The sequence below is a fragment of the Phascolarctos cinereus genome, unplaced genomic scaffold, assembly GCF_003287225.1.
Source record: "Phascolarctos cinereus isolate Bilbo 61053 unplaced genomic scaffold, phaCin_HiC Scaffold_726;HRSCAF=1367, whole genome shotgun sequence".
Classification (NCBI taxonomy): domain Eukaryota; kingdom Metazoa; phylum Chordata; class Mammalia; order Diprotodontia; family Phascolarctidae; genus Phascolarctos; species Phascolarctos cinereus.
In genome coordinates, this window is record NW_027556098.1 from 240,526,430 (window position 1) to 241,103,145 (window position 576,716).

Sequence of the window (576,716 nt, forward strand, 5' to 3'; positions counted from 1 at the left end):
AGCCTAAACTGTGGCTAGAGTTTTCAGGGTCCGGACAAAGGGACCAAATTTTAAAAAGAGCTAAATGACAAAGTCAGCAACTAAGTTGGTGTCAGACACAGAATGAAAAATCACGAAGAGGCTAGAGGGAGACATTCCTACAGCTAAACAGCTGGTCAGGTAAATCTGAGCATTTGGAGTTTTGAGCCCAATGACTTGCTTTATGATCATAGGTTCATAATCATAGATCTATAAGGAACCTTAGAGATCATCTAGTTCAACCTTCTCATTTTACAGATGGGGAAACAGAATCTCAGAGAAGTTAAGTGTTTGGCTCAGGGTCACATAGCTAATCATTATCTGAATCAGGATGATGCCAGGTTTTACTGACTCTAAATCCAGTTCTATCCACCATACTAGAGGTGTCAAGCATATGGCCCACAACACTCACAAATGAAGCTGAAGTAGATTAAAATGTAATTGGAAAATCTTTAACAAAATTTTAAAAATGCAATAGAACATAGATAATGTTAACACATGGTTTTCTAAGTCAACCTGTGGCCTGCAGGAATCCTTATGTGTGTTTTAGTGCCTCCCATTTTTATTTGAGTTTGACACCATTGCACTATGCCATACTAATCCTAAACAACAATTTTGGCTACTTTTTTTTTTTTGCAAGGCAACTGGGGTTAAGTGACTTTCCCAGAGTCACAGAGCTGGTAAGTGTCTAAGGCCAGATTTGAACTCAGGTCCTCCTGACTCCAAGGCCAGAGATCTATCCACTGCGCCACCTAGCTGCCCCAGTTGGCTACTTTCTTTGGAAACCATTTCACTTTAGCCTCCGAAAACAAAAGATGCTCTTGCCTTAACCAAATGGACCAGAAAATGTTTTCTCAGTCACCCAGCATTTATTAAGTAACTACTATGTGTCAGACATTGTATTAAACAATGGGGATTAAAAAAAAAAGGCAAAAGACAGTTCCTACCTTAAAGAAGCTCAGAGTCTAATGGGGGAGACAACATGCAGACACTATGTATAAACAAGAGATATGTCCAGGATAAAACTGAAATAATCACCAGTGGTAAAGCACTTAGAGTAAGAAGGATCAGGAAACTCTTTTTGAAGAAGGGAAGACTTTGGCTGAGATTTGAAGGAAACTAGGTAAAAATGAGGAAGAAGAGAGTTGTAGGCATAAGGGACAATGAGTGAAAATGTTCAGATTTGGGAAATGCAGTGTCTTGTGTGAGGAACAGCAAAGAGGGCAATGGCACTGGACTGCAGAGTACCTGGAGGGGAGTAAGGTTTAAGAAGACTGGTAAGATAGGATGTGACTAGGCAACGGAGGTCTTTAAAAGCGAAAAGAGAGGATTGTATATTTGATCCTGGAGGTAATGGGGAGCCAGTGGAGTTTATGGAATGGGGTGGGAGAGTAGAGGTCAGTGATAAGGTCAGACCTGTGGTTTAAGAAGATCAAATTGACAGCTGAGTGCAGGATGGATGGACTAGAGTAGGGAGAGAATAGAGGCCAGGAGACCAACCAGCTGCTGTTGTTTCAGTTGTGTCTGATTCTTCTTGACCCCATTTGGGAAAGATACTGGAGTGGTTTGCCATTTCCTTCTCCAGCTCATTTTATAGACGAGGAAACTGAGGCAAACAGGGTTAAGTTGCCCAAGGTCATACGGCTAGTAACTGTCTGAGGCCGGATTTGAACTCTTGTCTTTCTGCCTCCAGGCCTGGCACTCTGTTCACTGCCTCACCTAACTGCCTTAAACCAACCAGTAGGTTATTGCAAAAGACCAGATATAAGGTGATAAGGGCCTATATTAGAGGGGTTGTGATGAGGATGGGAGCTAGACCCCAAAAAGGAAAAACCCTGGACTTTCCCACATGGCCAAAACTCTGGCATTGGCCTGAGACCATAATCCCATCAACTAGCCTTTCTTCCTGGCTACACCCAATCTCCCAATTCTCTGTTCCCTTAACCTAGCCTGGACCTCCCTATGTCCCGGGCTACTTCCCACCCTGAATCCTATCTAGGCTCCATTCTCCCTCGCCACCCCTGGAGTTCTACTACCTCATAGACTACTTGGCCACTCCTAGATCCCTCCTATAGTTTTTCTGTATATAAGGTCCATCTTGTCTCTATTAAGATGCTCTGATTCTTATAATCTAGCCACTGCTGAGATTTTTACAATCTGGCCGCTAGCTCACAGGTGCTCAGATTCCTTAAGAGTTTGGCCAATATGGCGGATCTTTAATAAACATTGTCTTTGGCTTGGGTCGAATTCCTTCCGGCAGGACCCTTGTATCATGATCTTGGGGTTCCAGCACCCCTAAGCCTCTAGACCTCATCAGTTGTAGTGTCAGAGAGAAGAGGACTTTATAGGAGAGATGTTATAAAGATAGAAATGACAAGAATTGACAACTGATTGTATGTCAGAGGTGAGAAAGAGTGAGGAGTCAAGGATGACACCCAGGTTATTAGCTTGGGTGACCAGGAACATGGTGGTGCCCGAAACAGTAATAGGGAAGTTAAGAAGAGGGGAAGGTTTGGGAGGAATAAATAATGAGTTCAGTTTTAGATATGTTGATTTCTGTTTCTTTCCTGAATGTCAGCTGCTAAAAATCAGAAAGCCTTGCATTGAAATGAAAAGTCTTGAACCAATTCAGGTGATTTCAATCAGTTGTTGTTGTTTGTCCTTCACTCTCTGAAGAGGACTACAATATCAGGGAGGTGATGCCAGGACCTGCAAGTGACTTGGATTTAAGTGAGTGGGGTTGCGCAAAGTCGCTAGCCCCACTTTCTCCTCTGGAGCCATCTGAGTCCAGTGGCAAGATATAGATCAGGACAAATGGAGATAGCCCTGGATGCAGTGGGAGACCTTGGCCCTTTTAAGCTAAAGTCTTTAACAGGTCTCAGTTTGACTGAGCTCATAATCAATAATAATCATAATCAACAAAAAAATCAATCTTGGGAGGGGAAGACCCTCAGAGTTTCTGGCCAAAATAGAAACAATTACTAGTTACATTCACTCTGAGCCAGTCAGGGCCCAAACAATGACCAAGTGGGACTTGGCCTGGGATCTATTGTTGGCCAATCAATGAGAACCAGTGATTTGAGTTTAAGTCATGGTCCTTAACAAGGAAATCTAGCCCTTAAACTCCAAGATATGTTGGGGTTTCAGTGATCAAAATTTACATTCCTTTGGGCAGAGCACCTGCTGGTAAGAGCATGATATCCTATATGGTGAAGGAAGAAGGAAGGGAAGGGAAGGAAGGAAGGAAGGAAGGAAGGAAGGAAGGGAAGGAAGGAAGGAAGGGAAGAAGGAAGAAGGAAGGAAGGGAAGAAGGGGAAAAAGAAGGGAAAGAAAGAAAGAGAAAGAAGGAGTTGTGTTGCCCAACTGGCCAGTTCCAGATGGGTCCCCAGTGGGGCAATTCCTACTACTACTAATTCTCTGTAAAAATGGGATGAGAACAGCACCACCTCTCAGGGTTGTTTGGAAGATCAATTGATCGATAAACACTTAATTAAGCACCTACAGTATACCAGGTACCTTCCTGAACACTGAGGAGTCAAACACTTTTCAATCAGTATTCTATGACCTGATATTAGGCTCTCTGGGCTTATTTAGGTAACTATTCAGGTTGCCAAGTCCTCTGAGCTTTGAGTCCAGCCCTGCCCTTGACTCGCTATATGCTCATAGCATCCTAGTCAGTGGTTATTAGATTTTTGCTGTAGACATCAGCCATGACTACAGCAGGGCCACTAAGGCCTTTATTCAGGGCAGGAAACTCAGAAGATGCTAACAGAACTGTCAAGGAGAGTGCTGCCCCTGCCCATATCTTCTTTTCCTTGGCACACCTTGGCAGTAATCTAATCCCTGGCACTTCCATGTCATAGTCCAGCAGCAGCTAGAAGAGTAGAAATCTTGTCCCATCCTGGACCTGCTTCCTCTCCCTGGCAGCTACACTCAAGGTAAATTTTTCCCTCTCCCTTCAAACTTATTCTAGGTGCAAAAATGGCTAGGTATGGCTCTGGTAGGTATTATCAATGGACAACAAAGTAGCACAGTGGATAGAGTGCCAGGTCTGGAGTTAGGAAGGCTCATCTTCCTGAGTTCAAATCTGGCTTCAGACACTTACTAGCTGTGTGACTCTAGGCAAGTCACTTAACCCTATTTACCTCAGTTCCCTCTTCTATAATATGAGTTGCAGAAGGAAATGGCAAACCACTCCTGTATCTCTACCAAGAAAACCTAACTGGGGTCAAGAAGAGTCAGGCATGGCTGAACAACAACAAGGTATTATATTTCCATTGCAGAGAAAGATAAGGAAAATACCATCTTCATTTGCCTATCAGAATTTGAGCACATAAGGAATTTTCAACCACTTTCCCTAACTTATAGGAAAAGCAGATTTCATTTAAAGTAGTTAGTGGTGCTGCACTGGTAACACAGCACCTAAAGATTAGAGCACCTTAGACATTTTCTCTGGCTTAGCCTGAGAAACTGGTGGATCTGGTAATCATGTTTCAAAGGAAGAAAATGGAGGGAGAAGAAGAGAATTCTCACCCCCAGTTTTGAACGAAGATGGGACTTGTGGTGGTAGTGGGCCAGAGAAATCCTCGTATTTGAGACTATAAGTGGTTTTGCAAATTTACATATATCTTTGGGATTAATGATAGTTTACTTGAGACTTTCTGCTTCATTTTCATCTTTTTAATAAAGCTTTGTTCTGTAATGCTGTGAATTATATGCTTGCAAGTAGGGAGGGGGTTTCAGGATAGTGGGGGCTAGGAGACAGTGCCATCTGTACACTTCCCAAGGTTTCTCTGAGGGCTTACTATGAGTCAAGAGTCAGAGAAAATCCTTCAGAGTGTACCAGGACTTTTCCTTGTGTAATGGAATTCTCTGTCACAAGGGCCCATTGGGAATAGCAATAAAATGTCAGGTACTTGTCTCCTGAGGAACCTGTAGGCGGGTCAAGAAGCAGTAATTAGAACTGAATGTGGAACCGATTGGCTCAAGATCGGGAAAGGAGTCATTGTCACTTTATTTATTTAACTCACTTATACAGAGAGCACATCATGAGAAATGCCAGGCTGGACAAATCAAAAGCCAGAATTAAGGCTGCCAGGAGAAACATCAACAATCTCAGATACGCAGACAATATCACTCTGATGGCAGAAAGTGAAGAATTAAGAAGCCTCTGATGAGGGTAAAAGAAGAGAGTGTAAAAGCCGGACTGAAGCTTAACATAAAAAACAAAACCAAAACTAAGATCTTGGCAACTAGTCCTGTCGCTTCCTGACAAATAGAGGGAGAAGAAATGGAAGCAGTGTCAGATTTTATATTTTCAAAGACCGCTGTAGATGGTTACTGCAGCCATGAAATTAAAAAACACTTGCTCCTTGGAAGGAAAGCTACGGCAAATCTGGACAGCATACTAAAAAGCAGAAATGTCACTTGCCAGCAAAGGTCTGTACTGTCAACGCTATGGTTTTTCCAGTAGTATGGCTATGAGACTGGACTATAAGAAAAGCTGAGCATTGAAGAATTGATACTTTCGAATTGTGGTGCTGGAAAAGACTTTTGAGAGTTACTTAACAGCAAGATCAACTCAGTCAATACTTAAAAACTCTGACTCGCTATTGGAAGGACAAATGCTGAAACTGAAGTTTAAATACTTTGGTCACATAATGAGAAGACAGGACTCATTGGAAAAGCTGTGACGTTGGGAAAGATTGAAGGGAAAAGGAGAAGGGGATGGCAGGGGATGAGATGGCTAGTATCGTGGAAGCAAGGAACTTGACCTTGGACAGACTTCAGGAGATAGTGGAGGACAGAAGGTCCCGGCATCCTATAGTCCATGGGGTCATGAAGAGTTGGACACAACTGAACAACTGAATAACAACCTTGCTCAAAAAATATTCAATGAGCAATCTGCCTAAATAATAATCAGAAGTAATTAGCATATCTTTGAAGTACTGTGATTAGCATATGACTTTGGGAAACTCACAGGATTTTTCGCTGACCCTCCTTGTGCCCCAACATGTAGTTAAGAACTGCTATATATAAACCCATTTGAAAGATGGGAAAATGAAGAAATCACAAAAATCATAGATCTGGAGCTGAAGGAACCTCAGAGGCCATTTAACCAAAACCATCATTTCAGAGATGTGAAAACGGAGGTCTAGGGAGGTTAAGTATGGCTTCCTCTAGATCCTACAGGTAGCAAGCATAGGAGGCAAAATTTGAACCCAGGTCCTCTGATTCTAGAGTCAATTGGTTCTCTTTCTACTGTACTGCAGAAGTAACTCAACCTAGATGTTCCGGCTGGCAGCATAGCTGGAAACAGACTAATAACTAATTTAGGCAGCTAGGTGGTGCAGTGCCTGGAGTCAGGAAGATCTGGTCTCAGACGCTTACTAGCTATGTGACCCTTGGGAAGTCACTTAATTTTGTTTGCCTCAGTTTCCTCATCTGTAAAATGAATTGGAAAAGGAAATGGCAAACCACCCCAGTATCTCTGCCAAAAAAACTCCAAAAGGGGTCACAAAAAATTGGACATGACTGAAAAACAACAAAAAGGTTCAGAAAGCACATTCTTCACAACAATAACCCTGTGGAGGAAATAGTACAAGTATGACTGTTCCTTTTAACAGATGAAGAAACTGAGGCTCAGAGAAATTAAATGACTTGCCCTTGGTCATACAGCAATTGAATGTCAGAATTCCAGTCAGTTAACTAACGTTTATTAGGTGCCTGATATGTGTCAGATATTGTGCTAAGCATTGGGGATACAAAAAGGCAAAAAAACAGTGCCTGCCCTCAAGGAGCTCATAGTCTAATGGAGAAGATAGAAGGAAAGTGACAAGCATGTGCTAACAAGATGTTTACAGGATTAAAAAGTCTTCTCAGATTAAGACTAAGGAGGACTGGGAAAGGCTTCCCTTCTTGTAGAAGGTTTGACTTTAGCTGAGATTTGAAGGAAGCCTCAAGGAGGAGACGAGGAGGGAGAGAATTTCGGGCCTAGGAAAGTGCTCCAAGTTGAGATGTATTGTGTGTGGGGAACATATTGTTGTTTGTCCTTTGTTTTTGAAGAGGACCATGACATCAGGTGATGCCAGGACTTTTTGCAAGTGAATTGGATTTAAATGAAGGATGGCTGTGCAAAGTCACCAGCTTCACTTTCTCCTCAGGAGCCATCTGGTTCCAGTGGTGTTTCAGGAAGATGGAGATGGCCTCGGATGCAGTGGAAGAGCTTGGTCTAGAAACATCCAGTGTTGCTGGATCACGGATTCAAAGACCATGTTTCCTAACTCCAAGGCCCAGATTCTTTCCATGGCATCACTAACAGCCAGGAAGGTCTTCTGACTTTCAGTGCACTGCTGTTTGCCCTTCTGCTTAATCATGTAAAATATCTCCAACAGTTTTGCAGAAGTTAATTTGCACAATTACCCCTGTGGGGTAGGGCTGGTCTCATCTGAGGTTTTAAGCAGGGCTCAGGAAAGCAGGATCCAATCTGATTGATTGTCACAATGCAGAAGGAGGAACAAGGGAGGAAGCTTGGGCCCTGAAGCCCAGCACCCAGTTCCGGGTGGTGACCAGGAGAACTTCCACTTTCTTCTGTAAATACAGCTGGTGTTACACTTCCTGGGGCTGTTTGATTTTAATGAATAACTTATTGACTGCTCTGATCAGCGTCTTTGTTTCTAAGTATGATTAGGGTTTTGTTTTTTAAAAAGTAACTTAAAAAAAAGAGAGCTTTGCATATTCAATGCACATATATTCTATAAACTGATTACAAGGCTTTAATGTGACAGATATAAATGCTTAATGTGGAAATTACACAGGACAAGGAAGTCAAAGGCAGCCCACTAAGGTCCAAATGTCTTTCTGCTTCAAACATTGTATCAGAAACAAATGAAATATTAATGCCTGGAAAGCAGAGGCCTCACCTTTATATGATACCGGATGTTCAGGCAAGGCGTTCCCTCTCAAAAGATTTAAAAAATTTTTAATTTTACAACTCCAGTTTTCTGACACTAATTAGGCTTTACTCTTTATTCAGTAAAGAACTTCACTCAGCAGAGTGTACAGAAGAAAGACCATCACATCTGCAATCAGAGAACCTGGGTTCCACTGTCTCTGTTATTCACTACCTACATGGCCTTGGGCAAGTCTTTTGACTTCCTTCTACCTCAGTTTCTTCATCTGTAAAATGAGAGGAAGGTTGAAAACAAACTGTACTGACAAATTCTTTTCATATGCAATTAAAAAAATTTCTATGGTGAGATGTTTATGCTTAAGTTTAAAAAAATAAAATGAAAGGATTAGCATTGATGGTGAAGGCCCCTTCCAATTCTTAGTCTTTGAAACTAACTGCAAGACAGTAGAAATGATAACAATAATTCACATTTAGGTTGTGCCTTATGGTTACAAAATGCTTCATGAACATACATTCTCTCATGTGATTTATATAACTCTGTAAAACAGGTAGAAAAATATTATAATATTAGCTCACATACTCCTTAATCAACCTCTCTACATCTACTTGGGGTTTTGAGATGTGTAAAGCACAACCCTGTGAAGCAGGCAGTGAAAGTATCATTATCTCCAATTTATAGATGAAAAAACTGAGGCTATAAGAGGGAAAGCGACTTGTCATGGGCTCACACAGGCAGTAATCTTTCCAGATGGAATTTGAACACAGATTTCCTGAATCTAGGTCTAGTCTACTTTCTAAGCCATCATTCTGCCATACCCAATTTTGACATACCCAAGGTCACATAGCTAGTCAGTGATAGGGCTGGGACTTGAAAAATACGTCCTTAATCAAAAAGTCCTGCACTTTCCATTCCACACACACACACAGACAAACATATACATACATGTACATATAGACACACATAGTGGCGAAAAATGAATCATAGTTATAGGAAAAAATGTTAGATTAACTCAAACATCTGGATCTTATCTTCAGATTGTGAACTTAAATTTCTCCTGGTTCCTCTTCATGGCACTTATGCAGAAGTGTTTTGGTTTATTGATTACACACCCAAAAGAATGATGTTAGAGCACCCCTCATCTCTCTGGGCCTCACTTTACTTTAACTATAAAACTGGGGTGTTTGTGTGTGGGGGTGGGGATTGGCTAGATGATCTGTAAGGTCCCATCAAGTTCTAAAATTTTATAATTCTGGAGTCATAAAAGAGAACTTTCACTTGGATATAGAGGCTGAATATAGAGGGTTTTTTGTCGTTTAGTCATTTGTCATGTCTGACTCTTTGTGACCTCATTTGAGCTGTTGTATGACTGTGAAACTTGGACAGTATACCAGTGCCACACCAGGAAAATGAATTGCTTCCATTTGAATTGTCTTGGGAAGATTCTGAAGATCACCTAGCAGGATAAGATACCAGACACTGAGGTCCTTTCTCGAACTAAACTGTCAAGCATTCAAACTCTACTTCAGAAAGTGCAACTGCTATGGGTTGGCCATGTTGTTCTAAGGCAAAACATATGCTTGCCAAAAAGACTATTTTATGGAGAGCTCACACAGGGTACATGTTCACATGGTGGTCAGGAGAAGTGATACAAGGACATTCTAAAGGTCTCTTTTAAGAACTTTGAAATTGATTGTGTGACATGGGAGACACTGGCACAGGACCACTCAGCACGGCATGCCCACATCAGAGAAGGTGCTGTGCTCTATGAGCAAAGCAGAATTGAAGTAGCTCAAATGAAACTCGAGATGCACAAATTTAGAGAATCCACCCCCAAAATTCATATGGACTATTTGTGTCCAACCTGAGGTAAAATATTCTGAGCTCGTATTGGTCAGATCAGCCACAGTCAGACACACTGTAACTTGACTCTAGCATAGTGATGTCATTTTGGTTCTCTCTGAGAATGAAGGACAACAACCGACAAGTCAACAAATATTTACTAAGTGCATTGTGGTAGGTAGGGGCTGAGGATACATATATAAACAAATGAAACCATTCTTACTAGCAAGGAACTTGTATTCTAATTGGGGTGGGGGGGAGGGACAACAAGTACGTATGTAAATATATGCTGAATAAATGTAAAGTGACAAATTCAAATATGTAAGAAGTAGTTTAATGCAAAGTGGTTTGGGAGAGAGTATTAGTAGTCGAAAGAATCAGGCAAGACTTCATGCAAGCATAGTGTTTGAACTGCAACGGAGCTATCCCCCTTGGCCCTTTTAGATCTATAACTTGTGTCATGATATCTGCTCATTCACACCATGATTCTACCTCATTAAATCTATTCCCTTTTCTAGAATATCCATGCAGAAACCTCTTCCTGTTTTCCCCAACCAATAGCAAAAGGTTTAGTCAGCGCTACGGAATCTATATAACCTCTGTCCTTGCTAAGGTCCTGAATACAGACCAGTCCCAATATTGGGTCAAGGATCAAATGAGATAATATTTATAAAGCATTTAGTACAGTGCCTGGGATATAGTAGACACTATCTAAATGCTTATTCCTTACCCTTCTCCCCCTCAAGAGAGAGTATATATGGTAGAATACTCAGGATCTTAATAGAAAAGAACATATTGAATTTTCCATCTGATCCTAATCAATTAAACATTTCATACCATTGTAAGTCACTAGATTTTTAGATTCTGTGTATATTAGATTGCTTCATTCATTAAGCAGGAAAGAAAAAATAGAAATTAATGAAAGAGCCAGAGGAAAAAATTTCAAGGCAATATACAACATAAGGTGGTCCAGACCTTTACCAAACAACTATTATGTTCAAGGTAGTCTGCTAGGCACTGGGGGATACAAAGACAAACAATTCTTGTTTTAAAGGAGTTCAGATTCTAATGTGGAAGGGGTGGGGGTACAACATGCACACAGATAAATGTGAGGTAATTTGAGGAGGGAGAGATTGACAATTGGAGAAAGGATGAAGAAGGGAAGATGTCGCAGAGAAGGGGTCATCTAAGGGGAGCCTTTAAGGAAGGTGAAGAAAGTGAGGAAGATAATAAGAGATATATTCTAGACAAGCAGGTAAACCTAGGTAAAGGCATAAAGATAGAAGATGGAATGCTGAAACAGCACTCCTTCTGGAATGGTCTCCCAAACTCATTCATGTCTGCAAATTGGATCTCCCACAGGGTGACTACCACCACAGGTTCTGTGCATCTCTGCTTCTAAAACTGTAACTCATTAACATCAACCAGTATGCTTGCCTTTTATAACCATTACGCAACATTAGCTCAAAGCAGAAGCATATCGTATAGGTATAGTCGAGACCAGGAGCTACACAACATTGCTCCGATTAGTAGGAAGAGTTGGCACAAACTTAGAATACATTGGTAGAGACTTGAGCATCTAGAGAGAAGATTGAAGAAGTCCAACTAATTGACCTACCCAGCAGAAATGCTACACCAAAGACAAAATGGAATGACAAAGACCCTGAAAGAAGAGGAAAGACATTAGGACCCTGCAGTGCCAGAGGCATCAATTTCTTTGGTCCAAAGTGTGTGCCCTGATACCAGATCTGGAAATATTTGTAGGAAGCAAAGAAATTTTTGTTAGGTTTTTTGTGTATCTATTGATCTTTTGAATATTTTGCTATTTGGTGGGTCTATTGAAATTATTATTGTTTAAATATTGTTTGCTGTCATGAATATTTGCCTGTGTTAAATGATGAATGCATATGATCAATGTCTTATGTGTAATTTATATGCCTAGTCTCTGAAACACACTGTCAAGTTACGCTTTGCACTGTGTTCTGTCTATTGTGTGTGATGGTGTAAAGTGCCGTCAACCCTGAGACAGAGTACTCTTTCTTGTTTTGTTAAGGTCTGCTTTGCTATTTTCCCAGAGCCAAGTTCATAAAAAATGATCTTGCAAGGGACTACAAAATTTTAGGGTGGGGTGTGTGTGTGTGTGTGTGTGTGTGTGTGTGTGTGTGTGTGTGTGTAATATAATAGTTCTTCTGGCAAGGCTGTATTACTTCCCTCCAAGGAAGCATAAGCCACTAAATACCTTGGGAGTTGTGTTTCTTCCTAGCTGAGAAGAGGACTTTTATTTCAGGATCAAACCTGGAGGATGGAGCTTTGTGGTACGGTGGGAGTTTTAAAATGCTCTTTGAAGAGAGAATGGATAAAGACTGAATAGCAGTGAAGGACTCTTCTGGGGGGGGGGGGGCTCAAAAGCCCCTTAGCGTCTGTACTCTTTTCCTTCCCTAGATTAGCAGCTCTAGCTGCGTTTAAGAGAATCCAGAAGAGAGTGAATGAATTTTGGCTTCTTGGAGAAACCTCTGGAACCTCAATGAATCTACTCAACTCTCTTTCTCCATGTTATGTTACTACCTTAAACAGTGGATATTCTCTAAGGGTTTGCTTGACAGTTAAGTTTTTTGTTATTTGTTTTTAATAATGGCTCATCAAGATAAGATAATTTTAGTGGTATCCTGATATACTTTGATACAGAATGTGCAAAAAGGAAGGAAAACAGGTAATACAGATTGTGCAAAATTCAACAGATAGAATGATTGCTTATCTGGCTTGGCAATCAGCAGATTGCCTGGGGATTCAATGAATCTTATCAATTATTGTTGTGATTTGAAATATTAAGATTTTTATTCTATTTTTTCTTAGCTTTGCAGAAAAAAAAACCCAACTGGTACCTTTGCCCTAGTGAGCTAATTCCATTGTCTCCAAGGAGCAGGGTTGCTTTATACCAAGGGCCCATGTGATTTTTTTTTCCTTCTTGGTCTAGAGTGAGGGAGTAGAATAGAGACCTCAAGAAATCACACCTTGAACCAGCTACAGTGACCTCTGCCAAGCAATACTGTGAAACACTGACAGAGGTTATAATTCATTAGATAGCATAGTGCATAGAGCACTGAGCTTGGAATTAGGAAGACTTTTCTTCCTGAGTTCAAATCTGGCCTCAGACCCTTATTAGCTGCGTGACCCTGGGCAAGTCACTAAATCCTGTTTGCCTCAGTTCCTCATCAGTAAAATGATCTAGAGAAGGAAATGGCAAACTACTTCCAGTATCTTTGCCAAGAAAACCCCAAACTGGTCACGAAGAGTCAGGCATGACATAATTCACTAGACAACAACATAATTCATTAGAAATGCCTTTGCTATAAAATAGCAGAAAGAAAAAAAATGGAAGAAAAACGAGAGGGAGGGAGAAAAAGTGAGAGAGGAAAGAAAGAAAGAAAGAAAGAAAGAAAGAAAGAAAGAAAGAAAGAAAGAAAGAAAGAAAGAAAGAAAGAAAGAAAGAAAGAAAGAAAAGGAGAAGAGAGAGGGAGGAAGGAGCATAGAGGGATTTACTGATATGCTTATCTTGCTAGAATCCTCAGTACGGGCTATTCCAGAAAAAGCTTAGAGTAGGCTGAGGAAAGAAGGAAGAAGGTTGAGATGGGGACTTATCTACTGTTTCTATGGGCAAACATGATTTTAAACACAATTGACTATCCTAGATTGATGTCAAATTTCCCCTTTACTTGCAGAAATAGTTTACCAAAAAACCAAAAAACAACAACCTAATTCAATGTAGATATGTGTTGAAAGATTTGTTTTTTTAAAAATTTGATCAATGGAGTGGGACATAGTGGGAGGTATAGATTAATTTTTTAAATGTAATTGAAACATAAAAAATAGTAAACTATAATTTAAAAGTAATCCAGTAACAAAAATCCTAATTTGTGAAAATTCTGCCTCTAGTTGTAAATCAGGCTGAAGTCTCAGCAGGGATGATCAATTTGAACAGTTTATTCATTATGGTTCTATTTATACTTCCATTGTCTTTATCATTTAATTCTTTCACATCAGCTGTTCCGATTTACTTAACACTCTTTTGTAAATAAAACATATGGACATAGGTAAGTAAAAATGTATTACTGTGTCAATAGAATTTATACATAGTTCTTAAGCAAAAAATAAAAAATAAAGATAAAAGAACCTTTATCTTCATCAAATTATTAATTCATTAAATTAATTAAATTGTGGAATCTTCTCAATCATTGCAAAGTACTTAATCCAAAGATTCAGATTGTTTTCTTAATTCTTTAAGAAACATAAGTGATAAAGCTTAAGCAGACGTAGTAGATAAGATATTTGAAAAGGATCTTTCCAAATTCAATCACTCAAGTTGGGTTTTAATAAAAAAAAAGATCAGTAACTAATAACACGAGATTGTTTATAGATGTAATTAATATAGTTCACCACCAGGATAAATGGATTACAGACATTTCTTATGCTACTAAGAAGACGGGTGGTTGACAGATAAAAGGAATTATGTTGTCCATAATACCTTGGGTTTAACCTCATTTTCACAAATGGATCAAGGTTTTATAGAATGGTATGAACAGCCTTGATCACAGTCTTAGAAATTTGCATAATACTCCTTTAATCAAAAAGTATAGAAAAGGTTCTTTCTCTCTTTTTAGATTGTTAGTTGCTAAAAATAAGAAGTCATCATCTTGAAAGAAGGAAGCTTTTTAAAAAAAATTCTCTGACTGTACTTCATTTATAGTATATTATTCTTTAGTATAAAAAAGGTGTGCCACATAAGCACATACAATATAACTGGTTTTAAAAAATTCTACACAAATATTGAGTTAAAGTAGTAGATGAAAACTATACATATTTTTGAAATGATGAATTTACTCTTTTTAGGCTATCTTACATATGTGTGTATATGTATATATATATACACACATATATATACATATGTACACCTGATGTGCACACATATAAGTAATAAGTAATGGGGGTAATTGAGACCCCTGCCCTTCCATGTGCTGTTATTATAGTTTGCCCCATGGAACATATATGGACCTAAGCCCAACTCTCTTGTTCATTTCTGGCAAGCCAGATGAATCCCTTGGCACTTTGGGATGATGTAATAATCTCTCGGTCTCCATGATGGCAGCTGCTGATGGTGAGTTGCAACAAAGGGTATTGACCACTGAGGTGATAAGAGTCATCAACTCAGTAGACCTTAAAAGAAGAAATAACTTCTTCTCGTGCTCTCTTTCTTCCCATATTGAATATATGGGAACTATGTGAGGCTCTTTCTTAAACTTCTTATGGGGGGAGAGAGGAACCTCTTCTCTCCTCTTCCCCATAACTTCTCCAGCCATGGTATCTGCTACAGCATGTGTTCAACTAGCTGAACCTGAGTTGAGATTTCAAGGCCCTGGCTGTTTTCTTCTACTTTTTTTGTTTGTGTTTTCTGGGCATTTTTCGTTTCTGAGCATACATGACTGAACAGCAACCCTGAGCTGGACATTTCCAGCCTTGGAGGTCATCTCATGAGATTGGGAGCTCCTGGGTCCCTCAGTCAGTGCTCCCCAACAGCAGGAATAGTTTTTTGCAACCACATCAATATTGAAAAAGATGTCCAAGATGGGATGAAGAGCCAAGCCCTGGCCTGACTTTCTTGACGCTATAGTTCTCAGGTAGTTGTTCAGACCAAGCAGAGCCAAAGTAAAGCTGAAACGACTGTTCAGCAGTCCTGCAAAATGTTTCAAGCTTTAATATTTTAAGTATCAACCTCTAGGGAGATTACAATAAGAGTTATGACTTGATGTTTCATGTTTTAAGTCTTTGTTAATTTATGAATATAAGTCTTTTATGCTTTAAGTATTTATTTTATGTAGAAGACATACATATTTATAATGTTATAGCTCTTACAGGTTAAATTGTTGATTCAAAAGCAAAATCTAAAGCCATAATATATAGAATGTCAGAGCTGAGATCTTAGTGAGCACTGAATCCAACCTGCTCGTTTTAAAGCTAAAGAAACTGAGACACAGAAAAGTTAAATAATTTCTTCAAGGTCACATTGCTAACAAGTAGCAGAGTCAGATTTGGCTTCAGGTTTTCTGACTCGTGTAAGTATATAAAGCATAAGCAATGACTTTTTCTATGCAATATATATAATCATTGGGGTGTTTCCTCTTTTCAGATCTGGGCAGGGCCAACCTAACCATCCTAGAGAAGTTAGAATGTTTTTAAAAATCTGCCAAAGTGAAGATTTCACAACTTCTTTCAGATACTCCATGAAGCTCCAAAGAAGAGATATGAGGAGACATCTTGTACCCATTTACAGAGGAGAGTGGTGGTCCATGGGCATGGAATTGCATATGTTGTCAGATTTTTTGGATATGTTTATTGGTTTTGTTTATTTTTTTTCTCTTCTTTCTCTTTTTCTTAAAAAAAAATTCCTTGTTATATAGGATGGTTTTCTAGATAGGAGAGGGAAGGGATGAAAGGGAATATTTAGGCAATGTGAAAACAAAAGATATCAATAAAATGCATTTTAAAAAAGAAACTCATTGAAATATTTGACATTCCTTACTCTTAGGAAATTCTCCCCTTTTTATTTAACTTCTGCACCTGTTTGGAGCTCTTATTCCAAGAACTGTCCCTATCCACTTAGTTGAGATGGGGGATCACCCAATAAGTAGGAAAAGGCTGACCAATTTGAGTCATGCCTTGAATTTTCTTTTTCTCTTGGATAGTCAGCCAAAATGCTAAAAATAAACTAGTCTCTATCTCCTCCAGGCTCTTCAATGAAATAATTATGAATCATTGGAAAAGTTATTGATGATTTTAATTCTAAAGGCTTGCCCTTGTTATTAGGAAGAAAAGATACAAAGAGACCAAAAGTTATATCTTAAAACTATTAGTGCCTATTGAAAATTCACATTCTCTTAGTGCATTTCACTGTCCCTATTCTGTTGCACAAGGCAAGGATTGATAGGGAGGAAGTCAACAGTGTGGTTGTTGCTGGAGGGACAGAACTTACCTTTGGAGTGGCAGCCTCCGCTACTCCAAAACTTAGGAGGTCCCAAGCATTTGTTCCCCTACCCCGCAGTTACCCTGGAGATCTTGACTGTATAGAATTCCAAATATACAGTGACTCTCCTCTGCAACATCTTTCCTTCTGGTTCTTCTACCTCCCTGGGCTCCCCTCCTTCTCTCCAGGTACCATGGAACCTATAGCTAAAAGCACTTCAAAAACTGAAGTATCATACAAATACACTCATTATCATGAGGAGGCAGTATGTTATAGTGGAAAGAATGCTGGATCTTTAAGGTCACCTCATTTTGCATTCAATACTTAACCTAACTTAACCTCATCAGTAAAGTGAGGATAATAAGATCTACCTCACAGAGTTTTGAAGATCAAGTGAGATAATACGTGTAAAGGCCATCACAAACCTTAAAGCCTTATATAAATATTAGCTATTATTGTCTAGGGGCCCTTCTGGCTCAAATTCTGTGATCCCATGATCCTTTGATTCAGTCACCCTGGCTTACCCACTGACTCTCCCTACTTCCTCATCCCATCTCAACATTTGCTTTTGCCCTGCCCTTCCTTGGGCTTACAGATCCTCTTTGTCAATCTGATAAACTAATCCAAGATGATGTGATAATTCATGGAAATTGGGTCATGTTACATCTGCCAGGCAATATATTTGCATTTTAAAAGGAGTTTTCAGGAAACAATGCCTGGAGTGTTATTTTCCCCAACTCTCTCTTCCTCCCTCAACAATTCCTCCTCGTTGTTAATTTCTCTAGGTAGGCATGTAAATGTAGAAAGATCAACTTTTAAAGCTGGAAAAGACCTTAGAAAAGATCTAGTCTAATCCATTCTTTTTGAAGATGAAATAACTGAGGACTTTAAGGTCCAATTCAATTCAGTTCAGTTCAGTTCAGTCATTTTTCAGTCATGTCTGACTCTTCATGACCCCATTTGGGGTTTTCTTAGCAAAGATATTGGAATGGGTTACCATTTCCTTTTCCAGCTCATTTTACAGATGAGGAAAATGAGACAAATAGCGTTTAGTGACTTGCCCAGGAACATACAGGTAGTAAGTGTCTGATGCCAAAGTTGAACTCAGGAAGATGTCTTCCTGAGTCCCGGCCTGGCACTCTATCTACTATACTATTTTCCTTTATCTTCCCCTTTTCCTCCCCTCTCCACCCTCAACCAGTTAGAAATGTAATTCCCTTCTTCTGAATTGTAAAAATGCTTCTCTACTTCTATTTCAATTTCCCATTATATCTTGTAGGGGCAGCTGGGTGGTGCAGTGGTTAGAATTCCAGTCCTGGAGTCTGGAAGACTCATCTTCCTGAGTGCAAATACGGCCTCAGACACTTACTAGCTATGTGACCCTGGATAAATCACTTAACCTTGTTTGCTTCAGTTTCCTGTAAAATGAGCCGGAGAAGGAAATGGAAAACTACGCCAGCATCTTTGCCTAGAAAACCCCAAATGGGGTCATGAAGAGTCAGACATGATTGAACACGACTGAACAACAAATTAGGTCTTGTACCAGAGTTATTTGTGCACATCTTATTTTCCCTCCTAAATATAAGCTCCATGAGGATAAATGATTGTATTTTATTCTTTGTTAACCCAACTGAAACATACAGCACTAAGACTTGTACCCAACAGATGTTCAATAAACATTTATATTTAACTGAAATGAATTGAATTGAAATTAATTTCTCCCACAGGAATCCTAGGAGGAAAGGTTTTTTAAAAAAAATTATTATTAGAGGAGGCTATAGTAGGAATAAGAATGTTAATTTGGGATAAGCAACTCCATTTTGCTTTAAGCTTTCATTTTGTGACTAAGTCGTTATGTACTGTTTTTCTGATACCCATTTGAGTGGTAAGCACCTACTAATGATGTAAGTCCCCTCCAAAATACCTGCTGATTTGTATGTCATAAATCTGCCAAATAATTGATACACACTTGTAATGATCTTAGGAGACAAAAGCTTTTATTGACAGTTTCCTTTCATTGTAAGCTTAGGTAACTGATGATGACTTAGAACTTAGATGTAACTTTTAAAAGCCTTAGACAGAACCACAAAACCCTACCAGAGCCATTAGCCTACTCTGTGCTGGAATAGGATAAATTTCTGTGTTCCCCACACTTAGAAATTCAGGCGTCCCATGTTCACTGGAAAGAAGTACTAATGGTTAAACAAGATGTCACCTTTTCTACTTGGGCAGAGAGAAAACCTTGTTGGGAGCCCTAGGATAAGACACACTAACACCTTTAAGAATCAGATTGGCAGTTCTGTCCTACAAAGGCAGATAATCGTATGATTGAGATTTGATTGAATTGATTGATTCAGTGTAAGATTGAATAAGTGCAATGCACTAATCAGCATCTAATGGGAAATAGATTTGAATTTGTAGCATGCATCACAAAAAAAGGTCTTTAGTACATTCCTTATAGACCAGTTGGGGTGTATGAGATGTATAAGGAGAGCTAGCACCTCTGGTGTGAGGGCTTACTGAGTCCTTTTCAGGGTTGCTCATCTACGTTTGGTGTCCACTTGTCACCCAACTCTCACCTGTGGTTCTGAGAAGCTATACAATCACATACAACAGCCACACCTAGTAAACCATCTGAGCAGACAGGCTTAACCAAATTGAGGGTAACCAATGGGCCACAAATCCATTGGTGAGTTAGGGGAGTATCCACCCCAAGCATGTGAAGACTTCTGGTGGAACAGGCAGATGAGAACAGTTTATCATAGTGGCCATGAAGGCAGCTGAAACAAGCACTGTGGAGAGTTCAGAGCTTAGTCAAACATTGAAGATGCTAAGGCCATCCATGGCAATATGTACCATAGCCAGTTGTCCGGACTTTTTGTCTTACTACTAGACTTCAATGACTGTAAGAGAGAATAAAGCTGACAACTTTGTGCAACTCTGCCTCACTCAAACCCAATTCATGCACAAGTCAAGATATCACCCTGTGATGTCATCAGTCCTCTTCGAAAACCCAAAGGACAAGCAACAATATAGACCACCTTCTTGCTGGCTGATTCTGATTTATAAGATTCCTGTTTTGAGCATCTTACAAAGTTTTTCCTGAAGCACGGAAAGTCTAATAACAACAATTCCTGATTATTGTAATACAACATAATCTGGTAAGAAAAACATCTAACTAGGACTCAGAAGAATGTTCAGGTTTCATTACAAACAAACTGATCAAACCATTAGGTTTTCCCCCTACTCTAATTTCCTAACTTTAAAATAACCGCCCCATTTACCTCATGTAGTTATTTGGGTAATTCAAATATAAAAGTTTTTAGAAAGTAAAGATGCTTTAAAAACACAAATTATGATATTATAGCTTAAAGATATCATTTTAAAATTAATTTTTTTTAGTTTTCAACAATCACTTCCATAAGCTTTTGAGTTTTACATTTTTCTCCCCTTCCCTCTCCACCTCCTTCCCCAAGGTGGTGTGCAATCTGACATAGGCTCCATGTATTTTCACATTAGTAATATTGTAAGGAAGAATTAGAACCAATAGGAGGAATCACAAGAAAGAAGAAACTGGCAATGGGATTAAGTGACTTGTCCAGAGTCGCACAACTAGTAAGAAGTATTTGGCAATAGTCCCCCTGAGCTAGGTGGCTCAGTGGATAGAGAGCTGGGCCTGTTGTCAGAAAAACCTGAGTTCAAATCCAGCCTCAGACACTTACTAGCTGTGTGACCTTAGGCAAGTCACTTAACTCTGTTTGCCTCAGTTTCTTCATCTGTAAAATGAATTGAAGAAGGAAATGGCAAACCACTTTAGTATCTTTGCCAAGAAAATCCCAAATGGGATCATGAGGAGTAAAACATGACTGAAATGATTGAAAAATTCACCCTGGTCAGACTACTTTTAAAGTAATGATATTAATAATAAAAACAACAACAGCAATAAGGGTTTTAAGGCTTATAAAGCACTTTTCAAATATCATCACATTTTATCCTCACAACAACCATGGGAGGTAGGTGCTCTTAATATGCCCATTTTACAGATGAGGAAATTGAAACTGTCGGGGAGGTTAAGTAAGTTGTCCAGGTTCACATGGCTAGTTGGTGTCTGACGCCAGATTTGAACTCTAAATTCTGACTCCAGATTCAGTGCTCTATTCACTGTACCACTTAGCTGTCTAGAGCTAGGAGTATTGTGCTCAGTTCTGGGAACCACATTTTAGGAAGGACATTGATAAACATCCAGAGGAGGACAAACAGTATTGAACAGGGCCTCAAGTACTTGTCTTGCCAACACTGTTGAAGGAACTGGAGATACTTAGCTTAGATAAGAGGAGACGGGAAGACTCAAAGCATCATAAATTTTGAGCTGGAAGAGTCAGTTAGAGGTCATTTATTTCAACTCATTTTAAAGTGGAAGAACTGGGGGCCCCAAGCAGAGGGTCCCCAAGGTCACACAATAAGTAGGAGAACTGGAATTTGAATCCAGTTTCTCTGACTCCAAATCTCATACTGCTTTCTCTCCATGACACCACCTGGCCCTACGCTATCTTGAAGTTGTACCTGAAAGTCTGTCATATGGATGAGGTATTAGATTTGTTTTGTTTGGTCCCAGAAATGGGAATGAGGAGCAATGAGTAGAAGCTTCCAAGAGGTAAACTTGGTCTTGGTGTGGAGAGAAACTTCCTAAAAATCAAAGTTATCTCAAAATGGAATGTACTGCTGAAAAAGGCGGTGGCTTTCTTCTCATAAGAAATCTTCAAGCAAAGGCTTAATGACCCTTTGTTGGGTGTGTGATGGGGATTCTTTTCAAGTATTGGCTAGCCTTCCAACTCCAAAATTCTGTGATTCTGTGATGACAGACTGGTAGGACACAGCTGGGGTTATAAAGCGTTCTCATAGGGGCAGATGGGTGAATTTAGGAGTGCAGAAAGGAGAGGAAAGAGGGTGGAACTGATTTTAAGCCAATGAAAATAAATAGAAGCAAAACTGTATATTAAACCAACTCACATAATTATATTAGTAGTCCTTTAAATGTGACAGAACCATAGAGAAGGGCTGACTTTTAAGGGAATCTGATAAGTGATAGAACTTCTTCTAATTTTATGCTGCCAATGTATTATAATACAATTTGTTTTAGACTTCAGGATGAAGAGTGGACTCTTTGGACCTCATCCAAGTGATTCAGTGACTAAAATATTAAAAGGAACTCATCGTAAGGTGGTTTTACTCCTAAGGCAGTTCCAGGGATAGCAGTGTAAAAAGACTCCAAAGCTATCATTTAAAAAAAAAATTTTTCAGTGTAACTTTTCTTGGGTTTGGGGTGTGCGTGTGTGTGTGTGTGTGTGTGTGTGTGTGTGTGTGTTGTGTGAAGTTTGTGTAAGTGTGAGCATGTACTTAAAAAACAATGTTAATGGGAATGGGCCAAGAACTATTATACTAAGAACTGGATGAAGATCAAGCTCCTTTGGTAGTGGACTAGGAGAACTGAGCCAATCTGTCTTCAGTATTGTTGGGATGGTGCTCTCAAATGAGGGGGTCAGACTGTGAGCTGCCTAGGAGCCAAAAGGAACAATGGCCTTCTGATGGGTAGAGTTGTATTCCCAGTAGGGTATCCCAGAATATCCTTTTTTAAAAGACTAAAGTATCTTGGGTCTATCATCTGATTTTAGGGTGGACTTGACTTTAAATTAGAAATCCAAGGTCTCTTATTTACTTTTTTTGTGAATTTCTTTGCACTTTTTTGGAAGCACCCATCATTCACATATGAACAACACAGCAAGCAGAATTCTAGGACATGATCATTGTGTAAAACTTCTTGTGAAATGTAGTGCCAAAGCAGGTGCTGAATACATATGTATTTCTACCTTATTGACTATTTCACTTCTTTCTTCTTACTTCCCAAAGCTGGATCAAGGCACCTGTGCTCCCCTGACAAAGTTGGAAAATTCTGTACCTTGCTATAAAAGCATGAGTCCATTTTTTCCTCTTTAAAGAGTAGTTTCATTGACCTGAAGAATTGTCCCTTAATTCTGAACCCCCTCAGACAAATACCTAAAATATACCATTCCTCCCTTCATACTCCTAATCCTATAGTTAAGTGGCTCAGCTTGCCTTTTTCGTTCTTCCACCAATTATATGCTCTCAACCCTCAAACCTAACTCAATCCTACCATCTACCTTCTCTGCTCCTGCTCCCAAAGTGATGAATCCCGATGGTCAAAGTCAAGCAATATTATTCTTGGTCTATTCTGTTCTGGGCCCTCCCTACTACTCTGTAAACCTTTTCTTTTTTCCTGATTAACTCTCTCTAATGCTCTCCTCAGAGACTGTTTCTAGCTTTCTTTTCTTTTCTCAAATCCCCAGTGCCATCCTTCCCTCTCTCTCTCTCTCTCTTACATACATACACATATACATATATAATTTTAGGTAAATAATATTTTTTTCTAATTATATGTAAAGATAGTTTTCAACATTCATCTTTATAAGAATTTGAGTTTCAAATTTTTCCTCCCTCTTTTCCTCCCATTCCCCCTTCCCAAGATGATAAGCAATCTGGCATAGGTTATACGTGTTCAATCAGGTAAACTTATTTCCATGTTATTCACATTGTAAAAGAAGAAACAAACAAAAGGGAAAACCCACAACAAAAAAAATAAAAGTGAAAATAATATGTTTTGATCTGCATTCAGACTTTAGTTCTTTCTCTGGATGTGGATAGCATTTTCCATCATGAGTCTTTTGGAATTGTCTTGGATCACTGTATTGCTGAGAAGAGCTAAGTCAATCATAGCTGATCATTGTACAGTGTTGCTGTGACTGTATGCAATGTTCTCCTGGTTTTGCTCCTTCACTCAGCATCAGTTCATATGAGTCTTTCCAGGTTTTTCTGAAATCCGCCTGCTCATCATTTCTTACAGCGCAATAGTATTCCATTACATTCATATGCCACAACTTGTTCAGCCATTCCCCAACTGATGGGCATCCCCTCAACTGCCAATTCTTTGCCACCACAAAAAGAGCTGCTATAAATATTTTTGTACATATAGGCCCTTTCCCCTTTTTATCATTACTTTGGGGTACAGATCTAGTAGTAGTATTGCTGAATCAAAGAGTATGCATAGTTTTATAGCCCTTTGGGCATAGTTCCAAATTGCTCTCCAGAATGGTTGAATCAGTTCACAGCTCCACCAACAATGCATCAGTGTCCCAATTTACCCACATCTTCTCCAATATTTATCATTTTCCTTTTCTGTCATGGTAGCTAATCTGATAGATTTTAGGTGGTAGCTCAGAGTTGTTTTAATTTGCATTTCTCTACTTAATAGTGATTTAGAGCATTTTTTTAATGTGACTGTAGGTAGCTTTGATTTCTTCATCTGAAAACTGCCTGTCTATATCCTTTGACCATTTATCAATTGGAGGATGACTTGCATTCTTATAAATTTGACTCAGTTCTCTATATATTTGAAAAATGAGGCCTTTATCAGAAGCACTCACTGTAAAAATTGTTTCCCAACTTTCTGCTTTCCTTCTAATTGTGGTTGCATTGATTTTGTTTGTGCAAAATCTTTTTAATTTAATGTAATTAACATTATCTGTTTTCATGATGTTCTCTATCTCTTGTTTGGTAATAAATTCTTCCCTTTCCATCTGACCAGTAAACTATTCCTTGCTCTCCTAAACTGCTTATGGCACTACCCTTTATGTCTAAATCATGTACCCATTTTGACCTTATCTTGATATGCAGTGTGAGATGTTTGTCTATGCCTATGTCATACTATTTTCCAGTTTTTCCAGCAGTTTTTCTCAAACAGTGAGTTCTTATCCCAGAAGCTGGAGTCTTTGGGTTTAACAGTAGATTATTAAAATAATTTACTACCATATCTTATGTACCAAATTTATTCCAGTGACTCTATTTCTCAGCCAGCACCGAATAGTTTTATTGATTGCTGCTTTATAAGGTAGCTTTAGATCTGGTGGGTAGGCTATCTTCCTTTGCATTTTTTTTCATTAATTCCTTTGATATTCTTGACCTTTTTTCTTCCAGATGAATTTTGTTATTATTTTTTCTAGCTGTATAAAATAATTTTTGGTGGTTTGATTGGTATGGCACAGAATAAGTAAAATAATTTAGGTAGAATTGTCATTGTTATTACATTATGTTGGCCTACCCATGAGCAATTGATATTTTCCAATTCTTTAGATATAACTTTATCTGTGTGAAAAGTGTTTTGCAATTGTGTTCATATAGTTCCTGGGTGTGTCTTGGCAAGTAGACTCCCAAATATTTTATACTGTCTACAATTATTTTAAATGGAATTTCTCTTTCTATCTCTTCTTACTGAGTTTTGTTGGTAATATATAGAAATGCTGATGATGGCTTTATGTTATATCCTGCAACTTTGCTAAAGTTGTTAATTATTTCAAGTAGTTTTTTAGCTGATTCTCTAAATGTATCAATATATCACCTGCAAAGAGTAATAGTTTTCATTGACTTCAATTTCTTTTTCTTGTCTTTTTGTTAAAGATAACATTTCTAGTACAGCATTGAATAATAGTGGTGATAATGGGCATCCTTGTTTCACTTTTTTTTCATTGGGAAGGCTCCTAGCTTATCCCCATTACAGATAATGCATGCTACTGGTTTTAGGTAGATAACTATTTATAATTTAAAGGAAAGCTCCATTTATTCTTATACTATCTAGTGTTTTTAATAGTAATGGGTGCTGTATTTTGTTATAAATTTTTTCTGCATCTGTTGAGATAATCATATGATTTCTATTAATTCTGTTATTGATACGGTCAATTATGCTAATGTTTTTATAATATTGAACTAGCCCTGCATTTCTGGCATAAATTCCACTTTGTATTATCTCCATGATAAATTGCTGTAATCTCATTACTAGTATTTTATTTAAAATTTTTGCATCAATATTCATTAGGGAAACTGTTTTATAATTTTCTTTCTTTGTTTTGGCTCTTCATCATTTAGGCATCAGCACCATATTTGTGTCATAAAGGAAATTTGGAAGAACCCTTTCTTCACCTATTTTTCCATATAGTTTATATAGTATCGGAATTAATTGTTCTTTAAATGTTTGGTAGAACTCACTTGTAAATCCATCTGGCCCTGGAGATTTTTTCTTAGGTAGTTCACTGATGGCTTATTCAACTTCTTTTTCTAAAATTGGGTTATTTAAATATTTTATTTCCTCTTATGTTAATCTAGGCAGTTTGTATTTTTGTAAATATTCATGCATTTCACTTAGATTGTGAGATTTATTAGCATACAGTTGGGTAAACTAGCTTCTAATTATTGCTTTAATTTCCTCTTCATTGGTGGTAAATTCACCCTTTTCATTTTTGATACTGGTAATTTGGTTTTCTTTTTTTTTAATCAAATTAACTCAAGGTTTACATATTTTATTGTTTTTTCCATAAAACCAGCTCTTAGTTTTATTTATTAGTTCAATTTTTATTAATTTTCAATTTTATTAATCTCACTTTTGATTTTCAGAATTTTTAATTTGGTATTTTAATTGGGGATTTTTAATTTGTTTTTTTCCTAGCCTTTTAAATTGCATGCCCAATTCATTGATCTGTTTTTTCTCTATTTTATTTATGTAAGCATTCAGAGATATAAAATTTCCTCTAAGAACTGCTTTGGCGGCATCCCATAAGTTTTGGTATGTTGTCTCATTATTGTCATTCTCTTTAATGAAATTATTGTCTGTTTCTATGATTTGTTGTTTGACCCACCCATTCTTTAGGATTAGATTATTTAGTTTCCAATTAATTTTTAATCTATCTTTCCTTGGCCCTTTATTATATGTAATTTTTATTGCATCATGATCTGAAAAGGAGGTATTTGATATTTCTGCCTTTCTGCATTTGATTGTGAGGTTTCTATGCCCTAATACATGGTCAATTTTTGTGTAGGTGCCACATACTGCTGAGAAAAAGGTATATTCCTTTCTGTCCCTATTCAATTTTCTCCAGAAATCTATCTACATTTAACTTTTCTAAAATTCTGCTCACCTCCTTAACATCTTTCTTTTTTTTATTTTGTGATTAGATTTATTTAGTTGTGAGAGGGGGAGGTTAAGATTCCCCACTATAATAGTTTTGCTGTCTATTTCTTCCTGTAACTCACTTAACTTCTCCTTTAAGAATTGGGATGCTATACCACCTGCTGCATATATGTTTAGTATTGATATTACTTCATTGAAATAGCAAGATGTAGTTTCCTTTCTTGTCTCTTTTAATTAGAACTATTCTTGCTTTTGCTTTGTCTGAGATGAGGATTGCTACCCCTGCTTTTTTCTTTCTTCTTCTTCCTCTTTTTTACTTCATTTGAAGTATAATAAATTCTGCTCCAGCCTTTTACCTTTACTCTCTGTGTGTGTCTCTGCTTCAAATGTGTTTCTGGTTTTTAATCCTCTCTGCTATTCGCTTTTGTTTTATGGGAGGGTTCATCCCACTGACATGCATAGTTATGAATACTAACTGTTTATTTCCTCCAAGCTATTTTCCCACTTTTAATATTTTGTCTCTCCTTTCACCCTGTCAATCCTCATCAGTGTTTTGCTCCTGACCACTGCCTCCCCCAATCTGCCCTCCATTCTATCTATCAGCAACCACCCCTTCTCTTTCCTCTTTCCCCTCCTACATTCCTATAGGGTAAGGTAGTTTTCTCTAACCAAGTGATTGCATATGTTATTCCCTCTTTGAGCCAAATCTGATGAGAGCAAAGTTCAAACAATACTCACCCTCCCTTCTTTCTCTGTACTCTAATAGGTCTTTCATGCCATTTCATGTGATATAATTTACCCCATTCTGCCTACCCCAGTCTGCCTCCCCTTTTCTTCTTCTCCCAGTACAACCCTTTTATTCACCCCTTAATTAATATTTTTATCATTACATCAAAGTCAACTTATACCCATACCCTCTAAGTATACTCCTTCTAACTGTCTTAACAGAGATATAGTTCTTAAGCATTACAAGTATCATGTTCCCATGTAGGGATGTAAACAGTTTTACCATATTGAATACCATGGGTTTTTTTTTCTTTTCTCTTTACCTTTTTAAGCTTCTCTTGAGTCTTGTATTTGAAGATCAAATTTTCTGTTAAGCTCTGGGCTTTTCAGCAGAAAGTTTGAAAGTCACCTATTTTGTTGAATATCCATTTTTTCTCCTGAAGGATTATACTCAGTTTTGCTGGGTAGATGATTCTTGGTTGTAATCTAAGCCCTTTTGCCTTCTGGAATATCATATTCCTGGCCCTCCAATCCTTTAATGTAGAAGCTGCTAATTCCTGTGTAATCCTGACTGTGGCTCCTTGATATTTGAATCTCTTCTTTCTGGCCACTTGCAGTATTTTCTCCTTGACCTGATAGTTTGGGAATTTGGCTACAATATTCCTTGGAGTTTACATTTTGTGATCTCTTTCAGGAGGTGATTGGTGGATTCTTTCAATGACTATTTTATCCTCTGGTTCTAGGATATAAGGGCATTTTTCCTTGATTCAAAGAGCTGTCTAGGATCTTTTTTTGATCACGGCTTTCAGGTAGTCCACTAATTCTTAAATTACCTCCCCTAGATCTATCTTCCAGTCAGTTGTTTTTCCAATGAGATATTTTACATTTTTTAATTTTTTCATTCTTTTGATTTTGTTTGACTAATTCTTGATGTGCCATAGAGTCATTAGCTTCCATTTGCCTAATTCTAATTTTTAAGGAATTATTTTCTTCAGTTAGCTTTTGTCCTTCCTTTTCCATTTGGCCAATTCTACTTTAAATCCACTGCTTTATTCAGTGGATTATTTTTCCATTTTGCCAATTCTGCTTTTAAGGAGTTATTTTCTTCAATTTTTGTGCTTCCTTTTCCAAGCTGTGGACTTTTTTTTCATAATTCTCTTCCACAATTCTCATTTCTTGTCCCAACTTTTCTTCTGCCTCTCTTACTTGATTTAAAAATTCTTTTTGAGCTCTTTTAAGAGGTCTTTTTTGGTTTGAGACCAATTCATGTTTCCTTTTGATGCCTCACATGTAGGCATTTTGATCTCTCCTAAGTTTGTGTTTTGATCTGCCCTGTCACCATGGCAGCCTCCTATGGTCAAGGCTGTCTTTTGGTTTTTGCTCATTTTAAAAAGTTGACCTCTGCTCCTGGGGCACAAGGGGGCACTGTACCAAGCTTGTTGCACTGGGTGCGAGGGGCCTAAGTTATCTTGGGCTTGAAAATTTTTTCACTCTGTCTTTTTGTAGATTCTGTCACTCCAAATTCTTTTGGAGGTTTGATTTAAAATTGTTTCTGAGAGAAACTGGGGAGAGCTCAGGCAACTCCTAGCTTCTCTCCCCCATCTTGGCTGTACCCCTACCCCACTCTTTCTAAGAAGATGAGGTTATCTGTTGTGATCTCCATGAATTGCTCTATCTCATACCTCAAAATTTTTCTATGTCTCTATCAGAGATAAGATATTAGCCAACATTACACAATATCAGGTAGAGATATGACATTAGGTGTCTACTTCCTCCAAGGCATCAACAATTATCTCACGAATTTTTGCAGATAGTCAGAAACACAAGCTTTTAACACCTATGTTCTTCTGGTGATACTGTATGGCTATATCATGCAATACTAGAGTTGACAATGAAATAAACCTCAGGATCACCCCAAAAGCAGTAAAGAGATACACAGTGGGGCACAAGTAGGCTACAAAACAGGAATTGCATAGGACAAGTAGTAACAGATGTCTTTCATCAGAGAAATGTATGCCCCAGAGAAGAAAATGTGCCAGTAATGTAACAAAAATGAAGAATAACTGATTGACAGCCTGTGAACTCCAATGGTAGTCATACAACACCAAGAAAAGTGAGAAAGACTACCACTGGGTGGTACCTTTGCGGCTAATTCATGGGAGAAAACTGACAAGAGTTACACAAGATGGGCAGCATGGATGGGGTGTCATATGCATCCTTGAAAGGGCACATACACTGTTGAGATAACAAATCCACTGGAGGACTATTAGAGTGTAAGCTAACCAATCTGGATTATTCAGTTCAATATATGCTCCTTTCTTCTCTGTATGAGCTGAATAAATCAGGCAAATGCAGAGTTGTGGGATGGGAGAGAGTGGTTATTATTCAGATAAATGTGACTGGCTATAGGAAGCCTCAGAACAAATGTACAGAAACAAGTCACTATTTCTTCTATTTGAAGTTTTACAATATTTTTTGAAAGTGTTCTCCTTTCATGACTTTCTTTTGAAAGAGTCCTTAAAAACAAAAAGATTGAAGCGTTTATAAAGCGTAGGAGCACATTCAAATGTGTCATCATAAAAAAGATGGCATGTTGTTGCTCCAACCCTTGTGAACTTATCATGTTGTGCTGATTATCAGACGCTTGATGAATCTGGGGAAATCTGATAGATTTCCTGTCCTCAGCCTCATTTAAGCTGAGTATTCTTCCCAATGATGTTGCCAACAACAGTTTAAAGAAAATAAGGAGCTGATATGGAATTACTCTAAGAGGTTAATGATGAAAAGAAATTGAAAACTTAGATAATAACCTTTGTGGTGTAGAGAATGAGGCATTTCTGTCATTATATAATGTATAACATAAGATAGACTTTCTTCAATTAACATAAATTGCAGACTGTTTGAGTAAATTACTAATTCAGTGTAAATGAGCTGGTTGTAGAACGGGTTACTTGACATTTCGTCATCTTGCACATGTTCAATTCTGTTTTATTTTTGGTTAAGGACAAAATGCATGAAATTTAATATTTTTAAAACAAATTTTTTCAAAATAATTGACTAAGTAGAGATTGCAGTGGAAAGATGTAATAACAGACATAAGACAAGATTAGTGATAGAAATAAACCCTAGTTATTTGAGGTTTTGTTTATCTGAAATGAGGTCATGCCTCTGAGAGTATATATTTTCCATTAAATTTTCCCTGCTCATTCAGACCAACAATTTAAAAAAAAACCAATTAACTCAATACCTTTGGTTCTCTGTCTGTAGGTTATCAAGCAATAGCATATTTAAATTTCATCATGTCTTTTCAATATCCAAAGAGCACATTGTAAATATTGTTTCCCTACAGCTTGTGAGGCAGGTAAGCATTATATAAACAACTAACCAAGGAAAAATAAAGCAACATTCTTTGTGGAAAAAGAAAGAAGGTCACATTTACCATTACTTCTTCCAGTTGTGCCAATGTATTTCCTTCCTCAGATCTCATAAGTCAGAGGTCTCCTAGAAAGGCAGGTCACGCCTGGGCATTGAGCCCATGGATTTGATCTTGCTCTAGGACAATGGTGTCGAACTCAAATAGAAATGAATCTCTGTGTGCATGTTGACTTAAGAAAACATGAATTAACATTTTCTATGTTGTACTGTATTTTTATTTATGTTGCTAAACATTTCCCAATTACATTTTAATCTGGTTCAGAGCCAGGTCCCAAGTTTGAAGTTCTGCTCTAGGATATGGTCCGAGTTCTGGCTATTCCAATCTTGTTCCCCTGTAGAGTATCAGAAGCTCATCTTCTCCCCATCCTCTTTATTAATTCTGCAAAGTATAGTTGGCTTGGAAATTTCACAGAACCACAGACCTTTCTTTTCTTTATTAAACAAATTGTTGCTCTTTTGTTTTTATGTCACCTATATTTTCCAATACATATTGTCTCCCTCCAGAGAGCTATCCCTCATAACAATAAATATGTAGTAGAGATTGATCAAGAGAACCCTGAACAATTAAATCTCCCAAATATAAAGGAGAGGTAACAGAAATAGTGCACACAAGTGTGCATTCCTTTCAGATTTGACAAAGACTTCATAACTCTGAACCCAGGTCCCACAATTCTAAATCCCATACTCTTTTTGTTTTTTTTTTTCACAATTGGGGTTAAGTGATCTGACCAGGGTCACACAGCTAGTAAGTGTCAAGTGTTTGATCTGAGGCCGGATTTGAACTCAGGTCCTCCTGACTTCAGGGCCAGTGCTCTATCCACTGTTCCACCTAGCTGCCCCTAAATCTTATAGTCTTTCACTGAACAACTCTGCCTCCATCCAATTGTGATTCCCAAATAGTTATTAAACATCACTGTTGTTGGCTACAAGTTGGTTGCAAAACTTAGATCTGGGTAGGGCCACACACAATGAAAACAATACTGCTGAGTCATTGAAAAACCTTCAATTGCAGTCATTTCATGTATCTTTCAGACAGAGGATACCTGAAGGCAGTAATTAGGACCATACAACATATTACTACTCATTTGTTCATGAGACAAACATTTATTAAACATCTATTATATGCAAGACATACAGAAATACAAATTCAATATTAAAATAGCCCTTCCCTCAAGGAATTTACATTCTACTCTGGGTAATCGAGAGTAGACATACTTAATTTGAAGGGGGAGACAGCATTAACAAGCGGGTTATGAGGAAAGGCTCTGCCTTAGACAGTCAAACATGAGCTGAAATATGAAGATAGAGAATGTAAGAGGTGACTATGAGGAGGAAATTCATTCTTGGCATGGGGTTATAGCGTATGCAAAGGAGAGAGGACATGGACTTACAAGGTACATCTATTTAGGAGGACAGTTTGGCTGAAAAATTGAATATAGTAAGTAACTCTGGAAAGGTAGGTTAGAGATATATTATGGAGAGCTTTAAATGCCCCAAAAGAGGAGTTTATATTTTATCTATAGTTTATTCTATAGTTAGTGGGAACCACTGAAGACTTCTCAGCACAGGATGGCTGTGATTGGCCAGATTTTGTTCCTTAAGAAGATAATTTGACAGCTTGTGGATTCTAGATTGGGGAGAGGAAAGATTTGAAGTCCATTTGAAGCAATTGCAATAATCTAAACAAAAGGTGATGAGGCCTTGAACAAGGCTGGTGGCTATATGAGTGGAGTGAAAAGGATGGATATGAGAGGTTGTGATGGTAGAATCAACCAATCTAGGAAATTGAGTGGATATAGGGGTTGAAAAGAGATACAGTAAAGGATGACTCTGAGCTTGTGAACCTGGGTGACTACAAGCATGGTAGTGTCTTCAGTAGAATTAGAGGTTTAGAGAGAGGGATAATGAGTACTATTTTAGGTATGTTGAGTCTCCAGCAATCAGCACATAGATGTTTGACCTGGAATTCAGGACAGAGGTTAAGGCTAAAGAAATAGTTTTACAGAGCTGACTGAATAGAGACAATAATTGAATCCATTTGAGTTGATGAAATTATCAAGAAAAAAGAGGAGAGTCTAGGACAAAGGCTTAGGAGATATTCTTAGGGTGAAGAAAGGAAGGAAGGAATAAAAAAGGAAGGAAGGAAGGAAAGAAGGAAACAAGCATTTATTAAGTGCCTACTATGTGCCAGGCACTGTGCTAAGTATTTTACAATATTATCTCATTTGATCCTTACAACAACGCTATGAGGTAGGTATTATTATTATCCTCATTTTATAGTTGAGAAAACTGAGACAGTTTCCTCAGACACAGGTTAAGAGACTTGCCCAGGTTCACACAGCTAGTAAGTATCTGAGGCTGGATTTGAACTCATCTTCTTGACTCCAAGTACAGTGCTCCATCCACAGTGTCACCTAGCTACCTCTAGTATGGCAGATGGATAATGATCCAGCAAAGAGACTAAGAAAGAACAGTCAGTTAAGTGGAGGGGAATCAGGAAAGAGCAACGTCAGCAAAGGGATGACAGAATACCAGGAAGAAGGGGAGATTAACAGTATCAAAAGCTGCAGAAAAGTCAGGAAAGTTTAATACTGCATAAAGATCATCTGATTTAGCAGCTGAGATCATAGGTAACCTTGGAGAAAGCAGTTTCGGTCAAGTGATTGGGAGAGAAGCCAGATTTTAAGGTTTTGTAAAGTGAGCAAGAGCTGGACTATAGACTATATTTTTAATTTGGCTGTGAAAGAAAGAAAAGATAGAACATCATCAGTTGTGGGGTTGCGGATTCAAGTTAAAGTATTTTAAGGAAAGCAAAGAGTCAGCTCTGTTTGGAAGCCGTGGGTGTGTTTGGAAGCATGCTAGTAGAAAGGGAGAGATTAAAGATGAGCACTCTGGTGGGGGCATGATTAAGGAAACAAGATCCAGTGGAATACAGGAGGGGATGGAATCGAGAGGACAAATACAGGAATTGACTTTTTCAAGGTCACTTCTTCCACAAAGACTGGATCGAAGGAGGAAAGAATGAAACATGATACAGAAAATTTTGAGTTGAGTATTAGGTGAGAAAAGGAAGCTTACATTGTATAACTTTCATTTTCTCAGTCTTGGAGTTCAGTCCTAGAAATCTGACCTCTAATTAGAGGAATTAAGCTTCTCATTCTGAAATTCATTTGCTCATTAACAAACTCCCATCTAGTTCAGTTCCCATACCACTGAAACATGCATATCTCTGTCTCTTGGATAAATTTCTTAACTTTCATGAGGTGTAGCCTATTAAATAGCTATGTTGTCGCATTTGTAAGTTTCTGTAATTCAGAAAAAATTCTGAAAACTTCTCAATGTATTTATTAGACATATTTATCAATTTTTAATTTATCATTCCCTTAATGAGGACAAGACTTCCTGGACCACCAGAAGTAAAAAAAATCTCTAAAACATTTTTTGAGATGAATGCTTTACAGTTTGAGAAAGATGTCCAGATCTTATAGCTGGGTGGTACAAGGAATAGAGTGCTAGGCCTGGAATCAATAAGACGTGCATTCAAATCCAGCCTGAGACACTTAATAGCTGTGTGACTATGAACCAGTTACTTAACCCTTGTATGCCTTAGTTTCCTCAACTATAAAATGGGGAAAATAATATCCCCTTATTATTGGGTTATTGTGAGAATCAAATGTGATATTTGTAAAGCACATAATATGTTGCCTGGTACAAAGTAGGCACTTAATCTTTGTTCTTTTCTTCTTTCCTTATAGGTTCACTTGGACTTCTGACAACGGTTTTGGTATAGCCTTAAATGAGGTGAGTTTCATGGGTAAAAATTGCCCTTTTCCAGTCTTCAGGACTCCAGTCTTCATTTTATCTTCCATATGACAAGCTGTTTTTGTTTCTGGCAAAGTGAACAGTTGATTTTTGTTTTTTTTTGTTACCAATCTTCTTGCTTTCAATTTCAAGAAGGCTGCATTGCAGTATGGGGGAATCAATTAAGTTAACTCCTCCATCTTCCAGGTCCCTCTGAAGGTCTTTGCTTGTTTTCTGCGTCTTGTTTTACCTAGTTTGTCACTAGAGTTGTTGGAACCTACTCTCTTATTTTAAGCCACAATCTGCCTTCAAGGGACTTCCACCCATTGGTTTGAGTTCTGTCCTTTCAGACTACAGAGAATAATTCTAATCTCTCTTCCACATGACATCTCTTCACATGTTTGAAGACAGCTGTCACAGCCCTGTGAAGTTTTTTTTCAGGCTAAATATACTTAGTTCTTTTAGCTGGCCATCCTATGCCCTGGTCTTGAATTGTCTTGGATATAGTCCAGCTTGTCTAAAATGTAATACTCAGAACCAAACACGGTACTTCAAATGTGTCTTGTCTTGACCGTAAGAGAGCATACAGGGGCAGTATGACCTCTCTTACTCTATGCACTTTAATTTTACAGTACCCATACTTTTTGTTTGTTCTGCAGGTATGGGAATCTCTACATTTTTATGATGGTAAATGCTTTTGTTTTCTGAGCCCTGGAGGAGGACAGAAAATTTGGATAGGAAGATGTGACTACAGGACAGTGTGGTAGCAAGAGCACCGAATTTGGAGTCACTGGGGCTGGGTTCAAATTCTGATCTTATTATCTGTGTGACTTTAGGGAAGTCACTTAATTTTTCTGGGCCTTTGTTTCTTTATTTATAACAGAAGGGATTTGAACTAGATGCTTTCTAGAGGCCTTTCCAGATCTAAATTCTATCCGGGAAAAACAATGTAAATTTTACAGGCAATACATCCAGAATCCAGGCTTTGCAATCTAATTACTTTGGAAATATTTTTGCAAAAAATGAATTTTTATGGTATTTATGGTATTGCATTATTTATAGTAGCACTTGGTAGCATGTCAAAAATGTTACACTTCAGGAGGTGATCAAATTTCTAGTTGCATTCTCCTGGAAGAACTTCAGTTTTTCTACTTCAATTTCCTAGGATATGTGTTTTTCCTTGTGGCTTGTGGCTTTCAAACCTTTGTTGACATAAGCTTTTAGAGAGGCATTTTGCAAAGCAACTTGCTGTATTTTGCATAACAGTTCTCATCGACTTACACTTGTATGAATTCCCAGAATTTCATTACCTCTCCTTGAGCTGAGGTGTTATACCCAACTAATTTCAACTAGTATGGCAGTTATGGAAAGAACCCAGGACTCCTAATACCCTGCCTTGCCTTAGACCCATTAGACTTGATTCCTTGTCAAATGTATTTAGTGAGTTTATTCCCTTAGATATTCAGAATGAATAGTTTGAATTCACTCCAGGGATGACTGTTCAATGATTTTCTTCTTCGAATAGGACAGAAAATATTAGTTTCAATACAGCTGGCTGTCTTTGCTTCCACTCAAGGCTTATTTCCACTCCTCATTGTGGTGTAGAGGTGCACCCTCTCTTCTCTAAGGCTATGCCATCAGAACACAAGCTCTAACAGGTTTCAAGCTATGGCTATGGTGATTGACTCAGTGGGTCTTCCAGAAACCAGCCTAGCTAAGTTCACAAGTTGGCTTCAAAGTGATCTTTTTTTCCTTTTTTTTTTTTGTGTGGCTCCTTCAACTTTTGAAACTGGCTACCAAGAAATAGAGAGGATATCATTCTGCATTGATAGAGGGAGTGCTCACACCAACAAAATAAAATACCTTTTGAAATATTCAAGTAGTAGGCTTTTGTACTCAACAATTCAATTGAATTCCAGAAACATTTATTAAATATTTACTAGGAGCAAAGAGGCAATATGGTATAGTGGATAGATGTCTGGCCTTGCAGTCAGGAATGAATGAATAAAAACTATGTTAGTCACTGGGCATACAAGTACAAAAGGAACCATTCTCTGCCTTAGGAAAAGTAATATTCTATTGGAGGGGGTGGGTTAATACATGGGGTGGGAAGGCAAGGAATGGAGTTCTGATCCAGGGAGTCACAAGCATGAAGAATATATAGTGTAGGTGGCTATTGTCACTAAGTCATTTCAGAAGGATGATAGCATAATCATTTCTACTATAATGCTGGTTTTGAAAAACATGGCTTTGTTCCAGTGCAATTGATACAGTAAGGTATAATTTGAACATAACATGAATTTTGCATTTGGTTATGCCTGATTTCATTTCAAGAGAGACAATAAGGGAACAATGAGCCATACCCATCCACATCTGATTCAGGATTTGAACACAGATCTTCCCAGCTCCTAGACACCACTCTAGGTAGTGGTTACTACCCATCTGCTCCTTCCCATTCTCTTTTTCCTAGATCTTCATCCAGGCCACATCCACGAACCTTGTGCATCCCTCAGGGCTCTGTCCCTTTTATTCTCCCTCTATTCCATTTAGCTTGGTGATCTCATCATCTCCCATGGATTTAATTATTATCTCTATGCTGATGATTCTCTGATTATTCAGCCCTAACCTCTCTTGACCTCCGATCTCACATCTTCAATTGCCTATTGGATATCATAATCTGAATGTGATGTAGGTACCTTAAACTCAACATATGCAAACCCTGTAAACTTTCCTCTCTTCTTTACTTCCCTGTTATTGATGAGGGCACTGTCATCCTCTGAATCATACAGGCTTATCCCCTAGGAGTCATCCTCAACTCCTCACTGTCTCTTACCACCCATATCCAATGTGTTTCCAAGTCCTGTCATTTCTACCTTCATAACAAAATAAGACTTTCAAATATGCCTCCTTTTCTCCTCTGACACCATCAGCCTGGTGAAGGCCTTTACCACCTCATTCCTGGACTTTTGAAATAAGCCTGCTACTTTGTCTCCCTGCCTCAACACTCACTCTACTACAATCCATCTATCTGCCATTCAGATGTCAAATTGATTTTCCTAAATCACAGGTATCACCATTTCACCCTCCTATTCAATCAACTCTAGTGGATCATTATCACCTCCAGGAACAAACATAAAATCCACTGTTAAGTTTTTAAAGTCCTTCAGCATCTGGACCTTTCCTAGCTTTCTGGTCTTATACTATACTACTCTGCATGTAGTCTGTGGTACAATAGCATTGTCTTTCGTGATCGCCTTCACACATGATACACCATCTCTCAGTTCTGAACATTTACATTGGCTGCCCCTCATGCCTGGAATTCTCTCCATCCTCATCACTGCCTCCTGGCTTCCTCCAAGTCCTCGATAAAAATCTTATCTTCTACAGGAAGATGATTTCTGATTTCCCTTAATGCTAGTACCTTCCCTCTATTGATTTTCTCCAATTTAGACTGTATATGTCATATTTACACATAGTTGTTTATCATTTGACTTTCTTTGTGTCTCCAGGGCTTAGCATTGTACCTGGCACATTTGTTGTTGTTGAGTCATTTTTAATTGTGTTTGACTCTTCATGACCCCATTTGGGATTTTCTTGGCAAAGATACTGGTTTGCCATTTCCTTCTCCAGATCATTTTACAGATGAGGAAACTGAGGCAAATAGGATTAAGTGACTTGCCCAGGGTCAGACAGCTAGTAAATGTCTGAGGCCAGATTTAAATTCAGAAAGATGAGTCTTCCTGACTCCATGCCCAGCACTCTACCTACTGTGCCACCTAATGCCCTAATGGAATGATAAAGGAAGTCTAAAGTTAAATACAGTATATTTTGCTTTCAGATTTCAAATAGTAAATGCAATCTAAACTATAATGCATGTACATATATTTTCCTTTTAGGTCTTGAACAAGTTGAGAAAGAAACTAAATGCAGAATGGGGCACAAGGTATATTTGGAGATTTTCCCAGAGCTTACATTCTAGGTGGGTCAAATAAGTCAATTTGTTCAAAATATTATGTGCAATTGATTCTATGCTTTAGATTCTAACCAGGGCTGCAGAACCTGTGGCCTTGAGGCCACATGTGGCCTTCTACATCCTTAAGTGCGGCCTTTTGACTGAATCCAAATTTTACAGAACAAATCCTTTTCTCACGACTACAGGTTCCTCACCCCTGCAAAACCAAGCCAAGAGGAACCTGGGGGATAGCAGAAGGAGATAGGATACAGAGCAATGATGATTACCCACCTTTCTTTCTTCCTTGTATCTTCCAAAACTTTTACATATAGGAAAACTTCCTGTGTTACCTGTAGCAACAACATTAATGTCTCATAAATGAAGAGTGACAAACATAACATCTACAATCTTTATCTTATTTTACAGATAAGTAAACTGAGACCCAGAGGGATGAAGTGACTTGGCTAAGGTAATGCAGGATATTGGTGGCAAAGCCAGTCCTCTAATCCAAGCAGTGGTGTGCTGATAAATGTTTCATAAATGGCTCTCCAGGGAAAAAATTACCCATGATACAATGCTAAATTTAATCTGCATTATTAGCATTTTAGTTGGTCTAGATAATTAGTAAAGCAATAAATCAAGCCCTGATTTGTACCATTTACCAATTTCCAGGGGGTAAATGCTCACACTGAAAATTTAACAATTGGCTCTCACAAGCTGGTGAGAGCTGACTCTAGGACAACCATGGATTCAGGTCTCCTTGGCCTGCAGACTGGTCTTCTTTCCACTACACCTGCAGCTCCCTTATACCCTAATTGCCTTAAAATTGTTTAATCGCTATCAATAAGTGCCACACTTTCCACCTGAGATTTGCTTTAAGCACTGGGTGGAATCTGTAAAATTCTGGGTTAAAGAAAACCAATGCAATCCCTTGATTCTTGGATTCATCTCTACAATGAGGGAGGAGAGAGTTAAATATTTTACTTAAAGGAGGGCCCATGGATCACAGAACTTTGTTCCTAAAGATGTTCATTCCCCCATCTCCCCACTCTTTCATCAATGAAGTTAAAAATGTGTTTAAAATTTTTTCCATCTGGAATATCTTCATGGGGTAACTATAAGAGCAAAACATGCTGTAAAGAATGATTAGACTAGCAAAGAAACAAAAGGAAACATTAGGCATAGGAGTAATAAATCAGCAATTCTGATTTATCCTCTGTTACCTAAGAATGAAAATGTACCTATTTTAAGTGGACAATGAATTACCTGTAAAGGCCAGAAAGCTGTTTTAAATAAAGTGGCAAACATCTATGCTTGAAGAATCTTAGGTTGCATGAGGTAATGGATAGCACACTGGATTTAAAGGCAGTAAGACCTGAGTTCAGGTCTTGCCTCTGAAGATAGCAGCTAGGCAAACTGATTTAGCCTCTTCAGTAACTCTGAAGAACTGTGAATTAGAGAAGAGCAAAGAAATCACATTTCTAGCCCCAAAATTAAAAAAAAATCCATGTCATAAGGTTATTGTGAGGCTTAAATGAAATCGTGTATATAAAGCACTTTTGGAAACTTTTAAGTGTTATATAAATGTTGGTTATTATTCAGTATATTTCCTAATATGTAGTAGAACCAACATCAAAATGAGTCAGATGTCTTTAGTACTTACTTAGAACAAGTATTCACCCATAAGAAATGTGTATAAGACATTCTGGGACACGGCCAATGTGGGAATTTATTTTGGTCAATGGCGCATATTTGTTACAAGGGTTTTGTTTTTCTTTTTCTTTTTTTTTTTTAAATTATGAGGAAAAGAAGGTGGCTAGAGATAAGGGCACCCCTCCCTGCTAAAATTAAAAGAGAAAAGAAAGAGTCCAGAAGGAATCACAGATAAGGACAATTTTGAAAGTTATGTGTTGAACTTATTATATACTTTAAAAGAAGAGCAAACTTTATATTATATATATTTGTATTTTCACTTATAAGCCTTTCTTCCACAGTGTATATGGAAAAGCTCATTCAGTTTGGTGATTGATCTTTTTGTTTGTTTGTTTGTTTTATTTTTGTGAAGCAATTGGGGTTAAGTGACTTGCCCACGGTCACACAGCTAGTAAGTGTCAAAGTGTCAAGTGTCTGAGGCCAAATTTGAACTCAGGTCCTCCTGACTCCAGGGCCAGATCTCTATACACTGTGCCACCTACCTGCCCCAATGTTCGGTGATTGTTAAGTTTATGATTTTTTTTCTTTTTTTAGGCATTTGGGGTTAAGTGAGTTGCCTAGGCTTACACAGTTAGTAAGTGTCAAGTGTTTGGTCTGAGGCCAGATTTGAACTCATTTCCTCCTGACTTCAGGGTGGATGCTCTATCCACTGTGCCAGCTAGCTGCCCTTATGATTTTTTTTTTAAGAAACCAATGTTTATTTCCATCAGCATTTTTCCAACACTATTAGAGCACGTGGGGTAAAACTTAGGACCGCTCTGTGGTAGTTCCTACCCACTCGGTGGCCTGAGCAGTAGGAGCTGCAGACCAGTCCTCCATAGCCAGATGAGCACTCCAATCTTCGGTAGGGAACTGCTGAATGGGCACAGATGGCACCTGTACTCCCTCAGACCAATCAGCCACCTCCGGTTGAGTAGCAGTTAATTCTGGGGCAGGTGCAGTCCATTCACCCTGGAACTCCTTTGTCACGGCCTTCTCAGCTGCGGCCTGCTCTTCCTTTTCAATCTCCTCTGGATCCTGTAGAAGTAAAGATCGGGCATGACCTCCCACGGGTGTTCACGGGAGATGGTACCATGCATATGCAGGACTTCCCGGGCCAGCATCCACCACATCAGACCCACTGAGTGAGCTCCCTTGTTGTTACATGGAATGGCAATGTCCACATAGCGAAGTGGGGAGTCTGTGTTGCACAATGCCATGGTTGGAAAGTTAATGTACGATGCTTCAGTAAGAGGCTGGTGATCTGCCCAAGGATCAGTGACCACCAAGAGGCGAGGCTCCCTGAAAACTGCCTGGATCTGGTTAGTGAAGGTGCCCGGTGTGAAACATCCAGCAATAGGTGTGGCGCCAGTGGCAGCAGCAAATTTCAGAACAGCTTGCTGTTCAGTGTTCCTGGATGAGATGACACTGACATCAGCTGGATTTTCAGTGGCAACAATGTCACAAGCTGCCAGCAGAAGCTTTTCCCAAGTTCTCTTCAAATTGATGATGTAGATACCGCCACTCTTTCTTTTGTAGATATACTGTTCCATTTGGAAGTCCAAATTAGTACCACCCAAATGGGTCCCTGCAGCAAGGAATTTGAGGACATCCTCCTCCTTCATCTGCAAGACATTTAGGGCTCTGGACATTGTGAAAGTTTCCTTTTGAAGTTACAACGGAAACCGAGAACAACGCCGTATGGAACCCTCCACGGGAACTGTAAGTTCCTCATCACTGGGAATCTTCAAGTAGAAATTGGATAAAGGACTATTTGTGTTGGGTGTGGTAGAGGGGATCAATGTTCCACGGGGTAGCGGAAAGCATGATTTTTTTTAAAGGGGGGAAAAAAGTAAATGAAAGCATCATGCTGCTTACTTAGTTTCTAAAGAGAGGTAATGACAAGATGATATATATCCTTTTGAAAGAGTTAAAAATTTTATGCATGTAGGCATTTTATTCCTAGAAAATACATGTCTGCAATCTGGTGTTTTAAGCCTCTAATCACATGCGAAATTGTGCAGTTCAATTCAGGAAACATTTATTACCATTGATCCAACTGCATTTTAAAAATTTCTCAATTATGCCAATGGAGTATAATGGAATATACCTGCGATTAAAGAAAAGATAGCACCTTGGTTCAAGAGTTCCTGTTTATTAGCTGCAGTTTTGGAGAGAACAGAGCTGTCCAAAAGTGAAGATGCTGGATAAATATTCTACTACCTTGGGAGACTGTAAGTTCCTCATCACTGGGAATCTTCGAGTAGAAATTGGATAAAGGACTATTTGTGTTGGGTGTGTAGAGGGGATCAATGTTCAGGTATGGGTTGGAGCAGATGATTTCCATGGCCTTCTAAATCTGAGGTTCTGTGATTCTGTGAGCATGACTATGGTAGAGCTGGAGGTTAAATGGGGGAGAAGTGCTCTTATTCCATGAAAATTGGCAAGCATGATCAGGAAGGTCATGCCCACAGATGGAGTAAGGTAGGGGTTCCTTTCCACTTAATTAACAGGTATAGAATTTGGGAAAGTAGCAAGAGAGTGGGAGAGATATGGAATTGCTTTGAGGAAGCAAAGAAGGCAGGTCACATGGACAGGGAGAAGAGTTAAAGGATCCCAAGTTGGGATGGTGAAACCTAGATGAAGAACCTGAAGGAAAACATGAAAATATTAGGGAAAAGGAAAGTATTTTTTTGTTCTGACATAAATAGGGGAAACTGAGTGGGGATGCAGGTGAGGGGTAGGGAACTTCTTCCAGTACGGTTCACAGCCCATCTATGACTTCACAGCCAAGGCCTAGAGAATTGCCTGAGACACACAGAGATTAAGCGGTTTGTTCATGATGTGTCCAGTTGGTAAGGGTCAGAGGCAGGATCTGAATCCAGGTCTTCTTAATTCTAACTCTAACACTCTATTGGCTCTTCACACTGCTTCTTACTGCTCGTACTTCAGCGAAATATTTTAGGTATAAAGAAAAGAGTACCCCTATAATAATTTGTCCTCTCAAATTTGTGTTGCAAGTACCACATGGATTTCTATTAAAGAGTGAGCTCCTTGAGGGCAGGAACTGTTTTTATTTTATCTTTGGCTCCTCAGCATTTAGCACAGTGTAAGCTCTACTGATTGCTTAGGGGAAAAAAAGGGAAGGGAGAGAAAAGGAAGGGAACATGCATTTATGAAGCATCTATTACGTGCTAAGCACTGTGCTAAGTGCTTTACAAATGTTTTCTCATTTGATCCTCACAACAACCCTGTAAAGCAGGTGCTATTATTATCCCCATTTTACAGTCGAGGAAACTGAGACAGTGATTTATCCAGGATCACACATCTTGGTTTTTTATTTTATTTTATTTTTATTTTATTAATTTATTTTGATTTATTAACAATCACTTCCACATGCTTTTGAGTTTAAAATTTTTCTCCCCTTTCCTCCCCACCACCCTCCCCAAGACAGTGCACAATCTGATATAGGCTTTACATTTACATACCCATTAAGCATATTTTCACATTAGTGAAGTTGTAAGTAAAAATTAAAACCAATAGGAGGAACCATTAGAAAGAGGAAACAAAACTCAACAGAAGAGGAAAAAGAATGATAGCGATTCCGCTTCCATAGTTCTTTCTTTGGATGTGGATAGCATTTTCCATCACGAGGTCTCTGGGGATGTCTTAGATCCTTATATTGCTGAGAAGGGTTAAGTTTATCACTATTAATCATTGCACAACTGTTATTGTGTACAACGTTCTCTTGGTTCTGCTCACTTCACTCAGCATCAATCCATACAAGTTTTTCCAGGTTTTTCTGAAGTCAACCTGTTCATCATTTCTTATACCACAATAGTATTCCATTACATTTTTATATCACAACTTGCTCAGCCATTCCCCAATTGATAGGCATCCTCTCAATTTCCAATTCTTTGCCACCACAAAAAGAGCTGCTATGAATATTTTTGTACATGTGGGTCCATTTCCTATTTGTATGATCTCTTTGGGATATAGCCCTAGAAGTGCTATTGCTGGGTCAAAAGGGTATGCACATTTTTATAGCCCTTTGGGCATAGTTCCAAAGTGTTCTCCAAAATGGTTGGATCATTTCACAACTCCACCAGTAATGTATTAGTGTTCTAATTTTCCCACATCTTCTCCAACATTTATCATTTTCCTGTTTTTTCATGTTGGCCGATCTGATAGGGATCACACATCTTGTTAATAGCGGCAGAGGCAAAATTTGAATTCGGGTCTTTCTGACTTCAGGCCCAGGGGTTTATCCACTGCAAACAGTTTGGGAAAATTTAGTTCCAGCTTCAAAATTATGGCTCTCTGGAAAACAATGTTGCCACATAGACCTTGTACTAAGTGTACAAAATTGACAGTGCACTTAGCTTTCAGACAGAAAATCACAAGAAGTGAGGAGTATTGATTGGAGCTAATAGGAGGCAGCTAGGTGACACAGTGGACAAAGTACTGGGCTTAACGTCAAGAAGCCTTTGTTTGCCTCAGTTTCCTCATCTGTACAATGAGGATAATAACAGCACCTACCTCCCAGGGTTGTTTTGAGGATCAAATGAGATAATATTTGCAAAGCACTTAGCACGATGCCTGGCACATAGTAAGCGTTATATAAATGTTGGCTATTATTAATTATTGGAGTGATCCTTCAATGTATCATGTATAATAAAACATAAAAGAATCCCAACAGAGTATTTTACTCACCATTGGGAAAAGGAGAGAAGAGGGCAGCACACTCTGTTCAGTAAATCTAAGAGGTCAAGGGTTGAAAGTAAAAATGGCACCAGAAGCTTACAGATAAAAATGGCAAATCTCATTCTGATGATTCCCACAACACTTTCTGGGAGAGACAACTGGTTGTTGTTGTTGTTTAGTTGTAGTCAGTTGTGTCCGACTCTTTGTGACCCCATTTTGGGGGTTTTCTTGGCAAAGATGCTGGAATGGTTTGACATTTCCTTCTCCAGCTCATTATACACGTGAAGAAACTGAGGCAAACAGGATTGAGTGATTTGTCCAGGACAACACAGCTAGTAAGTGTCTGAGGCCAAATTTGAATTCGAACTCAGGTCTTCCTGGCTCCAACCCTGGCACTCTATCCACTGTACTACTTAGCTGCTTTAGGCAAGTTGTATAAAGGCATATTTAAGGATCCATAGGTAGTACAAAATTTGTGTGTTTAAGTGATTTATGTATCTTCATTAAAAAGTACTGGTGGGGCAGCTAGGTGGCACAGTAGATAGAGCTCCGGCCTTGGAGTCAGGAGGACCTGAGTTCAAATACGGCCGCAGACACATGACACTAGTTCTGTGACCCTGGACAAGATTTGCCTCATCAAAAAAAAAAAAAAGGTACTGGTAACCCTCATTTAAAATTAATAAATGAAAGTAGTAGTAGGGTAGTGTTGATATCAACAAGATTTACTTTTCTGAGAAAATAGATAAAACAGAAGCATGGGATGGAAGGGGAGGGGAAGCATGGTAGAAAATAATTGAATCAAGATCAGTGAAAGGAGATACAGAAGCCATACTATAGCAGATGTATATTATAGATCACTTGTCCAGGAGGAAGAAATAAATTAAGAATTCAAGATGAAACTAAAACTTGCATCAGTCTGGAATCAGGCTACTGGACATGTCTGGCCTCTGTCTTTGTCTCAGGGCTTTCTTGGGTGCTCTGGAGGCTAGGCCAGATCAGATTTACTTGGGGACTGCCAGGTCCTGAGCTGTTTGTCTAGACTCCTCCAGGCTATACCTTCACCTACTTTGGACTGCTGTGAGTCAGGCCTCTTGGGCCTTACAGGACTTAATATTACTGGCCATGAGGTTCGACAGAGAGGGAGGGCCTTGAACAGTCTAATAACCTGTTTTCCCCCACAGATTTTTCTCCAGCCATTAATAATTTGCTTGAAATCATTCCTCAATAATTAGCAAACTCACACTCTGCTGTACTCTTTTCTATCCCACTGATTCTGAACTCCTGGTTGTCATTGTACAAACTCTATTCCCCAAACCTCCCCACTGCCCACTCTCTTACTCCCATTCCACTCAAGACTACCCCCTCCCACCAATATCCTACTGTAGATCTACCCACCCTTCTTTCACAGTTTAATTGTGCTTTTCTACTGGATACTGTCTCTTCACTAAGTTTTTACAGCATGGATCTCTCCTGGTTCTTCTCCTATCTTGAGAGTAAAGACTGTTTGCTTTTCTTTGTATCCCCTGTACTAAACACAATGCCTGGCACTGAGAAAGTGCTTAATTAGGCATTTGCCTGTTAATTGACCAATGTTTTGAAGGGAGAAATGATATGATTTGGCAGCTAATTGGACGTGTAGGGCAAGGGAGGGCAGAGCTGAAGATTACACAAAGTTATAAACCTGGGAGACTAGAAGAAGAGGGTTGTCCTCAATTGAAATAGGGAAGTTTGGTAAAGAGATAAGTTTAGTGGGAAAGATAATGAGTTTTGTTTAGACCTGCTGAGTTCAAGAGGTCTCTGGGACACCCAGTTTGAAATGTCTAGTAGGCATTTGGTAAAGTGGATGGATTGAATGTTAGGAGAAAGACAACTCTCAGACTTGAGATTGATTATGCTTGTGAAGCAATCTCTGAGGCTGGTACTGCCTAAGAAATATCTCTTTTAGGGTCAGTTAGGTGGTTCAGTGGATAGAGCACCGGCCCTGGATTCAAGAGGATCTGAGTTCAAATCTGGCCTCAGACATATAATACTTACTAGCTGTGTGACCTTGGGCAAGTCACTTAACCCCATTGCCTACCCCCCAAAGAAAAGAAAAAGAAATATCTCTTTTAGAAGACTAGATTCTGGGATCAAGCTGCCTAGAAAAGCCCTCAATCCCTTACTAAGAGACCAGGGTTCAGGGATGACACTGCTTATGATTTCCTACCTTAGGCCATGTAGCTAAGCATGTATAGCTCTCCTATGCTTCCAAAGACACTCTACTACTTTTCTGGTGGCTATTGTCTATTGGGCTAAGAAAGCCTATTTTCAGATTTCTAGACTCTGACCTCTGCTCAGAAAGGGGGAGAAAAAGGGGCAAAAGGTAAGGTTAGGAACTCTTCTCTCAGGTAATATAGGTGAACACACACAGAGCCTATATGCTTCTGCCCCCAGGCATGAATGGCTCCTGCTATACTTTTTTTCTGTCTAGAAGAAAAGAAAAAAGAAAAGGGCAAAAAGAAGCTAAAAAAGCCTGATGAGGTCTGTCAGCTCACTTTTATACACAAACATAAAGGGGCAGCTTCTTCCAACAGAGTCCTTCCCTCTAAGAGCCTGAGTCAACCCATTCATCTGGGGGAGGGGGGGGACACACCTCCAATCACAGAAACCCATCCCCTAGGGTCCAAGGGGCAGCCGACTCCAAACCAAATGATTTTTCTTGAGGCAATCCCAGAAGACACCAAGGGTTATTCAGAAATTGTCTCCTGTTCTTCAACAAAGAAGTATTGCAAATATTCATATACACTATAGAAAATATGGAAATTCATGTATTTCTAACAAAGACTACACTCCCAATGAGCTCATTTAACTCTAGCACTCTTTCCACTGTACTTAGAAATGGAACAGGGGATCACTATGCTTTGGCTCATCAATGCTACCAGCACTGGTTCATCAAGAACAGTCATGCCAGACTAATCTCTTTTCGTAATTTGTTAGGATTATTAGGTTGGTATATAAGGGCAATGTCATAGCCATAATTTGCCTGGATTTCAGCAAAGCATTTGACAAATTTGTGTGGAGTGGGCTGAATGAAAACATAATTATACTATCTGAGGCAGATTCTGAAATGGTTTGGTGACCAGATGAAAATAATAATGATTAAATGGATGCATCTCAACCTGGAATGGTGATCCTGGAATGGAGCACCACAGAATTCTTGACCTTAGTTCCATTTTCCTCAAATTTTTTTTTCAGTAATTTGGATGAAAACACAGAAGGTATGCTTATCAAACCTACAGATGAGCCAGAGAAGTCACAGTAAACTTTAATAGGCATAAGTGCCAAGTCCTACACATAGATTTTCAAAATCATCTGCCTAAGTAGAGAATATGGAAGATATGGCTAGATAACAGCGTGTGTAAAAAAAGTTGAAGTTAGCAATTTGTGAGCTCATAACAGTATGATTTGGTAGCCAAGGAAAAAAAGAACAGAAAAGAAAAGAAAAAGAAAAAGAAAACAAAAACCCTAACATGATTTCAGGCTATATTAGCAGAAGCATAATATCCAGAAGGAAGGTTTTAGTCCCACTATCTCATTGTACTTTGCCTTACAACACACCCGGGACATTGTGTCTGGGTCTGAATCCCAATGTTTAAAAGAAGGGTGGGGTGCCTTTGGCCTCAAGGCCACATGTGGCCCTCTAGGTCCTCAAGTGTGGCCCTTTGACTGAATCCAAACTTCGCAGAACAAATACCCTTAATAAAAGAATTTGTTCCGTAAAACTTGGACTCAGTCAAAAGGCCATACCCAAGGACCAATAAGACCACATGTGGCCTTAAGGCTGAAGGTTCCCCACCCCTGGTTTAAAAGATTGCTGACAAATTGGAGTGCCTCCAAACAAGGATGATAAACCTGGTGAGAAAGCTAAAAGCATGCCATCTCAAGATCCAATGATGCAGCTGAAGATGTTATCCTAGAGAAAAGCAGACTTGGTGTGAGAGAAGGAGGATGGACAAGATAGCTTTTTCAAGCTTCATGTGAGAGATTAGACTTGTCCTAATTTCAGAGAAGCAGGTTATGAATAAATACCTTACAAAATGAAAATGACAAACCAAAACAAACCAAAACCTAACTGACATTTGTCCTAAAGTGAAAAGGCTATTCATTGAGAAGCAAGGCACCTTTAAATAGAGACTGGATAAGCATTTCTCAGGTATGTCATAAAAGGATTCTGCTCAGGTGCTGATAGGATGAGATGACCTCCTGAGTCTGTCCCAACTCTGAGGTTCTGTGATTATAAATAACTGATTTAAAAGTCCAGGAAACTGCATTTCAGATCTCATGAGAGTAGACTCAGATGAAATATGCTATGGCATATCAGGACACATTTGTACGCTGCAGGAAAAAGCAAAGGGAAGGCGAAAAGAGAGAATACCTTTCCTGACTCATGTTATCTTTCTGCTCCTATACAGATCACAGAATCACATGTATGCATAATTCCCACTACCCTGTTTGGGATGACAGCTAAGGGAAAATAAGGCTGTGGAAATGGGAGTGGGAGACCTAGATGGAAGCAGCTAAGCTGATTCTACTACTGGAAATTCTCTCAATTCTGGCCAGAGGTTGCTAACAAGCACTGATTTTCACCCATTTGACATTTTACTCATTTTTATTCATTTGACAAAGTCATTTGTCTTTGTGGACAAAATGAAGAGGTGAAGGCAGTATGACTGTATAGCAGATTCTAAAATGGTTTAATGACAAGACCTATAAAAAATATGGGCAGAAAATCTAGGCCTTTACAAGCAAATGATAAAAGCTTGCAGATCATTAGAGTTCAAAGGGACATCATATACAATCTACCTTTTCCAGCATTTCCCAGCTGTATGTCTGCAAAACTTATACTGACAAAACTCTATAGTTTTTGAAATTTATCAACTAAAACTCTGTCCCCCCATATGCCTTCCATGACTCCTTTTTCCTATCTCCTGACCTTCTAAGAAATATAAAACCAACACTAATGAGGGTGGAATGGTCTAGAATAGAGAATGGAATGAGATATCTTTCAGGTCCGAAGAATCGCTTGAGTTGGGTAACACTGGTCTAGTTCCAGCCTCCATTCTGTGGATGAGGCCCAAAGAGGTCAAGAGTTAAAGGACTTGCCCATGGTCCACCCAAGTTGGTGTCAATACGACTTAGAACCTGATCTACTATTTCTAGTTAGTACTCTTCCAATTAATAGTAATCATTTGCATTTAATAGTACTTTAAGAGAGGCAGTATTGTGCAGGGGTGAGGAACCTGTGGCCTCAAGGCCACATGTGGCCCTCTAGGTCCTCAAATGCAGCTCTTTAACTAAAGGCAAACTTCACAGAACAAATCCCTTTAATAAAAGGATTTGTTCTGTAAAACTTGGACTTAGTCAAAAGATGGCACCCAAGGACCTAGAAGGCCACAAGTTTCCCACCCCTGGATAGTGGATAGAGAACTGGTCGTGAAGTTAGGAAGAGCTGAGTTCAAGTCTTGCCTCTGATCTATACCATTTCTGTATCATTTAACCTATCAGTACACTAGACAACTTTCTTTTTTTGGGGGGAGGAGGCAATTGGGGTTAAGTGACTTGCCCAGGGTCACACTAGTGTCTGAGGTCAGATTTGAACTCAGATCCTCTTAACCCCAGGGCCTGTGCTCTATCCACTGTGCCACCTAGCTGCTCCTACTAGACAACCTTCTAAGACAAAACACTGCAGAGAAGGTGACAACCTGCACTGGAAGAGGGAGTCTTTTCATGTGGGAGTTTCCTGTACCAATGGAGTCACAGCTCCAGTCTCTGTCCTTGTTTCTAAATATTTACAAAGTGCTTTACATACACTATTTGATTTGATCTTCACAATAACCATGTTCTGGGGGTGGGCCTGACTCATATTTTTTTTTTTGCAAGGCAATTGGGGTTAAGTGACTTGCCCAGGGTCACACAGCTAGTGTCAAGTGTCTGGTCTGAGACCAGATTTGAACTCAGGTCCTCCTGACTCTAGGGCCGGTGCTCTATCCACTGCGCCACCTAGCTGCCCCTTGACTCAGATTTAAGTTTGATACTGTAACAAAGTAAGACACTTGTAGATCATTCAGGAGTTAAAAGATTTACTCATAGTCATAGTTTACTACATTTACATGCATTTACTCATAGTCATAGCATGAGAAGGATATTCAATAAGGAGAGGCATTGGGAACTCCTTGAATTGTTTGAACTGAGCAAAGATCTCACCAGCCAAGCTGGATGATCCCCTCCAGCAATGTGATGCTTTGTACGCAGGCACAGAGAAGTGACCTCAATAGGTTGAGCCCTTAGTTGCCTGGGCCAACCAAGTCTTTACAAACATACCAAGACTTCAGTAATGGGGTTTGGGGAATGCTTAGATCACCTAAGATAGAAGCATGGGAGACACCAGGAACTTGGTCCTGGAAATAGGAGAACTAGTAGAAACATGAGGATATTCTGCATTGGTCTCCCATGTGGTTGAAAGCAGCTTTTTTCCATTGGCAAGGTAGCCAGAATTGTCTGTATCTTTAAATCTACCTAAGCACAGACAATTTTTCCTATATTTGTGTGGACTCATTTACTCATAGCAGTTGACACCAGGTGTTAAGGGCCTGAGGGCCTGAGGGCCACTTCTCCCAAGGCAATCTGGCCTATGTAAAACAGATTCGAGGTTTTGGTCTATTTCATCTGTTCTTTTCAAAAAAGTTCTGGGGTGGCGGGGAGTGGGAAGGAATGTAATACACCTGGCCCTCAAAGTGTGGAGCCAGAGCAAACTCGTGTTGCAACTTTGAAGGAAAAACTAGCCTAATCTGCAGTAGGGAGAGGTTAGAATATTACTCCTGCCATAGATTCCTGCCACGTGTGTCAGCCACTACAAACGAAGAAACTGAGGCTCTAGAGAATTTAAGTCACTTGCCCATAGTTATGTAGTTAGTGTTAGAGGCAGAATTTGAACCCAAGTCTCTCCTAATTACAAGTCCAATGGATTTCCTGCCTCTATGTCACCCGAATATTACTAGTGAAATAATACCTCAAAAGCAAGAGTCATGATTAGAACTGTATCTTAGGTAGCAGAGGTCAGTTATCTCAAGGACACTTTGAAAGTACTTATTGCATGTAATTTTATGGGAGAGGATGTTGCCTAAGGACCATTCAAACTACTGCTGTTAATGTGTAATGCGGTTCCCCCAGAGACACAGCATTAGGAAATGGTCCATGATAGAGGATACCATGTTATCTGATATTTGATGTACGGAAATCTCTGTTCTCATGTTTGCTGTCGCAGTAATGGTTGAAAAACTTTGGGTTTCTGGAAATGTTACAAATTCATGTTACAATTCAAAATCCCTTGGGCTGTTTTCTAATTCTTGCCATCATTAGGTAGGTGTGAGATAAAATTTGAAAAATGTCTGATAGGGGAAGGTATGCCCTTTATTTGAAAAACTCTAATGATTTTTTACTTGCTTAGTGGGGCTCACTTGAAATATGGGCACGCAAACAAATCAAAGAGACAGTTGATAGTTTCATTAAATGTAATGACAACAATGGAACAATATATCTAAATTTTGGGGATACAGACCAAGTGGTCCCTAGGGGAAAAGACATACCTCTAAATACTTTTGTCAACAAAAGAAAGAAGGAATGGATTTCCAAATTGTGCATGGATCTGAAACAAACTAGAAAACCAATCACATTTTTAGAAATCCCAATTAAAAGGGGCATCTAGGTGGCATGGTGGATAGAGCACTGGACCTGAAGTCAGGAGGACCTGAGTTCAAATCAGACCAAACACTTGACACTTACTAGCTGTGTGACTCTGGGCAAGTCATTTAACCCCAATTGCCTAAAAAAAAAAAAAAAAAAGAAAGAAATCCCAATTAAACACCAAAATAGAAATCTAGAAAATGAAAGAAGAGTTGAAAGTAAAAACAAAAACACATTGAATTAATGAATAAAATTGGAAGATGTGTTTAAAAAATACATTGAAATAGGTAAACAATTAGCTAATTTAATTTTCTAAAATAAAGACGAAAGTCAAATTACCAAATTATCAAAAACTTAAAATGAGAATTTATAACAAATGAAGAAATAAAGGAATTAGAAACTATGTACCCAAATATAAGCCAATAATACTGATAAATTAGATGAAATTGATAAAATATTATAAAAAACAAAAGATGCCCAGATTAACAGAACAAGAAATAGAAGATTTGAAGAACCTAATCTTAGAAAAAGAAATCAAACAAATGGTAAATGAGCTTTCTAAGGAGAAAAAAAATCCCAGGATCAAATGAATTTTAAATGAATTCTATCAAACATTCAAAGAACAATTATTTCTGGTATTACATAAACCATTTGAAAAAAGTAAGAAACAAAGTGGTCCTTCCAATGTAATACAAATATGGTCTTGATTACCAAACCAAGATGAGTTAAAACAGAGAAAGAAAACTATAGACCAACATCTCTAATAAGTATTGATGCCAAATTTTAAAATAAAATATTAGCAAGAAGACTCCACAATGGTTAGATTTATGCCAGTAATCAGGGTTGGGTAACTACTGGGGAAAACAGCCATATTAATAACAAGAGCAACAAAAAACCCCATATGATTGAATCAATAGATGCAGAAAAAGCTTTTGTCAAGACACAGCATCCATTCCTCTTTAAAACACTTCAAAACATAGGAATAAATGGACATTCCTTAACATAGTCTATCTAAAACCAAGATCCAGCATAATACATAGTGGGGATAAACTAGAGAACTTTCTAACAAGATCTACTATAAAAATAAAGATGGCTATTATCACTATTATTTGATACAGTGATTAAGATGCTAACTTTAGCAATAATACAAGGAAAAGAAATTGAGGGAAAATAAGCAAAATGGAAACAAAATTACCACTTTTTACAGATTATATGATGGTTTACTTAGAGAACCAACAAAAATTAACTTAAATAATAATTTCAGTAAAGTTGCAGAATATAAAATAAATCCACTTAACGATTAGGATTTCTGTATATTATCAACAAAACCCAGCAGAAAAGACAGAAAGAGAAATTCCATTTAAAATTACTACAGAATTTATACTAATTATAGACTCTATCTACCAAGACATATAAGAGCTATATAGAGGAAGAGATCCTGAAGCCCAGGTGGTGGAGCAGGCAAACACCAAAACCTGGACCCCCGAGTGCCTCCTTGAGGGTGGGGGAACTGGTGGAAATCAGCTCAGAAAACCACCAGGTGCCTTGGCATTCTACAGCAACTGGCTCTCCCAGTGCCTCGGCAGATCTAAGGGAGGCAGCACTGCAAGGGGCCCCAGGCAGATAAACACCCTACAGTTTCCATCTGAAAGGAGCTAAAGAAAGCAAAAGGAAGAAAAGGCCTGGGTGAGCAGGAAATCTCCAGGAGCCACACTACCCAATTCTACCCCTAGAGTTACTGTGTTGCTGATTCCAGCCTAACACCAGGTAAGCTGCCAGAATCTTACAGCCTCCAACTGCCAACATTGGAGGCCCCAGCATACAAAGCCATTGACCAGGCCCCTAGGCTCCCAACACAAGAAGCTTGGGTCAATGCCCTCTGCTCCCCAGCAGGAGAGCCCAATCTCTTCAAAAGCCAGGAAATAAGCAAACACCATGAACAAAAAGAAACATATGATAGATTCTTATTATGGGAAGATGAAGATCAAGGCAGAAATTCTGAAGAGGACAACATTGTCAACAAACCTACATCTGGAGCCTCAAAAGGGAGCAGCACGAACTGGTCTGAAGCCCAAAAAGTCTTCTTAGAAGAGCTCAAAAAGGATTTTAAAAGTCAAATGAGAGAGGTAGAAGAAAAAATGGGAAAAGAAATGAGAGGTATGCAAAAGAGAGTCAGTGGCTTGGAAAAGGAAGGGCAAAGATTGACTGTAGAAAACAAATCCTTAAAAAATGTAACTGGCCAACTGGAAAAAAGTACACTGAAGAAAACAAGTCTGTAAAAAATACAATTGGCCAAATGGGGAAGGAGGTACAAAATCTAATAGAAGAAAACAATTTGTTAAAAATTAGAATTGAAGGGGTAGCTAGGTGGTGCAGTGAATAGAGCACTGGCTCTGGATTCAGGAGGACCTGAGTTCAAATCTGGCCTCAGACACATAACACTTACTAGCTGTGTGACCCTGGGCAAGTCACTTAACCCCATTGCCTAGCCAAAAAAAAAATTGTAAAAAAAAAAATTAGAATTGAGCAAATGGAAGCTAATGACTATGAGAGAGCAAGAATCAGTCAAACAAAAACAAAAGAATGAAAAAATAAATGAAAATGTAAAATATCTCATTGGTAAAACAACTGATCTGGAAAATCGATCCAGGAGAGACAATTTAAAAATTATTGGTCTACCTGAAAATCTCGATGAAAAAAAGAGCCTGGACGGTCTCTTTCAGGAAATCATAAAGGAGAACTGCCATGAGGTCCTAGAACCAGAGGATACAATAGCCATAGAAAGAATCCACCAATCACCTCCTGAAAGAGATCCTAAATTAAAAATGTCAAGGAATATAGTAGCCAAATTCCAAAATTACCAGGTCAAAGAGAAAATACTTCAAGCAGCCAGGAAGAAACAATTTAAATATCATGGAACCACAGTCAGGATTACACAGGACCTTGCAGCTTCTACATCAAAAGATCGTGCGTGAGGCATGGAATATAATATTCTGTAAGGCAAAGGAGCTTGAATTACAGCCAAGGATCAACTACCCAGCGAAAATGAGCATGATCTTTCAGGGGAGGAGATGGATATTCAACGAAATAGGGGACTTCCACACCTTCCTGATAAAAAGACAAGAGCTCAGTAAAAATTTGATTTTCAAATACAAGACTCAAGAGAGACATAAAAAGGTAAACAGAACAGAAGAAACCCTCCCCCCCCCGAAAACATGTTATTAATAAGGGCAAACTCTTTACATCCCTACAAGGGAAGATGACACTTGTAACTCTTGAGAACTGTATTGTTATTACACCATGTTAAAGGGGTATACATAAAGGGGGTGAGTATAAATTGACTTTGATATAAGGATGGAAAAAATCTAATCAAGTGGGTTAAATGGATCCAAGTAAGTGAATTAATCTGATCTAAGAAAATGTACTGAGAGAAAAGGAAAGGAAGAGGCAGACAAGGGTAAATTACATCACAGGAAAAGGCACAAAAACCTATTACAGAAGAGGGAAAGAAGGGAGGGAGATGGGCATTGTTTGAACCTTACTCTCATCAGATTTGGCTCAAGAAGGGAATAACATAATCAGTTAGGTATAGAAATCTAACATGCCCTATAGGCAGTAGGAGGGAAAAGGGGAAAGAAAAGGGAGGGGGCTAATAGAAGGGAGATGGGACTGAGGGAGACGGTGGTCAAAAGCAAAACATTAGTGAGGAGGGAAAAGGAGAAAGGAGAAAGAAAAGCATAAACGGGGTGGGAAGGATGAAGAGAAAGACACAGATAGTTATCATAATTGTGAATGTGATATATGAATGTAATGGAATACTATTGTGCTATAAGAAATGATGAACAGGCAGACTTCAGATAAACCTGGAAAGACTTGTATGGTTTGATGCTGAGTGAAGTGAGCAGAACCAGGAGAACACAGTGCACAGAAACAGCCACATTGAGTGATGACCGACTTTGATAGACTTAACCCCTCTCAGCAATACAAGGATCTAAGACATCTCCAAAAGCCTCATGATGGAAAATGCTATCCACATCCAAAGAAAGAACTATGGAGTTTGAATGCAGATCAAAGCATACTATTTGCTATTTTTTTTCTTCTGTTATGTTTTGTTTCCTCTTTCTGGTGGTTCCTCTTATTAGTTCTAATTCTTACTTATAACATCACTAATGTGAAAATATGTTTAATAAGAATGTATATGTATAGCCTACGTTAGATTGCGCGCTGTTTTGGGGAGAGAGGTAGGGAAGGAGGAGGAGAAAAATTTAAAACTCAAAAGCTTATGGAAATGATTGTTGATAAATCAAAAAATTAATTTTTTTAAAAAAGTGACTTGCCCAAGTACAAAGAAGGAGTCAACGACAGGGGTGGAATATGAACCCAGATACTCCAAATCTGTGCTCTTAGCACTGCAACCTTATATTTTTATTACACACATGACTTTTAATAAAAACAAACATTAAATGAACAAAAGCCTATGAAGGAAAGATCTCTATAAGCTATGTATGGCTAAATGTTGTTGAGTCATGCTTTACTCTTTTGTGACCCCATTTGAAACTGGAATGTTTTGCTATTCCATCTCCAGCTCATTTTACAGATGAGGAACTGAGGTAAACAGGGTTAAGTGACTTGCCTAGCGTCACACAGCTAGTAAGTGTCTGAGGTCAAATTTGAACTCAGGAAGATGTCTTCTTAACTCCATGCCTGGTACTCTAACCACTATGCCACCTAACTGCTTTTATGGCTAAATATCTAAATCCTTTTCTAAGCCAGTACTTTTGACTACAAATCAAATTTTGCCCTTATATTTAGTATGCAACTCTCATTGGAGAGAGACACATACATCCAAGGGAAGAATATGAACCCATGATTGTAAACAAATATCCTAAATACTTTAGAGTAGTAAAAGCATCAACTCAATCAGTAGTAAGCTTCCAAAAATACGTCATGACTTCATGCAATAGTGGTAGCAATGACAGGTAAGGATTTGGGTTTTTTTAAATGTTATCAAGATTAAAGTAAAAACAAAATTATAAAAATCATATAATAGAGAACTTTTATCAAATAGATCACATTAAGAAAATTAAGTTTGAAACCTTAAATACAATGAACCTATGCTATGAATGAATAAAATACCTACTCGTTAGGAGACTGAAGGATTACATGTCATGCGCCATAATCAATTATGCATTAACTTAAGATAGCTTTTTTTTTTTTAGAGTTCTGAGTAATCAGAAAGCTAAGACACAGGCAGTTTTTCAACTGGAATGAGCAATTTGGATTCTGAATCACAGCTAATGGGCCTCTGTGTCCCCAGGTGGCTGCTCCTCCCTCTATTTTCCCTTATGCAGAAGGGTTCTTAACATTTTTTGTGTCATGGACTCACTGGTAAATTGATGAAGCCTATAGATCCCTTCTCAGAATAATGTCTTTAAATGAATAAAACATAGAGGATTAAAAAGAAGGCCAATTATATTGAAATACAGTTATCAAAATATTTTTAAAACAAATTCACAGGTACTCTTTAGGTTGAAAGCCCCTGGACTAAAATAATGTAATGATATGAAACGGAGAATTTAAATTCCTTACGAGTAAGGATTGTTTCCTTTCTTTTCTTTGTACCCCTAGCCCAGTACAGTTCCTAGCATGTAGTACGCTTATTAAAATGCCTATTGATTGATTTACTGAGAATATATTGTTGTTCAGTCATTTCAGTTGTATCTGACTCTTTGGGACCCCATTTGGGTTTTTCTTGGAAAAGATATGGGAGGGGTTTGTATTTCCTTCTCCAGATCATTTTACAGATGAGGAAACTGGGGCAAACAGAGTTAAGTGGCCTGCCCACTTAAGTGTTTGAGGCTGGATTTGAATTCAGGAAGATGAATCTTCCTGACTACAGGCCCAGCACTCATTCCTTTGTGCCACCTAGCTGTTCTGAGAATATATAAGGTACTTAAATTTTGGTCATCTCACTTTCTAACCCAAATTTACATTAAGAAAATAGAATAAAATAAGTCATTTCATCTTATTTCAACAGACACAGTAAAATTAAGTTCAATAAACATTGAATAATATTAAATTAAATGAAATGAATATTCAATAACATTGAATAATGAATTTGCATCAAACAAAAAATTCATATCAAATTCTTGAATTGGAATGTAGTAATGTTATATGGGACAGCAAAGTGGCACAGTGTATACAGCACCAGGCCTGGAGTCAGGAAAACTTGAGTTAAAATCTGGCCTCAGATTTTAATACAGATTATTAGCTATATGACCTGGACAAGTCACTTAACTCTGTTTGCCTCAGTTTTCTCATCTGTAAAATGAGCCAGAGAAGGAAATAACAAACTACTCCAGTATCTTTCCCAATAAAACCCCAAATAGGGTAATGAAGAGTTGGACATAATTGAAAGATGACTGAACAACAACTAAAATGAGTATTATTTAGTATTTAGTCAATCAGCTAACAAGGCTTTATTAACCACTAACTGTGGGTGTCTTTGAAGGGTCTATCCAGAACACTCTTCTTCTACCTTTATACTATTTTACTTGGTGATAGTGGTGCTATCTATAGCTAAGCCTGTGGCTAGGTGTCATGGGTTCAACTATCATCTTTATTCAGATGATCCTCAGATCTATTTATTGAGTCTGAACCTCTCGCCCGACCTCCAGCCTCATATTTCCAGTTGCTTCTTGGACATCTTGACCTGTGTCCTAAAGACATACTCAAACTCACCGTGTCCAAAACTGAACCCCCCAAAGCTGCCCTTCTTCTAAACTTCCCCATTACTGTCAAGGGCACCACCATCCTCCCAGTCACCCAGTTTCATCATTTTAGTGTCATCATCATCTCCTCATTTGCACTTAACCACACATCTAGTAATGTTGCCAAGTCTTATCGTTTCTACTTTCACAATATCTCCTATAGTCTCCTTCTTTCTACTCACACAGTTGCTGTAAAAGCCCTCATCACCTCATGCCTGGACTACTACAACAGCCTCTGATTTGTTTCCAGCCCCCCACTCCAAGGCCATCTTCCATTCAGTGCTAAAGTACTTTTCTTAAAGCATAAGTCTGCCTGCGTCACCCTTCTCCTACCTAAATAAAACTTCATTGCCTCCCTATTATCTTCAGCTTAAGATCTAAAATCTCCTGCTTTTAAAGCCCTTTATAACTAGGCCCCAACCTATTATTTTAGACTCGTTGACTATGACTTTCTGCCTTGTCACTCTACAATCCAGTTCGCTGGCCTTCTTCTTGTCTCTCTCACCCATGACACTCCATCTCTTATCTACAGGCATTTTCACTGGCTATCTTTTGTGCCTAGAATGTTCTTCCTTACCTCCACCTTCTGGCTCCCTTTTAAAGATACCTTAAATGTCACCTTCTGCAAGAGGCCTTTCCCTATTGCTAACACCTTATCTCTGAGATTACCTCTTTTTTACACTCTATCTTCTTCGTATGATTTTTTACAAGTTGTTTCTCCCATTAGAATGTGAGCTTACAGCTGATGGTGGAACCATCTTTTTGCCTTTCTTTCTTACACTAGGACTTGGCAAAGTGCCTGTCACGTGAGTAGGCGGTTAAGTGCTGCTGACTTGACTTTTTGACCAACAGCACAATTCTACATGATGGCCAAGGAATGCCTGTTTTTAAAATTTTGTCCAGGTCATGACCCTGAAAAATTCTTTTAAAACGGCTCTGCAGTTGGTTTTGCTAATGAAGCAAGGTCGCCACCTAGTGAGCAGAGCTGGAAGATGACAATTTAAAAAATAACTAGAAATTAAATAACTTCCAAATGGGATAAAAGAAAATTTAAATAAAGGTGATATTCACCACATCAAACTGCTCTTAATCTCCCACTGCCAGTGAAAATGAGTAAGTTTTCAGAGTCAGCACAATCTTCCAGTAGTCCTATAGAGTTGGAGTTCCACAAACATCTTTCCCTTTTCAGCTGTTAAAAAAAAAGCCACAAAATTGTAAATCCTTGAATGTTGGTTACACTACAGTATAGTAGAAAGAGCACTGATCTTGGGGTCAAATGATCTGAGTATTTTCGAGTCCCAGTTCTGAAACTTACAGTGTGACCCTGGGTAAGTCACTTACCCATTCCTCCATTCAGTTTCCTTATTGTAAAAAACACAAGTATTTGCTGTGTACTTACTTTGTTACAGACACTGAGCTAAGTGCTGAGAATATAAATACAAACAAAAAGAATGACTCTCAAGGAGTTTATATTCCAATGTGGTGGGGGGGGTAGAGAAGAACAACTTAGAAGACCATGCAAAAAAGTGGGAAAGGGATAGGTGAGAAAGGAAACTGGCTCCAAGGCATGACAGAGAAATCTGTATTGCAATCTAGTAGGAAATGAAGAAATATCTGGTCTGGGCGCCCTTAACTGGAGGTTCTAGGAGGATCCACCCAAGCAGAGGGAGGAGTAGAAGGTACTTCCAAGGTGGACATTCCAGGGTTAGGTGATGTTCCAGGATGAAGAAGTTTCTGAGGGCATGGTGAGTAGAAAAGTCAGGAGGAGTGCAACCTGGTGAGAAATGAAGGAATAAAGAAGGATAACCATGCTTGTACTATCTACCTCATAGAACACACACACACACACACACACATACACATATATATATACATATATATGTATATGTATGTATATATATGATTATATATATATATATATATATGATTATATAACTAGGTTATTCTTACTTTCATGGATCTGTGATCTCACCAGTTTGTTCTTTCCTATAGCACCTACAACTTTTCATCCTGTATTATTCTTGTCCAAATCTTTCCATAATTCTTTCACAGAGAAGCTACTGAATAAAAAGATTCTTTTTTTTTTTTGGATCAATAAATCAGGAAGCATTTGTCAAATGCCTACTATGTGCCAGGTACTGTGGTAAGCACTAAGGATACAAAGAAAGGCAAAAAAAAGGAGCTCACACACAAAAAAGGATCTCACAGTCTAATGAGGGAACAAGATGAAAACAACTATGCACAACAAACAAACTATACATAGGCTAAATAGGAGAAAAATCAATAGAGGGAAGGCATGAGCAAGAATGGGGATCAAGAGGCCAGTACAGAACTCAAGTCCATCTGTTATCTCCTAGCTCTCATTTTATAACTGGTCGCCTCAAGTGGGTTCTTACAGCTACACAGCAATCCTTTTATTCAGCATTAACTCCTTCGTTAAGGTGGTGAATGCCTCCCAAGGTGAATATTCCAAACCTTCCACTCTCTTCTCAGGATCCCAACTCACACCTTATCCCACATAACCTGAGTCACACCTACCTTAGGTCAGTCCAGTGATTCAGGCTCTAGGGTACTCATGGACCATAAAATGCAATAAAAATGTCTTTACTAATTAAGAAATTAAAAGAATCAATGTCAGAGTTTAAAGGATATAAACACAGATACCTTCTAAACAGTCACCACTTATGAAAACAGCACCCATTGTCCATTGTCCACTCCATCACTCCAGGCTGTGGAATCTAAGGTATATTACTATCTAATGCAATTTCTCTCCAGGCAGGGTCTCTTTGACTTCAAGCTTTTTTTTTTTTAAAAAAAAGGCTAAACTTACTCTTAAAGGACCAGCCCAGTTTATCTGCTGGGGGAACCATGGCTCAGTACACAGGACAAATGGGAGGGCTACCCATAGGAAAGAGGTAATGGGGGATGTCTACTCCAAGCATGTAAAGACTTCCCCCAGCAAAATGGCCATGAAAGTGGCTGAAGCAGGCACCGTGGAGTGCTTAGAGCTTGGACAGATATCAAAGATGCCAAGGTCATCTGCTGATAACTGCCATTGCCAGTTATTCTGACTTTTGTTTGTTATTGGACTTTGATGACTCTGGAAGAGAGAATAGGGATAATTACTTTGTGCAATTCTGCTCACTTATGTCCAGTTCACACACAAGTCAAGATATCACTCAGGATATCATTGATCCTCTTTGAAAATGAAGGATGAATAACAATAACAACAAAGTAAGCTAAGCAGAAGCAAGAAATATAGATATATGTGTGCATAGACATATACACACAATAGCTGTAGCATTGTAATGGGGAAAAACAATCAGAAAAATTGAAATAGTGCTGTTGACCCCAAAGGTGATAGGAGGATGCACCCCCTTTCCCCCTTTGAAAAGGAGAGGTTCTGGTTTTGGAAGAACACATATACTGTCAGATTTCATACATTGATTAGTTTTACTGAACTGTTCCTTTTTCTTTTAATTCTTTGTTGTAAAGCATGACTGTGGGTGGGGGAGGAGGAAGAGAAATATTGGGAAGTGAAGGTACTTTATAAATATAAAATAGAAATAAAAATAATTTACAGGACAATGAGAACAATTCAAAAGTAGAATAGGCAGCTTTGGAAAGACTATTGGGTTCCCTCTCAGTGGATGTTTTCAAGCAAAAGCTTGATGAAAACTTGTGTATATTGAGGGCAGATAAGTGGTGCAGTGGATAGAACACCAAGCAAACTGAGTTCAGACACTTAGTAGGTGTGTGACTTTGGGTAAGTCACTTAACATGATGTTTGCCTCAGTTTTTTCATCTGTAAAATGGGGATAATACCTCCAGGGTTGTGAAGATCAAATGACAAAATCATAATAAGGCAATTTTGCACAGTGCCTGGCACACAGTAATATACATGTTAACTATTACTATATTGTAAGGGAAATCCTTTTTGATATACAGAGCAGACCAGATAGCTACAGAGTCCCTTCCAATGTTGAAATGCTGTGATTCTAGAACTGTGGAAGGGTATGACTTATTTACTTTAGACAATGATACAGCAGGAGTGCAAAGGTAAGCATAGTGAGATATTCTAGATTTTGGAAAAGTAAGCTTTTCTTTTTTTTACAAAAAACATATAAAATTTTATTGAGCAAAAACGTTCAAGAAGCATGGGGAGTTCTCAAGAAAGAAACTGTGATGATGTTGTTCTGACAAGTAAGCAAGAGAGGAGCCATCTAAACAGAATGATGGCGATGCATTGACTTGCAGTTTGAAAAAAAAATATGTCCATAACATATGGAAGATGGCAAGAAGGACAAATAAAAGTAGACATTTAAAAGAATGACATGGTCCCCAAAGCATATTCTTAAGAACACTAAAACTCAGAAAGAGTTGAGGCTTATGATGAATACTAAGAAAAAGAAAAAGGGCTTTTAAAACCACTTTGAGTAAGACAGAAATATCAAAGGCCTAGGACTACTGCAGGAGCCTGGAGCAGATGATAGCAGGCAGATAACAGAGAGAAGACAGAACCACTCATCCAATCAGCTTTACAAGTACAAGATGTGTAGCTACACAGCAATTTGTTTGGCCAACCCCTTCACAAATCCCTTCTTCCCCTATCCCTGAGGCTTTTTGTATCCATACCAAGCTCTGTGTGTGTGTATGTGTGTGTGTGTGTGTGTGTGTGTGTGTGTGTGTGTATGTTTAACTCTCCTTCGTCTAGTTCAGCAAAGAGTGAGGTTCATAAGATGTCCAGTCCCCCTACTCATTCTTCCATTTTTGTATAATCTAGCATATCCCAAATATGCTCAAATATGAGAAATAGTAAGTTTCCTACCTTCTTCATTTCTTTCCTAGTGTATTCCCTTTTCTCTTTCCTCTCTCAAGGTCAACTTTATCTTTCCGCCTGTCTTATTTAATGGCCAATGTAATCTTTTAAGACATTAGCATTCCAAAGGGATACTTATCTTTTCTTCCTCTATTAATATAAGAACATAGGTTTTAAGTCTTCTTTTTCTTTTGGCATATTATATTTCACGACTTAGTAGATGTCAGGTTTTGTGTGATCCTGGCTCTAGTACCTTGGTATCTGAGGTCTTTTCTGTCTGTTTGCTGATCTGATCTGGAAGCTCTGAATTTTGTTTATGACATTCCTAGAAGTTTTCAGGAAGATGTTTTCAGAAGGGTTTTCTGGGAGTTAGAGAAGTTTCTTTCAAGAGGTCACTGGTGGTTTTGTTTTGTTTCCACTTTACCCTCTGGTTCTAATAAATCTGAGTAATTTACATTTATGATTTTTAAAAATTTGGCATCAATGCTTTAATTGTGATTGTTTTTAGAGAGTTTCAGATAAATTCTTAAATTGTCTCTCCTTGACCAGTTTTTTAGGCTAGTTGTTTTTGATAGTAGATGACTTATATTTTCTTCTATTTTGCAATTTTAAATTTTGTTCCATTACAGAGTGTCCCAAAAGTCTTAGTGCAGTTTGAGGCTTTAGTAGTTTAAAACTACACCAAGACTTTTGAGACACCTTACATATTTAACTGTCTAATGGAGTCATTGAGTTCTCTTTGGTTCATCCTAATATTTAGGGAGTTTGTTACTTGAATAAAGTTTTCTACTTTTTATTCTAAGCCATTTATTCTCCAATTTTTCCCCTTTGCATCATGTTTCTCTCTTGTATCATTTTTTGCAGGTAGTCTTGTAGTTCTTATGGCCCAAACTACTTTTCCCCCTCTGAGGTTCTGCTTTTACTTTTTGTGGAGTTATTTTTTTCTTCTAGATTTTCCTCTTGATCCACAATACGTCTTTATAGAATTTGGTGTCTTTTGTTATTCTCCTCTGTCTTCTATCTCCACCCTTAGTTTCTGATTTGAGATTTGTTTCAGGGCCAGGCTCAGCCCCCTTTCACATTTTTGAATGGAGGTGGTTGGATCCTTTTTGGTCTTGACTTTGATTCCCTAGGTTTCTGCCCTAAGTTTATACTTTTGTTTGTGTGCTTCGGCTCAGAATTCTAGCAGGCTCCAGATTCTCTGTCAGAGCTCTATGGTTGGCTGTTCCCAACCAAAGTGCTACTCAAAACTACTGCCCTGCTCTTTTTCCCCCAGGTTTTCCCAGTCACCACTATTGTTGCAACTCTAGTTTCTGGTGTTACTGCTAAGGCTGTCCCATGGTCCACTGCCTTTTTTAAACTCTTAGTCAAGGTACTGTATTTTCTATGCCTGTAAGGCTTACCTTACCTGTCAAGGGGCCTCCACATGCAGGACTTCTACTTTGTTTACTTGCATTCTTAAAAACTTTTTATGGGAGTGTGTGGTATGTGCAATACTCTGCTTTCAATTTATGTAACTTTTCATTTTCTCTTTGTTCAGTCCTGAGCTGGTTTATGAAGTTTCCTCTGGATTTTTGGTCATCGTTCTCTTCATTCTCTCTCTCTCTTTTTTTTTTTTTGGTTAGGCAATGAGGTTAAGTGACTTGCTCAGGGTCACACAGCTAGTAAGTGTTATGTGTCTGAGGCCGGATTTGAATTCAGGTCCTCCTGAATCCAGGCTGGTGTTCTATCCACTGCAGTCATCGTTCAATATGTTGAACTACTTAGTAAAGTGGGAGAGTTGGGCTCCCTTTCATCTTTCATATGGCCATCTTCCCAAGAGTCACCTATCAAATTGTTTTTCTATCCTTATGTTTATCTTTAATTTTCTTATCTTTCTGTTGGATTTGTCAAGCTCCGACAGAACATTAAGGACACCTACAATTAATGTCTTATTAGCTGTCTTTTTACATTTTGGTTGTCTTTTCCTCTTAAGAATTGGTTGTTATGACATTCAGTTCATATGTAGACATATACATTGCCTCAGACAAACTGAGACCTGTAAAAGATCTTAGATTAAAAAGGCCAAGGTCTCCCACTATATCCTGGGGCCATTGCCAATCATCCTGCTTTATGTCTTGCCACTGGACTCAGATGACTCTGGAGAAGAATGTGAGGCTGATGACTTTGCATAGCCCTGTCTCACTTAAATCCAATTCATTTCTAAGTCAAGACATCACCCTCCTGATGTCATTAGTCCTCTCTGAGGACAAAGGAAGAACAAAGGACCACAAATAGACATAAATATATATTTAATGTTTATATTGTCTCCTTATCTACAGTATAATGTAGTTTCTGTTATAGGTGTCTATTTGCTCATGCCTCATCTGAATTCATGATTGTAGCTCCTGCATTTTTAGATTTAGCTGAAGTATAAGAGATTCTATTATAGTTCTTTATTTTGAGTTTATACAAATCCCTATTCTTTCGCCTGAGTTTTATTTTTAACATAATAGAGATATAGATCATTTTTATGTGTTTATTTTGGCCAACTACATATTTCTAACAACAGCAATCTTTCCCCTCCCCTCAACTTTGTTAGATTCTATTATATTGCTTTTAAAACTTTTCATAAGTACAGGATACCATAATCCCTGTACATGTTCTCTACATTTTTGTTCATGACACTCCCTTAATCTGGAATGTCCTCCCTGATGAAGGCGGGGCCCAAACCAAGATCTTCACCCTTTGCCCCAAAGGGAATCTGACTCACAGGCCCCAGACCCTCATCTCCCTTTGAAAGCCTTAGCTTTACCTTTTAATCTTATTCAGATGCACCCTAAAAGCCTTAGGATCCCTCTTGTCTATAGGCCCCAGAAAGGCCTTCCTTTGTCTCCTTTTGAAAGTCCTAGCCCCACCTTGATTTTGTGCAGATGCCTTTCAAACTTCTGCCTTCCTGTTCCTCCATTATCTATTCCCATTGTCTATTCAATCTCTCAGACCTCCCCAATTAGAATTGTTACCTAGACCCTTTACCCAACCCCCTTCTCTGGCCACCCAAAGTTACTTTAGTATTTAAGATCCACCTTGGCCCTCATTCAGATGCTGAGAATCTCACGCTCAAAAGGCTGAGAACTTCTCATGCCTGCTCGTCTTTACGGGTGTCACCCACCTGAGAATCTCAGGCCCACAAGGCTGAGAATCTCTCATGCCCGCTCATCCTTACGGGTGTCACCCGGCCTATATGTTTTACCACCAATAAACTTTTCCTCTGGCTGAAGAAGATTTGAGTTGAATTCTTTCAGAGAGGGCCCGGTACTGCGATCTTGGGGTCCCAGCACTCCAAAACCCCTAGACCTCTTCACTCCCCTTATAAAAATCCTATAGATCCCTACATCCCTCAAGGCTGAGTTCAAATGACACTTTTCATCAGTATACCACAGACACGTCATAGTTATGAATTTCCAAAGCACTCAATGTTGGAATGGCAGTTACTTTGTATTTTATTTACCATCATTTGTATATTTATCTCCCCCACTGCTCAACAGGGGCAGTATCTTATTCATCTTTATATCCTCCACAATTCTTAGCAAATAATATGTGCTCAAATGTTTGTTAATTGAATACTTGTCCTAGCTATCTCACAGAAGTGTTACAATTGAGTTTTGCATGTTTTAACACACAAAACATCTGTTGCTGGGCCCAGAGGTTTGGTGTATCTGCTTTTTTCCCTTCTTCACTATAGATTACTGCTCTGATCTCATAAATGTGTTCCAGACAGAGTTCAGTCCTGAGGGAGCCTGAACATCTACACATAGAGTCAAAACTCTCTGACTACTCATTGGCTCTCTATATCCCCCACCCTGCTGTCCGGCAGAGAACTGCTTATAGTTTACGAACTGACTCATGTTTAAAGTCTCTTCAAAGAGGGGAGTAGAAGAGTACTCAATGTACAAAATCAATCAGACGTGGGACATTTATTTTTTAAAATTAAAATTTTTTAAATTAGCAAAAAACCCTTTTTTTCTCTCCAACTTCCCCCACTGGAAAAAAATGAAGACAAAACCCTTGTAATTAATATGTATGGTTAAGCAAAAGAAATTCCTACACTATGTCCAAAACTACATCTCATTCTACACCAAGTCCATTACCTCTATGTCAGAAGGTGAGTAGAATTCTTCAACATGAGTCTTTAGGAATTGTAGTTGGTCATTGTATTGACTGGAATTCTTAAGTCCTACAAAGCTGTTTGCCTTTTTACTGTATAAATTGTTTTTCTGCTTCATTATCCCACTACCTTGAGAACTTCATAGTCTATAGTAGGAGTCTGCAACATGTGTGTGTGTGTGTGTGTGTGTGTGTGTGTGTGTGTGTTATGGGCTCCTTTGGCAATCCACTGAAGCCTACAGACTCATCAGAAGGAAAATAGGAAGGAAGGAAGGAAGGAAGTGAACGAAGGAAGAAAGAAAGAAGGAGGGAAAGAAGGAAACTCCTGTTGCCACTAGTTACAAGTTCATCTCTGTCCATCTGACAGCAATGTTCTGCTACCCACACAGGAAAGGAGATATCAAACAGAAAAGGAAGTAAGGAGCCTAGATGCAAGCTCACCCAGTTGATGCTCTCCCTGTTTGAGCTGCCAGTCAGTCAACAAATATTTATCACTTCCCTGCTATGTAGCAAATATTGTGCTAAGTACTGGGGATACAACAAAAGGCAAAGGACAGTCCCTGCTCTTAGGTAACTCATGTTCTAATTGAGAAAACAACTATGTACAAACAAGATATATACAGAATAAATTGGAGATAACCAACATAGGCAAGGCACTAGCATTAAGGGATACTGACCAATGGAATATGTTGACAGTAGTCCATGATGAGAATTCAACCATAGTGGAAAAGGTCCAGACTTCTCCCACCTAGGATGTAAAGCGCCCTATAGCCCTATATCTCTGCTGTCACAGGGTGAGGAGAGGGGAGGTCCAAGGGATCAGCCAAGATTTTCTATGTCATACCAAAGTGACAAGTCCTTCAGAGGGGAACAAGTTTCCTTAGAAGTGACCCAGGAAACTTGGTGCACATTGTATAGGGAAGGGGTTCTTAACCTGGGTTCTAGTGGCTCTAAGGAATCTGTGAAATGGAATAGAAAACAAAATAACTTTATTTTTCACTAACCTCTAGCTAAAATTTACCATTTCCTTCCATTATTTAAAAACATCATTCTGGGAAGAGGTCTAGAGGTTTCACCGAACTATCAAAGAGTACATAATATGAAAAATGTTAAGAATCCCTGCTATTAGCCCATTCTACTCATGGTCTCTGGGGGTGTCTTCCAATTCCATCCTCAATATGTGCAATAGTTTTGGAAAAATGAAATGTGTCAAGGCCAACCTAAGGGTACAGTTATTGATAGGTATAGTAAGCTACATCAGAGTTGAAATGTGAAGGGGCAGCTAGGCGGCACAGTAGATAGAGCTCCAGCCTTGGAGTCAGGAGGACCTGAGTTCAAATCTGGTCTCAGACACTTGACACTTACTAGCTGAATGACCCTGGGCGAGTCACTTCACCTTGATTGCTTCACTAAAATATATATCTATATAGATATAACACAAAAGAGAAATGAAGAGTAATGAATTTGAAAAATTATTAATAAAGTATTTAAAAAAGAGTTGAATGTGGAGCAGATAGGCATCTGAGAATGACAATAGTTATATAAAAATAACTATGTAATAACAATAGCTAAATGTAAATAGCACCTACTTCCTAGTATTGTTGTGAGGATCATAATATTTGTAAAGCCTGGCACATAGTAGGTGCTTAATAAAAGCTTCCTTCCTTCCTTCTGAATTTGCATAGCTCCAGAAAAGTTTTACTTGATGCTTTCTCAAATTGTGGAGGTGATCCTGGGTTCTTAGAGGCTGTGCCATACCATGCGAGCCAGAGTGCAGTATGGAAAATAGTGCGGATGTGATGTGGTTTAGAGGTCCAGGGATGCTGGGACCCCAAAATCACAACACTCGGGTCCTGTCCGAAAGAATTCGACCCAAGCCTTCTTTTAGCTAAAGACAAGCTTTATTAGAACATCCATCATATTGGGCAGACTCTTAAGGAGTCTGAACATTAGTAAACTATTAGCTAGATTATAAAAATCTAAGCATCTCAATGGAGTGGGAATGATCTAGGAGTGGCCAAGTAGTCCATGAGGTAATAGAATTACCAAGGGTGGGAAATGGCCTGGGGCCATGGGAAAGTAAGACAATGGAGGGGAGATTGGGTGTAGCCACAATGAAAGGCCAGTTGATGGGATTAAAGCCTCAGGCAAACCCAGAGGTTTCCCTAGTGGGAACCTCCAGGGTTTTTCCTTTCTGGGGTCTAGATCCCAACCCCTTCAGATTGATGCCAGATAATAAGCCTGTGGTCTGAGCATAAACCTAGCCAAATCTGGAGGGGCGCATCACCAATTTGGCCATAGGGTAATGAATTATTTTTGGTCAGAGTAACTCTTTTTCTTTGTGAAATTGTGGTTTATTATCAATTTTACTTCAGATTTTTTTTGTCATTTGTTGAGGTTTAGGGGTGCTCAGACTCTAAAATCATAATACATGGGTCCTGCATAAATGAATTTGACCCAAGACTTCTTTCAGCCAAAGACAAGGTTTATTAGAACACCCTTCATATTGGGCAGACTCTTAAGGAGTCTGAACATTAGTGAGCTATTGGCTAGACTATGGGAGGGATCTAGGAGTGGCCAAGTAGTCTATGAGATAACAGAATTCCAGGGACTTTGACCTTGTGGCCAAGGGAGAATGGAGCCTAGATAGGATATCCAGGTCATGTCCACTAACTGTGGGTATTTCCCAGGACTCTGTCCTGGGTCATTTTCTCTCTTTATACTATCTCCCTTGGTAATCTCATCTACTCCCAAGGATTCAATTATCATCTAAGTAGATGATTCTCATATCATCTAATCTGATCAGCCCTAACCTTTTTAACCTCTATACTCACATTTCTTGACTGCCTATTGAACACCTTGGACTGTCCCAAACTGAACTCATTATCTCATTTTCCCAAGCCTTCTTATCTTTTTTTTTTCTGTTACTGTCAAAGGTGCCACCCTTCTTACTGCAATCACCCTGGCTGGAAAACAATCGACAAAGTCATTCTCATTTTTCATCCAGACTGTCGCCAAATCCTGCTGATCTAACTTCTTTTATATGCTCCCTTTTCTCTTCCCTCACTACCACTGTTGCGGTCTGAGAGATTGAGACCCCTCAAAGACTGGAGTACACGATGGGTTTTCTGGAATGAATTCACAGACTCAAGCATTCTTTAAGTCAAGTTGGCAAAAAGTTTATTGTTATGCTTTTCAGTGGGTAAGGATTCTTAAGGATCCTGCAACCTTAGAGTGGTACAGTTAAAGTTTATATGGATAAAATACAATAAAACATGTGCCGAATATGCTAACTAGGTGATTCAGGGTGGGATTAGGGAGTGGTTAAGGAGTCAGTTCTTAAATGAACATGCACTTCTTGTACCTACTGCACAGGCGTTTTACTCAGAGTTCAGGTGCAAAAGCTCACAAGGGGGACCACAGGGAGGTGTGGTTTTAGGCCTGCTACATCACTAAGTTAACTAGAATTCAGGGGTAACTGAGAGTTGTCCAGTCTGCCACCAATCTATGTCTTGTTTGACAAGACAGATGTAGGGAGTACACATATGTCTTAAGTCTGGAATACAAATAATGAGGAGTCCAGGATGTAGATAATTAGGTAGGGCGGTAGTATAGATAGTCCAGTGGGTAAGAACATCTTTATGACCCAGTGCAAAGCCAGTTTAAATTAATAATTCCTTTAGGTGCTGTTTGTTACTGCACTAAGGAGAGAGATAAGGGTCTTGCTGGGGCCCACTCATGAGTAATTGCTAGGCACAGTGTCCTTGGGCTGGGGAGAAATTGTCAGAGACAGTGTTTCTGAGGCTAGGGAGAAATTGGGGTCCAAGTATAAGCACCCAAGCACCCCATCACCACCACTCTCATCACTTCACAGCTAGATTACTGTGATAACCTTCTGGTTGGTCTCCCTGCCTGAAATCTCTCCTTACTGCAGTCCATCCTCCACTCAAAAAAGTCAACGTGATCTTCCTAAAGCACAGGTCTGACCAGCCCCCTAATAAATTCCAGTGGGTTCCTATTACCTCCTGGATCAAATATAAAATCTTGCTGCTCCTGACACAGCACTCCATCTCCCACATTTCACTGGTTGTTCCTCAGGCCCCTCCCTCCTCATTTCTGTCCTTTTAAAGTCCTAGCTAAAATCCCACCTTTTATAAGAGCCTTTCCCGGTGTTCCTTAATATTAGTGTCTTCCTTCTGTGATTATCTCCGATTTAGGCTGTATATATATCCTGTTTGTACGTAATTGTATGCTGGTTATCTCCCCCATTAGTCCACGTCTACCACAAAAGTCCCTTTGTTTTTCTTTGTATCTCCAGCGCTTAGCCCAGTGCTTGGCACATATAAAGGCTTAATAAATACTTTAATCATTAATTCTTTTTATCAGTTGCCTCCAACTGTCCCATTCTGGCTGCTGAAAGTGGAGCCAGCTCCAGCACTCGGGGCCCAAGCAGCAGTGACTGCCCTCGATGTGCAGCTTTCCAGTTTCTAGACTCGCACTGCAAAGCACCTGCTGGAGCTCCTTTCTCTCCCGATTCCCACTGAAATCTCCGGTTCGGTGCCTGTCCGGTCTTCTCCCCTCTAAACGCCAGTACAGTCTGCATTCTCTCTCAAAACTAGACGCAGCCAGCCGAACCCCCATCTCAGGAGGCTCCGCCCCCCCACCCCACCCCCCGGCCCTACAGCTAGAAATACTCAAGTCTCTCCTCTCCTAGAGAGGGGGAAAAACATCCCTGGACTACATTTCCCAGAAGCCCTCGCAGCTAGTTCTGGAGTGTGTACACCTCTGGCGTGGAAAGGTCCGATCCAAAGCCTGCTGCTGCACCTAGCACTTTCCTCTTGTCCCTGAAAATTAAGTGGTACTTCTTTATTTCACGGGGGAAGAACCAGAGGCTTCAAAATGTTAACGGATCACACAATTAGTCAAATGTCAACACCATGATTTGAAGCTGGATCTCATTAGCCCAGTGCTCTTCTCACTACATCGATCATGCCGGAAGAACCAAACCTAATGATCAGGTCGGCTCTCACTCCCTTTTCCCGGGAACCCAGGGCCTATGGAAAAGGCCGAGCATGGGGCTAGGTTGTGTTGTGTTGTCTGCCTAAGGATTGATGTTACCCCGGTAGGTTCCCGAGAGGGCACAAGCAACTTCGTAGAAAGCCTGGGCACTGGCGCCCCCTGCTGTCACCAAATAGGCCTTTGTGCCGGTCTCTAGCCAACCCTGACGCTCAGCTTCCAGGCTCCTGTCACAACTTCCGGTCCTCGAAGGTCCCTATTCCGGAAGGGGTCCTCGAGATCAGAAAATGGTTAAGGCTAACGCCTGAAGACCGCGTGACTCTGGAGTCAAAGTAGTCGCCCTCCCTTGGACCTGCTTATAGAGGAGGAAGCGGGGTAAGAACGCTGACAGCTTGTTTGGGTCTAGCCTAGGAAAGGCATAGCGCAGGAGGCTCGGAAGGAGGTCTCGGCTCCTTGGCATCAGGCACGAGCAAGGACAGCTCCATTTGCGGAAGTGCTGAGGCTGGGCCGGAGGACCGTCGAGGAAGCGGCGGCCTCTAGGTGTAGTAGAGGGGTCAGAATCTGTCGCCGCCGCCTCCGCCGCTTCTGCAGCCGTTATCGCGCCTCACCTGGAGCGGACCCGGTAGCGGCAAGATGCCTTTGTTTACGCCTAATCCTTTTGAGCAGGATGTTGGTGAGTCACTGGGCCAGGCCCTGGGCTACAGGGGCTGTTCCTCTGGAGACGGGGCGGGGGTGAGAAGGGGCGGTGGCGGCGGTGCTGGGGGTGGGGCGGTCTGGGAGTCGGGAAAGGACTCGCCGGCGGCTCCTCTTGGGGCATTGGTCCGGCTTCCTCCCTGCTGACCCTTCCTCTCCTCGGGGTTGGGACGCTACGGAGCGAACTCCCTTTCCCCAGGCTTCCCCTGTCCACCCCTCCCCCAGCAGGGCTCCGCGTCCGGTGGCCGGCCGGCCCAGAAGTAAGCGGTTAATGTAGAGATGAGGGTCAGCCCCGCCCTGCCTCTTCCCGGTGTGTGAGGGGCTGCCCCCGCGCCCACCCTCGCTAGCCAGTCCAGGGGCAGGCTGGCCCCCTACAGGGCTTTCCCGTCGTGGAGTGGAAGCTGACATCTTCCCCACGCCCCGAGCCGGCTGCTGGCGGCAGAGCCTTGGCCTCTGGACGGAGAAGGGGAGGGAGCCGAGCCACCCTCTGGTGCCAGAACATTGTAGAATAACGTTGTCGTAGCATAGGGGAGTGTTCAAGCAGTAGATGTAGTTAATCGGGTTTTGAGACCTTTAGTCTCCCCAGGATTATGGGTTTCGATAGAATGCTATTAAGTGGGGCTGGAGCTCTAGAGTGTTTTAAAGTATTTATGGAGCAGTCAAAAAAAAAATAAGTACTTCTCTGGATCTCTAAACAATCCTCTTGACACAAGACACTTCATCTTCCAAGTCTGGGCATTTCCACTGGTTATCCCCCGATGACTGGGATCCTCTCTTCCCCTCTGCCCCCTGGCTTCCAAGAAGACTCTCCCATAAAATCGAACATTCTACACGAGGCCTTTCCTGGTGTCCTAAAAATTAGTGTCTTTCGTATTAAAATTTATCCTCTTTGTACTGTGTCTTGTTAATACATAGTTTGCATGTTGGGGCCCCCCCCATTTTTAACTTGAAGGCAAGGCTGTTTTATTGTCTTTGTGTCCCTGGCACTTAGCACAGTGGCACACACTAGGTGCTTAATACATGCTGGTTGAATTGATGACTAAAAACATAAGATGAAGTTTGTGGTAAGAATATCCCTTAAAGTGACTGAAAGTATGCTTGAGCCATGTGAAAATTCATAGTTACGTACTTGTTTCAGTAATTAAGATTTTCTCATTTGAAAGCCAGATAATTGTTTATAGTTTGTAAGAGTCATTTAATATTTATACTACTTTTCAGTTCTTTCAAGTTATGTTTTCTCACATTGCAACAACCCTGTGACATAGGATATTGGGAATGATTAAGAGGGTTGTAGAGGTTAAATGACTCACCCAGTGCCATCCAGATGGTTTATGGTAAAGCCAAGACTGTAACATCTCCTGACCCAAGTCAACATATTAAGCCCCTTATGTGTGTAATGAAATAAATGCCAGATTTAGTCAGAGAACCTCAAATATTGGATCTGGGACTTACTACTTTGTGACTTTGGGGAAGTCACTCATTTCTTTTTGGGCCTCTGGGAAAGTTACTTGTTCTTTCTGAGCCTCAATTTCTTCATCTGTAAAGTGGGAGGTAGCCTCTTCCAGTTCTGATCTTTGATCCTATGTGCAAAGCACTGTCACAGCACTAGTGACAACAAAGATGGAAATGGAACATATTCCTTGCTCTGAAGGAACTTTCAAGGGGCATAGGTACACAGAGTGAAGCAGGGTGGAAGGTGGTAAGTGGGAGGAAGCAGGTTGAGACATTAAGAAATCTGAGAGAGAGCACTTTATAGAAATGGTGACACCTTTGATGGGCCTTAAAGATTGAGAATAATTTTTCAGGTGGAAATGTGGTAGAAGGAATTTCTAGACAAGGAGAAGAGAACCTACAATCGCCCTCTGATCAGCCACTTGATTCCCCCTCAGTCTGTGCGCAGGAAGCTCAGGTCACAGCCACCACCCTCGCATCCTTACTCTATGCTCTGGAACTGGCTCTTACCTAGCTCTTCTCTCAATGCAAAAACAGACTTTTCCCACTGACCTTCCAAGTTGTCTTTGGCGTTCGTGTATTGAGGAGTCTGGAAGCCGCCACAGCTACCCGTGATTCAGTCCTCTGAGGCCTGCTCTAGGTTTGCTGCAGCCTGCGCGCCCACGCCGTACTGCACTCCACTCCCAGCCCTGAGCGATATGCCTTTCTGATCAACCATCCAGGTTGTCTTCGGCTGGAAATTTGTTTTACTCTGTCTTTTTGTGGGTCCTGCTGCTTTAGAATTTGTTTAGAGCCATTTTTTATGGGTATTTGGAGGTGTTTGGGGGAGAGCTCAAGCCAAGTCACTGCTTTCACACCTCCATCTTGGCTCCGCCCCAAAGCTTTTTTTTTTAAGATTCAAAATCTCAAAATCAGAGCAGTCTAAGGCCTTAAAAAGAATAAACAGTCCTATAAACCTGAACACCAATGTTTGTATACAGTATAAGAAATGATATTCATAAAGAATAAGATATATTAATCAAAAAGGGTAAAATTCAGCATATTTTTTGTCATGTCATTTACTGTTGTCATGAGAAGCATCATGGAGTAGTGAACACAAGGCTTACCTCTTAGCTAGGATTACCTGAGTTCGAGTCTGTGCAAAGCTATACATTTTTTTTAAAAAGGAATTGTACCCTTAAGAAAGCCTACTCTAAGGAGCTGTAAATTGTTCCAACTATGCTGGACATCAAATTGTAATTATTCAAGAAAAGTGACTAAAATACCATCACACCCTTTGACTCATCAATCCTATTACTGAACATATATGCCCATGGAAGTAAAAAACAAAAATAAAGTCTAAGAGATACCAAAATATTCATAGCAGCATTCACTGTGGTAGCAGATAACTGTAAATACAGCGGTGCCTAACGACTGCAGAGTGGCTAAGAAAAAGTACAGTATTAGAACAGAATGCAAGGAAGTATTGCTGTGTAATAATAAATTACTATGTGAAATTCAGAAACACATGGAAGGATTTCTCTGAATGGATATAGAGTGAAATAAGCAATAAACAGAATCAAAAGAACAACAAAAATGACTACAATAATGTAGAAAAAGAGTAAGCCAAACTCTGATAACTGAAAAACCAACTGTAGTCTCAAAAACAGGTATCAAACATACCTCTGTCCTCACCACAGAGGGGGATATTTTATACATTGTCAGATGCTGGCATTGTTTGGAGTATTTTTGCATAATTATCTCTGCTATGAGGGAGAGCTCAATCCAAAGGTAGAGTGGGAAAGATTCCCCTCTTCCAAACTCCCAGAAATGACTGTGATATAAAAACAAGTAAGAACAAGAACAAGGAAAACTGAAATAACCAACATAATAGTGATTAGACTTTCTGGATATGTACACACACAAACAGCCTCTGCCAATGAAGCCATTCAAATGCAGGATGAGCAAAGAGCAAGTAGGTTTTATTTGCTGAGCAAGAGAAGAGTAGTGTTGCCCAGCAACAGTGGATGGCCATTTCTAGGTGGGCAATATTTTCTAGGGATAATGAAGGCTTCTCTTCTGCCAATAACTACCAACCTTTTCAGGTTAAATATCTATTTTAAAGACAATTTTATTCAATATAATTTAAACACTCCTAATAAGACCACCACTACACAAAATAAATTGGATTTTAATAATACTTGTAAGAAAGCAAAATATTACAAATGAATGAATCCTTCTCTAAAGCAGCCAGAAACAAAATGCAGTTAAGAAAAAATGTTATCTAGTTCAGTGCTTCTCATCTTGTGGTATATGAGTGAAGTAAATTGTTTCAAACTAAACAATTACTGAAAGTTTTAAATGTAAATAACCCAAGTTCTGGAAGAAATTTTTAAAAAAATATATACATTTAAATATTTAAAATTTTAACTCAAACAGCCCTATTAACAGCTTTTCCCCAAAAAGCACATTAGAGATTTTTTAATCTCTGACTTAGACTTTTCTAGCAAGAACTTTCAATTTAATGTAACAAAGGTACATAAAGTGGTAAGGGGCAAAGGGAGGGGAGCTATTATGTTATAAAATGTCTTACAATTTTTCATCAGTTTCTAACACATTCTGCTTTACTGTATCTATGAGAACTGGAAGTGGTACCTGTCCTAATGGTCACTTTAACCCTACAATGGATTGCTTCAGGATAACTGAAACTTAGTAAGGCCTATTTTAATAGGCCTTTCTGTTGTTGGGTATCATGGGCAAAAAGGCCACACTGCAATAGTAAAAGAAAAGTGAATTACTGATGGAAGTTTTTTCAGAAAAATACTGTAGAGAAAGACTATCCAATTACCCTCCCAAAGTAGGTAGCAACAGTACTCCACATCAATTTATTATAACCTAGAAAACATTGCTAAGTGCCCTAAAGAAGATTCTGGAGATTTCACAAGGTGACACTAGATGCAAAAGGACGCAGAAAAGTAAGGGAATTGTGGCTAATGCCGTACTGTCTCAGAGCCATAATAAGAGTTTTTCCATGCAGCAGGCCATTCGATAAATAGTAAATATCTGGAAGCAGGAAAAAGAGAGAAATCCAAATGGTATTACCTAAAAGTGATGTGTATAAACAAACACCAAAACCATATAAGTGAAGGAGGAATACAATAAACTAAGTAAAATAAGTGAAGACCTAGAACTGGGAGAAGCCAGAAACCTCTCAGGAGAAATGAAATAATTCATACATGTGAAATCATTTGATATGGAGGTTAAAGGAGGTTAGGTTAACAAGCACTGGGTTATGCAGTCTACTGGAGCATATAATAAAAAACATAATGGTTACCACACCTTCAACAGAATCTATTTATTTTACTATCTAGGATGTTTATGGGCTTGTTTAGCCATTGTAGGAAAGGAGCCCTGCAGCATCATCCATCTAATTCACTGAGGATGGTATGATCTTCTATTCATTGCTAAAACATACTTAGTACCACTCTTGCCTCCCTCAAATGTGACTAAGCTTTTCTCTGACTATAAACTCTAATGTTAAAGAAAAGCTATTACACATTTTTAAAAAAAATTTTGTTACCTATAATGTATAGCAAAACTGGAATATAAGTATTGTCTGTATTCCATTACATTCTAAGTAGATGAGATAAACTATCAGCATGTTGGTTTTTTAGGGTGTTTGAGGGAAGATTATGTATGTTTAGTTTCTTTGATAAAGGGGAAACATAAAACTATCATTTTCAGCATACAATAAATTATTGATCATCTTGGTATTAGCACTGTTTCAGGCACTCAAAGAAATTAAACCAGATTAAATTAGACAAGATCTAGAGTATCAACATATTTGTCAACCAAAAATATGAGCGATAGGTCAAAAGCTATACCTTACAAATTCTACATTTGGCACCTCCCTCCTCCCTGAAATGTTGTGATCAGGTTTACAAAACCTTCAATTGTTTGGGCACAAAATTTTTAAAGTGCAAACAGAATGAGCTACATTTTGTAGATAGGAGAAAATATTGACAGCTGGAGACTAAGGTTTAGGATATAAGTAATTATCAAAGGCTTAGCAACAATAGAAGGTGATGCTTGTACAAGGAATAAGAAGTTTATCTAGCTGGAGTGAATGGAGAAAAGGAAAAGAAATGGAAATTGGAGAGCAAAAAGACAAAACTCAATGAAAGCAAATGAAGGAGAAAATAAGGTATAGGCATACTGAGAGGGAGAAGAGAACGGAAAAGGGGACTGCTGGAATTTTTAAGTCTGACAAAGTTATTTTTCTTCAAAGGCATACAGAATCCTGAAGCATGGCAGCCTGGAAGAACGAAAATAATAGCTGACATTTTATAGTGCTTTAATGTTTACACAGTACTTTAACAGCATTACTTGTTTGTAAAATTGGGATATCTTTAGTACTTACTATTATATGAAAAAATAGGCAGATGTCATAATGCAAGTGTGTACTGGGTATGTAACTCACTGGGAAGATTTTCTGAAGGAAGATTTGAAAATAACTTCAAATTAAAAAAACAGCAGTTTGTATGATGTTGGCCAGTGTAAGTATTAGAGATGGCCATGAAAAAAAAAAAAACAAAGGAGAAAATGAGAGATTGTATGTGACCAAACTAAAGAGAAGTGGTTTAAAAAGATATTCTGAAACAACCTAATGGACATTCTAGGAAAAAATCTTAAAGCCAGAAAATCTCAACTGCTTTGTTGTGCTTATTTCTTTTAAATTAAAATAAAATGGGGTATAAAAATCAGTTTGGTACTTATAAAGACGTAGTGGAAAAGAATCACAAAACCAAATCTTTTTATGCTTGTAAGCACATCCACAACTTCATGCATTTATATTGCTAATTTCTGATCCCATTCACCAGGTACAGAAGATTGTGTGCAGGATTCTAAGATAACACTGCCTCCTTCCTACCTTAGAGGGATGCCATTCATGGAGAACAACTTGATATCACCATCTCCATTCCTCGATAATACTAGTTTACATTTATAATTTTAACATTTTCAAACTGCTTTAGATATGAAATATGCAATATAAGTACTTATTTTTCCCCTTTTTTGAAGTAAAGCACCTGACCAGGGGTGGGGAACCTGTCGCCTTCTAGGTCCTTGGATGATGCCTTTTGACTGAGTTTTACAGAACAAATCCTTTTATTAAGGGAATACACTTGAGGGCCTTGAGGTCACAGGTTCCCCACCCCTGACCTGGGCCTTAGTCTTGTGCTTTACTTCATGCATGTCAGCCTCTCAGATTGGAGAGTGGGGCCATGAACTCCAGACTTCCATTTAAGGAGGAGCTCAGCTTAGAACATCTCATTTCTCACCTGGCTGCACTTGGCAGGGCCCTCTCTGACCTTTCCAACATGCCCCCACAGTTGGGTACTTTCCCCTCCTCTTCCTCTGCTTTTCAGTTTCTTTTTTGTATGCAGACTCCTTTGGTTTTGTATTCCCAGCATTTAGCCAGAGTCTGGCACACAGAAAGCACTTAGTAAATGTTGATTGAAAAAACTAACAACCAACCTTTCACTAGATCGCACTTCCTCAAACTAAACTCTATAGCAATCGCTATCTCCTGTGATCTTCACTGCCTGAACTTCTTTACGACCTATAAACTCGAACTTTCATCCCCAAAATTCTACTGAAACAATTCTCTACTAAGTCACCAAGAAACCCTATTGATTAATATTTCACAACTCTCCCCCTCCTTTTTCTTTTGTAGGCAGTGGGGTTAAGGGACTTACCCAAGGTCACACAGCTAGTCCTAGTCAAGTGTTTGAGGTCAGATTTGAACACAGATCCTTCTGGGGCTGGTGCTCTATCCACTGTGCCACTTAGCTGCCCCTCCCCCTCCTTGAAATCTGATTGTCCCCTAACCTTCCAGTCTTATAACATTATTGAACTCAGTGGGGCCTTACAGGCTTTCTGATTTTACTGATGAGGAAAATAAGGCCTGGAGATGTTAAGTGCTATAAGCACCCATGTGAGGTGAGACTAGAATCTAGGTCCTCTGATAACAACTCATTCTGCTTCGCTTCATAGATTCTAATGGCAGCCAAACTACTCATCTCTCTCTTCCTGCCCTCTCCTATTTTTCATGTATTGTAGGTTCTCTTCTCCTTGTCTAGAAATTCCTTCTACCACATTTCCACCTGAAAAATTATTCTCAATCTTTAAGGCCCATCAAAGGTGTCACCATTTCTATAAAGTGCTCTCTCTCAGATTTCTTAATGTCTCAACCTGCTTCCTCCCACTTACCACCTTCCACCCTGCTTCACTCTGTGTACCTATGCCCCTTGAAAGTTCCTTCAGAGCAAGGAATATGTTCCATTTCCATCTCTGTTGTCACTAGTGCTGTGACAGTGCTTTGCACATAGGATCAAAGATCAGAACTGGAAGAGGCTACCTCCCACTTTACAGATGAAGAAATTGAGGCTCAGAAAGAACAAGTAACTTTCCCAGAGGCCCAAAAAGAAATGAGTGACTTCCCCAAAGTCACAAAGTAGTAAGTCCCAGATCCAATATTTGAGGTTCTCTGACTAAATCTGGCATTTATTTCATTACACACATAAGGGGCTTAATATGTTGACTTGGGTCAGGAGATGTTACAGTCTTGGCTTTACCATAAACCATCTGGATGGCACTGGGTGAGTCATTTAACCTCTACAACCCTCTTAATCATTCCCAATATCCTATGTCACAGGGTTGTTGCAATGTGAGAAAACATAACTTGAAAGAACTGAAAAGTAGTATAAATATTAAATGACTCTTACAAACTATAAACAATTATCTGGCTTTCAAATAAGAAAATCTTAATTACTGAAACAAGTACATAATTATGAATTTTCACATGGCTCAAGCATGCTTTCAGTCACTTTAAGGGATATTCTTACCACAAACTTCATCTTATGTTTTTAGTCATCAATTCAACCAGCATGTATTAAGCACCTAGTGTGTGCCACTGTGCTAAGTGCCAGGGACACAAAGACAATAAAACAGCCTTGCCTTCAAGTTAAAAATGGGGGGGGGAGGCCCAACATGCAAACTATGTATTAACAAGACACAGTACAAAGAGGATAAATTTTAATACGAAAGACACTAATTTTTAGGACACCAGGAAAGGCCTCGTGTAGAATGTTCGATTTTATGGGAGAGTCTTCTTGGAAGCCAGGGGGCAGAGGGGAAGAGAGGATCCCAGTCATCGGGGGATAACCAGTGGAAATGCCCAGACTTCAGAGGGCAGGATAGGATTAAGGGAAATAGAGTTAGTTTTTCAGGACATGTCTACTATGGAAGTGTTTTGCATAACTGCACATGTATGGCTTGTGTTGACTTGCTTGCCTTTTCAATGAGGGTGGATGGGGAGGGAGGAAGGGAGAAAATTTGGAACCCAAAGTTTTAAAAACAGATGTTTAAAAAAAAATGTTTCCACATGCAACTGGGAAATAAGAAATAGAGGAAATGCAGTACAGAAATCTATCCTGCCCTACAGGAAAATAGAAGGGGAAGGGGATAAGAGAAGGGTGGGAAGGAGAGATAGAAGGGAGGGCAGGCTAGGGGAAGGGGTATTCAGAATGCATGCCATCTTGGGGTGGGGGAGGGGCAAGATGGGGTGAAAATATGGAATTCAAAATCTTACGGAAGTGAATGTTGAAAACTAAAAATAAATAAATTTATTTAAAAAAAAGCTTTTCTGTCTCTTCTTTCCATCAGCTTTCACTTCCTAGTCTCTTCCCTCCTTCCACCTGTATACTCTTTCCATTTTGCAAGCTTGTTAGCATTATGTGTAAAAATGAGAGCAAATAGGCCTGAGAGGTAAGGATAAAGTAAAAAACTTTGAAATCTATTTTGATTGTTTATGAGCCTTTCTGCTTCCTCTTTTCCTTCTTCAGTGTATTCTAGATAAATTAAGTATTGCTGTAGTTTGGTTTTTCTGTAATTAGATTTTTATTGCAATGTGTGATTCTGTCATGTTTTAGAATCAATACTATACTGCCTACTTCTTTCTTTCTTAAAAATGAAAGTATTGTGACATGGAGGAAAGGACCCATTTTTCTTATTAGGTCAGGTTCCATGATAATAAATAGGACCATAGAATCAATAATAGAAGAATGGATCTAGAGCTTGAAGGGACCTTAGAGATCAGCTAGTTTGGCGGTTCTTATCAGGGTTGGTATATATTTTAGTAAATGTGTTTTAATGTAATGGTTTTCTTTGTAATGTTATGTATTTTATTTTATGCATATAAAAACATTGTTCCTAGAAGGGGTTATTAAGCTTTACCAAACTGCCAAAGGGATCCATGACACCAAAGAAAGGTTAAGAACCCAAGACTACCCCAACTTTCTTATTTTATAGAAGAGGAATGTGAGATCAAGAAAAGAGCCAGAATTTCAATCTGAGTCCTTCTTTGCACCATGCTACTCCATTGTGTTTCAGTTTTCAGTGATAAGAGGACTTGATTTAATTTTTTTCTTCAAAAATAGGCATACTTATTGTTTAGTAGAACCTTAATAATTTTACAGTTCAGATTTGTGTGCTTAAATGCTGGTGTGTTTCAGTTTACTTTTTTAAACAGTAGTTTATTTTTTTTATTTCCGTATAGTAAATTTGAAACTACATTAGAAAACTTACTTAATTGCAAATTTTACTTACAAATTTAACTTGAAATTGAAGCAGGTGTCTAGTTATTTGATGGGGAGAGGAGAAGTAGCTGTCGGGTAGGTGTTTTGGAATATTTCTAATTTATCAGGTTAGTTGAGGCATTAAATGTTTAAACTAATAATAAAGATATTTAATTTGAGTGTTTTAGATGTAACCTTTGAATCACTAAATAACTTTTTTTTTAAAAAATAAACTCTGCATCTTCCATCTTTAAACTTCTATAATTACATTAAGTGTTAAACAAAAAATTAGACTTCAGGTCAGTGTGACAGTCTTAAAATATTTTATTATGTAACTTAACTCAGTTTTTTTTTCCTTCTATTATATTTGTAGATTACAAAAAATATATATAAACTTTACTATATTTTTGCTCCAAAATGATTTCTCACTTTAAAGAAATTTGTCAGAAGGAAGAAATCATTATTTTTATATCTACTACAGAAGTTGCTGAATTACTACTTCATTAGTCTCTGATGAAATGATTTTTACCACTTCTCCAAATAATAGAATCTCAGCCATGGAAAGAATGGTTGAAATGTCATAGGATCATAGGACTTTAGAACAAAAAATGAGACCATATGTCATCTAACCAGCATAACACTGCGTTTGGAGTCAGAGGTCATAGGTTCAAATCCCAATTTTGTCATTACCTGTAATGTAACTGCTGACTCACAGTAAGTTTGCAGTATACTAAAATCCTCAGGTCTAACACAAATTATAGTCTCAGCCACCTGTCCCTTGTCCTATACTTAAAATTAGTATTTATTCTTTTCATTTTATTAGATTCAGTCTTTCGTTCTAGTCGTATTGGGAACTTTTTGGATTGATTCTCTTCATCTACTTATTAACAATCCTCCCAGCTTTGTGTATTCTGCAGATTTGATAAGTATGCCAGCTTTACTGGTTTACTCAGGTTACTAATAAAAATGTTAATCAACACAGTACCAGGGACAGAAGTCTGTAGCACAGGGTAAAGACCTTCTTAAATGTTAATTTTGAACAAATTGATCACTACTCTTTGGGTTTGATCACTTATTTAGTTCTAAACTCATCTCAATTATTATCTAGCTTATAACTTCCATCTTTTCCACTGCAGTAGATTTTGTCAAATGTCTTGCTGAAAACTAGATATTTGGTATCAGTGATATTTTATTGATCTACCAGCCCGATATTCTGTTTTTCTAAAAAAAGGAAATAATTGGAATGGCAACTCATTTCTCTGTGTGTGTGTGTGTATGTGTGTGTGCACGTGCATGTTTATTTTATATATTTTGCTTTGACACAGCAGATGCTTCTTGACAGAAACAGACTGTCTCCCAAGTTTATTCTCTGAAAACAGTTAAGTAAACCCACCTAATAACATGGTTAGGGCAGATAGGACATTGTTTTTGTAGTTTACCAATTATTAACAAAAATATGTTTTAACTTGTAAACATTGTCTGTTGTATTTAACCTGAGTTTTATTTATATGACTTGTTTATGCTGGATTAAACAGTATACTATAGTAAATATTATACGCTAAGTTTTAATGAGAAAATGAAAGAACACTGGTTGTAAATGATATCTGGTGTAAATGTTTGACTCTACAAACAATGGAATCACACAATCCTCCCCTCCAATTCCCCCCCCAAAAAAACCAAAACAAACCTGAAATCTGAAGACTTTATAATGGTCAACGAAGGGAGAGCACACTCTTTGGTGAGCTCAACAACCTTGTGTTTGGAAGTATTTTAAACTAGGAGGAAATGTGAATATTATAATTAAGAAACTATTCTTTTATACCATGTCACAATGCCTGGTGTTAGGGCCACATTCAACATATATATCTCTCTTCGCCCTGATATGTTTATAGGAAGGTACTGCATCCCTTTGAAAGTATTCTGAAAGATAATTTCCTTAACACTTCAGAAAATCTTTCCAGGAATGGAAGTTAACTGACTCTTTTTTCCCATTTTGCAAATTGGGATACCACCTTTAGGCCTGGGGTTTACTTTGGTTTGCCACGGTTTTATAGCTCAGCAAGATTTGTGAATTCTTAGTCCCTAGAAAATAGTTAGGCTGGTTGATAAGTGCTCTAACCTTCCTCAATTAACTTGAATGGAAATTCCTTGTCAATCACTTCTGTTCTTTATTTCTAAGAAACATTGTTCTTCTTGGTAGAAGAAAAAAATAAAATATGAGTTGAACAGCTCAACCTTTTCTCTGTCATTGGCTGTTGCTATCCCATCTACTCTACCAGCATTGTTGCTTTCTTTTTGATCTTCCTCTTTCCCATAATTAAAAATATCCTTTTTGTTGTCCTTAATATTTCTTACATTTCTCAGTTTATTCTGGGCTTCAGTGTACCTAATATTGTAAAAGAACTTTAACTTTTGTATTCATACTGTTACTTGCTCTTAATTCCATCTTTTTTATGTATCTTTACAGATCTGAGCTGGTTCTTTGAGTTTCCTATTTAGCTTGAGTAAGTTTTATGTGATTTTCTTTTCAAACTTACCACTAGACATTTATAGAAGATTGTCCATGTCTCTTATTTTTATGTTCAAGGTGCCCCCAAAATTCTTAGTTCAGGTAAAGCTTAAAACTGCACCAAGACTTTTGAGACACTGTTGTATAAGTGAAACCTAGCTAATTTGAACCTTCATTGAATTTAGTTTTTACTGATTCAACTCTTAACGGGGAAAAAAAAAGATACACATAGTGAAAGAAAATAAGCTCTTATAAAATTTATTTTAAGAAAAAAATTCTTGAGAATCAGTACCTTTAGTTTTAGTCAGAAAAAGCTATGTCTATACCCATTTCCCTCTAATATTTAACCTTTCTACATGTATATTTTACAGTGATGTATCATTTATTCAATCATGCATTTAAATAGTGTCATAGATTTAGAAGTAGAGGAAAACTTAGAGATCATAGCATCCAACACTCTCAGTACCAATCATTTGTCAGTCCTATACCAAGCAAGTAAAAGAGCCAGTATTTGAACCCCAGTCTTCATTCCAAAATCAAGCACTCTTTCTACTACACTCTTCTTAACACTGATTAAGCGTTCCTGTGTAGAGTGATACTGAGGCACATTGTAAGATATTTAGGTATCTAAGAATAAGTTATGTTCAGTAAACTACGGAGGCTACCAGGTTACAAATGCATTAAAAAAGATAAGATTTGAAGCAGCAAATAGAGTTCTTTTTTTTAAATTTTGGCTTAACTTTTAGCTTATTAGAAAAAGTTAGTTAAATTGAGCCCCCCCCATTCCCTAAGCACTCCAGCTAATTGAATTTGTATAGTCCTAACTTCAGAATTCCATTATTGAATCATTATATCTTTGAGCCTTAAGACATAGAAAACTATATGAATTATTTTTTACAAAAATGATTAGTAAATATAAAAACATGTGTATCTATATCTATACATATAGATATAGATACTACATGTGTATATTAAAATTGTATCTTAAGATCTGTGGTTTCTTTGGTGTAGGTACTTCATTCAATATCATAGATTGCAACATCTTAACAGGTTTTTGAGATCCTGTGGCCAAAAAGAGTCATCTCTTGGTGACCATTTAAGTTTTTCATAACTTAAATAGGCTAGCCTTCAGATAACAGACATATTCTGTCGTTAGTGGCCCAAACTCAAAGCCTTTCCAGCGTAGTGGGCTCTTCCAGAGCTTGTTTCTGGCAAGGCCTCCATGCCACAGTGAGGTATCAGTGTAGGAGTTCAGTGGAGTGTGTATTTTCAAATGTTAAAAACAACCTAAATATTGATTTTTAAAAATCCATCTTGATTGAGAACAGTCCATATTGGGGAAAAGGCTGAATCCATTCACTTATATAAAACAATTTAGGAGATCCAGTTTGATGATTACTAAAGTTGAAACATTTATCAAGTGCTTACTATGAGCCAGACTAGATAAGAATAATCTGTAAACATTTGACAGTCACAAAAGGTTAGCACTGAGAGGCACTTTTGAAATAGTCTAATTCAATTCCCTAATTTTTCTGATAGCAAACTGATTGATGTCCAGAGAAGTTGGAATGATTTTGCCCACACTCCTGCAGCCAAAGGACTGAGACCCCACATCTTAGATTCCTAGTCTATCCCGTATTCTTTTCACTAAACCATTTATCAATTGTTTGTGTTTGTATAGCCACTTGTAAAGTAATTTAGTAAACTGGGTGATTACTCTCAAGTACTCTAAACTTTAACTCTTATAATCGCATTTATATGGCTAATGAATGCCATTGGTAGTTTTTTGTTTGTTTGTTTTTTGTTAAACAGTCCAGACCCTTGGCTGAGTAACACAAATTCTGAATGAGTAATATAATTCCTAATTAGTAGACTATCACACAATTAAAAAAAAACCACAACAAACTTAACCATTAACAAAATCAAGTAATTGAATCAAATATTACAAAAATTTTTACCAAAACAATAATCTTTTTAGCCATGCTGAAACATTAGTGGCATCATATTCAAAGATTAAGAATAATTACATTTATAGTGCTTTAAGCAGTTTTAGTGAGATGGGGTTTTGGATTTATTTTTTGTTGTTTTTAAAGCTAGGGTTTGTCATCACAGAAAGAAATTTTATTTGGAACCATAACTTTGTTATGAGTTATAACTTAGATAATTTATTTCAAAGGCTATTAAAATTAATTTTGAAATATAGTCAGAGAGGAATATAGAAAATACCTAACATGGTCTGTCTGTTCTCAGGATTGGTTTACAGTTGATAGAGTATATTTTTATCAGTGTTTTAATAGATGGGCTTAAATTCTTATTAAATCTGTATTTTAAAACATAATGGACTCTGGAGGGAGTCTTTTTGGTGCCTCATAGATATTGACAAAGTGTTTGTTTATAATGTTTTAATTTTTCAAAGTATCTTACTGCTTGTTTAAGGTTCTCTATATTCAATAATAAAAAGGTGCAGTGAAATGTTGTGACTGACACCTACCAAACTCTTGGAAATCAAAGTTTAAGTCTCTAGGAGGTCTCTCTTAATACTATATCCTTCTGTGCATCTGAGACTAGATGATGGGAGATATATGTGGTGAATGGCCCTATCACCAGGCAGTGTGACATGCTATAAAAGAATGGTTTCTTAATTATAATATTTACATTTTATCCTGAGTTTAAAATATTTCCAAGTGGGCATTCAGTTGTTCAGCTCACCAAAAAGTGAGGTTTCCTTTTGGCAGGCCATTATAAAATCTTCAGATTTTATAGGATTGGTTTGGGGTTTTTTAAAGTGACTGTTATTCTGGTGTTTGTGGAAAGTCAAATATTTATGCCAGATATAGTGTGCAAACCAACGTTCTTTATAATTTTTTCCCCAAAGATATGAATAGTGAACAATTGCTATAATATATACTCACTTACCTGTACTAACCTTCTGGGCAGACATTCATTAAATTATGGTATTATTCAGTACGCACAAAGCACATTACTTACCTACAGGCTTCAGAGATGGCATTCTTTGATATTGTCAAAACAGCTGAGTTCAGCCTTTCAGCCTTTAAGCCAGGCTTTCACAACCTTCAGTAGGTGCGGTCTTCCCCCCCATGGCCCCGCCCCCTTTACACCTGTTGCAGGCCAAAGGATTTCAGGCAGCTAGTGAAAAGTATAGAGGGAAACATTCTTTGTACGTAGAGGAAATCCTTTGGCGTGTAGCAAGCAGCCTGAGTTGGCTGTAGGTTGTGCAGGCCTGTGATAACAAAGTAAGGGGTATTTGTAGAACCCTTAAAACTTTTCAAAGATAGTATTTAAATCAGATGAACACATTTAGGGATGTGGTGTATTTTCCTTGTTCCATATTCATTAGAGTAGACTTGTTTTTAGTGATGAAAGGTAGCTATAAATTGTTACTTGTTTTTCACAAATAGACTATTTGCGTCTTTCTCATTTCCTTCTACCATGTCTTATAATTATCCTCATTTTGCTTTATTTGAAAAAAAAAGCAATGTATTTTCTGATGTTAGAGAGATAACACAAAGATTAGTATTAACTGATGTGATAATTTTTGTATTCGTTACCCTTTAACGCTAGGAAAAAGTATATTTTTTTTCTGACGCTGAAATTGTGTAAAAGCTGTGTGATAGTAATACTATATCTTTTCATGCTTTAGAACCTTGGTTATTTTCTAAGGCTTCTTCTCCCCCCCTTCCCCCAGTGTTTGGTAGGATTCTACATAATGCGTCATACGTATACCTTCAATTTATTCAAATTAACAGTTATATTTCTTTCTCCTTCTTTCTGTACTTCTAATGATGTTTTGAAATTTAAAATTAGAATGAATAGAAATTATTCAATATTATGGAATTTCTCCATGTGTTTTTTATATTTAAATAGGTGAAAAATAGGCCTTTTCTTTAAATTATTACTTCTTTATATATGCTTTGGTACTCTGTAAAGTGCTTTCTCTTTTCTTGTAGAAAAGGCTACAAATGAATATAACACCAGTGAGGACTGGGGACTTATTATGGATATATGTGACAAAGTTGGAAGTACTCCTAATGGGTAAGTTGATTGGTGGTAGTTGGGTATGTCTGAATCCTTTCCCTCCAGTGTGCAGTATGTCTCATGCAACCTGTTACAAATAAATGTAAGGAAAAGGAGAACTTATTGAGGGCTGAGGTGTGAGGGGGAGCAGAGATGAAAGTAAAGTATCTTGAAGCTTAGAGCAAGTGGGAAAGAGCTGAGCCTGCAGGTTTAGTTTGCCCTTTGAAGGCTGGAGGAAACTTGCAGACAGTTGAAAACTGACCTTAGGAGTTCATTGTCTAAATATGGCACCATCTTAACAAAGGGTAGAACTCATTATTTGGGGAATTTCTACTTATGCTAGGCATTCCTAGTAGCCTTCCACCAGGTTAATTGGATGATAGCAAGTAAATATTAGACATAGTCTTGGTGACCAGTCACTGACTAATCATACTACTTGGATGAAATTTTTGTTAAACATGATTTTCCATCTCAAAATCAACTGTTCTGGGGGAGGAAAAAAAATAACCACCAGATAATGTTTTCGTCTTAGATTCCTTATGTTTCTCTGTTTTGACTAGATCTCACCATCTACCCACAAGCGTTCTACTTCCTTGATCAAAAACTGACAGTTCTTTCTGACTAAAACTTCCTGTCATTCCTTTTTTTTTTCCCCTTTCAGTTTTAGAAAGAAATTTAGAAAGAAATGATAGAGAGTGAGCTGGAAAGAAGATATGGCTCCCTCCTGAAGTCTTTGTGGGGTTCCTTTTATATAGAGTTCAGACAAGGGTTTAAGAACATTTGCCTGGTAGTCAATAGGCAGTCTCCAGGAGGAGGGCAATTTGAGATCTATGTCAACAGGTAAGTCATTTGCATTTGAGGAACCCAAAACACAAGCTTTGGGTGGACTCAAAACTAGAACCACCTCAAAACAAACACTGGCTGGGATCTAAGTATTCCTTACAGCTGTCTGGCTTCTTTGGAGCATCTTTGAGGTTAGCCTGACCTCTGCAGTCAGCTTTTGGATTTAGACAGTTTTCTAGCCACTTGTTAGGTTCAATAATATTAATAAAGGATTAATATTTCCTCCACAGTCTCTTCTTTTGTGCTTAAATTCCAACATTCTTGTATGAGTGAAAACATAATTACAGAAGTGAAAAGCTGGGTTATAATTTCAAAGGGAGTTCATTAACATAACTTTGCTCACTCGCATCCTCCTCACTGTGTGTGTTTTCTAGAGCCTGATAGAATCCCTTTAAGGAAGGGGCAGTGACTGGACTAGTGACAAACTTCTCCTAGCATCTCATAGTCAGCAGAGTCAGTTTGAGTCTCAGGGACTGTAAGTCAGAGTACTTAAACTTACCCTAGGAATTAAGCACACTGTGTGGCCATATATTTCCTTCAGTGTCATAAAAGTCCTTTAAGGACTTACATGTCCTTTAAGGAGACAAACCTTGTTTACCTATAAGTAAACTAAATCAGGTTGCAGATTAAACTACATTTAGAAGGTTCACCATGGACTGAGAGGAGAGATTTACAATAATCAAGAAAACTGCTCAGGGAGATCTTCCCTCCCATACACAGTTAGGTAGGGGAATAACAATCATTTTGGGGAGCTTACACTTCCCTTTGGCTTCTACCTGAGGAACATTAGGAACAATTAATATTTTCCAGAAGTTGAATTTTGGTCAGGTGAGAGCCCTTCTTATTCTTTACCCTCATCATGACCTCTAGTCCCTCTTCTCCTTAATACTTTCTCAGGTTATTACCCCTGTCCTCTACTCTCAAATCCCTCATTGCTGTATTCTTTTGCCCCTCATAACTTGCCAGACCTTTTCCCTAGATCAGGGGTGGAGAACCCGCAGCCTTTGAGGCCACATGTGGCCTTCTAGGTTCCTGGGTTCCGCCTTTTGACTGAGTCCAAGTTTTACAGAACAAATCCTTTAATTTAGGGGATTTGTTCTGTGAAGTTTAGATTCAGTCAAAGGGCCGAATTTGAGGACCTAGGGGGCCACATGTGGCCTTGAGGCTGCAGGTTCCCCACTCCTGCCCTAGACTATTCCTCCTTCCACTCTCCTCCATCTGTCCCCTTTACTTTTATAAACATGCTGTTGAATGGAGCTGGAGGTAGTCACATAACTTTTCTGACTGGGTCTGCCATACATTTTTATTTAACTTCAATTGGCCCCTCCCTGCAACAAGGCTGTCCTTTTATCCTCGTCTCACTCCCCACGGTAGCTTTCCTTAACTTTCTTTTTTCACCTCAAGTTTCCTATTTCTCCCTCTTCCCTGCTCTCTCAGCTGTGGACCTTGCCTCTTGTTTTACTGAGAAAATTGAGGCCATTAGCACTGAATTTCCTCTTCCTTTAATTAATCTCAAAATCTCTTTATTATCTCTCACTCTCTCCTCTCCTTTAGTCTCTGATAAGGAAATGGCTGTTCTCCATCTTCCATTAATCTCATTTTCTCCCCTCATGTCATCTCTAGCAGATTGCCCCCTCATTCATCCTCCAGTCCTTTCTCTGATCTTCAGCTTTTCTCAGTCAGCTGGTTTCTTCTCTATACCCTTCTCCCTCATCCTTAAAAAACTTTATTTGACCCTACTATCCTTTCCATTAGGATATTGTCCTAGGCCGATCTCTCTCTCTCCCTTTCTCAGCCATACTCTAAGAAAAAACTGCTTGTCCTCATTGCTTCTCCTCTTGTTCATCAGCTTTCTGCTGTTTGGCTTCTGACTTCATAACTCACCTGAAACTGCTTTTACCAAAGTTACTAGTGATCTCAACATTTCCACATTTGATGGTCTTTTCTCAGTCTTTATCCTTCTTGACTTCTGTACTGCATGTGACACTGTTAGTCATCTATTTCTTCCTCGTTCTGCTCTCTTCGAGGTTTTGTTCTGTTTTTGGGGGTTTTTTTACATTGTTTATTCCTTCTTAATCTTATTTGTTGCTCATGATTCATGTTATACCTCCTAAGTGTGGGTATTCCCCAAGGCTCTGTCTTGGGTGCTTTCTCTGTCTATTTCTTTTGGTAAACTTATCAGCTCATATGAGTTTAATTTATTACCTCTATGTAGGTGACTTAACATCTATATATTCAGCCTTAGTCTCTTTCCTTAAGGTTCCATGGCACTAATTACCTAACCTATTGGACATTTCAAACTCTAAATCCTGGTGACTTCACAAAAGCATCATGTTCAAGACAGAACTCATTATCTTTTCATCCCAAACCTCCTGTTCTCCCAAACTTCTCTTTTTTTAGTGAGGGCATCACTGTGCTTCTAGACTCCCAGTTTTGAAACCCTGGTGTAGCCTTCAATTTCTCAGTTAACCCACATATCCTGTCAGTTGCTAATAACATCTCTCACATCTGACCCCTTTGCTCATACAGCCAGCATCTTACATCAGGTGCTTATCAACTCTTGCCTAGAATATTGCAGTGGCCTCCTAATTGCTCTCCCTGATTCCAGGCTCTCCGCTGTAGTCCAATGTCTGTATGGCTGCTACAGTGATTTTCCTTAGTTAGACCATGTCATTCCCTAATCAGTAAACTGCAGTTTGACTTTTAGAGCCCTTTGCAACCTGACCCCAACCTATCTTTCCAGCTTCATTATATGTTATTCCCTTTCTAGTATTGTGTAGTTTAACCAAACTGGCATTCTTTTTGTTCCTCACCTGTGGTGCTTTGTCTCCTGTCCCTGGGCCATGTATTTCCTAACCTCCATACCTTCAGTGTGCTGTCTCTTAACCTCTGTTTCATAGAATTCCTCTCATCCTTCAAGTAGCAGTTCAGACACTACTCTCTACCAAAGCATTTCCCTGTTCCTCCAGTTGCTAGCACAGTGGATAGAATGCTGGGCCTGGGGGTCAAGAAAACCTGAATTCAAATATGGCCATAGCTACTTACTACCTGTGTGACCCAGGGCAAGTCTTTGCCTCCATTTCCTCATCTTAAAGTAGGGGCATAATAGCACTTCTGTCCCAAGATTGTTGTGAGGCTCAGATGAGCTAATAATAATGCAGCTATTATTTATGATTTAATTATTGTAAAGTACTTAGCACAGTGCCTGACACATAGTACGTACTATATAAATGTTAGCTATTATTATGTGTATATATTGTTTCCCAGCAGATTGTAAACTCCTTGAAAGAAGGTAGTGCCTGGTACATAGTAGGAACCTAATAAATGCTTGTTGATTAATTTGTTGTCTGGCTCTGTCAAAGATAATTATCCCTAAGCATTGTGATGAATACCCTAGGTTATGCTTACAGTTAGTAGTCTGTTAATAGCCAAACTCTTTTCAGTATTACAGCCATAAGAAAGACTAAAGAATTAACATAGAGGATGCTTTATTTGTAAGATAGTAATTACCTAAAATATGTTTTAAAAGCTTACTCTAAATTCATAATTCTCTTTGGACTGATTGGATTATGGGAAAAGATAGGCACATATATGCATTAACATACTTGTACAGAAATACTGAATTTACTTAATTAAATTTTTTCTCCATTTTTTTCCTAGAGCAAAAGATTGTCTGAAAGCTATAATGAAAAGGGTAAATCATAAAGTTCCTCATGTTGCTTTGCAAGCACTAACTGTAAGTTGAAAGTAGCTCATTATTTAATATGAATATTAAAAGTACATTTCTTTAAATATTAGAAATTAAAATTTATATTTAAAGTTATATTTTGAATATTATATTTCTTTTTAACAGCTTCTTGGAGCCTGTGTATCAAATTGTGGAAAGATATTTCATTTAGAAGTATGTTCTCGTGATTTTGCAACTGAAGTACGAGGAGTGATAAAAAATAAGGTAATTTTTGAACAAACAAGTCTTAAAGATACTGTAGTAAAATGGACTCCACCCCCCCCCAAAATACCCCACCATTTAAATCTCAAAACTTGTACGCATTTGATACATACCATTATTGAGGTGTAATTTTCATTGGCTGTGGGAGATTCGGCAAGATGCCCTTTAACATTTAGGTATCATCCTGAAAAATTTAATATCTATGTCAAAGACTTTGTCTCACAATTTATTTCTATCAGTGAGTAAAGAAAACAGTTTGTTTTAATAGTTCAGTATAGCAAACATTAAGCACCTGCTATGTGCAAGACACTGTGTCAGACATACTGACTACAAAGACAAAAAACTTTATTGTCCCTGCTCTGAAGAAACTTACAGTATAATTTTAGGGTGAAGCAGATGCAACATATACATGAATGAATATGGTAGAATGTGATGAGGTGAAAGAAGTGCCTAGACACAGAATTTGAGGAGCATTTGCCTAAGGAGAGATCACTTTCAGTTACTGTATCAGGAAAAACTTTGAAGAGGAGAGGTATCAGCAGGCAGAACTGAAGAGGGAGTATATCCCAGACATGAAGAATGGCCTACACATATGCCCTAACCTGGAAGTATCAGAGAGTCCTTGTTTTAATCCTACCTCTCTTAACCTAGCTAATGGTGCAGAGAAAGTGTTCCATGATCATTTTTAGCGAACACCAAAAGTTTTTACTCAAATTAATGTAATACAGCCCAGTAGCATTTATCTTAAGTATTTTTCCTGGAAATATGAATATAAAGTACAATTACTAAGAGGGTTACCATAAAAGATACATATTTCCTGTGATGAAACTTAAGAATCCATGTAATTTTGGAAGATACCGTAGCTTTTGTTTTCAGTTGGTTGATATTTAGCAAAAAGATGTGATGTATCAGTCAGCTACCTGAGAGAGACTGTAGACTTTCTCACGTTTAATATAAAAGACAAGTTTCATATTAAAATGGCTATATGTATATGGTCCATACACACACACTCACATATACACACACACACACACACACACACACACACACACACGAGATTCGTTGTCATTTGTAATTTATGTACACATCTGCAAGACTACAAAACTTGTTCTCTTTGCTGTCCTATCACGTAAAAGGCTCACCCAAAAGTATGTGAAAAGCTGAAATCTCTAATGGTGGAGTGGTCAGAAGAATTCCAGAAAGATCCACAGTTTAGCCTGATATCTGCAACTATTAAATCCATGAAAGAAGAAGGAATTACTTTTCCTTCAGCAGGATTGCCGGTAAATCTAAAATTTACTATAGTGATTTGTAGAATCTTTCTTATAGAAAAGCATAAAAATGGTTTAGAGAAATTGGAAAAATGTTTTTTGATTTTAAAAAAACCCAAAAAACAAAACCCTAAAGTAATATTAATGAATGCATGCTATGTTCCAAGTGCTACATATGATACAAAGAATAAGATAGCCTTTGCCTTTGTGGAGTTTATGGTCTAATTGGGAGATAGGGTATAGTCACATAAAAAGATAGCTAATATAAATCATTATATAGTAAATGATGAATTAGTGCCACAGATAAGAATGAGAACACTTCAAACTGGTAACCCAGGAAAATTTTGTGAAGGATGTTATTTGATGAAAGAATGGTGCAAACATTGGCATATCAGGAATGGCAGGTTGGCAACAGAGTCAGTGGTGGAGGGCAGTGTGTGTATTTGAACACCAAATTGTCAAAACTGAAGAGGGAAGTAAGGACAGTAACGAACTGGGAGAACAGGGAGGATAGAGGAACTTGATGTGTAAGTGTGAATGGAGACATGCATAAAAGGAATGAGGTTAGAGGGAGAGATGAAAAAGTTCAGGAGGTTATTATCAGAGGAATTTTAGAATTTAGAAGACATTTGACATTCACAAATATAGATGTTAGGAGGTATTTCACATGCATGAACTTTTTAGATCACAGAAGGTTTACCTCAGTAAGACTCAAAACTTGTTTATTTAATCATTTAAGATCAGGATCTTTCAAAAAATTTGTGACTTACTTTTTTTTGTCTTCTTAAATAGAACATACCTGAATCTTTTATTTTTGTTTTTTAAAATTTATTTATTTTTAGTTTTCAACATTCACTTCCACAAGATTGAGTTCCACATTTTCTCCCCATCTCACCCCACCCCCAGGATGTCATTCATTCTAAATACCTTTTCCCCTAATCTGTCCTCCCTTCTGTCTCTCCCCGCTTCTCTTATCCTCTTCCCTTTCTATTTTCCTGTAGGGCAGGATAGATTTCTATACCCCATTTCTTGTATTTCCTGTTTCCCAGTTGCATGTGAAAACAATGTTTTTAACATATGTTTTTAAAACTTTGAGTTCCAAATTTTCTCCCTTCCTCCCTCCCTGCCCACTGTCATTGAGAAGGCAAGCAACTTGATACAGGTTATACATGTGTAGTTATGCAAAACACTTCCACAGTAGTCATGTTGTGAAAAACTAACTACATTTCCCTCCATCTATCACCTTTGTCCTCCAGAATATTATATTCCATGCCCTGTGGTCCCTTAATGTAGAAGCTGCTAAATCTTGTGCTATCCTGATTGTGTTTCCATGATACTTGAATTATTTCTTTCTGGCTGCTTGCAATATTTTCTCCTTGACCTGGGAACTCTGGAATTTGGCTACAATATTCCTAGGAGTTTTCCTCTGGGGATCTCTTTCAGGAGGTGATCGGTGGATTCTTCTTTCCATTCCTACTTTGCCCTCTGGTTCTAAAATATCGGGGCACGTTTCCTTGATAATTTCCTGAAAGGTGATGTCTAGGCTCTTTTTTTGATTGTGGCTTTCAGAGAGTCCAATTATGTTAAAATTATCTTTCCTGCATCTATTTTCCAGGTCAGTTGTTTTTCCAATGAGATATATCACATTGTTTTCTATTTTTTCGTTCTTTTGGATTTATTTTATAGTGTCTTGGTTTCTCATAAAGTCACTAGCTTCCAGTTGCCCTATTCTAAATTTTAAGGAAGTATTTTCTTTTGGCCAGTTTTGCTTTTTAGGGCATTCTTCTCCTCATTGGCGTTTTGGACCTCTTTTGCCATTTGGGTTAGGCTATTTTTTAAGGTGTTATTTTCTTCAGTATTTTTTGGGCTCTCCTTTAGCAAGCTGTTGACTTGTTTTTCATGATTTTCTTGTATCACTCTCATTTCTCTTCCCAGTTTTTCCTTTACTTTTCTTGTTTCTCAAAATTCTTTATGAGCTCTTCCATGGCCTGGGACCAATTCATATTTTTCTTGGAGGCTTTGGATGTAGGAGCTTTGACTTTGTCGTCTTCTTCTGGTTGTATGTTTTGATCTTCTTTGTTACCAAAGAAAGATTCTGTGATCTGATTTTTTTTGCACCTTTGTTTGTTCATGATCTCAGACAATTACTTGAGTTTTAAACTCTTTGTCAAGGTAGGGGTCTGCTTCTAGTGTGGAGAATGTACTGTCCCAAGCTTCGGGGGTCTTGTTGCAGCTGTTTTCAGAGATGCTTCTAGGGACCTGTAAATTTTCAGTTCTTCCAAGGTGGTATGATAAGGGGTGAGGTGTTTACTCCTTTCCTGGCCTGTGCTGTGGTCTATGAGTGACCAGAAGCACTCTTTTCTGTCTTGGAACTGTGAGGATTTTCTCTGCACCACCACTACAAGCTCCACCACGCCAGCACTCCCCCTCGCCCGAGAACTGCCACTCAGATCTAAGCATGGGCAAAGCAAGAGAATCCTGCCTCAGCACCAGCAAAGAGATTCCTGCGCTCCCCCCTCTGATCAGCCACTTGATTCCCCCTCAGTCTGTGGGCCGGAAGCTCTGAAGGCAGCTGCTGCCCCGGGGCCACACTTGGGGACTGGGGCTAGGACTGAGCTTCTCTCTCTCACCACAGTCATAAACTTTTCCCACTGACCTTCTAAGTTGTCTTTGGTGTTCGTGGGTTACGAAGTCTGGAAACTGCCACAGCTGCCCGTGGTTCAGTCCTCTGAGGCCTGCTCCAGGTTCACTGAGGCTTGTTTTGCCTGCTTGCCCACACTACGCTGCGCTCTTCTTCCTGCCCGGTGCGATATACCTTTCTGATCAACCATCCAGGCTGTCTTGCGCTGGAAATTTGTTTCACTCTGTCTTTTTGTGGGTTCTGCTGCTTTAGAATTTGTTTAGAGCCATTTTTCACAGGTATTTGGAGGGGTTTGGGGGAGAGCTCAAGCAAGTCACTGCTTTTACTCTGCCATCTTGGCTCCACTGACCCTGAATCTTTTTCAAAATAACTTAAGAGTCATCGTTATGAACATGAATTATTGTACAATGAGTTCCTGAGAGCTGTTGAAATTTACAGGGCGGTTTGCTTTTAGCCAAGTGACTCCAACCTACTGGTTTTTGCCTCTTGTGTCTCTTTTTTATTCTTTCTCTTTCGTTCTTAGACTGTCCACTGTGTCATCAATGAGTCTTTTTCTAAGAGTCCTATATCCTTTCCTCTCTAGTCTCACCACAGGGATGCATCCTGAATGCTTACTTTCAGGCAAATCATACTAAATATGGATAGAGATACACTCAAAACAGTGTAATACAAAGTCTCTTGTCTCTAGGAAATGACAGTTTTGCAATGGAAAAAAATTTTTGGCTATAGGGCAGCAATAAGGATTATTGTGGGCAACTAGGTGGCACAGTAGCTAGAACACTAAGTTTGGAACTAGGAAGATTCATCTTCATGAGTTCAAATTCGGCCTTAGATACTAGCTCTGTGACCTTGGGCAAGTCAATTAATCCTGTTTGCCTCAGTTTTCTCATCTGTAAAATAAGCCAGAAAAAGAAATAGCAAAGCACTTCAGTATCTTTTCCAAGAACACCCAAATGGGGTCATAAAGAGTCTGATAACAACTGAAAATGACTTAAATGGCAGTAACATTATTGATTGTGTTTTAGAATTATACTGGAAAATAACTTAGTCATTGTCAGGAACTTAATTTGTAATGAAAAAAATGATTATGAACGGTGAACTTGAAAAAAATCAGTATTAAGTAATTTGAGAATTTTCATTTTCATTTTAAATTAATTTTCATATTAAAAGTATTTAATTTTCATTTTAAAAGTAGCTATGTTTATTTTGCCCTTGTCTTTACAGACACTTTCAAATGCTGCCAAGAATGGTACATCATCCAACAAAAGCAAAGAAGATGAAGACATAGCTAAAGGTAATAAAAGTGTGTGATTCTTTATTAAAACTTTAGTATTGACCTGTTCAGGTGCTTTCTTTCAGAGGTAGCATGAATAAGGTATTGGAGTTAGAGTCAGGAAGAGCTGGGTTGATATCCTATCTGAGACACGTAATAGCTGTGTGTCTCTCGCCAAGTGACCTACCCTCTTTGTACCTCATTTTTTTTATCTGTAAAAAGAAAGGGTTGGACTTATTGTCTTGTAAGGTCCCCTTCAGGTCTAGAAATCTATAAAATGGTAGTTATAATAAAGCTGCACATGGACCTAAAAATACAAAAAGATCTTTGAGGCTTGGAAAAGAAATGATGTAGAAAAAAATTAGCGCCATTATAAGTCATCAGTAATGTTGGATTTCATTATTTGGTGTGCTACCTTCAGATGGCTTACATTTTGCCTCTTTATATTCCAGCATACATATTATGTCAGTATCTTTATCTTATCACTATCTTCCTGATTTCATCAACATTAACACTTTATTTCTGGTAAAAGTGGGTAACAACCTTCAGCTGCATGAAGCTGTTTTTAGATTTGTACTATATATAAAATTATCCAGACTCTCAAAATCCATCTTGTATTTAAAGTAACGAAATGCATCCTGTATTTTTAAAGATGTGGACCTTAGTTGTTGAACACCAGCCAAGTAATCATCAGAAAATTTATTTCCAAGGGAATTTTCTAGCAGTTTCTTGGTCTGAATGATAGCTTCATTGTATGTTAGCATGATTCCTGTTAAATATTAAAAGGTATATGAAACCACCTCTTTATTTTATTTCTGTTGTAAGTTAGCTAATTACAGAAAGTTAATTGTTGTTTTTTATTTTAAAATTTCCAAACTAGCTATTGAATTATCTTTGCAAGAGCAGAAGCAACAGCACACAGAAACGAAATCCTTATATCCGTCTGCAGAAATTCAGTTGAATAATCATAAGGTTTCTAAAAAAGTCAGAGCCTTGTATGATTTTGAAGCAGTTGAGGACAATGAACTCACCTTTAAAAGTGGTGAAATTATTATTGTTTTGGATGACAGGTATGTTTTAAATCTTTTTTATTTTTGAAGTCTTTGGAAGTTTTTATAAGGCAGGAAACTTAGGTTTTGAGTTCTCTGGATTTTGATGTAACCATTTAGCGAATTGCAGCTTCTGTCTTTCAGTTTCCTTCCATAAATGTTGTTTCTCTTTTAAAAACAAATTTGTAAAACATTTTTAGATGTTGGATGAAAAAGCATAATGTAAATATGAAGTATTATTTGTAGCCACATAAACACAGATATTTACTGCACCAACTATGTCTATGTTGGGAATTATGCATTCAAAATTACTTGGCAGTAAACTTCAGGAAAGGATGTTTAGATGGAGATATTGATTGATGCTGTAATAAATTACACTGTTTACTTTTAATTTTTTTGAAGATTAATTTTAGTAGGAACGTGATTTTGCCTCATAACATTAAATAGTGAAAAGAAGTTGTAATAGTTCTAGTGATTATTGTAAATGAACTAGCTTGAATGGGCTAACCTGATACATTTTTTAAATGGGTAGATATAAAAATTATCTATAATGGATTGAGTACCTATTATGTGGAAGATTTTATGTTAAACACTGGCAGATAGAATTATTAAATAATTCTTGCCTTCAAGGGATTTAGCATAGTATGAAAGAACATTGAATTTGGAGTCAGATCTAGGTTCTGCTAGTTAACTCTTAGTGTGACCTTGTGCAAGGGACTTTGCCTTGCCTTTTCTGGTCTCAAATTCCCTCTACATCAAATGAGGGAGATGTATTCAATGACCTGTAACTTTCCTTTTCCAAAATATATGGTCCTATGAGTAAGCTCACCAATAGCCCTCAATAACTATAAGGGAAAACATGGTAATTACTGTAAGAGAAATATAAATGAAGTGATGTTGGAGTTCTGAGGTCCATACAATAATATTTGTTTGAGGGGATTAGGAAAAAAACTTGTGAAAGAAGTCGTTCTTGATCCACTTTTAAGGATGGGTTGAATTTTGACAGAATAAGAACACATTAGAGACAGGTAACAGGGAGCAAGCTAGTTTGGCTAAGTGGAAGAGATGCATATTAGGTGAGGCACATTGAGAGACAAGATTAGAAGGTAGGGGTGAGGCTAAAGATTTCAAGGCTCTAAATGCCATAGTAAGGAATTTGGATTTGATTTGTTAGTACTTTTGAGCTGGGGAATAACTTTGTATGAGCTGTCCTTGAATGTACAGTTTATTTCCTTCACAACTCAATCATTTTTCAGTCCCTTGTTATATGTTCTCTTGTCCAGCATATAAGGTCACACAAAATAAATACTGTTCTTTAATGTTCATAATTACTGAATGCTATATTCAAGTCATTGCCGCATTCTTGAGGAAGTTTCAACTGAATCTTGAAAATAAAAATTGAATAACTTACACAATCATCTGCCTGACCATTCTGAATTACCTCTCTTCAAAAATAAAATAACATTCAAATGCTGCTTAACTCAGATTAATTTCAGAGACTAATCAAGCCCAGAAGAAAAAGGGGAGCAGGAACATATGAAAGACCTATAGAATGTGGAATGTTATATACACTATTGGGGCAGTGTTTTTGTTTATTTGAGTTTTGTTCAAATTTTCCTGTGTTACAAGGGGAAATTCATTTAGGGGAATGAGGGGTATCTTTAGGATTTTTTTTTTTTTTTGCAAAATTCTTATTCAGTATATTGAAAGTTGATGCATCTTTAACAGTATCCAGTTCTGCTTATTGTTACTATGCATAAAGTTAGAACAAAGCACTAATAACATTTTTTTATTTTTACTTTTTTATCTTCAGTGATGCCAATTGGTGGAAAGGAGAAAATCATAGGGGAATAGGACTTTTTCCATCAAATTTTGTATCACCTAATTTAAACATAGAATCTGAGATAGGTAAGTTAAATGTTATAGAAAATTAAATGTAATATTCTATTTATATTATAATTGTACACTATAGTTTTGATTATAAAATAAATTAGTGGTTGATATCTTTTAAATCTTACATTTCAGACATTAAAATTTGATCCAGTTTTATCCAGGAATTGCTACTATTCTGGCTTAGTTTCCTTGCCAATGATGCCTTTAAAATAATTCTTATAAGTAAAGTTTAGTTTGAAAATTGGTCTTACAACCACTGTGTCATCATCCATATATTTAAATTGTTCATGGAAATACCTAATTAACTGGAGCAAGTTATAATTTTAGAAAATAGAAAAATTGTTGATTTTATTTATTTCTCACTCCTCTGTGCCTGTGTTGGGAATAAGAAAGGGAGGTTGGTAAATTTATGGTATTTGTACTGGATGGGATGATATTATAGACAAAACTAAAACCCTGTTTTAATGTGTATGTGGTTGTAGTTGCTATTTTATTTCCTTTGAACAATAGTGAGGGACATCCCTTCCTCCTCTTTCTCCCCATTAACCTCTACCAGCCATTCTACAAACGCATGCCAGTTGTTACAAGGGTGGCTGTTAAATAAGAGAACGTGGATAAATAATCTCTCACCAGAATTGGAAAAACAACTCAAACTGCATGCTGCTGGTTGTCAGTAATGGCCTTTTTGTATATTTATGAATGAGTCAGGAGCTAATTCCTGAAATCCATATTTTCCTTTAAGGAAAAGAGAAATAGGTGCTTCTTTGAGCACTTTATTCTTTCCATTCTTTGGCTCTTCCATGCTCCCATTCTGGCTTTGTCAATAATGGAATGTGAAAAGCAGCTCATTGAAACTTGCCACTTACATAGTAGGTTTCTTTTGAACCCACTCTTCCCTGGGAACAAGATGAAAGAGAACCAGTATTGTGTTCTGAAAGGTAAAAATATCTGGGGCCTATGGATGTGCTAGATGTTATACATAGCCTTCCAACTTTTTCTCTGTGGAATATATCCTGTTACAATGAACTCACAAAAGACTACCTAGCTTATTCATTGTGTTAGAATTTTGTTACAACATGAATTTGTAAACATATATGTCAGGAATTGAAAATTGTACAGAATTTTTCATTGTAAAGGTATTTATATCGGGATTTAATTGTATAGTGGGAGTACATTATATAATAAGACTTATACACACATGTAAAACTTAGTAATGGTTGTTTTTCAAACCATTTTTAGAAGTGGACAGATATAAACCCTAAATAAATGGACTAAATATTATTTAAACAGTATATTGTGAACAAAGTAAGTTTTTTGTCTTAGATAATTTGTATGAGTTAATTTTTTGACTTTTGTCTAGCCTCACTTCATACAGTAAATAGAATTGTGGATGTTAAGAAGAGTCTAGATTGTTCCCTATTCTTTTGAATCTTCAGTGTCTCACTATTAATAAACTACCTCCCTGATGCCTTCAAACACTTCCAAGTCTTCTCCAAGTTTAAAAAACTTTTACCAGACCCTCCTTTCCCCTCAAATAATTTTCTTTAAGTGCAGACCTGATGACCGATGTTCCACTTAACCAACTCTAGTGATTTCCTGTTTGCTTTCAGATGAAGTATAAACTCCTCTGTTCAGCATTCAAGTTCCTACACAGGCTGACCCCTTGTCTTTTTAGCCTCATTCTCCATCTCTTACTCTTCTGTCTAGACAAATTAGACTTCTCTGTGTTCACAATACTCAGTACTCCCTTCTCTTTACCATGCTTGGAATGTACTCACTTTGCCTCGCAGAGGAATTTTCCTTTTAAGGTGCAGTCTAGGCAACATCTGCTGCATGAAGCTTTTTCTGATTGCCCAACTGCTCATTTTCACCCTCCCCACCTGCATTGTATTGAATTACTTTTTGCTTGTGTGTTTATTAACTTTGTACTGCATGTGTTTTTGTATGTGCTTGCTTCCCCCTTCCCCACCACTGGAGTGCAAGCTCATTGCAAGAAGGGATTGTTGTATTCTTTGTTTTTAAATACTTAGGGCCTAACACAGTGCCTGGCCACATAGGTGCTTGAAATTCACTTATATATTGTCAGTCAATCAAAGCATTTATTAGTCTTCTGTTATGTGCCAGGTATTGTGCTAAGTTCTGTGGATACCAAAAAAAGGCAAAAGGCAATCCCTGTTCTTGAGGAGTTCACAATCTGATGGTGGAGACAACAAGCAAGCAGATATGTACAGACAAGCTATATACAGGATAAATAGGAAGTAATTAACAGAGACAAGGTATTAGAAGTAAGAGGAATTGGGAAAGGCTAAATATGGAAACATTCTCAATTTTAGAAGAATTCAAATCATTTCCCATATAAATGTTAATTTATTTAATGTGTACATTAACCAGTATTGATTGGGAAATATAATAATTATTTGGTTTCCACTTTTATAAATTTAGTTTTTATATTAATAAATTAGTGAATATAATACCAGAATTAATGTTGAGGAAATTAAAATTTGATTCATCTTCTTGTAGCAGCTGTGGACAGAACAAATGTAATTGATGATGCGGTGGAAGAAATTAGAAAATCAGAGCCTGAACCAGTTCATATAGATGAGGTAGAATCCTTTTAATCATCACTCTTTTTATATAATGTGTTTTCTATTGCTTGACAATGTTGGAAGAGGAGTATTTTTCTATTCCCTAAGGTGAAAATTCTGTTTACTCTTTAAGCATCTTCTTTCTGTTTTTAAGGATAAGATGGATAAAGCACTGCAGATACTTCAGAGTATAGATCCTACAGATTCAAAGCCAGATTCCCAAGATCTGCTGGACTTAGAAGGTATTTAATGGATATTAGAAAAGAATTTAGCTTGAGAAAAAGTGGTCAGGTAATATTGAGTATTCTGGTTTCTTGTTTCTTCTGACTTGTGTGTGTTACTAGAGATGTGAGTTACTTTTCAAAGATGAGGATGATCATGTTGGGGCAGAATAATAATACCAGCATCGCTCCGAAGTTACTATCATATGTGGACATACTCATGGAGAAGGGCTAACTTATACTTGCTCTCTGCTGTTCCAGTACAGTTACCTGGAGATATTTGAAGTCATAAAAGGGCAGAGAAAGAAATGACTTAGTGAATGAGATAGTCTTAAGAAATTTTGGTCCTTTTGCAGTCAGGAACTTGAAGGTTAAAGAAGTACGTGATTCATTTCAGAGTTCTGTAATTTTCCCTAGGAAAATTTTACGTGTACCTTAATAAACAATTTTACAAAACTTTTTGAGGGGTGAATGGGAGATAGTGTGTGAGATAAATTACATTTTATGATTTTGGCATATGATATTTTGTGGCTTATTTTAATTTTCCTTTGGGGAAAAATCTTTATGGTATCTATAAATGGGCAGCCTTTTCGTTAGCTGGAAATCAGCTAATGAGTAACAGAATATTGTCTCAGTTACTGGAGAAATGTAACATAGTTTAAATAAACAGTATAATTCATAAGTGTGACAATAAAGGAATTTTGTAGCCCATCTGTACAAGGTTGCCTTCATGGTTATGTGTTTTTTGCAGTGAGGCTCAGGTTTCTTCATTTTATTTAGATAAAATGTCTTGCAAGGTATTTTTAAGGCTTTGGAATGACTCCAGATTTTACAATTTATAAGTTCAATTAATAACTCCAATTAAATTACAAGGTGGTGACATCTTAATTTTAATTCTGGCTTGGCTTTTGTGTCATGTTGTATAGATGTTAGAGGAACATAAAAATGAATTAGGTCTTCTGCAATCCTTTTTTGCATATAAAATTGGAAGACATTTAATTCCGTGTGTACTGTGTGGTCTATATTGTAACAAGCAGGTTGAAAACTCATTTGATTTCATCATGTTTAAAGATTTATAAGAGGTCTTATATTTACAGATGTCTGTCAACAGATGGGCCCTATGATAGATGAAAAACTTGAAGAGATTGATAGGTAAGCCACACTTATTGGGATTTTTCTTGTTAAGATTAAAAAGTGTAATTTTTTAATGTTTCATTGATATTTTGCTAAATGTAACTGAGGAGAATGTATTTTTAAAATCATCATTTTTCAGTTAACCATACTTAAGCAAGATATAAATGTAGAACCCTTCTGTAGTATTTTTCAGTGATCATTAATATTATGATTAGAATTATGGAATCTTTATTACTCTTGCCAATTATATAGGAGCACAGTTGGAATAATACTGATGCTTGTGTTCTTTTTGGTGCTGGAGTAGAAGTGGGTAATGAGAAATGAAGGATAGAGAGAGAAGTGAGTGTCAAAATGAGAGCAGAAAAAGGAATATCATGAGAAGTTAGGCAGGCACTGACTTGTTATATAATAACTGCTAAGCTTCAGTTAGAATTTTCCTAACTTTGACCTGTTTTCATAGTGATGAGAAGAATTTTATAAAGGCCAAGGAAAATTCAAAATATTATTCCTTCACTGTCATTATCACTTTTCATTGATTCTGTTTCTCCCTGTATTACCCTTTGTAGTCCTCCCTACCATCTCCTTTGTCTTATAGTGTGGGGAGAATGTTATTGTGCCTTTAACTTAGTGCAAATTAGGGATGAAGAAACTTCATGCTCCAACTTTACTGGATTGATGAAGAAATCAGCACAAACAGAAGGAAACCTTACTGACTCTGAAATCAAAGGATATGGTTCAGATCATCTGCCTCTGACATGACCTCTGTGATCTTCAGCAATTTACATAACATTTCTGGGCCTCAGTTCCCTCCTCTTTAAAATGGGGGCATGGGACTAGTTAAGGATCCTTCCAGCCCTTAGATCTGTAAGTCTGTGATGGATTAAGAATGGAGTAAACAAGAATTGCCTCAATCCTTACCAATTTGAATTTGCCAACTTACTGGAGTATAAAAGCAACAAAATTCTGAATGCCAAATCCCTGATTTTGGTACAGGGGTATTTAAAAAAACAGTTTCTCTGGATTTTCTGTACTAATGAAAAACAAATGGCTTTGTGTGTGTTATAATTTTCAACTGTCACCTTTATAAGTTGGTAGCATTGGCAGCTAGATGGTGCAGTGGATATAGCACTGGGCTTGGAGTCAGGAAGACCTGAGTTCAAATGTGGCCTCAGACACTTACTAGCTGTGTGACCCTGGCAAGTCATTTAACCTTATTTGCCTCAGTTTTTTCATTTGTAAAATGAGCTGGAGGAGGAAATGGCAAACCATTCCAGTATCTTTGCTAAGAGAACCTGGAGTCACAAAGAGCTTGACTGAAACAACAGCATTGTTATCTGCCAGTTTTAACATTGTTACCATTTAGAAGCAAGTATTAATTGTTTACTTGTGCATAGTACTTGCTAATTGGGATTCGTTTTGATTTCTTAGATAAGAGCTATTATAAACATAAAGCATAGATCTCAGTCAGGTCACTGTCATGCATTACTTCCTTTTAGACCAGTTAACAATTCTTTTTTTCACAGCTGCAGTCTTCTGAAATATCTGCTTTACAAGCAATTGCTAAATGAGAGGATAATCTTTCCTTATTCTAGAGGATGAATATTAAGTGCATCTGGTGATGATCGAAAAAGAACTTATTTCTACTGAGAGCATTGTATTCAAAAAATTGGCTGTATTTTTGCTACATGCAAGAAAATGTGGTGGTGCCTGTGGGGAATATAAAGATAAGCATTGATCAGCTCTTGTCATCAGAAGCTGACATTTCTAGCGGAGAGTTAATAGGTGTGCAGATAGTGATGGTGTTGCTCATTCATTTTAATTTTGTCCTACCCTTTGTGACACTGTGGACCTCTGTCCGTTGGGTTTTCTTGGCAAAGATACTGGAGTGATTTGGCATTTCTGTCTTCAGTGACAAACAGAGATTAAGTGGCTTACCCAAGGTCACACAGCTAGGAAGTTTCCGAGGCTGGATTTGAACTTAAGTCTTTCTGACTGTAAGCCCAGTGCTCTCTCCACTGCATCACCTAGCTGTCCTATAGCTACCTCACAGATAATGGTGATACAAGATAATACAAGATAAACAGTATTGCAGGTGTAGTAGAAAGTACTTTGTGATTTCATTAGGCAGAAAAATTACCTCTTCCTGGGAAGACCAGACAAGGTTTTATAGAGAAAGTAGTATTCAGACTTAGCCTGAAAGGATGGGTAGGATTTGGACCAAAAAGAATGGGAAGAGGAAGGGCATTCTAAGCAGAAGGAATAGTGTGAACCAAGGCATGTAAGCATGAAAGGGGAGGGAACTCCTGAATAAATTTGTTTGGCTGGAGTTGATGAACGTGAGTACTGGGAAATAAGACTTAAAAGGTAAATCACAAAAGCCTTTAAGGCCAACCTAAGGAGTTTGTACTTTATTCATTAGGGAGCCCTTGAAGATCTTTGAATAGAAACATTTGATCAGTTTTGTGCCTTAGGAGGTTTATTTTGGTAGGGATATCATATAAGCTACATTAGAGGGGAAAGATTAGAGTCAAGAGACCAATTAGGAGATTTTAGAATGAAAGAATCTCAGAAATGGATAGAACCTCAAAAGTCATCTCATCTATTGCTAACCCAAAGCTTGAGTCTCTCTACAAATCCTTGGTTTGTACTATTCTAGTCTAGGACTTCCAATGAAGGAAGAATAATATCTCTAAAAGCAGATCATTCCATTTTGGGACAACTCTTTGTTGTTACAAAAGTTATTCCTTGTATTGAGTTGAATTTGCCTTCTCTAATAGTCTATGAAAGAGGTAGTTTGGGTTAGAACTAGGTGGTGGAAATAATGAGGCAGGCACAGGTGAAAGTGATAGTAAGGAATCAACAAGACATGCTGACTAACTACGTGTAGGCATTAAGGAAGAGGGAGATGTTAAAAGATGAGTCCTAAAAGATGAGTTTTGAAGCTGCATCACTGGGAATATGGTGATTCAGTTTATGGAGAAAGAGAAATCCAGACAAGCCTTAAATTTTAGAAGCTGTATTTTGAACCTGTTGAAGGGCATTTAGAATAAGCCATCCTAAAGGAAGTTAATGTGAATTTTAGCCCTGGGAATGTGGTAGTGGGCATCCTATGTAAGTAATATAATTGTAGGATGGGAGCAAGAAGGAGAAATTATGTTATAATGTAAAGAAGTGGTGCAGACTAGAAAAATAAGTTCAGTGAAGATTTAGATCAGTTGTTTGGGAAAGAATGCAACCAACTTCATTCTGCCATCATACTTATTTGCCACTATTCCCCTATATTTGCCCTTGATTTTACTTGGGTCTGTCATCTCACTGACCTACCTTGTTCATTTCTGCTTCTTCACCTTCAATCCTCAAGTCTTATCCTTTAGTAACCAGTTTATATCATAACTCCATGAAGAAAGGTATGTATTGGACAGTGTGTATTTCTCATTCACTTTGTTTTTAGTATGTAAGTCATTAGAATAAGCTCTTTTACAATACTGTGAATTTTGCTAAGGAATAATGGTAGTTTACAGTGAAGTTGTATACAATCATTTGCATATAGGACAGTTTGGAGAACCATGTCATCAACAGGGAACTTTTTTCCCATTTGGAACTTATGCTTGACATCTTCCATGAAGCTTAGGAATACCTTTGATAAACAAATATTAGCAGATTGTTGAGAACAAAATAATCTCATCATTTCTGTTGCAGAGTCTTCAAAAATATTTATGGAAGAGAGAAATCTCTTGAGGAGAGCCTTTAAAGCTCCATTTTATATTATGAGTAAAATGTTTTTCTTAAAATCCATGAACAATAATAATATGTAGTACACATGTAGTTCTGTAAGATTTGAAAAGCATGTTTTATAGGTTATTGCATTTAATAATACCTTCTGAGGTTGTTGTAAAGGAAGCTTTTTGCAAACATGATTAATTTTTATTATTCTTGCTTGTGTATAGATCATTTTTACTAATGTTTCTAGAGATACAAAAGTAGCCATATGGGTTAGTGGCAAAAGAACTTCTGGAAACCCTTGCAGTCTATGAAATTTACATATACTTGTGGAAATTCACTCACAACAGTTGTGATGGACACTAATGCTTTGAGTGAAGGTAGCATGATAAGTTAACTTGGGTAGGATACCTAAATTAATTTACTCTTTGCTTTAGAAGAAAGTAATCCAAATTATTTGTTAATTACATGTGTGTGTGTGTGTGTTTGTTCACACATGTGCATGTGCACATATGTATGTCTGGTAAGATCTTGATTTGCCCCAAATTTTTTTTGAAATTGGACTGTTTGTCTAGGATCAGGCAAATCCTGGGCTCCCTAAAGCCATCGTTAAAAAAACTAGGGTTGTAAATTCCATTGCAAAAATAATGTGAGAGTTTTTAAAAGCACAAATAGTCTTAAAAGTTGGTCATTTTAAGAATTGAAAAATTTTTGGACTGCTTAGGTTATTGTAATACAAAGAAAATTACCCCATTTTTACATTAAAATGAATGTTAAAAGGGGAGCTAGTTTCCCTAGAGTAAGAAAAGAATCTGCCCCAAATAAGACTGGATTTGACTGTTAAGTTTAGAATCAAAACTGTCCACATTTGAGGATTTGGTTACAGTAGGAATTTTATGTATTCCCATTTTTCCACCTAAAGAAAGAAAAAGAAACCTCTTGCTATTCATGAAGAACAAAGAACAGTTAGTAGATTCATTTACTTAGGGTCTTATTTTCACCTGCATTATCAAAATTAATCCCTTATTTTAGAGGTGATGTTTATCTTCTTCACACCACTAATAGTTTTTTAATAGTATTTTATTTTTTCCAATTACACATAATGATAATTTTTAACATTTTTTTTAAATTTTGAATTCCAAATTTCTCCCCTGCCTCCTTTCCCTCTTTGTCCCTAAAGTGGTAAACAGTTTGATATAGGTTATGTCATACCACTAATAGTTATTAATAAATGAAAATTTATAAGTGTATTTTCATTTCACATGTATTTCATTTCATACCAAGGATCAAGGCTCATTCTGTTCTGCTCTGTAGTGGGATCTATAATCAAGACCAGGAGGTCTTTATTAAACCATCAAATCATTGTTGTTCCTAATAGAATTGTTACCTAACATCTGTTATATATTATTTCAAATATTTGTGATGTAAGAAGGATAAATTGATTGCTCTCTCTTAGGAGTTTGCTATGATATTATTAAATCATGCCTCCATCTAAATATTATGTTATGATAGACTACAATTTTAAGGCACAAAATGTTCTTCAGAATTAGATATTTTAAGAACTGAAAATTGTGGATGAGTTATTTTTTCTCCCTATTTCCTTACTGATTCTTTTTTTAAGTTAATACTTTTTTAACTGTGTTAAGTTTTAAAAATAAATTGTCTAGCAGATGAAGTAAGGACATAAAGCACCTTTTGTCTTTTTTCTAAAATAGGAAACATTCAGAATTATCTGAATTGAATGTAAAAGTCCTAGAAGCTTTGGAATTATACAACAAGTTGGTGAATGAAGCACCTGTGTATTCAGTCTACTCAAAGCTCCATCCTCCAGCACATTATCCACCTACATCAGCTGGTGTCCCAGTACAAGTGAGTATACCTTGGGAGGGGGTCACCTATTTGCTATGGGATTTTGTTTTGGTTTTAAAGGCAGGCTGAGTATTAAGACTATCCCTTGCAGTGTTAAATTGTACTAACTACATACAGTTTTTAAATTTAGCATTAGATATTAAGATTTCATGAATGCATATTAGTTTTCTAACTTAAAACAGATTTTAAATGTAGAAAGTGATAGACTCTTTTGATTTATTAAATGTAATTGTTGCACAAACACAGTCTTTGTGTATTTGTGAATTATATTGATGGACCAGGATAATTGTGAGCTTTTCTTGGCCTGCAAATAAATAAATAAAGACCAAAATAAACAAAGTTTTAAAATCATTAAACTTGTTCACACAGTGTGGAGTAAAAAAAATAAGTTGTATGACTATAAAGTGATGAGCCTGATTCTACCAGCCACATAAAATAATTAACCCCCTTTTAAAGCCTTTTCAAACAAATAAGTTTAGTAATTACATTCAGAGTGACCTTGGATGGACAAAGTATGTGTGGTTTCTAAACAAAAAAAATTTTAAGTTCCAAGCTGTTCCCTCCTTCCCCACCTTGCACTAGAGAAAACTACTGTTTGACACAGATATAGAGATATGTAAGACCATACTAAGCAAACTTCTGTTTTTCAGTTCTTTCTCTAGAGGTAGATAGCATCTTGCTTCATAGGCCTTTGTAGTTTATTTGGAATATTTGTAATATTCAGAATAGCTTGGTTGTTCACAATTATTCTTTGAATAATATTGCTGTTACTGTATCTAACATTTTTCTTGGTTCTGTGCGTTTTACTTTCCATAATTTTGTGTAAGTCTTCCCATGTTTTTCTAAAATCAACCTGCTTGTCATTTCTTACAGTGTAGTGGTATTTCATCGCAATCATATACCACAACTTGTTTAGCCACTCCCTCAATTTCCCATTCTTTGACACCACAGAGACCGCTACTATAAATGTTTTGGAACATATAGGTTACATATTTTACCAAAACAAAAATGGAAGTCTCGTTCAGACATCATTAAGGAGAAAAGGTAGAATGTAGGTACATAATTTAGGTGTGTTTTACATGACTATTAATTGTTTAGTGAAAAAAGAATAGTTACTATGGTAACTGCCACATCATAGAAAATGTACTTAACCAATATGTCATGCTCTCAGTTTTTGAAAATGTTGAAAAGTTCTGGGTGCAAAAGGCAGTTGAAGCTTATTCTGTATCATAATTGTTTTTCAAAGATGATGCTTGCTGCTGTTAGAAAAATGGAACAAAGCAGAGTTGTCAGGGACAGCTAGGTGGCACAGTAGATAGAGCACCGGCCCTTGAGTTCACATCCGCTTTGAGACCTGACATTTGACACTTACTAGCTTTGTGACTGTGGGCAAGTCATTTAACCCCAGTTTTCTCGCCAAAAAATAAAAACCCGAAAACATCTAATAAACAGACAGAGTTGTCTACACTATTGTTGGATAAAACCGTATATCATCTTTGTAACCATCAATCCCTGAAAAGGAATGTTTCCAGTCTAGCTTTTGTGTTTAGCTATAGTACTGATTTTGTTTCCAGATTTTTCTAAGCACAAATAAATTTTTTAAAGACAACCTTCTACAAATTTGATTTGCCACATTGCCCTGTAAAAGGTGCTGTTCCCTCTCCACACTGCATTCCAGGAGTGTTTTTGCAAAAGAATATCAAAGATGCTCAAAGGGCCCTGTTATTTCACTACCTTTATCTGTGTATTCTAATTTCCAAAATACATACACACATGTTTATTTCTGTATGAAACGCAGTTGAGGTGACACCATTAGTTATATTTGTGTGTGTGTGTTATATGTATGTGGCAGCAGTGTAGAAGAAATCCATTTTGCAATCTCAGCTTGCTCTTGATGGGTTGTTGAATGATTGCTGTGGAAATGAAGGAGTTGCACTTAAAGATTCTCATTTGATACAGAAGTATAATTTAAACCAACATTAATTTTAAAAGTTAAAAATATTTTGCAGGTGCAATCTCTTGTAGCAAGAATAGGCAAATTTAGAAAAAGGATCCATTTGTTCAAGGGTATAGCAGCTTTTTTTTTGGTGGCAGAGAATCGGAAATTGAGGGAATGCCCATCGTTTGGAGAATGGCTAAACAAGTTGTAGTATGTGATTGTAGTGGAATACTATTGTGCTATAATAAATGATAAGCAGGTGGATTTCAGAAAAACCTGGAAAGACTTACATGAACTGAAGCAAGTGAAGTGAGCAGAACCAGGAGATCATTGTGCACAATAACAGCAATATTAGATGATGAACAACTGTGAATGACTTGGCTTTTTTCAGCAATACAATGATCTAAGACAATCCTAAAGGACTCATGATGAAAAATGCCATCTACCTACAGAGAAAGAACTGATTGAGTGTGAGTGCAGACCAAAGCATAATGTTTTTCATTTTCTCTTTCTTTTTTATATTTTTGGTTCAAGTTTTCTTCCACAAAATAACTAATATGTTTTACATGATTGCCCATGTATAATCCATATCAGGTTGCTTACTATCTCAGTGAGGGGGAAGGAAGGAAGGAAGAATTAGAACTCAAAATTTAAAAAAAAGTTAATGATTGTTTTTACATGTACTTGGGGGAAAGTAAAATTTTTTTTTAAATAGGCAAATTTAGAATTGAAGAGAGAATAATCATTATTTGCTACTTATTAAGCACAGATACTTGTGCAGAATGCTGTATGCAACAGATAATCTCCTTCAAGGAGTTTTTCCCTCTAAAATTGGATTAACAAAACAAAACTAAATTAAAAAACCCCACAACAACTGTTTAGCTAAAATACCTTATGGCTTAATTATTGCCAATTTTAATAAAAGTAGAAACCTTCACCTTCAGCTGTTAAGTTGTGCTAGTTGTTTTCATTCTAGATTGAATGTCTGGTTAGTAGAAGAAAAGAAGGAAAAGGTTGGAGAGAAATCATCTGTATGGGTCTTCTTCCTATCTATAACTGACATCATTACTTTGTTAGCTTCTTTTTTGGAAGGGAGGGGCTCTGTAAGTCACAGCACAGGCATTCAGTTCTACTGGCATAAAGACTGAAAAGAAGTGATGGTCCTTTCTTCCCTTTGAGGGAGTGCAGTTTTGTGTGGCTTGTCAGCAAGTCTTTTTTCTAACAAGAGGCAGCTTGGATGGACTCCAGCAGAAAATACCTTCCAGCCCTCCACTTACAAAAAAAACCAACAATAAAACTAGGCATAGGCTTGGCACTAGGACTTGGAAGCTCTCCATTGAGAGAGCTTACAAAATCAAATACTACATGCTTCTGAGTAGGTAGGTTGGTAGAAGACTTGAACTACCTATACTACTACACTATTTTTGTTTCATTGATTTTTTTTTTGTTTAAATCACAATCCCAGAAGCCACTGAATAAAGGTTTCTTGTTTGGTGAATAGGCATATCCTGGCCAACACCATGGTGGAAACTACATGGTTCAGGGCATTCATCAAGTCACCATTCCCCAAGGATATAGTCTGGGACCAGATCACATTGGCCCTCTGAGATCTCTGCCTCCAAATATAAATTCCTCAGTAACAACACAGCCTGCTCACACTCCATATTTAAGGTGAGTTTTTGACAAAATTGGTATTTTTCTCAAATAGATTAATTTCTGAGACTGTCAGAATTTAACTTTGTAGGGCCCCCCCTTTTTTAAATAATTATACAGCCTGTTTGTGGTTTTTGTTTGTTTTTGGCTTTTTATATAGGAATTATGGATTTGTATTCTTTTTGTGAGATAGCTACCTTTGGTCAATGTAGTTTAAAATCTTGGAACAGGACAAAACGCAATGTCCCTATGAACATCAAACCCAAGACCATGTCCTCTTCAGTACTATTATTTAACCATCCTAAGTAATAAGTATAGCATCTATAATGGCTAGTTATTTGGAGCCAAAGAATCAAAAAGTAGTTAAAACACTTTCTTTTCTGTTTTAATCCAAATTGATTTATAATTTTTAGGCAAAATTTTGGTTAGATAAATTTTCCTTCTTTATGTGCAGTACCCTAAAAATCAGTAAGTCTTGGTTCCATAAATTAGAGAATTGTCTAAACTATTACCAAAATGTTAATTGTGTTGTGTACATCATCTTGCAGTTCCTTCCTTCTTTAAGTTCTATAATACTATGTCTCCTAACTGATTATTTTAAATGAATTTTTGGTGTTTAAATAATCTAGTACCTATTTGAAATTGAGTCTAAGGTGGACTTTGGTAATATTGGGCACCACTGGAAACCTTTGGAAATGCAAAAATAAATTGAAGTACAACCAATAGTAGAGAAAATTTATTTAGTTTTTAGAATTTTTCATTCATTGTGGGCATTCCTTAAGTCTACACATCCAGTCATAATCTTTCTAATGAGCTACAGCCCCAGCAACTGCCTACTGAACATCTCCACCAGGGCATTTCTTAGCATCTAAAACTCAGCATATCCAAATTGGAACTTAGATTTTCTGCCAAACCCATCCTTTTTCCACACTTCCCTATTTGCTTTGGGAGAACCATTACACTCTAATCATCTAGATTTGCAAACATAGTCATCTTCAGCTCTTCATTATCCATCAGTTTTCTTATGCAGTCAGTTGCCAAGTCTCATTAACATCTAACATCTGTACCCCCTCTCAACTCACAGAGCCTTTACCCTTTTACAATAGCATCTTAATTGGCTTCTCTATTTCCAGTCTTCACTGTTTCAGTCTATCTGTGCACACAGCTCCCAAATTAAAATGACCCAACCACAGATCTGATATCATTCCTCCATCCCTTCCCAACTCAAAAAGCTTCATCGACTCCCAGTTGCCTCTAAAATTAAAAAAAAAAAATTAGTTTGGCATTTAAAGACCTCCATGATCTGACTCCTGTCTACCTTTCTTGTCTTATTTCATATTACTTTCTATTGCAGTCAGACTGACCTTTTAGCTATTTTTCTTGTATATGATGTTCTTTTTCTGCCTTTGTGTATGTGGGTTACCATGCACCTCATAGAATCCCTAACATGTTTCAAAGCACAGCTCAGGCATCATCCCCTTGTGACACCATTATTGATTTCTCTCTCCCTCCCCACCCTTTTCCCCCATGTTAACACTCTCTTCCTCTGGGGAAATTACTTTGTATTTACTGAAGTATAAATTGCACCCTCCTCTTTTATGTCCCCTCCCCAGGATGACATAAGCTACATAAGGCCAGGGACGTTTTGTTTTTGTCTTTGTCTCCTTAGGACCTTGAACAGTGTCTTGCTCATAAAAGGCCCCTAATAACTGCCTTTGTTGAAGTGAATTGTTGAATTGATTTAATTTATTGAGCAACTGCTGTATATACAGTACTGCACTAGGAGTTATTGGGACAGGGAACTGTGTCATGTACTAATCTCTGCCCTCGGAAGGTTATATTTGGGAGATTAGACCTGTAGTGTAGCTATAATAATATAACATAAATTGTGATAAGTACCACTGAACTAGTGCCAAAAAAAAATGCTATAATAGGTCAGAAGGAGAGATTGCTTCTGTCTTAGGTGAGGTGGGTGAGAATTATTTTTTAAGGAGAAAATGTGGAGTAATGGAAAGACATCAAATTATACAAAGTCAGAGACCTAGGAGCTAATACTGGCTCTGGCTTGAACTAGTTGTGGACCTGGGCAAGTCACTTTACCTTTTTGGAGCTCACATTCATCTGTGACATGACAAGAGTTGGAGTAGATCTCTAAAGTCGCAGCTCTTAGTGGGGGTGGTTCTAGCAAGTATGAGAATAATCCCGTATTCTAGTTTTAGGGGTGATTTTTTTTGTATCAGTCTGTGATTACTGTATGATGTAGTCTGCTGGTCATGGCTGTCCTTAGAAGATTATGAAACTTAGTCCTCTCTTAAGTTGTTTGGTGCTGAGAATAGATCTTAAAACCTTTGTCTACCTCTGAACACATTTATATGCCAGAGAAATAGAGATAAAATGACCCTAATGTTAATTCTGCTACCTTCTGTGCTGTGAAAGGGTAGGTATGGGGTAGGCTGTTTATGAGCTGATTGTATTTAAGATTTTAAGGCCTTTTAAAGAAAAAAAAAGAATTAGCAGGCCAGCCACCTTCTCCTCCTGAGACCAAAATCAGAGCCAATAGAATGATACCCTAGTTGCATGGCTTGGCTTTCCAAGTTATTAAGATCACTGGAAGGAAAAAATTAAGTATGTATCTTTTGTCTTTTCCTAATTCCTTTTTTCCTTTTGAATATTAAAATTTGTGTTTTTAGTAACTGGCATCCAGAATAAGAAATCTGTTGTTTTCATGTAGGAATAATTAACTGTAGAACAAAGTGCTTGTTGAGTTTTGAAAACTAAATCATTGAAAAGTAATAATGAATGCTTAAATTAGAAGAAACTTCAGAGGTCCTTGGAAAGCATCTGTATAGCCCATTCCCTCAATATAGATGTGAAAACTGAGGTCTCAAAAGGGGAAGTGATTTGCCCAAGGTCCCACAGCTATTGTATGTCTGAGCTGGCAGTGGAAGCCAGTTCTCCTGACACTGTCCAGTGTTCTTTCTATACCATGCAGCAAAATGATAGACTATTTTGTCAAAATGATTGATCTTTCTGCCTGGAATTTTGTATAAGAAAACATTTTGGTCTTAGTGAAATGGTTAATTGTTGAAATGAGATTGTTCTTTGCTTTCTTTTCAGTACTGGAGTAGATACAGTTTCCAATCCCACGTATATGAACCAGAACTCTACCCTTCAATCAGCTGCTCTTCCAGCTTCTTACACACAGCAGATGGGAATGTCTGTGGATATGTCATCTTATCAGAACACTACATCCAGTTTGCCTCAAGTAGCAGGCTTGTCTGTGACAGTTCCAGCTCATTCAGTTGCACAACAGCAAACAAATTATCATCAGCAACCTCTCCTTTAAAAAACAGACCAGGCATAGTCTTGAAAACATTCGTAAGTATATTGCTCAACGCTTGTGATTTGAGTCATCTAAGAATGATATAAAAATACAACCATTTTCCTCTCAACTCAGAAGGACCATGAGTAAAGCACAAAAAATCTCGCTTACCTCCCCAACCCCTTGACATGAAGCAGTTTTTGAAGTAATTAGTTATGCTAGATTTTTTTCAGAGATGGCTTAAAGATAATTTGAGTTAGTTTACTCTAGCTTAAAGAGTTCCATGTAGAATTTTTTGACAAGTACTAAGTAGCCTTTTGAACATTAGCCAGTCTTTTTTTTTTAAAGCATTGTCAGTCTTTGATGTGCTTTAAAAAAACAGCTTTCTTTTCAAAATGTACTTGGGAGGGCACTTTCATCTATTTAAATAATATTTTGTCTGCATATTGTGGTTTAGCATTTTCTAAACTCTTATTCCAAAATTTGAACGTCTTTTCATTTAAAGTACTACTGGAAATTTGGCTTTGACTGTGCTACTAGCATCATTATCTGTTGAAGCAAACACGAATTCGGAGATGAAAATTGTTTTACAGTTTGAGGACCATGTAAATAGAAAAATGTGAAAGAAACACTTGGTTCTAAAGAACAGTCCTACCAATAGTAGGTTAAAGAGTGCCCCTAAATCTTGTTTCTGTTTGCTAGGGAAAAGCATTTAATTTCCTTCTGGGGTCCATAAGGTGGAGAATTGTCACAATGGCTCTTCTTGCCCAATAAAGCCATTCCCTAGTGAAGACCTGACCTAATTTTATGCCCTCTCTACCATATGGATTTCTCTTGCATGTTAAGTGTCCATAATTCCTTAAAAGGAGCTTGACATGGATTAGAAACTTCCTAAGGAGAGAAAATCAGGCTCACTGTTAACTATCTTAGTGTCAAGGGACCCTAATCATTTGAAGTGTTGTATGTTAAGCATGGCATGTGCCCTCTGTTTAATATGTTTTAACCTTTCAAAATGTGGTTTAAGTATCATTGTTGTGTCACCCCATTTAAAATATTGGATATTACTTTTAATTCCTCATTCTGAACATATGGAGTGATAGCATGCAGTGGATTGACAAATAAACTACCAAGACAGTTTTCTGGAAACCTGAATTTTAGGTGGTTTTATAGTGTTCATAGTTCCTATAGACTGTAGGAGTTGGGTGATATATTTCAAGATTGTGGGGTTTGTTGTCCCGTCTGAAAATTTGCACACTACTTCCTCATTTACCAGCTTCTTCACATGACACAAAATAGAAAATATACATAGATATGATTATGAATAACTGATGTTTACACTGGGGAAAAATAATGGTTATAACTTTAGTAATAAAAATAGTTATATGCATGGAAGCAAGATTTCTACATGTGATTTTTACATACATAATCCTTTGTACCAAAAATTATTTGGTGGTAAATTCACCAAATTTTTTGTTATTGTTTATCTAGTTAAAGAAATTATTTAGTAATGTGCTCCTTTTTCAAACTGACTGTATCCTGGAACAAAAGAGATCAATACTTGGTTTACATTCAGAGGAGGGAAAAAGCAAATTCGTATTTGAAAGCCTGCTCCAAATCATTGTCTTACTTTACGTACACATAACTGGAGAGAAATGTTTAATGTTTGTTGCCCCGTTCTGATTTTCATTCCATATTTTCTGTCTATGTGAAGTTAAATATATGTGTGTAAACATACACACATGTATCCTAAAATGGCACCTTAACTTTTTGTTAACATTTTTTCTGTTTAAAAAAATAAACAGTTTATTTGAAAAGCTGCTGTTCTTAATAGTTACTATTTGAAAACTTACACTTTTCCAAACAATATTTAATAAAAGTTATTTTGGGGTTTATGTGTGAGTTCTTCATGTGTGATTATGATTTGGAATATCTGAATAAAGCTTAATTGAATATAGTCTTTGAGCCAGTATAAATACTACCCTATCCATTAAATTTGGATCATTCAAGTAAGAGTTAAACTAATGCAGTTTTGGACTAATTTAGTTCTTTATAACATGTGAAATGTATATAAATATTGTATATGAGCATTTGTGGGATTTTATACATGTGCAGATGTATTTACTTCCTCTTAAATTAAAAGTAACAAATTTATATTTGGCATACATTTCCTTTCTTATGTGTATTGTGTAATCCACTTATCCAGATTGTAGATAGTGTAAAAAAAGTTATATCTGTCTTTACATGCTTTTTTGGTGTTTATAGGAATTAATAGGGATTTTTCCCCTTCACAATCTTATGTATTGTATTTATTTTAAGTCCTGTTCATAATTAAATGTTTGCTGCCAAAGGAATTGTCTAACTTAAGATTTCTGCATTAAGAACATACCTGTTTTATATCAGGAGTAAATAAATCGCTTCTGCTTTTTCATATGCAACCTTGTTACGTTAGAAAGAATTCCTGAAACTTTATAATAAAATTAATTTTATTATTAATGTATATAATTTGTTCCTGGGTGTTAAAATAATTAAAATTGGGTATTTTTTCTTCCACTTTGGAGAATTTGAAACCTACTGAAAATTTTAACTTGGCAGTTCATAAAATTACCTAAACATCTGTGATATTCACGGTTTTTAATCTAAAGTAATGTTTGTAAGTCAATTCATACTATTTGACTGCTTGGATTATACATATTCCAAATAGAAATTCTGATTTTTTTTTAGGTGACTTAGTTTATCATTTAAAAGGTGTGGACTTTTTTTTTCTGTTTCTTAGTTTTTGCTTACTAAGGAACACATTTTAAAAACCCCACAATAACCAGGGGAGTAATTCTTAATGTCATTATGGTGGGAAAGCTTATTTTTACAAATAATAAACACACCAATCTGCCGTCATGTGCTTTTGACAGAGGGCTTTTTCCTGATGTTTCCTTGCAACAATACATTAGTAGTGTGTTGAGAACCTGGGATGAAGGCAATGGAGGGGGTTCTGTATTGCTTTATCCACCAAGAATTAGTATTTTTTTCCCTTTTCAGGAAATGGAGCATAAGAAAAATGGTTTATATGAATTTAGGTAAGCAAAATTTGAATGGAAAATTATCAAACTTGAAGATATAGAAAAAGAAAAATGACATTGCTGACATTATATAGCATCTATTTAGAGGACGCTGGGTTCTAGGTACCTTCACACCATCTGTTTATTAAACATTATAGCGAGAGGGTTTCATTTTTTTTAGTTACTCATAGAATACTAGAAAAGAAGCACGAAACAACCTACTGTTATTTTTGCTAACAAGAAAGACAGCATTCAATTCAGCATTCATTTATTAATAATTATACTGGACACTGAAGATACAAGTGGAAAATGAAATAGCCCTGCCCTCAAAGAGCTTACATTCTACTCAAGGAAAATAGCATGTACAGGGAGAAGTATGTGCAAAATACATACTGTGCCACCTAGCTGTGGCCTCCCCCGTATCATACAATTTACCTTTAAAAAGTACTACCACTTTAGTTAATTTTGATGACCTTCAAAAATAAACACAAACATATCAGGGCTATCTTGACTTTTACCACAAAGAGCATAGTGCATTTAGTAATTAAACAGTGGAAAAAGATGGTAGTTACAAAATTTTTGATAAAATAAGCCCCTTTTAAAAGTAATATTTTGAGGTGATCCTTATTGCTAGCATTTTGCTAATCATGTGAATAATTACTTACACTCTCCAAAGCAACTGCTTTCCAAGTCAGTAACCTTGGCTAAATAATTTAACTTGTCTGAGCAATCCATTTTTTTTTTCTGTATTAATTCCCTATCTACCTGTAATTTCCATGTCTACCTCATAAGGCATGGTGAGGATCAAATGAGATAATGGATATAACTGCATTTAAGGAAAAACCACCACCACCACCAGTGACTGTCCATTAACTTTTAGCGTGTTAACAACCAATGTTTATGTGGCATTTTAAAATCTGTGGAGTGCTTTCTAATACATCATAACATTTGTGTTTCACAAAAACCCTTAGAAGTAGATAGAGTAGGCCTTCTTAATTCCATTTTGTAGTTGAGGAAACTGATGGACATATCCAGGATCACAGTCAAATGATGAGATGAGATTCAAATGAACTCTGCCATGGCACACAGTAATACAGAATGTTGGAGCAGGGAGGGGCTTCAGACATCAAGTGGTACAGTCCCATCTTTTCATTCTTATGAAATCTGAGAGGTGGGTTGGACAGAGCACAATTTGGAGTTGGAGGACCTGGGTTTGCATCCTTATCACCTGTAGCCTTAGTTTCTTTATGTGTCATGAAAACCTAGATGATCTAAATCTATGTTTCTATGCTATGAGGGCCAGAGAACACATAATTCATAAATGTCTTCACTAAACTGGAAGGAACCTCAGGCTATCTAGTCCAACCCTTTCATTTTACAGGTAAGTAAAGTGAGGCCCAAGGAAGCTGAGTGACTTGCCTAAGGTCACAATATTGCACCAGGGGAAGGATTTGAGCCCAGATCCTGTGACTCCTGAAAGGCAGCATAGAGTAGCGATTAGAGAACCAACCTTCAACCCTAAAAAGCCTAGACCTAGGTTCAAGCTCCATCCCTGCAACATACTGGCTGTGTGATCCTAGCAAGTTACAACCTCTCAGTGTCCCAGAGAAGTCCAGATTATCTGGGGTGTCAGGAAGGGGGAGAAATGTCCAATAAAGCTGGAAAGGTAGGTTGAGGTCAGGTTGTGCAAAGCTTTAAAAGGTAAGTGGGGGAGCTTATATTTGCTAAAGGCAATAGGAAGCTACTAGAGTTGATTGAGTAGGAGAGTGACGTGGTTAGATTTGTTCTAAAGGAAAGTAACTTGGGCAGTTCTAAATCCTGTGATCAATTCAGTAAATAGTCACACACAATTCAACAAATAGACACACACACTGTGCATACACAAACAATTTGGAGTAGTGGATATAGAATCTCAGATGAAGAAGATCCATCTGCCTTTGATACATACTGGTTGTGTGACCCTGTGTAAGTCATTTAACTTTCAGTAACTCAAGCAGCTGTCAAAGACTGTGATAAGTATTGTTAGAAAGAGTTTTCTCACAATGAAATCACATTTATACATATTAATCACCATCCGCATCTCAAATAACTTGTTACTAAGCTATGAATTATATTGCTGTAATGAGGATTTAGTACAGTATTAGCCAAGTCTCTGTCACAGTGTGTTGATGATATTGTGGGTCATTGAATTACAGTATAGTAATGCACTATAACACAAAGAGAAAATATACTTTTTTTTAAAGAATCTGGAGCCCTAGTTTCTAGTTCTGGGTCTCCCACTAACTAGCTCTGTAACCTTGGATAAATCACTAAACTTCTGTGGGCCTTAATCTCATCTGTAACAAGAGGTAAGGTCCCCCCGGCCCTGGGGTAGCTAGGTGTCTAGGTGGATAGAGTACCAGGCCTGAGGTCAGGAAGGCTCCTCTTCCTGAGTTCAAATTTGACCTCAGATACTTAGTATCTGTGTGACCCTGAACAAGTCACTTTACAGTGCCTCAGTTTCTTCATCTGTAAAATAAGCTGGAGAAGGAATTGGCAAAGCACTCCAGTTATCTGCCACAAAAACTCTAAATGGGGTCATGAAGAGTTGGTGATGACTGAAAGGAGAACACAATGACAAGGCCCCCTCCTATCTCTGATACCCTGGTGGCTCTGACTATTCAGGTAGAATAGGGTAGTAGGAAGATATAGGAATGGACAGATAATATGTGTAATTTGATCCATCGACATAGCTACATAATTGTTAAAAAAAACCAAACAGTAATTCCATCAAGAAATCCCAGATGGCAAGGTGAACAGAAAGAACAAAGATGGAGTGGGTTAGTGATTTGAGCTACTATGTCTGCTTTAATGGATTTCCTATGTAATATTTATAGATTTGCAAGTCTATGAGAAAACAGAGCACTTAAAAAAATGTCTGGCTTCATGTTACTTTTTCTTTTTCTCTCCTCTTAGCATGCCTAGTTTACCTCCTTGCTTCCCACAGTTGCTAAGCATGTCCCCGCCTCCAGTGATTTTAATTTTAAGTAAAGCACAATTCTTTGTGCTTTGGAGACTAATTCAAGAATCAGACACTTAAAGGTTGCTCATGCATTTTGGATAACCCCACCCATTAGAAAATGGCCATCCTTGCATGTAGTACACAAAGGCACGTAGCCGAGGGTTGCTTTAGCTGGTTGAACATGACCTTCAAAACTCCTAGGACAACGTGATCTCATGCAGGATTGGCTTCCCCATACAGGTTTGGGCTGGCAGCTTGTTCCATTGTTGCTTACTATGCGAGTGACTTTTGGCTAACAAGTGAGGCTTGCAAAAACAAAACAAATCAGTCAGATAAAAAAAAATACACAAAAATCCATGCATCAGCAGAAAAGGCTGATGAGTGAAATCAGAGAAACCTTTTTCCCCTTGCCCTTTTATACTTTCTGTACAGCAGACCCCCCCCCCCCACACCACACACCTTTGCTCTCTCAGCTGTGTGCTGTACTGCACCAATCTCCATCTCCAAGTCCCTGATTCATGAACTGTGTGCTTCCTTTGTCTCTCATGTAAAATTGTGCAGTATTTTTATCTCCCTCTTCCCCCCCCCCGCCCCTTTCATCTTCTGGAAAGCCCGGTTGTGTGGGGGTGGGGGGGTCTGAATCTTTTTTTTTTCCTGTAGGATCAGGCAGCAAAATCCATGATAAAACCCCATTCCCCTCTCCCTCTTCCCAACACATTGCTCCTTGAGTTTGTGCCCACTCTCACCAGAGCCCAACTAGCTCGGCGGGAGAAAGTGATTCTGTAGCTTTAAGGTGCTGCTCGTGCAAAAGTACCACCGGAGGCGGGAGCCACAGCCATCCATCCGCCCCGCGGGCAGGCAGGCAGGCAGGCGGGTAGGCTAGCCCCAGTGGCTGCTCTGGCTGCTGCCGCCGCTGCGCCCAGGGGCCCAGAGGCTAAAGGGGTGAGGGAAGTCACTGCCCTCCCCTTCAGTCCTTGCCCCTGCCAAGCCAGCTGTCCTGAGTGAGGAGTGAGTAGGGGCAGGCAGGCCATGCAGCTTTAAACCATGTCTCAGCTCTCATCGTCGTCGTCCTCCTCCTACACCAAGAACGGGATTGCAGACGGGCAGCACTCCCCCGGCTCGCAGGTACCTCCTCCTTCGCAAGCTTTCGGAACCACCTCCATCTGCCTCTTGGCGTGCAGTACCCCAGTCCTGTGAAGCAGCAGCAGCAGCAGCAGCAACCTCCGCTCCCTACCTCCTCCCCCTTTTCCCTTTCTCCTCCCTCTCTTCTCCCCTCCCTCCCTCCTTCCTCCTCCTCCTCCTCCTCCTCCTCCTTTTCCTTTTCTCAGTCTCTTGCTTCAGCTAGAGGAGCCGGCTGACCTCCCCCCTATCCGATGCTGGGAGCTCCTGAGCCAGCTCCTTCGAATCTTTGTTAATGGATGTGGTGGGTGTTTGGGGCTCCTTTTGTCGTGTGTGTGTGTGTGTGTGTGTGTGTGTGTGTGTGTGTGTGTGTGTGTGTGTGTGTGTGTGTGTCTTGGGGGGCTACTTGGGCTGTCCGGGGTTTGGACCTGGAGCTGCCTGGGGCTCATCCGGATTCGATGAATGATCAGCTCTCTCACTCCTTGGCCAGTGACCCTGCTGCTTTAGTCGCAGGTCCATTTTCTTCCCCAAGCCCTCACCCCCTTTTTTCTTATCTTGTCGAGTTCAGGTGGCCAGAGGCACCACGACCCGGAGGAGCAGGTTGAAACGATCCGATGGCAGTACCACTTCGACCAGTTTCATCCTTAGACAGGTAGGAAGAAGCGGGAAGGACGAAGAAGAGGAGGAGGAGGAGGAGGAGAAAGAGAAAAAATAGGAGGAGGAGGAGGAGGAGGAAGAGGAGGGAGAGCGAAGGGGAGAACGAGGGAGCGGTGCACTTAGCCCAGGCAGTCTGGGCTCCCCAAACGGGGCGGGGGCGGGCTCAGAAGTGGAAACCTCGCGGCCGCCTGCACGTGTAGGAAGGTGGCTGTCGGTCCTTCCCGCCCCCCCAAGCAGACAACACAAACACACGCCCGCCTGGGGCTAGTTGGTTCTTTCTGGATTTGCCTTTGGAACTTCTCTTTCTCTTTTCCTTCTGCGACTCGCAAATTCCCTCCTCCTCACTCCTCTCCCCAGTCCAATTCTTGTCTCTTATGGTTTCGGGGAGAATGTCTGGAATCCGCGAAGTATATTTGTTCCACACTAGAGTTAGTTTTGTGTGTGGAAAGGGAAAGAGCTCAAAGGCTCAGTAAAGAAAGAAATTGCATTTGTTTTGGGCTGTGAGCCCCAGAGCTGGAGGAGTTTCTGTTTTCTTCTCCGGGGTTTGGGAAAGCATCTTCGGAAGATGTGGCCTTCCTTGCCATCCAGAAAACAGTTTTGGACAGGGACCTCTTCTCATATGGGTCACAGACATCTGGGATGCTGAGAGTGGAGTGTGTGTGTGTGGGGGGGGTGTCTTTCATTTTAGACGACTTAACCTGGGTCATGAGGGAGTACCAGAGAAGCTAATTTTATTAAAAGTTTATTCTCAGTTTAGGAAAGCTTCTTTGCTTCCCTTCACTTGAAAAAAGGTTTTCAGCTCTCAATAAGATTGTAGTAGGAGAAATCTGATGGACAGTTATCTTATTGATTAGAATTTCTATTAGTACCTTTTTTTTTTTTGAATGAGTATGGAGTGTGTTGATGATATTTGTTATTGCCAGGGACAATGAATGTTTAGAGAGTTTTCACTTTGGTGAACTGTCAAACTGTGTTCATTTTTATTGTAATTGTGTGGCAAATGAAACACTCCCGGGATGCCACATTTAAAAGACAGTGAAAAGGTGAGTCACCTTGACTCCAATACAGCAGCTTTCATGGTGTGTGCTCTGGGGTTACTGCAGGGATCTGGTCCTCAGCACTAGGAGGCTCTTTATCCCCTCCTCTGCTGTGGATTGCTGGTGTGACCTTGGGAAGTTATATTTCCCCTTGGTCACTCAGTTTCTCGTGTGATGTGTTTCTAACTTATGATTGCCAGTCGATTTCATTTTTTAAAATTAGCCTCAAATTGAAGGTGGCTAATCAACATGGCATGGATATATGATATTAAAAAAAAATCAAATGGTGACTTTGTCCTAAAGGTCATGTTACTTAATGTGTAATGTATCAGCTTTCTCAGAAACAGAGGTTTTATCACTCCAGCAATTCTTTAAGCATTTAGATATGCAATATGAGTTCCCTGTAGGTAAGCACATTTTGGATTCACTTTGATATTTTCCCATTTTCATCATTTCTTTTTAAAACACATAAATGTTCATCTTTGAAAAGAATTTGAGTGTTAAAAGTATTTTGATGGTTTCTGGTATTTATTTTGTAGATGCCTATTTTTAGGAGTGTTTTATTGATGCAAACTGTTGGAAGCCCTAATTATACATCAGTGATACCTCTTTTCACATTACCATGGCATCCCATGAACAATTTGGCTCAAACTTCCCTTTTTATCTGTATCTCAACTTCACTCACCCGTTATTCTTCTATTGCGAGCTGCTGATTATACCACAAAGATCAATATTCTTTCTCTGCTTCTAGTTTTCTTCCCCAAGTTTATAAAAAAAAACTCACCCACCAAACTCAAACTGCTGCATATCAGCTGTTTTTCAGGCTAATTTCATCTGATATACATTTTTACATTTCTGTCAAAGGTATTTCAGATATCTTTTCAGAAAAAGACTTTGTTGGTTTAGTAAAATGGACTCTTTTAAATCTAGAAGATATTTGTGTTAGCTTAGAAAACCAAGAAAAAATAGAAAACTTGGTTCACAAAAGAGATTATTCATACATTCTTCCTATTTATTTTCTGCACAGCATAGCTGTGCCTACCAAAATGGCTGCAAGACAAAGCTGAGAAATTTCACATTTCTTCAGAAGTGACCAAAAATGGCGACATGAATTTGCCTTGACCTTATGGAATGAAATTGAACAGTGGCCCTACCAGATAACAAATATCTTATTAGAAGACCCTGTACCTGTTCCTACGAGACATTAATCACTTTAGTAACATTTGTTGAATAACTGAATTCTTGAAACACTGGGAATAATGAGATTTCTTGTGAAATTCCATGAACTTTGTGTAATCAGCACAGAGAAGAGCTTATTAATGTTGAAAACAACACTGATTCTTCCTCTGCCTTGGGTCCTTTTGGCTTATGAAGTAATTTTCCCCTGAAGAGCTCAGGGTTCTACGGTGTGATCAAGACTCTTAGAATCAAAATCAAAAGGTTCTGTGTAGTCTATGCTTCCATTTACAGATCCATTCAGTTGTGCCTCCTTTAAGTTCTATTGAGTTCACAGCTGAGAGGATGGGGGCAGTCAGAAATGGAGAATGACCTTTTGGGAATGAAGTTGAGATTACTTGTTGGGAAGCCCTCATCAAATTTAAAGTCTCTTTTCTTATGCCTGTTGTAAAAACTAAGTGTATGAGTGTATATGTGTATGCAGCACAGAGCCTGAAAATATTCACAGAATCAATTAAATAGCTGCAGTGACTTTCTTTTAGTTTTTGTAGGGTCTCATGAGTGTGGCTTCCCAAATTCCCTAAGGTAGTATTGACCTTATTTCCTGTTTTGTTAGAACACAAGGAGTCAATTCTGAATTCTGGAATTTGGGGGTAGTTTTCTTTTAGGAAGAATCTTTCAGAGAATCCAAAGGAAAGCTTCCATAGGGTTTCTTTCAGCAAATGTTGGGAGGATTCATTTTGTTCAGCCAATGGGAGAGAACTCTGAAAAGGTTATTCAACATAAAGATCTTCAACTATACTTTGATACTCTGAGATGATCAAATTACAGAATGATGGATTAAAATTATTTTTACTAAGGTGGAGTTTTCTGACAAGAGATTTGTTGGATATTAACACTGGGTATCTAGGGGAGGCTGTAGAATTTTCCTGGAAATCCTTTGAAATAGATTGTATAGTTTTACTGAAACACAGAGGAATTAACGTTAACTCTCAAGAAATTTTCCAGCATTCTAATTCTGTGATCTAGGTATGACACGAAGATCATAGGATTTGGACTTGGAAGGGACCTTTGAGGTCATCAAGCTTTACTGCCTTGTTTTAAAGGTGGGAGAAATATGATAGTTAATCAGCAAGGATTTTTTAAAGCACTTAACCATGTACCAATCAACCAATTAATAAACATTTATTAAGCACCTGCTATACTGTGCTAAGTGCTGGGAATACAAAGGCAAAAAAAAAAAAAAGACATAATTCCTGCTTGCAAAGAGAGATCTTTTTTAGGAATCAGCCATGTAAGGAACAGAGAGAAGACCAATGGATCTTTGAATGGGGGGAAGAGATTAATATATAACAAAGTCAGCTGATGAAATTGCTGTGTTTTTGTTGGTCCACTCTATTGCTGGGAGATTATTAGCTAACACTCCTCCCACTCAAAGTGGGAGCTATCACATAAAGTTTGTTCCATGACCTATGCCCCCCCCTTCCCCCAATTTGGAGTGAAATGACTTGACTCAAGTTATATAGAAAGTAGTAGAGCCTGGACCCAAACCTAAGTCATTCCACTCTAAGTCAAGGGATAAACTTTAAGAGTGTCTGATTTTTAAAAATCTATTTTCTCTCTGCTCTGAGAGGCTAGCCAGCTAGTAATTACATAGTAATGTGGGTAGACAAACAAAAACCCAGCAGTGAAATTAGGCAGCTTTCTAATTGACTGAGAGTTAAACTGGGATTTTTATAATGGACCAATAAATCCAATTCCGAGCACCAATTCTGATCAGTTGGGTCAACCCCAGATTTGGAGGCTGGAAGATAACTATGTTCCATGGGTTCATGAGGGAGTCAGATTGTTATTTTGGGGGCTCCTGACCTGGTGAGAGTCATAGACTAGATTAGGCCGGAAGAAATTCAATTAATTAAATAGAATACATTAGGAAGTTTTCAGTGTCACCTTATTTGGGGCTGAGGTATTTTTTTTTAAACTTCTAATTATCTTACACTGGTATAATGCTCCTGAATATGCATGATCTCTTATTCCTTATAAATAAACCTTGGTAAGACCACTCTTGTGATATGAAGCATGTGATGAACAAGGGTAAGAATAGAAAGAAGGAATGGATGCTAGCCAGATCCAAGTGCCCATTTGCATTTGCAGATGGGATTGAGTGCAGTAGATATCTGAAATCAAGATGTCAAACATGCTCAGGGGTCAGGAGGCTTTAGGAGATATGCTGCCTTGAAAGTTTAGTCTGTAGTGAAAGATAAATGTCAGTAGAATGTAAGCTCTTTAAGGGCAGGGACTGTCTTTTGCCCCAGTGCTCAGGGGATAGTAGGCACATAGTACGCACTTAATCAATGTTTATTAAATTGAACAGGGCCTTTTCTATTACTTCCAGGGGAAGAAGATGAATTCCCTGAAAAGCTGGCTCAGTTCAGGAAGGCCTAAGGATAACCAATTATATACACTTGGCTTTCTGGGCAGAGTGCAATATAGTATGTATCTAACTTTGTCAGAACACAGTGGGACTGGGTTGAGCCTACCTCTTCTTGTCAGTGGAGTTTGATGTCTAGGTCAATTCGTAATGTACAATTAAGGCACTGAATCCTTCTATGACATAATTTTGATTCAGTATTGTTGACAAGATAAAACAAGAGAATCTAATGTATGTGTGCTTATGTATCTCAGAGCAACAGAAGTTCATCATGTAATACTAGAGCTGGAAAGAATGACAGATCACCTACTTCAAACTCAAATGAAGAAACTAAATTCTGGAGGTAGGGAGTGATTTGCTCAGAATCCCCTAATCTGTTATTCAAGACATAGCAAGGAAAGGGCCCCGGGTTTCTTGACCCCTACTGCTCCCATACTATTTAAATATTTCTTAAACAATCACACAAAAACATACACACAGTAAGCAAAGAAAATAGAAAAGAGAGATGGAGCTTATTAAAATTGGGCCCTGGGAATGTACTAATTTAGATGGTTGTTCTAGAGGACGTGACATTGATTGGGTAATCAAAAGTCTGCACCTCATTCAACCTATGATTCATTTGGGCAAGTCATTTTAGCCTCTCATTTCAGAGGTTCATATATGGATGTATGTATTTTTAAAATTTCTTTGACAGTCATTTAAATATTGTTAAATCAGTGGAACATTTTAATGATTCATTTCCATTAGCAGGGCTGGAAGTTTTTACTCCCTCTATAAATATAACTTCAATGTGACTTTTGAATTCCCTTCTCCTAGAGCGGTGCAGTCTGGTGAATGAACTTCTAGGAGAGGTTTATGCCAGCTTTCTCTCCAAATTCTCTATAGCACACCTCTTCCCAAATTAAGCCTTGACGGTATGAGAAAGCACTGTCTCTTTTGGCAAGATGTACTTGCAGTCCTACTATTAGACTTGAATAGAATTAGCACAAAGTAGGAAACTTATGATTCAGAAACCCTGTTACTGGGCAGGCAGCAATTTTAACCTAACTCTGAGTCTATTTTCATGTCCTTTCGAGTTCAGTAAATCCTATTGATTTGCAGGAGACAATTGAGTGAAAAACCTGACTTTCAGCACTCTAATGTAGAACATCACATCTCCCTCCCATCCTCTCAGCTCCCTTCTTTTGCTGTTTGGATATGTAAGACCAATTCTGACATAAGTTTACATCATCGTAGATAAATTCTAAGAAGTAATTTTCAAATTAGAAGATGGAATTACCTTGAGTTTTTCATAGGGCCTTGCCTCTAAACAGCTCAAACTACTTTCCCAGTGTTTGAATCGTCTTTACGATTTCCATATGTAGCAGAAGACAGATATATTCCATGTTCTTAAGAGAGGAAAAAAAGCACAGAAAAGTAAAGGAACCTGGATTGCTAAAATCATTCAGTAGAACTGGTACTTGTGGTAACCTAATACTTTGGACTTGAATACATGTAGTTAAGAGTCTGCCAGTTTTAGGCTATGATGAACAGGAAATGACAACTGACAGCATCCTCTGGGGGCTTGGACATTTCCTGGTCCCATTCTAGAATGAGAGAGGTGAAACAAAGAATGGATCATATAGATCTGCCAACTCTCCTAGACTCTAACCTGGAGCATAGGGAATGGAATCTATTCTTCCCTGTCATCATACGTACATAATTTCCCAAGGTTTTGAATGTTCTGGGAGACGGTGGGACATTGCCTCCTCGTTGCTGATTAAAGAGCATAGGCTGCTATACCACTGTGTACAGGGCTGGCACATTCCCAACTCTCAGCATAAGAGCCGTGATTTCTTCATTCCTCCTTGAATTCCCATTTCCCTCCCCCACAATATTGGTCCCCAAAGAGAATGTACTAGATTGTTAAATCTAACCAGAAGATAGGATACAATCCCCAGTCTCTTCCCACACAAACAAAAACTGATTTACTCATTTGGTTTTTGTTCCTGTTGTTTTGCCTATAAATACCTGGGTATACTAGTATTTTTACCAGTGAGCCAAGAGGATTCTGCCATAACTTTGGAAATGTAATATAGTCTGTCCTTTAGCTATGAAGATGGAAATACAGTAAAATCCCAACAATTTGAACTAAGTGCGTAATAACTACAGGGAAGGTAAGTCTGAAAGATTGTATTTTAAGATTATTAAAATAAAAATACAGATTTTTTTCTTTGCTTTCAAGTACTTTTAAAGTGACACAATGTTTGCAGATAGTGCATTTTGGGGACCTGCTATAATGAATAAATAGATAGTATAATGATATTTAGTCACTTCCGTGCACTTGATACTTCCCTCTCCCCCTCCTCCACTTCATAGTATTTTAGTTTTCCTATTTACATGTAAAGATAGTTTTCAGCATTCACTTTTATAAGACATGGTACTTCTAATATAAGTGCAAAGTTTGTTATAAATGGATTATTTTTGATCCTTGAAGTCTTTTAAATATATATTTACTTACATAAAGCAAAATCAACTTCAGTGTAACCTCTGTCCAAATTATAACAAATTGTGGGTTATTTAGAGTATAAATTGATGAGACTTTCTGTGTGACTGTTTAAAGTGGAAACAATTATTAGTTGTGAGCCATGATACCTAACCAAGCTGTTCAGGACTTTCCCTGTGATGGAACTATGATGATTCTTCATAAAACACATCATTCACCATCTTGTTTTCTTTTTCTTGGTTTACTGTCTCGCTGTCTTGGGTAATGGTATTATTTTCTAGGATTGTAGTTGAGTTAACTGTTAAATAGAAAGCAATTTTCAAACAGTTTGGGAAAGAATATGCATCTTTCTCAGATAGTACAAGTGTAGCAAGCAACAGTAAACATTTAATCTTCTCTGTTGATAATTATAGAAGTTTCTTTTTAATCACTTTTAGAAGTGCTTTTTATTTTATTTTTTTAATGTAAATTTATTTATTTTTATTTTTCAACATTCACTTCCACAAGTTTTTGAGTTCCAAATTTCTCACCCCTCCCCCCACCCCAAGATGGCATGCGTTCTGAATACCCCTTCCCCTGGTCTGCCTTTCTCTTCTATCTCTCCCCCCTCCCTTCTCTTATCCCCTTCCCCTTCTATTTTCCTGTAGAGCAGGATAGACTTCTGTACCCCATTTCCTGTATTTCTTATTTCCCAGTTGCATGTGAAAACATTTTTTTAAAACATGTTTTTAAAACTTTGAGTTCCAAATTTTCTCCCTTCCTCCCTCCCCACCCACCCTCATTGAAAAGGCAAGCAACTCAATATAGGTTGTACATGTGCAGTTATGCAAAACACTTCCATAGTAGACATGTTGTGAAAAACTAACTCTATTTCCCTTAATCCTATCCTGCCCTCCCATTTATTCTATTCTTTCTTTTGACCCTGTCCCTCCTCAGAAGTATTTGCTTCTGATTACCCTCTTTCCCAATCTGCCCTCCTCTCTATCACCCCCCTGCTCTCTTGTCCCCTTCTCCCCCTATTTTCCTGTAGGGTAAGACAGATTTCCATACCCAATTGAATGTGTATGTTATTCTCTCCTTAAGCCAAATCCTATGAGAATAAGATTCCTCATTCCCTCTCACCTTCCCCTTTTCCCCTCCACTGTGAGAGACTTTTCTTTTCTGTTTTTTTTTTGTGAGATAATTTACCCCATTCTACCTCTCCCTTTCTTCTCCGAGTATCATCCTCTCTCATCCCTTAATTTTATTCTCCAGATATGACCCCTTAATCTTCAACTCACCCTGTGCCCTCTATCTATCTATATATACATACATACAATTTTTTTCCTTCAACTACCCTAATACTGACAAAGTTCTCATGAGTTACAAATATCATCTTTCCATGCAAGAATGTAAACAGTTCAATCTTAATAAGTCTCTTATGATTTCTCTTTCCTGTTTACCTCTTCATGTTCCACTGGAGTCCTGTATTTGAAAGTCAAATTTTCTGTTTAGCTCTGGTCTTTTCATCAGGAATGCTTGAAAGTCCTCTATTTCACTGAATGACCATTTTTTCCCCTGAAGGATTATACTCAGTTTTGCTGGGTAGGTGATTCTTGGTTGTAATCCTATCTCCTTTGCCCTCGGAATATTATATTCCATGCCCTGCGGTCCTTTAATGTAGAAGCTGCCAAATCTTGTGTTACCCTGATTGTGTTTCACAGTACTTGAATTATTTCCTTCTGGCAGCTTGTAATATTTTCTCCTTGACCTGGGAACTCTGGAATTTGGCTACAATATTCCTAGGAGTTTTCCTTTGGGGATCTCTTTTAGGAGAGATCTGTGGATTCTTTCAATTTCTATTTTGCCCTCTGGTTCTACTATATCAGGGCAGTTTTCCTTGATAATTTCTTGAAAGATGATGTCTAGGCTCTTTTTTTGATCATGGCTTTCAGATAGTCCAATAATTTTTAAATTCTCTCTCCTGGATCTATTTTCCAGGTCAGTTGTTTTTCCAATGAGATATTTCACATTGTTTTCTAATTTTTCATTCTTTTGGATTTGTTTTACAGTGTCTTGATTTCTCATAAAGTCACTGTCTTCCAATTGCTCTATTCTAATTTTTAAGGAAGTATTTTCTTCAGTAATCTTTTGGACTTCCTTTTCCATTTGGCCAATTTTTCTTTTTAGGGCATTTTTCTCCTCATTGGCTTTTTGGACCTCTTTTGCCATTTGGGTTAGGCTTTTTTAAGGTGTTATTTTCTTCAGTATTTTTTTGGGTCTCCTTTAGCAAGCTGTTGACTTGTTTTTCATGATTTTCTTGCATCACTCTCATTTCTCTTCCCAGTTTTTCCTCTACTTCCCTTACTTGCTTCTCAAAATCCCTTTTGAGCTCTTCCAAGGCCTGGGACTGATTCATATTTTTCTTGGAGGCTTTGGATGTAGGAGCTTTGACTTTGTTGTCTTCTTCTGGTTGTATATTTTGATCTTCTTTTTCACCAAAGTAAGATAATATAGTCTGACTCTTTTTGCACTGCTTGCTCATGATCCCAGCCAATTACTTGAGTTTTAAACTCTTTGTTAAGGTAAGAGTCTGCTTCCAATGTGGAGAGTGTACTGTCCCAAGCTTCAGGGGTTTGTGTAGCTGTTTTCAGAGATACTTGTAGGGACCTGTAAATTTTCAGTTCTTCCAAGGTGGTATGATAAGGGGCGAGGTGTTTACTCCTTTCCTGGCCTGTGACCACAAGTACTCCTTTCTGTCCTAACTGTGAGGAGGGGTTCCTCTCACAGCCACTACAAGCTCCACCACGCCAGCGCTCCTCCTCACCCAGCCGCGCCCAACTGTGACCCAGATCCACACAGGCAAAGCAAGAGATTCCTGCCTCAGCACTGGCAAAGAGATCCCTGCAATCCCTCTCTGATCAGCCACTGGATTCCCCCTCAGTCTGTGGTCCAGAAGCTCAGGAAGCAGCTGCCCCCCCAGGGCCACACTCTTGGGGAATGGAGCTGAAACCCCACCTTCCTCTCTGACCACCGACAGAAACAGACTTTTCCCACTGACCTTCTAAGTTGTCTTTGGCATTGTGGATTGAGGAGTCTGGAAACCTCCACAGCTGCCTGTGATTCAGTCCTCTGAGGCCTGCTCTAGGTTTGCTGCAGCCTGCGCGCCCACGCTGCACTGCGCTCCCAGCCCAGCGCGATACACCTTTCTGATCAATCATCCAGGTTGTCTTGGGCTGGAAATTTGTTTCACTCTGTCTTTTTGTGGGTTCTGCTGCTGCAGAATTTGTTTAGAGCCATTTTTTATGAGTATTTGGAGGGGTTTGGAGGAGAGCTCAAGCAAGTCACTGCTTTCACTCCGCCATCTTGGCTCCGCCCCCCAGTGCTTTTTAAATATATAAGTGTAAAGGTAATAGAAATGCATAAAGGATTATGAGGATGAGAGGAAATGCATTTGTTTTGGAAGACCAGAGACTTATATGAAAAATTCTCAAAAGTCATTAAATAACCCTTTTATTTTGATGCGATGTATTCACATGTTTTGTTTAAGATAAATTTAGCAGGGGCAGCTAGGTGGCACAGTGGGTACAGCACTGGCCCTGAAGTCAGGAAGACCTGAGTTCAAATATGGCCTCAGACCAAACACTTGACACTTACTAGCTGTGTGACCCTGGGCAAGTCACTTAATCCCAACTGCCTTAAAAAAAAATTTAGCAAAAGGCAAAGTGGGTAGGTCAAAATGACTTTTGGATGGCAAGTGACTAAAACCTAGTTTCATAGCATATAGTTTCATTTCATTTATTTAGGAGGCAAGAGACTTGGGTTCAAATTCTGCTTTACTAGTTGTTTGGGCTTGAATGAGGCTTTTTTTTTTCCTTTGTGTTTACAGTACCTTCCCTTCCTATTTGACTGCGGAACTCTTGTCCATCATTTAAAGTCCAACTTAAATGCTACCTCCTCATCCAGGAAACCTTTTGTAATCTGCCATCTTAGTAACAAGTTTCCCCCTCAGATCTCCTATGTGAGGCACTTTATTTTGTACTTCTATAATGCACCTATAATATATTCTTGTGTGTTTGTATTTTATCTACCAACTAGAACATAAGCTTCCTAAGGAAAGAGACTTTGACATCTAAATTTTGCATCATCCCGAGTTCCTAACATGGCACTTTGTATGTAATAAGTTTGTTGAATGTCAGAGGAGCATGGGCCTCAGTTTCTTATCTGTAAAATGGGGTTAATAATGCTTTACTTAACTGAAAGTGAGGCAATTTGGGGTAGACCAGATGATGAACTCTTGAGATCTTTTGCAGATCTAGGATCTGTGATATGTTCTGGAAAGTACAGTGGTACTGGGCTAAGAAAAAGTGGACTAGTGTCAAATTTGGATAGTAGATTAACTGACAAATACAAATTGAAGTAAGAAGTGTGGCAAATTTAGCAAAAATGGCTCAGATCCGACTTGCCTGATAACAGTGTTGGGTGAGATGCAAAATTTAGATAACACAAGATCCCCACCTTCAAACAGCTAATGGAAAGTAGTAACTGAAAAGTGCATAGAAGACATGCAAACAAAGTGCTGAGTGAGGGCTAGGAAGGAGAGGTTGCTATTGGGGAGATTAAGAAAGGTTTCAGAATGGAGAAGGTGGCAATGGAGTTGGGATTCAACTGATGAGTAGTGGTTTAACAAGTCAGGATAGGAGCAGATCATTCCTGGTATAGGGAATAGTACAACCGAAGGCATGAGGGTGCAAACATAGTTCAGGCACACAGGGACAGTAAATAGTTGAATTAGGCTAAAATGTAGAGTGCATGTAAACGTGGAGGGGAGTATAGAGAATGCTGGAAGATTGGTAGGATTAGATTATGGAGGGTCTTGTACACAAAGCTAAGAATAGGGAACCTCTGATAGATTCTGAATAAGGGAATAGCAAGACCAGATTCAAGTATAAGGACAAAGTCTAGGGGAACACATATTTTAAAAGGTTACAGAGAAAAGAGCTAGCAAAGGAGACAGGGGAAGAATGGTGAGAGAGACAGAGTAGAACCAGGAGAATGTGGTGTCATAGAAGCTGAAGGAGAGCGCAGTGCAGCGTGGGCGTGCAGGCTGCAGCAAACCTAGAGCAGGCCTCAGAGGACTGAATCACAGGCAGCTGTGGAGGTTTCCAGACTCCTCAATCCACAAATGCCAAAGACAACTTAGAAGGTCAGTGGGAAAAGTCTGTTTCTGTCGGTGGTCAGAGAGGAAGGTGGGGTTTCAGCTCCATTCCCCAAGAGTGTGGCCCTGGGGGGGGCAGCTGCTTCCTGAGCTTCTGGACCACAGACTGAGGAGGAATCCAGTGGCTGATCAGAGAGGGATTGCAGGGATCTCTTTGCCAGTGCTGAGGCAGGAATCTCTTGCTTTGCCTCTGTGTGGATCTGGGTCACAGTTGTGGGCGGCGGTGCTGAGGTGAGGAGGAGCGCTGGCGTGGTGGAGCTTGGAGTGGCTATGAAGAGGAACCCCTCCTCACAGTTAGGGGACAGAAAGGAGTACTTGTGGTCACAGGCCAGGAAAGGAGTAAACACCTCGCCCCTTGTCATGCCACCTTGGTAGAACTGAAAATTTACAGGTCCCTACAAGTATCTCTGAAAACAGCTACACAAACCCCTGAAGCTTGGGACAGTACACTCTCCACATTGGAAACAGACTCTTACCTAACAAAGAGTTTAAAACTCAAGTAATTGGCTGGGATCATGAGCAAGCAGTGCAAAAAGAGTCAGACTATATTATCTAACTTTGGTGAAAAAGAAGATCAAAATATACAACCAGAAGAAGACAACAAAGTCAAAGCTCCGACATCCAAAGCCTCCAAGAAAAATATGAATCAGTCCCAGGCCTTGGAAGAGCTCAAAAGGAATTTTGAGAAGCAAGTAAGGGAAGTAGAGGAAAAACTGGGAAGAGAAATGAGAGTGATGCAAGAAAATCATGAAAAACAAGTCAACAGCTTGCTAAAGGAGACCCAAAAAAATACTGAAGAAAATCACACCTGGAAAAACAGCCTAACCCAAATGGCAAAAGAGGTCCAAAAAGCCAATGAGGAGAAAAATGCCCTAAAAAGAAAAATTGGCCAAATGGAAAAGGAAGTCCAAAAGATTACTGAAGAAAATACTTCCTTAAAAATTAGAATAGAGCAATTGGAAGACAGTGACTTTATGAGAAATCAAGACACTGTAAAACAAATCCAAAAGAATGAAAAATTAGAAAACAATGTGAAATATCTCACTGGAAAAACAACTGACCTGGAAAATAGATCCAGGAGAGAGAATTTAAAAATTATTGGGCTATCTGAAAGCCATGATCAAAAAAAGAGCCTAGACATCATCTTTCAAGAAATTATCAAGGAAAACTGCCCTGATATAGTAGAACCAGAGGGCAAAATAGAAATTGAAAGAATCCACAGATCTCTTCCTGAAAGAGATCCCCAAAGGAAAACTCCTAGGAATATTGTAGCCAAATTCCAGAGTTCCCAGGTCAAGGAGAAAATATTACAAGCTTCCAGAAGGAAACAATTCAAGTACTGTGGAAACACAATCAGGATAACACAAGATTTAGCAGCTTCTACATTAAAGGACCGCAGGGCATGGAATATAATATTCCGGAGGGCAAAGGAGATAGGATTACAACCAAGAATCACCTACCCAGCAAAACTGAGTATAATCCTTCAGGGGAAAAAATGGTCATTCAGTGAAATAGAGGACTTTCAAGCATTCCTGATGAAAAGACCAGAGCTAAACAGAAAATTTGGCTTTCAAATACAGGACTCCAGTGGAACATGAAGAGGTAAACAGAAAAGAGAAATCATAAGAGACTTATTAAGATTGAACTGTTTACATTCCTGCACGGAAAGATGATATTTGTAACTCATGAGAACTTTGTCAGTATTAGGGTAGTTGAAGGAAAAAAACTGTATGTATGTATATATAGATAGATAGAGGGCACAGGGTGAATTGAAGATTAAGGGGTCATATCTGGAGAATGAAATTAAGGGATGAGAGAGGATGATACTCGGAGAAGAAAGGGAGAGGGTAGAATGGGGTAAATTATCTCACAAAAAAAAAACAGAAAAGAAAAGTCTCTCACAGTGGAGGGAAAACAGGGCAAGGTGAGAGGGAATGAGGGAATCTTATTCTCACAGGATTTGGCTTAAGGAGAGAATAACATACACATTCAATTGGGTATGGAAATCTGTCTTACCCTACAGGAAAATAGGGGGAGAAGGGGACAAGAGAGCAGGGGGGTGATAGAGAGGAGGGCAGACTGGGAAAGAGGGTAATCAGAAGCAAATACTTCTGAGGAGGGACAGGGTCAAAAGAAAGAATAGAATAAATGGGAGGGCAGGATAGGATTAAGGGAAATAGAGTTAGTTTTTCACAACATGTCTACTATGGACGTGTTTTGCATAACTGCACATGTACAACCTATATTGAGTTGCTTGCCTTTTCAATGAGGGTGGATGGGGAGGGAAGAAGGGAGAAAATTTGGAACTCAAAGTTTTAAAAACACATGTTTTAAAAAAAATGTTTTCACATGCAACTGGGAAATAAGAAATACAGGAAATGGGGTACAGAAGTCTATCCTGCTCTACAGGAAAATAGAAGGGGAAGGGGATAAGAGAAGGGAGGGGGGAGAGATAGAAGAGAAAGGCAGACCAGGGGAAGGGGTATTCAGAACGCATGCCATCTTGGGGTGGGGGGAGGGGTGAGAAATTTGGAACTCAAAAACTTGTGGAAGTGAATGTTGAAAAATAAAAATAAATAAATTTATATTTCAAAAAAAAAAGAAGCTGAAGGAGGGCATAGTTACACTGTCAAATTTTGGGAGGCATTGGTGGCCTTTGAGAGCACATTTTCAGTAGAATGGTGGGGATAGAGGACTGATTCTAATAACTGATGAAGGGTTTGGGGAGAAATGGAGGTATCATGCTTAGACTACTTTTAATTGACTGGGGAATGGGAGGGATATGAGATGATAGCTGAATGGAGGTAAAAGGGTGAAATGGTAGCTCATGAGCTCAATTATGCTGTCCTATAAAAGTGAAAGAATTGTTTTTCTCATTGATTTCTTCTGGTGTGAAGGGTGATGGAGGAGGGAATGTAGGAAGGTTGTGTAGAGAAAGGTTGTTGAAAGTGACTTTTTCCTAAAGGCAGTCACTTTTTTATAGGGTTGAGAAGCCTACTTGGAAGCATTAATTAATGAACAAGCATTTATTAAGCATTTACTAAGTGTCAAGTATGAAATGCTCAGGATAGCAAAGCAAAAGCAAAAACTGACCCTAACCTAAAGGACTTTATATTATAATAAGGGACATGTGTATAAATAGGTATAAACCAAAGATTCACAGAGGAGATGGAAGGTAACTTTAGAGGGGCAGGCACTAGCAACTCAAGAACCAGGAGCTAGGTACTTTGCTTATATTTCTGCCAGAAACTTTTTATTTCCCTATTATCTGATCTTTCTATATTTGAGAGACTTATATACAATTTATGCAGGTTTGAACTAGGAATTAAAACAAACTATAGTAAATGGCTAATTTCTGAGTTGAACTGAACATCCCCAAGTTAACTTAAAAATCTCTGAACATTCATCCCTCAAAAGTTTCACATGGATTGTGACAGAATTGACATATTTTTAAAAAATCATTGAAAAATTGACTCAAGATAAAACACTTGCGGCATCAAAACTACCCAGTATTTCATTCTATTGGAGCTACTGGCATTATAATATATATTATGTGGTGACTTTCATATAGAAGATGTTGCTGTTGACTTATTTCCATAATGACTTTGTGCTTTAAGATGTTTTCCCAGAACTAAACCCACCCCATCCAAAGCACTGGTGATATTTAAGCAGAAACTGGCTAGCCTTTTGTCAGATAATGTCATGGAGGCTATTCCTTTTCAGGTATAGGTTAAACTAGTTGACCTGGGAGGACCCTTTTCTACTCTGAATGTAAATGTCACAGAATTTTAGAATCTCCATCACTTGGTCCCATTTTGAATAAATGCATCACCAAGACAACCAACTCGTGTTTAGGTTGCAGTCTGCCTATGAAACTAAGTTTTATTTATTTTTTTCTTTCCCTATGTGCCAAGTTATCTGACTACCATAGGAATGAAGTCTGTGACCTTGGCCTTATTAGCATCATACTTACTGTAACTAGCTGAGCAAACTGACCCAGACCTGTATAGAGTGAAGTTTATATAACAGACTTTGATCTTTGGGATTAAAAAATGACGGAGCAGGTTGTTGCTATTTTTTCCTTAATATTGCACAATGTCAAGAGACCTGAAGGAGTACCTTTAGCTCTTTGGTCGGTCCCATGTGGAGGTTTTACAGAAAGAGCAGTGCAAGAGTTGCAAAGGATGGGGAGGCATGGATGGATTGCAAAGTGCACTGTTTGAGGGAGTGCCTACAAAGGGGAGATCACAGATACATCAAAGATCACAGTATCATAAATCCAGGACTGGAAGAGATCTTAGATTCCATCTAGTCTGTTGTTGTTGAGTTATTTCAGTTGTGTCTGACTCTTCATGACCCTATTTGGGGCTTTCTTGGCAAAGATACTGGAGTGGTTTGCCATTTCCTTCTCCAACTTGTTTCACAGATGAGGAAACTGAGGCAAACAGGGTTAAGTGACTTGCCCAGAGTCACAGGTAGTGTCTGAGCCCAGATTTGAACTCAAGAAAATGAGTCTTCCTGATTTCAAGTCCAGGCCACTCAGCTGTCCCTAATGCTTCATGTCCATCTAGTCTGACCTGGTCCATCTAGTCTGACTTCCCTGCTTTTTCCAGGTGAGCAAACTGAGGCTTATAGAGGTTAAGTGACTTGCCCAAGGTCAGATGGGTAGCAGGCCTCTGAAATGATGTTCGAGCCAGTCTTCTAATTCCAAAGATAGTGTTCTTCCCACTGTATCACAATAGAAGTAGATCTGCTTTGGACACCTAAAAATCACAAATCAAAATGATTCATTCATTTGCCTTGAAACACCTGGATGTTGGTAATAATTTGTAAGGGTAGGGGTAGGGAATAATTTATGCCTTGGAGTAATTGATAATATTTCTTCTTTGTATAGTTCAGTTAAAGAGATATTAGAAGGCTTGGTGCTCAAAATAAGTAAAATATTTATGGGAAACATGATATATAAAATTGTATTTTTTTGTGGCAGGTGCTGCTCAACTATATTTGAGAGATTCCCTAGGGGATAAAAGTTAATTATCAACACACTAGTGTAGGGAAGGAAGTAGGTCAGCTGAAAACATATGCTTCTAATTTCAGAGAGCTTTAGGAGTAATTCAGTTTAGGGACTAGTTTCATTTTTTTTAGTGTCTTAAATGTTGTTTTGTATGGTGGTATATAATAACATTTTAATTTTTAATTCAATTGTTGATTGACATGTTAATTTAATTGAGTGAAATATTTATTTGTGTACCCATATGGAAATAGGTGAATGGAAAATTACCCTGAAAAGAAACTTTATCCAAACTACATCATAGTTATAATGTACACCATTAGGATCATTATTACTATTATTTCAAAATTAGTGTAACTGTGCTCAGTGCTTTAAAAAGTCTATGAGGAGATAAGTTTCATTCTTTCTATGTTAACAGTTTAAGAATATTTGCATGCTAACAAATGTGCTTTCCCTCCAAATGCCCCTGTTTCTATCGAGGATGCCACCATGCTTCTAGTAACCTAGGTTCACAACCTCTCTACTTCTTATTTTCACGAGCCCCGTATATCCAAGTCAGTTGTCAGATCTTGTCTTTTCTACCCCTACAACGTCTCGCGTAAATGTCCACTTCTCTCCATTCATAGTCACAAGCTTTTATCGCCTCTTGTCTGGAGTTATTGGTCTCCCAGCCTCAAGTCTTGGCCCATTCCAGTCCAACCTCCACACAACTGCCAAAGTAATTTTTCTAAAGTGAAGTTTTGCTTGTGTTAGTCTCCTCAGTAAACTCCAGTGTCTCTGTATTATCCCTAGAATCAAGCATAAACATCTATTTTGGTATTTAAAACCCTTTACAACTTGGTCCCAACCTACTTTTTAGCCTTATTATCATTATACCCCTTTATTCACTCTATAAACCTACCTTCTTACTTTTCCTCATTCATGGCACTTCGTTTCCCATCTCCATACCTTTGCTCTGGCTGTATCCGGTGCCTATAATACACTTCCTCCTCACATCTACCTGTTAGAACACCTAGTTTTTTTTTTCTAGACTAAGCTTGAAGGACTCCTTGCTTGTCCTTCTTAATGTTAATACCTTCCCTCTGAGATTGTTTCTAATTTATTCTATATTTATCTTATTTGTAAATAGCTATTTGTACATCGCCTTCCCCATTGGATTGTGAGCTTCTTTGTATCCACAGAGGTTAAACCAGTCACTGGCACTTAATAAATGCTTGTTGACTTGAGTGGCACCTTCTTCATGAAACTTTATTGTTTTCTCCCCCCTCAAATTACCTGGTATCTGTTTTGTATGCTCTTATATACATATATATTAGCTCCTCTAATACGATGTAAGCTCTTTAAAATCAAGAACTCTCTCACTTTTGTCTTTGTATCATTAGCATAAATGCTTGTTGATTGATTGATTGATATACTAGGAAAATGAAGGATGTTCTTTGTAAAAATTTAGAGGAATATGTTGCTGGTTTTTTCTTTCTTTCTTTTCTTTTTTTTTTGTAAGGCAGTTGGGGTTAAGTGACTTGCCCAGAGTGACACAGCTAGTGAGTGTTATGTGTCTGTGGCTGGATTTGAACTCAGGTCCTCCTGACTCCAGGGCTGGTGTGCTATCCACTGTGCCACCTAGCTGTCCCAGTATGTTTCTGTTTTACATGGACATGATGAATTATATCAAAATGCCAGTGTAAGCAATTCTTGGCTTACAAATACCCATTCTACAAATGATCCTTCCTTTTGATTGGTCACCATATTTCTACCTTCCTTAAAATTGTACTTTTGAATCAGCTTGTAGCTCTTAGAGGATTTATGGCATCTGAAGTAGAAGAAAGGAAGAAGCTATGAAAGGACAATGAAGAAAGCTGACCCTGGAAACAGATTGCTAGAGTTACTTAGTGGTGACATTCCTACCTGTTATTCCCCCATAATGCTGGAATTTTTTCACTTCACTTTGTCATATAGCCTGAAGTGTTAACCAACTAGAAATTTATGTGAAGTAGAAAGCATTCCCTTTCAATAGGCTAATAATCCTGGAAAGGTTAAAGAACTTTAAGCCATTTGCACAAATCAAATTATGGATTAATTCACATTTTGTGAATTGGTTCAATCAGATTGCTTTCTTCCCCAAATCTAGTTGAAATCATTTGTAGTGAGGGAATGGGATTTGATTGGGGGAAGGTGTGGCACAGAATTGTGCAGCATGAGTCACTTTATGGGAAGGAAGACTTAGGTGCAATGCTATGAGAGACTGAAGGCAGTACAGTGGCACTGGGTGCCTGGGAGGTGGGACAATCTCTAACTGTAAATTCTAAAATTTTACCCAGGATTACTTCTGCATTTAGAAAAGGAGGAGGAAATTCCTTTTTCCTCTTTCATTTTGTGGTTCTATACTATCACAACCTAGATTTCAACTCGTAATTGTTAGAATTCAAGTTAGAACTCAATCATAGATTAAATAGGCTTTTTAAAGCTTGACTTGAGAATGTAACTCCCACATTTATCATTGTTTTGATTGAGAAATGTATTTTGAGTTCTGTGCAAGTGATTTATAGTCTAATTTTTGGAATAAGGGCCATTTGTAAGTTGGGGACTACTTGTATGTTCATTTTGCAAATAAGTTTAATTAATAAATGTTATTATAATATTTATGATTTAATAGATGTATTTTTTAAATTTTTATTTGTTTTTTCAACATGAGCATTTTTTTCCATTTGTGCTCATCCCAACTTCTTCTTCTTCTTTTTTTTTTTTTTGGTTAGGCAATGGGGTTAAGTGACTTGCCCAGAGTCACACAGCTAGTAAGTGTTATGTGTCTGAGGCCGGATTTGAACTCAGGTACTCCTGAATCCAGGGCCTGTGCTCTATCCACTGCGCCACCTAACTGCCCCTCATCCCAACTTCTATACACTTTTGATGATGATTTCTTCACTTGATGTGGCTGAAGCAATTTATCCCCTGATGGCCAGCCTTCTGGTAAGAAGCCCTTAGTTGGGTTTATTCTTGTGTAATGGTCCATGTCAGAGCTCAAATTTGAAGCCTTTCCAGGCTGGCATAGGACTTGCTTTAGCTTGTTAAAGTATAGCTTGCTGCTAGTATAGCCTTCAGTAATCTCATGATTATATCCATGCCAGGTTGAGGCAATAGAGTAGGACTTTATGGAGGAAGGTCTTATATATTAGTGTGGAAAACATTCTCCAGTGTTTGGGAAAGGAGTCATGGATTCACAATCAAAAACTTTTGTTTAAATCTTTACTTACTACTTACTGTCTTTGTGACTTTGTGAAAGTATGGTGGTATGGTGGCCCATACCTGTAATCCCATCTAATGGGGTTTGGTTTTGAAGAGGCTGGTAGATCTCTTGAGCTTGGGGGTTCCAAGCTACAGTGGACTCTGCCAATCAGGTGTGTCTGCATTATTAAGTTCAGCATTGTTATTATAGTGAAACCCTGAGAAGGGAGGGTGTGTGTGGCACCAGGTCACCAAAGGAGGGGTGAACTGGCTCATGCTGGAAACAGAGCAAGTCAGGTCAAAACTCCTGTGTTCAGCAGAGACTTTGAGTAGCCCCTGAACTTCCTGATAGGGACACCCAGGCTTTAAATAAATTTTTTTTAGCTTATCCCTCAGGGCCATCTGCAAAATAAGGGGAATTGAAATATTACACATATAAAGCACAGGATTTATTATTAGGTTAGCAAGGATTATAGAGGTCTTTTAAGGAAGTACTTGTTACTTGAAGTAACAGGGAAGTCCTGGACTTGGGAGTAGAGAGATCTGAATTTGAATCCTGCTGATGCCATCTGTATGACCCTGAAAAGAGTTATTGTGAACAAGCTTAAAAGAGGAAAGAGAAAATTTAGAATATGATGAACTTAAAGCTCCTTCAGACATATGCACACAGCATGAAAGAATGTGCAGAATTGTGAGTGGGATGGTGGGAATGAAGTATTTGTGAAATGTGGTGAGATTTTTGCAGATATACATCCTGGAAGCTATTAAGGGTGGAAATGTGTTGTGGTAGAGCATAACTGGTGTTCAGTTACCATGAAGAGCAAATGACTAATGGTGCTTTAAATATGTAGTAATGAATAACAAAAGTCACCATCTTTCGAATTTTGCTTAAGGTGAGCAAAAATGGAGAGACTCTCACTATTTGAAACCATTGCAATTAGAAGCTTTCAATCCTGACTCTCTTCTAGTTTCTCAGGTGCATGTTATTTGACACATTTCTCAGTGTGGGTACCAGAGAGGGTAATGAGGCAGTCATGCTTTCAAAAGAAGGAAGTTCTCACTTTTAGTGACATTAGATAAAGCTCTGATTTAGGTGGCAAATGGACCCTGAATGGGAAATGTTGTACAGGGAGTATTCATCTTTTCCATGATTACTGAAAGAGGGGTGTTGGGGATTTCATGGCAGAAAGAAATTCTAGCTGTCCCCCCACACTTTCTTCCCACTCCTTACTCCCAAGGCCTTGGAATTAGTTTCTGCTCACCTGTGTTCCTTCTCTGTGTATTCTCTTTGTGTGTCCTCTGCTCCATTGGTAATATGGACATCTTTGAGGAGAGTAGCCCACTGTATTGGGAAGAGCCTTTATTTTGCTATGCTATTTAAAGGTATCATGCTTTGAACTATGTATATTGTGGTTGATCTAGTAAGAGAAACATAGTAATTGAAGCTCATGAAGAGAGTTTTACGTTCTTTTACTGTTAAGTCAACAGTGAAGTACAGAGGAGTTGTCCTAAGGCAAGAAGGTGCCTAGATACTGCAAGTGAGAGGTTCAGAGTTTAGGCAGAGCAGCCAACAGGGATCAGGAGCCCAAACTAGTGGTCTGGAGAACAAAGGGTGAGGGAACGAGGTAGGGTCCAGGGCAACATGAGATTAGGAGACTGGTCCTAAGAATTGAGTTGGCAGGAATTCAGGATATAACAAAGACTTGCCTCAGTTTCTTCATCTGTAAGTTGGGGGTAATCTTAGTACCTACCTCCCAGGGTTGTTGTGAGTTTCTAATGAGATAATATTTATAAAGCACTTAACACAGTGCCTGAATATAGTAGGCACTATGTAAGTGTTAGCTATGATAATGATGATGACAATGACAATAACAACAATTAGTAGGTTTGAGACATCAGCAAGAATGGATCTTGTTATTGAGCCAGATGGTTGATTTTGTGGGCCAAGGCTCCTTATATTGATGTAACGTAAGTGCCTTGAGGGCTGAGACTATTTTACTTTTGTCTTATTATTCCTAGCACCTAGGACAGTGCCTGGCACTTAATAAATGCTTTGTTGAATGATTTAATTGAAACCTTTTCTGCTCAGAGAAAGAACTGGTTTCAAACTGTGCACCCTGAGCCTGCAGTGGAGAACTGAATGTATATTTTCCACATTTGGCTGCAATGGAGGATGGTGAAATTAGGAGCAATCAACAAGAATTTATTAAGTGCCTACTGTGTGCTGAACAATGGGGATACAAAGACAAAAGCGAATAGATGAAAATATAAGAGTGAGATAGTTTCTATCTTCAACAGACATATTCCAATAAGGCAGGTGTTGTTAAAAATTTTTGGCATCTGGTGAAGGCTATAGACTCCTTTTCAGAAAAATGTTCTTGAATGCATAAAATAAAATATGTTGGATTACAAAAGAAATCAGTTATATTGAAAAACAGTTATCGAAATATTTTTTTTTAAAAAGTTCATGGATCCCAGATTAAGAACTCCTGTGAGCAGAGGAGTATGACACATACCAGGGAATGGTGGCCACTCTCGGAAATTGAGAGTGGAGCCATAAAGAAGCAATAGATTATCATCCTTTTTTCTATTAGGAATGCTAATATTGATTTGATTATTGTTCCTGAGCAAGAGGCATAAGGCAGGGCCAGTGGGGAGGCTGTGGAATGGGGAAGGGAGTCTCTAATGCCTACTTGCTAGGTGCTGATGCCTTGCTGTAGACTGGATGGAATAAAGCACGTTCTAGGAGAGGGTTAGGATCTGTGCCTGGATAGAAACAGAGCAACTGAAATGAGAATTAACTCACTTTCTAGCCATCTTAGATCTGGTCTGCAAATCGAATGTATTGACTCTTTCTTAGATAGATTCCTAGTTTGAACTTTTTATCCCTATTGTCTGAATTGTTGGTTTGTGTTCCTGATCATTCAGCTGCCTGGAAATGATGACTAGTTGCTCTATGTGTTGACCTCACTGTTTCCCCGCTTCCTTTCAGTTCCTGTGGATTTCCTGATTTCTGCCTTTGGCTTTACTGTGTTCCTTTTCCTGACTGTCAGCCTTGCTCTTATCTCCAATACCTGTCCTAGATTCCCATGCTACCCAGTTAGCCATGTATTTTCCTCTAAATCCCATCTTCCTCCCCACCCCCCAAGACAGCGCCTGTGTTGCACAGATAACTCATAGCGTGTCTAAGGAAGGGAACTGGTCAAGATTGACTTCCCATCTAGAACCCTGATTCGAATCAATCAACAAGCATTTATCAAACTGCCTAGGCACTGGGGATTTAAATGCAAAGAATGAAGCAATAGACTACCCTATGTCAGTAGTCTATATGCTGATGGGGGAGACAAGTGTTTATAGAAGCATATACTGAATAAAGATAGGGAATAAATACAAATACAAAATATGTTAACTGTAAGGTAGTTTGGGGAAGAAGGGCACTAGTAGCTGAGGGGCATCAGGAAAGGCTTTTTTTTTTTAATAGAAAGTGGTTCTTGAGCTATATCTTGAAGGGAAAAAGGATTCTATAAGTTGGAGGTGAGGAGGATTTACATTTCAGGCATGAGGAACAGATAGTGCAAAGGCTAGGACTCTTGAGATGGAATGTGAAGAATAGACAAGTCTAGTTTGTTTCAATCACATAGTATAGGAGGAAGAATAATGGCTGAGTCTATAAAGAGAGGTTGAGATCAGGGTGGAAAGGATTTTACAAGCCAAGTAAAGGAATTAAATTTGATTCTAGAGGCAACAGGGAGCCACTGGGGTTTATTGAGCAGGGGCGTGACATACTTTGGCCCATTTCTCTAGATCCTGGCCCCAAGTTCCCCTGTTCCCTTTGGATTCTGCAAAGGACGTTCTCCAGTGCACTGCTGAGCACCATTTGTTGGGCATATGTCTGCCTGTTTTGTGCCTCATTTGGTGATGAGTGGATCATTTAAAAAAAGTTATCTCAGTCACATTTGTCAAACAACGATCAATTTGTATGATCTTAACATATGTATAGGAGACACATTGTTGGAAGAGAGCCATTGAGGTGATGTTTTTCTCTCTTGAATCAGAAGATTTTTGTAATCAACAGAAAATAAACACAGCAGGATCTTGTATCCTCTAATCTTTTCAATGAGTTGTGTGGGCAGTACACTAAGCCCAGAACTGGGCAGGAAGAAGAGAGTGCACTGGATTGAATCTGGACAGCTCTTTGAGTAGTTCCAGACTGTGGATAGATGGATCACCATCTGTAGCAATGTAGGATGTTCTCAGATTGGTGGAATCAGTAATCCATTGAAGTATGAAGCAACTTTAACTCGTGTTAAAATGGAAGTGATAGCATGTATTCTATGGATGTAACTAAATTATAGGAGAGAGGGTGAATTCCTCATTGGACATCTTCAGTCAAAGGCTGGATGACTGTTCTTAAATATATTATAGGGAGGATTCTGATTCAGGTATAGGTTGGATTAAGTGGCTTTTCAACTTCCTTACCATATTGAATTCGAGATATGAAATGTCTGCATCTTCATGAAAACTATTTTCCTTAGATTTTCTAAGGCCTTTAGTTTCACCTATAACTTTATGGTCATGATATGGGAATCATTTCCTCACATAAATCTTGCTCTGACAGGAGAACAAATAGGGTAGACTTGAGTAGATGTTCAACACACTATTGTTGCTTAACTTGCAAAAAACCCTTAAAAGTTATTTGTGCGTGCGTGTATGTGTGTGTGTGTGTGTGTGTGTGTGTGTGTGTGTGTGTGTGTGTATTGCTAAATTTGATTAATTTTCACTGTAAAGGACTACTCTTGTATTAGGGTGCTCAAATATCAGGCAGCAGAGGATGAAAGAAGTAAAGAAAGTTAACCTGAGTGCTGAGTTATTATTTCATACCTCAGTTGTTGAAGAGGAATTATTATTGTTTTGGCCGTGCTGCTTTTTTGGATAGAAATTTAGTGACAGATTTATGGAACAGTTAGCTCATTTGTAAAATTTTGTGGAGAACAATGGTGGAATATTATGAATGATATTGTCTCAAAACAGTGAGTGACTGGAAGGAAAAACCATTTTCAAGGATGTGTGGTGAGAGACTTGACCAAGCAAAGATATCCTGATGGCATTTAAAGATGGGGCTGGAAGGACAATAGCAAAGTGAAAAAAAAAGTTTATAATGAGTTTGTTACAAACTAATTATATTATAAAGGACAGTGGAGTTACCATGTTTCTACTATATAAGAACATTTGTTAACGTGAGGTTGCACATTGATGGCAATGAAGAAAAGAAAGATGGGGAGAGCAGCTGGCTCAGACAAGCTATACGTAAGGGATAATAATATGAATGTTGACAAAATTTGAAGGCATTAGAGGATTGATTCTAAGGGTGCCTGAAGAGGATGAAGATACTAAAGGTGTGGAGACAGCCTTTGGATTTTATTGTCTTACTTAAAAAAAAGTGACTAGTGACCTACATGCCTACTTTCTCTTCAGCATAACACTTGTATGAGAATAAGCTAGACATGTTGTGAAGGTATCTTTGTTGGTTTTTTTTTCTTTTGCTTTTATAAATTTATTTATTTTTAGTCTTCAATATTCACTTCCACAAGTTTTTGAGTTCCAAATTTCTCATCCCTCCCCCCACCCCAAGATGGCATGCATTCTGAATACCCCTTCCCCTGGTCTGCCTTCTCTTCTATCTCTCCCCCCTCCCTTCTCTTATCCCCTTCCCCTTCTATTTTCCTGTAGAGCAGGATAGACTTCTGTACCCCATTTCCTGTATTTCTTATTTCCCAGTTGCATGTGAAAACATTTTTTTTAAAACATGTGTTTTTAAAACTTTGAGTTCAAAATTTTCTCCCTTCCTCCCTCCCCACCCCCCCTCATTGAAAAGGCAAGCAACTCAATATAGGTTGTACATGTGCAGTTATGCAGAATACTTCCTTAGTAGACATGTTGTGAAAAACTAACTCTATTTCCCTTAATCCTATCCTGCCCTCCCATTTATTCTATTCTTTCTTTTGACCCTGTCCCTCCTCAGAAGTATTTGCTTCTGATTACCCTCTTTCCCAGTCTGCCCTCCTCTCTATCACTCCCCCCCCCACTCTCTTGTCCCCTTCTCCCCTATTTTCCTGTAGGGTAAGACAGATTTCCATACCCAATTGAATGTGTATGTTATTCTCTCCTTAAGCCAAATCCTATGAGAATAAGATTCCCTCATTCCCTCTCACTTTGCCCTGTTTTCCCTCCACTGTGAGAGATTTTTCTTTTCTGTTTTTTTTTGTGAGATAATTTACCCCATTTTACCTCTCCCTTTCTTCTCTGAGTATCATCCTCTCTCATCCCTTAATTTTATTCTCCAGATATGACCCCTTAATCTTCAACTCACCCTGTGCCCTCTATCTATCTATATATACATACATACATACATACATACAATTTTTTTCTGAAGGTATCTTTGACGAGGGAGTAGAAGAGTACAGATAGGGTTCTTGAGTTTTTACCATTACAAAATTGACTGAAAGATGTAGAGAATATAAAATCCTGCTGTGCATATTGTTTGTCCACCATAGAAAACCATTTGATTTGATAGAACAGAATGCCACCTTAAAGGCTTTCTACCATCAAGGTATGTCTCATACATATGACAAAAATTATATAATTTCCTTGAAAGACTTTATGGCCTTGTGAATATTTAATATCAAGTGAAGCGTAAGATGGAGGGGGGGGGTTAAGGGTTTGCTATGCTTGCTAAAGCTATTTGTCACTATCACAGAGTTGAAGTTGAAGAGATTTCCCTATGGATGGTAAAGTCTTCCAGATGCTTCTGTTTCTGGATGAAATTGTGCTGGTTGCATCAAACTTAGAACATTATGGAATCGTATGGATGAGATCCAGAGGTGCTCAAAAGAAATCCACAGGAGAAAAACCAAATGGGTTAAGAATGTCTGTTGTCCAAGCTCTGAGATGAAGTTAGATGGACAGCCTATCAATCTTGTTCATCAGTATATAAGTCTTAGATTGCAAATGTTTTGGGACCAGCATTGAATAGGGAAGAATAGACTGTATTGCCTTTGGGAAATTAGTTATTTTAATAACCCTAATCTTCTCCTGGAAACAAAAACCCAATTAAAAAATACCATAGATGTCCTGATGGTGACATTGTATGGCTTCAAGTCATAGAATTCCACAGTCTCTGTAGAACAGAAATCAAGGATTGTCCAAAGGGCAGTGGAGAGAGATACCTGGTGGGCATGAATAGACTGTAACATGTTACAAAAAAGAAATTATAAAGAATTGGTGAAATGAATGTTACCAAAGAAATGTAAATTGAAAGAGGAGGTAGATTGTTTGTTTGACAAGAGTTTGAGCTAACCCATGAACATTCTGCATATTCTATTGATATCTTCACAATGTCAGGAATACTCAAAGAAGGCACATACAGTATATTTGGTGGGTGTTCTACGGTGAACTTATGGGAGACTGTGGAGAAGAGTACCACAAGATGGGCAGACATAACTGGGTTTTGACTTGTACCCTTGGAAGAAGTACCCACCATGATGAGATCAAAGATCCATTTATTTGAATAATTAAAAAAAACCCAGATTAGTCTTTTTTGGGCTATTCCTAAAATAAGATTTTCTTTAGATAGTTGTGTAGACAGGGCTACAGTGTAATTCAAATCACCAGAGGCCTACACAGAACTACTGGCACATTGTTCCTTGAAAGAATGATTACTAACATTACAAATTAATGTTTAATAATGCGGTTATTACATAGTAATAACAAAATAATATCAGTCCCAAATTTTGTATGTGGCGGTTAGCCAGATTTTCAGCAGCTTTTGAAAAAAATCTGTGTTTGATGAAGTTACTTCTTATAGTAAGCTTTTTAAATTTCCACTTACAAAATTTACATCCTCTTCGGCAGATGGGCTGACCGGCTTACAGTTTCCATGGTAACAAGGTTTCAGATTTTTTTTTCTCCCTTTTTTTAAATAGCCTAAAGTCACAGAAGGGAACTCAGATATTAATAGCATGAGAAATTTCAGTGTGAACAACAATTATTAAACATGCAGTATTTGGTTACTCATTTCCCCATCCAAAATCATTTATGTTACACACTAATTATGATTAAGCATATTCTTCTGATGTGACATGAATATAATTTTCACACTTTTGCAGACTACAATGAAGCACTGGTTTGGTGGAATGATTAACTGTTGAGTAACTCATTGGAAGGATAGTTCTCTACCGTGACCTGTACTTCCCAACGTCATTATTATTGACCGGGCTTTATGTTAAATCAAATTATGAAGTTACAGCATAACAGTTGGACATGGGATGATTTTAAAACCTGGAAAAGGTTTTATAATAAAAAAACCACAAAAATGCTTTAGCTGCCTTTGTCACTGTGCAGTTTCTATGGACACCGATATTTGTGTCAAGCATAAGCTTAATGTTTGTCTGTGCTGAATATAGAAGAAGCAGAGATTATTTTGTAGGGCTTCAAACCCATATTGACTTGATTAGGTTCTAGTAATCTTTGATAAATAGTCAAAATGGGTTAAGAATTTCATCACCAGATCAAGTTAGTTAATTATGTGGATACTTTTCTAAAGCAGTTGCCATTCTTTAAAGTACGAACAAAAATATATGAGAAAAGGATGGTAGTTTCTTTAACTAAATTTATTTAAAGGTTTATTTAACTCCAAATTATTTTGATTTGTTTCATTAAGGTAATGATTTTTTTTTTCCCTAGGGCTTATTCCCTACTTGACAAAGAACATGGATAAGAAACAAAAATTGAGTCCTATTTTTGGTCCCTCCTCCTACCTTGGGTTGTCATTTTTGGGAAAGTTATTTCACATTCTAGTTTGTCTGCTGATGGATATTGTGAACACAGGTACACATTGGCATTACTGTTAGAAGCTCAAAAAGTAGAGAGAAAGGATAATGTCTCAGTCAGTCAACAACTTTTTATGTAGCATCAAATACTTGCTCAGCTGATGTTTGGCATTCTTTATTATTGTCAGTTTAGAAAAATTCTTGTTACTCTGTCTTTGAGCTATGTTTATCTATTTTTGTTGTTGTTGTGATGTTGTTTCTCTCTGGCATGTATTTCCACATCAACTCTCTGCTGTCAAGTGACCAGGCTGAGCTTTAGAAGATTTGATGTGTAGGGGTGGGTGTATAGTAAGGTAATATTTGGGTCAAGTGCAGAAACAAAAATAAGAAACAATAACAACAAAAAATGGTGTGACTCATGTTTGTGATAGTTTTAGTGGGTAGTTGTATTGTGGGTGGGTTGCTGATGGTTACTTCTGTCATCACAACTGCCTCTGTTGTTGGGTCCTCTGAATCTTAGGTGGAGGGGTCAGGTTCAGACATTTATTGGATCAAGAAGAAAGTAGAGATACTCTGAACACCACTTGCCTCTGTCTTAAAAAAAATAAATTGGAGATTTTATTCCATCCAATTGATTATCCTAATGGATTGACATTTTTACTCACAAATCGATTTCCATCTTACTCTTTCCTTTTTGAAAAAGATATTAGTACTAAAATAGGGTGGATATAAAGGAGGGTACAGAGAGGACGGACCATAAATTGAGTGAGGAAGAAGTAGTTCCTGTCTGCCACTCTCCCTCCTCCCCAGCACTTAGATACAGTCTAGAGGTTCTTTGTTACTTCTGGGATCAAGTACAAAGCTCTCCTTAGGCATTTAAAACTCTTAATAACCTGACCTTTTCCTGCCTTTCCAGTCTTCTTAGACTTTACTCCCCTCCATTTCTCTGTGGCTGAGCTATCCTTGCCCACTTGATGCTATTAGCACAGAAATCCCTTCCTTAGGGGCAGCTAGGTGAGGCAGTGGATAGAGCTCTGGCCTGGGAGTCAGGAGGCCTCAGACACTTGACACTTACTAGCTGTGTGATCCTGGGCAAATTACCTCACCAAAAAAGAAATCCCTTCCTCATCTTCATACTTTGGCCCTGGCGATATATCCGTCCATGCCTGAAGTGTTCTCTTTCCTCAACTCTGCTTCTTAGTTTTCCCAGCTTCCTTCAAGACTCAGATTAAATCCCACCTTTTCTGTCTCCAAGGTAATTTCAGATTGCCTTCCATCTATCTGTAGATATCTTGTATATATCTATTTATTTACATGTTGTCCCCTAGTTAGAATGTAAGCTCCTCGAGGGGTCAGGCATCCTCACCAATTGCCAAACAGCTGCTACATTAGGCTGGCAAGCCAGCCTGTCTGAAAGAACAGGGTGCCTGAGAGAGAGACAAGAGGCAGCATATGTCTGTCAAGTCAGACCACCTTTACCATTTTGATCACCATCTTCCCTAGGACCTTGGTGGAGCTAGCCCAGGACGCTGAACCCAAGAGCCTTTGGAATAACAAGGTTTCTAGCCCACTGTCTATAGTCACCATCCTTGGAAGCACTCACTGTGGAGATGCTCCTACTAGTGCTGTCAGATGAGCTAATGTTTGGAAATGCTTAGCATGTAGTAGGAGTTATATAAATGTTTATTCCATTCCTGTCCCTTGTAATCATGTTAATAAAGTTAATAATAATCAGATAATAAAGTTCTTGTCACCAGAATTGTTGGTCATTATCGGAAACAGATATGACTTTCTCAGTGGAAATAAATTAAAGACGAAACATTAACTTCTGCTTTGCTGCTATACCCTGAGAAGCATAGGATCTTTTCTGACTAGCAACTGAAGCCTTCCATGCATCTTGTCTCTCTTATTAGAATGTGAACTTCTTGAGGGTAGGGACTATTTTACTTTTCTGGTTATATCCTCAGTACCTTCTTAGCACAATACTTTGCACGTGTAAGAACTTAATAAATGCTTCATTCATTCTTTATTGAGGACAAAGACTGTTTTGCATTGTTTTTGTAACCCCTGGGTTTAGTATCTGGCCTGGCATATAGTAAGTGCTAAATGAGTGTTTGCTGAGTAGCTGATTGTTCTGTTAGGTCTCTGAAAGGGACTTCTTTCACTCAGAAAAAATAAACCCCTTTCTAGGAAGTTGGTCAGACAATAGAAAGCTTGCTAGTTTAGGAATTTGTAACGATGACAGTGGCTCTCACAATTTGCCTATAGATTTAGTCCCAAGATTTAGATGCATATTTAAGTTCTAATTCAGAGATGGTCTAGTGGGTAGTAACTTGACTATTTAATGTAGTCAAATGTTGCCATTCTATTAATTTCCTTGAGAACAAAAGCAGCTTAGCCATTTCAGTCAGCAGTAAATTTTTTCCCTTGGTGGAACCTCTGAAGGCCTGGTCAAAGTAATTAATCACTATTGTCTTTTCTTGAGCCACTGTTCTTTCTTTTTCTTTTTCTTGAGGAAAGTCAATTTGTACCTTTTCAGTTACTATGATCAAGCCTTCAGAGTAGCTGTTACTATAACCTGAAGCAACTAAGTAGAGGGGAAATAACGACCAATATTTGAGTGGCTTTTGTTTCATTTTGTTTGTATATATTTGTATATATTCCTGTAAATTGGAAATGTAGAGGCAACTTGGAGCAGTGGATAGAGTTGGCCTTGAAGCTAGTAAGACCTGGATTCAAGTACTACATCTGATACATACTGGCAATGACCCTGGGCCCTTCAGTGCTCTTCAGGGACACTTAACACTTCAGTACCATAAGCAGCTCTTAAAACACTGAACTACAGAGTAGTTTGATTGGTAGAGGGAACTTCCTTATCTGGGACTACCCTTTACCAAATGAAATCACAAATCCAGTTCCTATTGTTGGCATAGATGGTACAATGGATAGAGTGCTAGGCCTGGAGTCATCTTCCTGAGTTCAAATCTGGGCTCAGGCACTAGCTTTGTGACCCCGGGCAAGTTACTTCATCCTACTTGCCTTAGTTTCCTCATCTGTAAAATGAGCTGAAGAAGGAAATGGCAAAGCACTCCAGGTCACAAAGAGTCATGAGAAACAACTCAACTGAAATGAATAACTGTTGAATGAGTGAATGTGCATGTAAATACAATAAACAAGCCGTATATCCTGTTAACTCCTAGAGTAACATCATCTGCTAGTCCATACTTTATGAAACACAATGCCAGTGGGTGTTGAATGGCCCTTAAAGGAGCAGGTTTCTCATGTTTTCCAAACCTTCTGCTCAGATGGTTCTTTTTTTTCTTTTTAAAATGTTCTTTTGATGCTTCACAAAAATAACTATCATTTGCCAATAACCACTTCCCTTGGGTGAAAAAAAGAAACAGTTAATCAAAACAAACTAACACATTTGATGGGTGTTTCCCCAATGGATTCTGAGATTGTCTGTGTCCTGGGACCAGGGTCACACACTGGGATTTTGTATTACCAGGGCTCCTGAAATAGCTGTGGAGAACTAGAAATGTCAGTAAAGGGCAGTGGAGGAAACCTAGGTGTCACCAAGGCAAGCACACAGCACCTTTCCTTCTTCCTCATTATGGCTGCAGCACTGACTGTTTGGAACCTTTTAGGTCCATTTCTTTTGCCTTTGTCACAAACTAGATTCTGGTATTTTCAGCATTGGTGTCAATGGGACTAATGGGTGTAATTGTTATCAAGGGTGTCTTCTTAATTTTCCTGTACCTCTCCACTATCTTTTTCTATTGTTTAAAAGAATGACCCTAATTACAGTTGCCATGGAAAATGGCAGTGATTTAAGAACCTGGTAACATCAGGCCATGCTTTTTGGAAGCCAAATTGATGTTTATCTTAGGGGTATGTGGTTAAGACTCAAGCGGAACCATTCTTACCCTTTTAGGGACCTGTGGGGAGAAAACCTTTTTAAAAAACAATCTGAGAGAGCCAATAAATGATTTAAAAGAATTGCCAGAAACCTTTACAGGAATGTCTATATCTGTACCCACTGAGCTACTCTCCCAGACGTAGTGATGTCAACAGCTTTGCCTAAATTGACAGCATCTCAGGGATTTTACCGTCAGCATCTTTTTTGTATGCTGAGCCCTTCTTATAAAGGGCAGAGAGTTTCAGTGTTGTTGGGTAGTTATCAGAATTGTAAGTCAGGGTGGCGGGGCTTGGGATTGGAGTTGAAATTCAGGGAAGCTGGAGAAAACAATGGCTTGAATTAGTGACTAGGGTATCTCAGTAAATCAGGCAAGACATTTCAACTCCGTATTGGATAGGTGTAGGAGACACAGTGGCAGGAACTATATATGTTTGTGTGTGTGTGTGTGTGTATATATATATATATATATATATATATATATACATATATATAGATACATATGTATATGTATATATATGTATCTATATATGTATATATGTATATGTACATATATGTATATATACATATATATACATATATAGATACATATATATACATATACATATATACATATATAGATACATATGTATATGTATCTATATATGTATATATGTATATGTATATATATGTATATATATATATATATATACATATATATATACATATATATGCAATTTTAATCTCTTTAAAATGACTTTCTTCCCCCTAGGTATGTATGATCAAATGTAAAGGAAGTAATTGATCCACATAAGAGGGGTATCATGAAGGTAGAAATGGCAAGACTTTACAAGTGATTGAATGAGGAAAGAGTGAAGGAGGACGCCTAGGTTGTGAAGTTGGGTAACTGGAAATGATGGGGTGATGGGACCTGGATCCCTAAAAGGAAAAGACCAAGTGTTTAAAAGGAACCTAGTCCCTGATTTTTTCCACACTGGAGTTTCGCTTAAGGCATCCGGCCCATCATAGCCCCTAGATACTTGTTGGTCCTTTCACAGACCCTCTTGACCCATCTCAGACTACTTTACTCCTTTCACTATTGCACCTGGACCACCCTAGGCTACTTACCACCCTTAGTCCTATCCAGATCTTTTCACAGGTCCTTTTTTTTTTTTTGTATGTAAGTATCAGTCTTACCTCCATTAAGTTGCAGATTCACTGGGAATCTCACCTGCTACTATTGAGATTACAATAAACCTTGTCACTATCCCAAGCTTCTTGCACTGGGGGCCAGGGACTTGGTCACTGGCTTTCTGCACACAGCCTCCAGGGCTTGTGGCTTGCCCATTGTGCTGGGGTTCCAGTGCAGGCAATTTGCCTTCCACATTGTGGCCAGAGGCCTTACAGCTGGCCTGCTGTGCCACTGGCCTGCTGAGCCAGATCTGAGGGGCTTTGGTTGCTGATATATCCTGTCACTATGAGGCTCCACTGGCTTGCTGAGACACCATCTGTGCTGGGCTGTGCTCCCCTTTTGCCCCAGTGAGGCAGACCTTTCCTGAAGTCCTTTTAAGTTATCTTAAGCTGGAAAATTGTTTCACTCTGTCTTTTTGTGGGTTCTGTCACTCCAGAATCCATTTAGAGTCTTCATTTAACATTGTTTCTGAGGGAAACTGGGGAGAGCTTAGGCAACTTCCTCGCTTCTCTCTGCCATCTTGGCTCCACCTCCCCAGAGTTGTTATAAGGATCAAATAAGGTAATATTTATAAAGCACTTTGCAAACTTTAAAGTGCTGTTTAAATGCTAGCTCATCCCTTGTGTTGCAACTTTACTTAGGGACTTCAGATCCATTGGTGGCATCAACAGAGTCTCCCCTGTTGCCTGATAGCTACCCTCAAGTAAATGATGGACTTTTGTGTGGCTGAAGGATTAGATTTATTCTGCATGACACTAGAGAGCAAAATTAGGAATGTTGGGTGGCAGTGGTTAGAGATGTAGATTTAGGCGTGGTGTTAGGAAGACTTGTGAAGAACTAGAGCTATCCAAAGTGGGATGAGAGTCACAGGACATCATGCATCCCTTATCTCTGGAGATCTTCAGGCAAAATTTAAATAATTATTTGTCAGGTGTGTAGTTGAGTGGATTCTTGTTCAGGAATGAGTTGGATTAGACCTCTGAGATCCCTTCTAATTGTGACACTGATTCTTTTCCATGTTAAAAGTAAGAGGTAAAGGCAGGTTGAGTTCAAATCATGGAGGTCCTTTAATGCTAGGGCAAAGAGTTTAGATTTTATTTGGTAATGGAGAGTCGTGGAAGATTTTGTTTTGTTTTTTAACCGGGGGTTGGGAACTGTATCAGGGGCGGGGATGCTATCTAGTAGCAATTTAGATCCATTTGCAGCAATGAATAGAATGGATTGGAGGAGGAAGAGATGAAAAAGAGAGACATTAATTAGTAAAATATTGTAGTACAGAGAGCAGAGGTAATGATAGCCTGAGCTAGGGTGGAGGAATGTGAACTAGTAATCAGGGACATAGGGACAGAGAAGGGACTTGGTGACTGATTAGATGTGGGAAGAGAAAGAAAAGAAGTAAAGGAGAATTCCTAGATTTTGAACTTGCATGAAAGTTACAGTAGAGCCATTAATAGAGAAAAGGAAATAATGAAGATGAGTAGGTTTGGGAGACAAATATGAGGTTGGTTTTTGAAGTGTTGAATTGGAAGAACTAGCAGGACATCCAGATGGATCTACCCAGGAGACATTTGGAAGTGTTAGTCTAGAGTTCAGAAACTTTTTTTTTCCCAGTCTGTGGTTTGGGGATAAAGATGTAAGAGTCATTTGTGCAAAGAAAATAGGCGAAGCTAAGGGAGGAGATGAGATTGTTATGAGAAAGAGTGTTGAAAGAGAAAGGAACAAGCCTGAGAACAGATGCTTGGACAATGACTACACATAGGGAGTGGGAAGAAGAAGGGGACTGAAAAGGGGGTGGCTGGCCATGCTCGGAGAATAGCTACATATTAGGGGGTGTGAGGAAGAAGGGGACTGAAATGGGGCTGTGGGAGAGAACCAGGAAAATGCAGTGTCATAGACTGGTCAATGATGTCAAATATAGCCAAGGTAAAATAGGAAAGAGAACTAAAGTCTCTAGATTTGGCAAATTGGAAATCATGAATAATGTTTGAGGAGCAGCTTCATTTGAATTATGTTAAGGGATAGAAGGGGATCAGGATTAAATGGGTAGGAAGGAGGCAGAAGCAGTAAGTATACACTACAATTTTTAGAAGTTTTGCAATAATTTGGAAACTGCAGGAAAAGAAGACACAGAGGAGAATAGGGTCCCTTCTGTAGGTAGCAGGGTCTGGATAAGGTATTTCCCCAATCTCAACATTCCGTCTCCTACCTTCTGCATTCACACTCTTCATTCCTCTTGAATTTTTGTCTTCCCCCCAGGCTCATCTCAGGTGCTGTCTCATGAAGTCTTCCTTCATGTCCTTAGTTGTGCTCTCTTTGTCTGTGTACATTTTGTATGCTTCTAGTAGAATGTAACCTTGGAGGCAGGAAATGTTTTGCTTTTCTCTTTTTAACTGTGGTGCCATTCACAGTACAGTCCCTTTCACACAGTAGGCACTTTATACAAGATTTGTTGAATTGGATTAATACGAGGGAGACTTTATTTTGTAGGCAGTAGGAGTAGGAACCAGCAGATAGAAAGGGATTGAAAATAGCAATAGTGTTTTATTAATAAAGCAAAAACTTGGAAAAGGCAAGAGTAAAAGGGATCAAAGGCTCAAAAAAGATTAACTTTGGAAAGGTGGAGAGATATATTTTTCCTCCGAGATCAGGAGGAAGGAGAATATGGAAGGGACAAGGTTGAGAGGATGAAAATGTAGGGACCTCATGTGGATCTTTCTGGAAAATTAGGGAGTTCAACTACAGATGTTTAGTGGATTGGACACAGAATTGGGGGCTTGAGGATCATAAATCTTAGAGCTGGAAGGTACCATGGGGGGATCCAGTCCAACCCTTTGCTTTTATAAATGAGAAACAGAGGCCCAGGACAAGGTGACTTGTCCAAGCTCACACAGGTACAAGTAGCAGAGAGAATTAGTTTGGAACCAGTGACTGACCTAAGGACTGCCAAGCAGCCGTGAGCACTCAGCAGATAGTAGGTAGCACCAATTTGGAGAGAATCCAGTTGACCCATTTTTGTGACTTCCCCCAGGAATACTCTTTAGCACAATAGCAAGAGCAGAGGAATCAGACAGTTGGATTTGCCTAGGGTTATGAACTGACAAGGAAATCGGGGATTATTTTTTTGTCTCTGTATCCTCTGCCCCTAGCGTAGTGCCTGGCACATAGTGAATATTGAACAAATACTTGTTGATTGATTGATTGATGGATGGAAAAAGGGAGAGAGACTCAGAGATGCTAATCAGAGAATAATTGGAACCTATAGTGCAATATCCTTTAGCACTGACTTCATCATGTTTTAAAAGCAAGTTTTGTTTCATATGTATTTGAGGGACTGTATTTAAAATAGCAGGAGGACTCCATTAAAATTTATTCTCATCTGTAATGTACCTCCTCATGCCTTAAAACCCTTTAGTATATTTAGTCTGTGTATTTAAAAGAAGAAACACAAAGCATTAGTATAATAGAATTCACTTTTTGCCATTGTCTTGCTCTCTATCTTGATTTCTTTATGCCTCAGTTTCTCTGTTTTATTAATATTGCCTCCCTTGTTTCTTGTTTTAGGGTTAGGGAACAGAAGAGCTTGAAGAAAGCATCTAATTTCTTTCACAGAGACACTCAGCTCCTTTATTATTTCCCTGTCTGACAAGCATGGAAAAAAACACCTCCACGGTTACCATAAGGGTTAATTAATGATCCTAAAAGCTCTTGAGAGGGTAAAAGCCTTGTTCAGGCTCATATTGTTCAGTAATGACAATAATAATCATGATTACAAAGCAGCGTGTATGCAGAGCTCAGTGGGGTGTGACAATCCATTCATATCTCACATTTTCTGTGCCCTGGGAGGGCTGCTGAGCCTGCATGGCCCTGATCACTTACATAAAGTGAGTCATAACACAGAGAGGTCATGCTGCTATAAGGGAGGCAAATGAAAACCAGAGAGATGAGACATGAGACAAAGAGTAATAAATCAGAATTAGAAAGCTAAGGGGAAGGCTAAAGGAGAAGAAAAGGAATAGGACTTTACATAGATAAGATGCTCTGGCAACAACACCTGTATCCCTTGCTGTCCATCCATCCTTGATGAATCCAGGGGTGTGGAGCTGACCGCCTGGATTCTTGAAGGTTATGCTAGTGAAACATGAGCTTTAGCTGATCTTGCCAAAGTGAAAAGGCATCAAAGTGCAGGCCCAATGGTGGAATGACTGTCTGTGTATCATCTGAGAACTAATCTATTCAATTCAGTTCAGCATTTACTAAGTATTTACCATGTGCCTAGCACTGTGTTAAGTGCTAGGGATACAAAGACAAAAAAAAAAAATGAAAAAACCTCTGCCCTTAAGGAGCTTACTTTATTAGATGGGGGGGGGGGGCTGGAACAAGACGTACACAGATAAGTGGAAGCAGCATGGTATAGTGCAAAGAGTCACAGGACCTGAGTTCAAATCCCACTTCTGACACTGTTGGACTTTAGGCAAGTTGCTTAACCTCAGTTTCCTCATCTGTAAAATGAGAGGCTTGGATTAGATGACCATTTCTTGATTCTCTGGTTCGCTGATCTTCCTAAATAAAATCTATATAAAAAGGTGGGAGAGGGAAGGGAACAAGTGTTTATGAATCTCCTACTATGTGCCAGACACTGTCTTAAGCACTTTACAAACATCAAATTTGATCCTTATAACAACCCTGGGAGGTATGTGCTGTTAGCATCCACATTTTACAATGGAGTAAACCAAAGCAGATAGGTTAAATGACTTGCCCAGGGTCACAGCTAGTAAGTATCTGTGGGTGGCTTTGAACTCAGGTCTTCCGGACTCCAGGCCTATTTCACCCACTTAGTTGCCTTGAGTAATTTTGGGAACAGGGAAGAACACTATCAGCTAGGTGGCAAGGTTAAGAAAAGCTTCCTTTAGGAGGTGGTCACTGAGTTGAGTCTTGACTGGAGCTGTGAATTCCAAGAGGTAAAAGGTATTTCAGGAATGGTGTCTAACCTGTTCAAAGGTGCCACAGGTGGGAGATGGGATGTCATGAATAGGGAACAAACTGCAGTTTGGCTGGAATACAGAGTGTGTGAAGGGAATATTGTGTAATATGTCCATGTGCGGGTTCTAAATAACATTAAATGACAGAGGAGTTTGTATTTGACCATAGAGGGAAGAGGGGAGCCACTGAAGCTTTTAGAGCAGAGGGGGTGACATGGTTGCACTTTTGCTTTAGGGATATACTTCAGCAGCTGTTGGCAGGATGATTTGGAGAGGGGAGGGACTTGAAGAAGGCAGACCAGTTAGGGGATTATTGCTGTTGTTCAGAAAAGGAGTGTGAGCACCTGGATGAGGGTGGTTGGGGTATGAGTTGAAAGAAGATGACAGCTTTGAAAGATGTTGTGGAGGTAGAATAAAAAATATTTGGCAATTGTTTCTTTGGAAGAGAACAAGGAAATGGGAAAATTGAAGAATTGGGATGAGTAAGTTTGTTAACGTCTCTGGTTCTTTCAGGTTAGGTAATATAGAGATCTCCATCACCAGATGGGCTGAAGGGTGATTAATTTTTTGCCTACAGCCGCTCTTGAAGGCCTTGTATTGAGTCATAGAGAAGTATTTCATGGATGAAATCACACATCATTGACATTTGGAAGTAAATGTGAGCTTGTATCTGTGTGTAAACACATTTATTTCATTTACATGCATTGTTTAAAAGGGAATACACTTATGTATCTTCTCTCTTCTTCCTCATTTTTATGCTGTGGATGTCACAATAATGAGCATAAATGGTATGAAATGTATTTACTTCTCTTATGGTTGTTAAGCTATAGGAAATTTAAATTTTATTGCTACTAATTAGAAATTGTATTCATGTTCTGCTTGTGTCATTTTGGCTCATTATGAGGACTTAAAGGAGCTTCACAAAAGAACTAGATGAGCCGGTCAAAGCTGAAAGCAATTGACCCTTTTATCTGACATGTTTCAGGGAAGGCCATGGACTTGCCTGGAGACGTCTAAGGAAGGGCAGTGGGGAGGCAGGAGTAACACAAGACAATATGCATTCCTACAGGCTGGGATAGCAGCACATACCTCCAACCTAAGGCAGCCTGACACTGCCGCCTCTTCCTCCAACATGCACATTGGGGAGGGACTGACACTACAAATGTGGGATGGAGGTCAGGGAAGTGATACAACCAGGGATGTCACTGGAGAGCCTCAGGAACATTTAGCTTTGCACGATTAAGGTCTAAAGGAGGCAGATCTCAATGGTCTGGTGAGAGGTTGCTTCTAGGACTTGGTGTATCATTATATCAAACTCTTGTCACTTTCATAGGCAGGACTCATAGGTCCTTCATCATTCCATCCATCAGGAGACCTGAGGGAAGCTGAGAAAGTCTGGATGTTTCTTAGGAAAATATGAGATCTTACTCAGGCTTATCCAGTTGATTTCCTACATCTGTTGTCACAGACAAGGAGGCACCAATTAGCTAGCAAAGCTAGGCTTGGGGTTGGCTCTTACATATATTCTTAATGGGATAGTCACTTCTCCCTGTCTGCTATTAGCTCATTTTCCTTATTGATTTTCTCTCAGGGTCTCAGACAGTGAAGGTATATATGTTGATGTATCTTTCTTAATTACTAAAATTTCAATATCTCTCATTAATTACTCAATTAGCTCAGAGCCCCCACTCCAGTTAATAAATATTATTTATTTAATAAACTGAAGAAGACTTATCCCATAAGCTTTTGCTCATTTCTTTCTTTCTAACCTGTAAGGCTTAAATAAACATCAAAGTTATTGACTATACTATTTACTAATAGTATAATGAACAATAAAAAACATATGTTATTATTTAAAATGTATCTATGGGAAAGACTTTGAGAAAAGTCACAGTTAAAGTCACCTTTAACCATCTCTGCAATTACTGACTTCTCAAGTCGAGACACAGTCCCACCATTCAGTTCTCTTAGGATACCAATTAAATTATCTTCTCAAGAATTTTCTTCATATTTCATTGCAACAGAAGGGTTAAACTCATTTCTCTCATGAAATAAGTTCTCTTGGTCCTTTTTCTGTGTCCTCTATTCAGCCATTCCACTTAACAGTTTCTGTAGAATAAAAGTTAAACTCTCTCCTCACCATACTTTATAGAATAACAGCTAAGCCACCACTGTCCAAGAGTACTGACTCTTCAAGATACAGTAACAATGCTGACAATTTCTGTGGGGGAGGCCATTGAAGCCCATGTTACACAAGGAAGCGAGAAATTTCTATTATGGAAGTCTTCAGGCATAGAATATTATAGGTGTGGTTTTCTAGAAAAGGGTAAGGGTGATGCCAGGAAGGAGGAGTGGGACTCTCTAGTTTGTTTCCAGAAAGCCTAGTACTAGAAAACTAAAAGTTGTCCACATCATAACAGGCTCATTAGAATAAATCCATTTTGTTCCTTTCATTTTCTAGGACTCCTGTAAGACCTATCGTAATGGCATTATAATGCAGAAATGCATTATGATGCTGATTGCTTATATGTAAAGTGATTACAGTTTTTATTAGCAAATGTGTTCAAGAAGAAAGAGGTGAGGGCAGAGGGGAGCCCTAGGGTGCTCTAAACTGTAGGCAAATTGCTAAGCACAATGAATTTGTGAGCTATCATGTCACCAGCTCAACTGGGATATGGTATTTCATAGTCAACTGCAGTATTTATAAGTTTATCGACATCTGTTTCCTTAAGTAGAGTCTGCCTAGTAGAGTCTGCCTAGTTTGAAACATCTCTTTACGCAGCAGAGATACTCTGTGATTGGTATTTTCAGCCGAAATGAAACACTTGGTCTCGTTTATGTTTGTAAAGTGTTTTATATATATACAATTTCAGGTAATCAATCAACATTTAAAAAGTGCTTACTGTGTGCCAGGTGTTATTTACCAGCTTACTTTTTCTCATGGAAAATAACATAAATGTCATTAATATTCTTTTCTCCTAGTACTTTGATACTTTGTTGGGTGTGAGATTTCTTTGGTATGGGAATTCTTTCCACCAGTGCAGATCAAAACCTACCCATATCTTCTCATCTTATGTGATTTTATCTGTCTTCTTCCATAAATTATCTCTACAGGACTAACCCAATGTGCTAAAAGTCCTCTAGTGGATCTTTTAGTATTTCATAGATACCAGTACAATACATACCAACCTCATTATTTTCGCCTTCATAACCCTGCCCTCTTCCTAACTTCCCTATTACAGTCAAGGGTATCACCTTCTTCCCATCTCTGGGGCTACAACCTAGATGTCATCCTCTACTCCTCATTCTCTTTCAACCCCCACATCCAATCTATTGCCAGTCTCTGTTGATTTCACCTTTTCAACTTCTCTCTGATACACCATCTTCTCTCTTCTTTCACCGCTAGCACCTTGATACAGACCCTCATCACCTTATTCCTGGACTGCTGCACTAGCCTGCTGATTAGCCTCCATGTCTTGAATCTCTCCCCACTCCAGTCCATCTTCCACTCAGCTGCCAAATTGATCTTCTTAAAGCACAGGTCTAAAAATGTCACTTCCTGCCTCAATAAAGTCCAGTGGCTCCCTATCACCTCAGGATCAAATATAAAATCATTCGTTTGGTATAGCCTAGATGCCTCATATCTTTCCAGTCATACTTCCCAACCCAGACTCTGTAGTCCAGGGACCCTGGCCTCATTGCTGTTCTTCACATGGCTTTCCTCATGCCTGGAATTCTCTTTCTTTTCATTTCTGCCTCTTGGCTTCTTTCAAATCCCCATTAAAATCCCACCTTCTACAGAAAGTCTAGCCAGATCTTTCTTAATTCTAGTGCCTTCACTCTGTTGATTATTTCCAGTTTATCTTGTTTGCAGTTAGCTGTTTGCATCTTGTCTCTCATTAGACCTTGCTTCAGAGCAAGGATTGCCTTACTTTGTATCCCCAGCACTTAGTACATAGTAGATAGTTAATAAATGTTTATTGACCAACTAACTACATAAGCTGTCTGACTTCTGTCGCTCACCCTTGATAACTGATTGGCCCATCTTCTTCTCTGGTCATATCTGTTTTTGATGATTTCTTTTTAGTAGCAATTCTTACTTGCAGGTGAGGGAATTGTTATTGGGATCATATGGAATTGTTATTTGACTTGGAAAAGGAGATGTTTACAAGGCTGAAATAGAGGCATAACTTGAGTCTTGGTACAAAGGAAGAAATGGGCTTTCCCCATTCTTTCATTTAGGCATGTAATCAAAGTTCCTAGGCTATTCTTTCCCACTAAAGCCAGTGCAGTTACATATGGTAGCTGTGTCCCTCCCTTAGGACACTGAACAGAGCACAGGTTTACTTTCTGAGGATTTAAATATCATGAGGAGGTAGAATCTAGGGCTTTGGATGGTAACCTACTTCCTGTGGTGAAGAAGGTCAGAGAGAAGGGGAAGGAGGGGGAGAGGGAGACAGGGAGGAAGAAAAAAGGGAGAGAGAGACAGAAAAAGAGGTAGAGATACAGAGAGAGAGAGAGAGAGAGAGAGAGAGAGAGAGAGAGAGAGAGAGAGAGAGAGACAGAGAGAGACAGAGAGACAGAGACAGAGACAGAGGGAGAGATACACAGAGAGAAAGGCAGACAGATAAAAACAGAGAGTGACACACAGAAAGAAAATAAGCAGTTGTAAAGTTATATGGATGTAACCACAAAAGATTTTTTAAAAACTACATGAGCTAAGAAAAGAGAAGAGTAAAGAAAAGAAAAAGTAGAGACCCTTAAGGGAGAGGAAGAAAGGATAGGGAGCAGAGCAGAAGGCAGATGACAGATGGATGGGAATGAGAGGCCACAGCAGAACAAATCCATAGAAATCAGCGAATGATGGATAAAGATGCAAAAAATAGAACAATAAGTTAAGGAAGACTCTCCTCTCTGCTAATTTTAGTTCTATCTTACTCCACCTTCATTTCTTAGCATTGTCTTCTAGTTTTCCTTCCTTCCTCTTGAAAGTGTACTTCATTGCCTTTTCTTATTGCTGAATTTAGTTTAATGATTTTTTTTTACTGGACTCGTAATCTCCCTCTACAAATAGTTTAACACTTATTCTTCAATTTAAAATCTTAGAGAGTTCCTGGAAGCAGTGAGAGATTAAGTAACAAAAACAACTACTACTACTACTACTATACTACTAGAAGCAGCAGAAGCTAGCATTTATATAGCACCTACTATGTGCTGGGCACTGAGCTAAGTGCTGTACAAATATTATCTCATTTGATTTTAACAACTCTGGGAGGTGGGTGCTTTTATTACCTATATTTTATAAGATTAAGTGACTTGTCCAAGTAACCTACCTAATAAATGCCTGAAGCTGATCTGTATTTGAATTCAGGTATTCTTGACTCTATGACCAATATGCTATGCACTGTTTACCTAGCTGCTTCATACTATATGACTTTTCTAAGGTTGGAGGTGGCATTTGAACCCAGGTCTTCCTGACACTCAGACTGACTCTCAAGTTAATAATACTTCCAAAAAGGGCTTTGGTGACTGCTTGACTAATTTATTCTCTTCTCTTTCTGGTCATTGCCAATTACTGATAATAGTTGGTCTCCCCATGAACTTCTCTATTAAGATTATAGAATCATAGAATTGCAGGGTTGGAAAGAGTCCTTAAAGGTCATATAGTCCATGACTTCTTAACCTGGAGTCCATGAAACTTGGTTTAAAAAAAGTTGATAAATATTTCAACATAACTGGTTTCAGTTGTAATCCTATCTACTTTTTGTTTTATGCATTTAAGAACATTATTCTGAGAAGAGGTCCATAGGCTTAATCAAAAAGATCTGTGACACAAAAAAAGATAAAGAATCCATGATCTATTTCAATCCCCCCACTTTTTTTTTTTACAGAGGAGGAAACTGAGCCCTTAAGATGTGAAATAACTTGTTCAAAGATACAGTTAATAGCAGAACTAGGATGAGAATTCTGATTCCTTGCCTTATCCAACACCAATTTCCTAAGATATATTTTATTAAAAAGAAATTAGTCCAGTAGACACAGACAAGAGAACTTCTTTTCTCTGCATGATTGACTTTCTTAAAAGGAGAAATCACTTAATAATTTGCTTTGTTTGCTGGCCTCCTAGGTGGTACATGGGTAGGGGTTGCCACAGATTCCAACTCTTCTTCCTCTCTTTCTGAGCTGAGGCTCAGACTTTGCAGTTGTTGGTGGCTATTTTGATGCCGGCTTCTGGCTCCTTCCCTGCTTTTTCAGGGGCCTCCCATTTCCTCAGTTCTTGTCAATGGACCCTCATTTCTTTAACAGGTCCTTTTCCAGGGAAATATGAAGACTTGAGGTATAAAATGAAATAGGTGAAGTAGAATAAACTGTGCCCAACATTCAGTTCATCTATGACAAATGACAGATGTTTATTAAACACTTACTTATTATGCATGGTGAGAGGAAATGAGGCCTAATAAATTGAAGACTTGAGTTCTATTTTTGATGTGGAGTTACTGTTTGACCATGAATGAGTCATTTAAACTCTTCCCCTAGGCAACTCTCAAAGTCTGTAAATTATAATGAATCGTCAATCTTCTTCACTGATGGAATTCTATACCAGGAGCTTTCTACATTGATGAAATCATAAATCCTGACTAAAGACAAAATATATGCCTTGTATAGGGAAGGAATATAAAGACAAAAAACCTGAAATGGTTTCTGCCCTCAAGAAATTTACATTCAACATATTAGGGGATACAGCAGGCTTACAGATAAGTAAATAAAAGGTAGATGATATCAGGACAGGCTTCACTGAACCTTGAGGAAAATATTAAGTCATAAATTGGAGGCTATGGAGAAAAAGTGCATTCCAAGCATAGGGAACAGCAAAGGTGGGAGAGACAGACATAGACATAGGAGATGGAATGTCTAGTGTGAGGAACAGATAAGAGACAAATTGAATTGGAACACAGAGTATGTGTAGGAAAATAATGCAAAATAACCCTTGAAAGGTAGATGGGAACTGTATATTAAGGGCTTTGCCTTTTATCCTAGTGGTATTAAGGAGCCAACAAAGTTTTTTTGAACCAGGGGAGTGACACAGTCTTAGCAAGATTATTTTGGCAGCTATGTGAAACATGGAGTGGAGAGGGGAGCATTGTCTTCTAGTTGGAAGAAGAGAGACCAATAATAGTCTGCGTGAGAGATGTTGAGGGCTTGAACTGGGCTGGTAGTTGTGAGCTTATGTGTAAAGAGAAGTGGGATGGACAGATGGGAGGGATTTTGTTGAGATAGAATTGATAAGACTTAATGATTGGTTGCAAGGCTGGGTGAGAGGTGAAGGATGTGGAAGGGGTGAAGGAGAAGAAACATTCAAAGATAACATCTTTTTAATTAATTTTTTTTTTTTGGCGAGGCAGTTGGGGTTAAGTGACTCGCGTAGGGTCACACAGCTAGTAACTGTCAAGTGTCTGGTCTGAGACCAGATTTGAACTCAGGTCCTCCTGACTCCAGGGCCGGTGTTCTATCCACTGTGCCATCTAGCTGCCCATAACATCTTTTTAAAATAGAGATGATATAGGTGTGCTGCCAGTGAGAAGTCTTTTTCCTTGCTGGGTTATGATACAGGGGACAGGATATTCCAGAAACCTAGAGCAGAGTTGGGGGGAGGGGACCAAAATTATAAACTGACTACAGTTTCTGGGTTAATTAACATAATTAAGTATGTGAGGGGTTGATAAAAAAAAATAGGCAAATCTTTCTTCTCCTTTCCCTTGTGTTCTGCACAGTGGGCCTTTTGTTATTTTCCTTTAATCAGAGGACTCTGCCTGTAGTGCTCTCTAGAAGCCATAGAAGTAAGTGCCTTCTTGGATGTAGGACTCCAGCTGTCAGAGCAAAGCCTCAGTAGAAATACAAGAGACACAGAAAGCTAGATAAAAATGCAGAGAATTAGAGATGAAAAGGGGGAGGGTGAAAAGGGATTGTCCTGTGGGCTGTAGCCAAGTTGACATCGACCACAGCTGTAGGAAAGATGCATTTTGGAGAAGATATAATCATTGTAGAGAATATTCTGTCCCATTGCCTCAGGCTAAAAATGTTTGCTTTATAATTTTTTTTTACAGTTTGACTTTCTTTATGTTATCTCTCTAAAATATGCACTATGTTGCTGACAAGGAAATTTTCTCTTCACTGAAGTTGTTGGTTCTGTATGGCCATAAATGGGAAGTGAAAAAAGGGGGGAAATGTAATTCCAGTTTCTAGCATATGCAATAGATATTTCTGGCATTTTTATAGCACTTTAAGTTTGTAAAGCTCTTTACGTATGTTATCTCATTTGGTCCTCACAATGAGTGTATGAGGTTGGTGCTATTATAATCCCCATTTTATAGATGAGAGGTTAAATAACTTGTGCAGGGTCATATAGCTAGCAGGTGTCTGAGGTTGGATTTGAACCCAAGTCTTCCTGACTTTTACTCCAAGACTCTATCCACTGTGTGATGTAGCTGCCAAAATAAATGTTTGCTGAATTAAATTCCTGATCCCATAGTGAAAATAACACAGCAGCATATAATTATTAAGTATAATATTGTTTAGATTCCCAGAATGAAGATTTTTTAAATTCTTTATTGTATTTACAACTTTAAAGTCTGCATATGGTATATTACCCTCATTGGGTGACTACCTCCCTAATTTGGCATTTGCAGCTTGTAAGTCAGGTCTCCAAGGATCAACTATTACCTCAGATTCCAGGTACTTTGTGGATCTACACTCCTAAAACTAGCTTATGAACCGTACTACTGTGTTTCCTTTTAACAGTCAGCCAGTAGATAGAATTAGCTCAAAGAAAAGACATTCACTGAGATGGCATGCTAACAACAATATCTATAAAGCATTCCCCATATGAGCCTGGGGTGTAGTTTCCCACAAGTGCAGATACTATCACAGGGAAAAGTGGACACACACTTAGAGTACACTGAGGCACACACTTACATCCTTCAGGGCAGGGTTCCAGTGTCCTTGTCTTGCCTTTTCTGCTGTCCTTATCCTGTTTCCCTGGTCTCTTCTGGGTAGGTAGCTAGGCTCCTGGATTCTATTCCTTTATGAAGCTTGACTCCTGATATCAGGAGCTGGCTATTTGCTCAAATCACAAAGATCAGGCTCCTCAAAGCTGTTTTCTGCCTAATCTCTAATTTCAAGTTTGATTGAACACTTCTTCACACTTTGTAAGGGGGTAGCAAAGCCACCCTCTAATTTCCTCAAGTTTGACTGACAACTTATTTGAACTTTGAGTTCTTGCATACCTCTTCTGTGATTGAATCAACTGGGCTGGGGCAAGTCAATTGCTTAGCCAAGTAGGGGTCTTCTGATCAACCCCCCCCCCACACTAGAATAAGGCATGCCCATGATGAATGGGTAAACCATTGATTTAATCCATCCTTTTACATATTTTGAACAGATACTGATGTAAGGCAGGATTGAATAGGAAAAAGAGGTTGGTGTGTGGCACATTCAGTAACTTGTAAAGTACTTTTAATGATCCAAAAATTGTTCCCTATTTCCAAGGGAAGTATGTTTTTATATTAAACATAAATAGTCTACCAGTAGTGTTTTATGACTTCAATTCATGCATTCTTTGCTCTCAAAAAGATGTTTTGAGGGTAAACTTAAGTGTGATGGAAGATTCATGGCAGGTATAAGTAGGTTGCAGATTGTTAACAGCAAGGACTGGTCAATAGAAGTGGTATAGGAAATATCATGAATGATCAAAAAAGGAGGCAGACTGACTGGTGCTATATCTAAGGCAAGGGGTAATGGATGACTGGAATATTGTATTGAAATATATGAACTATGACATGAGTTGTGAAAGACACAGAGGAAAGCTTCCCATACATGCATTCTGTGGAGGGTTTATAGGATGATACAGAATCCCATAGGATGAGAAGATGTGGATGGGTTTCAGTCTGTCCAAGTAGAGATAGTAGCCTACTCCATTGAAATTATGGATCCATCAAAATATCAGAAGTCTGTTTTACAGGAAGATCGCCATACTTCCTAACTTACTGCTTAAGTGAATTTCTCTGGTCTTGTCTACCTCAAATATATTTAATCGCACCAAACCACAGACAGCCCTGTAGGTGTACCTGTTCTAGATTCTAGGGCCTAAGGTGAGGAAAAAAGGTCAGTCAGGAAGCCAGGATATGAGTATTTGCTGGAGAAGTCAGAACATCTGAGTTCCCTGGGTTTCAGATGAAGAAATTAATAATTATTTTTTGACCACCATTATTATTTCATGCCAGTAAGATAATGATTAGAGTGATGATGATGATGATGGTAATAATAATAATGAATAAAACAGAGATAGTCTTGTAAAAGGGCATTCCTTTGATGGTTAAATTGTAGAATTTTTCCTTGCTAGGGCTGATGAAAGATCTAATTAAAGGAGCATCTGACTTCATGCCATGATTTAGGGTGTTGGAGAGAAAATTCATCAATATTCCTTCTTCTACCCCTATCCAATAGCAACTATTCCTTATTTGATCTATATTCTGTATGCCCTGGATTTGTGAGTACAAAACTATTGTTTCTCTCATGCACCTACAACTCTGTTTTAGTGGAAAAAAATATTGAAATAGAAATCAGGAGACATAGGTTCTAGTCTTGGCTTTGCCACTAAGTGGAAATGTGACTCTAGACAAGCCACTTTATTTCCCTGAGCCTCAGTTTCCCCTCCTGCTAAGTGAAGTTGGATTAAATGACCTCTAAGGTCCCTTTTCAGTCTCCAAATGCCATTAATTCTATGAGATGTCTATAGAGCTGTGACAGTTTCTTGGTTTTTGGTGCTCTTAAGGGCGTAGGAGCTCCAAACCTGATATTTGGAAAGGAAAGGAAATACTAAAAGAAAAGACAACCTTTTACTCTCTGTGAAGCATCTCCATTTGTATCTTTCTCTAGGAAATACACGTGTTATTTTCTAATCAGACTTTTCCAGGAAATGGAGGAGATTGATAAACTAAGGGAGAAGTTTTAAGTAACCTATGTTCCAATGAATTGTACTACTAATCAACATGCCTTTGTTTTTCTCTTCACTTGAAATGCCTGCCTGACCTTTCCTTGTCAAGTATAAGCTTCAAGGCCCAACTCCAATGCTACCCTCTTCACAAAGGCCTGATGGATCTTTCCTTGCCTCCATCTTCCCAACCAGACGTTATCACTTCCTCTGATGGGCAGCATTTTAGATCTCTCTGATGCTTAACTGGAGAAGTACCTTGGTGTACTGGATAGAGAGCCAGCCAGGAAGACTGGAGTTCAGGTCCTGCCTTTGACACATACTGATTGTATGACATGGGACTGATACTTAATGGCTGTGTGGCCCTGGGTAAATTGTTTCACCTCTGTTTGCCTCGTTTTCCTTGATGGTAAAATAGTTGTGAGGATCAAATGAAATATTTGTAAAGCACTTAGCATAGTGCCTGGCACACATTAGGTGCTTAATAAATGGTTGTTCTTTCCCTCTTCCTTAAAGCCCTAAACAAGTCACCTACCCTCCTTAGTGCTTTAGTCATTTCTTTAAGACTCTAAGATACAGAGAAGATCCTGACCTGCTTTAGTAGAAGGAGTTTTCTTGCCTGGGAATTCCCTATACAAGTGAAATTACAATTTCAGTCCCTATCCTTGTGCTTAATGTATTCTGTCTTGTATACTGTAGTTCTTTGTACACTTTTAAAATCTCCTTTATTGGATTATAAGGACATCCTTATAGCACCTAGCATATTGCCATAAACAAAGCCAACATGTAAGAAATCATTGTTGAATGAATTAACGAATTTTTTAGCAAAGTGGATGAATATCTCAGATTCATAAAGACTACCCAGGGTGGTGTTAAACCATGACCCAGAAGTTTTTATATATTATATGATTCCATTCTCACTTTTTCTACTCTGTCTGGTGAAATAAGTTGGGGAAAAATAGGAAATTATATGAGCAAATTAGTATCGATCTATGTTACTAAGTCTTTGCCTTCCTGTTACTGTTTAATTATAGATTAGGAAAGAAAGGTGAGCTTTCCTGACCCTTCAATCCCAAATGATTTACCAATTTAAAATGTATTTTTCCAAAGAAAGAGAATTCCCTCCCCATTCAATAGTTCAGTAAACATTTAAGGGCCTTCTCTGCTAGGTGTTGAAGATATAAAAACAAAAATAGAACAATTTCTGTCCTCCAGGGGAGGGAGATGATACTCAGATGAACATAATGCAGGGTATAAGCGAAGAGGGCAAAGGAGACCTCCGGAAGACATGCTTTATAAATATCTGAGACGGGAGAGTACATGTTTAGTTTAGGGGGTCATAGAAAACTACATGGAGGAAGTGGCTCCTAAATTGAGGCTAGAAAGAAGGGGAGGCTTCTAAAAAGCTAAAATGTGGACAAAGTGCAGTTTAGGCATGTGATACGGCCTAGACAAATGCCTGCCGGCAGGAGCTGACATAGCGAGTTCAGGGAACAGCTAGTTATCCAGTTTGGCTGAAACCTAGAATACATGATGGAGAAGGATGTGAAATAAGGCTTTTAATAATGTATAATTTTATAATGATTATGAAGACTTCCTATGGTACTCCTCAAAAGTAGCAATAGCTGCTTCCCCCATGCCTGTTTCTTGCTTTCTATGTTCTCTGCTGTTATGCTGACTTTGCTTCATTATCCTTTTTCAGATACAACCTTAGACATGGTGTGGGAAAAGTCTCCCTTTGGTTCTTATTTCATGTGACTTGACAAATAAAGATTGCTTATAGATCTGTGTCTTATTAGACAGGTTCTTAATTTCAAGAAAGTAGCTAGAACAATGAAAGATTTCAAAGGAAGGATAAAGGGAGGAACTATGCAGGGAATTCCTGGATTAGGAAACTTGTTCTTCCCAATACATGTTAAAACTTCTTGTTAGAGCTGCCTGGGATGGAACATTGAAAGGTAAAGTGACTTGCCTAGGATTCTACAGCCAGTTATATGTGTTAGAGTGAGATTTGAAGGCTCTCTACTGCTTGACTTGTCTCATTTGAGCTTTACAGCAATTCTTCCAGGTAGATGCATTTATTATCTCCATAATAATGATGAAGAAACTGAGGCTGAGCAGTTAAGTGATTTGCCCAGGGCAAGCTAGTAAGTTCTGAGGTAAAATTTGAACTAGAGTCTTCCAGACCCCCAAAGCAGCACTTCATCCACTACTCCATCCAGCTGCCCGTGGTGCCTACTACACTATTGAAAAACTTCAGAAAAACAAAAATGATCATATGAAAATAGTTAACAAGAGGAAATAAAGTTCATTTAGAAATAGTTTTTTGTTGCTGTTCAGTCGTTTCAGTTGTGTACAACTCTTTGTGATCCCTTTTGGGGTTTCCTTGTCAAAGATACTGGAATGGTTTGCCGTTTCCTTCTCCAGCTCATTTTACAGATGAGGAAACTGAAGCCAATAGGGTTTAATGACTTGCCCAGGGTCACACAGTTAGTAAGTCTCGGAGACAGGATTTGGACTCAGAAAGATGAGTCTCCCTGATTCCAGGCCCCGTTACTCTATCTACTCCACCACCTAGCTCATCTCTCTCTATATATATTTATACTCCACTTAACCTATTTTAGTTAATATATTTTAATTGCAAACTTAGGTGGTGTATGATTTTGATGAAATGCAATTGTGCCGTAAGAAATCATGAAGGATATGGTTTCAGAAAATCCTGGGAAGAGTTATGTAAACTGATATAAAATGAAATGAGCAGAAGTAGGAGAACGTTGTACACAGTAACAGCAATATTGTAATGATCATCAAACTGTGAAAAACTTAGCTGCTGTGATCAATACAGTGATCCACAACAATTCCAAAGGACTCATGATAAAAAAAAAATACTATCCATCTCTAGAGAGAGAACTGACGAACTCTGCAGACTGAAGCATATTCCCCCTCACTTTATTTTTCTTGCTTTTTTTTGCAACATAATTAATATAAAAATATTTTGCATAACTTCCAATGTATAATGGATATCATTCTCAGTGGGTGGGGGAGGAGGTGGAGGGAGGAGAGATTTTGGAACTGAAAATAAAAATTTGATTAAAAAAATAGCACACTTAAAAGAATTAGCACAGAAGACAACATTAAAAATATATTTGTATGTAGTACAACTTGGAAACAAAGTCAATGAATGGAATCTATTGTATGATAAAAATGCTGCACCACTTGGTTACTTTAAACAATAAATTTACTTGTTTAAAATGATTCAAATACTGTCATTGTCCAGAAAAAAATTGAACAGATTAATTGAATTATTATAAAATAGAATTGTTGGAATTTGTTCACAGAAACACTTTTTGACTGCATTAATGCTTTTATGCCCTTGTACTCATATTCAGAATACACAGAAGTAAAAATGGGAAAAAACTTTCCAATATCTGATTTTCTCCTTATTTTTTCATTCATAATCACACACTTCAAAGCCTTTTGACCCCATAATTTAAGAAAAAAAGCTGATGTTCAGAACTTCCAATAAGAGGAAAAAGAGATATTTTTTTCCTGTTTTGAGAATGGCAAATGTTTCCCATCAGAGTTTAAACATATTCTTCCATATGTTGTGCTAGCTGGTTCTTTTGGCCCAATTATGTGGGTAGCACATAGGTAGTGTCCTCAAAGAAGTCATTAATGCATTCTGGAAGCTCAGATCTGTTTTGAAGTCATGAGAAATTTCACTTACAAGCTGCCAGAAAGAAAGTTTATGAATCAGTTTGGAATACTTCTAATAATGTCTGATAATAACTTGTTGCAACAACATTTCTATCGAAGGCTGCAGAAGTAAGAATCTTAGCATCTCTTCCACCCTACCCCCATTTTACAGATTAGGAAATTCATCTCAGAACTAGTTACTAATCCAAAGTCACATAGCTAGTAAGAGTTGAAACTAAGACTGAAGTCCATGTCTTTTGATTAAAATATCTGGGGACTTACTATTTTACCCATGCTGCTATTCCCTATAGAATAATAATAATAATTTTCCAGACAGGACCTGTTAAGTTTCTTGTAAGGAAACTCCCTCTACCAATATATATGGTACCTGCTCTGCAATTTTTAATCTTAGAGAATTGCCCAGGATGCTGAAAGGTTGTTATAATTTTTATTAATATGTTAATTCATATACTGGAACTATTAAGATTATGGTACTTTAGTTTAATTTTGAATAATCCGCAAAATGAGAGCTTCTTACTTAGCAGCAGCAAAATCAGGATGTGAGTTTTTATCACCCAAGGTAATTTATGCAGAAATAGAATGTGGAAACTATATTCTGCTCTTGTTGACAAAAGTATATTCAGTTTTCCTAAGAATAGCAAACGAAAAATAGTTATATCTTTTGCTAATGAAGCATGCCCTAAGTTTTCACAATACATACATTATTCATGATCTATTAATTGTCAAAGCCAATAGCATTTTCTCAGTCCTTATCCTTCTTGGTTTCTCTGAAGCAATTGATACTGTTGACCATTTTCCTCTTCCTAGAGGCTTTCCTCTTTGGGTTTTTTGTCTTTTTTAAAAAATTCAATTTTATTTCATTTTCAGCTTTCAGTTCACTCCCTCTCACCTTCCCCTCCCCTGCATTGAGAAAATAAGAAAAACAAAAGCCATACAGACATGTGTAGCCAATCAAAGCAGATTCCCACGTTAGCATGTCATATTTATCTGTCTGTCTGTCTGTCTATCTATCTATATATCTACCTACCTATACATACACACATTTCCATATATATGTATATATAATGCCTCCACCTGCACTCTGAGTCTGTCATCTCTCTATCTGGAATTTGGTAGCTTGTTTTATCATGAGTCCTCTGGAATCATCATTGGTTATTGTGTTGATCAGAATTCCTAAATCTATCAAATTTATTTGTCTTTATAATGTTATTGTTATTTTATGGTTTTGTTCATTCTGTGTCAGTTCATATAAGTCTTCCTAGTTTTCTCTGAAACCATTATCTTCATTCTTTCTTTTTTTTTTTTGGTTAGGCAATTGGGGTTAAGGGACTTGCCCAGGGTCACACAGCTAGTAAGTGTCAAGTGTTTGGTCTGAGGCCAGATTTGAACTCAGGTCCTCCTGACTTCAGGGCCAGTGCTCTATTCACTGCACCACCTAGCTGCCCCATCTTCATTATTTCTTATAGTGTAATAGCATTCTATCACATTCATAGACCATAACTGGTTAAGCTATTTCCCAATTGGGGGTTATCCCCTAAATTTCCAATTCTTTGCCATAATGAAAGAACTTTTATAAATATTTTCTGTACATATGGATCTTTTCCCTCTTTCTTTGATTTCTTTGGGGTATAGGCCTAATAATAGTATTGCTGTGTCAAAGGGTATGTACAGTTTAATAGTTTTTTGGGCATTGCCAAGTTGCTTTCCAGAAAAGACTAGACCAATTCACAGATCAATCAACAGTGTATTAATGTTCCTATTCCCCCATAGCCCCACCATCATTTGTTATTTTCCTATTCTACTCACCTTTGCCAACCTAGTGGGTGTGAGGTAGAACCTCAGAGTTGTTTTAATTAGCATTTCTTTCATAATTAGTGATTTAGAACAAATTTTTGGCTATTAATGGCTTGGATTTCTTCCTCCAAAAACCATTTATTAATTGGGGAATGGCACATATTCTTATAAATTTGACTCAGTTCTGTATATGAAATGAGACCCTTGTCAGAGAAACTTGCTGCAAAGATTTCCCCCCAGTTTTCTGCTTTTCTTTTAATTTTAGCTTCATTGATTTTATTTGTGTAGTGTTTACTTTTAAGAAATCAAAATTGTCCATTTTTTCCTCTTTAAAAATTTTTTTTTTTTATATTGTGTTTTTATTTATTTTGTTAAACATTTCCCAATTTCTCTTTAGTCATGGCCATCTACTTCTTTGCAAGCTCCCTTTTTCTAAAGATTCAATCAGCCAAACCCTCTTAAAATCCTTAACTTGCTTTTTGCCAAGATACTGGAGCAATATGATGGCCCTCATGCTTGTGTGGTCCTATCTTCTGCTGGTTTATATCATTTATGTCTGACACAAAGTTATTCATACAATCGCAATAGCGCAGAGCCCCCAGTTAGGAACATTTCTAACATTCACATAAAAGTTTGTCTCTCTGTTCCAACTTAAATTGCTGAATTTCTCTAGCTAATCACTGGCCTCTCAGCTATTTTTTCCTCTTGTGGAACTCTGTCTCTATCCTGTGGTCTCATTGGGCTTTCTTGACACTGTGCTCTTCCAGTTCTCCTGCTTGTACAGCCACTCATTCATATTCTCCCATGCTGGGTCCTCATCATCGCTGTGCTATCTTCTATGCAAGGGTATAACCCAGTATCATCTTCCCATGTGATTTCCTTTCCTTCTCTTGAGTCTTGTATTTGAAAGTCAAATTTTCTATTCAGCTCTGGTCTTTTCATTAGGAGTGCTTGAAATTCTTCTATTTCGTTAAATGTCCATTTTTGCTCCTGAGGAATTTCACTCCGTTTTGCTGGGTAGGTGATTCTTGGTTGTAATCTTAGCTCCTTTGTCCTCCAGAAATATTATATTCCAAGTCCTCCAATCCTTTAATGTAGAGGGTGCTAAATCTTGTGTTATCCTAACTGTGGCTCCATGCTGATTGAATTGGTTCTTTCTGGATGCTTGCAACATTTTCTCCTTGACCTGGGACCTCTGAAATTTGGCTATAATATTCCTGGTAATTTTCTTTTTGGGATCTCTTTCAGTAATCAGTGGATTCTTTCAATTTCCATTTTATCCTCTGGTTCTAGAATATCAGAGCAGTTTTCCTTGATAATCTTTGACAATTTCCTTGATAATTTCTTGAAAGATGATATTGAGGGGGCAGCTAGGTGGTGCAGTGGATAGAGCACTGGCCCTGAAGTCAGGAGGACCTGAGTTCAAATCCGGCCTCAGACCAAACACTTGACACTTAACTAGCTGTGTGACCCTGGGCAAGTCACTTAACCCCAATTGCCTAAAAGCAACAAAACAAAACAAAACAAAAAAAAAGAAAGATGATATTGAGGCATTTTTTTTTGATCATAGCTTTCAGCTAGTCCAATAATTCTTAAATTATCTCTCCTCAATCTGTTTTCCAGATCAGTTGTTTTTTCCTATGAGATATTAGTAATTTTCTTACATTTTTTTCATTCTTTTGACTTTGTTTTGTTTCCTGATGTCTTCAGCTTCCACTTGCCCAATTCTGATTTTTAAGCAGTTATTTTTTTTTCGTTGAGCTTTTGTAACTCCTTTTCTATTTGGCCATTTGTACTTCTTAAGAATTTTTACTTTTCAGTGAATTTTTGTGCATCTTTTTCCATTTGGCCAATTCTGCTTTTTAAGAAATTCTTTTCTTCAGTGGATTTTTGTGTTTCTTTTACCATTTTGCCTATTCTGTTTTTTTAAGGTGTTACTGTCTTAATTTGTTTTTGGTGACTTTTTTTTCCAAGCTGTTGGCTAATTTTTCATGTTTTTCTTGCACTAGTCTCATTTGTTTTCCAATTTTTCCTCTACCTTTCTTATTTGATTTTAAAAATCCTTTTTGAGCCCTTCTAGAAATTCTTTTTGGGTCTGAAGCCAGTTTGCCTTTTTCTTTGAAGCTTTAAATGTAACTGTTTTATCCTTGTTGTCTTTTGAATTTGCATTTTCATCTTCCCTGTCACCATAGATTTTTCTATGGTCAGGTTTTTTTTGTTTGCTCATTTTTAAGCCTATTTCTTGATTTTTTAATTTTTGTTAAAGTTGGGCTCTGCTTCTGGGTGGAGGGGGCACTGTCCCAAATGTCAAGTGTTCCATGCTGCTGTTTTCAGAGCTAGTTCTGGGTGTGTGTAAGTTTTCATTTCTTCCAAGGAAGTATGATATAGGGGAGATGTGGTCACTACTCTCCTTGTCTATGTTTTGGTATATGAGTGACTACAAGTACTCTTTTCTGTTCTGGAACTGTGACCAAGGTCTGTACTCCCCTGTGGCTGCATGCACTGGTCTGCTAGTGCTCTTCTTCACCCTGGAGTGCACCTGGGAACCAAGTATTGGAAATGCAACAGAGTCCTGCACCCAGTGCCAGCAAAGGGTCCCATATAATATCTTTCTGACCAGTTGCCCTACCTCCTTACCATCTGTGGACTGAGAGCTTTGGAAGCTGCTGCTGCCTATTCAGTTGTCTTTAAGGCCCACTGCTGGCTTGTCTGGGTGCAGTGCTCCACTCTCATCCTGGGGGAGACATACATTTCCTGCCAACTTTCTAAGCTGTCTTAGGTTGGAAAATTGTTTCACTTCTGTTGGTTCTGTTGCTCCAGAATTTCTTTCAAGGCATTATTTTAAAGTTGTTTGGAGGGGAATTTGTGAGAGGTCAGATGAGTCTCTGCCTTTACTCAGCTCTCTTGGTTCTGCCCCTTGTGCCCTCTTCTTTATAGAATTCCTAGGTATCTTCAAAGATCATTCCAAATGTCACCTCCTGCCCAGATACTTCCTAGCTGCTGGTGCTCTACCCTCACTGAAATCATGTAAGCCACACCTCACCCCCCATAACATGGTATTTAATTTTTATGTATACATCTATAGATTATAGACTTTTGCAGCACCAATACCTAGCACATAGTTGGTGCTTAACAAATGTTTGCTGATTTATTCACTCGAGAACTTTTCAATAAAATAGACTACATCCACTATTTCTTCTTTTTGTTTCTTAATCATCCTAAATACTCATATGGATCTATGACCCCATTTATTTATTCCCTCCAGTGATGTAACTTGTAACCTGTCTTTCCTGATTCTGTGGCATACAGTAGTCACTTAATAAATTCTTGAATGAATAAATGAAAGAATATGCTGGCTGAGCATATTCCTTTCCAACTTTTTATTTCTGCATTCTAATCATGGAAGATAAATATGCTAGTTTGTGTTTTCAATTTTAAGATTCTCACTTTGCCCTAAGCCTTTACCTTACATCTTCCAAGGATTTTCTGAAAGCTTATTTAATTTTCTCAAAGCTGGTTTGCTATGTTTATCTACTGTTGCCAGAGACATAAATTGGAATGTTTTCACCCTGTTTGAGCTCGAAGAGCTGTTTCCTTCCTGTTGCCCCTTTACTTTGACTTTCTGCTGTGTTCCTCTGCCCAAATTTATCAGTCAATCTGTAAATATTTATTGAGAGACTAATATGTGTCCTAATACAGTAGCATTAGCAGCTGTGGGAGATACAAAAATGGCACAGATGAACCATCTTTGTTTTCAAGGAACTTAGCCTAGTTGGAAAGAAATACATGCACATGAAAGATAACCAAGAATAAATACAAAGCAGCATATTGAGAGGCAGTGTGCTAGAATGTCAGTCTCTAGCCCCAGCTCTGCTCCCTCTTTGTGTGACCTTAGGCAAGGTACCTTATCTATTTGGGTCATGGTTTGCTCATCTGTAAAAAGTGAGGGGCTTGGACTAGAAGGTCCCTTTTTAGCTCCAGTTCCAATGATACCTGGTTATGTGCTAAATGGTTGGTAGAGATAAATGCTGGGAGATTTCAGAAGGGAGAGATTATTTCAAGCTGGAGTGTTCAGGGGAGGGTTAATAAAGGCAGCAGACTTTAAGATGGACTTTGAAGAATGGGTACTACTTGAAAAATTTTTCTTGAAAAGTGCTTTGTTTAGATACAACAGCCTAGTTTAAGTAAGAGCACCAACCAACCAATAACAAAGTATATTCCTGGAAAACAGTTAAGCAAAACAGCATAAAAGACTACAGGTGTAATAGGACATTTACTGCCGTTAGTACTATTCACTACTACGTTTGCCACTGATAATACTGTTACAAATGTAATAGTACATGCAACTTTAAAAGTTTGTAATTTTTAGTTTGGTAAAAGAAAGTTTGTATACTTTCACTTCCATGTTAGTACCGGTCTAGGCCATTGTATTCGACCTGAATTTTGTTGCCTTTCAATGTTATTTTCATTTGTATAGTCACAGTCAATGTGTGTGTTATTCTTTTGGTTTGGCTTTTGTTCACTCTTGATCACATCGTACAAAGTATCTATTGACCTCAGTTTCATTCACCTTTGGGGGAGGTATGTTAACTAAAGGGTGATTTGAGTGCCTTTGAGAACTGTATAGGCTCCTAGGGGGCAAGGTGGGGTTAGTTCTGGGGTCCAGGTGGTCCTCACTGATGAAGACGGGAGAGCTGTCTTGATCGTTCCTGAGCTCTCGAGTCCCCGCCTTCTATGTCCCCCACACTTGTTGCTCAGTTTGTACTTTGTTGTGGTTGTTCAGTCATATTCAGTTGTATCCGACTCTTCGTGACCCCATTTGGAGGTTTTGGTGGGGTTTTTTTTGGTGAGGCAATCAGGGTTAAGTGACTTGCCCAAGGTCACACAGCTAGTAAGTGTTAAATGTCTGAGGCTGGATTTGAACTCAGGTCCTCCTGACTCCAAGGCCAGAGCTCTATTCACTGCGCCACCTTGATGGAGATACTGGAGTCGTTTGCCATTTCCTTCTCCAGCTCATTTTTACCGATGAGAAAACTGAGGCAGACAGGGTTAAGTGACTTGTTTCACTTAAGTGACACATACCTAGTAATTCTCTGAGGCTGGATTTGGACTCAGGAAGATGAGTCTTCCTGACTCCAGGCCATGTACTCTGTCTGTTGTGCCACCTAACTGTTTTACTTTGTAGATATTTTGTTTTTGGGCAGCAAGTTGATAGAGTGGGTAGAGTGCAGGGCCTTGAGGCAGGAAGACCTGAGTTCAAATCCAGCCTCAGACACCTAATAACTGACCCTGGGCAGGTCACTTAACCTGTTTGCCTCAGTTTCCTCATCTGTAAAAATGAGCTGGAGAAGGAAATGGCAAACCATCCCAGTGTCTTTGCCAAAAAAACCCCAAATGGGGTCATGAAGGGAGGACATGACTGAACAACAGCAACCTTTTTTTTTTCTATATGCATATTGCTTTAACCTGTAGAATATAAGTTTCTTGAGGGCAGCCTCTTTTTTCATTCTGCTAATTTGCCATTGTGGAGAGATGCAAAATGAGCAGATTTCATAGTCCTACTGTTACTGAGCTCAAATAGGTTAGAGCTGCCATGGGATAATTGTGAAGGACAGAGCTGACTCAGGATAGTTTTGCTGTTTCAAAGGTAGCACTGAGTATAGTTGTACCCCCAACACATTTTTGGCTCTCCCACTAAGGACTGCATAGCTGGAGCTGAAGGACTCCCATCCTGTTCTTGCTAAGTTTTATCTTTTCCACTGAGTCATAGCTATTACCCATAATCAAGCCAGCATCCAACTACTGGTTTGCCAACTAGCACAGCCCCTGTTTTCTCTAGGAGAAGCTGGATCTTGTATTTGCAGTCTGAATTTGGCCCACCAGGTTGAAGCTGGAAGGCATCAGAGTTTTTTTGTTTTTTTGAGGGAAACATACACTTTTGCCTGGCTTTGCTGCTGTTTTACTTCCCTCCCTTTCCTTTCCCATCATCCCCATCTGTTCCTTCTCAACCTCTAATGCTCTTTGGAATTAGGATTAGGAATCCAGGTCCATTGCTTATCAACTACTTTCCCAGAATGCTTAATTGTTTGGCTCTGCTGCCTGAGGCAGCATTACTTTGGATAAGCCAAGATCTTTGCCATCAGCATTAATTTTTAGTGTTATTGAAAAACACCTCTTCTACCCCTAAAGAAACTTCTATGTAAAGTGTGGCCGTATAACGGATCACTAAGGGCTCCTGACTTGCATTTTCTTTTATTTTTTTTTTAAATCTCTAGTGGTGAAGGTTGCTAAGTATCCCTGTTTTTTTGTTTTTGTTCTTAGCATGTGACTGAATCTTGGAGTGGGGAGGGTCATTCCCCTTCAAATTCAGCTCTTTAAGACTGACAACACTCATGGGGGATTGAGAGTGGTGGGACGGGTTTGGGTCTTTTCCAGACTCCTGCTGTAGCATCTGGCAGCCAGACTCTGGGGATGATATTGAAGTAGCAGTGCTCAAAGACTCTTGATGTCTCAGCAGGAGGATGGACTCCCTGGCTGTCTTTCAACCAGCTGGGAAAAGAAAAAGTCGTTAATGGGTCTTCTTGGCAGAATGCCATTTACCCCAGTTCTAGTAGTGAAGACAGCACTGCCTCGATAGTTTTTCTGCATGCTTGCTTTCCCATCCAGTAAGCAGGAGAAGGTTGGTGAAAAGTTAAATGCCACTTTCTTTACCTGGAGTGGATTAAGTGGGGGGCAGTTCCTTCTTACTTAGATAAGTGTAGCTGAGCAAAAGGAAGAAGAAGAAGAAGAAGAAAAAGAAAGAACAGAGTGCTCAGGGAGTGGAAGGGCACATTAATGAAATCACTTGTTACAATCTCTTAAAGTTCTCCCAATTGTGGGTACGTATTTCTGTTTTCACTTTGCCGTGGAGTGCACTGGTGCAAAATATGCACAAATATTAGAATCTGAAACAACTTTGGGTAGTGGAGGTGGGCAGATCTATGAGTCTTAGAGAAAAGCATGATTCTCTTCTAATATCAGTGTAAAAGACATTCCCCAATTGATAAAGGATAAAAGCAAGTAGTCCTAGGGGCAGCTAGATGGTGCGGTGGATAGAGCACTGGCCCTGGATTCAGGAGGACCTGAGTTCAAATGCGGCCTCAGACACATACATAGCACTTACTGGCTATGTGACCCTGGGCAAGTCACTTAACCCCATTGCCTAACCAACCCCCCCCAAAAAAAACCAACAAACAAAAGCAAACAAAAAAACCCCAGACAGTTCCTAAAGAAAGAAATCTAAGCTATTTATAAACAATTTTTAAAAAAAGATGCTTCAAATGACTAATAATTAGAGAAATTCAAATTAAAACAACTCTGAGCTTCTATCTCATATCTATCTCTTTGGCAAAGTTGACAATAAAAGAAGAAAATGACAAATTTTGGAAAGGTTATGGGAAAACAAGCACATTGAACCACATTCTTGATGGATCTATAGTCCAGCCTTTCTGAAAAGTAATTTGGAGCTATATTCCCCAAATTACTAAACTTATTCATATGCTTTGATCCATTGATACAACACCACTAGAGTTATATTCCAAAGAGATCAAAGAAAGACAAAAAGGCCATATATATCCATATTTATATCTAGTCATAAAATATTAGAACTCTTTTGGTATTGGCAAAAAAAAAAGAAAACAAATGGGGTATGCATCAATTAGAGAATGGCTGAATGAGTTACGATCGATAAATATAATAGAATACTATTGTGCAGTAAGAAATAATAAAAGAGATGGTTTTAGAGAAACCTGGGAAGACTTGTATGAACTGTTATAGATCAAAGTGAGCACAATCAGGAGAACAATTTATATTATAACAAAAGCATTATAAAAATGAACAATTTTGAAAGATTTAACTCTGATCAGTGCAATAACTAGCTGTGATTCCAGAGGACCAAATATGAATAATGCTATCTGCCTCCTGGCCTAGAGATGTTAGACTCAATATGCAGAAAGAGGCATATTTTTGGATGCGGACAATATGGGAATTTGATATGCTTCTCTGCATATTTGTTACAAGGCTCTTTTATTTTTCCTTTTGGAGAGAAAAAGAAATGCTCAATAATTGCAAAAACAAAATTTAATTATAAATAATATCAATGTAAAAGAGAGACATTGTGGTGTAGTAGTTAAAAAGCTGACCTGAAAGTGAGGAAGACCTGGGTTCAAGTTCTGCCCTTGACACAGTGGCTGGGTGTCCCTTGGCAAATCATTTAACCTCTCAGTGCCCCAAACAACTAAGTCTAAATTACAGATAAAGACACTGATCTCTACCTGCATTGGTAGTGGAAATTTCCTTATGTGGGAGTTCCCTATCCGAATGAAATCCTAACTCTCTATTCTTATCCTATAGTATAAAAATAGTTCTGAAACAGTTTAAGGTTTTGTGCCAAGGTGATTTTTTTTTAAAGCACATCCCTGTCAGTCAATAGACATTTATTAAACACTTGTGTATTTGACACTGTGCTAAGCTCTTGGGATACAGAGAAAGGCCAACAAAACAAATCAAACAACAACAAAAAACCCAGTCCTTCCTCACAAGGAGCTCACACACTAATGGGTGAGAGAAGATACAAATAACTATGTATAAGCAAATATAAACAAGATAAACTGTAGATAATCAGCAGAGGGAAGAAGGGGCATTGGGAAAGACTCCTTGAAGACCTCCAGGTTTTTTCCTGGGGCGTGAAGGAATCCAGGGAAGCTAGGAGGAGGAGATGAAGAAGGAAGGGAGTCCTTGACTACCAACTTTTGGATCACAGAGTGTTTTAGGAGCATATTCTTCAATTCATGTTCAAAGAGAGCCTTTTTCTTTTTTTTTTAAATATAAATTTATGTATTTTTAGTTTTCAACATTTACTTCCACAAGATTTTGAGTTCCAAATTTTCACCCCATCTCGCCCCTCCCCCCACCCAAAGATGGCATGCATTCTGAATATCCCTTCTCCTAGTCTGTCCTCTCTTCTATCTCTTCCCCCCTTCTCTTATCCCCTTCTCCTTCTATTTTCCTGTAGGCAGGATAGACTTCTGTACCCCATTTCCTATATTTCTTATTTCCCAGTTGCATGTAAAACATTTTTTTAAACACGTTTTTAAAACTTTGGATTCCAAATTTTCTCCCTTCCTCCCTCCCCACCCACCCTCATTGAAAATGCAAGCAACTCAATATAGGTTATACATGTGCAGTTATGCAGAACACTTCCATAGTAGACATGTTGTGAAAAACTAACTCTATTTCCCTTAATCCTATCCTGCCCTCTCATTTATTCTATTCTTTCTTTTGACCCTGTCCCTCCTCAGAAGTATTTGCTTCTGATTACCCCCTTTACCAATCTGCCCTCCTCTCTATCGCCCCCCTGCTAAAGAGAGCCTTTTTCTAAACTGGTAAGGTTAAATATGTTATTTTCAGACTTCCTTTTGACTGGTCCATGACCTATTGAAATGGTACTTTCCACACTGGCAAGAGCTTATAATATTTAAAAAACAAAGATTTCCCTCCCCTTCCAATTAGCATAATCATTAAGGTCCGTATACCAGCAGAGGATATCAGAGTGGAAAGACTCAGTATTTGGGAACCACTATTACCCTCTGAACTACAGTTGTATGTGGGTGAGGTACATCATATTATTTAGTTCAACAGTGCCATCTTGTGGTTTCCCCACCACAATCAGTGTTAAATACCTGTAACAATGATTTATTGACAAAGAAAACCAAGAATAGATTGTAAGCTTGTTGAGGGCAAGAACCTTGTGTTAAAATTTTTAATCTGTCCCAATCACTGTACCCCACCCCCAGTATTTTGTACAATGAAGACATTAAATACACAATTTAAGTTAATAATTAATCTTATATTTTCCCTGTGAGTATAGATAGTAGAATTTGTGGCTCTGAATGCACACCCTTTGAAATAACATACTTGACTACTCTCTGTAACTGAGTACTTCCTTTTGGGACTACATGTGAATGGCTGTATAGGTTGGAGAAGAGAGTATGTTCTTAAAAATGAAAGGTATAGTTTGTTTGCAGTGTAGGAAAGAGTAGTACATAAGACATAACGCATGTGATGTAAAGACTAGTAGAAAATCTTGTAATTTAGTGAGACTGTGGATTTGAGTGACATAAGTCAAAAGATTTTTTAGGATACTGATCTTTTCATTTGTGAGCATGCGGGTGAAGAGGTAAAAAGTAAAGTTGAAGCAGATTCCTTCTGCTATGCCCAATACTACCATGCTTATGTGTATGTGTATGTATGTGTGTATACACACACACACACACACACACACACACATGTATATTGTAGTGAATTCTACACTAGAAAGTCAAGAATAAGCATGGCCATGTTTTAGAAGCAGAAGTTGGAGAAGATGAGCAATGGTCTATATGCTCTCCATAGTCTTCTACAGAAGCATGTGGCTTATGTAACTGGATTGTTTCTTGAGTTGTGAATGTGGTCCTGGATAAGTCGCATTTAGTGTCTGTTCCTCTCCTGTCTTCCTATCATTAACATCCCCATTCTTCAAGACCCAGTCCAAGTTCTGACTCCTCTTGGAAGTCCTTGTTGACCAAACCAGCCCATTGTGTCTTCTCCTTCTTGCAAACTGCTATAGCCTCATTTCATCATCAGGTACTTGTGAATTTGGTCTGTCATCTCTATTCTTATATCCCTAATATCCAGCACTATGTCCTATGATTCATATTAAATTGCTATTGAATTAAATTGAATATATTACAGTGTCACCTTAGACTGAATTTAGAGATGAGAGAATTAGGTCACAGGGGAACACTAAAAGTAATAATTGTGCCTATATCAGAACTTCTTTGTTAAACCAGGAAATTAAACATAAATCAGCAATTATATCATGAAGATCACTAATCTTCTTTTCAACATGTGACATTCTAAAATAGAAGGCTCAAAACCCATCCAATGGGAAGTTTCTCATTTTTTATATTTAAAGAATTGCTAATGATATATTTACTCCTTACCAAATACTGTATATGGATTCCATGTTAAATGATTCATAATGGCTTATTGTGTGATATTAGACATTAACTTAGCACCTCAATGAACTCAGTAAAGCAGCTTATTCCTTTTGGACAGCACCAATTGTTAGAAGTTCTTTCTTACATGGACCCAAACTATATTTCTATATAATTTTCATCTATTGGTCTTGATTTTATCTTCTTGGACAATTAAAAAAATTCCCTCTTCCATATAACAGTCTTTCAAATATTTGAAGCACCTACAATGTCTGCCTCTCCTTAGGTCATTTCTATGACAGCTGCATCCTAGTTGATCTCCTCTGGGCTTGTCCTGTGTGATTAATGTTGATCTTAAAATATGATGCCCAGATATAAACACGAACAAGCATTTATTAAGTGCCTACCATGTGCTAAGCATTGAGGATATAAAGACAAAAAATGAAACAGGCTCTACCTTTGAGTTCATACTTTCTCAAAGGAGGCTGTTTGTGAGATATATCTATATCCATCTGTGTATATATTTATGGCTGGCAGCTAGGTGGCTTAGTGGATAGAGTGCTGGGCCTGGAGTCAGGAAGAGCTGAGTTCAGATCTGGCCTCAGATACTTACTAGTTATGTGACCCTAGGCAAGTCACTTAACCTCTGTTTGCCTTAATTCCACTGGTGAAAGAAATGACAAACCACTCCTGTATCTTTGCCGAGAAAACTTCATCTATAATATGGTCCAGGGGGTTACAAAGAGTAGAATTTGACTAAATGACTGAATAAAACAATATGCATACACATGCATGTACAGACAAAACATATAAAAATTAGATTTTTTTTTTTGTAGGGAGCAGGCATGAGCAGATAAGAGAGTTCAGGAAAGGCTTTATGGTCTGACTCCTTCCTATAGTCTTATTAAACCTTGTTTCCCTCCATGTGTTCTTTCAACCCTAGCCTCTTTGCTGCTCCTTGCAAAACACACCTCCTGATCCTTAGTATTTCGTTGACTGACCCCCACACCTGGAATGCTTTCCCTCTTCAGTTCTGCTTCCTACTTTGCCTGATTTCTTTCAAGTCTCAGCTAAAGTACCATCTTCTACAAGAAACTTTTCCCAGTCGTCCTTGATTTTAATGCTTTCTCTCTGAGAACATCCCCAACATATCTTGTAAGTATCTTGTTTGGGCATAGTTGTTTGCATGTTGCCTCCTCCATTAAACTGTAAGTTCCTCGAGAACAGATACTGAGAAGCACATATGAGGCAGAAGTGCACCCTGGCTGTGCTCCAGTCAAAGGAGAGATTACAATAGGACTATTATTTCCTGTGTTTTGAATGTTGCATTTCTTTGAGTTTGATTTCTTTGTTGAACTTTTTCTATGCATCTAGTGTTCTGTGTTCTTTGTTTTAGGGTTTTGAAAATACTCTGGAGAATTAGTATTATCTTACCTTTGGAATCTTGCAGAAGTGAAGAACTTGAGAAATAATTAAGTCAAGATTTCCTATATAATTTAGTCTGAGGTAAGATAATAGGAAATTACTTGGATTCTTAGAGTTTTTCTTAGGGCTCAGGAGGCAATTTGGTGCAATGAAATGAGTAATGGACTGGGAGCCAGGAAATCTACAGTCAAATCCTAGCCCCACTGCTATCTAGCTATGTGGCTTTGGGTAAGTCACTTACTCTCTCTAAGCCTTAGTTTCCCTATATGTAAAATAAGGAGGTTGGGTTCGATGATCTCTAAAGACTATGCTATGAATCTCTTGTCATCAGGGATAATGTTAGTGTATTCTAGGATGCTGTCAACTTCTATGAGGCATTGGATTATGTTAGAGGTGGATCTTTGACATTCCAACTCTCTTTTGAGTGTTTTTTTTTTGTAAAATGGGGTGTTTGTTTTTGAGACTTTTTGTTTTTCCTACTTGAATCTTTTAATTGTGCTTGAGTCTTTGGTTGTTGTGAGAGTTTGTCATTCTGTAATCACAACTTCACAGTCTGGAAATTAAAGATTCTCTCAGTTATCTAGAGAGACCTCTTATAGGTTTAAACAAGAAGTAAATGGGGATCATTTTCATCACCATTAAAGCTTCCAGGAAATCAGGATTGATAGTTGTTTGAGCCCCTGAAGCTGGAGTAGTTGCTTCTAATATAGCTGGTGGAGAGAGCCAGGTTTGGCCCTGACTGTTGTTCTGGCTGTACCCAAAATGGAATTTGAACTGCTTGGGCACACTGGGGCAGCACAGCTTAACTAGAGAGACCACAGCAGCTGTCTTTCCTCTTTATCTTCTCTTTTGTCTTAAAGGCAAGATTTTTTCAGAGAGCTACTTCAAAAGCTATAAAACCATTCCCTTTTCCACTTAATTGCAAACTCCAAGAGGAAGGTGCCACATTCATTGTGCAGAGATTGATAGAAATAACAATTTAGTTTTGTCATTTGTTTCTCATTATAAAAGTTCCTTTCTAAGCTCTGACTGTCTGCCAGTGTCACCATTTAGTGGCAACAGGACTCAAAGAAGAGTGATAGCTAGAGCAGGAAGATAGGTTAGTCTGTGTCTTTGGGGTGATAACATTTTGTTCTCTTCTTTCCTAATTAATCTGCAATATGTCCGCTTTCCCTTCATTGCCATCACCCTTCACTGATGCCCTCTGTGTCTGACAGGCTGGTGACTTCAGTTAACATTCTGTTCACTAAGTTCTGCCATTTGAATTCTACTCCTGATTCCTGTCTCCTTTGACATTCTTGGCTACCAAGCACATAAAGGTCTTTGAGTCTCATTTTGGATGGCATGGTTTCTGTTGAGATTTTAATTTGAAGTGAAATGTGAGTGCACTGATTGTCTGTATTCTGGTAGCAGAACTGCCCAGTTGGATGACAGGTAATGAGGAGGAATTCAAGCTGAGTCCATTCTGCTTCCAAATCTGACAGGTTTCATTTGGAGGAACTATCTGTTAGTGAGGAAGGAATGCTAATTTCTCTAAGTAGCTGTGGACCTTTTATTTTTTCTCCCCATCTTAGAAACCATATTAAAAATAGCACTGAATCTTGACACTGAAAGCAATAAAAAGTTGTGTCTATTGCTGCTGTCATGCTGGTGACTATCAGAGGTCTTGCTGAGAAGGAAGAGAAATGCCTTTTTTTCTGAAAACTGAAGTAGCTTAATATTTTCCTTTATCAAAAATAGATAGATAGGACTTAGTAGTCTCAGAAAGTTTTTGTAAATGGCTGGAAACTGTAACTCTTCTTTTGGTTCCTTACTTCATGTGACATGTTCTAAGGAAGTTGGGGATTTTTTTCTTTTTGGTTTTGTTTTGAGTAGAATGACTTAGCTAAATGTTGGCTCAGAATGTTTGAGCCTTTCTAAATAGAGGAAAAAAATATTCTTCCATGTTTGGCTCGTATTTCCCTTGAGAATATACCATCTGTTCAGGAACATTTATAAAGGGGTAGAAGGTTTTGGCTTCAGTTGCTTTCAGAAATTGTGTTTACCCAGATCACATTGACTCTGCCTTTCACATTAGATGGCAGATAGCAGGGAGCTATAAAAGAGATTCTGTGAATTATAAAAGTGCAAACCCATGGACTTGGAATTCCAGATAAGATATTAAACAGCAGAATTTGATGTGAAATGTATCCAAGGTGGAATTTCAGAATAAGCATTGTCTTTTTGGAGTTGGGGGGAAGGTCCTACTTTACATTTTTTTGGATATTAGTCTCACCCATGATGCCTTTTGGTTGTTGTAGTTTGTTGTTGCCTTAGACAACTCTGCAACCAGTTTGAGATAAGTTAATTTATAACAATGTAGGAGTTTTAAAATTAAATGGTAAAGTCCTTCTGTGGCAACCAGCCCCTCTACCGAATGGTCGATGATACTTGCCTGAATAGCCAAAGTACAAACAAACTTGATTTAGGATTTACAGGCTTACCAGGTTGATAAGAAAAAGCTCTTCTAATTTACATTAACATTATGAATTCAAAATAATTTTTAATTAAAATTATTTTGTTGAATTCATGGTGTTAAAAGCAATGAGATAAATAATCAAAAAACAAGTTTGGAAAAGGTGTTGGTTTTATTAACTAAATATTTTGAAAGGTAATTCAGCTTTTTTTCTGAATCTTATGCAGGTCCTGTATGCCAATTTACAAATAGTATGGCTCAGTTGCAGTTGAGCCAACAGTCTTCCAATGGACCTTAATATAAAGGGAAAAAAAGTTGGAAATGATTCATAGTCATAATTGCATACAAGTAGTGTGTTTTCTGGAAATTGTTTTAAATTCTAGAGAACTGAGAAATCCAATGATTATGTAATATCAACTGTTTTTAAAAAATGTTTTCCTGTGATTGGTCATTTTTCTATCTGATTCCTAATACAAGCTAATGTAGATAATTTCAAGGCCATATTAAAGATTTTTCAGTTATCAGTGAGTCCTGTGTTTTCTCTCATTACAATAAGGGTGGATGCAAGAAGCTACCTAACTTTAACTGGTCCATTTCATTTGTAAATTGAAAGACAGGAGAACTAGGATTTTCTGATTGTTGCCAAAGTTCCCTCATCAAGGGGTTGTTAAATACAATCCATCAGCTGTTAGTTTGATATGATTTCTGAATTACTGTTAGTGATCTGTGAAACATTTTGGAGAACTTGAGATCCTATCACCTGACTTATGCTTTTCTCTCCAAGGTATTATCAAATATCTCCTTAACTTCTAAATCAGATACTCTTTTCCCAGGACTTGACTACTCTGCAATTTTTGACACTGTGAACTACTTCTCTCTGTCTATGTCTTTGTCTCTGTCTCTCTCTCCAGTTACACTGTCCTTTCTTAGTCTTTCTCCTTTTGGTTTAATAATTCCTTCTCAGTCTTCTTTGCTGGATCATCATCTGTATATCATGCACTAAGTATGGGTTTCCCCTAAGTCTCAGTCTTGGGATCTCTTCTCTCCTCCCCTCCCCTTTCCTCTCATTTTCTCACCTCTCCTCTCTTCTCTCTTTCTTTAATAGCTTCCATGATTTCAATTATCTTTATGCAAATAACTTACAGATTTATACATCCAGTCTAAGTGACTTCTGAATTCTACTCCTGTGCCTCCAACTAGCTTCTGAATGTCTCCACCTGGATGTTCTATTTATTGACATCTCAAACTCAATGTGTCCCAAAATCATGGACTCAATATTCACTCCCCAAGCTTACCCCTTCTTTCAATATCCAAAGTACAACCATTCTTCTAGTCACTTGTGTTTACACCACTCTACTCCCACTCTGAGTATCCAAAGGTCACGAGTCCTATTGATTCTACTTTGTAATCTTTCTATTTACATGGCCACTGCCTTAGTTCAGCTGAATATCCCATCTATACCTGATATCCACTCAGTGACAAAAATCTAGTGGTAGATCTCTAGCATGTTATGTCTCTCCCCTCTAGCCCTCCACCAGGATATGTTGTAGGACAGAAATAGATAATCAACCAACTACTATTTATTAAACACCCACTAGGAGACAGATACAAAAGTGAGATGGTCCCTTCCCTCAAACAGCTTATATACTTACTATAGGGGTATGTTGGAGGGATACAACTTATTCACAGATAAATAAATATAGTAAATATGCAAAATAAATACACAGTGATTTGGGTGGAGGCATTGCCAACTTGGGGAATTCTTTAAAGAGGGCTCACAACCTTTCAGGTAACTCCATTTTCCATGAGCTACTCTGTTTGGCTTCAACTTCTGTGTTGATTATCATCTGGTGGTGGCCACCCCCCCACCCCCGGCTTCTTTTTCTTTGTTGACTTCTCTCATTAGATTTTAAGCTTCTTGAGAGCAAAGACTGTCTCTTTTTCTTATTTGAATTCTCAGAATGTAGCACAGTGCCTGACACATAGTAGGTGCTTAATAAATATTTATTGAATTGAATTGAATCAGCAAAGGCCTATTGAAAGAGGAGGCACTCTACCTGAGACTTTAAGAAACATGGGAGGTTCTAAGAGGTGATAGGACATTCCAAGTAGGAGAGACAGATCTCTGTGCACAGGCTTAGAGATAGGAGATAAGAGTGACATTTCTGGGAAAATCAAATTTGTAGAATGTGGATGGAAAGTAATGTGTAATCAATCTTGATATGTGTGGAATGAGATGGTATAAGTGTAATGTGATCTGTACCTTTGGAGGGGAACCCACATTAATGAGATCCATTGATATCATCTGGGATGGGGGCCTCTAGCGGTGAACCATCAGAGGTCTGTTCTTCATTCTAGTCTGTTTGATATTTTTATCATGACTTGGATGAAAGCACAGATGGCACTCATCACATTTGCAGAAGACACAGAGCTGAGAAGAATAGCTAATATCTTGGGTCAATATTTAAAAAGGTCACATGGATTAGATTAATAAGTTGAATATAGTAAGATGAAATTTAATTGGGATATATGTAAAGTCCTACTCTCTTAATCAAACAAAAGAAAACAAAATTGTAGAATCATAGGCCCAGACAAACATGGCCAAACAACAGTTCAAGTAAAAATGATCTTGGTATCTTAGTGGATTTCAGCCTTGATAATGTGACATGAGGTCAAAAAAGGTTATTATATTGTTATATTAATTATATTATTAACTATATTAAGTTAAATTGTAGAAGCTAATATCCAGGACAAACAAGTTCATATTCTTGCTGTATTCTTCCCTGGTCAAGTCACATCTGTCACACTGTGCTCAGTTCTGGGAGCTACATTTTAGAAATGACCTTGACAAATTGGTATATGTCCATAAGAGAGGAGCCACACTACAGAGAGTGACCCAGAGAGCATGGGTCAATTAAAGAGGCTGGGACTATTTAGACTCAAATAGACTAGGACATGGGGGATATGATTGCCGCCTTCAAGTATCTGAAGGGTCATCATGTGGAAAAGGGATTAGACTTATTCTCCTTGGTCCCAGAGAGAAGAATTAGGAGCAGTGGGTAGAGATTGTAAAGCAGCAGATTTGGATTCAATCCATGTAAATCTTAACAATCATTGCTCTCCAAAAGTGGAATGGAATATCTCCAGAAGTTCTTCAGCACTGGACAATTCCTATGAAGAGAAAGCTGAATGATCTTAGGCGCTGTATAGAGGTAACTCCTATGTAGGTACAAGTTGGATTAGATGACCCTGAGCCAATAATTTTTTCATATGTAGCTATATATGTACTTATATATGTTTGTACATATAAAAGTTTGTAAAGCATTTTACAGGGGCATCTACAATATACATATGTGAAAAAGAACAGTTTCAAATTAACATATAAGTAGATGCAAGTTAATATTATTCAAATAGAGTACATTAGCCCAGAGAGGACTAGAGATGGAGAGCAGTCTTGGATGTACTTGTTTATTTCCAAGCAGTTGTGTTTACAACAGCCATGAAACGTATTTTACCAACAACAATTACTCATATGGTAGTCAGTATTTTGATTATCCAAGGGAATCTAAGCCATGAGTCAAATTCTGTTAAAAGCACCCACAATGAAAATATCTAAATAACCAAAAGAATTCCAATACCAAGCTGACTGTTTATTTTAAGGAGTGGTTGGTTCAGCAATATTCTAATATGAAAACAAAGAATTGGGACAGTTTCTTTAGTTTGTATGAGTGAGATTTGACCTGTATGAGAATTATTACCAGAAAAAATTGAGCCCCTGGTTAATGTGGACAGACCTAAAGCATGCTGGGGACAGTTAGGTGACACAGTGGATAGCGTCGGAAAGATCAGAGTTCAGATCTAACAGTGTGACTCTAGGCAAGTCACTTGACCCCTGCCTGTGTAAAGCTAGAGGAGGAAATAGCAAACCACTACAGTATCTTTGCCAAGATAGACAGTTGGTCCATGGAGTCCCAAAGAGTAGGACATGACCGAACAACTGAGCAACTACAAAGCATATTGAGTGCTATGGAGGCATAAAAATGCATGAAATGAATGAACATCAATTTCATTTCTTGGCCATTGTTATTATCAATATATTTTTATTGAAGTTTCATAATACAGGGTACTGTATCTTATGTAGTTAAGATACAATCCTGCCATTAAGAATTATGCATTCAAAGAGGCAGCTAGGTGGCACAGCGGATGGAGCACCAGCCCTGGAGTCAGGAGGACCTGAGTTCAAATCGGCCTCAGACACATAACACTGACTGGCTGTGTGATTCTGGGTGAGTTACTTAACCCCAATTGCCTCACCAAAAAGAAAAAAAACAAAAATTACTCATTCTGGCAAAGCAATTTCAAAGAATTGCATGTCTCTGTAAATAAACAGGGACTCAAAGAACTTCATCCTGACTTAAAGTCTTAGAAGTTGCTTGGAGCTCACAGAGGTCACGTGGACGAGAGGACGGGACTAAGACGGCGTATGAGGTTTTTCCTGAATTTTTTCAGGTCCAGCACTTTGCTCACTGTGTTTGTCACATGAATTTTGAACAGTGAATCAGGCCTGCCTTAAAAATGTATCAGACTGTGGGTATATTGTCATTTCCATAAAATTAAAAATCACAACCTATTGAACTAGCACTATTCTTTAGGACACTGTTGTTTACCATCATCAGATAGTCCACTGTTTTGATATTAGCCAGTTAACTGCAAGAAAAATTCTTCCAGCTGGTGAAAAGTTGTGGGTTTACAGATAGTTTGAAGCCAGCTGCAGGATAATTTTAACAGAAGGACCTGAAAAAAGGAACCTTGTTTGGATGCCTCAAATTCTTTTTTCCCTCTTGCCACATTTTTTCTACCTTGAATAGACACAAAGAGTCAAGTCTGTGCCGTGCTTAAGAACAGCATTATGTAAGACAGCTAACAAATCCTGCTTAAATATGAAATTATGAAGTCTGTATTTTCTCAATTTTTACCTTCATTAAAAGCAAGCATAATGTTGAAAATAGGCCATCTGCTCACAGTCACAGGTGCTTTTCTTTCAAATAGATGGATACTAAAAACTGTGTACTTAAAATGCATACATCTTTTTATTTTAATAATACAGAACAAACTGCTCCTATTTCATAGTTTTATGTAATTTAGAATTGAAAGGCTAGCTGACTATTACTCTACTGAAAACGGATTCGTCTTCTGATCCCTTTCCTACCATTAACCAAGAATTTTTCTGAAGGTTCAATCTTGGACCCTTTGTTATTTTCCCTCTAGAAATCACCTTTAGTTCTCATGACTCCCAAATCTCCAACCGCTGAGCTCATCCTCTGTCTAGTTCTTTGTAGCAGTTTGCTTTCAGCCAGTTTCCACAAGGCCTTCCTGCTCACGTGACTAAAACCTAGCTCATTATTTTTCCTTATGATTTCTCCTCCCCAACATTGTATTAATATTACTACAATATACTTTTAAAAAATTCATAATTTTACAAAGTCAATCATTTCTTCATTTTTACAGATTATCATCATATCCCATTATTTCCTCCTCTAAAATTCTTTGATATGTTCCCTTTTTATTTATTCCCAGTCACAACTTTTGTCTGCATCCTATCCCACACCTGGATTACTACAGCCTCCACTCTTCTCAAACGCCACTCTTAGCAGAGATCTTAGTGCCTCAGATTTTAGGGAATGATTAAGTCCATCTGACTTTGAGCTCCCCAAAGCCTACCTTTACACCTTGAAAACTCTCTATCATCTCTTCCTTCAAAACTGCACTTCAACATTGCACACAGCAATAGCAACATTGTGCGATAATTAGCTATGATAGACTTAGCTCTTCTCAGAAATAAATGATCCAAGGCAATTTCAAAAGACTTGTGATGGAAAATGCTACTTACATCCAGAGAAAGAACTATGGAGTCTGAATGCATATCGAAGCATACTATTTTTCACTTTGTTTTTTGTTTTTTCTTTCTCATGGTTTTTCACTTTTATTTTGATTCTTCTTTTACAACACGACTAAAGTGGAAATATGTTTAACATGATTGTACATGTATAACTTACATCAGATTGCTTGCTGTCTTGGGGAGGGGGAAGGGGAAGAAGGGAGGGAGAAAAATTTGTAACTCAAAATTTTACAAAAATGAGGGTGGAAAACTATCTTTACATGTAATTGGAAAAAAGTAAAATACTATTAAGGAAGGGGAAAACCCCTGCTGCTTCAAAACTGCCCTTCCACTTTGCCATAGCTAAGCCCACCTGTGTCTTTGAACCCATAAGCTCCCTTCTTTTACAAAACTTGCTCTATCATTCCTCTCTTCTATCTCATCTTCAGACTTTACCTCTGTACTGACTCTTTCCCCTTTACTTAGGAAAATGTTCAAGTCTTCACTATTCTAAAACAAAATGACTAACCACGCTCTTGACTTATTCCCTCAATTCTATTACCCTATTTCTTGCCTCTACTGCCAAGGTTCTATAAAGAATAGTTTTATCTTTTTACTTCTACTTCCTCTCCCTCCACTCACCTTTCAGTTCTTTGCTAATGGAATTTTGACCCTGCCATTCTGCCAAAGCTGATTTAAAACCCAGAGTAACTAGTGACTTTATCCATACCAATGGCCTTGTATCAGCCCTCATTATTTTTGAACTCTGTAGCATTTAACAATTGATCCTCTTTAATTCATCAAGCATTTTAAAAAATTAATTTAGTCAACGAAAATCTATCTTTTCTTTCTGTCATCCCACCCCCAGAAAGAAAAACATGCCCCCCCATCTCGTCATAACCATGCATAGTTAAGAAAAACAATTTTACTTACTGGCTATGTTCCAAAAATACATATCTCAATCTGCACTCTGAGTCCATCACCTCTCTAACAAGAAGTGGCTGGCATGTTTTGTCATAGGTTCTCTGAAATCATTATTGTCATTCTGTGGATCAGAGTTCCTAAGTCATTCAAAGTTGATTGTCTTTGTAATATTATTGTCACTTCATAAACCATTCTGGTTCTCTTCACCTTACTCTGCAGCAATTCGTACAAGTCTTCTCAGGTTTCTGAAACCATTCTATTCATTATTTCTTACAATACAATAGCATTCCATCACATTTATATGTACCAATTGGTGGGCACTTCCTCAGTATCCAGCTCTTTGTTACTGCAAAAATAGTGGCTATAAATGTTTTTAAATTTAAGAGTTTGTTTTGCTTTCTGCTACTCCCTCCCTTAATTTGCCCTCTCCCTAATTTCCCTCTCTCTCTGCTCTTTCCTGCCTATTTCCCTATTGAATGAAATTTATTTTTGTACCCAAGTCTATGCATTTATTTTCCCTTCATTTGATTATTTCAGATGAGTGAGGTTCAAATATCAACTCTTTCCCCCTTATTTGTACTAGTGCACCCAATTATGTGAAAATTTTTCCTCATCTTTCCCCCCACCCAAGTGTATTTCTCTTCTCCTCTCTTTCCATCTTTTAATATCATCAAAACAGAACAAACTACTCTGATTAGTCTCTATTGACCCATAATGATTGTAGAGTTCCAAGGAGACACATATGTCATCTCCCCATATTAGAATGTAAATAGTTTATCATTGTTTAGTCCATTATGAACGCGGACTCATTTTTAGCTTTTTGTGTTTCTCTTGACCACTCATGTATGAACTTTGAAGTTTATGCATAATTGTGGTATTTTCATCAGGAATGCAAAGATCCATATTTTACTCTGTAGGATTATACTCAGTTGTTTTGGGTAAGATATCTTGGTTGTGTAAGTCTTTATCTTTTACCTTCTGCTTCTTTGATTTGAGGATGGTGAAGTGGATATAGCACTACTCCTGGAGTCAGGAAGACCTGAGTTCAAATCCAGTCTCAGATACTTACTAAGTGTGTAATCCTGGGCAAATCATTTAATATCTGTCTGCCTCAATTTCTGAAATTGTAAAATGGGGCTAATAAGAGCACTTGCCCCTCAGGTATGTGTTATGTAGTTGTCATGAAGATGAAATGAGGCAGTATTTGTAAAAGCACTTAGTACAGTGCCTGACACATAGTATGCACTATGTAAATGCTTATTCCTGTCCCTTCTGGAATATTACCTTCTAAGATCTTCACTCCTTTATAGTGGTAGCTGCTAAATTGTGTGTGTTCTTGGCTGTGGCTCCCCAGTAATTGGATTCTTTCTTTCTGTCCCTTTGCGGTATTTTTTCTTTGACCTAGAAGCTCTGGATTTTGGCCATGATGTTCTTGGGAGTTTTCATTTAGGTGTTTTCTTTCAAAAGGTGAATTCTTTCTATTTCTACTTTGCCCTTTAATCCTAAGAAATTTGGCCCATTTTCTTCTGTGATTTCTTGAAATAAGATGTTTAGGTGCTTTCCTTTTGGTTATGGCTTTCAAGTTAGCTAAGTGATTTTTAAATTATTTTTCCTTGATCTGTTTTATAGGTCAGTTGTTTTGTTATGAGAGACTTTAAATCTATTTTTTCAGCCTTTTGACTTTGAATATTTATTTTTGTCCCATGGAATCACTAGCTTCTATTTGGTACATACTAATTTTCAGGGTACTTGTTACTTGGGCAAGGTTTTGTACCAGTCTGTTCCTTCTCTTTCCAATTTTTTTCTTTCATAGGTCTTATTTCTTTTCCATTTTTTCCTTCTAGGGTTTTCAGTCATTTACGAAACATTTTAAAATTCTTTCTTCATCCCTTCCGGGAATTCTAGTTGAACTTGTGTCCAAGGACTGTTTTCCTTTGAGGCTTTGCTTGTAAATGTTTTGTAGTGATTTTCTTCTTTTGGGTTTCTGTCTCAAGTCTCCTGTCACTATAATAGCTTGGAATTCTTTTTTTTTTTTTGCTGCTGTTAACTCATTCTTCTAGCTTACTCAATGATTTTAGACTTTATGTTAACTCTGTACGCCTCTGGAGGGAATGCCTGGTTGGACCCGCTGTTGCTTTCTTGGGAGTAGGAAGTGCTGGATTATTTCAGGATATCAGGGTCTCAGGACGGGGACCTACATGCTTTCACTGTTCCCAGTGATCTGATCCGGGTAAAGTATAATATTTGCTCTTTTGTTCTTGAGTTTGGATTTGAGCAATAAACCTTTGGGCTTGCTCTGTTTGGAGTTCTGGTAGACTCAGCCACCATCAGCCATCTGGAAAGCTCTGCTGCTTCTGAGTGGCAACTCTAGGCTCTCCTCTGTTTTGGGACTTCTGCCCTGGTTATTCCACTGCAGGCTCTAGATTGGGCTGGACACTGGAACTCAGACCTTACGAGCTACACAGCTGCTATCTGAACTTCACAGGCTAGAGCTAGCTATGACCTCTCTCACCCTGGAATGCTACTTGTAGGTATAGGTTCTCTCCTCAGTTGGTCCTGAATCTGTGACCCAGAACTGTGTAGTGGCCAACAAAGCTCCCAGTTAACGTGTATTCCTGCTTTACGCACAAGGTTGGGTCTTCTTTTTGCTCTAGGACATAGCTTCTCCCTGTACTACAGTGCAGCCAGTCCTGGCTGGACCCCACTCTCCAGGGTCTGTAGACCTCTTTGTCTCATCATATCAAGCAGGGTTGGAAAAATGACTTATTGTGATTTTTTCCCTTGAATTTCCTGATCGGGACTTGGTCTGATGACTGTTTTGGATTTGTTTGGAGGTGTTATGGGAGGAAGCTTACTGTACTTCTTCCCGTTAGTTCTCCATTTTGAATCTGCTTCTCAACAAGCATTTCTGAAGCATCTACTTTGTGAAGCGTACTGAATCTTCCAGCTTTAAAGGATGTGGCTTCTTCCCTCCTATCCCCCAAGAAATGAACCTGGAGTGGCTAGAGAGGAAACCTCCTTCTCATTGGATCTGCACTGCATCATTAGACCTTCAGTTATCTGAATAACTCATGCTACTAGTGGAATACAAAACCCAGGTTGTTTTGTTTACTGACTTCTTCCTTCCATCCCTTAAATGTGAGTATTGCACAAGATTCTGCCCTTGGCCCTCTTCTTCTGCTTCTCTTTTTCTTCATCTTCCTTCTCCACCTCCTCTCTTTTTTTCCTCTTCTTTTCTTTCTCCTCCTCCACTTTCTTCTGCTTCTCCTCTCTTCTGCCTTCCTTTCTCGTCTTTTCATCTCTTCTGTGATATCATCTACTCTGATGACTGCAGTTATGACCTCTTCATTGTTGTACAGATTACCTCTATGATATCTTCAACCCTGACCTCCCACCCGAATGCCATATTTCTATCTGCCTGATGCATATGGATATTTACTTGAATGTTTTGTTGGCTTCTCAATCTTGTGATATCTATATCATCTTCCCCTCACAGCTTACCCTTCAATCTAAATTGTTTTTGGTGATAGTATCACCACTCTCCAAGGCATCCTGGTACAAAACTCATTTATCTTTTATTTATTTATTTATTTATTTATTTATTTTGCTTTTTTGGTGAGGCAATTAAGTGACTTGCCCAGGGTCATACAGCTAGTAAGTGTCAAGTGTCTGAGGTCACATTTGAATTCAGGTTCTCCTGATTCCAAGGCCAGAGCTCTATCTACTGTGCCACCTAGTGGCCCCTCATTTATCTTTTAAAAGGAAAGTTTTTATATGTCTGTTTATTCATTTATTTATTCATCTATCTATTAATTTGTCTGCTTATTCACTAATTCAGTTATTTCCTGAGCCTTTGACTTTTCCCTTTCCTTCCCCCTCCCTACTTCACATACAGTTAATTATCCAGTCCTGTAGGTTCTATCCCTGCAGTACCTCAGGAATCTGCTCCATCTTTTCCACTCTCACTTCTGCTACTCTAGTCTAGACCATCTTAAACCAAACTAATTCTCAATCATTGGCTTTAAGGTAACCAACTAACTGAACCTCTTCTCCTCTCCCAAGCTTGTGTAACTATCCTTATCTCCCCAAACTGTGTCCTATCCAGGCAAAACTATTTACTTTCTCATGCAAAAAACCATCCATTTCTCCCTGTCTGCATTGTTACATTCCTCATACCCAGAAGGTACTTTCTTTTGCAATGTGACCAAACCATTCCCTTTTTACTTTTGAAATACTCCTTAAGACATTTTCTTATTAAATTCTTCCTGTGCCTAGTACTACCTAACTTCACTTCAATTATTCCAGCTTCTTTTTAGCCTTTGTGTACATCAGGAATAGGATATATATACATACACACGTGTTGTATATATATGTATGTGTATATATATATATATATATATATATGCATGCACATATGTATATGTTTTAATTTATCTTGTGTAGGTCCCTATCCTTAAATTATAAGCTTTATAAATGCAAGAACTGTGCCTTTAGCTTTTTTCTTGTGCACTTAATACAAGTTTTTGACCAAGCTGACCCACTGATTTCTGTCTTTGTTACATACGTACCAATGTCCAAAGCATATGATCTTTGCATATGAACTAAAATCAGAGAAAAATTGCATTGGTTTTAATAATTTGCTTTAATGACCTTATGCTAATATTCCTCATGTTTCATGCCAACTTGAAAATATTTTATCTTTCTGTCAGTCATACCTGACACAACAGAAGATGGATATGTAGTGGGTTTTGTTTGAGGGAGAATTCATTAAGTTAAAATTTTCATTTTTCATTGATATCTGTTACCCATAATAAATGTAATTCTTTTTATGATATCTGAATTAGGTAGGACTTAGTTTATGATTTTTTGGGGGGCAAACAAAACACCTTTATTAGGGAATGTTTTTCTTACAGGGAAAGAAGGATACTATTTATGACTAGGAAAGTGAGAGATATAATGTGATTCCCAGTGTAAACAATATCTGCAGTACATCAGGAAATTTGAAATACAGTTTTTAAAAATTGCATGGTTTATTTATTCTGGGGAATTTAGGATAAAAGTAGGCTGATTAAAATTATGAGAGTACTATATAATTTTGGTTTTAAAGTTTACAAAATGACCCCTCCTCCCCAAAAACCCTGTGAAATAGGTAGTATAGTTATTATCCTAATTTTATAGATGAGGAAACTGGTTTTTGCAGGTAACTCATATTTTGGTTGGAAAAAGAATAGTTGGTAGTATATTAAGTTGTAACATTTCCTTCTTCTTTCCTTTGGCATAGTGACTGGCATATGGTAAATATTTAACGGATATTTTTCATTTATTCATTTGTATATAGAATAATATATTTTTATAGAATTTTAAGTTATTATGGCAGCTCTACAGACATTTTTCTTTGAGGGTTAAGGCATAAACAATAATCAACTTAAAATTTTGAAAATATATACACAGGGGAAATTCGGTAGATTGTTCCATACAATGGTCAAATTATATGATTTCTGAGGCTGTGCAGACCATTCTTGAAGTTTGGGCAAGAGCCACATGGTGGAGCTATTACTTTAATACTCTATGCAATTATTGAAACTACGGATTCTTTGGAAGTTTAACTTAGCCAAGTTTTGGGGGTTTTTTTGCTGTGAATTTTTGCCAAGTTCTTTAAGATCTAAAATCTTGTGTCACAATAACAAATATTTTTGAATCAATGTGGAAGTAATCTAATCCACATAGAGATCTGCAGTCTAGGCTTTTGATAAACCTTGGGAGTACATTGGGATAACTCAGGCTTTAAACATTTATTCAGAAATCAATCAGTTCTCTTTTTTTTTTCAGAATTAATTTACCTTTATTCCTGTTCTCTTCATCCTCTCAATATGATTAGCCACCAATATAATTTAGAATTTAGACAATGAAATTTAGACAGTCACTTTCACTCTGCAGAGCTACCATTACAAATCTACTGCCACTTGGACTGAAAAATACATTTCAAGAATAAATAATATATAATATATGTACATACATATATGTATATGTATACACACACACACACACACACACATATACTGGATCTCAGTTTGTATATATACATCTCAAAGTCTGTACCACCAGGCAAAACTAATACTTGTGCAAAGGGACCATCCATTCAGGCTACTTCACTTTGTATTAGTCCATATAAGTCTTGCCATGCTTCCCTGAATTTCTCATATTTGCCATTTCTTACAGTGCAGTATTTTTTTTTACACTCATATCACATTTTTTTCCTTCACCCATTTCTAAATTGATGGCTATTGATTTTATTTTCAGTTCTTTGCTATATAAAAATGCTTCTGAAAATATTTTGGTATTCACAAGACTTTGCTTTTTTTTTTGAGGTGTATACCAAGGAGTGGCATTGTTGGGTCAAATTGTTTGAACAGTTTAATTACACATCCTTCGTAATTTCAAATTATTTTCTTAAAATTTTGACCAATTCACAACTCCACAAATAGCCTATTATATTATTCCTGTCTTTCCCCAGCCTCTCTAATATTAACTACTTCTGTCTTTTGGCCTCTTTGCCAATTTGCTATTGTTAGGGAAAACCTCAGAGCTATTTTAATTTGAAATTCTCTTCTTAATAATTTAGGACCATAGTCTTTCATATGGTTAAGTTTTGAGTTGTTTTTTTTTTTTAGTGCACTATGGTACAATAGAAATTGTGGTGGATTTGAAGTCAGAAGAATTGGGTTCAGAGTGTGACTCTGGCACTTCCTAGATATGTGACCTTGGGCAAGTCACTTAATCTCTTTGGGCTTTAGTTTTCCTATGTGTAAAATGAGGTAAAATGTACTAGATGACTCCAAGATATCACCCAGCTGCACATCCTATGAACTGTTTATTCATACTCTTTGATCACTGATCTATTTGGGAATGACTTTTGGATTTTGGTGTCTGTGTTAATTTCCTATATATCTTATATATCAGACTCTTTTCGGTGGCATTTAATGCAAATTTCTCCCAATCAAGTTTCTCTTCTTATACTAGATGCATTAATTTTATTCATGCAAAACTTTAAAATTTTGTGTAATTGAAGATGTTTATTTTATCTTTTATCATCACATCTGTTCCATTTTTGGATAAGCAGATTCAGTATTTTTTTTAAAAGATGTGAATTCTTGAAAATGTATTGGAAAGTCAATCATAGGAACTAGGAGTCAGATGCATCAAGCCTACTTAACTCCTTCCTTTCCCAATTTCTTTATCTCCAACTACTCCTGGTCTCCCCACCCCCCATCCCCACCCCCAATTTGGTTGCAGGGGTATGTAGTGGAGCACAGTATGTTTTGCTTTTCGCTCTTTACCCTAGTTCTGTGCTTGTTGTGGTTCTCAAGTAATTGAACTTTGAGGAAGCACATTAGCATAGAACTCCCACTCCATGGTGTATTGACTTGTTGAGCACATTTTTTCCTGAGCCTTATACACGATCAGGAAGCAGCATGTCGTGTAAGTTCTCTGGGCTTGAGTTTCTTTACAAGAAAGAAAGAAAAAAAGAAAGAAAAAGGAAGGAAGGAAAAGAGAGAGGGAAAAGAATGGAAAGAAAAAGGAAGGAGGGGCTAGGAGATGATTTCTAAAATACTTTCTAGCTTTAAATTTATGATCTTATGATTTTAAAGGTTCCAAACACTTTTTATAGTCCTCTTAACATAGCAGATTGAAAAATAGCAGTGGTCAAAAATATGTATTTTAAAAATTCATGTGTACAATAAGATCTACCCTTTAGAGCTTTTTTTTTTAGAGCAAATTGGTATGGTACTATTCATAGCAGTTTGTACTACTGATGTGCACTTAGCATATTCTACTTTTTATTCTCCTTATCTTTGTGTTTGAACATGGCTCAGTCAGTAAGCATTTATTAAGCACCTACTATGTGTCAGGTACTGTATTAATTACTGGGGATGAAAGAAAAACAAAAAACAGTCCGTGCTCTTGAGCTCATGATCTAATGGAGGAGACAACATGAAAACAACTATGTACAAACAAGATATATACATGATAAATTGGAAATAATCAACAGAGGAAAAGCACTAGCATTAAGGGCATCAGGAATGGCTTCTTGTAGAAGATAGGATTTTAGCTCTTGAAGGAAGAAGCTAGGAGGTGGAGAGGAGGAGGGAGAGAAATCCAGGCATGGGAGATAACCAGTGAAATGTCCAGAGTCCAGAGAATAGTGTCTTATGTGAAAAGCAGCAAGGAGGTCACAGGCACCAGATCACAGCTAAGGCCATGTCTCATTTATCTTTTCAATCTATTTTTAGCCTTTAGCAAAGAGCAATCAATTTAATAGGTTAGCATTTATTAAGTACCGAATATCATGCCAACTGCTGAGAATACAAAGTAAAAAATAAGACAGCCTCTGCCCTCAAGAAACTTTCATTTCATTAGGAGGATACAACATGTTCACAGTTAAGTAAAAACAAGATACTTCTCATGGAACTGTGTACGTGTGTGTATATGTGTGTGCATATGTGTAAAAAGAAATCTAAGAGTAAAAACACACAGTGTTGGGGGGCATTAGCAACTGGAGGGGGATAGGAAAGTCCTCTTTGAAGGAAGTGACATTTTAAGTAAAACACAAATAAAACTTTGAAGGGGAAGGTAGAGGAGAATTGAGGAGAGAAAGCACTCTGGGCACAGGGACAACTTGTGCTAATAAGATATAGAAGTGGGACATAGATTACCATGGGGAGGAAACAGCAAGTGTTTGTCTGGAGCATCTAGTAGTTTGTGGATGGGGATAACGTGTAATCAGCCTGAAAAGATAGGCTGAAACCAGATTGTGACAAGTTTTAAATGCTGAACAAAGGAGTTTGCATTTCATCCTAAAGGCAGTCAGGGAGCATCTGAGCTTTCTCAGCAAGGAAGTGACATAGACCAGTTCTTCAGGGTGTCAAGTTAGCTGCTGTATGGAAGCTGAAGTAGAGACGGGAGAAACTTGAGGGAGGGAGACCAGTTAGGAGGCTTTTTAAATTGTCTGGGTGAGGAGAGATGATTGAGGACCCAGATTTGGGTAGTTATGGTGCCTAACAGAAGAGGAAGGAGATGAGACACGTTGAGTAAGTAGGTGGAATTGATTTAGGAGGCTACTGATTTGATGTGGATGAATGAAGAACTGAAGTTGACTCTTTGGATGACTGGAAGACAGACTAGTGGTGTCTTCAACAGAAATAGAGAAATTAGGTGGAATTAGGAAGACTCGGGTTCAAATCCAGCCTCAGACACTTACTAGCTGTATGACTCTGGGCAAATCAACTTCTATCTGCCTTAGTTTCCTCAACAGTAAAATGGGGCTAATGATAGTGTCTATCTCCCAGGGTTGTTGTGAGGAACAAATGATATAATTTTTGTAGAGCACTTAGCCCCATACCTGGCACATAGTAAGCCCTTAATAGATGCTTAAAAAGAGTTAGGTGGGTTGAAAGGAAAAGATACTGAATTTGAGTTTGAGATACAAATGAGGCTTTCAGGTTGATATCTTAAATAAGCAGTCGGAGATTCAGGACTCTAGCTCAGTAGAGAGAGGAGGGTTGCATATATAGATCTGGTAAGTCATCTGCATGGTGGTGATAGTGGATTCTGTCAGAGCCACTGAAATCATTAAGAGAGAAATGTAGAGAAAAAGAGGAAAAGATCTGGGAGAAAGCCATGGGGTACAACCCCTAGAGAGGACAACAGGACATAGATGATGAGGAGACATATAAAGGAACAGTCTGTCAGGTAGGTAGAGAACCATAGCAGAGCTTATTGTATTAATTTAATAAATATTTGTTGAATAAGTGATGGATTTAACATTCAGAAAGTGCTTTGATTTGGGCTTTACTTTTAAAGAAAAAATGATTAATATGCCAGTCTACATGGTAGCTATAATAAGTAGACTCTGCTCTTTCAGTCTTCTGTTACATCCTTTTATTTGTCTGCTTTATATCATCACCACTATTCCTTTCCCTCCACCCCAATTCAAGCAGGAAGATTTAGCAGAATGTGAAGGGCTTGCATTGAACAAGTCCAATTTTAGGGCTAATTGTTAACTATTCCTCACTGTAGACATTTTCCCCTGATTGGCACTTGGTAAGATATGCTTAGCTTCCTTTCCATACTATGACTTGTGCAGAAAAATCAAGCCTTTTTGTTTGTGCTGTGAAGATTTCTCTATTCACAAAAACTCCAATTTGGATTTTGGCAGAAAAGAATTTCCTTTCCACATCTAGTTTTAGTATTCTCATGGAAGCTATCAATAAGTGCTGTCAATTGACAGTAAAGGGAATTTTTTTTGCCTTTTATAAACCTACAGCCTGAAAGCTTGCCATTGAATGGTAAGAATTATTTATTTAATGACTTGTTTTTTCCATTGAGGATCTGAATTTCCTGGCTGGTAGTATAGGAGAGAGTAAATTTCATTCATGACAGGCTATTGGACTGATTAAAAGAAAACTTGAAAAGATATAAATGTGAAGTCTAGAATCCTTGCTAGTTTTTGATGCCACTGAGGCTCACCTCTCAGATCCTATCTACTCTATGCAAATTCACTGTTGAAGGAGTAATTATTACTTCCTTCCCATGGGATTTCTATAAGATAGAATATTCCCAGTTTTGTATTATCTTTCAGGGCTTTATCCAAGGTTCATGATTTTTTTAGGCTAGTAAAAACTAAAGCAGTTGTCATTACAGTTGGAAAGAAGGTTGCTAGTAGTTGCCTTAGAATTGAACCATCCACACTGCACCTCCCCCCCCCCAATATAACTGTAAGACATTTAAAATCCTCAGCAGTCTGGCTTCTACTTACATTTCTAGTTTTGTTTAATATTGCTTCTCTTCAGTTACTCTCCATTCTAGTCACACTGTCCCTGTTGACATTTCATATCCCACCTCTGCCTTTGTGCAAATGGTTTTCCAAGAGTGGAATATTCTTTTTCCTCAGCTATGCCTTATAGAATCCCTAACTTCTTTCAAAATGCAACTCAGGTTCCAGTTCCTGAAAGAGGCCTTTCCTGATCTCCCTGCTCTCCTTAGTTATCAAGGAATTCTCATGGAATTATTTATATGACTTTGTATATTCATTATATTAACATACTTGTGTATATGTTGTATCCCACAATAGAATGTCAGCTCCTTGAAGTCAGGGGCTGTCTTTGTATCCTCAGCAGCTAGCACAGGGCCTTGCTCACGGTAGACATTTAATAAATGATCCATTAAATTGAACAAAGAAATAAGCTGAAATTCTCTAACATGGTAAATAGATATGATAGCTTAAAAGAAACTAAACAGAAGAAATTAGAATGAAAAACTAATGAATTAACATGAACAGTGTCCCCAGGGGAAAAAAAGTTACCATTACACAATTTACCATCTTGGATAACAAGCACATTAAAAGAAACAAAGGATGATCCTTCAACATCAAAACAATGATAATGAAATCAAACTACTTGCAGTTTTCCATGGTAATATAAACAAAAAATGTGGATTCGCTGACAAATAGAATTGTCCTGTTGAAAGTTAACATAGTAGAAGCAAAATGACAATTGAGAAAACAAGCTAAAATCAATTTAACAGAAAGGAACTTGATAATTTTATAGGTTAAAAATAATTGAACCAGAGTCTAGACTTAGACATTGCCTAAGAATTATTTTACTCCCCCCAAATGTGAAGAGTCTGACTACCATATTGTAGGAAATTACACAGAAAATTTTCTGTAGCTATTGTAATCTAGGAATAGATTGTAGATCAACAGATTCCTCTGGATTCTAACAGGTGTAAACCAAAGATTTAACTTACCCAGGTGTACTTTTCTCAGACTCTGAAACCACAATGATCAAAATTATTCTGCAGTTATCCAAGGCAAAAAACATTTCATATCCGGCCAAATCACATAGAAATTTTCAAACCAAGATAATTAACTCAAGGGAAATTGTGCTTCATCCTTAAAATAGTTGCCAGCTAGCCTGACCATAATTGTTAAGATGAAAGATAGTTATTAAACATGCCACAAGAATTATAAATAGTCTTAGAGAAGTGGTTAGGCTAGTGCCTTTGATAAGCAAATGCACTAGCAACAGGAACTTCAGCCAGATAAGCCTCAAGTGAATTGTAAAACAATGAATGATTAAGTGATTATTCAATATAAATTTTCTACAGTGATACATAGAAATACTGCAGATAAGCTTGCTTTGGTCAAATTTCTCAAAGTTGCTTAGAAAGAAGGGTAGGAGTTGAAGAGATGAACAATAATATAAAAGGAGTATTGATTTAATTAATACTACCTCAGAGTAATCATGAGCAGTCAAAATAATATCTTAGCCTTAGGAAATACTTCAGTGTGAACCCCATGGAGTAAATCAAAACATCAGCAGGACTATTTTTGTTAGCAACTAAGAGAATAAGAAATGGGCTTGAAAAGCCATCAAGGGAAAAAAAACCAGTCAATAAAAATAAAATATGTACATATTTAATTTTTAAAGTAAAAAAGAGAATTTAGGAATAATAATAGTATACATTAAGATAGTGCTTTAATGTTTGAGAAGCCTTTTACATATGTTATCTCGTTTGATCCTTAAAACAACCCTATGAAGTAGGTGCTATTATTATCTCCATTTTATAAGTGAGGAAACTGAGCCTCAGAGAGGTTAAGTGACTTTCTTTCTTTCTTTCTTTCTTTCTTTCTTTCTTTCTTTCTTTCTTTCTTTCTTTCTTTCTTTCTTTCTTTCTTTCTTTCTTTCTGCAGTGGGGTTAAGTGACTTGCCCAGGGTCACACAGCTAGTAAATGTTATGTGTCTGAGGCCGGATTTGAACTCAGGTCCTCCTGAATCCAGGGCCGGTGCTCTATCCACTGTGCCACCTAGCTGCCCCGCTAAGTAACTTTCTTAGGGTGACACAGTTAATGTCTGAGGCAGAATTTGAACCCAACCCATGTAAATTGAGGGCTTGAGTGATTAGAGAGGTGAACAAGTTTTCCTATCCTTTCTAAATGCTTTTTTAAGTGAGTGTCTTTTGGGATGATCATACCAGTAAGATATCCAAAAACATTTTCTTTATTACCAAGCTTGATTTATGTTAGGGATGCAAGGTTGATTCAATATTAGGAAAATAAATGGCATAATATAGAATACCAATAATATAAACTATATTATTTTACCAATAGGTGTATATATATTTTTAAAAATATGGTAATAGAAGGATTTTTCCTTACCACAATAAAAAGCTTTTATCTGAATTTCAGACCCAGTCATAGGGGTAGTATATTTTGCAGTGGAAAAGGGGGCTGGATTTGGCATCAAAGGACCTGGGTTTGAATCACAGCTTTACCATTTACTACCTGTATAGGCTTGGACAAATTATGTAACAGATTAGTTAATCTTATATATATGTAACATCAGAGTGTTGTATTAGATGATGTCTAAGACCTCTCCCAGCTCTACATCTATTATCTTATGGATTTTTACCTAATAAAGAAATATGAAAGATTCCAAGTGACAACAGGGTAAATCAAGACTGTTCACTCTCACCACTATTACTTGACATAGTTCTAGAAACACTACATGAAGCAACAAGGCAGAACATAGGAATAAGCATAGGCAAAAAGGAGATGAAAATGCCTGAAGATTATGAGGTCAAAGCTTCAGAGCTGGAAGGGATCAGAATGATATAATGATATATTTAGAAAAACAAAGTCATACAATCAAAAACAAAAACAAAACAAGATGGTAAATAGCTTAAACACAAAACCCCACAAAATTAAGAAACATTTCCATATTTCTACACATTACTAATAAACTCTAGAAAAACTTATTAGAGAAATATCATTTAAAAGAATAGCAAAACAATTAATATTTAGGAATTAACTTACCTAGGTATACATAGAACCCATGTAAAATAATCATAAAGCATTTTTGAAAACAGAAATACAGAAAGAATAACTGAAGAGAGATTTATAATCCATAGATAGACAAGTTATTAAAAGATAAATGGGACAATGTGGTATAGTGGATTGAGTGACAGATTTTGTAGTGAGGAAGACCTGGGCTCAAATCTTACTTTGGCCACTTGGCTGTGTGACCATGGGAAAGTCACTTAACTTCTCTGGGCCTCAGTTTGCTTATCTATAAAATGGAGACAATAATGCTTCTTACATGTTATTGTTGTGAGGTTTAAACAAAACCTCATAAAGGGCTCTGAAGACTCTAAAGTACTATGTATGTATGTCATTTTTGTTATTATGGCAATATTATCCTCCAATTAATCAACAAATTTAATGCAGTACAAATCAAAATGCCAATGAGATATAAAATTCATTTGGAAAAACAAGAGATGAAGAAGATTAAAAGAAAACAAAGGAAAAAAAGGGAGACAAAAGCATAATGCATATCAGATTATACTACAAAACTGTTTGGGACTGATTAAAATAGAAATATAGATCAGTGTGATAGGGTAGAGCATTGGTGTCACACTCAAATAGGATCCCTGCCTATGGCATATTGACTGAGAAAACCACCAATTAACATTATATTGTATTGTATTTTTATTTTGTTAAACATTTCCCAAATACATTTTAATCTGGTTCAGGTTAGAGAATCATGATTCAGAACCAAATATGTACCACAAAGTAGTGTTCAATAAATCCACATTTCTTTTTAAAAGAATTGGTATATTTTGATATCAGTTTGTTTAAAATGGGAGTAGGCTTGTAATTTAAGCCATATATCGCAATGAATTCCAAATGGATCACTGATCTAAATATAAAAAAGAAATCCTAAAAAAAGCTTGAAGATAATGGAATTTTGTATCTTTCATAACTGAAGAAATGAGAAAAATATTTTATACATCCATGACTTAGAACAAGTTTATACAAAACAGATGAATTTAGTGATGTAAAAATAAAAAGCACAACAAAAAGCAATACATCTGGAATAAGATGGAAAGAAATAGAGAAGAATTTTGCAGTCAACATTTTTGATAAAAGTCTGACATATAAAGTCTATATGGAGTTGACATGATTAATAAAAAGTCACTTTTATAGTAGCTATGTGGTCAAGTGATATTAACAAATAGTTTTCAAAAGAACAATAATTTCCAATAACCACATGCAAAAATATTCAAATTTTTAAATAATCAGAAAAATGCAAATTAAAACAATTTTGAAATCATTCAATAAAACTGACAATGATAATAAAAGATGCAGCTATGGAAAAACAGGATTGTTAATACAATGCTGGTAGAGCAGTGTATTGATTCAATGAAAAAAAGATTAATTTTCTAGATATCTTTTCTGTTAACATCACCTTTATTTATGACTATATCTTGCTTACCCGCCGCCAAGTGAGGTTTAATGTTTTCGGGAGCAATTATTAAATTATGCAGTAAGAATGTAAGAATATAAAATGTAAATTATACAGTAAGAATGTAAAGAATATAAAAATGTTCATACTTTAAACCAATGATCACGCTCCTAGTATACCCTAGAGAGATTATTGAAAATAAAAAAAAAGGGTACATCTGGACAGCAATATTCCTAATAGCACTTTTTGTAGAGAACTGGCCTCAGCGTCAAGAAGGCCTGTGTTTGGGTCCCATCTCTGCCACATACTGGTTGTGTGACGTTGGGCAAGGCATCTCTCCTCTGAGTGCGTCTAGGAAACCGATAAATCCTGAAGTTGCAGAACTAGAGCCAGTCAACATTGTTACAGGGAAGTTTCCTCATTGAGGAGTTCCCTATTCCAATGAAATCATAGGTCTGGTGCAAAAAAATGTCTGAGAGCCAAACTGTATTCCAATAATTATAGAATAGTTAGATAAATTATGTTGTGCTATTGTAATGGAATATCATTGTATGATAAGAAGTAGTCAACAAGTATTTATCATCACCTATTATGTGCTAAGTGCTGAGGATGCAAAGAGAGGCAAAAAAGTACCTGCCTTCAAGGAGCTCACCATCTAAAGGGGAGAGAATGTGAAAAAGTTATGGACAAACAAGATGTTTACAAGCTAAACTGGTGACAATCAACAGAGGGAAGGCACTAGCGTTAAGGGGAATCAGGGAAAGGCTTCTTGTAGAAGATGAGATTCTAGAGGGGACCAGAAAGAAGCCAAGAAATAGAAATGAGGGAGAACATACCAGGCATGGGGGATAGTCAGTGAATATGCCTGGAGCTGAAGATGGTATCCTGCCTCTGTTCAAGAATCTTCAGTGATTCCCTATTTCTTCTAATAAAAAATGCAACCTTCTCTGTTTGGCATTTAAAAAGCTTAGCAATCTGGCTCCAAACTGTTTTTTTTTTAAATCATACTCCTCTTTCCCCCCTCAATAGCATTTTATTTTTTCCCAATAACATGTAAAGATAGTTTTCAATATTCATTTTTGTAAAATTTTGAGTTCCAAATTTTTCTCCCTCTCTCCCCCTCCCACTCCCCAAGACAGTAAGCAATCTTATATAGGTTATACATGTATAGTCAGGTTAAACATATTTCTATACTAATTATGTTGTGAAAGAAGAATTAGAACAAAAGTGAAAAACCATGAGAAAGAAAAAACAAAAACAAAAAAGGTGAAAATAGTATGCTTTGATCTGCATTCAGACTTTGTAGTTCTGTCTCAGGATGTGGTCAGATTGTCTTTCTTAATGGAGTACACATCACCCCCCTTCACTTTACTTTGCAGCCAAACTCGTTGTTGTTGTTGACTTCATTGCCCCATTTGGTGTATTCTTGGCAATGATACTGGAGGGGTTTGCTATTTCCTGCTCCACCTCATTTTGCAGATGAGAAAACTGAGGCAAACAGGGTTAAGTGACTTGCCTAGGGTCACACAGTTAGTGTTTGAGGCTGTATTTGAATTTGGGTCTTCCTGATTCTAGGGCCAGCACTCTATTTGCTGCACCACCTAGCTACCCCACAGCCAAATTTACCTTCTTACTATTTCCTATACATGACATTCTGGTTCTTGTGCTTTGCCCAGTCTGACTCCCATCCCTGGAATGTGTCCTCATTTATCTTCTACCTCTTGGAACCCTTTCAAGGCTCAGATCAAGAGCCATCTCCTTTGAGAGTCCTTTATTGGTTCCCCTAAGTTGTTTTAGGTCCTCTGCATTTATTTATTTGTCTAGTATTTGTTTATCTGTGAACTTGTTGCTTTCCCTGATAAAGTGTTGGAAATCCCGAGGAACCATATAAACAAAATTTTAAAAGCTTTTTATACAAATAAAATCAGATTTAAATAGTTGGTGAAATATTAATTATTCATGGATAGGCAGGGCCAATATAATAAAAATGACAATTTTACCCAAACTAATTTTTATATTCAATGCCATCTCAATTAAATTACCAATTTTTTTTTTGACTGAATTGGAAATCAGTCAGTTTCAACAATGCTTGGTACATAGCAGGCCCTTAATAAATCCTTATTGAATTGAATAGTGAGTGCCCATAATGACCATAAACTATGTAAATGAAGTTTTAACAGTAAAGACACCTAGTCAAATACATAGAAAAGAAGTTTAGAAGGAGTCACAGAGAGACATTAAGTAGGACAGCTTTGCTTTTACCTTAGTGAAGTTTTTATGGTATCTTTTTGCTTTTTTTTTTCCGGTTAACGGTCTTGCTAATAAGAGAAGCTTATAGTTACGTTTTTGGTTTTGTCTTTCATTTTGTCATTATTTGTGAACATTTGTATTTGATGAAAGAAACTGAAGTGATTTGGGGGTGGGGTAAGGAAAAATGATCCATTGGGCAAATATTTGAAAAAACAAAAGCAAAAAAATCTATACACTCTATGATGCACAGTAGCCATCAGTCTTATCTTATTTTCAATTTTGTATCTAACTTATGGATAAGTCAAAGAAACCTGGAAAGTGACAGTTTGCTGTGATGAAGTTATTATTTCAGGGTTATCTCATTCTTTTCAAGTTTTCAAGCATTTTCTTTGCAACAACAAGTCAGTGTGTATCTATTAGCACCCTTGTTCTACACAGGAAGAAATTGATTCTCCCCAATCTTCAATCACTTGCCCACTGTCACACTAGCAAGTGGCAGGGCCAGGACTCCAACCCACGTGTCCTTATTCCACAGGACCACACCTTCCTCTCATGGATATCATAAGGTGATTGGCCCTAAAGATTATTTGGAGTCTAAAATGAAGCAAAACTTGGTAAGTGCAGATTGTTTGTGGCAGTTAATGAAACAATATAAAAACTAATTAGAGAATTTACTCTTAATTGATGCAGATTATGCAAATAGGAATTACAGTTATAATTCTAAGATTGTATTGTACATCATAATTTATTTTTCAGATGTGAATTTGTCTCTATATTAACAGCATATCATTAGTACCATGTGATTAAGACGTATGGAAACTAAACTGTGATAACTAATATACTTTTGGTTTTTTGTTTTGTTTTTTTTTGGTGAGGCAGTTGGAGTTAAGTGACTTGCCCAAGGTCACACCGCTAGTAAGTGTTATGTGTCTGAGGCCTGATTTGAACTCAGGTCCTCCTGACCTCAGGGCTGGTGCTCTATCTACTGCGCCACCTAGCTGCCCCTAGATAACTAATATACTTTTGTTACAAGGCTAGATAGTGCTTTGCAGCATTCTCAGATCCTTCAATGGATCTCAATGTAAGCTTCCTGAGAGCAGAGACTGTATTACTTTTCTATTCATATCCCCTGTGCTTTGCGTATGATAAACACTTAAATGATTTTTTTTTACTTATTCATTTCATTAATGTGGTTACTCCCTCCAATAGTACAGATTGCAGCCCCCTCCTCATTCCTTCTCATCCTTTAAGAGTTCCATCCATTTTTCCTGTAAAGCCTTCAGAGAAGATCCAACATAAATAAACATTGTATGTGTGGCAGTGTAACATGTAAAGTGCCCACTGGTTATTCCTCACTTTTGTTACCTGACCAGCCCACCTCCTTTTCTGATGAAATATTTCCTCTTCTGATGTTTAACATTATACTTCTGCTGTGGTATTCTTCACTTGTCATGCATCACAGCCTATTCACATCCACCTTGTCTCACTATTGTCCATTGGGTAGCCACCAACTTTAATTCTTCAAGTACTATGTAAGTTTGTGACTTTAACTTCGGAAGACTATCGATGTTAAAAATGATGGAATCTTGTCTTGGAGAGGAGTTTGGAGTCATTATAACATTGTATAACTTATCAAATGCAGGAACTATTTTCTTCTCCTGCTTCTTAATTCTGTATTCAGTTCATTATCCGTACACAGTGTCTGTCCAGCATGTATGTACTGATAGACTCACTTAAAGGGTTGTCCATCCAACCATTCTTTCTTAGTTTCCTTTGCTAGATATTGTTCTTCTTTTACCCCCTGAATGTGGAGGGCCTCAAGGCTCTATTCCGGGTCATCTTCCCTTATTTCTCTACGCTTTTCCTTTGCTAATTTCATAATTTCCCATGGGATAAAGCTATGGAGATGATTCCCAGATCTGTATTCCCAGTTGTAATTGCTCCCCTGTATTCCAGGCCTATTTTTTATTAATTTTCAGCTGGATAGCTTTACCTGGATATCTTAAACTCAATATAATCAAAATGGAACTTATGTTTTTCCCACAAACTCACCCCTACTACAAATTTTCCCATTTTTGTTGCGGTGACTACCATCCTTCTATTCATCTGTTTTTCACAACCTCAGAGTAATTTCTTACCCTTCCCTCTGCATCACTGCCTATAATCAAGTCTTGCCAGATCTTGTCAATTCTTTCTCCACTGTATCTCTTGCATCTTTTTATTCACATAGTTTATCCCAGTTCATGATTTTATCACCTCTCACCTGGGCTATTACAAAGTCTTATAGCTACTTTGCTAGCCTTAAGTTTTACTGTAATTTATCCTCCATATAGTTGATAAATTGATATTACTAACATACAAGACTGATGGTGTCATTCCCCTACCCAAAAAACTTTACTAGATCTCTCTTGCCTATAATATAAAAAACAAAATCTTTAGTCTGGCATTATGTTCTGTCTTTTCCCTGTTTTGCACTCATTATCAATTCCATTCAAAATGGCCCAATACCTGTTCATCCTACATATCATCCCATCTCCCTTCTTTGTTCTTTTGCGCAGATGATTTCTATGCCTTGAATTCTCATTCTCTGTCTGTCTGTCTGTCTGGCTGGCTGACTCTGTCTGTCTGTATCTTTTCTCTCTGTCTATATTTCTTGGGGATATATGGGATGTTCAAGGAAGCCTAGCACCTCTGCTGTGAGGGCTTGCAAAGCCCTTTTCAGGGCTGTTCATCCACCTTTGGTGTCTACTTGTCACCCAACTTTTACCAGTGGCTCCAAGAAGCTGTAGCATGTACAGCAGCCACATCCTGATAAATTGTGTTGGCAGATGCTAAATCAGGTTGAAGGTAACCAATGGGCCTCAAACCTATTGGTGAGTTGGAGGGGAGGAATTTGCCCAAGCACGGGAAGACTTCCCCCAGCAGAATGGACAGATGAGAACAATTTGTTCCAATGGCTATGAAGGTTGCTCAAGCAAGTACCATGGGGTGCCTAGAGCTTGCTCAGGCATTGACGAAACCAAGGTCATCCACTGCATCCCAGGCCATCACTAGTCATTCTGACTTTTGTCTTGCCACTGACTTTGATGACCCTGGAAGGACAAACAACATACCTACTTAATAAAATTGCTAGCTTACTTCAGAATGTGGCTTAGGACGATCTCTTATATGAGATTTTTTGCTAATCCTCCCAGCTCTTGATATTCTCTCCATTTTGAAAATTTTTTGCATTACATTTACATCTGTTTATCTGTGTACATGCTATACTTCCCCTCCACCCCCAGTAAATGTATGCGCCTTAAGAGCAGGGACCATTTTATTTTGATCTTGTATCTCTAGCACCTAACATTGTGCTTTATACACACTAGGTCCTTGGCATATATTGTTGAATTAAATAGAATATTAGAATTTGGACAATAGATGGTCTTTATTCACCTGTGGGTTTTTTTTGGTGTGTTATTTAGTCTTTTGAGCCAATATTGAGCTCATTTAGGAGGTGCTGCAATATTCTGAGGTTTGATGCAATGACGGTATCATAACTGGACAGAAACATCTGGAGGACCCTATCATCCATAGGGCTTCCACCCTGGACTTCCATGAGCACCTGTCCTTCTACTTTGTACCTCATTTGATAATAATTTGATAGTTATTGAATAAAGTTATCTATTTTGACTTTCAAGTAACCTTGTATAGGAGAAACTTTTTTGGAGGAAAGCCTTTTAAGTAGTATTTTGGTCTGACAAATTAAATGCTTTTTTCATAGTCAACAAACCATAAGCACAGTAGGATCTTGCATTCTTTATAGCTTTCAATCAGTTATCTGATTTTAAGAGATGTGGTCTCCTCATATTGTAGTATAGTTTATAAAAGTCTGACATATTTTTGTGCCCTACTCGATGCTTTTTGTATATGTGTATATTATTTTCATAACATTGTGAAGATAAGAAAGTGAGTTTATGTGTTGATAGTTACTGACATTTTCTTGATCATAGAAGATTTTTACCCTGATCTTTGTAGGATATCTCTACCTCTTGATCTTTTTTAACGGATGATGTCATGAAAGCTCCAATTATCTATGGGGTAGTATTTTTCCACATGTTTATCATGAGCCCTGAAATATAAGATTAGCAATTGTTCCATGCATTTATGTTTCTTCTTGACTTTGGGGACATGATAAAACCAAATCCGTCCTTAAGGTGCTCAAAGTAGCACCTTGTTGAGGCCTTTCTAGAATTCTCTGCAAAGTTACTTTGAATTTATTTTGTATAAATCTGTATCAATGTAAATTGTCTTCCTATTAGAATATAAGTTCCTTAAGGGTAAGGCATGTTTTGTGTTTGCATTTGTATTTCCAGCTCAGTACAGAGCACTTAAGAAGCACTTAATAAATGCTTATTGAATGACTAAACTCCACCAATGCCTCTATTCCCTCTTCAAAGAGAAGTTTTTAGTCATCCTTCAATTTATCTTTAGCCCTCCTTATTCATCTGGTTTCACATATATCAAGAATGTCAAGATTATTAAGTTTCTCTAGTAGTATGTCCATTCATTGGTCACTGGACTTGGATGTCACATTTAGAATATCGACACATAAGTTAATGTTTGTAGGGCATTTAAAACCCATCTGATTCTTAGCATCTCCTTTCCCGTTTTTAGCTACACTGCCACCATCGCTACAGAAGCAGAATGGGCCACGCAGAACCTGGAACCGCCTTATTTATTTCTTTGTTTCATGTGTTGCCATGCCTAAAGAGTTTATCACCAATGTCTAGCCTACTGGTGTTGAATATTTCTGGACTTAGCATGGTACTTAGAAATGAGACATATTCCATTGGAATATTATTGAAGCATTTCTTGATTGGGGTTAGAACCACTTTGGGGTTTTTGCTTCAGTGGCCTAGCCTTTGCAAACCTGGGATCACTGCTGCACCACAGTGAGACTTCAGAATAGGAACTTGTCAAGGACCACCCTGAAAACCTAACAATATGACTTAATATTTCACTTAACAGATATCCCCAGTATATACATAGACATGATCAATAAGCATGTAGCTCTCTTAGGGGAAATGAAATAAATTGTGTAGAATGAGAAACATTAATGTAAATTCTCATACATACATACTATATATATATATATATATGTGTGTGTGTGTGTGTGTGTGTGTGTGTGTGTGTGTGTGTGTGTGTATATATATATATATATATATATATATATATATATATATATATATATATATATATAATTGAGCATACTAAAGAAATGGAGACTCATAATATACTACCATGGGTTTGGAAAGGACTGTTGTACCTCAAGATACCTGTTAAAGAACCAAAAGTGTCTGAAAAATCTTAACAATAGATACTGATGTAATTGACTAATGTCCATTATTATATAATGTGCTAATATGGGCTTTACTTGGAGTAATGAAAATGGTAATAATAGTTTGAGTGAGATATATTGTGATGGCAATGATGCAGAGAAATTTATAGAGTGTTGAAAGAAACAAGGAAACTACTGAAGCGACTAGCTGGCGGTCCTTTGGTCTTTTGGGGTACTGTGAGTTTAAGGTGGTAGCTCCATGACATTAACTGATGCGATAGCTGATTGATTTGTTTCAAAAAGACTGACCTATAAACATTTGCCTCTGTATGGAACTTCTGATACTGGGTCAAAATTAAATTGTCTGAAGATAAAGGCTTTATGCCCACTGAATGTAGACTGCTGACACTTCAAACATTTGCTGTGGTAAAGAGAAAATCCTTTCAACCAGAAGACAAAAGCCTGAAAAGACAGTGTTGTGGTGGATAAAACTTTTTATTGAGTTGTGGTGAAAGTTTTGACAAAAGAAGCCTGAGGTTAGTCTTGGTATATTTCCTTCTCTTTTACACAAGTCTAAGACTTGATTTTCATTCCCTCTTCCAGGTCTGCACTAAAAATAAAGCACTATTAAAACACTGTACCTTCTTAAACCACTAGATCAGAAAAATTCTTTGATAGACCCTCTAAACCTTTCCAGTTTAATTCAATTTTTAAAATTTATTAAATACCTACTGTATGCTAGGTACTGTAATAGGTGATGGGAAGGCAAAAACAAGAGTTCCTATCCTGAAGGAAGTCATTTTGCTGTGTTGGAATTGGAGGTGACGGAGGTGGGGAGGAATACAACATATACACAGAAGAATATTAAATAATTTGAAGAGTGAAAGAACACTAACAACAAGAGGTGGTGAAGGGAGACTTCATCAAGGAGGTAAGCACTGAAATAAAGCCTGAAGGGAGTTAAAGATCTGAAAGGCAGTACTATGGAGGGAATGCATTCCAGGCACAGAGGATAGCTTATGTGAATGAATGAATGAAGGCTGATATGGAAAGTCAAGGTCAGAGAATAGTGAAAGTTCAGTTGGGTTGGAACATAGTATGTGCATGAAAGTGAATACTGTGAAATAAAGTTTGAAATCAGGCTGGAGTCAGAATATAGATTGCTTTAAAAGTGAATCTGAAAAATTGTGTTTTATCCTATAGGCCATCAGAAATTTTTGATTTGGAGAGTTGTGGTCAGGCCTGTGCCTTAAGAAAATCATTTTGGTAGATATATGAAGACGCTAGATTGGAAATGAGAGAGACAGAAGGCAGGATGATAAATTGGACTGTTCAGCAAAGACTTTACTTTTTAAGATTTTTTTTTGTATCATTAAACCAATACCAATTTACAATTTTAAACTCCAGGTGATTATGATGAAAGCAATGAAACATTTTAAATAAATGTTTTTCACTGGTTCTAGAAGCAGCACAAAGACTTCTTTAAAAAAAATTTTCCCCTACGATTTCATTAGGGAGAAATAGAGCTAACAACAAAAGTTACATTGAAGTTACTTATTAAGGTTTGAACATCACTCTCTTCCCCACAACCTTGTAATATGGGCAGTGGAAGTGCCTTCAGATAAGAGAGAACTGAGGTAGGGAGAGGTTAAGTGATCTAACGAGGCTCATACAATTAGTAAGTGTTGGAGCTAGGATTTGAACCAGGACTTCGGACTTCAAGTCTAGTACTTTCCCCAATAAACCATAATGACCCTTTGAATGTTAAGAAATCATTTCCCCACTTTCCTATCCCCCAGTAGAATGGTATATGGTGACTCACATGCCTTCTAAAATGACTTTGCATTTGGTTCCACGTGGGAACTCTCTCCGTTGTCACAAATTTCAGCTATTATATTAACTTAGTAGATTAGATTTGAAAATTGTGTTAGCCAAAAAACATACTCTTCTGTGCATCTTGTGATGAACCTCTCTGTGGTTAGTGAGGCCCTTTCCCTCCCTTTTCTCTCCCCCCAATCTCCCTCCCTCTTTTCTTTCTCTTCCCTCTCCTTCTTTCTCCCTCTGTCCCTCCCTCTCTTTTTCTCTTTCTACCTCTTTTCCCCTTCTTTCTTTCTCTTCCTCTTTCCCTCTCTTTCCTTTCTCCTCCTCATTTCTCTCTCTCTCTCTCTCTCTCTCTCACACACACACACACACACACACACACACACAAACACACAGAACTTGCCCTGTGATTGTGTTTGTGCCTTCAAGAGTTGTTATTAATAGCTTGTATTCACCTAATTCTTTTAAGATTCACAAAGTACTTTGCCCACAACATCCGTGTGAGGTATAGGTAGTGCACTTATTCTCTCTCCTTACCCCCATTTTATGTATAAAAGGCTGAAATTCAGAAAGGTTAAGCCATCTTCACCTATCTCATAAATGTTAGAACTGGAATTGATTCCTAGGCCTCCTGATTTTAAATCCAGCACTCTTTTCAGTACATCACGTGAATAGATGCAGTTGGCTGCTTGACCCCTCAGTCTGAGAAGATGTGTTTTCAAAACAATTACCTTCTCTGCTGTTAAAGTTTATAACCACTCCCATAATCCACATTATAGCTGCTACTACCATCACAACTGCTTTCTTCCCTTTGCTTTTTTTTTCTTTTTGCTTAGACTTATTTTTTCCCCTCTTTCTCCTATCATTTCTTCTACCATTCTTGCTTTTGGTGATGGAACCACTGGCCATATTAATCATCTCTGTTCTCTGTGGGGGTCTCAGAGGTTTCCTCTTCTCAAGGTAGAGTGGACAATAAAGGGAACGATAGGCAAATCCCTGAGAGCTCTTTTCTTTTTCTTTTTTTTTAAACATAAATTTAATTTATTTTTAGTTTTCAACATTCACTTCCACAAGTTTTTGAGTTCCAAATTTCTCACCCCTCCCCCCACCCCAAGATGGCACGCATTCTGAATACCCCTTCCTCTAGTCTGCCTTCTCTTCTATCTCTCCCCCTTCCCTTCTCTTATCCCCTTCCCCTTCTATTTTCCTGTAGGGCAGGATAGACTTCTGTACCCCATTTCCTGTATTTCTTATTTCCCAGTTGCATGTGAAAACATTTTTTTTAAAACATGTGTTTTTAAAACTTTGAGTTCCAAATTTTCTCCCTTCCTCCCTCCCCACCCACCCTCATTGAAAAGGCAAGCAACTCAATATAGGTTGTACATGTGCAGTTATGCAGAACACTTCCATAGTAGACATGTTGTGAAAAACTAACTCTATTTCCCTTAATCCTATCCTGCCCTCCCATTTATTCTATTCTTTCTTTTGACCCTGTCCCTCCTTAGAAGTATTTGCTTCTGATTACCCTCTTTCCCAATCTGCCCTCCTCTTTATCATTCCCCTGGAGAGCTCTTTTCTTTTTACATGACATACTAATAGGTTTGTCCCATGTAATCTTTTTTTAGGTATTTAATTGACAATAATGACTTATACAGCACTTTAAGGTCTTCAAAGACCTTTGGGTCCGTTGGTCTGATTATGTCACTTCACTATTCAAAAACCTTAGGAGTACAGTTTTAGAAGTTCCCTTAGAGGCCATCTGGTTCATCTCTCTAGTTTTATAGACCAGAAAACTGAGGCCCAAATAGGTCAAGTGACTTGCCTAAGGTCACACAGGTGGTAAGTGACAGGTGGATTGTGAACCTTGGCCCTCTCATTGCAAAACCAGTGTTCTCTCCATGCCCCTGCTTGAGCAGTACTATGCTGCTACTCCTTCACTGGTTCCATATTGCTTTTAGAATAAAAGGCAAATTACTCAGCTTGGCCTTTGTATTCTGGTTCCAAACTGCCTTTTGTGCCTTATTTTATGCACTATCTATCCCAGCCAAGCAGGACTTAAAACAGTAGTTCTCTGAACTTAACATTGCGTCTTCCTGCCTCCATGCAATCACTTGAACTGACTTCCAGCCCTGGAAGTCTTCTCACTTTCTTCTCGACTCCTCAGACCTTTAGAATTCTCTTTTTTCTTCAAGGCTCAGGTTCAGTGTTATCTCTACCATGGACTTTCTGTGATGCCCCAGCTACTAGTATGCCCTCTCCCTTTTCAAATTGCTTGTGTTTCTTGTAATGGGAGAAGAGCCGGTAGGAATCCTGGGGAGCTTGTATAGAGGAGCTCTGCTGGCTGACAGTCCAAATGAGGAAGTTTGGGGAGGTTGCTTTTGGAAGTGTGTGATGCTGTAAAATGGAGGGGGCTTGGTTCTGTACTTCAGAGCATGCAGACCAGGCCTAGTGTGTGCTGTACACACCTGCCCCTCTTCTGACCCTCTCTACTCTCCTGCTGTACAAAGCCACTTCTCTTGAACTAATGAAACATGTTATTTTATTTATTCATTTGTTTATTTATTTTGAATAAAGAGTGTGAAGTCTTCTCTTAAAGCCATAGCTCCTTTAAATCTAGAATCTGACAAGCTAATCCAGTCTACTTTCTATAGGTTATAAAGGGCTTACCTTCTCAAGCTATAGAAGGCAGTAATAGACAGTGCAGACAAATCTCTGAGATACCCTTCATCGAGCTATAGGTTATAACAGGTCAAAGCAACCTCATCCTAGCCAACTATTTAAATAGCAGAGGATTCTGTTTGTTTCCAATCAGTTCTCAGTAAAACCATACCTATTTCCCAATCACTACAGCTCATGTCTTTCCCTCTGTGCTTCTTCCTTTCAAATCATAAAGGGATGTAAAGGACAATATAGATAAGACCCTAGGAGATTTCTTTTCTCTTAGGCTTTAGATGGTGCTCAAGAGCAGTAAGCCCAGATAGCCCTTCACAGAGGTGTTTCACTTTTGTCCAGTTAGCTTCCAGTAGTCCTCTTCCAGAGAGCTCAGGGCTGCAGAATCTCTTTGACTTCAGGCAGCTGTTTCTGCTGACTCTGCCCAAAGCAGTTCCTTTTATCTTGATTCTCTTCTTCTTTGCTTCTGCCACCAGTTTGTTTCTTTAGGTTGTTACTGTGCCTTATCTTCTCATGTCCTCTCTTCCTATGGCTGCTTCTCATTGCTTAAGTCCAAGCCTTCTCATGAATCTGATTCATCTCCAACTCCCCACCTTCAGGCAGTACTTGTGCCTTTGAGCTACTTTCAAATGTGCCTACTCAGTACATTTATCTGAGGCAGTTTTGTCCCAGGTGTTCAGAACCATCTCAAGCTGCTCCCCCCCCATGTCTTTTTTTCTGCCCCTTTCAGCAAATAAAATGTGCATACATGAAAATGGCAGTGCCTTACATGGTTACAGATGTATTCTCTAACCCTCCCCTCTTCCCAGTAGAATGGAAGCTCTTTAAGGGCAGGGACTGTTGTTTTTATCCTTGTAGCCACAGAACTGATGTTTTATCCATAGTAAGTGCTTAATGAGTATTTGTTGAATCAAATTCAATGTATTTTCTCATTTGATCCTTTTGTCTGGTGTTCAAGGACTTCTTGGTCACCAAAATTTTTTTTCTTTCCCTGACAACTTCTGTCTGAAGATATTCTAAAAGCTTTATGGTTCTTCAGGATTGGTCTCTTGGATAGCAAAGACTTGAACACAATATTATCATTAAAGATATTTATAATGCAGTGCAGGGTACGGTACATATGTTCTAAAGTGACATACAAATACCATTTCTTGATGATAGAGTTTTCATCATGAACATCAATCATCTTTCTACTGTGGATGTCCAAAAGTGGTTATTAATAGAAACTTTCAATCATAGACTGCTAAATGATTATTTGAGAAATATTATTTACAAAATTTAGTTATTTACAAAATTGAAATGTCAACAAAAATTAAATTGGGTTCTGTATAGTTTGTGTATAGCAAAACCTTGGCTTTTTAGAGACAAATCTTCTGAACCTCTAAGGCTTCTAGAATAACTCCAGAAATACCCCTCCCCCATTCCAAATCCCTCTTCAGTAGTAAAGTAGCTTCAAGTAACTAGCCACAATCTTAAACAGCCAAAACAATAAAAGCTCCAAGCCAGAAGATTATACTAAATGCACTAAAATTGGTTGGGTCACTGTGGAAGGAAAGGATGTCCTCATCATGCCTATACAAATGAAAAATAAGAATGGGACACATTACAGCAAGAGTTCTTAACCTTTTGTTCATGTACCTCCAATTGTCCATAGAGAGATTTCAGGAGGTCTGTAGAATTCCAATGTCCATGAACGTGGATGCTGAAAGTGGCATCTTTTATTTTCACTTATCTTTGGTTTCCTTAACAATTTTTTTATTTTATGCATTCACATATGCCTAAGTATTTTGAGAGGGAATCCATAGGTTTTACCAAACTACCAAAGGGATCCATGATATGAAAAAAGACTAAGAACCGCTGCATTAGAGCTTATGGAATATACAAGAAAGGAAAAAGCAGGAAGAAGAGGCAAGAATGTGTAGGAGATTTCTAACCTCCAAATGAGATGAAGTCCAGTACTCAGTTCTAAGACCTCCTCCCCATGTTCATGTAAACCAAAAAAGTCAAATATACATTTTGGAATATTGTATCCATTTATGTGTGTGGGGCCAACTACAGTACTTGGTAGATTGGATAGGTTATGAATTTAAGAAGCATTTTTGGGAACCCTCTCTAATCTCCATGCTTCCCACCCTTTATAAACATTCCCTCACTAGCATCTCATCTCTGCCAGCTAGCTATGTCCTGGGAGGGGAGATAATGTTAAGTACCTGGCTTCTATTTAGAATCAGTCCCTATGTTTAGGGAAAAATAAAGCATCCAGAGGATGAGGCCACTGTGGAGGAAGAGAAAGAACATTATTATTATCAGGTAACCCAATTCCCTAGGACAGTCATTATTGTGTGATTAGGCATCCCCATGACCCTTTCAGGGGACCTATAAAGTCAAAACTATTTTGATAATAATGCTAAGATGTTTTAGTTGCGAATATGGTAAATCAATAGATAACTTTATGAACAAAAGCTCTTGGTGGGTGGTGGGAAGTAGGGTGGGTGGAGTGTTCTTAATAACTTTTTTTAGAGCTTAAAATTCTTCTGAGACCAAAAAGCTTGAGAACTGCTGCCTCCAGTCAAATCAGAAAACCTGACCCTACCATCCGTCATGAATAGTGAATTGTCCTAGAGTGGTATTCTTTCCCAAAAGTGGCAGCCTCTATGATAACAAAACTCAGGTCCTTTAAGTTCTGTTCAGGAGACGTCAGAGGGACCTGGCGACTGGAGGGGGTGGAGGTGGGGAAATATCCTGTGAAGCTGTCCAGGGTCCTAACCTCTGCTTAGGCCCTTTCTGACCTCTCTCTCTTTGATTTTAATCCTGGTGTTCCTATCCTAAATCTTGACTCTAGTCTTAATTTTTATAATTTAACCTCCAGTCATCTTCCTGGAGCCCTTCTCATCCAGTTTGTTTATCCTTCCCCAGCTACCTCGCAGGATGTCTAATGCTTTGTAGCAGCCCTACTTACGTTTCATGTATTCAGGCAGCCGGGTTTATGGTCAACTTAGTTTCTTTCTCTTTTGTTGTGTAAGAAATATGAGAACATTTTATTGGGCTGTTGGTAGTGTCATCTTGAGAATAACTTAACTCTCTGGCTCATTTTCTCTTTCATCTCCTTTGTGGCGCTTTTTAGTATTTCTCCTCTTCTCCTCCTCCTCCCAGTATGTAGGAGACAGTTAATTTCAGTGCTTTGGGTTCTAAAATAATTGAGGTGGCTTTCCTTTTTGCAATATTGTCTCTAACATCTTATCATTACTATGTGCTTATTTCTTCTTCATGTATAAAACACAGTGGTACTCTCAAACAAGAAGCAGACTTGTCAGGGTCCTGTGACCTCTAACACAAATATTTCAGGGAGCACAGGGTAACATTGAAAAAGGTGCTGAGGATTCCTTTTACAGGGCTTTACAGACCCATCACCACCATTGTCTAGCCCTTTGTTGTTTTCTGTGCCTAAGACCTCTGGCAGCTTTCAGCATAGCTCAAAGTCTGAGGCTTCCAGAGAATACACAGCACAAAGGAGCACAAAGCTGCTTAGGTAACCAGACTCCTGAACCTACACTGCTCTGCCAATAAAGAAGTCTCACATGACTCTATTATTTTTCAAGAAAATCACCTGTGTAATCATTGTATAAATACTAGCTTAGGAACAGCAAAGATATTGGATCTACTGGTATTGATCTACCAGGGGCAGGCAGCCTCAGAGTAGGCAGCAATTCCCTTCTTAATGCTGTTGACAATGGCTGCTACTTTCTTTACCCCACTGTTCAAGTGCCCTTATGGTAATAAGATAATTAGTACGGGGTCAGTCCTCAGTTAGTGCCATCTTCCTCTCTTATTCTGATCACATGAAACCTGCTCCCCACTTCCACTGTCTACCCATAAAATAACCCAGATCTGTAAGGTCTTCACTCACACATCCTACTCTTCTCAGTCTTGGCAAACTGATAAACCTGAATGGAAGAATTCTCTGTGAACAGCCAACTCAGTGAACGCTTACTAAGTTCCAGCTATGTGCAAGTCACTGGCAAGAATAAATAGGAGGAAAAGAATTGCTACCCCTGGGAAAAAAGGCCCAGGACCAAGCCTACAATCTTACTTGAATCCTGGTTTGAACTTCATTTTTTTTACTTGGGGGGAAGATTGCTCCTCTCCAGCTCCACTGCTTTATTGAACGCTGGCAGGTATCAGATCTCACCTGAGTAGGATACAAGAGTTCCTGGTTTTCACACACCTGTCAACATCCTCTTAATAACTGACTCTGAAAGTGAATGGTTAGGTTAGACACATGATTTGAGGTGGTAGAAAAACAGGGTGTGGAGCTGGTTAGAATTCTTTTCAGCTGTGTGGTTTCTACAATTTAGAGAGGTAGTCCAATAAAATGGTCTCATATTTCTTATACAGCAGAATAGAGGGGAACTAAGTTGGCCATAAAAAGGGTTGCCTGAACATGTGAAATGTAAATAAGGCTGCTACAAAACATTGGAAATTGCCGTGAGGTAGCTGGGGCAGGATAAACAGATTGGATGAGCAGGGCTCAGGGAGGGTGACAGGAAGCTAGATTATAAAAAGTGGGGAAAATGTGACACTTGGAACCGAGGGGCTCTGGGCTCCTGGCAAATCACTCCACCCCTCCTACCTGGATTTTGTTTATCTGTAAGACCTACTTCATGAGAAGGAAGTAAATGAACATTTATTAAGCGCTTACTCTAAACTAAGCACACGGGCTTTTGGTAGTGTCTCTTTGAGGATCATCCCTCTGGCTCATTTATCTCTTTAATCTAGTTTGTGATGCTTTTTAGCATTTCTCACCCCCTCCAGCCCCCACCTTTTATGTCCCCAGTGTGTGGGAGACAGTTATTTTCAATGCTTTGGGTTCTAGAGCTAAGCAACCTTACAAATATTATCTTATTTGACCTTCATAACAACCCTATCATCTCCATTTTACAGTAGAGGAAACTGAGGCTGACAGAGGTCAAGTCATTTGACTTGACCAAAATCACACAGCTAATACACATCTGAGACTGAATTGGAACTCAGGTCTTCCTGACTTCAGGCCCAGGACTCTGTTGCCTGTGCCACCTAACTACCTATATGGAGTTGTGATACTCAAATGAATTGATGTATGCCAAGTACTTTTAAAAAAGTGATGTATAAATATTACTTGCTATTATTATTTCCCTTTCTTCAGACCCTGCCTGCACATTTATTCTTTCTTCTGGCTTAGTTTTTGACAGCCTTCTGTGCTGTGCTCCTTGTGTATGAGATGAGGCATTTCTATGCTAATGGAGTCTTGTTTTGACAGTTCTGTTCTGTGTTATTGCATAAAGGGCATGTTTTTCCCCAAGTGGGCTTCTCTTCTCTAGCACCAAAATTCCCTTGGCAGCGTCAGTGATAGTCATATACCTCTAAGTTTTTCAAGCTTACTTCTACCGCTTTATAGTGGTTAAAGTGAAGTTGGCTAGGCAATCAATCAATAGGCATTTATTAAGCACCTTTGATTTGCCAGGCACTGTGCCAGCTGCTGGATACAAAGACAAAAGCTAAATGGTTGGTGCCCTCAAGGAGCTTTCATTCTATTGCATTAAATTTGTGATTAGTGTATCATGGCTAAAGATGGTGAGAGCATACTAAGCTACAAACTCCATGAGGACAGGTACACTGTCTTACCTAAAGTTGTTATCTCCTTCAGTCCCTAATGAAGAATCCTGACTGTATAGTAAATGCTCAATAAGTGTTTGTTGAATGAATGACTTCATAGTGCTCTGTATGCAGTGGGTACTTAATAAATGCTTGTGAAATGAAAGAATGAGTGAGTGAATGTGACTAAACTGGGGGAGCAGGAAGGAAGATATTCTATTAGAAAGCTGTCAAGTGGAATATCTTTCCCTTTTTCGATAAGACCCCCTATTTACTATAGCAACATAGGAATACCACTCGCATGGTGGCCTCATAGATTTTGATAAGTGGATCTATGTGGTCTATAGTTTCTATGATATATTTATCCGATTAGGCATCTTGCAATGAAAATTGGAAGAGGGTTGATCCAGGCAGGGTCCTAATTAAAAAAAGAATACAACAGAATTTTGAATCTTGAAGAAGCCAGAAATCTTAGAGAAAGCCAAAATCTAATTTGACTTCATTTAATAGATGAGAAAATCTAGCAAGATTTAGTGATTTATCCAAGGTTACCCAGCTAATTAATGGGAGAACCAGAACTAGAAGCTAGGTCTCTGGGCTCCTAATCCATTTGTTTTTGCTTTTCCTATCATCATGCATTATAATTCAATGATTACTCTCTGATTCTGCTGAAGTATTGATGACTGATTTCCCTTACACTGAATGGTCTCAGACTGCTCTGAATTTTTTCCTTGTGTCTGCTTTTTATAGTTTTTCTATCTTTTAGCCTTTTTTGGCTATGTGATTGTTTTTCCATTGTGTTCTGGATAAATGAAGTCCCTGGTTAGCTGAATTCCACAGAGGTGACTTATTACTGTATTCTTATTCTGAAATTGAATTGTCATCTACTTGCAATTGTGCATCTCTCAAAGATTTAGTACCATATATAAAGCATCCTAGTGTTATAAAAAGTGCTCTGAACTTGGAACCAATAGAAACCTGGGCTCATATCCTGCCTTCTACACTTAACTATGTCTAAAACCTGTTTCCTCATCTGAAAAATAGGAGGCAATGATACCTGTAGTACCCATTTATCTACCTAATGTGATTAGCATAACAATAAAATGAGATAATGGATAGAAAATAAACCTGTAATTACTATATAGGTGTATACTACTACTATGATCATTATTATTATCCTGGTCCTGTTACTTACTACTTATGTGACCTTGGGCAAGTCATTTTGATTCTGTGGACTAGACAATCACTAAGCTTCCTTTCAGCTCTAAATCCTATGATCCTACCCTGTTCTGCTTAAATGCCCCCCTTTTGAATCCCAGTGCTACATGCATAACGTGTCTTGAATTTCCTTTAATTGGAACAACTGTGAGTCATGGAATTGTTAACAATCACTCCTACTTGAGAGCAAAAAGCACTTAGTCTTAAGGAATCATGGTGTCATGAACCTAAATTTTTCATGACTTTTTAGCCACCAATTGTGAACGTCATCAAAGAATTGAAAACCAAATCTGTGGCTTCCTTATCTCTAGTTAAGACAATGAGATGATGTTCAGCTGTTTGAAAAAAAAAAAGAGGATGGGGACAATTACTATGAAACCCAACTCCATCCAGAACTCTGCTGATTACCATGGCAACCTGAATTCAAAGTAGGAACATAGAAAGCTCCTCAGAGCAAGAAAAGCAAGTTCCAGTCTTTATGAAGTTAGGGAATACTATAGCTTATATGAAACAATTTTAAAATAGAACTTTTGTCCTAACTTGCCATTAATAATTTTAATCCTGCTGTAGTACCACATTCCTAAATTATCTCTGAATCTCTGAACGAGAACTCCATACCTCCCTAATTGCTGATCTTGCCATGGAATAGCTAATGTTTCATGTGGCTTCTCATAACAGATGTACTATGTATTTTTGACTTTTCTGACTAATAATAATTAGTAAGAAGAGAGAGCAACTCTTAGAGATGGTATTCCCAGGTTAGCAAGTCAGCCTATTTTTAGAGGCAATTTAAAGGCAAAACTCTTGATCAGTTATAGAATGTGCAAGGTGTAGGTTGTTATCTATAACAGGGACCCTAATGGGAAAGTGACTTGCCCAAGGTCACGCAAATAACAAACAGTTTAGCTTGTATTCAGACCCAGGTCTTCTGACTCCAAATCCTGTTCTCCTTTTTCTACCATATTTCTCCTTATTGAGTGCAGCAGTGTGAAATAAGGCTGGAAAGACAGTGGAACCAGGGCATGGAGGTTTTGAAGACTAATCTAGGGAATTTATATGTTCTTTTGTGGACACTGGAGAATCATTGAAGTTTCTGAGCAGAGTAGTATGACTCTCCCCAAAATAGGAAACCAAAAGAATAGCCTGAATACATGGGCAACCAGGTAGAATGGGAAAATTAATATTTTAGAATTATATAAAATATCCTTGGGAGCAGGGTAATCAGTCCAGGGGGTAAGTAATCACTTTTATGGATCCTTCTCTTCCCTGCATCACTCTCAGTTAATATCCTGCTTTGTTACTTTTGTAGGCTTTTAATGAAAGTTAGATATTTCTTTTCTGAAGTTATTTAATTGCAGACCCTTTGACAGATAAACATATTGAGAGCTGAGTATTTCAGAGTTTATTTTCTAGGCCACAGGATACCTAAGAAATGTAAAATGTTAACAAACAGTGTTCCAGGGTATGGTATATGTTGATTAATTGAAAAGAGAGATCCAGTAGGTTGTATCCACATCATTAAGAATTTAGGGAGGCTGTTGCACTAGAGTGCTGAATTTGCAGTTCAAAGACATTGCTTTCTAGCCATGTGATTATAGGCAGGTCACTTGATTTCCTCATCAGTAAAATAAGACCAGTATACTTCCTATTAAGCTGGTTCTAAGAAGAGCACTTTGTGAACTTTAAAATAGTATATAAATGTGAGCTATTTACAAGCTATTTAGAAGAAAGGCAGTAAGCTAGTAAACAGTACTGCACTTAGAATTCAGAAGATCTAGGTTCAAAGCTTTTCCCTGACATTTACTAGCTTTACAACAATAGGCAAGCCACTTTATCTGAGCATCAGATTCCTCATATACAAAGTACGTACGATAGTATGTATAGGCTCTACCTCATGGGGTTGAAGGGAGGCTCAATGACATAATGTATGTAAATTTTTTTGAACTTTAAAATATTAAATAAGTTCCTCTTATTATTATCATTTCATTTTTCTTTTTTTTCAGTGGGATTTAGATAGAAATGATCCTAGGACAGTTTGCTGTCCTAGTATTTTTATTTTCTTATATTTAGTGTTCTGTGGACTATTGTGTAGGTGGATCAAATAACTTTTTTTGTAGTTGGATAAAAATATTAGGATGGGAGCTCATCTTCTGTAACTTCACTGAAAGTTTCCTTGGTACTACTTTAGAAGCAGACAGGATGATGTTGTTCTACGTGATTTTGATTTCTTTGTCCAAATCACTACTTTGAAAGCTTTTTTTGTGCTAGATAGCTTGGAAAACACGTTTCCAGGATGGCAACACATATTAAAAGCATTGTTCTTCAGGTTTTATGAGTCAGTATTATGTCTTGACAATTGTGGTCAATAGTTTAATTTGTTAAAATAATCCAGTTTCACTGTGCCCAAAGGACTATGAAACTGTTCATTCCCTTTGACCCAGCAATATTGCTACTAGGTCTGTGTCCCAAAGAAATAAAAAAGGAAAAAGACCCATATATACAAAAATATTTTGTAGCTCTTTTTGTGATGGCAAAGAATTGGAAATTGAGAGGATGCCCATCAGTTGGGGAATAGCTGAACAAGGTGTAGTATATGATTGTGATGGAATACTATTGTGCTTTAAGAAATGACAAAGGGGATAGTTTCAGAAAAACCTGGGAAGACTCATATGAACTGATGCAAAATGAAGTGAGCAGAATTGGGAGAACATTGTACATAGTAACAGCAATATTGTAATAATGTGGAACTGTGAAAGATTTAACCACTCTTATCAGTACAGTAATCCACAGCAATTCCAAAGGACTTATGATAAAAAATGCTATCTACCTCTAGAAAGAGAACTGATGAACTCGGAGTGTGGATTGAAACTCGTTTTTTCTTCTTTATTTTTCTTGCCTTTTTTTTTTTGCAATATGGCTAGTATGGAAAGATGTTTTGCATGACTTCACACAAATAATGAGTATCTTAATAGGTAGCAGAAAGGCTGGAGAGAATTGGGAACTGAAAATTGTATAAAATGAATGTTTTAAAAAATAGTCCAGTTCTAGTACAGTTCGTTAGTAGATTTTTTAGGCCATTTTGAGGTATTGGCAGTGTAGGAATTTATCATGAAAGTCCAGGAAACATAATGAGTTTTTAAAGCATAATTGTAGCCATTAAGTCATCTTTCTAAGTATTTGGTAGCTACAAAATTTTTATAGCCTGGAATGAAATGTTGTGCTGTCTCCACTGTTTCCTTTCATAATGTTCATTTATCCCTAGGTCTGGGCACCTTAAGAATAATACTTCTGTAATATAATAATTCTTCAGGTGGCAATGACCTGGTCCTGGATTACTGTCATAAACTCTTCCATTTCCACACACAAATCTGTATTACTCAGACTTTTTGTTCAATACTTCTTCATTGATATGTTGTTGGCTGCATTCATGTTGATGTGAATAGGGGAGAGACTTTTGATTCTGTGCTCAGATCTTTTAAGTTTATGGGCTTTACCCAAAGTAGGCTACTTTAGGTAGAATTTGTCAAATCCATGGTATTATGGTACCAACCTTTACTGCTTAGTGAAGTACAATTCCAAAAGTATTTCTGTAGTTTTATGACCTGCTTGTTATTTGTTCCAAGAATATCTATGGATCTGCCTCTTGCTTTTGTGGCAGGGAAGTGTTAATCTTTCTACAGCAGCCTCAAGGGATAGGCTCCATGTTTTGTTCATATTGCATGTGAGTTTTTGTTAGGGTACTTCCTGAGTTTCCAAAATTGTCCATTAAGACTGCTTTTACATAGGGATCAGTGATTTAAATATGTTCTCCTTCAGCTTTGATTTCAGAATGTCAATAAGTACAATTTCTTTCCACAACCTTCTGCATGATATTTTTATGTTTGATGTGTCTTGCCTGAAGGAGACTGTAGTATGTGTAGGTTGTACCTTTATTCGTTGGCTTAATGTGACCTTTGGATTCAAGCTTAAAGTCCCTCATTTCTATCTTTTCTTGTTGTATGTTAAGCATTTTATTTATTGAATCCAAATGACATTTTGATATCATTGGAGAATGATTACACAAGAAGAAGGAGATACCTAGTCTTTTGGTGGAGTCCTGTATACATCAAGTAGTTAGTAAGATATTTTGGTTTGTCTCATTTATTTGGAAGCCATAGTAGTTCCATCCCATAGTAGTTCCATTTATAGGAAAGAAAATATTGAATTTAAGGCTAAGCAGTACCATATTGAACTTTGATAATCTCCATGAAAATTGCTACATTTTATATGAATTGTTCTTAACATTATTAAGTTAATGGCATTTTTTTTTTTTGGTAAGGCAATTGGGATTAAGTGACTTACCCAGAGTCACATAGCTAGTGAGTATTATGTGTCTGAGATCGGATTTGAACTCAGGTCCTCCTGACTCCAGGGCTGGTGCTCTATCCAGTGTGCCACCTAGCTGCTCCATAAATGTTATTTAGTCATTTTTCAATTGTGTCCAAATCTTCACGACTCCATTTGGGGTTTTCTTGACAATGATACTGGAGTGGTTTGCCATTTCCTTCTCCGGCTTGTTTTATAGGTGAGGAAACTGAGGCTAGTGCCATGTTTTAAAAGAGAACAGTTTTTCAAGTAGACATAAATACTGTGGCATTCTCATTATGTGTTTTTTCTTTTTTAAAAATTCTTTTTAAATTTTTATTTTTTTAGGCAATCAGGGTTAAGTGACTTACCCAGGGTCACACCCCTAGTAAATGTCAATTGTTTGGCTGGTTTGAACTCAGGTCCTCCTGACTTCAGGGCCGGTGCTCTATCCACTGCACCACCTAGCTGCCCCCCTTTATGTTTTTTTTCTTTACATATTTCCAGGACATGAACAATCTGTGAGGGTAGACCTGGTGCAAAAACTATGAAATAGTAAATGTAGTGTTTAAGTTATGGTACTTTTGGATGGCTAATTGAATGATGACCAAAATATTAATAAGTTGCCTTTTCCCCATCTGAAACTTTTTGGCTTACACTTTTTGGCTTACTCTTTTTGCTTGTCAGATAATGTATTCTTTTCATGTAAGTGCTTATAAATTGCTTTCATGGTATTAAATGCTTTAAATAAAGTACACATATAATTGGTATGTATTTGAGGAGGTCACTCACGTACTTATCTTTTGATAATAGATATATGATGTTAGAGTAAACTGGTAAAGTTATTTGCTAGTCATTCTTAACCACAAAGCATTTCAGATTATAATTGTGGTTTTTGTCTAGTCCACCCCTTTCTAGTTTTACAGGGAGCCTAGAGTTTTAGTCACCTCCCTTAATGTAATTGTTTTGTTGTTAATTATATAAATGGTGTCCTGTTTCTCATTTGATCTCATTTGTGTTTCTGTTGTATTGGAGGTCTTGCTACCATATAGATTAAAAAAAATGTCAAAAGTGGGGTCATTGTTGGCATGTATCCCACAGCACTCCCAAGTGCTGCCTGAACCAGATTAAAATGTAATTGAGAAATATTTAACAAAAATAAATAAAAATACAACAAAATATAGATAATATCATGTTTTACAACTAAGCTAATATGTGCCCTGCAGGGATTCTTATCTATGGAATAGTGGCCCTGGTTTCTATTTGAGTTTGATGCTGCTGATACAAATAGAAATTTTCTACCTCCATTGTTCTGGTAACAGAGAATGAGTAAAATCAAAAGGACATACTGACCTAAGGTGGTCAATACAGCATTACCTTGCTGTCCTTCATTACCTATCTGGAAAGGACTAGCCTAACCCATAATGAGCATAATGATCATGTGCCTTTTTTGCTCAGAGTTATTGGTACTTAATGATGCTTTTATCTTGTTCTTGCTGATTCCTCAACTTCTGTTGTATACAAAGGTTCATTAGATCAGAGGGTCTTAAGATTTAGAGCTAGCAGAGACCTGAGACTCCATCTAGTTGTAATCTTCTCATTTTATGGATAAGCAGTATTGACTCAGAAGTAAAATGACTTGCCTAAAGTCACACAGCTAGTAAGAACCAAAGCCAAGATTGACACTGAGGCTTTCTGATTTTAAGTCCTCTCTTTTTTTTCCCTCATAGCACACTTATATCTGCACCAGACAGGGCCTCTATATACAGTGGGGAAAAGAGCAGTTACCTTCTGCTTTGGGTGGTCTCCCTTTCTTCTTCAAGATCTGTCCATATTTCAGCTTCCATTCCTTGAGATCTTCTGGATTAGTGTATGTCCATGGACTCCTATCATATGCCTCTGTCTAGATCCTCCTAGTCCATCTGTCACTCAGTGCCCACCAGTACCTAAAAACAGCTTTGGAGCTACTAGCCCCATGTGCTTATTCCTTATAGACCCTATATTTTCACCCATGATGTTTCATTCTCTTAACCATTAACTCATACTACTCAGACTTCAAAGAACATATCAAAACACTCTGTTGATTTTAACATTTTTAAAACTGTCAATTCTAAATGACAGCTTATTCTCTCTGTGAAATTCTAACCCCTCCTTCTCCACCCCCATGCAAACTCTTCATACCTTTCTTTCCTGCTTAATTTTCTTTTGTGCTTCCAAGACATGTTATTTTTTATGGAGAAAGTAAGAGATTCACAAAAGCTATTTACTTTGTTTCCTTTGTGAGGCAGAGCAACAAAATGTTGCTACCTCACACATGCCCTAGTCTGGTCATTTGGTTGTAACAAACTGAGTGGCAGTGATTAATTTTGCTTGGGGATTGTTTTCTGAATTATTCATCCATTCACCTACAGAAGCAGATCAGAAGTTATGGCCCCAATCCCTGTGGCTTCCTGGGCATCAAATACTCTATTAATCATTTACAAGGTGCAAGGCACTGTGCTAGGTCCTAAGGATACAAATTTTTAATAAAACATAGCTATACCTGCCTTCAAGGAGCTTACAATGTAATAGAAAAATAATGTTCCCAGATTCTTCTGGGTTTGGCATTTTGACCTTGCCTTTGCTTTCAACTCCAAAACTCACCCCCCCTTTCCCCCAATGCTGCACCTTCAAAAAAAAGATTGACATCAATCCAGACTTTGCCAAAGTGGGACAGGGATTTGCTGTACCTGAAACAATCTCTGTACAGGCCCAGGGGTCACCCTCATATCATTAGACACACATGAGACTCCCTGGGGAACTTGGGCTTTCAACTTCACCATTAATGTCAAGATGATCCACAGCAAAGGTGGCACCTCTGTTCCCATCCCACCTAGATTAACAAACCTCAGGGGGAAAAATAGATTCTGTTGAACTGAAGAGGAGAGGTATGCTTCCAGGAAGAATGATGCAAGAATTTTGTAACATAGTAGGAGTCTCAAAAAAAGGTTATGAGTGGGAGGGATGTGTGTGAGGGAACCAGCTCAAACCAGCTTTCCAGCTGATTATGAAAATTTCAGCGTGAGATTTACACTTCAGAAATCTATGATCACTATGTATCAGGGCTTGATTTATTGTTTTGTTAATTGTCTGTGCTTAAGAAAGTGAGAAAATCTTTATAATGCAAATTAAACTTAAAAGCGTATTGTGAATATGTATGTGTGTATATGTATGTATGTATGTATACATATACATTTTTTTGGAGGGGAGAGCCAGTTGTTAATCATTTACCAGCACATGCTTAGTTATGAGGCACACTCATATGCAAATAATGGCTGGAGAGCATTTTAATCTGAGCTTTGGCTTCCCCAAATAGAGCAATTTATCCTGGCAGCAGGTGAAGAGGAGGAGATGGGTGATTTGGGAATCAGCAACCATCATTTGGTAGATTGCATAGGGAAGGTCCTGCTTATTTCTGCCTGGGCAGGATCACAGCTGGGACCTGAAATGACTCTTTTATCTCTGCAGTTCTAACCACAAGTTCCCCATTGTATGTTAGTCTCAAGATAGGAGTATTAAGGGAGATGTTATGGCTAAAAATCAGAGTGAATAACATCAGACACACATGAGACTCCCTTAATTTGAAGTGCCTTATGCAGGGAGTAAGAACTCTTAACAACATGATGGAATTTGACTGCCCTGGTCACCCCTTAGGTACAAAGGTGTACATAAGTACAAGGAGGCAGGGTACTAGAGAAGTGCATCTTTGAGCTTGGGTTTTCTCCATTCCATTCAGCAAGCATATATTAAGCATATGCTCTGTGCCATAGGGTTTAGGAAAGGAGCTCCTTGAATGGGAAATGCCACTTGAGCTGAACCTCAAAGGGAGCTAGGGATGCCAAGAGGCAGAGGTGGGGAGGGAAAGCATTTCTGGGAAATAGTCTATGCAAAGGAATTGAGACAGGAGAGGGAACATTACAGGAAAAAAGAAAGCAAGTCAAAATGACATATGTAAAATGAGACTAGTAATAGTCATTTCCTAGTACCTGCATTACTTGGTTTCAACTCTGTCATCGTCATTCTCCCCCACCACAACTGACCCCCTCCCCCATCCTTGCACTATAATTTCTTCACCAGGAAACTCTTCATCACGGAGACTGCTTCAGCTTTGGCACTCAGTACCTCAGCAGTACCCTCACTTGTTCTTGTCCGTCTGGTTGGAGGACTAAAGAGTGGAGCACAAAACACCTCCCAGAGCTTCACTATAAAGGGGACCTGGAAGCTCAGCCAACTTTTAATTCCTACCTATTGCTCTGCTTGGTTTTGACTCCATCATCATTATTCCCCCTCCTCTCTTTTTCAGCTTCCTTTTATGTGTTGTCTTCTATTAGATTGTAAGCTCCTTGAAGGTTAGGGACTATCTTTTCCTTATTTGTATTTTAGCCCAGTAACTGGTACATAGTAGGTGCTTAATAAATGTTTATCGTATTGTAATTAAATGAGGAAAGTATTTGTTTAAAAATTATATAAATGTCAATTATCTTCATTAGAAGTCAGGATAACTGAATAAAGACCCATATTCATTTTTTCCCATGATGTTTGCTGTTATTGGTTTATGCTGCTGTAATTATGCCATATAAAGGTGAGAAGTCTTGATTTTGAGCCAAACATTCTTAATGTCCTAAGATAACTTCTAAAACTATACATTACCTCTAGCTATTTCCTCCGTTTTGGAGTTGTTGATAATTTTGGAATAATAAATTTGATAAATTTGGAACTGTTTCTGGACTATTAATGATATTGAGCAGCTCACACAGATTACTTAAAATTATTTTCTTTTTAAAGATTAAAGATTTTTATTATTTATTTTAAATTTTTTAAAATGTTGAATTTTAAATTCTCTCCCTCCCTCTAGCTTTCCGCCATTGAGAAAGCAAGCAATATGATATGAATTATATATGTAAAGTCATACAAAACACATTTCCACATTAGCCATGTCACAAAAAAGCAAGGAAAAATGAAAAAAACCCGTACTTCAGTTTGTACTCAGAGTTCATCAGTTTTCTCTCTAAAGGTGGATAACACCTTTCATCATGAGTCCTTTGGAACTGTCTCGGATTATTGTATTAATCAGAGTAGCTAAGTCTTTCACAGTTGCTCATCGATAAAGTGTGGCTGTTACTATGTCCAGTAATCTGGTTCTGCTCATTTCACTGTGCATCAATTCACATAGTTCTTACCTGTTTTTTTTTTCCCTGAAACCATCCCCTTTGGCATTTCTTATCGCATTGTAGTATTCCATCACAATCATATACTACAACTTGTTCAGCCATTCCCCAACTAATGAGCATCCCCTCAGTTTCCAATTCTTTGCTACCACAAAAAGAGCTGCTATAAATATTTTTGTACAAATCGGTCCTTTTCTTTGATTTCTTTGGGATGCAGACCTAGTAGCAGTATTGCTGGGATAAAGGCATGCACTATTTTATACCTCTTAGGGCATGGTTGTAAACTGTTTTCCAGAATAGTTGGACCAGTTCACAACTCTACCAACAGTGCATTAGTGCCCCTATTTTTCTTCATCCCCTCTAGCATTTGTCATTTTCCTTTTCCGTCCTATTAGCCAATCTGATAGGTGTGAAATTGTACCGCAGAATTATTTTAATTTAATATCGTTAATGAAGAGTGATTTGGAGCATTTTTTCATATGACTATAGACAGCTTTGATTTCTTCTTTTGAAAATCATATCTCTTGATTATTTATCGATTGGGAAATAGTTCAATACTTAGAATTTTTAAGGACTAGACTAGTTCTACTAATTTACAGAAAAATTAAGCACGCAAGCAGCAGCAGTGCCTCTAAGCATTGATATCATTCACAAGCTGATAATTTAGCCTTTCAGTTATCTAGAATCTGTTTTTCTTTGTCCTACCCCTGACTAAAAAATGCCTGTTTTTTTCCTGCTTATGATCACTCAGTCAAGGGTTCTTAAATAGTAGACTGCTTTGGCAGTCTGGTGAAGTCTGTGGACCCCTCTCAATAATATTTTTAAATGCATAAAACAAAATATATAGGTTACAAAAGAAACCAATTAAGTTGAGATATAGTTAACAAAATATTTTTAAAAAGCAAGTTCATGGACCCTAGGTTAAGAACCCCTCACCTAGGTTAAGAGGATGGTAGGAAAAATGAAAAGAAATGGAACTTCAGTCATTGGATTTTCTCTATGGTGACTTGGATGGATGAAGGATAAGATCAAATTGATGGGCTTTAATAAAGCTTTAAGATCATTTAAAGATTTCTGTTTGTTTTCCTTCCCTCTATCACCATTGATACTAGCTGCTGTGTGAAAAAAATTCAGAATATGGAAAAAGCTGGTTTAGCTGGCATTCTGCAGTCAAGACCTTTCTATTAACCTAAACTTCTGTCCATTTTCAGTCCAATGATAAGTAATGTTCATAATGGTGGCCTTGTCCTCCTGGTGAATCCTGTGTGGTTGTGAATCCTGGAACACCAGTCTCTGAAGAATCAAAATTGCATATGACCCAAAGAGCAATGGAGAGACGCAAGGTGGGTGGAAGGCTGCAGTGTATTTCCAGTGATAACCTATGTGAAAGTATCAAAAGGAAATATATTATAAATATATTTTCAGGAAATATATGTTGTCTGTATATATCCAGGAAATATATTGTAACAGGAATGGGCCAATCTTGTAGTGATGGTCAAGGATGGATTAGCCAGAGTGTTGTGTAGGTACCCACAGAATATAAAAAGATTTCAAGTAAGGCTTATGCTGGGCAGGTCCTCTATGGAGGATTTGTAGGATAATAGAGATGAGAATCACATAGAATAAGAAAGAATGAATGAGTTTCAAACTTCACTGATGAAGGGAGAGCCTAGATCTCTAGAAGTTTTGAAGAGTTACAAGCTGAAGTCATTGCTTTCTGAAAAACCTCCAAAAAATTAAATCATGTTTTATATAATTTTAGTGTTAAATCTTTAAATTATTTGAAAATTAATACTCTATGTGTAATATATACTGGCAGAGTGCAACTTTTTTTTTTTGAGACTGAGTTTTCTTATCTTGCCCAGGCTGGAGATGCAGAGGTCCACTCACAGGCCTGAATCTTTTATCTGCTTCATTTTTTCCAGCCTGTGCTTGTTTGCCCCTCCAATAGACTGCCTGGTGGCCTTCCTTTCCAGGGACTCATCATATTGGTGCCAGACTTAATTTGGACACCCAACCAGCTTTAGCCTACCTGTAGCTCAGAATTTTCAAACTCAAATGATCTAGCAGCATCAGCCTCCCCAGCAGCAGAAACTACAAGTGTGTGCCACTGTAGCTGGTCATTGCATAGTACTTTCACAAATAGCTCTGATCTCAATGATAATGGATATTCCCTCTGCTGGATTTGGAGTCAGGGTATGATTTGGCTTCTGCCACATGTACTCACTGTATTACCATAGGCAATCATGGTATCATCTAACTTCAGTTCCCTTGTATATAAAACTAGGATAATACTAGTATTTACCTCACAATGTTGTGAGGATTAAATGAGAAAATTTATGGAAAGTATACATTTACAAACTTAATGTGTTGTATAAATGTGAATGTTGTATAAAAGTAGCTGTACTCTTAATATTATTCTTCAGTAGATGTAATGGCTGTGTCCAAAAACAAAACAGAACAAAACAAAAAAACCCGCTTTACCTCTAGTTTACCAACTTCTGGTCATGAGGCTTTCCTACCCTTGCTGGGCTGAGTTGCCATTTATTTGGCCTGTACTTGGTAACATTTTTATGGAAAGCCTTGTGGTTACACTGGCATAACCTTTAAGACAGAATGAATTGATGAATGGAGCATTTATTAAGCACTTACTATGTACAAAAGGCACTGTACTCAACCCTGGGTATATAAATAGAGAAGACAGCCCCTATTCTCAAGGAGCTCACATTCTAGTGATGGAGACAACACATATGGAAGGTTTCAGCTGCAAGTCAGATGGAAAGTTCTTATGGTCCTTCAGGAACAATAGCAAAGCAGATGGTAATGCCTCTTCTTTAATGTAATTTCCACTGATCAAATTGAGGATTTCTGATGTTGAACCATTTGACAGTGACAAGGACTTCGGTATCAAGAATTTTGTTTTCTTGGTCTTCAGGTTGCATTTACACAGGGGAGGTTTCCTGGGATTATGGTTGTGGCCACTGGGCTGGAAGCATTGCTCTTTCCAAGGGTCTTGGCTTCAGGGACCTGTGTTGTCTCATCATGATCTGAGGGGAGAGTTGTCAAGATGGTGGTAGTGATTCCACTCGCACAGCAGATGCTGTCATCTGTTTCTGTTGATTGGTAGTTTTGGAGGATCACTTCCCCTCCTCTCCACAGGAGAGTGACTGAGGCAAGGTTTTTTTTTTTGTTTGTTTTTTAACCAAGGGTCATACATTACAACTATTCATTTCTATGACATATTGCCATTAAAAAGCACCTTTACAATCTACATAATTTGATCCTCTCCAGAAAGCCTTCATAGTGCAAAGGATGCTGGCTCTGGAATCAAAGAGCTTGAGTTTAAATCCTGCCTCAGAGTCAGGAAGACTTGGGTTACATTCCCAACCCTGAACTGAATTGGCTGTGGAAACTTGGGCAAATCACTTATCCTCTCAGTGCCCAAGGTGGTAAGTTACAGAGAAGGTGCCATTTTGCAGGTAGATAAAGTGCCTCACTAGGATCTCTTTATACTGATGAAATCACATCCAGCAAAAATATCATGTGATGAAATCATGTCCAGTAAAAAAAATAGATATCCATGAACTAGATTATTTAATTAACTTCTACTGTGCCACATAAGAGCGTTCATCACGTACTCCTTCTACCTTTCTGAATTAATTGTGGCATTGAGTGAGAAGTGGGATGAAGCTGCAGAAATAGTTTTTGGAAGTTTAAGGTGCTTTAGTGCTCCTGTGGCTAGTCCTGCTGCCAAGAAACAGGGTCACGTACACTATGGTACAGTGAAATTTCAAGAAATGTTAGCTGTTGCTATTGCTGCATGAGCAAGTTGGCACAGTTGCTAAATGTGACTGTGGGGGAAGATAATTTTCTCTTCTTCTCTTTCCCAGGAAGATCAGGTGAGGACAGAGCTAGGGTTTATTGTGTTTATGCTTCCCACAGGACTCTGAAGTCCATCAGATTTGCATAAATGTTCAGGTTCTATTTTATAGGACAGTTAAATTTTAGGTGTCCAGAAACCCCTCAGGAAATGAGGTATTCTCTGTTGTCTGGTTTTCTTTGTAACTGAGGATTTACAATAAGTGAAAACAAAATTTCACCATTTTGGATGGAAGTCCTTTTTAAAGTATATGATATACTTGGTTTTTTTATTAAGCAAGATATGCTGGGCATAACATCCTTTTCTTTGAGATTCAGAGTCACAGCTCTTAAACGTCATAATTGTGATAGATAACTGTTAGCTCATGTACAACAGCTGCTTTTAAAATCTTTTTGTCTCTCTTCTTGACACCAACTCCTCCCCCAATTCCCATGCTTAAAAATGACCTACTTAATTGATAAGATTGTAATCATACAGTGTGATCTTGCTTTCATTTCTTAAACTTTCTCATCATCATCATCCCCTCTTTTCCTTTGGTCTCTGCAGTCACAGAATAAGACCTCTGTATTCACGAAGGCTAATTTCTCTTCCTGTACTCATGATCCCAATACCATTCTTTTCCTCTAGGACCTTTTTTCCAGCAGTTCTTTCCTCTCTCTACATCAATCTCTTTTTCTCTTTGCTCTTTTCTCATATTTAAAACACTGGTGTTACCTTTGTTACTTCTCATTTCCAATCAATTAACTAAATTCTGCCCATTTCACCTCTCAATGCAGATTTGTTTCCTCGGGTCATTTTTTTTAAAATTGGAATAATAAAGTAATGAAGTAAATTAAGAAGAAAGCAACAAATTTAAATGAGACCCAAGTAGAAAAAAATCCAGTAAAGTATCAAGAAAGATTTGGTATATGTATATTGCTATCAATCCAAGAGATGACTTAAAATATATTACAAAGGAAGTAAATTCCCAAGGGAAAGCCAGATATTGCTGAAATGTTTCTTGTAAACTCTAGCCAAAACCTTTACTTTTTAACATCCTTTTAAAAAAAAACGAGCCCATCTATTAAAGAGAAAGAGAAGACTTGCCAATTAACAAATAAAAACCTATTCCACGTGTAATAGCAGAGAGGGAAGATGTGTGATTCTACATATAGAAAAGCAAGAAAATTTTCACTGTTCTTTCTTAGGTATCATGAATATGCTATTTGGATTACAAATGATTGTGGAGATCATAGATACAGAGCTAGATAATTAGCCAGATATACCTCAATGGGCCTACACTGAAGTAAATCTAGCAGTCTTTTGGGTACTTAATAGGCAACTGTTTAATTTTATAAATGTAACTCGTGACTATAGAGTTGATTTGGTTTTTTGTTTTTAAAAGAAATAAAACAAGAAGGAAAAAGAACTCATCTAATCCAGCCCTTTCATTTATAGGTGAGGAAAATGAGGCCAGAAGTAGTTAAGTGACATGTTCATGATAGTTAAATGGCAGAACCAGGATTTGAACCCAGGAACTCCAAATCCTTTTCTGCTGTACCTTTTGAAAAGTTTCTCTTCTTACTTATTCTCTGGCATGGAAAGTGAGATATCACAGATATCTCAGGATACTTATTATTTGTACTTTTATATTCATTTTAATTGAATTTCAAAATATCTATTTATTTATTTATTCATTTATTCATTCATTCATTGATCTATCTATCTATCTATCTATTTATTTATTTTTATACTAAGTGCCGTATGTATGCAAGGCACTGTGCTGGTTCTGGAGAACACAAAGATATATATGACACAGACTCCCCTCTCAAAGGAGCTTACAATATAATAAAAAGCATGTATACAATTAACTTTCATGCAAGAGAAATTGTGATAAACAGATGGGAAAGGTCCCAAAAAAGTATTATAAGGAATTTGGGAAAGAAAGATCAATTTAATATGGAGAGCTAGGGGTGGTAGAGAGGTAGTAGATGAGAAAGTCCCTGAGACAAACCTCGAAAGAAAGAACAGATTTCAACAGATAAGAGAAAAGGAGCTTCCAATTCTGTACATGAATAATGGTATGAGCAAAGTTACAGAGAAGAAATAGGATAGGCTACTCAAGAGATCAGAAAAAGAGAAAATGTCCTTTATATACAAAAATATTTATAGCAGTTCCTTTTTATGGTGGCAAAAAAAACTGAAAACTAATGGGATGTCCATTAATTGAGCAATGATAATAAGTTGTCTATGAATGTGATAGAATACTACTATGTTATAAGAGATGAGGAAGTAGATGATTTCAAAAATACATGGAAAGACTTACATGAAATGATGCAGAGTGAAGTAAGCAGGACCAGAAGAACTATTTATACCATAATATCAATATTACAAAAAGATCAATTTTGAGTACTTTTATAAACAAGTGAAATGAGCAGAACTAGGAGAAAAATTTTGTATAATAACAACACTATAAAAGCAAACAACTTTGAAAGCTTCAAGAACTGAGATCAATACAGTGATCATTCATGATTCCAGAGGATCTGTGATGAAACTTACTGTCAGTGCAGAGAGGTGGTGGGTTTAGGGTGCCGAATGTGATGGGTATTTTTATGTACAGCCACTGAAAACATTTCTTTTGCTTGACTGTGCTTATTTAATTGTAAAGCAATGGCATATAGTAAACTATAAAATATTAGTTATTATTATTGTTATTTGTTATAAGAAAATTTCTTAATGGTATGGGGAATAGGAGAGAGAGAAAATAGATTTCTGTTAATTTTTTAAAAGGGGGTCTACAGATATGAAGTGTTGCATGCACTTTTCAGATGAGGTCGCTATTGTTCTACTTAACTGTTTTACTTTGTTATAAGAATGAATGAGACAATGAATAAAGCATTTATTAATTGTTTGCTATGTGCAGAGCACTGTGGTAAATGTTGGCGATACAAATAGAGAAGTAAGACAGGCCCTGATGTCAAGAGGCTCCCATTCTAATGGGGAGACAACACCTGTGGAGGGTTTCAGCTTCAAGTAAAATGGAAAAATCCTGTGGTCTTAAGGGTGAAGTGGCAAAACAGATGTTAATGCCTTTTCTTTACTGTCATTATTAAATTGCTATCCTCAGGGTTCTTGGGTTTGTGCTCCTGGGCCATCCCCAGGAAGGTCTGTTGGGGTGTGGTGGTGGGGGTGGTGGTAGTGGTTTGGTTTTCTGACTCTTGTTACTTCCTGTCTCTCTCTCACAGTGCTTGCTGCTTCATCTAAGTTGGCTTGCCCTGCCCTATGGGTGGCAGCTGGTGGGGATGGCCCTTTCTTTCTCCATAGGAATTGCTTCCTAGGAATGTGGCTGTAATGGCTAGACTGAAAGCAGGAATGGTAGTCTGCAAAGTATGGCCACTCCCAAGGCTCTCCTGTGTCTATCTGCCTATTGGTAACCAGCTAACCAGCAGTTATTGCTGGTTCAGTTATTTTTTTTCAGTTGTGCCTGACTCTTCATGATGCCATTTGGGGTTTTCTTGGCAAAGATACTGGAGTGGTTTGTTATTTCCTTCTCAAGCTTGTTATTTTTTTTTTTTTTTGGCTAGGCAAGGGGGTTAAGTCACTTTCCGAGGGTCACACAGCTAGTGATATGTGTCTGAGGCTGGATTTGAACTCAGGTCCTCCTGAATCCAGGGGCAGTGTTCTATGCACTTTGCTACTTACCTGCCCCTGCAGCTCATTTTACAGATGAGGAAGAAGAGGCAAAGAGGGTTAAGTGACTTGCCCAGGATCACACAGTTAGTTAAGTGTCTAAGGCCAGATTTGAACTCAGGGAGATGAGTCTTCCTGATTCCAGGCCTGACACTCTCCACTACACCACCTAACTTCTCAAAATGTGGGCCCTCTTTTCACAGTGATTTCTTCTCCTAATGATGGCTGTGTGGGCTGGACTGGAAGCAGGTCTGGTGGTTTCAGGGGAGTGAAGGGGACTGCTGTTTCCAAGGCTCTTGGATTCTGGGTCCTGGGCTGTCCCTGTCACATAATGGGGGTACAATCTGTAATTGTAACGTAAAAACAAAGTATGTCAATAAGACTTAATTTTGAAAAGAGCATAGGATGAGAACAGGTTATGAAAAGTAATCCATTTTGGCTGGAATGAAGAAGGGTTGGGTGATGTATGGATGGGCACATAAGTTAGAGCTAAGGAGAGGCTTGCATGTTAGAAGCACGGATTTATACTTTATTCAAAGAACATAGGAGATTCACTGAAGGTTTTTGAATACTGGAATGTCATAATCAGAGGTGTTAGGCAGGTCTTCCTGTGACACATGTAACTCTGGGCAAGTCCTTGAACCTTTCAGTGACTCAGGAAACTCTCAAGACTTTAAGTGGCAGAGTAACTGCTGATTTGCATTGTTAGAGGGATAATAATGATAATAGCTAGCATTCATATAACACTTTAAGATTTATAAAGCACTTCTTGAGTATTATCTCATTCGCACAACTAGCCTGGGAGGAAGGTGCTATTATCATTCTCACTTTACAGATGAGGAAACTGAGGCAGAAAGAAGTTGTGCAATTTTCTCAGGGTCACACAGCTAGTAATTATCTGAGACTGGATTTGAACTCAGGTCTCCCTCTCTTTCTCTCTCTCTTTTTTGCGAGGCAACTGGGGTTAAGTGACTTGCCCAGGGTCACTCAGCTAGTGAGTATCATGGGTCTGAGGCCACATTTGAACTCAGGTCTTCCTGACTCCAAGGCAGGAGCTCTATCCATTGTGCTACCTAGTTGCCCCCTCTCAGGTCTTTTTCACTCTAGGCCCAGCACCCTATACACTGTGCCATCTAGCTGCCTAGCTTGTGAATTTCTTTACCGGAAGACCTCATTATCAGTGAACTCACAGATTCTAATTCAACTCCCCTCCAAAACAAATGATTTGAAGAAGGAATAGAATGGAGATTGGAGAACTGGGGATGATACCACTGAAGTATTTCAGGTGAGAAGACATGAGGGCCTTAAAAAGCACGTTGAAGAGAGAAGTGAGAAGGAGTGAATGCAGTGATGATCCTGCTTTGGCAATAACAGGATATAACACCTGGTTGGATGTGTGGATTGAGGAGATGGAGCCAAAGATGACTCTGAAGCCTAGCTGATGGTGATGCAATCCAAAGAAATAGAGAAGTTGGGGTTTGGGGAGAAAAATATGGGGTAGAAGGTAATGAGTTTAATTTTGTATTTTTTTGAGGTTGAGTTGCCAGTGAGCCATCTTATTAACATTTAGTAGATAATTGGAGTTAGGGTTTGTCATTTGAGCTTCACAGCAACCCTGTAAAGTATATAGTTAAGTTCTGCTATAATTCAATATATACATTCCTAAAATTCATGTGTTATTATGCAAAATCATGCAATAAAAACCGTGGGACTCATGGGAAAATGGGGTTAGTTATAACACTCAAAAATTTCATCAGTGACATACAAAAACATGTAGAAACCCAATAAAATAGAGCATAGCTTAATATGTGTTAAATGGGTAAGAAATGCATAAATACTACAATAAATAGTTGCAGCATGCAGGGGCATGGGCTGCTACTTGGCCCACATACTCTAGATCCTGTGAGCCTGTGCTGGCAAAGTCAATGGCTATGGGTGAGAGGGGGTCCTCGGAGGTTGCAACTGCTGGAAATGAGGGGATCTTAGATGTATGATGAGAATGGCTTGGGTTCAAACCAGGCGTCTTCTACCCACAGCTCCTATTGCACAAGAAAATATACAATAAATATGACATTTTACCTTGAAAAAGATATGAAGTTTCATGGTGGAAGTGGATGTCAAGGGTTTTATCTTCTGAGTTACTGTGAAATAGTATAGTTTTCTGTGTTTGTGCCGTTTCTGGAGGACAAAACTGAGCATAAGTAAATGTGAAATTCTCATTATGCTCAAATTGTTCCCTAATATGTCAACTGTATCAAAATAAATTCATGTTGTCAAGCAAAACATTATAACAGAACTGACTGTAGGTCAGGTATTATTGTTGGCATTTCTAGTTAATGGAAGTGAAGCTTTTAAAATTTGGGTGATATGCCCAAGGCCACATAGTAAGTGAAAAGATATAGGCTGAACTAAAGTCTTCTGACTCCAAATTTGCTTTTTTTTTTCCCTTTGGCAAGGCAATTGGGGTTAAGTGACCTGCCCATGGTCACACAGCTAGTGAGTTTCATGTGTCTGAGGTCGGATTTGAACTCAGGTCTTTCTGACTCTAGGGCCAGTGTTCTATCCACCATGCCACCTAGCTGCCCCTAAACTTGCACTGTTTTTAAAAAAAATTAATTTATTTTGATTTATCAAAACCACTTCTATAAGCTTTTGAGTTTTAAATTTTTCTCCCCCTCCCCGCCTCCCTCCCCAAGATGGTGCGCAATCTGATATATGTTATACATATACATTCCTATTAAACATATTTTCACATTAGTGATGTTGCAAGAATTATAACCACTAGGAGGAACTACAAGAAAGAGAAAACAAAACAAAACAGAAGAAGAAAAATAGCGAATAGTATGCTTCAATCTGCATTCAAACTCCATAGTTCTTTCTTTGGTTGTGGATGGCATTTTCCATCATGAAACCTTTGGAGATGTCTTAGGTCCTTGCATTGCTGAGAAAGGCTAGGTCTATGTTAGTTGTTAGTCGTCGCACAACGTTGCTATTCCTGTGTACAGAGTTCTCCTGGTTCTGTTCACTTCACTCAACATCAGTCCATACAAGTCTTTCCAGGTTTTTCTGAAGTCTGCCTGCTCATCATTTCTTATAGCACAATAGTATTCCATTACATTCATATACCACAACTTGTTCAGCCATTCCCCAATTGATGAGCATCCTCTCAATTTCCAATTCTTTGCCATCACAAAAAGAACTGCTATAAACATTTTTGTACGTGTGTGTCCTTTTCCTATTTGTATGATCTCTTTGGGATACAGCCCTAGGAGTGCTATTGCTGGGTCAAAGGGTATGTACTTTTTTTAAAAAATATTTTTTATTTAAATTTTTTTATTTTTTCCATATGCTTTTGAGTTGAAAATTTTTCTCCCTTTTCCTCCCCCACCCTCCCCAAATGGCACACAATCTGATATAGGCTTTACATTTACATACCCATTAAACATATTTTCACATTAGTGAAGTTGTAAGTGAAAATTAAAACCAATATGAGGAGCCATCAGAAAGAGGAAACAAAACTCAACAGAAGGTAAAAATAAGTGATAGCAATTCGACTTCCATAGTTCTTTCTTTGAATGTGAACAGCATTATCCATCCTGAGGCCTCTGGAAATGTCTTAGATCCTCATAATGCTGAGAAAGGTTCAGTTTAACAATCTTAGTCATTGTATAAGGTGGCTGTTATTGTGTACAAAGTCCTCTTGGTTCTGCTCACTTCACTCAGCATCAGACTACATAAGTCTTTCCAGGTTTTTCTGAAGTCAGCCTGTTCATCATTTCTTACAGCACAATAGTATTCCATTACATTCATATACCACAACTTGCTCAGCCATTCCCCAATTGATGGGCATCCTCTCAATTTCCAATTCTTTGCCACCACAAAAAGAGCTGCTATGTGTATTTTTGTACATATGGGTCCTTTTCCCATTTGTTTGATCTCTTTGGGATATAGCCCTAGAAGTGCTATTGCTGGATCAAAGGGTGTGCACATTTTTGTAGCCCTTTGGGCATAGTTCCAAATTGTTCTCCAAAATGGTTGGATCATTTCGCAACTCCACCAACAATGTATTAACATTCCAATTTTCCCATATCCTCTCCAACATTTTATCATTTTCCTGTTTTGTCATGTTGGCCAATCTGATAGGTGTGATATGGTACCTCAGAGTTGTTTTGATTTGCATTTCTCTAATCAATAATGATTTAGAGCATTTTTTCATATGACTATAGATGGCTTTAATGGGTATGCACATTTTTATAGCCCTTTGGGCATACTTCCAAAATGTTTGGATCATTTCACAATTCCACCAACAATGCATTAGTGTTCCAAATTTCCCCACATCTTCTCCAACATTGATCATTTTCTTGTTTTGTCATCTTGGCCACTTTGATAGGTGTGATGTGGTACCTCAGAGTTAAACTTGTATTCTTACTACTGTGCAGTGGTGCCTCTTAAACATTGTTGCTTGCTCTCCTATCCTTTTGGCAGATTTTTGCCTTACATACTTCAGATACCTTTATTAATATTGTCACATACTTATCCCTGGGATGTTGTTTAAAAAAAGGATGGTATTTTTATAAATTCATATTATTTTGGAACTGAAAGGGATCTTAATGATTATATATACTTTCAACCTCCTTGTTTTGCAGATAAGAAAACTTATGACTAGAGAAATGGAAATTAAAGCATATAGCCCAGCCTCCTCTCACTTTCCAGTGTGGTTTCTATTTCACTATGTTGAATTCATAAATGTCATTCAGAAAATATTTATTGAGTACATACTATGTAAAAGGCATTTTTCTAGGCCTGTAGATAAGCTAAAACTGTATAAAGGAGTATTTCCTAACTCAAACTGTACCACAGACCAGTAAAATGACTAAAATTTCTATGACTGAAGACTTGGATTTCTGTAATCTCAGCTCCATGGTTATCCATGGCATATGGGGCAGGGACCAGAAACTAAGAAGGAAGTTATCTGAGATAGAAGCATCAGGCTGTGGGAGGAGAAGAAGTCAATTTGTTAAGTTTATAAATCCTAAGAAGTAAGGGCCTTCGATGGTCAAAGTTGTGTGGACTCTTAAAAATTTGCTGGCCAATAGTGGTAGCGGAAACAATGGTCTTTTCCCTCAAGTAACTGGAGCTAAAACATATGCATATGAATTAATAAAGGTATCCCACTCCTGAGTCCAATTAAAGTAGGATCACTTGTGCAGCCATTAAAATGAATGCTATTTTTGTGAGTTTTAGTTTTCACAATGAAGGGCTTCATCAGTTTCTCCAGCCCATTTCAGTTCTTAATTTGAGTGACAAAGGCTTCTCCAGATGAGTGATTATGTGGTAAATTAGTGTCTATGCTAGGATGGGGGAAATGACACAACCCACACATAATCCATGTCCAATGAAATTTTTTAAAGGATAGTTTCCTGAGGCTTCCCTCAGAAGGGTAGAGATGGGAAAGGTGCTCCATCCTTCAAGTTTGCTTAGATATGGTAATATCTATCAATAGATGCTAATATGACAGCTCCATAAGGTGCTATCTCATGTATTAGGAATACTGCTTTGCTTTTGGGGGGATCCAGGTTGGTGATTAGTGTAGAAACCAATTGTTATCTGTCCTCTCCACTCCCAGATTTGTGCTTGGGAAATCTTAAACATAGTAATTTGTTGACAGGTCAGAGGAAAGAGAAAGGGAGAAGATGAGATATTCTGACTCACCCATGGCTGACTTTGGGCTGGTTCTCACAGAGAGGAGGCTTTTCTTTATGGTAGGACTTCTGAGAAACTCTCCTATGCACAAGTGGTCACAAGCTCCTACAAAAACCAAAAGTGTCAAGTTTGTTTATGACCTAGATTTGCGATTTAACTCTCTGAACTAGTCTCTGTACACTAAAGCATGGGGGAACAGGTTATCACCCATTTATGGAATTTTGTTTAGTACTTCATATACTAGGGTGTTGTACATCTATGAAATGATTTAGCAAGAAATTTCCAAGGGCTAGAATAGGTTTTAACAACATATATGCACATAAAATGATAAGTAACAATACAAGACAGTATTGTTAAGCCTCAAATAAGTGGTAAAGAGAATAAGTACTATAGGTATAAGATTGGGTTACTCCACCTTAACATGTCTCCTAAAAGCCACTCCCAGGTGCAAGGTAGCTTTAGAGTCAATAACCATTCAAAACCATGGGTCAAAAGTCACGATATAATGCTTCATTTTTTACCAGACCAGAGTACATATTAATTCGAAGAAAAGTCATCTAATTAAGCAGAACAACAAAGTAAATAACAAGGAACATTTCCTCCTTGTTTACACATGTGTTCAGCTCTAACCTCTCTTCTGACCTCCAGTTTTGAATCCCTGATACCTAATGATCTTCATCCAGATCACATCCAATAACCATGTGTATCTCCCAAGGCTCTTTCCTGGATTCTTTTCTCTTCTTCCTCTATATTATTTCACTTGGTGGTCTCATCAACTCCTGTGATTCAATTATCATCTTTATAAAAATGATTCTCAGATCTTTTTATACAGCTCTAACTTCTTTTCTGATCTCTAGTCTCATGTCTCCAACTCCCTATTATTCATCTTGAACTAGATGTGCCGTGGGTATCTTAAACTCAAATATGTCAAAAACTGAACTCATTATCTTTCTTCCCTAATCCTTCCCTCTTCTTAACTTCCTAATTATGGTTGAGGGTACAATCATCCTCTCTATCACCCAGGTTTATCAGTTAGGTGTTATTTTCAACTCCTCACTCTCCCTCAACCCCAACCCTCCACCCATTTAATCAGTTGTCAAATCCTGTTGATTCTACCTTCCCAATATTTCTCATATATATACACCTTTCTTCTGACACCTCCACCACCCTGGTGCAGGCCTTCATCAACTCATGCCTGGATTATTGCAATAGCCTTTGGGTTGTCCTCTCCCCACTCCAGTGTATTCTTCACTTAGCTGTCAAATTGATCTTCCTGAAGTACAGGTCTTACTGTGTCACCTTACTGCCAACTCAGTAAACTCCAGTGACCCCCAAATACCTCCAGGATCAAATATAATTTGGCTCTTTCTTACCTTTCAAGTCTTCTTCAACCTTATTCCCTTTCATGTTCTCTGTGATATTATCCATTGTGACACCTAGCTGCCCCCATGCCTCAGTTTTCAATTCTTGACCACTACAAAAAGAGCTGCTATAAATATTTTTGTACATATAGGTCCTCCCCCCCCTTTTAAAAAACTCTTTGGTATCTTGTAGTGGTATTGCTGGGTCAAAGAGTATGCACAGTTTTATAGCCCTTTGGATATAGTTCCAAAATGCTCTCCTGAATGGTTGAATCAGTTCACAAGTTGACCAATAGTGCATTAATGTCCATATTTGTCCACATCTCCAACATTTGCCAGTTTCCTTTTCTGTCATATTAGCTAATCTGATAGATGTGAGGTTATATCTCAGAGTTGTTTTAATTTACATTTCTTTAATCAATAGTGATTTAAAGCATTTTTTCACATGATTATAAATAGGTTTGAGTTCTTCTTCTGAAAACTGCCTGTTCATATCCTTTGACCATTTATCAACTGAGGAATGACTTGCATACTTATAAATTTGGCTTAGTTGTCTATATATTTGAGAAATGAAGCCTATGTTAAAGAAACTTGTTGTACAATTTGTTTTTAATCTCCATCCACAGTACCTCCTGGCCTAAGAATCTTCCAACTGCTGTAAGGTTCTATAGTTATTTTTTTCCCCTCAACTATATTCAGTGGAACAATGAGTTCCATTTTCATTCCAATTTATTTGAGGTGGGAACATAAAAAAAGTTTTGTAAAAAAAATAAAAGTAGCCTCCTCAAAAGCTAGGCAGAAAAGGGGCATAACTCTGTTGAAATTGAGGCTTTTACTGAAATCTGTCTTCTCTCTTTCAAACAGGAGGTCACAATATAATGGGCACATCAGCAACACGTAAAATAGGGCTGTGTAATTTATTAGAACATCTGCAGAGTTTTATTTTTGGATCTGGATAATGAATTGAATGGTACTGTCAAATGCCTATAAACTGTAAGGAAGGAAGTTATAGGTAGCAACTTCAGACCAGAGCAGAGATTCATATCCTGGATATACACATTTTTATCTAGCCTGATAACTGAAAATCATTTTTATTTCACTGGAACTTTAGCTCTTCTCTAATTTCACCTGATCATGCTTCTTGGTGGTCTCAGGAAATATTTTACCATCATCGAATCTATTTAAGTCTTTGTGTCAAGTGCATGTGGATATTCTCACAAAAATCTTCTATCAACATTAACAAGTATTTGCTGTAAATAACTGCCTGAATAACTTAGATTTCTTTATTGAGTTGAGGAGAAATCTTGTCCATCACAAGTACCACACACACACAAAGTAGCTTCTTTCCTGTAATGACTTTGATGTTACTGTTTTCTGGTTGCGTAATAATATGTTAGTCAATGTCTTTTGGCACACTGGTCCAAGAATAAATAATCCTGGATTCAAGGCCTCGTTCTGCCACTTATTAGTGATAATGGTCTTGGGCAAGTCATTCTCTGGGCCTCAGCTTCCTTATCTTTAAAATAAGAGAATTGAGATCAGATTGGTAAAGTTGACAAAAAAGGAAAATTACATAGGCTGGAGGGACTCTGGGAAAACAGGTACACTCATGTATTGTTAGTGGAGCTGTAAATTGGACTAGTCATTCTGGAAAGAAATTTGAAACTATGCCCCAAAACTATTCAACTGTGCATACCCTTAACCCAACACTCTAAATCTATACCCCAAAGGAATTAAAGATAGAGGAAAAAAAGATTCATATGGAAAAAAATATTTGTAGCAACTCTTTTTCTTTTGTGGTGTCAAAAAATTAGAAACTAAGGGAGTACCTATTAATTGGGGAATGACTGAACAAGTTATGGTATTGGAATCTGATGGAATACTGTTGTGCTGTAAGAAATGATTTAGGAAATGTTTTCAGAGAAACCTGGGAAGATTTGTATGAACTGATACACAAGAAGTGAGCAGAACCAATAGAACAATGTATACAATAGCAACAGTGTTGTAAAGACATACAAATTTGAAAGACTTCAGAACTCTGATTAGCACACCCAACTATTATTCTAGTGGATTCATGATGGAACATGTTACCCACCTCCTGAGAAATATGTGTTAGATTCAGAGTGCAGATTGAGACATATTTTATTTGGACATGGGTAATGCAGCAATTTATTTTGTTTGACCATAACTATCTATAATAGAGGTTTTGTTTTTCCTTTCTTCTTCACTGGGGTAGGAATGGGAGGATGAGAAGGTAGATTATCATTATTTGAAAAAAAATTTAATTAAAAAAAGAAAACAATGAGGGGTTGGACTAGATCACATTTAAGGTCCCCTCTAATTCTTATATTCTGTGGTTCTGTGGTTCTATGGTGTTGGTGGTGGTGGTGGTGGTAGCAGTAATAGTAGTGGTAGTAATAATAATAATAATAATAACAGTTCCTTAATTTGAATTTGTTTTACGCTTTTCATTCAGTCTTCATAGCAATATTGTGAGGTTAATATAAGCATTTATTATCTCCATTCTACTGATGAAGAAACTGAGTGTCAAAGAGGTTGAATTACTTGCCCAAAGTTCTATAGCTAGCTAATAACATCTATTGTGTATGTGGTCATGGGAGAAATTATATAAAGTATACTAAAAGTGAATTGGGTTAATAAAAATATTGTCTTCTGAAGAAGGACCTGTAAGGCTTTCATTGGAAATAATGTAACTATACCTTAAGACAGTTTGTTGCACACACTTCTTGAAGAGACATCAACAAGTAGTATCCGTGGTTTGCCTGGATGTCTACATCTGTAAATTAATATATTTGTTACATTTTTACTTTGCAAAATGAAAAGGAGGCAGTGCTGTTCACTTATTTTTTGGGGAGGGCAGGGAGAAATACTACTGTAAAAAGTTTTTGTTGATGAAATTTTGGTTTTATTTTATATCACCATAGGTTTCCCCAGTAACCTACCCCCTACACTTCAAAGGGCCATCTCATATAATAAATAGGTTTTTTTAAATACAAAAGAAAAGAAGAGGGGAAAAGTGTAGCTAATCAATATATTAGAAAAGTCCGAAAACGTGTGCAACCTTCTGAACCTCTCACCTTTGCAAAGGGTTGTCAACCTGGCAGCAGGGTGCTTAATCATATACATGTCCCTTCACATTTGAAGATGCCACATGGACTTGTCTGCTTGGGTGAACAAGACTCCTCCCTCCCTCCCCCAAAATTTCAAAGGCCAGGTGATAACTATGAATTATAATGGCATCTTGAGCAAATTCAGCTGAGCTTGAATGTAAATGATTATGTGTAAGGTCAAATGACTCCTGTGCATGGTTTAGATAAATAGGAAGGTGAGGTTATAAGGCTAAGTAGGTTCAAGAACTCTTAGGAGGTCAGGGTGTTTGAAGGGGACAGGGTTTTACCTAAAGGAAAAAACTATGAGCCAAGAACTAAACTCTTAGGATGGAGGTAAAGTTATCTGGAGATCCACAGATGATAGTAATACAGATTTAGATAACATGGATTGAATTTTAAAGGAGAGGTAGTTGTGGAGAGATGATGGCAGATGGAGAGCCTTAAAGTGACATCAGGGAATAAGGAACATGCCAGTTTCTTCTTTTGGCCCTCTGTTTTGAGGGGTATAAGAGAAGGAGCAGCCAGCCTTGGAGAGAGTATAAAAATCTAATTTTGAGTGAATAGTAGATAAATGTGAGAGGAAGGGATGTAAGGTAAAGGAGTTTGTTAATAATAAGGGGATGGCAGAGGGCACAGAGAAAAGAGAAGGCAGAAGACTTAGGAAAGATAGATCTACATTTAGAATGGGGGAGAGAGTATAGGAGAGGAGTGGCCAGTGTCTGCCTTCCATCTTCACCAGTGGTCACTCTGCTAATCCTGTACATCCTTAGAGGTTCAAGTCCCAAGCTGGTATTTTTGAGGTGTGTTGAGGCAGTATACACTAGAGAAAAAGTGGGTTGCAAGAAAATTATATAATAGCAATGGGGGCATGGAGAGTCATTGAGTGATGGAGCATGAAGGAGCAGGCTTATTGGGTAGCCAGTCTTATAAAGCTAGGTGGTTTGAAGAGGAAGAAATGTGTCATAAAAGCTGAACTTTGGTTTACAGCTCTGGCCACATGTAAAGAACCTTTCCTTTGCATGTCACCTCTTTGACTATGTCTTTCTGAGACTTCTATGGATTATACCTTTGTAAAAAGCTATTATTTCTTCTTTGAATGCCCTCCTTTTGGGGCCTAGAGGCAAAATGGAAATAAGAACATTTGTCATTCTGCCTACCCTTGAAGGCCCAGCTTAAATGCTACCTCTTCCATGAGATCTTCCCTGACCATCTTAGTTCAAAATAACCTGTCCTTCTGAACCTTGACAACACTATTATTTCTACTATGTACTGTATATGTAGTATATATATATACACTGTGTATATATAGACACAATATATAGTGTATATATATTGTGTATACATATAAACATATACATGTGTGCATATGCACACATATCTATCAATGTGTGATGTTGTATCAATGTGTGATGTTGTCCTCTTCCCTCCCTCCCTTCCATCTTCCTTCCTTCCTTCCTTCCTTCCTTCCTTCATTCCTTCCTTCCTTCCTTCCTTCCTTCCTTCCTTCCTTCCTTCCTTCCTTCCTTCCTTCCTTCCTTCCTTCCTTCCTTCCTCATCACAAGAAATTTACCTTGGTAGTGCCATTCATTCCCATGGCTTTATCTCCTTCCTCTATGAAGATAGCTCCTAAATCTCTGTCTCCAGCCTCTCTGCTGCTTAAAGAACATGCCCATCTGGATGTCCCACCACTTTCTCAAACTGAATGTCCCATACCCCAAGTTTATTTTCTTTTAATTAAACCTATTCTTCTTTCTGATTTCACTATTTCTGTCAGTGGCATTACCATTTACCCTGTCATATAGTTTAATAACACTGAGTTTATCTCCTTTAGTTTTATATTCAGTTAGATACCAAATCCTGTCAATTCCACAGATTTCATGAATCTCTTTTTCTTACCACTATCTTACTAACAAAGGCCCTCATTATCATCCATTTGAATTCATATGCCAGTTATATCACTTCCTTCCTAAGTGACCTTGGCAGTTTACAGCCTTTCTGGGCCTCAGTTCCCTTATCTGTAAAATGAGAGGTAAGGGCTAGATGACCTGTAAGGTTCTTTTTTATAGCTATATATCTAGGATTCTATGAAATTAATGAAAAAAAATACAAAACAAATTTATGTAGGGGGAGAAGCCAAAAAACTGAAGAGATCAGAAGAAGCCTTGTGATGGAGGAAGTCCTTGAATTGAGCCTTTTTTAAAAGGATCTGGGGATTTTAAGAGGTAGAAGTGAGGAGTAGGAGCCTAGAGATTGGGACAGCCTGTTGAAATGCAGAAAAGAGGGAATTGGGATATCATTGTCCAAGCAATTAAATTGGTTTGGCAGACTACTAAGAGAGTGCCGAAGGGGTAAAACTGTGAAATTAATCTAAAAAGATAGGTTAGAGCTAGATGGTGAAGGGCTTTAAATACCATAAAGAGAAGCTTGCATTTTATCCTTGAGGCAATAGGGAGCCCCTTAAACTGCTAGAGCAGAGGAATGACGTTGTTAGATCTATGCTTTAGGTTTATCAATTGCGCATCTATGGGGAGGTCCTAATGGAGAGAGGAGAGGCATACAAAAGGAAGACCAATTAAGAGGCTCATTCAATAGTCTTCGTGACAGGCAAGTAAGGCCTAAGCCTAGGGGTGCTGGCTGTGTGGGTCAAGAGAATTTTTAATTTTATTAAACATACAGTAGGTATTTAATAAATGCTTGTTGAATGAACAAATAAATGCTGACAGAATTGATTTGTGGTGAGTTGACATGCAGTCACATTTCCCTAATTTATCTTGTGATGCAGCAGTTTTGTGGTGACCCACCACCACTGACCCCACATTTCCCTTTAGGTAAAATTGTGCAGCAAGAGTGTAGAGATCCATTATAAATAGACTGGAACCTCAGTATGGGTGACTGGGTTTTGCCACTTTATTTTACCTCAATTGTATATGTATTTTTTGTTGATGACTAGTCAGAATAATCCTGCAGGGTTCAGAAATGCCAAAGAGACCATTGTCTTTTGTTAGAGTTTTTGAAGTGGGAGGAAAAGATTCATACTTAGGTCACCATCCAAAGATGATAAGGAGGATGATGATGATGATTCCACTGTGCTTGTCATCCCTTTTCAGTCAACAAGCTCAAAGAGCTTTACTCACATTGCCTTGGGAGTCCTTTAGTTAACATTTGTGTGGGATAAGTAGGTGGCAAGTATTATTATTAAGGGTACATGGGAAATAAAGAATCTGGGAATGGAACCTTCATCTCTAAACTCCCAGCTTTGTGTTCTGTTCACTAAAGCACGCTGCAAGAGAGTCTAGAGTACAATGTACTAGTTATGTATTAGGTCAGTGTTAGTAATTTTCAATTAGCTTTTCAGTTGGCATACCCTGGTGGGTAAGTAAAATTATGTGGATGTTATGATATTTGTGGTATATAAGAAATCTTAAACATCGGTTGGTATTATAGGAATGGAAAGGACAACTTTTTTTTAAAAAAAGTCTAATTATTAAAAACAAAAGATACTAACAAACCCAAGTCATTACTCACAAATTCAAGTAATTAGAGACAACATGATATAGTGGGTAGGGCCCTAAACTTCGGGTTAAAAAAGCCTGGGTTCATATCTCACTTCAGACCTTGTTTGTTGTGTGACCCTGACCAAATCACTGAACCTTCTTATGCCTCAATTTTCTCAACTCTAAAATGAGGGATGAGTGGACTCAGTGGCGCCTGAGATCTTATCTAGCTCAGAAATATATTGTCTTATGATCCCATTCTGGATACTATGAATTAGTGGCCTGGTGATTATGGAATTGGGTGAAGAGTCATTTTTGGATTCATTTTCTTCATTGTCCTACTTGAATGTACCATCTAATTTCTTTGTGACTCAGTTTGTGTGTTTGAAGAGGAGGAAGACTGTCCAACTTAACTGCTTACCAATGCATATGCAAATGGAACATAACATAATAGTTTTAGGTAAAATTCCATAAAAGTAATCCAAAATAGATAAGACTAATGTGGAAAAAAAGCTATAGGGCTCTTAAAGGATGTGTCCCAGATAGGATGCATTGAAGACTGTCTCAACTAAATATCGACTGCACCAAAAGTGAGTGGCTATGGTAAATTCTTTAGGAATTGCTGTGAAATTCCTCATAATCAAAGCAGTACCCCCCAGATAGAATGGACTATTTCAGAGGTTAGTGGGTTACTCAAAGTCTTTAAGCAGAAGTCTTAAGGGCAACTTGATGGGGATATTTTAGGTAAGATTAGTCTAGGTGGCCTCTGAGGTCTCTTTCTACTCTGATATCCCATGACTGTGATTAAAAAGGCATATAATTTAGGGAGTTAGTTTCAGATGAATTGGATTAAAGAAATGATATGTAGGGTTTATAATTTTTATATTTATTTTTCCAAATGACAAACCCGAAGGATGCTTGACATTTTTGATCACCAATTGGGTTTGGTATTTATTGCTGCTTATACTTTAAGTATTCATGATTTAATCACCCTGTGTACCCCCTTTGCATAGCACAATCTTTATGTCTTCTTAAATAGTTTGCATGAGTTGCTGTGGTGGAAATACGTGCTTTTTCGTATTAGAGTGTCTCTAATCAACATCCCTTGGTAATGTGGGCTGTTTCTTGGTGGTCAGTGAACACAACCCTGGACTTGGAAACAGAAAGATCTGAGCAGGCACTTATGAACTGTGTGACTTTGGGCAAGTTGCTTAATCTCATTTGGCTCAGTTTCCTCATCTGTAAACTAGGGATAGTAATAGCACTTACTTCTCAGGATTGTAGTCAGGATAAAATGAGGTGATCTTTGTAGAGTGCTTTGCAAACTTTAAAGCACTATAATAATTGTTAGGTATTATTATTGTTGCTGTTGTTATTATTAATCATCTCCCATATCAGATGGCCAGGAGGAGGATTTGGCACACTTTCTTACCTACTGTCATTTCCAGATACTCCGTTATTAAACAATCTCTCTTTTGATTTTTTTAATCTACATTTAGATCACCATCTCCAGATCTTTTTCACTGTTACCCCTTTCTTAATGACTTGAGCACAGGGCTCAATCTTCCTCTTCCTAGAGCCTGCCATCATCCTTTCCTTCATGACTTCAGTATTGCTAAGGTACTATGTATTGACCTAACATTCTGGCTTCCTGGTTCTTCAACTTCACTAATACTCATTGCCTCTCTTTTCATTCAATCTCAGGCATTAATAAAGGTGGTCACATCTTGGACTTCAACATCACCTGAAAATATTTTACCTCCAAGAGCTCGAACTCTGAAACTCCTTTTCCTGGTCACAATCTTTTGTCTTTTTCACTGTCTCACTGCTCTCCAATCTCTTCTTTGTCTTCATCATGACCCACTGGTCCCTCAGTTGACTGATTAGCTAAATAAACTGCAATCTTTCTTCAGCCCCATGTTACCACGTGAATGGTACATACTACTCAACATGTCCAGCTATCCAGCCTTTAAACCTCTGAGCTGTCTTTGATATTTTCCTCTCTGTCACACTCCATAACGAATAAAATCTTATCTCCTTGATTTTGCTTTTTATTTATCCCTTCTCCATTCACTCTGCCATTATCCAACTTAAAGCCGTCATTATCTCTTTCCTGGCCTATTATAATGTCTTTCTATTTTGTCTCCATGCCTCAAGTCTCTCCTTTCTCCATTCCATGCTCAACTTAGCTACCAAATTAAATTGTTTGAATGTACAGGCTTATCATGCCATTATTCTCTAAAACCTTCAGTGCCTCCCTATTGCCTATCTAAAATAGAGTGTCAAGTATTTAAGGCCTACCCATTATAGCCTGAGTCCTTCCTTCCCATCGTGTACTCTATATTTCCGCCAAACAGGACTACCAGTTGTTACACAATCTCACACCACGTTTTCCCACCTCCATGCATTTGTAAAGGCCATTTGCCATGCATAGAATGCATTCCTCTCTCATTTCTGCTTGTTGAAATCCTTCTCTTTTATTAAAGTTCAGCTCAGGTGCCATCTCCCCTGTGAAGCCATCTCTGATCCCTCCTCTGTAGCTCTCCCCCTAACCCCTCAGTCCTAATCTAAGAGTTTACTCTTATTCCTTAAATTTTCCTAAAGAATTTTGTATCTCTCTTTTGCCCTATCACATTCTATTTGATATCATTCTTACTTTCATATTTACTTTACCCCCTTTTAGACTGTAAATTCCTTGAGGATAAGGTCTGGATGTTATCTTTGTATCATCAGGTCCTAGTACATAGTAGACTCATAATAAATATAAATTTAATTAAATTAGGCTCATCCTCAGATTTTAGCGCACAGTCTATACCAACTTCTTTTCCTGGTCTCCCCAAAACAAACAAACAAAAAAGCCTTCCTAGTCTGGTAGGACCTATTAGTGCTTGTGTTCAGCAACCCAGGATTATCTGAATTCCAGGGAGAGGTATCTGATTAGGATTTTAGTGGAGGTCACTGCCACTTTTTTGGGGAGGAGGGAACGGTGTTAGATTTGACATTTCATCAGGGTTAAAAACCTTCCCCATAAGGAAATTTTCTCTACTAATGCAGATTGACTACTCCTCTGCAATTTATAATCTTGGTTGCCTGTGACATTGAGAGATCAAGTCATTTGGCCAGAGTTACCCAATTGCTATATGTCACAAGTGAGACTTGAACTTAGATCTTTCGGACTTCAAAACTAACTCCATATCTAGCGTCCTAGAATTCCTGTATCCACTGCTACTTACTCATTAAAGCAAAATCTGACAATCTATCTAGCAGGAGTCTACAGGCTTGTGTTCCAAGCCTATGTCATGTTATCCCTTCTTAAAAATACTTTCTTTGAAAACTTGGGCCTCTTCTCAAACTTCTCCTACATTGCCTTAGTTGTGACCTTTCTTTACTTTTCTCTCCCTTTAATTTTCCTCTGCAGTTTCTGCCTGAAAAAAGGGAAAGTGTAACTTTATCAGTCCTATTCTCAAGTTTTTCAGTTTGGAATGAGTAGCAAACAAAGCAAAGAGAGAAAGAAAACATGTTCTCTGTGTGTGTGTGTGTGTGTGTGTGTGTGTGTGTGTGTGTGTGTGAGTGTGTCTTTTTTCCAGTAATTTTCTGGTATAATGAAGTTCATGAAGGTTTTATTCAGGTCAGGAAAACTATCCAAAATTGGAATGGGCTGCCTTGGAGGTATTGAGTTTGCCCTAAGTGGAGGTCCTCAAGTAAGGTCTGTATGACGACTGGCCAGGTATGTGGTAGCGGGACCTTTTTTTTTTTTAAAGGTGTGGTTGGCCTACATGACTGCTGAAATTCTACAAATCTTTGTACGGATTGGAAAAGAAAGGGAAATACTCCAGCAAGGAAGTGGGTATAGAGCTCTTAGCTCACGGAGCCCTGGATATGCTCAGGAACACTTGAATTCAAATGTCACCATAGACATTTACTAGTTATGTAACTCTGGGCAAGTCATTTAATTTCTGTTTGCCTCAGCTTCCTCATCTGTAAAGTGGGGATTATAATAGCACAACTCCCAGGTTTGTTGTGAGGATAATATAAGATATTATTTGTGAAGTGCTTTGCAAACTTAAACTGCTATATAAATGCTAGTTATTATTGTTATCGTCATTATTTTGTTGTTTTATCACCTTCATTTCTAAATATGTCCCTTTCCTTCCCCTACCTAGCAAGACATTTCTTGCAGTATTTTTTTAAAGAGAAGGAAAAATAGTCTATCAAAGCTAACCAACATGTCCACTGAATCTGATAGCATAATATTCCATGCTCATACTCACCCCATCGCTAAAAAAAAAAAAACAAAGGAAGAAGGTACATTTTTTCCAGCTCCTTTCTGAGGCCAAGCTTGTTCATTGTTAGCTTTCAGTTTCTCTTTTTTGTTCTTTCTATTTACATTGTTAGAGCCATTATGAATATTATTTTCCTGGCTCTGTTTACTTCACTCTGCCTCAGTTTGTATAGTTTCCCATGCTTCTCTAAGTACTTAGCAATCTTTGTTCCTTTAGTGTAACAATATTTCATTTCTTTTGTGCACCACAGTTTGTTTAGAGCTACTAATTATATGTGTGTGTGTGTGTGTGTGTGTGTGTGTGTGTGTGTGTGTGTATTATATTTCAGTTTTCAGATGGGAAGACTGAAGACCAGGAATCATAGAACTTTGCCAAAGTTCTACCTTAGCAATGACACACTCTGTATTAGAACTGGAACCTTCAGCAGTAACCCCACTGCTGTCTTGCTCTGCTGAGCCATAGTTCCCCTCTCAGAGGACCCATGCTCTTTGATCTTTCATTATTTTGCCAAATAGATGGTAAACTAAACTTAGTAGCTGAGCTAAAACTCAGGGCACACCCTGGGGAAGTTGAGCTTCAGATTGTTGTGTTCAGCACTCTATAAATATTTGATGAATGAATGAATGCTGTGCATTTTAATCTGTCCTTAAGTTGGCCAACAGCTCAGTTATCAGAGTTTACAGTGTTCGTATTCCCTACAGAGCTTGTACTCTTATTGGGATTTGTCTTTCTCACTTCCTGAGTCTGTGCCCCAAAGCTAAGAGTGAACTGTCTAATGGATGAGAATTGCTAAAGTCATAGCTTATAAGGATCTATCAGAAATGTCAAAGAGAACCTCTCATTTTGATGAAGGACCTTAATCTGTCTGAGGGCAAAGTCTTTAACTTATTTTTTCCCCTCTGTAGTCCTTGACCTCCAAAATGTTTGCAAGGTCAGCCCTATCCCATTTAGACACAACCAAAGTTGCTTAGGGAACTGGAACTAATATTTAAGGAAATCAGGCCAAATAAAGCTTTGTTCCCTCTCAGGAGCATTTGATCGCTTTAACAGGAACCTGTGGGAGGTGTTAGATCATAAGGTATGGATGCCAGGCAATATTGCCAGACTCCACAAGTTTCTAGATGACAAACAGACTTTATAGAGCAAATTAAATAGGAAGTTTTTCTGGTGGTGGTTATTATTATGTTTTGAATCATTTTGCCAAGGTACCCAAAAACTGTTAGCATGGATGTCTAAAGAAATTAGTGTTTTATTACTATGATGATACTCATCAAATATTACTCATTAAGCATCTTTTTGTGCTTATTGCTGAGCCAGGCACTCCACAAAGCAAGTAGAAGATGCAATTCCTGCCTTCCCAGAGATACTGGAGTTGTAATCAGAAGACCTGGCTTTAAGTCCAGTTTGTGCCACTTACCACCTGGCTAACCTTGGACAAATCACTTAACATTTCTGGGCCTTGAATCCTTATCTTTTAGAGATAGATTCTTCCTCTATGATTTCAGTGGTATCATACCAGGGAATGTTGGGATGAAGAACCTACCTCTACCATTCTAGGTCCTCTCTACAACTTGCAGTCATAAAGAGTTGCCTAAAGCATTGAGAATTCAGGTGATTTGCCTGAAGTAACACAGCCTTTATGTGTCAGAAGCAGGCTAAGTAGCTAGGCTTCAAGGCCATCTCTCTAGCCACTACCCCACACTGCCTCATTTGTTTAAAAAAAATGAAGGTTTTGTATTAGATGACCTCTATGGTCCTTTCTAACTTTAAATCCATGATTCTATGACCCTGTGATCCCATGATCATTTATTCTTGTGATGTGTGTTTGTGACCTTTTGAAATTAAATCTATCAAATCATGCTACCCATCATTAGTCACCATTATTTTTCCACTAAGATATTCCCTCATCATTCTCAGCACTTGGCATACAGTCTTCCTCTCTCCCCTTTTGTTGTCATGATCCTTAGGGACTTCAGTGTCTGCATTCATAACCCTCCTAACACCTGCTCCTCTGCCTTCCTGGAATTTTTCAAATCTTATCACCTTTATCTTCACTCTATTTCAGTCACCCACGGGGTTGCCATACCTCCAAAATCTGAAATTCTGAAATTCTGTTCTTTGACCATAATACCCTTGGATCAGGGTCTGCTTTTCTCATTTTCTTAATTTTACCAAACTTGTCCATAGGAGCATAGATTTAGAGATAGATGGGACCTTTGAGGTCATCAAATTCACTTCTCTTATTTTACATATTTCCTCAACTGAAGTTCAGATAGGTTAAGGGATTTGGTCAGTGCCACACAACTAGTAAATTTATGTGGCAGGATTGCTCTTTCCACTATACCATACTGCCTCTTTGTCTTCATCTCTTTGTTCATCTCATTTTATTAAAATGTTCTTTTCCATCCTTGAATTCCTTGCCTCCTTGACTTTTGCTCTTACATCCCTGCTAGCTCTAAACCCTGGGGAATTCCTGCCACCCATCTCTTCTGTCCCTCGTGGTGGGTGACTAAATGATGCTGAAGGCAGCCATGAAACAGTCATTTCTGAGTCTTGTATGTGTAACATTGACTGCGGCCTTGATGCAATGTGGCGACTTTTTATTCATTTCTTATTATTTCATTTTTTACAATGACGATGTTGTACCTCCTCTTCTCTCTTCAAGCCCTCACCTTTATAATCTCTTGATTCATTAGCCTCCAGATTTACTAAGAAGACTCAGGCTCCCTCAAGTTCTTTCTGTCATGTCTTCAAACCTCTCTGTCCTCAAATTCTTTTTTTTTTTTGGTTAGGCAGTGGGGTTAAGTGACTTGCCCAGAGTCACACAGCTAGTAAGTGTTGTGTGTCTAAGGCTGGATTTGAACTCAGGTCCTCCTGAATCCAGGGCTGGTGCTCTGTCTACTGCACCACCTAGCTGCCCCCCCCCCCAAATTCTCTCTTGCTTCAAAATAATAACCAATGTTCGTGTAAAATTTTGAAGTTTGCAAAGCACTTTATATAATTATCTTATACCTTATAAAGTAGATATTACAGGTATTATTATTCCTGTTTTGCGGGTGATGAATCATGGTCCTATAGTTAGTAAGGGTAAGAGGTGGGACTTGAAACAGGGTCTGATATCCACCACACCAAATGATTTCTCCTTTCTATCAGTCTCAGAGAATGGGATGGGCCTTCTTATTTTCAAAACTAATCCTTCTCCTGCTTCCTTTGATCTTAATATCTTCTCTTTTTTATGTAGGACTTTGCTATAAGAGTCATTCTGTCTTGTTCATGTTCAGGCTCTTCCCTTCTTTACTGGTTCCTTTTTCTTAGTATTTTCCTATTCTAAAACAAAGGTTTCCCATGTTCTAAAACAAAGCCACTCAACTCTGTTAGTCCTTCAGATTCTCTTTTCTTTTCTCCTCCCATTCACTACAAAATTCTAGAAAAAGTGTTCTGCATTTTCTTTCTAACCGTATTCATTAACTCTTTGGAATTAGAATATTATCCCCATAATGGAGTGGTATTGTACTGTAAGAAATGAAGAAAGAGAAAATTTCAGAGACCTGGGAAAACTTGTAAGAAATGATGCAGAATGACGTAAGAAACCAGAAGGACAATTCATACTATAACATAAATATTATGAAAATGACCAATTGTTAAAGACTTAATGACTCCAGGCGACTAAATGATCAACCATGATCACAAAGGATCAGCATAGAAGAATGCTGTCTACTTTGTGACAGAGAGGTGATGGATTAATGTACAGAAGAAGTGTGGTTTGGCTAATGTGGGGAATTTGTTTTGCCTGACAATGCTTATATGATACAGAGGTGGATCCTTCTTCCTCTCTCCTTTCCTTCCTCCTCTTTCTTCTTTCCTGCCTCCCTCCTCACCTCCTCTCCTCTCCTCTCCTCTCCCCTCTCCCCTCCCCTCCCCTCTCCGCTTCCTTTCCCTTTCCTTTAACTTTTCCCTTTCCTTTTGCCTTTGCCTTTCTTTTGCATAAGGGAAGGTATGAAAGAGAAAAAAAAGTGAAAAAACCACATCTGCCTTTAAGCATAAGTTGTTTTACCATTTTGCTGTCTGGCTCTAAGCTTCATTTCAAAATTCTTCTCTTCACAATAATACAAAAGTTTATGAACATTTAAAAAAGTTCTATCCTCATCACTCTGTAGAAACTGCTGTTCCCAAGTTTGCTAATCATAGCTTCAGTGCCAATATTGTTTTAGTTCTCATTTACTTAGAGCTTTTTTTTTTTTAGCACCCTATGCTATTCACCATCCCTTCTTCTTGACATACATCTCTTTTTGTGCCTGTGAGTCTTGTGGCTCTCTTTCTCTCTCTTTGATTCCCAATTCTGTTTCCTTCACTGACCTTCCATCTTCTTGTAAACCCATAAGCATTGATGTACCCCTAGGCTCTTCTCCTTAGCCCTCTTCTTTTCTCTCTCTGCATTTTCTCTCTTTCTTTCATCTATTTCCTTGTGTGACTTGTCTTTCAAATTCCTTGCTACTCTATGTTCAGTGGGGAGCATTTGATTTAATCACAATTATGCAGATTTAGCTTGAGCTTCCATCCAGTGCCTTCTCTATCCACAGAGCAGACAGGAATCATAAGTAAAATTGCAAAGCATTTAATTAGGATAGAATAGCAAAGCAAAATAAGGGAAAAATCAAGCTATAGAATTAGTTATCCCCTTCTCCCATACAGAAAAGTTTGTAGTCTTCTATAGATTCCTGTGCTAGTAGGAAAGGGAACATATCCAGGATAACATAAACTCCTAGGGTTCTGTTATGGCTAGAACACTTCTCATGGTTTTGTTCTTGGAAATCATCTGTACCTTGCTGCTTGAATATTGCACATCTGAAGCTCAATGAACATTTTTATCTCTGCATCTCTTTTGTGTTGTTTCTTCTTCAGAGGTATTGGGGTCACTGTTTTCTCAAAGGGAGAGTTGTCACTCTTTTGAGACTTTTCTTCCCCACACGACTAGATTTAATCAACACATTATCAATTCCTTTTGACAGACCCATTTTCAGGCCTGGCTGACACATAAAAGTGTCCCTTAAATGACTGAGACTCCCCGCCCCCCTGCCAACCAACTGTCCTTATAACCCCCAACAAGAAGGCTTGATATTCTAAAAGGCCAAAGATATTTAAGTTTATAATCAACTATAACTTAAGTTGTAAAACTGAATATAATCCAAGGGAAAAAAGTAAATCTTAAATGAACTAGAGGGCTTCTGAGAATTCCTGACGAAAAGACCAGTGTTGAGTAGAAACTTTAAAATAAAAATATAGAAGTTAAGGGAGATCAACAGGAAGGCCGTCAGTCCTCCCCCCAATAATTAAGTGAGGGTGGGGGAATTTTTTTCATTCTCTGGCAGCTGGAGCCAGAACTAGGAACATGACCTGGATCTTCAGATAAGCCTTAGAGAGGCTCTTGGCAATGGGGTAAAGAAGAATCAGCAACTTTTACCTTGTGTTACTGCTGCTATGGTAAATATTTCTGAACCCCTTATATTTGCCTTCAACTATCAGTGCCATGCAATTAAAATTCAGATCTACATCTATATCCCCAAACCTTCCCGAGAACAGTTACAACTGCTTCCTAGATATCTCCATTGGGATATTCCAATGGCTCCTCAAATTTAATATGCACAAACTAAACTCATTTTCCTTGCAAGAAACCTACCCCTTCCCCATCTTCTCTATTTCAGTTGATGGCACCACCAAACTCCAAGTCACTGAGAACTGAAAACTCAGAATCATCTTTGAGACTTGTTGCTTTTTTTTTGTATCAGTTCCCAAGTCCTATTGATTCCACCCCTTACAATGTCTTATATCTGTCCCCTTCTCTCCACTGTCACTATCTTAGTGTAATTTCTTACCATGTGTGACCTGAAGTATTGTAATTGCCTTCTAACTGGCTTTTCTACTCTTTTTTTTTCTCTGCTACAAACTAAGTTGCCAAATACTTCGCTCACTTGTATATAAAACAAAAAAAAATAGGAAATGTCTATGTGGTTTGGCTAATGTGGGTAATTGTTTTGCTTGACTATGCTTATATGATACAGAGGTGGGTCTTTCTTGTTACTCATATATAAAACAAAACAAAAATAAAAATCTACTCTCTCATTCTGTACTTTCTCATTTCCCTGTCTTTTCTTTAGCTATCCCCTATATCTAGAATGGATTTCTCCTTACATCTCCAAATGTTCCTATTGAAATCCTTACCTTTCTTCATAGCCTAACTCAGGTTACTAGTCTTCCATGATTCTTTTCTAAAATGAAAATGGCCTCTTATCCCCTCTCAGATTTTTACTTGTGAGCTTCTTGAGGACAGGGTTTGTATTTCATTCCCTCTTTACTTCCTAGCTCATAGCATAGTGTTTTGCACAATAGAAGGTGCTAAATAAGTGTTTAGTGAATTGAACCCAATTGACTTACTAGTCAGTTATCATGGTAGCCACTCTGCCAACATTTGACAGGAATGTTAGCAAAAGAGATTTGGGGGTTTGGTGCTTAGCTAAGGTTTGAAGGATTTTAGGAATATGTAGTTGGGTATAGACTTATAGCAAATTGAAAATAAAGATTACATTTTTCCCTAAAATCTGAATAACATATCTTAATTCTTAGATTGAGCAATACATGAGCTTTGAGGAATCTTGGATTTCTTTGCATATAAATTGTAAAAATATGTTCAAAGTTGTTGGATTCAAAACTAATCAGGACTAGAAAATCAGCAACCTTATCCCAAGGTTCAAACTATATAAAATAGTTTATAGTTGTTATACTATATAGAAATATTCTCTTTGATGAGTAATTTCTAACTTTAGACTGAATACTTTGAAGTATAAATAGTACAGTAAGACATTGTGGCTAATTAGATTGGTGTCTATCTAGTTCCTATGTTTTCTTAAATATGTTTTGTTACATTCCCAAATCTCTCTCTCTCTCTCTCTCTCTCTCTCTCTCTCTCTCTCTCTCTCTCTCTCTCTCTCTCTCTCTCTCTCTCTCTCTCTCTCTCTCTCTCTCCCCTCTCTCTCTTTCTTTCTCCCATTTTGGTCCTGGTCAGTGCTTAAAAATGTTTTCTTTTTTAGAAGAAAAAGTAGTACATATAGCTAAATTTATGTAGTTAACTATGTACATTTAAATTGTTTAGATGTATTAGGTATCATGACAACTTTTTAGACTAAGTCACCAAGATTCTTACTGACTTTTCTTTTTAATACTCTCAAAGTAGCATGTAATCCGTTCTCCTAGTTCCTATTTTTTTCACTTTTTATTATTTCGTAAATGTCTTTTCAGATTTCTTTGTATCTCTCCTACTTGTTAGTCTTAATTGCATTATAGTATTCCATTATATCCATGAGCCATGATTTTTTAAAAACCATTCCATTCTTATTGGACATTTTATATTGTCTCCAGTTTTTTTTGCAGTTAGATATAATGCTACCATTAATGTGTCTAAACAGATACCAAAAATGATTTTTTAAAAAAGCTAACACTTTCAGGTTATATTCTCAACAGTGGAGTTATTGGGTGAATGGGGATCATTTTTTTGGATCACGTTCACTGCATGTTACTACTTGATTGCTTTCCAAAAAGATTCTACAAGTTTGCAGATGTACAAACAATTAATGAATGAACTGATCCTTTCACAACCCTATCACCATTGAGTCTTGTTGCTTTTAATTAGGTTTGCCAGTTTGATTGAAGTAAGGTGCAACCTTGGAGTTGTTTTAATTTAAATTTCTTTAAAGTTGAGCATTTTTTCAAGTGATTATTAATCATTTATGTATGCCCTTAGGAAACTTGTTCATATATTTTGACCTAAATATCTGTCTATATTTCTCTATGCATATAGAAAGACATATCTATATCTATATTCTAATAACATAAAAGAGACTGTTGGCAGGGACTTAGAAGAAAGGAATATAAAATAAAAATGGTTGCAGACAGCTTCCATTCCACTTGTGACCTAATAACAATGTAGAATATTCTCCTGTTTTGTTTTTTTTTTTTTGGTCCTACACCTACTGAAAAAAAGGAACTAAAGTTGAGATTCTTATGAAGTCTGCCCAATTTCAGCCTTCTCAGGAGGTGTGAATAAAACAATAATTACTGAATTTGGAAGCTGACAAAAGTGCCATTTTGACAGCTCTGGAGACTGAAAATTTCTGCTTTCATTATTTATAACAATGTTTACAATACAGGTACTGGAAAATTTGCAAAGCCTCTTGACTGTGACCCAGAAGAAGTGATTCAGGTCATGACAATGGCAAAGCTTACATTGGCTAAAGTCTTCCAAAGTTAACATTTTCTGTGAGTAAAGCTGTGTACACAGTTGGAAACAGGGGAAGAAAAGGCTAGACATCACTGACTTGGTTGTCTTAGTGAATGCACGTGATCCAACCTTTGGATAAGGTTGCTGATTCTCTAGTCCTAATTAGTTTTGAACCCAATTTACATTCCAGAAACTTCACAAAAATCAAACCATGTTGTTTAAGAATTTTGGCTATAATGAAAACAGGAAACCAGCTCTGACCTGACCTTGTGAAGTCACTTGGCATGAGGTCCCTAATCTGTAAAAATGAAAATTCTCTTCCAGCTGTAAATCCTATGATCTGCTAGATTCTAAGTTCCATGAGCACAGAGATTTTTATCTTGTCAGAACTTTATGGTACTCCCTAGGTTGGAGCACCTAACACAGCATTCTGAGCACAGGAGGGGTTTAATAACTATTTGTTGAATTCAATTAAGTGTAAGATTTTCCCAAGTGATTCTCCACTTAATGGATCCTTCTGTTAGTTTTCAAGTGCTCTTTGTCTCCATAATCATGATTACTGTTTCCCAAACCTAAGATTTGTGTCCTTACAATTCCTCAGAGCCATGATATATCTTAACTTTTTGTTGGGGGTGGGAAAGGAGCATGGGAGAGGAGTTGGTTTAGAACTTAATTCATTCTGTATCAGTTTAAGGGGAAGAAGTATACAGAAAGAAATTTACAAATTATGCCAATTGAAAGTTTGAGAAAGTATGATAAACTTAAAAGAGGGGTGCATTTTAGAAAAGTGGTGGAACATGCCTGCCAAAATAAACAGACATCAAAAAATTCCATGTGTGGAGTATCAACAGGCCTTGGAAGAACAGGTCTTAACTCCTTCCAAAAAATTTGCTTAGGCCTTCTGTGGATAATGTCATCTATGCAGATATTTTCCATGTTGAAGGAAAGAAACAAATATGTTTGTTTTCCTAGAGAGAGGGACAAAAGTGGTCCTAGATATATTGTCATCAGACATAAAAGCAAAAAATTAGAAAAAGATGTGGTCTCCCTTACCCAAATTAAACAGTTGACAGGTAGCATGGCAAAATTCCTGAATGTGGCACCTTGAAAGATTAAAAAAAAAACGAACCATAGACTTGTAGAATTACAGGAAGAGAAATTTGATATCGACTCCCTCCTCCCTTCTAGCAGGATTACACTTCAACTTAGTTCTTAAAGGAAACTTGTTAAAGAGCTCCAGGAAAATAGAAGCCAAATCAGGTTCAACAATATATTCAATTTCTGTTTCAGAAAGAACTGAAATGTCTAGGCTAGACCCTAAACCCTATTAATCTCCTGATCACTCCTATTGTTAATGACTTGGAATTCAGCTTGGTCTCCTGATTTTGCTATTTAACATGTGAATACCCAGACTCAGAGTGCTAAGAAATCGAGCTGTTCCAGGGGTTGGCAACCTGTGGCCTTCTAGGTCCTTGGGTGCAGCCTTTTGATTGAGTCCAAGTTTTACAGAGCAAATCCTTTTATCAAGGGGATTTGTTCTGTGAAATTTGGATTCAGTCAGAGGGCGCACTTGAGGACCTAAAGGACCACATGTAGCCTTGCGGCCACAGGCTCCTCACCCCTGGACTAGTTTCTGGGGTTAGGAGGTTTTAACTGCTGGTTTGAAATGCAATGTTTTGTCTAGCTGATGCAGCAGCATGGAAACTAGGGTCAATAGAAATCCTGCCCTAGAGTAGGCATAAGCTGTAACAAATCTTTTTTCCTTCAATGCTTTTCTTTTCTTTAAATTTCCTAATGTTTCTACCAAGAGGTCTTACTGAGGAAACACTGTTTTCATGATGGTGGTATGTTAATCCAAAATACAAGCTGAAGATGGAATTCTGCCCTTTGGTTGACAGGTAGTCAGGGTAGTATTCAATACTGTAGTGCTGACAGCTAGAGATCATGGCCTACGTATTTATCCTTTCTGACATTTATATTGTTGAGCAGTGTAATAAAACCATAAGAATCCTAATCACTTATAGAAACCTCAAATCTACTAATGATTGCCTCTAATATTTGTTATTTTCATAGAAGGAAAAATAGCTCACTTACCACTAACACTAGTATCTCCCATTAAATGAATTTTCACATTTAATGGCTATGTTGTATTTATAAAGACAGGGAGGCAGTATAGTATAGTATATTGGACTTGTAATCAGGGAGTTCTGGATTCTAATTCTGCTCCAGAGACTTATTAGTCATATGCTCTTGGAAAAACCATTTAATCACAATCTGAGAAATAATTTCCTCATCTGTATAATGAGGGAATTCTACTTGATGACATCTAAGGTCTTTTACTGTATGACAATTCTTCCTTCCCTCCTTGATGCTGGCCCTTCTCTTGTCATGCTTCTTTTTGATATACCTTCTTCTCATTCATTGCTCAGTCTTTTCTGGGCTAGACAGAGAAGATGATAGTACCTTTCCAATTTTTAAGCATTTGATTTTGTGAGTTGCAGAAATTTCTTCATTTCCTTATTTTGTGATCTATCTAGTAGTGGGGATTTTAAATAATTATCAGATCTTATATCTGCCTGTAAAACCTTTCCCATACATAGTAGGAACTTGCATTTATATAGCATTTTATAGTTTACAAAGCACTTTTCAAATTGTGTATCTCATAAAAGCCTTGTGAGTTAAGAAGGTCAGGCATTCTTAATTTGGGGCTGCTAGGTGGTATAGTGTTTAGAGCACTGGGCCTGGAGTCAGGAAGCTCTGAGTTCTAATCTAGCTTCAGACATTTACTAGCTGTGTGACCTTTTGACCTCTGTTTGCCTTAGTTTCCTCATTCTAAAAAATGAGGTTAATGATAGCACCTCCCTCCTGGGGTTGTTGTGAGGATAAAATGAGATAATTGTGAGCCATTATTCCTAAGGAGGAGTACACTAACCCAGTGTTATTTGGCTAAGTTCACACAGTTTACTAGTAGCAAAACCAAGACAAAAAACCCCAGGGTATATCTAGAACCAGCTATAGGTGTGCTGGATGATATCTTTTGCACTCTATTTTATAGAGGATCTTTTTCAACTATAGGTTGAACCAGAAGGTGCCTGGAGGTGTTTCCCAATTCTGTGGTCCTGTAACAATGGAATCACCCAGAATATCTGGAATGTTAACCCTTTGTACCTTATGTGTTCTACAAGGAAGCAGAAATGGCTCTTAAGAAAACTAAGTTGGGGGGCAGCTAGGTGGCACAGTGGATAGAGCACCAGCACTGAAGTCAGGAGGACCTGAGTTCAAATCCGGCCTCAAACCAAATACTTGACACTTACTAGCTGTGCGTCCCTGGGCAAGTCACTGAACCCCAATTGCCTAAAAAAACCCCCCAAACCCCCAAAAAACTAAGTTTGAAACAGCAGTTGATCCTGACCAAGTATAGAAAGAAGTATGTGCCAGAGATGCCAACATTTTTAAATGACTGAGAGATCAAGTTTCAGGATATCCCCAAGTGGGGAAGAGACCAAAAAAAGAAAAAGAAAAAGAATGGCCAACATTATCATTTAGTATAGTCGATAGTATTGGACTTGGAGTAAAGAAGCTCTGTGTTAAAATTCTGCATCTGCTAGCTATGTGACCATGAACTTGTTTCTAAATTTCCTGAGCCTTACAGGTTCTGCATTCAGAATTGATCACTGTAGTACCTACATCCCAATGAAATAATGTGTAGAAAGTGCTTTGTAAACTTTAAAACACTTCCTAAATATCAGCTATATTACTATTTCTGTTACTGTCATTATTTTTACATGACAGGAAACAATGACTATTTAAGCTCCTTTAGAGAATGGATTGGATAATTATTTGTATTTTTATCCTTAGTGCATAGTACAGTGATTAGCATAAAGCTTGTCAGTTCATTGGTCAGTTACCTCATACTCATAGGTCAACCTTTTTCTGTTTGTAAAATATGGATGAGATTGGTTTGTACACATGTAAAAAAGTTATGGATTTATAGTCAGAGAGCCTGGGTTTAAATTATAACTGTCACCTGTTGTCGTTTTGGACATGTCACTTAAGCTTTCTTGGCTTCAGTTTCTTTATCTGTAGAGTGATAGGCTTGAGTTAGAAGACTTCTAAAGGTTCTTTCCAATACCAAGTCTACAATCTTATGAACATATAGCTGAAATATTGAAGTATTTTCATCTATAATTTTACATCCAGTTTTTGGGTGAGTTTATATCAACATTTGTAAGAAACATGAAGGTCTGTTATAACTTATCTTTTTAGTAATTTTTGTTGTATAATAAGCCTTATAAACTGCTAAGATCTGTGACAAGTCTGTGAATTGAATCCATTTTAAGCCATTGTACCATTATTTTCATTGTGAATTATATAAAGTAATTTCTTTTGGTTTCTGAGGTAAATCTTGCTTTCATTATCTTATTGAAAAAATTAATCAGGACTATAAATTCCTCTGTTGACACAATTTGTAGCTTCTTTCTTCTTTACTTGATCCTATTAGATAGCAACCTTTGTCAAGGCCAGGATTGTATAATGATAATGATCACGATGACACTAATATTAACTATGTAGCTTCTTAAGTGTTGGAAAAAACGTTATGTACTTTATCTCTTTTGAGTCTTGTTCTAGTGATATCATGAGGTTAAATGACTTGCTCAGGATCCCAAAACCGGTAAGTGTCAGAGATCGAACTCCAACCCAGGTGACCCCTGAATCCCGTTTTGGTCCTCTTTCCACTGCAGTGTGATGTTGACTCTGTAGCTCTTGCTGTGGTCAGCCAGTGCTCTGCATACAGCAGGCACTTGATAAATATTGATCTAATTGCCTCCTCTGACTCCAAGGCCAATCCTCTTTTGACTATATCTCATACCTACCTCCCTGGACATGACTTGGAATGAATTAGCAAAGGCCTCCCTGGTTCTTTGTGAAAAATCCCTGCATAGAATAAGTACTCATATGATAATCTGGTTCACTGTCCTTTTTAGCATCAATGAACTCAAAATTTAGGACTCTTTGTTCATCTTAATCATTATAATACAATATATAAATCTGTTGGTTAGCTGTTCTTATTTCTTGCCCATGATAGAGTAACTATAACATGCCCCTTTGTAGACTTTCTCACATTCTTGATCTTTTACCTTTATTCTCTCTGCATTTGGTAAAGTTTCCTATATATTGTAAGTATAGTCTGAATTTACAAATACCAAAATGCCATGCATTGTTTAGAACAGCCTACTCTTGGTTTTCTATGCAGTAAAAGTAATAAAAAAGAAGGCATGAACAAGGAATTGACCTGAACTGTAATATTAGGGGGTACTTCTGTCTTACACATTCCCACAGCCCGCTCTTGTTTGAGAGGCCTATTCTGAGTTGTCTGTAGAGCTTGGTTGGTTATGTGCTTGGCCAGGTGAAAGGCACGCTCAGATGTCTTTTTGTGAATGTGTGTGTCCTTACATCCACTGACTTTAATTTCCCTCTGTAGGACTCTTTACTAAATTGAATGCACAATCCATTCTACTTCATTTTGAGTCTTTGAGTCAGTTTTAGTTTTAGGGTTTTTTTTTTTAAGAATTCATTGCTCTAGGCTTTTTCACACATATGGACAAATTGCAAACATCATAACAATCCAAGGAGACTCAGTCCTGTCCCAGACAAGCATGTACTATAAGTTGAGTTTTAATTTCTTGTAAGATATGCATCTGCTGTCAATCTATTTGTCTTTTTCCGAAGTGTCCATCAGTGTGATATTATACCAGTCTTGAATAAGTGCCCGGCAAAGGGTCTGTTGTTCACAGCCCTGCCCTTTTGGAATGTTATCAGCCATATCTTATAAAGCCTCTCCAGTGGCATAAGATAAGGTAACAATTTGTGAAAGGTTTTAAGGAGTACCTAGAACTATGTAGCTCAGTAAGTGTGTTAAATAGTCAACCTTCCCAATTCCTAGGATCATAAATATAGAGCTGAAAAGGACCCTAGAGGCCATCTAGTTCAACCTCACATTTCACATATGAGAGAGATTAGAGAGATTAAATGATTTACCCAAGGTCCTTCAGGTAATACATGGCTAGGCTAGGATCTGAGACCAGACTAGTGGGTGCTTGTTAATGCTTGGTGACTTGACTCCTACCCTTAGTTCATTGTACCCATTTATCTTCAGTTTTTTGTCCTAGAAATAATTATCAGCCCTCTCTTTTTTTTTGGGGGGGGGGCTAGGCAATGGGGTTAAGTGACTTGCCCAGGGTCACACAGCTAGTAAGTGTTATGTGTCTGAGGCTGGATTTGAACTCAGGTCCTCTTGAATCCAGGGCCAGTGTTCTATCCACTGCGCCACCTAGCTGCCTCCTCAACCCTCTCTTTCTAAAGAGATTAATTGAGTATCCAACTTGAGGGCTGTGATATAGGCCTTATTATCAAGAATCTCAACATATTTTATAATGTAGCCAAAATACTGTTTGATATGGTATGAGTATGACATACTCACAGATACAGAAATTTCCTATAAAATAATTTTTTCCCTGTAAAATAATTTCCCCTTGCAATAGATTTCAAATATTAGAGATAAAGCACATATGCTAGTGTCATTAGCCAGAATAAAATATTTTCAAATATTTAAGCGTATCTTAGCAAGTTTATGTATATATATATATATACATATATATATTCATATATATATTCATGTGTATACATATATACATGTACATATATATAAACACACATTCACATATATCACAATTATTTCATTGCATAAATTCTGTGTTATTTAAAATTTCACCATGACACTCAGCAGCTTATAGGCATTGAAATCTCTTAACTGGAGCTGCAGGACTTCTTGCTTGCCCTCTGGAGCTGAGAAGTTGAAATTTCTGATTCTTGTCAAAATTTCTACCATACAATATAAACCAATTTGTTGAAGGACAAAATTGAAAACAGTCCATAGCACCTGGGATGAGCCACAAAGAGTATAAGCCTGACATAGGCATACATCTTTTAGGGATGACCTTGAAATAGACAGGTATGATCGCTAATGTAGTTGATGCAGCTTGACAGACTGAAACTCCATTGGCCAACTGTAGAATTCTAGGTTCATTCATAATTTTGTAACTTTATCTATCACTCATTGTCCCACCCTGATTTCTCCATGAAAAGCTATTAATTAGTGGTCTGTGGTATTTGTTTTGTATGTCATTGTACCTTCCCATAAAGTTTATCATTTATTTTGATTTGTGGTCTCAGCTCAGAATTGAAATCCTTTAAATAACACTACTGAAGGTAAGAGAGGCAAAAAAATTACAACCTTTTTTTGATACCACCATTTTTGGTATTAGGTAGGGATGAATAAGATTTATAATAATTAAAGGATTTTTAAAAAGTATGATTACCTTTTGCAGTAAATACACTCACAGTTCAAGAGATTTTTAAAGGTTTGGGTTTTTTTTAGAAGGAATTACTGCAAATGATTCTTGTTTCTAAGCACTAATATAAATGGCCACTAAGTTGTGTTTTATCTTCTCACTTTTTCTCCTACCCATTGTTCAGCTTTCTACCAGTCACATTAAAATCATGAGGCAATTATACTTACAAGCATAAATTTACAAGTGAGAACATCAGAAAATGACACTTGGTGACTGAAAAACTAAAATTGAAAATAGGAAGGTACAGAAAGCAACTGTGATTCACTGTCCTTGGGCCTAGGTATGAAGTTTTCCAAGTTGGCTGCATTTTAAATTTAGAAAGAGAATAAAGAGGAGAAAAAGTGCTAACACAGTTAAATGCCTAGGTGTGAACATGTGACCTTGTGATGACACTTTGGGGACTGAACTTGTTCGCTCTTTTCTCTTTCTTTCAGCCCAGAACAACAACAGACCCCCTCAGTTTTGGCCATATAATCACAGCTGACTGTGCTTATGGTAGCAGTTGGGTAGACCCAGAGTGCCTCAGTCCTGGGATTCTTTTTGAAGATTATGTCATATGAGAGAAGCGGTCCAAAAGCAGCCAAAATGGTCTCAGGAGGGCTAGGGACTGATTGAAACAAAATGTTCACTTGAGGGCATATCACAGACCCAGAAGTTTAGACATGCCCCAGAGCTACAGCATCATACTATAAAAAAAGAAGACTATATGTAATTATGTAATTTCAAAAGTTAATTTTTGAAGGCCTAAGATGATATTCATAATTAATATGCCCAAGAGGCACAATGTGCTTGATACTGTACTGCTGTGGGAAGGTTGTCTATAGAACATAAAGACTGATTATGGTTCATATTTTATCTATTTCTGTGGAAGATGCAATGATCCAAATTGAGAATCTGACTCTTATAGCTCATTTTCATTACCCTTGGAATCACCTGGTCTATGCTTTTTACACAATTGAGGCAAGTTTTGACCTAGCTATTACTCACATAGGAAAAAAATGAAGTGGAAGAAGATGGCTAAATGCAACAGAAGCAGTTTAATAAAAGCTTGACCACCTCTGTATATCTTGAACAGTCACAAAAAAATTGGTCAATTCCAGTAGGAAAAGAGTGGGAAGGATCATCTTTGGGAAAGCGTAAAATCTTTTAATGACTTCAAAATTCTCTCTGAAGCAAAGGCCCATACAATGTTATGTAGTATGATTGCAGGTTATAGATCCCAATGACTTCCAAAAAATTGACTCTAAGTGCAGTAAGTGAATAAGCCATGACACATTACACAAAAGGAAGTACAAAAAAATGGGGCAAAGGTTGTCACCAAAGAAACATATAATCAAATAAAAGATGATTTGCTTATGTAACAAGAGTGAGGGTTAACCAATGAATAGCTCCTATGTTCTCCATTGGTATTTTGACAATATCAGAAGCTGAAAAAGATTCCCAGCATGCTGGGAAAACTTCTTACCCCAAGCTTATTGGAAGACTTGATGAAGAGTCATTAAGGATTAGCAAGTACAGATGGATGACTTTCTTCATCATTGGAAGGAGTGTCCACACCAATGTGATCAATATACTGGAGTATTGGAGGGAATATGGCAGCAAGTTTTTCATGTGAAAAACATATCATCATTCATTTACTCCATTTCAGACCAATAGGGCAATTCCTGGCTGGTAGAAAGAAAAAAAATTCTAGACATTCGGCAAAGCCATGGAGATCACCAACTTGGTAATTTGTAACACTTCAGCCTCAGGTCTGCTGTAATGCAATTAGACAAATTGTGTCATCCAGACCAGAGCAGTGCTAGGAGAGTCTGATTTGGACTAATTCACATCTAGTCCAGGACTATCTAACCAAAGTTAAATTGTTCTGGGGTTATTCTTGAGGGATCTTTGGGTGTATATGTTGGCTTCTCCTCTAAAATGTAGACTCCTTGAGACCAGGGCCTGTTTAATACTTTTCTTTTTTTGGGGGGAAAGGGGCTAGGCAATGGGGTTAAGTGACTTGCCCAGGGTCACACAGCTAGTAAGTGTTATGTGTCTGAGGCTGGATTTGAACTCAGGTCCTCCTGAATCCAGGGCCAATGCTCTATCCACTGTGCCCACCTAGCTGCCCCTGCCTGTTTACTTCTTGTATTTGTGTCTCTAGCACTTGGCTTTGTGCCTGGTACATAGTAGGCCCTTAATAAATGTCTGCTGATTGATTGGTCATCCTCATTATCCCAGGCTAACCCTTGGTTCATACTGTAACTCCTTTGAATAGCATCAGCTGTCCTGGAATTGGTGTGGCTTGAGGTTCTTGTGGAGGCATTTCATAAAACTAGAATATACTATGCCTAACAAGGCCATCCAGCAGAGCAGTACAGGCTCCTTTCAGTCCAAAGTCCAATAAGAGGGCAGTGGGAGGAACTGATGATGAGCCTGGAAAATCATTCTTCTGTGATTTCCATCATAGTTTCACATACATGCCTTTGGCCCAGGAAATCCATAAGGAAACATTTTCTGAGATTATGGTTAGATCTCATTTAATACAAACAAAAATAATTGTATAATCACATTATTCAATTTCTTAGTATTTGAGGTTATAATTATGTAAAATATGGTCATTGATTTCGGTCCAATTAAAATATTCAGTGCATATTTGAATAATACATTCAAATAATGTGACCACTTCATAGAGTTCATTATTCACACTGATTGGGACTTAGATGTACAGTTATTGTTGTTCAGTCATTTCAGTCATGTCTGACCCTTTTTGATCCCATTTTGGGGTTCTCTTGGCAAAGACACTTGAGTGGTTTGCCATTTCCTTCTTCAGCTCATTTTACAGATGAGGAAACTGAGGCAAACAAGGGTAAGTGACTTGACCAGGGTCACACAGCTAGTGTTTGAGGCCAGATTTAAACTCAGTAAGATGAGTCTTCCTGACTCCAGACCCAGCATTCTGTCCCACCTAGCTTCCCCAAATTCCTTAGCCAGTCAAAGAGAATAAATGTGATGTTGTTTTTCTCTCCATGTGGACAAAAACCTAAATGAAAAGATGGAACAATGTTTATTTTTTTCTACTAACTTTATTTTTGCCTGTAATCTGCTTAGATGTGAGATCAGTAGTTATGGCTCATCTCATATTACATAGTATCAACTTATGCTCAGGTTCTCCTGGATAACTCTTTGCTAGCTAAGTGTCCTCTCCCTACTGACTTGAAAGAAACAATGCCTTTCCCCATTTCCCTAAGTTTACATCCCCTAGGGTACCTTATTTATCTGTTAGCCCTGGCATATTAATTCCTGAGATGTTGATTTAGTAAAGCACCTCAAGCAGAGACTGAAAACCAAAGCATTACAGCCTATACCTGGGGTGGGGAACCTGCGACTTGAGGCCACACGTGGCCCTTTTGGTTCCCAAGTGTGGCCCTTTGATGAATCCAAACTTCACAGAACAAATCTTGAGGACCTAGAGAGCCATATGTGGCCTCAAGGCCACAGGTTTCCCATCCCTGGCCTATACCATTTAGGTCCAGGGAAATGGAGATTTCCTCTCCCATACCCATTCTGTCAGCCATTTAGAGAAAAATACAGTGTTATACATATGCTCATTGTAATGGTTCAAATATCAAAAAGCTGTATTAAAGAATTGACAGAAGAAAATTATTAAAATCCTCCTCCTTTATTAAAAAGTAAGGCAATTTGTAGTGTGGCACTGAGGAAAAATGTTAATGTATAAAAGAAAAGTTTTAGGAAGCTGTGTAGGTTATTTGAAATATAAGGTGTAAGAGTGATGTAGACCAAAAAGCATCTGTGGAATGAGTGGCAAGGGACCCAAATAACATCCTATCACTGAAGCAAGCTGGTAAAGAAGAGATGAAAGTAGGGGATAGATGGAAACACAATGTTTTGCTTACCACATGTGCATCTAAATGCCATTTATGCTAAATGACATCGGAAATTCGTGTGATTTGAGGAACCTTTCTTATGATTTTTAACCCTTCAGATTATTTTGCATTCATCAAATAAAGGGTTGATTAGTGACAAATCTAATAGATGAAAGGTAAGGAAAATAGATAATTAGTAATCAGCTGTTAAATATATTATATCATTATCTCCTTTCATCTGAAGTTGCACTCTTATGAGCAATGAGTGAGCAAGCCATGACACATTCCAAAGAAAGGGGGTGGGGAGGAAATTACAAAGCAGTGGCATAAGAAATATGGATTAGTCTCCTCTGATTTAGCAGGCAGATCTTTACTAAAGTAAGCTATAGCTTACTTTAATAAGTTTACGAAGATGAGGACATGATCATGTCTCCCAAGGGAATTAGACTAGGTCAATGTTGTTCAGTTTCGTCACTACTATATAATTATCCATAATAATAAATAGCTAGTCAATATATGGTGACTCAAAGTTTGCGAAGAGCTTTACAAATATTGTCTCATTGGATCTTCATAACAAGCCTAGAAGGTAGGTATTATTATCCTCATGGTATAGATGAAGAAACTATAGTAGATGGGTTAAGTGACTTGCCCAGGGTCACACAGCTAATAAACATCTGAAGCTGGATTTCAACTCATCTTCCTGACTGCAAGTCCAGCATTCTGTCACATACTTTGAGTGGTCTAAGGCATATTGTCCTTTTACCTGTCACAAGTTTTTAGTTCAGAGACCTGGACTGAAAGCCTTAAATTAGCAGCCATAGTTGGGGAAAGCTTGTAAATTCATATATATATTGACTGAACATTAACACAATTATAGTCCTATTCTTGCTGCCTGTCTGGATATTACTCTAACTACAGCAACAAGATAGTGAAATTTTTTTATTTTCTCTTGTATGAAATTTTATTGGCATCCTCATTCCTCTTTGCCATTTCTAAATCATATCAAAAGCTTTATACCTGTCATGGATGACTGATGACTGATAGTTTTCAATAGACTGTTGGAAGCACAATACACAATATATGTTTATCTGTGTATACCTATGTATATATCATAGCAGCATTATTTTTAAAAGTTTTATTGATGCCTTTTCTTTATATACCATAAGCATTTCCCTTTAAGCTCTTCTTTCTCCTTTGAGCTCTCTCACAACAAAGAAAACATTTAAGCAAAACCCTCAGACCCAGTAGCTGTGTCTGATAGCATCTATTACATCCACACCTCAAAGTTCCCATCTCTATACTGAGAAGAAGTGGAGATGTATTCATCATCTGTTCTCTGAGCCAGGATAGGTTGCTACAATTAATCAAAATTTGGCTGTCTTTTAGTGTCATTTTTGTTTACATTATTATCATTGGGTATACTGTTTTCTTTGTCATTTTTATTTCACTCTGCATCTGTTTGTATGTTTTATGTTTCTCTGAATTTCTCATAATTTCTTAAAGCACAACAATATTCCATTTCTTTAGCCATTCCCTAATTAAGATTTTGTTTCCAGTTTTTGGGTTTTTTTTGCTACTACAAAAAACTGTTGCTTTGGATATTTTGGGATATTTTAGGATCTCCGTCTCTCTCTTACTTCATTTCACTATATGCCCAATGGTGGAATCATTGGGCTAGACATAGTGTATGAATAGTTTAGTGTCTTTTGTAGTGTTGCTGAAAACTGTTCCAGACCAGTTCTGAGCTCTACCAGCAATGTATTAGCGTTACTGGCTCCCTGCAACCTCTCCAACATTGACCCTTTCCATTTTTGCTCTTATTTTAACTTTGAGAGGTGAGAGATGAAACCTCAGAATTCTTTTAATTCGCTTTTCCTTTTTTAAATGACTTGGAAAAATATTTCACATGGGTTGAACCATTATTTAACAGCGTTATCATGATTAACTGTTTATGATTAAAATTTTAAACCATATTGCTTACACTTTAGTCACTGTCATCCTTCTACTAGAACCTGAGACTCTGTCCATGGAACCAGTCAGGGGTCTGTTAGGTGAACTTGACTTATCTCGCCTGGAACTGTGTCACTTCCCAGCCATTTCTAAACCATGCCACAAATATATCCCCCTGCTATCCCACCATATAGCTTCCCTTTATGTGTTATCTTCCCTTATTAGAATGTAAACTTATTGAGGGAAGGGACTGTCTATATTGTATTTGTATTTCCTAGTCCTTAATACAGTGTCTGGCACATAAAAAGGACTTAACAAATGTTTTATCATTCATTTGTGATATTTAATTTTTAATTTAGTATCAGTAAGTCATCCAGAATAGAAAGGTTACCCAAGGAGTCCAACAGAAACAGTTTGTTCTAAGTTAGATTCTATGCTTGAAAAATATGTAACTATTATTTTCTCAGTCAAAAAGAGATTTCTAAAATGTGTCAAGCAGCATAAGCCAAATGGTGTCTCTTTACTTACTTTCCCACATACCATTGTGAAATGGAGTGGAATTGTAATTCTATAAGGTATGTTGCCACTTAAATATTTTACTTGGATGCTACTTTTATGTTATTCATCAATCTATCAACCTTAAATATCTGAGGAATCTCCTTCTGCTGCTCACAGATATGCAAGCAAGACTATTGGCAAAGCCTGTGTTGTATTCTTTTGGTTCCAGTTTCTGTAATGTGTCTGTGACTGTGGGAGTGGAAGGGAAATCTACAAGTCTGAGGTAATGTTAGACTTTTCCCTCTAGTTTTCTATCAATTTTGGTTATTTTGCACTTCAAAATTTTGTCTCATGACAGCATTATTTTCTGTCTGTACAAACTGCTTATGGTAGAATCATTCTGAGATGTTTCATTCAAATCATGTGATTTGTTTTCTGTTTGTATGTGCTGGAACTTTTTGTGGTAAGGCTACTTACTGGCTTAGAGATTTCATTGATTTTCCATTATAAGCAAAGGAAATGACCCATCCTGGCCAGAAACTAAGTGGAATTCCACAAAAATTTGAGCTACTCTTAGAAGAAACTCTGTTGAACTCTGTTTGAGTTCATGCATATTTGTTTAGTCCTACAGACAGAAATGGCCTTTTTAATTGTAAAATTGCAAGAGGCATGTTCTTATGAATAGATTTTTATTGATTTTTTTGTATCACCAAAATTCATCTTAGTATTTCCTCTCTTCCCCTAGCTGGAGAGCCATCCCATATGAAAAATAATATTTTTAGAGGAAAAAATAAAAGAAGAGAAAAAAATCAACAAAACTGGTTAATACATTGCAAAAAATCTCAGAATATGAGTAGTGCGCCCAAACCATGTGTCTCCCATCTCTACAAAGGAGTGATTTGGGGTTGTCTTCTCTTTTTTCTTCTTTGGAGCCATTGTTATTCTTTGTAATTTTACCACATTCACTTTTCATGATTTTGTCATTGTTCTTTCCATTTGTATTGTTGTGGTTATTGTGTTTGTTGTTTTCTTGCCCTGGTTACTTTACTCTGCAACAAATTATGTGTATCTTTCCTTGTTTCTCTATATACATCATATTCCTTGTTTCTCAAAGCACAATAATATGTTTGAAGATCCCCTTTGGATTCATGTGGCCATTCAAATGTAAAATTGGCAATTCCTTCACAGATTTTTGTTAACTCACCACTCTGACCCCTCACCCTCATTTTACAATTGAGGAAACAAAACAAAAGACATTCAGTAACTTGCTGAATGTCACACAGCTTTTAAGTAAGTGTCTGAGGCAGGTTTAGGGCTCAATTCTTCCTAACCAGAAATCCAGGGTTCTGTCTAAATATTCATTGTTTATTACCATTGTTTTTTTAGTATGGAATTTTCATTTCATAAACAGCTCTGCAAAATCATTTTAGTCAGCATTTTGTTTACGGGAAAGTAGTGTTTTGTCTAGCTCCCAGGAAAAGCTTGCCTGCTTTAGGGACAGATATTTTTCAGAAGAGCAACAGAAAAAGTCAGCTGCTACCTGTGTGTCTCTAACATGACCTCTCTGAACTCTCAGTCCCTGAGAGGCTGGAATATGCTATTATCTTATTTTAAACTGACCTTTTAAAAATAATGATGCAAAGGAGAAACATCAGGACCACTTTCTCCCAAGTCATCCAGATTGGGTAGGGAACATCATTTCATCTTTCTGGGCCTCAGTTTCCTTCTCTGTAAAATGAGGGTGTTGGGTTAGATGACCTATAAATTCTCTTCCAGCTCTTCATCTATGATTCATTGATGATGATGATGATAATTTACATTTGTGTCGGACTTTGTTTATAAAGGGCTTTACATTTGTCATTTGAACCTCACAACAACCTTGTGAGGTAGGTATTATTTTACCTTTTTTTTATAGATGAGGAAACTGAGGCTGAGAGAGGTTAAATGACTTGCCCAGGGTTACTGAGTTAAGTAAAAGTCTGATGCAGTATTTGAACTCAGACCTTTCTGACTTCAAGTCAAGCACTGAGTCTCCTTTCCCTTCCCCCTTATTCTTTTTTAGAACTTTGCAAGACTTTGGCATATTTTTGGTTCTCTTGGTCACCAGGTGTACTCTGAGGTTCGTCTCACCAGAAATTCTGCATATGACAGAACTGCTTAATTAACACTGGTCCCTCTAAGTGTTAAAGCTGAGACATGTGCAGTGTGACGACTAGACAATCTGGGAGAGGCTGAAACTGGAACCCTGGTTTTTTGGTGGAGAGAGCTGCTGGGGAGCAAGGTACTGATGAGGAAGGGGCAGAGTGACAGGACTCAGTGGGAATTGTGAAAACATGTGAATACCTTATAGGCTAGAACAAGAGAACAGGTGATGAAGTCCATGTAAGTGGGTTGAGCCTCCCATCTAGGGTTTAGATCAGTCCAGGAAGAACCAACAAGAATCAGATTCCCGGAGCATTTTGAACTAAAATCTACCCTCCTGTCTGCATAGCTTTAGTCCATTCATCTAATTCTGCCTTCTGCAATGTAAAAGGTAACTCTAATCCCTCTTCCATATGAAAGTCCTGCAAATATTTGAAGAGTTATCATATTATCTTTTCATGAAGCTGAATATTTCCAATTTTTTCAACTCTTATGGCTAAGTTTTTGATCCTATCCTGGCTACCCTTCTCTGGTTATGCTCCAAATAGTCAATATTCTTCCTAAAGTCCAGTGCCTGAAACCAAACATTATAAACATGATCTGAATAGCAAAGATGGACTAGAAACTCTGATGAGGACACAATGCTTACAATAACAACTTAAAACTTGCCATTTTTTTGACAGTGACATCCTTCTGTTAGCTCATACTAAACTTAAAGTTAACAAAGACTCCATTTTAAAAATATCATCTTCAGTCTAACCAGGCCTTCCCCATCCTATAAACGTGAATGCCAGATTTTGCATTTATCCCCATTACATTTCATCTTGCCAGATGTAACAAAATGTTTTAAGTTTCCATATCCTCTGGATTAGCTTACCCTCCAAGCTTTGTGTTGTCTATGAATCTGATAAAGCATGCCACCTGTGCTTTCCTAAAAGTTATTTGTAGAGAATAACAGGAATGAAGCAGTGTGCCATAATGGAAGGAGTACTAGCCTTGGAGTCAGGAAGGCCTAGGTTCAAATTTTGCCTCTGATATTTACTGTGTGCCCCGTGGCAAGTCATTTAATCTCTCTGATTCTCAGTTTCCTCATTTGCAAAATGAGGGAATTGAACTTAGATGGCCCCTAAGGCCCCTTCCTATGATTTTTTGAGGATGGAGCTCTATTGCACTCTCATGGATTCTATTCTCCAGGTTGACATTGATTTATTAATCAACAGTCCTGGGTACCAGATAGGAATCCACCTACCAGTTCTATCATCTACCATATCTCCAGCTTGTCTGCAAAGATACAGTAAAAATCAATCCTTTCTGAAACACACGAGGTAGAACCTAGGCATAAGCTACCAGGTATAGGTTAGAACTCAAGATGTAGTAACTGAAAATGGAGATCAAAATCCAAGTGGAGAGTGATTGGGCAATGCCATCAGACTCCAGAGGAACTACTTCTCTATGACATATATAAGCTGAAAAGATTTCTCTTATAGATAACACCCTTGACTCCTCAGCTTTTGCCATATTACGAATATTAAGTAGAACATATCATAGGTTCAGACCTGGAATGGGCCTTAAAAGTCATCTAGTATGAGGAAATTGAGGTAAACAGAGGATAAGCAGTTTTTCCAAGATGAGGAGTGAGAACAGTAGCAGGGTTGGAATTTGAACCTAGATCTTCTCTTCTAGATCTAGCATTCTTTATCCTGTACTACTGTATGAAACTCCTACTTGCAGTGAATTCAGTGGGACAGTAACCAGAGGGCAGCTGGTAGCTCAGTGGGTAGAGCCCTGGGTCTGGAGTCAAGAAGACCTGAGTTCAAATCCAGCCTCAGACACTTACTAGCTGTGTGACCTTGGGCAAGTTACTTAACCTCTGTTTGCCTTAGTTTTCTCAGCTGTAAAATGGGAAGAATAATAGCATCTACCTTCCAGGGTTGTTGTGAGGGTCAACTGAGATAATATTTGTTAAGCTCTTGGCACAAGGTAATTGCTCAATAAGTACTTGTGTCCTTCCATCCTTCAGTGGCCAGGAAAGCAGATGGGCGAGAAAACCACCCAGTATGATGTGGACCTTTAGTAGAAGTGAAACAACAGGTTAATTCACCAGATTGACTAAGGAAGCCAAGATAGAACCCCCAGTTTGCATTGTAAACAGACTTATGGGTCCCTAACATCCCTCTTAAGGGGCTCTAATTACAACAAAAAATTCAAAATAAAACTTTTCTGAGGTGGGCTATACACATTTTCTTACTTGTAGACAGCCATAGCATTTTACTAAGTGAGTTGAGGATAGCAGAAGCCTTTTGTCATATTCTGAAAAGAGAACAGAGTTACCCCCAACCCAAATCATGGGCTATATAATGTATGATATAGATCAGCCCAAGGATAATGAATGAGAACTAGGTTTCAGGGACTTGTGACAGATGTAAAGTCCAAGAGTTTAGGGTAGTTATGAAGGAATTACCATACTCTACTGACAGCATGTGACAAGTCAGAAAGCCTGAGTTGAAAAGTTATCTGTGTTTGTGGGTCAACCACTTGTTATCTTTGAGCCTCGATTTTCTTATCTGTAAAATGGAATTAATAATACTTATACCATCATGTAACAGCTAATTACTGTGAGAATTGTACTTTATAATTTTAAAGCACTATATGAATCTGGGTATTATTGTCACATATGACTGCAGAGTCAGTTCTATCACATAGAACTAGAGAATTCTTTACTCTTGGTGTTTTACTTGTGAATTAATCACCTATAAGGAAAGATGAGGCTTGAGAAACCTTAGTTCCCAGAGGAGAGGAGTTAGAAAGGCATTTTAGCAAAGCTGCCAACTTGAAAAAGAATTCTTGAAACCATGGAGCAATTGGGCTCCAATAGATAAGGGTAGAAAGCAATAGCAGCATTTTGGACAAACTGTAAGAGTGGTCTGTCTGCTCAAGGGAAGAGAAGATGAGCAAAGGTTAATGCTTTACTTACTGTGACTCTTTCCTATAACCCATTACTTAAAGAACTGGAAATTGAGGGGATGCCCATCAATTTGGGAATGGCCAAACAAGTTGTGGCATATGATTGTGACAGAATATTATTATACTATAAGAAATGACAAGTAGAATGGTTTCAGAAAAGCCTGGAAAGACATATATGAACTGATGCAAAGTGAAATGAGCAGACACAGGAGAATATTGTACACAGTAACAGCAATATACAGTGATCAACGGTGAATGACTTAGCTATTCTCAGCGGTACAATGATCCAAGACAATTCTGAAGAGAATTGTCCACCTCCAGAGAAAGAACTGATGGAATCTGAATGTAGATCAAAGAATACTTTTTTAAACTTCATTTTCCTTTTTTTTTGTTTGTATGTTCTTTTATAACATGGTTAATATGGAAATATATTTTATATGACTGTACATGTATAACCTATATCAAATTGCTTTCCTTTTCAAGGACAGGGAAGGGAGAGTGAAAAAGATTTGGAACTCAAAATTTAAAAAAAAAATGAATGTTAAAAATTACATGTAATTTTTACATTTAATTGGAAACAAAGTAAAAGAAAATAACCCATTGCTTACCCAGGGAACTCAAACCAGGAGGCATCCATTTTTGCTCTTCTTACCTTTTTGTTGTTTTGTTCAGTCATTTTCCAGTCATGTCTAACTCTTTGTGACCCCATTTGGGGTTTTCTTGGCAAAAATGCTAGAATGCTTTGCCATGAAGGGGGGCGAGATACAGAGTGAGAGCTAGCAGTGACGGATCAATCAAGTGAGGATTTCTTAGTGATCATGATGATGTGGGCATGTGTGTAGGCTGCAAGAAAAGAATCTATAGGTAGGAAGAGATTGAAAATAAATGTGTCATAATGGATCAGGAGTTGAACTTAGCTTCAGCTTCTAACTTAGACTCTTATTAGTTGTTTGACCCTAGGCAAGTCACTTAATTTTTCTTAGCCTCAGTTTCCTTGTTGGTTAAATGGAGAAAATAATGACACCTATTTCATAACTTTGCTGTATGGATCAAGTAAGATAATGAATGTAAAGTGTTATATAAGTGTGAGTTATTGTTGTTATTGTTATTATCATAATCTTAAATAGGTCCAAGAAGTTCTCAATTACCACCAGGACCCCTTAAATTTCCCAAATGGTTCCCAGTTTAGGTAGCCAACCAATTCCAAAAACTCACTGCCATTTCTGAGTGTGAGTCTCTGTTAAGTTCCTTAGAGCTGTTTAAATCTAATGGGTAGGGCTCAGTGCTCCCCCTGGAGCCCTGGGATGAGCTCCAGTCTGAAATGGAACTTTTGCCGTAGTTTGCCAGATTTCATTTATCCCATTCTAGACTAGGGTGGGGAACTTGTGACCACAAGGACACATGTGGCCCTCTAGGTCCTTAAGTGCAGCCCTTTGACTCCAAACTTCACAGAACAAATCCCCTTAATAAAAGGATTTGTTGTATAAAACTTGGACTCAGTAAAAAGGCCACACTCGAGGAACTAGGTGGCCACATATGACCTCGAGGCCACAGGTTCCCCACCCCTGTTCTAGACTCTCAGGGTAATCAGTTGCTTGAAGCCACCCTGAATTTCAAGGTGTCAGTAGGTAGTCAATGTCCTAAAGTAAGATGGCTTTTATCAGGAGGAAACTGGAGAGAAATAAGTTTATTTCTAACTCACTTCCAATATCACTAGATGCCTTTCTGTTCATGTATGGGGGTTCTGGCCTCCTGGAGATTAAATAATCTATTTCCCTATATTTTTGGCATCATTTGGAAAAGAGGTAGCAAAAGTAGTATTGGGATCTGGCTACAATCTGGAATACAGAGGAATTCTTTTGATTTTTCTGAGAATTGTTGCTTTCTTTGCAAGGTTGGGAGAGGCAAGGAATGCTATGGAGAGAGAACCAAAAGGTATTGGTCTGGCTGGCTTCAGCAGTATTGTTTCCAGAAGTAGCTATATGCACTGTGCCTGTGTGTGAGGATTGGGATCCCACATTGGGGAACCACAGTGTTCATGAGCAAACAGAACTTGATGGCCAGAGATATCGGATTTGGAAGTGAAAGGGCCCTGGTGGTAATGATGTCTGAAGCAAATGTCAAGATCATTAGCCAACTTTTCTCATCAGAGAACTGGTGTATAAAGGCCATGGTGTATAAAGATGATGTACAAGAGCACAGTCAAGACTGGGGCTGCTAGTGAAAGGCAAGGTCTACAGATCAGGAACCAAGAGTTTGGTATGAGATAAGCAAAAAGAGAGTGAGCTAAACAAAGAGTGCTACATTTTTCTGTATTCACTCTTATAGTAACATGAACATTTTAAAACTTGGCTCTCTATAGCTACCTATAGTTTCCAAGTTCTCTCAAATTCTCTGTAATTAGAGAATTACCAACACAATTGTTGCTCTTGTTATCTTCCATAATTGAGTTGAATTGAAATGAGTAACAACTGTAAAGCCTCTAAAATTCTCCCCACCATTATGTTTTACCTTATTTTTGTTCTGTCCTCCATTCAGGGTCACAACAGACTTAGATTTTCTTGTGACTTTCTGCATAAATTAACAAACATTTGTTAAGTGCTTTCTATATGTCAGGCATTCTGTTAAGCTCTAGAAAAATAAAGAAGGCAAAAACAGTTCCTCATCTTAAGGAGGTTACATTCTAATAGGGGATTGGTAACATTTTCACTACATTTTGTAATAAATATTTATTCGTTCATTCAACAAGTATTTATTTAGTACCTACTATGTACTAGGCACTCTCCTAGCAGCTGAGGATACAGAGAGAGAAATGTAACATATCTTGGCTTCAAGGTGCTAACATCTTTTTACTTAGATCTTACTTTAGACCCCCTTACAGCTACAAGAAAAGCTCTGAGGCAGCACAAAATAGGATATGAATTAAACCTCCACATAGATTTCCCTCTAGGGAATACTCTTCAAAACCATGGTAAAATTCAGAAATGTCTCCCCTCTTCCTCTTATCCTAATTTAGGTTTTTATTTTAAGACACTCTGAGACATGTAGATTGTGTCTACACACTCAAAGTGAAGTGGTAAATTGAAGCAATTATATGGATGATTCAAGGAGAAAAAAAACATTCTTGCTTTAATTACTGGGATATCTTTGGCTAAAATTATATTGTCTTGAGTTATGCAGATAATCCAGATAATTCTTCTACAATTCTGTTCCAGTAACTTGTTCATGGCACAGGGGGTGACCCAGCTTCTTATGCTGGCAGAACCATAAGCCCAGCAGGTCCTACCAAGCTGGAAAAGCATCTAGTATGAATCCAGTGAAGAGAATATACGTGTAGTCTAAAGGCCAGCCTGGTTAACTTGGGAGAGACTCATCAACAAAGTTAGCTTATTAGGCAGTAAATTTTTCTTCTGATGTTCAGGGAACTCATGAACACCATCCACTAAGATGGAGACAGGTAGTGGTAGAAGGACCCTACCCTACCAATACAGTTACAAATTCTGGAAGTATTTATATGTATATGGAATATGTAGAGTTAGAATTGTATACTTACTGTAGAGACCTGATAATTATTTAGTTTGTAATTAGGTTAGTTTACCAGTGAAGAAACTGAGGTCAAGACATGAAATGACTTCTTCAGGGAAACACAGCAGCAAAGTCAGAACTAGAACCTGGGCCTCCTGACTTTTCTCTTTCTGGAACCCAAAGCCAGTTGCTTCAGTTTTCTGCAGTACTTTATTTAGTGTGCATATCAGAACATTAGCATTTCTCCATAGTGTTGTCAGGGTAGATAAATCTCTTTCAATCTGTTACTTTTCTAAAATGATATTTGTGATGGTGTTTTAATCCAGGTCTGGGCACGTGGTGGATCAAAAAAGACCAGTGTGTTAGTACCAGTTCTGGAAGAGTTGTGTTCTACTCAGTCCTCGTAGCTGTGGTTGGTGAGGCCTACCACATTATGTGACTGTTGCTTTATGTGACTCTGCTTTTTGTCTCTGGGGGCTGCACTTTTCAGAAATATTCCATCTGAAGAATAGGTCCCATTCCCCGGGTCTCAGGTCTGAGCCCTAGCCTACAGGGATCAACCCTCTCAGACGCTGCACTAAGCACTGGAGACTGCAGCCAGTGTATTCCGGCTGATGTTGATGAGTGTACATGGCATACTTTAGGTTTGCAAAGTGTTTCCTTCCTCTTGCTTCCTTCTTACCTCAGTTTGGCAGGTGAGGAGACGAAATCCATAGCCATTAAGCAACTTGCCCAGAATCATCAAATCAGTGAATGGCAATGTTGATATTAAGAATCGCAGTCTCTGAGTTTCTAGGTCATTGCTTACTCCCACTGAGTCATGCTGCCTTGTTTTGTCTCACACTCGGCCCCTCTTGGAATTCTTTCATTCATCCTTACAGACTTCTTTTAGAAGTCCTGAAGACTTGACTTTCTCTGGTGATTGACAGAAAGCTTGGGTTGATGGCTCTCTCTGGGAATGAAGACAGTTCAGTAAAAGCATTTGAGATTTGTATATGAAAAGAAAAAGGGGGAATTAATTTAAGCTCTTACATTTGAATTGGCTGTAGCTGGGACGAGGGGAAAAAAATCAAATCCCTAAAAACACTTAAAACATCAGCGTCTAAATAAATGAAGAGATTGCTGGTTTCTGTTTCAGACCTCACCAGGTGGGTCACAAAGTTGTTTCTTCTCTTATACTTCCTTCCTCCACATCCCTTTCCAACCCTCACCCTCACCCCCATCCCCCAGCAAGGCATGGTGATTTTTAGAAAGGATAGAGCCATTGGAAAGACATCTCACCATCTGTTTCCTGCTGTGGCTTTGTTTGAAATGACTTAGTGCCCTTTTTATTTAAATCACAGTTTATCTGTGAAGTACAGATGTTGGATGCAGATTAATGTATGTTCTCCTGCCTATTTACATTGTGTTCATTGGAAATGCAGTCCCTCCCCTTGCTCCTCCCTGCCTCCCCCTCCCAAATTACGAGTTTAATAAAGGCGAACAGTTATGCTTAGAGCAGTAACCATCCTGTGATTCCAAACCGTCTTTTGGATCTCGATAAGTATTTATGGTGTGTTGAGAAACACAAGGGAAGCCGGAAAGAGCTCTTTGCTAGGTAGAATCCTCTGACTCGTCATCCACTATCAAGAAGCCTCTTCCAAGTGACTGAAGCAGGGGAGCTGAGCCAATCAGAGGGCTCTTTCCTGGCTCTGTCATCAGTCCTTGGTTGGGGAAGGGTTTTGCTTTTATGCTCTGTATTTGGAAAGCAGATAAAATGCCAGGTCTGGACTGCCTCTAGGGATAACCTTCCTCTCTAGGATGTGAAGGAGTAGCATCTTGGCTGGAGAATCCACAGAAAATTGATAAGGCAGGCTCAGTACTTCAGCACAGGCCTTTTCTACATTTTGACCCAGCTGTGGTTTTGTAGCAATTTTGCTTTTATCCTGAAAGAGGTGCTTTGGATTATCAGAGCTCCATGTACGACAATTTGTACCTGCATGGATTTGAAGATTCGGAGGCGGTAAGAATTTTCATAGCCTTTTCCCTCGACCCTCCTACTACCCCCTTCCTTCTCTCCCTCCCCCTCTCCCCATTACTAAAAGCCTAACAGGCAATGCAGGAAACATGGAGCTGAGATCAAGCATCGTTCCGATGTTAGCTGACTGCTCTGTTAATGTTATCATATACAGTTTACAGTCACCTGAAACAATCCTCCATTACATAATTTCTTGTCAAGCAGTTTTTTTTTTAAAAATGAGATGACAACAGAGGCTTAAAAGATTATAGGTTATCTTGATATATAGATTACCCAGTCCACATTTGCTCTGACAAGGTGTGACTGCTTACTTATAGAACCAGTTTTGTTTTTGTTTTTGTTTTTAACTAGGCAGAAAGCTGATCTGATGAATATACATTTCATATCAGCAGAGTTAATAGGAAAAGCCCATTCATTATATAATACTTATTTTGAGCTGGCATGAATGGGGAGTTCCTGAGTTGCTGTTTGGGTTATTTGTTTTCTGAACAAACAACTCATGCCTATCTATTTCTTCTTTGTTAAGAGAGTCAGATGCATGTGCCTGTGATAATGTAATACCGTAGTACTGTGTCACAGTGGCAATGTGTAGGGCTCATGTACTCTCCCTAGAATGCTCACAGACATTTGAATTAGAAAACTGGACTTTTTTTTTTAGCCTATTGGTCAGGCTAATAAAATCTGTTCAAATCTGGATTATAATGGTCACTAAACTCTCTCCCCCCTCCCCAGTCATGCCAATAGGATGTTAGGTAGCTTTGAGTCAAGAACAGGGATGATTTCCTGGTTCTTTCCTCTAAGTCTGCTATTGCTGGTGGTAGTTCTTGCCTCTTTCCTCGGCAGTTACATAGAAATCTTGCAAGGTAGAATTATTTCTTATTTTGGGAGGCAAGGAAGAGGGCACGCTGTGGGAAGTCTGCTTTTATATGAACACTGTGCTATACATATTGTCACATATTAAATAGAAATATGTTACGTAAGGTTCTGTGGCTAAACACAAAATAAAAAGATTATAATATAAACTAGTGTATACGTCAATGCAGACGTATGTACCAAATGATGTGATGTCCATGGGAGATAAAATCCTCAGTTCAGATAAGGCATTCCATTCTTCTGCCTGCGTGCTTTAGTGGGCACCAACTTTAATTCTGCAAAGTGTAACCTCTCAACATGTTGCCCAGCACACTAGTAAATTATCCAGCTGTCAGTTTATTTGAGGGGAGAAAATCTGAAACCCTTGCAACTGGAATAGAGAAAATATACAAGTGGGAGTTAGGGATGGGGTGGGATGGGGGAATGTAAAATACAAGTATTTGAATTTTGCAAATCAGCTTCCCTAGATCCTTCCCAAGATTTGATTATTTTTATTACTCTTCTCTCTGCACTCAGTTATGAAATATTTAATGCCTCATTGAATTTTGTACTTAAGTTTTATTTTCTACCATTAGTTCTAAACTTGGGCATCCCGTGTATACAAATAGATTGGAGTTATTTCAGAAGTGCCTCTCGAAACCAGCTCTGTTATTAACAGAATCAGCTAGGAAGTAATATTTGCAACTCTACATTCTTGAGAACTGTTTAAATTCCTGATGCTCTGGTTCAGAGGGGAGCCATTATAGGTGTGAAGGAATTTTTTTCCTCAGCCTCATGGGACGGTGTAGCTTGCCCTGTAGAAGGGGAAATTAAAACTGCATTGACTTGGTACGACTCAGGTAGCCAAGTTGCTGGATAGTGGGTTGGTACTGCAGTGCTGTATTGTTGGTGACTAAGTGGTTGCCAGCAACCAAAGAGCCAGCCCTTGGGTTGAGCAGATCTGCGGAGGTGAGGAACGTGGGGGAGGCCTGTGAAATGGAGGAATTGAGCAGGTGAATCTCTGATTTGGGGTGCTTTTAGTTGGGTGGGTTGGAAGATTTTTTTTCTCTTACTTAGATGCTGGGGGAAAAGAAAATATTCAGGAGGTTGAACTGTCTGTAAATGCTCATTTGAGTTTATTTGTTTTTATAAGGAAGAATAATGTGATGTGTTACCCAAGATGGTGTGAACAGAGCTTCAAGCCAATGGAGAAGACTAGGCCTAAATAGCTGTGCCGATGAAGTGAAAAATACAGCCACACCTGGAGTATTCACATCCTCAGCAGTCATTCTCAGTGCAAATGCATTTATGGCTGTAAGTGTGTGGGTTTGCACAGATTAAAGCAAAGCACTCCAAACAGGTCTGGTGGATAGGAATCCAAAGGCTTTACTCAGATGGTGAACTGCAGCCAGATAACATATAGACACTGAAGGATGAGTACTGCTGCACTTCCTTTTTGGGGGTTGGGAAGCCATCCGCCGTGGCCTACTACTCTGTGCTGTGGGGAGGGGTTTTTTGGGGGGGTGTTTGGTGGTGGTCTCCTCCCCACACACATGACAAATGACTATGTGGCCATTCAGTAAGCCTGTAATAAGCCAGTGTTGCCTAGGGATAGATGATTTATTCTAAATAAGATATTTTATTGTACAGAGAGCAACTCATATTATTACAGTAAATTAGAGGTCTGATCAATCCTCTTTTGTAAGAGATGTACATATGTGTGTGTTTTAAATTTTTTTCCAGCGGGTTGGCAGTAAGTTATTATACTAGAGCTATTTGCATTTTGCCTCTGTGTGTTTTATAGAGAAAAAGGTTACAGTTCATTGATATCAGCTGAAGTCTGGGAGTTTCATGTTCTTGGGTCCTCACATGACTTTGAATAAGTCACTTAAACTTTGCCATGGTTTCAGGGAATGTGATCCTGTTTGCTTTGAACTAAGATCTGAATGATTCTGTGTATAAGCTGAGTGCCCCATGCCTAGAACACATCATCATATGGGAGCCAATGTGCTCAGCACCTAATGGACATCTTTCATCCTATGCCCCGTACCCTCTTCAGGACAAGTTCAGTGGTTAAACCAAGATAATTAGAATCAACTATCAGTATATGCAGATATTGGATAAGGAGTCTTTTTGATGCGGGCTAGGTCTACATACCAGTGCAGGGTTTTTAAAAATGTTCAGGCATAGACAGCTACTGCTGTATTTTAAACTACAAGGCCACTTATCTCAGTCTTGGTGGCTGAGGTCTGTTGCAGTGACTGACCCCACTGTATATTACAGATTTGCTTTTCTTAATTTACTGGTAATTTAGGCAAGTGATCACTGCAGGCAAGTGTACAATTTAAATGGAAACTCTATGTATGTTGCTTGACATTAGTGGAAATGCTGTAGGAATAGAATTTATTTTTTGGATGATACGCAGATAATTTTACTGATGGCTCAGGCTTTGAAACCACAACGTGGATATCGTTGCAACCTACTGAATTTTGTGTTAAGTGCAAAAAGGCGAAATGATAACAGTTTTCAGGGGAGGCAGTGAGGTACAGTAGAAGGAGAACTATATTTGGAGTCACAAAAGATCTGGATTTGAATCCTGACTCTATTACTTATTAGCTGTGTGACCCAAGGCAAGTCACATCATCCTTCTTGGCCTCAGTTTCTTTGCTTACAAAAATAAGGAGGTTGGATTAGATGACCTCGGTGATCTAGCTGTAAGTCTAGGATACTATGAACTGTATATTAAAGCCCCTATTAACTTTACAGTTGTTTTCAGTATCCATAGCCTGGTTTCACTGATGAAACTACAGTTGTTTCCATATTCCTAAATTTTTAATGACTTTGAGGAGGAGGCTTAAATTTTCTCAGTAAATGAAGTGCTTAGATTCAGGGATACAGATTGCAGAAAGAAGTATATTCTTTAAGTATTTTCCACTATAAGAATGAACTAGTGAGCTATTTGTATTGATATTATTTGATATTTCCTGAGCACTAAAGATGAACACCTAGATGGTGAACTGAACACAGTTAATAGGATATACAATAAATGTATATATAAATATGATCAACATATTTTCTTTATAATCTGTGTACCTGCTAAAGTAACTACTTATAAAAGTTTAAAGATTTCTTTGTTAACCTATAAGAATATTCTTTACATATAAAGTGTATACTGATATACATGATGCATATACATATACATTTTTCTAACTGATGATTAATGTAAGATGTACAATCATAAAACTTTAGAAGGAAAATTAACTACTTTTGACAATGAAACAAGATCCTTAAAACTGTTAATAAGCATACTTTTAAGGCAAAAATGCAAAAAAAATTATTGCTTCAAAAGATATATCAAAATTTTTAAAAATATAGATAAATATTACTATGTATGTATGACAGTGGCTAGAGTGATGGATTTGGAGTCAGAATGATCTGGGTTCAAATCCTGAAGCAGACCTTTACTTATTATATGACCATAGGCATGTCACTTAAACACTCTGGGCCTCAGTTTCCTTATCTGCAAAATGAAGAAACTAAACATGAGGACCTCTAAGACCCTTTCCAGCTCTACATATATGATCCTATAAGGAGGATGAGCTTCAAAGAAGAAAGATTTGAACCCTCTGAAACATTTGGAAAATTCCAATTTGGGGTAACAAAAAAGGATAATTTCTTTTGCAAACAACATGAAGGCAAAAATCAAGGAAAAAAAATCACTTGTGGTATGAGAGATGGAAGGAAGGAAGAAAGCATTTGCCTGATACTGTGCTAAAAACTCAACAAATATTATCACATTTGATCCTTACAAAAACCCTGAGAGACAGGTGATATTATTTCCCCCATTTTACAACTAAAGAAACTGAGGCAGTCGATAAGTGACTTGTCCAGGGTCATACAGGTGGTAAGTGTCTGTGACTAAATTTGAACTAAGGTCTTCCTAAATCTAGGGGGAAAAGTATCCATTATTGTATGGGAGACAAGAGGATTCCACTATTAAGTCAAAAAGTATTCCCTGTCCACCTTAAGAAAATACAAAGATTTGTTAAAAGCAAACAAACAATCTAAGTATTTGAACTGGATACCTGTTGTATCATAGGTTAGAAGAGAAAACCAAACATTTCTTATCTTCTGTTTTGTTCTGTAAAGAGTAAAGCTGAGAACATAAATTTATCCTCAGCTTGTGTATTCTTAGGGTTTGTGAAAAGTTTGCTACGTTAAAGATTTGTAGAGCCTTCTCTTTAGTTACTGTAGTTTTCATTGAACTGCCATAATTTAGAGTTATTAAGATGGGTTTTAGATGTAGTTATAGCATGATCTTGTTTATTATCAAACTGAAAAGAAGTGAAAGGCATCTCAAATTGACCGTGGGTTCCTTGGTCAGTGATTGGAGATCTTGGAACCACCTTTTTATTTTCTTCACTTCTTTAGAAAGTGAGATAGGTGTTATGGTCACTTTTTGCTTTCTTCCTCCTACTTTCTTTTTCTCCCATCTGATCTCTGCCTGGGAATCATTCTCTTTAATCAATAGCCAATTTAGTTCAAATGTTTATAAAATAGTGATAAGGAAGTCATAATTGATCATATATGGTCAAATTAGTTTCACCCTGATCCATAGCTACAAATTGGTCCTAGACCATAGGAGCTGTTATGTGAATTATGCTGCAGCTCATAAAGGGGACTGGAGTAGGAGGGCATAGGACCATAGATCTTAGAGCCAGGAAGGACTTCAGAGGACATATAATGCTTTCAGGTTTGCAAAGTGCTTTGCAAATATTTCATTTGATTCTCATGATAATCCGGAGAGGTAGATGTTATTATTATTCCCATATTACAGGTGAGGAAACTGAGGCACATGATGTGCCCAGTCACACAGCTAGTAATTGTTTGAGGCAGGATTTGAACTCAAGTCTTCCTGACTCCAGATCCAGTCCACTCTCCTTTGCTAAACTAAGGTGCACCAGGGGTTGTCACTTGCTGAAGGATACCTAGCTAGTAAAAGTATCAGTGTAAATCTCTCACTACCATTAGAAAAGTAACTCAATATATTCTACTTAGAGTCTGTCAGTAACATGGTTTCCATGTGAAAAGGATAGCATGACTTTTCTGTATGGAGATTTAGCAATATGCTGGGAAGGAAGGGATGGCAATTACACCTCTCTCTACACCCTCTGTGTTCAGTATGGGTCCCATGTATGAGTGTGACGCTTCTTATCATTGTTGTCATGACCTAAAATGCTTTAGTTCTAAATCTAGAATGGGCCCTAGAGAACATCTAATGCAATCTTTTCATTTTACATATGAGGAAACAGAGAGTCAGAGAAATGAATTTATTTATTCAAGAGCACACAGATAAAAACACAATCTTCTAATTCTTGTCTGGTTCCCTTGGCACTCAAAGGCATTTGCTGCCTTTGTTCTCCCTTTAACTTTTTATACTTAGCTTCAACACTCAAAAAAGAGTTTCACAAAGTTATGTCATTGGAATACTTATTTATACATATTCATTTTTTTCCTCCTTGGAATTTTTATCTTCATTATCATCAAATAGGGTCAAAATACCTAAGGTCTTCTATTGAATGTTGTACAAAATAAATCCTTGCCCATAGGATTTAAAAATTAGTTGAATAGCTGTCAATTTGACAATATAAAACACAACTAAAATCCCAAAGCTTTTCTTGTAATTTTTGAAGCAGGTAAATCAGTCTAAGGTCATGCAGGGCACAGATATTGTAGGAAAAACTCCAGACAAGTGGGGAACAATTTTAATCAGTCTTAATTTTTCCAGTTGCTGAGGACAGAGCACCAGTAGGAATACAGAGTATTATGCCAAAGATTAAGATAGTTAAACAGCTGGATAAAATAGTGATTGCAAGCTGGGAGTAGTACATTTTTGAGTTTTGAACTTTGAACTGACTACTTATGACTGTGAAGGGTATAAGTCATTCACGAAACTATTGCAGTTGTTACTATGCACTTAGGCACACAAAGGCAATACAGGCTAATATCTCATACTTCATTTTGGTGGACTATATAGATAAAACCAAAAGATTTTTTACAACCTTGATTAGCAACAACTCTACAGCAACACCTGTTCATTAGCTTTTCTGCATTTCTGACCTTGTCTCTGACCAGCTTCTGGTCCTGACCATTCTATAACATATACATGAAGAAATGAGGTCTGGATAAGTGAAGGGACTTGACCAAGGTCATACACTTGGAAGACCCAAAACAAATCCAGATCTTCTGACCTTAGTCTAGTGGGGTTTCCTCTGTACCTCAGAGCCTCTATGAAAAGAACTGGGATTATTTTTCTTAGAAGAGAGAAGGCTAAAGGGTGCTTTAATTACTGTCTTCAAGGAAGATATTGGGGGGTGGTTGTCCGTGGAAAACTGCCCAAGAGGAAATGGGTTTAAAGGAAAGTAGAGTGGGGTTTTTTTTGGGGGGGGAAGTTAGAGTTTTGCCATAATGAAAGAAAGAAAAAAAATCTTGATTGTCAAGGTTATAAAACACAGGAAGAAGGCTATAATTCTATCTCTCTTTTCAAGAAGGAAAAAGGCCATTATCTTTTTTGAATGATTTAAACATTTATTTGAAGTGAGAGGGCTGGGCCAGATGCATGCCAAAGGTCCCTTCCCGCTCTGGCTTTCTGGGGATTTCATGATAAAGTGTAGTTGTCGACTAATAACAATGATGCGCTTCCGTTTGCTGTGCTAGCTTCCATTACCATGGATTAGATTTTAATTTTGGGGGTATGTTTTCCCTTTTCACTATCAAGCCACCCACACTTGGGCTATGTTGTCTCCTACTATTAGAATGTGAGCTCCTTGAGAGCAGGGACTGCCTGACTTTTCTATTAAATCCTCAGCACTTAGAACAGCATTTTGTAGAAAGTTAAGTGCTGGATAAATGCTTATTTCATTCATTTTTAGGTTAGAGAACATGAAACAATATAGTTATTTAAACAAATAGGCCTTTATTATTCTTTGGTAGATATGATTATAGCTATTGGATCTCATTTTTGCCATTTTCTCTTGAGGGATGGGTTGTCCTTTATATGTCAGAATAAAACCATGACCCATTATTAGTGAATTTGTTTGAGTGCTGTTTAGCAGAAATGAAAGGCTATAGTGATTCATTCACATTTCTTTATCTAGATTTTAAAAAATTATTAAAATGTTTTATTAAAAGCTTAGTTGAACACCAATTTGACCAGCTAACAATTTACATTAAAATGAATTAATTTCAGTGCCAAGTATCATAAGTTTTCCAATGAATCTCTCTTAAATCCAGATCAGTAGTATTTGTCCATTCCCATTCATTTTTCCTCTTACCTAGTTGTAGTTGGGAAGTGCTACATTCTTCTGTTTCTTCTTTTCTCACTTTACTTTTTTGTATAAAGGTCTGCATCCATCATTCTTGTTGGTTCCCTTTGTAACCAATTCATGGTGTTGTATGGGTTTGGGTTAGGGATCCTCTTTGTGGCCATAGAATAGAGAATAGTTAACTAACCCCAAAGGAAATCAAATCTAAGGCCTTGACCTGGAAAGCTTAATGAAAACAGAATCTATTTTCCATGTGCCACTTTTCTCCCTTATATTGTGACTTTGCTTTTTATGGCCTTATACTTTTGAAATTAAGAGGGACATGGAGAGCTTCTACAGGGTCCAGAGGAGAGCCGTGAACAGTGAAGATGCTTAAAGAGTTTTACTCTTGACTCTGTGGGCCAGGAATGAGAAGCCGCGGCAGTAATTTTAATAACCTTTCAAGTATGTACAAAAAGCTGTTATACCAAGGATGACCGACCATCTTGAGGGAAGGTAGGACTCTCTAAGGAGAAATGGGCCTAAAGTAGATCAGTAGGCTTTTAATTTATTCCAGGGGTCTTTAATCTTTATTGTGTCATGAACGTCTTTGCCAGTTTAGTGAAGCCTCTGGACCCCTTCTCAGAATAGTGTGTTTAAATAACTGAAGAAAATGCCACATTTCAGTTAGAGGTTTGTGAAAATAAAGTTGTAATTTTTTTCTCATCCTGAAATCTGTCCACGGATCTCTTGGCGATCCTTGGCCCTCAGGTTAATAACTCTTGGTTTGCTATGTAATGGAGAACCTCCTGAGGGTCAGGATTCTTAAACGATGGAATGTATTAGTGAGGGAGGGTGTTGGAATAGCATGTCTTTTTCAACTGTGGTTTAGGCCTAGGCCTCTCTTAAAGTCAGATACTCTTTTGTGTAAATTCAGAAAAACAGACTTAGTCCCAGAATTGTTGACAGTTAGTGCCTTTTTCTGTAACCTTTTCTCATAAGTACCACTGTCAGGGATATTCTCTACACAGCATTTACTTTAAAGAAATAATGTTCCCATGCTATGGGCTGTTATTTTGTTTTTTGGACAGATGTGGGATCCAGGATTTGGGAACTGATGCTGCATGTCATAGCTGCATCTTCCAGCCTCAGGATACAGTGATGCCCATCCCACATCCAGTGTTTTATTTGATGGTAATTTTTGAATTCTACATTTGTGAAGGTTCAAAGGTCATACATTTGGATATGGGAAGATTTGTTTTTCTTGAGATCTTTTATACACATGCATATTACAGTCCTAGGCTGACTTAGATCCCTGGGTCTTTGAGGCTGAAAAGCTGAAATAAGAATTAAAATCCTAGACTGGTATCCTAGGAAAGGAATGGTATATATGCTAAAGGGAGAAGAAAAGACCTCTCCCATCTAGGTGTATTAAGAAAAAGAATCTGTTGTTGTCATTGTCCTCACTCTGTTTGCTGCTACACTGACCTTGCCCTCTGTACAAAACCCCCTCGCCTTCTTTGAACAAGAAGATTTCCAGGGAAGGAGATATTTTGGGGAGAGAGCTTTGACTTTTGGCCACTAGCTGTGCTTTCAGAACAGGCTTTGCCTGAACAATGAATGCCTGTCTGTTCTACACAATTTTGGTCTTTGCTTTTGAACAGAAAGTAGAAGGAGTAAGTGATTATAAGTAGGAAATAAATGTGGTGTGGCGACTCTTAGGAGTCAGACGTCGTGGGTTATAGGGTGCTATCTCTGCTATCAGCTAGCTGTGGAATCTTTGGGAAGTCACTCCTTATATCCCTGGGTCTCAGTCTTCTCCTCTATAAAATGAAGGACCCTATTTTCTAGCTTTAACATTTTTGATACAGGTTGAGTTTGATGAACTTCTCATTTTATTACTGTGGGGACCTTTATTTGAGTAATCAAGAGTGTGAGTATATGTACATGTAAGTAAGTAATAGAGATATAGTTAATATAAGCTTTTATTGCATATAAACATTGGCATTATAGCTAAACTGTTATTATAAGTAATACTTCTAATATTTTTAGTTCCTAGACTTACATATTCTAATGGAATTATATATGTATTCATTTTTAGAAACTAGTTTCATTTATGTTATCTTTAGAATTCACAAATTATTGCTAATATACATGATCATAAGCCAGGAAAGGAAGAATTTTATTAATAAAACAAATTATTACATTAATTATCATAAATGTTTTTTGTACTATTTTGAATTAGTTTTGTGCTTTTTGACTCCCAGGTTACAAGGTCCTACTTAAAGAACTGTACAAGGTGTATCTTATCAGGGAATTTAACAATATTTTGATAAATCTTGTTATATTCATGCCCAGGTTTTAAAATAAAGAATATAAATGTACCTCGAAAATCTCTTAGGGACAGTCCAAGCTTAAATTGAAAGAGGCTCCCAATGACTTTGAATAAAAAAAAAAGTAGAGGCATAAAAATAAGAGGCAAAAAGAACAAGAGAAAAAGCCTAACTCAGGGCTCCAAGAATGTTTTGATTTCATTTTCCTATCTAATGACAACATGTTCTGGCAGTAAGATGTGCAGCTGTTAGAGACTTTTCCACTGAATTTGAATTTACATAGCAAGAGATTGGCTTTGAAGATGCCAGCCAACAGCAGAGAAGGCAGAGAAGACTTGCAAGCTATCCTAATGGTTAGTGCAGAGAAGCTAGCTCCTCAAGAGGAATCCAAACAACATCAAATAGTTAATTTTGGAAACTGATTTAGCCTGAATTTCATATGTTTATGATATGATGTGGTTCTTGGGGCCTTTGAGTTTTCATTTTCTAACTTATGATGTGTGTGGACTTTAAGATAACAGAAACTTTATCTGCAAACCAACTCATAGAAAATGAGAGGCTTTGTACTTCTGCATTGCCTGTTCAGTCTTTTTGAAGACAGCTGGAAGGACTTATGTTCACGAAGGGTATGGGAGGGGATTATGGAGATTATTAGTGACTGGACTTTCATAAAGCAAGCCACGGCAAATTCCTGGATTGTTGGGTTACTGGATGGGGTATCCAGAGGATAGTGGGCCCATGCAATGCCTTCTGTTCTTTCTAAAAATGTAAAAAATGGAGGTTACCTTCTAGGCTGCTGGACAAAGGCCCTTTGAGACAGTCCAATTAAGGACAAGACAGTAAGAGACTGCAAATCTTCTGGTCATTTTTTTGACTATAAAGATAGGAACAAGGACTGGACCTGCGGTTTCATTGATAGAGGGAACTCTGTCAGTTTTAGTTGATATAGAGAAAACTTCTACCAGCACATATCTGCACTTTCTCTGATATTTAGTCTTAGAGATTTGCCTAGAACTCTGGGCAACTGAGAAGTTAGGTGACTTTCTATTTTTTAAAGATGTAACTTTTATTTTATTTTACTTTTTTTCAATTAACAAGCAATAATTTCTTTTCTTCACATATCTCTTGCTCAACTGAAGTGGCAGGGGCAAGATAAAACCCTTATTCAAAATATGCATATTCAAGATAAACAAATTCTGACATTGGCCATGTCCAGAAATGTGTCTCATTCTGACTTGAGTCTATCACCTCTTTGATGGGAAATTGATATTATGCTTCATAACTGGTCCTCTAGAATCATGGTTGGTCGTTGCATTGATCGGAATTCTTTGTCTTTACAGTGTTATTGTAATTATATAAATTGTTTTTCTGATTCTGCTCACTTCACTTGACGTCAGTTCATATACCTTTCATCACTTCTTATGGCTCAATAGTATTTTTTCACATTTATATGCCTTGATTTGTTCTGATATTCTCCAATTGATGAGAATTCCCTTAGTTGTCAGTTCTTTGCTACTGCAAAAATAGCTGCTATAAATATTTTCGTACATAGGTGGTCTTTTCCCTCTTTTTAAAAGTTTCTTAGGGATGTGGGTCTAATAGGATCAAAGTGGTTGTGTCAAAGGCCATGCACAGTTAAGTATCTGAGCATAGTTTCAAATCTCTTTCCAGAATGGCTTAACCAGTCACAATTCCACCTATAGTGCATTAATGTACCTGTTTTCCCAGAGCCCTTCCAACATTTTTAGGTTTCCTTTTTTGTCGGCTTTGCCAATCTGAGGTGGAAGCACAGAGTTACTTTAATTTACATTTCTCTGATAATTAAGATTTGTACTGTTTTTCATATGGTTTTTGATAGCTTACATTTCTTCCTTTGAAACCTGCTTACTCAAATCCATTTACCATTTATCAGTAAAGGAATGGCTGTTATTCTTGTACACTTGAAAGAATCCCTTAAATATCTTGGAAAAGAAGGAAGGCAATAAGCATTTATATAATGCCTATTACGTGCCAGGCAATGTATATAATATTTACAAATATTATCTCATTTGATCCTCACAACAGCTCTCCAAGGTAGGTATTTTTATTATCTCCAATTTACAGTTGAGGAAACTGAGGCAAACAGAGGTTAAGTGACTTGCCCAGGGTTATACAATAAGTGTCTGAAGACAGATTTGAAATCAGGTTTTCCCAACTCCAGGACCAGTGCTCTGTCCACTATCAAAAGAAGTTGTGAAGATTTTTCCTAGGTAACTATTTCTATCCTAATTTTAGCTACATTGGTTTTATTTATGCAAAACCTTTTTATATTTAAGTAATAAAATTTTGTTTTTTGTGATCCTCTCCATCTCTGGCTTGGTCATGAATTCTTCTCATCCATATATCCAAATGATAATTTCTTCCTTGCTCCCCTAATTTGTTTTTGATGTCACCTTTTGTATCTCAGCCATATATCCAATTGGAACTTACTTGGTATATAATGTGAGGCATTGGTCCAGACTTACTTTCTGCCAAGCATTCTTCCACAGTTCCAAAAAGTAGGTTTTGTCAAGTAGTGAGTCCTTTATCCAGTAGCTCGGGATCTTTAAATTTATTGAACACTAGTCTAATAGATGAGTTAGTAATGTTATATGTCTATTCTGTGTTACTGATTAACCTCTATTTTAAAACCAGTAATAATAATAATAATAATAGTAATAATAATAATAATGATAGCTAGCATTCCTCCTACTATGTGCCAAGAACTGAGCTAAGCACTTTACAAAATTTATCTCATTTGATCCTCACACAACAACCATGGAAGGCAGGTGCTATTATTCTCTCCATTTTACAGTCAAGGAACTTGAGGTAAACAGAGATTAAGTGATTTGCCCAAGGACACACAGACAGGAAATATCTGAGACTAGATTTCAGTTCAGGTCTTCTTGACTTGAAGCCCAATATTATCCACACTGGCAGTGTCATCTCATTGCCAGTACTAAATTCTTTTGGTGACTACTATCTTGTAGTATAGTTTGAGATCTGGTACTAGCAGTACCTTTCCTTTCCCCCTTTTTTCCCCATTATTTCCTTTGACATTCTTGACCTCTTAGTTCCTCTGAATGAATTTCATTATCATTTTTTTCTGCTTCTATAAAAGAATTCTTTGATACTTTGGTATGGCGTTGAGTAAATAAATCAATTTAGGTAGTATTGTCATTTTTATCATATTGGCTGAGCCTACTTATAGGCAATAAGTATTTCATCAATTACTTAGGTTTGTCATTATTTCCACAAGCAATGTTTTATATTTCTGTTCACATAGTTCTTGTTTTTATCTTAGCTGGTAGACTCCCAAATATTTTATAATTCTGTAGTTATTTCAGATAGAATTTTCTTTCTCTTCCAGGTAGGTTTTATTGATATTATACAGAAATGCTGATTTTTTAAAATTTTATTTTGTATCCTACAACTTATGTTATTGTTTCAATTAGATTTTTAGTTGACTTTATAGGGTTCTATAAGTAGACCATCATATAACTTGCAAAACACAATAATTTTGTTTCCTCTTTGCCTGTGCTTATTCTCTAAATTTCTTTTTCTTTTTTAATTACTATAGCTAGGATTTCTAGTACTAGTAAGAGCTCTAGTAAGAGCATTAATGGACATCTTCACTTTACAACCCCACACTCATTAGGAAGTCCTTGAGTTTATTTTCCTTACATATAACCTGGCTCTAGGTTTTAGTTAGATACATACTACTTACCATATTGAGGAAAGTGCCACTTATTCATATCATTTCTAGTGTGTGTTTTCCCCACAAAGAATGTTGTATTTTTTTAAAAGCCTTTTCTGCATCTATTGATATAATTCTAAAATTTTTGTTGCATTTGTTAATAATATGGTCAGTTATATTGATAGTTGTCAACTCTGCATTCCTGATATAAATTGAACTTGGTCATGGTATTTTATCCTTTTGATAAATTGCTATAGTCTCTTTGCTAGCATTTTATTTAATTTTTTTTTTGCATTAGTGATCATTAGAGGTGTTAGTGGTCTGTAGTTTTCTTTTTCCTTTTTGACTCTTCCTATTTTGGGTATCAGTATAATACTTGTATCATAGAAGGCATTTAGTCAGATCCCATCTTTTCCTTTTTTAGAAAGTTTATGTAATATTGGAAGTAATTGTTTTTAATTGTCCTTTGAATGCTTGATAGAATTTACTTGAAAATCCATCTGGTCCCAGAGGTTTTATCCTTGGAAGTTCATTTATGGCTTGTTAAATTCCTTTATTTTTTTGAGATCGCATTATTAAAATGCCTTATTTCTTATTCTGTTGAGTGTCTTGTTTTTAAATAAATATTCATTTCTTTAAGTTGTCAGTGTTATTGGATTGTAGTTGGGTAAAATAGATTCTAACAATTTCCTCTATTTCTTTTTCATTTGTTGTACATTCTTCCTTTTAATTTTCAGTACTGGTAATTTGTTTTTCCTTTTCTTTTAACAAATCAAATTAGGTAATTGTTTATCTATTTTATTAGTGTTTTCTCCAAAAAACCTCCAGCTTCTAGTTTTATTTATTAATTCAATGGAATTTTTGCTCACAGTTTTGTTAATCTTCTTTTTGATTTTTAGAATTTTGGTTTTGTTTTTTAACTTCCTGGCTTTGTAGTTGTATGCCCAGTTCATTATCTGTTCTTTCTTTTGTTGATGAAAGTGTTTAGAAATGTAAAATTTCCCTTTTGGACTACTTTGACTGTAGTCTCACAAATTTTGGCATATTGTCTTAGTGTTGTCACTTTCTTTCATGCAGCATCTGTTATTATTTCTATGAGTCATTCTTTGACCAACCAGTCCTTAGAATTATTTTTTTTAGTCTCCAGTTAATTTTTCCCCCAATTATGCCTTTTGTTTTTGTGTTACTTTCATTTTCAAATATGTTCCTTCCCTATCCAAGAACAATTTCATATAATGAAGCTTTAAAAAAATTTAAAAATAGTTCAACAAAACTGAAAAACATATTAAGTAGGATGATATGTGTATGCAGTGTTCCATCTAGTTAATTTTCAATCTTTTCTTCAACTACCCTGTATGTAACATATAGAGGTTAAGTGATTTCCCTAGGATCATATAATAATTTTTCAGAGACTGGACTTGAGCTTGGGGTTTTTGGCTCACAAGCACACTTTCTTTCCACGAAGTTATATTGCCTCTCTACCTTGTAGACTTGAGGTTTCTAAGAAATCCTTTGAACTTTTGCTGTACTGATGATAAACCTCATATCAGACAGCCAGCATATGCAGAGGAATGATCTATGGATTTGGAATCAGAGGACTCAGATTCAAATTCTCTTTTATTTATATCCTATGTGATGATAGGAAATTCACTTAACCTCTCTGGGCTTTGATTCCTTATCTTAAAAATCAGTAGGTTGTACTAAATAACTTCCAAAGTCCCTTCCACCTCTAAATTCAGGATCCTAAGATACCAGGCCTGGTGAAGCAAAGGAAGAGGAGGTTCTTTTCCTGTAGATACCTGCCATTTTACCTTCAGCCTGAGTAGCTTCTCACCAAATATAGTATTCCAACTTGTTTCAGCAAATAAAAGCAGATTTAAGAAATACTAATTAAGGTTGTCTGTGAGAAGGAGAACCTGGTGTTTCTCCTGACTCTGTTGATGCCCAGTTTCAATCATTTGAAATGTATACTATTATTAAACTTAAAATATACTCAACTTTACTCTTTATTACCTTTAGGACAAAACTAACTCCTCAGCTTGTGTTCAGTTTTTCCCCTTACCTATCCAGTCTCGTTTCATTGTACCCCAACGTAATCTGTTCTCCATTCAGGCCAGTCTCCTGACATTTACCCAAATATACCATGATCATTTCCAATTCTAAGCCTTCCATCTTGTGATCTCTCCTTCCTTGTGAAGAATTCTTCTTTTCTGTAAGTCTGTCTCAAATCCTATTTTTCAGGATCTGGGCTTCTCCTCTATGAGGGTGTCTTCAACCTCACCATAATTCAGTTCAACAATCAGATATTTCTATATGTCAGGTATGTGTCAATAGGAGGCACTGAGGATATAGAAATAGAAATAGAACAGTCCTTATGTTTGAGGATGTTATGTTGTACTAGATAATAATCACAAAAACAATAACAACTTCTGTATAGCTATTACTATGTGCCAGCCTAAGTGCTAAATATGAAGTAGTAAGTGCTAAGTACTTTACAATATTATCTCATTTAATCCTCTCAACAACTCTGGGAGGCAGATGCTATCATTATGTCCATTTTATAGTTGAGAAAACTGAGGCAGACAGAGGTTTAGTGACTTGCCCAAGATCATACAGTTATTAGGTATCTGAGGCTAGATTTGAAATCAGGTCTTCCTGGCTCCCAACCCAGTTCTCTATCCACTGCCACCTAATTACCTGTGTATGACATGGACACAAGTAGGTAAATGTCATGTTATGTATGACAAACAGCATGTTATTTTGAATAGAATTCAATATGCATAAAGAAGAGTAGTATGAAATAAAACAAAAAGATCATGGGATCATAGATGTAGAGTTGGAAGGGACCCCAGAGGCCTTCTAGTCCATCCCACAAAATGAATGGGAGTGAGATTGTTGAGGGCTTTAATTCCCAGAGTGATGAGTTTGAATGTTATCCTAGGAGGAGTAGGAGACATTGAAGATTTTTGTGTAGGAGAGTGATATTCTCAGGTCCATAGTTTGTATCAGTTTAGCAGCTGTATGGAAGATAGATCAGCTAGGAGTTAGACTGGAGGCAGCCAGCAAACTAAAAGGCCATTGCAAAAGTCCAGATAAAGAGAAATAATGAACCGGGGTAAAGCAGGAGTTTTTTAAAAATTATATTTTTATTTATTTCATTGTATATTTCCCAATCACATTGAACACTTTTTAATATTCATTTAAATTTTTTTTATTATCTCCCACCCTTTCCTCACCGTATCAGTTCTACATGTGCAATCATGCCGCATTTCCGTATAAGCTAATTTCAAAAAACCGCAATTAAAAACCGAGAAAATCCAGAAAGTTTTTCACAGTTGATCATTGTTGCAATAGTGCCGTTACTGTGTACAGTGTTCTCCTGATTCTGTTCATTTCACATTGTATCAGTTCATATAAGTCTTCCCAGGTCATATTTAAGTATATACTTACCCACTTTGTGACTTAACTTTGAGTTCCCAGAAGGCAGGCAGCGCTTTCTTTGGGGGTTTATTTTGAATCTTCCTCAAGAGCCACTACCCTGTGCCATCAATTCTTATTGAAGGAAAGCTGTATAAGTTAGAACTACAGGGCCATTTCATGTCTACAGGTGCATAATATGTGTGACTGCTTTATTCAGAACTAGGCAGGCTGTGATGAAGAGGACTCAGTTAAACCAGCTGCATCTCACAAGATGAGAAGTGCTCATTTAAAGTGCTTCAGGCATTTCACTGAAAACTCTGGAAGCCATTCTATTTAGCCATAATCCTGTCTGTGCATCATATATTCTCTGCACTTGTTCTCATTTGCAAGGACATTTCCAGACACATTAACATGAAAATAGGATCATTGCTGCTTTCTCTTCTTAATTCCCAAGCTCTCATCCTAATTCTCTAAATAGATCTTCACAGGCTCATTATGGTGATGTTTGTGATGTCACCAAGGTTTAGGACATGACCAAGAGGGTCATGCCATTGAAGGGATAGCAAGCAGATGAAATTTTTCATGTTGTTATCTAAGGTTTAATATATAAAGATTGAAATCCAGAAGATCCTAGGAAATTCGATACATAATTACTTTTAAATACAAGATGTTTCAGAGTTTGAGGGGAGATTTTGGTCTTAGTACTTACTCCAAAAAAATTTACAGTACTTCTATTTAAAATATGCACCTCAAATCTTTCCCTATAGATGAACAAATAATGCAACTACTTTTTGTGATTGTGTGTTAAAATTGATGTGGAAATACTGCAGTGTAACACAATTACCATACTTAATTTTGAATAATTGAAGTTTGCATAACCAAAAGCTCTCTATTTTGTAGTTTAACTTTCTTTTATCAACTTTGATGTCATATTGTTAGGTACTACTGATAATATTTGAGCAGCTAGGTGGTGCAGTGGTTAGAACATCAGGCCTAGAATCATGAAGATCTGAATTCAAATTAAACCTCAGACACTTACTGGCTGCATGATCCTGGGCAAGTCACTTAACACCCTATTTGCCTCAGTTCCTTATCTGTAAAATGGGAACACACTGGAGAAGGAAATGGCAAACAACTCCAGTATCTTTGCTAAGAAAACCTCATAGATAAATTCCATGGGGTCACAAAGAGGCAGAAATGACTGAACAACTGAACAGCAACAAAAACTAAGATATTGTTGCCAGGTCCAGATTTGGCATAGTTCATATAGTTATATGACACTTTACATAAATAATTTCATTTGGTGAGGGCAAAAGGCTTCCAGCTATACATATCCAGTCCTCATCTCTCTGCTGAATTCTGGTCCTAAATCACCAGCTTCCTGCTGCAATCTCCATCTTCAAAACACAAAGACATATCAAACCCAACAGGTCCAAACTGGACTCATCTTTCCCCCTCAAATCTCCTCCTAACTTCCTTCTTTCTTTCTTTTTTTTAAATTTTAAGGCAATTGGAGTTAAGTAACTTGCCCAGGGTCACACAACTAGTAAGTGTCAAGTGTTTGGTCTGAGGCCAGGTTTGAACTCAGGTCTCCTGATTCCAGGGCCGGTGCTATATCCGCTGCACCACCTAGCTGCCCCCCTAACTTCCTTATTTCTGCTAAACATATGAGTATGTTTTTAATCACTTAAGTTTGTAACATTGAAGTTATAATAATAATAAGGTAGCATTTATAGAGCACTTTAAGGTTTGAAAAACTCTTTACAATTATTATCTCATCTTATCCTTACAACAGCCTTGAAAGGTAGGTGCTATTTTTATTCCTGTTTTACAGATTAGGAAACTGGGGCAGATGAAGTTATGCTTCATTCTTCTCTCTTATTCTCCCTACCCCCTTACTTTGTCAGTTGCCTAGTTTCATCAGGTTTTCCTTCCACAACATCTCTTGTCCTTTCCCCTCTATTCACTTTCACTGTCACAAATTCCAACTTTATCACATATTACTCGGACTCTTTTAATAGCCTCTTAATTGGTACTTCCTGCTCCCAGTCCTTTCCCTCTCAAATCCATCTTCCAAGAGCTAACAAACTGATATTCCTAAAGTACAGTTGTGGTTGTGTCACCGTCCTGCTGAAGATGCTTACTTCATTGGCTCTTTATTACTTTAAGATAAAGTGAAAACTCAGTCTAGCTTATAAAGCTCGCTACAATCAGGCCCAAGTCTACCTTTTAAGGTTTATTTCACATTTCAGCTGAGCCAGCCTACTTGCTATTCCTTATATGTGATGTTCTATCTTCCACCTATTTGCCTCTTAGAACTTCTACCTGACCTCCTTCAAGGCTCAGCTTAATGCCACCTTTATCCTGTCTTCTCTATGCAGATAATTGCCAGATATGTAAATCTAGCTCTAGTCCCACATCACCAATATGTGTGTGTGTGTGTGTGTGTGTGTGTGTGTGTGTGTGTGTGTATTTGTTTATTTGTTTTTTACAAGTGAGCTCTAGTCCCACATCACCAACTTTCTATTGGGTATTTCAAACTGGATATCCATTGGCATTTAAAACTCAACGTGTCTAATCATCTTACCCTCATTCCAAATTCACCCGTCTTCAGGATTTCCCTATTTTGGTTTCTTCCAGTTTCATGAAATCACAATCTTGCTATTATCCTCAACTTTTCAACCTCCATCATCCCACAAAATCAATCAGTTGCCACATCTTGCCATTGATACCATCTCTGTCATTTTGCCATTTCTTAGTACTCATGCAGTCCTTTATCACTTCTAACCTAGAATATCATAAAGACTTCCTAATTTGTGTCCTTACCTGAAATTTCTCCCTATGCAATCTCATCCTCCACATAGTTGCCAAAGTTATTTTCCTGAAGCACAGACCTTATCGAGTCCCTTCCTTATTCACTATCTCTAGTGATTTCCTTCATTTAAGTCCAAATAGAAATTCTTCTATTTGACTTTGAAAGCCATTACTACCTAGCCCCAATCTATCTTTCTGTCATTATTTAATTTTTTAAATTTTAAATTTTAATTTTTAAAATATTTTTATTTTAATTTTTAAAATACATTTGATTGGTATATTTGGTTTTTTACATCACTAGATTTTCTGCCAGTATCCCTTCCCTTCTCCTTCCCAGAGAGCCTCTCATGTAACAGAAATGTTTTTTAAAAAGAGACAAAAAATTATCAAACCTAATTAATATATTGAAAAAGTCTGAAAATATATGTAATATACCACACCTGTAGACCTCCTGTCTTTTCAAAGAAGTGGGGATAGGGGTATCTTTTCATATTTGTCACTTGAGGCCATGCTTGTTCTTTGTATTTTTGCAATGTTAATTTTTGATTTTTTGTAGAGTTCTATTTACATTGTTGTAGTCATTGTTCATATTTTTTCCTTGACTCTGATTATTTTACTTTGCATGATTCCTTTTCTTTTTCTAAGGGTGAGAAAGGGCAGCATTGAGCCAGAGGAGAGATTGTCAAGTCAGGGCTGTGCCTGGATTTCTCATCTTGTGCAAATCACTTAAAATATTTCCAGCCTTATTTCCTCATCTATAAAATGAAGAGGTTGAAGTAGATTATGTTTGTGGTCCTTGCAAGCTCTGATGTTTCCATGATTCTAAGGCAAATTGCTGGTTTCAAAGAGCTGGTTCTTTTGCATACAGTATTTACAATTCCTTAGCACCTTTTCTTACTAAAGGCAATCAATTAGCCACTATAAGTCATCTTCCTCCCTTGGGTAGAGTAGAAAGGTCTTTAAAAATCAAACTAAATGCCTATCTATTAAATATTAAAAATAAATAAATCGTACCTTGGGTAATAGCTTGGATGGGTTGAAGTCTTAAGTTTCATTCCACATTCGATTCTGATTTTTTTTTTTATTAAATGAAGGACTCTGCAAAACAAACAAACAAACTGTGCTTTCCAGAGCAAAGATGGAATTAGTGATTAAAAACCCAGAAATCCTACTTCTATCCTCCTTTGCTGAACCCTAGGAGTGCCTCTTCAGTTCATTGTACACCTCAGTAATAGCTTGCTGCTTTGTTTACTAGATGGGGTCTCTAAGAAGTCCTAATTCTCAGGAACTGGAGGAGAATTAATTAGTTTCTGGGAGTAAAACTTTCTCCCTTCCTAATTAATCTTCTCTGTTAAGGAAGAAACAGGCAGAATCAAAGAATTAAATTAAATTAAATTAAAAGCCATTTAAAATATTTTCCTATTTTTCTGCCTTTGCATAAGAGTCAGTGTGGAATAGTTTAAAAAAAGACAAGTCAAAAATTTGGGGTTTCAGTTTCATTTCTGATACTTATTACCTTTGGGATTGTGGGCAGGTCAGTTACTACCTTGGAACCTCAGCTTCCTCATTTATAAAAAAAAAAAAGAGATAATAATAAAACTGTTGCCATTTACCTCAAAAGGCTTATAAGAAAAATGTTTTGGTTATTGTTGTTAAGGATAGGAAAGGAAGAGTGTGAAGTATAAAAAAGGAAGTAAGGCAGATTGAATTTAAGAAAGCTGTGGAGAATAGAGGTAGCAGGAAGTGTGTAACCAAAGCAGGCATGGATTGGCAGGGACATGACAATTTAAACCTATATTGATAAACTAGTGCTCATTTGGAAGAAGTCATCCAGGATAGTGATGGGTCTCAAAACTATGTAATGTGAAGATCAGTCAGCATTTATTAAGCACCTGCTGCTGTGTGTCAGGCACTGTACTAAGTACTTCATTGAGAGATTGGGGAATGCTTAGCCTGGAAAAGTGAAGACTTGGGGGAGCGCACTGAGAATTGTGTTAAAATATTTGAAAGGCTTCACATGAAATAGGCATTAGGCTTATTCTGCAGAGGTACAGAACAAACACCCATGAGTGGGAATTATAGGAAAGCAGATATCAGCTCTGCATAAAGAGCTTACAGACCTGTCAAAAAGACAAGGAGTTTCCTTGGTCACTGAAGAGTTCAAGCATAGGCTGCATGACCACCTGTAGGAATGTCGTGGAGAGGCTTGCTGGGAGGGTTTGGGATCTCTATCTCCATCTCCCTCTTCCTTTCCAACTCTGACCCTTGTAGGGTCCTTCTAAACTTTCTAAGATTCTAAAATATGGTCCTTTGGGGGATGCACAGAAGCATCTAAGTGGCATAGTCCATAGAATTTTAGACCACAAGTCAGGAAAACCAAAGTTCACATCCATTCTCAGATATTAGCCATGTGACACAGGGCAAGTCATTTAACCTCTCTCAATCTCAGTTTCCTCACTATGAGATGAGGTTAATAATGGCACCTACCTTGCAGGGATTTTGTGAGGATCAAATGATATAAATATATAAAGTACTTTGCAAACCTTAAGTGATACATAAAAATTGTTATTTAATGGAAGAACCTTATTTTTAAGATCTAGTTTTCTGACTGGATGGATTTTCTAATTAAAGAGCTGGTTGTAGAATCATTGGACTTTTAGTGTGATCTTCTCATACAATTTCTTTAGGCCTATGTTTTTTATTTCTCTAAGCTGAAAGATCCTGCTATGCAACAGTAGCCTTAAGTCACAGAGATATACACAATAGAGCTCTCCCTGTCTTAACCCTATCTTGCTTATCCCCAAGTTTCCTGACTCTGTACCATGTAATTCACCTTCAGTACTTCCTGTTGGAGCTCTGCGTACACCATCTAGGTTATTTATGATTGTAGTGGGCTGGTAGAGAAAAGCCAGGGTAACAGCTGGATGCTTTCCTTGATGTAACAGCTCCATTGATAGTGTTCTCTAAGGTTTGCTGCATTTAACATCATGGATCACCCCTTCCTTCCTGAAACTCACCTCTCTTGCCCTTCTGTTATATTATTCTACCTTTGTTTTCTTTGCTGGCTCTTCTGTTCCTGCCTTTCTCCTGGGCATTCCCGGAGAATTCACTCTTCTCCTTTTGCATTCTCTCTTTGTCTTGGAGATTCCATTCATTCTCATGGCTTCAAGTATCAATGTTTACAGTGATAATCCCTAAATCTTTATAGCTTTTACCCAAGTAATATCATATCTCCAATTGACTAATGGGCATTTATGCTCCAGTGTCTTTCTATCCCCTCACATTCAATATACTCAGACTCTTACCTTTACTTCAAATCCTATATCTAACTAGTCACCAAGCCCTGACAATTCTTGTGTAAAATCTTTTTTTATAAAAATTTGCGACTTCCTCTTCTTTCCCCATGCTACCAAACCAGCGCCACCCCTCCTAGTTTACTTCCCTGATATAAGTCTTCCCTTCTGTAATTTGTCTTGCATACTGATGTTGGAATCACCTTCCACCAGCAAGGCTTTCTTATCATTGGAGGTAATTATGGAATGTTGGAAAAAGCCATGAATTTGAAGTGAGAAGGTCTGAGTTTATGCACTAGCCCCTTTATTTATTAGCTGTAATCTTGAACAAGTTATAACTCCTCATCTGTAAAATGAGAGTAATACTTACATTGTAGACTTCACAAAGTTAGTGTGAAGATCAAGTGAGGTAATACACATGAAGTATTATGTAAAGCTTACAGCACTAAATCAATATAAACTATTCTCATGCCACACCTTTGCTCTAAAACCTACAATGACTTTCTAGTTTATCAAGTCCAAACACCTTCTCCCAGCTTTTGATGCCCTCCTTCATTTGATGCCATCCTTTGTCAAACCTTTTCTGCCATGATGCCCCAGTCCAGGCCAGCATCTGGATTGTCTTGTGTTTATTCTTCATTCATCCCAGCTTTTCTACCTTTGTTGGTGTTTTCTCTCTGCTTACACTGCTTTTCTCCTGCCTTTCACTAGTCCAAATACTTTTGTCTTTTAAGGCTCAGCTCAAGTGACTCCTCCTTCATAAAACCAACGTTGGTCCCACTCTAAATTTATAGTACATATCTTGCAATGAGCTATTGCAGTATAAGGTGTATGCTATGTATGTATAAATTGTATATGTCCACATGGGTTGCTTAGATGTCCATCATGGGAGGCATTAATGGATATCTCTGGAAACTTATCTACCCATTCCCAACGGAGGCTGCAATTTCTGTCTTAAGGGGAGCAGATGAATCCACCAGTTAGGATAGTCTCAAGCAAAATGCCCCAGGGTTGGCTAGAAACCCAGGTTACATAACTGAATACTATACTGTAATGTTCCTTAAATCATTTCAGCAAGCATTGTGTCTGTTTAATAACTAAAAATAACAGTGGGTTATTATTTGAAACATTGTGTTAGATATTTCATATACATTAATTTTATCTCCCCAGTCAGATAAACTCCCTAAGGTCAGGGGCCATAGCCTATACACTTTGTGTTTCTTTTATATTACCCTTATGGCCTTAAGCACAGTAGTGGACATAAAATAGATGCTCAATCAATACTTATTGGTTGTTTGTTTGATACTGCTGGTAACCTGTAGATTTCCAGCAATATCAGTTTCCTTCTTAGTAACATCATGATAAATTATTGCTTATATAAACCTTTTGTAATTGATTTTAAATATTACTCATTGTTTGATTTGGGGAAACAATAAGTTGAAGAGCAAAGGAAGCTTTATTTTTAAAGACTTAGATTTTCACATGCCATTGTTTAACAGAGGACTTTTTCCCTTTTATATACACCTGTATAATAGAAAAGATCCTTGACTTAGAGGCGGAAGACCTGGTTTCAATTCTGACCTATATACATGCTAGTTTTGTGAAACTAGAAAAGTTACCTAATAGCTTTGTGACTCAGTTTCCTTCTCTGTAAAAGCAAACACATGACCAATCTGTTTCAGAAGATTGTTGAGAGAATTAAATAAGATAATGTACAAAAAATTTGTATTTAGACTGTTCATACTCATATGTGGTTGTCTCAGCATAAGTCCTGGAATTATAGTGATGATAATGGAACCCAGCATCCTTAACATCTGTTCTCATCCTTGGCAAGGCAATTCACAAATAAATCAACATCATGTACATGAGTACTGCTCTGCCCTCTAATCAGTCCCAGTACTTTTCTGCCTCCCTCTCACTAAAATATTAAATAGAAAATTATGGATATATTCAGAAATACTTACCTCTGACAACTTGAGATGTGAAGTTAGGATTAATTTCTTCTACTTTGCTGTAAAATTTCCCTGATCCTCTTTCGTCTAAGGTGGGTGGGGGTGGGGTATCCATCCTCTCATAGACCCAGAACCAGCATTTCCAGGTTTTGTTATACTTGTCTTCTCAATTAGACTATACTCTCCATGAAGTCAGGGACTGTGCACGAAGTAGTGGCTCAGGCTTTTTCGAATGTTTAAATGCACTTGTGTGTCATGGTACTACATCACGCCCTGTTCTTTATTTTGTTGGGGGAGAAAGGAGTGATGTGTTTTTAGGGATGTTTTCTCAATTAATATGTAAAGGGATGAATCCAGTTCTGTGAACGTGACATGCAGCACTAGTATACCTATTTTTCTCTTGCATGCATGAGGAAAAGACATGACACTCCCAGGATTTCTCTTTAAGTGAATAGAGTTTTTGTTTTAAAAGAAAAGTAGAATCTTGTTTGTAGTAGGGCAGTAGGAAATTGTACTTGGATTCTGAAATGCAAACATTTTTTTTTAGTGGGAAAGAAATACAGGACATTAATGGAGTGAATGCCAAATCTGATGGGCTATTCCATACTAGTGTGCTAATGGGAGAAATCTAAAGGACTTGTTCTTAGTTTGAAAATACGTTTTAACTGTGGTCTGAAGAGAATTCTTCTGCCTTAGTTGTCTAGTCCATAAGTAACTTTTGTCAATGTGATTTATGGCATATAAGAGAGAAAGACTTCACCATAGCTGGGCATTGTGGAAGATATTTTTGTGTAGATAGGTCTTCCTCAAATAAAATTTCATAGTCATTCATAGATTTTACCTGTACATAGGACCATTTCTTCATAGAAAGTTGCTCTAGCATTATGACTAATGGTAGCCAAAGAAGAAAAGACCTCAAATGTGTCAAAGAGTAAGCATGGGAAACCTTTGTTATATTGCAAAAACTTATTAATTTGGACTCTGCTAATTATATATGTTCATGAATTCAAATCCAAAGCTGGATTTAAGTTTACCTTTGTATTACCTATTAAGAGATAGTATGCTAAGCAAATGAATAGTGGAAAGAATGTGTCAAGGGGAATGTTTAAGCTACTTTAAATGAAATATTATTCTCTAGGATTATAGAATCATAGATTTGGTGCTGGAAGGAATCTTAAAGGAATCTAGTCCTATCCCTTCATTTTATAGAGAAAAAAAACATAGATTAAGTGACTTGCCCATAGCCACACAGCTAGTAAATGCCAGAGTCAGAATTTGAACCCAGGTCCTTTGACTCAAAAACCAGCATCTCTTTCATTGTATTACACTAACTTTGAAGATCTCATTAATAGAAACATTTTTTATGTTAATTGCAAGTCATTAAGGCAGGTCTCCTAAAGACTTCTATGAGATAATGTTTCATTAACTGTCAACCTGTCATTCAAAAGGATCAAATATGCTATGATTTAAAATGACCTTTGCCATTAGTCTAAGCGAATTGCTATTCTGTTTTTAGTTCTCAGGTAATAAACTTTCTTGAAGACCCTTTTTACTAGTGACAAATTCACTTTCAGGACTATTAACATCCTCTAGTACTGAACTCGCTGATAGTTCACAAAAGTGATGATATACCTAATCCTAGAATAAATCTAATAATTTATTCATATGCAGTAGTTTTGTTGCCATGTATCCCAGGATGAATATTGGAGTGTTCAGGTGCTACTACTTACCTTCTAATGTTACCTATATGGAAGTATCTTTTTCTCATACTTAATCAGCAGAGTACCATAATTGTCTAGGTTCTTTTTTTGATCATGGCTTTCAGGTAGTCCAACAATTTTTAAATTCTCTCTCTTGGATCTATTTTCCAGGTCAGTTGTTTTTCCAATGAGATATTTTCCATTGTCATCTATTTTTTCATTCTTTTGGTTTTGTTTTACAATGTCTTGATTTCTCATAAAGTCATTAGCTTCCATTTGCTCCTTTGTAATTTTTAAGGAAGTATTTTTTTCAGTGAGCTTTTGGACTTCCTTTTCCATTTGCCCAATTCTGTTTTTTAAAGCATTCTTCTCATTGCCTTTTTGGACCTTCTTTGCCATTTGGGTGAGGCTGTTTTTTAAGTGTTCTTTTCTTTTCTTTCTCTCTTTTTTTTTAAAGGCAATTAGGGTTAAGTGACTTACCCAGGGTCACACAGATAGTAAGTGTCAAGTGTTTGGTCTGAGGCCAGATCTGAACTCAGGTCCCCCTGACTTCAGGGCCAGTGCTCTATCCACTGTATCACCTAGCTGCCCCTTACAGTGTTATTTTCTTCAGTATTTTTTTAGCAAGCTGTTGACTTGTTTTTCATGATTTTCTTGCATCGCTCTAGTTTCACTTCCCAGTTTTTCCTCTACTTCTGTTACTTGCTTCTCAAAATCCTTTTTGAGCTCTTCCATGGCCTGGGACTGATTCATATTGTTCTTGGAGGCTTTGGGTGTAGGAGCTTTGACTTTGTTGTCTTCTGCTTGTGTGTTTTGATCTTCTTTGTCACCAAATAAAGATTCTATAATCTGATTTTTTGTGCAGTTTGCTTATGTTCCCAGCTAATTACTTGAGTTATAAACTCTTTGTTAAGGTAGGGGTCTGCTTCCAATGTGGAGAATGTGCTGTCCCAAGCTTCAAGGGTTTTGTGCAGCTGTTTTCAGATACTTCTAGGGACCTGCCAATTTTCAGTTCTTCCAAGGTAGTATGATCAAAGGTGAGGTGTTTACTTCTTTTGTGGCCTGTGCTTTGGTCTATGAGTGACCACAAGACTCTTTTCTGCCTTGGAACTGTGAGGAGGATTCTCTCTGTACTGCCACTACAAGCTCCTCCTCACCCCAGGACTGCCACCTAGAACTGTGACCCAGATCCAAGCACAGGCAAAGCAAGAGATTCCTGCCTCAGCACCAGCAAAGAGATCCCTTGCAATCCTCCTCTGATCAGCCACTTGATTCCCCCTCAGTCTGTGGGCCAGGAGCTCAGGAAGCAGCCACTGCCCCAGGGATGTGCTGGGACAGGGGTTGGGCTGGGACCTAGCTTCTCTCTCAGCTGGGTCACAGACCTTTCCTAATGACCTTCTAAGTTATCTTTGGTGTTTGTAGGTTAAGAAGTCTGGAAACCACCACATTCCTCTCAGGCCTGCTCCAGGTTCTCTGAGGACTGGAACTGTGTTCTTCTCCTGGCCCAGTGCAATAGACCTTTCCAATCAACCCATCCAGGTTGTCTTGGGCTGGAAATGTGTTTCACTCTGTCTTTTTGTGGGTTCTGATGCTCTAGAATTTGTTTAGAGCCCTTTTTTTTACAGGTATTTGGAGGGGTTTAGGGGAGAGCTCAAGCAAGTCACTGCTTTTACTCTGCCGTCTTGACTCCACCCAGAGTACCATTATTGTGGTTCTTTTCAGCCAACTCCACCAAACCTGTGTCTCTGTGATCTCATCTATGCGGATATACCTTCCTAAGTGTTGCAGACTGTTGGCTGCAAACTGTACTCCAGAAATTCCTGCCCATCTTGTGTTAATTTTGTCTGTGTTCTCTCATAAGTTTGGCATGAGGAATCTATCCAACATGCTGGTGGTCTTTCTTGAGTCCTCTTGACATGACAAGGAAACTAGTGAAGTACATAGGCTGTCCATTGGCTATCCTTCCCCTTTTCCACATGACTATTTCATCTTCTTTTTCAGTCCACGTTTGTTTGATAAAATCCTTTAAGCTAGTTCTTAGTCACCATCCCTTGTCTGTAATGTATTATGGCCAACTCACACTCCTCCTCCTCCTCTCTTTTCATTTTAGGAGATCTTCAACTTTTTTCATTGAGATCTGTAGTGTTCCATGATTGACAGCCATATAAGATCATGGATAGAATATTGGTATTTTTTTAAATGTGTCCTTTGTTTCAGAGATATGCTTGGGGTCATTAAAAGAACTTCGAAATTTCCCCAAAGGCAATCCAGTCTGCTCTCCTTCTCCTGTTCACTTCTAGTCTGAGTCATTGTGCATTTGTAGTGTCTCTCCCCTCTGAAAATTGGCCATACTGAAGTTTGCCTTTGTACTGTCTGAAGAAACAGTTTGCTAAGCAAATGCATAATGCAAATAGTATTTCAAGGGGAATGTTTAAACCACTAAAGAGAGTACACTGTCCTCAAGGACTGGAAACACTATATTACCTGAAAATATTCACTGTTACTAATTACGAACACTTCTTATAACTCCAATATCTAGGTTTCCTCTCTCCCTCCTTTCTTTTCCCCCTCCCTTTTTTCCTTCCTTCCTTCCTCCCTCCTTCTTCTTCCTTCCTTCCTTCCTTCCTTCCTTCCTTCCTTCCTTCCTTCCTTCCTTCCTTCCTTCCTTCCTTCCTTTCTGACGTCCAATTGCAACTGGAATGATAGGACAGGTCTTGCTTGCTGAAATCTGACTTGAGGTGAAAGTAAAAATGAATGAAAGGCCAAGTGCTAATTACGGCAGAATACCCAGTTGCTGGTACCATAAATGGGTTAACCAGGTTCTATCTCCAGTTAATTCCCAGTGTTGGCCTCAGGCTCAGCGGCATTTTGGTAAAGTGAAAAATCTTGAAAGTTTTGTAAGCCTGCTCCATTTAAATGATTAATCAGAGGCTAACTGACTTTGTACTGAGAGTATAATTCAAAATGCAGTGCAACCCTGTCCTTCTGGAAACTAAAAGCAGTTAGTTAACCATTGAAGGAGGATAAAGGAGGAAGGATCATAAAAGATATTTTAATTAAATTGAATTTAGAAAGCACTTATTAAGGACATTGTGTGTATATACGTATGTATGTAATACTCCAAGCCCTTGTAGTATTAACACATCTGGAGGATGACCAGGAAAAGAATACCAAGATGAAAACAGTGCCTGTCCTCAAGGCCTTTACTGTGTAGTAGGGAAAGGACATAGATATACAAATAACTCCAGCTGAAAGCAGAATAGAGGATGTTGTAATAGTTACAGAGTGTGGAGGATAACCAAGGTAGATAGTCTAGGTCTATGGAATAAAATACACCAAGGTGGGAAAGTGTGGAATGTTTGAGGAACTGAGTATAGCAGAATAATGGCAAATAAGGTTGGCATAGGTTGGAAACATGAGAACATAGATTTAGAGCTGGAAGTGAGCTTTCAGGTTATTGACAGATAAGAAAAACTGGGGTCTAAAAAGGTGGTGTGATGTGCTCAAGGTCACACAGGTGGTAGGTGGCAGAGTCAGAATTTGAATGTATTTCTACTAACTCCAATTCCAGCAGTCACAGTGCCTCGCCCATTATGGCTAGGCCTCAAGTGAAAGATTTTGTACTTTGTTCTTTAGGTTGTGTGGATCTATTTTTTTAAAAGAGCTTTATTAGTATCTTTGTTTTTATACAGCCTTCATTTCCAAATATATCCCTCTCTCCTCTTTCTCCTGGAGTCATCCTTTGTAACAAAGAATAAAAATGAGAAGAGAAAAAGCAGGTTAGCAAAATTTATCAGTACATTAACTGAGTCTGACAGTATTTTCAGGGTTTCATACCCATGGTCTCCCGCCTCTGGAAAGAGAAGAGGGAGGTATATTTTCTCATCTCTTCGTTGGGGCCAGGCTTTGTCACTATACACACAGTTTTGCCATAATACAACATGTGCTTTCCCCAAAAGCACTGTACCATGCAAAATCATGTAATAAAAAACACAGAGCTTATGGGGATATGGGATTAGAGATACAACACTCAAAAATGTTGGCAGTGACATATTAAAAAAATGGGAACCTAATAAAAATGGTAGCAATGGAAGAATTGAACAAGACTTTGAGTCTTGGGTACTGGGAGAATATGGAGTCTTTGAAAGAAATATGGTTCAAGAAGAAGAGTGTTTTTGAGGTAATATTATGAGTTCAATTTGGGGCATGTGGTGTTTGAGAATGCCTATGTAGAAGTTGAAAAATGTGGACAATAAAAAAATGACAACTGAAAGGGAATATCATCTAGTCAAGGGAAAAACCATCTATTCAAACCAATTTATTTCACAGATAAAGAAAATGAGGGCCATAGAGCATCTATGACTTGCTCAAGGGCAACTTAGGATCTGATTAAGAAGAAGAGCCAGGACAAGAGCTCAGGCTTCCTGAATCCCAGGCTGATACTTTTCCCACTGCACTACCAGGACAAATAACATAATCTTCAGATTTGGACATGATTGAATTCAAGATTCCCAACGGATGCCCAGTATGGAATATCTAGTAAACAATTGGTGATCCATAAGTAGAGCTCAGGAAAAAGACTAGGGCTGGATATATAGATGTGGAAATAAGCTTCATAGAAATGATCATTGAACCCAAGTTAACTGCTATCATATTGAGAGAGAGTGTGTTGAGAGGGAAGAGAAAGGGATCCAGAACAGAACCTTTGGGGTCCACCCATAGTTAGAGGGCAAGATATGAATGATTATCCAGCAAAGGACCAAGGAGTGGTCAGATAGGTAGGAGAATTATAACAGTGTCACAAAATGCCTATGAGGAGAGAGCATACAGTCGTAGAGAGTAGGCAACAGTGTCTAATACAACCACTAGGTAAAGAAGGAGCAAGACTGAAATAGAGCATTTGATTTCGCAGTTAAGAGATCACTGATAACCTTGAAGAGAACCATTTTAAAGAGTTGAAAAGAGATTGAGAGGAGACAAAGTGGAAGCAATGTATGTTGATACCTTTTTCAGGAGCTTGATGGAGAAAGAAAGAAAAGATACAGCACAATAGTAGAATCTAGAGAGTGTTTTCAATGATAAGGGAGACCTGGGTATATTTTAGGTATCCAAGAATAAGTCAATAGAAATAGAATGAAAATTAAAAAGAGATGAAGAAAAAGAGCATGGTTGTGAGAGCAGTCTTCCAGTGGAAATGGGAGGGGATGGAATCAAAGGTTACAAGTAGAGGAGTTGGCCACGGTAGCAAGAAAAGCCATTTCTTCATCAGACTGGAGTAAAAGGAGATAATATGGGATGATGTCACAGAATTTTGAGATATAGAATATTGGAGAAGAGGGAATGCATTTTGGATAGACTATTTCCTTGGTAAAGTAGAAGGTATGAAATCTTTTGCTGAGAATGTGGGAGAGAAGTATTTTAGGAGGCTTGAGAAAAAGAAAAGAACATTTGGAATAGCTACTATAAGGAGTGAGCGAATCAGGGAAGAATAAAAGCATTACCTTGCTGAAATGAAGGCCCAGTTGAAGATTACATAACAAAAATGTGTCATGTACCCCATCAGCATGATTTTATGACTTCCTGTGGCACAGCAGCCCTTGAGTAGGAGCAGAGAAGGCATGTGATAGGAAGAATATAGGGTTGAGTTTTAGCAAGGCATAAACAGAGTACAAGGAGGTAAGAAAGTCAAGAATCTCTACTTGCAATATTGGTTGGTATTGGTTGATATTGGGAACAAAGGAAGGTGAAGAGAAGGAGCAAAAGAGTAATGGATAGAAGAGCATGTGGAAGAGATTTTATTTTATCTGAAGACATGGGACGTTGGAGAATGTTTTAGCCAGAGAGCAAAGAAGTCAATGAAATGAGGAGGGATTAAAGGTGAGAGAGAAAGAAGTAACTGACAGATTAAAACCCAAGCCATAGCCACCGTCTGCCAGTTTCTGTAGTCCATGACACATTGACATATATCACATCAAACCTCCATTATACAGTGGAAATTAAACAATATTTGTTTTCAATGATCACTTCCATAACACACTACAATGCCTCTCACTCGTCTTTGTGAAGCAAGAATTATTTAAACAACATTATTTGTACCAAATGACTCCAGAAATCTGTTTTCCTTTTCAGCCTTTCTTGGTCAAGGTCTTTGGCAGAGCTTGCTCAAAGTGGGCAAAAGCAAAACAGATTCTGAAGGATGGATAAACTACTTGCCTCCTGACACCCTATGAAAGCACTGACAGTAGGAATAGTATGGCTTCTCAATTGATCCATTCAGTAATATATTTTTTTTTTTGGTAATTGGGGTTAAGTGAGTTGCCCAGGGTCACATAGCTAGTAAGTGTCAAATGTTTGGTCTGGGGCTGGATTTGAACTCAGGTCCTCCTGACTTCAGGGCTGGTGCTCTATCCACTGCGCACCTAGCTGTCCCCATTCAGTCTTTTTAAAAGTGTTTTATTTATACCCCCTTTAAAAAAAATTACTGTCACTTCTCAATGACACCCTCCCCCCACAAAGAACTCGTTGTCACAACAAAAAAAGAACTAAGCAAAACAAATTAATGCATTGGCTTTGTCTGACAACTTTTTTTTTTATTCTGCACCCAGAGTCTACTCCGTCTCCATCAAGAGGAAGAGGGCCTGCTTTTTCACCAACAATTCACTGAAATCACAATAAGTCACTGCATTGATTATAGTTCTGGTGTCTTTTAGTGGTGTTCTTTACATCGTTGTGAAAATTGTTCTTCTGGTTCTGCTCACTTCACTCAATATCAGTTCATAGATATCTTCCTAGGTTTGTCATATTTGTTATTTCTTATGTTACTGTCATATTTTATCATATTCATAACAACAATTTGTCACTCATTTCCCAATCAAGGAGTATCCTATTTTGTTTCCTGTTCTTTGTTGCTACAAAGAGTACCATAAATTTTTTTTTACATATGGCACTTTACCCTCTGACTTTGAACTCCTTGGGCAGGGGTAAGGTGGGGTTGCCTAATAGTGATACTGATTGGTCAAAGGATTCCATTCATTTTCAAATAAAAAAACACTATACATATGGCATGGCACAAAAATCACTAATTTAGTTACTCAAATGCCTTCTGAGATTTGGTTGGAATCTGATATATGGCTCTGCTTTGTAGTAGAAGAGAGTATGGCTGCTCTAAAACTCCTCATGGAAGTCTACAGGAGCTAAAAAGGATATAACATCTGCCATATGTCTTCCCATTCCCAACAAAGAAAACTTTATTCACTGAAACATATCAAAACACAAAATGCAGTCTTATGAAATGACCTCCATAAATCAACAACAGAAACATCTGTTCAGTGATTTATGCTTCAAGAACAGGAAGAACATTTGGGATCCTGGAAGTACGGTTCTTTACGAGTTTTTCAGCTATAGTTTTCTGGTTCAAAGGATGATGCTCAACAGTAATCTAATCATATTTCTCAGCAGTAAAGGGTTAATTCCTCATTCCACTTGTTTTGGTTTTTCCAAAAGACAGGTTGTCTAGGTCGCTTTGCTTTCCCATTTGGAAATTACTGTGAAAGAAGGGGAGCAGGGGGAATATGAAGTTTTCACCCTTAATACTACTATTGATTTTTGAAGATCTTGATCAAGGCAAAAGGCAGTTGTGTTAACCAGGCAGGCTGCTTCTGCAGGAGATAACAAATGTACCAACACTATCCAAGCACCCCATGCCACATGGACATATATCACACAAAACCTGCATCATACAGTGGAAATTAAATATTTGTTTTCAACAGTCACTTCTATGTCACACTACAATGCCTCTCACTCTTCTTAGTGGAGCAAGAATTATTTAAACAATGTTATTTGCACCAAATTGCCTCAGAAATCTGGTTTCCTTTCTTGATCGAGGCCTTTGGCTGAGCTTGCTTAAAGTGGGCAAAAGCAAAACAGATTCTGAGCTTGGAAGTCATTATAGCCTAAATATAACTCATCATTACAGAAGGCGATAGTCCTCTGTGTAATAAGCAGACTCTGGCTGCTCACCAGGTTTCTTCAGTAAAGGATTACAAGCTGCATGTTATTCGAACCTTTGCTTCTTAGAAAATTAATGTGTGCCATCTAGTTGGCACTTTGCCAAACCCATTTATGTTTCTGTTTGAAAATGTTATGGAAAATTTAAGAATTGTATTTCACTGAAGAACATAAACTTGTCAGAGGTACCAAATTGCCCATTTGACCCATTTTAGGGAATCATGAATTACACTTTAAATGGTTTGTTTTTTTAATAGTTTGTTTAAAAAATAGTTCACCATTTACTAAATATTAAAAATTTTTCCACATGATTCTTTGGGATGAAAAATGGGTAGATTCTTCTAAATAGAATAGGTTGGTAAATTTGGAGCTGGAATGGATCTCAGAGGGCGTATATACCAATTCCTTCATTTTACAGTTGGGGAAACTGAGGCTTAGAGAGATTAAGTGATTTGCTCAAGATTACACAGGTAGTAAGTAGCAGAGTTAGGATTCAAACTCAGGTACCCTGACATTAAATTCAATAGCCTTTTCTCTGCACCACTCTGCATAAGGGCTAGTAGTAATGGCAGCCAACGGAACCCAGACTTTCCTTTTTAAGCACCTACTTTGTTTGGGGATGAGGGTAAGCTTCTAGTAATGATTCTATTCAGTTTAATTAAGGAATGCTTTCCACCATAGAGGAAATTATGCACCATCCCCGTCAAAATAAAACTAACCTGCTGAAACAACTAGAAGTGTTATGGTCAGCAGCAATATTTTCACTTCTAAGCTAACTACATGAAAGAGTTAACATTGAAAAATGCAGGTCTGACATTAGGCAATTATGGTTAAAACATGGCCAATAATAATAGTTTAGGGAGTTACTTTTCCATGTATTATTGATATGAGTTGCAGCATAGGATAGTAGAAAGAGCCCTGACTTTGGGGTTCTGAAGACCTAGGATGGAGTCTTCTACCTGCCATTTGTTACCAACGCCACCTTGGACAAATCCCTTCCCTGCTCCAAACTCCCTCAAGTATAAGTTGAAAGGACTGGACTACAACAGAGATTCTTAACCCTTTTTGTGTCCTGGATCCTTTGGCAGTCTGGGGAACCTATTAACCCTTTCTCTGAATAATGCCTTTAAATTCATAAGATAATATACATGGGATCACAAAGGAAACTAATTATGTTGAAGTATAGTTATCCAAATATATTTTTTTAAAAGTTCACAAATTCCAGGTTAAGAACCCTCTGGACTAAGTGATTTTTTAACTTCCTTCTAGCACTAAAATTAATTTTATGCACCTGTGATTCTTCAAACTTAGTAGTAACTTCTGATGTTTATGTTAGCTTCTTCCATATTGGAAGTGAATTTTTAAAAGACACACCACCACAAAAATAGGGCAAAATACATTAAATTTCCATCAGCAACAGAGTTCACCATAAAGCTGCTTCAAAAACAAATTTGGATTAATTTTTGACATTCTCTGCTAGCCGTAGGAAGAATTTTTTTAAAAATGTCATTCACCAGTATGACCTAAATTGGCCAAATCAGGATCACTTGATTTTCCCATCTGGGGAATTTGCAGGGGAGAGGCTGCACCCAGTCAATGCTAACATTAAAATAAGAAATGTGGAAAGGGTCTGTCGGTCACACCTTGATGGGGGCAAGTGAATCAATAATATATATGGACCAGGAACTGTAATAGGTACTGGAAGGAAAGAAACCAGCATTTATTAAGTGCCTACTATGTGTCAGGCACTGTGCTAAGCACTTTAAAAATATTTTCTCATTTAATCTTCACAACAACTCTGGGATGTAGGTGCTGTTATTATCGTTCCCTGTCCTACAGTTGAAGAAACTGAGGCAGATAGAGGTTAAGGGACTTGTCCAAGGGTCACGCAACTAGTAAGTATCTGAAGCTGGATTTGAACTCAGGCCTTCCTAATTCCAGGGTTAGTGTTCTAACCATTGTGGAACCTGGCTGTCTGAAGGCTGCTGATGAGTTGGAAAGTACCTTGCACAGATTATAGTCATCGCGAGTTGCATAGCTTTTGATAAATAGCCCAGATTTTTGCACTGCTAAACATAGCTCCACAAGAGAGGTGCTGTAGGGATCAAGAGTGTAGAGGGCTGAAACCATACTTCATACTCATCAGCTTTCAGTTAATTAGTTATTACATCCTTGGATATTACGTCCCAGAAGAGCAAGGGGATGGTGCTACATGAGGGGCAAACAGCCATAAGTGCCCTGTGACTGGACTGTGATGTTTGTTTGTTACAGCTGCCACCCAGAAATTTTTAGGAAAAGTCTGTGATGCTGGTGGTCTAGAGCCCTGTGCAGCTCCTATTCTCCTTCCTATTTTTTCAACTTGTAAAACACATGACAGGCCTCATGTGATTTCATACTGATGATGCTCATACAGAACTTTGTACCCTCAATGAGAGATCTTCCCCCCACAATGTATGAATTTCTTTCTTTACTAGACTTCTTGGTCAGATTCACATGAAGTGGGCCAAGAAAGGCATGCTTTATCTTTGTGCTCCTGGGAGAGTGAGGATGGGATAGTGGAAGGGGGCGTCGTTGGTCTAGGTCTATTTGTCAGTGTCAGGAAGGACTGGCCTGAGTTGGTCAGGCGGCTATCTGTGGCAGCCACTAATGAGAATTGGCTCCAGACTTAGACTAATTAGGCTGTCTAAGGGAGTGACTCTTATTTCCTTCTCTCTCTCTCTCTCTCTCTCTCTCTCTCTCTCTCTCTCTCTCTCTCTCTCTCTCTCAAGAAAAGTCATCAGAGGGGGAAGAGCACACTGTAAACCTTTGAAAATGTATATATGTGTGTTGGGGGGGTGTTGTAGTCTATACATTTTATTGGTTCTGTTCTATAAGTTATTTTGGTTGTTTAGAAGTTTAAAACCTTTCTTTTTGTTAAAAAAAAGTCGTAAATGGTGGTTAGCTCTCTAGGCCAGCCCATAAAGCCTTTTTCATCTGATATATTTGAAATTTAATATTGTACTGGTGTTACTTATAGAACTTAAGCATCTAATTAGTGGTGTTTCTATTGCAAAATGCACTTGTGCATAAAATGCAGAATGTGACTTGGGATGCTGGAAGAACGTTACTCTCTACTCCTGCCCTGGAAGCAGAGCTCTCTTTACCTGCTACACAGTGGGAGTGGGAACATCCTCAACTCCAGGCTACTAGTTGTGATTCCTGTAGGGCTTGGGTCAGGATTTCTGATTCAAGGTCCAGTGCTCTATCTGCTGTGTCATCTGGCTGCGTTAGAACAAGATACTACTGAATAGTATAATTGACAGATTGCATTAGTATTACCTAAGGGAGTAGTGGTTGGACGGAGGTAGGAGAAAATCTAGAGTCACAAGCCAAAGCCTGAGTTGTTACCAATACTCTGAATGGAGGGGGACGGGGAAAAGTAGTAAAATAGTGTAAAAATCCATATTCTAGAAGAGGGTAATACCCCCTCACCTTTGCATTCCAGGTCTCTTCCCCAAGATACCCTTTTCTTTTGCTTTGTCTACTCTACTTAAAAATTTCTTTAACTGAGGCTTTTCTGAAGTAGATTTCTCCTTTTTTAGAATGTTGAAGGTTAAGTTCTATGGCTATAAGCATTCAACATGAATAAAACTTGACATTACAACTTCAGTGCAGATCTTTTCTTGAAAGGCACATATACATTTCACTCATTTTAAGGATTTTCAAGGGCTGTGGACTGGGGCTTGGTTACCACTTTGCTCTTTGAAAAGGTTTTCAGTAAATGCTTCAATTCCTAATACAATGTAAAGAATCCTAGGGAGCTTTGAAGTTGGTATCTTTAGTCTTGAATCCTCTACCCAACAGTCTTTTGTTACCACTTTGTTATGCTCTAGTTTAGTTTCTTTGTCGAGAAAATAAAGATAATACTACTTACTATTTTAAGTGAGATTGAGACAATCTTTAAGCCTCTAATGCTAGTATTGCCACAGGTTCATTAATTCCATTTTGCAATATATACCATAGGTCTGGAAATTGGGTATGTTATGTGTTATGTGCAATGGGTATTATTTGTAATTAAACTTCAAACTGAGTAATTGACAATAAGAATTATGACACACTTCCAAATAGTGAGGCTATTTGGAAATATATATTGGCCTTAAGATTATTATATGTGGGTTTTTAGAGCTCAGGTGCTAGCCAGAATAGTTGGCAAACAGGTTAAATCTTCAGGGCAACTGTAAACGTGGGTCTTTGTCAGTGCTCTGCCTGATGGTGAGCTAGCATTTTGGATGGACAGATGATGAATACTGGATTAACCTGTTGGCCTTGACTGTCAGGATTGAGTGTCTTTTTATATATTGCAAGTGCCCTTTCTGAGTATTTGGAGGCAAAGTGGTATGACTTCCATGAAACAGACCAAGTAGATTCTTAAGAATTTATACCACTTGGTAGAGTTCTCAGGGTGAAAAGCCACTGCTGCTGCTACTCCACCAGTACGTGTGCACTGGAAAAATTATTGGCGCTGAGAGTCAGAAGACCTGGATTTAAAATGTGCTCTATTATTTGCTACCTATGGAATGGGAGGAAGAAAAGAAAGAAGCAAGCAAGGGAGAAAATTCACTAAGTCTGCCTTACTCATTGCTGGAACTTTTTATAACTTTAAGTAACCAGGAAGCTACTTAGGACAGTTTTGTCTCCCTTTTAGGAAAAAAAAAACATCCCTTAAAGAAAGGAGGGGGTTCTGGGTCACCTCATATTGGAGTTGGGAGAAAGAAGCTACAGCATACAATGCTAGCCCTATCACAAGTACCATTTTTTCCAATTTCCGTGATATAGTATGAATAGCTAAAATTTTTCATTTATATGTAGTGAAATTTTGGTCAAACCAAAAGATAGGCATGGAACAAATTTGTTCTGCAAAGTTTGGATTCAATCAAAGGGCTGCACTTGAGGACCTAGAGAGCCATAGGTTCCCTACCTCTGGTATGAAAGACACAAGTAAATTGCAGTATAGTAACCATCAATGACTTGCTTGGAAAAAATGAACTGAGGTATATCATCTGTGAAATGTATGATCAGAAAAGGAGATGAACCAGTAATAAAGCAAGGAACAAGGGTAAAAGAGATAAAGGCCCTGGTACTGATAGAATGTTAAAAGACCTAGAGAAAGGTGTGCAATGTTAGGAGTTGATCTCTGTGTGGGCTTTATGGGAGGGAGGGACTGAAGTTGCATAACATGAGAAAGCCTGTATGGCTTGGTATCGGTACCTTTGGAAGGTATGTTGATGAGATCATGGACACACTGACACAATTAGGGTATGAGATGGAAAAAAGATCTGCTGTGTGGTGACCATCACAGTGACTCAGTTCCATTTCCTTCTCAGTTATCTCCTAACTTTCTAGGGGAGTATTTTGTAAGTAAACAGATACCCATGTCAACTGGACCAAACTGGCCCCTATAACCTTTGGATGGCAGGAGCCTAACGCAGCAGGTTAGAGACAGGAGAGTCAGGAATCAAATAGAAGTTTAATTTCAAAGCAAGGGAAACAGCTTTCAAGCAAGGAGGCAGAGTAGACACATGTGCCAGGGCGCTCCCTCTAGTGGGGGGACCCAAGGCAGTGGGAATGAACCTTGATTTATATACTTGTGGCTAGATAAAGAATCAAATTGTGTAGAGTAGTGACAGTAGTGAGGCACAATAGCAACAGAGAGGCAAGGTGGTCCAGTGACAAAAAAGTCCGTTCAGAGAAGGGCTTCATGTCTAGGCCTGTTGGTGCTTACCCATGCTCAGGAGCCATCTGTAATTTAGGGGCAATAGTATTCATCCAGAGGGTAAATGCAAAGGACTGTTGTTATGCCAAGCACTGGGCACAGCTTGCTTGCTGAGCCTTAGCTCTGGAAAACAGGGTGTCTCCTAACAGTATCTTGATACCCAGAATGATGCAACTTCACATGCCAAGCTCTGGTTTGCTCCACCCAGGCTTTAGGGATGTCTGCTCTGTGCTAATCCTCATAAGAAAATACAAGTTCTCCCACTCATGGGAGTGTTGACTTTTAAAGGAAATGCCTAGTGTTTTACTATAGAAGTATCCATCCTGAAAATGAGCAGTCCTGAATTCTACCCAGTTTGTCATGGATGATAATATATGGGATTATGACCAAGTTACTTAATCTTTCTCCCCTTCAGTTTCTCCATTTATAATGTGGTGATAATACATGCATTTGCTTGTTTTATGAGGATAAATTGAAATGGTATTGAAATAAAACAAGATATATAATAAAACTTTAAAGCATACATAAATATGACATTTTTATAGAGGGTATCCCAAAAGTTAATGCAGCTAGGTGGCTTGGTAGCTAGGGCACTGGGTCTGGAATCCGAAACACCTGGGTTCAAATCTAGCCTCAGACACTTACTGGCTGTATGACCTCGAACAAGTCACCTCTGTTGGCTTCAATTTCCTCATCTGTAAAATGGGGATGATAATAGCAATAGGGTTATTGTGAGGATCAAATGAGATAATACTAGTAAAGTGCTTAGCACAGTGCCTGACGCGTAGTAAGTGCTATGTAAACATTAGCTACTATTATTTTAAGCTTTAATTTTAAAACTACACTAATTCTTTTGGAACACCCTGTGTGAATAAGCAATTATTTAATCTTCTTTGGGCACATGAGAATGTCCTTTGATCTAGTTGTCCATTTTCACTTGTTTCTGTCCACTTGCCATTCTTTCCTCTGTCAGGCCTAGAAATTGAGGAAGAGAATAATGCTAAAAACAACTGACTTTTATATAGTACCTTAAGGTTTGTAAAATGCTATGTATACATATATATTATACATACATATACATGTGTGTATATAAGTGTGTGTATCAGCTAGGGCACTATGTATGTGTGTGTGTCTAACAGCTAGGTGGCACAGTGGATAGAGTGCCAGGCCTGGAGTCGGGAAGACCTGAGTTCAAATGTGGCATCAGACACTTTAAGTTCCTTAACCCTGTTTGCCTCAGTTTCCTCATCTGTAAAATGAGTTGAAGGAAATAGCAAACCACCCCAGTATCTTTGCCAAGAAAACCTTAAATGGGGTCAGGAAGAGTTGGACACTACTGAAAAATGACCCAACGATAACAATAACAACAAAAACTCCAGAGAGAGTAGCTTCAGTTGAATAATGAGGACAAAATCTAGAATACAGAGAGTTTAGAACTGAGTGAGAGGAGAACAAGAAAATATAGACTGCATTTTAGCCTTGCAGAGGAAGAGCAATATAGAATGATAGCTAGTATTAAGATATAAGAACATTCTATGAATTAACATTCCTTGGGAGAATTAGAATTCTGATTGGTGATTTAGGAAAGCTTCAGCCTTGTTTCACCTCATTCCATTTCCCTCACTTTCCTTTCCTTTTAAGTCTACTCCCATTCCAAAACCACAAACCATGATCCAATCAAAGCTGCCACTGCTCTTGGATGGAATGAGTCCCTTTTGGTTCCACTCACCATCCTTGCGACTTTCTGGACTGGGGCCATCACTCTACTATGTGTGGCCTATCCCCCATTTTAGTAATCTTCTTGAGTGCAGAGAATGGCTTTATATTTAAGTCCCTAGTGCTTGGCCTGTTGCTTGGCATATAGTAAGTGGTTGATAGTTGCTTTTTCATTCATACTTTTGACTATTATCCATTTTCCAAAGGTACCCAGTTAGAACTAAGAAGGTGTATCTCTTTAGCCGTCCCATTCCTAATACTACTCCATTCTAACTCAAGATCTGTCCTGGCTTCAACCTAAACATCTAAGGCATTTTGAGGTTTCCTAAGAAACGCTGAGGTCCAAATTTAAAGATATTATGGAAATCTACTCCCTGTAGAGCTTTAAAAATAAGAGAGAACAGCAGTCATTCACTAAAATCTCATTCCATAATCTTGTTGCAGCATGGCAGCAACCTTGGTTCTTTTTTTTTCTTTTCATCTATTTATTCTCCCACCCAAAACAAAACACCTAGATTGAAAGCCTGGGTGACTGGAAAGATGGTGGCATATTGGACAGTAATTGAGAAATTTGGGAGATGGAAGGCATGGAAGCCAGATTTTTTTGTATCCTGTTATCCAGTGTTTTAACTCTCCCTCCAAAAGGTTAGTCATTAGGTGATGAATTATTTTGGCACAGGATCTCATGAAACCATAAACTATGGTGTGGAAGGGTTACATCTGTATCAGCAGAGGGTGTACCCACCCTGAGGAAATCATGGATGTTTCTCAGTACTGTTTCAATAAAAGGTCACATTCAGATATCTCATATAGTGATTCATAGCATCTAATGTATTTGCCTCACAACAAGACTAGGAAGTAGAAAGTACCAGCATTGTTGTTCATGTCTTGGAATAGCGAAAATTAGCACTCAGAGAGAGATCAAGTGATTTGTCCAATTTCAAACAGTTACTAAGTAGCCACATTTCTCTTGGTTAGTTTAGGCATGGGATGAGTGAAGAAAGGAAGAAAAGAAAGGAGGGAGGGAGGAAGAATTTATTTAGTACCTATTATGTGCCAGGCATTGTGATAAATGCTTTACAAATATCCACAACAACCCTGAGAGAGAAGTACTATTATTATCATCCCCATTTTACAGCTGTGGAAACTGAGGCAGACAGACATTAAGTGACTTGCCCAGGATCACACAGCTAGTAAGTGTCCACAGCTGGATTTGAACTCAAATGGTCCTGACTCTAGGCCAGTGCTACTTAGCACCGAGGTTTGGGGATGGAGTAGAGAGATAATAGAAGATGGCAGTATCAGTGAGAATAAAAATAATAGCTTACATTTATCTGCTAGTTTAAAATTGCAAACTTATATATACATATATATACATATATATACATATATATACATATATATGTATATATATGTATATATATATACATATATATATAATAAATTCATTTGATCCTCACAATGTTACAATGTCTTTTCAGAAGTTCTCAGATTGCTTCACAGAAATGCCTTAATCTTTACAAATGATGTAATAATAGCTCATGTTTCTGTGGCATTTTATAATTGGCAAAGTACTTTAACATATATTCTTTCATTTGACCCTTACAATAACCCTATAGTATTGATTGCCCCTCTCTCCCTATCTTTGCAGATGAGGAAACTGTGACTCATAAAACCTAAATGATTTTTTTTTGTTTATGACTATGTGAGTGTTGTTACACACTGTTAAATGATGTCATATTCTCCTGATTGCTTTAAAAAAATAAAAGCATGTAGGGTACTCACTTCTGGTATAAATGGGATGATCACCATCCCATGTCCCAACTCCACTTTCCAATTACAAGCATATAACAACAACAACAAAGATAATAACAACTGGCATTTAAAGATAGCTTTACAATTTGCAAAGCACTTTCTGTACATGATCTCACCGGAACCTTTTAATAACCCACCGAGCAGAAAGCTCCAGGTATTATTGTATCCATCCCAAAACATGTGGAAAATAAAGTTCTGTGAGGTAGGTGCCCAGGGTCAAATGATTATCAAGCATCAGAAGCAGCATTGGAACTCCAGTCTTCCTAACTTTGAGTCCAATATGTCATCTGCCCTTTAGACACTAAACTATATTTGTGGGGTTTTTTTAATTAATTTATTTTCCTGGAAAGACTTGTATGGACTGATGCTGAGTGAAGTGAGCAGAACCAGGAGAATGTTATAAATAGTAACAGCCATGTTGTGCAATGACTAACATTAATAGACTTAGCCCTTCTCGGCAATGCAAGGATCTAAGACATCTCCAAAGGTCTCACAATAGAAAATGCTATCCATATCCAAGGAAAGAACTATGGAGTTCGAATGCAGATTGAAGCATACTATTTGCTATTTTTTTCCTTCTGTTTTATTTTTTTCTTTTTTCTGGTAGTTCCTCCAATGGTTCTAATTCTTCCTGACAACATCACTAATGTGAAAATATGTTTAATGGGAATGTATATGTATAGCCTATATCAGATTGGGCAGTGTCTTGGCAAGGTAAGGGGGCAGGCAGGGAGATGGAGAAAAATTTAAAACTCAAGAGCTTATGGAAGTGATTGTTGATAAATCGAAATAAATTAATAAAAATTAATTTATTTTTGGTTTTGAACATTCACTTCCATAAGCTTTTAAGTTTTAAATTTTTGCTCCCTCCTATCCATTCCCCCTCCCCAAGAAATTGTGCAATCTGACATAGGTTCTACATATATTCATATTAAAGATTTTCGCATTAGTCATGTTATAAAGAAGAATTAGAACCAATGGGAAGAATCACGAGAGAGAAGAAACAAAACAAAACAACAACAAAAAAAGAGCAAATAGTATGCTTCCATCTGTATTCAGACTCCAAAGTTCTTTGGATTTGGGTAGCATTTTCCATCATGAGTCTTTTGGAGTTGCCTTAGATCCTTGCATTTCTGAGAAAAGCTAAGTCTACCAAAGTTAGTCACTGTGCATCAATTTGTATAAGTCTTTCCAGGTTTTTCTGAAGTCTGTAGTATAAAGTGACATTTTTCTTCATTCTTGTTTTCAGTGGTGAACCTCAAGCACATTTTGAAAAAGGCTTGTGTTTGTATCATTCAAGTGCAATTTCTGTAGATGTGCAATCAATGATGTTGTACAGTGGAAAGAACCCTGACTCTGGAGTCAGAGAACCTGGGTTCAAATTCCACTTCCAATGTTTGCTGCCCATATGATCTTAGGCAAATCAATAACCTCTCAGCCTTAGTTTCCTCATCTGCAAAATGATGGGGTTGGATTAAATGGTCTCTTAAGTCCCTTGCAACACTAAGGTCAATGAGACCCCAACAAGGTTGAAGGGAACAGACTGTATTTCCCATGGATAAGCAGTGCATGAATTATGCTCCAATATCCACTGAACAATAAAACAAAGATGTAGAGGCTCTTCAGTAAATGCTTATTAAGCATCTACTATATATAAGATACTTTGCTGGCTATTGGGAACAAATGAAAAAGAGCAGTATTCCTTGCCCTTAAGGAGCTTATGTTTTCCTGAATAATTGAAGGCTCTCCATGGAGACTTTTGTGGATGATTTACTTTCATTCCTCACCCTGTACATTGTAAGCGGGTAGCGTCTGGACCTTTGAAAATGAATAAGCAACATCCTTATCTTTGGTCTGCAACCTTGGATTGGCCAGGAACTGTAGCTAAATCATCTGCCTTTGGTCCCAATTTACCTCCACCCCAGAATTTCCTTTGAGAACTTCTGAATATAGCAAGTGTCTGTCTCCATAGGTGTGGGTAAAAGGGTCCTAACTTCTATGCAAACATTTGAGGTAATAATACATATCAGTTATAGGACGGCCTTTATTTCACCACATTGAAAATGTGAAATAGCATAGGTTACTCAATTTTCCAAAAATAGTCAGTACAGTTCTTTTCCCCTTTTTAATGTTTCACCTTCCACGAGAGAGAGCAATATAGACCATCTCCCTTATAACACTAATCTAAGAGTTTGGATTCCCCCAGAAAGGAAATGAATTTGGGACAACCTTTTTTTTCCCATTCACTATCTGAGTAATTCATGGTACTAATAGAAGACAGAATCTAGGTTTTAGCTCTTCCATGTCAGGGCCTAGTCTCATGCTATTCCTTCAATTGTAAGGCCACGTGCTAGATTCACTTCTTTCCAAAAGGATGAAACTATCCAGAAACTTCCTCTTCTTTGTCTAAAAGGCCGGGTCTCAAAATATTCCAGAAAATCCCTTCTCTATTCAGAAGGTTGGGTCATGTTTTTCTATCTTCTAAGGTAATATGGCTCTGACACTACCTCTTCCTCCCATCTCCTGACCTACATGAGTGAGAACACGTGAAACTATGTGTCTTTCCCTTCCCAAAGGCTGCCATTATCAGCTCATAGGCTGGGGGTCGGAATGGGAAAGGTGGATAGGCAATGAAGATATATAGACATTCTCCAAAACCCATCCCAGAACTTAGGTCCACTCTTTGCTTTACTGATCAGGATGATGGTGCTGTCTAGTTTGTGAAGGACTCATATTGTCATTCCCCATTGCCTTACCTTCCCACACAGGGATGACCTTGACACAAGGAGTCATTCTTACTATAAACCTTTTAAAAATGAAACCCTTACACAGGATTATACTGAAGCCAGCCTATAATGCTGCCCACTAGAGTAAGGAATTTGGAATAACACAGGTCCACTGTATACAAATAGGAGTTAACAGATCAATGTTGTTAAAACACAGTTTGCTATAATAAAGTGTTGAAGTATAGACCCTGACAGTGTTATTGTAATGGGGTTTCAGGGTCTCTGATATTCTGAAGATCTAAGGAATGGGATGACAGAAGAAAAGAAATGAAAAATTTGCTCTGTGCTTCTTTTTCAAGCCAGCCATTGATTAAATCTCTTCCTTATTACCTTGATATTGGAAACCTTCCAAGTCTCACTAGGATCCCATGAAGAGTACTTCCTTTGAAACAGGAATGTATACAGTTGAATAAGTATACTCAACATTCTCCTAGGAGTGTGTATGTGTGTGTGTGTGTGTGTGTGTGTGTGTAAAAGCACATTAGCAATATATTATATGAATATGTATAAAAGCACATTGGCAATATATTTACACATACATGCATGTGTATCTACATACACACATACACATATATCTGCCAATGTGCGGTTTTCTAAATCAGGAATTCTTAGCTTTTTTGTGTCATGGAACTATCTGGCAGTCTGGTGAAACCTATGGACTCATAATAATATTTTAAATGCATAAAGTAAAATACATGGAATCACGAAGAAATTAAATTATATTGAAAAATAGCTGAAAATAAAAAAAAAACAGACCCTAAGTTAAGAAGTTCTATTTAAATGATGGGTATTGTGTTCATGAAGTCTGTTTTATTATGTGAAATTGATGTTTTATTATGTCTAGTATCTTCACTGTCATCATCACCATCATCAACCATAATCCTTTTCCCCAAAAAATCTTCTCTGCCACTCTCATAATACTATTATAAGGGTTTGAACACCAATCCTTTCCCCAGGGAAATTTCTTATTTAACTAAATGGTATCACCATTCTCTCATTCTGAGTTTTCACCCACTCACAATCTCTGAGTCATCTTTGACTCCTTCCTCTTCCTCAGCTACCACATCACCAAGCCCTATTGATTCTGCCTTCATAATGTCTCTTGAATACTTAGATTTTCAAAATTTTTAAAATGAACAGACTCAACTACTTTTTTGAACTAAGCTACCTCTTTGCTCCATCATTACCTAACTCACAGTCTGAGTGAAAAGGAATTTTGAAAAACAGTTAAATTAGAAGGTAGCCTTTACATAATGAATGGGTCTGCATAAACAAAATCAAATCCTTAACCAAGAAATTAGCTAGGTAACTCGGGTAAAAAAAAGTAGCAAGACATTAATTATTTTGGGGATGAGAGGGAAATTTTTTGTCTGATATCCCATTCATAATTTATGATTTTACTGACTTGACCAAGAAGCAATTTTTCCATCCATATATTGGTATTATTTTAGGTGCAGAACTATGTGTAGTGAGAAAATCCTTCTTTCATCTAGTTCCTGTATTGGAAGGCTGGAAGCAAATCCAAGCCAATCCCTAAGTAGTCTTTTATTTTAAGTCATAAGCAGCATTTTGGTCAGGAAGATCAGTTAGGTTGTTAGGACCAGAGGTGGGTTGTAGCCATTGAGTCAAAGACAAGATAGTTAACGCTATCCTGAAAGGTAGCTAAAGATGCTCTGGCCCCAAAGCATTTAACTCAGGGATCCAGAGGAATCAAGGGAAATCAAGGGAACAAAGGTAGCAGAACAGATGATGACAGTGGCCACAGATGGAAGGCTCTTAACAGCATGAAGCCTCTTGCTCTCTCAGCTGCAGTTTCTTTCGATATTGTTAGCCATCCCTTTCTCTTCTGAGATTCTGTACTCTCCTGATTTCTTTGATTTTGTGCTCTAATATTCTCCTCCTATCATTCTGGACATTCCTCTGTGTCTTTTGCTGTTCTTTCTTCTTCTACCCCATAAGTGTAGGTAAGCATTTTCCAAGGTTCTGTCCTTGGCCTTCTGTTTTTTCTCCATATTCTCTCTTACAGAGCTTTCTTCCATCTCCTTGTCTCAACTATTGTTTCTATTCAAATGACTCCCAAATCTTTTGACGAAGAAGTAGCAGTTGTATTTTCAGCCCTGATCTTTCTCCCACATTCTCAATTCCCATTTGTTGCTGCTTGCACATCAACCTCATCTGGATACATTTTATATTAAAAATTACATTTATATTAAATTTATATTAAAAAATTGTGCTTCTTTCTTACTCTCTATTATTCCAATTCATCAAAGCTAAAAACCTTACACTCATCCTTGGTTCCTCCCTCTCCCTCATCTCTTACATCCCTGAAGTTGTTAAAATTTTGCTAATTCTACCTCTAAAATGATCTTCAAATCTATTCCCTTCTCCATCTTCCTACAATTACTACCTAATTTAGGCCTTCATTGCCTCTTGACTAGAATATTACCTTAGTAGTCTTCCTGCCTTTAGTCTTTCTTTGATTAATTTAATATATTACTTCTAGATTAATCTTTGTGGGAGAAAAAAAATGGAATTATGTTACCAGCAACTTCTCAAAAATCGGAAGAGTCTCACCATTACCTCTGTTCTTTAGTCTGGCATTAAATGCCCTTCACAGTTTGACCCCACCCTGTTTTTCAGCCTTACTCCCAACTATTCTATCTCACACAACTTATGTTCTAACCCAACAGGATATTTGCTCTTTCTTGAGTGTACCTCATGCTTTCCTATCACTGCTTGACTGATCAGCCTTTTAAAGGCATTTCAACTTTTTAAACTAATCTAGTAATCTAGAAGTTCCTGATGGAATGTTGGGAAATGATAGAATCCTAAGGTGGCTCCAAATTCTAAGAGATTGGTGGGTACCTAGATAACTTCTTAGCACTTTTAAAATAATTAACACCCAAGTTATCCAAAAATAGTTTCATTTTCATTATTTTTTTTTAGTGAATGCTATATTAAGCTTCAAAATATGTTGGATTGATGGCTATCTGAGAAAGACAATAACAAACTTTCCAAAAGAAAAAAAGGAACATAAGATGAAGCCTTAGAATGATTGGTCTATTTCCTAATAATTAGTACTCACCAAGGAAAAACATGTTCTGATACCTAGTAATTTCCAAATTGCTTTGACACCTAATGAGTTGTCTTAATAAGATTATCAAACATATAGGAGGAACTAATTACAAGGCATTTAATTCTGAAATCACAATTCATTGCAAAATGGCTTCACAACTGGCTTTTTTTGTTGTTGCCATCAGCAGGAGGGAGAATGAGTTGGTTGGGAATTGAGCTCTGTCTTGCATAGCCATTCAGGGCGGTGTTCTGGTTGTCACTCAGACTAAAAAGGCATTTTTAGGTCCCTGTAGTTTGCTCAAAGATACTCTCAGGCAGTTACTTCCCCCCACCTCTACCTCCAGCATTTGCCAAATTTTGTCCACTGAAGCTCAGCCAAACACAATTTATCTCTTTTGCAAAAATGCAGGCTGCAGGCAGCCATGTTTTTTAGTCTTTAGGTTTTCATTTTTCCATAGCAGAGAACTACATCTATCCCTGAAGGTTCGAGTGGGGTGTGTGATCATAATCCTGGCATGATAAATATCTGTGAACATTTGTTGGCATTACATCATTATTATTCCTGTGTCCTAGCTAACTCCTTACTAAAGCATCTGTTTTAAAAAAGGGAAGATGCTGCCTACCGGCTGGTAAGTCGTTTTCTCAGTAATCAGACAAACGCAAACATGTTTCTAAAAATATCAATTTAATTATGTATTTATCTTTTGTAGAAATTAGCTGCTCATTAAGGAGAAATGATGAGTCCAAGACCATGGTTAAATTGCCTCATATGTTGCAACAGCACAGAAATCTGGTAATTCCACTTGAAATCCTGTAGTTAGGTTAAACAAGACTTTATTTAATAGTATTTGGCTTTCTGTGTTGGTTCAGGATAGTCCTTTAAATTTTTATGAATGAACAGTTATTACCTTAGCATCCTTCTTAATGGTACTTTGTAATTTTGCTGTTGTTCAGTTGATTTTCAGTCGTGTCTTGACTCTTCCTGACCCCATTTGGGACAAAGATACAGGAGTGGTTTGCCATTTCCTTCTCCAGCTCATTTCCCAGATAAGGAAATTGAGGCCAACAAAGTTAAGTGACTTGCCCAGAGTCATATAGTTATTAAGTGTATGAGGCTACATTTGAACTCAGGAAGATGAGTCTTCCTGACTCCATGCCTGGTGGTCTCTCCACTATGCCACCTAGCTGCTGTAATTGGAAACATAGTAATAATAAATCAGATTTCTTGCCCTAAAGGAAGATATAGTAGAATGAGCACTAGATTTGGAGTCAGATGCCTTAGGTTTGAGTCTTGACTCTACATCTTACTAGTCATGTTCCATTAGGTAAGTCAGTTCATCTTTCTGGGATTCAGCATCCATCAATCTCATGAGGAAATTATACTCAGTAACTTGAAGGATCCCTCTAACTCCTATGATTTTATACTGTGCCATAACCTGTAATTCTACCACCAGAGGCAATGAATTGAGGAGAAGGTTACAGATTGATAATCACTCTTGGTTAAAATTTAGGTAGACTAGAAAGAGAGGTCATTGAATTTGAGGCTGAAGATAGGTTTTGAGCTAAGAGTACCATGAAGTAGGTGCTGAATTTACTTGGAAGGAAGAAGAGTGGCTTGGAGTTTCATAGATCATAGCAACCAGGATTTGAATAGGATGGAGAGAACTTTAAAGGAGGGGAAGTGGTTGCTGAGGGACTGTAGCTAGTGGAGGGTCTGAAAGTGACATTGGGAAGCAATTCACACAATTCCTTTTCTTGGCTCTTAGTGTAATGGCGTATGGGAGAGGAAACAAGCAGCCTTGTAGTATGTACCAAAGCAACACTTGTAATGTCTTCAGGAGAAACCTAGGGTGGAAGGGGTATAGGATCAATGGAAGTTTGTTAATGATAAGGGAGGGTTACAGAGAAAATGGTAAAAAGGGAGAGCAGAGTAGAATAGGGACTGGAAAAAACCAGAGTTACATATTCTATGGATGGAATGAAGTGTAGAGGAAGGCTGCACATGAAGCCTTTATTCTTTGTACCCTCTAATGATTCCAAGCTGTCGGTGCATTGACAAAGTGGCTTATGACCCTAGACCAAGTGGCATGTTAGAGGGAAATCTAAGTAGGAGTAAAGAAAGGCTGTACTTGGGAGGCCATATACTCTGAGGAGTAGAAGCCTGGCGATGTAGTAGGTGGGAGGAGTGGACCAGTCCATGGCCAACATATTCCTTGGAGGGTAGGGAAGGAAGTATACCTTCCCAAAGGTTAACCCTTCATACAGCCCTCATGTACCTGTGCGAGTTCCTACTTGGATCCTATGTAGTCTTGTCAACCAACTGTATTAGCCCCACTTATGTTGAATGTTGATTAGTAATGAATTCTTGTCTTTTTCTCACAGGAAAATGTTTTAAGCAGAAAGATTTTAGTTTTACTGTAGCCATAAGAACATTTCCATTTTTTCTTTGTCTTTAGGTAAGGCAAAACAAATTGGTCTAATTTAATAGCTTCCTTGCTTTTTGAGGTATTATAATTATTTGTTATAAATCATTTGTTTATTTTTGGAGTCATCACTAATTCTCCATACAGATAGTGCCAAGAAAACACGGGGGAGGGGGGGCAGGGAACCATACATCCCAACTATTATGAAGAAAGAATAGAACAACCAGAGCCTAGCAAATTACCTTCTGTGTTCTTCTTAAATGCTGAAATGAATCTATGATCTCATCCATTCAGGAGTTCTCCCTCATGGATAATGACCCATCCATCCACGGTTGTCCATTATGTGCAGCTCTTGTCCATGTTCTCCCAAAAGCTTGAACCAAGCGGTCCATCCAATGTGCTGGAAGCCTTCCTCCATTTCTCTCAGTATCATGAGAGTACCAATGGAATGCTCTAGTTGTCCATCTTTTATACTTTGCTCCTGCCACATGGGGCTGCTAGTTGGCAGAGTGGTTAGAATGCTGGACCTGGAGTCAGGAAGACTCATCTTCCCGAGTTCAAGTCTGGTCTCAGACACTTACTAACTGTGTGACCCAGGGCAAGTCACTTAACCGTATTTGCCTCACTTCCTTCATCTATAAAATTAGCTACAGGAGGAAATGGCAAAACCACCCCAGTATCTTTGCCAAGAAAACCCCAAAAAGGGCCATGGAGAGTCAGATACAACTGAAAAACTACTGAACAACAAGCTGCCACATAGCCAGCCCATCTTCTCCTCTTGTCAGACAGTTGTTTGATGATGCCTTTTACTCTTCTTCTTCAGAATTCTGAGTTGAGGTTATAGGACTGGTTATATGTTACAGCCTGCTCATACTGCCCTCCACAAGTCTCTCCTGGTGTTTTAGGACACTCATTGAGAGTTCTTCAGAGGTAATGCTGCCCCCCACATCTTGCCGCCATAAAACTAACACCAGTAAAATGTCAGTATTGAAAATATGGTTCTTTGCTTTTGTTGAAAATTTTTAGTTAGCAGAAGAGCTTTGCAATTGCTATACAGCCCACTCTCCTCCTCCTTTGAACTCTGGGCCGAGCTCATTCTGCTTCTCTATTGTCTGTCCCAGATACATAGCTGGCTGAACAAACTCTAGTGTCCTTCAAAACATGTTGAAATCTGTTCAATAGATATTCTTCATCCACTTAATCTTTCTTGTTTGGATGGATAGACCAAGCTCCTTTGAGTGACTACAGATCTCTTCCAAGAGGCTCTGCAATGTTCTGAGCCTTAGTGCAATAAGCAATACATCATTGGCAAATAAAAGCTTCTGGAGGACTGATGTCAGTATTCACAGGGAATCCATCCTCAGTGTGGGGCCTGTACTTTGTCCTCTCACTGTGGAAGGTACCTATGGTGAATAAACCTCTTACTTTTGATAGCTGTTTTTATTATTAGGAATCACTGAATAGGGTTATTTTTATTCTACCCTTCAAGGGATCCTAAATGACCTTGTAAAAGAAACATTTTGTTCTACTGTTTTGTTGTTTAGTCATTTTTCAGTCTTGTCTGACTCTTTGTGATCCCTTTTTGAGGTTTTCTTGGCAAAAATACTAGAGTAGCCTGCTATTTCCTTCTCTAGCTCATTTTACAAATGAGGAAACTGAGGCAAACAGGATTAAATGACTTGCCCAAGGTCACACAGAGGTATCTGAGGCTGGGTTTGAACTCAGGACCTCTTGACTCTAGGCCTGGCATTCTATTCACTATGCCACCTAGCTGTCTTTTGTTCTTCTGTATTAGATGCTTTTTGTGGTAATCAGCAAATGATAAGTACAATAGGTTCTTATACCTCTTATGTTGTGATATGATTATGAGATGATAATGATATGGTCCATTGTTGAATGTAGCTTGGGAAAGTCTATTTATTTCCTACTAATATCTTCATCAAAGATGTCATCAATTTATGTCTAGGTAACTCTCATTAAGATTTTGTGTAGAAAGGAGAGTAAAAGTATAGGTTGGTGGTTGTTATGGTTTTTCAGTCATCTTTTTTTTTTGGTATTAATAAAGCCTGAGACAATTTTTACATCTTTTCCTTACTCCAGTAAAATATATTCCAGTGTAGGCACTTAATAATTGCTGTTTGGATTAGATTGACTTACTTTAGCATTGAATAGTAGAAAGACAATTTAAAAAAGAAAGAAAAGAAACCACAGATGAATAGTATGAAAACTTATCTAGAATTCTTCCTCTCCCCATGTTTCTCTCTAATTGCCTTTTTTTAACCCAAGTTCCTTTCTGCTTCTCTGTGTATTTTTCCCAATTTCGTCTAAAAAAGTACTTTTGCTCCTTTTTGAATATAAACTGAATGAAAACACCATCAAAATATCATTCTGCCCTACATATTTCCATTTTTATGTACATATACAGCTAGAAGAAACTCCAAGGATTTCAATTCCCCCATGTGGACAAAAACATCCCTAAATCACTTCATAGAAATAAGTTTTTGCAAAGACCCCAAGAGCATATAGTTCCATAACCTCCTTCATAAATGTCTTTTAGTGTCTAATAGCCTTTACTATCAGGAAATTCTACCTTATATCAGTCAGTTAGTAAACATTTATTAAGCTCCTACTGTATACCAGGCACTGTGCTAAGTCCTGAGGATTCAAAGAAAGATAAAAGATAGTCTCTGCTCCCAAAGAGCTCACAGTCTGGTGGGAGACACCTTCCATGCTGAAATTGAACAACCTTTTCTTAATTCTCACTGATTACCATCCCCTGCATCAGATACTTGAAAGATATTGTTAGACTGCCCTTCATGTCACTTCCTTAACAAAGCGTTCTTTGATCCCTCCAGGTTGCAGTAAGCAATCAATGAAGCATTTGTGAAACACCTACTATGTGCCAGGCACTATACTAGGTGCTGGTTACATGAAAACAAAAGAAACAGTCCCTGTCCTCAAAGAACTTACATTTTCCTCTCATGAAAATTTGTTTCCACCTCCCAGTGAACTTACCATTCCTCCTTGTGTAAGATATACTTGTGTTCATCTTAACTGTACTGCAAAATCCTTCAAGGAAGGGGCTATTCATTTTCATCTTTGTTATCTTTAACAGTACCTAGTATAGTGGCCTACTTATGGTAAGTGCTAAATAAATGTTTGTTGAATAAATGAATAATCACACTTCTTAATACTTTTGTCATTATTTATAACTCTTCTATCTCAGTTTTCTGTTTTACTTTCTTTAAGGAACCTAGAGCTATTCTTTAGTTAGGGCCATGTTGGACTAAGGAAATTGGGAAGAATCTTATAGTTCCTACAGTTTGGGCATCAGGTACCTCAGTGGCTTTTTGGACCATTTCTTTATTAAAAATAAAGGGTTTTTTTCTCTTTATCATTGACCCTAACCCCAAAGTTGAGCTTTTCTTTTCCACAAAAATATTCTGTTGGCTATAACTCTGTGCTATCTACCTCCATACATTCCAAAGCAATCAGATCATCGCTTTTCTTCCCAGTGTTCTCCCAATAATCTTATAAGTCACTGAAACATATAACAAATGAAATCCTTATTTTCTCTTTTCAGTGCTTTCTGTTCCTGGAGAGGCTTTTGTTTTTCATATCTTCTATCTAACAGTCACTTCAAAGTTAGTCTCATTTGTGCTTTTCCCTTCTGTATTTTTCCCTTTCAGGCCTTTCTCTCTCTCTCTCTCTCTCTCTCTCTCTCTCTCTCTCTCTCTCTCTCTCTCTCTCTCTCTCTCTCTCTCTCTCTCTCTCTCTCTCTCTCTCTCTCTCTCTCTCAGCATTGGATGCCCTTTTTTCATTTTTCATCCTGAATATCCTCCTGTGGCTCTGTTTATAACCCTCAGTGTCAATCTGTATTTCAGAAGAAATGGATAGTAATATCATTAAGAAGATCAAGCACTTGCTTTGATCTACATGTGTAACACTTTGAGAAACTCGGGACATTTTTTTTTATCATATACTTTCTTCTCTGACAATCATCTCTACATTTTCTATGTATTTCCTATTTAGAAAATATAGAGTGACCTAATTGAAATATTCTTGGCCCACACGAATGAACATTCATACCTAGCAAATTCACTGATAGAGAATTCTCTCTTTATTGGAAAGACGAGGAAGCAAGGTTACCATTCTTGGGATAGATTAATTTTGGAAGATCATCTGAGATATTTAATCTGTATCTGAAGTCATTTTTTTTCTTATTCTGCACTGTCATTATTTGAAAGAAGAAAAACAAATATTTCCTTTTAAAGGATTTATGTTGTCTGTCTCTGCTTTCTTAGTAGTCTGCAAATCAAGAGCCTGGGTAAAAGAACTGAATACTGAATGGAAAATAAAGGTTACTGGCTGAAGGTGGAACCTTCATAATAAATTATGGAACCAAGCTTATTTCACAGGAAAAGAAGAGCCACATGCAAGAAATAAATGGAGAATCTTGTTTTACTCTGTTTCCTTCTTTGGCAAAATGATGTAGTAGTGGAAAGAACTGGACTTGGAGCCAGGACAACAGGATTTAAATCCTGACTCTGACAAATGTCAGGCTGTGTGGGCAGGTCCTTGAATTTCTCTGAGCCTCCATTTCCTTATCAGCTAAATGAGGGATTTGGACTAGCTAATGGTGATGTGGAATTATTATAAGATTTGAAGTCAGAGTCCCTGGGTTTGAATTCTGGCTATGACACTGGCTGTGTATGTGACCTTACTATTTTTGCTCCATTTAACCTCTCTGGGCTTCAGTTCCCTAATATGTAAAATGAGGAGGATAGACTGTATGACCAATAAAGTCCCTTCCAGAGCTAACTCAAACAATCCAATGATAATTTGTCCTAACTCCATGCCTTTGCTCATTTTTTCCCTGCCTGGAATGCCCTGTCCCTCTTCACATGTCCCTGTACTTTTAAGGCTGATGCCACTCAAGTCTTTCTTTCTCTTAGAATTCTTCTCTCATGGCTATATCTCTTAATGATGGGTCACTCTTCTGAACTCTGTAGCATTACTGTCCATACTATTTATTTGCCAGTTAGCTGATACCCCCCACCTTGTATTTTTTACTTCTCTTCTTATATACTTGTCCTGTGCCTACCTAGATCATAAATCATCAAGGACAGAGAACATGTCTGGTATGTGTTTGAGGCCACATTATTTAGCACAGTGCTTCATGCATTGTACACACTCGGCAATGTTTATTGGTAATGATGGTAATACCAAGTCTTAAGCTAGGTACTCCACTTTTCTTTAAACAGCACCAACAAATTTTAGAAGTGGAAAAATATCAGTGGCCAGTGATTCAGTGGTTATTAAGATGTCCAGAGCATTTTCATTTCAAACAAAATATGCATCTATTAAGACATGTCATTTTGACTTTCTTTCCCTTTGATCTAGGTGCTTATTTTTGTTATCTGCCTGAGTACTTTTCAACTGGAGAAGGGGCAGCCATTTGTGAAAGGAAATTATGATTATGGCAAAGCCAGGCATGACCTTATTAAGCCTTCCAATCTGCTTTCTCCAAGTTCTGTTATTTTCCCAGAGACTAGGGAGATGGGACCACGGAGGGAAGAATTGTTAATGCCTTTAAGGTTCTATATACAAAGGCTTAATAAATCATCATTTAAACTGTAGTAAATGAAAAAAACCATCATTTTGTATCAAGAAGGGTTAAAAATGTATCCTGCATCTATAATGTAGGGCACATGGCTTTTATTCTTTCCTATTTTAAAAACGTCATAAGACATTTTTATACAGACAGCATGGCATAGTGAACGGGGCATGGATGTGGAATCAAAATCCTAGATTCAAATCCTGCCTCAGATCATGATTAGCTGTGTGACCCTGGCAGTTAATTCATTTCACCTCCCTAGGCTCTGTCTCTTATCTGTAAACCGAAGGAGTTGGACTTGAGGGCCTCTGAGATTGCTTCTGGCCCTAAAGTTATGATTCTGTGATTCTAGATCCAACACCTCTTTCTCTGTGTTCATATGATATTATTATTTGAATGTGGTGCCTTCTTTCCAAATGTTTGAAAGAATATTTGCTAATTCAGAGATCCCTAAACTTTAGTGAGAAGGTATTATCTTTCATTTCGCTGAATATCACTGAAGTGAAGGGAGAGAGTGAAGGACCTTCATGAAGGAAGTGAATTTTGGCTGAGCAGAAATGGGGAATGTAGGAGAGTAGGGAAGCATGTTAATGTGCTAACAGCTTCTAGTGAGAACATAAACCATTTTGTGAAAATAAAAGTACCAAATTCTCTGCTATAAGGAATGACTCTCCAGGAGCTGGCTAGCTCAGCATAAACCAAAAAAACAAGAAAATAGATTTCTCCAAAGAAAATAAACAAAAATACCAACAAAGACTCGATCAACTGCTGATCATTGGTGACTATTAGAGGGTCATGGATTTTGGCCATGACCAATACAAAATAGCATAGAGACAATTACAGCAAGGTCTTCCCATCTACATCATTTTAAAAGTGGTTTTACTAAGGTAAAGGTTTTGTTAATTAGGTATGTTTCTTCAGGATGCTGATAAGTTAGTTACTCATATGGAGTAGTTGAAAGTATTGCTTTGTGGTTACGCTATTTACCTATTAGGTTCTGTGAAGATCGGATGACATAATACTTGTAAGCCAATTCTTTCTGTGGCAGGGTAGGTGTATTATGGCTAAAGTCTGAACAACAGTTAGCATATGAATCATATAAAAGCTATGGACAAATTCAACTTGTGCTTATAATTTTGAGGAACCTACTTATAACTTCCCCTCCTCTTTTTTTTTTTTGGCAATTGGGGTTAAGTGACTTGCTCAGGGTCACATAGCTAGTAAGTGTCAAGAGTTTAGTCTGATACTGGATTTGAACTCAGGTCCTCCTGACTTCAAGGATAGTGCTGTATCCACTGTGCCACCTAGCTGCCCCAGTTCCCCTCCTCTTTAGCCAACGTCTGGTCTAACATGTGGCTGTTTTCTCAGAACCCACAATCAGGTTGCTAATTTCCCATTTCACACTCTTGGGCCTGCCTCACTTGTACCTTGGCAACAGTTTCTTAATCAGGCAGAAAATATAAAAACAGTTCCCAGAGAAAACAACCTTTGCCCCTGAATTATGTCATACTCTAGGTTGCTGGAACCTTGTCTTACCTCTTGTGACAATGGATTATTGATTCCATACTCTGTTACTGATCATGATTACCTGATGTCTCACTGATTCTTATTGTAATTCTGTCTGGATGCTTGCTCTACCAGTTTCTGACTAGTTATTGGAATTTGCTTTAGCTTTCTACAATTTGCAACCTTTCCTATTTCCTATCCCTGCTATCTAGTGATCAAATGTTCTGACCCCAGATGACCAGCTTCTGATCCTTTTTTCCTGAAAACTTAGACACAAGCCATTATTAAACTTTAATTTGTTTATCATCCTGGATTAATTCCATGTTAGGTCAAAAAAAGAAACTATCACCTTTATGATATACATATTATGTCACTGAATTGAATTTAAATGTCCTCGAAGGAAAAAATTTCTCCTTGTCTTTGTATTCACTGCACTTAGCAATGATAAGTACTTTATAAATCTTTTCAGAACTGAATTTTTCAATTTGGCTCCTGATGCATAACATTATACATATATCATGCATATGTATGATATGATATATGCATATATTTTGGATATGTATAATACACACATGTATTATGTATGTATAATATGCTACAACATGCATATATTGTATATGTGTATAATATGCTATTATGTTTACATATATGTATAATATACTATAATATATACACACATATAGAATATGCTATAATATACTTAAATATATATTTATTATATGCTATAATATATCATGTATATTATAATGTGATATATACATATATTATATATAATATGAGGAAATATATCAGGAAAAGCTAAATTGAAAATTGTAGGTGAGCTGGAGCTAAGGGGTGTGTGTGTATACACAGACACATATATAACATGTATGTAATTCATATGTAAACGTGTGTATGATGTACAGAATACACATGCACATGCAATATGTGAACATATGCATGTACTTATAATACAATATATGCAAATTTGTGTATATGTACATATGTATACACATAGATATATACTCCTTTGCTCCAGTTTACCTAGTATTTTTTTCAGTTCCTAGCTTTGGGATTATTACTACCTTTTGACCACATGTGGTATGACATGCATATGTTATAAAGAATAATCATGGCTTTAGAAGTAAGATCTGAACATATTAACTTTGCTTAGATTCCAGCTGCAGTGTTAGATCTGTGGAATATGAACACATTGATGGAACATTGATTATATTATCACCTACTCATGGGTACTTTTAATACTAATAAAAAGATCAGCCACCTAAAATGAATAAAAATTTTGATGATAGGTTTCTAATAGTGAATTATCACTTTTTTTCTAATGGAAACATCAAATTAGTATTTTAGCCTGAGTGAGATAGGTTCACATTGGAGAGTATATCTTTGTTTTGGAAGACAGAGAGGCACAATTTATGCCATGTCAGTGTGTAGCAAAGAAACTGCTGATAGACAAATAGGATATATTATTGACTTTGACAACAGAATGAAAAGCAACAGGTTAGTGATATTGTACCATTTTTTTTTTGAGAAGGAGGCTATTACCATTGACATAAGACTTGGACTTTTGCTGTGATCTGACCCCTTCAAGTCCCTCTTCAAATGTGTACTGCATTTAATTACAGTGGCCTAGAGTTCGTTCTGCACGGCATAGATCCAAAATGAGCTGGGAAATATTACTGCTTCATTTTTGATTATAGAACCAGAGGAAAAGTGAAAGCATTCTCCTTTTCTTTTCTTTTTCTTCCAAATTAGGCTATACAACACTTTAAAATAGATTTCTACTTGATTGACAATTTTTACCCAGCTCCCCTCCACCATTAGTGTAGCCATCCAGCCTCTTTGCTGTATCAATGTAACTATATCTTTAATTAGATAAATTTTGAAGCCAATGGAGTTTATTCTCCATTTCAATTATTTTTGAATTGGCAGAAACCAGACAAGAACAGTTGTTATTATCATTATATGGAAATATCTGCATTGAGCTTCACCAGTTTAAGAGCTCTGAATGGATTCCTCCCCCCACCTCCCACCCACTCCCTGTTAACAGCAGAGAACAAGAAGTACCTGGAACATGCCCTGGTTTGGCAGACCTCATGGTAACCCAATAGCTGAAGTTAGCAGGCAGGGGAGTTTCTATAAACCCTACAGTTATCAGCCAATAGCAGGACAGGTCATCATTCAATTCTGATTAGTTAAAGGGTAACAGCAACTCCATTTTCATATATAATAATGGAAGATTTGAATCTTTGGTAAAGTTACTTACTGACAGCTGGAGGAATTCCCAGCTTCTCATGAAACTGAGAGTGTTTAACTAACCAATTAATCATGAATGGATAAATTCAATGAAACAAAAAAAAATCAGTCTGTTTTTGTAGTGGAAGCTTTGAAAACTTGGAACCAGGCATTTCTTTTGGTTTGCACTGAATATAATTTGAAGTCACTAGTAAAGAGCCTGAATTTAAATATGTTGCAAAAAAAAAATAGAAGGGTGATCACAGCTATCCCTTTCCATTTAGGCTTTAATGCTTTATCTCAGAGTTACCTCAAAGGTTCCTGTTTGGAACCTTTAAGGGAAGTCAGCATTTCCTTTTAGCTTTTGTTTGCCTCTGGTAAGGCAGGGAGTAACGAAACAAAGATTTTGAGTTGACTTAATACATGTTTCCCACAACCTTCCCAAGTAAACAGTCTTTAGCTAATGTCTGTGATTGTGAGTTAACTTCAAACCCCAGTGGTCAAAAGTAAATTGGAACTGAGAGGTCATCACACTTCTTTGATGTTTTACAGATGGGGAAGTTGAGGTCCAGAGTTGTTAAGTGCTTAAGGTCCTCTAGGTAGTAATTAGGTAAGAGAACAGGAACTGGAATCCCAGGCCCCTGACTCCAAATCCAACATTCATTCCACTCTCGTGGAAAACAATGTTGTACAGCACTCTAGCAGAAATTTACCTCCAAATTGATAGCATTTAATCCACCATTCTTTGGCAACTCAGTTCAATTTAAGATGGATGTATTGGGCATCTGCTATGTGCCAGGTGCTGATCTTGCCCTCAAAAAGTGAAGTAATTATATACCTAGTAAATACAAAGTAATTGGGGCAGATGGGTTAGAGGAGCACTAAAAATTAGATCAGGAAGGGGCTTCCATGTGAAGTAGGATGTGAATTGTGCTTTAAAAGAAATAAGGGATGAGAGTGGATAAAGCACAGGGCATGGAGTCAGGAAGACTCATGTTCATGAGTCCAAATTTGGCCTCACAAACTTAATAGCTGTGTGACCCTGGGCAAGTCACTTAGCCCTGTTTGCCTCAGTTTTCTCATCTGGAAAATGAGCTGGAGAAGGAAATGGCAAACCACTCCAGTATCTTTGCCAAGAAAACCCCAAAAGGGGTCATGAAGAGTTGAATATGACTGGAGCAGACTCAACAACAAGAAGAAAGGGTTTGTACAAAATGGAGGTGAGGAAGAAAACATTTCAGGCAAGGGACTCAGGTTATGCAAAGGCATGCAGAGGGAAGATGAAGTGCTGCTACATACCAGGAACTGCTGCTTAGCTGCTAGTATGGCCAAATAGAAAGTGCATGAGGATGGGTAACATGAAATCAATCTGGAAGGTTAGGTTGGAACCAGAGCATGAAGGCCTTTAAATGCTAGACAAAGTTTATCTTTTATCCTGGAGTCATGAGGGAGCTGTTGGAATTTCTTGAGAAAGCAAGTGTTATCATCACAATGTACTTTAGGAATATCAGCTTGGCCCTTGTGTAGAGCAGTGTCCTCAGGCTGCTTGTGACCCTCAGCACTCCTGATGTTGGCCCAAGCCAGAGGGCGGAAATCAACATGTGGCCCACAGGGATCCTTACTTAAGTGGGTTTAGTGGTCCCCATTTCTATTTGAATTGAGCATCACTGGTACAGAGGATGGCTTGGAGAAGGGAGAGACTAGATCGTGGGAGACCAAATAGGAGGCCACCACCATAGTCAAGATGAGAAGTGGTAAAGGTCTGAAATAGGGGTGGGGGCTCTGTGAAAGGCCTGCCACTGACACATACTTTACTATGTGATTCTAGGAAAGTCACTTGACCTCTCAGTGCTCTAGGCAACTTTTTTGTAACGTAATATTTTATTTTCCCTCAATTACATGTTAAAACAATTTTTTAAAACTTTTTAAAAAAAAGTTTTGAGTTCCAAATTCTATCTCTCCTCCCTCTCTGAGACCAGACCATAGGCTATGCAGTATAGTTTATACATGTGCAATCATGTAAAATATTTAGTAGTTATTTAGTACAAAAAGACTCACATTAAAAAAAAAAGAATGAAAGAAAGAACATGCTTCAGTCTATATTCAGACAGTATCAGTTCTCTCTGGAGGCGGATAGCATGCTTCATCAGGAGTCCTTTGGGATTGTCTTGGATCATTGTATTGCTGAGAATGTCTAAGTCATTCACTATTCTTCATTGTATAATATTGCTGTTACTATGTACGATGTTCTTCTGGTTCTGTTCACTTCACTTTGCATCAGTTCATGTAAGTCATTCCAGGTTTTTCTGAAATCATCCTGCTCCAGGCAACTCTTGAAGACTAAGTTTCAGCAAAGGTGCCAGCCTACATTGGGGGAGGGAGTTTCTTCACCTGGGATTTCCTGGTACCAATGAAATCACAAATCTAGTCTCTGTCCCAATCCTATCCTACATAGAGATAATCATTAAGTCCAAGGAAGATACACTGCAGTTGGAGTCAGAAGACTTAGTCTTACTTCTCTCATTTTCTTTGTCTATGCAATGGATATAACAATACCTTCCCTAATCTATCTAAGTGTTTTTGTAAGGAAAGTGCTTTGTAAACTGTAAAAGGCTTGACACATGCCTGATGATGGTGGTTGGTAAATTTTAAGTTGACATTCAGTCCTTGTTTCAGTTGTTGAAGGTGTTAGTAGAAGGGTAGAACAGATTTCCAGTGTTTGGAGCACAGTCCTTACTGAAGAAGGTGCCAGAAAATAACACAGATTGCTTTCAGTTTAGTTTTTAACAAGGCGTTTTTGCTGCAGTAGTGTCTATTCCAGTTTGAATCAGCAGCCCATTAAAAGGTAAGTGAAGATTCTGGACATGATGAAGAATGCTGATAACTTCATCAGCATTTACATTATTTTCCTCAGAACTACACTTTGTGGGTAATAACTTTTCTAGCAATTCATTTTCTGGTCATTTAGTGCATTCTGGCTGTGAGAGACTGATTTTTCATAGACTTTCAGTGTCTTTATGATGTTTCATAGTAAATGGCCCTCACATCAAGTTAACACTTTCCATTGGCAAAGCTGTCTTGGCTAGGTGTTTCTCTGGCTCTCTTTCATTTTTTTCTTTTCTTTTAAAATTTCTTTGAATTTAATGAATATCAAATAAAATGAGGATTCCTATGTATGTTGTAGAACAGAAAGAGAATTGTATATGAAACTGCAAATCTCTATTATGGAGAGTTCGGGGTTTTTTTGGTCTATAATAAATCCATCATATAACTTTCATTCTATCTCCCTTATTTGTGTTGGATTCTTTTTTTCATTCTCTCCTTATTTGGGAAGGGGGAGGAATAGGAGAGTGAGGAGGGAGGAGCTAGTGATAGGATTAAATCTGAGGTGGTGGTGAGAACCAGATTGCCTAAGCAGGGGCGAACTAGCTCAAAACTCTCCTGTTGTACATTTCTGTAACTAGTCCCCTTGCACATCTAGCTTGGGCAAGATGGAGAAACCTAGTACATACATACATACATACATATACACATCTGTATGTGTGTGTTTAAACTATATATGCAAATATATGAACGCATACATACATATACACATTTGTGTGTGTGTATATATGCATGTTTGTGTTTGTGTTTGTGTGTGTGTGTATATACACACACACATTGACTAGGTAGCTCCCAACTAAAATTTTTTTCTTATGTTTATTCTAAACAGAACTGGTTCTTCATATGTTTGGGCCTTGAGTTTCTTTCGTTGTGTTTTAACCACCTCCTCATCTGTGCCAGTGCTTTGTGATTTTTTTTTGGATGCTCTATAAAAGAAAGTAAATCGTGTGTGAAGGCACTGTAGCTACTTGCTTGAAGTTAGTGGTATTTTAAATGCTGATTATTTACTTCTGTCCTTCATGCCTCTCCCCTCCCCAACCCCCAACTTTTTCCTTCTTACATTATTTAATTTGAAACTCCATACTATCTGTAAAAAGATAGGGATGTACTAAATTATTATTAAGGTCATTTCCAATTCTAATTTGTATTCTTATGCTCATTTCTCTTAATCAGTAAACAATCATTGAGCATCTATTTATTAATCATTAAACCACACCACAATCTCAGGGGTGGGTGGGGGAGAAATACAATTATTAGTCACCCAGAGGGCAAGGGAGAAACCTATGTTTGGTATAAATAGGCTGTATCTTTGATTTTATACTAAGTGGCATTAAAGATACAGTTGGAGAGATGAATGACTAGAGGAGGTAGGCTGGTCATGTAGCCAGAGCAAGGGATAACATAAATAGTCCTTGTACTATAGTGATACCTACACTATTGACAGCTAGGTGGTGCAGTAGCTATAGCACCTGGACCTGAAGTCAGGAAGACCTGAGTTCAAATCTAACCTCAGATACTTATAGCTATGTGACCCTGGGCAAGTCACAACTCCTCTGTCTTCCTCACTTTCCTTATCTGCAGAATGGGGATAACAACAACAATAACAATAATAACAGACTTGTTGTAAGGACAGAATGAGATGTCATATTATAATAGTATGATTATATTACATAATCATATAATACAGCACTGCATAAATATATGATTAGATATTTTTGTTTATATATTCATGGTGGTATATATTTATGTAATATATATGACATCATACAATTTATATAAATAGTACTGTATAATAATATTATGTAGCACTTTATAAACCTTAACGCTCTATGGAAATGCTAGCTAGAGGCTAATGGTGCCAGTGTTATAAGACTTAAAGGAAAAGCCACATCATATTAGGTGGACTCCTATCAAGAACGACAGAAAGTGAGAAGATATGGATGGGGTATAGTCTGCATTATTGAAGAGAGTAGACACTTTGAAGAGATCACATGTCCCCAAAAGAACTGCTTTGTGCAAAGCTCTGGGCGAAGCATTGTAGGGAATACAAAGTATGATTGCATTTGTGCTCGAATAGCTTATATTTCAGTTGGGAAAACAAGACATAGACACATTAAAAAAAGAGACAATTAACAATGTGAGGCAGTATGTGATAACTAACGAATGAATAATAAGTCATTAAGTGATATGAGGATGGGAGCCAATCAGTGCAAGCTACAGTGGGCAGAGAAGGCTTCCAAGAGAAGGTAAGTTCTGAAGTGGGCCTTCAAGGATGGGTAGAAATTAACAAGTATTGTAGAGAAAAGAGAAGAAGACTTTCCTTTGGGGGTGTAGGTGTGGGAAAGTGGGTGGCATAAAAGGGGGGCAGAAGAGACAACTCTAATTTAGAAATTCTGGCCACCATCCATCACCAGCTATGCCGCCTTGTTTTGCCAATTGCAGATTGTACTTCCCTTTTTCTCTGGCCCTACTTTCTGGATCTTGTATATAGCAGCAGACCAGCAGTTCGTGATGCGTTTCATTTACATGCCATCAGTTCTATGTGTGGATCATAGTACTGCCCCCTGGTACTTTCTCTTCTGCCTCTTCATAAGAACATGAGAACTTCCATCCTAGATCAAGACATAGACACATAAAAAGTCACGATCTGGATGGATCAGGTGCCATTCTGGGCTCAATCTAGCCAGCATTCTTTCTTTAACAGTTATACTAAGGAATGTTTTCTAATAGGCTATGTTCGTGTTCTGTGATAATCAACCTTGAAAATACTGTATCTCCAACATAGCTGTAGCTTTCTTTAATAAATTCTATTATGGAACTGTGAAGATATAGTACTTTATAATGAATAGAGAAGCCCATGTCAGAGTCAGGAACACAGGTTCAAGTCCTTGCTTTGACATATGTGGCACCTCTCAGTGCCCCAAACAGCTCTCTAAGACTGTAAATTACAGGACAGTTGCCTATTTCCATTGGTGGATGGAGTTTCCTCCCTGGTAGGTCCTTACATTAATTAAATCATAGATTTGGACTTTAAAAAAAGTTATGAAAATAAACACCTCTTTGTCACCCTTTCTCTCAAACCCCAGATATTTTAAAAGTCTGTCTATGAAATTCCAGACAGCTTGTAAAATGGTGATAATAATACTTGCCAAAGTATTCTTTTTTTTTTCTCCTAAGTATTCTTCTTTGGAGCACCATGAGGAAAGTGCTTTGTAAATTTTAAAACACTATATAAATGTAAACTATTTTGAAAAATAAAAACATTGGATCAGCTTGGTTGCTAACCTGACGTATAGTACTTTATTCTAAACCCCCTGATCTAACGTTGATTATCTTATCATCCAGTCACATTTGTTATCCTGAATGCCTTTAATTGCCTTTCCTTCCTGCTCTTATGAGTTCCCCAAAAGAATAGAAACTCAGCTTGACTTCCTGACTTTCATGATTATAGATAATTAGCTATGGTCTCATTTTGTTAACCATTTTCATCTACTTTCCCTGGGTTAGGAGAGGCAGAGGAAACAACCTTATCAATTAAACTTCCGCTTACAGTGGAAGGCCTTAGAGAGGGCCCTGACTGAGGAATAATCAGAGCAGGTTGGGTTTTTTTTTTTGGGAGGGGGGAATCAAAGCATGCAGCCAATGATGAAAGGCATTGATGAGGCAGCTGGAAGAGAGCAGCCAGGATGGTGGAGGACCTTGAGTCCATCAAATATGAGGAGTTGAAGAGAATGAGGATGACCTTGGAGAAGAGGACATAATGACTAGATTGAGGTAGGTGAAAGGCTTCTGTTTTGAAGAAGGAATAGACTTATTCTTTTTTGGCCCCAGAGCAAACCAGGGAACAATGAGTAGAAGTTGAAAAATGACAAACTTAGGCTTGATGTGAGGAAAAAGATCCTAACTGTTGAAACTGTTAGACTTCTTTAAGAGGTGGTGGGTTCTCCTTCACTGGAACTCTCCAAACAGAGACTGGAGATGAGCACTTGTTAATTATGTGGCAGTAGAGATTCTTTTTAGGGATGGGTTGGAGCGACCCAATTTGGGTTTTTCTTGGCAAAGATATTGGAGTAGTTTGCCATTTCCTTCTCCTTTTACAGGAGTAAACTGAAGTAAATAGTGCCTTGCCCAGAGTCACACAGTTAATAAGAGTCTGAGGCTAGATTTGAACTCAGGTCTTCTTAACTCCAGGCCTGGTACTCTTTCCACTGTGCCGCCTGGTTGCCTGGATTCTTTTCAGATATGGTTTAGAGTAGGTGGCCACAGGCCAAATCTCAAAGTCCATGATTCTAGAAGTAGTATGAGAGCCCTCTCCAGTCTAAAATCAGTAGCCTTTAGGAAAGTTCACTATTTCGTTTCCTAGGAGATAGAAGCTCTTGTCAGATGAAATAAGGAGAGGGTGGGCCAACCCCTGGGCTCAAAGAAAAAAGAAGAGAGTCACAGGGAAGGTCACCTGTAACAAGGTGTTCTTTAGACAGGAAACTTCAGCCCTCCAAAAACTGGCACTTTTTGAAACCCTAGAGACTAGGTCCTTATGCTTTCTCAAATCCCCATGCTTCTCTTCTGCAGTACCCCTTGTCCCAAGCATACCAGTGGTTTGGAGCTGAAGGAGCCCTTACTTCTGTTGCCAGGCAGGTATAAAAGTATTGGAGGCAAGGAGTCTCTGATCCAGGGATGTGCTGGTACTTGTTTAACAAAACAGCTTTCTGTTTATGTGTATGTGTGTGTGTGTGTGTGTGTGTGTGTGTGTGTGTGTGTGTGTGTGTATGTGTGTGTGGTGGGGCACATTAGATACTTTTCAAGCTTAATCTGCATTATAAACATTTTATCAATCCCTTTATTAAGTCTAGAAAATCAACAAAACAGTAAATCAGTCCCTTATTTGTACCATTTACAAATTTCCTTGGTATAATTGTTCATATGAAAAATTGAGCAATCAGTTTTTGAGAATTGGTACGAGCTGGCTCTAGCATGCCCTTATTCTGATCCCACTGCCCAGTCTACAGGGCAGCATATATATCCTTGGGCACTAAATTGGGACCCTGAATGCATTTCCTCAAAAAAACATTGTTAAACAGAGTATTTAGTTTCTCTGTAGTCCTGTTGGTAAATGTTCTATCGTTCTGCTGATATACTTGATAGTTTGGTTTGGATTCTATGAGATAGCTCGAGAATCTAACCACTGTGTGTATATTTCTGTGGGAAAATATATTCTAGGTTCCAAATAACTTATCTTCAAGCCAACTTTTGGCCAGCTCTTTCTGAAATTTAAAACTGTATATATTGAATTTTCTTAAAGCAAGTCATGCCTTATTCCTGTTCCCTTTTCTTTTAAAATATGAATTCCCATGACAAGAAGGGATCCATTACCAACTAAAAACTGATTCCGCCATGCAAAATTCAAATAAAACCAAATTGTTATTCAGATGAGATTTTGAAGTGTTTAACTTGATATGAGACATGCTTAATCCTGAGAGTGATCAAGGCATAGCATCCTGTGATAACACAAATCTGTGATTCTGTGATCTCAGCTTGTTGTATTGGTATATCTGATTATTTCAACAAGCATATGCTATCCATTGGTTATCCTCACTCTCAACATGTCCCCCAGGGTTCCTGAAGGCCGTGCTAAAGGCGTGAATGCTTTGGTAGGCTGTCCCATGCAGACATGGCTTCAAGAATGGTCCCAGCAGTAGATTTAAATGCAAAATGGAAGGCTTTATATATGATCCCGCAAATGATAAGGAGCCATTGGAATTCATTTAGCAGGCAGATAATTCTGTCAGAGATCCACTTTTGAAAAACCACCTTGGCATCTGAGTAGAAGTTGTCCTAGGCTGGGGAGACACTTGAGGCAGAGAGACTAAGTAAAAGACAACTGCAGTGGTCCAGATGAGAGGTGATGGGGGCATGAACTAGGTTTATGGCCGTGTAAGTGGAGAGAAGGGGACATAGGTGAGAGGTGCCGTGAAGGTAAAAAACAGCTAGATGTGGTAATATGGTATATGTGGTATTTATGGAGTAAGGGAGGGTGTGGGGTCAAAGAGAAGAATGAAATTTCAGGCCAGAGTGACTGGGAGTATGGTAGTGAAGAGGGGAGGATTCAGGAAGAAATATACCAAGTTTTATTTTGGATATGCTGAGTTTGAGATGCTTATGGGATATCTGTCTGGAGCTGTACAAAAGGCAGTTAGAACTGTGTTACTGTAGCCCACCAGAAACACTAGGCTGGATATATAGATCTAGGAACCATCTGAATAAAGATGATAGATAACTGAATCCATGGGAGTTGATGAGATCACCAAGTGAGATAGTATAGAAGAAAAAGAGAAATGGGTCCAGGACAGAGCATCAGGTGATGCCCATGCTTAGTGGGTCTGACATGGATGAAAAGGAGCAGTGAGGAAAAGAGGAGAACTGTGAGACAGAAGAGAAAAAAAACCTAGACACAAGAGTGGAAACAGGAGAAGATAATCAGACGTACCTACAGAAGTCACTACAAAAGTTAAGGAAGATCAGGATTGAGAAAATGCCATTGCGTTTGACAATTAAAAAAATCATTGGTAAGTTTGGAGAAGGCAATTTCTCTTTTTTAAATTTAATTTTAAGGCAATTGGGGTTAAGTGACATGCCCAGGGTCACACAGCTAGTAGGTGTCAAGTGTTTGGTCTGAGGCCGGATTTGAACGTGGGTCCTCCCGACCTCAGGGCCAGGGCTCTATCCACTGCACCACCTAGCTGCCCTGAGAAGGCAATTTCAATTGAGTGGTGATGTGGGAAGATAAATTACAGAGTTAAGAAAGAGAGGAGAGGAAGTAGAGATACTTATTGTACATAGCTTTCTCGAAGAGTTTGGCCATAGTCAGGACTGAGGTATAGGATGATAGAGGCAGTGGTTGGATCAGATGAGGGTTTTTTAATGATGGGGAGACAGACATATGTGTAGTCGACAGCAGAGTAATCAGGAAATTGGGAGACTGAAGATAAGAAAGAGAGTAGGGATAGTAGTGGGGCCATCTTATCATGGTTTGCCTTGGTGAGGAGATGAGCCACTTTTCAGGTGAGACTGGAGTGAAGGAGAATATAGATGAGGAAGATGTATGAATGTTGTGAGATAAGAAGATACATCAAATAAATATTTATTTCAAGGTTCTATAATTTCATCAGTGCTAATCCAAGTTGCCAATCTCTCTATACCTTAGCAGATTGACAAATTGCTATGACCAAAAAAAAAAATAAAGTTGTATTTCAATAGTCAACCTTCTGGTGATGAGATACTCCACATTTATCTCATATAGTTACTGAAAATTCTAAGCCTTTACATCTGGCTTGGATCTACCAGATCTATTGTGGTGTGGTATGGTTTCTTGGAACCCAAGGCCGTTTTTGTGCTGTAACTGTGCTATGCTGAAAGGAGGCATCAGAGAGGGACCTCAGTGCAATATAGTCATTATTATATAATTAACAGCAGGCTTTACATTTCTTACTTCGTAATACCTTGAAACCTGGAATGTCACTGATCTCCTGACTCCTCATTTTCAGCCAAGATTCTGCTCAACAATATGCCACTCAGATGGCAGCAAGCCAAGACCATACAAAGGATAGCCAGAAGTGGAAATTAGGGCACTAACCACAGGACCTGGGCCTTCAAGGAAGCATTCCAGGTGCTGGGGAGACCGATGACCATAAGGCAGGACCCCAGTCTCAGAGGAACTAGGAAGGGACAGAAGAATTAGAAAAGTAGACATGGAACCACAGTATGAGGTGTTGGTTGGGGGAGTTTAATCAGAAGGCATAAAACAAGAGGCCTGTTTACTGGTATTGAATTTCAGTTCCCTGTGGAGAATGGGACTGAAATGCACCAATAGGGCCCCAGGGAAATAATTTTCTGAGAAAAGAAGGCATAGTTCAAGTCCCATTTAGGAAGAGTAAACAGAATACCAAGCCAGATTAATTCAGAGTTCAAAGGGGTAAACAAATACAAAGGCCAGGGAGGACCTGACAGTAATTTATAGGAACAGTCCTATATTGGGGAGATAAACACAGAGTTGTCAGGATAGCCCATGATGAAGTGATGGTACATTGCTGGATTGGTCCCAGAGCCTGAGTGAATAAGAATTAAACTTGTAGACGGGAATTAAGTGTTAACAGTTGGACTGATGCCGGTCCACAGAGCCAATATACTGCTTACTGTAATAATTCCCCCTGGTGGCCTCTCAGAGTCGACTTTATTTTTGCCCCAACCATCTGCTAAGCTTTTTTTATTTACATGCTTACCCTGCAATTCTGTTCTTATCCTCCATCCTAACGTCTTCCTCAAAAGGGCCAGGGAGATCTAAATGTTTAATACAAATTTAGTTTCCTCTTTTTGGATTGCTTTGTTAACTTCCTTCTTCCTCTTCCAGGGTTTTTTCCCCAGGGTTTTCTTTTTTTTTTTTCTGGGGTGATATTTTCTGGGTTTTCAAAGGTTGATGGGGGGGGGATGATAGCAACTACCTTTTTACTCTGCCATCTTGGCTCCCGAAAGTGGAAGTCCTTCTTCCTCTTATGCCACTGGCTTGCCCCATTGCTGGGCTCCATCTCCTGATTAGACTCAAAGTGTGCTTTTACAGAAATGCATGTCTGTAATCAGGAAGGTAATTAGCTTGAGTGCTGAACTGGGGATCTTTGGAAGGACTGCTTCTAAGTGTACTTTCTCTCTTTTTTTAAAAATAAAGTAAATAAAACTATTATCATAAGGTATTAACTACTTTGGAATTCATTGTGATTTGAAGGGAGACTCACTAAAGTTTACCTTGGTTCTATCTGCACACACATGCACAAGTGCTAAATGAGTGAAAAGTGTGACCAATTTCAGAGAAAAGGTTTCTTTAAACACTTCTGAAATAATGAATTACATACAAACAGTTACTCAGCTAATTCTAAATTATTCTTGTCCATTAAAGCAGGATCCCAGAACATTATTCACTTGCCAATGCATTCTACCCTAATTCAAGTTAATATATGTACTTGAAAATAATAAAATTGCATTTCCTTTTTATTCCATAATTCACTTTTATTAAGATTGGATATCCTTACTCTCTACCCCTCAATGTACATAGCCCAAATAAATGGGACTTTATTATAATGTAAACATTAGGGAAATGTAATAAAATATACTGTTTTGGTAAAGGATATTCTTAACCTTGGCCTTTTCTATGAGCTTTTTGAAACAAATTCTTTAGTTAATTAAAGATGTGGAATCTTTTCACTTACAGGAAACTGCTCTCTACCTTGTAACTGTAAGAGTGAGCATGTTATTTCAGCTTAGTAATAGTTCCTAGCTGTAGGATTAGCAAGTCTGATTATAGCTCTTCTTTCTTACCCCCTAATTCAATTTTTATTCAATTTAAATAAACATTTATTGAGTACCTACTATACATGATTTCTATTATCATGGAATCTATAGTCTAATAGATATGATATGACAAATTTACATATAGTTTTAACAGTGTCCCAAATTGTCTTTCCATCTCCACTCACCCTCTCTAGTCCAGTATTACACCGCCATTTCAATAATGATTCCAAGTTTCATTTCAATCATATCACTCCTGCTAAAAAACCCTTTAGTGGCTCTCCGTTGGCTCCTATTAAAGTCTGAACTCTTTACTCCCACATTTGGTGGTCTACCTTATCTGATTCCAAACTACCTTTCTATACCCATCCATCTAACACTATATTCCAAACACCAAGAACTGCTTTCTCTCCCCTTTTCTTGTTCTGCCTTCTCCCATCTTCATATTTTTACTCTGTCTTCCTGAATGTTTGAAATACATTCTTTTTACTGCCCAGTCTTCACCAGTTGAAATCCTTTCTGCAAGATTACCTGTAGTGCCACTTAATTAGTGGCACTTAATTAGTTCCTTGATCTTCTGCTTCCCACTTCTCTCTTCCTGTACAGAACACAGTCCTTCCCCCTTCAAACTTCTCTTAGTCCTCTGGGCTTCAGTTTTGCATTTCTCACATCCTCTCTTGTATTTGCATACCTGTTGAATTATCCTTTTACACTGTAAGATATTTGAGGGCAGGAAGTGTGTCGTTTCATTTAAAAAAAATTTCTAGCATATTACCTCGAACATAGTAAGGCCCCAGGATATATTCATAATCAGGTAAATTCATCACCAGGGAAACTCATTATCATGGAGATTGCTTCAGTTTTGCTGCTTATACCTCATCAGGACACTCGGTTGCTTCTACCTCTTGATTGGAGGGATGGACAAGACGGCCCTACATCCCAACCATCTCTTCAGTCACCACTTTAGATTCCCACCATCTTCTTCAGCTTGCTTCTCTGAGTCCCCTGTGGCACAATTCCCACCTTTAGAGTCTCCTTTTGCGTATTGTCTTCCCCTATTAGATTGTAAGCTCCTAAAGGGCAGGGACCGTGTATTCCCAGCACTTAGCACAATGCCTGACACATAGTAGGTGTTTAATAATGTTTTTCATATGTATCAATAAGTTTGTTGAATTGAAGTAGATAATAAAAAGCATAGTTAACACAAGAAAGATACAAATAAAGTGCTGTGTGGAGTTGGGGGATGGGTGAGGAAAGTCATTTCTGGTTTGATGAACTGGGGAAAAGTCTAATGACCTAGAATTGGGTTCAGGTCTTAAAAAATGGGTAGGATTTCAAAAGGTGGAAATTAAGGAGGCAATAAGGGCATTCCAGGCAAAAGAAATATCAAGAGCTGAAGACAGGTGAGTCATCCTGTTTGGTTGGAGCATACATTGAGTAGGTAGGAACAATATGAAATAAACTTAATAATAATAGAGCTAACATTTATATAGTGCTTAATATAGGCCAGGCACTGTGCCAAACACTTTATAATTATTACCTTATTTGAACCTCACCACAACCCTGAGAGATAAGTGCTGTTATTATCCCCATTTTCAGATGAGGAAACTGAGGCAAACAGTAGTTAAGTAGTTAAGAGTTGTCCAGGGTCAAATATGTAGTAAGTGTCGGATAGGCTGGATTTGAACTCAGGCCTTCTGACTCTAGGCTATACAATGTACCACCTAGGCTGTCCTTAACCAAAAGAGGCAGAGAGATTTATTGGGAGCCTAGTACAAGAGTCTGGGTAAGAAAGAAGTAATGTGGTGCCCATCAGACCATGGAGGAGATAATAGAGACAAGAGAAATAGAAACAAGAGGACTTGGTAGCTGATTGGATGTGGGAGGCAAAAGAAAAGAAACCTCATAGGATCAGTGTTAAGGGAAAGTCAGGAGAAATTAGATTAGGGGAAAAGATGATAAAATTTTAATTCAAACACTTTAAGTTTGTGAGTAAATTAAGCTAACAGGAGTATTGCGGGATTGTGTGGACAGTGAGACTATTATATTTGACAGCTGTATCTACACGATTTATAGAGCTTGATCAGATTTAGGAATGAAGTTGAACCTTCTCTGCCCTACTTCCTAGTACAGAGGAAGACTTTTATCAGCTCCTGTGCAGTGGGAAGTTCCTGAAGAGGTGTTAATCAGGGAAAACCTTGTCTGTAGGTAGAACAATTTAACAAGCCTTAAAAAGTCCCCTTGTTCAGAAAGCTCTCCTCAACCCAGCGTTGCCAAAGTGCTAGAAACTTCTATGTAATTTATTCCTTTTTGATCAAGTCGTTGAAAGTCACTTTTTAAATGCAGCTTTGCCTTGAAGGAGGAAACACAGTATGCCATTATCAGTCATTAATACCCTAGTTCACATTAATTGGATTTGCCAGCCAGTTACTGGGGTAGCTAGGTGACACAGTGGATAGAGTGCCTCGTTCAGAGTCAGAAAATCTCATCTTCCTGAGTTCAAATCTGGCCTCAGGCACTTACTAGCTCTGTGACCCTGAGCAAGTCATTTAACCCTGTTTGCCTCAGTTGCCACATCTGTAAAATGAGCCGGAGAAAGAAATGTCAAATCACTCCAGTATCTTCGCAAAACAAAACAAAACAAAAAAACCCCAAAGGGGTCATGAAGAGTGAGACATGACTGAAAACAACTGGACAGCAACCAAAAAAGTCAGTTACTAAGAAGGGTGCTGATGAAATGGGACTAGGGAAAGTTACATTTTGATAAGGAAGTTGGAATCAAGAAAGATCTCAACCACTAGCTACTGCTTACTGGAGGGAGTCCCAAGGTGGTAGTGGTGGTATTAGTGGCCTCTGGGCAACTAGTGGGCAACTTTGGGGAAGGAGGGTATTTAGGAAAAGTACCTGAAATGGTACTTAGGGTCAGCAGTGTACCTGAGCCAACTGCCTTGGAACATCTGAGCAAGTTCATTCCGATACCTCCTGATGTACTTTTTTTTTTTTGGTGGTGAATGGGGCACTCTACCTCCTAGTGTGCCTTTTCGGGGAGGGGAAGGGGACATTGGGTCTCCCTATCTTGCCCAGCCTAGAAGTACAACCACTGCTTGTGATCCATTGATCATGGAAGCTTTAACCTGCTCCATTTTCTGATCTGGGTTGGTTCACTCCTCCTTAGGCAGCCTGTTGGCTCCCAGCGGCTCATCATGTTAGACTTGGTGTGGAGATCCATTTGGCTTTAGCTCTACTGTAGCTCAGAACTCCCAAACTCAAGAGATCCTCCAGCTTCCCTTTCCCCCAACAGCAGGGATTATAGGCCAGTGCTGCCATAAGTCACTTTAGCACCGAAGAGCAACATTAGTCTCATTAGTATCTCTGTAGAGTTTTGGAGAGCATTCTCTTGTCACCTAGTACACTTAATACACATCTTAAACTGCTAAATTTACCTCCAAGCCATAGATTTCTCAGCTATCTGATCTGTCTTTTGAGTATATTTTTAAAATATTGAGATTTTAATAATAACTTGCATTTATACATGTTTTATATTTTTGAAAGCACTTTATATGCATTAAATCATTTGAATCTAGTGATTGGTATCTGATTATACTTCATTTCAAGCAAGGAGATGGAAGCTTGGATGTGATTTACTTAAATTCATACAACTGGTAAAAGGCAGAACCAGAACTGGAACCCAGATATTGTCATATGAGGATAGGCGAAAGGAACTGACTGAGCACATTTAGCTGGGAGAGGAGGCAACCTTGGGACAACTTGATATCTGTCTTCAAGTCTCTGAAGGTCTGTCTTGTGGAGAAGGGATTTGAGTTGTTCTCTTTGTTCCCAGAGGGTAGAATCTGGAGTTTTGGAAATTGTAAGAAAACAAATTGAGGCTTGAGGTAAGAGGAAACCTCCCCCTTCCCCCAGTTTCCTAACAATTTGAGCTCTACAAAAACAGAATGGGATATTTTGAGAAGTAGATACTCTCTTCTTGTAGGTCTCCAAGCAGAGGCTGGATGCCACTTGCTAGATATGCTTAGTGGGGATTACTTTTGTGTATTGGCCCAGAGAGCCCTTGGGTTGCCTTTTAGCTCTCAAATTCTGCAATTCTGTCTTCAGAATCCTAGTCCTATGTTCCTTTCGTTATATCATAAAGCCCAGTACTTTTAAGCTGGTTTTTTCTTTTGTTATGATTTAATCAATCCTAATACTGAGATTCCTTTTTGATGAGGGAGGGGTGTGTGTGTGTGTGTGTGTGTGTGTGTGTGTGTGTGTGTGTGTGCTAGAGAAAGTAGTTTAGCCTTCAAAAATCTAAAATGTAAATTCTAAAAAACTTGAAAAACAGTCACGAAAAGCTGCCAAGATCTGTAACTTGTGAGCTGAGGAATACTTTTTGGCATTTCATGATTGTTGATGAATGGAACTCTGTCTCAGATAAAGGACTAGAAAACAACACAACAAAAAGGCTAATTCTTCAGGGAAGGACATAGAAGCTTTCTAGCTTTCAGTCTGATCCTTAACTGTCCGAAGCAAATGACTTTATTTGGAACCTGTAACAAACAAATGGGAGGCAATTTAGTATAAAGGGAGAGGTGTGATGTAGAGAATAAAAAAAAAAAAGAGGCAGTGGAGGGTAGGGGATAGAAGGTTGCCTTTAGAGTCAGACCTGGAGTTCAGATCCCTGCCTCTAACACTGTCTAGCTTTGTCAATATGGGCAAGTCACAGCCCCTTAGTGTTTGAGTGTTCTCTGAGAAGAGAGAATGGAAGGGAATAAGCATTTATACAGTGTCTGCATATGCCAGGCACTGTGCTAAATGCATTAAAAACATTATCTCATTTGATCCTCTATCAACCCTGCAAGGTAGGTACTATTATAATCTCTTATTATAAGTTGAGAAAACTGAGGTAAACAGAGATTAAATGATTTGTTCAGGGTTAAACAGCTAGTAAGGATCTGAGACCAAGATTTTAACTCAGGTCTTCCTGAATCCAGGCCCAGTGCTCTATCTACTGCTCTAGATATCTATCCTAGCTGCCTAAGTCTCCAAGACTCTGTTACATAGGAGTTGCTTATGTGCATCCATGGAAGCATTCCCATACTAGATGTGGATGTTATAGGTCCAAACAAAAACAAAAAAGGCAGAACTACATAACTGTTAACTAAGACACTAAAAACTATTTGTGTCTCTGTTTTCTAAAATGTAACAGTGGAATAATACCAAATTACAGGCAGGAAATGATAACAAAAATGGTACTTGTATTTTAACTGTACTTCTTTTAGAAAACTGAAAAAAATGAAATGAAAAAAAAATATCCAGGAATCTTGTTGCATTTAACCAGGTATAGAGGAATCAGGTGAAAATAAGAGGTACATTTGGGAAGTTTACATAATACACCAAGGTTTTTGGCATGTGTCTTATCTCAATGGAGCTCAAGTTGAAATTACTTTTGTTGTTGTTCAGTTGCATACAACTCTTTGTGACCCCATTTAGGGTTTTCTTGGCAAAGATTCTGGAGTGGTTTGCCATTTCCTTCTCCAGCTCATTTTTATAGATGAGGAAACTGAGGGAAACAGGGTTACGTGATTTGGACCAGGATCATACAGCTCGTAAGTGTCTGAGACTGGTTTTGAACTCAGGTGTTCCTGACTCAAGGCCCATTGGTCAATGGGCTGCACCACCTAGCTGATGTTGCTACTGAGAGGTAAAGTATGTTATCATTACTGAGTTTCACAATCACCAAACAAAACCAAGTTCAATACAATTCACTTAACTTTATAGGAACTTCAGATCAGCTCCTCTCTCTCCTCCCACCATGTGAGAAAAGATAGTGAACAGAACCAACTTTCCTATAAGTTTCTTAGACTTGAGGTTAAGGAGATTGATGAAAAGCATGAGGTTTAAGTGTGTTTCTGATATTAAATATCTACCCTCATCCCAATACTTTAGGCCATATTCTTACCAAAAAAAATCATTTGTTTCTTTGGGTGTTTGTGAGGCTCTACTGAAGTACTATTCTGATCCATTATATGGCATGGAGATGATCCTTGGTTTTTCAAGGCTTTCCTAGCAATACTCAAGCTTCAGGAGGTACTCCTGAGCTGGAAGGGACTTTACCCAGGGATGCAATAACTTGTATGCCTTCTATTTGAAGATCACCTTAGCTAGACTTGGATAGCTTCCATTGCCAGATTGACCATTGGGTAATAAATTTTTCAACCACAGCAACTCTTGAAGACCATTTACTAAGTGATGAAGGGAATATAAAGACATTAATAGGAAGGAGAAGGACTCACATCTACAAAATCATAGATCTCCGAAGCCTGGTACATTCTTTTTAGCTTAGTGTTTTGTATTATCTAACAATGACTTTGTAAAAGGCATTGTGATGTAACTGGCAAAACACTGCACTTGGAGTTAGAAGCCCTGGATTTAAATCCCAGCTCTGCCAGTTACCATCTTGATCATTTTGGACAATTCACTTACTATCTCTGAGCCTTTGTTTCCTCATTTGTAAAATGGGAATAATACTTTTACTACCTAACTTACAAGGTTGTTGTGAAGCGTGCATTCTGTAAACCTTAAAGCATTATGTAAGTGTGAGTTTATTGTTATTTCTTTGTTTCATTGATTATAATGAAATAAAAATTACAGATGATGCAAACGGCAATGGAGAGGTGAGTGGTGATGTGAGTAGGATCATAAATATAGAGTTGGAAGGACAATTAGATGCCATTGCTTTCAGCCTTTTCATTTTACAGATGAGAACATTGAGGCCCATAATCTTACAGCTGATATAGACAGACAGACAGATAGATAGATAGATAGATAGATAGATAGATAGATAACAATATCTATCTATATATATTTCTTTGAGGATGGATTTGAACCCAGATCCAGCATTATATCCTCTCTAAACCATGTTGCCTCTCACAGGCATATTACTAATGATGAGTTGTGTATAAGAAGTGACATAAAAGGTAGTATCCAGAGAAAAGAAGAAGGCTAATCATGTGGAGAGGATGAGGGTTAAGTAAAGGACAGCCCAAGCACTGATGGGATACTAAAAGACCTAGAGGAAGATTTATAGAAGACGACATCGAGAAGAAGGGATGAGGTGATGATGTATACTGTTAGGAAGAGTACACATATCACTGAGATCAAAGATTTATTGAAGTATTGATATATTATCATTATAAATCAATCAAGTATTTATTAAGCACCAGTGAGCCAGGATCTAAATTCAGTGCTGAGGATACAAGAGCAAAGAATATTCATAATGAGCTTACATTCGAGAGGGAGAGCCATGCACATATAAAAATGCACAGCATAAATAGAAAGTTTTTGTTGTTCAGTCATTTCTAACTTTGTGACTCCATTTGGGGTTTTCTTGGGAAAGATACTGGTTTGCCATTTCCTTCTCCAGCTCATTTTACAGAGAAGGAAACTGAGGCAAGCAGGGTTAAGTGACTTGCCCAGGGTCACACAGCTAGTGTCTGACACTAGATTTAAACTCCAGAAAATGAGTCTTCTTGATTTCAGGCCTGGTGCTCTATCCACTACACCACCAGCTGCCCCAAATATTGTTAATAAATATCAATACAGGGTGTCCCAAAAGCCTTAGAGAAGTTGTAAGTTATTAAAGCTTTCAGGACACCCTATGTTTACAAATTAGTTAAATATAAGGTAGTCTAAGAGGAAAGGCCCTAGGAGTTGGGGGAAATCAAGAATGACTTATTCAGAATAATTCGCCTGATCTGCATCTGATAGGACAAGCTGGAATCTATAGGGCAAAACTACAATTGCATGGGGGGGGGCAGCCAGTGCTGCCAGGCATAGAGCAGAAATGGAGTATTATGAGTCATTTGTAATAATTCTGTTTATCTTCCTTTAATAGAAGTATAAAATGTCAGGATTGAAAGGAATTTTAAAGGTTTATCTTGCATTTTAGCTGTTTTATTTCTTGCTGTTTTCTTGTGAGCTTTTTGAGTGATCAGCTTAGAGCAGAAGCTGTTGTTTTGTGGCCAGCTGATTTTGATCATTTGAAAAGCCACCAATTTAGTCTTAAATTTAGCTTCTTGTTCATACTACTGTATAGCAGTGAATAATATAAAATCTATACACTGGTGTAGCACTAAACAGCACTGAATAATGCCACACCACATTAAAAGGTGAATCTGCCCACTTCTCATCTTATCTCTTTGCCTTCAGACCACATTTTTCATCATGTTGCTTCCTTTTCTTAAGCAGTAACTATTTCCTTCCAGTCTGCCTGTAAGATATCTCTGCCTACATATTCTGCTAGCCTTTCAAATCTCAACATCCAAAACCAAGTTCATTCTCTTCACCCTAAAATGGCTCTTCCTGCAGATTTCAGTAGTTCTTTCTGGGTTCCTACCTTTGTCCTGTCTCTTATACTTCGAACTTTGGTATTATCTTTAATCTTAATCTATCCTTTCTCCCATATCCTATCATTCACCAAATTACATTAATTGTGCTTCTGCAATGTCTCTTAAATCTGTTCCCCATCTCTTGATTCCCATTACCATTGGGCCCCCCATTTGCCCTGTTTCCCATACTTGAAGCATTGGTGTTGTCTTTAATCTTCCATATCCAATCCCTCTCCTCTGCTCCTTCGTTTTCTTGCCCTGGTGATTTTGCTCACACCATTCCCTATGTCTGAAATGTCCACCCTTTCTCTTATTTGTGTGATGAATTCCTACCCATCCTGTAAATTAAATTTCAAATAAAAAGAATCCTTTCCAGATTGCTTCACCCTTTGTTTTCACTACTTAGTCCACCAGTAGAACCTAATTTGGCAAATGAGTAGTTATTAGGTGCCTACTATGTGTTAGACATCTTGGATAAAAAGACTAAATAAAGACTCCACAAAAGCAGGGAATATGGTTTACCTTAACTGCATGTCTTCCATGGCACTTAACACAGTGTTAGACAAATGGCAGGTCCTTCAGAAATATTTGTTGAATTGACTGGCCTTCAAGTTCCTCCACTAACTCCTGTTCTGTCAAAGAGGAGTCAAGATATATCAGTCATACATCATGATTGTCACATAGTCATCTAGTTGTAACCTCGATTGTTTTGTTTTCCTTTAGAGGTGGTTCTTAGGAACAAGTATATCAACAGAAATCTCTGGAACTTCAAAGTTGGCAGAAGAATCTATGAAATGATTTAAAAGGTCTTACATCCCTGTTCACATTTTTTTAAAAAAAAGTATTCAGGAAACTTTGAGTTATTTTTCTAGAGAAGATTGCATGCCATAATTTAAGAAGTTGGAAGACAGTTTGAGAAATTAGCCAAATCCCAGTGTCAATAGATGTTTTAGGCTTTTGACTAATTGGTTTGGGGGGCAGCCCACTTTCTTGTAAACTGCAGACATTAGCTTTTATTGATGCATGCTCTCCAAATGAGGCAGCAACATTCCTTTCAACTTACTGCTGTATAATCATTTTAAAGTCCATAATATAGCCACATCTGCTACTACTGACAGTTTGAAACAGGTTGTTGTATGCCTCAGACTCCAATTAAAGCACACCTTAGGTTTGAAGGAAGACCCATGAAATCATAGGATATGTATTTATATATATTCTAGAATCCTATTGTCTTTTTTCTTTTTCAATATTAAATGGATTTTATACAAGTGTTCCTAACTTTGTGCAATAGGTGTTTTCCTGAAAAGTTTGCTAAAACAAAGCATTTTTTAAAAATGTGAATAATCCACTTTAAACATATCTGTTTTGTGGACCCAGATTTTTGAAACATATGTATGTGTGTGTGTGTGTGTGTGTGTGTGTATGCACACACATATATTTGCTTAAAAGCGTTTAGTGAATAAGCTTAATTTGTTGAACATAATCTAAATGTAGATTCTTTGAAGAGCACTTTTAAAAAAATGTCAATCAGTAAATCAATAAGTATTGTTAAATGTCCTAGACTTTGTCCTGGGCCTTTTCCTCTCTATATACCATTTCACTTGTTGGTCTCATTAGCTCATATAGTTGCAGTTATCATCTCTATAAATGATTCTCACATCTAAAAGTGTCCGGCCCTAACTGCTCTCCTGAGATCTCATATGTCTAACTGCTTATTACACATTTCTAACTTGATGTCTCTTAGATATAGCTTAAAGTGAACATGTCCCAAACAAGAACTTACTACTTTTCTCCCCAAATTGTTTCCTCTTCCCAACTTACTATTAATGTTGAGGGTACCACCGTTGTCCATGTTACCCAGACCCACAAGCTCAGTGTCATCCTTGACTCTTCACTCTCTCTCACACACTCTCAATTTGCCAAGTGTTTTTGTTTCTACCTTCATAACGTTTCATGTATATGTCTCCTTGTCTCCTCTGATACTGCAGCTGTGTTGGTGCAGACCTTCATCACCCCTACGTAGACTATTTCAATAGCCTACTAGTTGGCTTTCCTGCCACAAGTCTCTTCCCCCTCTAATCTATACTCTATCCCGTTGTCAAATTGATCTTCCCAAAGGTCAAGTCTGACCATATCAACCCCCCACCATTTAATTAATTCCAGGGGCTCCCTATTGCCTCCAAGATAAGATACAAAACCCTTTGGCTTTTAAAGCCCTTCATAATCTGGCCTCTTCCCACTTTTCTAGTCTTTTTACACCTCACTCCTTTCCACATATTCTATGATCCAGTGACACTGACCTCCTTACTGATCCCCCCACACAAAACTCCATTTCCCAATTTGGCCTGTCCCCCACACCTGCAATGTTCCCTGTCCTCGTCTCCACCTCCTCGCTTCACTGGCTTTTTTCCTTCACATCCCTGCTAAAATGTCACCTATTGCAAGAAGCCTGTCCATGTCCCCGCTTACTCTTAGTGCCTTCCTTCTGAGACAGCCCTCTAGGTATCCTGTAGATATCTTGTTAAAACAGAGTTGTTTTCATGTTGTCTCTCTAGAACTTAGCATAGGGACGGGCATGTGGTAGGGCCTTGATTAAAGGTATCTGACCAATTGACTAAAATGTACCAAATACTCCAGGAGATAGAAGGACAAGCAAAACTGTCTCTGCTCTTGAAGAACTTCGAATCTAACGGGGCGAGAGAGTTTGACACATGATGCACATGCATTGGAGAGCATTCCTATTATCATTTGAATCTGCCTTGACATGGGGTGTGTTCTCTCTGCTTATATTTCAAGGCTCTCTGGGTTCCTGATTTTGTCAGAGTGGATGCACCTGCTCCCAACATATTGCAGTTTCTCCACACCTTACTAGACACTCTTCATTATTTGCTGTAGCCAAAAAAAACCCCCAAAACACCAACCAAAACCAAAAAACCCACCATCCAATAGATTACTTTGTATTGATAAATCTCCCTGAATTTAGCTAGGCTTATCGGCACAAAGGAGATTACTGAGATCCTGCTTGAAGCCTTCCTAGCTCATCTGGACTTTGGGATCATACAGTCTATAAACATTCATTACGTGCGTACTATGAGCGAGGAATGGGGAAGGAATCTCAGGGGTCAGCTAGTTCAATCCTGTCTCAGACACTTACTAGCTGTGTGACCCTAGGCAAGTCACTTAAACTCTCTGTTCTTTTCTTATCTGTAAAATGAGAGAATTGGACTTCATAGCCTGTTGGTTCCATTTCAGCTCTATATCTGTGATTCTATTATAAATTGGTGTACCAGATCTCTAAGATGTAATTACTGTCTCAGTTTCTAAGCGAACTGAAATATTTGATAGTACCCATGTAAAGGGACAGCTACTGTGGTGCAGTGGATAGAGTGCCGGACCTGGAGATAGGAAGACCTGGGTTCAAATTAAGCCTCAGACACTTACTAGCTGTGTGACCTTGAAGTCACTTAATCTTGTTTGCCTCAGTTTCCTCATTTGCAAAATGAGCTGGAGAAGGAAATGGCAAATATTCTATTTGCCTATTTGCCAAGTGTTTTTGTTTCTACCTTCATAACATTTCATGTATATGTCTCCTCTCCTCTATTATCTTTGCCAAGAAAATCCCAGATGAGGTCATGAAGAGTTAGTCATGACTGAAATGACTGAATGACAACAATTCATGTAAAGAGGTTTACAGTAGTAGGTTCTAACTTTACAGAGAGGGAAAGGCAGAGCTGTCACCTAACAGGTTTTGGACCATGCCATCACTTAAGAATCATTCCTACCATTTTTTTTTAAGGCAATTGGGGTTAAGTGACTTGCCCAGGGTCACACAGCTAGTAAGTGTCAGCTGTTTTGGTCTGAGGCCAGATTTGAACTCAGGTACTCCTGACTTCAGGGCCAGTGCTTTATCCACTGCACCACCTAGTTGCCCCTACACTCCTACCGTTTTTGAAGACAGTAACCACCCCAAGGGAGTCTGTATTGTCTCTTGAGGGTAATTGTCCTTTGCTGCCTGTGAAGGGTAAGAACCCTGAGCATTTTCTGCCATTAATATTTAGCAGAAAATTGCAAAGCTACTCAAAGAATATCAAGTATCTATATATACTACACTTGCATTTACATATACACACACATATATATATATACACACATGTTTCATAATTTTCTATAAGTTTCAGCCTTGCCACCCTTTAAAATAAGGTGGCCACATGAAAACATTTTAGGAGTAAGAAAGCAAGTCTTTCAGATTCTCCCATCCCCCCCCCCAATTTGAGGTATATCACCTCTTCTTGCTTTGCAACCACCAAAGTGGCAGCAGTTGCTTCTAAGCTTGCTACTTCAGCCAGCTTAGGGTGTGATTTCACTCTTGCTCAGTGTAGCTGACCCCCTTCTGAGGGTGACTCTGCATATTCCTGCTCCCAGCTCTAAACATGTTTGTCTGCTTTGCAGTTGCCTTTTCAGAACTGGGTGCAGGCTGAGTGACAAGTTGAAATACTTTTGTATAGAATATAGTGTTGAAATATAAACTAGCAAAGCCACAGGATGACTGTGTAGAGCCTGCTTTGTTCTGTTGTAAACTTTGACTAATCTGTGATCATTAACCTGAGTTCTTACCTTAGGATTTGCCTTATAATAAGCTGAATCTCTTTTCCCAGTATAATTATTTCACATATACATACATATGAAAGAATGGGGGTGAGGTGCAAATTCCACAAATAAATGCTTGTTCAATGTAAAGACATCAGAAAACAAGAAATGTTGAGATTTAAAATTGCATAATTTTCCCTGCAGTATATTTCCTAGCATTTAGTCTAGTCAAAATATTTTCCCTTGCAGCATTGCTACCTTTTAAAGTTACCCAGATGCCTTGCTAAAAAGTCTACATTCTAAAATTATATCCGCAATAAAACACATATTCTCTGCCCTGGTTTTCATGCAAATGAAAAGAACAAACCCCTTGGATTCTCTTATGAATCTGAAAATTTAATATTCTTCTCATTGTCCTATTCTGCTGAATGTTTTCCTTTGCAGGGTTCAGCGGATTCCTATACAAGTAGACCGTCTGATTCAGATGTATCATTGGAAGAGGATAGAGAAGCAATTCGTCAGGAAAGAGAACAGCAGGCAGCTATTCAACTTGAAAGGGCAAAGGTGATTTTTTTTTTCTCTTTTGTTCAGACATGACTGGTTGCTTAGTGGGGCCTGGCTATGAATGCCTTGTCTCAACCTTCCAGGTTTCTAGTGATGAGCATCTTGTTGGCATCCAAATAAAGCATCTGATTATAGCCCTATAGGATCCCTTCCCCCTGAAAGAGATGAATAATGCCCTTGGTAAGAGATCATTTCCTGAAGTATCAGCCCTTCTTCCCTTTATATGCAGCTTTTCTGTGTTCCCTTTGTGAAGTGCCAGTCACCTGCAAACTGGCCACCCAAGCTGGTTTCAGCCAGAATCAAGCTTGCTCCTCCTGGTCTTCAAGCACACTGAGAAGCATGAAGCTATTCTAGGGGCAATTAGAAGTGAACTCTGTTCTTTTTCCCTTCCCTCTCCATTAGACTAGCTGGTATAGCAGGTTAGATCTGAGACATTCTTGGTTTCTCTATTTGCATCTTTAGGTCTTTTCATGTAATTTCCTTCTCCCATCTCATCCCATATCTGTGAGAAACATTAATTTCTCACAGATATAAGTAAAGACCTGAAACGAGTACAGCCATGATCAGGGAGCAGGTGCAGGAAATACAAGAGTTACAGAATGTTGTTGAATGTCAGACCTTCCCATACCTCAGAAAGAGAGAGTCCCTGAGGCTCACTTCTATTTATAGTAGCTGCCAGGAGCTATTTACCTACAGGATTTCTCCTCATCTCTCCACTTTAGCAGTAAAATATCTGATGAAAAGGGCAATGGAGGAGAATTAGGCAGGTAAATGTGGTAAGCATATCTGCTTCATCAGCTGAAAAAAGTTGAAAAAAGGTGAAAAAAAGGTATAGGTGCTCGGCATCTTCATGAGGGAGGAGACAATGAGAGAATGTATGCAATTCTTGTATAATCAGCTGCTATCTAGCCGGATTGTCCAGTGGCAATCATGGGTGCTAGCATAATAACATAGGTCCTATGAGGACCAATTTGTTCATTCCATGGCTTTGTAGTTTTTTTCAAGGTCTGATATGTTTTAATTATGGTTGCCCAAATGTAGGTTGTTACAGAAAATGACTTATATATGGAGGATTCTGGAATAATGATTTTGGAATAACCAAGAGATGCATAGCATACTTTGTCTTTGGTCCTCTAAAATCAAGGTTGATCTTTGCATTGGTCACAGTTCTTTAGTCTTTCAAAGCTGGCATTTGATTTCCAGAGTAGGACTTGTCAATAACTTTATACACATTCAGGGATACCCTGGGAAATACTTTAGATGACTTTCACCATGCCTTGCCCTGAATCCTTAGCGTTTTTGAGATTTATTACATATTTCCTATTCATTTTCATTGTAAACTCCCCAGACTTCCTGAATTTCCAGAATACCTGAGAATATAAAATCCTTTTGGGATTTCTCTCTGGGTGTTGATTTACACTCATATCCAGCCAGATCACAGAAGAAAACATTTCAGTTTGAAAAGTTTCAACTTATAGTACCTTTCTTTCTTCCTTTTTTCACTTGTTTCTTTCCCCAGTCGAAACCTGTAGCATTTGCTGTGAAAACGAATGTGAGTTATTGTGGAGCTCTAGATGAAGACGTCCCTGTTCCGAGCACTGCCATCTCCTTTGACGCCAAGGACTTCCTGCACATTAAAGAGGTAAATATAAAACACCTTATTCTCTTTCCTACTAAAAGCCCAAACCTAAGAGTGAGATCTGAGCCAGACTAATATGAGAGAAAATCTGATTACTCACAACGTGACATATTATTGTGTTATGCGGCAACCTGAGCTCATTTAACTTCTATTAAATTTAGTGTCATGAAATCATAGAGATTGTATTATTAAAAAAGTTTAGCTACTAATTTGCTGTCATTCCTTAAAAGCATGTATTGGGGAGAAAACCAGGTTATCCTCTGGTAATTGAGCAATCAGTGTGGATGGATTACTGGGCTCTGGGAATTAAACTCAAACAAATGTCAGTCCACTAGCAGATTAACCTTATGGGGAGCATTTTCTCCCAAAGAAAGCATATCTGTTGCAATCTTTATTGTGAATTCACTGGGAACTTGGAACTCAGTCAATGAGTGTGATCAAACAAAGGTGCTAAAGTTGAGAAAGGGAAGAAAATACAATTATCCCTTCCACATCACGACTTTCCCCATTATGGTTTCAATATATCATGAGTCAGCATAAGAAATTAAATGGAAATTTTGGAGAAGTTTTGCAGAAGCTGCAGATGACACACAAAGGCTAGCAGACGACAGAGAGCCCATGACCAAATGCTCAACCCAAATTTTATAATAAGGTACTGTAAATACCTCATAAAAGAAAAAAAAATCAGACCTCTCTGGTATGAAAGAAGGCCCAAAAATTTTATGAGGATTTTCCAGATTGTGGGGACACTGCACCCCTATGTGGAAGGGATAACTATAGCTGGGAAATATGGGCAATAAAAGCAAACTTTCAGAATCTTAGGGCTTAGTATAAACGTTTGGGGAAAGGAGGTCAAGGAGACAAAAATGCATGCAGAATAGTGCCTGAGAAGGACAAATATAAATATAAGATGCCACAATATTGTCAAGTGTGCCACAGTAAAACAAAACCATCTAAAATTTAAATATATTGACCTGCTTTCATTTATCAAATTCAAAAGATGTTTCCCTTCATTTGTCTTTTTTTTTTTAAATATGAAAGTTTTCATGTCAGGACCTAAACTGAAGAACATTTATAGATTCTATTCCTTCCCTATCCACTCACCAGTATGACCACCTGTCAGTTTACCTTCCATGCACTACTGGAATTTCCTAACAATTTCGTGAATATACCATGAGGATTTCTGTTCTAAAATTAAGGGTTGTGCTAGAGCCAGCTCATACTGGGTGACAGAGCTTGTTGTTAAATTTTCAGTGTGAGCATTTACTCCTTAGAAATTGGTAAATCCTACAAATCAGGGCTTCATTTATCATTTTGTTGATTGTCTAGACTTTAGAAAGTGATAGAAAAAATATGCAGTTTAAACTTAAAACATATCATGTGTACATATTTCTTTTCTGAAGGGATGGTTATTAAATATTTACCATTACACTCCTGGTCAGAATATTGGTACTATTTGTAATGTAGGTGAGAGCAGTGTGGTATCATGGATTATGAGCCTACCTTAGAGCCAGGAAGACATGGATTCAAGTTTCATGTCTGACACACACTGGATATGTGACCCTGGGCAAATTGCTTAATGGCTCAGTGACCTGGGCAACTCACTGGAACTCTAAGATACAAAGTAGGTACAAATCTTTACTGATAGGGGGAGTTTCCTTTTTGGTAATTCCTTATTTCAATGAAGATATAGGGCTGGTCCAAAAAAGCCTGTGATGCCATATATGGTGTACATATATGACACCAAAATGTCTAGACTGTTACAAATAGACAAATGTCTTATGCTCTATAGACCAATGGCTGACTGTCTTTAGATATACATGCATTTAGGCACTAGAAGTGTGGTGTAGAGGAAAGAACACTAGTGTCAAAAGACCTGTATTTAAAACCCAGCCCTGACTTGTAAAGCTGTGTAATTCTGAGCGAGTCATCTAACTTTTCTAACCATCCATGTCCTCATCTGTAAAATGGGGATAGAGAATACTTGCACTGACTACCCCACAGCTATTTTGAGTCGCATACTCTATAAACCTTTAAGTGCCATGGGTATGCAAGTTGCTGTTGTTATTATTGTTATCATGACGCAGCCTACATGATCATCAGGCATGAAAAGAAACTCCCCAGTGACTTTCCCAGTAGCTTTCTCAGTTAATTTTATAGAACATAGCCATATGGGAGTTGCACTTCTCTTTGGTTAATGATACTTAACCACAGTTGTAGGCTGATTGTTACTGTAAATACAGATATGGATTGTGAAGTGGGTTATAATTGTGTACCACATGCACCTTTACAAACAATGTCTTATTGCCATTTTACTGTCCTAACAATAGGTCTTTGCAATTAAAGCCATGTCAGTGGTTCAGTAGCAATTCCCCACACTGCAAGATTTATGCAAGGTCTTTCTTCTCGGATGGCTCTGTCAGCATCCTTTTGGTTCTCTGCTTCTTCCTGCTCCAGCTTACCCCAAGTACTCTGTGCTTTTTTCTCTTGGAGTCTCCCTTTCTTACTTTTTCTTACACCTTACTTCCCTCCACATTCACAGTGACACTGACCTCCTTGCTGTTCCTCACTCATCAATACCCCATTTCCCAAATGAACATTTCCAGTGGCTGTCCTTTCATGACTAGAATGGGCCCCCTCTTCATATCTACCTCCTGACTTTCCTGGCTTCCTTTAAGTATCATCTAAAGTCCCACTTTCTGCAAGACCGTATCTTAAAAAGGCCAAGTCCCCCACTGCCTCCTGGGCCATCTCCATCATCCTGATCTGTATCTTGCCACTGGGCCCAGATGGCTCCAGAGGAGAAAGTAAGGCTGGCAACTTTGCATAGCCCTCCCTCACTTAAATCCAATTCACTCGCATGCCATGCCATCACCTCCCTGATGTCATGGTCTTCTAAAATGAAGGACAAACAACAACAAAGTCTTACTTTCTGCAAGAAACTTTTCCCCATCCTCCTTAATCTCATTGTCTTCTCTCTGAGACTATCTTCAATGTATCCTCTATGTGTCTCATTTGTAAATAGCTGTTTGCATGTTGTCTACCCTCTTTTAGTTTGGGAGATTCTTGAGAATAGGGACTATATTTTGCCTTTCTTTGTTTCTCCAGTGCTTAGCACAGTGCCTAGCACATAATAAGCTGGCCCCAACAACATAATGACCTCTACTTGCCGTGGGATATTTCAGACCATTTTAGAATAAAGTTAGTAAATTTACTGTAGTCCAAAGTACCAGTCCCCTGAGTGAAAGTGTTGGGGAGAATTCTCAGCCACTGTCTTTCCTTTTTTGCAAAAATATCTTCATTATTATTCATTATTTTTATCTTCACTATTATGTCTTTTATAAAAACCCAGTTTCCTTATAAGATTTTTTAAAAAACTATTTATGTATTTAAATCCTGGGAACTTCAATTTTGTGGTTGGGGATAGGGATTATAGAAAATTGAGGGGGGCCAAAATTCTATGAACACAAGTAAGTAATCCAGATTCTGAAAGGAGAGTAATAACCAATTGATAAAGTGAAATGCACTTCAATAGGTATAGAATAGAATAGATATTCAATAGGCATAGAATAATAGATCCAATAGGTATTAAAATCTCCCATGGATATACCATACCTCCCTTGAAACAACAGCAGCATAACACAAACCATAATGCCAATACTTGTCCCTAACACCAGCCTTATAAGCAAGTAGTACTGTATCACATTCAGATTTGTACTTTGCCCTGTTACTTTTTCTGTAGAAGTGCTTAATTTGTCTACATCACTAGAATTATACGTTATTTGTCCGTCTTTAATTAAAAAATTCAAAAAACCCCCCATCTTTTCTTCCACCATTAGAATTTGGTATCTAAATGAGTTGGGGCACAGTATACGCCCAATTCAGAAAACATCACCTAATGCAGAATAATTCTGTGTAGAGCAACAAAGGGCTACTTTTGATTAGCCCTTTGGTATATAACATGCCCCACTAACCAAATAATAAAAGTGGTCTTGCTTTGCACCGTGTCCTAAGAGGGCATTCCCAACAAAATAGCATCCAGACCTTATTAGCTAACCCCTTAAAATATACCCAATATCTAAAGTTATCTTCTAGCGTTTTCAGGATTACAGTTGGGTCATCCCTTTCTTTGTTACTTTTTATGGGTTCTTCTATCTCATCAATATCCTTTAAGGCAGAGATGTCAAAAGTGATGCCTGCTGGCCAAATCTCCCAAGTGTGCCAGAACCAGATTAAAATGTAATTGGGAAATATTTAACAAGATAAATAAAAATACAATAGATTATATATAATGTTGATACGTGGTTTTATAAGTCAATATGTGGCCCACAGGGATCCTTATATACTGTTTAGTGCTTCTCCCTTGCCCCCTTTCTATTTGAGTTTGACAATATTGTTTTAAGTATCCTGTAGGTTATGGGTTATTTTTGTTTGTTTGTAGTTGGGAGCAATGTTCTTGTTCTACTTTTTGATCTTAGGTGGCTAACATTGACTGGTTAATCCCATGGGAATTATGGCTACTTGTTTTCAGATCTTGAAACACTAGATAAAAAAAAAGAGAGAGACTCAAAGTCTAGGGGATTAGAACAGAACTAAGGTGACCTTGTGAGAAAACTGGGTTGTGCTACAGAATGTCAGCAGAAATGGCTAGGTGTTGCTAACGAAGGTGCCTCCTACTCCTCTCATCCATCTCTCCAAAGGCCATTCATTACGTGTCTTCCAAAGTACTACTAATAGGGACTGTCAGGGATGACACATATTGAAGTCTGATTCTCCCAGTGTTGGAGCTATTCTCTGGAATTAAACTAAGCATTTTGAGGAATTGCATAGTCTTTTGGGATACCAGTGCCCCCTTAGGGCCACCAAGGTACCATTTACTAAATTACTGCTTTGCTGAACTAACTTACTCACAGGAAATTGTTTTAGCCCTAGGAGAATATGAGTCATCATCACTTTTGTCCTCACAACAATAGTCAGCTTAAAATCTAGCCACCCAAGCAAAAATTTCTGGAAGGGACTCCTTCCTTGTTAATTTAAAATAAACATAACTAGTTCCCTTTAATGCAAAGGCAACTGCTGAGAGTAGATTAGATTTAGGGTGTCTACAGTTGTCTACTAAGTCAGAGCCTGAATTAGAAAATGAACTCAGGTTTCCTGAACCCAGCTTAATGTTCGTTTAACATTGCATGCCTGCCCAATTTAGCACCTTGTATCCAATGAGCTTTTAATAAATGTTCATCAGTTATGTAATATACCATTTTTGTTGTTCTTTGGTGAATACTGAGCCAAATTTCTATATTGTGTATCTATATCATTTATGACCTAATACATGAAAATGTTCAAAATAGCATACAATGTTGGCCCAATGAAAGTAATTATTGTATTGGTCCTGTAGAGATAAACAGCTCACTTCCTTTAGCCAGTCCTCATAAAGCATGATCTCAAGGCCTTCACCATCTGATTACTCTCCTCTAAATGGTTCTATGTTATTAGTACCTCTCCTAAAATGTAATGTGAAGAAACAAACACCATACTCCAGATGCAGTCCAACCAGAGCAGAGTACAGTGGAACTAATACATCCCTAGTCCTAGATATTTCATTATTCCATTAGCTTTTAAAGTTGTCATATCATATTTATATTAATACTGTATTCAGATTAATTGCTCTCTAGATATGCCTCTCTATATGATGCTGTCACTGTAAGACTGAAGATTTTTAAAAATTAACTCAAGTATAAGACTTTATATTTGCCCATATTAAATTTCATTTCAGTGTCTGACACATAGCAGATGTTTAATAAGTACTGATTGATTGACTGATTGATTGATCTTGATAGATTAAGCCCAGTGTTCTAGGTTGTCAAGATCTATTTGGATTCTGACTCTGTTATTTAATATATTACCTATCCCTCTATCTTTTTGTCATCTGCATATTTGACAAGCTTACCTTTATCCTTGTCATTGACTAGAATGTTAAGGAGTACTCAACTAAACACCAATCCCTAGGCTATTTGACTGAAAAATATACTTCTAATTCAACATTGACATCTTACTGGATTTTTGGGTCCAGTTGTTCAATTAGTTCTAAATTCACCCAACTTTATTATTGGCAAACCCATCTGTCCATCTCTTCCACAAGAGCAGAATGATAGATTTGGCCAAATATAGGAAAATTCTGTGCATATTCTGTGAATTTTCTAAAATAAAAATAGATAATTATATTTTAATAGAATTTGTTTCCTTTATAATCCTGTGTATTTGCTTTTTTACATTTAAAAACATGATTATGAGGAGTCCCTAAGCTTTGCAACAACACCAAAGGGTCCCATGGCACCAAAATGGTTACAAACCCCTGGTCTGGAGCATTTGTCTGGTGTAACAATCTAGTAACCAAGATTTTCAAAAACAAAAAATGACATTAGTTATTATGGCGTGTTTATGAAGTCATGCTAGCTCTTTGGGGTTGTTGAATCTTTAGATAAACTCCTAAAAAAAATCAGACCTGTAGGTTCATAGGTGGTAGAGGCCTCCTGGCAAGGTGCTTCCCATACCAATTTGTCACAATAGTGTTTATAGAGCCTTGCATTATCTCTTTGGATCCCCACAATGATCCTGTAAGGTAAGTGCTGTTATCCTTACTTTACAGATGAGGAATCTCAGGTGGAGAAAGGTTAAGTGATTTGACCTGGGTCACACAGCTAGTGTCTGAGGCAGGATTCATGCTCCTCTCTTCCCAACTCGAAATCCAGCAGTCTATTCACTCTGACCACTAGCTGCCCAGTGCAAATCAGCATCTTCTTTGCAAGGTTTTGCCTGTAACACTGTGAAGCTAAGTGAGGGCCATGTCCAGGGCTGTACAGACAGGCAGAGGTCAGACTTAAAATCACAATGGCCTGGCTTCTAAAGTGCTACCTCCCTATCCACTGTGCCACATTTCCTCTCTTCCCTTTAATAAGGCACATTCTGTATTTGGCCAGGAATCTAAGTCAAGTTCCTTGGTCTATAGTTTAAGCGCCTTCTCTCCCATTTTTTGAAAATCAAAACATCTCTCCTTTCCCAATCTGGTCTCTGTTCAACATGACCATTCAGACATCACTGAAAATTACTTAGCAGTCAAATCTACCATTTATTTTAGGATCCTTCAGTAAAACTGGGCCTGGTAGCTCGAGTTTATTGAAGGCAACTTGGTAGCCTCTTTCAATCTTCCTGTTTCTCTTGGTTATCAACTCCTTTTTAATCATTTCTGTTCAGAAAACCGTTGTCACAAAATGGATAGAGAATCAGATTTGGAATCATGTAGATCTAATTTCCTCTAAATCCAACATTGACTAGTTCTGAAACCCAAGCAGATCATTTATCCTCTCTTGGACTCAGTTTCCTCATCTGTAAAATGGAGATAATAAGATAATAATAGTGTCATTATAAAGCTTGAATGAGATAATACCTTGAAAATTCTTTACAAATTTTGAAGTGCTTGTTAAATGTTAGTCATCCTTGTTGTTACTCTGCCCTTGCCAATGCAAAGATTTTTCCCTGTGATAGACAAAATGAGCTTATATAGGGTATAAGAGCATAGACTAAAAATACCAATTATAGACCACAGTTAGGTTTTATACCAGCCTGATTTGAAGAAAAAATAAGGCCTGTATTTAGAAAAGTGTGATAGATATTTCCCCCTTTCTCTCTCATCAGCATCTTTGACTTTTATATTTTTACCACTTTGGTGTTTTATAACATCCCTCTGAGCTAAACTAGATTCTCTACATAAATGGTGCCTTTCAGAATATAAACATACTTTTGGAGTAAAAGAGCCTAAGAAAACCTAACACTGAAACGGATAGCTAAGAGAAGTTTTGACCTCTTCCCAGGAGACTCTGGAGACAATAGTATTGATATATATATATATTTCCAGGAATGGTTTGAATGAAGCCTTTGCCAGAGAAACAGAGACACAGAATAACTGGTAATAGCTCAGGGAGTCTATCATTACAAGTCAGCTCTTGCTTTATTAATCAGATAAAGTCATCCACATAACCTTACTCTGTATTGTTTCCTGGGCTTGCATGTTATAAAACTTTGTACAGAATGGAAATACTGTAGATACAGTTAGTCATCAGGTCAACTCTAAGATTGCTATCATCATAAAGATACATAACAAGCTTATACTGTCTACCAGCATATTTTTACTTTGCTTAAAGCAATAAAAATGAACCTCAATTTGTAATTTCATATTTCACAGAGTATATCTCCTACCAAGATTACACATAGTAACACATCATTTTCCCTCTAAATTCTTGAGTAATGAGAGGATGTTCAGGTACCCCATCTCAGATGTGACAATACAATCTTGCCCAAGTCTGATAACATTAGTGTACATTTATCCTTTATCCAAAATTTGTTCCTTAAGAACTGGAAAGGGCATGAACCAGGGGACTCCAGAATTCATGCATCTGACCTTGTACCTGATGCTTGGGCACAGTATATAATTTATTGGTGTTTGAGATTTCTGGGGGAAGAACATGAGGTTAAAAGTGCTAGGGACAGACATGTGATTATAGATGATTGGCAGTTAGGTGGTACATATACTACCACTTTGATTGATTGATAGTAGTTTTGTTTCTGCATTACAGAAATATAACAATGATTGGTGGATAGGACGGCTGGTTAAAGAGGGCTGTGAAATTGGCTTCATTCCAAGTCCACTTAGACTGGAGAATATCCGAATCCAGCAGGAGCAGAAAAGAGGACGCTTTCATGGAGGGTAAGATTCCCTCTCTCCCTTATTCAAACTCTCTTACATTAAAGGAAAATCAGGTGATATTTTTGGATTCAAGGATCAATTTTAAAATGCATAGTGTTTTTTAAACCAAAATTGCTTTGTGAAACCTTATCTTAAAGGGATCCAAACACCTCGACATCCTTAGCACTCTTCCTAAGTATGTGCTAATTATAGTCTGATAACTCCACTGGGGATATTTGAAATTTTGTGACTATGACTATAGCTACATGATCACAGAAAAATTATATATGGTATGAAAAGCTTTATCATTACTTTGTTAAGTGGTGAAGCCCCACTCACCTATTCTACCATTTAAATGAGCCATGGCAAACCACATTGACCAAATGTTGTAGTTCTTTTCCAGCCACCTTTAGATAGTTGGACAAACAGGCAGGACACAGAAAGTAATGGATGGTCAAATAATCTGAGAACACTATTTGTCCACTCAAAGCTTTTCTGGGGTGTCTGAAATGTCTAGCTAAGGAAATGAAGGATTTAGTTAACTTGATGGGAGCCACTCTTTAAAAAAGTACTAGAGGACAAATAGGAATCTTACTTGTAGGACAAATGTTTAAAAGTCTCACAGGAAAGCAAGCAGGTATTAATAGGCTCATGTATATTAAGTTCCAACTCTCACTGAAGCATTGACTGTATGTGTCGCTATTTTTGAATACCTTAAAATAGAATCAATTATCACTCCCTTCTCCACCTATTTCCTCCATCTCCTTCCTCTGCTGGGGCCACCTTTGCTTATTTCAGAAATGTTTCAGTGTTTTTTTGGGATTCCACATTATTGTTTTAACAGTAACTTGATTAGCAAGAAGAAAAATAGAAAAGTCTGAATGAGAAATCATCTGCTTTCTTCCATTGCTGCTTTACTTATTCTTTCTGTTGTGCACCATGATTGTCTTAGGTGATATCATCTAATCCTATCTTAGGGTGAGGAAGAGGAAGCAGGGAAATATATTTTCTGGGATCAGTCAAAATAGTGTCTTATTGTGTACACATAGAAGCACTCTTAGAAATTCATTTTAGTTCAACAAAATTTTAAGTGCTTACCATATTGCATGCCTGATGCTAGACACTGGGGTCACATTGAAAGGTATGGCTCCTGTAGTTTTCATTGACAGATTAAGACATTTTTATTTTACCTATGTTTTGGCACCCTCAGTGGAAATGCTAAACTTTAATTAAACAAAGCATGCTCACACTTGTATACTTATGAGATGGTTGTATTAATCCTAATCACTCACAAAAAACCGAAATGAAATGAGGGGAAATAGAATGATAGGTTACATACTTCTATAACTCTGAAACTGTCTGAGAGCAGGAACCATGCCCTATTTGCCCTGTATTCCACCATCACCTGATGTAGCATTTTGCACATAGGTTATAGGAGTTTCATAATCGTTGTTAAATGATAATGTAACTATATTTTTAAAAAAAAAGTTCTTTTCAAAGGTTAGCTAATGGTCCACTCATTTCAAATAACATTCCTTGCACCAGAATTCCATTACCCAAATAAAAAATCAATTTGGAGACATAATTGAGGTTTGATTGCACAGGATTTGATTGTCGAATTCATTAGAGTTTTAGTCAAATAAAGCATGTCATGTTCTGGCTCTGTCATTAGACAATCTTTGAGGTTTGTGTTACATATATTTTTTGGGGTTTATCCTAGGAAATCAGGTGGAAATTCTTCTTCAAGTCTTGGAGAAATGGTGTCAGGAACATTTCGAGCAACACCCACATCAACTGGTAGGGGTGTTTTTTGAACATTTATTAGAAATTATTCCTTTCCTGAGATTTCAAAATAAATGAAAGTGCTTTTACTAATTCAGAAAAGTTTTAGAAGGCCTGATTTTTTTCTAATGTTTTCTTTTTATTATGTAATTACAGTACGCTTTTTGTTTTTTAACCTAACTTGGCACTAATACCACTAAAAAAGAACAGAACACCACAACTGTGAAATAATCATGAATATCTTATTGATAGCCCAGAGGCAGGACCTCTGATACCTAAGATTGTCTGAAATAGGTCCTTCCCCTGACTCCAAGTTCAAAAGACTTGGAGCTGTTTAAGACCATTAGAAGAAAGAAATGGAAAGTTGTGTTTTTTTTTAAGAGAAATACTCTCTCTTACCAAGTGCCCAAGTGAAAACTTGAAAATGATCATCATAGCCTAGGGTACCAAGCAGGAGTGGATAAATAGTGAAGGGGCCATCTATTTTCAGGAACCAAACTGATTTCTGGATTTGAAGGGGACAGGATGAGAGGTGGCATGTTGGGGATATATTCATATATTGGGGGAAATCAAGATAGATACACAGGAGTTTTTCTCCTACCCCATTCACCTTCTTCTTCCTATCTGCTGATTCTAGGGGACGGATCAGGGAGGAGAAAGAAGTATTTAAGATTCAGACCCATTAACTCAAAGGGTCCAATTTGGCCTATAGAGAGATCAGCTGATCTCTTTGAAAGACTTCAGGGAGATATAATAGTAGCTAGAATGCCTTTGGTTCTTTTCTCAAGTAAACCTAGACTGACCCCAGGGATCCTGAACCAAAATTGACCCCCATTTCTGAAAGCCAACTTGAATACCTGGCTTAGCCAAAAAACTGCTCAGAATTACTGGAGGTCTTGAAGCTTATGCATTATCAGGGCTGTCCCTGAACTCTCATACACATTATGAATTAGCAGCCCATTTGCCTTCTTGTATGAACAGGAGAGGGTATAAGGTAGCATGCTATTTATATGTTCTGTTTTCCTTTACATTTCATGAAATGGAGAGAATCAGTATAGAAACTGATCACTTTTTCCATGTGGCTCTCATCACAGATTAGTAGACCAAAAGAATTACAAGAGAGAAATTAGTACATTTTCCATCATTTAATATCATCTACTATCATTTACAGACAGTACATATTTTGATATAGTTCTCATTGTTGTCTTTTAGCAAAACAGAAGCAAAAAGTGGTAAGTTGTGTTTCTTTTTTATTAAATTTGTTGTTAAGGCCTGCTTGCCTACTATGTCCATTTTTATTGATCTGATCAGTTGTTAAATGAGGGGTGTTTCCCTCCTCAACAGGAAGCTGTGATGATAATTTAGTGTTGGAACTGGAAAGTGGAAACTTGTGCTACAGTTGAAAAGTTGTTACTCATTTATTTGTCTGGTCACTAATTAAAAAATCATCTCTTTTCAGACGGAGCACATCCCTCCTTATGATGTTGTGCCATCCATGAGGCCGGTTGTATTAGTGGGGCCATCACTGAAAGGTTATGAGGTATAAGTGCCAGTCTGTTGTTTTACCATTCCTCTTCTAGAACATAGAGCACAATCATTTGGGTCTAGGACTTCTGGATATTCAATCCTGTCATCAAACTTTCATTGATTACCATTAACACTCCATTATGTGAGGGCAAATGATCAAATTTGTGTTTTATTAAGGTCCTTTTGCTTCTCTTTCCTGTCTTGCTTGTTTCTTCATTTAACCCTTCAGAAAGACCTCCCAGGGAAAATGAAAGGAGATATACTTGAAGGAAGCTGTTTTGCTAGTCTTTTTGACACCTGTGGTCAAGGATTAAATTGGGAATGGAAAGGATGCATTAATTTACTATTGATGTCATTTACCTGTAAGTGCTTCCTCTCCTGTCACCATAAAGAGCTGAAAATCCATGCATAAGGGAATATATCAACAATCAGCCCGCAGCCCTGAATCATCCTGTAGGAGATACCACCAAAGCACCTTTTGTTAGGTCTTTTGGATTTATTTAGATACTACCTGGGATTATATTTCTCTATTAAAAAATAAGAATATTATACAAATATACTAGCATAATTTTAAAGCAAATTGATCAAATAACATTAGGTTACAAGAGATAAATAAGGACTTTTACTTCATCAGATTTTAGAAAATTGAGTCATTTTGATCCCTCCATTTAGGGGAGGGAGATTGCAAGAGAAATAGTACTCCAAAATGGAAATCTCAAAGTATATAACCCTAAGCACATAGTGCTTACTGGCTTTTTGAAGACAGAAATAAACATCACCATTCTTTTCTCCTATTGCTATTGGGAGGGCTGGGAATTGCTGATGGGGTAGTGCACTGTGGCCTCATGGCTGCCAATGTTTCACTGAATATACACCGCCTTGAAAAAGTCCTGAACTCTTTGTAGGTTTTGAATTTCCCCTAACTATACCCTGCCAAAGAGAAGAATGGCTAGGGTGTTCTGGGCCAGGGCTAGTACCTGTATATAAAAGACACTTCCATGGCTTACCCAATGGCTATGCTCTGGTCCCTGGTAAGGAGTTCTGTTGCAGGTGGCTGCCTTGAGGGTCAGGGATTCTAGAATGATTCATGCCTTCATCTAAATGAGAACCTAGACAAAGGAGAGGCTCTAGGAAAGGAATAAGGGGAAAATTTTCTTTTCTTTGAGCTCAGTAAACATTGCTAGTTTACTCCTATGTGGATGGAAAGAGCCAAGTGGGGAAAAAGGAATAAATGAATATAGTTACACATAAAATGGCTTCCATAGGAGCTTAGCTCTTATTGATTACTAGCCGTGAAAAAGTCTTGGGTTACTGGTAGTGAGTGTCCTTACCTTCTTCTGCCTCTTCTCTCACTTTTGCCTTCTTTCTCTCTCTCTCTGTTCTGTCTTTGTTCTATCTTTCTTACCCCCACAAAGGTGACAGACATGATGCAGAAAGCCCTCTTTGACTTCTTGAAGCACAGGTTTGATGGGAGGTGAGACATAAAGATTTTTTTCTTTTCATTAAACATGTGTGACAGTATGGTTTCTGTTCCTGTATAGTTTCCTTCTAGTACAGAAATGTTATTGTGGTAAGTTCATTTGGTTATCAGAAATAAATAAAAAAATAAAGTAGTTCTGAAGAGTCTGAAACAAGCTTTTCATAGCCAAGAATAAAACAATCCTATGGATATACATGAATGTAATTACTTTTTAAAATGTTTAAATGTTAACGTTTTAAAATTTTTGAAGTTTTTTCTCTTCCTGTCTGTGATATTCTATATGTAGGAAGCATATATGTATATATACAAATATATATGTACATATATACATACATATCCAAATGAGTCTTGTCACCTACAAAACAGTCACCTTAGTAAACTATACACTTATTCCAATCATGCTACTGTAGCTTAAAGTTTTTTTTAACTTTTCCTTAAAAATTGCTTGACAGCACACAATTCTTTTGAATGTCATGGGCAACAAAATATTTTTGGCAAATATGGCTTTCTAAAATAGCTCAAATAATTTGGAGCACAATCTGATGAATATAGTAGATGATCAGACTGGATAGTAATTCATTTTTTAAACCCCCATACGTGGTATGACTATAAAGTAAAGAGTAGTTTTCTTCTATGGCTCGCAAACTGGTTGGTGGAAGGTAATTCCCAAAGAGAAGTTCCAGAAATGTTCTGAACAATGGCAGCATTTTTAAATAAGAACATAACTTCCCAAGGTGACTGCCTTTAAGAGGACCATACTCATTTGAGTGTTTAAATTCTGGTGTATTTTGTTTGTTCATTCTAACACTGTTTGCATTCTCTATGACATTTTTAGCAATATCAGTGAATTTTGAGCACTAAAATATTTGGTTACTTACTAACATGAGAAATAAAAAGACAGACTGTGATAAGGAGAAGGAATAACCGAGGACACTTCATTTTAGAAGGAAGTGACAGATTAGTTCATTTTCAGTTGATTCAAAATACAAAGCTTTTCTTGCACAATGGGATGCACTTCAAGTACAAAGAATCACACAACATTTGGAGAGTTATCAAGAATGGAAATAAATTTAAATGACAAATACAGAGAAGCCTGTGTGGACACTTGTAAGTTGTTAAATAGATTAAATATATTTTTTTAAATAGATCAAAATAAATATTGGCAAAGATGATACTTTAAGGAAATCACTATATGTGATATGATAACTCTTTGACTGCTAGTATGTAAATATTTATAAGGAGAAAATCATTCTGATTGTGCTTAGCACAGTGCCTGGCATCATGTAGTAGGTGCTTTTTTTAAATTTTTTTGGATCATGGCTTTCAAGTACACCTATAATTCTTAAATTATCTCTCCTGGATCTATTTTCCAGTCATTTGTTTACCCAGTGAAGCATTTTACGTTTTCTTCTATTTTTTCATTCTTTTGATTTTGTTTGAGTGATTCTTGCTGTTTCATAGAGTCATTAGCTTCCACTTGCCCAATTCTAATTTTTAACAAATTGTTTTCTTCAGTTAGCTTTTGTGCCTCCTTTTCCATTTTGCCAATTCTATTTTTTAAGGAGCTGTTTTCTTCAATGTGCTTCTTTCCCATATTGTCAATGGTATTTTTAAAGAAATTGTTCAATTTTTCTTCTACCTCTCTTATTTGACTTTTAAAATCCTTCTTGAGCTTTCCAAGAAAGCTTTTTTGGCTTGAGACCAATTCATATTTCCCTTTGAGATTTTGGATGTGTGTGTATTGGCAATGCTGTCCTCTTCTGAATTTGTGTTTTGATCTTCCCTGTTCCCATAATAAGAATCTATGGTCTATGTTTTTCTTTGTTGCTTTTTGCTCATGGTGTTTGCCTTTTTCCTGGCTTTTAAAGTTGATTTCTGCATCTGGGGCACAGGCAGCACTGTCCCATGCTTCTTGTGCTGGGGGGCTAGGGGTCTGGTTACTGGCTTTGTGTGCTGGGGCCTCAGGTGCTAGCAGCTGGAGGCTGTATGGGGTCCGGTAGTTTACCTCGTGCTGAGCTGGTGCTGGTGGTGGTGGCTGGTGTGTGTTGAGGCCAGGTGGGGTTTTTCTGTATTTCCGTGGGGTTACCTTGAAGCTTGTTGGGTGGGGGTGGGGGTGGGGGGGGTCTAACCACTGGAGGCTACCTCCTCTCCCGAGGCTGTGCTAGAGCATGGGTAGGTTCAGTGCATGTGGTGGTTCTCCACGCTGGCATCTACCAGTTCCCCTGGCTGTGCAAAGGCCAGAGGGGTGGGGTGTCCTCGTGTTGGCGTTTGCCTGCTCCACACCCTAGGGCTAGGGATCTGTGACTGGTTTGCTGAGGTGGGGCTTGCCACTGGCTTGCTGGGATGCTTCCTGTTCTGTACTGGTTCCCTTCAGCCACTGCAAGAGGAACCTTTCCCATCAATCCTCCTACTCTTATGAGCTAAAAGACTGCTGCACCCCATCTTTCTGCTGGCTCCACTGTTCCATGACTTTTTCTGGGGCAGTATTTCCTGGGTTTTTTGAGGTCAATAAGAGAGGGTGAGAATTACTCCACCATCTTGGCTCCTGGAAGTGTAGTAGGTGCTTAATAAGTGTTTATTTAATGAATAGTTGGTTTAAACATCCCACAAGTTTGGAGCACTACATGGAGGACTAGTGATTCTGGACAGCAGAATAAGAAATATCTGCCTCAAATGAAGCAAGATTAAAAAACTTATTTTTAGTTTGACAAATTAGAACTCTTTAATACTAATATTGGAAATTATACTCCATTGGGTACCAAGACATTAACATGAAGATAGTGCCATATATGGCACTCTTTTATTGGCTTCTCATACTTTTCATGACTATCTAAGGTGGGCATTTCCTCCAAGGTCCTCTCTTTGGTTCATTATTCTTTCTGCTCCTCCTTGGCTTCCTATTTTTCTTGGCCAACTCATTCATTCTCTTGGTTTTAGCTATGCACATGATTCCTGGTTAAATTTGTATTTCCAGTTGTATCTTTAACTGTATCTCAGCTAGGTGGCACAGTAAATAGAACACTGGTCCTGAAGCCAGAAAGCCCTGGGTTCAAGTTTAGCCTCAAATACTTATTAGCTATGTGACTTAATCTCTGATTGCCTCAGTATCTTCATCTGTAAAATGGGGATAATAATTGCACCTACTTTGCAGGGTTGTTGTGAGGATCAAATGTGATATTTTATGTAAAGTGCTTGGGATGCTATATAAATATTAGCTATTTATTATTATTATTCCTGACTTCTCCTTAATGTTAAAACTACATTTCTAAGTGCCCACAGAACATAAAGTATCTCACCAGCATATGAAAATGTTAAAAATCAGGCTCATTATTATTTTCCCTAAATTTACCCTTCTTTCTGACTTTACTATTTTTAATGTGGCAGATGCCCCCATTTGAAATCTTGGTGTAATCTTTGAATTCTGTCTTCTTCACTTCTCATGTTGACATTGCCAAGTCTTCTCAATTCTTTGTCCACAATACCTTTTACATCTGTCCCTCTCTATTCTCATTGCCATAATCCTAGTACAGACCCTCAATACTGGCCTGCTGAACTATTGTAATAGCCTTCTAATAAGTCTTCCACCTCCATTCTCTACTCCTAATTCATCCTTAATACTCTTTTCTATGTCATGGAACTCCTCTGCTCAAAAATTTTCAGTGATGCCCCAAAGCCCACAATGTTATGTTTGAACTCTTTTTGGCATTGGATTAGCATCAAAGGCCATAACCTGAAGGCATCCTTCCTTTACTGCATTTTCTCACATGATTCTGTTGCATATATCTATCCTGGCCACATTAGTCATTATCCTTCACAGACCTTCTCCCTTCTTGCTAAAAATTTTTAATGGTATCAAATGGTTAGAAACTAGAATCTGTGAGAAAAGACTAGAAGAGTTGGAATTCTGTAGCTAGGAGAAGTTAACCAGCTATTTTCCATCAACTCTAAAGATATATGAAAAAAAGAAAGATTACTTATTTTAGGAGATCCATTACTAATCAGGAAAAATTTTTTGATAGAATCCTTAAACATTAAAATGGTCTATTAAATGAGACTATAAAAGAAAGGAGAATTGAAATTTATTGTTGGTATATCAGAGAGGCTGATGACAGGCCAGCATAGTGAAGTGAAAGATAAAGTTAGAAAACATCAGAAAATATAGTAATCATAGAATGTGAAATTAATTATGAAAAATCCATTGAGGGAAACTCTGGCCATAGATTGTGGGTGGCAGAGATGGCTAACAGAGGAGACCAGAGAGAGGACTCACTTTAAAAATAGTTTTGACTTGTAAGACCCAAGCAAGGGTGCAATCTTGATAGTCACTTCATTAGTAGGGAATGTGTGAAGGCCTTGATAATGAAGAGTTGGTTGTTGGTTATGGCTTTCATTCTCTTCACCATTTTATACTCCATTGGGTATATCATTTTATGTTGGGCTAAGATAGCCTGCTGAGTTACATGTTACCAGTTAATAAAAAGAAAGAAAACAGACACATTTTAATAAGGATTATACAAAAAGACAATGTTGCTGAAGGTTTCAATAGCATGATGTAGCAAAAAAAAAAATGTGTTGCTGAAGAAAGACTAAATGATTCATTGACTAGAAATGTAGCTAGTCTGAACAAAGTAATGATGAAAAAGTTCTATCATTCATTCCTTCTCCAAGATCAAAGAAGCTACTGGTCACCAAGGGGTTCTCTTACTCAGTATGAATGCTTCATATCTTTGTTAGAAAATAACTGAACAAATCTGATTGAAGTAGGATGGCTTTGGATTGTCCCTAAATCCTAAACTTGTCTTTTGTTGCTGCCTTAGAAATGTTCAGAGTAAATTAGTACATAAAGTTTGCACATAGTGCTGTTACTGTAGCTGTTGGTGAAGTGATACTATCTAAAAATTTGAGGGAATGTCACAGAATAGTTTTAGGAAAAAAAGAAAGTGTTACTAAAGAGGAAGGGTGGAAGAAAGGATAGAATTTGGTCTTGGGGTCAGGAAGTCTCATTCTTACTAGCTGTGTGAACCTGGATAAAGTGTTTAAAGTCGTGCGCCCCAAATCATAGAAGAGTTGTGATCTGCTTGGTGGAGGGAGTTCCCACGCTGGGCAGATAGGATTATATAAGATAGACAATAATGGAGAGCTGTATTTTTACTTTAGTACACATCTTTGTTATTCAACTAAAGGGTCCCCTCCATTCTGTCTTGCTTTCTCTTTTTATCTAAGGTCCAGCACCTATTAAATAAAACTTTTCTGTCTGGTGTTTACTATTCTGTGCCTGGGCTCTATATATAGTGTTGTCAAGTGCTTGCTGAGTATTGTGGTTGTAAATCCCTTACAGCCTAGCCGACTTTTGACTCAATTATTCTGTTCTATGTTCCTGTTAATAGGATATCCATAACAAGAGTGACAGCTGACATTTCTCTTGCTAAGAGGTCTGTCCTAAATAATCCCAGCAAGAGGGCAATAATCGAGCGGTCAAACACACGATCCAGCTTAGGTAAGATGTTCAAATGTTCTGTTTTTACCCAAGCTGAGTTTTTAGATCAGAATGGCACATGCTGCTTTTATGAATGTCTTTCCTGACTCACCTGTTATTCGAATCATTGAACTATGCATAATGCCAGCACCTGAAAGGAAAGAAACACCTGCAGGATATAGAGCCAGTCAATTAGTTAATTAGTAGTCTAGTAGGAAGGGCCCTTGAGTTAGTTCAAATCTTAGAACAGTCTAAGAGGAACCACAGGAAGTCTCTCATCTCTTAGCCTTGCTGTGTCCCATTTCCCCCAACCTTTCAATGAAACTAATGATACCTATTCAATACCTAACTTACAGAGCAGATGGGAAATAAAATGAGTTGTAAAGTTCTGTTATATCCTTGGAAGAAAGACCAGATCATAAAGTATTCTTGATATCACTACTACTGCCAAATATGTATGTGTGTTTTGGTTCAAAACTATCTTTTGTTCGAAGTGGAAACTCCCTCCATTGATACAGATTGTCAGCTGATTAGTCATTTATAGTCTTAGAGAGTCATTTGAGTCACAGAGAGCTTAAGTGACTTGCCCAGGGTCACAAAACCATCATTTTTAAAAGCTTGGTATAGTAGATAGAGGGCTGGCCTAGGAGTCCTACAAAATGGGTTAAAATCCTACACTAGATGCTTTCAACCTATGTGGCCTTGGACAAGTGATTTAATTTTCTTGGGCCTCAGTTTCTTCATTTGAAAAATGAAGGAGCTCAACTAGACATCCTCTGAGGTCCCTTCAAGGTTTTTATTTATGACCTTATGCCTCCAAGCACAGCCATCCAACCCTTACACCATGGTGCCTCTCTATCAATTGTATGAGAACACTGAATGTTAATAAGAAAAACTTATTACTAGTATTCAAGGAATTTAAACATGTTTCCACATGTCATCAGTGTGATGATATCTGGGAAATCCATTTTTTTTAAATATAAGGTTTTAGTGATTAGGATCTTCATCCAGTATAACTGGCGTTGCCAAAGTCTGTGCCCTACTGTTCCTTTCTCTGATGAACAAGGTGAAACCCAGACCATAAACCAGTCCTGAGGGAACACATGAGTACTCTCTGAAATTATTGCTTAAAATTTGGTCTTCTCTGGCTCCAGCACTGAAGAAGCAAGGGGGACTCAATCTCAATTCTACAGACCATTCTCAGGAACTAAATGTGGTTTTAATCTTCATTGGTTTTGAGAGTTATATTCTTACAACCATCTGAACACTTCAGTAGTGAACAGCTAGTTGTCAGCATAGAAATATTTGAGGTCTTATTAATATATATGAAAGTGATAGTATGTTATGACATCACTTTCATTTTTGAGGTGAGATTTAACAGACAAATACATATCCTTATCTGAGACCATAACTGGGCTAAGTATCTGGTCACTTTGACTGGAAGGTGATGCTATAATTAAACTTTCCTTAGGACCTCTCAGCAGCTCTTATAACCAGGAGGCCCATGAAATGACTTTGATACTTTTATTTTAAGAATTTAGAAATTTAATTACGTATGCATCTGTATAATTCTCCTTCATACCTATAAAATGTAGATTTCTAAATGTGATTCTTGACTGGAACTGCTTCCTCCTCCTCCCCCTAGCCTCTTCTCTTACCATGTTCTCAACCTATGTATGCTTGTGTCATAATGAAACATTGACTAACTTAGTTATACATGGCCTTAGGAGATATTTGCCCCCTCTCATTGTCAACTAAGATGTAATGTTAGATAAACAGTCTGTGGATATCGGGACGGATAAGCAACAGAGTATACCTACTCTGGTACACACCACATCATTAATCTCTAAAGCTAATAGCTGAGGTGGCACAGTGGATGGTGCTGGTTTTGGAGTCAAGAAGTTTTTGTTGTTCAGTTGTGCCTGACTCTTTATGACCCCAGTTGGGATTTTCTTGGTAAAGATACTGGAGTGATTTGCCATTTCCTTCTACAGCTCATTTTACAGATGAGGAAACTGAGGCAAATAAGTTTAAGTGACTTGCCCAGGGTCACGCAGCTAGTGTCTGACGCCAAATTCAAGCTCTGATCTTCCTAAATCCAGACCTAGTGCTCTATCTGCTGTGCTACCTAACTGTCTTGTAGTCAGGAAGACCTGAGTTAAAATTTGCTTCAGATGCTTGCGAGCTGTGTGACCCTAGGTAAGCACTTAACCTCTCTCAGATTCAATTTCCTTGTCTGTAAACTGGGGATAATAATATCACCTACGTCATAGGGTTGTTTTGATGAGCAAATGAGATACCATATGAAAAGTGCTTTGCAAACCTTAGGGTGCTATATAAAGGCTAGCTATTATTGCTTTCATGCATTGAGTAAATAAGATTCCTGCATCACTGGATTGTTTACACAGAAGTGCCTCTGTGGAAGCCACTGCACTTAGCAAATATAAAGTTTGTGGCAACAGATTCAGCTTATGGTATTGCCTTTTGGTTGCTTCACATAAAGCTGTGTCAGGATTTACACCTTAAAATAAATATTTGAGGTACAAAATTAGATTTATTCTAACATAGTCTAACCACATGTCATACCTGCATAAGCCAGTGGGAGTATCATGCAAACAGCAAGTGGGAGACAAGGCCACATACCCTGAAGCTAACATGTAGAAAAAGGAATAGTTTTACTTCCTAATTTATCTTTTTTAAGAGTGGTCTCTTACTCTGTGGCATATCCATGAGTACTTATGAGAGCTCACATTTAAAATATGATAAAGAGACTATTATCAGATTTTTCTTTCTGGAGATGACCTAAGCTTATCATCTACCCTGGCAATTTGAAAAAGTAATTTTAAAAAAATTTAGATCTAAACCCCATTTAAGGGAAGTATTGTGAAAGACTTTGTGGTATAGTGGTGAAAATGCTGGACTCAGAGTCAGAAAGGTGTGGGTGACAGTTACACTTCAGACACTTATTAGCTATGTGACCCAGGGATCAATCACTTCATCTCTCTGAGCCCTCTCTGTAAAACGGGGGCAGTTGGACTCATCACCTTCTGAGGTCTAAATCTAGGACCCCATTCATATCAACATCACATTTTTTCCTCATAAGAACTTAAAATTGATATTGACTATGTATATGCATTACATAAGCAGATCTAGTTCTAAATTTGCCAGATAGTATTTCACCCCTGAAATAATATTGTCAGCTGGGCATGGTGGTGCATGACAGTACTTTCTGCTGCTAGGGAGACTGAGGCTGGTGATCTCGTGAGCTCTGAAGTTCTGAGCTAAAGTGGGTTAAAACTGATTGGGTGTCTACGCTGAGTCCAGCACCAATATGGTGAGCTCCCAGGAGCATGGGATCATCAAGCTAGTCAAGGACAGGAGCCACCAAGGCTGCCACAATGCTCTCACTAGTGGGATTGGGTCTAGGTGTGACAACTGCACTTCCAACATTAGGCATAATAACGGGGGAGCAGGAAAAAATATTTTGGTTTCACATCAACTTATTCGTGTATGCTAGATATTTTCTACAAGATACTATCAGCTTAGTACTTCTATACTGGGGATTTGGGAGGGGGTGAGGAGCAGAGCTATTAGGCCACACTTAGAGGTAAACATTCTGAAAAATTAATATTAATATAGACATGGCCCATGAGTTTATTTATTCATTTAATGCCTTTAAAGTGTAACACATTGTGATAGGTATTATGGGAAATGAAAAGATCATAATAATAATAGCTAGCATTTATATAGTACTTTGTTTTACAAAACTGCTTTACAAATATCATCTCTTTTGATCCTTCCAACAACCCTGAGGTAGGTGTTATTATTATCCTCATTTGACAGATGAGGAAACTAAGGCCAATAGAGACTATGTGACTTGCCCAGGGTCACACAGATAGTGTGAAGCAGGTTTCAACTTCAAATCTTCTTGAGTCCAGGTCTAGCACTCTTTTTTACTGTATCATCTAGATTAATAAGACAGGGTCTGACTTGTCAAAGAACTTATTCCTTAGAAAGGGCAATATGAAATGTACACAGATACAAAGTAGAATGGGGTAAGTGCACGATGGAAATAGAAGATGCTCTGCCAAATTTCTGTATTTTACATAAAGCCATTTTGTTCATTTATAAACAATGTTCTACTGTTTTTGAGAAATATCAATCAATTAATCAAACATTTATTAAACACCTACTGTATACTAGGCACTGTGCTAAGTGCTAAGCATACAAAAAGGAGCAAAAGACAGTCCCTGCCCTCAAGGAGTTTACAATCTAAACATCTGGATTGTTTAGTAATTCCCACATTTTAGATCTGGTTAATTTGAAAAATAACCAGGTTTTTCACTTGGCTAGATTTTAAATCATAGATTTAGAGCTAGAAGTGATCTTAGAGACCATTTAGTTCAGTCCCCTCATTTTACAGATTTGAGAAACTGAGGCTTATTCTTCGGTTGATAAATGGTCAAAGCATATGAACAGGCAGCTTTCAAATGAAGAAATCAAATCTATCTATAGGCATATGAAGAAGTGCTCTAAATTACTTTTGATTAGAGAAATCCAAATTAAGACAACTCTGAGATGCCACCACACACCCATCAGATTGGCTAAATGAAAAAAAAAAGGAAAATAATAAATGTTGGAGAGGATGTGGGAAAATTGAGACACTGATGCACTGTTGGTGGAGTTGTGAACTGATCTAGCCATTCTGGAGAGCAATTTGGAATTATGCCCAAAGAGCAACCAAATTGTGTATACCCTTTGAACCAGTAATACCACTACGAGGCTTGTATCCTAAAGAGATCATAAAAAAGAAAAGGACCTACATGTGCAAATACATACACACATACACACACACACACACACACACACACACATGTCTCAATCAGCCCTTTTCTTGGTGGCAAAATATTAGAAATTGAGAGCATGCCTATCAATTGGAGAATGGCTGAACAAGCTGTATATAGTATGTGAATGTAATAGAATACTATTGTGCAATAAGAAATTATGAATAGGCAGATTTCACAAAATCCTGGAAAGACATGTATGAACTGATACAAAGCAAAATGAGCAGAACCAGGAAAATATTGTACATAGTATCAGCAACATCTTGTGATGATCAACATTGATGACTCAACTCTTCTCAGCAACACAGTGATCCAAGACAGGTATAAAGGACTCACGAAGGAAAATGCTATCCATATCCAGATAAAGAACTGATAGACTCTGATGCAGATTGAAGTATATTTTTTTCACTTACCTTATTATCTCGTGGTTTTTAAAAAAATGTTGATTTGTTTCTTCTTTTACAACTGTGACTAATATGGAAATTTTTTTTTATATAATAGCACATGTATGAACTATGTCAAACTACCTGCCATTTTCAGAAGAGGGGAGGGGAGGGAGGGAGAAAAATCTGGAACTCAAAATCTTGTAGAAATGAATGATAAAAATTTTCTTGACATATAACTAGGGGAAAAATAAAATACTATTAAACTTTTTAAAAAAGAAACTGAGGCTTGGGGAAGTGTGAAGATTTGAACCCTGATCTCTGACTTCCAAACCAATATTACCTCTGCTATACCATTTTACCTCCGTTTACATACTGTTTCCTCTCATGTGGTAGTAAGTCTGTTGAATGAGTTATAAAATAATAGGCAGATAGGAAAAGTGTAAAATGTCCTAGCATATATTGTTGCCCAGTTGGCTAGTTGAGAATGCTTCTTCTGAAAGTAAGAACTAATAAATGGGAATGGCTTTAACCTGTTGTTTCCGTTTCTCTTCTTAGCTGAAGTACAAAGTGAGATTGAAAGAATCTTTGAGTTGGCAAGATCCTTGCAACTGGTTGTCCTTGATGCAGATACTATCAACCACCCAGCACAACTTATAAAGACTTCCTTAGCACCAATTATTGTCCATGTTAAAGTTTCATCTCCAAAGGTAATTAGGTAATTTCTTTATCTAGGACAAAGCCTGGAGTCTGTAAACATATTTCTGAAATATTTTAATAACTGTATTTCAATACAATTGGATTCCTTTGCAATCTAATGGATGTTATTTTGTGCATTTAAAAACATTATTCTGAAAAGAGGTCTGTAGACTTCACCAGACTGCTGGGGGTGAGGGAGTAAAGTTTAAAAACTACTTAACTAGGAGAAAAGGAGTTTTCTTTAGAAATAACCTCTTCCCAGAATTTCTTATGGACAAAGAAGATCTATTATTTCCCAAGATATAGTTAGTGATTATATATTGAAAACCCAAAATGTGTAAATCTTAGGTACTTCAGGATATCAGTAAAACAATGGTATCTTAGATAAATAATCTACACCAAAATGTAATAGATGGATGAATAGACAGATGATAGATGGGTAGATAGATGGATGATGGATAAAATAGATAAAATGTATAGATCAAGATACACATATGCACATATGTACCCAGCAGTTACCAAAAAGAACTTGGAAAGAGTAGGTGGCTCCGAGACATTGCTGGCTCATTGTTCAGCTCTTCAAAAATCTTCCTGTGACCTACGTTTACTCTGCAAATGGTAGAATATCTAGTTAAATAAGTGAATCTGTGCCTCACAATTATATAAAATCAAAGAAAATACAGTGTTTGACTATCTGTTCTAGAAAGGATCCAGAACTTCAATTTTACATTTTAATAAAGTCTTTGAGGAACATAGTTGACCAGGATCTTAGTACATTGCCATATTTTGATGACAACTGAAATGTTAGCAGGAGCTAGGAGAATCTTAGAGTCAAAAATTTACATCTTTTGGATTGATATTTTTTCTCCTTTAAAAAAAAGATAGTACTGTAAAAAAATGAGACATTGTTTTGTGTTCTTGTGTGAAACTTAGAGGTGTAGATCATTAGACTTCTGGAAAGGGCTATTTGAGAGATAACTCTTCCATTAGGTATTATTATTGCCTGATGTATTCCAACATAACAGTTTAAATTGTACTGACCCAAGTCAGGAAATGACCAACAGTAAATGTTGTAAATCCTCTAATTACATTTGAGATTTTATTGTGCTCAGGTGAACCTAGCAAAACTGAGTTTTTAAAGCCATTGCCCTATACAGGCTCTGCCCAATTATGTGTACATGTTTAGATGTCCATCTCCGAGTGTAAACTATTATTTAGTTTAGGGGTCACATTGGCACACTTGTGATTTGAGCCTCTATTCAGAGATAGTGCCTTAAGTATCTTCAGCGTAAAAGGAAACAAAAATAAGAAGTTATGTCTTTAAAAACAAAGATAGTAAAATCTGCTCTGGTTATTAAAAGGAATGCTAAATCATATGTTATTTTAGCATTCTTCTTGAGTGAAAGAAAAATTTCACCTGATTTAAAAATGAAAAAATATGCCTATGTATAAATCCTGTATGGCACCTTTTTTTTTTGTTCCATCTCTTATTTGACTCCTCATTGGGTGAATCTCCATAGATAATGTTTGCAAATTTCTAAAAGCTTCTTCCTAATCTTTATTCTTCCCATGTTACTATATCTTGCACACAACAGACTTTTTGTATCAAATAGCATTCTGTCTCTTGTTTAACATCCTCAGCTCATGGCTCAGGAGACCTAGCATATATCTACACATTCTGTCTCTCTAATACCACCTCCAAAGCCTAGTGGTTTCATCCATATGGCAATGAGTACCAAGTTAAAAGCTAATAATTATATTCCCACACTTCTCAGTCTTCAAGCTACTAATGAGATATGAGTTTGAATAGATAGAAAAGAAAATTCTGATTCTAATGTATGTATCTACTTTTAAAACATTTTTCATATTCTTACCTATAGTTCATATTGCAGTCATAGAAGTATAGTTTTTCCACATGTGTACCATAAAAAATGCAAATATTTTAACTCAAGGAAAAAAATGTATTATTTTACTCAGCTGCCAAAGAATTGTAAAATTCTAATGAAACACACAGGAATCAGGGATAGCATTTACTATTTAAAAAAAGAAAAAAGAAAAAGGATTCCTTAGCCAAAGAGATCCAAGATTTTTCAATAGTGAACCATATGGTCTAAAATCCATATGTGTGAGGGCTACATGATTTGGGTCTCACCCCACACACACACACCTTACTAATTACTTCAAGCCTACGAACATGGTACCTAATGGCAACTGACTGACAAAAGTGATAATGATGGGCAGGTAGTTAGGCTGGACAGGCTTATGAATTTGTCTGTGACTCCTAATCAGATAAACAATTTTCTTTCTAAAAATTCAGGTAGGCTACATTTGACATAGGTTTCACATGTTAGACACCCAGGCTTTTGTCCTTTATCCAGTCCAGTTTCCCTTCCCAGCTAGCAAAAGTGGGATCCCATCCAAGATTTCTCAAAAAAAAAAATTGTGTGACTGACTACAAACAAATAAGCAGTACTATTGGAATGAATTGATCCATGTACACAGGATGCCAAATTTCCTACTACCACTTCATCAAGGTCCCAACTGGGACCTCTCTCTAGCTCCAAACACCACTTAATCCTTCTTAAGGGATGTCATCACCTTGCACACTTCATATTACCTGGGTTAAAATCTATTTGTCTTACTTAAATTTACAGCCATAACATAGAGTTCCACTGGAATGTTTCAATAATTATCAGAGATAAGAGAAACAAACACTAAGCCCTTTGGGATGATTGCCTGGTATAAAGATAACCATCAAAAATGTTGCACAAATGAAACAATCTAAAGTGCATATTGTGCAAGTGTGTGTTCGTTTCCCAGTTGCTCTTTCACCATTTCAAAGCACCCTCTAAAATGAAGGGATGTCAGCAGTGAATAGAAACTTCAGAACAGATTAAGAATTAGTTGCAATATAAACCAGAAGTCTCTCAAAGTAGAAAAGATTGTACCTCATTTCGCGTGTGTTATTTCATTTTCTGTCATATTTGGAATCAAAGCAACAAGACCTGATTCTGTTTTTATCTTTGACAAACTTCTCCATAATAACTCTAAGATTTATGTGTTTTTCTGCCAGGTTTTGCAACGGCTGATTAAGTCTAGAGGAAAGTCCCAAAGTAAACACTTAAATGTCCAGTTGGTGGCAGCTGATAAACTTGCACAATGCCCCCCAGTAAGTACAATTTTTTTCTTAATTATTCCTGACTGGTGCATTTCATGCTGTCCACATTTGGGATGTTTTTCTGTAGACTAAATTGGTTTTTAAAAATCTATTAGCCTGGTGGTAGCCATGATGGGCATGGACACAGGTTGGTCACTTATTGGTTGGTGTGTTTGTCTTCTCAGTGACATACAAGCATCTCTGTGGTGAATTAAATATGGCACGCACTAGGCTTGGAGTCATGTACTATCCCTTCTTGATTTCCCTACCTTGAGTACTTTTGTTAACTTTTAAGGAAATCACTTGATTCCAGAATGGAGATACTTGTAAGAAAAAGCAAAACCCAGCTGACTTTCTTTCAACTCTCCTGCCAAGAAATCTTGGCAGGCATTAAAGACTATAGAGGTAGGAAGCCAGAGTGCAGTAGAGCAGAGGGCAGCCCTATGGGTATCAGTGACATTGAATCAGAGCCTTGTGGGGCCAGAGCCACATGGTTACAAATTTGCCAGCAAAAATGACTGCTTTGGAAAGGACTGAGCAGATTAGGAAGACCTAGCTTGGCCACATGCCATGTATTCTCAGCCCTGGCAAACCAGTGCCCACCTACATGTTTGCCAGTTTCTTTGTACTTCAGTTCCTTCAAGCTGTAAAAGAGAATGATAAACCTTCTATATATATCCTTGGATGGCCATGCAGCTTTCACAGGAACACATACCTCATTGCCCTTGATAATCCTATGCAACACTCCCTTCTCTTCCTTTCCCCAATCTTTCCCATTGTCATCTAAACCCAAGCAGAGTTCAGAAAATGCCTGATTTAGATAAGTGGCATGAGAACCACTTTTTTCAATCAGCTTGTCATCGTGACTCTTTTGTACCAACTATTAGTCCCCAGACAAAGCTTATTATGTGGCAGATGCTGACCAGTTTCCCACTTGCCCCAGCTTTAATGGTATTTTCTCCCAACTCCTTCCCTCATGCTAGCAGAGTCCAACATACATATTGACTCTCCCTCAAAACTCTACCCACTCAGTTCCTCAGATTACTCATGTCCTTTGAGCTACTCCTCTGCCCCACCTTGGTTACACACAAAGATAGTCACATACAAATGCATCACCTCTTTGTTCAAGAATTCTGAAATCCCCTTATCCAACCACAATTTATTAACTTTTCACTTTCCTCTCAGCCTTCCCTTATAAAACCCAACTTCATTTACATTGTGACCTCCAATCCCTTAACCCTTCAGTTCTCTCCCAGACCATCTTCCTTACGCTAGCCACTTTCCCCTCTTCTCGCCTTGGTGAACCAATTCATCTCTACACCATCCTCCTCTCTTGAATCCCTAACCCCCTTATTATATTGCCGATTACAACCAGCCACTCCTCTGCCTTGGATCACTCTCACTTTCCTTGCCTTTGCTCCTACACTTGTGCTACTGAATGAAGATAGAAAAAATCATGCAACCTTTCCAACTGGGTCCACTACAAATTTATGTTGCACAGTCTTAACTGGGCCCTAACAGCTGCTAGGTATTTGTACTATACCTCCTTTATCAGCTTGCCGTCTCATTCTCCACAGTGGCTTTTCCAAATCTTTTCATCCTTCTGCAAACCTTCCATGGCTTCCCCTCCCCCATCCTGTCATCTGAGAACCTTGCCTCATATTTTACAGAAAAAATTGAGGCCATTTGCTATGAGCTCCCTCTCCTCCTCTCGGCTTTGTCTCCTGTCACTCAGTTGCCTTCTGCCAACTGTCTCTTTCTGAAATGGGTCTTGACTTCAAGATACTTTTAATCTTGTAGGGGTGCCAAGGCTTGCATATAAAATAGGTAATATTCAGAAAAGCCCTAAATGAAACTTAATCAAATCAAGTACCTGAAATTCTAGAATTTCTTATTAAAGGGATGATTAGTAAACATCTAGGAAAGGACGTAATAATTACAGAGACCCAACATGGCTTCATCAAGAACAGGTTATGGGGGCAGCTAGGTGGCACAGTGGATAGAACATTGGCCCTGGAGTCAGGATGGACCTGAGTTCAAATCTGGCCTCAGACACATAACACTTACTAGCTGTGTAACTCTGGTCAAGTCACTTAACCCCAAAAAAAGAACAGGTTATGCCAGTCTCATCACATTTCATTGTTGGACAGGGTTGCTAGACTGGTAGATCAGGGTCATATTGTAGATAAACCATACCTATACTTTGGCAGAACATTTGATAAAGCCTGTTGTGTTTTTCTTATGAGGGTGATGGATAGATTTAGGTTAAACAGTAGTACAATTAGACAGTTTAAGAGTTTGTTGAATGATTTCCTAACTTGGAAGGAGTGCTTCAGGCATCTGTGCTTCACCTTGTGCTATTATTTTTTAATCTTTTTTTTCCCCCAAGGAGTTGTGATTTCTTTGGTGTAAGGAATTTCTTTGTGATGAAACTCCTTCTACTAATGCAGATTATCAACTGATCTATGACTTAGAATCTTAAAGAATTGCTTCACTGTCGCTGACAAATTAAATGACTCGCCCAGGGTAAAACAGCCAGTACATGTCCAAAGCAGCACCAGAACCTACGTCTTTCTAACTTCTCAGGCTTTCCATCTACTGTGCCATGTCATCTCACCTGTGAATAGAGGCATAGATATCATGCCTATAAATTTGCAGATGACACAAAGTTCAAAAGCCTAGCTAATACACATCAGATTATGGTGTCAAAAATGGTCAAAAAATCTCAGATTTGTAAGAGTACTCAGAGCCATTTAATCCACACCATACTTGAGTGCGAATATTCCTTCAGCCTACCCAGCCAAGTGATCATCTTGATTCTGCTTGATATCAGGATACAAAATGAGACCAGGTCTTCTTAACCTTTTCATGTCATTGGACCCCTTTGGCAGTGCTGTGAAGCCTACAAACAAACCCTTTCTCAGAAACATGTTTTTAAATGCATAAAACAACATACATAGGATTTCAAGGGAAATTAACTACATTGCAATACAGTTATAAAAATTCTTTTAAAAAAAGTTTATGGATCCCAGGTTAAGAATTCTTGCTCAGAGATATTGGACTGAATCTAAGAAGATGATGTTAAGTGGAGATAGGCTGCATTGAGAAGTGTGGTGTGCAGAGCTGGGGAGGCAAGAGTTACTGCAATATACTCTAATCAAACTACTGGAAAATTTTGTTCAGTTCTCCTTCATGGAAGGAGAATTACAGTCTGGAGAGTAGGCCAACCTGCTCTCTAGCTTATCAACAGAACAAGTCAACCATGATTTAGAAGAAGCTTTAACTTGAAACTATATAAGGATGGATTGAAGGAACTGAAATGTGAGTTTGAGTTAGGAGCCATGATCACTGTCTTTAAGAAGTTGAAGGTCTTTCATGTAGAAGAGATATTCTACTGTTTTCTAGGCTCCTAGGAGCCGTAGCTGACAGGAGTATGTTTAGGCTTAACATATGGAAATAATTCCTATGAATTAGAATAGTCTAAAATTGGAATGGGCTACTTTAGGAGGTAAAAGGTTCCCCTTCATTGGACAACCAATATGGAATTTGTGGGGTGTATTGTAGAGAGGATTTTTGTTCAGATTACAAATTGGACTAGATGGACTTTGTGGTCCCTTCTATTTCCAATGTGGATTTTTTTTTATTGTTCATAATCTATTATTTTATGTCAGGAACTCCCAATTTGAAAATTCCCTCCACTGATGTAGGTTGGCAACTCTTCATTTACTTCTAGTGCTAGTGTATTGTCCCCCACCCAGCTCTCAAGTGGCTTACGTAGTACTGGGGGAAATAGAACATGTAATCAGCTAAGTATACACCATTATAATGTGGAGGGAAAGAGAACAACTAACAAATGAGACCAAGAAAGGCTTTTAGTTGGAGACGTTAAAAGAGCAGAACCTTCAAGGGAGGTAGGGGTTTTTCAAAACAAACAAACCAAAAGATGTAGACGTAGCGTGTGTCAGTCATGGAAGATAGCCTTTTGTGAAGACAGAGAGGTGGAAGACAGAATTGAGCTATGAGTAATAGTCATAGTTATAAAATATTTTCATCGTGAGGTTTTTATGATGGCTATAAACCAAAAGGTTTAGTCGACCCGATTTATTATGACTTATTTTTTTTTAGATTGTTAACTTTTATAATTTTCCAATATTTACCTTTTTTACTTGAAGTTTTGAGTTCTGAATGCTATCTCTCCGCCTGCCCCTGAGACAGTAAACAATTAGATATAGGTTATACATGTGCAGTTATGTAAAACATTTCCATATTAGTCATTTTGTATAAGAAGACTTGATTGAAAGAAAAAAAATGAAAGAAAGAAAGTGAAAATAGCATGCTTCAGTATGTATTCCATCAATGTCAGTTCTTTCTCTAGAGGCAGATAGTATGCTTCATCATCAGGCCTTTGAGATTGTCTTGGGTCATTGCATTGCTGAGAATAGCTAAGTCATTCACAGTTCTTCATCAAACAATATTGTTGTTACTATGTACAATGTTTTCCTGGTTCTGTTGACTTCACTGTTCATCAGTCCATGTAAGTCTTTCCAGGTTTTTCTGAAGTCATCCTGCTTGTCATTTTTTAAAGCACAATAATACTCTATTACAACCACATACCACAGTTTGTTCAGCCATTAACTGAGAGGATGGGTATCCTCTCAATTTCCAATTCTTAGCAACCACAAAAAGAGCTACTAAAATAGTTTTGTACAAATAGGTCTTTTTCCCTTTTTTCTGGATATCTTTGAGATGTAGACCTAGCAGTGGTATTTCTGGATCAGAGGGTATGCACAGTTTGGTTGCTCTTTGGGCACAGTTCCAAATTGCTCTCCAGAATGGTTGGATCAGTTCACAACTCTACCAACGAGGTGCGTTAATGTCTTTGTTTTCCCCACATCTTCTCTAACATATATCATTTTCCTTTTTCTGTCATATTAACCACTCTGATAAGTGTGAGATGGTAACTCAGAGTTGTTTTAATTTTCATTTCTCTGATCAGTAGTGATCTAGAGCATTTTTTCATGTGACTACAGATAGCTTCAATTTCTCTGTATGAAAACTGCCTGTTCATGTCCTTTGAAATTTATCAACTGGAGAATGACTTGTATTTTTACAAATTTACCTCAGTTCTCTATATATTTGAGAAATGAGGCCTTTATCAGAGATCATTATGACTGTTTTCAAAGTTTGCCACGTTAGGATCTCAAAATGCTGTTGCTGTTGTTCATAGAGCTAACCCTGGGAAATTTGTCAGTCATATCCATCCAGCTCAACCACAGATATATAGGAATAACATAAGGGTTTCAAATGATTCGTGGGTCAAAAATATATATTTATGGAAATTAGTTGTATAAGATATTTTATTTTTTTAAAATATTTAAAAATTGTTTTCAGTTTGAAATTCTCTCTCTCCTCCACCCTTTCCCTACCCATTTAGAAAGAAGTAATATGATACCCATTATAGATATGAAGTCATGCAAAACATTCCCGCATTAGTTATGTCATTGGAGAAAAAAGCAAGAGAAATAAATGAAGTAAAAGAATATATGTTAACCTACACTCAGAGTCTATCAGTTCTCTCCCTGGAGGGTAATCATTGTGCTGATAAGAGTAGGTTTATTATCATTACAATAATTCTATTATTGTGTAGTTCTGCTTCCTTCCCATTGCATCAGTTCATATAAGTCTTCCCAGGTTTTTTCTGGAACCAATCCTTTTTCTGAAACTATTTCCTTCTTACAGCACAATAGTATTCTATTACAATCACGTGCAACTAACTTGTTTAGCCATTCCCTAATTGATGGGTATCCCCTCAATTTCTAATTTTTTGCCACCACAAAAAAGAACTACCATAAATATTTTTGTATATATGGGTCATTTTCTATTTTTTTTATGTATTTGGGGTGAAACCTAGCAGTGGTATTAGTGAGTCAAAGGATATGCACAATTTTATAACCCTTTGGGCATAGGTCCAAATTATTCTCTAGAATCAGCCAGTCAATAAACATTCATTAAGTGCCTCCTATATGCCACTGTGTTAAGCACCAGGGATACAAAAAGAGGCAAAAGAGACAATCCCTGCCCTCCAGGAGCTTGCAGTCTAATGGTTGGACCAGTTCACAGCTCTACCAGCAGTGCATTAGTGTATCTCTTTCTCCACATCTCATCCAGCATTTGTTATTTTCCTTTTCTATCTTATAAGCCAATCTGATGAGTATGAGGTGATATCTCAGGGTTGTTTTAATTTGAATTTCTCTCATTATTAGTGATTTAGAGCATTTTTTTCATATGACTATTGATAGCTTTGATATCTCCTTCTGAAAACTGCCTGTTCATGTCCTTTAACAATTTATCAAATGAGGATGGCTCTTATTTTTTTTTTATAAATTTGACTTAGTTCCCTATTTGTTGAGAAATAAAACCTTTATCAGAGAAACTTGCTATAAAATTTTTTTTTGCCAGTTTCTTGCCTTCCCTCTTATTTTTGCTTGCATTGATTTTGTTTGTGCAAAAACTTTTTATGTCTCCTGATCCTCTGTTTCTTGTTTGGTCATAAATTCTTCCTTTTCCCACAGATTTGAATGGTATGTTTTCCCCCCTATGTTCCCTTAATTTGATTCTATCACCCTTTATATCTAAATCATATGCTGATTTTGAGCTTAATTTAGTACACAGTGTAGGATATTGGTCTCTCCTACTTTCTGCCAGACTGCTTTCCAGTTTTCCCATCAGTTTGTGTGAAATAGTGAGATATTACCACAATAGAGGGGATCTTTGGGTTTATCAAACACTAAGTTACTGTGGTCATTTACTTCTGTTTATTGTGTACCTAATCTATTCCATTGATTAAACACTCTTTTTCTTATCCAGTACCAGATTGTTTTGATGATTGCTGCTTTGTAGTATAGTTTGAGATCTGACATTACTGGTCCACCTTCCTTCACTGTTTTTTTTTTCCTTGATTTCCTTGATGTGCTTAACCTTTTGTTCCTCCTGAGAATTTTTTTTTATTATTTTTCTAGTACTAGAAAGTAATTCTTTATTAGTTTTGTTGTTATATAACCAAATAATTAATTTAGGCAATATTGTCATTTTTATTGCATTGGCTTGGCCTACCCATGAGCAATTGATATTTCTCCAGTTGTTTAAATCTGTCTTTATTTGTGTGGAGGGTGCTTTGTAACTGTGTTCATATAATACTTGGGTATGTCTTAGCAGGCAGATTCCCAACTATTATACTATTTGCAGTTGTTTTAAATGGAATTTCTCTTTCTATCTCTTCCTGTTGAGTTTTGCTGGTAATATAGAGAAATCTTGATAATTTATGTGGGTTTATTTTATATCTTGCAACTTTGCTAAAGTTGTTAATTATTTCAGCTAGTTTTTTAGTTGATTCTCTAGGGTTTTCTAGGCATACCATCATATCATCTACAAAAAGTGATAGTTTTGTTTTCTCCTTGCCTATTCTTATTCCTTCAGTTTTTTTTCTTGTCTTATTGCTATAGCTGACATTTCTAGTATGATATTGAATAATAATGGTGATAATAGATTTCCTTGCTTCTCCCTTGATCTAATTGGAAAGGATTCTAGTTGGTTTCCATTACAAATAATGCTTGCTCTTGATTTTTGACAGTGTAAGACTCTTTTTGAAATAATTAATGTGATTGATATTAGCTTATGCCTACATTTGGGAATCTCAGTGGTAAATTCAAGGATAAATGGAAGACAAAATACGTGTACATGACTGCACTTATATTTTAACTTTTCCCCTGATGGGTTGAATTTGCTAAAATGGTTTTTATTTTTACATATTTTATATCCTTTATAATTATTAGAAAAGTGTATTGTAAGCTCCTTTTTGGCAGGAACTGCCTTTTTTTATATGTGCATCCTCAAGCACTTAGCACAATTCCTGACAGGTAGTTGATGTTTAATAAATATCTATTGACTGACTGACTTTTAAACATTTTAGCACATTTGATACTTAGAGATGTAGTAACTAAACAATTGTGACTATAATATACCTTGGCATGTCTGGATTAATTGTATCTAGGCACAATATGGATTTTTCTTCATCCAGGGAATCCAGAGAGCTGGATTAGCACCTTTCCTTACATGGAGAAAATTGGAGAAGTGCTATAGTGGGCAGCATAAGTGCTCTAGGGGCTGATACTCTATAATCTTTCTAGGAAGCAGACTCTCTCAGGTGGTAAACCTGCTATGCTGGTAAGATCATTGTCATAGATAATGCCATATATTTAGATCTAGAAGAGACTTTAAACTTTAGAAGTCATCCAATCCAACCTCCTCATTTTGTGGATAAGGAAAATGAGGCATAGAGAAGTTAAGTGACTTAACCAAGGTCATGAAGGTAGTGTCAAAGGTGGACCTGGAAAGATTCCTAGTATTTGTGTGGCAACATGATTCAGATAATTTGGAGATCCAAGTAGAGACTGAATAAATTACCTGGTAATTAAAATCATCTAAAACATAGGCATGTTATTAAAGCATGTTAACTTGAGATTACATGAATGGCACTTGCAATAATGCTAATTGGTGTCAGTGATAAGAGTGGATTCTGCCTTTTAATTTTGACATGCATAAGGCTGACTTGGGGCCACAAAAGAGGTGATGAGTAAAAATTGTCTCTAATTTAGTACAAAGCCCCAGTTCCCATTGTTTTCAAATGGTTTCTGATCTTGATATTATTTGGGCTTCTTTAGAAAGAACTGAGACTAATTTAATTGGTCATTGAATATTCCTCTGCAAAACCAGCAAACTGAGTTGACAAGAAATTAAGTTGCTACTAGTGTTTAGAGCAGCAACTTGAAAAATTAACTTCTTAGGGGCAGCTGGGTGGCGCAGTGGATAGAGTACCAGCCCTGGAGTCAGGAGGACCTGAGTTCAAATCCAGTCTCAGACACATAGTATTTCCTAGCTGTGTGACTCTGGGCAAGTCATTTAGCCCCAATTGCCTCACCAAAAAAAAGAAACAAAAAAAACTTTTTGAAATGAGTTAGGTTCTGTTGAAGAACCAGCATGACAGAGTGGAAAGCATGGTGGCTTTGGAGTCAAAGGACCTGGATTTGAATCCTTGTTCTGCCTCCTACTACCTGTGTGATCTTGGGGAAGTTTTTAACCCTTCTGAGCCCCTCTTCTTCATCTCCAAAATGAGGGGGTTGGACTAGCTGACTTCTGAGGTCCCTTCCAGATATAAAGCTATGATCTTATGTCAGAGCTGGAAGAAACCTTAGAGACAGTGGTATTCAACTCCCTCATTTTACAGATGAGATGATAAAGGTTGGTTAATGTCACACAGCTCATTTTTACTAGCAGAGCTAGGACTTAGAACCCTGGTCTAATAACCTCCAGTCCAGCCAGACAAAGATAGTGATGGGACAAAGGCTGTATGTTGCCGCAGGGAAAAGATGGCTGAATCAAGAATTCCAGCTAAGAATGCTTGTGTTAGAATAGAATTACCTACAGTTGATCCTAGATTCTTGGGTTGTTTGGCCAATATGAGGACTACTGTCATGGTTACTCTGACTCATATGAGAGAAGCCGGAGTTCATGTCCAAACTCTGTTTCAGACATAGCCTGAATTTATCTGTGATATATAAACTTATAAATTTAATTTTAAAATTTGCCATTTGGTTCCACCAGATACATTCAAGCGTGGTAAGTTTTTTTTTCTTACCTTTCTCTCTCTCTCTCTCTAACAGGAAGTTTAAATTAGAATAGGAAAAAAATAACCCCAAATCAAATGGCGTAGGTACTATGTTAATGAATGCTATGGATGAGTAAATAGAAGAGTAAATGATCAGTTGAACATATAATGAAAAGTAATCCCTTAATCTTACTTAAGTTACTAGTTGCCTTTTGCTACCAAAAACTGACCCAATACCTCCTTAGAAGACACAGTTTTCCATGTAAAAAGACATATAATGGCTTTCCAGAAGACGAGAACCCAGTCTTCTATGTAAAAGTAAAGAGTCTCACAAGGCTCTAACAAACACTACAGTAGCTGTAGTAATATGTGATCTTTTCTCTGTCACTCTTTCCCCCCATTGCAGTAGAGACTTAGACTTGTTGTGGCTAAATGTAAGCTCTCTAAGGTTCCTGATAGTTCCCAGTATGCTAGTTCATGTTGCTCCCTTATTACAAATTTTCCATTGACCTGCACCATGAATAAAGAGTAAAATTGGGTGATTTCACCTTCATACTTGAAATACCTGACACTTTCAGAAGCAATTGTTTCTGACCCACTTAATATACATAGGCTCACTAGGCAGCAAAGCCTGTGAATTGGAAACTGAGCAATTCCAAATGCTATCTTGCCTGTGTACTTAAAATAACTGGGACACAGAGATTCCAAAACCTCAGAGGTTTTGAAAAAAGGCCCTGAATTTCCAAGAGTGTTTATGGTAACTGGATCTTAATGGTCCCTAGTTCCCAGTTATTGGTTTGCTGCATACATTTTCTTCATGTCCTGGAGTGGTGGGAGACCAACTTCAGAGACAGACAGAAATAGGGAAAACATACAAAAAAACAACCAAAAGGTTGAAAGGGGGAGGGCAGCTGTCCCCCTGACATGGAAGGGCTGGCCCTCTCTGTCAACAAGGAGGGAAAGAAAAGTGGTTAGATATAGCAGAGGAGGGGTAACATAGAACTCTGAGACCATTATGAGTATGTGCCAACCTTGACCTTAAGCACTTAATACAGCTGAGCTTCTTTTCTATATTAATTTATCTTACTTTTTCCTGTCTTTATTTAGTTGTTGTTATTGTTGAGTCTTTTTTCAGTCATGTCTGACTCTTCATAACTCCATTTGGGGTTTTCTTGGCAAAGATCCTGGGGTAGTTTGCCATTTCCTTCTCCAGTTCATTTTACAGATGAGGAATCTGAGCAACGTCAATTCATCAGACCTCAGCTTGTCAATTTTTTAACAAGTCCCAATTTAACCAGTGTTGAACAGTATTCAGCCAGACACAGTGATATATAATCTATACTTTACAATGAATGTAGTGGCAGTAACAGTTACATTCCCTAAATACTCTTCCTTAAAACTATGCGTACAAATAATTTTTGTGATTATAAGGCCAGGGCAAGATAGAATGAATGAATGAATGAAAGAATAAATGAATGAAAGCACTGCTTGTGTGCCAAGAGCTTTTCTTGGCTCTGGGGAGAAAATGGAAGCATATATAATTTCTGTTCTCTAAAAGCTTGTATTCTATCTAATAAGGCAAACAATACACAAGGCAGAGGTGGCCAGAGAGGAGCATTTTGGTCCAGAAAGTTTACAATGATAGCATTGAAATCATAGGGGAGGAGACTGACACATTCCATCTAGTAACATTGGCAGTGTTGAATCAACCATGGATCATGATTCCACAAGAAGAGTATCCTTTATTCAAATGAAACTGTTTCACCAAGGATCTGTCTTGGGCCCTCTTCTCTTCTCCCTCTATATTGTTTAACTTGGCAGTCTCTTCAGCTCCCATGGATTCAATTATCATCTCTTTGCTTTTGATGCTTAAATCGACTTCTCTAGTCCTGCCCTCCTTCCTGACATCTAGACTAATATCTCCAACTGCCTGTTGGACCTAGGGAATTGGATATCCTACAGACATCAACACGTCCCAAATTGAGCCGTTTTCCTTCCCCCCACCCAAGTCTTCCCCTCTTTCTATCACTCTTGAGGATACTATCTTCCTAGTCACAACCTAGCTTACAACCTAGATGATACCTTTATTTCTCATGCTCTTGTACCCCAGTATCCAATCTGTTGCCAAGTCCTGTCAATTCTACCTTCCCCTCCTGTCCTCTGACTTTACCACTATCAATATTCAGGCTGCCATCACCTCACTCCTAAACTATTACAGTAGACTTATGGTTGGTCTTCTGCCTCATGTCTCTTTCTATTCAGGGCCATCCTCCACTTATCAGTGTGGTCTTCCAAAAGTGTAAGTCTATTGGTGTGACTTCCCCCTTACCCCATTCAGTAAACTCTACTGATTCTCTGTTGTCTTTGGGATCAAATATAAAATCTGTTGTTTGCCTTTCAAAGCCCTCGTAACCTGGCCCTCTCCTACCTTTCCAGTCTCCTACATTGCTCCCCTCTCCATACTCTGCAATCTAGTGACACTGGCTTCCTTGTTGTTCCTGGCACATGATATTCCATTTCCCAACTCTAGACATTGTCATTGGCTGTCCCTTATATCTGGCATTCTGTCCTTCCTCATGTTTACCTCCTAGCCTCCCTAGCTCCCTTCAAATCCTAGCTAAATTTCTACCCTTTGCAAGCAGCCTTTCTTGATCCTCTTTAATGCTAATTTATTCCCTCTAAAAATTATCTTTAATTTATCCTTTATACATCTTGTTTATATATAGTTCTTTTCAACTTGTTTCTCCTATTAGACTATAATCTCAAGAGCAGAAAGAACCTTTTTTTTCATTTCTTTTTATCCCTGGCACATAATATAGTGTCTGGCACTGTAGTCGACCTTTAATAAAGTCTTGTTGACTTGATTAAGGTAGAAGAGGTACTTAGAAGAAACTGTATTTTCACCCCCTTAGGGCACATGGCTCCTCAGGGTGGTGGTGGCAGGAAACAGAACAATTTCCCTCTTAGCAACCTAAAAATGAACAGAGCTGTTCTACTTTTACACTTCTGGGAAGTGGTTTATCCCCTGACCTATGTAAACCCACTGAGGGGTTAAGAATTAAGCAGATTATCACCTTAAAAAAAAAGATGCATAGATCCATTATAAAATGTTTTTATTTATTTTACATTTTGTACAGTATCCTAATCTTTAGAAACAAAATAATTTCCTAAAAACCTCTTGGGGCCTAGTAAATGATTTTGATATATCTTCATTTTTCTTTATTTATGGTACTTGATTTTTTTATTTTCATAACAGAATTTATCAGGCAAAGGAGCTTGGTTTTCTCTTAGTTTTCATTTATAATTTTCACTTTATGTAAATTCACATTATGCAAATTCAACTTTACATAAAGAATTCTGAAAGAAATTCAAATTAAAAAAACCCAACAACACCTATGTTAATTTTGCTGTATAGGACTGTGCTCACTCTCTCCACTCCTGCCCCTCAGCTCAGGATTCTGTGGCCTCCCATCCTCTCCACAAAAAAAAAAAATCAAAACAAAAAACACAACCGTAAAAAAAAAAAAACACACCTTCACATGAAAGCAGAAAAACAGAAGCTGAAAGACTACTGCTGGATGGGGGCTCAACTTGAGACCTCTGTGCTGAGGGGTTGCCTTTTGCTCCACTCCACCCACTTGCCATGCCTCCCTTCATGTCTAGCCCCCTTGTGTCTGTCTGTGTAGTGTGCCTGTCCCTGCCTTGCTGCCCTCCATATTCTTCCTTCTGCTCCAGCCACCACATATCCTTGAATGATGTGCCAGCCCCTCACTTTCCACTGGTCTACCAGCCCCTTTTGTCTCTCTCCCTTCCTAACCCTGGTTGATGGGCAAATTCGCATTATGTAAAATCACTTTACACAGAGGTCTGAAGAGCAGTCCACTTACATAAAGGAAGAATTGTCGTATTTTGATTTGATTGCTCTGTATTCCAGTTATTCATATGGGGCCTGTTCACCTTTGATAGCCTGCACTAGTGGCTCCCATTCCATTAATAGAAGTGACAGAGAGGCCGACTACAGAATATAACTCATAATAGAATGACAATGTTGTTCATTGAGGAAGTGCCTTGAGAGCATCTCAGTCACCAATATTCCTCTATGATTAGCTGTAATAAAGGGAAGAATATTATTTTGTTCTGGCCTGTTTGCTCTTCAATTGCCTGGAACTGTCAGAATTATTCATACTTTTTTTTTTTGGTTGTTGATGAGATTGCTTTCTCCATCCAAATCCTACTGTGGGCTCTCACATGCTATAGCAGACATGAGCTAACTTGGGTAGCTACACTGGCTAGGTTTGTATCATTATATTTTTTTGAAGGATGGAAAAGCTAGCTTGGATAACTCAGTGGGTTGTTTCTCATTTGGTTTTAATTAAAAGCAGTAAACTCAGAGTCAGAAAACCAGCTGCCATGTCCTGGAGATGGCTTCTGAGGTGCCTTTCAGCTATGATCCTGTAACCTAACATTTACCAACTAGGGGACTCAGGGTGAGTCACTTACTTCTGAACTTTAGTTTCTCTATTTATAAAATGAAAATTTACAAATATATATGTATGTATATATATACATACACACATCCATACATATATATGTGTGTATATATATATATATATGTACATACATACATACATACATATTTTATGTGTGTGTGTGTATACACACACACACACACACACATATATATCACGGCCTATCTCATGGACAAAGATTTAAGTGCTCATGAATATTGTCATTGTTTATATCATTGTTATAAACTTTTGGGGGGGTTTTAGTGACTTTTTAGTGCCAACATATTTCATTGTATATTTTCCCCAAAAGTTTGAAAAGGATATAAAATTTTGTTCTGCACATTTGAAGTTCTAATAACTAGCTTCATAGCAACTACCACTATTGAGCCTATCTTTAATGGTGTGGGTGGGGGAACATTCCAAGAATTGACACCAATATGAAATCAATCCAATTCAATAAACATTTATTAAAGACCATGGTAGGCATAGTAGAGAGTTAATCAGAAAGGAGTAAAAGAATTTTCATCAGACCTCAGTTGAGACTAAATCACATAAATTGGTAGTGAATCCAGATGACGTAGTTGCATGACTCGATCTAGTAACATCTAGCAGTATGTGAGTAGGAATGGAGAAAGTGAATGGATGGGGTAATAGATAAATGTTTGGCAAAGTATGACTGATGATAGGACAATGGAGAAAGGGATTCAAGTATAGTTGTTACTCTATGTTTGAACTGGCAAACCATATAGTCAAGACTGTGAAGAAAGGAAAGTAAGGCCAGAGCAAGAGTAACTGACTAAGAGAACAGGAAGGGTGGAGAAACTGGAGGTCATCTTTAGGATGAAGAATAGTTATATGAGAAGTGAAACAAAGGGAGAAATCAAAAGATAAGAGGTTGTGTCCAAAGATAGGAAGTTTCATTTTTGAATCATGGAAGTGGAACAGTATAGGTAATAGTGAGATGACATGTATGACCATCCCGCTGTATGGATGAAGTTGAATGAAAATGTAGGTCATAGAGTTTAGGAGCTTGATGATCTAGGAGATGAGAATGTCCAAGGAAACACTGACATACTTAATGAAATCCCCAAATATGAAGGCAACATATGGAGAGGGAAGGAAGACTATGAGTGAGGTACTGAACTCTGAGAGGGAAGGTGGATGACCTATAGGCCAGGAGATAAACATAAGGACTTACACTGGCTGATAAAGATAGAAAGAGTTAACCTAAAAGATGGAGAGGTTGTTGAGTTAGAGTGGCAAAGGAATGATCTGGAAGCAAGTGTAAGAGACGGAGACTGTGCTTATTCTTTCTATTAGCCCTGGTCTTTGGGGACTAGGAAGGAGCATCCAGTACTGGAGAAAATAGCCAGAGGTTAAATGAATAGAGAGGCACTATGACAAAGAGCCTGGCTAACCTAGGCTCAGGTCCTTCTTCTTTGTTTTTGTTTTTTTTTTAGGAATTTGGAGTTAAGTGCCTTGCCCAGGGTCACACAGCTAGTAAGTGTTATGTATCGGAGGCTGGATTTGAACTCAGGTCCTCCTGAATCCAGGGCCGGTACGCTATCCACTGCGCCATCTAGCTGCCCCTCAGGTCCTTCTTCTGATACATACTGGCTGTGTAGCCCTGGGCAAGTCACTTAACCTTTCCATTATATAAGAAATTCTCTAAGACCAGAAGTTGTAGAGCAGTTTCAATCTGCATTGGTAAAGGGAGTTTCCTTACTCGAGTTCCACATTCTAGTGCAATCACAAGTCCAGTCTCTGTGTTCATCCTTACCTCTTGTTGTGCATTCTAACCCAGAATTTCTAAACAAAACACCTTAACTAAGACAAGTGTTATTCTCTTAAAATTAGTCACCTTGCAAAGCTATGCACTTATTCCAGTGGTGTTATATAATGCAAAGCATCATTCCAGTGGTGAACATCCATCCATATTAACTGCTCCAAAAGATAACACTCACTTGGTTGTATAAATTTTGATGTGTATGTTTTAAAAAATCACACTTATTAGTTTAGAGTCATACTGTAGCACCAATGCAAGTGAAGCAGATCGAATACAGTTCATCAAACACATTGAATACCTGCTGCATGCAAAGTGCTGTGCTAAGCACTCAGTGAATAGAAAGGTAAATAACATGGTTTTTTTTCTCCTTAAGAATGAGCACTTTTAAAAGATTATTAGAAATGGCGATTGTGAAGTCTATGATGACTTTGAGAGAACAATTTCCGTAGGGTGTTGTGAGAAGGAAGGAAGGAAGGAAACAAGCATTTATTAAGCACCTCCTATGTGCCAGGTATGGAGATGAGGAATGAGTGGGTGTTAAGGAATTGGGGACAATGAGTCAAGTGAGATTCAAGAAATCTGACACTGGATGGGAAGAATGCTCAAGGGGATAAAAGGACCTGAAGAAGGTATGCGGTTTTTGTTTGGGTTTTTTTGTTTTGTTTTAGGACTGAGGAGACCTGAGCATATTTGTAAATCAAGGGAAAGGAGCCAATAGAGAGGAAGAAAGGTTAGATGAAGAATAGAAGGAAGAATTGATGGAGCAAGACCTTGGCAGAAGTAAGATGGATTAAGATCAAGGGCACAATTGGAGGGCATCGTGATGGGAAAAAAGACATCTACCAATTTCTGGGACAGATAAGGGAATTCTGAGAAGGCAGTTAATTATTCACCAGGGCAACAACTCAATTCCCTGGCATCTTTGCTGGTAGTAGACAATACGGCTATGGTCATTTAAATAAAATTGACCATACTCTTCAAATGCATCTGCTGTGTCATCAGCTAAAAAGACTCTGTTTTAGCAAGGTACATTTAAGTTTTGCCAAAAAACAAAACAAAACAAAATGAAAAACAAAAACCTTCCAGCCCTTGTGATATATAGACTTCCTGTAACTAATAATGTAAATAGGCTTGCTCCTCCCATATTTTTCTCTTCTATTTGAAAGAACATTAATTTCAGCTCTATAGGACAAACATGTTGTGAAAATATACAAATTACCTCTATTCTGCTTACATCGCCTTCAACTGTAGATTGACCTTAAGTGTCTTCTAAAGAATATGAAACTTAGCTGGGTGGCACAATGGATAGAGTGTTGGATTTGGAGTCAGGAAGGCCCCTGAGTTCGAATACTATTTCAGACACTTAGCTCTGTGACCCTGGGCCACTTAATATGTCTAAGCCTCAGCATCCTCCACTATAAAATGAAGATAATAATAGTTCCTTCCTTACAAGGTTGTTAGAAGAATCAGATCAAATAACAAGTGGAAAGCACTTTGCAAAATTTCAAGTGCTATATAAATGATAGGTATTTTTTATTACACAGGAAATGCACTTTCACCATCACCTGTGATAAGGATAATTTTTACATGCTTATCAATGCTAACCCAAGTTTGACTTCTGGGAGACAGTATAATGTAGTGAAAAGAACATTGGACTTCGAGTCAGGAGATCTTGATTTGAATGTGACTCTGCTGCTTATTAGCTAAGTGACAGTAACTAAATCACTTTATCTCTAAATCTCAGTTTGCTTATTTGTAAAGTGGGGAAATAACGCTTGTATCACCTATCTACAGGGCTGTGGTGAGGACAACATGAGATAGTTTGTCAGGTACCTTATAAACTTTAAATTATTAACATTATTTTTAGAACCATTGTTCTATTTAGAAACATATACTCTCTGTTTAATTTCTATGTTACTATATTGAAATAGTTAAGAATGCTGAGTACCTGGAAGCTAGATGTAGTTTCATATAGAGAGTTAAAAATGTTATGAACATTGGATGTCCTTGAATCAAAGCTTTGCATTGAAAAGTAACACAGCCTGAACCATCATTCATATAGGTAAGAAGTTCTTTCATGGAGTATTATACCTTTTAATTAAATGTTCATTGTCCTCACTACCACTGACACCTAAAACCATGCATTGTTGTTGCAATTCTTTTTAACCTGAGATGGCATGCAAGCAAAATAAAAGGTTATCCCGATACTTCAGACAGAAAAATCCACTTTCTTCTAAATATCTAGATTTGCTTTTTCCCATATTCACTGAATAATTCTACAGACAGCCACTTAACTTTGTGTAGACCTGACAATACATCACTCAATTCTAATAGAGAAATTTGTGTAGAAAGATAGCTAAAATAAGCATCAATATGTTGTTATCAATATTCACTGGAATCTAAGGGTTTTACTGCTTACCAACTAAAAGGTAACTAACATGGATTCTTCGTGTTGTGAACAGGAAATGTTTGATGTTATCCTGGATGAAAATCAGCTTGAGGATGCATGTGAACATTTGGCAGAATACCTTGAGGCATACTGGCGTGCTACACACACAACAAGTAGCACCCCTATGACACCTCTACTTGGAAGAAATTTGGGCTCCACAGCACTTTCACCGTACCCCACTGCAATCTCTGGATTACAGGTACCTGTTGACTCAGTCACTTTTTCAAGCACTTTCCCAACACCTAATAGACTAATGATGGTGAACCTGAGGAGGGAAATACTCCATGGGAAACATAAAAACATCATTTATTAACAGACTACTATGTGCGTTATAATGCTAGGCCTTGAAGGCAATATAAAGTTGAGATCATCTTTATGTAGGTAACTTCAAAATTTCCATGTTTTAATACTTTAATTGATCTGTGATCTCATCATTGTAACTATTCCCTGTAATGGTTTAGATTACAACATATTCACGGTGTTTCATTCTGTGCTTCTTTCAATCATATCCTCTATAAAGAATCCATACTAACATGCTGTGGACTTCATCTAAACCTTTTGCTATTACATGGATACCAGTGGGACACACAGATTGTCAATTAGTTATCCCTTATTCTTTCTATGTGATGAATTTTCTTCCTTTTCTAGTTGTAGTTCTCTCTGAAGATATTGTTTATACTGTCTTTCTTGTATAATTCATCTTTAGTAATATGCTATAGTTTACTTACTCTCACCATGTATTTGTCCTTGCGCTTTGGGTTACCCACAATTTGAATACTTCAGAGAGTGTGTATTTCATTGCCTGTCATCATGTAGCAACATGGGAAGAATTCTGATGTTAAAAAGATGGTCCCTTGTATCAGTAATAAGCTTGGAGTCATTAGAAGCAATATACATCTTCTGAAATGGGCCAAGTTTGTTGCCTATCTTCATTGCCTTTCCAAGATACATACTCTAATGGAAGCAGGTCTATGGACCATCTCTCCAATTAAATTCATGTCAACAAACATTCATTAAATATATATTCTGTGAAAGATACTATAGCAGGTGGTGGAAAGACAAAGACAAAATTAAAATAATCCGTGTCCTCAAGGAGCTCATATTCTTCTAGAGGGATACAAAATATATACAAATAGATATATTACAAGGAAAATGAAAGGGAGAACACTAACAACAGGTGAAGATTAGGGAAGGCTTTATGGAGGAGGTGGCAAATAAGCTAAGCTTTGAAGAAAAACAAGGATTCTGAAAGGTAGATGTGAATCCAATTGCCTTTTATATATCATGCTTATTGTACTTTTTTCATTCATCAAGGATATTCAATATATGGGCAGCTTAATCTAATAAGGATTTTTTCAGAGAAAAGAAAATGGGCAATAACTTGCAGTGATTGATATTTTCTTAATAACTCATTAAAGGGTGTAATCGTTTCTGATATTTTCCCGGTGTTTGTCATTCTCCAATTCCATATATCTTGAGAAAAAATCTCTTTACAGTTTCTAAATCGTGCTGTATCCATTACAGACCTCTGTATTTTCTTTGTCTAGTCTCTCTGTTTTCCTCATCTTCTTCTTTCTTAACACTCTTTCTTTTTCCTCATGCAGCACAACAAGGGCATTAGACAATGTCTTGCAAAGCTTTTTGCAAACATTAAAGTGCTATATAAATACCAGCTGTTATTATCATTAGTAATGCTGGGGGCTTTTTGCAAATTTTTTTTTTATGAGTACTACAATACAAGATGACCAAATGTCCCAGGAATGATGTTTCTTGTTACCTTTGGATGCACAATGAAACCAACTATGCCAACTACATTTTTTGGCCTTTTTTCTCTCAAACCATCTTTGCATTTAGCTGTGATTTATTTTTGTCTTCTCTTTTATATTGAGAACATCAAGATTGGCACAACTCAGTTCCTTCAATAGAGTGTATACTCATTGGTCAAAAGGCAGTTCAATATGTTGGATAAACCACTGAACTTGGAGTCAAGTTAAAATCCTGCCTCATTCATTTGTCTGACCCTAGGCAAGTCATTAAACTTCTCTAAGCCAAAGTTTATTAAGCTATAAGATGAGTAGGTTGGGTTCCCTTATAGCTCTAAGTTTATGGTCCTAAGGATCTCATATTTTCAGTTCCAACAACTCTGTTAATATTTAGTCTAAAAACTGTGTAATTCTTAGTAACTTCTTTTTCCATCACTCAGCTACTGTTGCTAGAGAAGTTGAAGGAGACTTATGGAACTATGAGTCATTGTGCAATTTTCTTTGTTTAGGGTGTTATAGTGGCCAAAGAATTCATCACTAAGTGGTCATCTTTCCAGTACTGGTCTCCAGGAGTCAGAAATGTAAAATCAAGCCTCAGGTCCTTAATAGCTCTGTGATCCTGGGCAAATCACTTAACCTCTGTCTGCCTCAGTTTCCTCATCTGTAAAATGAGGATGATCATAATAGCACTTATCTCACAGGGTTGTTGTGAGGATTAAATGAGATATTTGGAAAGCACCTAGCACAATTCTGGCATATAGTAACTGCTATTATAAATAACAATTATATTATCATCATCATGGTTCTCCAGACTTAGCCAGGTTCATCCCTGGAAAGCAGACATAGGCTGTTGCTAGAACTATTCTGTAGCTTTTCCAAACTAGTAGAGCCTGCCAGAGTTTATGCTTTGCTTGCATGACCATGGTCACTTGTAGACCATGATGAAACAAAGAAACCTAGGACTTTGTCCAAGTCTGTATTTACACAGCTAAACTCTCTCAGGAACTCCTAGCTGACCACTTAAAAATCTGCTGGACAGCTCCACCTGAATGTCCTGTGTTTACCTCAAACTTAATATGTTCAAAACTGAGTTCATCATCATCTTCCTTCCCTTCCTTCAACTTCTGTCTCTCAGTTGAACCTTCCCTAGTCACTCAGCTTCATAACTTTGGAAGCATTCTCAGTGTTTTCTTGAACTTGGCAATTAGGAGATCATTGGAGACCTTTGAAGGAATGTTTTCAGTAGAGTGGTGGAGTTAAAAGCCTTATCCAAAAGAATAAGGAAAGAGTGTATATTAAAGAATTAGAGGTATTAGGTATAGCCAACTTTCGGAAAAGTACTTCTGTCTAGACATATTATGAAGTAGCTAACTTATTTTTCCTTTAGCACATCCTGTTCTCCTTTCAGTATCCTCTCCGATGTACCCTCTACCCTAATGCTTTAGGGGAAAGCACCTCACATGTTGAGCAACATACAATAATAACATACTGTCTTAATACTTAATTCTTAAATGTCTCTGTGATCTCATTACTATGGATGTTCTCTCCAGAGATACTGATCAAAAGCCATTCATGCTTGTTGAATCCCCATAAGTTCACTAAAGGGAGTCCACCCAACACTCTAGGGGCCTTCATCACTTTCTCCTGTTATCATAAAGATTCAGTGGATCATACAGACCACCCAAAGCTGTCCCTTGCTCTCACCACATAATAAGCTCACCTTCTTTTTTTTTAATTATCTATTTCTTTGATAGGATTCTTTACTTTCATTCTTCCACATAGTTCATTATTTATAGTATTATGTGATGAAGCCTACTAACACTCCATTGCCTTTGATATAATAATCAATTTAAATGTTTAAACATACATCAAAATTATGTGAGATTTCTTGAAAAATGTAGCCACAGGGATAAACTTCTTTGTGTATACCTTCTTTGTTATTATCAGGCAAGCCATAAAACAGGAAGATATGATTACCAAAGGTATTTACTACTTTCATGGGAGACAGCCAGCAGAGAGTCCAAGTTAAAAAGGAAGGGATTTCACCTAGATCATGAGATTTTCCAGATGCTCCTACTTGTGGATACTATTATACTGGCTGCATTAAATTGTGGAATGCTATAGTTCTTGCAGGATGAGATGCATAACCATTTGAAAAAAAGTTTGGCATAACTATCCACTCAGAAAGAACCAAGTGGACAAAGTATTCCTATTTTCTAAAGTATGATATAGAGTTGGTTAGGCAACTCATAACTCATCATCTATGTATATGCCTTGGGAAGATACCGCAGATGGACCATGGATTCTATCCAGATTTAAATAGAAGGAGGAAATCAACCAAGATTGCCTATGGAAATTGCAGAGCTTATTTAATGACCCCAAATTTTGACCTAAAATGAATATCCATATTTTAAATATTAATATTCTTCTGATGTATCACTATAAGTCATAATTATCAAACAGAATATTTAAGTTCTATTAAAATTTATATTACTCTTACAAGTCCCTAAGAAGTAAATCTAATGGTGGATGTTTCAGTTATGCATTTGGCAATAGATTGGCATTTTGGCAACTCAAATGGCAGCTACCAAGTAGGGAGCTAGCAAGGGCTCCCATGATGTTCTTTGAAAGTGCAGAATCTAGGCATGGCTGAACTTATAGAATATGTTCCTAAGCATATTTCCAAGTGTGCAAGTATAGCCCCTACACACATAATGTCTTGCATAGGATCCTGCCTTAGTCAGCAACCATAGAAATTCTCCAGCAGGGAATGTGGAGATGGGTATAAATGGAAAATTTTCTCTCCTCTGCTGTTCTTTTGTGTACATTGTAGTATGTTCAGACCCAGACATGGAGAATCAGAGTGATTATACTACCAAATGAATGTTGCCTTTGCTGAATTAATTATTATTTACCACTTACCCAGCAGCTGCTGAAATGTATTTGAGACCCCCAACTTACTGACTGTGAGAAACATGTAGTCAATTGAACCTTCCTGCATCATGACTAGTTTTGTTTTAATGGGTTATAATGATAGTCATAATTGTAGACCATGTGGAGTTAACTCTGAGATAAATGGCACTCTCTGAAATGCTATTATAGCTACATTACTATGCTATAAAATGGCATCTGTATCAGTAGAAAAAGTACCATATGAATGAGTAGCTTTAAAGGGTGGAAATGAACAGAGAAAAATACTATAAGGTAGATATAGTATGTCCACTGAACTATATCTTGGTTTCACTTACTGTAGAGCTGATCTGGATGTAGCATTTTCATTGTCTTGTTTGGATCAGTTCTGGGAAGCACACTGAAGAATTTAAAATAGACTTATTAAGAGGTATGTTTCTGTAATATGTATGTAGAAGTTCAGTTATTATGAAGATGACACTACTGACATATCATCAGGACTTTCATTTAGTGTTTATTTTCCCATCCTGGTAACAAGTCCTCACTGAGCCATTTGTATCACTGTTTTTGCTTATGACTGATGGCACACGTTTGCTAGACTACTGATTAGGGCTAAGGGTACAACATGTCTATGTCTGTGTCTGACTCTGTCTATGTCTGCGAAACAGTTTTCTCTTTTGTGAAGCTAAAAATCTTGTAGGAAAAAAGAAACCTAGGACCTATCTCATTAGGATATGGCTCACCACTAACATAAGTAGCTTAAGCTATTGGTAAGATGCAGGTAGACACTGTACATGCACGCTGTGCATACACACATATATGGCTCAGGTGGCCATGCTGGAGAGAGTGGGCCAATGCCGATGGAGATTTTGAACTTGAAGCTCTTAAGAATTCCTACAAATTGGAAATACAAGTTCATTGTTCCTTACTCTGGTATCAGTAGGTGGGATGATCCAATGGCAAAGTTTCTGCTGTCCCACTGTGGGAAAATTGTGATGAAAGTATAACTTTCTGATGGGCTCTGTCATATTGGGCATTTGGTCCTGAAGAGGACTTGAGAGGTTTGGCAGGAAAGGATGAATACTAGGCCTGGGTCCAATAAGAGAAAATACGAAGAAGGGAAATTCTAAAGTCAGGAACTAATGCCATGCTGACTTGAGAGGGAAGATGATAGCAGTGCAATCAGTATGTTGTATCAGAGGTTATACAAAGAGCACGGAACAAGGAGGAAAGTTTAAGTGTTAGACCTAAGGGGGATCTCACAATGAAGTTTAGGACCTTGTTAATAACAGACAATTTGCTTTCTCAGCTTTTAGTTGGCTGTAAGGCCTTGGCCTGTGACTCACTACAGCCCAATATGCCTTTAAGTATGTTGGCGGTAGGGAAATGAAAACAAGTATATCGATACTTGACCCTGAACCAGCATTCTTATTTTGTGTCATTAATGACCTAGAACAGCTTCTGACTTTAATTATAGCTTTTTTTGTGTTGAACTTTGTTTAGCCTGGATTTTCTCCCTCTCAAGCCCTCTTTACTGATCTCCAGTAGCTTGATTGAGTTGTATTCTCCATGGAGCTTGAGGTAATATCTCCTGAATACTTTAGGGACCATTGTAGGTTGCGAGAGAATATTGAGTAATATGTTTAATCAGTCAAATGTTTTATGGTATTTCTATTATATTGAGTTAGCTTTATATGAAAACATAGGTTCTTACAAATTTATTAAGTTAAGGAAGCAAGATTTATTTTTGGTAATTGGTTCAGCCCTTGACTTTGTAGTTCTTTGAAATGCTTTTAAAGGAAGTCCTAAATATATAAAGGTTATGATATAGAAAAGTTATAATATTTGATATATGGTATCAAACCCAATGAAAATAAGACAGTGGACAACATAAATTATAATTTTTAAAGAATATTTTGATATTTCAATGGTTCTGTGATTTCATTGGTGTGAGGATTTACTTCTATCACATCCTTACAGCATCACAGGAAGAATATGTGTGCAAAAAAAGATGTGTCAGGAAGAAGCTTGTGATCATTAAATGTAATACACAGTTTCCCAAATGCAAGCCAGCCTTCCTTTTTTTCTGTTCAATTTTAAACCCAATTCATTGTCCATCTTCTCTCTATGTCCAAGATATACATGATGACAGATCACCCAACTGTACATCATAGTCTGAACAGCAGACATTCTTCCACTAGTCAATTTGTCCCATGGGTGGAGTTCAGCCAAACTCTTTTGAGTGTTTATGGATCTCATTTAGGTGACTACAATGTTCAAAATTTGATGTAGACAGCACAATATCCATAAATGGGACTATCTGGAGTAACACATCCTATATAAAGAATTCTTCCTTTTGGATTCTTTGCTGGACATCTGCCATAATATAGAGAACAACTTTAGAAAGCACATGGCTGCTGGTTTTATTCCTCACTTGGAATTAATAACCAGAGGGCCATTGAACAAAGAGTTACCCTGTTTCACATTTCAAGGAATTTTGGAGCATTTTAACTGACACCTTAAAGATAGCATTTTGCTATTGAATCATATGTTTTTAAATAGATAACAAGCAATGAACACAATTGGATTTTGTATTTTCTGAACCTTTTTGTCAATCATGTGCCAGAAAAGATGCAGTCAATTATAGAATACATTTGCTAAAGCCTCACTATTCCTTTCTCATATCTTTAGCAAGGATTTTCTTGATGAATGCATAGAACATTCTCATAAGATTTTGCAGTTATGGAATAGTAGGCTTATGGGTCAATATTTATTGGTATTTTCTTGGTCACCTTTTCTTAATGATTTTTTTGTATGTTTGGTATCCTCTCAGATATCTTGAGGATTGATCTTTCAGAGCCCTCAAAATTGCATTGCTTCCAGCATGGACCTTTTTCTGTGTATATACTTCATCTAATGTGGCTGTTATTCCTTTATTTGTTTTCTTCAGGACCATTTCTACTTCTTCAAATAGCATACTATGGGTCTGTGATGTTAAGAGTCAAATATGATAATTCCATTCCCCTTGATGGAGAAAAAGTTAGTTATAAAAGCCCTAACATTTATTTTCCTTTTTTTGTCTGTTGTCCTTCTTGCAGTTTCATCTAGAATTGCTTTTAAGATGATCTGGCCCTAGTGAGTTTCTTACCAAGCCCTTCCTAAACTTCTTTTTACCTCTTCTATTTCTCAAATTTATGAAGCAATACTACTAAAATCTTCTATCTATCTCCTCTGTAAGATGTTACAAATTTGTATATATGAACTTGGCTGTCATATCTCTTGACTTGACAAGAAGATCAAGTTTCTGGTGGCTAAGGTGATTTACAGGTTTTTAGGGCCACTACGTTATATCATTTGATTTATAACAATTAAGCTTTCTTAGGAAATAGAGATCATCTGTGCTGTTCTGCTCTTTTATCTGCTCCCTATTTTTCAATGTCATTAGCTTGTTGAAATAAGTTAAATTGAAATTATTTTAATTATAGGCATGCATTTTCTAAGTATTATTCGTTATTCTAATTTAATATTCTCTTTGCTTTAACAACTCAATAGTCTGTACATACAGAGCTGATTTGGAAATAACTCTTATAATAGGTAATCTGTTGTTCTCTGTCTGTTGAGACATCACTTAGTGATTTTATTTGGAGCTTTACCATGTCTAGTGCCTTATGATTCTTTTCTTGAAGATAGTATTTATGATGTACAGATGAGAGGTTTCTGTCCATGAGATTTTGGCCTCTTTCATTTCTTAATCCTGAACCATATTTTCAAAAACATTTTTGTTATCCTTCCCTATGGCTATCTGAAGTATATATTTTTTCAATTGAAGCATCTTACTTAGTTTTTTTGTAGAACTTCTCTAAATTTCTCATCCTTTACAACATATATTAGCACATAAACTTCAGTTACTCTCATAGTGGTGCTTTTCCAGATGCTCACCACAAGCACCTACAATATAAAATGACCAGGTGTTTCCTGAAATTATATTTCTTATTGCCTTTGGATGCATGATCAAGCAAACCAACTGTGCTTACTCCCTTTTCTGAAAAAAAAAATTCAAGGAGATCCTATAAGCTATCCTTCCATTTATCTGCAATTTTCTTTTGTGTTTTCATTTATAGTACAAATGTCAAGATTGATATGATTTAGTTCTTCAAGTACTATGTCAAATAGTTGATCTTTTGACAAGAATACCACTTTATAATACAACTAGCTAAGTTAATACTTATAGAAAGTAAAAAATAAAACTGTTATTCTTAACATGCTTTACCCCCTTTTCCTCTACTCCATCATCACTTCGGAAATAGAAGTGGACTCAGTACTGAGGGCCATTATTTATTTTTCTTTGTTTCATGAGTTGCTGTGGCCAACTAGTGACTAACCTAATAGTGATGAGCCTTTCTGTACTTCGATAAGATAGTCCTTGGAGAACATTGTCTGTTTCTGAGAATGGGCCAAAACCTTAACCACATGGTAGAATCTATTGGAAGTTTTACTCCACAGGCATAGTTTTTGAAAGCCTAGGGTTATCTTTATGTCTCAATGAAGTGCAATATCCAGGTGACATGAGGACTGTAGGGACTTCCATAAGGATCTCACACATCACACATAGGTACATGGACATGTAATTCTAGGTATTGGCTTCCTTACTCTATCCTGCCTTCTCAATGACAGGCCTAGCTTTCCAGATAAGGATCACCACCCATGTGTCTATACTCAAATTCCCTCAAAGTCTGAAGTGTAACCCTGTTGAGAAGAAATTCCCCTCCCTCGTAACCCAAGCTCTTAGCTCTCAATGCATTTCTATTTCCACAAACCAGCCACTTAAAACAATAACACTTTTTAGATCTTAAGCCTCACAAATACTCATATATTAAGCAAGTGCATAAAATAATCAAAATCCACACATAAAACTAGATCACATTCTCCTATCATAAAAACCCATGTGTTTGAGGTAATATAACTCTATACTGAAAGCTTTGATGTTATTGGTTCATTCAGGGATATCTGTACCACCCAAAACTGCTGATCAGCTGCTTCTCACTGCTCTCCCTTTGGGCAAATCCTCTTCTCTTTTGTACTTGATGTAGCATTTACAAGTTCTTTTGACTTACAGTCACTCTTAAAATGCATTCAGAAAGTGTTACCTCTTAATTTAGGGGGAAAAAAAAGCTTCTTTTAAACCAGAGAACTTCACATCTCATCTGGCTGCCTATCTGGCTATACAGACCAGACCAGAGCAGGCCAGACCAGACAGTTATTCAATCACTTGGACACTGAATTGTCCAGTCAGAACAGAGATCACAAAAAATGGTTCAGATTGACTCTCCAGTGCTTCTTAAACTGTGGATCAAGGTCCCATCTGGGGCCAGTTTAAGTTTTTTTGTTTAAGAAGTGCTGAAGAGGTCATGAGTGGAAAAAGTTTAAGAAGCCCTGCTCTAAACCCTACTTAGCTTTTTACTCACCGGGGTTCTGCATAGTCCAATTAAATCTCAGCATCAACCAAGCAACTGCAAAAATCTGCTTTTCCCTCTTAAAATAGGTGAGGAGAGGCAGCAGCAAAGGGCAACAGATACTTCTCAGAGTCTTCAACTCTATGGAGTGCTGAAGAGCAGTATCTGGAACAGAAGCTCTTGTCTAATGAGGGTGAACCTGTTGTCAATCAATTACAAGTCAGAAAGCTAAAAGCCTTCTGTCAGAAAGTAGCTGTTAGTATCTTTAAACACACCTCTATTATAAATGTTTTTCTGACTCTTCTTTGATTCATCAGTCTTCTGTTTCCAAGTTCATCTTTTTTTTTCAGTCCTACTTTCAGCCTTTAGCTCTGAACTCCCATACCTTTCAGTAGTTGAAATGATAACTTGGGACACCAATAACTTGCCTTTCACTTAAACAGTAAACACCAATTTCCTTTAAGAGATCAACAGAACTTATTTAATCATACCTCAGTCTCCAAATAGTTTTATCCCCTGCAGTTATAAATTCACAAGATAGTCTTCCATTTCATTTTGTGTCTTTGAAATTCTTTCTTCATACTCATATTTCCAAGTTTTTAATAAATAAAAGTTCTTTAAACCTCTTGATCAATCTATTCACATAGAGATTGGGCATCACCTTCTATCTTTTACAAGGTTGTCATTATATATATGCCAGGTTCATTTTCTGATGAAAATTGGTCAAATTCCATCTGAAAACTGTTTCTTCATATAGCAGCAATTTTTAATTAAACCAAACTTCTTTTCCTACTCCTTTTTATTGTTGTTGAGTTCTTTCCAGTTGTGTCCAACTCTTCCTGACCCCATTTAGGGTTTTCTTGGCAAAGATACTGGACTGGTTTACCATTTCCTTCTCCAGCTCATTTTACAGATGAGGCATCAAACTGTTCATCTGTGCCAGAGGCAGTGTCTTAAATCATATACCTGTTGATATAACTCTTTACAAATAAGTATTTTTTCTACCCTTCTCAGCACTAAACTTCTCCATATGAAAAGGTCCTTAAAGTAACAGTACCAGAAATATAGTAGGGGTTTTGCAGAGATTAATTACATTCTCATTAAAATAAGGTAAAAGAATATAAGGAAGAGAATCAGATTCAACTAGATTGAAGTGAAATACATAGTTATTAAAAAGTGAGACAAATTTTAAAAAGTCATAGAACATCATTACTGAAAGACACTTTAAAATTCATCTAGTCCTACTGCTAATCAAGATCTCACCAGGTATTATGTTCCAAATGGTGGGCAGGGTGCAGGTAAGAAGCCCCAAGAACAGAGCAAAAAAGAAGCATTTGTTTACCAAGCCCAAGCTATGTTATTTTGTTGGTAATCAATTAATAGAATATTGGAAGAAGGAGATACAGGTACAAAGTACCAAGAAAAGAGAGGACCAGGAACATCAGGGAACATAGAAAATTTACTAGGGCTGGGATAAATTCTGGAGGGCAGGCAAAGAGTAGTCATGCTTTGACTAGCCAAGAACTGCTGGGAGTTGTAGTCTACTTTTCAAGTATGACTTGACACAGGGTCAGTAAAGTAGGGAAAAAAAGAAAAATTACTGATATTTACAGTTGAGGAAACTAATAATACAACAAATAATCATGTGGATTTCAAGTTACTTCTCTGTGGTGAAATAATTCTTATTTTTTACAAGGAGAACTCAATGCATTTTGGGGTATTTTAATTCTCTTTAACACAACTTTCAATTGTATATATATATCACATGTTTAACATGGAGAATAGTAATACAGTTCTTTGCTATAAATAGCTGATATTCATATCAAGTATACTAGATATTTTAAGTGTATGACTTGACCTAAATTACTTTTAAGGTTTTAGATCCTATTCACTAACAAAATACCAGCTACTTTGTATACTCTGAAGCTTCTGATCTGAGGAATGAGGAAAATTAGAAAGTCTAGATTAGAAGGAGTGTTGGACCAGAAGCTGGTACAGATTATAATAATTAGAAAAACAATAGCTTCTATGACAACTCAAAGTTCTGACAGCATCCTGATAGCATGTTATGAGTGAGTGAAAGTTTTAATCTCTTTGCTTTATTCAGCAAGTATATGACAACAGGCTATGGGAGCTCAAACTGTAACTCTTCTACCCTAATTCTGTACCGAACAAGCATTTTTTGTCCCTAAACCCTTTCCCAAATACACCCTGGTATTTGCTATCCTTTTAATAGTCTGTTGTACATAACCCTTCAGATCTTGAGTTTTAGGTAAACTTAGCATGCAGCATTTTCCAAAATAAATTTAATATCTGTATGCAACAAATTATCTAAATATTGACTATACCAAGATATTCCAACAAATTTTAAAAGGTCTTTACAAAGGGACAGTGGTGAATAATAGACTAGCTAATATCAGTAGGAAACCTGACTAACAAAGAGGTTACATTGAGGAAAGAAGCAAGGGTCACGTAGGGTTTTCAGCTTATCAAATGTACTGAGTGCCTGGGCTGAGGAGAAGCTAGAGCTACTATTTTATCAACTGATTATTCTAAGGAACTCTTAAGAAGAAAGTAAAAAGAAAGTTTTTGGTAATAATGCTATTTATTAGTTATTAGCTCTTATTTTAAATAATAAAAATATGTCTTAAAAAACTGTTCTGATGAAGTGTTTTTCCATTTGAAGGAAATATGAAACTGCTCCATAGGTCAAAATATTTGATTATCTGGTGTATGCTTCAGGAAACTAGGCTTTTAGCATCTTATCATATAGATAGTCCACATAAATATAGTTACTGTGCCACACGTTGACGTTTTGAAGGTCCATAACGGTGAAATTAAGCTGACTTTCTTTAATCAATGAATTATCTGATATTTTTAGAGCCAGCGCATGAGGCACAGCAACCACTCTACTGAGAACTCTCCAATTGAAAGACGAAGTCTGATGGCCTCTGATGAAAATTATCACAATGAAAGGGCCCGGAAGAGCAGGAACCGCTTGTCTTCCAGTTCTCAACACAGCCGAGATCATTACCCTCTTGTGGAAGAAGAGTACTCTGACTCATATCAGGACACTTATAAACCCCATAGGAATCGAGGTTCACCTGGGGGATATAGCCATGATTCCCGACATAGGCTTTGAGTTTAAGAACCTGGGGGGGAGGGGGGATAGTATTCATCAGTTGACAGTTTGCCATAACATAACTAGGACAAACTAATCATCTTAACTTGGCAGGTCAAGCATAGTGTTTGCTGTGCTTATAAGTTGCTGTCATTTGGTGGTAGGTAAAGGGCAAAAAAAAAAAAAGTACATCAAGCCCTAATGTTAGAGGGAAATTAGATGCCCAGTCATATAGTTGTGTTTTTTTTAGTGTGACATTTACATTATAACTACCTTTTCCTTCATTAGGTATTAGACACATCAGTTTGTAATTTAGGGTACTTATCAAGGCACATATAAAATAATTTCCTGTGCTGGAAATTCCAAATGACCAGTTCCAGTTGGAACCAATTTATAAACCAATTCCTGTTGGAATTTGGGTGAATTGACTAGAAAGTCTACTTGAGCATGTTGCAATCAATTGAAAATTTTAAAAAATGCTAATAAAGAAAATCACAATGTTCAATACAAGCCAAAAAAAAAAAAGCTACAGTATTTATTTGCTGGAAGCTAAATTTACACTTAAGGTTGAAATACATAAACATTTTATTATGTGTTAACATTTCCAGAATGGCTTTTTCAAATTTAACCAAATGTAAAATGTTGGTAGTGCCAAAAATCTAAATTAATGCAGCAGTTACACAGTTTTCATAGGATTGAAATTTTTTTTTCTGTTTTCCTGGCACGGCTGTTGCCATCAAAGTATTTTTCTTTATGTTTAGTCACTACCATTATTTTTGTAGAAGTTGGCAATGAAAATTGGTATTTTTTCAGCAGTGGTAAAGAGAATGGCATGAACAAAACAAAGTATTACTGGTACTATGAAATATAAGATGGAGTGTTGTCCTGCCTTTGATCAATCTGAGCACAAATACACATGCCCAGGAATATAATGTGAGCTAGGAAAAAAATGTGACATCCTCTCATTTGCACTTTCTTCTAGGTGGGAATTGATCCATTCCAGTAATCACAAACATAAATTCAGTACTTACCTGCCAGCACAATTGAGTACCTTTCCACTGCATCATCCAGTCTGTCTTTGAATGTCTGATTATCCCAGCCCTATATAAATATTTCTTCATAACCATATTCAGAAGGATTTTTTAAAGTAGTCACTTTCAATTTTGATATTGAAAGCAGTGTTTATACAAAATGATGCTAGTAAATAAATTTTTTGAAATGAATGATCAGATTAAAGAGCTTGCAATAAAAAATAAACAGAATCAGAAATACCTGCTCACTAAAATGATAGTGCTGACATTTTTAATGCACAGAATTATATTATGAAGAATTTGGAAATGATGCTGCCTTATTTCTAAAGAGCACTCCTTTTCACCTACTGAGACTTCACAATTTTTCCAGTGGATACATTTATGTAATTGGGGACCTTGTGTCTTACATTATCAAAGAAGCCTTAGATCCAGTATGATCCAAGAAATTATTGGAACTGACCATTTTATACAACACACCAGTGTCTATAAAGCAAAGAATTATTTCTAAAAGTCCAAAATGCATGCATTTTCTAAAAGCCTGACAGGACCAGGCGTAAAAATCCTTTTATACTGGTTCATGTCATGAAACCTATTTTTGAAAAATGATAATTATTAATTTTATATTATCTTATTTTCTTCCCCAAGCATCTTAATATTTAAGCTATCAAGGTCCATAACAATTAAATAATTTTCCTGACCATGATGATATCTTATATTTTCTGGATCAGTTACAAAAATTTTGACATCCTCTATAATTCCCTTCCCTGTGCCCTTCCCCACCTTCCTTTCTCCTCTTGTTCACTGTGTACATCTCATAATGATCATGGTTAGCTTACAATAAGGATAACTATTAATCATTTAAGTCACTTCGGTCAGTTGATACAACTCAAAAACATTAATAGATATGGCACTGACTTTTAGGGTTGTTTTGCCATCTCTAGAGAAGTATACAGATGATTAGGACCATCAGTAAAGAGACTCAAAAGAGCTGCATCCATTAATAATTGAACAAAGATATAATGTGACATGTTTTTCACTTTAATTCAGAGCATAGAAGAGTATTGTCCAATAATTTAAAATATTTATCACATGTACAGCACTCATACTTGCATGAGAAAGAAAACACTAGGCAAAACATTTTTCTATAAGCTTTACCAGTTTTTGTTTGTGTGCATTAAAATATTCCTTGCAAAAAATACACTGAGATGTATAACTCTAGACTAGACAGCTGTTCAGCTTTATTCTGTAGTAGAATTAGCTATCTGATCACTTAGCTGCTTGAAGATATGTACATTTTATGGCAGGTAGCTACAACAGCATTTATATATATTTTTAGATAAACGAGATGACTATATTATTTCCAATTTTTAAAAGTACTTTATTTTCAAAACCTCTTGAAGTCTTGTTTTTAAGTCTTCCATGTCATGCCAACAAAGAAAGAGGTCCGACATTCAATCATCATGTGTGCACAAAATCAATCATTGTGTCAAGTGCCAATAGTACTTTTGTTTTCCATTTGTAACCCAAAGTGAACAATTTTGGAAAGGGTATAATTTCTTGAATAACCCTGTTTAAATATTTCCTTTAATTTGGTATATTTGTCTCCCTCTGCTTTGTGTATAAGAAGCTTTTTATCTCCAAATGAACAACTTCAGTGATTTTGTGTAAAAATGACACTAAACTAGAGGTTAGACAATGAAATGATTCATTTCTGGAAAGCACTATCATGCACTTTTTAAAAAAAAAACAAACTGCAGACATATTATTGCTTAATTTGAAGAGAGTTCATTTATTTTAAAAATTTACCATTTTAATAAGCCCAGAAAATAATAAGCACTGCAATGTTTGGGGGGCCATTTTTAACTCATTGTTTAGAGTTATAATATATATTAGAACTTCCTCAGTGTCAGCCAGCTGTCTTGTGATATATATATTATGCAGTGGTTTCATGCGACATTGTGGAGTTAATGCAGTCCTGACTGAATAGAGATAATGCCAATTTGCCAATTCTAACATTGAATTTAATGGTTATATGACTATAAAATAAGAGTAAGCAGTCAACTGCTTAACTCCAGTGCATAAAAGCAGCACTTAGATATTTATAAGTGATTAATGGTTATTTGTTACCTTTGTAAATTTTTATTGGGAAAATACTAAGATTGATAATAATTTAGATTCATAGACCATGCTAATATGACAATCTTAACTACATGAGCAAGTTAAGACATTGCACTTAGACCACAGGGAGATATTTTTTTTAATATAGGACAAATTTCTGAGATAATTATTTATTCTCTTCTAATAGGTTTGTTTTGTTTTTGCTTTTTTTTTGGGCAAAATATATTTTTGGAATCTGTTAACCTCTTCTTACCTGCATACTTGAACTTTTGTTGTTGTTGTTGTCGTTACTTTTGGGGAACTTAAAATTCAGGAAGGGGGGGAGGGAGGGACAAGGGGTGCAAGAGGGAGAAAGTCATACCAAAAGTAGGTTTCCAACTTAAAAATCTTAAAAGTGAACATATCATGAAAATTCTATTGAAACCTAGGGCGTATCAGTGAAGAGTACTTCTAGGTAACCTTAATCTGCATGCTAGTAGCATATTCTCTTAGTTATTCAATTTTATTTTGATGTTTGCTGAAAATTAACAAATAAAAATGTGTAGCCTCTAGAGTAATTTGACCTATATATTTATTTATACTACCTCTTCTCTACAGAAGACAGCCTCCCTTGAAGAAAAAAAAAATCTGCCAATAAGTAGTGATGAAATCTTTACTATTGCTAACCTTGCTGCAAAGTGAAATTCATTTCATATGCTTAGTTCTGTTTTCCTTTAAGTCTTGAAGTTTTGTTTCCAACTAGCTCCTTTCATTCCTTCCTCCCTAAGGTACTTTGCATCCAGTAAAAGGTTATCCTCAGACTCAAGATCATCTTGATAAACAAGTCATCATAGGAAGGGGGGCAGGGAAACCCTGATTAGATAGTTTTGTCTTGTGTAATTTGTGCAATTACTGGACTGCTCCCCCCAAAAAAGAGAAGTTTTTGCATTCTAAATCTTTATGTTGTGCTTGATTACAAATTCAGAGCTTTCTGGACCTTTTACTGCTCTTATTGACATTTAGAGCATATATTAACCATTTACTGTGTAAGGCTTTGCATAATCTTGGGTTGCCCATTTTATCAAAAGGCTACATATATACAGAAACTTTCCAGAATAAATTATATGTGTTTCTTAACCTTTTTAAAATTTGCTTTTAAATTTCATGACCGTGTTGCATGTGGTTCTTCATTTTCTGTTTTTGAATCATCTAGGACTCAACTATAAATGACTTATGAATGAAAACTCTTGTGTGATTGTAATTTGTTTCATTAGTTCTTTATGCCTTTTAAGTAGTATGAGCACTTTAAAACATTGCTAGTACTGCTACTGCTAGTAATCCAGATATTTCACTCAGGCTGTGTTTATATGCACAGGCCAATGTGACCCTTTTGACTAACTTAAACAACCAAAAGAATTGAAGAGTCAATGTAACAATTGCCAAATGACCATTTTGACTTTTTGTTTTTTAATGACCTGAGTCAGTCAAAACAGTAAAATTGGTTTGTGTACACTGACAAAGCCACCACATCTTTAAAATGCATAATTATTTTGGAAAATGTTCTTCTTTTATTGGAATACTTTTTCTCAAAGAAAATACACCTTACTGTAGCTATCCATTTAGTCTTCTTGTTGCTTATTTTACAACAAATACTTTGTTTTTTTGAAAAGGGACATTTTGGTAGTAGAATAGAAAATACATCATCAAATGAACTTGTATGAAGGGCTGTATACTCTATTTGCAATGAAAATCATATAAATAAGATTGAATCACAGTAGTTTTTTTCTGATTTGGGAGACATATTTACATGTATGAAACTTTAGCTTTGCTTCTTTTGACCTACATGGAGGGGGAAAGTATAGTAGAAAACTTTTTAAAATGTATTTACTGTGATTGAGGATATATTTGGTGGTTCCTTTCTTAAAACTTAGAAAGAGTTACAGTGAGACTGTCCATAGAAACAAGAGGTTGGTCTCTAGCTTTACAATACTTTGGAAGTGTTCTTGGTCTACTTCAAGCACTTAAATTTTTCAACTAATGGCTACTAAATATACTTGTTTAGGGCCTAGTCCTGATACTTACATGCCATTTACACACAAAACTCTTACTGAAATCAGTCAGAGTTCTGTATGAATGAGGGATGTATTAGAGACGCAGGATCATTAATGCTATGTTGTTGCATACTGTTTTTCATATGCCTTACAAATATTTTCTGGGACATTATTAAAAGAATAACATTTTATTGCCAAAATAAACCTTCGTTATTACTTCTAATCTGTATTAGCACTAGAAAATCAAGTTATGTAGCAAATACATATATTGTACAGTACAAAATCATAAAATATATATTTTGCCAATAATATGAAAATAGAGCAAGGAGAAAGAAGCACATTTGTTATAGCACAAATTTACAACAAAATCCATTGTTACATTTGGCAATTGTATTTTTGAAAAAGCATATAGATTTAGTTCTAAAATTTCATTGAACTTCATTTGCCATCATTTGCTGCCTGCTACATTTCCAGCAATTAATTTCATAGCCTTGCAATCTGTGGATGTAAATGATTTTATTCTCTGAAATTTTATTCCCTTCTATGGAAACATAATTTATTTTGTGATAAGACAGCATATAATATTCACCATTCTTATTTCTTTTCCACTAATAGTAAATTTTAAGTGCAGGTGAGCTCTTAATTAGTGCTCATATGTATTTTTGGTATGCTTAAGTAATTTAACTTTCCTAGCCCAAGGTCTGAATGATCAATAAAAATGTCCTAACAATGAAATAGTATTTAGGTATTCTTTAATTTATCTTGCCTCTCAGTGCAGCTTTATTTGGAAAACACAATTTAAACCTCATTAGCTATTTTGAAGAGAAAAGGTAAAAACTTAAATATTCAAAGATATCACCATAAATGCAGTACAATTATATAAAAACTACTCCCCCACCTCTAGGCCTTGGACTGTTTATCTCCCAGGCTATTGCCACATCTCCTCTTCTGTGGTTAAAAATTAATATATATATATATTGCCTTTACTAAACCAAAAGAGTTATAAATATTTCTTTTCTTATCATTTTATTTTTAGATTAATTTATCCCTTCCTGTTTTTACTTCTATAGATATGTGTAGCATTCTACAAGGCATGCTGGGTAAAATATACTATGCAAATGTGTACAGTGTTGCATGTTTTGCTCTCCCTCTGCTTTAGTGGCTTTAAAGGAAAAAAAAATGTGTTATTTTTGTGAACAGAAACATTTATCAGAGAAAATGCAGACTGCATGCTTACAGTATCCTAATTTCTATGGATTTGTTTTATGGAATTTAGATGTGTATAAATCAACTGCATTAAAAAATTTCTTTTCTATAATAAATGAAAAAAAAACATCCAAAATAGTGTTTTACTTTGACTTTTTGTGCAATTGTCCACTGGTAATTATTACAGGTTCTTCTGAAGCATTGGTAGCATCATGGAAAAAAAAATCCACTAAAATTCTGAGAATAAATTGGAGCTTAAAAATTTAAATTAGGAAAAATGTATTAAGCTATTGGTATAAAATGCCAAATTAGTCAATTGAAAAATGAATAATTATTAATAAACCTGTTTTGTTTATGCACCAACAGACTGTACAAAGCACTTAGCACATTCCCTCGTATATATTATACAAATAATAGAATTGTTGAAAGAGAAGTTCGAAATCATCTAGACTAACACAGTTATTCAATAAACATGCAATTAAATTGATTTAACCAATCTTCTTTATGAGTTTGCTGAAATATTTTGGCAAAATTTTAATACCAGTTGTTCTAGTGTTGAATGAAGTTTGGGGCAAGATTTTGAACATCAGTTGTTCTAGTCTTTTATATGCATAAATGAAGCATTTGAAAAAGGTTTGTTAATATTGTTAATGATATTGGGAAAGGCTTAAATCCATTGGGAAATATCCTCTTGTATATTTTAAGTATTAAATTAAGTATTTACTGAACTGCTTTATGGGGGATGGGGAGTGAGAAGCAGGTATAAACAAAAGAAAAACACTTCCATATAGTACAGTTTCTTATATATAGTACAATAGATACTCGATAAAACCTTATTGAATTGAACTGAATTGCAGAACCTCAGAGCTTAAGGAAACCTCAAAGGCAATTTAGTTTTCAACTTATACTGAATAAGAATCCTCTCTACAACTTCTCTGTCAAGTGATCATCAAGGCCCTGTTTGATGATAGGGAATCCAATGGGACCTAAGGCAGCCCATTCTAGCCCTTAGCTTTTAAAAGGTTTTTCCCTACCTCAACAAAGCCAAAATCTGCCTCCCTGCAACTTACACTTCTAGTTCTACACCTCTGGGACCAAGCAAAATAACCAAATAACCCATCACATGCTATGCAACAACTATCATGTCACCCAACCCCAACCTTTTGTCCTCTCTCCAGGCCTCTCCATCAACCAATTCTTGTATGGTATGGTCTCCAGCCCTATAACAATTCTGACTGCCCTCTTCTGGACATACTCCAGTCTGTTAACGTCCTTTCCCCAAAATAAATTAATTGTCCTCTAGAATATGACATGTACCCTCAGGGAGGTTATAGATTTCTTCTGGATAATAAATATACATGAAACAGAAATCAACAAAATGTAATTGATGGGCTAAAAGTTCTAGGAAAATATTACAATCCACATGATACATAGTAAGCACTTGATAAATGCTTGTTGACTAACACTGCCAAAGAAGTTAAAGAAAAGTATTATGTTCCATGTTCTAATTTTCTTGTAATATCCCTCTTTATATCTAATCATGTATCCATTTTGGCCTTACCTTGGTAAATGGTGTGTAAGATATTGGTCTATGCCCAGTTTCTGCCATATTGTTTTCCAGTTTTCCCAACAATTTTTACCAAATAATAAATTCTTATCCCAAAATCTTAAGTTTTACATTTCTCAAATACAAGGTTCCTATATTTATTTTTTGATGTAAATTGTATGTCTACTCTGTTCCATTGATCTGCCTTTCTATTTCTTACCCAGTATCAGATAGTTTTGATAATTACTGCCTTATAATATAGTTTAAGATCTAGTATTGCTAAACTTCCTTCCTTCACATTTTTTCATTAGTTCCTTTGATATCCTTGACTTTTTGTTGTTCCAAATGAATTTTGTTACTATTTTTTTCTAATTCAGTAAAATAATTTTTGGTAATTTAATTGGGATAGTGTTGAATATATAAATTAGTTTAGGTTAAATTGTCATTTTTATTATATTGGCTCTGCCTACCCATGAACAATTAATATCCCTCCAATTATTTAATCTGATTTTATTTGTATAAAAAGCTTTTTTTATAATTTTGTTTATATAGTTCCTGGGTTGGTTTTGGCAAGTATACTCTCAGGTATTTTATACTGTCTAGAGTTATTTTAAATGGGGCATCTTTTACTATCTCTTCTTGCAGGGTTTTGTTTGTGATGTATAGAACTGCTGATGATTTATGTGGATTCACTTTATATCCTGCTACTTTACTAAAATTATTGTTTCAACTAACTTTTTAGTTCAGTCTGGGATTTTCCAAGTATATCATCATATCATCTGCAAAAAGAGAGATAGTTTTATTATCTTATTCCCTATTTTGATTCTGTCTATTTCTTTTTCTTCTCATTGCCATTGCTAGGATTTCCAATACAATATTAAATAATATTAGTGACAGAAGACATCCTTGTTTCACATCTGATCTTACTGGGAAGGCAACTATCATAAATATACAGGAGTGAGCCAGGTTCCTATGCTCCTATACTTTTTCTGATATTGCCCTATGTCATTTTTACCAGTCACTGTGTTGCTTTGGACATCCTTTGATTTTCTTAATTAATGAAATACTTGAATCATATTAATAAGATTTTGACCAGAAGGGGACCTATGATAAAGTTTTAAATCTTTTCTCCGCAATTTGTACTGTAGTTAAGTTCCTGTTAAACTCAGTAGTCACATTATTACCAATAATGCCTTCTATTTATATAACAACTTAGTTTTCAAAGTACTTTCACATGTGTTATGTCATTTTATATTTACAATACCCTCTTAGGCAAATAATAACAATTATTTCCTCCATTTGACAGATAAGAAAAAGGAGACTAAGGAGAAGTTAAGAGCATAATGCCTGGCACATAGTAGGCTCTTAAATGTTTATTAATTGACTCATCATTATATTATGGCTTTTCTTTCCAATGTATCTGGTTGAAGCAAAGCAAAATTCTAAGCTAAATTGCCAAATATGTGAAATTTTTACAGTTTATGCCTTTATGACATCATACATATATATATATACATATATACACATACATAAACACACATATATACATGTATATACACCCACTCTAATTCAGGCCCTCATCATCTCTGTCCTGGCTTATTGCAAGAACATTCTAATTGGTCTCCCTGCTCCAATCCATCATCCACTTAGCTGCCAAGGTGATTTTTCTAAAGCACAGGTCTAACTATGTCACCTCCCCCTCGATAAACTTTTGTTGTTGTTCAATCATGTTTCAGTCTTATCTAACTCTTCTTGAATTGTTTCCTATTATCTCCAGGATCAAATATAAGCTCCTCTGTTTTACATTCATAGCTCTTCATAACCTAGCCCTGCCTTTCCAGTCTTCTCGCCTTTACTCCCCTGCACACAACCTGTAAAATATAGCTACATTGCCTTACCTGCAGCTCCTCAGATATGATTTTCCATCTTAGGTCTCCTTGCCTTTGCATTAGTTGTCCCCCTGTAATACTCTGGCCCTTGCATTTGCCACCTGGTTTCACTGGCTTCCCTTAATTAAATTCTCCTCAAGATCTACCTTCTCCAGGAGGCTTTTCCTGGTCATCCCAGCTACTGCTGTCTTCCCCTCTGAGACTGCTTTCCATATACTCTGTTTACATCTCATATATACCTAGCACATTTTCTCTCCAATAGTATGTGAACTCCCTTAGGTCTGAAACTTTTTTGTTTTTTGGATATCTAGCATTTGGCATAGTGCCTGCCACACGGTAGCTAATAAATTCTTACCAACAGCTGTCCTCCATGCACTCTAAGATCCAGTCACATTGGCTTGTTTATTCCTTATACACAACACCACATCTTTCATCTCTGTGGATTTGTACTGTCTGTCCTCCATGCCTGGAACACTCTCCTTCCTCATCTCCACCTCTAAGAATCCCTGGCTTCCTTTAAGATTCAACTCAAATATCACCTTCTGTGAAAGACCTTTGCTAGACCTCAAAGATGCTAGTACCTTTGAAGCCCTCTGAGATTACTTTCCATCTGCTCTGTATATATCTTATATGTAGTTATTTTCATGATTGTCTTTCCCGTTAGAATGTAAGCTCCTTGAGGACAGCAATTTTTTTTTTGCCTTTCTTTGTCTTCCCAGCAATTAGCGCTCTGCCTATCACATAGTAAACCTTACTGAATGTTTGTTGACTATTACGAAACAGTTTTTAATCAGTTACTCAGAGAGTACCATCTAAAGTTGGCCTCTACTAAGCCAGATTCTACATCTCTCTTTTAGTAAAATAGGGTGTACTTTGAATCAGACATAAACCAAACTGAATTACAAACTTCATACTAGAACAAATTGCACTAGTTCCCTCTTCCAGCTGTTGCTACAGCCAAGGCCTCTACATGAAATCTGTACATTGAGTAAAGAGGAGGTCAATTAAAAAAATACGTTTTCTGTAATGGGGACAGACTAGAAGCATTTCCAATAAGATAGGGGGTGAAACAAGGATGTCCATTATCACCACTGTTATTCAATATTGTACTGGAAATGTTAGCTTTAGCAATAAGAGAAGAAAAAGAAATTGAAGGCATTAGAATAGGCAAAGAAGAAATAAAGCTATCACTCTTTGCAGATGACATGATGATATACTTAGAGAATCCTAGAGAATCAAGTAAAAAACTACTTGAAATAATAAACAACTTTAGCAGAGTTGCAGGCTATAAAATAAACCCACATAAATAGTCAGCATTTCTATATATTACCAACAAAGCCCAACAGCAAGAGATAGAAAGAGAAATCCCATTTAAACTTACTGTAGACATTATAAAATATTTAGGAGTCTACCTCCGAAACAAACCCAGGAACTCTATGAACACAATTACAAAACACTTTTCACACAAATAAAATCAGATCTAAATAATTGGAAAAACATAAGTTGCTCATGGGTAGGCCGAGCTAATATAATAAAAATGACAATCCTACCTAAGCTAATTTACTTATTCAGTGCCATACCAATCAAACTACCAAAAAATTATTTTATAGAGTTAGAAAAAATAATAACAAGATTCATTTGGAAAAACAAAAGGCCAGAATATCAAAGGAACTAATGAAAAGAAATGCAGGGGAAGGTGGCCTAGCAATTCCAGATCTTAAATTGTATTATAAAGCAGCAATCATCAAAACTGCTTGGTACTGGCTAAGAAATAGGGAGGTGGATCAGTGGAATAGGTTAAATATGCAAGACACAGTAGTCAATGACTATAGTAATCTATTATTTGATAAACCCAAAGACCCCAGCTTCTGGGATAAGAACCCACTCTTTGAAAAAAACTGCTGGGAAAACTGGAAAAGAGTATGGCAGAAACTAGGCATAGACCCAAATCTCACACCATATACCAAAATAAAGTCAAAATGGGTTCAGGACTTAGATATAAAGGCTGATACATAAGTAAACTGGGAGAACAAGGAATAGTTTACCTATCAGATCTATGGAGAACAGAAGAATTCATGACCAAACAGGAGATAGAGAACATTATGAAAAGCAAAATGGATAATTTTGATTACATTAAATTGAAAAGTTTTTGCACAAACAAAGCCAATGCAACTAAGATTAGAAGGAAGGTAGAAAATTGGGAAAGAATTTTTACAACCAGTCTTTCTGATAAAGGCCTCATTTCTAAAATATACAGAGAATTAAGACAAATTTATAAGAACACAAGCCATTCCCCAATTGATAAATGGTCAAAGGATATGAACAGACAGTTCTCAGATGAAGAAATTAAAGCCATCTATAGTCATATGAAAAAATGCTCTAAATCGTTATTGATTAGAGAAATGCAAATCAAAACAACTCTGAGGTACCACATCACACCTATCAGATTGGCCAACGTGACAAAACAGGAAAATGATAAATGTTGGAGAGGATGTGGGAAAATTGGAATGCTAATACATTGTTGGTGGAGTTGTGAAATGATCCAACCATTTTGGAGAACAATTTGGAACTATGCCCAAAGGGCTACAAAAATGTGCATACCCTTTGATCCAGCAATAGCACTTCTAGGGCTATATCCCAAGAGATCAAACAAATGGGAAAAGGACCCACATGTACAAAAATATTCATAGCAGCTCTTTTTGTGGTGGCAAAGAATTGGAAATTGAGAGGATGCCCATCAATTGGGGAATGGCTGAGCAAGTTGTGGTATATGAATGTAATGGAATACTATTGTGCTATAAGAAATGATGAACAGGCTGACTTCAGAAAAACCTGGAAGACTTATATGGTCTGATGCTGAGTGAAGTGAGCAGAACCCAGAGGACTTTGTATACAATAGCAGCCACGTTATGCAATGACTAAGAATGTTAAACTGAGCCCTTCTCAGCATTATGAAGATCTAAGACATCTCCAGAGGCCTTGGGATGGAAAATGCTGTCCACATCCAAAGAAAGAACTATGGAAGTCGAATCGCTCTCACTTATTTTTACCTTAAGTTGAATTTTGTTTCATCTTTCTGATGGTTCCTCCTATTGGTTTTAATTTTTACTTACAACTTTGCCAATGTGAAAATATGTTTAATGGGTATGTAAATGTAAAGCCTATGTCAGATTGTGCACCTTATTGGGGAGGGTGGGGGGCGGAGAAAAAGGGAGAAAAAATTTTTCAACTCAAAAGCATATGGAAAAAAAAATTTAAAAAATTAAAAAATAAATAAATTTTTTTAAAAATACCTTTTCTAAATAGTGCATATAACCAAAGACTCTACAGTATTGATTGGACATTTCCTTATGTTCCTTACACATAGTAAGTGCTTAATACATATTTGTTTAATTAAATGGACTGGAATTGGGTAATATTTCCTTTTTGCAAATCCTGGGTTCAAATTTTGATGTCAATTACCAGCTGTTCAACCTTGGGTAAATCATTTTACCTATCTGAATCTCAGTGTATCTGTAAAATGAATGTGATTAAAATAGATGATCTCTGTGACCCTTTCCAGTTCTAAATCTTGTCTTGGTAGATCTATCATTTCATCAGTGTGGGCACTCTCTCCACCAATGTCAATCACAATTTTTCCATACATTCTCATAATTAACTATGGATTCCCATAAATCCTTCATGAAGAATCTATCCAGTACACTGGAGGTTATTCTGTGGGGTGTGTGTGTATATACATATATACATATACCATACATACACATACACACATATAGGTATGTGTGTATATATACATATACATACACACATACATACATAGACATATGTATATGTATATATATTTGGGGAGGGAGGGAGAGAACCAATGGTCCATTTAGCCTGTTTTCTAGATGTATTCTCACACGTGACTTCACTACTGCCTTTAAATGAATATATATGTATAGACATATCTATATATTTTGAATGTAAACTCCAAAAAAGAGCATTTCCATATGCACAGCAAAGCACAAAAAGATTGTACATTAAACTGTGAATCACCATTTCATACCTTTCACTTCTTAATAATGAGTATATAATAATTCCATGCATTACTTTCAAAACTATTCTGCTTATCTATGCCTTTCCTGAACATCCTTTGTTCCCTTCTGTGCATTTTTAAAATAGTTTTAATGGCTATGTTTTTTAAAAAAATATTTATCATGTTAGTTAATTCTTAATTAATTGTGAATTAAACTTAATTAAATATTAATAATTAATATATTATTTAAAAATAACTACTTCTTCTCCATCCAACCCCTCCCCCTGTTAAAAACTGAAAGGGAAAAAAATCCTTGTAGCAAATAAACATCGTTAAGCAAAGCATTCACACATTGGCCACACCTAAAAATGTACATCTCTTTTATTTTTTTAAGGCAATTGGGGTTAAGTGACTTGCCCAGGGTCACACAGCTAGTAAGTGTTAAGTGGTTGGTCTGAGGCCAGATTTGAACTCAGGTCCTCCTAACTTCAGGGCTGGTGCTCTATCCACTATGCCACCTAGCTGCCCCTGTACACCTCTTTTAGCACCTTTAATTTATCACTTCTCTTTCAGGAGTTATATGATATGCTTTATCATATATCCTCTGAAGACATGGTTGGTCATTACCCTGATTGGAGGCTTAAGTCTTTCAAAGTTATTTTTCATAGTATTGCCATACTTGTATAAATTGTTCTCCTGGTTCTACTTACTGACCTCTGCATCAATTTATACCACCCAGGATTCTCTGAAAACATCTCTTTCATCACATTTTACACCTGAATATTATATTACATTTGTATAATGCAATTTGTTCAGCCATTCTTCACTTGATGGGAAACTCCTTAGATTAATTCTTTTTTTCCCCCTTTTAATCTCCCCTTGGGATCAGGAAGTTTGTTTTGACCATAGCTATTCCCTCTCTGGTATTATCCTCCCCTTTACATGTACCTCCCAGCCCTATTGAGTTTGAGATATTTCTACACCAGGGTCTGTGTGTGTGTGTGTGTGTGTGTGTGTGTGTGTGTGTGTGTGTGTGTGTAGAGAAAGTGAGGTTCATTTGATGCCTACTTCCGCCACTGCTTCCTTCATGTTTGTATAGTCTTCTTACATATTCCTTCTTCTTCCACTGTGTATTCTTTTTACCATTCCTTTTTTTCTGCATGTTATTAAAAGCTTCAGAATAGAACCAATCAACCACTTCTTCCTCAATATTTTTTTAAAAATTTTATTTTATTTTATTTTAATTTGTGGGATAAAGGAAGCATTTCCATAACATACTATAATAAAAAAAAAGATGACTGCACATGAAGCTACAAATCTAATATGTACAATATGCTATTCCTTTAAATATATAATAAAGTTATCATGCAAATTTCTTTTTTTCTTCCCTCCCCCCCACAGATGGCTACCATTACACACACACACACACACACAATTATTCTGTACATACTTATCAGATAGCATCTTTCTTTAAATGTCTTTATTTTTAATTTGCATATTTATAATAGTCAAAATGACTTAGTTGCTCAAAGTTATTCTTAAAACAATATAGTTCTTACTATACAATGTTCTCTTTGTTCTGTTCATGTAGCTCTTCATAATTTCGTACAAGTCTTTCCATGCCTTTATAAGATCATTGAACTCATCATTTCTTATAGCACAGTAGTATTCTATAACAACCATATGCCATTCCCCAATGGATAGGGATCCCTGCAATTTCCAGCTTTTTGCCCCACATAGAGAGCTGTTGTGAATATCACATTCATGTTCAAAGTTATAATTATTATTTGTGAATTTCCCTCCATGTTATTTTTACTCAATATTTTCTTTCTTAGCCTCTCTTTTTACCCTGTCCCTTTTTGCCCTAGTAAATGTCTGAGGCTAAATTTGAACTCATGAACATGAGTCTTCCTGACTCTATCCACTGTGCCATCTGGTTGCCCTATATCATTATAGAGCCCTTTCCAATTCCTCAAAGAATTTGACCTTTCTCAGTTTCTCGTGATTCATGGTTATATGTCAAAGTTCCTATACAGCTCTGATTTTTTTCACTAAAAATGCTTGGAATTCCTCTATTGCATTAAAAATCCATTTTCCTGTAAGATTACACTCAACTTTGTAGGATACATTATTCTTGGCTATCAGCCTAGCTTTTTTTTGTCTTTTGGAATATTGTATTGACTCAGACCTCCTTCATGTATTGTAGAAGCTGTCGGGTCTTCTGTTATCATGGCTAGTTCCTTGGTACTTGAACTGATTCTTTCTAGATGCTTGCAGTATTTTTTTTCTTCAATGTAGGAGTTCTAGATTTTAATTATGACTTTCCTAGGACTTTTCCTTTTGGGCTTTCTTTCAGGAAGTAATTGATAAATTCTATCTCCACTTTGCCTTCTGTTTTTAATAATTTGAGCCAGTTTTCATTTTGGATTTCTTGAAGTATAGTTTCCAGTCATGAGGAGAATCTGAACTAGTATGGTGGCTAAGTAAGTGAAGAAAAAAGGATGTATGTAAAATATGTTGTAAAATTTAAAATAAGATTTGGCAATTGATTAGATATATGCTATGAAGGAGAGTAGTCAAAGATGACACCAAGGTTTTGAACATAAGCGACTGGAAGGATAGTGAAGCCCATGTTGGAAATAGGGATGTTCATAAGAGGTTAGTTTTGGGGGAAAGTAAATGAGTTATTTTTTGTCCAAAATGTCCAATATTGATATTATTGTTGACCATATTGTACTGGAGCTAAGGAGGGAGACTAGGGCTTAGATATATTGATCTGGGAGTCATCTGTATGCAGATAAAACTTATACCCAAAGAACCTGATGAAGTCACCAAGTGATACGGTATAAAGAGAAAGAAAAGGGGTTTGAGACAGAGCCTTGGAGTACAGATACAGTAAGAGGGTGTGATGTATATGATGAGCCATTAAGAAAACTGAGAGTGGTCAAAAAGGTAAAAGGAGAACCAAGGGAGAACAGTATCAGAGATACCTAGAAAGGAGAGAGTATCCAGGAAGTAAGAAGTGCTCAAAAGTGTGAAAACTAGCTAAAAATTAAGAAAGATAAGAATTAATAAAAAAAAATTAAGAGGTCTTCAAATTTGGCAATTAAGGATGATTGGTACTTTGGAGAGATATATTTCAGTTGAGTGATGAGTTTAGAAGCCAGATTGCAAAAGCTTGTGAAATGAATGAGAAGAGAAAAAGTTTAGGCAAACATAGAAAGCTTTTCCTGGGAGCTTAACTGAGAAAAGGAGGAGAAATATATGATAGGACTGTAGTTTGTGGGAATGGTTTAGGTTCTGTTTGCTTGTTTTGGATGGTGGAGTAATTGGCCATGTCTTTAGGCAGCAGGGACAAAACTAACAAATTGAGATTTATGATAACAGAGATGATAGTTCTGGGCAGTCTGCTGGAGAAGATAGATGGGGATGAGGTAAAAAGTACATGTAAGGGCTTTGGCTCAGGCAAGGAGAAAAACTATCTCTTCATCAAAGACTAGAGTAAAAGACAGAAGAGGGGATAATGTGAAAAGTTATTGAGTTATAGAAAAGGGAAAAGGAGAGGATTTATTACAAATAGCCTCTATTTGCTCAGTAAAGTACTCAGCTGGAGAGGAGAAGGGATGGGAGGCTTAAGGAAAGAAGGGAAAATTAGGAACAGCTGCTGTGGAGAATAAGTTAGAAAATCAATTAGGAAAGATTGTCTTGCTGTAGCAATTGCCCAGTTGATATTATATAATACAAACTTATTAATAGAAATTTATGGTTAAAAATGCCTTTGTTTATAGAAATATATACTTTAAATTTTAACAGAACATTTGACACTATCTTGCTATTCTTGTGGAAAATATAAAGAGACAGGGTATAGAATGATTAGGTGAATTATTTAGCATGATTAGTGAATTCTGAAATAACTGAATGGCCAGACCTCAAGAGTAGTCACTATTTCAACTTAGAAGGAGGATTCTAGTAGAATTTTTCAGGATATATGCTTGATCCTGTGCTCTTTAATATTTTTTATCAATGCCTTGGGCAGGGAATAAATGACAGATTTATTAAATTTATATGTTGCACAAAAGCGAGAAGAATAACTAACATGTTAGATTACAGTCAGGACCCCAAAAGATGACAGTTTAGAATGTTTTCTTTCTCAGCCTCTCTTTTTACCCTATCCCTTTTTGCCCTAGTAAATGTCTGAGGCTAAATTTGAGGCCAAATCTGCTGAAATTAATTTTAACATGGAGTATGTAAACACTTGGGTTCAAAAATCCACTTTATGAGTTTAAGATTAAGGTATGTGCCTGGAAAACAGTTAATCTGAAAAAAGATCTGAGGATTCTACTGGACTGAAAGCTCAATATCAGTCAATAAGGTGACATGGCACCAAAGAAAAAGCTAATACATTTATGACTTTATTAAAAGAGGCATAGCATTCAGCAGTAGGGAGGTGATATTGCCACTGATCAGACTATATCTGGAGTGTTGTGTTAATTTTAGGTGCCATATTTTATGAAGGGCAGACATTTCCTAGAACCAGGGATGGGGAACCTGCAGCCTCAAGGCCACATGTGGCCCTTTAGGTCTTCAAGTGTGGCCCTTCGACTGAATCCAAAAATTTGTTCTATAAAGTTTAGATTCAGTCAAAGAGCTGCACTTGAGGATCTAGAGGGCCACATGTGGCCTGAGGCCACAGGTTTCCCACCCCTGAGATCTAGATGATAATTCTTAGGCTTTTTTTCCCCTTATAAATAATCAGTGATAATATACTCATTCACAATTGTTATTCGTCATAGATTTTGGAATTCTGGGATTACCAACCAGGGAACAATATTGGTGTTAAAAATATGGATTTTTGTGTTTGGGGGTAGACTGAATAATTCCAGAAATGCAATCAAGTCCATTCTCTTCCTCCAGTTTATTTCAGAGCCAAATTCACTGTCCATTGGCTGTGTATGTCGTGTGTGTGTGTGTGCGTGTGTGCGTGTGTATGTGTGTGTGTGTGTGTGTATGTGTGTGTATGAATGGATTGCTTATCCAACTTGATGTTATAGCCTGGGCAACAAGCATTTTTCATCCTTTTTTTCTTGTGTAAATTTTCAGGCCCACCCCACTTTACTTTACTCATTGAAAAAAATCCTATAATATTCTGGAGCCCAATGTGATTTCACGGCAAAGATAAGGAGGGAAAGCATTCCAACCATGGGAACAGCCAGCATGAAAGCACAGGGGTAGGAAAGGGAACATTATTTGTGAAGAATAACAAGTAGGTCAGTGTAGGTAAACTGTAGCATGTATGGAGGGAAATAATGTATATGGAAACTGGAAAAATAGGAAGGTGCTGGCCTGGGAACATCTTTAAATGCCAAACACAGGAGCTTGATTCTAGAGGCAATAGGAAACCACTGTAATTTATTTAATAGGGAGTTATATGGTCAAACTTGCCCTTCTGGAAAATCATTTGGCAGCTGTGCTAAAGATGGATTGGAGTACAATTTTTCTGACTGTTCCCCTTGTCTCTAATGCTCCCCCTACTTCTACTCCAACTACTAATCTCCCTGGCTTCTTTTTAAGTCCCAACCAAAATTCTACCTTTTACAGGAAATCTACCCCAACCATTTTTAATGCAGTGCCTTCCCTCTGTTAATTATTTTCTATTTATCCTATGTGTAGCTTGCTAAACTTATACAAAGCAAAAAGTATATATTGTATATATTAGTTTGCATTTCCATTTGATTTCAAGTTCCTTGAAGGTAGGGGATTGTCTTTTGCCTCTTTTTGTATCCCTAGCAAATTAGCACAATGCCTGCCACATAGCAGATACTTAATGTTTATTGATTAATTTTTTTAGGGAAAGACTTGAAAGAGAGAACTACTTGAAAGCTATTGAAATATTCCAGGCAAGAGATGATGAGGGCCTAAGCTAGGCTGGTGGCTATATGAGTGTAGAAAATGGGATGCATACAAGAGAAGCAGAGGTAGAAAAGACAAGATTTGACAACTGACTGAATATCTGGGGTGAGTGAGAAAGAGGAGCTGAGGACAACATGAGGAGCTGAGGTCGCTAACTTGGGTGACTGGAAAGATAGTTGTGCTCTCAAAAGTAATAGGAAATTCAGGAGAGGTGAGTTTGGAACAGAAGCAAATAAGTTATATCTTGGACATGGTGAGTTTGAGATGCCTAAGGGTCATACAATTGTAAATGTCTGACAGGCAGGTGGTGATTCAGGATCAGAGCTCAGGAGAGAGACTAGAGCTGGATATAAATAGACATGGGGATTATCTAGATAGAGATGATAACTGAAACCTGGAGCAGCTGAGATGACCAAATAAGATAGTTTGGGGGGGAGAAAACAGTCTGGGATAGAGTACACCCATAAGTAATGGACATGACAAAGATGAAGACACAGTTTTGGCATAAGCCAATTTAAAATAAGTGGTTCCTTCTGTTGTGGTTTGAGAGGTTAGACCCATCAAGGACTGGAGTACAGGACAGGGTTATTTGGAATGAATTCACAGAGCCAAGCATTCTTAAGTCAATGTAGCAAAGATTGTTATGCTATACAGAGGGAAAGGATTCTCAAGGAATGAACCTGTCATGGTGGGCAGAGCTCCTTAGGAAACTTGCAACCTAACAGGAATGATGCTAAAGCTCATATAGGAAAAGTAGTGAATTATGTGGCAAGTATGCTAATTAGGTGGTAATATGCAACCTTGGGCACAGGAGTCATTCACTACTGGAAAATGGTGTGGGAGAGGAAGAGAGGGTTCCTAAAGGGTATATTTTTGGTCTGTTATGTCTGTAACAAGATAGTTTCAGGAATTGACATCTGTAGCTTGACCTCTGGATTGTATATGGTAATCAGTACTTGACATCAGTACTTGACAGTTCTGCTGGTATAAGATAGTCCTGTTCATACAAGGGAAATTCTACAGAGGTCAGCTTGTTCTTATAACAGGGAGAGATAGTTCGCCTCACTGGGCCCAACTCATGAGCTATTGCCAGAGATAGGGTCCTTGGGCTGGAGGGAAACTGCCAGGGATAGTGTTTCTGAGGCCAGGGAGAAATTGCGGTCCAAGCACAGGCACCCAAACACCCCATCACTTCCACCCTCACAGCTCATAGTACTCCCTACTACTTTGCATTTATTTTGTATACATTTGCCATATACTCCTATTTGTATAGGTTGTTCCCTCAATTCTTCCCTGCCCCTGACCTCCCTCTCTCTCACTTCCCCATATAAGATTGAGAGACTGCACTAGGATGCCATGTATACACAGAAAAGTAAATAGATACAAAATAAATACAAAGTAATTTCCAGAGAACATTAGCTACAGTGGGAATTTAGAAAAGCCTTTTTTTTTTTTTAGGCTATGGCATTTGAGATGATATTAGAAGAGGGCTAGAGGTTCCAACTGGAGTGGAGGAGGAAAGGCCTTCCAGGCATGGGATATGGATTATCATGTATAGGAAATAAGTAGATGATTTGGAATGTAAGATGAAATTTGAGCAATGTATAATAAGCATATAGGAGCTTGAGGCAGTTTGTATTTTATACTAGAGGCAATAGGAAACCACTGAAGCTTCTTTAATAGGAAAATGATGTGGTCAAACCTATGCTTTAGGAATATCAATATGGTACTTATATAGAGGTCACATTAGAGAGGGGAGAGGCTGGATGCAAAATGACTAGTATTGCAACAGCCAAAACTAGAATGGTTGTGGTATAGGTGGAGGGAAAAGAGCAGATGTGAAAGATGCTGTGGAGGTAGAATGGACAGACGAGGTGACTGATCTGATATGCCAAGGTTAGTGCCAGTAGAATTGACCATGACTCCTAAGTTCCAGAACTTGAGCAACTAGACTAATTATGGTAGCGTTCTAAAAAGGAAAAAGGGGGAATTAGGAGGGAGGGTTTTAAGGGAAAAGATAATGAGTTCAGTTTTGGACATGCTGCTTTGAGCTGCCTATAGGACAGGTAGAGATATCTAACAGGCAGCTGGAGATGCTCGACTGGCATTCAGAAAAGATATGAAAGCTGGATATGTAAATTTAGGAGTCATCTTCATAGAAGTGATGATTGAACTCAGGAGAACTAACTAGATCAACTACAGAAAGAATGTATAGAAGAGATTGAAATCCAGGACATCTCCTGGAGTACCCCATGAATAGAGAGGGAGATGGCAATTCAGGGAAACTGAGAAGCATCAATCAGAGAGATAGGAGAAAAATGACACAGTAGTATCACAAAAACCCAGAGAGAAGAGAATATCCAGAAGGAGGGAATAGTCAACAGTGACAAACACTGAAGAGAGGTCAGGAAGAACGAAGACTGAAGAAAGCCATTAGATTTGCCCATAACAAAGTCTGACCTCAGAGAATACTTTTAGTCAAATGGTAGTAAAGCCTTCCCTCAACTCCTTTGTATTTAACTCCATGTATTTATTTTGTATAGATTTATTCTGTATATACTTATATATGTATGTCTCCCTGATAGAAAACTCCTTATAAGCTTGAGAGGATTGTTTTATTCTTTGTATTTGTTATACCCAGTGCTTAGCACAATACTGGATATACAGAGGTGCTTAATAAATGTTTCTTCATTGACTGATAGAAGCAAACTAGCAAGGGGTGAAGAAGTGAGTTGGAGATGAAAAACTAAAACCAATGATGGTATATAACTTTCTCTAGAAGGTCAATAAAAGTATGAAAGAAATAGGATGAAAGCTTGAGAAGATGGTAAGATCCAGGGAAGGTTTTTAAGGACTGGAGTATCTGAGCACATTTGTAGGTAGCAAAAGAGCCAGTGAAGGAACGGATTGAAAATTAGAGAGAGAGATGGGATGATTATGGGGGTAAGCCTCCAAAGAGATAGGAGGAAATAGGATTGAGGGCAAAAATGCACGAGTTTATATTACTCTACTCAATAAACTCCCAAGCTCCTCATTGTTGCTTCTAAAGTAAAATATAAATTCCTGTTTATCTTTTAAAAGCCCTTCATACTTTGCCTCTAATGCATCTTTCCAGTCCCATTATACATTACTCCCCTTTCCACATTCTATGGTCCAGCCAAACTGACCTTCTTCCTCTTCTTCAATATTGCACTCTATTTTCCATCTCCATCCCAGTGCCTTTACACTAGTTGTGTTTTGTGCATATAATTCACTCTCTTCTCCCTTATAGAATCCCTCTCTTCCTTCAAGATGCAGATAAAGTCTTCTATGCAAGGCTTTTCCTGATCTATCAACTGCTATCATATAATACAGGGTAGCATACAAATATATATATATATATATATATATATATATATGTGTGTGTGTGTGTATATATATATGTATATGCATATACATGTATGTATATAGTATACTAACATATATAGTAGTGAGGTAAGGACGGTAGTAAACATGTGTGTGTCCATGTGTACATGTTGTTTATTATGATAGAATGTAAGTCCTTTGAAATTAGAGAGTTTCATTTTTAAAGTCTTTACTCCCAATGCCTATGACAGCATCTGGCACAAAGCAAACACTTAATGAATGTTTGACTATTGATTGAATAGGGGATGATCTGAAGAGTAGTACTGGGGAGGAACTCAAGAAGGATAGCTTCACTCTTCTCTGACAAGTATGAAGTGAATTCCTCAGCTGAGGAGGAAGTGGGGAAAGGGTAGTCTGCAGAAAGTGGAGGTTTGAAACAGATGCTGTGATAAATGAAATAGAGATTCAGTGCGGGAAAAGTATAAAGATTTGTATAACATGGCAGCAGCCATGTTCAGGTTACATAATATAAATCTGTAGTGGTCCCAGGTAGCAAGATTGTTCCACAGTATTTAACAAGCAAAATCAGAGCGGAATCAAGGAAAAAGGTTGGTGAGAATAATGAAGGGTTGGGGTTTGGAAAGGAATGAATAAACAAGACGAGAGGAAGAGGCTCGAATATGGAGGGCATTATTAAGTTGAATTTCTTAAATATTAGGGTCCAGAGGAAAGCAAGACCCAGGTGGAGAGACTTTGGTGAAAATGAAGACTAGGTTTGGGAAGGATAACGTACAGGAAGAGCTGAAAGGATGGAATGTTACAGTCAGATGACAGAACGTCAAAGGTATGGATTGTGGAAGTGGAACACTCATGAGTGATGATAAAATTACAAATATAATTAAGCAACCCTATGTGTGGCTTAATTTATTATCAATTTTTTAATGTAATATAATTTAATATAATATAATTAATTATATAATTAATGTGTAGTTTACTTAGCGAAGCAAAGGTGCAGCTCATGGGAGTTGAGGTCGATGAACCAAGGGTATTTGAAAAGATTAGAGGTCTGCAACGAACAATTTTAAGTCTCCAAATATAAGCGCAGATTTTGTAGCATAGAGTCCAGGTAGTGAAAGGAGAAAGAACAACAGCATTGGGGGAGGGAGGAACGCGGGGAGAGTGAGAATAGACATCAGGGTCAATATAGACTGATCCAAATAACGCAAATTTCAAACAGGAGGTTGAAGAACTCCCAGAAAGAGTCTGCAAGCCTCGGGGCTACATGAATTACAAGAGTGGAAAGCAATTCACAACCTGAAGCCCAACCCTCTGGCTAGGCTGCAGCCCCATTCAAAGCCTGGGACCAGTAGCCTGGGCTTGGATTCCGCAGGCGTAGCCCAGCCTCAAAGATGGACCTCATCATAATCTTTTGGGGGTTGTATTGGTGGTGGTCCAAGGGCAGCACTTTCCGCCCCTCCAAGCGGCCTCCCGGGTTCAGGCAGAGGCTGGATGACCACTGGCCGGCAGGCTCTCTGGACGTCCCTGCCGCGGGACCAGGGCTTAGGCAAGGTGACCTCGGGGCTGCGTCGCTTCTCCTGGAGCTACTGGGCACCTTTTTGCCATCGTGTAAATGTAGGAGCGAAGATTGGGCGGGAGTCCCAAGGATTCTCAGTCGTGATTCCAAGAGTAAAAAGCCTAGCAGGGATTGCGTAGGTGGAAGGAGCAGCCCACACTTGTCCAAACTCCGAGGGCGGGGAAGATAAGACCCGACTCGAGGTTCCAGCCCTGGGACACTGGCAGCGTGGGCCCCTCCCCCAACCACCTGACCTCCCCGCCCGGCAGGCGTTATGCAAATGAACTACTCCAAGTGCGTCTCTTCTACCTTTCCCTTCCTTTCCCCTCCTTTCCCCCGCCCACCGCGCATGCGCCCTCCCGTCCTCCTTCACACCCCGCCCCCTTCAACCCATTCTCTGGGCTGCGCTCCGCCCCTCTCTGCCCACGTGCTGTGGCCCCCTGCCGCCGCCGCCGTCGCCGGAGACCAGCCTCGGGGGTGGGGGGGAAGCGGGGGGTGACGGTGGCCGGTAAGGCTCCTTCCCGACGAGGCGGCGATGTCCGCGAGCCCGGAGCGCGCCGCGGCGGTAGCGGCGGCGGGGCCTCATGCGCAGCGCAGCAGCCTGGCCTTCGGCCTCCCTCCGGCTCTCGTAGAGCGAGCCGGTGGCAAGAGCAGTAGCCGCCGAGGCCGTGAGGTCTCTGGCTTGTCTTCCTCCTTTTCTTCCTCCTTCCCCTTGGCCGTCGGGTACTGAGCCGGGGGAGGGGAGGCGGCCTGGGTGTCCGGGGCGGGAGCTGCTGCTTTGAGGATGGGAATCCTCTTCACCAGGATATGGAGACTGTTCAATCACCAGGGTGAGAGACGGAGGGAGGGAGGGAGGCCTGAATGGAGGGGAGACAGGAGGCGCCTAAGGAGAGGCGAAAGGGACATTTCCAGCCGCGGCGCCCGCGCGTACTCCGGGTCGGGGTTAGGGAACGTGGCTCCCTTGGAGCTGCGGGGGGAGGCGCGCCAGGTGTCCCCTCCTCCCGCGGGTCCGCTGCCCCCCGAACCGAGCCCTCCGTTCCCACAGACCTGTCGGGAGATGCTTCCTTGCACACCTTCCCCTCCTTTCTCCTCCATTCTTCCTGAGGTCCCTGCTCCCGGGCTTATACGTGGCTAGGAATGTGGTAGGAGGTGAAGGACAAGGGTGTGCTGGGGTCTCTCGTTTTCACGCCCCCCTCCCCTGATTGCTAGGTTGCTACCCACCTGCCCCGGCTGGAGGCACGTGCCACCTTCCAACTTTTCTTATTGGAGTCGGGGGGGGGGGTTCATTAGTTTGCTCCCTTTTAGCCCAGTAGGAACGCGAGCCCCTCCGAGGAGGAGTGAGAGAGGTTTTCGTAGTCTGCAAAACTTAGGGATCCCCAGCTTGGCAGATCGTGGTTGAGATAAACTCCACATCTATATAGCTGTCTTCTTCTCTGGGGCCTTAAGTTTCCTTGACTGGAAAACGAGCTAATTGGACTAGACGATAGCGGAAGGGCCCCTTTCTACCCTTAACTTTTGCTTCCCTTCCAACTTGGAAAGCCTTTGATTCCAGGGATTCTTCTGCCAGTCCTTTGGAGCAGCGTTTGGCTGTTTGTTAGGGACCCATGTCAAATGTTTTACGGTTAAAGCTGTTCGATGCTTTTGGTTGTTTGGTTTATGCTGTTATGATCTTATTTTAAGTATTATGAAAATGCCTGAAGGCATTTTTAAGGCATGAAAATATAATTTCGAATTAGTGATGTGCGTAATTGGTATTTGAGACCTCGGCAACAGCTGTATTGTGATATGAAAATGTCCGTGATTTTCTTGGTGATGGAGTCATAGATATCGGCTGCCTACATTCATAATAGAAAGAAATGCTAAATTTAGGAAAGGGCAGGGGTTCTTAATCTTTTTGGTGTGGGGTGATGGACCTGTTTGGCAATCTGGTGAAGCCTGTGGATCCTTCATAGATTAATGTTCTCCAGTGCATTAAATAAATTACTTAAGATAACAAAGGAAACTAATCATGTTGAAAATGCAGTTATCGAAGTATTTTGGAAAACAAAAAAGTTCACACACCCAGGTTAAAACTTATCCTTGAGTTGGAGGTTAGTGAAAATAAAGGTGTGATGTTAAAAAAAAACCTCATTTAAGTTCACAGATTCCTTGAAATTTAACCAGACTCCCACTCCTTGTTAGGAACCCTTGATTTAGTCCCCAAAGTAATTTACCTTTTTCCCCAATCCTGTTTTGGAACCGATTGTGGTTATAAAAGTCTGTTACCAATAGTTCCGAAGTAAGTTTCTGTAATTAATGACACTTCAGATAAGTTTTGTATAAGTCTGTGTTCTTTTTTTTTGTTTTGTTTTTGCTAGGCAATGGGGTTAAGTGACTTGCCCAGGATCACACAGCTAGTTAAGTGTTATGTGTCAGAGGCTGGATTTGAACTCAGGTCCTCCTGAATCCAGGGCTGGTGCTCTATCCACTGTGCCACCTAGCTGCCCCAAGTCTGTGTTCTTTTGAAACAGACGAATATTTATATTTGTAAGACTTCAAGAATTATTGTGAAACATGAGTACTGACCTTTAAAACAGGGAAGTGATTGATACCATAATGTAAAGAAGCAGACAAAAATACTCAAAATGGGATTTTCTTAACAACCCCTTTTCTGCTCTTTAAACTTGGTTTCCTGATTCATCATTTATGGTATCAATAATTTATTGTCTGTTCTTTGTGTATGCTGCTCATGGTATTGTCATATACCAAAATTCTTAGGGTCACATTTGAATATGAAGTGGTTTAGTGACAAGAATCACCACTCTACCTACTCTTCTAATATTTCAGCTCCGTGAAGAATGATATGATTATTGGGGAGTAGGATTGCAACTTATAATGGTTATGTCCATTTGTTTATGTTTTGAACATAAACTCTACTCTACATAGCACATAATAATTCTAGTTGAAAGTGAGGTATATCAAATTACATTACTTTTCTACATTTGTATTTGCTCTAAAATAGTGAAAAATTGTCTTGATTCTTATTAACTAATTACATATACTAGGCAAGTTATTTTACCTTTCTAGGCTTCAGTTTCATCATCTGTAAAATAAACAGACTGTACTTAATGATCCTTTAGGTGTCTTTGAGCTCTAAAACTTTAACCTCCTTAAGATTCAGTTGCTTTATCTGTAGGGGATGCTCTCATGCTTGCCTTAAGGCCTGTGGGCTGAACCAGTTAATGTCTGGTACTGCCTTCCAGTTACAGGGTCTTTGTCACATTTTAGCTAAGCCTGTTGTGAATGTTTGGAAAACTTGACTCTTCAATGAACCTTGTACTCTGCAGTTTTCTAATTTTAATGTCTTGTAAAAGTTAGATTTCTTTGATGAAAAATGAGTTGTGCTTTTATCCACAATAAGTAAAGGTTTAAAGACTAAAGAATTTAATTCAACAACTATTTCTAAGTACCTACTGTGTACAAAGTACTGTGTAAAGGATTGTGCTAAAGAATGCTAGCATGTTGATTTTGTTAAACTTTCTGTATTTCTCAGCTTGGGACATTTTAATATGGTATTTATAGTGCAAAGCTGTATGAATGTTGAGAAATATGATACAAAGACCTATTAAAATGAGATGTATATAATAAAAAGTCAATGAATATTCTATCCTGCTGTATGATTTAGACATTAGTTAAATGTTGGTAGAGGTTACTTTTGTATACTATCTTGACCATTAAGGATGAAATGTCAAATCCATACCTTTGAATTGATCACCATATTTTAATGTTAAATAAGTGCATTGAACCTTTGTTAATCAGTTAGCTCACTAATAGAATGAGTATCTGACTATTTGTTTATATATCTTTTGTTGCTCACCTTATCAAGGAGAAGATGTATTCCAAATTATTTTTCATAGCAAGCTTTTGAAAGAATGGTCTTTTTAATTTCATAATTTACTGTATGAGTGATTTCTAAGCTGTGTCGAATTTTTGTCTGATTTCTGTACGGCAATTTTTCTTTGTTATATGTTAAAAGATAATTGACTAAAGAACAGCCTAGGGATGACTGAGGTAATACATTTAGATAAAATAAAGCATTGGAGGAATGTGTTGGTACAAATTGTTGACTCTGCTTGGAGAGGATGCTCTTTGATGAAATGCTGTTGTGATGTGGCTTGATTTGGTAAACATGTATTAAAGCCCTTCACATAACATGTTCAAGGTATGGTGTATTTGAGATTATAAAAACAGGGCCGCTGGCTTTTAAGGAGCTTACAATCTAGCAAGAGAGAAAGAGAACACGTGTATACAAAGAACTGTAATGCATATTGGAATATGAAAAATTCATAGAAAAACACCTGTTTATATAAATATTTTGCCTTTACAGAAATATATTTACATAAATATTTCTGAAGTATGCCAAACTATTGCTCCATATGCTTTTTAGGAATTTGATGTAGTTACTAGAGTTTTCTGGTGTAAGCTTTACTTCTCAAGACCTTTTTTGGCATAAGACTACAGCACTTTACTTGTGCTTGGGTTAATGATCCCTTGAGGAATGACCAGTAATGTTTTAAGTATGTGAAAGATGATCACTGGAAGCTGATAAGTTATAAAATAAAATTTTATTGGAGCAAGGTAAGTTTAGATGAAAGAAAGAGACTGTTGATGCTAAAGTGAATTCTGAGAGAAGTTGTAGCATCCTTTCCAGGTTTCCTTTGTAAAACCAACCTTTCTCATAGATCCTTTAAAAAGGAGTTGAATTAATCTATTAAGAATCATGGTTTATACCTGAGTTTAGGAGTATAGACTGGGTTAATGGTTCTAAGTAATTTCCTATGTTTGGCATACTTTTGAGCTTAGCTGAGCTCCACCCTCCATAAGAAAGTATGAAAGTAAATGTAAAAAGTAGTTTTTGGTGATGTTATAATCTAGAAACCTAAAAGCCAGTTGTGTTTTATTTATGTATGTGAATAGCATCTCCAAGAGCTAAGTTTATTCTCTGTCTGCAACACTACAGTACCTTTGTTGTAAACAGTACATTGTATTTTAAATATATTTTATGTGTGTATTTGAAAATATTTTCAAATTGTGTGAGGAAGGCTGAATTACCCAAGATTTCATTTTGAGGTTCTCTGACTTTGGAGACAATCTTATTTCTACTGTATCACTGCCTTTTTGGATCCTGATTCAATCAACTGTTTTGTCATCTATTCCTTCAAGCTTTGTGTCACTTGCAAATTTGATAAACTTTCATCCAGGGCATTGATAACATTGAACAGAACATGAGCAAGAGCAGATCCCTATAGCACTCCATTGGAGATTACCTTCTAGGTTGGCATTGGTCAACTCTCTTGGGGCCCAGCTATTCAGGTAGTTGTGAAAGCACTCATCTACAGTTACCTAGCCCAGTTTCTTCCATCTTGTTCACAAGGATATTTTGATGAACTTTGTCAAAATGTTTTGTTGAAATCCTTTGTCTTTGGTGTTTCCCTAATATACTAATCTAATAATCCTGCCCACAAAATGAATTGAGATTAGTCTAGTTTGACTTCTTGATGAATCCATACTGGAATAGGGTGATTGCAGGTTTTTAAATTTTAAATTAATTTTTAAAATTTCTTGTCCTCCCACGCTTCCCCTTGTAATACATACAAATAACATCATAAAGACTATCTACTTTAAAAGACCTGAACTACTTTCCTTTCTAAGTGGTCATAAAACCATTTATTATGTTTATTATAATGCATCCTAGAATTTTGTCTAAAAATTGATGTCAAGTTAGTTGACATATCATTTGAAGAAACCTTTCCTTTTTTGAAAATTAAAACATTTGGGTTTTTTCCGGTTCTGTAGTGTATTTCTCTTGTAGAGTTGTAGATAGTCATATCTAATTTATTTGCTTGCATTAAAATCTCTACTCCCTTATGTTACCCATAATTGACATCTAGGCATTTGAAGCCACAAATATTGTTATTATTCCAAATCTTGGCATATGTCAACTTTATGGTGTATGGTTTTCTTCATTGGTATTAATCTTCCTATGTAATTTTTATCTGACTTAGTGAATGAATGTAGTTGTAGCTTCTCTTGTTCCACCATTTTCAGTTCAACTCTCTCATGATAATTATATTCACAATCAACAAGCATCTGTTAAACTCCCTTTGCGTGCCAGGTATTGTTCTAGTTACTGGAGATAAGACAAGTAACTCCCTATCCTAAAGGAGCTTACATTCTATCACAAGAGACAACGTCTGCATATATAAGTAAATACAAAATTTATACAAAATAATTACAAGGTAATTTCTTAGTGGTAGCTGGGGACCACCCTGTTAGCTGAAGAGTGTTCAGGAAAGGCCTTGTATGTAGCATTTGAGCTGAGTTTTGAAGGAGTGTAGAAATTTTCTGTACAGTGTTCATTAGATCACCTTTGTCCCCAAGCAAGAGCTAGTAGGTATACTTATATCTGAAGTCTCTTCATGAAAATTCAGATTCTGTGTTCCAACATTATCAGATACAGACTGGGAATTTGGTAAAGGGATTCTTAGAAGTTAGTAATGAACGTATCTGATGGAGAAATTTTGAGGTATAGAGAAAATAAAAACTAGGATGTCATGATGTATACTTAGGACATCTTGACAGCATTTGACTAAAGTGTTAGTTTAGTTAAGTTGATTGGGAAACTATAGATAGCAGTCTAGTGAGCCTATCTTCAAATTCTTTCAGCACTGTATTTAGTTTGTCTGCCTCTTTGCTCTTTGTCTTGTTCTCAAGTAGTTTTTGTTAAGTTCTTTTTTTCCCTTAGTATTTATCCTAAGCCTCTGGACTTTAATATTCCTGATGTTCTTACAGGTCGCTGCTACTTCTGATTTCATCTGCATTTCTTTGCCCTCGAGCTGTACATCCTACTTCAGTCTATTTAGTCAGTTCTTTCCTTTTTTTCATAAGAAACATTTTTGTTAGTGTTGTCAGAATTTCTCGAGAGCATCCTATCCCTCTTTGATATTGCCTGAAGAATTTTAGGTCATTCTTTCTTTCTTTATTTGTTTATTTTGTGTGAGGCAGTTGAGGTTAAGTGACTTGCCTAGGGTCACACAGCTATTAAGTGTCATGTGTCTGAGACTGGATTTGAACTCAGGTCCTCCTGACTCCAGGGCTAGTGCTCTTTCCATTTGCCACCTAGCTGCCCCTAGGCCATTCTTTCTTAAGTTTTTTGAAATATGCTCTCCAAATCTAAGGTGCATGGTGTAGAGGGGAGAGGGTATAGGAAGGCAATTATTTTCCACATTATTAAGAAAAACTTGATAATATTTAAGGTAGTCCAGAAGTTGAATGGACTGTCTTGATCTATGGAAGTATTGTATGAGCACAGGTACACAAGGCTGGAAGATCCATAGTGTGTTTGTAAGGATGGTGAATAATTAGCATTGTTGGAGCAGACAGTTCGTGAAGTAGAGGAGTGCGAAATGAGGCTGGAAAAATTAAGTTGAGACCAAATTGAGGAAGTGTTAGTTTTGATTTGAATTTGTCGCTCACTTTCAGCTTCCTAAATTCTCTTTTGTTGTTTTCACATTCATTTGTTTTACATGGGGAGAAGAATCATGGCTTAGCCAAATATTCCTTAAAGCTGGCCTGCACAACATATGTGTCACAAGTAGACTGTGGGCCATATGTTGTGCAGGCCTGCCTTAAAGCAAATTGATGAAGAATTGGAGAGACTGGGAATAAGATGAGCTTAGAAAAAGATGGATGTAGTTAGGAATTACTGATGGTAGTCTTTAAAAAAGATACAGATGATAGTCTGTAAAATTGTATATTTAGTTCACTGTAGCTGCTCTAACATTAATACGGTCTAGAAGTAAAGCTCACATAGTTGGGTATCTAGCATCTGAAGGAATACAAAGTTTTATCAAGTACTCATATCACTATCTCCTAATCATCACTGTTGTCATTGACTAGTACTGCACTCCTCTGCCTCCCCACCAACCTGTTACCCCCAACAAGCACATACTTCCAAGATCTGCTTCTAGATAACTTCAGCACCCAACTAATATTTTTCTCTCCTACTTTAATCTTCCAAGATGATACCATTTCCACCTTCTTTTTAAATTCCACTCACCTTCATTTTCATTCCATATGAGCTTAGGAGGCTAAGCATTTTTATTGAGATACCACCATTACTCAACACATTTTTAAAATTCCTATTTTGGAATTGCCTCAGATTTACTGTTAAAGCCACACAGTGCATTCTGTATCTATTAATGCCAGTTAGTGTTAAATTAAAAATTAATGTTAAAACCAAATTAGCTTACTGGGTGCGTTGTGCTTTGGACATATATTGAAGTTTAAGTCCACTTCAGTAATACATTGTCTTCTGTAGTAGAGTTGCCCCAATGTTGTCTAGCCATACAAGAGAGTATTACTGCTTTGTAATGAAAGAAGTACAATTGGAGTCACAGTGCCTGAGTTCAAGTTTTAGACCTGTATTTACTGTTTATGTTCTTGGAAGAGTCACTGGGTCTCAGTTTCTTCATTTTTGAAGTGATGAATTGGTCTAGGTCAGGGGTAAGGAACCTGCAGCCTTGAGGTCACATGTAGCCTTCTAGGTCCTTGGGAGCAGCCTTTTGACGGAGTGCAAGTTTTACAGAACAGATTCTTTTATTAAAGGGTTTTGTTCTGTGAAGTTGAGATTCTCTCAAAAGGTAAGGACATAGAGGGCCTCATGTGGCCTTGAGGCTGCAGGTTCCCCACCCCTGGATTAGATGGATAATTTTTAAGGTCCCTTCCATCCCAAGCCCTGTGAATGTCTTATGTCCCTGATAGAATTGGAATTTGATGACTGGAATAAGCAAAAGACACTTAATTCCAGTAAAAATTTATTATGTACCTACTTTGTCAGTAGGGGCCTGAAAATGAACTTGTACTAACTTGGTAATTTGTTTCAAGTCAGCCCTGTTAGTAATATAGTACACCTGAATTCCAACAGTATACAGACAGAAATATGGATTCTGCTCTTTGTTGTTATTTTGGACTCTTTATCCATCTATTTTACCGGTATTATCTTTATTTCAGAGCACAAAGTTATCATTGTGGGTCTGGATAATGCAGGGAAAACCACCATTCTTTACCAATTGTAAGTATTCATTAATTTTTTTTTGAAAGAAAATTTAATTGTGACTGATATTGTTCTGTGTCTAGGCGATTTATAATTAGGGAAAGCAAAAACTAAATTACACCTGAAATTTAAGCTGTCCTATAGGGAGGTGGGCTGGACTCTGGTTCTAAATAAGTTTTAATTTCAGCTCTGTCATTAATTCATATATTAGACAAGCCATTCAGTTTTTCTGTATGTCATCTTTTTTACCTGTGAAAAGTAGAAAAATAAATCACATGGTTCTCTGATCACAGGATTCCTAGTAAATTATCCACCATGAGTTTTCCAAAGTTCTCTAGAAGCAGCTCTTTTCATGGTTAGAACCACCTGCACTTATTCTTTTAGCTTACTTTGTGGTGGTGAGATTTGGGAATATAAAATACGAAGGAAAATTCATAATATTGTCAGATTTTATGGCTTAGTAGAAAAACTGGGAGAACGAGCCAGCAGTACTTTCTAATTATAATATGATGGATTGATTTTTTCCCCCCAGTTCTATGAATGAAGTTGTACACACATCTCCTACTATAGGAAGTAATGTAGAAGAAATAGTAGTTAATAATACACGTTTCCTAATGTGGGATATTGGCGGCCAAGAATCTCTTCGTTCATCATGGAATACTTATTATACTAACACTGAGGTAATGCTTCACTATACAGTAAAACTTCTATTAACCAGATGCTTGGGGAGATAGAACATTATGGTTAATTATCTGAAATTTAGCAGGAAAATTTTTTTTAAATTTTAATCTCCATTGAAAATTTTTGTAGAATGAATTCATTTCCTGATTTAGCAAATACAATATCCTGAACTTTAATTGCATCTTTGATTTGGAGTTCCATTTTGAACATTAATTGTTAATGTATATGGTAATGTAGAAATTGAAAATTTAGGAGTTTGGCTTCAATGTGCAGATACTCCAAAAGTTTCAGTTTTGTCTAAATCTACCTTCAGCTTGTCATCTTGTCATTTGCCTCTTTTCCGTTAAAGTATGATGCAATAAATTTCTGATTATTCTAGGGTTCTAGATAATAAAATTTCTCTTTTCTATCTCTGTCTCTCTGTACATAGATATATGCTTATGCAGATCTATCTCTCTATGTCTTTAAATCAGCATCTAACTATGTACTATTTTATTTAGATAATATTGTAGTTGGACTATTCTCAATTTAGTGGAATATTGTTATTTGTTATGTAGAAAGAGCTGTGGCCCTGGGTTGTGGCTCTGCCACTCATCTAGCCCCGCCTGATCAAGTCACTTGAGCTTGTACATCTATAAAATTAAGTTAATAACCATCAGACTATCTTCTTTATGTAGGGTTGTTGTGAGGTGAATATGTTAATCATGCCAAGTACTTTGTAGTCAAAAGGGACTAATATAACTATAAGACGATAGTATTATGAAGCAGTGGGGTATAGTGAATACTATACTGGTACTGGATTTTAAGTCAGGAAGACTTGGATCTGAATCCTGACTTTGACTTGAGGTAAATTATTTAACTTCCTCCAGTTTTTCATTTATAAAGTGGAGCTAGTAATATCTCTCACCTTCATGGGGTTGTTGTGAGCTTTAAATGAGATGACATATAAAGCGTTTTTCAAACCTTAAACTGCTAAACAAATGTCGGTTGTGATGATGCTGATGGTCCTATCTCCTGTAAGCTGTTTCTAGAGCATTGGCCTATAAGAATGCAGTGGTGTAAACCTCAGAGATGAATTGAGAAATTGGCCTTCTTTTGAATGCCAAAGATTATGAGTTGATGAAATATAAACCTACAAACACTAGAAAAACAATAACTGCTTGCTGTTTTCTATTTTCTTATGCTACCTCTTATCTCTGCCCCAAGTTTAGATCGCATTTTTAGAGCAAAGGAAAGGGAGTCCATGTAGAACACACCTTTCTAATATTTTAGGTAGCCATTCACATGTCAAGTGAACAGCAATGAGGTTGATGCTTTGGTTAAAGTGTAGTGGGAAGGAAGGTTCTTTCAGAAATAAAATCACTAGTCATCTGTTAAGCAAGAGAAGAGAGGAAGTAGAGTACTGAAGCTTTTCTTCCTATTTTGTTAACATAGGAGAGGCTTGCTTAGCTTTAAATCTTTTTCTAGGGCCAGAACCAAATCAAACCAAACAAAAAAGCGTTCTAAAAATAGTAAATGTTAATTTAGGCAGTTTGATTAAACTCAATCTGTGATTAGTACCACCGTGAATGAAATGAGTTAAATCTGCTGTGATCCAATTTCTTTTAGTTTTCCAGAGCACACAAAACTAAGAAGTTATGATTCCTGCCAGGCCTTTTATCACATCTTCTAGTCCCACCTCTTATGTTTCCATTCAAGAAGTGTTATATTGGCAGAAGTGCCAAGTAAGGTGTGTTTTTATATAGACACAGAATGATTCTTTGACCATCACTGCATCAGTGCGTAGTAGAGATGTGGTTTGTTCATCAGCCACACTCTGTGCTTTGTTTTTCTTTCAGTCCAGACCTGGGATTTCATTGGTGTAGAGAATTCTTAGGGTGAGGATTCCTTCCACATAAGCAGCCTGACACTTTTATAGTGCTTTACTGTACTAGTTGATAGTTACGTAATGTTTTAAGGTTTGCAGGATTCTTCAGATAGAGTTATCCATTTGATCCTCACTGGTGTAGTAGTTACTTTATCTCTATCTCACATCTGAGGAAACTGAAACTGAGGCAGAGAGATCATGACTTGCCCATAAGATTTGTGAGTGTCTGAAGCAGGATTCACATTCAGTTCCATCTCACTTGCAAATTCAGTACTCTAACCACTCTACATTACATTTGATGAGTTTTAAAGGAGTAACTATGTGATTACTAATGATTTTGTTTTAAAATTATTTTAGTTTGTCATTGTTGTTGTGGACAGTACAGACCGAGAGAGGATTTCTGTAACTAGAGAAGAACTCTATAAAATGTTAGCACATGAAGTAAGTAATATTTCTTTTAAAATATGTGTGTACTTTGTTGCTTAGTATTTGTTCCTTCTACTTTTTTTGTGTTAATGTTGAGATCTCCTTAGAGTGCAGTTCAGAAAGAAAACTCCCTCTTACCATACTCACCAGCCATACTGTTTAGTCTTTGCTGTTTCCCAAATTGGAAGTGGAATTGTGACAAGCAACAGAAAAAATGTGGGAGAGTGATGGTGTTATGTTGTATTGAGCCCAAGTGTTTGGTACAATGTCTGGCTTAGAGAACACAGAGAACAGTAGGAAGTTGGGAGGTAGATTGTTGTTTTAGTTCTGCCCGACTCTTCGTGACCCCATTTGGGGTTTTCTCGGCAAAAACACAAGTGGTTTATTATTTCCTTCTCCAGCTCATTTTACAGATGACAAAACTGAGGCAAATAGGGTTAAGTGACTTGCCTAGGGTCACACAGCTAGTGTCTGAGGCTGGATTTGAACTCGGGTCTTCCTGATTCGAGGCCTGGCGCTCTTTCCACTTTACCACCTAACTGCCTTTTTATTAAATTTTTTTTTTTTGGTGAAGCAGTCAGGGTTAAGTGACTTGCCCATGGTCACACAGCTAATAAGTATTAAGTGTCTGAGGCTGGATTTCAACTCAGGTCTCCCTGACTCCAAGGCCAGAGCTCTATTCACTGCGCCACCTAGCTGCCCCTTTATTAAATATTTACTGTGTGCCAAATACTGTGCTAAACTCTGGGAATACCAATAGAGAGTGACACAGCAATCCCTGCTGTGTCAGTCTCTAAAAGTTCACATTCTGATTAGAGAAGACGACTCACCTAAGTTTATTGGTAGGATGGACCGTGGGGTACATTGGCAGGACCACTGGCAGGATCCAGAAATCCTTAGGGCAGGGGTGGGTAACCTGCAGCCTCAAGGCCGCATGTGGCCCTCTAGGTCCTCAAGTGCAGCCCTTTGATTGAATCCAAACTTCACAAAACAAACCCCCTTAATAAAAGAATTTGTCTTATAAAACTCAGACTCCTTCAAAAGGCCACACCCAAGGATTTATGGATCCACAGTGGCCTCAAGGCCACTGTTTCCCCACCCCTGCCTTAGGGTATACTGTTGGGAAGGGTAGAGATCCTAATGGGATCCTTGTTGGTGGGATTCCGGATGAGGCCTTTGGGGAAGTAGGCTCTGACCTTGAGAGCCTGGTGGTGGTTCCTAGTTAGGGAGTGTTTGGAGTGAGGTCACTGGGGGAAGGGATCTCAGGCTTATCTGGTGTTATTGAAGAATTTCAATTGCTTGTGGCCAGCATTCTCTTCTCTTTCCCCTGAACATGGCCCTGATTCTTCTGCTATTCTTCAGGGGGTACGTATACATATTTGCTCTATTTTCAGTTTAGAAAATACCAGGTGAAAGTAGAGAGCTACTTTCTTGCTGCATTACTGTGGTAATGATACATTTCTTACCCAAATCCAAAGGGCTGTTTCATGTTATATTTCATGAAAGATTAAAAAATTAACTGTGGTATAAAACTATAATGTATGTGAAGATACCTATCCAAAGTGAAGACATCATTCTTCAATAATTTTTCATTCACGTAATGCAAAGCAATCCTTATTTGATAATGATCCAATGAATAATGTTTCAGGGAAAAAAAACTTTTTAGCAGACATAAGGAAAAATAAAACACCCAACCAATTAAATTTCACATTTAGATAAAAAATGAGATTTAGTAATAAAGAAATTTCATAGATTTCTTACTGCAAAAGACGATCTTAATTAAGCAAGCTACAATGACCTTTGAATTATTTTATGTTAGAGAGGAGGAATACTGAAAACATTTTATAATATAGAAATAAATAGAGTATGTTAGAGTATGAACTAGTGGTATAAAAGAAATTAAAATGGCAACTTTTTTTGTAAAGAAATATGAGACTTCAAAATACAGATCTTCTGCAAAAGGCTTTATTCCAGTTATCAGGTACAGAAATACTTTTTTACTACTTTGATGCAGATTCATGGGATGTAGCACTTAATGCAGGCAAAATCTTTGAAAGGAAATATAATTGAGATTGAAATTGGATGATGGTAAGGCAAAAACCAATACAGTTTATCTATAAAGTTTAGGATTGTTGTTGAAATATTAGTATATGAAATATTAGTACATACATTTTCCCTTTACTTAGCTCTCATATTAAAATGTAACACACTAAAAAAAGATGCCTAAAATATTAGATCCCTCTTATATATTGTCCCACAACTACAGGCACACATACAGTAACCATGACATATTGCAAATTATAAAATATTCTGTATAATCCTATTTTCATGGTACAGTTTGCCTTTTTAGCAGCATTCTGCCATCAGTCAGTATCCTGTGGGAACAAAAAGTGATGTGTTTCTGTATTGCTTTCTTAGTTTGGATATCAGCAAAGAGATAGAGCCATTTCCCTAGAAGGACAAAAAAAGATAAAATGAGAAAAAAACAGACATACCTCACAAGTGAAGTAACAACTGAGGGAGGAAAATCATCTGAGGCCAGAAGGGCCTGGGTTGAAGAAAGCATTAAAGGCCAATGTGAATTAAGAAAGGGACAAAGATAGGGGGAGGGAGAGGGAGAAACCAAGAAACAGGAAAAGTGTTAGAAAAATAGAGGAAGAAAAACAGGAGATAGTGTTTCACATCAAGAAAAATTCATTGTAGTCCCCTATTTTTAATTAGTGTTTGATTATAATAATGTTTTTATCTCTTTGCAAAAGATTGTTCGGGAATATAGACCTGTAAGAAAATTTAAACTTGAAACATATTCTTTAAAGTTAAATTTCTTCCTGAGACTGTCTTCAAGCTGGTTAATTCCTCAGTCTCTAAGCCTATGAATGGAATACACTTCCTTCTTTCTGATGCCTCTTAGAATCATGAACTTTCTTCAAAACACATTTCAGGTGTGACTTTTCTGTAGGAGGCCTTTCCTGACACCTCTTTCCCTGCCCCCAGTTGTTATCATTATCTTCTTGAAATTTCTTTGTTTTTATCCATGTTCACATTGGTTTTTTGCTGCTCAAATATCAGCTCCTTGAGGCAAATGGTTTCATTCTTGTCTTTGTATCCCCTGCGATCAGCACAATGTCTTTCACATAGTATGCATGGATAATACTGGATGAATTTAAGATAAGATCATTATTGAATGTGTATAACAATGAGAATTGAGAGAGTTTTAAGAACTTTTTTCTATAAGAAATGCAAAGAAGTGCTGAAGTACTTTTTTAAAAAGTTCTTTGCAAATCGACTTAGTTGAAAACTTCATAATAAATTATCTTAATGATCAAATTGAATTGTTTTCTAGAAGTTTGCTTTTAAAGATGAAACTCTGAGAAATGCTTTTCTCTGTGTTGATTTTACTTAATCTATGATCTGTTGTCTAGTAAATGTGTATTCTGTCCCTTGAGAAATTATAGTTGCTTTCATTTTATTAGTAGAACTTCCTTTGAAATATGACCTTGACTTCATATAATAACCTTATTTTTACCCATTAGAAACAAGGTATTTTATATTCATTTTTAACTGTTTCTTTTGCCATTTGAAGTTAATTACTTTAGAAAATTGACTAACCCTCCAGAAATAAAAAATTATTGCTTTAAGCAGAAGTGTTTATTTTGGAAGAGGCAAAATGAAAAACATCGTTTTCCCTCTTTCTGAAATTATTTTTGAATGCTCTGAATTTGGAAAACCAAAGTTATTTATTTAAGTATTAAGGAATAATTTCTCCTAGACTTCACTTTCCTTTGCTTTGTTATTTAAATTCATTACTAATGTAATTTAGGACTAGTAGGATATTCAGTTATTAGGCAAGCAGACAAATAGCGTATTTTCATAATGTTATATAATAAATCTGGGTAATTGGTCTTCCTCTCCTAATTACTTAGCTATTTATATCAAGAAAAGGTTTCTGTAGCATTCAAATTTGACTTGGTAAAATGAGATGTTACTAATCAGTTACCAAACTGCTATTTAAGTAAAAGAGTCAAACCAAATAGGCTAAGTAGAAAACAGGATTTTTATTTGCCCTCATCCTTATGTTTAAGTACTTTAACAAACAAATCATCAGTTTTGCAGTCACTACCTAATACTCTTGCTAACAAGTTTCATTATACTCTTCATTGGCAAGTTTTCTTGATGGTTAAAAAAAAAACATACCAATGATTTTATTCTAGCTTTCATTGACTATGCTAACATTGACCTCTAATTTCTTAAACCTTTCAAGCCTGTACTGGATCTTATAGTACTCTCTGTATTATGTAACTCTGTATACGTCCTAAAAGAAAATCTTTTGAAATTAATGGTAGAATCTTATGGAATGAATCAATATCAGAGTAGAAAGTTTGATGTTTCATACATGGTCTTGTAAAATGTCATTATTGTTTACTGTGTAACTTACTGAATTGTATGACAGATGATGAACATACTTTGTCTAATATATTTTGTGTTATAACTATTTGACATTATAGTACAGCTACATTCAAACAAAAGGAGAGCTTTATTTCTTCTCATTAATATGATTTTATGCTAAAATAGCATACTTATCACAGTTGTTTGTGTCTTATGTGATAATCTGTAAGTTCATTAGAGTGATATGATGAGCCTTGCTTAAATATGGCTAACTATAGTTTAAAAAATTATATCATTATGCAATTATGTTCACCTGTTGATTCAAAGAAGTATCAGAAATTTTTTGTGATTTTGAAAAGTTTTGAGAAATGAGGGATTTTCTGCCTGCATTGTCATTGGTTTTCCTAGTTGATTATGCCATTTCTATAAGACCACAGTTCCAGCAACTATACCAAGAAGATATCGCAACAACTATTAAGACAAACTTGTTTTTCATCAGGTGCCGTAAAGCAGAACTTGTGGCCTGTGGAGATATAGGAAATCAGCTTAAAAATTGTTATTTTCAGGAGACTTTTTAAAAAAGAAATACATTTATTCTTGCATTTTTACAGTTTCAGTGGTATTGAGCCCTTGCATAAAACAATATATTATTTTATCATCAAAAGTGACAGGTACATATAATGTAAATATAGCTGGCATAAGTTTATAAATCCTCATCATAGGTACTTGCTGGGAAAATAAAAGTTTGTGTTCTTAATTTGTGAGCCCTGGCACACTTAATTGTTATAGGAAACATTAATGTGCTAGTAAAGTTATTGAAACTTGGCAGGTTATACTAATTGGATCCAATGGAAAGTAATTCCATTTGATGAGTTAATGAGTCCTTGATGATCCCAGCCTTTTTCCACTCTGGATCAGAAAAACTATAGGTGCATTCAAGATCAAAAGAATGTTTGTTATCTGCTCGACTGTGTCCTTAATAATGAATAGGTAACATCTAGTTATTTTCTGAGCAGTAGCATGGAGAAATAGTAGATAAAGAGCTGGCCTTAGAGTTAGGAAAACCATGGTTCTTGTTCTGCCTCTGACATGTGTTGGCCATGTGACCCCAAGCAAGTTCCTTAACTTCTCAGTTCCCCAGACAGTTCTCTTAAGCTCATGAGTTGCAGGGAAGGTGCCAGCCTGCACGGATAAAGGAAGTTCCTTATCAGTAGCAATCTGCACTGATGAAACACAAGTCTAATCAACACATTAGCAAAAAGTTCTACTCTTGTTTTTTTGATGTTTTTAAATTTCCACCTGTGATAGTGTTTTACAACCAGTTGCATCTCTCAGGCCTTTTTCACATGAATTCTCCTCAGGCCATATATCCTTTATGTTGTATTCATACTATTGATTTTTAAAGCCTAAATAAAGAAATTTTACCTTGATTCATTTGTCCCATTATTCTGGCTTCTTGATCCTTTTGGGTCCTGATTACATGATCTAGAATATTAACAATTCTTCTGAGCTTTATGTCTCCCATAAACTTGCTAAGAATGCCATATGAGTCTTTATTCAAGTCAGATTAGATATAAGAATGATACAAGGAAGCAAAGCACATGGTTAACTGCCACATAAATAGTATATGGACAGTGCTGTGAGTTCAGAGGAAGGACACATCTTTGAATTAGAATGGTACGAGAAGACTTCATTTTGAAGAAGGGATTTGAGCCATGGCTTGAAGTAGTCAGTAGGATTTGCAGTTGGTGGAGAAGAGTTTGGGTATGGTATAGAAAAAAGCAATAATGCTGCAGGAATATAAGATGTCCTGTGAACTTTGAGAAAGGAGGCCGTTTTTATTAAAGCCCAGGGTTCTTATAGGGGAATGTTGGCAGGTAAGGTGAAGAAGTAGTTTGGGACCAGATCATGGAGGACCCTACAATGCCAGGCTTATAATACAACCTCATGGAGAGACATTGATGCTTTTTGAGCAGAAAAATGGTATGATGAAAGCATTGTTTCAGGAACATTAACATGATCACAAATGTAGATTTGGGAGGGAGGGTTTGAGACAGGCATACCATTTATTCAACAAAAGATAATTATTGAGTGCCATGTCTTTGTGTTTGTGTCTGTTTATATTTGAGTAAACAGACAAATTAAGAGTAAGTAGTCAAGAAGTAAAATAGGATCTTGGGTAATATCAATATCAACAGGAGAACAGAGATCTTGCATTCATATAGAACTTCTTCCTGTTTTCAGAGAGCATTCTCATGTGCTTCTCTGCATTAAGACTTCTGACCCCTCATTAGTCTGTCAGTGCCTACTAGCTACGCTTCAAGTGTAGGCCCCACTCTGGCATCCAGGGCACAGCCTAATTACCATATTGGTAATTGTCACACGGTATAATTCTGTTCCTCACACCACTTAAAAGGTAAACAGAACAGTGTATTCACCAGTGGCATATGGATACACATTTATCTCTCACACATTGCAAGCCATGAGCCTAGAATTCTCAAGGCATGTGCATTATCAGTATGTTTCCAAAAGCCAACTTGCATGGTTTGTTTAGAATGCTGCAGTACTAACGATATTATCGCTTAACCCAGTGAAGAGCCATAAGTGCAAAAGGAGTAGGTGGGCAGGTGAAGCTGCCATGAGTAAGTCATGTGGTATGGTAAGACTTGCATCTTCCCGAGCTAGCTAAACCGTACAGTTCTTCTGCCAGTGATACAGTTTAGTAATAAATGATTTTTAAGTAATACTGGCACAGTTTTTTTAAAAAGCTACACATAATGGTTGCAACTCACCTTTTTTTGCAAAAATTTGGCATAAAATCTGCGATGATTATGCAGTGAAATATGTAGTCTCAAGGAGACTCATAATCAGAGTGGTTGGCTAACAGATGATGAATTTTTCAGTCACAGAAGCTCTTGAAAGCCATCTACTGAGGCTTAAATGAGTTGCCCTTACTGATAAGATCACAACATTTTAAAGCGTTAAATATTTCTCATATCATTGTATCTATATAACAACCCTATTAGGCAATTAAGACTAGAAGCTGAAACTTAAGTGACTTGCCCAAGTTTACGAAGCTGGTTCTAGTGAGTGAACCAGGACTAGATTTAGGTTATATTATTATCAGCCTGACCTCTTTTTCAATAGATCCTAATGTACAAATGATAAGATGAAATGGAAAAACATGATTGTAGGTAGCATTGGATGCCATGAAACATGTAGGGACCCTCATTTTTCTGACATATATACATTATCTGATAATATAGTAACAAGCTTACATGTTATTCAGTTGTCTTTTTTGGAGGAACAGTGCTGCTAGAAGATGGTGCAGAATTAACATGGAGATTTTAGGATCTAATTAGGACCTAATTATTGGTGATAGAACTTTTATTCTACCATGTCAGAAATTTTACATTAAAAAAAAGACAAACGGACTTTTGTTTAACTTATTTGGAGAGTCATTATTCTGTTTTAAATTCTCTATTAGTCTTGTGTTTTACTTTCTGCTTCTGGAGCTCTATGAGGGTTCTCTTATATCTGCAAACAGACTTCAATTAGAAACTTCTTATGTTTCCTCCCCTATCCTACAAAAAAGTTTTTTAAAATAAAAGAAATTTAAACTCGTTCATTATTTTTGAGAATGTAAACATTTAAGGGTTCACGGGTTTTTTTTTTAACCATAATTTACTTGGGACTGTTAAATCTTTAAATGTTTGAATTAAATGATTTGGGAACCTCAGAAACAAGTAGTTTTAATTTGTTCTTATAGGATCTAAGGAAAGCTGGATTGCTGATTTTTGCTAACAAACAAGATGTTAAAGAATGCATGACTGTGGCTGAAATTTCCCAGTTTTTGAAGCTAACTTCAATTAAAGATCACCAGTGGCATATCCAGGCATGTTGTGCTCTCACTGGTGAGGGGTAAGAATGCTTTCTTTTGAATATTATATTATTTTCATCTTATTTATATTCATATGTTCTTCATCTTTAAATCAGCACATTTATTTCAGACCTATAATATGCTAAACATTGTGGGGGATAACAAAAAAGTATAAAATAGGGTTCCTGCTTTTTCTATGATCATGGGATCATAGAGCTTGAAAGGGACCTGGGAGGTCATCTTATCTAATGCATTCATTTTACAGATGAGGAAACTGAGGCTCAAATAGATGAATTATTATCACCTGTGTAATAACTAGCAGATCCAAAATTCAAGCTAAAGTCTCCTGACTTCAATTCCTATTTTCTTTCTCTTGCACCAGCTTAAATATGTAAAATACAAGTATAGTATAATTCAATACTAAACATTATGGTGTCGGCTATAAGTACAATAAGAGTTGAGAGAAGTTCGAGATCAGTAAGGGCTGAAGTATACAGTGTTCAAATTGGAAGACAGAAGGAGTAACAGGAAGGAGTACAGAGTGGTCCTCCTCAAAACTACTCCAAACAGAACTAGAAAATTCATTAGTCTGAGATCTAATTAGGACATCCAAGGAAAAGTCACAGTTATTTTCCAGCCTAGGTCAACATAGAGAGACAGAGAGGTCTATGGACATTTGGGACAGAGTTTGACCAGAAGCATGTCATATGGAGCATCCTAGTGCCCAGGGACAATACTTAAGGCCAAGACAAGGTCTCAGACCCATTACCAGGATCTGATCTTTTGCAGGTTGTGGGAACAGGTGCCAGTCGATGGCTTTGTCACCCCCCCCCCATGGATCTTAATCCGGCAGCACTCAGTGTATTGCTGAAATCCAAATCCAGATCTGGAATGTGCAGAGGTCAGTGTGATCTAACTTTGCCATTGATAGACCATTTTGGGAGCACCAAAATTTAGGACATCCCCAGCCTGTTCTTGAGATCCTGGAATAACGCAATACTGAATACCCCAAGAAAGCCACAACAGGCCCAGAAGAATGCAGCAGAGCCCAGACCTAATGTCAAGTCTGAAGTCAGGAAGCAGGTGGGAAGAACAAGCAAACAACAACAAAAAAGCTGTTATGGTGGCAGGAAGACCAAAGACAAACTCAGAAGAAGAGAATGACACTGAAGCATCTACAAGCAAAGCCTCAAAGAAAAAAACACAGCTTGGGCACAAACTAAACTAGAATTCCTGGAAGAGACAAAGCAAGAGTTGTTGGTTTTTTTAAAGAATTAAAATGTTTTTGGGGCTGCTAGGTGGCACAGTGGATAGAGCTTCAGCCTTGGAGTCGGGAGGACCTGAGTTGAAATCCAGCCTCAGACATTTGACACTTAACTAGCTGTGTGACGGGGCAAGTCACTTAACTCCAACTGCCCAACAACAACAACAAAAAAGAATTAAAATGTTTTTATAAATAAAATGTAAAAACTAGAGGAAAATAGGGAAAGAAATGAGTTCTGTGGAAGAAATCATTGAAAAAGTAATTAACAACTTAGCACCCGGGGAACAAAATCTTGTCCAGACATCAAACTCTCTAAAAATTTGAATGAACCAAAGAAAAGCCAAAGTTTACAAGAAATAATAAAACAAAGTCAAAAGAATGAAAAAAGTAGAAAATATAAAATATCTCATAGCAAAAGCAATTGACTTAGAAAACAGATTGAGGAGAAATAAATTTATTAGATTATCTGAATGTCATGACCAAAGAGAAAAGAGCCTCGTCATCATATTTTAAGAAATCTGAAAAGAAAGCTGCCCAAATCTCTTAAGACACAGAGGACAGAATGGGAATAGATAAAATCCACCGGTTAACCTCCTTACTTTTCAGTGCTCAGCGCAGGGCCTTATACATAGTACATGCTTAATAAATATTTATTGACTAACTGACTGACCTCTTCAACAAAACCCAAAATGGAAATTCCCAGAAACATTATAGCCAAAATCCAAGGCTTCCAGGTCAAAGAAAAAATATCACAAGCAGCCAGAAAGAAAGAGTTCAAGTACTGAGGAACTACAGTTAACTCTTAAAAAGGAGTGGAGAACTTAGCATATATATTCCAAAACGCATAAGATATAGGCTTATAGCCAAGAATAATTCCCTTAGCAAACTTACATATAATTCTACATAGGGGAAAACAGACTTTTAAAGAAGTAGAGGACTTCCAAGTCTTCCTGGTGAAAAGACCGAATCTGAGCAGAAACTTTGAAGTTCAAGCACAGGAGTTAAACAAGAAATGTAAACCTGAATAAACAATAATAAAGGGCTAAAGAATAAAGTGCTTAATTCTAATATGGAAGGATGAAACTTGTATCTCTTATAAATCCTATTATCATGAGGAATCATGGAGGGGATCTTAATTAGACAGAAGGCCTGGGAGTGCTTCTGTTATGTTTTGATGACTTTTAAAAGAAGAATTAAAAGGGAGAAGAGGAGTACACTGAGGGGTGGAAGGTTACAGAAAATTATCTCACATAATCGAGGTATACAAGCAGGTAGAAGTCCATATAAACAAGGAGGAAGGGGTGGAGAGAGTGGCTGACACTTGACTATCATTCTCATATGAACTGATTAAGGGGGAGAAGAACATATACACAGAATTGGGTACAGAATTTCACTCAACAGGAAAGTATGAGGGAAGGGTAATTTAGAAGGATGGTAGATTAAGGAAGGGTTTAATCCTAAGCTAAACAAACTATGTGTGTGTGTGTGTGTGTGTGTGTGTACACACACACACACACACATATGCATACACACAAATATATACACATATGTGTGTGTACACATTCATGTGTGTATATGTGTATGTGTGGGAAAGGAAGCGCATCACTAACGTTGAGGTGGCAAAGAATGGTAAATTGATCAGGTTCCCATCGGTTGGGGAATGATTGAATAAGTTATGGTATATAAATGTGATGAAATACTGTTGTATGGTAAGAAATAATGAAGTGGATGGTTTCAGAGAAACCTAAGAAAACTCATGTGAACTGATGTAGAGTGAAGTGAAAAGAAACAGAATGATTTATGCAATGACAGTGATATTATGAAAACAAACATCTTTGGAAAACTTAGGAACTGATAGTTGTAATGACCAACCACTACTGTAGAGGCCTAATGCTACCCATTTCTTGATAGAGAGGTGAAAGACTTGAGGTGAGTAATGAAACACACACACACACACACACACACACACACACACACACACACACATATACATAAGCATTCATGTATGTACACATATTTCTATTTGGACATGATTAGTATGGAAATTTGACTTCATTTTGTAAAGGGGATTTTGAATTTTTTTTTGTTGGGAGTAGGAGGGAGAGAAGGCACATTTTTGCAGGCTGAAAAAAATAAATTTAAATAATACTCAAAAATACAGTTTAAACAAAAAGAAAGAAGGAATTAAGAGCTCTGATTAGTGTAATGATCAACCATGACTTCAAAGGACAAATGATGAAGAATACTACTCACCTCCTGATGGAGAAGTGAAAGAATCAGTGCAGAATAAGATATATATGTGTGTGTATTTTTTTTTCTTTTAGACATGATAATGTGAAAATTGACTGTGCACGTTTATAATAGGGGCTTGTTTTTCATTCTCATTTGGGGCAGAACGTTGGAAGGAGAGAGGGCAGATTTTTGTGGATTTAAAAAAAGTTTTAATTTTAAAAAGTATTAGAATACAGAGATAGAGATAAAAGAAACCAACTTCCACATTTTGAACATAAGAAAACAGGTCCAGGAAGGATGGAGTGCCTTCCCAAGGTTATGAAGTTGGCAAATGGCAGAGCCAAGATGAGAACCCATGTCTCCTGACTCTAGTTTGGTTTTCATTTCATTATACAAGTGATCGGGAAAGGCATCCTAAAGCAGGTAGAACTTGAAGAAGAAAGTCAGAATGTTCATGTTGGGAAGCAGTAGGAGAGGGTACATAAATAAGGTCCAGTTCATGAGGGCCCTTGAAAGTTGGCTGGAGGTTTTGAGATTGATGTGAAGTATAGCTGAAGCTGTTGTGTTTTCAGGTAGGAATTTAGCATGCTACTCCCAAATTTTGTGCAGCAGTGGGATAGGGAATGTCACAGAACCAATAGTGTGGGTAAATAGGAGGAAACTTGCCAGGTACCATAAATCAGTCAGGCTGTTCATAGTTCCAGGGAAGTCAATTAAAGCAAGGCAAAATACATTGAGTCTGAGGAGACAAGGCAGAGATCAGAAACTCAATGAACACTTAGAAACTCAAATCAGAATCTGGTCAAGAAAAGATCAGGAGTTAGGTAAGAGATCTGATTAGAAAGCATGACACGCCAGTAACAGGGATAGAACTTGATCATTGAACCAAAGTCTTCCCTTATACCTGCTACCTAGGGTTAGACAGTGGTGTTAGCATGTGATATAGGCAGGCCTGAAGTTCAGAGGCAAGGCAATTTTTGGTATATATGATAAGAGTTGTGTTTTAGGAAGATTAATTGTGATATATCATGATAGAATGGGTTGTAGTAGGGAAACATTGAACCCGTGGAGATGATTATGAGCTGAGAAGAAGGCCTTGTCTGAGGCTGGTTACAATGGGAATTGGAAAGAAGGAAGAGATTTAAGGAGCTCTCTTAAAATAAGAAATAAGTACTAGTTGGTACCTGGATATAGAGAACAAAGGAGCAAAATGAGTCAAAGGTTATTCTATAGTTGCAAGCCTAGCAGAATAGAAAGATATAGTCCTTTTGACAGAAACATGAGGCTTGTTTATTGGAATCTTTTTTAGGGAGAGGATTAGACATGTTGAGTTTCAAAGCACATTAGTATATTCACATACAGATGTACAGGAAATATTTAGAAATAAAAGGCTTAGGACTGGTACTCAAATATGGCAGGAAATCACACCTAAAGGTATAGATTTAGTATAGGTCTACCAAGGTGTATAGAGAGAGGTGAAAGTTGAAGCCAGGAAAATGAAGGAGAATATAGATAGAACAGGGAATAGAAATCCAGGTAAGTCTGAGCCTTAAAGAAGGCTCTCAAGGGGTGAACAAGATTAACAACAACAACAAAAAAAACAACCAAAGAAAACATATGAGAACTTTTCAGTAGAGCAGTGCCAAAGGCAAGTCACCTAAACCTTTTAAACCCCCAGCTTCCTCATCTATAAAATACCTGTCTCAGAGTTGTTGTATGATTCAGTTAAGATACTATATGTAAAGCCTTTGTAAAAGGTTCATAGATTTAGATCTATGGAAAGGACCATAGAGGTCATCTAGTCATTTTATAGATGAGGGAAATTAGGGCTAGAGATTAAATGACTTGCCCAGGATTGCAAATTAGTAATTAGCAGAGCTAGGATTTGAATCCAGGTTCTGTAACTACAAATCCAGTGCTCTCTCATACTATGTTTCTTATAAAGCCTCATATAAATGTGAGCTATAATTACCATTAGTATATATTCTTTTAAAATGTGAAATATTAACTAGATAATTTTATTTTCTTTATTTATAGATTGTGCCAAGGACTTGAATGGATGATGTCACGACTTAAGATTAGATGATCTCTACTGACCTCTATTTGTAGACTTTGCATAAATGAAGTGCTGGACTATAATTAACCTGAAAGCTGCAAAAAATTAATGGGTTAGATATATTTATAATAAACTGACAAACTTTTTCTATAAGAAACAAATTAAGACCACTTCTTTGAAAAGAAAAATGGAGTCCCGTGTTCCAGTTTGCTTTCATATCAGTTTCTTCTGAAGTTAGGTCTTAAAGCTGTGATTGACATTTCTGTCATGATGAATCCTCTCAGGACATTGTATAGTCTGTGGTAAGTATAAAGGGAGAGGAGGACAATTTTAACTACAAGAGCTTTATTATCAGTATAACCCTCCCTAAGTTGAATGTTGTCTTTTTGTTCGATTAAGTCAAAAAAACAAATCAATGGCACAAGTATTCAATTTCCACTATTTTTTAAATGTAATGTTACATATGAGAAAGATGTTTTGCATCAGTTTGTATATGTATTGTGTGTATACTTCAAATTTAGGTTAAAGGCTTTGATTTATATACTAGAGAAGGGTAAATAATATACCTAAACTAAGTGAATAATATGCTTACTTATACCTAGAATGAAACCAGTACATAGATATTGATATGTCACTTATACTTTGTCCTTTATGTTCTCTGTAGTGTATTGACTTACCCAGAAAAATTTTGCACTGCTTCTTTAAAAAAAGAAAAGAAAGCTGAAAGTTTCTAAATTTAGGGAGTTGGGAGTGGGAGGGGGTCAGACTAAATCATAAACACACAAAAAGATGTGGTACACTGGAGTGGAATTCTTATGCAGTAGTTGATTTACTATTACCGACTTCCACTAATTTATTTCCAGAATGTTTTTTTTTAAGGACTTATATTGTCTATTTAAGTAAGCTTGTATTTTAAATTATGAGGATACAATTTAGGAAGTAAATTTTGAGAATCAATTATGAGAGAAAACATTTTAAGAAATATTTCTGTCAGATGGTGTGACCTTTCAAAAATTTGGGGTTTTAGTTAGAATTACTGTACATGCGTTAAATTATATGGCCACCGTTGAATGAGTTTGACATCTTTGAGAGTGATGCATACTGTTCTGGTCACTGAAATGTGGAGGTTCTGCCATTGGTTTGTAGTGGTCTGCTATGGAAGGCAAGAAGTTTTTTTTCACTTTTTTAGTTTTAAAACATCAGTATTTTGAGAATATTTAAAATTATAGCTAAGTGGCTTATTCCCACTTCTATATTGCTTAATAACTAAGCAACTAGAAAAAGCAAACATTTCTGTGTTTATTATGATTTCCAAATGGTTTTGCATGGCAAGTGACTTTCAAAGTAATCTATATTAAACTTTATTGCCATTTACAGTACTATTACTCAAAGTGCTATAAATGTTGAATTGATATTTTTAAAAAAATTCTTAAAGTCACAGTATAAGCCTCTTACATAACTATGAACAGCCTTTATACTAACTAATACTATTATCATTTAAAAAATTCCTGTGCATTATATTGGCTTAAGTTTAAAATCCCAACTGTTTCAAAACAGTATAATCCAAACTGTACAAGAAATAACATTAAACCTTAATGTGAGCCTTTTCAAAATTAATGAAGTTTGAGGGAGAAATAAATGTACATATCATAAATAATAATATAGATTTAAAGGTCATTACTACCAAAATATGTTATAAAAATAATAAAATATTAACTAAGTCAGAAGCATGTGGTTTTGGTAGATTATCGCTTCAGGGTTTAACATTAAGGGCCTTGTGTTTTATGTTGTTATATCCAGTATACGTTTTCAGGCTTGAAATGGAAGCATAAAAATTTTAATTATGTAACGGTCAGTATGCTTTTGAAGATGACTCATTATAGACCTTTATTGATTCAAGCTGTATTTATTCCCAAACTCCAGATATTCTTAAACTTTTTTTTGCAACCACCTGTTAGGAAAAAGAAGTTATAGTTATTTATCTAATGCAGGTGGTATTTTAGACCTGATTTTCAAAAACTGTAGCTGTAGTTAAAAGTTGAGACTTCGTTAAAGTAGGGGTACATTCAGCATCCTTCCAGTTGTTACTTTAACTTTTTTTATTTTGGATACTAACATAGGTCCCTTTAATGGCTTCCTCCAAGTCACATTGATTCCAGTATGCTCTCTTCCTGATGTTTTATTTTCCAAATTTATTGTATATTGTTAAATACACAATTTAAATAAAAGTATATTTTAAATATACTTGGTTTTACCAAGTTGGAAAGGCTTTGTGTTGTAGTCAGTGATGAAATATATCTTTGTCTAAGGACCAGTCTGGCTAAATTTGGAGAGACTTTTGCAGTCACAGAAACTCTGGAAGAAAAATTGTACATCAGTGCAAGGAATCCATATTGATGAAATCATGGATGCTTAAGTGAAGTATATTTTAAATTAGATTTTAAAACTATGTGTCAATCAAAGCTGTAGTTTTAATAGTTTCTGCAGTTTGTTGTTGGAATAATGTGAGAATGCATAGGATGTGTTGCACTTAGGAAAGTAATTTTTTTCCTCTGAAACAAGCTAAAGCCCTCATGTTTGTACACAGTTTCAGGTCTGTAACTGAAAAATTTTCAGGTTCACAGATGAAGACTTAAATCTCATCTTGATAGTTCTTGGGTTCATTTCAACAATTCATTTTAATTCTCAGTAAAAATAAAGGTTCACAGATATTCGTAATGATGAACTATAATTTTTTTTACTGTAGGTGAGTTGAAACAAAGGCCAGTTTTTATGTAGGGTTTTTTTGGTTGTTTGTTTTTGTTTTGTGTTTTAGTATGCAGCTTTTTTTCATGAAAAACAATTTTAATTTAGGAGACTTATGACTTGTCTTTGAAAGGAGTATTTGCCCTCAGTAATGGTAAGATTAGGCAAAAACATGTAACTGATGTTAGTTTTCAGAGTGATAAATTATACTTATGAAATCTCTAAAAATACAGATACTCTTTGAAAATGAAAATTCAGCTTTAACTTTAATCTTAATATAATTTATAAAGTAGGAAATAAATTCCTAATATGTTGTCTGAGGGCTCCTAGATAAGAAATTTTTAGGCCTTGGTTCCATAGCACCATCATTCCAATCCAATGCAGATAAACCTAAGCTTGTAACTTTTAATTCTTCCCTTTTAGATGTATGATTTTCATGGGGCAAGGAATGCAGAGACAGGGGAGATCTAGGTTCTAGGATAGTTCATGAAACACTTTCTGACTTTCAAAAATTTGTCTGCTCTACTACCCAATACTATATAACATTGAAGTCTTAACTGTGATGAATGCATGTAATGTAGCAGTGATAGAATTATGTCATATTTCCTCCTCCTGGCCTCTCCAAGGTGCCTGGTGAATAGCTACAGGCTAGTGTAGTAGAAGAGCCACCTCACTGGAGTCATGAGGTAGACTTGTGTTTTAGTTCTAGTTCAATCTAGCTGACTTTAAGCAAGACACTTGGCCTCTCTGAGCTTCAGTTTCCTCATAAGTAAAATGAAGGAGATTGATCTCTGAGGAGATCCCATACTGTGATCTATTCTTAATTGTTTTGAGAGAGAGGACCACGACTTAGCTGAGTAAGCTTTTTTCTTAAGTATTAAAATACCTAAAAATAGAAATTCTCCTTCTTCTAACCCTAACCCTGCAATATTATGAGAAGTATGCCATGTTGTTGATTCTAAAGCACAATCAGATTGGTAATCTTTTAAATTATTGGGACACAGTTAAAATGGCAGCAGATTTTCTGGCTCATGAAATTTTAGATGTTTCCAATCCCTAATCACAGAACAAGGAGAGAAATGAAGAGCAATCCCAAATATTATAGGCAGGAATGGCCAGTCTCTACCAGCTCAGCACTTTTTTGATTGGACTGGAGTTAAGTTATGTGTGTATTATCTTTGCCATGTCTCTGTAAGGAAGGTAGTGTTGTGTATGAAAGGATGGATGCTTGTTTATACCGCTTGGGAACAGGAGTGGGGTTGGTAAGTAATCATTCAAAGGAGCTTTACATGTACGTTAAAGTTTTTTAGCCCAAAGATGATGTTTTAAACTAATGCAGTTAAGTTCCCATGTATTTTTTTCATAATGTTTAATTAAGAAAAACTCCAAAAAATATTGGAGTCAGTAAAGCATTTTACATGAAAACAGTTTCCATGTAACAAGCCTGATCTTTTATAAAATAAACATAATGTAAATGGGTCGAAGAGAAAGTTGTATATTTTAAGGGAATTCTGAACTATAACTTTGCATGCTATTTGTTTTTGCATATTATGAGCAAGATTTCTAAAATTTCATTCGTAGAAAAAACTAAATTGTTTTCACTCTGCAACTTCCCCAAAGCATTAATGGTAGGAAAAAAAGAAAAGCCACATTTTGAAACTTAAAGATTCTATTGACTAAAAATTACTATTTCTATTAAATCTTAATGTGACAGGAAGAATTATTTGAAATTGAACAAAATTAAATGCAATCAAGAGGCAGCAAAACATACTGGATAGAGAACTAACCTCTGAGATTGGATTGGGGCCCTGAGAGGTTAAATGAATTGCCCAGGGTCATCCTGTCAGTATTTGAAACTAGGTCTTCTTGATTCTAAAACTATAGAGTGCAAAACAGTTGCTGTCTGCATTGGCAGAGGGAATTTCCATTACCAGGAATTCTCTCCATTAATCAAATCACAAGTCCAGACCAAAAAGTGTAAACTTGAGATAAGTTATACAGTATACGTGATCAATGGGTTAAGCCCCATACCATTGTACTGAAAACTTGCTTCCTGGTGCTTTTCATGCTCAGTGTACTGTTTTTGGTAGAAAGTACTCAGAGTCTGTGTTCAAGAATTGCCTAAAATTTATTTGCAACAGCTATTAAGTCCATCTGATAAATGTCATCTTGCATATTATCATATATACATTTGGCTTGTCAACGTAGCTCCCAGTGTTTTTAAGTAATTATCTCCTTTATTAAAAGACAACAGCAAAAGCTTTTTAGGTCAAAGGAGCCCAGCAGATCCTACAACAGAATTTGCTATGATTAGGCATATGTTGGACTGATGATTGCCCTAATGAGACCTGACCTTTACTAACTTAATTCTGTTCTTATTTTTAGATAGCTTCAAATCTACAGAAAATTACACCATAACAGATTTCCTATTATGTGAAATTTTTTGAAAGGTATTTGAAGATGTGGGCTATTCTCAGTATTTGGTAATCTTCATTGAACATCATGCATTTTCTGAGCCAGTTTTCTTAGTGCCAATACCTTCCTTCCTTTTCTTTAAAAGTTTACTTGGAAATCCAACTTCTTTTATAGATTGAGCTTATTTGCCATGTCTTCTGAACAAATGCCCCATTTATTTGTTGACCTTAATGTATTAACTATAGACTGTAGATAGAGGTACTTTGCTATATTTTCATCAGTTTATATTTCGGGTTCTTTAAAATAGAATGCAGTTTCCTGAAATCCCTGTTTACCTTATTGAAATTTGTATTTTCTTGTTTACCCTTTTCTCTCCCAAACCTCCAAGGTGGTTCTATTTGTTTCCTTAAATTAACAGCCTTACTCAGCTCAGTTTCTTATATAGGCTACTAGTGAGTTCTTGTAAAATAACAATTGATGGTTTTTTAAAAAGTGCTTTCCTCACAAAACCCTGTGAGGTCAATCATGGAAGTGTTATTATTCTGTTTTTGCAAGATGAAGGAACCAACTTATTAATGGTCAGTGGTAATATCAGGGGCAGTATTTGAACCTAGGTATCCTGCTACGGCACCCTGCCTCGTATATTTCTATCATTCTCATAGACACTGGGACCTTATGCTATGTGCTAGTGACTACATCAAGCCTTTACTAGGCCAAGGCTTAAAGGCTTTATTAGTTGCTAAGCTTGAGGAAAGTGCATAATGACTGACATTTGGTGTGTGAAATGTTTTATTGTTGGTTAATTTAAAAGTTCAGAATTCACTGTTCTGTTTAATTCATCCATTTTACCCATTCTATACTTCACTGTTGTTTGTAACATTCTCCTTTCACAGATTTATCTAAGTAATAATACAACAAATTGTAGTGCCTGGGAGTTTTTTGTAATGGGCTTTAACCTATGTTACAAATACTCCTTTTTTGGGGGGTGGGGGGAGGGTATACAGCATTTTCTGTACACATGCTAGTGTAACAAATTTGAATTCCTAGCAGTGAAAGCTTCTCTTGACAAGTTCTGTTCAAGATTTGGAGAATTTGGGTGCCTGCATTTTGGTAAACTTGGCTGCTAATATCCAAACAAATTTTATGCTGATATCATATGGTGAGATAGGATTCTACTACTCAGAATTTTTTATTTCTTACATATGAATATGCGGCATTATAGAAAATTCTGAAGAGTCTTCAGTAGGTATTAGGATTTAGAGAAAGTAGAAGAGAATACTTCCATGAGACTGAACTCAGATTCAGTGGTGCTTAGGCAGGTGTTCCACTTCTTTATGCTTAGAAATTAGCATAATTTTGTCCATTAAAAAAAAAAAGGCTAAAACTTACCTCTTACAGAGCAAGGAGCTTGCTTGGTGGGAATAGCTTATGAGAATGCTTCACAAGTAAATAGTAAACTACAGAAATGTTCAGGTGTACATATGCAGAGATGACAAATCAGATTTGACTATTTGTATGTTTGTACAGCTATGAAACATATAAGTTACTTTTTTAAAAGCTATTGGGAAGATACTGACATGGAGTAATTTTCTTTGCCTTATGTTGTAAAAAACAAGACTAAGTAAAATTGTTAACCATATTTACTGTTTCACATTATATCTTCTGTTGTAAGAAGGTTAATTATAATGGCTCCATTTCCACTGATGTTATGTTGTCAGTGTTTTTATTGTAATTCAACACTTGATATATACATGGAGTAGTTTGAAGTACTTCTTTTAGCCACTGTATGACAAGATGTGTTGTCCTTTTGAAAATTGTGATGCTTACTTACATTATCACAAAATGATAAGTTTTTTTTAAGTTCTTCTGAAGAGACCTACTGTGAGACAGAAGGTAGACTTTCATAAGTTCCAAGTAAAAATTCTCTACTACTCTTTTTTTCCTACCTCAGAAATGGTAACCTTTTATAGTGTTAACCATTGCTAGTTGTTCAGATGTTGTAGTTTTAATTGGGAAATGTTACTAAACATAGAAATATCTAGGCCAGCTATTCCTGTTGACATATACTCTAAGCAATGACAGTACATATGAAATGAGCCTCCCTAGAGTTCAGATCAGCTACCCTGAATGCAGATCATTTTGATTTTAGAAAATTATGTCTCACATCAATGGTAACCATTCTCCCAAAATCAGAAGGCTCATTTGGATGAGGCTTTTTTGTCTAGTGGGTAACTTAAAGGCTGCTGAAATCCCAGCAAATGCCTGGCTTTTTGAATGTCTATTTCCAAGAGTAAGCACCTCATCTCTGTTGATAGCGTCACAGGATCATAGTCCAACCCTCTTATTTTACAAAGGAGGAAAGAAACCAAGATCTAAAGAGTTTATATGCCTAATCCAAGGGCACACAGATTCTAAACTGCAGGTTTGGAATTTCAGCTCAGGCCCTCAGATTGCTGATCTAGTGCCCTTTCCACAGTCCAATTCCGCCACTCAGTAGTCTAGTGGTTGGTTGGTTGGTTTGCCTTTCCTTTCTTTCCTAACAGTGATTGGTATCATGACCTTTATCTGCTGCTTAGCTCCCTTAATTCTGGCTGCTTATGATTTTATCAAGTAAACCTACCTTCTTACTCCCATTTCATTCATGTAAAATCCCAAATGTGTGATTATGAATTTGGAGAGCATTTAGTATCTGCCTGTGAAGCTCCCCCCACTCCCCCCACCCCGCCCCAAATATAGTGTTTGAAGTGTCGTGGACTGTCCATTTCAGTCTAGGCTAACCTTTGTCTTCCTGTATGTGCACCAGAGCCTTTCTGTTTCTTTATTAACTCTTCCCACCTCTCCACTAATCCAAACCCTTTGCTTCTTTTTAAGCCATCCTCAATACCTACTTCTTCATTCTTTTTCTGATTCTTTAGAATAGTCTAGTAATAGGTGTATCATTAGTATCATTCTCTGCTTTTTGGAAACTACATACATACATATACACACTTGTGGTTTATCTCAATAACTGAATTGTAACATTGCTTAGGAACTACTTTAAAAACCTTAACTAGTGGTGCTATGCATACACTGGGTGCTTAATAAACGCCAGTTTAGATAAAGTTTTGTCATACTTTTGACTGTCTTTTGAAATTAAAATCCTTGTTTGAGTGTAGTTGCTTAATACCATTTTAGTAGTAGTGAAAGATCTGTGATTGTATTAGAACTTTGAGTCCAAGAACTCCCTGCACCAGAGTGATATAGACATGAATTGACTTGCCCAGAGTGACGTGAGTAAATATAAATGTTTGAGTCAGATTTTGAACTCAGGTCTTCTCACTCTTATAGCCTCTTTATAGATAATGAAGTCTCCCAAAGAAGTGACTTTTCTATTGTCCCCTCTACTTGTACTTCAGCTGCTAGAGCCTTTGCCTCAAAAGTTAACTTCTGCCTACTCTGTAGGCATCTTGTATGTACTTACTTATTTGCATGTGGTCTCTTCCATTAGAATGTGAGCTCCTTGAGGGCAAGGACTGTTTTTGCTATTCTTTGTATTCTGGTGCCTGGCCCATAATAAGCACTTAATTAATTCTTATTTGACTGATTAACTAATAGGTCCTCTTTCCTTTGTGTCACATACTTCATTTCCCTATTTTCTAATCTATAATATCTATCTCATTATTATTGCCATTAAAAGTTATCCAGAACTTTGACATCCATATATGGAATGTCTTAAAACTACCATTAGGTCTAGAAATTTTTGCTCTTTTTTAGAGGCTTTCTCATTATTCCTACCATCACTCCCTTCTCCTTACCTGCAACTTTCTAAAGTGTTTGCATTTAATAGAACCTGCTGTAATGATTTTGTTGTTCGCAGATGACTTAGAGATATGTTAATATCCGTTAGTAAAGAAACAAAAGATGAGACTTAAACCATTCTTATTGTTTCTAACTGAATAATAAAATATGAGTTATAAGCAATAGATTTTAAAGTGACAAATTACAAATATTAGAACCCCACATTTTGCCTCAGACCAAACACTTGACACTTACTAGCTGTGTGACCCTGGACAAGTCACTTAACCCCAATTGCCTAAAAAAATTATTTTTAATTCTTTTTACATTTTAAGTTTCAAATTCTCTCCTCCCTCAGTCCCTCCCCACACCCATTGAGAAGGCAAGCAATATGCTATCAATTATATAAAATCATGCAAGACATTTTCATGTTAACCATATTGGGGAAAAAAGATAATGAAAAAGGTATGCTTCAATCTATACACAGAATTCTTTCATCTGTTCTCTTTCTGGAGGTGGATAGCATTTTTTATCATAGATCCTTTGGAATTGTCTTGGATCATTGTATTGATTAGAATAGCTAAGTCTTTCACAGTTGATCATTATTACAATATTTCCATTACTATGTACAATGTTCTGGTTCTTCTCGCTTCACTTTGTATCAGTTCATATGAGTCTTGCTCATGTTTTTCTGAAACCATTCTGTTTATCATTTCTTATAGCAGAATAGTATTCTATCACAATCATATACCACAACTTGTTCAGCCATACCCCAATTGATGAGCATCCTCTCAGTTTCCAATTCTTTTCCACCACAGAAAAGCTATTATAAATATTTTTGTACATATAGGTCCTTTTCCTTTTTCTTTGATCTCTTTAGGATACAGATCTAGTAGCGGTATACAATGGATTCCTAATTTTCCCCCACACCTGAAGTTTCTTCTCTCTCTAATTCATCCTCCACATGGCTACTAATGAATTTTCTAAAGTGCAGATCTAATCATATTATTTCCTTGCCCACAATCAATAAATTCTATGGGTTTCCTGTTGCCTCTAGGATCAAATGTAAATTCTTAAGTTTGGCATTTAGATGATTTCACAACCTTGCCCCCTCCTTTGCCTTTTATGTGCTTTGTATATGGATACATATGTGTATATATGTATGTGTGTATGCATAATTTCTCCCTGTTTAGAGCATTAGCTCCTTCAGAACAGGGACATTTTTATCTTACACAATATCCTATACTTCGTATTGTTCATGATGTTGGAGATGTAGTTACAAAGAATGAAACAGCCCTTCACAAGAAGCATTCTGAGAGGGTGGGAAAGCACATATTTTCAGCATAAATACAAAGTGAACTAATGCAAATAAATACAGGGTAGTTTTAGGGGGAGGGCAACTAGCATTAGGAGGGAACAAGACAGGTATCATGCAGAAGATGACGTTTCAGGTACCTTTTAAAGGAAGAGAGGGACTTAGGTGTAGGTAAGGAGGGAGTATATTTCAGGCCTTATGAGGTAGCCAGTGCAAATGAATGGAGATAGGATATGGAGTGTCATGTATGAAAACCAGTAGGCCAGTGTGGCTGGATTGCAGAGTGCACGAGAGAGATACATGTCCAATGGTCATTTATTGAGAATATAACAATGGAAAGATCTTTGGATTGTGAGTCTAGAGAACTGGTTTCTAATCCCAGCTCTGCCAAACTGATTTGGTAAATCATTAACCTCTTTGGGTCTCAGTTCTCTGATAAAATGAGAGTATTCATCTAAGGAATATTTTGACTAATCTATTGTTTTACTTAAGTAATAAAATAGTATTAAATCAAGTACTACAAACTGTAATTCAAAGATTAAGTTATCAGGATACTGAGTAAAGCTTCATGTAGAAGTAGAATTTAAAGTTAGACCTTAAGGGTAGTTATTCTGTTAAATAAGTGGAGAATAATTCCAAGATAAAAGAAATAGGATGAATGAAGGCTTCAAGGTAGAAATTGGTGCGATAGACAGTGAGGATAACTTCCTGGTTGAAGCAGAAAATATTCGGACATAGGGAAAGTTGGATAAATAAGGTTGAGCCAAATTTTATACAAGAAATTAAAGGCCGGGTTTTAAGATTGTAATTTCTAATTGAGAGCCACTTATCAGGGAAATGGCTTGAAGGAAATTGGCATCTAAGAAAGATGAGTCTGACAGCACTAAAAATAGATTGAACCTAGTTAGGTGGTTATAGTGATCCAAGCAAAAGGTGATAATTGAGGCTCTGGGGGAGGACAATTTCCATGAATAAGTAAACATACAGAAGGGCAAAGAGCTGAGTGTCCTCAGCCTTTGTTAAGGGGCAATAAGATGAGACCAAGGAGGAATTGTCATAGAGGAAGAGCCAAGATAACATAGTGTTACTGAAACTAAGGGAAAGAGTGTTTTAAGGAGGCCGACAGCAAATGTGATCAGGAAGGATAAGGATTAATAAGGAAGAAATGTGGTTCTCACAAATACTGTTATATATCTTGGGGATCCCTACTTCCTTTTTTTACTCAGAGCTGTTGTTTTGGCAGTTGGGTTAGGCAGTTAGTCCACCAGCATCTAGTATCAGCAGACAAGTTGGAAAACACTGGTTTCCCCATTTACCCTCCAGTAGAAGTCTGTTGCCAGCTTTTTTAAGTGGTGCTTGGGTAGGGACCTGTTGTCCAATTTGAATGAGTGAATAGCTGCCTCCAGGCTCAGAGTGAATGTAAATAATAACTATTTCTCTTTTGACCAACAACTCTGAGGCTCTTCCCCTCCCAGTTTGATTTTTTTTTATTAAAAGGGCCATCCCTTGACTCACTTGTTAAAGTAGCCTATTCACTGAATGAATTTTGCCTCAAAGTGAGAAACTGAAAAGACCTTAGCTTAAAAGGGCTGCAGTGTCCCACTTCATCCTGAGCCATCTCCAGTTGTCCTGATGGATATCTAATATATCTGATGGATTCATATGGCTCTGGAGGAGAAAGTGAAGCTGGTGACTTTGCACAGCCCCTCCTCACTCAAAGTCAATTGCAATAGGAGGACCTGAGTTCAAATCCAGCCTCAGACCAAGCATTGACACTTACTAGCTGTGTGACCCTGGGCAAGTCACTTAACCCCAATTGCCTAAAAAAAAACAAAAGAAAATAAAGTCAATTGCAAGTCATTGTCTTTATCTCCCTGATGTCATGGTCCTCTTTGAGAATGAAGGACAAATCACACAGCTGCTAGCTTTTTAAAGTGGTAAGCTTTGAATTTTCATTTTACTCATACTTGTCAGCTTTGAAGGACAGAGCAAATACATGAGAGCAGTATGACTCAGAGACTGTGGGATCATGAATTTAGAACTGGTAAGGACCTTAAAGGTAATCTAGTCCAATTCCCTCATTTTGCAGATGAGAAAATTGAGGCCCAGAGAGGTTAAATAATTTGTTAAAGGTCACACAGGAAGTTAAGTGGCAAAGACTGTGTTTTGCCTCTTTTGGTATCCCCACCACATAGCACAGTGCCTGGCACAAAATCAGGTGCTTAATAAATATTTACTGATTGATACTGGAACTTGTGATCAAAGTCTTTTGATCTTAAATCCATCATTTCCTAATGCACCATGTTGCTGCCTCACTCTAGTGTGGTACAACTTCAAAGATAGTACAGAACTATTTTGATGTATTAATACTACTCCAGGAATATTCTGTTCTGCTAATCAAAGCAAAGTCTGAACTAGATACAGTTCTTAAACTACTCACATAACGTTTTAAAAGCTGACCCTTTTGACTACTTTTAATGTATAAAAAAATCATTATATGCTAAAATCTAAGAAGCTTACAGTCGGCCTTGGGTTGTTGTTGTTGTTGTTGTTGTTTTAGCGACAAAGGGAATATTTTTCCCGTACATGGGGTTCAAAATGTCGATATCTCTTGTATCTCTGACTTGTATTTAGAATTTTGTTCAGAGATGGTACTTAAAATACCAAAAATGTCACATATAAGTGCACATACTAGATTTTCCTATGGAAAGTTAGTGAGGTTAGCTAACAAATGAATCAAGATCAAAGAAAATTTTAATAGAGGTCTATGGGCCAAATCTAATAAGATGAATTAGAGAATAAATGTAATGTCATACGTGAGGGTTTTTTTTAAAATTATCAATACAGAATGAGGTGTAAGTATGACTGTCTTCAATTATTTGAAGGGTTGTCAAGTGGAAAGAAGATTAGATTTGTTCTGCTTGGCCCCAAAAAATGGAACTAGGAATGAGGAGTAGGAATTTCAGAAGATTTTTGGCCCAACAGAAAGACTTCCAATATTAAGACTTTCTAACAATAAGAATGTCCAAAAAGTGAAATGGACGCCTTCAGAAGTAATGAGCTCAACATCACTGGAGGTCTTCCAAGGAAAGTCTGAAGGACCATTTTTCAGGGATGATATAGAAGATTTTTTAAAAAACCATTTTTTATTATATATATATATACATATACATATATATATATATATAATTTATTTTTTGTTACATTTTAAGTTCCAAGCTGTCTCCTTCCCTCCCTCTCCACCCCACACTAGAGAAGGCCACCATTTAACACAGATTTATAAATACATGTAAAATTATACTATGTGTACTTATATTTATCAGTTATTTGTCTGGAGGTGAATAGCATCTTCATAGGTCCTTTTAGTTGATTTTAGTATTTACAGTACTCAGAATAACTCATTCAAAGTTGTTCCTAACTTAGGACAAATGTCTGTTTCTTATAGCAGAGTAGTATTCCATAACAATCATGTACTACAACTTGTTCAGCCATTCCTCAATTGAAGGGCATCCCCTTGATTTCCAGTTCTTTGCCGCCAGAAAGAGAGCTGCTATAAATTTTTAAAATCTTTTTTAAAAATCAATTTATTTATTTTTAGTTTTCAACATGTACTTTTTTAAGATTTTGAGTTCTAAATTTTCCCCCTCCCAAAATGGCATGCAATCTGATACATGCTTTACATGTACAATCACATTAAACATTTCTACATTAATCATGTTGTGAAAGAAGAATCAGAACAAAAGGGAAAAACCATGAGAAAGAAAAAAACGAATAAAAAAGGAGAAAACGGTACGCTTCGATCTGCATTCAGATACTCATCTCTGGATGTGGATAGCATTTTCCAGCATGAGTCTTTTGGAATTGTCTTCATTCATTGCATTGCTGAGAAGAGCTAACTCTATTAAAGTTGGTCATCACACAGTGTTGCTTTTAGTGTGTGCAATGTTCTGGTTCTGCTCACTTCACTTGGCATTAGTTCATGTAAGTCTTTCCAGGTTTTTTCTGAAATCTCCCTGCTTGTCATTTCTTATGGAACAATAGTATTCCATTACATTCATATACCACAACTTGTTCAGCCATTCCCCAATTGAGGGGCATCCCCTTGATTTCCAGTTCTTTGCACCACAAAGAGAGCTGCTATAAATATTTTAGAACATATTGGTTTTTATCCTTTTCCCCTGATCACTTTGGGAAATAGACCGAATAGTGGTATTGCTGGGTCAAAGGGTGCAGGCAATTTTATAACTCTGGACATAATGTAGAAGAGCTTCTTGTTTCAGGACTAGATGACCTCAGAGGTCCTTTTTGACTCTTGAAATTCTAAGATTTTGGAGAATTAGGTTTAGTTAGGGGCAAGGGTTCTCTTTTCTTAAATGTTAAGGAGGTGTATGGTAGAAAGAGGGTTGGATTTGAGAGAGGACCTGGGTCTAAATCCCATTCTGATGTTTATAATATGATGTTGAATGGGCCACTTCATACCTCAAGGCCACCGAGTTTCCATTTGTAAAATGAAGGGAGCTGAATTAGATATCCTCTAAAGTCTTTCCCTTCTAGCTTCAGAGAATATAGTTTTATGAAACCTGAAGAATGTTTAGATGATGAAGCAGCATGTCTTGTTGACCGTTATGATAAACAGCTGTCACTTCTGCTGTCTGATGTTACTAATGGCCTTCATATTAGCTCATTTTGATTACTTTAGAGAAATTAATAGTTAATGGAAAGTGTTTTCTCTGGGTCATTAAATTGGCCTGTTCAGTTCACTAGCTACCAATTATTGTCCTGCTCTTTTTCACTTCTATACCTTTGCTCACACTGCCCTCTATATGTAGACTAACCACTCTTTCTGAAATTTCTTTTTTTTAATTTAATTTTTAAAATTAACAGAATCTATTTTCCTCAACAATGCCTCCTACCTTCATCTATTTGAGAAAAAGAAAAAAGAACAAACCTTTGTAACAGTACATGGTCAAGCAAAACAAATTCCCTCATTGGCCATGTCCCAAAAAAACCTTCTTCTGTACCCTAAATCCGTCACCTCTCTGTCTGGAGGTTAGTAGCATGTTCCATCATTGGTCTTCTAGAATTGTGGTTGTTTATTGCATATGTCGGTGTTCATTGATCAGGCAGTTAGGTGATGCAATGGATAGAGTTCTGGACTTGGAATCAGGAAGACCTGGATTCAAATCCTGCCTCAGACACTAGTGGTGTGATTCTAGTCATATAGCCTCTTTCAAGTCTCAGTCTTTTCATCTGTAAAATAGAGATAATAATAAATAATAATAGCATTTATCTCATTGAGTTGTTTGTGAGGTTTATGTAAAGCACTTTGCAACCCTTAAGGTGCTATATAAATGCTGGCTGTTATTATTAAGTTTTTCAAAGTTGTTTTTATGATGTTGTTTGTCATTGTATAAATTGTTCTCGTTCTGTTCACTTCACTCTGCAACAGTTCGTACAAGTCTTCCCAGATTTCTCTGAAACTATCCCTTTCTTCAAAAGCCAGCTTAAGCACCACTTCCGCCAAACTTCTCTGAACCACTCCCACACCTTGCCCCAATTATAAATGACCTTTCTTCTTAAGTATCTTACCTCAGTGAGACCTGAGAGCAAGCACCAATATCTGGCACTCTCTAAGGGCTAGCCTTCAGTTATCTCTTACAAGCAAATAAGGTCCCTAAGACGGAGATGGGGACACAGGCAAGCCTGGCCTAATCGCATAGAATTATGTCCCATTACATATATAAGCCATATTATAGTTATTTGGCTTCTTTCTTATCTTCCCCTAACCCTCCCCCTCATTAGATAATAAGTTACCTAATGATCAGAACTGTCTTGTTTGGTCTTTGTATGAGCAGTGCATAAACAGACTGCATTTCAAAAACCAGGCACTTAAACATTCGTTGAATTGAATAATCGGGGCCAGTTGCTCACAGTTTATGCTTATGAACACCCTACTTGGATTGCAAGGATAATTTCTTAAACCTGGAAAGACTTGAATGAACTGATGCTGAGTGAAGTGAGCAGAATCAGGAGAACATTGTATATAGTAACAGCCACAATGTGCGATGACTAACTTTGATAGACACATCTCTTCTTAGCAAAGCAAGGATTCAAGACAGCTCCAAAGGACTCATGATGGAAAATGCTGTACACATCCAGAAAAAGAATTATGGAGTCTGAATGCAGACTGAAGCATATTATTTTTTCCTCCCTTTTTTTCCCTTTTTTGTTTGTTTCTTCTTTCTCATGGTTTCACCCATTGGTTCAAATTCTTCTTTGCAACATGGCTAATGTGAATATAGGTTCAATATGAATATATGTGTAGAGCCTGTATCAAATTGCATGCCATCTTAGGGTGAGGTGAGGGAAGAAAATTTGGAACTCAAAATCTTATGGAAGTGAACGCTGAAAACTAAAAATAAATAAGTAAATTTAAAAAAAACCAAAAAGGTAATTTCTTGATGATTCTCAGCCATATTGATGCAATTAATTATCTAAAGTAGGCCCATATGTTGATCACATAATTGTGATTCACTTTATTTTGTTCATGGAAAATTAGCTTTCATGACCAACAGGGCCTTTCCCTGAGAAATTTTACGTACTGCCCAATATCTTACTCAAGAGAGATTTTGTAATTATGAAGGAAGAGAAATAGACCTATGCAAAGTTATTATTTTGAGATATCCAGCTTATTTTATGCAAGATTGTCAACACCTTGCCGTACTAAAAATAATTAGACAAATTAAAGTATAACTAAGTAGGCTGAATGAATTATCAAATACTAATGGTGTGTTATTTTTGGAGCCACAATCATGTTTTTTTTTAAAAATCTCTGATTTATAGTTTTCCATTTAGAATGTTGTACAAATTTTTAAATAGAGTTTTTAGGTTATAAAATCTGGCATCATTCCCCTTTTAAAGTGTTATCTCAAATTTAGTAAACATTTTCCAAAGTTTTATTCATGAAATTTTAGTTCAGATATAATTTGAATTCCATTTGTAACTATAAAACATTCAATATATTTTAAGGTTAGTTAATTTTCATAAATATATTTGCTTTAGATATTTTATGCTACTATTGTAGGAATAAATGATTCCTCCTGGATCATGAATCATATACCCTGTCCCCATACTCTTTTGAACGAAGGGGAATACTTAGGTTATAATTATTTCAGTCATTTAATAAAAGTAAAAATAGCCAGCATGTATATAGTACTTTTAGGTTTGCAGAGCACTTTACAAATACTATCTCATTCTATCCTCACAACAACCCTGAGAGATAGGTATTATTATCTTCATTTTACAGATGAAAAAACTGAGGCAAATGGGTTAAATGACTTGCCCAGGGTCATATAGGTAGTAAACATCTGAGGCAGAATTTGAACTTCCTGTTTTAAAGCCCAGCATTCTATCCATTGTGCCACATAGTTGCCCTATTTGATCTTCCAGATATACATCTATTACAGTCCTGACTTAATCTCTCAGACATATCCACTTGAAACTTTAATCCAGCATCAATTTCCTAAACTTCTTAAATATAGGTTTAATTTAGAAGGCTCATCCATTCAGTTTTCCTTTTGAAGTCTTAGAAGTTAATTGCCTTACCCATTCTGATAGCAACTAAGTTGAAATATTTCTCTACTTGCTAATATTTCTGAACTTATTTTTTTGTACTTGAAGATTATTGAAGATGTCTCTGAAATGTGATTGTGGTCTTTTGAAAGTGTTAGAGGGTAAACAGAATTATGTAGCTGTGAGGCTTTAACAAAAGCGCAGAACAATATTTCTAGCTCTTCTACCCATGGTATTAACGTAGCTCTTTTATCCCTTTCCCTTTGGCCAGCTGCTTCTCATCTCTTAATCACATTGTTCAACATTTTACTGTACTATTCTGTGCTTCATTGTGCCTTCCACTTGGAGAAAACAGAGGAATGATTATATCACTAACCCTACCCACCTTTGACCTCACTTTAGTGAAAAACTGAAGTGAGTTATTTATGCTTTAATAATTAAAGAATCTGTGATTTCATCTGTGAATATTTTCTCCATCAATGCAAATCAAGACAGAACTCCTCAGTGACTTTGTAGGGTCTTCCAGCATTGCTGTGGGGGAAAAAAAAAAAAGAATCACCCAGCAGCCAAGCTGGTGATGAGCCTGTCTAAACTTAGGCTGGCCCTCAGATGACAGACATGTAAAGGCCATCTCTGGGTCCATGCTCGAGGACTTTCCAGCTCAGGACCTGCCAGAACTTTAGCTTTGCTGGCACAGGCATTGGGAACCCAGGGTCATCTCCATGACAAGTGAAGCATGAGAATAGGACAAACAATGATATGGATACTCTTGGCTGATATCAGCAACAGGGAAGGATGATTAGCAAATTAATAAATGTTTCTAAAATCCTAGAAGCATTGAGAGGCAGGTAGTTTGCTTTCATGGAAAGAACAACTAGGATTCCAAGTATCTGAGGTCCAGTTCCAGCTTTGCCACAAAGTCATTGTGAGTTTGGGCATGTCATCAAATTATTCTGAATTCTTCATTTTTAAATTGATGGGGTTGGACTGGATAATCTCTAAAGACCTTTTCAGTTATAATGTTCTGTGAGTATAATTCTTGGTCAGATCTGAATTTTATTGTACTTGTCACTGAACTCCACATAATAGGTTTCTTTCTACCTTAGCTCATTCTACTTTGTAACCCATGCTACTCTTTCAAAGTGACTTATGAAGGTTTAAGGAGTTTGTTGTGTTTTAGATTGACATTTTTCAAGTGTAGGTCTTCAGGGTCACTGTCTTTTCTGGTTTATACATTTTTCTTCATTATTACTTGAACATACCAGTTGTCTGGGTGACCCTTAACAACATTTTAATATAATGAATTTATTAATTATTATTTCCTTCCATGCAAGTTGGCCAGACTTTAGATGTAGCACAAGCAACATCAAGGCTGCTATTTTTAATTTATTGTTTAGTAGTGTGCCTAGAGATATGGGCAATTAGGTGGTACAGTGGATAAGGTGCTGTGCCTGAAGTCAGGAAGACTCATCTTCCTGAGTTCAAATCTGGCCTTAGACACTTATTAGCTGTGTGACCCAGAACAAATCATTTAACTCTGTTTGCCTTAGTTTCCTCATTTGTAAAATGAGCTAGAGAAGGAAATGGCAAACCATTCCGTATCTTTGTCAAATGGGGTTATGAAGAATTGGATACAACTGAAATGACTGAACGATAAATGCCTAGAGATAATCAGATTAAATCATTGTATACGGCTATTGTTCTTTTCGTAGTGTACTCATAAATGTGCCATAGTACTGAGAAACAGCATTAAACTTTGTATTACATCTGAAAGTGAATGGGAGCAAAATATTACTCAAAATGACTGATAACCTGTTGTTATTATTATTATTTTGCATTAGTAAAGTCCAAGATTTTTTCCATGTCTTTAGTATCTTCATTCAGATAATTTTAGAATTGAGCACTTAACACTCTCACAAATATGTCATCTCCTGGATAAGCTTCCAGTTGGTCTAATTCAGCTACTTTCCTATATTTTTCTTTAATGTCATTTTTACCCCACATTCTACCATATCTGGAATTGTGATGTTAGAACTCAAGTGTAATAGTGCCTGTACTATGATGATGAAAAAGTATGTTACAAAAATATATGTAGATCATTTCTACTTTTCTTCTGTTTGTTGTCCTTGTAGTTGCATCCTTAAATGCCCTGTAATTGGGTTTCTTCTTCCTATGGTGACCCTTTCTCTTAGAATGAAATGCTGAGCTTTTTAATACTATTATCTTTACTATTATCTTACAGTGTTGTATGGTTGCCAGTCATTGTACGCTATGGTCTTTGAAGAACTAAAAGTTAATTTCATTTATAGGGCAATGGAGAGGCACAAGGTAGCTGTAAGCAAAGATAAGAGTGAAAGTCTCTGCTCACAAGGAGCTTACATTCTAAGAGGAGAGAAGACATGTACCTATATAAGCATTTACATGTAACATATAGGATAAATATAATACACTCAATCGATCAATAAACATTTATTAAGCTACTTGTAGGCACTATAAGGTAATTTTGGGTTGGAGTTCACTGAAGGGGAGGGATAATCAGGAAAGGCTTTGTGTAGAAAGTGAAGTTTGAATTGTTTTGAAGGAAACCAGAGATTGACAGAGGCAGGAAGGATGCTATTACAGTCATGGGAAATAGAAATGTGAAAAGAATAGTGTGGTGTATGTGGAACAAGCTAGATTACAGAATAGGCAGAGGGGAATAAAATGTAAGAAGGCTGGAAAGATAGGAAGGGTTGAGGTTGTGAATAGTTTTAAAAGACAAACAAGTTTTTATTTTACTAGAGGTAATTGTGAGTTACTAGAGTTTGTTCAGAAGTGAGGGGAGGGAGGAGTCAGTCAGTAAACATTAAATACCTAGTATGTACCAGGCACTGTGTTAAGTACTGGGGATACAAATAAAACAAATTTATATGAATAAAAACAAAGACAATTCCTGCCTTTAATGGGGAAAGACACATAAAAGGAAGCTGAAAGGGTTGGGGCCTGGGGGGTGGAGAAGGTACCTGGAGGAAGGACATGATGAAGTCCAAAGAAGCCCAAAAGCATTGTAGCTGGTAATAAATGGGGAGGAGAATGTGCCACGCCCCTTCCTTAAATATAGGCCCTGTACCTGATGGCCCTGCCCCCCAGTCAGAGGGGCAGGGGGTACTGATAAAATGTAAGTACTGAGGCAGATTTATCATCAGACAAGTAATATTATAGGAAAATCACTTTGTCAGTATTGTGTGGGGTTGACTGGAGAAGCTCCAGATAGGTTAAAAGAAATAAACTATTACAATAGTACAGGTAAGAGGTGATGAGGGCCCAAACTAAATTGGGGGCTATGCATGTAGAGTGTAGGAGACTTAGGCAAAAAATAATGGAGATAGAGAGGATAAGATTTGGTAACTGATATGTGAGAGCAAATGAGAGTGAAGATTCTGTGGTAACATCAAGATTGTGAATTTGGGTCACATAGAAGAATGGTGTCCTAAACAGTAATAGGGATTTTGGAAAAGGGGTGGGTTTGGGATGAAAGATAGCAATGGACATGTTGAGACGCCTATGGAACCTCAAAGATCCAGTTTGAAATATTAAATAAGCAGTGGATGCTGTATGACTGGACCTGAAGAGAGAGACTAGGACTAGTTCTTGGAGTCATCTGCATAGTAATGAAAATGGAACCCATTCTAGTTGATGAGATCACCAAGTGAGAAAACGTAGAGGAAAAAAAGAAGGTCCCAGATAGGGCCTTGGGAGTATGCCCACAGTATGTCATGGATGATGAACCAGGAAAAGAGCCTGAAAAAGAGTGGTTAGATAGGGGAAAACTAGAATAGAGCAGTATCATAATACTAAAGCAGAGAGCATGGTCGATAGTGGCGCATGCTACAGAAAGGTAAAGGAGGATGGGAATTGAAAAAAGCTATTAGAGAGCAGCTGCTATTCTATAATGAGATTAGAAGCCAAATTTCTGGGGATGAGAAGGGAGTAATGCAAGTAGAAACACCTAGCGTAGATAACTTTTCAAGGAGTTTGGATAAGAAAGAGATGCAGGAACATATACAGGTTGATAGAGATGATGTGATCTAATGAGACATTTTTAACATGAGGAGAGATGAGGGCATGTTTGTAGGCACCTGGAAAGGAACCATTAAATAGGGAGAGACTGAAGATTAGAGAAAGGAGATGATAATAGGGGCAATCCACTCGAGCAGATGAAAGGATGCAGGTTCAAGGGTAGATGTAGAAGACTTGACCATGTTGTAACGAAGGTACAACTTATCAGAGACTGAAGTAAAGGAAAAGAAAGTGCGGAATGATGTCTCAGTTTAAAAGGAGGGGAGAAAGGGGAGCTTTCCCTGATTTTGACTTTTTTTCCACTAAAGTAAATGTTGAAGACATCAGCAGAGAGGGTAGAGAGAGGGATACTCTAAATGACTTGAGGAAAGGAAACAAAACTTGGAACATCTACTGCAATGAGTGGGTTAGACAATCAATTAGAGAGGAATGGAAGAATTGCCTTGCTGTAGTAAGGGCCCAGTTGACATCAGATAATAAAATTGCTCCAGTTCTGTTTAGTGGCATATAAGTAGGAGTGGAAGAGGCAAATGATGAAGGTAATAAAGGTGTGAGCCCTGATAGAATAAAAGAACAAAGGTTTTGAGAAATGAACTGGTTCACTGAGGGGTCAAAAAGAGAGGAAGATGTCCCCAAAACAAGGATGTTGTTCAGACAAAGTGCTGAGGAGGAAAGAGATCACAGATCACTGTGAGGTGGAAGAATAGGTTTGGGAAGGCTAAGAGGGAGAGATAGAATCATCAGAGATTGTGGTTGGATAAAGGAATTAATTTATGGAAGCAAATGTAGCAGAATGGGAAGGCATAGATGGATTGTTAGAGGAAATGCCTCTAGCAATGAGATCACAGATATATTGAAATATTTAATTGTCCTGTTGGCAAAAAAAAAAAGGCAGTATATGAGTATTATGCCTTTGCACTACATTTCAACTTCAAAGATTGGTTTAAAATATATGAAGTGAATATTATCCCTAAAATTTTATGTTTTAATATTCGAATTCGAAGTCCTAGGGTATGTTCTACTTTGACAGGATTAATAGCATTCACAGAACTTCATTTTTCACCATTTGTTAAAATTTGTACCTTTGCTTAGTATGTAACTTAACCTCCAATAAAATGCTTAGTAGTGGTTGCATATTGTTCTTCATTTAAAAAGTAATCTTGCATAATGATTTAGAAATTTCTGTTTCTTTTATGACTTAAAGTAACCATATTCTTTTGTTGAGTATTGTTAGACTTGTCTATGAAAAATTTCCTATTTGTCACTATATAAAGGCTATATTATAACAACACTGTCTTGCATGTGGCACACGTTTTAATATCATTTTATTCTCATGACAATCCTATGAGGTATATAGGGCAAGTATTTTTTTTTAAAGAAAGTAAAGAACTTATACAACTTGCCCAGTGTTACAACTCTGAACTAGTGACAGATCCATTCTCTTGACTCATTCTGATGCCTTTTGAAGTATTCTGCTACTTTCTTTTATACCACAGATATGTTTATTATGAAGGAAAGAAGCATTTATATAGAGCCTACTATGTACCAGGCACCAGGCTAATTGCTTTTTTACAAATATCATCTCATTTGGCCAATGAATACAATCACATACTTTACACCTACTCATTAGAATCACTATTCAAAGATTGGATATGTATTTTCATTTTTCTGTTAATATTTATAAAACATTTGTGATGTGATCATATCACTAAAGAAGACAATTTTTAACTGGGTTAAAACTTGAATTTAAAGTGAACACCTAAGGTTATTGTACAGATTCATTTTAACATACTTGTTTTCCCATGGATTTAAATACCACATGCATCAGATCATGTCCCCTGAAATAGTCTTACCACATACAACAAAAGTCTGATACATATCATATATAAGGCAGATGTTAGTTCTGGCCCCCTAGTTAACAGCATCACAAATTAGGTGTAACTATATTTGTTGATATAGCTTGACTTGATTCCCTCAACACTGTAACTATTGTAATTGTTTGTATGATACCTAAATAGACACATTCTAAGCAAATTAAATGTGGTTAACATTTTCAAATGTAACATAAGAGATGTTAGCAGTTGGTTCCATTTGGAACCAAATCTGTGTCCAGTTTAAGCACCAAATATAACTGCAAAATCTAGGTGAATAAATTATTATTTCTGGCCATTTGAAAACATACTAAACTATATAAATTTCAGTTACATTTGTTTCAACTCATTAAAGCAACTTTTTGCCTTGACATGCATTAATGGAGTCCATTACATTTTTTAAACAATATTTTTTCTTCTGTGAGAATTCATATTTCTTATATCCTCATCCTCTCTCTGAATATCAAAAGCAAGTGTAATCCATTTGCTCTTTTGACACTGGAGAACAAGTTAACAATCTAAATATTTGTTTTCAGATATATTAAAATTTAAAGCATTACCTTAGAGGAGATTTCAGAGTTCCCAGGTTACTGTGTCTTTTGGATCTAAGTAACCAGTATGTTCTATAGTGTGACAATAACTTTCTTGAGTACTATTGCTGTAAACAGGCATACATTTTGTTCTTGATAAATGAAAAGGAGCCAAGTAGCTTTTTCAAGGGCACAGTGCTGACGATATCTTTTTCCATAGACAGTATAATTCTGCAGCTGTCTCTTGTCAGTCTAGGAAAATGAGTTTTAAAAAAAGAACATGAAGTAATCAACAATTCAGAGGCACTAAGTTTTAAAGGAAGTAAGCTGAAAAGATATTCATTAAAAATCAGAGGAAACCCAGTTTCCCTCTTTTTAAAACCATTTTTTAAAAAAATGATTAACATAATAACCATACTGGACTATTTAGGACATTAGAGCATCCCACAAGAGGGTGGCAGTGGGGTAATATAATGCATGATGGTAAGAAATACCGAAATAATGCTTTCTGGGAACTAGGTGGAAGATAAGTCTCAGGGCAGAATTTTGCTTGAGTAGCTATAATAATTTGAATTTACTTCACTGCTAATTTCACTTAAAAGGCCTTGGAGTTGTTTATTTCCCTTTTATTTTAGGCGTCTGTACTGGACAGTATCTTTCTTCCTCACATGGCAAGATTGAAAAACCTGTTGGAGATCATTCTATCCATGAAGATATTTGAACTCTATAAACATAAAAGGAAGAGATCCACGTAGCCTTTTGCACTGACTGAAGATAAGTGAAACTAATCCTTACAGATTCAAAAAAGGGTAAGAAAGGGGAGAGAAGTAACAGAAAAATGAAGTTAGCATCATGCCTACCTAGCACATAGTCATTCAAATTCATTTAATTGAATGCAGTTGTATTTATTTCAGGTATTTTTGTCCTTCCCAGTGAATTCCATGTAACTTTGATCAAATTAGGTGATGTGAATTCATTTTAGGGGCAGATGGGTAGCACAGCAAAGTGAGCCCTGCTCCTGGACTTAGGAAGAGCTGAGTACAAATGTGACCTCAAGACACTTACTGTCTTTGTGACTCTGGTCAAGTCACTTACCCTCAATTCACGTCAGTTTCCTCATCTGTAAAAATGGGGGTAATGATAGCACCTGCCTTTTGTTGTTGTGAGGATTAAATGAGATAATAGTTACGAAGCACTTGGCACAGTACCTGGCACATAGTAAACCTAAATAAATGTTGCTGCTGCTGCTGGATAGAGTACTGGGACTAGAGTCAGGAAGACTCATCTTCCTGAGTTCAAATCTAGCCTCAGACTCTTACTAACTGTGTGACCCTAGGCAAGTCACTTAACCCTGTTTGCCTTAGTTCCTCATCTGTAAAATGAGCTGGAGAAGGAAGTGGCAAACCAGTCTAGTATCTTTTCCAAGAAAACCCTCCAAAAGAGGTCACAAAGAGTTGGATGTGACTGAAAATGACTAAACAACAACAATAATAAATAGCTATGCCTTGCACATAGTATAGTAAGCTCTATATAAATATTAGCTCTAGTGTCATTATTATTAGGCTGTGGGTATTTTAATATTTTTTATGTATTTTCATATCTCCAACATGTTGCAGTATGTCCAGGAGCTAAGTCTGTTGCTGCATACTCTGTGTGTTAAGGGATTCCTGTAATTGATTGTAAGGTTTTTGAAAGCATGAAACCTGGTAGCAAAATCTACCTTTCCCCAAAAGTGAGGAGAAACAGGGCTTTTACTGCTGTTTTTGAGGATTAGCCCTAATTTTATGATCAATCAATCAATAAACATTTATTAAGTGCTGGGCACTTTGCTAAGTCCTAGGGATATAAAAAGAGCTAAAAGACAGTCCCTGCCCTCAAGAAGCTTACAATCTAATGGGGAGGCAATATGCAAACAAATATATACAAAGCAAGCTATATATAGGATAAATAGGAAAATATTAACAGAGGGAAGGCACTGGAAGTATAAGCCTTCCTGTAGAAGGTGGTATTTATGGGATTTAAAGGAATCCAGGGAGGTCAGTAATGCACAAGAGGGAGAGCATTCCAGGCTTAGGAGACATCCAGAGAAAATGTCTGTAGTTGAGAAATGGAGAAATGGAGTGTCTTGTTTGTGGAACAAAAAGGAGGCCATCATCACTGGTTTGAAAAGTACATGTTGGGGAGTAAGGTATATGAAAACTGGAAAGGTAGGAGAGGGGCTAGATTATGAAGGACTTTGAATGCCAAACGGTAAATTTTGTGTTTGATCCTAGAAGCAATAGGAAGCCACTGAGTGTATTGAGTAGGGGTGTGTGTGACATGATTGGACCTGCACATTAGGAAAAATCACTTTAGAGACTTATTAGACTACAGCACTTCTTAAACTGTGGGTCACCACCCCATCTAGGGTCATGAAAAATTTGGCAATGGTAGAAGGTTTCTGAATGTGCAACAACCAAAAATTAATTCAAAATCAAAAATATAATGAATCCAAGGTGTTCCTGATAGCCCTTGCCCTGCTGCATTGTACAACTTCACTGAAGCCTTGGTTCTGAACATACAACATGCACACTTTGCACTGTGCATGCCCACGCAGTGCCAGTGAATGCTGCCAAGACTCAAAAAGGAGTTGAGAGTGGAAAAAGTTTAAGAAGCCCTGGAGTATAGGATGGATTAGAATGGGGAGAGACATGAGGCAGGCAGACCCACCTGAAGCCTGTTGTAATCATCTTGAGGTAATGAGGGCCTGCACTAGAGTGGTGGCAGTGTCATCAGAGGGAGAAAAGAGTGCATAAAATAGGTGCTGCACAGATGACATCAACATGCTTTGGCAACAAATTGGACATGGGGGGCAGTGAGAGATAATGAAGAATCCAGGATGACTCCTAGGTTTTGAGCCTGCGGGACCGGTGGAATGATTTAAGGAGAAAGATAATGAGTTCTGTTTTGGACCTCCAGTTTGAAATGTCTGAAAGGCAGGTGGAGTTGTGGGATGGAAGGTCAGCAGAGAGTTCGGGGCAGGATGGGTAGATTTGAGAATCATCACCATAGAGATGGTGATTAAATCTATAGGAACTGAGGAGATCACCAAGTGAAGTAATAGAGGGAGAAGAGAGGAGGATCCAGGACAACCCTGAAGGACTCCTACAGTTAGTGGGTGTGACCAGCATAGCATATGATAGTACTGAGAAATAAGAGAGAATAGCATCATAGGATCATAGATGTAGAAGGGATTTCAGAGGTCATTTAATCCAGGCTCATCAATTATAGTTAAGAAAACCAAAGCCCTGGAAGATGATTTGCCTAAGGTCACAATGATAATATCAGAAATGAGATTTGAACCCAATTCCTCTGACTCCTGAATCAGTGCTCTTTCTACTGTAATGTACTGCCAGGTGGTACCTCACCAAAGTGGATCCGTGCCCACCTTGTGTCTCTCTTCCTTTTTGTCTATGAGAGTGATTTCCTTTTTCAGTGAGAGTTTGAGGGCAAGGTGACAGTGGGGTTATCATGTACCTGACCATGCTGCTAAGCTACTCAGTGATAACAGACATAGAACATCAAAGGGACTTATGTGTTTCATAAGATTAGCCAATGCTTCATCCTTAGCAGTATATTCTAAGTTCTTATCTTTCCTTAGAACATCTTGCCATAAGAGGCCTGAGGACCCTGACAACTGGCTACCAGAGAGAGGTAGGAGGTACTGTGGATCTATTCCAAAGCCTAATATGGCACTAATTTCAGAGAATTAGGGGGGAAAAGATTTGTTGTGTACAAATGCAAACTAATGTTATAGAAATAGCACAATATTCTGACAGTGTACAGCAAGTAGGTTGTTAGGATAAATTAGGGAAAGCTTCTAGGAATCTAGAAGGGAAGGCTCTCCCCTCCACCCCCATTTCAACGAAAGGACTTGGACTGATGAACAAAGAAAAGGGCATTCGAGGAGGCTGTAAAGTTTTAGAACCACAGAAATGGACTGAATGAATGAATGAAACTCCATCTATGTGCAAAGCACTGGGATAAAAAATAGGAAAATAAGAAAGTCCCTGCTCTCAAGGAATTCCAGTTCTAAAGGGGAACAGAACATACCTGAAGAGTCAGATGGAAAAGTCCTGTGATTCTTAGGGTACAGTGGCAAAGCAGATATTAATGATTCTTCTTTAATGCCATTTCCACTGACAAAATTACATCAGTTTCTGATGTTGAACCATTGGAGAGTGCCAAGGATTTCCCTGGCAAGAACCTTCTTTTCAGGGCCTTTAGTAGTTGTGGCTGTAGTACCTGTAGGAGCAGTTACCATGCTTCCTCTAGGACAAGGGTTACTTCTCAAGATGATGGCAGATCATCACTATTCCTAAGGCTGTATGTGGAAGTTGGTTGGCAATTTGAGGGTATGGCTGGCTTCTTTTCCATAGGAGTGGCTTCTCTGGATGTTGGCTGTGAGGGCTAGGCTGGAAGCAAGACCACTGGAAAGCTGGAAGCTGCCGCTGCCAGGGCTCCTTTGTCCCTTTGACTTGATGGCAATTGGTCAGCAGTTGTTGGTGGTTGTGATAAGGAAGGTGGGTCCCCTTTCCACAGCGAATTCTCAATAATGGCTATTGGGTCTGGGCTGAAAGTAGATTGGATCGCTTGGAGGATACTGTTATTGCCAAGGCTCTTGAATTCAGAGTCTTGGGCTGTCTCCAAAAGGGCCTGAAAAGAAATGGTGGTCAAGGTACTGGTGGAATTTTGACTTGCCTGGTACTTGATGTCTCCAGGCTCTCCCTCAGGGTATCTTGCTGTTTCAGCTAGGTTTAGCTTGCCTCTAACTTGTTGATTGTCTAACATTTGACTGAATTCTTAACTTATCGATTCTCTTTTCAGAATATTGTCCTAGAGTTATATAATATTTGATTTTTATTTGTTTATGTATTAGTAAAATAGCTCCACAGTAAGTGCTGTTATAACAAAGAGTTTCTCTGTAACAAAGCCTTGTGTCTATGTTGGCAGATGGCCAAATTCACTGTGCTTTGTGTTAATCAAAATAAATGACATACAGATCTTTTTCTTCCTTTCACCCTATCCATTTAACAGTCATCTTCTATAGTAAGAGGTTTGGCTCTATTGGAATGAACCCTGAACTAGGCATTTGAAAACTGTAACTTTGCTGTATCAGTAACTACATGGGCAAATCGTTTAATCTCTCAGTTTCATTATATATAAGTTCAATTTTTTAAAAAAAATTCTTTTAAAAAATTTTGAACCTAACAAACACCAGCATTTCAATATAGAAAGGAGATAAAAGAGGACTGTACATGAGACCGGGAACTCCTCTTACACATATATTTTTAAGAGTGTACATTAAATTTGAGAAGCAGTGTGGTGTAGTGAATAGAGAGCTGGCCTTGAAAACAGAAGGATCTAGGTCTCTGTCCTACATTTTCCTCCTCACCTCCCCAGCATAGTCAATTTATTAGTTAGGCTAACAGAAACCAATAAGTTGGGTCAATGGATTCTCTCAATGACCACAGACCTTGAGTGAGAGCTGACAGGGTCTTTTTTAAACAATTAGCAAGATGACAGAGCAGACTCTCTAGCAACTTAGGTGTGTGTGTCTTCTTTGGATTGGCTATTGATGACATAGTCAGAATTGAGATTACGACATTTGGATCTCTCATTCTGAAACCCTCTTAACCCAAGACATGTGATTCAAGTTATAAGACAAAGCTTCTCAGGTGATGGGACTTGCTACAGTAGTTTAAATAGATGAAATTTGATCTTGTAGGTTAATCAGGTTTCTCTGGAAAGTGGTGATGTGTGGGGTTACAGTTGTTGTTCAGTCATATCTGATTCTTCCTGATCCCGTTTGGGGTTTTATTAACCAAAGATAATGTAGTGGTTTGCCATTTCCCTCTTCATCTCATTTTACAGATGAGGAAACTGAGGCAAAGTGAGTTAAGTGACTTGCCCAGGGTCACACAGCTAGTAAGTGTCTCAGGCCAGATTTGAATTCAGGTCCTCCTAACTCCAAGGCCTTCATTCTATCCACTGCACCACCTAGCTGCTTGATTATCAACTTAGAAAACCACAAATGAACATTACCTATGTTCAATTGTATTTTTATTTATTTTGTTAAACATTTCCCAATTTTGTTTTAGTTTGGTGTTGGGCAGCAAATGATGCATTCGACACCTCTGCTCTAGGCAACTCTCTAAGACTGTATGTTGCAGAGAAGGCACCAATCTGCACTGGTAGAGGAATTTCCTTACTTGGAGTTCTCTATAGCAATGAAATCACAGGTCCCATCATTACCTCTATTTTAAATAAAGGGTGTAATAACAAAAATATGCCTACTTGCCTGTGTTCTTTTGTAAACTTTCTTCACTTTTTTGTATTTTAAAAAATATTTTACTGTAACTCATTTCTTTTTTCCCTTCTTTTTGTACATATCTACCACAACCCACCCACCCCCACTTCATCCATCCCAAATATACATTGTTCATGTAACAAATAAATAGAAAAACAAATCAAGCACTAGCCAGGCCGGCTTTCTTGTTTGTTGTCCTCTCCCATCAGATTGTAAGCTTCTTTTTTAAAATAGTATTTATTTTTTTCTAATTACGTGTAAAGAAAAATTTTAACATTCATTTAAAATTTCTGAGTTCCAAATTTTCTCCCTTTCCTCATCTCCCCCCTCCCTAAGACAGTAAGCAGTTTGATTTAGTTCATATATGTGCAGTCACTTAAAACGTATTTCCATATTAGTGATGTGAAAGAAGAAATAGACCAAAAGAAAATAAAAAGCAGATTATAAGCTTCTTGAGGGCATGGACTGTCTTTTTTTTTAATATTTATATCTCCAGGACTTAGCACAGTGGCACATAATGACACTTAATAAAGGTTTATTGATTGACTGACTAAAAATGTGTGTCTTATTTTTCACTTCTTTACCAAGAGGTGGGAGGAATATTTCACCATCTGTCTTCTGAAGTCACGATTGGTCACTGCATTGATCAAAGCCCTGAAGTCTTTCAAAGTTGTTTTCTTCACATTATTGTTATTATTGTGTACAAAATTGAATTCAACAAGCGGTTATTAAGTGCTACCCATGTACGTTTTTGCATTACTTTCTGTGAGGTGCTATGGATACAAAGAGAAAGAAGGAAAACAGCCCTCAAGGAACTTATTTTAGGGAGAAAATATGCAAACAAATAAATAGGGAAAGGAAAAGAATAAGGCAAATAGAAGGTAATAAGAAAATAAGGAAAAAAGAAAAGGAAAATAATAATTCATACAGCATCTACTCAGTGTCAGGCATTGTACTAAGTGGTTTGTGTTTTTTTTTTAACAAATCTTATCTCATTTGATTCTCCTCTGTGAGATAGGTGCTGTGATTCTCATTTCATAGTTGGGAAATTAAGGCAAACAGAGGTTAAGTGACTTTCCGAGGGTCACACAGCTAATAAGTGTCTGAGGCCCTAATTGAATTCAAGTCTTTCTGATTCCAGGCCCAGTGCTCTATCCTTTACACTCCCCAGTTGCATCAAGAATCCAAAATAATTTGAGAAGGTGAAATTGTTAACAGTGACCAGGGATCAGAGAAGGCTTCCCATAGGAAGTGGCCCCTGAACTAAGGCTTGAAGATTCTAAGAAACAGAAGTCAAGAGAATAAAAAGGAGATCACATCTGCTCTTTCATAATGTGATTATGATAAAAGGGAAAGTGCTAACCACGCTATAAAAATGAAGTATTATTTTAACAATAGAAATTATGTATTGTTTGCATCATAGGGTCTTCTACCATCAAACAGCAATTATCCTGTGCTTTTCCCCACCCCCAGCATCCTAGTCATTTAAACAATACTCATTTGAACTTGCAGACTGCAAACTAAACAACCCACACACAAGGAAGGCTTCAAGAGCTAAGAGAAAGAAAGGGATGAGAGGTGATATGAGCTTGAAGATCCCTTTCTTCTCCTAGAGAGCAAAGTACTATGTAGAAAATAAAAAATGAGCAAAGCAAGAAATTTTGGAATAAGATAGACTCTAGCCCCTTCTATTATAATGCAAAACACCTGGGAAAGAATGGTTAGGAACAATGCTATATAAGTTGGTCTTTGAGGTCTTTAATATTTTAAAATATGTATTTAATACTTTATATTGGCATCAGTGGATAGAGTGCCAAACTTTATCTTCCTGAGTTTGAGTCTGGCCTCAGACACTTATTAGCTGGGTAATCCCAGGAAACTTACCTTAACCCTGTTTGCCTCGGTTTCCTTAGCTGTAAAATGAACTGGAGAAGGAAATGGCAAGCCACTCTAGGATCTCTGCCAAGAATATCTCAAATGAGGTCATGAAGTCAGATGTGACTGAAAGGACTGAAAACAACAACAAACTGGCACCTGCAGTTTCCTTTGGGTTTTTCTGCACAGTGTCCTAATCATCTTCATTTCTCACAACTATCAGGTTCTTATGAGTCTTAAATATCCACATTATTGTTAATTTTGAATGGAGGAAAATAACAGCTGCCTGCATTGTCAACAAGGTAGACTCATAAACTACTGTTGACTAACTCTAAGCCCTACATAATCATCTAAAACAAAGTTGGGGTGTTAAGTCTAATGGTAATAGCTGATTCGCTGATCAGGCTTACCCTTTCTGTCTGGCTTTCTGCTCAACCATTATAAATATGAACTTGAAATATTATTTTAATGTTAAGATATCTAAATTTGTGCTAAACTGAAGACAGTTATTTATAAATAGCTGGGATTTTTTAAAGTAATTTCTTGAAACTGATCTTCAGCCACATGTGTCCTGTGTATATTGATTTTCTCCTGTGTCCTTTACTGTAATGCAAATAAAAATGAGTTTACTCCATTTTGATTATTAATTCCATGCTTTACTCTGGGCATAGGGTTTTGCATTTAGTAGGAGCTCAATAAAATGCTTTTGAATTGAACTATTATGGAGGAACTAACAGCTGCTAGAAAAATCAAATATGATGGGATATCAGCTGCCAGTGTCTGTGATCTAATCATGAGATTACACATAAAAACAGCTAGTCTCCATTAGAATTAGATAGCTGTAATGCAAGAGAGTACTTGAAATGAGAGGGCAAGGAGTGTTTGGGTGTTTTTGTTTCTCCGAAAGTGAAGAGTCTAGATACCTTCCCCCCAACCCCTGCCCCAAGTCTCTTCTGTCTGGTGATCTAGCGAGTGAGAAACAGGATGTGACTTGTTCTAAATCTTCCCAGCGCCCATCATCATCTCCTGCCAAGCTGAATCAGAGCATGCACTTGTCCGCCACCTCCACAGCTGCGTGTGCTGAACTATCCCAGACAGCTTAGTGGCTCTTTGGCAATACAGAAAGCTTTCCATCTGAAGGGATTTGGGGTGAGACTGGGGAGCAGGACCCAACCATACAGTCAGGCATTCAAGCTTAAAAATGACATGTGCATCATGAATCATGGTGACAAAATGAACCCCCTAGATTTGTCTAGCTCAACCTCCTGCCATTATTCGGAACTAGGTCATTGCAGTACCAAACCCCAGTCCTACCCTCCCAGCGTCATTTTCTTGCACCTCACAAATATCTGGGCTTGACCCTGATTCCATTTCTGAGGCCATTATCTATCTCTGGACTGACATTGACCTGTCCTTCCTGGTACTGGCTTGTATCCCATTCTCCTGGCTTTCACTAGCCCTGGAGCTTTTCAGTTTAGCCTTTCCCTTTTCTCTAAGCAGGAAAGGGTTCAGTCGAGAGTGGACAAAGCTTGTGCATTGTCCTTTCCGGATCCCCTTTCTAGGAACAGTCGAGCACTAATGCATCATTGGACTTTAAGAGGAGGAGAAAAATCAACTTACTACTTTTACCTTCTGTACCTCAGCCAAGTCTTATAAAAATGAATCAATATGGTATAGAGAAATCACTGGATTTAGAGTTGAAAAAACTAGGTTTAAATATGAGCTCTGCTCCTTCCTTTTTGTGGGATCTTGGTCATTCCTTAGCTTCTCTGTGACTTAGATTTCTTAATCTTCAAAGTGACAGATTGGACTAGATGATTAGAGGCATCTCTTGACTCGAAATCCTATGAGATGTGTGATAGTCAGAAAATGAGCTGGGTCTGTTTAGTTATGTAAGTCTATTCAATAGCTATGTTGCATGCAGCTCTTGGTCAGTAGAAGGTGTGAAGACACCCTCTGACAAAGGGGTATAAGGGTGAGTCAGTGTCAAAACTTGCCAAGGGTGGAAGGTACTACAGTAACAAAGGATCAGGCCCTACCTGCCAGGTATGGAGTTGCTGCCCACACTCTGACAGTTAGTGTGGAAGAAACTTCCTTGCTAGCATAGAAGGCAACCTCACTATCAAGATATCTTTGTTGATCATGTCCCACTGCTGCCCAAACTGCTTGCCTAGATCATGGCTCTCCAGGTTTGCTCAGCTTTCCAGTTCATAGTAGCATAGAGCAAGAAAGGACCCTAAAATATCATATGCCCCAACCCATTCACTTTATAGATAGGGAAATTAAGGCCCAGAGAGGATGGATTTTTTTTTTTTTAGAAATGCCTATCTGGCCTTTAACATACTATCTTCCTGAGTCGTACCATATGAGGGTACTCCCTTCATCCCTGAATGTCATTCTTGGAGCCACCTCAGCTACACTCTCGGGCAAAACATTCCTAAGCATAATCTATGGTACATTAGTTAGCTCTGACCACCTGACAGCTCCACAAGTACCTGGGAAAGTCCTTATCCAAGTCTTCCTACTTCCCAGGACACAAACAAAGCATACACCTCCTTGACCTCAAACCTAAGTGTGCAAATTCTCTCTCTCTCTCTCTCTCTCTCTCTCTCTCTCTCTCTCTCTCTCTCTCTCTCTCTCTCTCACACACACACACACACACACACACACACACACACAAAACTGAACAATAAGGAGCAAAATATCAACACCATGGGACAGGTTTGTTCATTCGTTCAGTTGTATCCAACTCTTTGTGACCCCTTGCACCATTATCCAGATCAAATGGTCATGTAATCATCTTAGGTGTGTATCAATAATTACCTACCTTGCATAAAATAAGGTGAAAGTAGATAAAATTGGGTCACTGATGTCAGGGCAAACCGTGATGTTGGTTGTTACAAGCTAGCCAGGCCAACTGCCTTCTCTGAGAGGAGGGATAGAGACTTGTCCCTGCTGTAGTATTCTTGCTTTTTCTCCTTACCTCCCACTTATTTCTTTAAATTTTCTCAACAATTCTGGGAATCACAGCTTAATCTTACTTGTCTCTTTCTCTCTGGAAAGAAAAGGAGGTGGGGGTGGGGCACTTTCATTCAGTTCATTACCCTGAACTTCCGTGTTAGGAACATTTTCCTGTTGTCAGCCATGCCTCAATGACAGCCTGTTTCTTAATTTACTGCCTGACCGACAGATTTGACTTTCTGCTTTGCATTGCATACCAACTCTGGGGTAACACCTGTTGCCTGCCTATTTTTTATTTGATTTGACCCCTGGCTTTTCCCTAACCTGTACATGTCCCAAATCTAGATTTAGCATCTAGCATCCAAGCTGCTAGTTCCAACTTGACCTATTTGTTGGTGGTGGTGTTCAGCCATTTTCAGTCATGTCTGACTCTTCATGACCCCATTTGGAGTTTTCTTGGCAAAGATACTAGAGTGGTTTGCCATTTCCTTCTCCAGCTCATTTTACAAATGAGGAAACTGAGATAAACAGGGTTAAGTGACTTGCCCAGGGTCACACAGCTAGCAAGTGTCTGAGGCCAGATTTGAATCCAGGAAGATGAGTCTTCCTAATTCCAGGCCTGGTTTTCTATCCACTGTGCCATCTAGCTACCCAACTTGACCTATGGCACCCAAGTATTCCCCAAATCCAGATTTTTTTTTTTAAGCAATTGGGGTTAAGTGACTTGTCCAGGGTTGGACAGCTAGTAAATGTCAAGTGTTTGGTCTGAGGCCAGATTTGAACTTAGGTCCTCCTGATTTCAGGGCCAGTGCTCTATCCACTGTGCTACCTAGCTGCCCCAAAATCCAGATTTCTTCTTCTCAACCCCTGGCTTCATTATGACTTCAGTTTTCCATCTCTGGCCCACTGCAATGTCTTTTCCTCTATCACATGTCGTGAGCTTTGCTTTGGTGTTCTTTGTCCTATATTGCTTTTTATCCTGGCTCTGACATTTGATATCATATTGATTAAGGGGATTGAGGTATAACCATGTCATTCATTCACCTACTGAACAACATTAAATTATTCCCTCTTGTCTCTAGGATAAAATACAAAATCCTTAGTTTGGACATTGGAATCCTTCATGATCTTTTCTTTCCAGACTGATTTCACCTTACTCTCTACCCTCTTTACAGGTTCTGTGTTCCATCCAAACCGATCTATGTGCTGTTCCCTATACATGATGTTCTATCTCACACTTCCATGCCTTTGTAAAAGCTGTATCACCTACTTAGAATGCTCTTCCTTTCAATTTCTGTCTTTTAGAGTTCCAGGTCCTTTCAAGGCTCAGCTCAACTGTCTCCTTCAACCAAAGGCCATTCCTGATTGACCCAGTTATTACTGTTATGCCCTGAAATAATTTTGTATTGATTTTGTATTTATTGATCTATGTGCATGTTGTTTCCTCCCAGTAGATGGCAAACTCTTGAGGACAAAGAACAAATTCATTTCAATTAAAATATCAACAACAATAACAACAATAGCATTTATATAGCACTTTAAAGTTTGCTCGGCAATTTATAAATATCTCATTTTCCCCTCATGACAACTTTGTGAGGTAAGTGCTTTTACTATCCCCATTCTACAGATGAGAAAACTGAAGCAAACAGTGATTTAGTGACTTCCGCAGGGTCACACATCTACCTTGTGAAGTCAAATTTGAACTAGGGTCTAGGTCCTGGCCCAGCTCTCTATTTTTATATTTGTATCCTCAATGCCCAGCACATATTAAATATTTGGTAAATCTTTGTTGAATTGAATTGAGATACTGAGCTCATTAGCTATCTATAGCAAAGATATTCTTAAACTCACCTCTATTTTTTTAAAAAAAGTTTTTACAGAAATCCATGCAAAGCATAATGTAGGGGAGAAAATAATTTGTTGGTTTTAAGATGGCAACCTGATCCACTATAGCCCATTGCTGGTTCTGTTGCAGTTGGAAATAGTAGAGAGTATGCTACCTGGCCAACTAGTCCAAGGAACAGAATGATTAATGATCTGGGTGAGATTCAGGAGAAATGACTTCTCTTTCCAGGTCCATGTCCAATGCAGCAATATAACAAATAGAAAACGACTCAGTACGCTAAATGGAACCCTTATGGTCTGAAAGAATATCTTCCAACAAGCAGATTTTTTCCAGAGAGTAATAGGCAGGTCATATGTTTTGAAATTGAAAAGCTATAGACTTGGTATTATTATTACTAATATTAATTATTAATATATTAATAATTATATAATTAGTTATATAATTATTAGTGTTTTATGTGTTTATATATAAATATATAATTAATGTGATTATTGGTGTATTATATATTTATATATAACATAATAATTATGTAATTGATATAATTATTAATAATATAAGTAAATATCATTACTATTTATTTTTGCTTGTAAGCACACATTTGAAATTTTCATTTGGCTTCTTTAAAACTGAGCTTGAGGGTAGTGAGAGTAAAATGTGTATGCCTTGAGAACAGAACAGACACCTGCTCAGTTGTCCCATATGAGTAATATCTGGCGGCATACTGTATAGGAAGCACCAACATAACTGCTTCCCACCCATATTCAATTAATGGCAATTTGTCTATGGAATATTTAATTCACATATGCTCTATTCAGTGTACGAATTTTAAAAAATAATTAAAAGTCAGACATGAAGTTGAAATAATTAGCAGTAAATTTGTCTCAGTTCCTGAGAGCCAATCTATGTTCAAGATTCTGAACTCCCCCCTGTACACAGGGGCTCCCCAAAGACATCCATGGAGATTTGTAACAGAGAAGGATGGAGTTCACACTACTCAAATGAGTTTCTCATAGATGGCTTTACCATTTCATAGCTGATTGATCAAATAAGATAAGGTATTTAAAGTGCATTGCAAGCCTTAGAACACAATAAAAATGTCAACTGTTAGGCATGTCATTTGTATTTTTCAAGAAAATTAAGAGCTAAAATTGTCTGTAATATCTTCCAGGGCCATAACTAACAACTAGTTGCACCCAGGATAAATGTCATAGAATGTATCTACATATCAATTTTTACGGAGTCTGAGAAAACTTGAAGAGACTGGCAAGGATAATTTCATGGTGGATAGGAGTAGAATAGAGTAAGAATAGGTCAGGAATGGAACTTATTTGCCAGAAGAGGGAAGTGCTACAAGTATTCTTGCTAATTTGATGACAGTAGTCATTCTTTCTCCATTGCAATTGCTGGAAGCATCCTCTACATTTTGCTGTCCTGAGGCTAAACCCTAGTGCTATGCCCTGGTTATGGCTCTAATACTTTGTACATATCCCCAGATTTTGATGATATTAAGGAATTTAGAGAGTTGAGGTTTCAAGGACCCTATAAGGAAGAAGACAGATAATAAAAATGATACTTACCTCATGAAAAATTCAACTAGAACTTAATAAAATGGCAGCTATGATTTAGCAACAAACAGGAACACAACATGAAAGCCAAGCTATTTTTTATAAACTATATTAATAGAAACATCTGGTAAACAACAAAGATTATTTCAAGATTGCACTACAAAGTTGATACTGTGTCTCTTAAGGAAATACAAATACCTACTCAGTACGGTATTTCATGTAAAAAAAGTGAGTCATCATTGTCTCACTGCTTATTTTAGAAGCTATTAAAAAGGTTACTGGTGTTGAATTCTAATGAGCTTCTCTTTACACATTAGTTGTTAGCGTTCTCATAGCCTTTTAACCTCAACCATTTCCAAAAGAATTATTTTTTAGGAAACTAAGCTAGTTAAACATGTTAAATGTTTTTTCTTAAAGTGTGTTTGGGATTCATGAAAGTGATTCATTGTAAAAAATATTAAGAACCATTTTGATATAAATGGAAACTAAGTAGAATCCAAACCTTTCCTACGTAATTCTCAAGTCATTGACTCACTCTGATTAAGACAGTTCTTTTTGCCCACTTCTTACCTATGTGATCTTGAGCAATCACTTAACCTCTGTGGGCCTGTCTCTTCATCTGTAAAAAGAAAGGGTTGGTCAAGATAACCTCTGAAGTCCTGTCCAGTTCTAAATCTATGATCCTATGAGTTATATCTCCAGTAGCGATGGCTTGCCCTAAGCCATCTAGACTCTTGTCTGGTCTTTATATAACCATTTACATTCCTTTGGAAACAGCCAGAGTTGGGGCATTATTTATGAATGTTCAGTATTCCCTTTTTCAGTAGCAGATTTCTACTTGCCCTTGTTGACTTCCTGGTAACACTCTAATGCATATCATTTCTATGTCTATTAAGTAGTTTAGAAGCAAAATTATGTTTTTTCTATGTCTATTAAGTAATTTAGCAGCAAAAATATGTTTTTTCTATGTCTATTAAGTAATTTAGAAGCAAAAATATGTTTTCATCTTTTATTAGCAAAGTTTTCAGTAAATATCTCATCTTTTTGTCTTTTAAGTCAGAAATTCTTGGAGTGTGAGTGGGGAAAGGAGGTAGAAGGGATTGTGGTGCTCTGGGTTTTTCTTTTGGCAGCTTTAATTTTGTCTACGCGCCTTTTCCTGACTAATTGCTGAAACCTTTCTTCTGCCTTGTATTTAATGCTGGTCACATTTGAAGTGCTATGTTCAATTGTTGATAGCACACCTTAAGAAATAACACCTGTTTTTAAGGTTTGTAAGATACTTTACTTGGATTAATTATCTCATTTGATCCTTAAAACAAACTTGGAAGGCGGATGTTGTTATTATTATTATTATTGTTATAATCTTCATTTTACAGATGAATAAACTGAGGTAGGCCTAAATTAAGTGACTTGCGCAGCAGTTAATAATAACAACTAATGACTAAGGAAGGATTTGAACTCAGATCCCCAGACTTCAAGTCTGGCCTCTAACCTCTATGCCATCTAATCTCAATGTCAAGAAAGATATTGAAAGACAAGAGAATCCAAAGGAGTTAACAAGGTCAACAAGAAGTTTTGAAACCATATCAGTTAAGGCAAGATTGATGTAATTAGGGATGTTGAATTTATAGATAAGAGGACTTAGGAGGGACTTGATAGTTATCTTCAAATGTTTGAAGGGCTGGAGAGTAGAAGAGAGCTAATGGGACTTGAGAGGGCAGAGCATACTCCTTTTTGGAATCAGATGACCTTTCTGGGTCATCCTTTCTCCTTGATATTACTGGAGGAAAGCCAGTAATGCTGCTTCATACTGCACAAGGCATGCCTTTCACTTCTGTGCTTTCTTCTTGCCTACTTGAGTGTGGCTTGATGCTATCCTTTGCTTAAGTCCTTCAACCAGATCCTTTTTTAAAATAAAGGTTCTAAGTTGGAAATACTTCAATATTTAAAGGATCCATGATTTTACTCTTCCCTCCTATTTAGATCACAAAGCTTTTGTTCCAAACAAAATAAAATAACATTGTCACTTAGTTGCCTGGTTTCAAGTGGTGAACCTCTAAGCTAGTACTTGAAAGGCAGAAACAGAATTTGTCACTCAAGGCCTTTCCAGCTTTAGTAAGGTCTACCAGAGCTTAGGCACTGCTAGAATAACCTTCCATGGGGCAGCTAGGTAGGCACAGTGGATAGAGCACCGGGCCTGGATGCAGGAGGACCTGAGTTCAAATCCGACCTCAGACACATAACACTTACTAGCTGTGTGACCCTGGGCAAGTCACTTAACCCCACTGCCTAGCCAAAAAAAAAAAAGTGAGGTAGAATAACCTTCAAAAATCAGAGCCACTAGTCCACCACAATGAGGCCTAAGAATAGAGTTTTGGTGGAGGAATATGGAAATGTACCCTGGAAATGAAAATATGTTGCTTGCTAAGATCTAGGACAAATGCTGAGAATAAGAGATCAAGGAGGTTCCAGAAATAGTTCCCATGGAAAAGACAGAGGAGGACAAAACACTGATGCCTCCAGTAAAAGTTAATATCCTTCAAGTACTGGATTTCTTTTTCAAGTCTACAGATGTAACCCATCCCATGTGAAGGGTCTGTACCAGGGATCCGGAGGAAAGGGAATGGGGGAAGACGATTAATGCTCTCAACATTCTCCAGAAGGCGGGAATCAAGATAGGAAAACTAGAAAAGACACCATAGTGTCATGGAAAGAATTCTAGAATGAGTGTCAGAAAAATAGTTTCTTCCTTGCTCAGCCGCTAGCTAGCTTTGCAAGCTTGTCACTTGATCCTCTAATCCTCAGTTTTATCATCTGTGCAGTCGTTGGATTGCACTAGATGATGTCTAGTGGCACAGTGGATAGAGTGCTGGGCCTGGAGTTCGAGTCATCTTCCTAAGTTCAAATCTGGCCTTAGATGCTTTTTAGCTGTGTAACCTTGGCAAGGTGCTTAACCGCTATTTGCCTCAGTTTCCTCATCTGTAAAATGGGGATAACAATAGTACCTGTCTCCCAGGCGTGTTGTGAGGACAAAAATGAGGTGAGAATTGTAAAGTGCTTAGTACAGAGCTTGGTACATCCTAAGTGCCGTGTAGATGTTGACTATCAGGGTGAGGCAGTGGGTTGTTAAATAGAGGGCTGGCCCTGGAGTCAGGGGGATCTCTGTTCAAATGTAGACTCAGACACTTACTAGCTATGTGACCTTGGGCAAAGTGCTTAACCCTGTTTGCTTCAATTCCTCATCTGTAAAATGAGCTGGAGAAGGAAATGGCGAATCAACCCAATATCTCTGCCAAGAAAACCTCCCAAAAGTGGTCAGGAAGAGGGGGACACCAGTGAAAAAGACTAAACAACAACAAAGATTATCTCTCAGATTACTCATAGTTAAAAGTAACTTTTGAAATATATAAACAGAGTTAGTAAAATAGTCAGGAGTTAACCTAATGTTCATTAAGGGGGGCTTCAGTTCATCCTAAGTTATGACCTTTAGGAATGGACAAAAATTACTATTTTTTCTGTGACTTGTATAATTTTGATTGTCTCCAGAATCTTTATCGTGTTTCTCTGAGATTAGCTAACAAAGTTAGCTAATGTTTTGGAAAACAGGCAGGAGGGCAAATAGTTGTTGCTGGTTGTGCTCCGAAGAAGCAAAGGGAATTCATTCAGCTAGAACTCTCACCTTGCCCTGGATGTTCCTGGTCCAATCCCTGACCATCCTCATCCTTGTTTCTACAAAGATTTGCTGAGGGCCTACTAGGTATGGAACACTACTCTGAATCTTAGGGTATACATGGTGCAAGACACAATGCTTGACCTCAAGAGGCTTACATTCTAATAGGGAAAACATGACAGCCACATCAAAAGATAAAGAATAATAAGAATATGGTAGGTACTACATTCTAGGTGAGTAATCATGCTATAGGAGTTAAAAGAAGGAAGAGATCACTGAGGGCTGAGGTGGGCAGGGATGTAGAACTTGAGCTAGGATGGATGGGACTTGGAGAAGCAAGGATAGCATTGCAACCAGGGCTGACTGAGCAAAGGCACAAAAGTGGACTGGTCAAGAGCACGTTCAAAGAAGAGAGAATAGATAGGTTTGGTCAAACTGGAGGTTGATATAGGGGAGTGAGAGAGATAAGAATGGAATTATAAATAAGGACTAAATTTTTGAGGACCTCAAGATTTAAGCCAAAGAATTAAGATTTTATTAGGTAAGCCGTGGAAACAAGGGTTTTTCTTTTCTTTTCTTTATTTTTTTTGTTTGTTTTTTTAGCAGGGGAATGACATTTCCTTTTTTGCCATGTGTAGAAGACCTTTACTGGAGTATTACTCAGAGAGCAAGGTATATGCTATGGCACCTTTGGTGAGAAGTGTTCTTCTCATTGCTAAATAACATACACAACTCCTAATTGGTTCTATGGTGCCCATAACTGGAGAGTTGCATGAAAGATGATTGGCTAGTATGAAGAGGAGTCACCGACTGAGGGTATGAGGAGGCTGAAGAGAAACAGATCTTCCTCTTTTTCTTTTGGGCCTCTTACAGCAAGCGGGGTATGGGTGAGGAGGTGAGGTGATTTCTCTGCCTATTCGGGGCCTCTGGACTTCAGCGGTGTACCACAACAAAAGCATGTAGCAATGGAAATCAGCACATTTGCCTACATGAGCCTGAGTCCCCGGCTGCCATCTTCTATCTACCTCTGTGTTTCTTCCTTGAACACAGGTCTGCTACCAGCAAGCAGTAAGCCTGAGAAATTGTCATTTCCAGCTTTTGTGGCTGCCTCCTGAGCTCAGCAGCTGTTCACCTCTCTGAGGTGGTGGAAGCTGCTCATCACATGATTCCTGCAACTACTTTACATTTTGGAGGAGAAGGCTAGCCCAACTACCAAGATGCTGCAATGGAAAGGGCTAAAGAGGCCTAAACCACGTCTTGGCTGTCTGGAAAGACTAGACCTAGTAAGTGGTTTAGGTAGTGCCCATCTAAAGTGAAAGGGAAATCAACAGTCCAACAAAGTGCTTTTACCTTTTGGGAGAGTACAATGATTATGATACTTTATTTTAAGTATTTTTAATGCAAGTTTCTAAATCTTTTGAGTTTTAAGCATTTCTTTTATGTTTGAAGAAATAGATAGCTGTTCTGTGCCTGATATTTATGTTATACATTGTGTATTCTTTCCATGTAGGGACACTCCCTGTTAATCCCTCTTAATTAATCCCTGAACTTTAAGCCTTTATTCTTGTTCCAGGGGTATAACAAGCCAAAGAGATGAGAAGAACCAAACTCCCCTCATTGCAGTCAGGTTTTCCCCTGGGATTCACCTGAATCTGTGTGAATCCAGAGCAAGAGCCCCTTGTTGGGGTAGACTGGGCCCCAGGCAACATGTGAAAATCCTACATTTAGAGTGTGGCTGTATTTCTGAAGAGAGATCTTTGGATTTTCTTTGCTTTGATTCAATACATACAATCAGAAACAGAGAGAAAGGAAAACCCTTAAATGAAAGAATAATTCTTGTAATAACCCTGCAAAGACACATTCTTTGAGACTATAAACCATATTAATGAACAGCCTAAACCAGACATATGCAAATTTTAAGGTTTTTCCGTGAGTTTGCTCTACACTGTAAGCCTTCCCTCAGAATGAGGACAGGGAATAAATAGAAATATCTAGAATGATGGATGAATCCATAAATGCTGTCTCTGACCCCAACTCAGGAGTTTAATTCTACAAACTTGTGTGTACAGCCTCATTTAGCTTACTAATGGTGGTGTCTTTAAAAGGTGTCTGGGTTAGCTTATCTTTATTGGTGCATTTCAAAAATACTTCAAACTCTCCATTTGTCCTTCTTACTGTAAAACAGTACTAGCCCTATGTGCTGTTGCCAATCAGACCTCACATATAGTTGGGTATGGAGCTTGCCTTCCTGGATCTATCACTTGGGCTGCTTTGCCTCTGAGAGACCAGGAGAGCTAAGAAAATCAGGGGCTGGAGCACCTGGATTGGTACACGTACAATGTAAATTCCTTGAGGAAAGAAACTATTATTTGTGTCTTTGTAATCTCTAGTGTTAGTGCAATTCTTTGCACATAGCAGATGCTTAATAATTGTCCATTTAGTTGATTTTTAGTTTTATTTAGGCAATCAGAGTTAAGTGACTTGCCCAGGGTCACACAGCTATTAAGTGTCTGAGGTCATATTTGAACTCAGGTCTTCCTTACTCCAGGGCCAGTGCTCTATCCGCTATGCCACCTAGCTCCCCTCCATTTAATTTATTTTTAATAGTATTTTATTTTTTTCCAAATTACATGTCAAGACAATTTTTAGCATTCATTTTTACAAGATTTTGAGTTCCAAGTTTTTCTCCCTTCCTCCCTCCCCTCTTGTGAAAATGGTAGGCAATTTGATATAGGTTATACATGTGGGGTTATGGAAAACATTTTCCATTAGTCACATTTGTGAAAAAGAAACAGATCAAAAGGAAAGAAACCACAAAAAGGAATAAAGTAAGCAAAAAACATATATTTTGACCTGCATTCAGAGTCCATTAGTTCTTTATCTGGATGTGGATAGCATTTTCCTTTGTGAGTCCTTTGTACTTGTCTTGGATCATTGTGTTGTTGAGAAGAGCTGAGTCATTCATAGCTGATCATCATACAATATTGCTGATACTGTGTACAATGGTTTTCTAGTTCTGCTTATTTCAGTTTGCATCAGTTAATACAAGTCTTTACAAGTTTTTCTGAAATCTGTCTGTTCATCATTTCTTATTGCAGAACAGTATTCCATTACATTCATATACCACAGCTTATTCAGTCATTCCTCAACTGATGGGCATCCCTTCAATTTCCAATATTTTGCTACCACAAAAAGGGCTGCTATATATTTTTTTGCACATGTAGATCCTTTTCCTTTTTTTATGATCTCTTTGGAAAACAGACCTAGGATTGGTATTGCTAGATCAAAGGATATGCACGGTTTGGTTACGTTTTGGGCATAGTTCTAAATTGCTCTCCAGAATTGTTGGATCAGTTCATAACTCCACCAACAGTGTGTCAGTGTCCCAGTTTTCCCACATCCTCTCCAACATTTATCATTTTCCTTTTTTGTCACATTAGCCAATCTGGTAGCCAATCTGAGGTGGTACCTCAGAATTGTTTTAATTTGCATTTCTCTAAGCAAAAATGATTTAGAGCACTTCTTTATATGCCCATATATACCTTGAACTTCTTTATCTTAAAACTGCTTGTTCATATCCTTTGACCATTTCTCAATTGGGGAATGGCTTGTTTTCTTATAAATTTGACTCATTTCTCTATATATTTGAGAAATGAAATCTTTATCAGAGACACTTGGTGTAAAGATTGTTTCCCAGCTTTCTGTTTTCCTTCTAATCTTGGCTGCATTTGTTTTGTTTGTAAAAAGTCTTTTAATTTAATTTAATCAAAATTATCTATTTTACATTTCATAAAGCTTTCTACCTCTTGTTTGGTTGTGAATTCTTCCCTTCCCCATAGATCTGACAGGCAGACTATTCCTTGCTCTTTTAATTTGCTTATGATGTCACCCTTTATGTCTAAATCATGCACACATTTTGACCTTAAACTTGATATAAGGTGTGAGATGTTGGTTTATGCTTAGTTTGTGTTGTATTGTTTCCTGTTTTCCCAGCAGTTTTTGTCAAACAGTGAGTTCTTATCCCAAAAGCTGGGGTCTTTGGTTTATCAAACACTAGGTTATTATGGTCATTGACTGCTGTGTCTTGTGTACCTAATCTATTCCACTGATCCAGCACTCTATTTCTTAACCAGTACCAGACATTTTTAATGATTATTACTTTATAATATAGTTTTAGATATGGTATTGCTAGGCTACCTTCCTGTTTTTCATTAATTCCCTTGATATTCTTGACCTTTTGTTCTTCCAGATGAATTTTGTTGTTATTTTTTCTAGCTCTATCAAATAATGTTTCAGTAGTTTGACTGATATGGCACTAAACAAGTAAATTAGTTTAGGCAGAATTGTCATTTTTGTTATATTGGCTCAGCCTGTCTATGAGCAATTGACATTTTTCCAATTGTTTAGATCTGACTTTGTTTGAAAAGTATTTTGTAATTGTGTTCACATATTTCCTGGGTTTGTCTTGGCAGGTAGACTCTCAAGTATTTTACATTGTTTATAGTTATTTTAAGTGGAATTTCTCTTTCTATCTCTTGCTGCTGGGCTTTGTTGGTCATGTAAAGAAATGCCAATGATTTATGTGGATTTGTCTCATATCTTGCAACTTGGCTAAAGTTGTTAATTATTTCAAGTAGTTTTTTAGTTGATTCTCTGGGGTTCCCTAAGTATACCATCATATCATCTGCAAAGAGTGATAGTTTTGTTTCCTCACTGCCAACTCTAATTTCTTCGATGTATTTTTCTTCTCTTATTGCTATAACTAACATTTCTAGCACTAGTAGTAATAACTGGCATCCTTGCTTCACCCCTGATCCTATTGGGAAGGCTTGTAGCTTATCACCATTATAGATAATGCTTGCTGATGATTTTAAATAGATATTGCTTATCATTTTAAAGAATGCTGCCTTTATTCCTGTGCTCTCTACCCTCCATTTAATTTAAAAGAAAATATCTTTGACTCCTCTTTCTCATGTGTGTACCACCAGTTAGTTGTATATTATCTATAACCCTTATTGTTTACAAGGACTGTGTTTCTATTGCCTGAGATCTGGAACTGGAATAACTTAGTGATGATAGTATTAGGTTGCTGTCAACTTTATGTGTGTCATTCTCCTAAAATATTTTAATCTTTTCAGAGGGTTAATATCAAGTGATGTAAGAGAGTGGGGAACTAGAAGGCAGAAACCCTGAGTTTTCATTCTGGATCTGATACTTATCAGCCATGCAACCTGAGGGAAATCACATTATCCGCTCTGAATTTCAGGTTTTTTAAAGAGATTGGAAAGATGATCCCTACAGTCTTTCCTAGCTTAAAAGTGATTCTGTGGTTTCATTATCCTTTTTGCCAAATTTCCAAATTGCTTAGCCTAGAATCCAAGGCCCTCCACAATCTTCCTTTCCAACTTTATCTCCCCCTACCTCTGTACATGAATGCTCCATTGCAGCTACATTATTGTGACTGTCTTCTACAAGCGCCTTGTACTTTCCTGCCATTGATGTACCTTTGTTCACATCAGACTCCTTGCCTGAACTATCTTCTACTTCCTTCAAAGCCTAGCTCAAATCCTGCCTTTTCAGAGATTCTCAGATTTGGAAGGGTCCTCAGAAGTCATCTAGGTCATATGTGAAATCTTTTGTGACTTCCTCAACACCACAGAGAAGTCTTCCTCTTCTCAAAGGATAGGTTTTTGGCCCTGTGCTGTTCATCATTTTGTGATGATTTGGATGGAGCTAGAGAGGATGCGATTGCCCAGTTTGCAAATTAAATGACACAAGATTAGAGGGACGGCTACCCTGTGACATGAGAGAGTCAGGATCCAAAAAGATCATGGCAGACTAGAATAAAAGACCAGATAGAATGAGCTGAAATTAACTAGGGATAAACGTATAGTTTTGTAATTGGCCTTAAAAAAAACTTCCCAAATACAGGATGGAGAGAAAGCATTGGTAGTCATCAGTTCCTATGGGAAAAGATCTAGGGATTTTAGTGGACTGCAAATTCAATATGGCAACAGTGTTATGACATAGCAGCTCAGAAAGCTGTGGCTTTTCTAGGCTGTGCTAAAAGGGGCAGAATATCCAGAACAAGGAAAGCAAAAGCTCTGATGTACTCTGGTCAAACTATACTTGAAGAACTGTGTTCAGTTATGGGTTGCACATTTCAGGAAGGATATAAACAAACTGAAGCACATACAGAAGGGAATAGCAGGTAAAATAAGAGGACTAAAAAACAAGCCACATGAAAAATCGATCAAAAGAACTGGGAATGTTCAGACTGGAGAAGAGGCTTAAGGAGCACGTAATAGTTATCTTCAAACATCTGTCATTGACAGAGGGATTTGATATTTTCTGCTTGGACCCAGAGGCCAGAACTAGAAACAATGAGTGGAAATGTACAGAGAAGCAGATTTGATTTTGATGCAAGGAAAACCTTTTTAATAATTAGAGCTCTCCAGAAGTGGAATGGACTGCTCAGAGATAAGGCATGCTGCTTCAACTAGGCATATGTAAGCAGAAGCCACTTGGCCATTTACCAGGCATGTTCTAGAGAGGATTCTGATTCTGGATTCTGGATTCAGTCAGAAGATTCTGGACTAAGTTGCCTCTGAGGTTCCTGCCAACATTGGATTTGTACAGCTCTGTAATCACTTTTAGTTCTTACTATCTGTAGTACTCATAGAACTTTTATCAGTGCCAGCTTGTCTTGTCAGTTATCTTTTAAAGTATATGTGTATTATCTCCCCAACTCAATTGTGAAACTCCTTGAGGACAGACACCCTATCTATCCTATTCATATCTGCATCATAGTATAGTATCTTATACCCAGTAGTTGCTTAATGCATGTTTATTGACTGCTCCTCATAATCACCCTGTCAGTTTTCTATCCATGGAAACAACATAGTAAAGTGGAAAGATTGCTGCCTTTGGAATTGGAGGGCCTGGGCTCCAAAATCATAGGGCATGTGACCCTGAACAAGTCACTTAATATCTCTGCCCCTCTGTTTCTTCCATTGTAAAATGATGGGGGTAGATTAGATGGCTGACTCTCCATCCTGCTCTAAATCTCGGATCCTAGTGACAAGGCTTATGCTGTCCTTGAAAGTGTGACATTAGAAGAAGTGTGACATTAGAATTACAACTCTGTCACCCCCACCCCCACTGAACATGTGTGGATTAGTCGTGGGCGCCAGCCGAGTGCTAGGCTTCTGAGGCAATTTTAGAATGATCTGCCTGGTTATTTTAGATAGCAAGTCAGGCTGTGACTAGAATGCTTTTGATGGGTCCTTCCTGGCATACTACCTTCACTGAACTAATTTTAAAATATATTTTAGGAAGGAGGATAAAAATATAAAATATGTTTAATATGCCCTGAGAAGCAAAAATGAACCATCTATTGATGAGTGTTTTTTGTTCCCCCAAGAACCTGTAAAGAATGCATTTAGAATGTCAGTGGAAAAAAAATAAACTTTTCTCACAAGTACTGAGTCAGACATATTTTAGACTAAAATACTTTAGCAAGAAGTGACTTAACAAAATGATTCATATGTGGCTCTGAATTTCTTTGGTATGTGGACTGTTTCTGACCAAACAAATAAAAAAAAAGTCAAAACAGATTTATAAGCTTTAAGAAGTCCCTTGAGGGCCATAGCTGGTTAGTTCAATGGCTTGAAAATGTGTGTTAGAATCTGTATTTGATAAGTTCTTGGCTTTGCTAGTCAGGCTTAAAGGTAGTTCTGATATGATGATCATTGAGTTCTGTGAAATGAGGTCTAACCTCTTTCTGATTCTTGCTCAGAATTTAACATTATGTTCCTGCCCATAGGCACAATGCCTCTATGTCTACTGGAATAGTCTAAACTTGTTGAAGAATTCCAGTTGGCACTCCCTACATCTTCTGACCCACCCTGGGCCTGGCACTCATCTGCTTAAAAATCTCAAGTGCATTAAGCATAATTGTAAATGCATGAAATAACTACTTTGTGCAAGAAACTTTGGCCTAATGAGCAAAGCTCATATTCAAGGGTGTCCATGATATGGTACCACCCTACTTTTCCAAACATACTATTTTCTGATCTCACTTACAGACACTCCCCTATTGAACTTACTTTGTGTTACTTTACTCATTTCTATACATACTGCATTCCCCCAGGAAAATGTAAGCTCCGTGAGGGCAGGGACTATTTTATTTTTGTCTTTGTATCCACAGTACCTCGCACAACGTCTGACACATAGCAAGAGCTTAAATATTGAGTTGGATTGAATTTTTGCCTTCTGTTTCTCATTTGTACTCTTTATGATATAGCTAACTGCCCAATGAATACTTTCTGTATTTCATATTTCTGTGCCTTTGCTTGGGCTGTTTCCAAAACCTGAAATGCCTTCCTTTGACCTTTTCTCCCGTTAATTTTTTACTCATATTTTAAAATACAACTCAAATGCCATGCCACCAGAAAACCTACCCATGATCTCCCTAACCAATGAAGAAAAAATTCCCACTTCAGACTTCACCTCACACATTGTTTTAAAACTTTATTTTCTGTCTAATGTACTTATGTAATAATGGGTATTACAGTCGTCTGTGATGGTTTCTTGTCTTTTTAAAGCTTCCCACTTTATAACTTCCCTTTCTCTTACTGGACAGAGCAGTGGGGCTTTTGTGCTAAGGATCAAGAAAGATGATCAAATGGAGTACAGTTATGCAGTAGGAAATGATGAAGGGATTGGATTCAGAGAAACTGAGGAAGACTTCTGTGAACTGGAACAAAATGAAGTGAGCAGAACCAGGAGAACAATGTATTTAGTAACAGCAATATTATAAAGATAATCAACTGGGAAAGATTTAGTAACTCTGATCAATACAATGATCCAGCACAACTCCAAAGCACTCATGATGTAAAATGCTATCCACTTCCAAATAGAGAACTCAGAGTGCATATTGAAGCATATTTTTCTTTTCTTCCTTCTTTTCTTGCTTTCTTTTTTTTTCTTTCTTTTTTTTGGAGCACAGCTAACAAGGAAATATGCTTTGCATGACTTAATATGTATAATGGGCGTCATATTTCTTGCTTTCTCAATGGGTGAGGTAAGCATGGAGGAAAGGAAAGAATTTGGGAGGGAAAAGGAGAGAAAATAAAAATAAAATAAAATAAAAAAGATGAACACAGAAAGTGACTTGACACATCTGTGGCATTAGGGTGTCATGTTCCAGGTCAGAGTCTGAGACAGACATCAGAAAATGGTGATGTCAGGCTTCTTGTCGATGGGGCCTGAAACTAAGTCCACTCATCCTGCTCCATGAGCTACTGGAAGCTAAAGGCAATTAGAGGCCCCAGACAGTGACTAAACAGCAGAGACTAGGCCAAAGCAAACCACTCATGATATTTAGTTTACGCTTGGTCCTTAATTCAATCTAGGCTGATCCTGATTCCAGAATTTCTGTCTCTTTATCTAATAATCAGCCCTCCTAGAGGCATGAATTCCTCTTCCTGTGGAAACTATGTTGTTTATATTCTTTTGCCCATTTATAGGGGAGTAGTCTCTGTCAGACAGAGGCTAGATCTCATTTCACAAAGGTCAGTGATCATCACATCAGAACTCCCTTTAAGTCTGACTGGCAGAGTTAACAGCTTATCAAAGATAGACAATTAAACAAAATCCTAGAGTCTGGGTTTGAAGCAGCTTCTGAACTGTCTGAGGGCATCCAGGGTGGAGGAGAACAGTAGGCTCATAGCCACTTGGTATCGCATAATGATAGATTTACAGCTGGAAAGAACCAATATTCCTTTAAGTTCCCTTTATGTGTTTTCTTCCATCATTCAAATGTAAGCTTCTTGAAGTACAACTAGGCAGCTAAGTGTTTTAGAAATTTGCCTTAGAATTTATCTATCAGAATAAATGGGCATGTTCCTCCCATATCTTCTCAGGGTTACATGGGACAAAGATGTTGTGAAAACACAGAAATTACCTGTGCCTTGCACCTTTACTGTCACCTGACCTTAAGTGTCTGATAAAGAGAACTAGGTAACCTAATGAATTAAGTGTTGGACTTGGAATCAGCAAGACCTGAGTTCAAATCTAGTCTCAGACACTTACTAGGTATGTGACCCTGGGCTACCTCAGTATGCTTCAGCTTTTTCATCTGTAAAATGAGGATAGTGTAACCTACCTTACAGGGCTGTTGGGATGATGAAAAGAGATAATATTTATAAGATGCTTTGGAAATCTTAAATGCTAGCTATTATTATTATTATTATTATTATTATTATTATTATTATTGAGTTTAGGGACTATCTTTCCTTCTTGTTTCTGTGTCCTTAGTACTTATTACAGTGGCTGGCACATAGGAATCACTTAATAAAAAGCTTTATCTAATTCAGCTTCCCTGTCTGCTAAATAGGGGAAGGGATTGGGTTGGAAGGCACAGAGAGATTAACTAACTTGCCTATGGTCACACTACTGTTAAATGTGGAATTTTAGCCCAGTTCCTTCTGATTACATGCCCAAGTTCCTCATATCTACTATACCATGCTACCTCTTTGTATTTTATTATTATGCATTGCTTTCTTGTTATTATGTACTGTTTATTTGTTTATCAATACTAAGCTAGGAGGGCAGCTAGGTGGCACAGTAGATAGAGTGCTGGGACTGAAGTCAGGAAGACTCATCTTTCTGAGTTCAAATCTGGCCTCAGACACTTCCTAACTATGTGACCCTGGGCAAGTCACTTAACTCTGCCACAGTCTTCTTCATTTGTAAAATGAGTTGGAGAAGGAAATGGCAAAGCACTTCAGTATCTACCAAGAAAATCCCAAATGGGGTCACGAAGAGTTGGACACGACTGAAAAAGAGCTGAGCAACAGCAAAACTAATTAGAGCAAAAACAACTAAATACGGTATCTCCATATTTGTCTGCTTTCCTAGAGAGCCAACTCCATTATCCCGAAGCTACATAACAATAGGTCAGAAAGGAAGAGGTATTTGTCAGTAGACATTGGCTTCAGAATTTATTTTAATTGGGAAAATCTACATATTCCTTGACAATGAGTTGGCACTGCCCCAAAAAAGGCAGAGCTGAGGCATTAGAAATCACCAACTTTCTGAAAACCACTTACTCAACAAATTAGCCCTGATCTCTCTCTTTTGGGGAGTATGTGTTCCTTCTAGAACTAATGGTCTGCAACTCTCTGGAGGCGTTCAAAACAGGAGAGATGTCTTGAGCAAAGATATGGAGGCCAGAAAGAGAAAGGAAGACAAAAAAAATAAGCCTATCTGGCTTAGGTAGAGGTTGTAGCAGGGGCGGAAGTTGGTTAGCTAGTATGCCGATGGCTGACAATACCTTTTAAGTCAGCATTACTTGTAATTTTTTCATCTCTTCATGAAATGAAGCGTGCTCTGTATGGGTTGAGGGTTGAAGGTATTCCTGCTGCTCGTGGGGTTTAATTTGACTGACTCACTGACAGACACAGGAAGTGAGACATGAGAGATGAAACAGCAGGTCTGGGGAGAACATTTCTTTGAGTTCAAAGCAATAGAGTAACAGGGTTATAGAACTCAGAGACCCACTATTCCCAACCTCCACACCTTCACCCCTGTTTTAGAGATGAAGAAACTGGAACCCAGAGGAGTGAAGGAATTTGTCCAGGGTCACACAGGTCATATCAGAGTTGGGATTTGAATGTAGGTCCTCTGACCCCCAATCCAATGTTCTTTGTACTGTACTACCACAGTTTGGATCTGACTTGAGGAATGATTGAGAGTAGGAGAAAAGGAGGATAATATGATTATAGCAGGGTCTACATTTTAATTCAGGCTGTCACAGGTAGTGGGACTACAAAGAAAATAGAAAAATATACAAAGTAAAAAAAAGTCATTTCAAGAAGCAGAGAGTGTTAATAACTTGGGGTTGGGGATCAGGGTATCAGCAAAGCATTCGTGTAAAAGTTGGTCCATGAGTTGTGATTTGAAAGGGGTTAAGGGTTCCATGAGGTGGATTATATATTTGCAAGAAGAGGTGCATTTTAGACATAGGTGATAGATGATTTGTGCAAAGGCCCCAAAGCAGGAGATATGAAATGTAGTGTATAGGGAAAGTGGATAGAGCAATTACAGTGGTAGTAATGAGAAATGAGACTGGGGGAAGCCAGACTCTGGAGGGCTTTAAATATCAAACTGGAGAATTTATATTTTATCCTAGCTGCCACTGGAAGTCTTTTCTGTTTTTTTGGAAGGGGTGAAGGGGGACATGGTTAGCCGTGTGTTTTATCTGTCTTGTAGCTGTGTAAAGGATAGACACAGAGACTAACTAGGAAGCTATTGCAGTATTCCAGATGAGAGGGGACGTGGGCCTGACTAGGCATCCAGAGCAGATATCCCCTTTTGGGAGTCTGACTGTGAAATGCAGAAATGATATGGGTTGGTAGTTTAAGGGAAAGGTAGACCCTAGTGGAAGTTTTGTAACCATGGGAGAGATCCAGGTATGTTTACAGGGGGCAGGAAAAGAGCCAGTGGTTAAGAAGAGATTGAAGATGAGAAGATATGCAAAAAAGGTAAAAATAGGAATAAGAGGTAAATGGGACTCCCATAGAAGTTATAAGAGTGTTCCCTAATCTAAATGCTAGCATTACTGCAATTGCTTCAAAGCTTGAAAGACTGAGATTTAATCAGTGTAGTTTTCCTTTCTCCGGTGCAGATCCTTAACTTCTCCATGCTTTAGTAGGTAGTAATTGTGAGCTACTGGGACCAAAAAAGAATCATTACCTAATGAACTGGAGCTGAGCTCGTCCTTAACCAACAGACACAGAGGCCATCATAGGGCCATGTGGGCAGCCTTTCTAGCTGGATGGGACCTACCATACCTCCTGTTCCATTGGTATAGACTTTGAGTTAGCCAGATCACTCCTGTGCAGTGAAAAGTATCGAACAATGGCGATAACTAACATCTATATAGCACTTACTATGTGCTGGGCACTGTGCTAAGCACTTTACAAATATGGTCTCATTTGATCCTCACAACAACCCTGCTAGCTAGGTGCTTGTTATTATCTCCATCTTACAGATGGAGAAACTGAGGCAAACAAGTTAAGTGACTTGGCCAGAGTCACACAATTTAGTAAGTGTCTGAAGCCACATTTGAACTCAGATCTTTCTGACTCCAAGTCAGGTTCTCTATTCGCTGTGCCATCTTGTTGCCCCTGGGAAAGAGGGGCAGCAAGGTGGTGTTCCTGCTCTGGAGGTCCTGAGTTCAGTTCCTCTCTGACTGTTTATTGTATATGTAATTTTGGACAAGTCACTTAACTTCCTTGGGCCTCATTTTCTTTGTCTGTAAAATGAAGGGGTTGGACTTGATGGCCTTTGAGGTCTCTTCTATCTCCAGATCTATAATCTTATGACCCTAAGAGGCATCTTGGGTGGAGAACTGCAGTGAAGGTTAAATGCCATCACGATGTTGAAATTTGCGAAGACTTGTCTAGCTGGCAGCCTCAGAAGTAATGTTGAAACAAGGCAGCTTCCACATTTCTCCATAGTCTTACAGCCTGTTTCTGTTTTTAAAATAAGAAAAAAAGGAAGGGGAAAAAAAGAGCTGTACAATAATTGGAAAGTTATTCTATCAAAAGCAAAATCACTTTCCTGGAATCAAGTTTCTTCTAGAAGAAACCATGGCTTCTTTTCAATTTCAGTAAAGATTTACTAAGCACTTACCTGGAACTAAGCTATGTATAGGTGATTGTGGAAGAAGAAAAGGGGCTGAGAATTCAGCACCAGCTATGTGCCAGGCGCTGTGCTAAGCACTTTTTAAAAAATAAATATTATTTTGTTTGATCCTCACAATAACCCTCTAGAGTAGCTGCTATTATTGTCTCCCTCTCACAGTTGAGGAAACTGAAGTAGACAGAGGTTAAGTGACTTGCCCAGGGTCACACAGCTAGTAAATATCTGAGGCTGGATTTAAATTCAAGTCTTCCTGACATCAGTGCTCTATATAGCCCCTGACCTCAGGGAGCTTACAGTCTAATAGTAAAGAATTAAGTATACAGACAACTATAGTAATTTCATCAGTGTAGGTACTTTGTTTTAGACACAGATGACAATTCATCTGTGTCTTTATGAATAGTACTAGCTAAAAAAAAAAGTTCACCACCTTTCCTCCAACTTGATAATGAACTTCTCCAAACTTGGGCCAGTCCTCAGATAACAGACTTTCAGTTCATCCCTGGGCTTGTACTTGAGGCCCGCCCAGTTTGGCAGGATGGGCCAGCCATCCTGCTCTGTGGGCGTAGCCTTTGAGAACCCAACCCCCACATCACAGTGAGACTTTAGATTCCCTAGGACTGGAGCAGAGTCTAGGACTTATATGGCTTAATACTATTATAAAACCCATATCTGAAATATTGCTGTTGTTCAGTCATTTCGAACTCTGTGTGACCTTGTGGACCCTAGCAGGGCAATACTGTCCATGGGGTTTTCTTGGCAAGAATACCAGAGTGTTTTGCCATTTACTTCTTCAGTGGATTGAGGCAAAGAGGTTAAGTGTCTCGCGCAGGGTCAGGCAGCTAGTAAGTGTTTGAGGCTAGATTTGAATGCAGGTCTTCCTGATCCTAGGTCCAGAGTTCTATCCACTGAGCCACCTATCTACCTCAAAGTATCTGAAGTACTTCTTAGCAATTGTATATGTGGCAATACAACCTTGCTCCCTTTGTTGGTGAGGTGAACCATAAGTCATAAATTATTCTAGGTATATCTGAGTAGCTCTGTTACTCTGTTGTGAGCCTGGATTCTAGAAAAACCGTTCCCTAAGAATGGGACAGAAGGCATGACTCAACAACCTGATTTCAGGGAGTTGAGTAGATCACGTGGCAGGCCCAGTGAAAGTTGTTAATTGTTCACCAGAAACAGGATGTGTATGCTATTCCAGATCATCTGGGAAGCAGGAGGAACTTGCTAGGATGTCCCAGAAAGAAAGCAGGCTTGATTAGGATTGCTGGCTGCTGTCACCAGCTGTTCTCCTGCCCTTCCTGGATTCCTAATGCTGTCTCTATGCTTTAAGTCTCAATGTAATGAGCAAGACTTGGGGATAGTCATCTTGTTGGTGGAGGAGGGGTGGGAGTTGGGAAAGCAAACTGAAATGAGTGTGAGGGTTTCTTTTTTTCCCCTAACCTTAAAAAGACTGTGGAGTGTGGCCACATATCCTCAGAAATATGACAAAGGGGTTGGTGGCTTAAGGTCAATCATAATGAGTGGTGGCAGGTGGCAAAAAAAGGAATTCCATCTCCCCTTTACCTCTCCATTTGCCCCAGGAAACTCACCTCTCATACAAAATGATTAGTCCAGAATGGTAAAAAATGTAGTACAAAACAGACTTTGTCCTTTCAAACAAATATCTATCAACTCAAGTGTCCACGTAAAGAGTGGGTTTTCTTTAGTTAGTTTTTTTTTTCTAAGACTGGAACCTATATAGACATTTAGTAAAATAGATAAAATAAGTATTTTTTTTTACCAGAGGAAAAATTATTCTTAGGAAAATCTTAGTGATAACAAGTCCTTTTCTATCATGTCTCAGCAACCTTCTCACCTCAGAAGAGCACTCCTCCCTTGCTCTTCGAAAACTTGCATTATAAGAAAAGTGCCCAGGCCAGTCATGTTTACTCTTTCAATTCCTCTTTGGTCTCTGTTCCTGATTCATACATAGAAATAAGTCTGAAAAATATTAAGGGGAATGGCACTATGGGGACTTATGGAATAGCAGAATGTTAGGACTTGAAAGAACATTAAAGGTCACCTAATCCATCCTCCTCATTGTACAGGTGAAGCTATTGAAGACCCAAGATATTCTATGACTCACCCAAGATCACCACAATGGTAAGAGATAGGAAGAGGTAGAGCCAGGATTTGGGACAGCTAAGTGGCTCAGTGGGCCTGGAGTCAGGACAACCTACATTCAAATCTGGCCTCAGACACTAGCTGTGTGACCTTGGGCAAGTCAACCTCTGCTTGCCTCAGTTTCCTCAACTGCAAAATGAGCTGGAAAAGGAAATGGCAAACCTCTTTGCCAAGAAAACCTCGTGGACAGTATTGGTGTGACCATGGGGTCACAAAGAGCTGGACAGCACTGAAAGACTGAACAATAAGAGCCAGGATTCTAACCCAAGTACATCATTACTGTGCTCTAAGGGAAGGGCTTCAGCGTGGCATGTCTTAAAATTATCTCAGCAACTCTACCTCAACAGGAATGTGAGATGAATCAATAATCAATCACTAAAGATTTATTAAATGCCTACTGTGTGCTGACACTGGAAATATAAATACAAAGAGTGAAACAATATCTACTTCTATGGAGCTTACTTTATAAAAATAATTTTTTAATCATTTTAAAAAAGATTTTGAGTTCTGAATTCCCTCCCTCCTGCACCTTCCCCATGCATTGAGAAGGCAATATCTAGGCTCAGGTTTCTTCTTAAACTCTATAGCCAGCTCAAAGTTATCTGTGGCAAGGAAGAATACAATCAACTATAATGAAATTATAGTTTCAAGGCTCTATCACTTTGCAGGAAATTTGGGTTATTTCTCTCCCCCCCTACCCTGCCCTACTTCCACCTGGGTCCATTGGAAAGAACTGGATGTAGAATAGTCATAGGACTTATGTCTGAAAGACAGTTCTGCCCCTTACCATTTTTACTTCTCAATCTGAGTTTCCCAATAAGTAGAACAGACCCTTTTATTGTCATTCACTTCTGAAGAGCTGAAAACTGGTCCCAGATGCCTTTTATAGTAAGAGTTGCTGGATTTGGTGCTGTTTTCAGATCCTGCCTCTGCTATCCTACCTTTGTGGCCTTGAGTAAGTCATTTTTGTCTTTATGGGCCTCCGTTTCTTTATCTGTGAAATGAATGGCTTGGATAAAATTATCTCTAGAGTTTCTTCCAGCTCTAAATCTATGTTCCTATGATCCTACTTTCTACCACTTTTTTTTATTTCCTTTCCCTTCCTTCACCTTATTTTTCCTTCTTATAGAAGTAGATTGATTAGTGAGGGCAAGGTGGAGTCAGGGATTGGGAAAAAGAGTAATTATAGGTCTTTTGTTTTTCTTTTCAAGCCTTGAATTCACCTCAGAATTTATGCAGAATGTGGAAATAAACCTCCCACTTTTCCCTTCTACCCCTACATTTCCTTTTAGAGATAAAACACGGAGGTAATTGATGCCAATTTATATTATCCCTCTCTCATCTCACTTTGTTAATATTTGCAAAGCTGTATTCTTATGCATATGGTATGGGTACCATTCCTTTATTATTTCTAGCATTCTCATTTCCATGATTATATTAAATGGCAAAAAGAAGAAGAATTCATAATTATTTTCATGACCAAAATAGGATCCCAAGTGCAACCTTTGCTGGGTTGTGAGAAAATACTGAAATATCAGTATGTGTTTGGTATTTAACAAGCTTGGCGATGTCTGCTTGAGCTCAGGTTTCTTCTTCAACCACATAGCCAAGCTCATGGTTCTCAGCAGCAGGAGAGAATATAAATCATCAAAATCCCCAGGTAATCTCCCCAAATCTTGTATCTGTCAACATTTGAAACCAACTTTCTTACCTAACCTCTACCCAAGGTTAAAGAACCATGTTGAAAGGGAATTTGAGTCTCAGTTTTTTATTCTCTCCCCATCATTCTCATAGGAAGTCATAATGAGCAGAGAATTCTCAAAAGAGAGGTAGTATTAATACAAATAAGCAATGAAGGATCAGCATTATCCATATTATACATTCTGCTCACCCCACATATTTGTACTTTCTCTTTGAAAGGTTAAGGCACATCCCTGGTCATCCCTTATGAGGAAAGCAATTCTGCAAAGCAAATAAAGTTCACCTCAGTTGTTTTTCAGTTGTGTCTGACTCTTTATGACCCCAAAGCAAATAAAGTTCAGTTCAGTTGTTTTTCAGTTGTGTCTGACTCTTTATGAACCCCATTTAGGGCTTTCTTGGCAAAGATACTAAAGTGGTTTGCCATTTACTTCCCCAGATCATTTTCCAGATAAGGAAACAGGCAAACAGGTTAAGTGACTTGCCTAGGGTCACACAGCTAGTAAGTGTCTGAGGCTGGATTTGAACTGAGAAAGATGAGTCTTGGGGCAGCTAGGTGGTGCAGTGGATAGAGCACCGGCCCTGGATTTAGGAGGACCTGAGTTTAAATCCGGCCTCAGACACATAACACTTACTAGCTGTGTGACTGTGGGCAAGTCACTTAACCCCCATTGCCCAACCAAAACAAACAAACAAACAAACAAACAAACAAAACCAAAGATGAGTCTTCCTGACTCCAGGGCTGGCACTCTATCCACTGAATCCAAAAGCCACCAAAACAGCTCAGCAATCTTAACTTTCTAAGTATAAGGAAGCCAATAACTAGGGCATAATTCAGGACACTCCATCCCTACAGTGTTGCGAAGTAAACCTGGAGAGCAATCTACATGGTCCAGTGGTGTGATGGGAGTTGAAAGGAATTTTTCAACCCAAATATCACCTGAGCCTGGGAGAGGTCCTACTAAGGGAGAAGCACGCTTACAGTGAAAATAGCATTGACCTAAAGGGTCATGTGACATAGGCCCGCTGACTCCTGTCCTGCTTTGCTGCTGTTATACCCACATTTCTTCTCCCCTTTAACAAGTTAGCTTTCTTAATTTATCAATACCTTTTCCAAGATTAAATATGAAAATTCCACTCACGACCCTGGTCCCCTCCCCCCTACACCCTCTCTGGGTTTTTGGAAGCATGTTCACGTTTCCCACTCACCTTATTTATGTGGTATAGTTATGATTCCAGTCTGAAAAAGCAATGCTGACCAGATAAAAGTTTTGTTTTATTTGTAAAGGGCAGTTGCAAGTACTTCTTTGTATCTTAAAATCGGAAAATAGCTGTGTAGATGCAGCCAGTGCTGAACTTCGCACTCAATTTGGCTGGCCTAGGAATTCATCCAGAGTTTGAAAGCTTAGCAGGCAGATTTCTTCTTCCTTGGCATGCTTCCTTGGTTGTCCTCTTCCTACTTCTTCAGAAGCTTCTTCTCTTGGCTCCTTTGCTAGTTCCTAATCTTTTTCCCAACCCCTGAATGTGGGCGTGCTTCCTTGGTTCTTGGCCTTCTTCTTTTGCTACACTCTAATCCTTGGCAATCTCATTCCCTCCCACAGCTTCAACTCAGAAGACTCCTGTATCTGCATTTCCAGTCCTGATCTCTCAGTTCCAGGTCCCTGTTTGCAAATATCTAAGGGCATTTCTACCTAATGCCTTACTGACATCTTTCACTCACCTTTTGTCCAAGCCCATCCTTCCTGACTTTCCTTTTCTATGGTTTCACTATTCACTCAGTCTCCTAGATTGAAGATATCTTTGGCTCTTCCCTCTCAAATTTAACAAATTATGGAGTCCTATTCAATGGCAATGACTCTCCCGTCAGTCCACACTTTTTATTCTTTTCACTGCCACTATTGTATGGCACCCTATCTTTCCTATTATAACAGCATCCTAATAGATTGTTCTACTTCTGTTCTTTTGATACCCCCCAACCTGGGGGTCATCTCCGGTCATCCTGATCTATATGCTGCCACTGGACTCTGATGGCTCCAGAGGAGAAAGTGAGGCTGGTGACTTTACACAGCCCTCCCTCACTTAAATCCAGTTTACTTGCAAGTCATGGCATCAGCTAGGACAAACAACAACAACCTAACCCATCCTTTGTACTATTGCCAGAGTAATCTTTTTACACATAGATCTGATTTTGTCAGTCTTCTCATCTAAAAGCTTCAGTGATTTATACTATTTATACTATAATAGCATATTATCATAATATAGTAAATACTATATAGTGATATATAGTATAAATAATATATACTAATATGAAATTTACTCTATTGTGGTATATTTTATATTATAAATACCTTTGTCAGACATTTAAGGCTCTTCACAATCTGACACTACCTTAATTTTCCTGCTTTATCCCATATTATCCCCCTACTTGCTCTATGCTCTAGTCAAACTGTTATACTCTGTGCCTCCCAAAACATCTACTGCCTTCTTATATTTTTATGACTTTTCCCAGTCTGTTCCCACATCTGGAATGCCTCTCTCTCCTTCTTTGCCTGTCTAATTCTTGTACAGCTTTTAGAGACTGATTCAATGGACATTGTCTCCAGGAAGAATCATAGTTACAGATTTAGAAATGGAAGAATTCTTAAGGGATAACCTAGTCTAACATTCTTATTTGATAGATGAAAGCTGAGGCCCAGAGATTTAAAAATGACTTTTATGAGGTCACACAGATCATAAGTGGCAGAAAGATGATCATTGAAGTCATGACAATGAATGGTGTTTTGCCAAGAGACAGAATATGGAAACAGACAAGATCTCTGGCACATACATTTTAAGGGGTGAGAAGACAAAGAAGGAACTATTCATGAAGCAGGTGAAGAACCAGAAGATTGCAATACCAGAGAAGCCAGGGAAGGTAAAAGTATCGAGATGTTCCCTGCTGCACTAACTCATTGATACCTCCTCCCCAAACTTATATCAAACTTACTCTAGGAGTATACTCCTAGTACACTTATCATGTAATATTGTATATCATATTTTGTCCTTCCTTCCTTCCTGACTGTCAACTCCATAAAGTTAGAACTATGTCTTGTCTAAACTTTGCATTTCCCCTCAGAATCAGGTATTTGTACACAGTAGGTGCTTAATAAATGAGGCAGCAACCTCCTGACAAAGGCTTCAGAATGAGACATATTTTTAGACCTACATGGCAAATGTGGGAATTTGTTTTGTTTGCTTATGCATATTTGCTTATAAGGATTTTGTTTTTCTTTCTTTTTCAGTGGTGGAAGGGTGGGGAGAAAGAAAGCGTTGATAAGTGGAAAAAATTAATTTATTTTAAAGATATGATGGGGAAAAATGAGGTAGCGTGGTGAAATGGGAAGAGTTCTGAACTGAGAGGCAGAAGGCCTATGTTCCAATCTTACTATGCCATTAACTAGCTGTGTGACCTTGTGCAAATTATTTAACCTCTCTGGGCTTCAGTTTCCTTATCTTTAAAATAAGAGGTTGAACTAGATTGTGTCTGAGATCCCTTCCAGTTATAAATCTATGGTCCAAAGAAGAAAAGAAATTATATTCGAAATAACTAAGATGCAACTTGAATACCTACATAGCCTGTAAGGGTTCTTCTAGGTAAATGAGACAGGCGCTTATTACAAAATGAAAGATGAAAGCAAAACATAAAGAACCTCAAACTTAGAGTGGCAGTTCTGCCCTTATTTTGGCTCTGGCCTGATGAAAATTCTCTTACCCACTTTCTGTGTGATGAAGGAATCATTTATCAAATCATGTAGGAAGTACTCTTATGTGGTGAAAAGACAATCTGACTTGAGTCAGAAGTGCTAGTTTGAATATTACCTATGACTCTTACTGTGTGCCCTTGTGATAAGTCTCAGTTTCCTCATCTGTAAAATGAGTTTAATAATACTTGTACTACCAACCACATAGAGTTTTTGAGATAATAAATTCCTTGAGAAAGAAATATTTTGCTTTTGTCTCCAGAGCCCCCAGTGCCTCACACATCAAGTCAAATCAAGTATTTATTGAGTGCCTACTATGTGGCAGAGTGGTGTTGTTTGTCCTTTGTGCTTGAACAAGACCGTGATGTCACAGAGGTGATGCCATGACATGCAAGTGAACTGGATTTAAGTGAGGGAGGCCTGTGCAAAGTCGCTAGCCTCACTTTCTCCTCTGGAGCCATCTGGGTCCAGTGGCCAGATAGAGATCAGGACAACTGGAGATGGCCTGTGCTAAATGTTGGGACAACAGAGTAGGCACTTAATAATAAATGTTTATTGAACTGAATGAAATTATGTGTAAGCAATCTTGTAAACCTTAAAATATTATGTAAATTTCAGCTATTATTAATAGCATGGTTATTACTGCATCCTATAGAATAGACACTGCATGGATGGATTAGGATTGGCATTTTTTGTAGAGAATACCCACAACAATGAGGTCAGAGAACGATTTTAGTACTTATTGTTGTTCAGTCATTTTCCATCATGTCTGATTCTTTGTGACCCCATTTGGGGTTTTCTTGGCAAAGATACTGGAGTGGTTTGCTGTTTCCTTCTCCAGCTCATTTTACAGATGAGGAAACTGAGGTAAACAGGGTTAAGTGACTTGACCAGGGTCACACAGCCAATAAGGGTCTGAAACTGGATTTCAGCTCAGGTCTTCCTGACTCTAGTCCCAGATCTCTGCAGCTGCCAAGTTTTCAAAAATACTTTTATGGCTTGAATATTTGCTATTATTTTATTGTTGTTATTATTCAGATTGTATCATGGTAGAAAGTTCTTTGTTCTGTTTTGTTTTTTGTTTGCTTACAAGATGCAGAAAAAATGTTAGCTCCATTTTTCAGTGGAGAAAATTGATGTTAAGTGATTTACCCAGGGTCACATAGCTAGTAAGGATCTGAGGCTAAATTTGAACTCAGGTCTTCCTGACTCCAGGGCCAGTTCTCTATACCACCTAGCTTCCTCATAAGGACACTGACCCTAAAAGGGGTTATGTGGATTTAGCTGGAGTCACAGAGCTAGTTAATATCTGAAGCAGGATTTGAACCCAGGTCTTCCTGACTCTTCATCTTGGTCTCTGTCTATTATGTGGCACTGCCTCTCATCTAGTATGAAGTTTTTTTGGGTTTGTGTTTTTTTGTTTGTTTGTTTGTTTTTTTGGCTAGGCAGTGGGGTTAAGTGACTTGCCCAGGGTCACACAGCTAGGAAGTGTTATGTGTCTGAGGCCAGATTTGAACACAGGTCCTCCTCAATCCAGGACCGATGCTCTATCCACTGTGTACCTAGCTGCCCCTTAGGATGAAGTTTGCTAAAAAATACTAAACAACAGATAAATTTTAAGAATTTCTTCTTTCAAAAAGCATCAACTTTGATTTGTCTAAAACTAAAACCTTCTCAAATTCCCCACTGTTGATAAACAGGCCTTGAGTTTTTTTCAGTGAAGAGAAATTGACCTCAAATCTCTTCCAACAGTCAATTTTGAGAGCCCTCCCAGAGCTTTGTACTTGGAGGTCTGCTGGTGAGTTGTGGAGTTGTGGAAATTCCTAGAACTTGGCCAGGCGAAGGAGCCCAGAGCTTTTATTCTGAGGAAATGAAAGTCCTGGTCTCCAAGTTTAGATCAAAGTATTTGTTTTGACAGCTCTGCTTCAGCATCTGGATTGTCATAATAATCAAGATTTGAGTACCAGATGGTTCAGGAAGGAGGCTGCAGTAAGTAGAGTAGCTAGTTTTAAAGAATAGTCTATTCTGCAACCAGTTTTCTGAATAATTGGATACTAAAACCTTGATCATTCCCACCAATCCAGATGCAGCAGGGGACCTGTCACAGATAGGACGGGGCACACGTGAACAGTAATAACATCAAATCTAAATGCATCTAGAAAGAATTTTTTCCTAGCCACAACAGGAAGTATGATAGCTTCAAGGGCCTACAATTTCTGGATCTTCACATAGACAGAATGTGGAACAGATGGTAAACATATATAGTCACCATTTCCCCTTTCCAACTTTTCTGGTTAATGATTGAGCCTATAGCAGATTGGGCAATCAAATCAGGTGAGTCATGATTACGGAATAACAATTTCCATCTGAAGGTAAATAGCAAAATGAAGGGTTTTTTTTCAAGTAAGTTGATGCATTAGCTCTCCTTATACATATTTTGATTAATTTAAATTGTCCCAGCATCATTATCTCTGGGACTTGGTCTGAGCCCTGATTTTATAGGCATGGAGAATTCACTCTGCAGAAATTCCCTTTACCAGGGCAGATCACCGTAATAACAGCTAACATTTATATAACACTTCAAGGTTAGCAAAGCACTTTACATATATTTTCTCCTTTCATCTTCATAGCAACCTTAGAAGATAGGTGTTATTATTATCCCCATTTTTACAGATGAGGAACTGAAACATCAGTAAGGGATTCTCTTGGAAATCATACAGCTAGTCTGTATTTGGGCCAGGATTCCTCCTCAGGTCTTCTTGACTGAAAGTCCAGCATTCTAGCCGCTGGTCTGGCCACTGCTCTGTAAATTCTGTCTTAGAGAGTTACCCAGGGCACTGAGAGGTTAAGGAAAGCATAGTCACAAAGCTGGTATGTGTCAGATGTGGGCCTCCAATTTCCAGCCCTTTACACATAGAAGTAGGTGACATAGTATAATAGGAAGAAAGCTGAATTTAGAATCAGAGGACTGGTTCTAAATAGGTTCAAATCTTGGCTGTTTGACAAGTCACTTCACTTCTCTAGGCCTCAATTTCCTCATGTGAAGTCCATTCTATTTCTAAATAGATTCCTATGTATCAGAGTCAGGACTTGAACCTATTAACTCTAAGGCCAGCCTTTTATTCATGGAGGCATGGTTTAGTGGAAAGAAAGTTGGAGTGGACCTGGCTTCCAATCCAAGTTTTGCCACTTCCTACATCTATGACTTTGGGGGCAAGCTACAACTTTTCTGGGCCTCAATTTCCTTATCTGTGAAATATAAAGCCAGCTCCAAATCTGTGAACATTTGATCCTAATCTTAATTCCCAATGGGACTACACATCTAATGAATTCACTTTTTGGTTTCTTGTTCTGTATTGGTTTGTAATGTAATGCTACATGGGTAACTCTGAAGCATAGAGTAACTTGTATTGTGATGGTTTATGTTAATTTATCACATGAAAAATTAATTATAGTGATTATTAATACACTTAATGAAAATGAAAAATTGAATGAAATTCAGATAAAAGTGTAGCCTCACCAAGGTCAGACGTGGTTTATATATAACACCTAATATGCAGTTAATGATTATTTTTAATTATATTATTCCTCAAGGCAAGTAAGCTGGTTATATTATATAATTAGGTTAGGTGTGCACTCAAGGTCATAAACTAACTCAATGGTCCATTTAAGAGCAAGGCTTCAAGGTCAAGGCATGCTCCCCCGTGTCCTCCAGACCCCAGAAATCCAGGGCCAGGGGGGACACTCCCAGAAAGAACTCCCAGAAAACCTCTCCTTTGCCCCTGACTTGTCCTTGCCAGTCTAAAATCTTCTCTTAATTTGTTAGGTTGAAACTAGTTTAAACGGGAGAGATCCCAAGGAAGGGTCTAAAGAATGCAAACCCTGGAGGTTTTCTGAGATCAGAGCAGTTATTTGTCTCTCTGGGTGGGAATATGTTTTTGATTGTGTCTAAATAAGGTCCTCCAAAGCACTAATTGCATTTAAGGAAAGCTCTTTCAAGTCCTGGTCCTGGAATTTAGCAACCTTCCTGGCTACCCACCCATTTACACTCCTCCCAGGATAGCTTCCTTGGGGCCATCCCTTTTTCTCCCCTCCCCCACCCCAACTTGGGAATGGAGTCATTTCTCAGAGAAACATGCCTTGCTCCTTCCCCTTCCCCCAGGGAAGTAGCACTGCTCTGCCCTTCCTCTGTCTCAGCTGTCTTCTACTGTCTCTCCCAAATTCTGATCTGGAATCAGATGCCTTTCACCTCTTTTCTCCTTTTTTTCCCAGGAGGGGTTTGTACCAGCTTTGCCTCATTCTTTGCCAGAGGATGGGGATGAGATGAGAACACAAGAAGTCACTGCCCATCTGTGAGAATTGCTCAACTCAACTCAGTCCAGGGGTGGAAGCTATTTACAGCTCTGAGCTTCATGACTGTTATGTATGGCAGCAGGGGCCCCTTGGCGGTGGCACATTCATCACGTGCCTAACACCAGCTCTGGTCCAGTATCCAGAAGGCTGAACATAGAGCGTGGTCAGTTTTTTTAAAAAAAGAAAGGCCTGCAAACACTCTTCAGGTAGCTCACAATTTTTCCTGGACTTGTTTTGATAGAAAGGAAAAATCCTATTTTTCCTTTCCCCAATTCTCCACACAAATAAATCCCTCAATTCTCCATCCCCCCCACCCACTTGCACCTCCCCCATACCCAGTTGAGATTACATAGCAATCTGGGCTGCAGTGCTTTAGAAAACATCAAGGTATTAGAATATAGACACGTCACTCCTAGCCCCCTGACTGAGAGTCACAGAGCTATGGAATGTTAGAGCTGGTAGAGAGTCACAGAGCTATGGAATGTTAGAGCTGGTAGAGACCTTAGAGAGAGGTTTTACAGCTGAGAAAACCTACCCCAAAAAGCAAAGTGATTTGCCCAGTTTCATAAAGCTAGTTAATGGTATGGGCAGTTAGGTGGCACAGTGGATAGTATGCTGGGCCTGGAGTCAGGAAGACTCATCTCATCTTCCTGAGTGCAAATCCAGCCTCAGACACTTACTAGCTGTGTGACCCTGGGCAAGTCACTTAATCCTGTTTGCCTTAGTTTCCTCATCTGTAAAATGAGCTGGAGAAGGAGATGACAAACCACTCCAGTGTCTGCCAAAAAACCCCCAAAAAAACCCAGTTGAGGTCATGAAGTC

The 576,716-nt window shown here is 37.7% G+C and overlaps 3 protein-coding genes, 1 long non-coding RNA gene and 1 pseudogene across 13 annotated transcripts; 3 read left to right on the forward strand and 2 right to left on the reverse strand.

Annotated features, from left to right (window-relative positions):
- Nucleotides 1-41,141: 41,141 nt before the first annotated feature.
- LOC110196899 (small ribosomal subunit protein uS2 pseudogene) lies at nt 41,142-42,138 on the reverse strand (annotated as a pseudogene).
- A 31,629-nt stretch (nt 42,139-73,767) lies between these two features.
- STAM2 (signal transducing adaptor molecule 2) lies at nt 73,768-122,695 on the forward strand. 3 transcript variants are annotated; one of them, XM_020970340.2, is made up of 14 exons: nt 73,768-74,274; nt 90,839-90,923; nt 95,409-95,484; nt 95,602-95,700; nt 96,834-96,980; nt 100,834-100,903; nt 101,763-101,952; nt 103,745-103,839; nt 106,348-106,427; nt 106,564-106,651; nt 107,728-107,782; nt 113,200-113,353; nt 116,794-116,963; nt 120,063-122,695. In XM_020970340.2, the coding sequence occupies exons 1-14, from the start codon at nt 74,235-74,237 to the stop codon at nt 120,289-120,291; spliced, it is 1,578 nt and encodes a 525-aa protein (XP_020825999.1). In that variant the 5' UTR covers nt 73,768-74,234; the 3' UTR covers nt 120,292-122,695. The 3 variants fall into 3 exon arrangements, with proteins under 3 accessions (XP_020825999.1, XP_020825998.1, XP_078003159.1); XM_020970339.2 differs by having other exon boundaries at nt 73,769-74,274; nt 106,345-106,427; XM_078147033.1 differs by lacking the exon at nt 73,768-74,274 and adding an exon at nt 86,844-86,865 and having other exon boundaries at nt 106,345-106,427.
- A 4,284-nt stretch (nt 122,696-126,979) lies between these two features.
- Nucleotides 126,980-461,497, forward strand: CACNB4 (calcium voltage-gated channel auxiliary subunit beta 4). Of its 6 annotated transcripts, none has more exons than XM_020970344.2 (14): nt 126,980-127,446; nt 128,009-128,092; nt 395,625-395,744; nt 397,264-397,386; nt 406,014-406,144; nt 407,844-407,920; nt 409,118-409,137; nt 409,365-409,445; nt 410,848-410,906; nt 416,300-416,409; nt 422,174-422,325; nt 425,388-425,483; nt 443,892-444,077; nt 456,886-461,497. In XM_020970344.2, the coding sequence occupies exons 1-14, from the start codon at nt 127,366-127,368 to the stop codon at nt 457,144-457,146; spliced, it is 1,581 nt and encodes a 526-aa protein (XP_020826003.1). In that variant the 5' UTR covers nt 126,980-127,365; the 3' UTR covers nt 457,147-461,497. The 6 variants fall into 6 exon arrangements, with proteins under 6 accessions (XP_020826003.1, XP_020826005.1, XP_020826006.1 ...); XM_020970347.2 differs by lacking the exons at nt 126,980-127,446; nt 128,009-128,092 and adding exons at nt 307,188-307,666; nt 309,687-309,847; XM_020970348.2 differs by lacking the exons at nt 126,980-127,446; nt 128,009-128,092 and adding exons at nt 307,188-307,666; nt 309,691-309,847.
- A 20,713-nt stretch (nt 461,498-482,210) lies between these two features.
- On the forward strand, nt 482,211-514,541 carry ARL5A (ARF like GTPase 5A). Of its 3 annotated transcripts, XM_078147034.1 has the most exons (7): nt 482,220-482,621; nt 490,843-490,903; nt 491,418-491,565; nt 493,791-493,874; nt 502,015-502,166; nt 502,915-503,026; nt 507,659-514,541. In XM_078147034.1, the coding sequence occupies exons 1-6, from the start codon at nt 482,576-482,578 to the stop codon at nt 502,994-502,996; spliced, it is 573 nt and encodes a 190-aa protein (XP_078003160.1). In that variant the 5' UTR covers nt 482,220-482,575; the 3' UTR covers nt 502,997-503,026; nt 507,659-514,541. The 3 variants fall into 3 exon arrangements, with proteins under 3 accessions (XP_078003161.1, XP_078003160.1, XP_020825977.1); XM_078147035.1 differs by lacking the exon at nt 493,791-493,874 and having other exon boundaries at nt 482,211-482,621; XM_020970318.2 differs by lacking the exon at nt 502,915-503,026 and having other exon boundaries at nt 482,231-482,621.
- A 6,951-nt stretch (nt 514,542-521,492) lies between these two features.
- On the reverse strand, nt 521,493-543,228 carry LOC144454556 (uncharacterized). The gene is made up of 4 exons (XR_013483052.1): nt 543,010-543,228; nt 536,051-536,653; nt 531,989-532,210; nt 521,493-523,176 (listed from the first exon to the last, which is right to left on the reverse strand). It is a non-coding gene; the product is annotated as an uncharacterized LOC144454556 (long non-coding RNA).
- Nucleotides 543,229-576,716: the final 33,488 nt, after the last annotated feature.

Coding starts and splice junctions, on each gene's coding strand:
- ARL5A (XM_078147034.1), top strand. CDS start 482,576: ATGGGAATCCTCTTCACCAGGATATGGAGACTGTTCAATCACCAGG. Junction 493,875..502,014: donor ATAAAATGTTAGCACATGAA/GTAAGTAATATT, acceptor TTGTTCTTATAG/GATCTAAGGAAAGCTGGATT. Junction 502,167..502,914: donor TGTGCTCTCACTGGTGAGGG/GTAAGAATGCTT, acceptor GATCTTTTGCAG/GTTGTGGGAACAGGTGCCAG.
- STAM2 (XM_020970339.2), top strand. CDS start 74,235: ATGCCTTTGTTTACGCCTAATCCTTTTGAGCAGGATGTTG. Junction 101,953..103,744: donor ATTATTGTTTTGGATGACAG/GTATGTTTTAAA, acceptor TTTTATCTTCAG/TGATGCCAATTGGTGGAAAG. Junction 116,964..120,062: donor GCTCACACTCCATATTTAAG/GTGAGTTTTTGA, acceptor CTTTCTTTTCAG/TACTGGAGTAGATACAGTTT.
- CACNB4 (XM_020970344.2), top strand. CDS start 127,366: ATGTCTCAGCTCTCATCGTCGTCGTCCTCCTCCTACACCAAGAACGGG. Junction 407,921..409,117: donor AGCAACACCCACATCAACTG/GTAGGGGTGTTT, acceptor GTTGTCTTTTAG/CAAAACAGAAGCAAAAAGTG. Junction 422,326..425,387: donor TTAAAGTTTCATCTCCAAAG/GTAATTAGGTAA, acceptor TTTTTCTGCCAG/GTTTTGCAACGGCTGATTAA.